Raw genomic sequence first — 526,594 nt, forward strand, 5'->3', positions numbered from 1 at the left:
ATGCATACAATATATACCATAAAATACATACAAAAGCCTGAGAAATAACCCCGCTGACTCCCAGATGGACTACATGTAAACTGCGCAAATGCGTGCGTTAGAATAAGTTTTTATTTCCTCTTGAATATGGGTAATTCAGGGTGAATTATCCTTCGTAAATGATGCAGATAATGACTGAATGACAGAGATGTCATTAATTGTTTACTCCAGCTCTTTTCTTCATGATTGCTTGCAGTGTTTGTGTTGTCTAGATTTGCTGGGAATTTATTCTGCACCATAACCTCATTTCCATTTTGAATGAAAAAAATATTGTTGTTTGTGCAACCTAGAGAGCTCTTCTCAGTGTGATGATCCAGCCAATTTCAGCATGGAGGATAACGAGAAGCACGCTTGTGCAGTATAGAACTTTACATTTAAAGGGGTTGTGTCACTTCAGCAAATAGCAGTTATCGTGTAGAGAAAGTTAATACAAGCGACTTACTAATGTATTGTGATTGACCATATTGCTTCCTTTGCTGGCTGGATTCATTTTCAAATATGCCGGGAATTGATCAGATGTAAACCGATGTAAAACTATCCAACTATCCATCTTAGGGTGTTTCATTTTGTAATGGAAAAAAATAAAATGATAAACTTTAGCACATTGCTTACGCCCCGAGTCAAATGATGTAAAAGATATATATGCCAAATTTCAAGAAGATTGGATAATACTTAGTGGTTGCACACTTTGATCAGTTTTGTAAAAAGTTAAATACTTTTATTGGGAAAACTAGAAATCACAAACTGAAGATAATATTAATACTAGACACTAAGATTAATAGGTAGTATGATAGGCAAAACATCTGTTATATTAATCAGCTTTGAACGATGCAATCCCTTCTTTTGTTAGCTCGGTGACGACTTTTCTGTGATGCTCGACTATCCACAACAAGAATTGTTTTTGTTTCTTGTCCCTGACCGATTTGTTAAACTTTTTTATCAGAGCTATTACTCTTTCTGCGGTATCATTGGCCACCTTAAGAGCGTTCACATGGCTTCTTAGAGAATTACTGTAGTATTCTGTCTTGTCGTGGATCCCAAACAATTCAAAGAACGTCTTTATTATTAGTAATGAAATGGCTCAGGTCTTTTCCTTCACAAACTAGGTTTTTACCATCTAATCGTTTCATTTCCTTTTTCGTTGAAGGTTTGGTTTCAAAATTTTTAGTCATTTTCCTTAACAGCCTGAGTAATACGTTCGTCCAAAAAAGCAAATCCTACGTTTCTTTCTGACATATACAAAAGGTGTCTCTTAGCAACTGTGAGAGCACTTTTTTTTTTTTACGTCTGCATCTGGGTAAGTGCTCAGAAGCTGTAGCATATCCAAATCATTCTTTGGAGCCCATCGACTTACAATTGCCTCTTGCAAATAGCGAACATATATGAGGCTGACAAAATGTGCAACCCGTTTCATTCCTTTCAATTCTCGTTGAGGAATATTCAACTGTTTAGTGAAGAGGACAATTTTAAGTTCATATATTGCCTTTGTCATCCACCTTGCTTGATGCAGAGCCCCAGGGATCCTGAAACTGAAGTCGTTTTTAGACCAACCTCCTAGGTACAGGGGTGAGAGTAGTAATAAAACTGATCAATGTGTGCAACCCCTAAATATTATCTAATCTTCTTGAAATTTGGCATATATATTTTTACATCACTGAGACTCGGGGCGTAAGAAAAGTGATACGAAAATTATATCTTTGGAAAAATGAAACACCCTAATCCGTCTGGAAGTTTACAAGATCAGGACCAGAAGACCACAGAAGGGAGCCAGAGACCCAGAGACCCAGAATGGAGCCACAGGAAGCAGGTGAATATTGTTTGTACAGCAGGCTTAAAATTTAAAATAGTACACAAAATCTGAAAAGCCCTTTAAAGGGAATCTGTTAGCTACAAAACAGTCCCCAAACTAGACAAGTTGTAGTGTATAGTGGAAGTTTTGCCGAGTCTGATTATGTCATTTTTATCTTTATACTCATCAGGGGCGATGCTAGGGTATCAAAAGATCCAGGGCCCAAGCCCCTATGAATAAGGCCCAGTTCTCTAAGTCGCCTCCCCCTCCCCGCACACCACATTTTGCTGTACCTGCTATACAGCAGCACATACCTGTCACATCCGGGGCCTCCCAGGTGACGTCTCCTCTGATGTAGATCTTCTCTGTCATCATCTTCTTCATTTGGTCCGTATAACTTCTCTCAGCCGTGCCTCGTCAGAGTGTGATACACAGACATCTGAGCTTCCTAACATTTCTATCATCATCCCCCAACCTGGAGTCCCAACAGTGTTATCCTGCTGCTCGCTGTTGCCCCCTAATACCCTAAATACTATCTTGAAGAAAAATGAGTGCCCCCCATAGTAATAGTGCTCCTCATAGGCCCACCAATAGTAATTCCTTTCTAGAATTCCCTTATTAGTAATACTGCCCCCTACAGTGCCCCCAACTGTGATAATGCTCCCCAAGAATGCCCCCATTAGTAATACTGCCCCCTACAGTGCCCCCGACCATGATAATGCTCCCCAAGAGTGCGCCCATTAGTAGAAGAGCCCTACAGTATTGATAATACCCTCACAGATCCCCCAGTAGAAATAAAGCCCCCTATTGTTGCCCCAGTGGTAATAAAGCTCTCTACAGACCCCCCAGGAGTACTAAGGCCCCCCATAGTGCTCTTAGTAGAAATAAGGCAGATCTATAAGTCCCTTATATAGAGCCCCCAGTAGTAATAAGCACACTTACAATGTCCCCTGGATTTATAATACCCCTACAGTGCCCCCAGTATTTATACTGCCCCCTACTGTTATAATGCTCACCCTGAAGTGTCCCCAGTATTTATAATGCCCCTGTAGTTATATTTCTCCCTTCACCATACAGTCCCATGTAAATTACATCATACCATCTCTCCTGCTCCCTCCAAAATACAGTCCCATGTAAATAACATCCCTACCCTCCCTGCAGCCCCTCCAATATATAGTCCCATGTAAATAACACTATTTTCCTCGCTCCGCCATAGAGTCCCATGTAAAAAACTTCACACCATCTCTCCAGCCCCTCCAAAATACAGTCCCATGTAAATCACATCACTTTCCATCATAATAGAAGTCTATCGGAATCATATGGATCTGTCTGGTTTCAGTTATGCAGAACGGAAAAAAAAGTCCTGTCAACAGGACTTTGTTTTCCGTCTTGCATAATGGGAACCAGACGGATCAATTATGATTCCTATAGACTTCTATTATGATAGAAAGCAAAACGGAATGCCTCTTAAAGGCTTCAGTTCTGACTTCCATTATTTTCCGTTATAACTAGAGTTGAGCGGACACCTGGATGTTCGGGTTCGAGAAGTTCGGCCGAACTTCCCGGAAATGTTCGGGTTCGGGATCCGAACCCGATCCGAACTTCGTCCCGAACCCCATTGAAGTCAATGGGGACCCGAACTTTTCGGCACTAAAAAGGCTGTAAAACAGCCCAGGAAAGAGCTAGAAAGCTGCAAAAGGCAGCAACATGTAGGTAAATCCCCTGCAAACAAATGTGGATAGGGAAATGAATAAAAATAAAAATAAAATAAATAAAAATTAACCAATATAAATTGGAGAGAGGTCCCATAGCAGAGAATCTGGCTTCATGTCAGCAGAGAATCAGTCTGCATGTCATAGAAGAGAATCAGGCTTCACGTCAGCCACCACTGCAACAGTCCATTGGCATATATTTAGGCCCAGGTACCCAGCCAGAGGAGAGAGGTCCCGTAACAGAGAATCTGGCTTCATGTCAGCAGAGAATCAGTCTGTCTGTCATAGCAGAGAATCAGGCTTCACGTCAGCCACCACTGCAACAGTCTATTGTCATATATTTAGGCCCAGCACCCAGGCAGAGGAGAGAGGTCCCGTAACAGAGAATCTGGCTTCATGTCAGCAGAGAATCAGTCTGCATGTCATAGCAGAGAATCAGGCTTCACATCACCCAACATTGGAACAGTCCATTGGCATATATTTAGGCCCAGGCGCCCAGGCACCCAGGCAGAGGAGAGCGGGCCCGTAACAGAGAATCTGGCTTCATGTCAGCAGAGAATCAGTCTGTCTGTCATAGCAGAGAATCAGGCTTCACGTCAGCCAACATTGGAACAGTCCATTGGCATATATTTAGGCCCCGGCACCCGGTTCATTCAACTTTGGGTTGCCCCGCAATATAATGGTAAAATTAAAATAAAAAGAGGATTGAATAAAGAAGTGCCCTGGAGTACAATAATATATGGTTAAGGGGAGGTAGTTAATGTCTAATCTGCACAAGGGATGGACAGGTCCTGTGGGATCCATGCCTGGTTCATTTTTATGAACGTCAGCTTGTCCACATTGGCTGTAGACAGGCGGCTGCGTTTGTCTGTAATGACGCCTCCTGCCGTGCTGAATACACGTTCAGACAAAACGCTGGCCGCCGCGCAGGCCAGCACCTCCAAGGCATAAAAGGCTAGCTCTGGCCACGTGGACAATTTGGAGACCCAGAAGTTGAATGGGGCCGAACCATCAGTCAGTACGTGGAGGGGTGTGCACACGTACTGTTCCACCATGTTAGTGAAATGTTGCCTCCTGCTAACACGTTGCGTATCAGGTGGTGGTGCAGTTAGCTGTGGCGTGTTGACAAAACTTTTCCACATCTCTGCCATGCTAACCCTGCCCTCAGAGGAGCTGGCCGTGACACAGCTGCCTTGGCGACCTCTTGCTCCTCCTCTGCCTTGGCCTTGGGCTTCCACTTGTTCCCCTGTCACATTTGGGAATGCTCTCAGTAGCGCGTCTACCAACGTGCGCTTGTACTCGCGCATCTTCCTATCACGCTCCAGTGCAGGAAGTAAGGTGGGCACATTGTCTTTGTAGCGTGGATCCAGCAGGGTGGCAACCCAGTAGTCCGCACAGGTTAAAATGTGGGCAACTCTGCTGTCGTTGCGCAGGCCCTGCAGCATGTAGTCGCTCATGTGTGCCAGGCTGCCCAGGGGTAAGGACAAGCTGTCCTCTGTGGGAGGCGTATCGTCATCGTCCTGCCTTTCCCCCCAGCCACGCACCAGTGATGGGCCCGAGCTGCGTTGGGTGCCACCCCGCTGTGACCATGCTTCATCCTCATCCTCCTCCACCTCCTCCTCATCCTCGTCCTCCTCGTCCTCCAGTAGTGGGCCCTGGCGGCCACATTTGTACCTGGCCTCTGCTGTTGCGAAAAACCTCCCTCTGAGTCACTTCGAAGAGACTGGCCTGAAAGTGCTAAAAATGACCCCTCTTCCTCCTCCTCCTCCTCCTCCTCCTGGGCCACCTCCTCTTCCATCATCGCCCTAAGTGTTTTCTCAAGGAGACATAGAAGTGGTATTGTAACGCTGATAACGGCGTCATCGCCACTGGCCATGTTGGTGGAGTCCTCGAAACAGCGCAACAGGGCACACAGGTCTCGCATGGAGGCCCAGTCATTGGTGGTGAAGTGTTGCTGTTCCGTAGTGCGACTGACCCGTGCGTGCTGCAGCTGAAACTTCACTATGGCCTTCTGCTGCTCGCACAGTCTGTCCAGCATGTGCAAGGTGGAGTTCCACCTGGTGGGCACGTCGCATATGAGGCGGTGAGCGGGAAGGCCGCAGTTACTCTGTAGCGCAGACAGGCGAGCAGCGGCAGGATGTGAACGCCGGAAGCGCGAACAGACGGCCCGCACTTTATGCAGCAGCTCTGACATGTCGGGGTAGTTGTGAATGAACTTCTGCACCACCAAATTCAGCACATGCGCCAAGCAAGGGATGTGCGTCAAACCGGCTAGTCCCAGAGCTGCAACGAGATTTCGCCCATTATCACACACCACCAGGCTGGGCTTGAGGCTCACCGGCAGCAACCACTCGTCGGTCTGTTGTTCTATACCCCGCCACAACTCCTGTGCGGTGTGGGGGCTGTCCCCCAAACATATGAGTTTCAGAATGGCCTCCTGACGTTTACCCCGGGCTGTGCTGAAGTTGGTGGTGAAGGTGTGTGGCTGACTGGATGAGCAGGTGGAAGAAGAGGAGGAGGAAGCCAAGAAGGAGGAGGTGGCAACAGGAGGCAAAGAATGTTGCCCTGCGATCCTTGGCGGCGGAAGGACGTGCGCCAAACAGTTCTCCGCCTGGGGCCCAGCTACCACTACATTTACCCAGTGTGCAGTTAGGGAGATATAGCGTCCCTGGCCGTGCTTACTGGTCCACGTATCTGTGGTTAGGTGGACCTTGCCACAGATGGCGTTGTGCAGTGCACACTTGATTTTATCGGATACTTGGTTGTGCAGGGAAGGCACGACTCTCTTGGAGAAGTAGTGCCGGCTAGGAACAACATACTGTGGGACAGCAAGAGACATGAGCTGTTTGAAGCTGTCTGTGTCCACCAGCCTAAATGACAGCATTTCATAGGCCAGTAATTTAGAAATGCTGGGATTCAGGGCCAGGGATCGAGGGTGGCTAGGTGGGAATTTACGCTTTCTCTCAAATGTTTGTGAGATGGAGAGCTGAACGCTGCCGTGTGACATGGTTGAGATGCTTGGTGACGGAGGTGGTGGTGGTGTTGGTGGTACATCCCCTGTTTGCTGGGCGGCAGGTGCCAACGTTCCTCCAGAGGCGGAGGAAAAGGCCGAGGCGGCAGCAGCAGAAGAGGCAGAGGCGGCAGCAGCAGAAGAGGCCGAGGCGGCAGCAGCAGAAGAGGTAGCAGGGGGAGCCTGAGTGACTTCCTTGGTTTTAAGGTGTTTACTCCACTGCAGTTCATGCTTTGCATGCAGGTGCCTGGTCATGCAGGTTGTGCTAAGGTTCAGAACGTTAATGCCTCGCTTCAGGCTCTGATGGCATAGCGTGCAAACCACTCGGGTCTTGTCGTCAGCACATTGTTTGAAGAAGTGCCATGCCAGGGAACTCCTTGAAGCTGCCTTTGGGGTGCTCGGTCCCAGATGGCGGCGGTCAGTAGCAGGCGGAGTCTCTTGGCGGCGGGTGTTCTGCTTTTGCCCACTGCTCCCTCTTTTGCTACGCTGTTGGCTCGGTCTCACCACTGCCTCTTCCTCCGAAATGTGAAAGTCAGTGGCACGACCTTCATTCCATGTGGGGTCTAGGACCTCATCGTCCCCTGCATCGTCTTCCACCCAGTCTTGATCCCTGACCTCCTGTTCAGTCTGCACAATGCAGAAAGACGCAGCAGTTGGCACCTGTGTTTCGTCATCATCAGAGACATGCTGAGGTGGTATTCCCATGTCCTCATCATCAGGAAACATAAGTGGTTGTGCGTCAGTGCATTCTATGTCTTCCACCGCTGGGGAAGGGCTGGGTGGATGCCCTTGGGAAACCCTGCCAGTGGAGTCTTCAAACAGCATAAGAGACTGCTGCATAACTTGAGGCTCAGACAGTTTCCCTAGTATGCATGGGGGTGATGTGACAGACTGATGGGCTTGGTTTTCAGGTGCCATCTGTGCGCTTTCTGCAGAAGACTGGGTGGGAGATAATGTGAACGTGCTGGATAAACTGTCGGCCACCCAATTGACTAATGCCTGTACCTGCTCAGGCCTTACCATCCTTAGAACGGCATTGGGCCCCACCAAATATCGCTGTAAATTATGGCGGCTACTGGGACCTTGTTGGTACACTAGGACGTGTGGCTGTGGCAGAACGGCCACGTCCTCTCCCAGCACCAGAGGGTCCACTAACACCACCACGACCATGTCCGCGTCCTTTACTAGATGTTTTCCTCATTGTTATCGTTCACCACAACAACAAAAATATTATTTGACCCAATGTATTGAATTCAAATTCAGGCCTTTTTTTAAAGACAACTAACACTATCTGGCTATCTATTTAGGTACCGTATTACACTAATACAGGCACAGCAGTAACCACAGATTTAGCTGACTATAAATTTGAGGACTATTATTTAGGCGCTGGGTGACAGGTATAGGTTTACTGACAGAATTAGGCTTGGGAATGCACAGTAGTGTGTGTGTGAAGTTATTCAGAATGACCCTATGTGCACCTTAAATCTGATATACCCTTTTAGGGATAAATTTAAAGTAGGCCTGATACAGCAGAAACCACTAAATTAAGAAATTGCTAAATTGGGAATTGTATTTCAACCCAGAACAAAAACTGTGCTTTAACGGACACTAAATAACTTGACCAGCCACACCAGTACAGCAGTAACGACAGATTTAGCTGGATATAAATTTGAGGCCTAGTATTTAGGCGCTGGGTGACAGGTATACGTTTACTGACAGAATTAGACTGGGATATGCACAGTAGCGTGTGTGTGAAGTTATTCAGAATGACCCTATCTGCTCCTTGAATCTAATATACCCTTTTAGGGATACATTTAAAGTAGGCCTGATACAGCAGAAACCACTAAATTAGGAAATTGCTAAATTGGGAATTGTATTTCAACCCAGAACAAAAACTGTGCTTTGACGGACACTAAATAACTTGACCAGCCACGCCAGTAACGACAGATTTAGCTGGATATAAATTTGAGGCCTAGTATTTAGGCGCTGGGTGACAGGTATAGGTTTACTGACAGAATTAGACTTAGAAAATGCACAGTAGCGTGTGTGTGAAGTTATTCAGAATGACCCTATGTGCACCTTGAATCTGATATACCCTTTTAGGGATACATTTAAAGTAGGCCTGATACAGCAGAAACCACTAAATTAGGAAATTGCTAAATTGGGAATTGTATTTTAACCCAGAACAAAAACTGTGCTTTGACGGACATTAAATAACTTGACCAGCCACACCAGTAACGACAGATTTAGCTGGATATAAATTTGAAGCCAAGTATTTAGGTGCTGGGTGACAGGTATAGGTTTACTGACAGAATTAGACTTGGAAATGCACAGTAGCGTGTGTGTGAAGTTATTCAGAATGACCCTATGTGCACCTTGAATCTGATATACCCTTTTAGGGATATATTTAAAGTAGGCCTGATACAGCAGAAACCACTAAATTAGGAAATTGCTAAATTGGGAATTGTATTTCAACCCAGAACAAAAACTGTGCTTTGACGGACACTAAATAACTTGACCAGCCACACCAGTAACGACAGATTTAGCTGACTATAAATTTGAGGCCTATTATTTAGGCGCTGGGTGACAGGTATAGGTTTACTGACAGAATTAGACTTGGAAATGCACAGTAGCGTGTGTGTGAAGTTATTCAGAATGACCCTATGTGCACCTTAAATCTGATATACCCTTTTAGGGATACATTTAAAGTAGGCCTGATACAGCAGAAACCACTAAATTAGGAAATTTCTAAATTGGGAATTGTATTTCAACCCAGAACAAAAAATGTGCTTTGACGGACACTAAATAACTTGACCAGCCACAGCAGTAACGACAGATTTAGCTGGATATAAATTTGAGGCCTAGTATTTAGGCGCTGGGTGACAGGTATACGTTTACTGACAGAATTAGACTGGGATATGGCCAAAAAATAACCACACTACTGATGGTTAAATGCACTTGGTGTGACAGCTTGACCAACCACACTATTGAGGGTTAAATGCACTTGGTGACAGGCGCAGCTTGCCCCTGATGTAGTATATGTCCAAAAAATAACCAGACTATTGCTGGTTAAATGCACTTGGTGTGACAGCTTCACTCTGATGTAGGATTTAGCCAAAAAACAACCACACCATTGAGGGTTAAATGCACTTGGTGACAGCTTGCCCCTGATGTAGTATATGGCCAAAACATAAACAGACTATTGCTGGTTAAATGCACTTGGTGTGACAGCTTCACCCTGATGTAGGATTTAGCCAAAAAACAACCACACCATTGAGGGTTAAATGCACTTGGTGACAGCTTGACCCTGATGTAGTATATTGCCAAAAAATAACCAGACTATTGCTGGTTAAATGCACTTGGTGTGACAGTTTGACCCTGATGTAGGATTTAGCCAAAAAACAACCACACCATTGAGGGTTAAATGCACTTGGTGACAGCTTGCCCCTGATGTAGTATATGCCCAAAAAATAAACAGACTATTGCTGGTTAAATGCACTTGGTGTGACAGCTTCACCCTGATGTAGGATTTAGCCAAAAAACAACCACACCATTGAGGGTTAAATGCACTTGGTGACAGGCTCAGCTTGCCCCTGATGTAGTATATGGCCAGAAAATAACCAGACTATTGCTGGTTAAATGCACTTGGTGTGACAGCTTCACCCTGATGTAGGATTTAGCCAAAAAACAACCACACCATTGAGGGTTAAATGCACTTGGTGGCAGACACAAAATGGCCGCCGATCACCCCAGAAAAAAGTGACTGAAAAACGCTCTGGGCAGCCTTAAAACAGTGAGCAATTCAATAGCAGCAGTTCAATCACCCACAGCTGCAGATCGATCTCTGAACGAAGTCTTTTGGAGGAGTTAATCACTGCCTAATCTCGCCCTAACGTCGCGGCTGCAACCTCTCCCTATGCTGATCAGAGCAGAGTGACGTGCGGCGCTACGTGACTCCAGCTTAAATAAAGGCTGGGTCACATGGTGCTCTGGCCAATCACAGCCATGCCAATAGTAGGCATGGGTGTGACGGCCTCTTGGGGCAAGTAGTATGACGCTTGTTGATTGGCTGCTTTGCAGCCGTTCAAAAAGCGCCAAGAAAGCGACGAACACCGAACCCGAACCCGGACTTTTACGAAAATGTCCGGGTTCGGGTCCGTGTCACGGACACCCCAAAATTCGGTACGAACCCGAACTATACAGTTCAGGTTCGCTCATCCCTAGTTATAACCTTGTTATAATGGAAAACAAAAACAGAATCCATAACGGTGATGTAAATCCGTCCTAAATAAAATAATCCCCTCCCACAGCCACCTTCAACATACAGTACCATGTAAATAACATCACCCTGCCCCAGCCCCCTCCAACATTCAGTCCCATGTAAATAACATGACCCCCTCCCCAGTCACCTCCAACACACAGTTCCATGTAAATAACATACCTTCCTTCAGCCCGAACATACAGTCCCAGTTAAATAACCAAAAAATGAGACGGTCGCCTGTCTGAAAGAGGTACACATGAGGACCTCCCCCAGTATACTGCAAAATTGGGAATAGAGTATTTAAAGGGGGGCAGTATAGCATATAAAACTTAACTTTTAATAAAGTACACTTAAGAGTAAAGAAACCCTACAAAAACAAACAAACGAAAAAACAAACCTTAGCCAAGAAAGTAATAATCGTGCTAGGAAAATTCGAGTCTGCAACCCCATAAGGGTGCTACAATGATTTTGTTAGCAACCGGGGTGTGTACTTACAACGACCCTAAAAGGGATGTGTCTAAAATCCGACTTGTAAAAAATGGGTAGATCTTACCAGAACCTGCCAACATAAGTGAGGACACTGGAACCACTAGGTGTCCCTGTACTTAGGAGACCTGCCATACGCACACCTCCATATCTTTAAAGACATTTTGGGGCTTTGCCACACGCATGCTTCCATACCTTGGTGACATCTCAGCCCGTGTCCCCTGATGATTCATGGGGCTATAAAAATTTGATGAAACGCGTTGGTACAGTTTCCTCACCTGGTGATTCCCCGCGAGACAGGATATTACTCGCCACGGGAACACACAGTATTTTCCAGTTCTCTACTCCCTTCGTACGCAAGTAGAGTTAGGGTTGTCTAGGGCCTTGATAATAGGCTAAGGTTCTGGATGGGGCCGCTCTTTTTAGGGCGATGACTCCGTATTAGAGGTCATTAGGGTGTGCTAGCCAGAGCGGGGCATACTAGAGACAGTATAGTACCCCTAGCCCTGTCTTTGCACTGGCAAAGTATGAGCACGTCTGTGGATGCAACAGCAAGTACCCTCAAGTGCAGGAATATCTGAGACCTAATTGAATGAATACGTGTCTGAGCTACATTCGCATGATGCAATTTAACAGTCGGATTTTAGACACATCCCTTTTAGGGTCGTTGTAAGTACACACACCGGTTGCTAGCAAAACCATTGTAGCACCCTTATAGGGTTGTAGACTCGATTTTCCTTTCTTGGTTAAGGTTTTTTTTTGTTATTTTGTTTGTTTTTGCAGGGGTTCATTACTCTTAAGTGTACTTTATTAAAAGTTAAATTTCATATGCTATACTGCTCCCCTTTAAATAACCAGTTAAATAACCACAACTCCCAGCATTGCTCTGCCTCTCCCTTCACTTACCTCTCCTCATGTAGCTGACCTCACCACAGCTTCTTCCCCAGGACTTCTCTTCACTGCCATCCTCTCCTGCACTGGTCACATGATGGTGACATCCTTCTCAACCACTGCCTATTTTACTGGTCGCATGACATTGTATTGCCGTCTTGAGGACGCGAATATTTAGACTATAGTGCTATGTATTCGTTATATCGAATATTCAGCATTTTTTTCCATCTGAACACATGATTCCTCTCTGCTTCTTGCTTGTGGGCCAATGAGAAGGAAGCAATGTCAAGTTCACAACAATACTTAGTGCACCAATCAGTAATCTGTAGTCAGACCTGCTAAAATGTGAAGTTCCACGTAAAATATATTCTAATCACTGCTGATTAGCGCAAACGCGAATATATTGGAGCACTCTATCTGCATATAAAGCTATTGTAATGTTCTGCCGTGCCAACCATTTTCCAACCATTTTCTCCAGTCTCAGGAAACTTCCAGCAGCTTGAAAAATTTAGCCAAAGTGAGCCACGCCTGTATTTCGCCTTACGAATTCGCATTACGCGATTTTTACATTGCTGAATATATGACGAATATTCTACAAAATATTCGAGAAATATCGCAAATTTGAATATAGCCCCTGCCGCTCATCACTATACACAGGGGGTGGGCCTCAAAATCATTTCCTTTGATGGGCCCAGGGACTTTAGTCAGATGCTTGCTTCATGCATATGGAAAGCTGTGACTGTGTGCTGTTGATGGTGCCACCATTAGTTTCAGCAGTCTCCTCATATGAATCCTTAAATTAAACATCTCTACGTGCCTCAGTATGAAATTGAAGGTGCAGTATGACCTCATAGCAGTATACATTAGCCCTAAAACATGGAATTACAAATTGTAGTCTTTATATCAGATTTACATAGAAAATGATTTATGATGATTACATAACAGCACAAATTTAATATAGTTTTAACCCTTGGTGGCCAGGTTTTTTTGCAACTTTGTGACCACGTTTTTTCATATTTATTTTACTTGTCGCATTCCAAGAGCTATAACATTTTTATTTTTCCATCAATGTAGCCATATGGGGCTTGTTTTTTATTTGCAGAACAAGTTGCAGTTTCTAATGGCACCATTAAAGGGATTGCCTCACCAGCAATTGGCATTTATCATGTAGAGAAAATGAATACAAGCCACTTACTAATGCTGTTATTATCCATATTGCTTCCTTTGCTGGCTTAATTCATTTTCTATCACATTATTCAATGCTCATTTCCATGGTTACAACCACCCTGTAATCCAGCAGCGGTGGTTGTGCTTGCACTCTATAGGAAAAAGCGTCAGCCTCTCTGGTGGCCAGGAGAATAGGAGCGCACATAGGCCTTTTTCTTATAGTGTGCAAGCACGACCACCGCTGCTAGATTGCAGGGTGGTCGTAACCATGGAAATGAGAAGTGTATAATGTGATGGAAAATGAATCAAGCCAGCAAAGGAGGCAATATGAACAATCACAGTACATTAGTAAGAGCCTTGTATTAACTTTCTCTACATGAAGTGAGACAACCCTTTAAGACATCAGCATTGTTCAGTATTGTGTGTCCTGGTTGTTCGGAGAACAACAATGAACTGGAATGACAGCAAGGGGTGCACAGAGTAGAACCTCTGCATGAGTCGATCGTCCGATTAGAAGACGGGCATGTAATAAATGATCTATTCTGTACTGCAAGTGAAATTGGATGTCACATTCCAAGCCTAGGACGGCAAACAGTATCGGCACAAACCATCAGCAGGTGTTCCATCGACCTCACGCCACCGCTCTCAAAGGCTTTTATGGTGCATAAGATGGCAATGGAGGCTGGAATGAAGGTCTATGCTCTTTAGCAATGAGTTCTGCTTTTGATTTTGACGCAATGATAGCTGGAGATTGGTCTGGAGACCACATGGGCAAGGCCATGAAGAGGCCTTCACAAGGGAGTTCCACACCAGTCCTTCTCCTGGGATCATATAGTGGGGTGGCATAATGTATAGTAGCCACACCTCTGTAGTCTTCATTTCAGCTCGGTGTTACATTGAATTGGTCAAGGAACCAGTGTTACAGCCACTTCTCTAAAGTGTCCTCAGAGCCATTTTTCAACAGGACAATGCAAATATTCTGGAGCAAAATAAAACTCTTTAAATAAATCTCTACCAATGTCTTCTGGAAACATGATTCAATGTCGGGTCTGTTTACCACATTTACAGGACTTATGCAATATTGTGAGTAACTACAGGATATAATGTTTTATTTTAATACTCATTTTGGTAGTAATCCAAAAAGTGAGGAAAGACACAACTCTAAATAACAATGTTTATGGATTAGTTTTTTCCCTAACTACTAAGAAAATGATTTAAAGACTGTTTATTATAGTTTGCTTAAGATAGACGGCTGATAGAATAATGTCTTGCTTTTCTGTACAGTGCACTTAGGTTGCCCTTGAATAGTCTTTTGTACAGATTAATTTTTTGGAAATCTTTTCTTGCTGTGTGGATCCCTTTGTTGTTGCCAATGTAATATCATTAGTATGTGCTTTGTCGTTTCCTCAGAATATTGCATTAAAAATGTCAATAAGCTTTGGCATAACTACCAGCATCAAGAATATGACTAACTGGTGAATAAAAAAAAACTGAGCAGCGTATTCATAAAGCTGTAGCTGCATTACCGCAAAGTTATGACTGCAATATATTGGAATGGAGGGTGTTATATGGGTGGCTTGGTCCTGCCGGGCAGGCATGGGATCTCCACTCACCTCTCTGCTGCTTCCTTGATGGTCCAGACATGCCCATCCTCCACAGCTTCTTTGCGGCAAGTCTGGCCACCGGAGTCCTCTGGTGCAGGCTGCGACCTGCTGCTTTTGGTGGCAGGGCCTTCTTCCTCTGATCTCTCTGGATCCTAAAAGCAGCACCCTAATGTGCATCAACAAATGGCTGGTGATACTCAGGTATTTCAGGCACATTCCTAAGTGGGAAGATGTCTGATCAATAAGGTTATTTTAGCTTGATGGTTCCTGCAAAGGTGTGCTGCTTCTGTTTGCCTACCTATATACTGATCGCTACCTGATTCCTAACTCTGACCATCCGCTGTCTGGTCTGACCTGTTTGTTACATTTGCATTGACCCTTTGCTGCCTGTCCACACCGGATTTCTTCTAGTCGGCCTGCCGTGACCTTGGCCTGTCCCTGACTACATTTTTGCCTGACCCCTCTGTGTTCTGCACTGATGCCTCTGATCCCAGGGTCAGTTGTAAACTACACAGAGACTACTCCAAGAGATGCTTCTCTGCAACAACGTCCAGATCCCTGTATAACAGTGCTATCCACAGATCCACCCCATAACAGTGCCATCCACAGATCCACCCCATAACAGTGCCATCCACAGATCCACCCCATAACAGTGCCATCCACAGATCCCCCACATAACAGCGTCATCCACAGATCCCCCACATAACAGCACCATCCACAGATCCCCCACATAACAGCACCATCCACAGATCCCCCACATAACAGTGCCATCCACAGATCCACCCCATAACAGTGCCATCCACAGATCCCCCACATAACAGCGTCCTCCACAGATCCCCCACATAACAGTGCCATCCACAGATCCCCCACATAACAGCACCATCCACAGATCCCCCACATAACAGCACCATCCACAGATCCCCCACATAACAGCGCCATCCACAGATCCACCCCATAACAGTGCCATCCACAGATCCCCCACATAACAGCGTCCTCCACAGATCCCCCACATAACAGCGTCCTCCACAGATCCCCCACATAACAGCGTCCTCCACAGATCCCCCACATAACAGCGCCATCCACAGATCCCCCGCATAACAGCGCCATCCACAGATCCTTCACATAACAGCGCCATCCACAGATCTCCCATAACAGTGCATCATCCACAGAAGCTTTACAGTGCATCATCCACAGATGCTTAGCAGTGGGTCATCCACAGATACACAACAGTGCGTCATCCACAGATACACAACAGTGCGTCATCCACAGATACACAACAGTGCGTCATCCACAGATACACAACAGTGCGTCATCCACAGATACACAACAGTGCGTCATCCACAGATACACAACAGTGCGTCATCCACAGATACACAACAGTGCGTCATCCACAGATACACAACAGTGCGTCATCCACAGATACACAACAGTGCGTCATCCACAGAAGCTGAACAGTGCGTCATCCACAGAAGCTGAACAGTGCTCCATCCACAGATACACAACAGTGCGTCATCCACAGATACATAACAGTGCGTCATCCACAGATACACAACAGTGCGTCATCCACAGATACACAACAGTGCGTCATCCACAGATACACAACAGTGCGTCATCCACAGAAGCTGAACAGTGCTCCATCCACAGATACATAACAGTGCATCATCCACAGAAGCTGAACAGCGCATGCACTACTTTTTTGCGTTGCAGAGGCACAGCCAGAAGCACCACGGAAGCACTCTGTAGCAGTCATATCCCGGATCCTGGACCCATTGAAGTGAATAGGTCCATGATGCGGGCTGCACACGGCCGTGTGCAGCCCGCATCATGGACCCATTCACTTCAGCATGCGCTTCCTTCCTATATATTTTAGGTTTTAAAAATGTGGCTCTCAAAAGAAATTTCAATCGTGGTTTCAGTTGACAAAAAAGTTTGCCCACCACTGGCCTAATGGGGTTGTTGAGATTGGATAAAATCTACTTAAGGGCGGAAAATTACATAATAATAAAAGTTCCAATACTCACCTGTCCAGCTGTACACTGCAGAGGCCAGTGATTGGCCACAGCAGTTATCTTTGTGGAGTGTGGATGGGTATGGCATCACTGCCGCCAATTAAACAATTACCACCACACATCCCCAGTTTGCCTAGATTTTGTTTAATCTTGGACAACCCCTTTAAGCCCTCATACACAGAAGAGAAAAGCAGGCTGTATCCATTGATTTTAGCAGGAATGTCCTTCTATTTTAGGTGTATAGTCCTTCACTGAGGTGAGAATAGACTGTGCATATTGAATAGAGATGAGAGAATTTTGTCTGGTGCTATTCGGCCAAATTGCCTGTCTGATTAGATTGAGGTCTGAATATCTCTTCAAAAATGCTCAGATTGTCTACCTCTATTTTTTTCTCTCTCTCTTATCCTTGATTTTCCCAAATTGAATAAAACAAAATTGTCATTCTAAAGAATCAGAATTTTTAGATCAATTCAGGTCAAATATCACAATCAAATCACTCCTCTGTAATGCTGAATTTTAACACCCAATCTTTTTGTTTTGAGGAGTGTCTTGCAGTGGCTTACTCTCCTCTCCTTCGTAACACGTGTATACATGGCCAAGCTAATTGTGAATGTGTGTGTTTGGATTTTGGAAAGAATAGCTTTCGGCCAAAAGTACTGAATGTGTATGGGCACGTTTAGTCCTTGTGGTATAAGAAATGTATGACTGATCTGTTCCAGAAAAAGTGCCACTCTATCCATTGGGTGTGCCTGGTATTGCATTTTAAATCCACAAAAATAGACCCTGAATAAGAGCCAGGATTAATCAAAAGTGCTTAGTTTAATAGCCTAAGGCTATACAATTCCTGTTTAAGGTAATTTTCTTTCATTTAAAACATAACATTTATTACTTGCTTTAAGAACATCTATATGCCCCAAAATGATTCCCTGAATAATCATGTCCACACCATACTATTCTTAAAATAATAATTTATTAATATTTAATCCCTATTAACATTCATTATGGTCATTACTCATTTACATTCCCCCATTTATTTATTGCCTTAATATACTTTAATTTCGCTCCAACTATTAATATTACACTATTTTCTTATTGTCCCTTTTGATGTAATATATCCACACACTAATCACTATTTTTACCTCCCAATTTAAGCGCAGGTATGTTAATATGTTATGTTAATATAATGTAGTCATTGACACTGAACCCATTAACTTAGCTACTTGACTATATGATCCCCTCTATTGAGCTAGAATTATTATCTGATAATTGATGAGTTTGTATAGAGAGTTATTACAGGGATTACTGATCTATATCCCTTTTTCCTATTCTTAAATAAATGCTGTAAAGGAAAACCCCTCATTTAAGCCATCCGGGATCATTGTATTGAGACTATGGATCCAGCCTTATGATTATTAAGCTATCTATAATAAGTATTAAATATATATTATCTAAAGACATGAATAACAGATCTAAAATAATGTAAAATAGATAATGTGTTAGGATTATTTACTGTTATCTTAGCCCCTTGAAAGAATTGGAATTATATTAACATCAATCCAGATCCTCAACCCTGATTTATGTATCCAATTTTGTGGATTATATTCCACCCTTTTGAAATAAAAAAGATAAAAAAAATATATATCCTCCATTTTTAGATGCAAGCGCATATGATAGGTAATAGAGATGAGCAAATTTTTCTAAAATTCGATTTGGCCGGTTCGCCGAATTTTTGGGAAGAATTTGTTTCGATCCAAATTTATTTGAGGCAAATTACGTTACAGAACAGCTATTTCTGGGCTGGCTACAGAGAACCTTTAAAGGAGTGTAGAACACCAGTGGGGAGGGTGGGAACAGCATAAGAAGTTCACAAAGTGAACCTATGACATAGTGATGAGGTGGAAGCAGCATGAGGAAACCACAGAGTGGCACAATGACAGGGTCTGGAGGTGGAAGCAGTATGAGGAGGTCACCAAGTGGCACAATGACAGAGTCTGGAGGTGGCAGCAGCATCAGTAGGAAGCCACAAAGTGGCACAATGGCAGAGTCTGGAGGTGTCAGCAGCAGCATCAGGAGGAGGTCATAGAGTGGCACAATGACAGAGTCTCGAGGTGGCAGCAGCATGAGGAAGCTACAGAGTGGCACAATGACAGAGTCTGGAGGTGGCAGCAGCATGAGTAGGCCACAGAGTGACACAATGACAGAGTCTGGAGGTGGCAGCAGCATGAGTAGGCTACAGAGTGACACAATGGCAGAGTCTGGAGGTGGCAGCAGCATCAGTAGGAAGCCACAAAGTGGCACAATGACAGAGTCTGGAGGTGTCAGTAGCAGCAGCATCAGGAGGAGGCCACAGAGTGGCACAATGACAGAGTCTCCAGGTGGCAGCAGCATGAGGAGGCCACAGAGAGCACAATGATAGAGTCTGGAGGTGGCAGCAGCATGATTAAGCTACAGAGTGGCACAATGACAGAGTCTGGAGGTGGCAGCAGCATCAGGAGGAAGCCATAGAGTGGCACAATGACAGAGTCTGGAGGAGGCAACAACATAAGGAAGCCACAGAGAGCACAATGATAAAGTCTGAAGGTGGCAGCAGCATGATTAAGCTACAGAGTGGCACAATGAAAGAGTCTGGAGGTGGCTGCAGCATGAGGAAGGCACGAGAAGTTCACAAAGTGGACCTATGACATAGTGGTGAGGTGAAAGTAGATGAGGAGACCACAGAGTGGCACAATGACAGGGTTTTTCCACCGAAATACGTCACAAAAAATATTACCACATATTACTGCAGCGCTGAACGCTGATTAAAATTAGTTTTTCCACTGAAATATGGCACGAAAATTTTTACCACATATTACTGCAGAGCTAAATGCTGAATAAAATAAATTTTTCCACCGAAATACGTCACAAACATTTTTACCACATATTACTGCAGCGCTGAACGCTGAATAAAATGTGGTTTTCCACCAAAAAATGTCAATAAAGATTTTACCACATATAACGGAGCACAGAGATGGAGACGGTCTTCGGATTCTCCTCGCACTATACGGACGTCTCAGAAATGAACCGCTGCTCTCAACAGCAGCTCCTCAGAATGTCATGGAGCGTTCCGGTCATCCGGCATCTATTCGTCCTGCTGAAGGATTATTTTGAAAGTGTGTATAAGCCACACGGGGCCCCCACGCTGCAGATTTATCATGGAGACATCATTGAGATTTTACCGCATTTAACTACAGCGCTGAACGCTGATTTAAATTTGTTTTTCGACCGAAATACGTCAATAAAGATTTTACCACATATTACTGCAGCGCTGAATGCTGAATAAATTTAGTTTTTCGACCACAATACGTCAATAAAGATTTTACCACATATAACTGCAGTGCTGAATGCTGAATCAAATTTGTTTTTCGATTGAAATATGTCACTAAAGGTTTTGCTTTGCAAAAGTATTCACCCCCTTGACTTTCATATTTTGCTACATTAAAGCCTTAAATTCAATGTTTTGTTAATCTGAATTTTATGTTATGGATCATAACACAATAGTCTAAGTTGGTGAAGTGAAATGAAAAAAATATATAAATAAATTGTTTAGAAATAGAAAACAAAAAATTGGCATGTGCGTATGAATTCACCCCCTTTGTTAGGAAGCCCATAAAAAGCTCTGGTGCAACCAATTACCTTCAGAAGTCACATAATTAGTTAAATAATGTCTACTTGCGTGCAATCTAAGTGTCACATGATCTGTCATTACATATACACACCTTTTTTGAAAGGCCCCAGAGGCTGCAACACCTAAGTAAGAGGCATCACTAACCAAACACTGCCATGAAGACCAAGGAACTCTCCAAACAAGTAAGGGACAATGTTGTTGAGAAGTAAAAGTCAGTATTAGGTTATAAAAAATATATCCAAATCTTTGATGATCCCCAGGAGCACCATCAAATCTATCATAACCAAATGGAACAAATATGGCACAACAGCAAACCTGCCAAGAGATGGCTGCCCGCCAAAAAGCACGGACCGGGCAAGGAGGGCAGCACAGAGACCTAAGGTAACCCTGGAGGAGCTGCAGAGTTCCACAGCAGAGACTGGAGTATCTGTACATAGGACGACAATAAGCCGTACGTTCCATAGAGTTGGACTTTAAGGCAGAATGGCCAGAAGAAATTACTTTTAGCTAAAAACAAAAAGACACGTTGTGAGTTTGCGAAAAAGCATGTGGGAGACCCCCAAAATGTATGGAGGAAGGTGCTCGGGTCTGAGGAGACTAAAATGTAACTTTTCGGCCATCAAAGAAAACACTATGTCTGGCGCAAACCCAACACATTACATCACCCAAAGAACACCTTCCCCACAGTGAAACATTGTGGTGGCAGCATCATGCTGTGGGATGTTTTTTTATCAGCCGGGACTGGGAAACTGGTCAGAGTTAAGGCAAAGATGGATGGTGCAAAATAAATACAGGGATATTCTTGAGCAAAACCTGTCCCACTCTGTGCGTGATTTGAGGCTAGGACGGAGGTTCACCTTCCAGCAGGACAATGACCCCAAACACACTGCTAAAGCAACACTTGAGTGGTTTAAGGGGGAAACATGTAAATGTGTTGTAAATGGCCTAGTCAAAGCCCAGATCTCAATCCAATAGAAAATCTGTGGTCAGACTTAAAGATTGCTGTTCACAAGTGCAAGCATCCAACTTGAAGTTGCTGGAGCAGTTTTGCAAGGAGGAATAGGCAAAAATCCCAGTGATAAGATGTGGCAAGATCATAGAGACTTATCCAAAGCGACTTGGAGCTGTGATTGCCGCAAAATGTGGTTCTACAAAGTATTGACTTTAGCGGGGTGAATAGTTATGCACATTGACTTTTTCTGTTATTTTGTCCTATTTGTTGTTTGCTTCACAATAAAAATAAAAAAAAATCTTCAATTTAAGTTGTTATATGAATCTCCTAAGGCAAGGATAAATGTGAATGGCTCTCTGTCTGATCCCTTTGAGCTGCAGCGGGGTACTAGACAAGGTTGTCCCTTATCCCCCCTCTTATTTGCTATTTTTCTAGAGCCCCTGGCATGCCGAGTCAGACAGGATACTCATATTTTTGGTTTTGGAGGCCAGGATTTGCAGGACAAAATTAGCCTTTATGCTGATGACGTTCTTATATATTTAAGGGATGGATATTTAGCCCTGCCTTATGTTATGAAGATAATAAATGAATTTGGTCTTTTCTCTGGATATGAAGTGAACTGGCAGAAATCAGACTTATTGCCGTTAAATAAGGCCCCCCCAGTTAAAGTGGCAGTCGTTAGATGTCTAACGTTAACAGATTCACTGGAATATCTGGGGGGTTCGGATTGGTCCCTCGGTGAGAGACTATACTAAATTGAATATTATCCCACTGATAGATAAAATAAAAAACAAAGTACGTGTATGGCAAAAGTTGACGTTGGGTCAGGCAGACAGGATTGCCTTAATTAAAATGGTGCTTCTCCCACAGATGTTATACCAACTGGCTCCTTGCCCGATATGGAGTGAAGATGCACATTTTAAAGTTCTGGAGAGATTGCTTAATGAACTAATCTGGGGCAGAAAAAGAGCACGTAATAAACAGAATTATCTATGGCTAGCAGAGGAGAACGGGGGTGTATCTCTCCCCTATTTGCAGGACTACTACCTGGCCTCTCAAATACAATGGTACCCCTCTGCCCCTTTCAATATATACTCCCAACTCATCAGAAATTATAGAGGGTCCCAGCGGGATATATTTAGCATTCTAGAAACTGGCTATATGGGAGAAGGGGGGGGGGGGTGTATCATATTACACTCTACGCAGCTTGTCTGGAACTCACTTAAAGTTATTTTGGGAATCACGCATGTATTTAATTTTACCCCTTTATGGTATAATATGCACTTTAGTGAATTTAATAAGATTGATGATATTGAATTCTGGGAAAGGAAGGGAATAATTAGGGTTGAGCAAATGATACATAATGGTGACATCAGGACACTAGTGGATATATTTGGGCACAGAGATATTAAAATATTAGATAAGTATAAATATTTTCAGGTTAAACACGCCTTTATGTGCACTAAAGACAAAGAGGTTTTTATGATTAAATCACATGACTTTATGGATTGGTGCTTTAATTCATATCAGAATAGTATGTCTATTTCACTAATTCTCTATATCTGGGAATCACAGGTTAATTCAGTTTAGGATTTTACGCTGTTTATATTACACGCCCCTCTCTCTTTCTCAGTTCTATAATAATGTTTCAGATAGATGTCGTAGATGTCAGGCTCAACGAGCAGATTTTATACATCTTAGGCTACTTTCACACTTGCGTTCAGAACGGATCCGTCTGCATTATATTGTCAAAGTAGCCTCAGATGGATCCGTCCAGACTTTACATTGAAAGTCAATGGGGGACGGATCCGTTTGAAAATTGAGCCATAGTTAGGGATGAGCGAACTCGAACTGTATAGTTCGGGTTCGTACCGAATTTTGGGGTGTCCGTGACACGGACCCGAACCCGGACATTTTCGTAAAAGTCTGGGTTCGGGTTCGGTGTTCTTCGCTTTCTTCGCGCTTTTGTGACGCTTTCTTGGCGCTTTTTGAAAGGCTGCAAAGCAGCCAATCAACAAGCGTCATACTACTTGCCCCAAGAGGCCATCACAGCCATGCCTACTATTGGCATGGCTGTGATTGGCCAGAGCACCATGTGACCCAGCCTCTATTTAAGCTGGAGTCACATAGCGCCGCCCGTCACTCTGCTCTGATTAGCGTAGGGAGAGGTTGCGGCTGCGACAGTAGGGCGAGATTAGGCAGATTAACTCCTCCAAAGGACTTGATTAACTGATCGATCTGCAGCTGTGGATCATTGAGCTGCTGATCCTCAATTGCTCACTGTTTTTAGGCTGCCCAGACCGTTTGTCAGTCACATTTTTCTGGGGTGATCGGCGGCCATTTTGTGTCTTGTGGTGCGCCAGCACAAGCTGCGACCAAGTGCATTTAACCCTCAATGGTGTGGTTGTTTTTTGGCTAAAGCCTACATCAGGGTGAAGCTGTCACACCAAGTGCATTTAACCAGCAATAGTCTGTTCATTTTTTGGCCATATACAAAATCAGGGGCAAGCTGCGCCTGTCACCAAGTGCATTTAACCCTCAATGGTGTGGTTGTTTTTTGGCTAAAGCCTACATCAGGGTGAAGCTGTCACACCAAGTGCATTTAACCAGCAATAGTCTGTTCATTTTTTGGCCATATACTAAATCAGGGGCAAGCTGCGCCTGTCACCAAGTGCATTTAACCCTCAATGGTGTGGTTGTTTTTTGGCTAAAGCCTACATCAGGGTGAAGCTGTCACACCAAGTGCATTTAACCAGCAATAGTCTGTTTATTTTTTGGCCATATCCCAGTCTAATTCTGTCACTAAATCCATACCGGTCACCCAGCGCCTAAATACTAGGCCTCAAATTTATATCCCGCTAAATCTGTCCTTAGTGCTGTAGCTGGGCGAGTTATTTAGTGTCCGTTCAAGCACATTTCTTGTTCTGGGTTGAAATACAATTCCCAATTTAGCAATTTCATAATTTAGTGGTTTCTGCTATATCAGAGCTATTTGAAATCTATCCCTAAAAGGGTATATAATATTCAAGGTGCACATTGGGTCATTCAGAATAACTTCACACACACCCGCTACTGTGTATTTCCAAGTCTAATTCTGGCACTAAACCCATACCTGTCACCCAGCGCCTAAATACTAGGCCTCAAATTTATATCCCGCTAAATCTGTCCCTAGTGCTGTAGCTGGGCGAGTTATTTAGTGTCCGTTCAAGCACATTTCTTGTTCTGGGTTGAAATACAATTCCCAATTTAGCAATTTCATAATTTAGTGGTTTCTGCTATATCAGAGCTATTTGAAATCTATCCCTAAAAGGGTATATAATATTCAAGGTGCACATTGGGTCATTCAGAATAACTTCACACACACCCGCTACTGTGTATTTCCAAGTCTAATTCTGGCACTAAACCCATACCTGTCACCCAGCGCCTAAATACTAGGCCTCAAATTTATATCCCGCTAAATCTGTCCCTTAGTGCTGTAGCTGGGCGAGTTATTTAGTGTCCGTTCAAGCACATTTCTTGTTCTGGGTTGAAATACAATTCCCAATTTAGCAATTTCATAATTTAGTGGTTTCTGCTATATCAGAGCTATTTGAAATCTATCCCTAAAAGGGTATATAATATTCAAGGTGCACATTGGGTCATTCAGAATAACTTCACACACACCCGCTACTGTGTATTTCCAAGTCTAATTCTGGCACTAAACCCATACCTGTCACCCAGCGCCTAAATACTAGGCCTCAAATTTATATCCCGCTAAATCTGTCCCTTAGTGCTGTAGCTGGGCGAGTTATTTAGTGTCCGTTCAAGCACATTTCTTGTTCTGGGTTGAAATACAATTCCCAATTTAGCAATTTCATAATTTAGTGGTTTCTGCTATATCAGAGCTATTTGAAATCTATCCCTAAAAGGGTATATAATATTCAAGGTGCACATTGGGTCATTCAGAATAACTTCACACACACCCGCTACTGTGTATTTCCAAGTCTAATTCTGGCACTAAACCCATACCTGTCACCCAGCGCCTAAATACTAGGCCTCAAATTTATATCCCGCTAAATCTGTCCCTTAGTGCTGTAGCTGGGCGAGTTATTTAGTGTCCGTTCAAGCACATTTCTTGTTCTGGGTTGAAATACAATTCCCAATTTAGCAATTTCATAATTTAGTGGTTTCTGCTATATCAGAGCTATTTGAAATCTATCCCTAAAAGGGTATATAATATTCAAGGTGCACATTGGGTCATTCAGAATAACTTCACACACACCCGCTACTGTGTATTTCCAAGTCTAATTCTGGCACTAAACCCATACCTGTCACCCAGCGCCTAAATACTAGGCCTCAAATTTATATCCCGCTAAATCTGTCCCTAGTGCTGTAGCTGGGCGAGTTATTTAGTGTCCGTTCAAGCACATTTCTTGTTCTGGGTTGAAATACAATTCCCAATTTAGCAATTTCATAATTTAGTGGTTTCTGCTATATCAGAGCTATTTGAAATCTATCCCTAAAAGGGTATATAATATTCAAGGTGCACATTGGGTCATTCAGAATAACTTCACACACACCCGCTACTGTGTATTTCCAAGTCTAATTCTGGCACTAAACCCATACCTGTCACCCAGCGCCTAAATACTAGGCCTCAAATTTATATCCCGCTAAATCTGTCCCTAGTGCTGTAGCTGGGCGAGTTATTTAGTGTCCGTTCAAGCACATTTCTTGTTCTGGGTTGAAATACAATTCCCAATTTAGCAATTTCATAATTTAGTGGTTTCTGCTATATCAGAGCTATTTGAAATCTATCCCTAAAAGGGTATATAATATTCAAGGTGCACATTGGGTCATTCAGAATAACTTCACACACACCCGCTACTGTGTATTTCCAAGTCTAATTCTGGCACTAAACCCATACCTGTCACCCAGCGCCTAAATACTAGGCCTCAAATTTATATCCCGCTAAATCTGTCCCTAGTGCTGTAGCTGGGCGAGTTATTTAGTGTCCGTTCAAGCACATTTCTTGTTCTGGGTTGAAATACAATTCCCAATTTAGCAATTTCATAATTTAGTGGTTTCTGCTATATCAGAGCTATTTGAAATCTATCCCTAAAAGGGTATATAATATTCAAGGTGCACATTGGGTCATTCAGAATAACTTCACACACACCCGCTACTGTGTATTTCCAAGTCTAATTCTGGCACTAAACCCATACCTGTCACCCAGCGCCTAAATACTAGGCCTCAAATTTATATCCCGCTAAATCTGTCCCTAGTGCTGTAGCTGGGCGAGTTATTTAGTGTCCGTTCAAGCACATTTCTTGTTCTGGGTTGAAATACAATTCCCAATTTAGCAATTTCATAATTTAGTGGTTTCTGCTATATCAGAGCTATTTGAAATCTATCCCTAAAAGGGTATATAATATTCAAGGTGCACATTGGGTCATTCAGAATAACTTCACACACACCCGCTACTGTGTATTTCCAAGTCTAATTCTGGCACTAAACCCATACCTGTCACCCAGCGCCTAAATACTAGGCCTCAAATTTATATCCCGCTAAATCTGTCCCTAGTGCTGTAGCTGGGCGAGTTATTTAGTGTCCGTTCAAGCACATTTCTTGTTCTGGGTTGAAATACAATTCCCAATTTAGCAATTTCATAATTTAGTGGTTTCTGCTATATCAGAGCTATTTGAAATCTATCCCTAAAAGGGTATATAATATTCAAGGTGCACATTGGGTCATTCAGAATAACTTCACACACACCCGCTACTGTGTATTTCCAAGTCTAATTCTGGCACTAAACCCATACCTGTCACCCAGCGCCTAAATACTAGGCCTCAAATTTATATCCCGCTAAATCTGTCCCTAGTGCTGTAGCTGGGCGAGTTATTTAGTGTCCGTTCAAGCACATTTCTTGTTCTGGGTTGAAATACAATTCCCAATTTAGCAATTTCATAATTTAGTGGTTTCTGCTATATCAGAGCTATTTGAAATCTATCCCTAAAAGGGTATATAATATTCAAGGTGCACATTGGGTCATTCAGAATAACTTCACACACACCCGCTACTGTGTATTTCCAAGTCTAATTCTGGCACTAAACCCATACCTGTCACCCAGCGCCTAAATACTAGGCCTCAAATTTATATCCCGCTAAATCTGTCCCTAGTGCTGTAGCTGGGCGAGTTATTTAGTGTCCGTTCAAGCACATTTCTTGTTCTGGGTTGAAATACAATTCCCAATTTAGCAATTTCATAATTTAGTGGTTTCTGCTATATCAGAGCTATTTGAAATCTATCCCTAAAAGGGTATATAATATTCAAGGTGCACATTGGGTCATTCAGAATAACTTCACACACACCCGCTACTGTGTATTTCCAAGTCTAATTCTGGCACTAAACCCATACCTGTCACCCAGCGCCTAAATACTAGGCCTCAAATTTATATCCCGCTAAATCTGTCCCTAGTGCTGTAGCTGGGCGAGTTATTTAGTGTCCGTTCAAGCACATTTCTTGTTCTGGGTTGAAATACAATTCCCAATTTAGCAATTTCATAATTTAGTGGTTTCTGCTATATCAGAGCTATTTGAAATCTATCCCTAAAAGGGTATATAATATTCAAGGTGCACATTGGGTCATTCAGAATAACTTCACACACACCCGCTACTGTGTATTTCCAAGTCTAATTCTGGCACTAAACCCATACCTGTCACCCAGCGCCTAAATACTAGGCCTCAAATTTATATCCCGCTAAATCTGTCCCTAGTGCTGTAGCTGGGCGAGTTATTTAGTGTCCGTTCAAGCACATTTCTTGTTCTGGGTTGAAATACAATTCCCAATTTAGCAATTTCATAATTTAGTGGTTTCTGCTATATCAGAGCTATTTGAAATCTATCCCTAAAAGGGTATATAATATTCAAGGTGCACATTGGGTCATTCAGAATAACTTCACACACACCCGCTACTGTGTATTTCCAAGTCTAATTCTGGCACTAAACCCATACCTGTCACCCAGCGCCTAAATACTAGGCCTCAAATTTATATCCCGCTAAATCTGTCCCTAGTGCTGTAGCTGGGCGAGTTATTTAGTGTCCGTTCAAGCACATTTCTTGTTCTGGGTTGAAATACAATTCCCAATTTAGCAATTTCATAATTTAGTGGTTTCTGCTATATCAGAGCTATTTGAAATCTATCCCTAAAAGGGTATATAATATTCAAGGTGCACATTGGGTCATTCAGAATAACTTCACACACACCCGCTACTGTGTATTTCCAAGTCTAATTCTGGCACTAAACCCATACCTGTCACCCAGCGCCTAAATACTAGGCCTCAAATTTATATCCCGCTAAATCTGTCCCTAGTGCTGTAGCTGGGCGAGTTATTTAGTGTCCGTTCAAGCACATTTCTTGTTCTGGGTTGAAATACAATTCCCAATTTAGCAATTTCATAATTTAGTGGTTTCTGCTATATCAGAGCTATTTGAAATCTATCCCTAAAAGGGTATATAATATTCAAGGTGCACATTGGGTCATTCAGAATAACTTCACACACACCCGCTACTGTGTATTTCCAAGTCTAATTCTGGCACTAAACCCATACCTGTCACCCAGCGCCTAAATACTAGGCCTCAAATTTATATCCCGCTAAATCTGTCCCTAGTGCTGTAGCTGGGCGAGTTATTTAGTGTCCGTTCAAGCACATTTCTTGTTCTGGGTTGAAATACAATTCCCAATTTAGCAATTTCATAATTTAGTGGTTTCTGCTATATCAGAGCTATTTGAAATCTATCCCTAAAAGGGTATATAATATTCAAGGTGCACATTGGGTCATTCAGAATAACTTCACACACACCCGCTACTGTGTATTTCCAAGTCTAATTCTGGCACTAAACCCATACCTGTCACCCAGCGCCTAAATACTAGGCCTCAAATTTATATCCCGCTAAATCTGTCCCTAGTGCTGTAGCTGGGCGAGTTATTTAGTGTCCGTTCAAGCACATTTCTTGTTCTGGGTTGAAATACAATTCCCAATTTAGCAATTTCATAATTTAGTGGTTTCTGCTATATCAGAGCTATTTGAAATCTATCCCTAAAAGGGTATATAATATTCAAGGTGCACATTGGGTCATTCAGAATAACTTCACACACACCCGCTACTGTGTATTTCCAAGTCTAATTCTGGCACTAAACCCATACCTGTCACCCAGCGCCTAAATACTAGGCCTCAAATTTATATCCCGCTAAATCTGTCCCTAGTGCTGTAGCTGGGCGAGTTATTTAGTGTCCGTTCAAGCACATTTCTTGTTCTGGGTTGAAATACAATTCCCAATTTAGCAATTTCATAATTTAGTGGTTTCTGCTATATCAGAGCTATTTGAAATCTATCCCTAAAAGGGTATATAATATTCAAGGTGCACATTGGGTCATTCAGAATAACTTCACACACACCCGCTACTGTGTATTTCCAAGTCTAATTCTGGCACTAAACCCATACCTGTCACCCAGCGCCTAAATACTAGGCCTCAAATTTATATCCCGCTAAATCTGTCCCTAGTGCTGTAGCTGGGCGAGTTATTTAGTGTCCGTTCAAGCACATTTCTTGTTCTGGGTTGAAATACAATTCCCAATTTAGCAATTTCATAATTTAGTGGTTTCTGCTATATCAGAGCTATTTGAAATCTATCCCTAAAAGGGTATATAATATTCAAGGTGCACATTGGGTCATTCAGAATAACTTCACACACACCCGCTACTGTGTATTTCCAAGTCTAATTCTGGCACTAAACCCATACCTGTCACCCAGCGCCTAAATACTAGGCCTCAAATTTATATCCCGCTAAATCTGTCCCTAGTGCTGTAGCTGGGCGAGTTATTTAGTGTCCGTTCAAGCACATTTCTTGTTCTGGGTTGAAATACAATTCCCAATTTAGCAATTTCATAATTTAGTGGTTTCTGCTATATCAGAGCTATTTGAAATCTATCCCTAAAAGGGTATATAATATTCAAGGTGCACATTGGGTCATTCAGAATAACTTCACACACACCCGCTACTGTGTATTTCCAAGTCTAATTCTGGCACTAAACCCATACCTGTCACCCAGCGCCTAAATACTAGGCCTCAAATTTATATCCCGCTAAATCTGTCCTTAGTGCTGTAGCTGGGCGAGTTATTTAGTGTCCGTTCAAGCACATTTCTTGTTCTGGGTTGAAATACAATTCCCAATTTAGCAATTTCATAATTTAGTGGTTTCTGCTATATCAGAGCTATTTGAAATCTATCCCTAAAAGGGTATATAATATTCAAGGTGCACATTGGGTCATTCAGAATAACTTCACACACACCCGCTACTGTGTATTTCCAAGTCTAATTCTGGCACTAAACCCATACCTGTCACCCAGCGCCTAAATACTAGGCCTCAAATTTATATCCCGCTAAATCTGTCCTTAGTGCTGTAGCTGGGCGAGTTATTTAGTGTCCGTTCAAGCACATTTCTTGTTCTGGGTTGAAATACAATTCCCAATTTAGCAATTTCATAATTTAGTGGTTTCTGCTATATCAGAGCTATTTGAAATCTATCCCTAAAAGGGTATATAATATTCAAGGTGCACATTGGGTCATTCAGAATAACTTCACACACACCCGCTACTGTGTATTTCCAAGTCTAATTCTGGCACTAAACCCATACCTGTCACCCAGCGCCTAAATACTAGGCCTCAAATTTATATCCCGCTAAATCTGTCCTTAGTGCTGTAGCTGGGCGAGTTATTTAGTGTCCGTTCAAGCACATTTCTTGTTCTGGGTTGAAATACAATTCCCAATTTAGCAATTTCATAATTTAGTGGTTTCTGCTATATCAGAGCTATTTGAAATCTATCCCTAAAAGGGTATATAATATTCAAGGTGCACATTGGGTCATTCAGAATAACTTCACACACACCCGCTACTGTGTATTTCCAAGTCTAATTCTGGCACTAAACCCATACCTGTCACCCAGCGCCTAAATACTAGGCCTCAAATTTATATCCCGCTAAATCTCTCGTTAGTGCTGTAGCTGGGCGAGTTATTTAGTGTCCGTTCAAGCACATTTCTTGTTCTGGGTTGAAATACAATTCCCAATTTAGCAATTTCATAATTTAGTGGTTTCTGCTATATCAGAGCTATTTGAAATCTATCCCTAAAAGGGTATATAATATTCAAGGTGCACATTGGGTCATTCAGAATAACTTCACACACACGCTTCTGTGCATTTCCAAGTCTAATTCTGTCACTAAATCCATACCGGTCACCCAGCGCCTAAATACTAGGCCTCAAATTTATATCCCGCTGAATTTGAATACAATACATTGGGCCAAATAATATATTTGTTGTTGTGGTGAACCATAACAATGAGAAAAACATCTAGTAAGGGACGCGGACGTGGACATGGTCGTGGTGGTGTTAGTGGACCCTCTGGTGCTGGGAGAGGACGTGGCCGTTCTGCCACATCCACACGTCCTAGTGTACCAACTACCTCAGGTCCCAGTAGCCGCCAGAATTTACAGCGATATATGGTGGGGCCCAATGCCGTTCTAAGGATGGTAAGGCCTGAGCAGGTACAGGCATTAGTCAATTGGGTGGCCGACAGTGGATCCAGCACGTTCACATTATCTCCCACCCAGTCTTCTGCAGAAAGCGCACAGATGGCGCCTGAAAACCAACCCCATCAGTCTGTCACATCACCCCCATGCATACCAGGGAAACTGTCTCAGCCTCAAGTTATGCAGCAGTCTCTTATGCTGTTTGAAGACTCCGCTGGCAGGGTTTCCCAAGGGCATCCACCTAGCCCTTCCCCAGCGGTGAAAGACATAGAATGCACTGACGCACAACCACTTATGTTTCCTGATGATGAGGACATGGGAATACCACCTCAGCATGTCTCTGATGATGACGAAACACAGGTGCCAACTGCTGCGTCTTTCTGCAGTGTGCAGACTGAACAGGAGGTCAGGGATCAAGACTGGGTGGAAGACGATGCAGGGGACGATGAGGTCCTAGACCCCACATGGAATGAAGGTCGTGCCACTGACTTTCACAGTTCGGAGGAAGAGGCAGTGGTGAGACCGAGCCAACAGCGTAGCAAAAGAGGGAGCAGTGGGCAAAAGCAGAACACCCGCCGCCAAGAGACTCCGCCTGCTACTGACCGCCGCCATCTGGGACCGAGCACCCCAAAGGCAGCTTCAAGGAGTTCCCTGGCATGGCACTTCTTCAAACAATGTGCTGACGACAAGACCCGAGTGGTTTGCACGCTGTGCCATCAGAGCCTGAAGCGAGGCATTAACGTTCTGAACCTGAGCACAACCTGCATGACCAGGCACCTGCATGCAAAGCATGAACTGCAGTGGAGTAAACACCTTAAAACCAAGGAAGTCACTCAGGCTCCCCCTGCTACCTCTTCTGCTGCTGCCGCCTCGGCCTATTCTGCTGCTGCCGCCTCGGCCTCTTCCTCCGCCTCTGGAGGAACGTTGGCACCTGCCGCCCAGCAAACAGGGGATGTACCACCAACACCACCACCACCACCTCCGTCACCAAGCGTCTCAACCATGTCACACGCCAGCGTTCAGCTCTCCATCTCACAAACATTTGATAGAAAGCGTAAATTCCCACCTAGCCACCCTCGATCCCTGGCCCTGAATGCCAGCATTTCTAAACTACTGGCCTATGAAATGCTGTCATTTAGGCTGGTGGACACAGACAGCTTCAAACAGCTCATGTCGCTTGCTGTCCCACAGTATGTTGTTCCCAGCCGGCACTACTTCTCCAAGAGAGCCGTGCCTTCCCTGCACAACCAAGTATCCCATAAAATCAAGTGTGCACTGCGCAACGCCATCTGTAGCAAGGTCCACCTAACCACAGATACGTGGACCAGTAAGCACGGCCAGGGACGCTATATCTCCCTAACTGCACACTGGGTAAATGTAGTGGCAGCTGGGCCCCAGGCGGAGAGCTGTTTGGCGCACGTCCTTCCGCCGCCAAGGATCGCAGGGCAACATTCTTTGCCTCCTGTTGCCACCTCCTCCTTCTCGGCTTCCTCCTCCTCTTCTTCCACCTGCTCATCCAGTCAGCCACACACCTTCACCACCAACTTCAGCACAGCCCGGGGTAAACGTCAGCAGGCCATTCTGAAACTCATATGTTTGGGGGACAGGCCCCACACCGCACAGGAGTTGTGGCGGGGTATTGAACAACAGACCGACGAGTGGTTGCTGCCGGTGAGCCTCAAGCCCGGCCTGGTGGTGTGTGATAATGGGCGAAATCTCGTTGCAGCTCTGGGACTAGCCAATTTGACGCACATCCCTTGCTTGGCGCATGTGCTGAATTTGGTGGTGCAGAAGTTCATTCACAACTACCCCGACATGTCAGAGCTGCTGCATAAAGTGCGGGCCGTCTGTTCGCGCTTCCGGCGTTCACATCCTGCTGCTGCTCGCCTGTCTGCGCTACAGCGTAACTTCGGCCTTCCCGCTCACCGCCTCATATGCGACGTGCCCACCAGGTGGAACTCCACCTTGCACATGCTGGACAGACTGTGCGAGCAGCAGCAGGCCATAGTGGAGTTTCAGCTGCAGCACGCACGGGTCAGTCGCACTACAGAACAGCACCACTTCACCACCAATGACTGGGCCTCCATGCGAGACCTGTGTGCCCTGTTGCGCTGTTTCGAGTACTCCACCAACATGGCCAGTGGCGATGACACCGTTATCAGCGTTACAATACCACTTCTATGTCTCCTTGAGAAAACACTTAGGGCGATGATGGAAGAGGAGGTGGCCCAGGAGGAGGAGGAGGAGGAGGAAGAGGGGTCATTTTTAGCACTTTCAGGCCAGTCTCTTCGAAGTGACTCAGAGGGAGGTTTTTGGCAACAGCAGAGGCCAGGTACAAATGTGGCCAGCCAGGGCCCACTACTGGAGGACGAGGAGGACGAGGATGAGGAGGAGGTGGAGGAGGATGAGGATGAAGCATGGTCACAGCGGGGTGGCACCCAACGCAGCTCGGGTCCATCACTGGTGCGTGGCTGGGGGGAAAGGCAGGACGATGACGATACGCCTCCCACAGAGGACAGCTTGTCCTTACCCCTGGGCAGCCTGGCACACATGAGCGACTACATGCTGCAGTGCCTGCGCAACGACAGCAGAGTTGCCCACATTTTAACCTGTGCGGACTACTGGGTTGCCACCCTGCTGGATCCACGCTACAAAGACAATGTGCCCACCTTACTTCCTGCACTGGAGCGTGATAGGAAGATGCGCGAGTACAAGCGCACGTTGGTAGACGCGCTACTGAGAGCATTCCCAAATGTCACAGGGGAACAAGTGGAAGCCCAAGGCCAAGGCAGAGGAGGAGCAAGAGGTCGCCAAGGCAGCTGTGTCACGGCCAGCTCCTCTGAGGGCAGGGTTAGCATGGCAGAGATGTGGAAAACTTTTGTCAACACGCCACAGCTAACTGCACCACCACCTGATACGCAACGTGTTAGCAGGAGGCAACATTTCACTAACATGGTGGAACAGTACGTGTGCACACCCCTCCACGTACTGACTGATGGTTCGGCCCCATTCAACTTCTGGGTCTCTAAATTGTCCACGTGGCCAGAGCTAGCCTTTTATGCCTTGGAGGTGCTGGCCTGCCCGGCAGCCAGCGTTTTGTCTGAACGTGTATTCAGCACGGCAGGGGGCGTCATTACAGACAAACGCAGCCGCCTGTCTACAGCCAATGTGGACAAGCTGACGTTCATAAAAATGAACCAGGCATGGATCCCACAGGACCTGTCCGTCCCTTGTCCAGATTAGACATTAACTACCTCCCCATAACCATATATTATTGGACTCCAGGGCACTTCCTCATTCAATCCTATTTTTATTTTCATTTTACCATTATATTGCGAGGCTACCCAAAGTTGAATGAACCTCTCCTCTGCCTGTGTGCTAGGCCTAAATATATGCCAATGGACTGTTGCAGTGGTGGGTGACGTGAAGCCTCATTCTCTGCTATGACATGCAGACTAATTCTCTGCTGACATGAAGACAGATTCTCTGTTACGGGACCTCCCTCCTCTGCCTGGGTGCTGGGCCTAAATATATGCCAATGGACTGTTGCAGTGGTGGGTGACGTGAAGCCTGATTCTCTGCTATGACATGCAGACTAATTCTCTGCTGACATGAAGACAGATTCTCTGTTACGGGACCTCTCTCCTCTGCCTGTGTGTGTGCTGGGCCTAAATATATGCCAATGGACTGTTGCAGTGGTGGCTGACGTGAAGCCTCATTCTCTGCTATGACATGCAGACTAATTCTCTGCTGACATGAAGCCAGATTGTCTGTTACGGGACCTCTCTCCTCTGCCTGTGTGTGTGCTGGGCCTAAATATATGCCAATGGACTGTTGCAGTGGTGGCTGACGTGAAGCCTCATTCTCTGCTATGACATGCAGACTAATTCTCTGCTGACATGAAGACAGATTCTCTGTTACGGGACCTCTCTCCTCTGCCTGTGTGTGTGCTGGGCCTAAATATATGCCAATGGACTGTTGCAGTGGTGGCTGACGTGAAGCCTCATTCTCTGCTATGACATGCAGACTGATTCTCTGCTGACATGAAGCCAGATTCTCTGTTACGGGACCTCTCTCCTCTGCCTGTGTGTGTGCTGGGCCTAAATATATGCCAATGGACTGTTGCAGTGGTGGCTGACGTGAAGCCTCATTCTCTGCTATGACATGCAGACTAATTCTCTGCTGACATGAAGCCAGATTCTCTGTTACGGGACCTCCCTCCTCTGCCTGGGTGCTGGGCCTAAATATATGCCAATGGACTGTTGCAGTGGTGGCTGACGTGAAGCCTCATTCTCTGCTATGACATGCAGACTAATTCTCTGCTGACATGAAGACAGATTCTCTGTTACGGGACCTCCCTCCTCTGCCTGGGTGCTGGGCCTAAATATATGCCAATGGACTGTTGCAGTGGTGGCTGACGTGAAGCCTCATTCTCTGCTATGACATGCAGACTAATTCTCTGCTGACATGAAGACAGATTCTCTGTTACGGGACCTCCCTCCTCTGCCTGGGTGCTGGGCCTAAATATATGCCAATGGACTGTTGCAGTGGTGGGTGACGTGAAGCCTCATTCTCTGCTATGACATGCAGACTGATTCTCTGCTGACATGAAGCCAGATTGTCTGTTACGGGACCTCCCTCCTCTGCCTGGGTGCTGGGCCTAAATATATGCCAATGGACTGTTGCAGTGGTGGCTGACGTGAAGCCTCATTCTCTGCTATGACATGCAGACTAATTCTCTGCTGACATGAAGACAGATTCTCTGTTACGGGACCTCCCTCCTCTGCCTGGGTGCTGGGCCTAAATATATGCCAATGGACTGTTGCAGTGGTGGCTGACGTGAAGCCTCATTCTCTGCTATGACATGCAGACTAATTCTCTGCTGACATGAAGACAGATTCTCTGTTACGGGACCTCCCTCCTCTGCCTGGGTGCTGGGCCTAAATATATGCCAATGGACTGTTGCAGTGGTGGGTGACGTGAAGCCTCATTCTCTGCTATGACATGCAGACTGATTCTCTGCTGACATGAAGCCAGATTGTCTGTTACGGGACCTCTCTCCTCTGCCTGTGTGCTAGGCCTAAATATATGCCAATGGACTGTTGCAGTGGTGGCTGACGTGAAGCCTCATTCTCTGCTATGACATGCAGACTGATTCTCTGCTGACATGAAGCCAGATCGTCTGTTACGGGACCTCTCTGCTCTGCCTGTGTGCTAGGCCTAAATATATGCCAATGGACTGTTGCAGTGGTGGGTGACGTGAAGCCTCATTCTCTGCTATGACATGCAGACTGATTCTCTGCTGTCATGAAGCCAGATTGTCTGTTACGGGACCTCTCTGCTCTGCCTGTGTGCTAGGCCTAAATATATGCCAATGGACTGTTGCAGTGGTGGGTGACGTGAAGCCTCATTCTCTGCTATGACATGCAGACTGATTCTCTGCTGACATGAAGCCAGATTGTCTGTTACGGGACCTCTCTCCTCTGCCTGTGTGTGTGCTGGGCCTAAATATATGCCAATGGACTGTTGCAGTGGTGGCTGACGTGAAGCCTCATTCTCTGCTATGACATGCAGACTAATTCTCTGCTGACATGAAGCCAGATTGTCTGTTACGGGACCTCTCTCCTCTGCCTGTGTGTGTGCTGGGCCTAAATATATGCCAATGGACTGTTGCAGTGGTGGCTGACGTGAAGCCTCATTCTCTGCTATGACATGCAGACTGATTCTCTGCTGACATGAAGCCAGATCCTCTGTTACGGGACCTCTCTCCTCTGCCTGTGTGTGTGCTGGGCCTAAATATATGCCAATGGACTGTTGCAGTGGTGGCTGACGTGAAGCCTCATTCTCTGCTATGACATGCAGACTGATTCTCTGCTGACATGAAGCCAGATTCTCTGTTACGGGACCTCTCTCCTCTGCCTGTGTGTGTGCTGGGCCTAAATATATGCCAATGGACTGTTGCAGTGGTGGCTGACGTGAAGCCTCATTCTCTGCTATGACATGCAGACTAATTCTCTGCTGACATGAAGACAGATTCTCTGTTACGGGACCTCCCTCCTCTGCCTGGGTGCTGGGCCTAAATATATGCCAATGGACTGTTGCAGTGGTGGCTGACGTGAAGCCTCATTCTCTGCTATGACATGCAGACTAATTCTCTGCTGACATGAAGACAGATTCTCTGTTACGGGACCTCTCTCCTCTGCCTGGGTGCCGGGGCCTAAATATCTGAGAATGGACTGTTCCAGTGGTGGGTGACGGGAAGCCAGATTCTCTGCTATGGAACCTCTCTCCAATTGATTTTGGTTAATTTTTATTTATTTAATTTTTATTTTAATTCATTTCCCTATCCACATTTGTTTGCAGGGGATTTACCTACATGTTGCTGCCTTTTGCAGCCCTCTAGCTCTTTCCTGGGCTGTTTTACAGCCTTTTTAGTGGCGAAAAGTTCGGGTCCCCATTGACTTCAATGGGGTTCGGGTTCGGGACGAAGTTCGGATCGGGTTCGGATCCCGAACCCGAACATTTCCGGGATGTTCGGCCGAACTTCTCGAACCCGAACATCCAGGTGTTCGCTCAACTCTAGCCATAGTGTGTCATATTCAAACGGATCCGTCCCCATTGACTTACATTGTAAGTCTGGACGGATCCGTTTGCCTCCGCACGGCCAGGCGGACACTGGAACGCTGCAAGCTGCGTTCAGATGTCCGCCTGCTGAGCGGAACGGAGCCCAAACGCTGCCAGACTGAAGCATTCTGAGCGGATCCGCGTCCACTCAGAATGCATTAGGGCTGGATGGAAGCGCTCGGGGCCGCTTGTGAGAGCCTTCAAACGGAACTCACAAGCGGACACCCGAATGCTAGTGTGAAAGTAACCTTATCTGGTCATGTCCTGTGATTCAGGGCTTTTGGACCAACATTTTTTCTGAGCTTCGGAGATGCTCCTCATTTAATTATGACGTAGATATAACCACTGCTGTCTTAGGTGGCTCTTTATTTGATGGGCAGGGACGAGAAAATATGCTTTGGATGAAGTCACTGATGTTGGCTAGGGTAGTAATTGCTAGGAACTGGGGCTAAAATAACCCTTTGGCTGTATCTGTATGGCATCAACTTGTTGATAAAGTGAAGAAATATGAGAAACTTGCTATTTATAATAAGAGTCAGAAAATTAGATGGGATAGAACTTGGTCGACTTGGTCATAAGGTCCTGTTCGCCATGGATGTGCTCCGAGACAATGACGGTGGGTGGTGGGATGGGCGAGTAGGATTAAATAGGTTTTTCTTTTGGATACTAATTTTGTATTCATTATGGATAAGTTGAGTAAATTTGTGGATATTTATTGTATTTCTGTAACATCATGTTATTTACATTTTTATGCTTTCGATATAAAATAAAGACAATTCAATAAAAAAAAAAAATAAAAAAAAAAAATCTTCAAAGTTGTGAGCATGTTCTGTGAATTAAATTATGTAAATCCTCAAACAATCCATGTTAATTCCAGGTTGTGAGGCACCAAAATCCGAAAAAAGTCAAGGGGGTGAATACTTTTGCAAGGCACTGAATACCTGCAACAGTGAATGCTGAATATATTTTGTTTTTATACAGAAATATGTCACTGAAGGTCTTACCACATATAACTGCAAAAGTGAACGCTGAATATATTTTGTTTTTGTACTGAAATAATAATAACTGCGGAAGTGAAATGCGTATATATTTTTCGTTTTGTACTGAAATAGGCCAGTAAACACTTTCACCACGAATAAATGCAACAGTGAAGTACGTATATTGTTGTCTTTCTGTACAAAAATAGGCCACTAAACGCTTTTGCCACAAATAAGTGCACCAGAGAAGTGCGTATATTTTTTTCTTTCTGTACGCTTTCAACACATATAACTGCAGAAATGAAGTGCATATATATTTTAGTTTTTCCACAGATATAAGCCACTAAAGGCTTTTCAACATAGCACTTGCACCCCAAGAACAAATAGCTGGAATGACAGAGCTGTCTAATGACTATTTGGATCCCCAAATAAACTTTCCCTGCACTTGTAAATCGCTTTCCTATCAATGTCCCTAGCGCCTTCTGACGTCTCTCCCTGCACTAAGATGCTGTGAAATGATTCCTCCCTATCCTTTCCCTGCACTTGTAAATCGCTTTCCTATCACTGTCCCTAGCGCCTTCTGACATCTCTCCCTGCACTAAGATGATGTGAAATGATTCCTTCCTATCCTTTCCCTGCACTTGTAACTCGTTTTTTCAGTTTATTTGTTCAGAATGAGGTTTTTCCAATAGCTGTCCCTAGCGCCTTCTCACATCTGTCCCTGCACTCAGAACGCTGGAAAATGGCAGAATCTAAAATGGCTGCCGTATTTATAGGGCTGTGACATCACAGTGCTGGCTGACTGCTTATTGGCTGCATGCATGTAGGCATGTCAATCTGGGTGATTCCGCCTTCCCAGAAATCATTGCCCCATGTCCACAGTCCTCAGACGTGTAGCCACCATTTTAGGAAAAATGGGATTCGTTTCCACAGTGCGAGGAAATTTGCATTCGTTGTGAATTAAATTTTTTCAGAAATTCGGATCTAATTCCCCTTTGTCAGCTTCGATTCGCTCATCTCTAATACCTAATGATGAACATAATTTGAAGTTCCAAATCATGCGCACAAAAGATGAAGGAGTGAGAACAAGTCTATGTCCAAGCCGACGCGCACAGGAGACAAGGGAGTGGGAATAGTGTGAAGTATTGGTGCATGCGTATAGCAGACAAAGGAGCGAGAATAAGTACAAGTTCTGGAGCCTGCGCATAGTAGGTAAGGGAGTGCGAATATATCTATCACCTAACTCATGCGCAATTAGATAGGTGCTTTCATCCAAATATTGTAGGTAGTGATTGTGATTACTATTGGGTATTTCCTCCTAAGTTTTAAGAACGGAGCGTACACATTGGGTAATATGAAGATAAACCTGCCTTTAAGGTTTAAATGGAAACAAGTGAGAGCGCTCGTGTTAGCAGTAGCTACATTACCCCTGAGGACGCCGCGTTTGCGGTGAAACATGTTGGGGGAGCTGCGTTTATATTGTTTTAAAAGAAAGTGATCATGTGAGAATATGGAAATAGTGTCTGGGTGTGCTGCAGGCACCCTGTCTGTACATAGAGACACAAGAGCAGGGGAGATAATAGCGATTAGGGACAGTGAGCAATATTGCTGTAAGCTTAGGCTCAGTGATATAGAGAAACATATAATATTTGAGTCATCAATAGTTAAACTACCTATCGCTAATAGTCAGTGTGTGTATGGCAACTATTCAGCAATAATTAGATATTTAGTTGCAACATTTGTTGCCAGGTAATTGCAAAAGCAATAAATGGACACAATAGGATCTAATATAGCCATTGCACACCTATCGGGGATAAGAAGTTAATATCCCCTTGATATCTCTAATGCATGAAAATAATTCATAGCAAAAAGAAAACAACCATATGGCCACTTTCAAACTTTTTCTTTTTTCTTTTTTTAGGCATATAGATGTTCTTAAAGCAAGTAATAAATGTTATGGTATTGCATCTTAGCACCACTGAACTGAATTAGGCTTAACCGCAATATCAAGAGCAGTCATATTGTTCTAATCTTGGTATCAATCAGGCTCTGGCAGGGTCTAGGATATACCAGATATGGCAATTCCAGTATTCTGTTCCGATGATGAAACAGAATACCAGAATTCCAACCACAATGTTGACCTAGCCTTACTTGATCATCCTACAACAGTACAAATTTGATCCCCACTGCAGTCACCTACAGCACAAAACCAGAGTAAACTGTTAATCTTTAGTGAACTCTCCTTCAATGTACCTAACTTTCTTTGAAGAGGAGTCAGGATTACGACACCAGATTACCTATGACCAGACACCTTCTTTAGATAATAGGGACTCATTTAAACAATTAGCAGTGTGATAATGGTGGCAACAAAAACACAAAAAAGAGAATTGACTGCACAGACCCCACAATAATATTGTACACAATGAGGGTCTTCTATCATGTTTTTTGTAGATAAAGTCCTATTGGCCACAGACATTAAAGTGGCCATAGACATTCACCCAATGTCAGATGAACAACTACATAGTAATTTTTTTTAAACCATCATTTAACCTCGACTTCCAAAATATGTAAAATAAGATGGAAAGTAATTCCTGTTTTAGTGCATTGTAGTTGGTAAATTTAGGGCACGCCATCTCCACCTCACCCCACCCTGGAACGCACCTTTATGGGCAATCCTAACATGAGCCCCATTCATTTTTAGTCCGGGCCAGCCTGAATTGGCCAGGACTGCCTCTGCAAAATTAGACACAGTCCCTGCAAATTTGGTACTGTAGTCAACTATGTATTCATAGGGAAAAGGTCTAGAAAGACCAAAAATGATCATCTCTAATTGGAATAATTTGTATCTAGTGACAACTGTTGAATATAAACTGCCTTTTGTTCCCAGACTCTCGCATGTTCAATAAGAAAGGGGTGGGATTGGTGGCTATTAAGATGATCGCTAACGAGCGTTTGCTGTAACGCTTGTTAGCGATGATCTGGAAGTGTAATACTGCCACCGATTACCTGATGAACGAGCTCGTTCATTGGGCACTGCAAATTTTTCAGCATGCTAAAAGATCATGATTTTCCAGCGGAGCTGTCTAAATACAATCTGCTGCTGGCAAAAAACTAGACAGCATGAGGACAAGTGATGACATATTGATAGGTCCTCCCCATGCTGTAGAGGAGATCTCTGCATGTAATAGTAGCGACTAGTGTTGGTCGAGCACCAAAGTGCTCAGGTGCTCGAGTATAACACTTTGGGATGCTTGGGTGCTCTACTGAGCACCCGAGCACAATAGAAGTCAATAGGAGAACCCGAGCATTAAACCAGGCACCCCCTGCTCTGAAGAGGAGAGAGAGTGTCTGGTTCATAGGAAAAGGTTAGAAATTGATGGAAAAAACACTGAAATGGTTGGGGAACAGCATGGGGAGGATGTCTGGATGCATGTTGGTCTCCCAGGTCGCTGCTGGGAACGATGTTGTCCGAGTAGTACACCACCTTTACAGACTGACAGTAATACACAACAAACCGAAGATAAGATTTTAGATAAAAATTGTTAGGAAACATTCTTTCCTGTATATTTACTTTTATATAAAGTGCAAGTGCTGCCAAAAATTACAAGTTAGAGTCACTCCTATACAACCTGTACATCACATAGGAGGGCCTCATTCACATTGTGGTACAATAGTTCAGGTAGTGGGACTCCTACACTCATAAAGCCTATGCACTAAGGGAATTGGCTGCCAAAAGTTACAAGGAACTGGCACTCCAATACACCCTTTATTACACATAAGGAGGGCATCATACACACCCTTGGAAAATTATGATTGATGGTCTGCTGGTGACCCTCAAAAATATTAGGAGCAAGGTTCTGCTGGTAACCCTCTAAAGCATTAGGGGCGAGGGCCTGCTGCTGATCTGACTATCTAAAACATTAGGGGTGAGGGTGTGCTGCTGATCTGACCATCTAAAACATTAGGGGTGAGGGTGTGCTGCTGGGCTGACCATCTAAAAAATTTGTGGGCGAGGGCCTGCTGCCGAGCTGACCATCTAAAAATTTAGGGGTGAGGGTCTGCTGCTGAGCTGACCCTCTAAAACATTATGGTTGAGGGCCTGCTGGTGACCCTCTAATACATTATGGGTTAGGGCCCACTGCTGAGCTGACCCTCTAAAACATTAGGAGCGAGGCATGTTGATATGATGGAGGAGGAGGAGAAAGGGGAGATTGAACCATATACCCTTTTCAGTGGTGGAAGGAGTACATGTGAATACAGTGTATTCAATACACCATAAAAGCCACATTTAGAGTGCTTTTATGTTCAGCCGCTTTCCTCTGGTTGAGTAGAGAAGTCAGGGGCAATCCAGGCCTTGTTCATTTTTATAAGAGTCAACCGGTCAGAATTTTCAGTTGACAGGCGGATGCACTTATCAGTTATTATTCCCCCAGCAGCACTAAATACACGCTCTGACAAAACGCTGGCAGCGGGGAAGGCCAGCACCTCTAAGGTGTAGAGTGCCAGTTCATGCCACGTGTCCAGCTTGGACACCCAATAGTTGTTGGTAGCACCTGTGCAATCCCAGGGTATGACTTGCTCCCAGCCTCCACAACGTTCACCCAGTGTGCCATCAGGGAAATGTAGCATCCTTGGCCAAAAGCACTTGTCAATGTGTCAGTCGTTAAGTGGACCTTACCAATAACTGCGTTCGTCAGGGCATAGGTGATGTTATGGGACACAGGCTGATTTAAGGCTACAACTGCACACGGTATAAAATATTGGCTGCTGGGGAGAGAGTACTGCGGGACAATCATCGCCATCAAGATGCAGAAAGCCTCAGTGTTCAAAAGCCTAAATGGCAACAATTCTATTGCCAGCAATTTGGAAAGGTGCGCATTTAGTGCTATGGTCTGTGGGTGGGTGGCTGGGTATTTGCGCTTTTGTCCAAAGGCCTTGGGTATAGCCATCTGTAAGCTGCACGGGGACACAGAAGTGGATGTGCTAGCGAAGGTCCAGGTGCATGGCGGAAGGCATCCGGGCCAGCAAGTAACACAGGGGAAGAAAAGGCAGTGGTATGACCCGCAGACACTGGTTGTGGACCCAGGCGTTCGGCCCACCTATTAGGGTGCTTTGATGCCGCCATGTGGCGGATTATGCTTGTGGTGGTGAGGCTGCTAGTGTTCATGCCCCTGCTTATTTTGGTACAGCACAGGTTGAAAATTACAATTCTTTTATCATCTGCAATTTCCTAAAAAAAGCCAGACTGCGGAACACCTAGCTCTTGGCAAGGGAGATTGCCACAAGGGGGTGCTCCGGGAAACAGTTGCAGGCCTGTTTGGTGTGGCCCGCCTTTTCTATTTTGCCACCCTACTGCCTCTTCCAGGCTGTTGTGGTGCTGCAAATCACTCCCCCTCTGTACTGCTCTCCCCGCTCGCCTTGCCACCTGCCCAGGTTGGGTCAGTGACTTCATCGTCCAGCACCTCCTCTTCCACTTCCTCACTCTGGTCATCCTCCTGACTTGTTGACATAACAACAACCTCAGTTATTGGCAACTGTGTCTCATCCTCATCATGAACCTCTTAAGACACTAATTGCAGTAGACTTATTGACAACTGTGTCTCATCATCATCCACCTCGTGAAACACTAACTGCCATTCCCCACTGTCATCTTCTTCTGACTGTGGATGCTCCAGAGTTTGGGAATCAGGGCACAAGATCTCCTCATGTCCCTCTTCAAGCGGGATTGGTGAGAGGCCCAAATTAAGGAATGGCGATGAAATCAGCAAGTCGGAATATTCGAGTGTGGGGTCACTTGTTTGCCAAGACTCTCCATAGTGGGTGGAAGGAGTATCAGGGTGAGGATTCTGTTGACCAGACTTGGCTACTGAGACGGAACTTTGTGGAATACAGGGTGGTGCTTAACCGACTGGAAGTGTTACCTGGTCGCACTGGTCTGACTTCGAGAGAGGTGTCCTACGCCGCACTGCAAACTGAGACAAGAAGCTAGGTATCATGGATGAGCGTGTTTCTTGTGCTCTGACAGCAGGCACAGTTTCATCGCTCCCAAGGCCATGGCCTCTGCATGCACCATCAGCAGCACGGCCACTTCTCCGTCCCTTACTGCTCGCCTTGCGCATACTAAATGGTATATGTGCTTACAAGTATGTCACACGTACAGTAGCGCAGGTTTTGTAAGTGTATGCGTACATTAAGTACACAGAATGTCACAGATATTTTTAGGATGCGCACACGTTAAACAGGAGGCATAGTGCAAGTAATGTCGCTGTCACCACCGCCTAATAAAAAATTACACTGAATGAATGTCACTGATATTTAGGATGCGCACACGTTATACAGGAGATGTAGCGCAGGTAATGTCGCTACCACCAGCAGGAAAAAAATTAGACTAGATGTCACTGATATTTCGGATACGCAAACGTTATACAGGAGATATAGAGCAGGTAATGTCGCTGCCACCAGCAAAAAAATTAAAAATTTGACTGAATATCACTGATATTTCGATTACACAAATGTTATACAGGAGATGTAGCACAGCCAATGTAACTGTCCGCAGCGGACACCGTCTACGAAAAAATTACACTGGATATCACAGATATTTTTAGTCTGCGCACACGTTAGACAGGAGATGTAGTGCAGAAAATGTCGCTGTCACCAGCAGCCAAAGAATCGCAAGCTATTTAGCGCAGGTTGCGCAATTTTTTTTTATTGCTGCCAGATACAACTATAGTCCTTAAAAGGACCTTTGGGTCTCTAACAAGTTTTAGCAATTTAGCGCAGGTTGCGCTAAAAATATATATTGCTGCCACGCACAATAGTCCTTAAAAGGACTTTTTGGTCTATAACATGTATAAAAACGAAAATATTGCTATTTCAATCCCTACACTATCTGTTCCTTCCTCAGGACAGCTCTTCCTGACTAAGACTGAGCCGAACACGTGTCATTGGGTGCTATATAGCACTCAATGACGCGTTTTGGCCAGCCAATCACTGTAATGCCAGCAGCCAACATGGCTACAGCATTACAGTGAATGGCAGTACTTACCTGCACGTTTATTGGCTGCACATCGCGCTCCAGCACACGTGGTATTCGGCCAAACACTGCGATGTGTTGAGCATCGTGATTCTCGAGCCGAACTAATGTTTGGCCGAGCATGCTCGCCCAACACTAGTAGCGATCATCTCTGCTAGCAAGCAGGCGATTACCAGGAAGGAACGCTTCCTTCCCAACAATCGCCTGTATGATCTTTAGGTCTAATACAGGCTTTAGACACCGATGGTAGCACAGAAGTATTGTAAAGCATTGTAAAAGAGATCAGTCCCCCAAAAGTTGAAGTCCCAGAGTGGGACAAAATATAAAATGAAAAAAAAAAGTTTAAAAATAAAGTTTTACAAAAAAAATTTAAAGTTTAAAGTAAAAAAAAAAAAAGCGTCCCTTTCCCAAATTAAAGTAAAACATTTTTGTAAAAAATAGAGAAATAGGAAAAAAGAAAAGTAGACATATTAGGTATCTCCGCATCCGTATCGACTGGCTCTATAAAAATATCACATGACCTAACCCCTCAGATAAACACCATAAAACATTTTTTAACTGTGCTAAAAATTAAAAAAAAATTGTCACCTTACATCACTAAAAGTGTAACACTGAGCAACCAAAAAGGCGTATTCCGCCCAAAATAGTACCAATCTAACCGCCACCTCATCCTGCAAAAAATGAGCCCCTACCTAAGACAATCGCCCAAAAAATAAAAAAAAATATGGTACTGAATATGGAGAAACGAAAACATCATTTTTTTGTTAGGTTGCGCTAAAAAAAATTATTGCTGCCAGATACAACTATAGTCCTTAAAAGGACTTTTGGGTCTCTAACAAGTTTTAGCAATTTAGTACAGGTTGCATTAAAAATTTATATTACTGCCACACACAATAGTCCTTAAAAGGACTTTTGGGTCTCTAACAAGTTTTAGCAATTTAGCACAGGTTGTGCTAAAAATATATATTGCTGCCACACACAATAGTCCTTAAAAGGACTTTTGGGTCTATAACATGTATAAAAACTAAAATATTGCTATTTCAATCCCTACACTATCTGTCCCTTCCTCACCACAGCTCTCCCTGACTAAGACTGAGCCGAACACGTGTCATTGGGTGCTATATAGCTGTGTAGCAGCCAACAAACGTGCTGGGAGAAGACTCGAGCATCGCGCTCCAGCACACGCGGTATTCGGCCAAACATCGTGATTCTCGAGCCGAACTAATGTTTGGCCGAGCATGCTCGCCCAACACTAGTAGCGATCACCTCTGCTAGCAAGCAGGCGATTACCAGGAAGGAACACTTCCTTCCCAACAATCGCCTGTATGATCTCTAGGTCTAATACAGGCTTTAGACACCGATGGTAAGCACAAAAGTATTGTAAAGCATTGTAATGGAGATCAGACCCCCAAAAGTTGAAGTCCCAGAGTGGGACAAAAAAAAAGTTTAAAACCATACAAAAAAATTAAAAGTTTCAAGTAAAAAAAAAAAAAGCGTCCTTTTCCCAAAATAATGTAAATTTTTTTGTGGGAAATAGGGAAAAAAAGACAAGTAGACATATTAGGTATCTCCGCGTCTGTATTGACCGGCTCTATAAAAATATCACATGACCTAACCCCACAGATAAACACCATAAACATTATTAACTGTGCTAAAAATAAAAAATAAATGTGTCACCTTACATCACTAAAAGTGTAACACCGAGCAATCAAAAAGGCATATTCCGCCCAAAATAGTACCAATCTAAACGACACCTCATCCCGCAAAAAATAAGCCAATTGCCCAAAAATAAAAAAAAACTATGGCACTGAATATGGAGAAACTAAAACATATTTTTTTGTTACAAAAATGCTGTTATTGTGTAAAACTTAAGTAAATAAAAAAAAGCATACATATTAGGTATTGCCGCGTCAGTAACAACCTGCTCTATAAAAATTCCACATGACCTAACCCCTCAGGTGAACACCATAAATTTTTTTAAAATAAAAAACGGTGTCAAAAATGCATTTTTTGTCACCTTATATCAATAAAGTGTAATTGCAGGCGATCAAAAAGTCAAAACCATCATCTCATCCCACAAAAATGATACCCTACCTAAGAAAAAACTGAAAAAACTATGGCTCTCAGAATATGGAGACACTAAAACATAATTTTTTTGTTTAAAAAATTATATCATTGCTTAAAACTTACATAAATTAATAAAAAGTAAACATATTAGGTATCGCCACGTCTGTAAGAACATGCTCTACAACGTAAAAATAAATTTAAAAAAAACTGTGTCAAAAAAGCCTTTTTTTGTCACCTTACATTACAAAAAGTGCAATAGCAAGTGATCAAAAAGTCATATGCACCCTAAAATAGTACCAATTAAACCGTCATCTCATACCGAAGAAAATTAGCCCCTAGCTAAGATAAAAAATTAAATAAAAATACGGCTTTTAGAATGTGGAGATTTTTTTCAAAAATGCTTTATTATGTAAAACTGAAACAAACAACTAAATAAGGTAGTCATATTTGGTATTGTCACGTCCGTAACAACCTGCTTTATAAAAATACCACATGATCTAACCTGTCAGATGAACGTTGTAAATAACAAAAAATAAAAACGGTGCCAAAACAGCTATTTTTTATTACCTTGCCTCACAAAAAGTGTAATATAGAGCAACCAAAAATCATATTTACCCTAAAATTGTTTCCAAAATGGGGTCACTTTTTTGGAGTTCAAATGGGGGGCCTTGAAAATGGCAGTTTAATATTATCCCAGTGAAATCTGCTTTCCAAAAACCATATGGCCTTCCTTTCCTTCTGCGCAATGCCATGTGCCCGTATAGCAGTTTACGACCACATATGGGGTATTTCTGTAAACTACAGAATCAGGGCCATAAATATTGAGTTTTTTTTGGCTGTTAATCCTTGCTTTGTAACTGGAAAAAATGGATTAAAATTGAAAATCTGCCAAAAAAGTGAAATTCTGAAATGTCATCTCATTTTCCATTAATTCTTGTGGAACACCTGAACGGTTAGCAAAGTTTGTAAAATCAGTTTAGAATACCTTGAGGGGTGTAGTTTGTAAAATGGGGTCATTTTTGGGTGGTTTCTGTTATATAAGCCCCACAAAGTGACTTCAGAACTTGTCCTTAAAAAATGGGTTTTGGAAATTTTCAGAAAAATTTCAAGATTTGCTTCTAAACTTCTAAGCCTTCTAACGTCCCCAAAAAATAAAATGGCATTCACGAAATGATCCAAACATGAAGTAGACATATGGGTAATGCAAAGTAATAACAATGTTTGGAGGTATTGCTATCTATTATAAAAGTAGATAAATGATGATTATTTTTTGCCTCAATTTTACCACTGTACAATGAAGTACAATATGTGACAAGAAAACAATCTCAGAATGGCTTGGATAAGTAAAAGCGTTTTAAAGTTATCACCACATAAAGTGACACATGTCAGATTTGCAAAAAATGGCCTGGTCCTTAAGGTGAAATATGGCAGGGTCCCTAAGGGGTTAATCAGACATATTTTTTTTTAAAAATGTGAGCATTAAAAAATGCACACAATTTTCCCACCAAATGTGAATAGGACAAGCACTGTAAACTTGTTACTGATTTTTAAAGCAGGATCCACAAGAAATGGCAAGAACAAATCCTCCATGTCCATGCCTTGTATCATCCTAAACAGATTTTCCATCCATTTCTCTGTGTACACAATTTGATTGAAAGGGGTTTTCCGGGATTTTAATGCTGATTACCTTTCCTCGGGATAGGTCATCAGTATCTAATCAGTGGGGGGTTTGAGAAGACACCGACACCCCTGTGAGCACCACGACTTTCTTGCGGCTTACCAAGCACAGCGTCATACATTGTCTAGTGGCTGTGCTTGGAATCGTGCTCTGCCCCATTCTCTGAGCAAGATACCAAGCACAGCCACAATACAATGTACGACACTGTGCTTAGTAAGCATGGAGAAGGCAGCAGCATTTACAGGAGCACTGGTGCCTTCTCAAACAGCTGATTAGCAGGGGTCCCGGGAGTCAGACCCCTATCAGATACTGATGACCTATCCTGAGGATAGATCATTATTATTAAAACCCCGGTAACCCCTTTATGGCTGATCATGTTAATGGAAAATGAATGCTACATTTGGACCTCTCGCTATTCTACTGAACCAAACCTACAGTGGATATAAAAAGTCTACACATGTCAGGTTTCTGTGATGTAAAAAAATGAGACAAAGATAAATCATTTCAGAACTTTTTCCACCTTTAATGTGATCTATAAACTGTACAACTCAATTGAAAAAAAAAAATGAAATCTTTTAGGTAGAGGCTAGAAAAAATATAAACATAAAATAATATGGTTGCATAAGTGTGCACACCCTCATACTAATACTTTGTTGAAGCACTTTTTGATTTTATTATAGCACTCAGTCTTTTGGGGTATGAGTCTATCAGAATGGCACATTTTGACTTGCCCACTCCAAAAACACTCCAAATTTGTCAGATTGCGAGGGCATCTCCTGTGCACAGCCCTCTTCAGATCACCCCACAGATTTTCTATTGGATTCAGGTCTGGCCTCTGGCTGGGCCATTCCAAAACTTTAATCGTCTTCTGGTGAAACCATTCCTTTGTTGATTTGCATGTATGCTTTGGGTCGTTGTCATGCTTAAAGATGAAGTTCCTCTTCATGTTCAGCTTTCTAGCAGAAGCCTGAAGTTTTTTGTGCCAATATTGACTGGTATTTGGAACCGTTCATAATTCCCTCTAGCTTAACTAAGGTCCCATTTCCAGCTGAATAAAAACAGCCCCAAAGCATGATGCTGCCACCACCATGCTTCACTGTGGGTATGGTGTTCTTTTGGTGATGTACAGTGTTGTTTTTGGGCCAAACATATCTTTTGGAATTATGGCCAAAAAGTTCAACCTTGGTTTCATCAGACCATAATACCTTTTGGGAGACTTCAGATGTGTTTTTGCAAAATGTAGCCTGACTTGGATGTTTTTCTTCGGTAGAAAAGTATTTTGTTTTGCCACTCTACCCCATAGCCCAGACATATGAAGAATACAGAAGATTGATGTCACATGTACCACACAGCCAGTACTTGCCAGATATTCCTGCAGCTCCTTTAATGTTGCTGTAGGCCTCTTGGTAGCCTCCCAGACCAGTTTTCTTCTTGTCTTTTCATCAATTTTGGACGGACGTCCAGTTATTGGTAATGTCACTGTTGTGCCATATTGATGATGACTGTCTTTATTGTGTTCCATCTAATGCCTTGGAAATTATTTTCTACCCTTCTCCTGACTGACACCTTTTAACAATGAGATCCCTCTGATGCTTTGGAAGCTCTCTGTGGACCATGGCTTTTGCTGTGGGATGCGACTAAGGCAATTTCAGGAAAGACCAACTAGAGCAGCTGAACTTTATTTGGGGTTAATCAGAGGCACTTTACATGATGGCAGGTGTATGCTGGCTCCTATGTAACATGATAAGAGGATGTGCACACTTATGCAACCACATTATTTACGTTTTTTTGTTTTCTTCCCTCCACCTAAAAGATTTCAGTTTGTTTTTCAATTGAGTTGTACAGTTTATAGGTCACATTTAAGATGGAAAAAGTTCTGAAATGATTTATCTTTGTCTCATTTTTTTTTACAGAACAGAAACCTGACATTGGGGTATGTAGACTTTTTATACCCACTGTAGATGTCTCAGAACCCTAAAATGGGCATACAGTGCATTTGGAAGGTTTTTTAAACCCTTTCACTTTTTGCACATTTTAAGTGGTGGCCTTGTGCTAAAATAAAATTTAAAAAAAATTTACATTTTTCTTTATCATTCTTCACTCAATCTTTCTTAATGAGAAAGGGAAAACAGAGATTAAGAAATGTTTGCATTTATTAAAAAAAGAGAACCCAAAATGTTGCATTGACATAATCAAACCCTTTGCTATGACACTTGAAATTTAGCTCTGGGGGCCTGTCATTTCTCTTGATAATCTTTGAGATGTTTATATACATTGAGTCCACCTGTAGTAAATTTAGTTGATTGATCATGATTCGTATATAAAAAGGTCAAACCAAATTTATGGTTAAAGGGGTTGTCCTATGATAACAAATTATCCCCTATAGATAGGGTATGAATATTTGATCAGGGTCTGACTGCTGGGACCCCCGACGATCACAGTAATGGGAGCCTGACACCTGTGTTCCCCATTTCAATGGAACGGCATACAGACATGTGTGTCTGCAGCTCTATTCAACTCTGTGCTGGAGATATGTGAGCAATTGTACTTGGCTATCTTCGGCCAGTGGCGTGCCTAGGGTGTACTGCACCCGGGGCGGGTCCTTTCTCTGCCCCCCCCCCCCAATACTTTAAAAAAATGGTACCCCCTAACAGTAGTATTGCCCTCATTGAACAACCTTCACAGTAGTTTTGTACAGATGTGTGCCCCCTCACAGTAGTTATGCCCACATTGTGCCATCTCACAGTAGTTATGCCCACATTTTTCCCCCCCTCACAGTAGTTATGCCCTCACTGTGCCCCTTTTAAAGTTGTAATGCCCTCTTTGTTCCCCCTTCATAGTAATAATCCCCATTGTGCCCCCTCATAGTAATAATCCCCATTGTGCCCCCTTTATAGTAATAATGCCCACTGTGCCCCTTCGGAGTAATAATGTCCATTGTGCCCCCTTCACAGTAATAATGCCCACTGTGCTAGTAATGCCCTCTGTGCCCCCCTCCATAGTAGAAATCCCTATTGTTCCCCCTTCACAGTAATAATGCCCACTGTGCCTCCTTCATTGTAGTAATGCCCTCTAGCTCTGTGCCCCCTCCATAGTAGTAATGCCCTCTGTGTCCCCTCTATAGTAATAAAGCCCTCTGTGCCCCCTCCATAGTAATAAAGTCCTCTGTGCCCCCTCCACAGTAATAAAGTCCTCTCTGCCCCCTCCATAGTAATAATGTCCTCTGTGCCCCCTCCATAGTAATAAAGCCCTCTTTACCTCCTCTGTATTAAAAAAAAAAACAAAAAAAAAAAAAACAGTGACTACTCCCCTTGTCCCGTTCCTGAAGCTCACATACCTCTCTTCCCTGCAGGCACAGATTGCACTGCAGCACTGTCTGGGCGGAGCTTATGTTGATTTCCAGGCTGGAGGCTCCGCCCACAGATGCTGACAGCTCGATCTGTGTCTGAAGGCTGAATGGTGGAGCGGGGAGAAGTCTTCCTGCTTCACCATTCTGTGCACCTCAGGCCTGAAGGAGGGGAGGAGCGCGGGGAGCTGAGCGGTGAGTGACAGGACTGCAGCTCCCAGCACTCCAGCAATGAGCGCTTCCATCTGTATTGATGAAAGCGCTCATTGCTTCTGGCACCCCCCAGAGAGCCGGCACCCGGGGCGGCCCCCCCCCCCCCCCCCTCCCTCAGTTAGTACGCCAATGTCTCCGGCAGCTGCATAGAGATGAATGGTGCTTCGGACATGCATGCTTCTCTGCCGCTCCATTTAAACATGGAGCGCGGGTCTTTGCACCCATCTTTAATCAGAGACTTATCCTCTATCCTGTGGACAGGAAATTAACTGTCATGTGATAACTCCCAGGAAGCCTGATACAACATAAAGATACATGATAGCATTTAGAAAACACACATTTATCATCACATTAGTAATATGACATTCCAGGGACATTTTGTTGTTTGCAAAGTTTTCTCAGTACAGTTTTCCCATGGAAGATGATTTGTTTCATGTAAAGCAGTGATGGCGAACCTAAGGCACAGGAGCCTAAGGCGGCACTCAGAGCCCTCTCTGTGGGCACCCGCACCCTGGAGAAAGTCTATGGTGTACCAATATGCCTTAGAATTTGCCTGCCATTCAATAGTGCAGGACATGCTATGAACGGCACAGGCAGCACATTGAATGTAGGCAGGTTATTATAGCTAAATGATAAAGTACATGGAAAATATAATATATTGGTGTTCAGGTTAAATTGCCGTGTTGGCACTTTGCGATAAATAAGTGGGTTTTGGGTTGCAGTTTGGGCACTCGGTCTCTAAGAGGTTCACCATCACTGATGTAAAGTATTGAGCTCTTGTATAGTAAATGAAATTACAAATAAAATTGCCACTTACTACTTTATTCTCTATACCTCCCGATCTGGAGAATTCAGGTTCTATCATGTACTGATTAGCAAAGCCAAGATGGGTTTTGGTCTGAGCAGAATTGTGGCATCTGTTTTTTTGTTTTTCCTGCTAGATATCTTCAAAGACTGCAATATGACCTGGCTTGAAAGGATCTAGACATTAACAGACCACAGAAAATCAAAAACCTTTACTGTCTACCATTAGACAAAGTCAACTGTGATGAAGAGGTCATGAGAAGAGACAATGGAGAAGCTCCCCCCAACGTCTGTAAATCTAAAGCCTGTTATATCACTTAAACCTCTTCATTGCTGATAAACCAACAATGGCTGAAAAGCTATCATTGATGATGTCTTCTGATAACAGAAGCCTGTTTATTTTGTCTCTTTGAATTTACTCCACAGAGTGTGACATGTGCAAATGGCTTTAATATTTCCAAAATGTTTTCATTTTGCCACAACTTCACTTTCGTTACTATCAGAAATATACATTACATTTGTATGCCCCAAAAATTATCTTTACCTCTAAAATATCCATTGTCTTCTATGGTACAGACATATGCCCATAGACGTAACAAGAAACGATAGGACAAGAAATCCACCCTGATCCTAGTCGGTAGCAAGTGTGTTTTGGGCATAAAAGAGTTAAAACTATTTGTAGAGAAACATCTTTCTCTCTTTACCTAAGCTGCATTACATTTTCCATTGCTCCATTGACCAGCTTGATGCTGGGCCCCATAGCAGACTTTCCTCTGTACAGAGATATGCAGCATGGCTATGAAGATAATGGTCTGTATGGCACATGGTGTGGTCATCATAGTATATACTACAAAGTGCAGTCACCATGATGATGAAGAAAGTGATGGTCCTGATGACAGGCTGCCTTTAACAAATACACTTAATACTGACCTTTAAGAACACAAAACTATACGTAGATATGGCAAAGAATTGTTGTCCATCTAAGGTGTCACATGCAATTATCAGTGAATGGAGGGGTAGTGCATATGCGGGCCAAATGCTCGATTCAACGTGACACAGGACCCCATTCTAAGGGAGTGTTCTATGGTGTTAATAACTAATGTGTGTGGGTGCTGAAGGGGCATAACTAATGTATGGGAGCATTAAAGGGGCATAACTACTGTGTAGGGGGCGGGGCACTAAGGGAGCATTCTATGGTGTGGGGCACAAAGGGGACATAACGAATGTGTGGGGTTACTAAAGGGGCATAACTACTGTGTACAGGCACAAGGGAGGGTATAACAGCTGTGTGTGGGCACTAAGGGGGCATAACTACTGTGTGGGGGCACAAAGGTGGCATAACTACTGTGTGGGAGAGCAAAGGTGGCAAAACTACTGTGTGGGGGCACAAAGGTGGCATAACTACTATGTGGGAGCACAAAAGGGACATAACTACAGTGTGGGGGCACTAAGGTATCGTCACTACTGTGAATATGGCACTAAAGGCACATTCTACAGTGTGGGGGCACAAAGGGAGCATAACTACTGTAAAATTGGCAGTTAGGGGGAAAAAACACTGTTCAGGGACACTAAGGGGGAATAAATAGTGTCGGGGCACAAAGGGCATCGGCTGAGATTGGGCATATATAGATAGGCACTGGGTGGAGCAGACATGACAGTGTAAAAAATGTGCCATGGCAGCCGCTGCTGTTGCCCCTTCTTGGGCTTTTCAAACGTTGGGAGGTATGCCTTTAAGAATCAATTACTTCTCACAAAATAAGTGACTCATTCTCTAATCCAAAGGTTAAATACTATTCAGACAATCCTTAGTTATATTTTATAGTAATAAAGTTTGGCAATAAAATAACCAATATAACTGCCATTATTATTCTCAGGGGTGTTTTCACCCAGCTTTCCCAACATCCTGACAAGCAAAAGTACCTAGTTATGTAATGATGAGTCGAGTGATTCTATATCTGTGTGTAATCTGGCAGATTTACTTTAAGGAATCCCAGGAAAATTGGGTGGCAGTCCATGTGGGAGAAGTATGAGTAGCCCCCCGGGAACACAGCAGATTAGAACTGGAAGACTGCACATTTACTGCAGACTACATTAGGAGGCAGAAAAGCTTCCTCCTAAAGTTGCTGTGCCCCTCACATCTGCTAACATGTGCATTATCCCATCCCAGGGAGGTAACTAATACTGCGGAGCAGAGAACACCAGAAATGACTCCTCTTTCCTTTCTTAACAACCTTTGCAGAAAGAATGAATCTGGAGAAGTAAGACTCTCAGGCTCCTGCACAATGTACAACTATCTTGTATGGAGGCAGAGGGGTTGCAGCTCTGCCCCACACTTGCTGACATCCTCCTGACACCCATGCCCCCTGTTAGCACTGTGCCCTGGGATTGTGCAGAGCAGGCATTGTTGGCACATTCTATTTCCCAAGGTTTCTGCTCTCTTTCCTGCCATTCATTGGAGGATGAAGGAGGGGACAACACTGGAGCAGAGGGTGGGTGATGGGGGCTGGTTCCAGGATGAAGGGGCTGGAGTCACATGGAGACAATCTTTTGATTAATGTCCAAATTACTTGCTCTGCTCCCAAACCCCTGACTGGAGATCTGCAGGCAGAGGGACACTTTTCTCTGTTACACCTGGATTGATTCTATTTGGTTACAGCAAGATGATGAGCCTGTATACTGCACTAGTCTAGGAGGATCTACCTAACTCTGAAGAACTTTGCTGCTGCTGACTTAAGTGATAGCTGGAGGATCAGCACTGAGTCCTGGAATATAACATGACAGAGGAACATAAGCCTGATGGAAAGGTGGAGAGCAGCAAGGACCTGGAGAGGCAGCTCAGGCTCAGGGTCTGTGTTCTCAGCGAACTTCTCAAGACTGAGAGGGACTATGTGGGGACCTTGGAGTTCCTTGTCTCGGTGAGTTGTGTGATGGGGAGATGGGGGGAGGGGATGTCTTCTATCACTGCTCAGCCAGCCTGAGTAACTGGATTATTGGAAAGCACCAAAGAAACCACAACAATAGGCATAGACTGGGCAGAATAATTATTATGTAAAACCACAGCCAAGGGTAATAATAATGTTCTCTATCTATCTACTTCATCATCAAGTTTTTGTATATAAATTATTTTCTATTTATAAATGTCTAATCTAGATACATGTATGCTGCAAAATATGTTCAGGACTAGGGCAAACAAATGAAAAAAAAAAAAATATTTTCAGAAAAATACTCAGATGTTTATATTTACCAAAGGATTGTACAGTGTGGAAGATTAATTAATATTGTCTAAAATAAAGGACAGCATAAACCTAGAGGGAACAAGCAGAAGATGCGAGAACGTCATGACAGAGGTGCACACTGCGTGATAGATTTGGTACATCCTGATAGACGTGTTAAACATGTTCCTCTTGGTTGGCTTACTTTCAACTAATATTTTGCAACAAATTTGTGGTGCACATCATTAAAGGGGTTATCCCATCTTAGACAATGGGGGCATATCGCAAGGATATGCCCCCATTGTCTGATAGGTGCGGGTCCCACCTCTGGGACCCGCACCTACAACGAGAACGGAGCCGGGGAGAGTTGTGGCTGGAGGACCCCGGGTTTCCCAGGGTCCGACCACCACCACGCACAGCTCCCCGCCTCTACCATTTAAGTGAATGGGAGCGCACCGCACATGCGCGGCCAACGCTCCCATTAATTTCTAAGGGGCCGACGGAAATAGCCGAGCCAGCGCTCGGCTATTTTCCGCGGCTCCATAGAAATGAACGGAGGGCGGCTGTGCATGCGCAGTGCGCCCTCCTCCACTTTCTCTGCTCCGTTCTCCTTGTAGGTGCGGGTCCCAGCGGTGGGACCCGCACCTATCAGACAATGGGTGCATATCCTTGCGATAGGATAACCCCTTTAATAAGTTTGGCTGATTTTATGATTCTTCTTAGGCTAAAACTTGTCAGCAGAACACTCAATGGGCCATCAGATATCTCTCCTAACTCCCTCATACACATGCATGCTTAGCTCGCCGGACCTTGCGTGAGTTCTAAATGTGGAGAGGGGAGAAAGACCTATTCAGACTCCTCTAGCTGGCCCCTTACTTCTCCCTGTCTTACAGGATTGGGCATGCTGAAATTCAACAACCCAGTTCCCTGACATCTTCCAATGGGTAGAATCCAGAGGACCACAGGCCCATACCCAATAGTTGGTCAGTCAGCCCTCAGCTCGGCTGATATACAGGTCCTTCTAAAAAAATTAGCATATTGTGATAAAGTTCATTATTTTCTGTAATGTACTGATAAACATTAGACTTTCATATATTTTAGATTCATTACACACCAACTGAAGTAGTTCAAGCCTTTTATTGTTTTAATATTGATGATTTTGGCATACAGCTCATGAAAACCCAAATTTCCTATCTCAAAAAATTAGCATATTTCATCCGACCAATAAAAGAAAAGTGTTTTTAATACAAAAAAAGTCAATCTTCAAATAATTATGTTCAGTTATGCACTCAATACTTGGTCGGGAATCCTTTTGCAGAAATGACTGCTTCAATGCGGCGCGGCATGGAGGCAATCAGCCTGTGGCACTGCTGAGGTGTTATGGAGGCCCAGGATGCTTCGATAGCAGCCTTAAGCTCATCCAGAGTGTTGGGTCTTGCGTCTCTCAACTTTCTCTTCCCAATATCCCACAGATTCTCTATGGGGTTCAGGTCAGGAGAGTTGGCAGGCCAATTGAGCACAGTAATACCATGGTCAGTAAACCATTTACCAGTGGTTTTGGCACTGTGAGCAGGTGCCAGGTCGTGCTGAAAAATGACATCTTCATCTCCATAAAGCTTTTCAGCAGATGGAAGCATGAAGTGCTCCAAAATCTCCTGATAGCTAGCTGCATTGACCCTGCCCTTGATAAAACACAGTGGACCAACACCAGCAGCTGACATGGCACCCCAGACCATCACTGACTGTGGGTACTTGACACTGGACTTCAGGCATTTTGGCATTTCCCTCTCCCCAGTCTTCCTCCAGACTCTGGCACCTTGATTTCCGAATGACATGCAACAGTCCAGTGCTGCTTCTCTGTAGCCCAGGTCAGGCTTTTGCCGCTGTTTCTGGTTCAAAAGTGGCTTGACCTGGGGAATGCGGCACCTGTAGCCCATTTCCTGCACACGCCTGTACACGGTGGCTCTGGATGTTTCTACTCCAGACTCAGTCCACTGCTTCCGCAGGTCCCCCAAAGTCTGGAATCGGTCCTTCTCCACAATCTTCCTCAGGGTCCGGTCACCTCTTCTCGTTGTGCAGCGTTTTCTGCCACACTTTTTCCTTCCCACAGACTTCCCACTGAGGTGCCTTGATACAGCACTCTGGGAACAGCCTATTCCTTCAGAAATTTCTTTCTGTGTCTTACCCTCTTGCTTGAGGGTGTCAATGATGGCCTTCTGGACAGCAGTCAGGTCGGCAGTCTTACCCATGATTGCGGTTTTGAGTAATGAACCAGGCTGGGAGTTTTTTAAAGCCTCAGGAATCTTTTGCAGGTGTTTAGAGTTAATTAGTTGATTCAGATGATTAGGTTAATAGCTCGTTTAGAGAACCTTTTCATGATATGCTAATTCTTTTAGATAGGAATTTTGGGTTTTCAAGAGCTGTATGCCAAAATCATCAATATTAAAACAATAAAAGGCTTGAACTACTTCAGTTGGTGTGTAATGAATCTAAAATATATGAAAGTCTAATGTTTATCAGTACATTACAGAAAATAATGAACTTTATCACAATATGCTAATTTTTTGAAAAGGACCTGTACATCTAATGTGGCCATCTATAGTCACATCACCTTTTATGAAAATTGTCTAAAACATGTCACAAATCTGGTGCATTTTGTGCCAAATATCTTTTGCATTTGTCATAGTAAACAGTGAGCCAGTACATAGTCAGTCATTTTTATCAGTATTTGTAAGCCAAAAATGGGAGTGGAACCTACATAAGAAAGTAGAATGGAGAGATTTTTGTATTTTCTGTGTTTTGGACCCATTTCTGGTTTTGTCATACAAAAACGTATGAATAAACACTGTGTGAAAGTAGTCTAGAGGTCCCTTTACATGGTACAGTTTAGCAGGTGATTGTCGGGAAGGAAGCATTACTTAAACTGTAGCTCTGCATCAGTTCCGTCTCCATTCCGCTCTGGAGGCGGACACCAAAACGCTGCTTGCAGCGTTTTGGTGTCCGTCTGACGAAACTCAGCCAAATGGATCCGTCCTGGCACACAATGCAAGTCAATGGGGACGGATCAGTTTTCTATGACACAATCTGGCACAATAGAAAATGGATTCGTCTTGGCTATGTTAAAGATAATACAAACTGATCCGTTCTGAACGGATGCAGAAGGTTGTATTATCTAAACGGATCCGTCTGTTCAGATCCATGACGGATCCGCACCAAACGCAAGTGTGAAAGTAGCCTGAAAAGAAGTGAGCCATGTTTGAAATTTTTGTCCAACAGTTGAATGGAAGATCTTTTGTTCAAAGAAAGATCATTCGTAGACCAAAGATCTTGCATTGAAAGAACATTCTCAGCAAGATCTTTCGTCTATCGACGGTTTTTATTGAATGTGTAAGGGCAGTTGGAACAACTGGACAACTGTTCATTATAGACTAAATTGTGTATGGCTGTGTCTGTGAGATGGTCATTCACAAGATGATTGTTCAACCATCAGCCTACTTCTGTATAATGTGTATGGCTACTTCCCGCATCTCCTCCGATTAGCTGAAGAGTTTGAAGAGACCACTGCACTCACCAGAGCTCCAGTGAGTACTGTGGTCTCCTTATAGCTTACCAAGAACAGTGCCATACATTTTATGGTGTCTATGCTTGGTATTGGAGCTCAGCTCCATTCATTTGAATGGTACTGAACTAGTCTAGACCACATGACTGATGTATGGTGATATCACTGGCCTAGGAAGAGGCCTAGGCACTTACAGAGCACTGCACCCTCTGATCAGCAGGGGTTCCGGGAGTTGGACCCCCGCCAATCTGATATTGATGACTTATCCTATCCTGTTATATGTGCTCTGACATAAGAGATTGTATGGTTATGTTGTGGAACCCTCCCTAGATCTACTCTCATGTACTAAATTGTAGTGTTTAGTTGGTAAAAACATTTTTGTAATAGTATAGAATGCAGGAGCGTAACTAGAAAAGGTTGGGCGTCATAGCAGAGCTTTAAACACCCCCCATCCTGCACAAGCAGCATCCCCGCAATCTGAACTCCCACTGCTAATAAAGACCACCTAGACTCCCCATACAACCCCCACCCTCTCAGTTGTTATGCCCCCTTCACAGTAGTTATGCCCCCTTAGTGCCCATACACAGCAGTTATGCCTCTTTAGCACCCCGTTCATCACAGTTATGCCCCCTTGGTGCCCGTTCATAGTGGTTGTGGCCCCTTAGTACCCTTTTCACAGAAGTTATGCCCCGTTAGTGCCACCCTCACAGCAGTTATATCCCCCTAGTGCCTGTTTCACAGAAGTTATGCCCCCTTAGTGCCCCCTTCACAGCAGTTATATCCCCTTAGTGCCCCCTTCATAGAAGTTATGCTATGCCTCTTTAGTGCCATCTTCACAGAACCTATGCCTCCTTAGTGCTACTTTTACAGCAATTATGAACCCTTAGTGCCCCTTCAGAGAAGTTATGCCTCCATAGTGCCCCCTGCACAGCAGTTAACGTCTCTTGGTGCATCCTTCACAGTATTATGTCTCCTTAGTGTCGCCTAAACAGTATCATGTCCCCTTAGTGCCCTCACACAGTAGTTATGCCCCTGTGACGGTCCCACACAGTGTGATGCCTCCCTAGTACCCCCACACAGTAGTGCTTCCCCTTAGTGCCCCCCTTACCTTAATTAAGCCCCTGTTGTTTAAACAAAGTAAAAAACATTAATACTTACCTATCCCGGTTCCCCCGATGAATGGAGCACCTCCCGCTCTCCCCAACAGGTATGATGCAGAGTTATCATGAAGACTGCTGAGCTGAGAGAGTGGACAGGCTGAGAACAGGCTGGGGAGTGATCCTCAGCCCTTGTGATTTTCTATACAGAATAAATGAGTGCACGGGACTGAGGATCATTCCCCAGCAGACCAACAGATTATGTGACTGCGTAGCACATCCTGGTGAGAGCACAGGCTGGAAAATGAGGTCTGGGCGTAATGTATGACAGACTTCCATCATGGTCTGTGCCCCCCCGTCACAATGTAGTTCCACCCCTGCACTAGAATGGCTTTTATTACAGCCGGGTAGCCAATGCTCCTAGAAGTTTGTTTCGGCCGCACAAGTTTCTGTGTTTCATGGACACTTTCTGTCAGTGTCCACTAAACTTCTTACTGCTGGTCCTTAAAATCAGGTTAACTCCATGAATGATCCCACATTTCTCAATTTCATACACATTTGTATCTGCCTTTAGATGTTATGTCAGAGGCAGATCATGAAAGCGAGGAGATATTTTTCAGTTGGATAAGATGACATATCGGTGGCTTCCACCTCTCAGTGGTTTCTTTTCAACCTGATTGTTGTATGGACTGAGAATGTGTTGTGATGCCATGCTCCTCTGTAACACAAAGCAAACAGTGCCCGATTGTACTGGGGAGAATAAAGGGACAGCGTGACCGCTGTGGTACATGCATGCCTGGGCAGAAGCTCATCCTGGACACTTCTGTAACAGGGACTATTAAAAGGATGTAAATATATACAGTACATCTCAATAGATCTGCTCCTGCTGAATGGACCTGGACTGAAGTCTATTTCCAACACAGATCTACAGTTCACATGATTTATGGGAAAACTTTTAACACCCTTAGTTTGTACTATTGGTAGTTGGATTTCAACAGACATAACAAGGCTTACTTTTGTAAGATCGTTTAGACAGAGGTGCACCTTGGAAAGTAACTTTTTGAAATTCAACATATCCAGTCCTTGTTTCCCCGATGTCAGTCTTCAGAAGCAGTTTTGGTGCCTGCATGCACATTTAGGCAGAGTTGGCCAAGCGAGCGTGCATCTGTATGGGTTTCTAGGTGGAACAGCTGTCTGCTGAAAAACTGGTAACCATTAAAGGTGTGTGGCCACCTTTAGTCATTTACATGCAGTAGTAAACTGCTTTTATGATGGCAATGGGCTCCCTTTCCAATTGCACAGGTGTCACAAATGGTATTTCCACACTAGACAGGGACTGTGATGTAAGTGATTACAATCTGTGTATATAAAATTTGTTGGCACTATAACTGACAAGACATACAGTAAATACACATTTTTGAGTTTATACTGACTTTGAACCTTCTATGATGCATCACATAACACTTTGTTATCCATAGAATAGGTCATCAATATCAAACTGGTGGGAGTGTGATGGCAGTGAATAGTCTACAGAGTTGAACTCCACAGCTCCCTCCACTGAGTAGTGGCCATTATCGGGTACTGCAGCTCAGCTCCCATTTTCTTGTATACAAAATATTATTATTCGGTTGTAGTATTGATTTATACAAAGTTTGTTCAAACTACAGTGATCAATTAAATGTATCTATGGATTTTACTATTTGTTATTAGTGGTTGTCCCATTACTACAACTTATCTGCTATCTACAGGATAGGGAATAAGTGTCTGATCTTGAGAACTTGGCCCATGTTTCCAGTTTAAATGGAGATGCATGAGTGTCCGCTTCTCTATTCAACTCTATGGGACTGCCATAGAGAGCATGCACACTTCTGCTTTTCCATTGAAACAGATGGTGCTGGACCCCTGTTCTTATAATCAGTGGATGCCCCAGCAGTCAGATCATTGCTGATCAGACCCTTATCCCCTATCCTGTAGATACGGGATACTAGGACGTTGTTGTAATGGGATAACCCCTGTAAATATAATAAATAATCAAACACAATTCAACAGCACTCTGCAAACACAAAATTAATGCTATACTAATACTATACTTACTATAAAATTTATACTAGTGCTAATGATATGCCCATTATATAAATGCGAGATCTTTGAAAAATATATTTTGATCAAAATAGTTTGTGCCCGTCCACCATGGCAAGGTAATCTCATTTGGACAAAAACCTATGATAAACTCTACCTACCTCTTTTGGTGTCAACCAGTCTCCAATAAATTTAGGGTAGGCAGGTTCCACATATGAACTGAGCCCACTCTGTATCCTATCTCTGTTGGTGTCAAATGGCCTCCAGTGAATAAAGGGAGGTCAGGCTTATACTATATCAATTAAAGTGGAAATGATTGGTTAGTCAGGAGTGCACGACCAAAATGGAGACAGCCACACCTTCAAATGCAGCTTGATGAAAATTGCGTATCCCACAGTTGCATTAGGTGATGGTCCTACTGCTGTGACCACCCTTTATCCTAAGAATGTGAGGATCTCGAGTATCCAATCTGAATGGAGTGGTAGAACAATTGTCACTCTTTCCACTTTTATATGGCTGATGTAGACAGTGCTCCATCAGTCCCATAGAAAGATATGAAGCTCACTACTGATCTATTCAAAGGAAGGATTTAGAGACCCTATGTTGTTTGGATCGCACTGGGTCCCTATGCTCACACTCAACTCGTTCTCGAATTAGCTGAGTGCAGGTTTAATATATAGTTTAGTCTAGTGCAAGCTGTAAAACATATTTAAAGTTTTTTTTTTTTTCAGGACAAATCTCCTAAACCTGAATCACCTACTGTAGCCCAGCGGTCGGCAACCTCCGGCACTCCAGCTGTTGTGAAACTACAACTCCCAGCATGCATACTTACTCTGCTCTTATCTGAACTCCCTTTAGAAATGAATGGAGCATGCTGGGAATTGTAGTTTCACAGCAGCTGGAGTGCCGAAGGTTGTTGATCCCTGACTTAACCCATTGAAAAATCAATTGACTTGACACTTCCAAAACTCCACTGTTCTCCTGATAGTTACGTGGGTCATGTGATGTGGTCTGCTTGGTTTTTCTTGTCTTCTGATGATATTGTGTTTGGTTCACTAGTCACGACCCCTTCCAGCCAGTTGATTGTATGGAGTGTCATTGCTATTGTCACATAAAGAGGATGGGAATTCTTCAATCATGTGTGGTTCAAAAACATTCAGTTTGCACCACCCACGCTCAGTGCATTGCCTCCCCTTTGCTTACACATACAAGACATGGATATGCATCAAGATGGTGGAGGTGGAGTGCGTAGACACTATATATATATGAGGGAGGTATATTGTGTATTCTGGAGCTGGCTTTAATGAGACACTAACTACAGGAAACTGATATGGACTGGAAGGGTGGCATGGAAATGGATGGGCAAGCAGCGGGGGGTGCAACATTAGGCATGAAATGCATCAAAAGTGTTAATAATAGATACTTGGAGTGCTTTATGATAAAATATGTAACTGAAATATGCACAATAGTATCAGATAACCCTTTTTAAAGCGACTCACTGGCTCAAGAAAAAAAATCCACATTAACTGGGGAACGAACAGAACACTTTTATAAAGCCATTTTTTCATCTTTCCAGCTGCAGATCCAAGACACTCCCTGATTTTTCCAGCCATGCGCTTGGATTGGCCAGCACTGCTCACATGAGAGTCACTGGCCAATCGGAGAGCAGCATGAAGCCTCTTGGACTACCAGATGCACAGTCAACATCAGGTAGTCTGAAAATCAAGAGGGAAGTTTATCACACCCTCCACTCAAGAAGTCTGTCTTCAAAAAGGCGCAAAGTAGGAGCTTTGCTACATTTTTGGTCACTTTAACATTTTGCATTTTTACACCATTCTCTGCAGTTTTGAAAAGTGGGTAGGAAAGTGAGTGTGGTTAGGGTTAGTCATGTTAATGAGTTTCACTCCAGATTTATCACTGAGATTTATTTTTTTTGCTAAAGTGGGAGTAGTGTTTCTACAAAAAAGTGTTAGGTCTGAAGATGCACCAGACTCAAGCAAAACTGATTCCACATATTCCCCTCATGATAAATTCTCCGCATGGTAGCCATCTTGGATGGCAATGGAGGAACCCAGGAACTGGCAAATGTGCAGCTGAAAAAATGAAAAGGAGGTCACAAGGTAAGTATTCTGTTCATTCACCAATTAATGTGATTTTTTTTCCTGCATTAAACATGAAGATAATGGAACCATTTGAAGAAAGACTTACAGTATCTCTGTGCTGCACAGTGACACCCAGATGGAAAGAAGATGGTTATCAGCAACCTGAGACAGCAAAACCTGCAGGATACACAAAAGAGGGACTAGAAGAAGTGAAATTAGACTTGAACTGAGGGAGACGCCAATTGTGACATCATAATGTGTATTGGGACAGCCCAAAAATCCCTTGACATCTGCTCTGAATGAAAAGGAGGACTAGAAATATTGAACATTAGCATGGCCAGTCTGGCTGTTCCAGGAGATAAGCCGAGGGGCGTTTGGCAGCTGCTTATTCCCCTCGCCCTATTGAAATAAATATGAAGTCTCAAACAATCCAAGTGTCCATTTTTTGGTTGGAGAGAGTCAGGAGAGATTGCTGTCTCCTGTGTGTGGGCTGCACTTCATTAAAACCTGTCACACAACAACAACAAATGAGTAAAAATGAAAAGTACCTAAAAATATATAAAACTGATAATCTTATTTGTATTTCTCAGTTTTTTGTTGGTCACCTTTTGCAGGCATTTCAGAGTGGACTTCATGTTAGGTAGAGTTTTCTGACATTTTCATGGAAGATTAGACGATTTCTAGGTTTTTAACTTGTATGTGAGTCATTGTGTCTTGATGTAAAACACACGCTCCTTGCTCCAGCTCAAAATTGATTCTTCTATTGAAAGCAGAACCCATTGCCAGCCTCAAAGAGTTTATATTTGAGTTGTGATGAAGTATTTTTTCATCTGGATCATTTATCATTATTGCTTACATGTGCTCAGTAGTATAGGGAAGCATCACTGAATATGGAGAATATGAATATGCTAGTCAGATGGAGTTAGTTATGGAACCGTCATTGAAGAAGAGGGGAGGACAAGAGAGAATCGTGCCAGGTAGGGGATGTCCATGGGCGTAACAAGTAACCATGGGGCCTGAAAGCAAAATTTGGTATAGAGCCCCACTGCACTATGACCACTTTGAGAAGCAAGCTCAGAACATGAAAGCCTCCTACCGTGGATCCAGGGCCTATTATCATAGCCTTAGATGGGACACCACTGGTCCATGTGGGACACCACTGGCCCATATGGATTATCCTATGTATTCTGCCAATAGCTACCTAATAGAAAATTCAGTTTGTTGATTATACTATAGTCATTCCAATGAAAAGCAAAGCTTTGGGCGGCAGAATAATTGAGAATTTTTTTTGTAATTTACTAGTTTTCCACAAACATGACAACTGATATTCCTAATTTGGAGTATTTCTTGTCTGTATGAGCTTTATAGCATCCTTTATGTGCTCATCCTGTCTATTATATACTGAGTGATTTTTTTTTTGGACCTCAAAAGAAGTGCATATGGAACGGCACCCTACAAGCCACATCCTGTAACCCATTACAGACATCTGAATATCTTTTCATTAGTTTTGCTTTTTAGACAGTGCATAATTGAAATTACCATTAGCCCTGGGGGGCAATAAAGCTATGTGCCCCCATTGTTCATTCATTTACTTTTTTTTTTTGCCTCAGTTGAACTGGGGAATGATTATTTTCATGGAAATTTTAATTTGTATCTATTATTCATGGTAAATGTTACAATCCAACACTTGATTTATTTTATATTTCTTGTTAAAATTTGAATGGCTCTCTATTGATTGGATTTTGTAGATCTGAGAGTTTAAAGGCTCTGCGTCCCATAGTAACATAGTAACATAGTATATAAGGCCGATAAAAGACCATCCAGTTCGGCCTGTTATCCTGCAAGTTGATCCAGAGGAAGGCAAAGAAAAACTCTGAGGTAGAAGCCAATTTTCCCCACTTAAGGGGGAGAAAATTCCTTCCCGACTCCAATCAGGCAATCAGAATAACTCCCTGGATCAACGATCCCTCTCTAGTAGCTATAGCCTGTAATATTATTACGCTCCAGAAATACATCCAGTCCCCTCTTGAATTCCTTTATTGTACTCACCATCACCACCTCCTCAGGCAGAGAGTTCCATAGTCTCACTGCTCTTACCGTAAAGAATCCTCTTCTATGTTTATGTATAAACCTTCTTTCCTCCAGACGCAGAGGATGTCCCCTCGTCACAGTCACAGTCCTGGGGATAAATAGATGATGGGAAAGATCTCTGTACTGTCCCCTGATATATTTATACAGTAATTAGATCTCCCCTCAGTCGCATTTTTTCTAAAGTGAATAGCCCTAATGCTGATAATCTTTCAGTTATTACTTTAGTTGCCCTCCTCTGAACCCTCCCCAGCTCTGCTATGGCTGCCTTGTTCACAGGAGCCCAGAACTGTACACAGTACTCCATGTGTGGTCTGACTAGTGATTTGCAATGTGGTAGGACTATGTTCTCATCACTGGCATCTATGCCCCTTTTGATGCAACCCATTATCTTATTGGCCTTGGCAGCAGCTGCCTGACACTGGTTTTTGGAGCTTAGTTTGCTGTTTATTAAAATTCCTAGGTCCTTTTCCATGTCAGTGTTACCGAGTGTTTAACCATTTAGTATGTACAGGTGACTTGCATTATTCCTTCCTATGTGCATAACTTTACATTTGTCAGTGTTAAACCTCATCTGCCACTTATCTGCCCAATCCTCCAATCTATCCAGATCCCTCTGTAGTAGTATACTGTCCTCTTCAGTGTAAATTACTTTACACAGTTTAGTGTCATCTGCGAAAATTGATATTTTACTATGCAAGCCTTCTACAAGATCATTAATAAATATATTGAGGAGAATAGGGCCCAATACTGACCCCTGAGGTACCCTGCTAGTGACAGTAACCCAATCTGAATGTGTACCGTTAAAAAACACCCTCTGTTTTCTATCATTGAGCCAGTTACTTACCCACTTACAGACGTTTTTTTCCCAGTCCGAGCATTCTCATTTTATATACTAACCTTTTATGTGGTACAGTGTCAAATGCTTTGGAGAAGTCCAGATATATGACATCCATTGATTCACCAATTCTAGAACTTACTTCTTCATAGAAACTGATTAAATTAGTTTGACATGACCGATCCCTCATGAAGCCATGCTGATATGGCATTATTTGCTTATTTTCATTGAGATCCTCCAAGATAGCATCTCTTAAATCCTTGGGATCTTGTACATGTTCAGGCAAAGCCTCATAAATATCTACAAGTAGAGTATCTTGTGGCTACAACAGCTCCTAGAGACAGGTTTTGTGCCAGGGGCCCATAGGATTCTGCAGCCTAAAGATCCCTTTATATTGAATGAATTTTCAAACCTTTGATGGACAAGGAAGATCAATGTTACCTAGTGATGACTCTTGTGCACTAGACAGCCCTACCTGGGGTAATGTTGCTTTGTGCAGCCAAACTTTTAGCTGATGGAGTGCCTTATTAGTTTGCTCTGAAAAGTGACCATTAACATTGGATATAACTAGTGTTGAGTGAATCGAAGTTAACAAAGTGGACTTCGATCCGAATTTCAGGAAAAATGTTATTCGTCATGAAGCCGAATTTCCTCGTGCTTCGAGGTAACAAATCAATTTTTCCTGAAATGGTGGTAAAAAACAAAAAAACACATACTCATCCATTTGCTGGCAGTCATCTTGATTGAAGAAAACACACGAAATCTCGCGTGCGCTGACATGTGACGTCATGGTGATGTCATCAAGTCAGCATGCACAAGATTTGGCGCATTTTCTGCAATCAAGAAGACTGCGACTGCCTCTCCACGAGCAAGTGGATGAGGTGAGTATGTCTTTTTTTGTATTTAACCCCTGAAAGGCTTCAATGTGACTTTCAGATGCCACGATCAGCGTTGAACATGGCATCTGAGGGGTTGAGTGACGGAGAATGGTGCGATCGCTGTTCCCCGTCATTGCTCCCACTACATACAATGGACTGCGATTCATGATAAAGTAATTCGTAACTAATCGAATGTCTTTGTGAACTTTGGAAAAGCAGCCAAGTCGAATTTTTGATAACTTTGCTCATCTCTCATCTCGCTCATCGGGCGACAGACTCAGGAAGTAGTTGCACAGCACTCACTTGCACATAACTGGTGTAAAAATTAGGATTTAAAGGTGTTGTGCAGTGCTTAGATATTGATGGCCTATCCTCAGAATAAGTAATCAATATCAGATCGGCGAGGATCCGACACCCAGCATCCCTGTAGATCAGCTGTTTGAAGAGGCTGCAGTGCTCGCGTTTACTTGAATTGGAGAGGATGCTATGCTATGGTCTAGACAGCAAGCAGGTTAACAATAAAGAGGGGTGTAGCTATAGGGGTGCAGAGGTAGCAGGTGCTAGCGGGTCCAAGAGCCGAGGGGCCCAAAGACCCTTGTGCCACATAAGAAGACACCAGAATTATAGAAAGTGCATGCTGGTCAACTTATACCTCTGGCTGGAGGGCTGGAGGGAAGAGGTTAGGTCAAGACTTTGGTATGAGGGGGGGGGGGGATGTGCCATTCCAATTTTTGCCTCAGGCAGTAGAAAGGCTGTGAGCTTCCCTGCCCCTGGCTACAAAGCGCTGAGGGAATGGGGGCCCAAGCTGAACTCTTGCACCAGGGCCCATGAGCCTTTAACTACGCCCAAGCGCCACAGCCTCTTCAAACAGCTGGCCAGTGGGCATGCCGGGCATCAGACGTCACCCATCTGAAATTAATTGTAATATAAAGGCCGGCACTCTGGTATTACTTTCTTTGGGGCTCAGTGGTAGGAATACATCTGTGTTCACTGTAATGTCGTGAGCTCCTATGACCAGTTTTGAAGAAAGGCAGGGACACAACAAAGTCTCTTCAACACTGTTTATTGCTTGTTCCAGCCATCTTACAGTTCAGTTACAGCCAGATTGCAGCCGAGTCAGGTAATCAGTCCACAGGCCAGTTGTTTCCTTCACACGTGCCTCTCACTCCACAGACACACCCTGCTTCCTGCTGCTCACTTTTATAACACAATCGTGGACATGAGCCAGTGGATGGTGGGGAGTAAGCACCCACCCAGCTCTTTGCTTACTCCCAGTAAAAGCCAGGCCAGATTAGCTGATACCAGCTATATGAGGTAGCAACAGTGTCTACTATTTATCTTAGTAGACACTCTAGCTAGTGGCTTTGACTCCACTAAGGCCAGGTACCTTGGTGGCACGTCTCAGGTGCATCCCCTTTAATATGTTTCCTACAGCATTCTCGGAGAGACATACCTTCCTTCGTATATGAGGCCTGTCACTGCCTCACACCATATAGAGAAAGTAACCACTCATTCTCAGGTGTAATCCAGCACGCCCCCTGCCACACATTGCTTTGTTTGGCAATGACCAAGGTCTGGGACTACAAGAAGATGGGCCCGACACAAGTTTGATCAAAATGTGCGCAAAGAGCTTCCATTTTTCCATTTATAGTAGGTATAATACCAGTCTAATTTAGAATAAACCCCATTTCTCAGCTTTATTGTTTGTATGTGTAAAGTTGTGCAGCCATTTTTTTTATCAACAAGGTCCGGAAACACTGAGGTCAGCCTCCATGACTGATTCCAACATAACCTGATAATTGCATAAGAATTTGAGTGCCATGGTTTCTTTCTCTATGTTGATCAGATAGTGATGACTTATCCTGGGGATAGGTCATCAATACCTGAGCACTGTGCAACCCCTTTAAGCTGTTTCTCTATGCTGGTAACAATAGTAACTAATAGCTGCAGTCTCTTGAACAGTTCACTGGGGACAGGAGCAACTAGATCCATCAACAGGCTGTATACTTCCCTTGATATCAGTTGGTCCATACACCTGATGCCCTTGTCCTTATGTCTGGCTGCTTGTCCTTGTCCCTATGTCTGGCTCACATGTGCTCTCTCAGGAATAGTTCTGCTCTCACTTGTGCACTGGTTGGAGCAACTCTACGTACCCACCTCCGGTCAGGGCTGAATCTCCTTCCCCACAAAAATAAGATGATGCGGCAGGGTCTCTTTATGTTACATAACCAAAGGAGTTTTTCATTTTTGACGTCCATGTGGGTGATAGTATGAATCCAAGTATACTGGTTACCACTGTTGCCTTACACCAGTGGAGTTCAATTCCAGCACCTGCCTCAAGGTCATAAATTCTTATTATTATTATTTGTGTTGCCAGTGGTGCTTGTTTCTCATACTCCAAAAAACATACTGATTCCTATGAAATTAGCCCAAATGTGCATGTGTCTGAGAAACTGTAATCAGACAGTGATCCAAATTAGGGACAGGGAGTGATATAAGGCTACTTTCACATCTGCGCTTTTGTTGGATCCGTCATGGATCAGCCAAAATGCTTTGGCTAGGATAATACAACCGTCTGCATCCGTTATGAACGGATCCGGTTGTTTTATCTCTAAAATGACCAAGACGGATCCGGCACTAAAAGTCAATGGGGGACAGATCAGTTTTCTTTTGTGTCTGAGAAAACGGATGCGGCACCATTGACTTACATTGTGTTTCATGCCGGATCCGTCTTGCTCTGCATCCCATGGGAACAAAACTGGACGGAATACATTCTGGTGCCCTCCGTTCCCTTCAGTTAAGTGTTGTCCCCATTTACAATGAATGGGGAGAAAACTGACGCGATTTCCTCCGGTTTTGAGATCCTATGACGGATCTTAATAGTGGAAAGGGAAAGCGCAGGTGTGAAAGTAGCCTGAATGGTAGCAATCTCGGTATAATTCTATGTTTTGGTGCAATGTGAGTAATGAGGAATAAATAATAAGTAAAAATTCCCTGTACAGCTGTGGTCCCAAAATGAGTCCTAAGGGTAACTAATGTAGCAGGGAGCATATTAGGCTGTTGAGTATTACGCATCCTTACCTGTTCTATCCATTATTAAACCAACCTTTAAAGATAGTTTAGGTTTTTTATCTTTCATCAAAGTGCACATCTAGGCTCCAAATATCATTTTATATATTCATGGTAAACAGTGTTTGGCTTTAGTGTTGATTTGCTAATTTTTAATCGCAAATATCGCCACTTCGAGAATTCACGAATATATAGAATATAGTGCTATATATTCGCAAGCGCGATTATTCTAGATTATTTTTCAAGTACCCTCACTGCTTCTTGCTTGTGGGCCAATGAGAAGGCTGCAATGTCTTTGTCTGAGCTTAGCAACATCCCTAACAACCAATAGGAAAGTGTCCTACCCCTTTACTATATAAGAACCTCCCCAGCAGCCATTTTCTGCTGTTTTTTGCAGTTCTGAGAGAGAGAGCAGTGTCATTGCTGTGCTCTGTGCTTTACTGTGTCATTACATTAGATAGTTAGATAGATTATATATATAATACAGATAGTTAGTGGGAGATAGTCAGTGTAGGTTATATCCTGCTATAATGTAGCTGATGGGTTCCAGTGCAGGGTGTTAGGTAGTGTGATAGGAATTACTGTTTCTCTGCTGTCCATACGTACATGCTACAGACATAGTGCTGTGAAGTTCAGTAATATGTAGTCAGACCTGCTAAAATGTGAAGTTGCACGTATTGCGCAAAAAAATATGAGCACCATTAGTGCCGATTTGCGAGATAGTGGATATATTGGAGCACTCTATCTGCATATAAAGCTATTGTTCTGCCATGCATGCGAAATGTAATAAAAAACAGTGCTGTAATGTACAATTACTTACAGTGATCAGGAGTTCTTCCTCACAGTCACGAAAGTTGCTGCCAACCATTTTCTCCAGTCTCAGGAAACTTCTAGCAGCTTGAAAAATGTAGCAAAAGTGACCCACGCCTGTATTGCGCGCGCAATACGCACATATTACATTGACGATTTTCACAATCAAGAAAAAAATGACTGGATATCACAAATTGTAGAATTAGCGAATTTATGGCGAATATTAGGCCAAAAATTTGCCAAATGTCGCGAAAATAAATATTGCCTATGCTACTCATCACTTTTTGGCTTGATATATGTGGGAATTTTAATGAAGTTATTTTAAGTTCAATTTGTGCTTAGGTGTTGCTATCCTTAAGCAGTAAGACAGGATAAGCCTTTAAGGTCCCTTTCACACGAGTGAGTTTTCCGCGCGGGTGCAATGCGTGACGTGAACGCATAGCACCCGCACTGAATCCTGACCCATTCATTTCAATAGGTTTGTTTACATGAGCGTTTTTTTTTCATGCATCAGTTCTGCATTGCGTGAAAAATGCAGCATGTTCTATATTCTGCGTTTTTCATGCAGCCCTGGTCCCATGGAAGTGAATGGGGCCTCAGTGAAAAACGCATTGCATCCGCAAGCAAGTGCAGATACGATACGTTTTTCACTGATGGTTGCTAAGGCCCCTTTCACACGGGCGAGTTTTCCGTGCGGGTGCGATGCGTGCGGTGAACGCACTGCACCCGCACTGAATCCTGACCCATTCATTTCTATGAGACTGTGCACACGAGCGGTGATTTTCACGCATCACTTGTGCGTTGCGTTAAAATCGCAGCATGCTCCTCTTTGTGCGTTTTTCACGTAACGCAGGCCCTATAGAAATGAATGGGGTTGCGTGAAAATCGCATTCATCCGCAAGCAAGTGCGGATGCGGTGCGATTTTCACGCATGGGTTCTAGGTGACAGTCTATTCACTGTATTATTTTCCCTTATAACATGGTTATAAGGGAAAATAATAGCATTCTGAATACAGAATGCTTAGTATAATAGTGCTGGAAGGGTTAAAAATAATAAAAAAGTTAACTCACCTTCTCCTCTTGTTCGCGTAGATGCCGGTCTGTTCTTTAGCTGTGGGCTAAAGGACCTGTGGTGATGTCAGATCACATGCTCCATCACCATGGTGATGGACCATGTGATTGGAGCATGTGATCTGACATCACCTCAGGTCATTCAGCCCACAGCTAAAGAACAGACCGGCATCTACGCGAACAAGAGGAGAAGGTGAGTTAACTTTTTTATTATTTTTAACCCTTCCAGCACTATTATACTAAGCATTCTGTATTCAGAATGCTATTATTTTCCCTTATAACCATGTTATAAGGGAAAATAATACAATCTTCAGAACATCAATCCCAAGCCCGAACTTCTGTGAAGAAGTTCGGGTCTGGGTACCAAACATGCGCGATTTTTCTCACGTGAGTGCAAAACGCATGACAATGTTTTGCACTCGCGCGGAAAAATCGCGCATTTTCCCGCAACGCACCCGCCTCTTATCCGGGCAAAAAACATGACGCCCGTGTGAAAGAGGCCTAAGAGATGTTGTTTGTAAACCTTCCATTTTTTATCACGCGTGTGAAAAACGCATCAAAACGCATTGCACCCGCGCGGAAAAAAATTAACAACTGAACGCAAATCGCAGACAAAACTGACTGAACTTACTTGCAAAATAGTGCGAGTTCCACTGAACGCACCCTGAACGCATCCGGAGCCGATCCGTCACGCTCTGGTGAAAGGGGCCTAATAGTGTGGGATTTTCCAGGTGTAAAAACACTGAGTTTCTGAGTTTGATCACTGCCTCAGTTTCTCAGTTCTCTTTCATCCGGTCTAATGAGTTCTACATACATTGGTCAAAGACAAGCTAAAAGTAGTGGGCACCGCACTTGCATACTGATGAGAGAAGAAACAAAGGTTAAATTCTCTGCACATTCTCACAGGGTGCACAGTGCCAAAGCAGGAAGAGTTTATCCCTTCTGCTATAGTAGCTTATAGTATTCTTTCCAAAAAAATATACTATTGGCATTCATGCAAATTATAGCTTGTTTAATTATCCGCTGCATGAATAAGTATTTGGAATATATACTTCTTCGGCAGTGCTGGAGCGAGTACCAGAGACATTGTATCACAGTACAAGTTAATAAAAGGCAGCATCCTAGGCAGGAAGTTAGCCACGGGGGACATTTCCCCAGAGTCTTCTAGAGGGGGTTGGGTAACATAATTGTATGTTCAATGGAAACAGAGCTACAGGCGAAATGTAGGAAATGGACAAATAATGGAACAACGACTCTGAAATCTGCACTTCTGGCTCCTTAGTGACTGGATTATAAACTTCCTTAAAATTTCCTCTGCTGCCTGCCTCTTATCGTGATAGGCTTTTCCTCACCATTGATACTGGCTATTTTTAAAAATGCCAAGGATAAAGGTCACTTTTCCACTTACCAAGTTCTCTAAATCCCATTAAACATTTTGGATTTCGAAATGAATTAGAAAATTTACATTATGCAAGTAAAGGGGAAAAAAGTGCATCTAGACCTTGTATCTAGCGCCACATGTTGCATGGAAGTCCACGTAAAATATTAAATGCAGGACAAACTTCTTTTTTTGTAGGGGCATATTTTTTACCTTGAGCTGCATTTTTTCATTTTATTGCATTTTTTTTAGATCACACTCGCCTGCTGTTTTTTCACCCATACACCTTAATTATTTTTTAAATATGTACTGTATTTTTCACTTGATAAGCCCCCCCCCAAGTTTTAAAGGAGAAAAATAAGTTTTTTTTTTTTAAATCAGACTTTATATCAGATCCTCAGATCAGACCCCCATATCAGATCCTCAGATCAGACCCCCATATCAGATCCTCAGATCAGACCCCCATATCAGATCCTCAGATCAGACCCCCATATCAGATCCTCAGATCAGACCCCCATATCAGATCCTCAGATCAGACCCCCATATCAGATCCTCAGATCAGACCCCCATATCAGATCCTCAGATCAGACCCCCATATCAGATCCTCAGATCAGACCCCCATATCAGATCCTCAGATCAGACCCCCATATCAGATCCTCAGATCAGACCCCAAATCAGGACCTCGCATCAGACCTCCAGATAAGGACCTCACATCAGTCTTCCATCAGACCTTCATGCCAGACCCCCATCGGACCTCAGATCAGACTTCCATGCCAGACCCCTATCAGACCTCAAATCAGGCTTTTAAAATAAATAACTTCACTTTCCTCTCCTGCTCCGTAATTCCTCTCAAGGTCCAGTGGTCTCTGCAGAAGACGTGCTCTCTTGTCTTCTCCAGATCCGTGCTGCACTGTCATCTCACTGCGTGTAACATCGGGTCATAGTGCGCACATTATGCCCTGATGCTGTACGCTGTCAGGACCTGCAGTGCAACACAACCCCAGGGAAAACGACCAGGGAGGGTGAGTACAGGAAATGCTCACAGCTATTTGCTCCATCTAACTAATGCATACTAGTGAGCACTTCCATAATGGAATTACTCACTAGTAATCGCTTTATAAGACGCACTGCCATTTCCCCCCCACTTTTTGGGGGGGAAAAAGTGCATCATATAAAGCGAAATTACGGTATTTGAATGGCATTTTTTAAATAATGTTTGTTTCCCATACATCTCTACACTCACGGTTATATTACAGAGGAGTGCATACTTTTCTGTAAATAAATTTGGCATACCAAAAATGCCATTAAAAAACACCAGGTGCTAAAAGAAACACTATGAGGAGATTTATCAAAACTGGTGTAAAGGAAAACAGATTCCACCTTTAATTTTCCAAAGAAGCTCTGAAATATTAAAGATGGGATCTGGTAGCTATGAGCAACTAAGGGCACGTTCAGATCAGCATTGGAGACTCCGTCACAAAGTTTGTCAAAAATAGAGGAGAAAAAAGTAATACATGCAGGACTTTTATCTCGGCTAAATAAAACCTTCTCCTGCACGGAAACAGATTGGACCCCATTATTGTCAATGGGATCTTTTCGGCTCGCTTCCTCTCAGTTATGTACCGAATCTGGCACTTGTGTTATTTTTGTTGTGCTGCTCCTATAACAAACCAGAACAACGGAAATAATAGCGCTGATGTGAAAATGCCAGTTTTCCTTCACATCAGGTTTGGTACATATCCCCATCATATAGCCAAAAACGTCTTAAAGGAAATGTGCCATCTATATTTTTTTACCAGTTAAAATGTAATTTTTTTGATTTTGTGTTTTCAAAATTTTTAAAATTATTTAGATTTTTTTTTTAAATATATATTTGCCGCATAATTTGTCCCCAAACGGTCCATGAAAGACCTTTGGGGACACAGACCCGGGCCGTGGGTTGTGCACCCCTGCTTTAGAGGGACCAAGGTGACCACAAGGAATGAATGGCCTTTTGAGGCTCCTGGAGCCCAGCACTCCTGGGGAAAGCCGAATGCGGTACCATGGTCACAATTGAGCACAGCATCTGAGGGTTTACGGCTGATTGCAGGCATTAGCTCCAGGTGTCTGAAACCTTGTGGCTATGGCACCCGCTCCTCTCACGAGAGGACACACTTCTGCCGCATATGTATGGCGGCTGTCCTGAAGGGGTTAAAATAGGCTGGATACCTCTGAATGTGGTTGCCTCTGCAACATACACATTGATTTCTGCCAACCGAATCCAGATGAATGGGACAGTTGCAGACATTTCTGCAACAAATCTTACTTGTGTGAATAGATTTTGAGTTACTTGATGCCTTCTCCACTGATGCTCCATCTGTGCTCAGAATTCTGCTGGTTTCTTGTTACTAGAGAGCACCAGGGGTCCAGATGTTACAGAGCAAAACTGTGAGTTTATAGTGGCAAAAATCTCTATTACTAAGTGCAATTAACACGACTTTTAAAACTACTGCCGCATTGAAGTATGTACAATCACTGAAAAAAAAATGCACCAAGAAGAAGTTGTTGGAATAGAATGAAACTATCTATGTGTGTTGTAATGATGATATATGGAAGTGATCACAATATTAGGGCTCATGCACACAAAAGTTTTTTGCGTTCCGCATACGGGCCGTAATATGAGTCCGTATACGGAACCATTCATTTCAATGGGTCCGCAAAAGATGCGGACAGCACTCTGTGTGCTGTCCGCATCGGTTGCTCAATTCCGTGTCCCTGCAAAAATTATGAGGCATGTCCTATTCTTGTCCGTTTTGTGGACAAGAATAGGAATTTCTATAATGGGCCTCCTGTTCCGTTCTGCAAATTGCGGAAGGCACACGGGCAGCATCTGTTTTTTGCGGATCCGCAATGCGTTTTGCACGCGCCTGAGAAAAATCGGCATGTTTGGTACCCAGACCCGAACCCGGACTTCTTCACAGAAGTTCGGGTTTGGGATCGGTGTTGTGAAAATGTTAGTATTTTCCCTTATAACATGGTTATAAGGGAAAATAATAGCATTCTTAATACAAAGTAAATAAGGGATGTAGAGGTTTAAAAAAAATATATATATAAATATTAAACTTACCTCATCCACTTGTTCGCGCAGCCTGGCTTCTCTTTCTTCTTCTTTGATGACCTGGGAGAAAAGGACCTTTGGTGACGTCACTGCGCTCATCACATGGTCCGTCACATGGTCCATCACCAAATGGATGTGTATTTTGCCATTCCGCACGTCCCCCTCTATGTTAAAAATATCTATTCTTGTCCGCAAAACGGACAAGAATAAGAAACGTTCTATCTTTTTTGCGGGAGTGCGGAACGGACATACTGATGCCAACATTTAAATGAATGAGACCACACCCCTTTTCGCAAAAAATGCAGATCTGATGTGGACCAAAATTATGGTTGTGTGCTTGGGGCCTAATGCAGAAAATAGTGTAATAAACCATACATGAGGCTTTTGCATGGTGATTTTCCCAGTGTGCTTTTCCTGATTGAACGTTATAGTACATTTTTGTCCGCGCAATTCCTAAATTTTCTGTCCCATCAAATAAGAGTTAGGGCTCATGTACGCCTCCTGTAGCCTTGTATGGGGCTCTAAGGTTCACATAAGACCGTTTTCCATGATTCCACGCAGAGTCATTTTGGCTTTTATGACGGCTGCAGCGTATCATACTGATGAATGAACACAGTGCAATTTTCCTGCTGAATCATTTATAACGTTCTCCTTATTGTATAATTAAACATAGTACACAACTTCTATCTTCTAACGAACACTTGTCAACAGACTCTTGTTTCTGGTTCTTTTGGAGGATTAACATTTCTCAGACAGTAATGAAAGAGTTAACAGCATTCTTTAATTACGCCCTGGTCCTCAGCCTGGCCAGGTACTCCTGCTAATTGGGCCTCCATTGTCCACCGGAAAATTAGCTCTCTGCCAGCACTGGGCTCCAATGACATTTACGTCTCTGGCTCCATTCAGCGAGGAGCACATTCATTAAGACAGTGAGTGGGGATTGTCCTGTCCTGGTCTCTATTCACAAGTCTGAACAGTTGTCCTTGACATATATTTTCTAAGGAACGATATTCCAGCAAACAAGACATGGACACGTATTCAATTTTTGTTTTAATTAGCAATTGCCCATCTGCTTCTGGAGGTGTCATCTGGCTATCTGTATGTGCCTTAAAGGGGCATTCCAGCTATATCAAGTCCTGTGGATCTCATCTCTTGTCCACCTCGCTGAGATGATCACATGCACTCAGTTAGAAGCTGTGGCAGTTACAGGGAAAGAGCTGCAGCAGGAAGGACACGCTCCCTGAGCTGCCAACCTGAAATAAATCTCACAGAGCAATTCGGTGGGGAGATCTCTGGATCCATGTGAGGTACAGGGCTGGTTCTAGCTGTGTTAGAAAGAGGTTGTCATGTTCTACATGACATATGAGTCTCATTTATTACACCAATCATGGTGTAACCCCTTTAATGAGTTAACATAAAGCGAGCTTACATTTTGTCAGGATAAAATTTACAATGGTGTCTCCTTCACGTCCTTCAGCCAAAGCAGAAATCCAATGCAAAGACTATGAGAATGCCCCCTTTAAAGGGTTTCTGTCACCACAATTTTTGCTATTAAACATGCTGACATTATACTTGTACATGTCGTCTTTGCAGTATCATCATAGTTTTCTCTGTGGATCACTTATAGGTTAGAGGTGGGTCAGAGGCAGAGGAGTAAAGTGGACCATAAACGTTAGGTGTATGTCAGCCAAACTTGCTGATTCCAGCGAGACCAGCTAAAGACGCACTCACATCACCTTTTAGCTTTCTGTTCTTCTCATCTGTGAGAGAGAGAGAGAGAGAGAGGGAAAAAAAAAAACAGGATCCTGTTAACCTGTAAAAAAAAAAAAAAAGGATCCTGTTGCATCAGTTGTCATTCGTTTGAGCCTTTCTGTCTGAGATCCGTTTTCTTTTTTTTCTGCATGCAGAACTTTTTTCTATCTATAAAAACGGATCTCAGGCTACTTTCACACTAGCGGTAATATTTTCCAGTATTGAGATCCGTCCTAGGGAACCGGAAAAAAACGGTTATGTTAAAGATAATACAACCGGATCCGTTCATAACGGATGCAGATGGTTATATTATAAGTAACGGAAGCGTTTTTGCTGAACCCTGCCGGATCCAGCAAAAACGCTGGTGTGAAAGTAGCCTCAGGCAGAAATGGCTCAAATGGATGACAACTGATGTCACAGGATCAGAAGAACGGAAAGCTAAACGGTGATGTGAATGCACCCTAACCATGTCTTGTGTATGCAGGCCTTTCACCTCTCCCCTGATGGAGAGAGAAGGATCAGGATGTTAGATTTTTGCATACCCGATCCTTTTGCTCAGTAATCTCCGGTAGTCCCATAGAGTTTAATGGAGTGACAGCACATGTGACCACTGCTCCATTCAAACGGGGGATCACCGGGGCCCCAGTTCTTATGATCGTTGGAGAGCCCAGTGGTTGGACCTCTGCTGATTAGACACTTATCCCCTATGCAGTGGCTGGGGACAGGGGCGTAACTATCATAGCGGCAGACCATGTGACTGCTATGGGGCCCAACGCAAGACGGGGCCCAGTCTTAGTTGGGATTATCTCCTCTTCTACTGGAGGTGAAAACTTGGTCAGGACTCTACCCTCCAAAAGAAAAAAACTTTTAGCAAATGAGAAAATGGCCCAAGGGTCATTGAAAAGGGTCTTGTCACGGTGGGGAGTGGGGAGGAAACTCCCCACCGAACACCGAAGGTAAACGGGAATAGAAACTAGGCCAGGACACCTGGAAAAAGGAGCAAGTTACCTCCTAAAGCATTCCTAATCCTCGCCCTGACTCCTATGCGTATGAGCGAACCCAGATGGTAGGAAGGCTCATATACAGGAACCTCGGGCCCTACTAACCCTAAAGATCCCTGGAATAGTGACAGAACTGAGAAGACCTGTCCATCCAAGACACGGATGAACAGGAGTCTCGCACCAGCCTAGATGCAATGAAAGGGGAAGACAAAACAAACTGTCATGTTCCAGAGCGGTGCACCTAACCCCTAGAACATACCAGAGTGAAAGGAATCCCCAGAACATGCACATATAAAGAGAAGACAGTGATAATCAAAACTGGATCGGCAGGTAAGCACCCAGTGGCAAACAATACCCACTGGATCAAGGGCATCCGGGATCCTAGGCACTTACCTGTCATGACTGCTGGAAGGAACACCAGAAGTCCACACCACAACAACTGGAACCCATGAATATGTACTGGAACCCAAACACCATACAGGACACAGTACAAACAACAAACACAGAATCCAGCACACCAGTAACTTCCCGGACCCCCATGCGGACAGGATGCATAGTGGCCCCAGGCAGAACTGCTCACTGACCAGACCAGAAATGGAACAACAATTAAACTCGAGGCTACCATCCACAGGCAATATAAGCACCTAGTGACACACCCAGCCAGGTAATTAACCCCACAAGCACCAGACAGGGAAGGGAAACAAAAGAAGTGAACACACATGCTGCATAAACTACACAAGGCAACCACCATTCGGCAAACGTGTCATGGCAAACGACACAGAGGCCGAGACACAGCCATGACAGGTCTAGGCAGTAACCCTTCTGTCCTGTGTGGGGGTCTGGTTTGATCCTGGCTATGGGGCCCTTACTTCTCTATGTATGCCACTGGCTGGGGAATAAGTGTTTGACATGGGACAATCCCTTTCAGTCTACGAATGCCTCTTTCACACGAACGCGTGCGCTTAGCGGCCGTATTGCAGACTGCATTTGCGTATCCGCAATACACGGGCGCCGTTCGGAGGGCATTCTGCATCATGGATGCGGACCCATTCGCTTGAATGGGTTCGCAAATCCGGAGATGCGGAATGGAACGGAAGCACAGAACGGAACCCTACGGAAGCAAAAGATAGAACATGTCCTATCTTTTTGTGGAACAGGCGGATCGCAGACCCATTAAAGTGAATGGGTCCGCGATCCGCTGCGGCTGCCCCACGGTTGGTGTTCCTGCATTGCAGCCCGTAATTTGCGGGGCGCAGCATGACCACGGGGCGCACACGTTCGTATGAAAGAGGCCTAACAGAATAGGCTCAGTTTTTAGTTGACTTCCAGAGAAGCAATAAAAAATTGCTCTTAGATGTCCACATCGCCAGTGAAGGGCTGACGGTCTCATATGTACAGCGGCAGGATGATTTTCCACCAAAGTCTGGATTTCAGTACATCCAATCCTATATTCTCTTGAAGTTCAGCAGCACCTGAGGTGCATGGCAGCATTTTATCTCTTGTCCCGTGCCAGTGAACATCCACACAGTTTGTGTCCGCATAAAATTGCGGAACGGATGCGGACCTATTCATTATAGTGGGTCCGCAAAAAATACAGACAGCACACAGTATGTCGGTTCTGCGGCCCGCAAAAATGTGGCCTATTCTTGTCCTTAATTGTGGATAAGAAGAGGCATTTCTATCATTAGGGTGGCCATTCTGCAAAATTCACAACGCACACGGCCGGTACCCGTGTTTTGCGGATCCTCAATTTGCGTACCGCAAAAACGGATACGGTCGTCTGAATGAGCTCTTAGTCAAGGGGAGTCAGGGAAAAGTGCAGATTATGTGCACAGATTTTTATTTTTTTTTCAGTTTTTGTATTGAAGCTACAAGTAAGGCCTCGTGCATACGGACATTGTTTTGGTCCGCACCCAAGCCGCCGTTTTGGCGGCTCGGATGCGGACCCATTCACTTCATGGGGGCCGCAAAAGATGCGGACAGCACTCCATGTGCTGGCCACATCCTTTGCTCCGTTCTGTGGCCCCGCTAAAAAATATATAACATGTCTTTTTCTTGTCCGCGCTTTGTTGACAAGAATAGGCATTTATATTAAAGGCTGTCCGTGCCGTTCTGCAAATTGTGGAATGCGCACGGACGCCATCTGTGTTTTGCGGGCCGAAAAACACACCACGGTCTTGTGCAAGAGGCCTTAGTCCTTCATCAGATTTCGGTCAGCATTTTGCTTTAGTGTTTGTTTCCAAAACTAGGAGTGGGGTCAAAGCACAAATCTGGTGCAGGTATTTCCGTTATACTTTATTTCGTTGGCGGGTCCACTCCTGGTTTTGCATAACAGTCACTGATGCAATAACTGATGTGTGATTAAGGGCTCATGCACGCGGCCGTTGCCCGTATTGCGGCCCGCAAACAGCGGATCCGTAATACACGGGTACCGGCCATGTGCACCCCGCATCACAGATGCTGACCTGTTCACTTGCACGGGTCCGCAATCCGGAAAGTCAGTGCAGAGCCATGGAACCCCACGGAAGCACTACGAGTTCTTTCGTAGGGTTTCTGTCCGTGCCTGCATGCACTACTTTTTTGCAGTGTGTACCATCAGATGTGGATCGCTGACCCCATTCAAGTGAATGGGTCTACAATCCGCATGCGGCAGCCCTACGGTCGGCACAAGCCCTCCCAGCATGTGTGCATGAGCCCTAAGGCCTAAGGGGTTTTCCTATAAAAAAAAATATTTTTTTATCAAGTTACATGCACTACTCCAACAGTGACATGCTGCTTGTGGCCATATCACCGCGGAAGCTAGTCATTGGCCGTGACCATGCAATGTTTTAATATATGCAAATTATCCTCCAGGAGCAACGGGGGTTTTGCTGTTACACGTAGAGGCTCAGTTCTCTCTGCAACTGTTGCATCCTATGCACTTTGATTGACAGGGCCAGGCATAATGATGATTATACTGCCTGGCCCTGTCTATAAAAGTGGAAAGGACGCTGCAGTTGCAGAGAGAGCGGAGCCTCTAGGTGTAACAGCAACGCCCCTATTACGCTGGGTTCACACCTGAGCGCTCTGTATGTGCAATTGTACCGGCGTTTGCAATCGCGCAGACAGAGACAAGCGAACGCCCATTGTCGCGCGTTCCCGAAAGTCTATGTACGGGAATGTGCGACAAAACGTCCCAAAGAAGCTCAAGAACTTTTTTGAGCGTAGGGCATTTTTCAGCGCGTTCAAACGCGCTGTAAAACGCTCAAGTGTGAACCAGGGCCATAGGGAAGCATTGGTTTTCATGTGTTGAGCGTTTTACAGCGCGTTTCAATGCGCTGTAAAACGCTCAGGTGTGAACCTGGCGTCACTCCTAGAAGCTCATTTGCATATATTAAAACATAATTTATCTCAGCAATGCAGCCACATATGGACATGGGACCAACACAGATGTCTTCACTGCTAAGTGCACATATAAGGCTACATGCAAATGAAGTTTTTTTAATGGCCATCACACGTCAGTTTTAAGACCAATGGTCGTCTATCGGGTTATTCACACGGCAGTTTTTTTGATGGCCAGTGAATAAGGGACATCAAAAAATAGAAATGTTCTATCTTGTCTGTTTTTCACTGGCCGACTGCACCCACACAATTGAACAGGTTTGTTTTTAATGTCCGTTTCTCAGAAAGGCATCAGTGAAAAAAACGTCTGTTAAAAATGGACAGTTTTTCAGTTTTTAACGGACGTTTTTTTCACTATCGTGTTCATGTAACAGGTCAGCCAGTTCCATAGGGACAAACCTGCTGACAGATGCTCTTTAATCAGATTACTGCTTTGATGACACGTATGCATTTTGACAAGTACACAAAGATCTCTCTGATCTAGTACTAGACTTTTCTATGCAGAAATTGTTATGCTACATTCATTATAATATATGTCATCTGGAAAACATATGGTAGCTCATCTGAAGCTGAACTTCTTTTTCATGACCCAGGATATAGTGGTTTTTCTGGACTAAGACTTTGCCAAGAAAAATACAAAAAGTCTGCACATGTATTTTTGTTATAATAAAGATGCTTCAGAGAAATGAGTCAATGTCAGAAGTAAAGAAGAATTCTGAAAACAAGTCCCTTTTTGTCAAGTTGCTAATATTTCTTTTTATCAGCTTGGTGATGATAGTATTGTTCCATGTACACCTCCTAAAAGTGTTGTCACCGAACTCACCAAACAAAAGAATCACAGAGATGTCAGGAAGCTAAATTTGCAGGCCCTTTAACAACTTAAGGCAGATCTTGGCAGCACCCACTGCAAGGTCTTGCTGACAGTGCCCAATGGTCCAGCTGGTTGTATTTTAACCTATTCATGGAGATAGGTGTACTTATACTTTTATAATAAACTTTTAATATGTCATTTTGATTGATGGGCCTCTGAGAGACCTGTGTCAATTGCTAAAAGGAAGAGATAGAAGCACTCACACAGATCATTGTCTCACTGCAGAAGACGTGCTCATAGACTTTCTATGGAAGATAGACAATGCTCTGTGTGGGCACTTCTATCTCCTTGCTTTAGAAGTAGCAATCAACATCCTCTTTCAACTTATTATTAGACATAGTGGCCAGTGCAAAAAACTGCAGGATTTTTTAGTTTTAGTTTAAATATTAAAAGTGACATGGAAAATAAAAAATATGTTAAAAATAAAAAAGTGAGTTAAACAGCGGGTCATTTTCTGATTACACATTCCCTTTAAGGGAGAAGAAGCTGTAAACCACCCTGTAACACAGCATGTGTTTAATTGACTTACTGATCCAGTTTTACGAAGGCTATAGATTTCCTCCTGATGACCTTTATTGTTTAGAATCCCTAGTCTACCCAGAAAGCTTCTACAACTTGATAGACAAAGCGATGACACTCAAACCAAAATAGGATATACCGTATTCTAATGACACAATGTCTCTGACATTAATGACACTCCCTACCGAGCCTAAATAAACTTTGTTTAAACTCTTAGACATTTGGAACGCTAAAAAGCAATGGGGGAATAATTACACGTTTCAAAATGTCCAGTGAATAGAAGGGAAGGGCTTTGGCTTGCTGTAATGAACGATAAGGCTGTGTGATTTCCTCTTCCTTTCCTATGTAAAGTGGTCAGTGGACGTCAGGAGAAGTGGAAAGGAAGTGCAAACACAATTACTATACAATAATGGGCTCCATTCAGTTCATGTCTGACAGACGCGTTACAAGCAAGAACATCAGACCTGTGCACATTCACCCTGCTTGCCGGGAAGTTTATGCAGCTATGGTCTACTGTTCATCTCTGGGATTTAAACATCTACATAATTATTTCTCAATCGTGAGTCAATAGTATCCTTCCAATAACATTATTACATGATATTCTCGTGACTCCTACTAATCACGTAGATAGTTTATGCTTATTCTTTTATTTGTTCCACCTCTTGGTTTCTTTATTTTTCTATCCTAAGAAGAAAGTATCTTGATGCAGAAGAAATTTAGATTTGGCTCCCGTTCAGAGTGTGAGTTTGAAAAAGGAAATGTCTCTTACCTTGGATGCACTGCTTATCAGATCTGCCAAGGTCTCCAGAGTCTCCAACTGTTCCAAAGTACTCTAATCTCAGTGCTAAGTCAGGTCTAATCATGTGCTTGTAGCCATCAGTAACCTCTTCACTTGCTGATTACTGGCCTGGCTGTAACAAGGAACAAGGAAGGGCTATTAATCTCATAAAAGGCCCAACTAAGGACTGTATTACATCAACAGGTTATCTGACTAATATCTGTCCAATTAGACCAATAGTTGATGTGTAAACCAAAAGATCTGTGTGTGTAAATGACCATCTGAGCAATGATTGGTCAGAAAATCTGTCAGATAAACTGTCAGTGTATACAGCCCTAAATATGTTAACCAGTATACATAAAGGTCCCTTTACCCAGGCCCATTATTGGGAACAAAGGTCTGTACCAATGCTTATTCATAATTAGTGTTGAACGAATCAATGCATCTGAACTGGGCTTCGGTCCGAAGTTTAGAAAACTTTGATTTGCAACAAATCCGAATTTCCTCACACTTTCTGGTAACAAATCAGTTTTTCCTGAAATGGTGGCTGCACTTTTTACAAATGCGATATGACCCATAATGCCGTGCAGCTATCCAATCCACTGGTAGCCATCCCCTGTGATGTCACAGCCCTATAAAGCCCTCATCCCGCACAGTCTCCGCCATTGTCCTGAGAGCTGAACATAGGGAGAGACATATCAAGCACTCATGCACTAGGGACAGTGTTGCTGCAATAATCGAGTGGCCATGTTTGAGCCATCCACCATGTTCTGCCATCTGGTCCTAACCCTAATAATTTTATCCCATGTAAAATGAACTTAAGGGTTTTTTAGGGTCGTACAGAGATATACATATGTCGATCTCACTAGTAAGACTCACACTCTCGAACACACTGGCATTAGGACCAGTCTAATATGAAGCCAAGTAACCTACAGTATCCGTATCTTTTTGGGGTTTATGAGGAAACTGGAATACTACACAAGCATAGAGAGAACATGCAAACTCCATGCAGATATTGTACATGTTGCCCATGGCTGGAAACAAAACAAGAACCTCAGTGGTGCAAGCCAATAGTCTTAACCTCTGGGGCACCATGTTGCCCATAAACCATAAAAATATCAACTAAAATCACTAAATAAAAAAAATAATACAAAACAGCATACATAAAAGCTAACTCTTCAGGTTTGTCGATTCTGCAATCACATTACCAAAAACATGGTTCACTGATTTGGTGGATCAGTGCATGTTTCAAACATATTGGTGGAGTGGATTGATTGAGAGGATGTTCCCACCTTTCATATCCTGGGAAAAGTATGTGAACTTGACGAATACGTTGTCATTTACATGGACAGTTAACCTACCTTTAAGTGCATTATCTACTTCCTTCACCCCGTTTTCCAAACAAATTAAATTTGGACTATGTATTAGTTTTGCATTTTAATCTAAAACTTCACGAGTTTGTGTGATCGCTTTGCAGAAGGAACGTAATCAGATATGCCAGATTCTAACAGAGCTGTTCTCGGGTTTTCTCCTTCGTTTCTCTTCTTTCAGATGTCTAGATCTCAGGAGAAAATCACATTTTGCGTTGTAATAAATAAGGAAGAGTGGGAAGCCCACTGTGAGAAGCACAAAAGCATATTGTGGCCCTCAGAGGGAGTGCCTGTCATTGATGCCACTGTCATTTTAAGAGCTTACTTCCACTCAGGGAAGTTTATTGTAGAGACAGTTCTAGAAGCAGTCAGACATTTAACACTTTATTGGCCAGAATCCTGAAATTAACTAAATCACGATGGTCTTTTTTCTTCAGTCATAAAAATAGGCCCCTTTATACAAAAGATAGGCAGCATTCCTGGAGAACATTAGACCTAATTACAGTATATTGTGCATAAAGATGTCATGCATGGAAATAAAAAAAACTGTGTTAGCCCTATCATGTAAAGAGAATTGGAGCAATGGGGCAGAAACAAAAGACATAAGAGAGGGAGTTTTCAAAATGGTTTGTGTTAATCTAATATTGTGTTGCACCTTTATGTTTACGTGACCTTTCAGAAGAAAAAACAGATATGAAACCAGATACTACTTGTAACGGATCTACTGGCACCCCGACCGGGTACCTCCGTCGATAGATGCTCCTAGTGCTTTCCGAGGACTCCAAGCACTCCACTTGACACCGTACGCACTGCAGACCTCACGAACTGCCGAAGCTTGGTTGAGGTCTCACCGTCTCCTACCCACCCTGGACCTACGACAAGGCTCCAGGCTCCAGTGGGTGAACCTCTCCTACATCAAGAGAGCAGGAACAGCTCTTACAAAAGCTAGTAGTTATGCCAGGGGAGTATAGCAAATCTTCAGCGTATAGCAATCCCCCAGTGTCGATCAGTTACCCAAACACCAGCCTCAACTTGGTAAAGGGTAAAACAGGAACTCTCTTTATTTGAATACACAAGCATTGATTTATACACATCTTCCAACAAGGTTACCACCCACAGGGTTTTGTAAAAACAGCCAATCACATGCATTTACAGTATTGACACCTTCCCAGCAATTGTACACAAAATCCCCTTCTGTCTGTAACGCAATCAACAAAATACAATGAGCATTGTCTGTGACGCAATAAAGGCTACTTTCACACTTGCGTTCGGAGCGGATCCGTCTGGTGTCTGCACAGACGTATCCGCTCCTATAATGCAAACGATGGTATCCATTCAGACGAAACCGTTTGCATTATATTTCACTTAAAAAGTCTAAGTACAATTTGTATTCAGATGGATCCGTCCAGACTTTACACTGAAAGTCAATGGGGGGGCGGATCAGTTTGAAAAATGCACCATATTGTGTCACCTTCGAACGGATCCGCCCCCATTGACTTCCATTGTAACTCTGAACGGATCTGTTTGCCTCCGCGCTGCCAGGCGGACACCCGAACGCTGCAAGCAGCGTTCGGGTGTCCGCCTGCTGAGCGGAGCGGAGGACAGACGGTGCCAGACTAATGCATTCTGAGCGGATCCGCATCCACTCAGAATGCATTAGGCTGGACGGATCCGTTCGGGGCCGCTTGTGAGAGCCTTCAAACGGAACTCACAAGCGGAGCCCCGAACGCTAATGTGAAAGTAGCCTTACTAACACACTGGCATTGTCTGAGACGCAATTAACTAACACACTGGCATTGTCTGAGGCGCAATCAACAAAATACAATTACCAAACGTACTGGGCTAAATTAATCACTCACAGACAGAAAACACACATTTTTCCCCAAAACATAGAAAACACCCCAAAACCCCACATATCCCCATAATATATACATCCATGGATAGCTCTGATCTGGGTGAACAACATATCCAAAAATCACCCAGATCCGAGCAGGGGTTCCCGAATTCCATGGAAGTCACATTTGGCTGGCTGCAAGCATGGCTTTCCTGCCCAAAACAGTTCCACAGATTTAAGCTGTGCGGCCGGTCTGTCTTCTCCTTCAAAGACAGTATGGGCCATAATCCTGGGGCAAGAGGCTAGCAACCAGGCCCCTCCAAAACCCAGTGGCACACTTCTCATTTATACTACTTATTTATCTTCAATATAATATATGCCATGTTGTCCAAAACATCCCGAATCCCAAAACTAATACACATCTCACTAACATTTGAGAATGTGTTAGTGACTGGCATTCCATCACATTGAATATTCATATCATACCTCACATGGAATGACTAGTTATAGCTGGCCAGTCACACTGTCGTTATAATGTTGGTTCACAGCCTTTGTTGGTCAGTCTTCCAGATTTGATGGTAGATTTAGCGCAATATTCTTGCAGAACAACAGAAACCGACAGAAAAACAACAGAACCTTAGTAAACCCCATCATGAGTCAACAGGTTCATTGCGTGGCAATCGGGTTGATGACACAACGGATCTACCACAGCACAGTGCTTTTATTATGAACCTATATATGAAAAGAGCCATAAAGGAGTTCTCCAGCTTTGAAAACCTACACTACATTTGGATTACACCTACAATAGGAAATTCTGTGTTATGGATAACTAACTGATTAGTGCGGTCTGCCACTAGGACCACATCGATCCCAAGAATGGGGGGTCCTGCTCAACCGATCTAATGGAGTGGAAGGTCGAGCATGTGTCCTACTGCTCCCTTCATTCTCTATGGGACATCCAGAAATAGCTGAGCACTCGGTATCTCAGGTAGTCCTGGGAAATGTAGCAGCAGGGTGCATGTCCAACTTGCTTCTCCGTCAGATCGGGGGAAAAGGATCCACATTCTTGGGATTGCTAGGGTTTCCAACAGTTGATCGTTATCTCCTATCCTGTCGATAGGTGACAACTTTTAAATTTGGCACAACCCTTTTAATAAGGGGAGGGGGGGGGAGTTCCTCTGTTCAGGCTCCTCATGCTTCGAGCAAAGTATAGAGTGATTCCAAAAAGCATCTCTCTCCCTGGAGGACCTGTCCTTTCCTGTATTACACAGACAACCCAATCATTTGAAAGGGCACTGTGTAATGCTTCATTTCCCCTGTGGTGGTGCTGCAGGCAAGTTAAATACTTGTTTTACAGATTACAGATATTTACTGGACATCCATGCAAAGGGACATATTGTGATCTGCATATTGGCCAGGCACTTTTCTGACAAGTAAAGATGGTTCAAAGTAGAGAACCCCTTTAAACTGGTGGAAATGGATGAAAACCCATGGGTTCATTGAGTCTCAATCAGAATACGAGTATCATCGGCAAAATGCATTTTAACAAATGAAAGGTACAGTATAAGCTTAACTGGGTTGTCCACTTCTGTATTTTCAATGGCCTATCCTCAAGATAGGTAATCAATATCCTCAGGGGTCCGACACCCCACCGATCAGCTGTTTGAGTAGTTGTAGTCTATTGTGTAGTGCACGGAGCTGGTTACTGAAGCACTGCCCCCTCAAAGTGAGTGAGAACAGCACTGCAGTTACATGCTCTATCTACTGCAAAATGGACAGAACTGTGTAGTGGTGGCACCAGAGTGACCCGGAAGTAACTGATCATGGAGGTACGTGGTGTAGGACTCTGGCTGATCAGATACTCATGACCTATCCTGTGGATAGGCCATCAAAAATAAAGGAGTGGACAACCTTTTAAAGTGTGGAGATTTCAGTCCATTTTTTCTTATTGTTTATGGTTGAAAATATGTCTGCAATGCATTTTATTATTTACTACAAATTCTAAGCATTTTCAGAAAGTCCATAAAAATACTATAAAGCAAGTTTGATTTGAGTCCCTCCAGAAATACCTTACATACTTACAATTTTCATTAATATTATGACCTTTTTTTCTCAACAAGTTCAGCTAAATCAATACATTTCCTTTGTATATTTATAGAGAAATTATCTCTCTTGTGTTCCACTGCTGCTTTTATTCACTGCTAGTTACAAGTTTCCAGAAATTATTCTCTGAGGACTAGAACATTTTGAGATGTTTAAAAACTCAGCACATATTTCATTTTTTTTTTTTTTCACAGAACATTTACTCCGATCTCTATTCCATATGGAAGCGTTGTATCTGTTCTCAGCATTTTTTTTTAATGTGTTGAATGTAACAAACAGCAAACTAACGAGAAAACACAAATTAGAATCTGCCCAAGAGTTTATATGTCAGGTCAAACTTGGAAAAATAAGATGATAAATCTATTTAATGATTACATTTACTTAAACAGATTTGTCTTAGTTGAGTAGTCTTTAATTGCTCAATTTCCTTTGGAATTTTCTGTGGGTATTGAACCAAGTTCCACTCGTCTGAAAAATGAATAAATGCACCAGTGGTGGTGGCCATGGGGTGAAAAATATCTTCTATCAGGATGCTGGTAGGGGTTTATTCCCTTTGCCCACACTGTCGTGAATGGGAAAAGAAAACTTGGCAGTACATTCCAGTACTGGCTGTAGACATGTGATCGATCACAAGAAAGAGAGCGATAAGATGCCTCCTCACAAAAGTGAGGTTCCCTAAACGCATAAAGGTTCATATCCAGCCTGATATATTTTCTAATCTAGGTTGCTGAATACATTTGTGAGAAATCACATATGACTTAAAGGGGTTGTTCCATGAGTAACAAATGAAATGTCATCTGTGACAATGCACACTTATTTTGCACTTTAGAAACATTTTTGAAGAACCGTACCTCTAATTAGCTGGACAACAGTATTTTGGAGTAGAGAATGTTGTAAAAGATGTAAAGAGACATGTCAGCCTTTTTGCCCTATACCTGTATTATTCATAAAGTAATTTTGGAGAAGGTTTTCTCTGCGTTGTACCATTCCTACTAGAAATGTATGAATAAATTGGCAGCTGTGATAAAACTGATGGGATACAGGTAACCTGTCCACCAAAACTGCGCATAGACTAGCTACTCAGTTCTGGTGAACTTGCCCTGCAATGACCCTATCACTACAGGGGCCCTGCCTGCAACAGAATAGCTGCCTGATAGGATTGATCACAATCAGTAACCTAACTAGTTAACCCTGAGTGGTCCCTTCAAGTAGTATAGAAATCTATCTTGCATTCACCAGGTAGCTGCTAGCATGTGGAGAGGACAGGTTGAGTAGTCATACTAGCTGGGGTTAAAAACCAGTAAAACATCCCGTGGTGTTTCCCAGTAACTAATAGTAACAAAAGCTGAATGAGAACCAAGAGAGACCAAGGTACAGAGACACAAAGTCAGGAGCATAGTTGCCAAACAGTCAGAGATCAAAAACAGTATCAAGCAAAAGGAATACAAAGAGTAATCGAGTAACAAGCCAGGTCAAAAAAGAGCACTCGGAAAATGCACCTTGTAATCTTCATATAGAAACCTGGTTTAAAGTAATAACTGACACTGAGCAATATCACAGCAAGATTTAAGTAGAGCACAGATCTAATTGGATCTCAAGCCAAGCTCTCCCCTACCTCTTTGCCTTGTTTCTGGATCCAGAACAGGTGAGTATGCCCCAGAGTTCAGGCTATGCCCTCTAATACCTCTTAGCCTAACTTCTGGAGCAGAGATTTTCACAGTCCCTACACAGCCTGACATTGTCTTGTCAGTGATGACAGTGGCAACAACAGGTTGTCAATCTATTCATATTTTTATTTTTTTTGAAATAACAGAGGAACAGCACAACACAGTGTTTTACAATAGTATATTCCAGATTATTATTTCTTGAGAAATTCAAATAGTTACTAAAACAGACATGTCAGGAGAGATGACAGGTCCTCTTTAAAAATGAGGTGCACAACCGTTCCAATTTTACCCACCTCTAAAAATAGTAAAACATCAAAGAATTTTTAAGAAAATATAGTGGGACATTTATCAAAAGGTTTATGTTACAATTGTGGTTAAAAAGTCGCAGATTATGTCTCATGCCATAACATATAGCACAGGTTTCACGTCCCATGTTACACTGTCATTCTTGCATGTAACAAATAAGTCTAACAATTGCTCCACTTGCATTCCAGAAAGCCTGTATTTATAAATGACCCCCATTGTGTCTCTTGTTTGCTTACCCTAGCTTAGGCCGTCCTATAATTTTCCTAACTCAATTGAGGAGGCCATTTAACTTTATTTCCTATCATTGACTTGATTTCCATTGTAATAATACTATCATAAGACTAAGAAACCTTTTAAACTCATTGTAAATGTGTTATAGGCTGTAGTTGTAAGCACTCTGTAATGACTGTAATAACAAGCTAAGTATTAACTTGCATGTCAACGATTGGTTTCAAAAGCCTTTCTGTGGGATCTGTTAGTCTCTTTGTGGATGTGGTAGAGACCAAAATAATCACACGGTACATCTTTAACTTTTTTCCTGAAAGTGGATCTGGTTGAGCAGGGAGCCATTCCAAATTTTAATGTTGGACCTTGTACCAAATATAATATACCAAATATATTCAAATTTGTTTTCCTAAGCCTATTTCATGCCAGCAGATGTGCGCCCTCCATGAGGAGAAATACCCCAACCAAGGCCTCTCAGGCAGCCAGGCAAATTTTCTTTGCTCGACTCTGTTAAAGGATAGTTACCCAGAAAGAACTGAGTTCCTGGTATGAGACAGTTTTCCTTTTTTTTTGCATGTCTCTTTTCTGGAAAAGCATTGACACCTTGCATGTCTCTTTTCTGGAAAAGCATTGTGTGGGGATGCAAGCAGAGCAATAGCAAAAAACTTTATTAAGAAAAAACACTCTCTCTCTATCGTCCTAGAGTTTTTCCAGAAAAAAATAGGTCATTGGAGATCAGAGATATATCGTTCCTGAAATAAATTTCAAGAAATTTGCTTAACTCTATATATAGGGATGAGCGAACTCGAACTGTATAGTTCGGGTTCGTACCGAATTTTGGGGTGTCCGTGACACGGACCCGAACCCGGACATTTTCGTAAAAGTCCGGGTTCGGGTTCGGTGTTCGTCGCTTTCTTGGCGCTTTTGTGACGCTTTCTTGGCGCTTTTTGAAAGGCTGCAAAGCAGCCAATCAACAAGCGTCATACTACTTGCCCCAAGAGGCCATCACAGCCATGCCTACTATTGGCATGGCTGTGATTGGCCAGAGCACCATGTGACCCAGCCTCTATTTAAGCTGGAGTCACATAGCGCCGCCCGTCACTCTGCTCTGATTAGCGTAGGGAGAGGTTGCGGCTGCGACAGTAGGGCGAGATTAGGCAGATTAACTCCTCCAAAGGACTTGATTAACTGATCGATCTGCAGCTGTGGATCATTGAGCTGCTGATCCTCAATTGCTCACTGTTTTTAGGCTGCCCAGACCGTTTGTCAGTCACATTTTTCTGGGGTGATCGGCGGCCATTTTGTGTCTTGTGGTGCGCCAGCACAAGCTGCGACCAAGTGCATTTAACCCTCAATGGTGTGGTTGTTTTTTGGCTAAAGCCTACATCAGGGTGAAGCTGTCACACCAAGTGCATTTAACCAGCAATAGTCTGTTCATTTTTTGGCCATATACAAAATCAGGGGCAAGCTGCGCCTGTCACCAAGTGCATTTAACCCTCAATGGTGTGGTTGTTTTTTGGCTAAAGCCTACATCAGGGTGAAGCTGTCACACCAAGTGCATTTAACCAGCAATAGTCTGTTCATTTTTTGGCCATATACAAAATCAGGGGCAAGCTGCGCCTGTCACCAAGTGCATTTAACCCTCAATGGTGTGGTTGTTTTCTGGCTAAAGCCTACATCAGGGTGAAGCTGTCACACCAAGTGCATTTAACCAGCAATAGTCTGTTTATTTTTTGGCCATATACTACATCAGGGGCAAGCTGCGCCCGTCACCAAGTGCATTTAACCCTCAGTAGTGTGGTTGGTCAAGCTGTGACACCAAGTGCATTTAACCAGCAATAGTCTGTTCATTTTTTGGCCATATACTACATCAGGGGCAAGCTGCGCCCGTCACCAAGTGCATTTAACCAGCAATAGTGTGGTTATTTTTTGGCCATATCCCAGTCTAATTCTGTCACTAAATCCATACCGGTCACCCAGCGCCTAAATACTAGGCCTCAAATTTATATCCCGCTAAATCTCTCGTTACCGCTGTCCTGTTGTAGCTGGGAAAGTTATTTAGTGTCCGTCAAAGCACATTTTTTGTTCTGGGTTGAAGTACAATTCCCAATTTAGCAATTTCATAATTTAGTGGTTTCTGCTATATCAGAGCTATTTGAAATCTATCCCTAAAAGGGTATATAATATTCAAGGTGCACATTGGGTCATTCAGAATAACTTCACACACACCCGCTACTGTGTATTTCCAAGTCTAATTCTGTCACTAAACCCATACCTGTCACCCAGCGCCTAAATACTAGGCCTCAAATTTATATCCTGCTAAATCTCTCGTTACCGCTGTCCTGTTGTAGCTGGGAAAGTTATTTAGTGTCCGTCAAAGCACATTTTTTGTTCTGGGTTGAAGTACAATTCCCAATTTAGCAATTTCATAATTTAGTGGTTTCTGCTATATCAGAGCTATTTGAAATCTATCCCTAAAAGGGTATATAATATTCAAGGTGCACATTGGGTCATTCAGAATAACTTCACACACACCCGCTACTGTGTATTTTCAAGTCTAATTCTGTCACTAAACCCATACCTGTCACCCAGCGCCTAAATACTAGGCCTCAAATTTATATCCTGCTAAATCTCTCGTTACCGCTGTCCTGTTGTAGCTGGGAAAGTTATTTAGTGTCCGTCAAAGCACATTTTTTGTTCTGGGTTGAAATACAATTCCCAATTTAGCAAGTTCATAATTTAGTGGTTTCTGCTATATCAGAGCTATTTGAAATCTATCCCTAAAAGGGTAGATCATATTGAAGGTGCACATAGGGTCATTCAGAATAACTTCACACACACCCGCTACTGTGTATTTCCAAGTCTAATTCTGTCACTAAACCCATACCTGTCACCCAGCGCCTAAATACTAGGCCTCAAATTTATATCCCGCTAAATCTCTCGTTACCGCTGTCCTGTTGTAGCTGGGAAAGTTATTTAGTGTCCGTCAAAGCACATTTTTTGTTCTGGGTTGAAGTACAATTCCCAATTTAGCAATTTCATAATTTAGTGGTTTCTGCTATATCAGAGCTATTTGAAATCTATCCCTAAAAGGGTATATAATATTCAAGGTGCACATTGGGTCATTCAGAATAACTTCACACACACCCGCTACTGTGTATTTCCAAGTCTAATTCTGTCACTAAACCCATACCTGTCATCCAGCGCCTAAATACTAGGCCTCAAATTTATATCCTGCTAAATCTCTCGTTACCGCTGTACTGTTGTTGCTTGGAAAGATATTTAGTGTCCGTCAAAGCACATTTTTTGTTCTGGGTTGAAGTACAATTCCCAATTTAGCAATTTCATAATTTAGTGGTTTCTGCTATATCAGAGCTATTTGAAATCTATCCCTAAAAGGGTATATAATATTCAAGGTGCACATTGGGTCATTCAGAATAACTTCACACACACCCGCTACTGTGTATTTTCAAGTCTAATTCTGTCACTAAACCCATACCTGTCACCCAGCGCCTAAATACTAGGCCTCAAATTTATATCCTGCTAAATCTCTCGTTACCGCTGTCCTGTTGTAGCTGGGAAAGTTATTTAGTGTCCGTCAAAGCACATTTTTTCTTCTGGGTTGAAATACAATTCCCAATTTAGCAATTTCATAATTTAGTGGTTTCTGCTATATCAGAGCTATTTGAAATCTATCCCTAAAAGGGTAGATCATATTGAAGGTGCACATAGGGTCATTCAGAATAACTTCACACACACCCGCTACTGTGTATTTCCAAGTCTAATTCTGTCACTAAACCCATACCTGTCACCCAGCGCCTAAATACTAGGCCTCAAATTTATATCCCGCTAAATCTCTCGTTACCGCTGTCCTGTTGTAGCTGGGAAAGTTATTTAGTGTCCGTCAAAGCACATTTTTTGTTCTGGGTTGAAGTACAATTCCCAATTTAGCAATTTCATAATTTAGTGGTTTCTGCTATATCAGAGCTATTTGAAATCTATCCCTAAAAGGGTATATAATATTCAAGGTGCACATTGGGTCATTCAGAATAACTTCACACACACCCGCTACTGTGTATTTCCAAGTCTAATTCTGTCACTAAACCCATACCTGTCACACAGCGCCTAAATACTAGGCCTCAAATTTATATCCTGCTAAATCTCTCGTTACCGCTGTCCTGTTGTAGCTGGGAAAGTTATTTAGTGTCCGTCAAAGCACATTTTTTGTTCTGGGTTGAAATACAATTCCCAATTTAGCAATTTCATAATTTAGTGGTTTCTGCTATATCAGAGCTATTTGAAATCTATCCCTAAAAGGGTAGATCATATTGAAGGTGCACATAGGGTCATTCAGAATAACTTCACACACACCCGCTACTGTGTATTTCCAAGTCTAATTCTGTCACTAAACCCATACCTGTCACCCAGCGCCTAAATACTAGGCCTCAAATTTATATCCCGCTAAATCTCTCGTTACCGCTGTCCTGTTGTAGCTGGGAAAGTTATTTAGTGTCCGTCAAAGCACATTTTTTGTTCTGGGTTGAAGTACAATTCCCAATTTAGCAATTTCATAATTTAGTGGTTTCTGCTATATCAGAGCTATTTGAAATCTATCCCTAAAAGGGTATATAATATTCAAGGTGCACATTGGGTCATTCAGAATAACTTCACACACACCCGCTACTGTGTATTTCCAAGTCTAATTCTGTCACTAAACCCATACCTGTCACCCAGCGCCTAAATACTAGGCCTCAAATTTATATCCTGCTAAATCTCTCGTTACCGCTGTCCTGTTGTAGCTGGGAAAGTTATTTAGTGTCCGTCAAAGCACATTTTTTGTTCTGGGTTGAAGTACAATTCCCAATTTAGCAATTTCATAATTTAGTGGTTTCTGCTATATCAGAGCTATTTGAAATCTATCCCTAAAAGGGTATATAATATTCAAGGTGCACATTGGGTCATTCAGAATAACTTCACACACACCCGCTACTGTGTATTTCCAAGTCTAATTCTGTCACTAAACCCATACCTGTCACCCAGCGCCTAAATACTAGGCCTCAAATTTATATCCTGCTAAATCTCTCGTTACCGCTGTCCTGTTGTTGCTGGGCAAGATATTTAGTGTCCGTCAAAGCACATTTTTTGTTCTGGGTTGAAATACAATTCCCAATTTAGCAATTTCATAATTTAGTGGTTCCTGCTATATCAGAGCTATTTGAAATCTATCCCAAAAAGGGTATATAATATTCAAGGTGCACATAGGGTCATTCAGAATAACTTCACACACACGCTTCTGTGCATTTCCAAGTCTAATTCTGTCACTAAATCCATACCGGTCACCCAGCGCCTAAATACTAGGCCTCAAATTTATATCCCGCTGAATTTGAATACAATACATTGGGCCAAATAATATATTTGTTGTTGTGGTGAACCATAACAATGAGAAAAACATCTAGTAAGGGACGCGGACGTGGACATGGTCGTGGTGGTGTTAGTGGACCCTCTGGTGCTGGGAGAGGACGTGGCCGTTCTGCCACATCCACACGTCCTAGTGTACCAACTACCTCAGGTCCCAGTAGCCGCCAGAATTTACAGCGATATATGGTGGGGCCCAATGCCGTTCTAAGGATGGTAAGGCCTGAGCAGGTACAGGCATTAGTCAATTGGGTGGCCGACAGTGGATCCAGCACGTTCACATTATCTCCCACCCAGTCTTCTGCAGAAAGCGCACAGATGGCGCCTGAAAACCAACCCCATCAGTCTGTCACATCACCCCCATGCATACCAGGGAAACTGTCTCAGCCTCAAGTTATGCAGCAGTCTCTTATGCTGTTTGAAGACTCCGCTGGCAGGGTTTCCCAAGGGCATCCACCTAGCCCTTCCCCAGCGGTGAAAGACATAGAATGCACTGACGCACAACCACTTATGTTTCCTGATGATGAGGACATGGGAATACCACCTCAGCATGTCTCTGATGATGACGAAACACAGGTGCCAACTGCTGCGTCTTTCTGCAGTGTGCAGACTGAACAGGAGGTCAGGGATCAAGACTGGGTGGAAGACGATGCAGGGGACGATGAGGTCCTAGACCCCACATGGAATGAAGGTCGTGCCACTGACTTTCACAGTTCGGAGGAAGAGGCAGTGGTGAGACCGAGCCAACAGCGTAGCAAAAGAGGGAGCAGTGGGCAAAAGCAGAACACCCGCCGCCAAGAGACTCCGCCTGCTACTGACCGCCGCCATCTGGGACCGAGCACCCCAAAGGCAGCTTCAAGGAGTTCCCTGGCATGGCACTTCTTCAAACAATGTGCTGACGACAAGACCCGAGTGGTTTGCACGCTGTGCCATCAGAGCCTGAAGCGAGGCATTAACGTTCTGAACCTGAGCACAACCTGCATGACCAGGCACCTGCATGCAAAGCATGAACTGCAGTGGAGTAAACACCTTAAAACCAAGGAAGTCACTCAGGCTCCCCCTGCTACCTCTTCTGCTGCTGCCGCCTCGGCCTATTCTGCTGCTGCCGCCTCGGCCTCTTCCTCCGCCTCTGGAGGAACGTTGGCACCTGCCGCCCAGCAAACAGGGGATGTACCACCAACACCACCACCACCACCTCCGTCACCAAGCGTCTCAACCATGTCACACGCCAGCGTTCAGCTCTCCATCTCACAAACATTTGATAGAAAGCGTAAATTCCCACCTAGCCACCCTCGATCCCTGGCCCTGAATGCCAGCATTTCTAAACTACTGGCCTATGAAATGCTGTCATTTAGGCTGGTGGACACAGACAGCTTCAAACAGCTCATGTCGCTTGCTGTCCCACAGTATGTTGTTCCCAGCCGGCACTACTTCTCCAAGAGAGCCGTGCCTTCCCTGCACAACCAAGTATCCGATAAAATCAAGTGTGCACTGCGCAACGCCATCTGTAGCAAGGTCCACCTAACCACAGATACGTGGACCAGTAAGCACGGCCAGGGACGCTATATCTCCCTAACTGCACACTGGGTAAATGTAGTGGCAGCTGGGCCCCAGGCGGAGAGCTGTTTGGCGCACGTCCTTCCGCCGCCAAGGATCGCAGGGCAACATTCTTTGCCTCCTGTTGCCACCTCCTCCTTCTCGGCTTCCTCCTCCTCTTCTTCCACCTGCTCATCCAGTCAGCCACACACCTTCACCACCAACTTCAGCACAGCCCGGGGTAAACGTCAGCAGGCCATTCTGAAACTCATATGTTTGGGGGACAGGCCCCACACCGCACAGGAGTTGTGGCGGGGTATTGAACAACAGACCGACGAGTGGTTGCTGCCGGTGAGCCTCAAGCCCGGCCTGGTGGTGTGTGATAATGGACGAAATCTCGTTGCAGCTCTGGGACTAGCCAATTTGACGCACATCCCTTGCTTGTTGCATGTGCTGAATTTGGTGGTGCAGAAGTTCATTCACAACTACCCCGACATGTCAGAGCTGCTGCATAAAGTGCGGGCCGTCTGTTCGCGCTTCCGGCGTTCACATCCTGCCGCTGCTCGCCTGTCTGCGCTACAGCGTAACTTCGGCCTTCCCGCTCACCGCCTCATATGCGACGTGCCCACCAGGTGGAACTCCACCTTGCACATGCTGGACAGACTGTGCGAGCAGCAGCAGGCCATAGTGGAGTTTCAGCTGCAGCACGCACGGGTCAGTCGCACTACAGAACAGCACCACTTCACCACCAATGACTGGGCCTCCATGCGAGACCTGTGTGCCCTGTTGCGCTGTTTCGAGTACTCCACCAACATGGCCAGTGGCGATGACACCGTTATCAGCGTTACAATACCACTTCTATGTCTCCTTGAGAAAACACTTAGGGCGATGATGGAGAGGAGGTGGCCCAGGAGGAGGAGGAGGAGGAGGAGGAAGAGGGGTCATTTTTAGCACTTTCAGGCCAGTCTCTTCGAAGTGACTCAGAGGGAGGTTTTTGGCAACAGCAGAGGCCAGGTACAAATGTGGCCAGCCAGGGCCCACTACTGGAGGACGAGGAGGACGAGGATGAGGAGGAGGTGGAGGAGGATGAGGATGAAGCATGGTCACAGCGGGGTGGCACCCAACGCAGCTCGGGTCCATCACTGGTGCGTGGCTGGGGGGAAAGGCAGGACGATGACGATACGCCTCCCACAGAGGACAGCTTGTCCTTACCCCTGGGCAGCCTGGCACACATGAGCGACTACATGCTGCAGTGCCTGCGCAACGACAGCAGAGTTGCCCACATTTTAACCTGTGCGGACTACTGGGTTGCCACCCTGCTGGATCCACGCTACAAAGACAATGTGCCCACCTTACTTCCTGCACTGGAGCGTGATAGGAAGATGCGCGAGTACAAGCGCACGTTGGTAGACGCGCTACTGAGAGCATTCCCAAATGTCACAGGGGAACAAGTGGAAGCCCAAGGCCAAGGCAGAGGAGGAGCAAGAGGTCGCCAAGGCAGCTGTGTCACGGCCAGCTCCTCTGAGGGCAGGGTTAGCATGGCAGAGATGTGGAAAACTTTTGTCAACACGCCACAGCTAACTGCACCACCACCTGATACGCAACGTGTTAGCAGGAGGCAACATTTCACTAACATGGTGGAACAGTACGTGTGCACACCCCTCCACGTACTGACTGATGGTTCGGCCCCATTCAACTTCTGGGTCTCTAAATTGTCCACGTGGCCAGAGCTAGCCTTTTATGCCTTGGAGGTGCTGGCCTGCCCGGCAGCCAGCGTTTTGTCTGAACGTGTATTCAGCACGGCAGGGGGCGTCATTACAGACAAACGCAGCCGCCTGTCTACAGCCAATGTGGACAAGCTGACGTTCATAAAAATGAACCAGGCATGGATCCCACAGGACCTGTCCGTCCCTTGTCCAGATTAGACATTAACTACCTCCCCATAACCATATATTATTGGACTCCAGGGCACTTCCTCATTCAATCCTATTTTTATTTTCATTTTACCATTATATTGCAAGGCTACCCAAAGTTGAATGAACCTCTCCTCTGCCTGTGTGCTAGGCCTAAATATATGCCAATGGATTGTTGCAGTGGTGGCTGACGTGAAGCCTCATTCTCTGCTATGACATGCAGACTGATTCTCTGGTGACATGAAGCCAGATTGTCTGTTACGGGACCCCTCTCCTCTGCCTGGGTGCTGGGCCTGAATTTATGAAAATGGACTGTTGCAGTGGTGGGTGACGTGAAGCCTCATTCTCTGCTATGACATGCAGACTGATTCTCTGCTGACATGAAGCCAGATTGTCTGTTACGGGACCTCTCTCCTCTGCCTGGGTGCTGGGCCTGAATTTATGACAATGGACTGTTGCAGTGGTGGCTGACGTGAAGCCTGATTCTCTGCTATGATATGAAGACTGATTCTCTGCTGACATGAAGCCAGATTGTCTGTTACGGGACCTCTCTCCTCTGCCTGGGTGCCGGGGCCTAAATATCTGAGAATGGACTGTTCCAGTGGTGGGTAACGGGAAGCCAGATTCTCTGCTATGATATGAAGACTGATTCTCTGCTGACATGAAGCCAGATTGTCTGTTACGGGACCTCTCTCCTCTGCCTGGGTGCTGGGCCTAAATTTATGAAAATGGACTCTTACAGTGGTGGGTGACGTGAAGCCTCATTCTCTGCTATGACATGCAGACTAATTCTCTGCTGACATGAAGACAGATTCTCTGTTACGGGACCTCTCTCCTCTGCCTGGGTGCCGGGGCCTAAATATCTGAGAATGGACTGTTCCAGTGGTGGGTGACGGGAAGCCAGATTCTCTGCTATGGAACCTCTCTCCAATTGATTTTGGTTAATTTTTATTTATTTAATTTTTATTTTAATTAATTTCCCTATCCACATTTGTTTGCAGGGGATTTACCTACATGTTGCTGCCTTGTGCAGCCCTCTAGCCCTTTCCTGGGCTGTTTTACAGCCGTTTTAGTGCCGAAAAGTTCGGGTCCCCATTGACTTCAATGGGGTTCGGGTTCGGGACGAAGTTCGGATCGGGTTCGGATCCCGAACCCGAACATTTCCGGGATGTTCGGCCGAACTTCTCGAACCCGAACATCCAGGTGTTCGCTCAACTCTATCTATATACTATAATGGCTCCATGCACTTTATAGTGTATGATCAGAGAGTGTCACATCCTTTAACTATGTATTTTTATTAGGCATGTGGGATTTTTTATGTGACTATACATATTCCAGTTTTCACACTGGCTACTAGAGCATACACAATTGGAGGATTTCCTGTTTTATCACTTGTCAGCTTTGCTGGACAGACTGTGACAGAATTTGCAAAGCATGGAGAATTTATTGACAGCTGTATTTTACTGCTGACGTCCTAGATGAGGCAAGATAGATCCAGCATACACTATACACAGTGTTGGGGATCCTCTAGTGGGCCCAGGTTCAGATACCATAGTTGGGCCTAATGCATGAGATATCCTCTTTAGAGGAAGATATACCAGACATATGTTAGTTCACATGGAAATTTCTACAACTTTAAGATCCGTTCTATTCATCTGTACTGGATTGTTTTTGTAGCAGGTCTATTGTAAGAAATGAGAGGTGCAGACACGATCTGCTGTTCATTGTAACCTGTGATATATTTTTGAATTTAGTTTTTAGCTTTTGGCACATCTTCAACTAGAATTAAATGAATTAATTCAAACGCACAAAAATAAAAGTGTGCATTATTGAACTAATATGGCAGGCATAGGGATGAGCACCCATGGATGTTCGGGTTTGGGACCCGAACTTGACCCGAACCCGAACCCCATTGAAGTCAATGGGGAACTTAACTTTGGTGCACTCAAATGGCTGTAAATAGTTGTACGGGGTAGAGGGCTGTGGATAGGGAAATGTGGATAGGAAAATTACTTAAAATAACATAGAATAGAAAAAAATAATAAAAAATAATAATCTTGAACAGAGGTCAAAGTAGAGTAAGAGGTTGAGGAGGTGGTGGACGTCGCAGTGTAGGTGGAAGTGGATGAGGTAGCCAACACCGTTTTTTAAAATAAATTTGGGAAGACCACAAAACATTGGGAAATACAAAAGAGAATGCAAAAAGAAAGTGCGCTGGAGTATAACAATGGCTGGGTGCGGCCAGTATACTTGTCTACTCAGGTTTATAAGGTACGGACAAGTCCTGTGGGATCCATGTCTGGTTCATTTTAATGAATGTGAGCTTGTCTACGTTTGCTTTGGACAGGCGGCTGCGCTTGTCTGTGATAACACCCCCTGCCATGCTAAACACACGTTCGGACAATATACTTGCTGCAGGGCAGGCCATCACCTCCAAGGCGTAAACGGCAAGCTCAGGCCATGTGCCCAATTTGGAGACACAGAAGTTGAATGGGGCAGACCCATCAGTCAGTACGTGTAGGCGTGTGCACACATACTGTTCCACCATGTTGCTGAAATGCTGCCTCCTACTAAGACGTTCCATATCAGCTGGTGGTGCTGGTTGTTGTGGCGTGCTGACAAAGCTTTTCCACATTTCGGCCATGCTAACCCTCCCTTCTGAGGTGCTGGCAGCGCCCCAGCTACATTGGTGACTTCTTTCTCCTCCTCCTCAGCCTTGTGCTTCCACTGAGCTCAGTGACGGAATTAAGGACAGCACGTTCTCCTTGTAGCAGGGATCCAGCAGGGTGGCCACCCCAGTAATTAGCACTGGTTAGAATGTAGGCAACTCGGCGGTCATTGTGCAGGCACTGCAGCATGTAGTCGCTCTTGTGTACCCAGAGGCAACGACAAGCTGTGCTCTGTGGGAGGAATATCGTCTGTGTCCTCTGTATCCCCCCAGCCACTATCTATTGATACCTAGAAGCTGCTTTGAGTGCCACCCTGCTGTAAACACGGTTCCTCATCATCATCCTCCTCCTCATCCTGCAGAACTGTGCCCTGGCTGGACAGTTGTGTACCTGGCCTCTGTTGGTGCAGGAGCCCACCCTCTGAGCCACTTGTGAATGACTGGCTTGATAACCATGAAAATGATCCCTCTTCTTCCTTCCTCCTCCTCTTCCTCCTGTGCCACATCCTCTTCCATCATCGCCCAAAATGTCTTTTCAAGGAGACATAGAAGTGGGATAGTAACGCTGAGAACTGCGTCATCAGCACTGGCCATGTTGGTGGAGTACTCGAAACAGCGCACCACGACACACATGTCCCGCATGGAGGCCCACTGATTGGTGGTGAAGTGGTGCTGTTCCGCAGAGCGACTCACCTGTGCGTGCTGCAGCTGAAACTCCACCATCGCCTACTGCTGCTCGCACAGTCTCTCCATCATGTGCAAGGTGGAGTCCCACCTTGTGGGTATGTTGCATATGACGCAGTGAGCGATAAGGCCGAACTTACTCTGCAGCGCAGACAGGCGAGCAGCAGCAGAGTGAGAACGCCGAAAGCACACACAGATGGCTCGCACTTTCTGCAGCAGCTCTGACATATCGGGGGATAATTTTTCAAGAACCTCTGCACCACCAAATTCAGCACATGCACCAGGCAAGGGATGTGCTGCTACGAGATTTTGCCCGTTATCGCACACCGCCAGGTTTGAGGCTCAGCGGCACCAACCACTCATCGGTCTGTGGTCCACAGCTCCTGCACGGTGTGGGGTTTTTCTCCCAAACAGTTTCAAAACAGCCTGCTGTTGTTTGCCTCTGGCTGTGCTGAAGTTGTTGGTGAAGGTGTTACACTGACCGGATGAGGAGGAGGTAGAGGAGGAAGCGGAGTAGGAGGAGGAGGCAACGAGAAATGTCCTGCAATCCTCTGTGGCAGTAGGACATACGCCAAACTGCTATCTGCCTCAGACCCAGCTGCCACTGCATTTACCCAGTGTGCAGTTAGGGAGATATAACGTCCCTGCCTGCGCTTACTGGACCACGTATCGGTAGTTATGTGGACCTTGTCACAGATGGCGTTGCACAGTGCACACCTGATTTTGTCTCCCACTTGGTTGTGCAGGGTAGGGATGGCTCGCCTGGAAAAGTAGTGGCAGCTGGGAACCACGTACTGCGGGATAGCCACCGCCATAAGGTTTTTGAAAGTATCTGTCTCCATCAGATGGAATGACAGCATTTCAAAGTCCAGGAATTTTGAAATGCTGGCATTCAGGGCCAGGGATCACTGGTGGGTAGGGGGTACTTCCACTTTCTCTCCAGTATTTTGGTATGGACAGCTGAATGCTTCCATGGTACAGTGCGGACATGCTGGGTGATGGTGGTGGAGGTGGTGGTGTTGCTGCCACATCCTCTGTTTGCGGAGTGGCAGGTGCCACTGTCACTCCAAAGGGGAAGGAAGAGGCCGAAACTGCAGCAGAAGAGGGAGCAAGAGGAGCCTGAGATGTTTGGTGGTTTTTCAGGTGTGTACTCCACTGCAGCTCGTGCTTTGCATTTAGATGCCTGGTCATGCAGGTGGTGCTCAGGTTTAGAACATTTATGCCTTGCTTCAGGCTCTGATTGCACAGCGTGCAAACCACTCGCGTCTTGCCGTCAGCACATCGGGCACCGGCCGAACTAATAGTCAGATTAACTATAGTAATTTCCCTGCCACGTATAAAGTGCATGTGTGTCTCACTCCAAAAATGGAAATATGTCACCCATCGAACTAACAGACGGATTAACTATTATATTTTGTGTCAGGGTTACAAAAATGGTGCATTGCACCCACAAAAAATCACTATAGGTCACCCACAGAATTAACAGCCAGATTAATTATTATATGTCTGTGTCAGGGGGTGGAAAACTGGTGTATAGCACCCGCAAAAAATCATTATAGGTCACCCACAAAACAAATAGCCAGATTCCTAACACTGACCCTCGCTTCAGCTGCCTGCTTCCGGTCCCTGCACTATTCAGAGCTGATGGGTGGTGTTACACGTGATCCAGTTTGTATAGATGCTGGGTCACATGATACACCGGCCAATCACAGCCATGCCAATACTAGGCATCGCTGTGATGGCTTCTAAGTGCCCACAGATTAAAAGCTTGTTGATTGGCTGCCCTGCAGCCTTTCAAAAGCTTTATTAAATGCCCAAACACCGAACTCGAACCCAAACTTTTCCGGTAACCTTCGGGTTCGGGTCCAGGTACCCAAACTCGCAAACTTTACAGTTCGGGTTTCTCTCTAAACTAGGCAGGGGTTATATGCAAACATTTAATAATGTGCACGTGTGGTCTGTTTAAAGGGATGACTTTATTATTCACAGAATGCATTTAATTAAGCAAAAAACATCAAACAGTCCTATGGGAAGATGGAATAATACAGAATTTGAATTAATATGAAATTTGTTGAAGCTATTGATAGTATGAGGTAGGGATGAGCGAATCGACTTTGGATGAAACATCCGAAGCTGATTCACATAAAACTTTGTTTCATTACTGTACAGAGCGAGCTCTCCGTACAGTATTAGAATGTATTGGCTCCAATGAGCCAAAGTTATTACTTCGTGAAGTCTCGTGAGACTTCGCGTAATAACTTCATAAATTGAAAAAAACATTTCCCAAACTCAGGCGAGTCTTTGCAAAGTAATAACTTCGGCTCATCGGGGCCAATACATTCTAATACTACACGTAGAGCTAGCGCTAGCTCCTTAAAGTATTGAAATGCGAATCGACTTCAGATGTTTCATCGACAATATAATATATTTGCAATAAAAATTAGCGATTAGAATATTCGCGATCAACACTAAGGCGTAGGCAACTTTCCTATTGGTTGCTAGGGATGTTGCTAAGTGCCGATATTCACGATAAACACTATTCGCGAATACGAACATATAGCACTATATTATAAATATTCGCAAATTCTCAAAGTGCCGATATTCGCAATTCAAATATTCGCGCTCAACACTAGCAATGATCAAGAAGAGAAATGTTCATTGTCGATCACTGCCTCAGCTTGAGCTTTGGGTGGTTTACATTCTAGCTGTTGTTTTCCGATAGGACTGCCCTGTTCATAATCGCGTTTGGGTTCCTGGAAGCTGAATGTTGAATAGCTCCTTTGCTAACTGATGAGGTGTAACAGTGACCTACTTACTTGAGACATGCATTGATTTTCTATTTGAGCCTGACATTTTAGTGACTTAAAACCAGCAAGAGACTGTATGACTGACCTGAAGACATGGCGGTCTGGGTGGTGTGCTCTGCAATAGTGCACATGATACATTGAGAAAAACTCTACAACAATATTCTTGTATTACTTTAGAAAACATTTAGACAAAATCTATAGTGACTTGTTGATACGTGTTGATTATTTTTCTGCCTACACAGAAGAGGACCCTATAGTGTGTTGGAGATGTAAACTATTACATACAGCAAGAGGCTTTTGGCCAGGGTATCCCCTTATATCACCCTATATGAAAATATCACTTTTATTTATATTGTTTAAAATAAACCCTATTTTAGGGAATAAACAGGGTTTATTTTAAACAATATAAATCAGGCATCCTCAAACTGCGGCCCTCCAGCTGTTGCAAAACTACAACTCCCAGCAAGCCCGAACAGCCTACAGGTATCAGCCTACAGCAGGGCATTGTGGGAGTTGTAGTTTTACAACAGCTGGAGGGCCGCAGTTTGAGGATGCCTGATATAAATAAAAGTTATATTTTAATATAGTGTGATATAAGGGGATACCCTGGGCAAAAGCCTCTTGCTGTATATATGATTCTGTTTGTGAGCACAGAGAATTGACTTGTATGTTCACTAGCTTTTCCGACACAGAGAAAAAGTTTTGTTTTTATTTTATTGTAATGTGTGGACTTTTGTAACTGATTTTTCAACTTTGTAAATAGTCGATTAAAAAGAAATGTACAGTTACAGACTAAAATCAAACCGTGTATGTATTTCAAACCTGCAGCACGATACTTTCTTTTATATGTCCCCTGCCAGTAATTGTAAGAGCACTCCTGATCGTTGCCCAGTGCAATCAGGGCAGATGCTGCTGGCATAAAAATGGTCTATTATTGGCAGGACATCATCCCATGCAAACAAGGGACGTGTTGCCGACATAATGTAAACTGCATGGGGAACGAATGATCTTAGTGATGATTGTTTGTCCCCAGTTTCAGTTGTTTCAATTGTCTCATGTAAAGGCTGTTTAAAAGAACGTGGATCAACTTTATTTTTTAGCTTTTATTATCATAGTTTGGCAATCGTAAACGGTTTCATTTCAGGCATTACTTAAAGGGATTGTGCAAGAATGGGGGGAATTTTGGCAAACCTTCCACTTGGCCAGAGCTGGTTTGACATAAGGGGAGCCAGTCACCCCTCCAGTCAGTGATTGGCTGTAGACCATGTCAAACCGGATATTTTCAGCAAGTTAGCCCAGCGGACCATCACAGGCTGAGAGGACAAGGAGCGGGGAGCCAGCGCCGGGAAGCGGGTAAGCAATCTTCCCTTTACAGATCCAGCTAAGTGGCATGGTTTTCTAACCCCCGCCCCCCACCTGCTTTTTTGCACAACCCCTTTAAGGATCAGGATTTGTTTGTAGTCTGTAACCATGGTTCCATACTATACACACACCTGATCATCACTCATACGTCAGGTTGTTCGACATCCAATTTTAAAACCTTGGTTGTTCATAAGGAATTGGGCTTCTATTTTTGATGACAACAACCACCACTGTGGGGAGATTTTTCACAAGATATTGGAGTGTGTATTTGTAAATTTGTGTGCATTCAGTAAAATGACCATTAGGGTCCATTCACACGTCCGTAAGTGTTTTGCGTATTCACGTATCCGCAGATCCACAAAACACGGACACCGGCAATGTGCATTCCGCATTTTGCGGACCGCACATCGCCGGCACTTAATAGAAAATGCCTATTCTTGTCTGCAATTGCGGACCCGCAAGTGCGGATCCGCAAGTCCGTATCCGGGCAGCACATAGAAATGAATGGGTCTGCAATTCTGTTACGCAAAATGCGGAACAGAATTGCCGACGTGTGAATGGAGCCTTAGGTCCGGCACTGATGTTGAACGAGAAGGTCTGGCTCACAATCTTCCCAAAGGTGTACAATGGGTTTGGCCACTGGAGTTCCTACTCACCAACTCATCTAATTATGTCTTCATGGACCTTGCTTTGTGTGCAGAGGCAGAGGCATACTGGAACAGGAAAGGTCCTTAGTGTACGGCCACATGGTCAGGCTTCCTGAGGACTAGTCCACACTTCAGTTAATTCTCAAAAAGGTAACTGTTCAATAGGATAGTTAGTCAGTTAAAAGCTAACTTTTAATTTAAATACTCTAAGATAAAGAGAAAAATGTGGGAAATAAGTTCCCAAATTAATGGTCACAGAAGAGTACTGGAACCAGTTGTCCTACTGCCTCCAGGTTTTTTTCTGGTTGTTGTTCCAGCAGTGGGTCCAGTCTTTCATCCAAAAGAATTTCAAATGGAAGGAGAAGGACATCCGGTATGGGTACCTTAGAAGTAAATAGTACAATTAGGGAACTAGTCTATCCCTGTTAAAGCCTTAAGGGGTACTACTCTGGCCCTAAAAGAGCCTACATATGGAGCACCCCATCTGGAACCTGTCCCTCAAATAAATTGCCCTAAGAATGCCCTTATGTAGTTCTCTACATGCATGTTTCGCCAAATTCTATGCTCATCAGGGAAAGTGGCTGTAGAAGGACAATAGATATTTTATCAAGCACTGAGACCTCAAGGTGTGGATCCCTCATATAAGGGGCTGAGGGCTTTAGATATACCAAACTGATGCCGGGGTATCTAAGGGGTAGTCAAGGAGATGGTTTTTGGCTACCTAATTATGGGCTTCATAAGGCTAGCGTGGATAAAAGCAGCAGCAGACGCTTACTTGTGTTGATGTATTATGAAGCCTGCTGCCTGTAATACCGTAGTTGGCGCCACCGAAGTAGCGTGACGCCATCACGTTCGGTATCGCGAGACTACGAACTAGTCCACGCTTCAGTGATTATCATCAGTGATTTTTAAATCAAAATCCAGGAATGGAGCCTCCATTGATAAGATATAAGGAAAAGATCTGCACTCGTTCTGTGTTTTGGACCCGCACTTTGTTTTGGCTAAAAATCACTGATGGAAAACACTGACCAAAACTGAAATGTGAACTAGGCCTGATGCAGTTTTGGAAGCCAAAATCAGGAGTGGATCATAAAGGACATATATGACTTCTCTTTAGTGAATTCACTTCTGGTTTTGGCTTCCACAAATGCATCAAGAAACCTCTAACTTATCTCTAGCTGTTACAACAAAGCTGGACTTGTACTGTAGACTTTGTGTTCACTGGATATGAAGATGCAGCACGACCCCTGAAAACCAAACCCATACCATGATCCCTGCTTTACCAAACTTTGTAGTAGGCACTGTGCATTCTGCTCGGTAGTATTCTCCAGGAATCCCCAAAAACCCAGATTAGTTATTCAGACTGTCAGACAGTGAACCGGGATTCAAGCAGGGCCGTCTGGTAGAGTACAGCGAATGACTGTAAATACTTCCAGTTCTGAAGACTCCAGTGGCTCAGGATCAGTGCTCTGGGCAGCTGGGCTCAGGCTGGAAGTGGGCACCGCTCTGCAGGAAGGAGACCAGGGCTCGGCTCACCCTAGTGTTACAGTGCACCCCAGCACCCCACAGTATGCAGTATAGCACCCTATAGAATACAGCACCACACAGTATGCAGTTTAGCACCCCACACTATACAGTACCCCACAGTATATAGTAGAGCAGTATAGCAGCCCACAGTATACAGCACCTCACGGTATACAACATATACAGCACCCCAAACTATACACGATACAGCCCCCCACACTATACAGTACAGCAGTATAGCACTCCCCCCCACTATACAGGCCCCCCACAGTATATAGCCCACCACACTGTATACAGCCCACCACACAGTATACAGGCCACCACACAATATACAGCCCATTACACAATATATAGCCCACCACACAATATACAGCCCACCACACAATATACAGCCCACCACACAATATATAGCTCACCACACAATATACAGCCCACCACACAATATACAGCCCACCACACAGTATACAGCACCCCACTATACAGTAGTTTACAGTATATTAACATAACAGCCCCTGTCACCTTTTTCTGATGTAATCTTTACACAAAAAGCTCCACAGTTAACTTCTGCAACACTCAGTAGGACCTGTGATGACCTCATAGCCATGTGACCAGTAATTGCTAGGTTACTGGTCACATGGTAATGATGTTATTAAGGTCCTAGAGCAAAACTCATTAAGGTCCTAGAATTAAGATCATTAACACAGTACGATCATGATGCCTGTGTAGCCGACAGCCTGACACCCGGGGCAGTAGCTAGCAGGGCTCAAGAGGCAGCTGCCTTGGGCCCCCCAGGAGCAACTGGGCCCAGGGCGGCTGCCCCTTTTGCCCCTTGGTAAAGACGGCCCTGGATTCAAGAAGTGTTGCAACAAAGCATAGATCACTTTTTTCAAAGCCTTCTGCACTCAGCAGGCTCACTCTGCAAGTTTGTGTTTCTTGATGCACAATGCAGCAGATGTACCAGTTGTAACCAGGCCCTGGTGTCTGAGGTCTCTGCTAGATAGAAATACACCATTATTATAATTGGCAGATATGTTTTGCATTGGGACTTTATAGGAAACCTGTCCTCAGAACTGGCCTATTGAACTGTTTACATGTTCCCACTGTTCCAGCTGTCAGCATTCAGAAACTGATTTAGTTGAATTTCACAATTAAGCTACGTTCACATGACCGTATGTGTTTTGCGGTCCGCAAAACACGGATCCGCGAAAAATACAGATTTTTTGCGGCCCCATTGAAATGAATGGGTCTGCATCCTATCCACACAAAAAAACGAACGGACACGAAAACAAAATACGTTCATTGCATGTAGCCTTATGGTGTGAAAAATCCCGTAGCTCAGGGAGTCACTGGGGCATATTGCTGGATGAGGCAAATCACTGAGTCATCTCCTCTAACCCACCCAACTTGCTCTCACAGACCTCACCTGGCATCTCATGCAGGCTCAGAGGTCCTCCACCAGCAGGATCCTGACATGCACAGTGAGTGGACGTGTATACACCTCGGCTTCAAGCACTCACTGCGAATGCCCAGGAGATGGCTGGAGAGCTGGTGTCAGGATCCTGGCCGCGGTGAGGTCCTCTGTGCCTGTGCAAGATTTTGCATTGCCAGGCGCTGAAGTCATGAAGCCAAGGGTGAGCAAGTTAGGTGGGTTAGAGCAGATGGTTCCATGCCTTGTCTCATCCAGTGATAAGCCCCAGTGACTCTCTGAGCTAGGTTTTGATGACTCCAGGTACATTTTAAGCTTGAACAGTGGGAACATGTAAACAGTTCATTAGACGAGTTCTGATGAACGGTTCCCTTTAAGTTACACCTCTAGTATTTCAGTATAAGCACATGTATGATGGACAATGATACCAAACTTTCATGGAATTGGGCATAATAGATAGATAATGCTATGTTCACATCTCAGTTTAGTTTTCTGTACTTCTGATCCGTTGGAAGAACAGAAAACAAAAACAAAAAAATAATAATCTGAATTTAAGCAATCATAATGCTCATTTATGCACATTTTGCATCTGTGTTAGCCTTTTCTGTCTGAGATCTGTTATTTTAGATGGAAACAAAAACCTCCACAAAATGTTTAGTCAAACAGTGTAAATGAATTCAGAGGCTTCGTATTTCAATTCAGCGAGTTAGTCATGCCTCGGTGTACTCCAATAAAATAGTGGAAGAGTTCACAGTCCAGCATAGAGGGCTGAGGGAGACCAGAAGGCCTGGCACTTGGGTCCTGAACGGCTGAGTGATGTTCTGGTCAGACTCCGCTGTCTCGCAAGTTCTTAAAATGTGACACTGATGGGAACGTTAAATTTTTATTAGAGGCATAGTAATTTATTTCACCACCTATTGAAAAGAAGTGAGGACCATGTGAGAGACATAAACTACCGAAACAAAGCAAACAGCTGCATGCGACCTACCCAAATGATAGCTTCTAATAAAGAGTTGGCATTAATGCAAGTCGAGGAGTCTAGGAAAGTGTCAGTGGCTTATGGGTATCTGCTGCCAAGCCAATTATTGTCATTCCGTTTTGTGGCAACTTGTCAGTGCTTAGAAAGGAGGACTCGTCTGACAATCACATCACATCTTGCTTCATTTCCAGCAAAGTCAGGAATCAAACCCAAGTATAAGCACCTGACACCAGCTCCCTGCATAGTGTAGTGCGTGTCTTGTTTGCTCTGTTCTAATGATATCCAGATTATGAAATTTAAGCACGTTACATATGTAGATTATTACTAGACAATGTAGGATAATCAGAAAAGGGATACAGTGAACTTTCTAAGAGATCCAAACATGTGTATCCTCTTTCCTTCCCTGATGGCCATGAGTTTCTCCTGTCTGGCATAGAATAGGCCACAGCTGTTATAGACACCTTGGCACCAGTGAAAAGACCTTGCCACCATGGAGTAAACAACCAGGTTCAGTCACCCAGGCATGACTTCCTGACATGACTACTGATGCCCTAATATCTGACGTCCATTTCTTGTCTACTGAGATTATAAGCACAAGTAGCTTGAAGCTTCTTGGACACAATGCTAAATCTATATAAGGGCCCCCACCAGGGGGTGTCAGATGTTGGACCCCTACAGATATGATATTGGTGACCTACCATGGACGAGTACAGTACACAATGCTTCCAAACAAATTAGATGCTGTGTGGGCATCTTTGTGCCAGGAAGCTGTGGATTTTATTCTAATATCTATCCTGAAGATAGGCAATCATTATTTAAGTCCTTGGTCTTTGCGATAGACAGCAGAAGTGGACAGGAAGAGATAAGGGTGACGGCATGTGCGCACTGCGTGCACCATCTCCTCATACAGCTGATTGGCAGGGGTGCCGGGTGTTGGACCCCTACCAATATTATATTGATGACCTATCCTGAGGAGGTGGGCACACTGTCGGTGTCCGTGCATTGCGGACCACAATTTGCATTCGTGTGCATTAGCCCTAACTCTGTGTCGGCAGGGAAAGCAGAGCACACAGGCTTTTCTCATGTGTCCTAGCAGCATATATGAAAATACTAACTCCATATCTCCAAGGTCAGGAGCCCCCCCCCCCCCCCCCCCATGTACTGTACTGCCCTCAAGTCTGCCGTAGAAGATCATTTTTATTGGGAATATATATATTTATATTGTTGTAGTCATCATGAATTGCACTGATGTTATTAGAACTTGAAGAACATGCTTTTCGGCTGTGTCACAATGATGGCTATATCAATTACTCTGAAGGGAGAACTGAGAATTGAATTATGTTACAGTAAAATGTCCGTGACAGCAATATGGAAATATGTTCGTGATGCCTTAAAAAAAACCGGTATCTGAGCTCTGGAATAGGTTGCCGTCTATAAGTACAAATAAAATGATGACTACAGTATTAGAAATAAGGATGGCAGATGACCTCATGTATCTGATCTTCTAAATCAGGCTTGTGCCGCACATTACTGAAGAACACTGCCCGGCAATCATTTGTCAGAGGTATGGTCTTTAATTATTGTGCCAATACAAAATGAATTGGATTATCCTAAAGCAAATCTTTATATTTCCACAGGAGAGATGACAATTGGAATTAATTGTCAGAATTGTAAATTAATTTCCTGGATAATGACATACTGCAGCCTGTCAATATGTTTATGGGATTCTGGATATCTAGTATATGTTATAAGGACTATACAATACATTACCTCAGTAATTTACACTAGTTGGATTAATGGTGCTTATGTTACTGTATCTTCACTGGATATTGGAATCAATATGACTAGTTATAGGGAGATAGCCTTCTTTACATGTATAAAATCTGCCCATAGAGGAAAGAAAAATATTGAAGTTTTTTAATGAATCAATGAGCGTGATTGTAGGGTCGTACATTAGGCCGGCGTTGTTATGAATACAGTTGGTTTGGTGGAATGAGTCAGGTCGGGGGAGGGGGACCTTCTAGTTGTTGACTTTGTGTTTTTGTATTTTGCAGGTGGTGCGGCTTATCTGGTCTGGATTATGGGCCACTCCTATGTTTTTTGGGGGGCATTGCGGGCGGATGTCAGGCCGGATGGAAGGCAGCTGAGTTTTCCGCGGGAGGTAGCGGTGATTAGGTGGTTGGGGTTGAGGGGCATGCGGTGGAGTAGGGGGTTACCAGAATTCCACAGGTTTGTGAGATTAGATACTTCTCCGGGGGTTTTAGTGTTACGACTTGGGTGTGCGTCCTTGCAGGGAGTTAATAAAAGATATAAAATTCGACCTCCTTCGGCTTTGGGCGCAGTTCCCGGATGTAGTGACAGTTTGGTCTGACATGGTGCCGAGGAAGCATTGGAGGGAGGCCAGGTCGGTGGAATGGCTGAACGAGGCACGGATTAAGGTCAATAGGGCGGTGGGTCGTTTTGTGGTGAGGAATGGCGGTGTTGTAGTGAGGCACAGGGAGCTTGAGGCAGGGGAGGGGGCGTTTTGGAGGAGTGATGGGGTGCACCTCAGTGCGGTAGGTATTGATCTGTGGTGTGTAGGATTGCAGGACGGGATTGAGGTGGTTTTGCGGGTGTGGCGGTACGCAAGGGTGAAGGGTCGTGGGAGTTAGTGGTTATGGTGGCTTTGGCATGGTGGGGAGGGAGCCAAAGGAGGCTCTGGGATTGGTTTATGGAGTGGTGTATGGCGGGTATCTGCCCTTGTTGTTGCCCAGGGTTACTGGTTCTGCCTCTGAGCTGGCGTTTAATGGCTAAAGGTAATTTAGAAGGAGGGGCGGGCAGTTACCCGTCAGATTTGCGGGGCTCCAAGGAGTCCCCCCGTGATTGGTAACAGGCTTTAGGTTGGGTTTAGGTTCTGGAGGCAGGCCTTCAGGTGGGAAGGCCTTGGGTACGGGGTTATTTAATATTTATGTTATTTATGTTGATAAAATGGCTGCTGTAGCCAATAAAATCCACCTTTTGTGTTGTGTCTTATTTGGAAAGGGTGTATTGGCAGGGTGAACGAGTTGACAATACGATAGTCATGTTCTAAGTTAATAGCAGTTTGCAGTGAAGATCCAGATGGGTGTTACCAGTTGGGGTGTGTCACTGCACTGTCTGACACTATCCAATCAGTGCTGCCAGACTGTGCATGGACACCCCCTCAACTGGTAACATCCAGCTGGATCTTAATTAGCAATTTAATTAGAACTTTAATTAGAGAATAGGTGTTCTCCTTGAATCGATCTTCCAGAATTGTCATTAGATGGGTGATACAAGCAGATGCTAAAACAGACATGTCAAGACACGTTACAGGTCCACTTTAAGAGACCCTATTCATTCCTCCACTCATGAAGAAGAAAGGCTGCCAAACAAGTAACGAAAATGCATTAAATACTAAGGGGGTAATTTATTATACTGAACTACGCCTATACTAGGTGTATTTCTGGCACAGATTGTGGTGCAAAGGTTATTTGCACCGCAATCTGCAACTTCTCCCCACTCACGCCAGGTCTAAAAAAGTGGGCGTGGGTGGGGTAGGCCACGGTCCGGCAGGCCTATCTCATTCATCATTTTCGACGCCTGTTTTAGCCATAGAAAAGGGTCTAAATGTAAAACAGCTAGGAAGTTGTCTTACATTTAGAACTGGCGCTGGATGCGCCGAAGTTATGTAGAGGCCAGTGCCTCTTCATAACTTCTGCGGATCCACTGCCAGATATAGGGGTTTTTAAGATAAATAACGCCCTAAGGGTCTATAAGTAAAGCTAATCCCTTTTTTTCCCCAGGGAAAGGGGAATAAGTCTGAACTGACACTTGGTACAGCTCTTTCTTCCTCTATCCAGCAGGAAGTTCCATCGCTATCTCAAACACATAATACATATTACAGTTACATGTACTAACCTGTCTTCTATGTTAATTAAATTTGGGCTATAATACATAGTCAGAAATATATAAGGAGAAGGGAAATTGTAGTTTTGATTGACAAATAGTTATTTTTTTTTTTGCTTCTTGAAAGATTAGAAATCAAGTGTCCATTTGCACACCCCTCATCCTTAAGGATGGAATTATTACAGGGGCCTCTATGAATGTATTATCCATCTCCATGAATAAGTAACAGAAGTAAACAAACTCTATTCCCTTCATTGAAATGTTCACGGAGTAACTTGGAAATGAGACTATGTTATGAAGTTAGACCCAAGAAGAGCCCTTTTAAACATTTAAGCAATAGTTTTTTAATTGTTTTCAGCACTAATAAGGCTACTTTCACACTCGCGTTTGGTGAGGATCCTTCATGGATCTGCACAAACGCATCCGTTCAAATAATACAACCGCACGCATCCGTTCAGAACAGATCCGTTTGTATTATCTTTAGCATACCCAAAACGGATCCGTCTTGAACACCAGTGAAAGTCAATGGGGGACGGATCAGTTTTCTATTGTGCCAGATTGTGTCAGTGAAAACGGATCCGTCCTAATTGACTTACATTATGTGTCAGGATGGATCCGTTTGGCTTAGTTTCGTCAGACGGACACCAAAACACTGCAAGCAGCATATCGGTATCCGCCTCCAAAGGGAAATGGAGGCAGAACAGAGCCAAACGGAGGCAAACTGAGGCATTCTGAGCGGCTCCTTTTCCATTCAGAATGCATTAGGGGCAAAACTGATCCGTTTTGGACCGCTTGTGAGATCCCTGAACGGATCTCACAAACGGAAACCAAAACTCCAGTGTGAAAGTAGTCTAATGCTACATGCACACAACTGTTGTGTGTTTTGCGGTCCGCCAGTCGTGGATCCGCAAAACACGGATGGCATCTGTGTGCAATTTGCGGAATGGCACGGACAGCCTTTAATATAACTGCCTATTCTTGTCTGCAAAGCGCAGACAAGAATAGGATAGGTTATATTATTTTTGCGGACCACGAAACGGCTCAACGGATGTGAACAGCACGCGGAGTACTGTCCGCATCTTTTGCAACCCCATTGAAGTAAATGGGTCCGCATCCGAGCCGCCAAAACTGCGGCTCGGATGTGGACCAAAACAACGGCCTAAGGCTAATACCAGTTAGGAGGCTATATTGCATGTATAATCACAGTTTACCGATTAACAATAAATATCAGTGGGTAAATATGATTAGTACAGTCCCCTCTCGCTGGCAGCCTATTGACTGTGACATTTTGAAAACATGCTGTGTAAAAATGGAACCCATTGTTCATTGTGAACCAATTTCGCTTCCACGAGCCATAATAGCCCTACAGATCATTCACACTCTAGCAATGTATATGTTTCATTTTCTTACCGGTATGGCTGAATCACTGAGGCCACAAAATAATGTTATACATACATAAAGTGCTATTACGGTTTGATGTATTGTAGGAGGTGTTGAAAACCACAATGAGGCGAGGTGAGGCGGCTGCCTCAGGTGGGGAGACCTATAGACAAGCGGGGGCGATGGTAGGGTCATGAGAAATCAGCGCTTCCATTGTGGAAGTGCTCATCTCTCTATATTCACCTCCATCACAGTATGCCTGGAGGGAGTAGGCGGGGGCACTATTTGGATTTTTGCCTCAGGCAGCAGAAAGGCTAGGTTCACCCCTAGGTCTGCTTTTTGTTTTTGTAATGTTTAATAGTCATAATGTTTTATCATAATTTTTTATATGCTGATTTTTTGCACACAATTATTTTTGTCTACTTTGCCTTTACCAATGCTACTATTTTTCCAGATGAAGTTCTAGAATTGTTAGATATGATAGTTTGTAGGCTTTATTTCATACAGGAGGTATCTCACAACCATCCAAACTAAGAACAAGCCTCTTAGTAACTCACAGTGCATCTGCTGTATTGACTTGGCTCAGCCTTCCTGCTCAATTCGTGTCTGTGGTCACTTTTCACGGGTGCAAACTCCTTATGAGACCCCTAACAGCTGGCGCATCTCATAAAACAGCTGAGACCAGTAGACCCAACAGTAGATTTTTTTTTTTACATTTTATTAGGAGCTATTCAGGACATTGGAGGCAATCTACTGGGTGGTCCCAGTAGCGAACCGTATTAGGGTAGCTGGTATGTGCTGTTATTGAAGGGGCTATTCCTTGGTGACAGATTACCTTCAGACACATTGCACAGTTAGGCCAGAACCCCAATGGTTGGCTGAGAAGCATTTAAAGGAAATGTGTCACCAAAAAGTTCATCTGCCAGTTAAAACCAGATATTAGCACAGCTTCTTTTTTATATTTCCTGAACATGATTATGGGGGCGGCCATCTTGCCTGAGCTGTTCTTAAAAGCATCCAGAAAACATTTTAAAAATTGCTTTACGACATCACATGGGCTATAGACACAATGGTCTATACACAGAGGTGTTATCATTACAGGCAGGATTAGAAAGACAGATAAGCAGGACACTGCAGTAAAGTGACCTGTACAGACCAAGAAGTGGTGCCTAATATAAGCTTAAGATCTAATGCAAAAACTGCAGGTTTTTATGTTTTTTTTTTTTATATAGATATTGACATAGAAAATTAAAAATAACATCACCAAAAATTATTTAAAAAGATGTTAAACATAAAAACATGATTCAATCAATAGGTGATTTTCTGAAGACACATTCCCTTTAAGAATTTTGAGGATTATAGCAGTCCTCTAGTGAAAAGGTGGTGCTCATGGTAAAACGGATTCCAATATATTCAAAGACCACGGCACTCAATAGTTTTGTTGCATAAACTTCTTGTATTTTATTTTATTTAATCCATCCTGAAAAATTATTTTTAGCCACTGGCCACCGCTTCGGTCTAACCTAGACCTTGTTCACGGCCTTAGTCAATTTGAGCATTATGGCTATAGGACACGCCATCCTGCACCCATAATGCTCAAATTGACTAAGGCCGTGAACAAGGTCTAGGTTAGACCGAAGCGATGGCCAGTGGCTAAAAATAATTTTTCAGGATGGATTAAATAAAATAAAATACAAGAAGTTTATGCAACGAAACTATTGAGTGCAGTGTTTTTTTTAAATAATTTAATGTTAAAGGGAACCTGTCACATTGAAAATGGTGACTGAGCTGCAGGCAATTGCGGACAAGAAAAGGCATTTTCTAGGAGAGTGCCGGCGATGTGCGGTTCGCAAAATGCAGAATGCACATTGCCGGTCTCTGTGTTTTGAGGATCCGCAAAACACATACGGACATGTGAATGGACCCTTTTAAAAACATTCCAGGGCATACCGCTTTGCCATAATCCGTCAACGCATTTCAACTGTTACAGTCTTACTGATGATTATTATAATAGCATTGTTATTTTATTTTTTTAATGTATGACCATACAATATATGGTGAAGGAGAGTGCCAACAAGAGATACAGTGCACGGACTCACCTAATGTAAGGTCCTACTTTTATGTACTATTGTCTTATTGTGTCTATTCTGTTGTCTGTACATATAATGTCCTACTCTCAGGTTTAGGTGGCGATTTTTGTAATATTATGTGTTAGTCCTTTGAGTTATCGTTAGGACATGGGAGAAAAGCTGAATGCTACAAAATCATGTTCTTTTTTTACTTTCAGGTAACAATGACACAGATCCTAACAAGACATCTCTCTCTTTTTTCTAGGCGTTTTTCCAGCGAATGATGCAATATGCAGCTTTAAAATCTGATAAAAATGTCACAGAGGAAACTGTAAAGGTTAGTCCCGAAATCCTTCATGGCTGTGTTCTATTTTCAGGACATGTGGATGTGCTTTAACTCCACTAATAGGTTTATTTGGAACATCATAGCAAGATTCCTGACATGTTTGGTTAGTCTGAAGACCTCAACCCCACAGTGGTGACTTATCTTAGCCTTGTCTTTAAATACCACAAAATTGCTCATGGTTAAAAGGAAAATTAAACCAAAATGAGAAATGACAAACAGTCATGCTCAGTGTGTAGTCTTCTTATTTTTCTTTACAGATAAAAATAAAGTACCGGTACATGTGCGTGTGGCATAATTTGTTATTCTTTTTTTTTTTCTTACTATAATTTAAAGGAATTCTGTCATCAGTTTTGACTATAAAAAACCAATGACAACAATAGTTATTGTTCTCTGTATCCCACCGCTTCAAAGCCCCTCTACTGTGCTCTGAGTGACAGCTGTAGTGGTCTCCTGGTTGGATGCTACAGCTGTCACTCAAAGCAGAAGTTAGGGGTTAGGCAGCTCAATGCAGAGAGCACAGTGAAGTCCTGCCCTGGGCATTTGAGATTAGAGCAGAATTTGGCAGAAAAAAAACTTCATATTCTCGCTACTCCTGATAATAAGAGCCCACAAAAGGCATGTAGGTACCACTCTCCCTAGCCCCAGCCTAGTGCTTTAAACAGTTTAGTATATCGGAAAACTTCTGACAGACTCCCTTTAATTCTATTTAGAAAAGTACATGCAGTGCCCTTGAAATAGAAATTCTGATTCTGGAGCATGTTTTCCCAAAACTTTGCATTGTACCCTTCCTCTGTAAATTCTCAATAATACTGTTTAATAAACTAACAACTGGGTTTTACCATCCCTTTTGTCAAAGAGGTATGCCGCTGCAGAGTTTTTCACTGTCAACATTGATACATTTCCAGGAGGAAAACAGGAGGAATGGCACAATACAGAATTTTATAAGGCCCCTTTCACACAGGCGAGTATTCCGCGCGGGTGCAATGCGTGAGTTGAACGCATTGCACCCACACTGAATCCTGACCCATTCATTTCTATGGGGCTGTGCACACGAGCGGGGATTTTCATGCATCACTTGTGCGTTGCGTATAAATCGCAGCATGCTCTATATTCTGCGTTTTTCTTGCAACGCAGGCCCCATAGAAGTGAATGGGGCCGCGTGAAAATCGCAAGCATCCGCAAGCAAGTGCAGATGCGGTGTGATTTTCACGCATGGTTGCTAGCTGACGATCGGGCTGGGGACCCGATCTGTATTATTTTCCCTTATAACATGGTTATAAGGGAAAATAATAGCATTCTGAATACAGAATGCAAAGTAAAATAGTGATGGAGGGGTTAAAAATTAAAAGAAATTAACTCACCGAGTCCACTTGATCGCGTAGTTGCAGAGCTCTGTCTTCTTCTGTAATGTTGAGCTGCCGGCTAAAGACCTGTGATGACGTCACATCACATGATCCAATCACATGGTCCCTCACCATGGTGATGAACCATGTGATTGGTCCATGTGATGAGCACAGTGACGTGATCAAAGGTCCTATTCCTGTGCACAGCAAAGAAGAAGACAGAAGAGATGCCGGCTGCGCGATCAAGTGGATTAAGGTGAGTTTTTAATTTTTTTTAACCCCTCCAGCCTTATTGTACTATGCATTCTGTATTAAGAATGCTATTATTTTCCCTTATAACCGTGTTATAAGAGAAAATAATACAATCTACCTAACCCAAACCTGAACTTCTGTGAAGAAGTTCGGGTTTGGGTACCAAACATGCCGATTTTTCTCACGCGCGTGCAAAACGCATTACAATTTTATGCACTCGCTTCGGAAAAATCTTGCATTTTCCCGCAACGCACCCGCATCTTATTCAGGCAAAAAAACATGACGCCCGTGTGAAAGAGGTCTTTACTAAAACAGACATGGCAAAAGCTCTGACTGGTTTTCTTTACAAAGCATCCTGATTTTCCTGATTTTATTACCGAAGATAAAAAACATAAAACCATAAAAATTGATATGTATTTACTATTTTAATTCTTCTGTCCTTGTCTACTGTCTATTGCATCCATTGTGATATGATGTTCATGGAGTTTATGTACTCCTGACAACGTCTTTAACATTCAAATGATGTTAAATTTAAATTTAATTTAATTTGAATGTAAAATGAATAATTAATGGCGACACAATCACTCAAAATACATATTTCCCTGGTTAGTTTTATGCAATATCACTGGTTAGCAAAGTCTCTAATGAACTTTCCCTCTCCTATCATTAAAAATATTTTCCAGTTTCTCAAAAAAGTATAATGAGAAGCAAATCCTTAAAAAAAAATAAAAAAAAAAATACTCCTTCTATCTAGGGATGACCAAATTCGTATAAAACTTTGTTTCAATACTGTACAGAGCAAGTGCTCTGTACAGTATTAAGGTCCATTCACATGTCCGTGATCCGCAAAACACGGACATCGGCAATGTGCGTTCCACATTTTGCGGACCGCACATCGCCGGTACTTAATAGAAAATGCCTATTCTTGTCCGCAATTGCAGACAAGAATAGGACATGTTCTATATTTTTCAGGATCGGAATTGCGGACCCGGAAGTGCGGATCCGCAATTCCGGATCCGTGCAGCACATCGTGCTGCCCCATAGAAATGAATGGGTCCGCAATGCCGTTCCGCAAAATGCGGAACGTAATTGCGGACGTGTGAATGGACCCTTAGAATGTATTGGTGCCGATGAGCCGAAGTTATTACTTCGCGAAGTCTCACTAGACTTAGTGTAATAACTTCATAAATTGATTTCGACTGTAGAAAAACATTTCCCGAACTCGGGTTTGGTTCCAAGTCGATTCCCTCATCCCTACTTCTATCCTTCTGCTTATCCAGTGCAAATGCTGACTACTTGTAAACAAAAAAGGAATTATTTTAATTGATATTTGCAGCTGTGTACAATGTGACGTTTCGGCCACACATTGGCCTTCATCAGACTCCAGCAAAGGAAAAAAAATTTAAATAAAATAAACTGTGTAATCAAATATTACATACAAATATTTTGATAATATACCATGGCAAGTAACGAGGAATATAGGTAAGAAACAGGTAAAGAAACTGAAAACCATTGAATGCAATAAATGGGATCCAGAAGGTTCTGTTACCACATCCACATGTCAGTCAATAGCCGGACATAAATCATATCCGCATATCCGTCCATAATCAGACAAACATCCTGGGTGCAGGTACTATGGTCGGGTCCCATAATAGGGTTGCCTCGGGTGAAATCATGTTAAGGTGTATATTGTCCATATACGGACCTTCTGGATCCCATTTATTGCATACAATGGTTTTCTGTTTTTTTACCTGTTTCTTACCTATATTCTTCGTTACTTGCCATGGTACAGTACAGGCCAAAAGTTTGGACACACCTTCTCATTCAAAGAGTTTTCTTGATGAGCTTCAAGAGGTAGTCACCTGAAATGGTCTTCCAACAGTCTTGAAGGAGTTCCCAGAGATGCTTAGCACTTGTTGGCCCTTTTGCCTTCACTCTGCGGTCCAGCTCACCCCAAACCATCTCGATTGGGTTCAGGTCCGGTGACTGTGGAGGCCAGGTCATCTGGCGCAGCACCCCATCACTCTCCTTCATGGTCAAATAGCCCTTACACAGCCTGGAGGTGTGTTTAGGGTCATTGTCCTGTTGAAAAAATAAATGATGGTCCAACTAAACGCAAACCGGATGGAATAGCATGCCGCTGCAAGATGCTGTGGTAGCCATGCTGGTTCAGTATGCCTTCAATTTTGAATAAATCCCCAACAGTGTCACCAGCAAAGCAGCCCCACACCATCACACATCCTCCTCCATGCTTCACGGTGGGAACCAGGCATGTAGAGTCCATCCGTTCACCTTTTCTGCGTCGCACAAAGACACGGTGGTTGGAACCAAAGATCTCAAATTTGGACTCATCAGACCAAAGCACAGATTTCCACTGGTCTAATGTCCATTCCTTGTGTTCTTTTTTCTTGCCATAATACAAATTCTAACAGTCTATTCAGTAGGACTATCAGCTGTGTATCCACCTGACTTCTCCACAACGCAACTGATGGTCCCAACCCCATTTAGAAGGCAAGAAATCCCACTTATTAAACCTTCAGGTGACTACCTCTTGAAACTCATCAAGAGAATGCCAAGAGTGTGCAAAGCAGTAATCAAAGCAAAAGGTGGCTACTTTGAAGAACCTAGACTATGACATATTTTCAGTTGTTTCACACTTTTTTCCTATGTATATAATTCCACATGGATTAATTCATAGTTTTGATGCCTTCAGTGTGAATCTATAATTTTCATAGTCATGAAAATAAAGAAAACTCTTTGAATGAGAAGGTGTGTCCAAACTTTTGGTCTGTACTGTATATTATCAAAATATTTGTATGTAATATTTGATTACACTGTTTATTTTATTTAAAAAAAAATTCCTTTGCTGGAGTCTGATGAAGGCCAATGTGTGGCCGAAACGTCACATTGTACACAGCCGCAAATATCAATTAAAATAATTCCTTTTTTGCAACGCAATTGCTGGAGTTTCTATATTTTTACTAAGACGGGGTGGGAATCTGACTTCCAGCGGCAAACGGACGGCAGAGTGTCACGAAGTTTTGCTTATATACTTGTAAACAAAGGGATCACTAGACCATCTGCACTAGATCAGCAAGGCATAGAACTTGGTATCCCATGGTAAACTATTAACCTTTACTTTTCAACTAAATTACTTAAAATGACTAATTATAGCCACTATATATGTATTCACAGAGGGGCTTGAAAGTTTGTGAACCCCTCAGATTTTCCTATACATTTGACGTAAAACGACTTCACATTTTTTCACCAGTCCTAAAAGTAGATAAAGATTACCAGATCAAACAAATGAGGCAAAATCATTAGACCTGGTCATTTATTTATTGTGGAAAATTATCCAATATCACTTCTGTGTGAGCGGCAAAAGTATGTGAACCTTTAGGATTAGCAGATAATTTGACGGGGATATTAGATTTAGGTGTTATCAATCAATATGATGACAATAAAGTGTGAGTTGAAATAATCTGTTTTGTTCAAAGAACAGGGATCTATCAAAATCAGATTTTCACAACACGTTTGTGGAAGTGTATCATGGCATGAAAAAAGGAGATTTCCGAGGACCTCAGAAGAAGCATTATTAATACTCACCAGGCTAGAAAAGGTTACAAAACCACCTCTGAAGGGTTGGGACTCCAGCGATCCATAGTCAGACAGATTGTGTACAAATGGAGGAAATTCAAGATCACTAGTACCCTCTCCAGGTGTGTTCAACCAACAAAGACAATACCAAGAGCAAGGCATGTAATACTCTGAAGTCCCAAAGAAACCCCAGGTATCCTTGTCACGGCACACTGCACCAGACACCACCTTTCACCACTCAATCCTTGGCTATTCCTATATTCTTGCTTCCCTGTTGGTTGATACAGAAGGCTGTTCCCAAAATACCCTAGGCTATACAAAGCCAGGCACAGTACTCTTCCTATAGGACCCCACCCTTATCTGCTGGGACTCCTGCCTATTCTAGGGCCATCTCATCCACTGCGCAGCAATTGCAGCCAAGCCAATACATTGCTGTACACACAGATTACAATACTAAATATAACCAGTTTCCATCAACAGGACATTACACAGGCTATTAAACTTAATGGTTTCATTTGATTTACCAACAATGCATACAAGTTACAGTTACAGACAGACAGTACAAAGATAGGTAAAAGAAAAAAGAAAGACATAAAAACTAAACTCAAGTCCCTAAAGATGTGGGGAGTCATTTATCAAACTGGTGTAAAGCAGAACTGGCTTAGTTGCCTATAGCACCCTATCAGATTCCACCTTTCATTTTGGACAGCTCCTTGGTTGGTAAATGACCCCCCGTGGTTCATGTATTCCTGCTAGTGGAGTTTGGCATTCAGTTCTTTGTCCTTTCATGCATGGAGCTGTGTCTTTATGTTATCACATGGCCCCAAACACACAGACTCTCCCTCCATGTGACTAGGTGACTTTTATAAAACGTTGGCTTGGAAAACACACCCTGCATTTCCTTTCCCTAATCATATGGTTAACAGTTAATCTTATCTGATGTGTTCTTCCATCCAGCCAAAGACAAGATGGAGCCTAAAAAATCCCATACTCCTCTACTCGCCTTGCCCTGTCTCAGAAGGAATGGGTCATCACTGGCCAACACACTACAAATTCAGCCATAAACCCTTTAAAACATTAAGTGTGAATATAGGAACCGAAGGAGTCCAATACAAATATTGTATTTTGTCACAATCCTCTAAGCAACTAAAAGTAATGTTAGTGTTCATTAGTCCACCATCAGGAGCACATGGAACAACAATGGTGTGAATGGCAGGAATACCTGTTTTGCCAGGGCAGTTTGCCATCATTGATGAAACAATGAATTCAGAATTGTACCAACAAATTCTAAAGAAAAATGTCAGAACATCTGTGAGCTAAATCCCAATAGAACTTGAGTCATGCAGCAGAACAACTACTCTAAGTCATTCTAACAAAGAATGGTTAAAGAAAGATACAATTAAAGTTTTGGAATAGCCAAATCATAGTCGAAAAGAAATGTTGTGGAAGGAGTTGAAGCTTTTTAGTACAGAGGAATAGACTAAAAGTCCTCCAAGATGATGTGCAGGACCAATCAACAATTACCAGAAATGCTTAGTTATTGTTGCACAAAGGGGTCACCCCAGATACTGAAAGCAAAGGTTCGCATAATTCTTGCATTCACAGACATGTGATATTGGATCATTTTCCTCAAGAAATAAATGATAACGTCTAATATTCTTGACCTGACTAAATATACTTTTAGGACTTGTGTGAAAATCTGTCGTTTTAGGGCAAATTTATGCAGAGATATAGAAAATTCTGAAGGGTTCACAAACTTTTAAGCACCACTGTACACATATGTTTTATGCATTTTGTTTTGACAGTTTAGATGTTTTCTATCCTTAGAAGGAAGTTTTTTATTCCTTCTTTTAATCTTCCAAAAATACAGGATTGATGGTAATTTAGAACTTGTCAAGCGTCTTTAGTACTCAGTTTAAATAATTTGATTGTTTTTCATGCAAAGAGCGGTCAGAAATGTTTTCTTTATTTTCTTCACTTGGTATTCATTGCAGTGCTCAATGCCCTCAGCAAATAATGCATCGTGCAAACATCCTTCAACTTAGTGCGGAATACATTTTAGCTCCGAAGCATCAATCTTTTTATCTGATTGGGATACAGCCTCTACTGTGCTATATATCCAGCACAGACACATATTACGTTCTCCCGGCATAATCAGGTCTCTGGGGAGAGAAGTGTGGATATTGAAGTGATTTTTCAGACACAGACTGATACAATGTTGGATGAGAGGGCCAGATCCACAATCTCCGCTTTAGTTCATCCCAAAAGTGTTTGATGGGGTTGAGGTCAGGGCTTTGTGCAGAACAGTCAAGTTCTTCTACACCAATCTCACCCAACCATGCCTTTATGGACCTTGCTTTGTGCACTGGGGCACAGTCATGCTGGAACAGAAAAGGGCCTTGCCAAAATTGTTCCCACAAATTTGAAAGCATACAATTTTCCAAAATGTCTTGGCATGCTGAAGCATTGAGATTTCCCTTCACTGGAACTTCACTGTGGCCTAGGTCAACCCCGAAAAACAACACCATAGCATTATCACTCATCTACCAAAACCTACATTTGGCACAATGCAGTCAGACAGGCAATGTTCTCCTGGTATTTGCCAAACCCAGACTTGTCCATCAGACTGCTTAGTTACTGTGGTTCCCAAATGCTGCCTGTGACGAATACCACCCCTCGTGTCCGCTGACGTCAACCACGTCGAGCTCACGAGACCTGGTATGATCACGGGGTTTACCAAAAACGTGAAGTTACGCCCTCCAGAGGAGCACGTAAGGTCAGGCTGGTATAGTTTACACATACACCTCCTGTCCACGCGGGCACAGAGAGGCAACAAGCTGGAAGGGCCTTTTCACTGCCGCAGTGAAAACAGCCCACACTCAGCCCGGGTAACTGCCACCAGTTTCTCGTTTGATATAAGCCCGGTCCGCTAACGGGATTATATAGGGTCAGAAACCAACCCGCGGTAGCTTATAACTAGGCCAAAACACGGACGTGGGGATTCGTGATCGAGATACAAGATAGCACAAGATTAAATTATAGATTTAATCGCTATAAGAGCACACTAGATATAACACACTATACACAGACAATATATATACAGTGGTCTGAGGTTACAGATTACAGGGTATATGGTTACAATAGGATTAAGCAGGGTGAAAGTAAGTTACCAAGTATGATGAAAGTTCCTTGGCGATGTCCTGAATCGGAGGCCACACGAGGGGCTGTGCTCTCCTGCTATTTCCTGGGTCCCTCTAAACACATGTGTAGCATGTGACCCCTCTTCAGAGAAAAGACGCCCCCTACTTGCTGGCACCAGGCTTTTAACCTGCAGCTGGTCCGTCCCCTCCCTGCCTCAGGGAGGGGTCAACTCCCCCTCTTCTGGGCTGACAGTGAATGACCCACAAAACACTTTAGGGGTCATAGCTCCAGACCAGAGGGTCACAGGGAGATGGTTCTGGGACTAATGGACCTGCCTGGGTTCAGGCTACAATTAGAGCCCAAACCTGGTACCGGTAGGTGGCTTCTATGGGGAGATATGGGTATCTCCCTACCCCGACTGGGTACGAGTAAACAAAGACCATGGGACCGTACCTCGTGGCCACCGGGACACAAATATGTATCCGGTTTGCGTCTGCGGTGGCCAGGTGATTCATAATTCCTTATGAGAGGTAGGTGCCAATATGTCTAGGAAATCTCATTGATCCAGGCCAAAGCAGATACCCCCTGCTGGGGGTTTTCCTGCAGATTCAGGTGGCTCCCAACTGCTGCACAGAGGTGTGAACTTCTCCTTGAAGCTTGGACCCCCTGAGGGGTGTCTTCCTGGCCAACTGAGTCATGCCAAGAGGTGCATAAAATTACAATCAGGGCTGGGGGCTTTGAAGCAGGGAAATCCTGTCAGCAAATGGGGGGTGTGAGGACATGGCTGACAGTAAATATTAATCCATATTCCTCACACCTCCCCCTTTTAGAGGGCGCCAGGGGGCAGCACATTCCTGTGCTCCCCCGTGCGCCCATCCGCCCCCTCTCCTTGTCGGGATAGCCCATCGGCGTTCCCGTGGTCACGGCCCCTTTTGTGGCGAATGGTCAAGTGATACTGCTGGAGAGCTAGGCTCCAGCGTAGCAGCCTCCCATTCGTCCCGGATACGGTGTTTAACCAACTGAGGGGGTTGTGGTCGGTCTCCACCGTGAAGCGGCGCCCGTATAAATACGGCTGCAACCGTTGCAGTGCCCAGACAATTGCCAGGCACTCCTTCTCCATTGTGGAGTACGCCACCTCCCTCGGCAGGAGCTTCCGACTCAGGTACAGAACAGGGTGTTCCTGGCCCGTAGTGTCAACCTGGCTGAGTACGGCACCGAGGCCGAAATCACTGGCGTCAGTCTGCACTATAAACGGCAGCGTAAAGTCGGCCGCCTGGAGTACAGGGAAGCTCGATAGGGCGGCCTTCAGCGCTCGGAAGGCCGTCTCGCAGTCGTTCGTCCAATCGACTGCGGAGGGCAGCTTCTTCTTGGTGAGATCCGTCAAGGGCTTCGCCAGGCTACTATAGTGGGGAACGAACCTCCTATAGTACCCTGCGGTGCCCAGGAAGGACATCACCTGTTTCTTGGTCCTGGGGGTGGGCCAGGATGCGATAGCATCCACTTTCCCGGGCTCTGGCTTAAGGGTCCCCCCGCCTACCCGGTGCCCCAGGTAGTGGACCTCGCTCATGCCCAGCTGGCACTTTTCCGGCTTGATGGTCAAGCCTGCCTGGTGGATCCGCCCCAGCACCTGCATCAGGTGCTGCAGGTGATCCTCCCAGGTGGGACTGAAGACGGCAATGTCATCCAGGTACGCGGCCGCGTACCTTTCGAGTCCCTTAAGCAGCGTGTTGACCATCCGCTGAAAAGTGGCAGGGGCATTCTTCATGCCGAACGGCATCACTGTGGATTCGTACAATCCAAAGGGGGTGATGAAGGCAGAGCGTTCCCGCGCCTCCGGGGTCAGGGGAATCTGCCAGTACCCCCGGCTCAGATCCATGATGGTCAGGTACTGGGCCCCGGCCAACTGATCGAGCAGGTCATCGATGCGTGGCATAGGGTACGCATCGGTGACCGAGACAGCGTTGAGTCCCCTGTAGTCCACACAGAACCGGGTGGTCCGGTCCTTCTTTGGGACGAGGACCACAGGCGAGGCCCAAGCGCTGTTGGATGCCTGGATGACCCCCAGCTTCAGCATCTCGTCAATCTCCTGGCGCATGTGCTGCTGCACCTCCAAGGAAACCCGATATGCTGAACGCCGGATTGGGGGGTGATCCCTAGTGTCCACGTGATGGACAGCCAACTCTGTCCTTCCGGGCTTGCTTGCTGAACAATTCCCGGAAGGGGTGAAGGGTGGCCCACAGCTGGGACCGTTGGTCCGTCAAGAGCTGTTGGCCCACCTCCACGTCCTCGATGGACCCACCCGCCTTCACCTGGGTGAGCATGTCCAGGAGGGTTTCCTCTTCCCCCTCCTCGGGGAGGTTGCAGACAGGGAGGGCACATTCCCCCCTCTCATGATGGGCCTTCATCATGTTCACGTGGAAGGCCTTACGCCTTCCTCGGGCGTGGTCCAGGGTGACCAGGTACGTCACGGCATTGAGGCGCTGATGCACGAGGTACGGGCCTTCCCAGGCCGCCTGAAGCTTGTCCTGAGGTACGGGGACCAGTACCCATACCTTCTGACCCACCTGGTAGGTCCTCTCACAAGCGTTCTGGTCATACCATCGCTTCTGGTCGGCCTGGGCCCGCTCCATATTATCGTGCACCAGCTGCGACAAGGCCTGCATCTTGTTCCGGAAGCGCATGACATATTCGACGACCGACACTCCAGGGGTGACTACCTCTCCCTCCCAGGCCTCTTTCACCAGAGCCAGGGGCCCCCGCACACGTCGCCCGTACAGGAGCTCGAAGGGGGAGAACCCCGTGGAGGCCTGTGGGACCTCTCGGTAAGCAAACAGCAGATGTGGGAGGTACCGCTCCCAGTCACGCCCGTGGGAGTCGACCAACATCCTAAGCATCTGCTTTAAGGTGCCATTAAATCGTTCACACAGGCCGTTTGTCTGTGGGTGGTACGGGCTGGTCACCAGATGTTGCACCTGTGTTTGCTTACAGAGGGACTCCATCAATTGCGACATGAACTGGGTCCCCCGGTCGGTGAGCATTTCCTGGGGAAAGCCCACTCTGGAGAAAATCTCCAGCAAAGCAGTAGCCACCTTGTCGGCCCGAATGGATGACAAGGCTACCGCCTCCGGGTACCGGGTGGCATAGTCTACTACCGTCAATATGAAGCGTTTCCCGGAGCTGCTGGGAATGGACAGCGGTCCAATTAGATCCACAGCCACCCTCCTGAAAGGCTCTTCAATTATGGGCAGCGTTACCAGTGGGGCTTTGGGGCGTCTCCCCGCCTTCCCCACCCGCTGGCAGGTGTCACATGAACGGCAGTAGGCAACCACATCAGCCCCCATCTTTGGCCAGTAGAAATGCTGGGCTAATCTGGCCCTTGTCTTAGCGATCCCTAGGTGTCCAGCCATCGGAATCTCATGCGCCACCTGCAACAACTCCTTCCTGAACTGATAGGGTACCACTAGCTGTTGGTCCCTAGGCCACGCCTCCTGTGAGCCCGGCTGGACCGTGACCCGGTACAGCCGTCCTTGGTCCCAGACCATCCGCTCGAGGTCTGAGTCCGAGGGGGGCTGTTCCGCTTGCTCCTTGAGAGCGTTCAGGCTGGCGTCAGCCGCTAACGCTGCCTGAAACTCCTGACTGGACATGGCCAGAATAGACGAGACTGCCACGTCCCCTGTCAGGTCCCTGGGACCTGTCTCCTGGCCTCCCTCTGACTCGGCAGCCACTTGGTCGGAAGGGGGAAAGCCATCAGACCCCTGAGGGGCCCCTAGGGCCCCAGCACTCACACTGCGCGTGACAGCAGCTATGGCCGCTGCCACTGCTGGTAGTGCCTGCTTTCCCTCGGCTCCTGACCAAGTCGCCAGTCCAGACGGACTAACCTGGCCCTCTGACATCCCAGTGGGGGAGGAACACTGCACTGAGAGTTCACCTGGCAGTCCTACTTCTCCTGGGACAGCCCTGACCTCATTTGCATCCTCCCCCCCTGCAGCTGTCTGCCCCCTGCTTGTCCCCCCAGTCACCACACTGGAGGACAACAGGGTCCAGCAGGCTTGCTGGCTACACCCTGGGGCTTCCGCCCAGCTGACAGGAATGACCCCCTCCCCACTGAGGGGAGAGGCACACATTACATCCCCCACATCCCCATCAACATGCATAATAGGTACATTCACAGTATTATCAGGGGGGGACATCACATCACATTCTGGGGAATCGGACCTTGGGGTGTCAGCGGCCACGTACTTAGACACAAGCCGCCCCAGGTCCGTCCCCAGCAAAACACTGGCGGGGATATTTGCGGATACCCCCACCTCCCTTACCCCTCGACCGGCGCCCCAGTCCAGATAGACCTTGGCGACGGGCAGCGCCGGTTCCACTCCTCCAATCCCGGAGACAGTGAGGGATCTCCCGGGCAGTAAATCATAGGGTGTCACCAGTTCAGGCCGTACCAGTGTCATTTCAGCGCCGGTGTCTCTAAGTCCCATGGCCACGGCCTGGCCCACGGTGACCGGTTGAACATTGTCAAGGGACCTCCCACCACCCCCACCCACACACAACACCGTGGACGGTTTCCGGGTTGATGACTGGGACGGATCCCTCGGGCGCTGGGGACACATGGCTTTGAAGTGTCCTGGCTGCTTACACAGGTGACAAAGTCGGGGTTCCCCCACCGACGTGGAAAGTGCAGCAGGGGCCGGTGCCCACTTGGGCCTAGGGGCAGGGGTAGCAGGTGCAGCGTGCGTCTTACCCCCTCTCCAGCCGACAGGTTTCCGGGCCTCTGAAGTCCTGTTGTTGGTGTATTCATCGGCCAGGGCTGCGGTTGCGGAGGCCCCCTTTGGCTTCCGGTCACGGAGGTACTGCTGGAGATCCTCTGGGCAGTTCCACAAGAACTGTTCTGTGGCGATGAGCTCCTTCAGCTGCTGGACGGTGGAGAGCTCCAATCCTGTGGTCCATTGGTCGACCGCTCTCAGCAAGGCCCGCATGTGATCGGCCCAGCTCTGGGTAGAACCCCGGTGCAAATTCCTGAGCCTTTTCCGGTACGACTCAGGGGTTAAGTTATACTGCCTGACCAGAGCCTGTTTGATGTCCTCATAGCTCAGGATGGTCTCGCTGGGCAGGTACCCGAAGATTTCAAGGGCTTTTCCCCTGAGCCGTGGCGTGAGGAATCTGACCCACTGGTCCTCTGGCAGCTGGTATTGATGGCAGGCTGTCTCAAATGCCAACAAAAAGGTGTCCAGGTCCCCATCTTTGTCCAGTAGGGGAAAGTCCTCCGCCCGCAGTTTGGGAATCCGGACCTCTGGAGACTCACATTGGGCTGGGGATGGCTGCTGGAATTGGAGCTTTAGCTGGAGCATCTGTAGCTGGTGCTCACGCTCGGCCCGCTCGCGACGCTCTGCAGCCTCTGCTCGCTCGCGACGCTCTGCAGCCTCTGCTTGCTCGCGACGCTCTGCAGCCGCCAGTAGGAGCTCAGAGGCTGCCTGGTCTCCAGCCTGGAGACGGTCCATGGCAGCTTGTAGGAGAGCAGCTGAGCCAGCTTGGCTGGGGGGAGGGGCAGGTGGAGCGAGGCCCGCCGCGGACCTCACCTCTGGCGACTGGCTCCTTGGGGAGCTTTGGTTGTGCTCCCCCTCGCCTTCCACCTCCTCTCCGCCCCCATTTAAAGCATCGGCCATCTCCTTCGATTTGCTCCTTGTGATACTGGCCGTCATTGCAACGGGTGGTCACTGACACCACTGCAACCTGATGCACACACACCTTATTGTATCTGCCCTCAGACAGTCTAGTGTCGAACTGATCTTAAGACTCCAGCAGCAAGAGCTACTGCTGGTCGTCTTTAGTGTCTGGGAGTATGGGTCTCACACTCACACACACTAGTATCTCGATCCCACTTTGCTGCCACCAATATGTGATGAATACCACCCCTCGTGTCCGCTGACGTCAACCACGTCGAGCTCACGAGACCTGGTATGATCACGGGGTTTACCAAAAACGTGAAGTTACGCCCTCCAGAGGAGCACGTAAGGTCAGGCTGGTATAGTTTACACACACACCTCCTGTCCACGCGGGCACAGAGAGGCAACAAGCTGGAAGGGCCTTTTCACTGCCGCAGTGAAAACAGCCCACACTCAGCCCGGGTAACTGCCACCAGTTTCTCGTTTGATATAAGCCCGGTCCGCTAACGGGATTATATAGGGTCAGAAACCAACCCGCGGTAGCTTATAACTAGGCCAAAACACGGACGTGGGGATTCGTGATCGAGATACAAGATAGCACAAGATTAAATTATAGATTTAATCGCTATAAGAGCACACTAGATATAACACACTATACACAGACAATATATATACAGTGGTCTGAGGTTACAGATTACAGGGTATATGGTTACAATAGGATTAAGCAGTGTGAAAGTAAGTTACCAAGTATGATGAAAGTTCCTTGGCGATGTCCTGAATCAGGAGGCCACACGAGGGGCTGTGCTCTCCTGCTATTTCCTGGGTCCCTCTAAACACATGTGTAGCATGTGACCCCTCTTCAGAGAAAAGACGCCCCCTACTTGCTGGCACCAGGCTTTTAACCTGCAGCTGGTCCGTCCCCTCCCTGCCTCAGGGAGGGGTCAACTCCCCCTCTTCTGGGCTGACAGTGAATGACCCACAAAACACTTTAGGGGTCATAGCTCCAGACCAGAGGGTCACAGGGAGATGGTTCTGGGACTAATGGACCTGCCTGGGTTCAGGCTACAATTAGAGCCCAAACCTGGTACCGGTAGGTGGCTTCTATGGGGAGATATGGGTATCTCCCTACCCCGACTGGGTACGAGTAAACAAAGACCATGGGACCGTACCTCGTGGCCACCGGGACACAAATATGTATCCGGTTTGCGTCTGCGGTGGCCAGGTGATTCATAATTCCTTATGAGAGGTAGGTGCCAATATGTCTAGGAAATCTCATTGATCCAGGCCAAAGCAGATACCCCCTGCTGGGGGTTTTCCTGCAGATTCAGGTGGCTCCCAACTGCTGCACAGAGGTGTGAACTTCTCCTTGAAGCTTGGACCCCCTGAGGGGTGTCTTCCTGGCCAACTGAGTCATGCCAAGAGGTGCATAAAATTACAATCAGGGCTGGGGGCTTTGAAGCAGGGAAATCCTGTCAGCAAATGGGGGGTGTGAGGACATGGCTGACAGTAAATATTAATCCATATTCCTCACACTGCCGTTTGGCAATAATACCACTCACAGTTGATGGTGGAATATCTAAGAACGAAGACATTTCACAAATTGACTTGTTGCAATGGTAGCATGCTATTACAGTACCACACTGGAATTCAGTAAACTCTTTAGAACAACCCATTCTTTCACAAATGTTTGTATAAGCAAGTATGGCTAAGTCCTGGATTTTATACAACTGTGGCAAAGGGAGTGAGTGACACACCTGAATTCAATCATTAAGAGGTGTGTCACAAAAGTTCTGTCCATATACTGTAGTGTATCTTAGGATGGGGCCGCTGCTCGCTAAATGCTGGTTTATTGCAGGTTTATTTTTCGTTATATAAATTTATATTGTACAGGGATAAACAAAGGTATAAAAATATGTCCTGGTCTGTGTCTGGAAAGCAATTTGCTTAAAACTGCAGGCAATCTGTGACTCATCATTTATTTCATTTCATGGTATTTTTGCCTTTTAATCAGTCACTTGAAGCATCAGCAGTGAAATGGGTTGTTTGATATAGGATTAAGTGAATGGGATGAACCGCAATGCCAGACATAGCCCACGGACAGGCGTGGCACTGTCTCTGGGGGGGAGCAGATCTTTTCTTCTAATTGTATAAAGAAATCAGAATTAGTCCAGCTCACTGATTAAATAGATATGCTTGTGGGGTCAAGTGTGCAAATTTATTTCAGTAATGCAAATTAAAAGGAATTGCATTAATGCAGCCTGAAATTCCAATTTTGTGAAAAGGTTCAATATTCTAGGCTCAAAGTGTCACACTCTAGTCAGCTAATTAATCCATACCCCCTGAGCAAAGGGGACCTCAAAATTGTGACTTTGGGGTTTCATAAGCTATAAGCCATAATCATCCAAATTATAACAAATAAAGGCTTGAAATATCTCGCTTTGCATGTAATGAGTCTCTCTCATATGTTGCATTACTGAGATAAATGTGATAAATGAACTTTGCACGATATTCAAATTTTTCGAGTTTCACCTGTATACCCCTCGGACAATATAAGGCTTCTTTCACACCTTCGTTAGGTGCGGATCCGTCTGGTATCTGCACAGACGGGTCCGCACCTATAATGCAAACGCTTGTATCCGTTCACATTACCATGAACAAAAAATAAATAAATAAATAATAATAATATATATATATTATTTTTGTTCTTGATAATGCAAACGGATCTGTTTTCACTTACACTGAAAGTCAATGGGAGGCGGATCCGTTTTCAATTGCACCATATTGTGTCAGTGAAAACGGATCCATCCCCATTGACTTACATAGTAAGTCAGGACGGATCAGTTTGGCTCCGCATCGTCAGGCGGACATCAAAACGCTGCAAGCAGCGTTTTGGTGTCCGCCTCCAGAGCGGAATAGAGACTGAACGGAGGCAAACTGATGTATTCTATACAGATCCTTATCCATTCAGAATGCATTGGGGCTAAACTGATCCGTTTTGGGCCGCTTGTGAGAGCCCTGAAACTGATCTCACAAGCGGACCCAGAAACGCCAGTGTGAAAGTAGCCTAAGGTAACATTCTCCTTATATATACTGGTACTCTGGATTCCACAATATAAAGATACTTGTTTTATAGTCTTATACTATTTTGTTTTGTCCAAAGTTCTTATCTCACTCTGTATAGGACATGAATCCAGAGACAATTAAAAGTACATGAAAACTACAACTGCCAGTGAATCTATAGTAATGTTACACTGTATGACCCCTGCTGTGCAGCAATAGATATCAGACAAATACATGCAGCCTTAAATAAAAATAGCTTAAATTGATGTATCTATGGTAAGCGGGGACCTTGCGGTATGCAGCTTATGTTCTCATACACCCATTTATATGGGTTAGTTGGATACAGTCTTCTCCTTGAGTTCTGGTATATGTCACAGTGCTGTAATATGTACAGATCACTCAGAGAATAGTTACTGTTATTCACAGTACAGATCACCGCATGCATGTGTTTATTGTAGTAGGAAATAGGGATACCTGGCTGCCAGTCTCCTCTAGAATCCGTTAAAGGGATTGTCCACCCAGTACTTTTTTTTTTTTTTTGAGGGTCAGGAGGATGGCTTAAAAAAAAGAGAGAAATGTTTCTTACCTCACAAATCCCCTGGCACACCCATGGCAATGTTTCCTGGGTTCCCACTGGTTTCTACTTCCCGGTCCCCTTTGACACACAGGAAATAACAGTCAACCACTGGTCTCAGTGGTGACCCACCTCAGCCAGCTGAGAAGTTGTTTCCTGTGTGTCAAGAGGAATCAGGAAGAAGAGAATGAAGACTTGGGAAGTGCCTGCACAGGAGCCTCGGGTTTTGGTTGGTATCACCGCTCTTGTTTTTCTATGCCATTCTGACCCTTCTTATTTTGGGGGGAAAAAATTACCTGTTGGACAGAATTTTTTTATCTTCCGCACAGCTCTTTTAACTAATTCTTTCCCCAACAAGGAATGTTTGGGGGCAGTAGGACTAATCCAGCTATCCTGAATCCTGACTAGTGTTGAGCAAAGCATCCAAAGTGGAATGTGGTCAGAAAAATTAGATTCTAAACCAAGCCAAATTTTGTCCTTCGTGGTAACTAATCATTTTTCCTAAAATGGTGGCTAGAGTTGTCTTAGAGAGAATGGAAAAAAAAAACTAATCTCATCCACTTGCTTGCACAGAGGCAGTCTGTCCCTCTCTTGAGTGAAAAAGACCTGCCGAAGGACCTGCGATGAGCGCGATGGTGTCACTGCGCACTCCCAGCGTGATCATGTGGTGATAATGGCGTCACCACACGATCACGCTGGTATGTATTTTGACATTGCAATTTTTGATGAATTAATTGGTAACAAGTCAAATTTTTTGTCAAACTTCGACAAAGCTTGCCCAGAACTGATTTGCATACCCTCTTCCTGACATTGCATCATTCAGAATTCCCTGTTTGGTGGGATTGTATTATATGGAATTAAACAACTCCTTCAGGTTACATGATACTGTTGGAGGTTTTCTTCCGGAACTGCTTAGTAAGCACCTAACACGTTCTTACAATGTAAAGGTTACATAACTGTATAACACTGATCTTTCTAGATGCTGTTCTCCAACATTGAGGACATACTGATGGTACACAAAGACTTTTTATCCCTCATTGAAAACTGCTTGCATCCGGAACCTAATGCCCATCAGGAATTGGGAATCTGCTTTCTGCAATTTGTAAGTTGTATTTTACATTTATATGATGTTTATTTTTCTTGATTATGCTCATCCTTATCATTTATATAATATGTATTCATATCAATGTTAGTCAGTGGTTAGCACTGTGCCTGGCAACACCGGGGTTTGAATCCAATCTGGGCAACATCTGCATGGAGTTTGCAAGCTCTCCCTGTTCTTGTTAGTTTCATCCAGGTACTCGGGTTTTCTCCCGTTACATGCTGTGAACACCTTTTATTACCCCTCCCTCTTCCTGTCCATACATTCTATTTCTTATCAAAAACTAAAATGTACGAAAAGTAGCTTCTTACCTCTGAGTGCATGTGGCTAAGCTTAAAAAATATTAATAGATTGTAAGCCCTAGTGAATACGAGGACTGATATTATCTGTAGTCCTGTTGAATATGCCTGTATTAGATAAGCAGAAGTCAAAGTAAAAATAATCCTGTACTGGATACTGGTGGGTGTTTTGCCTGTAGCTGGATACTATTGTGAGATTTTTCATCACTAGATGACAGAAACATCTTAAAGGGCATCTGTCAGCAGTTTTGTACCTATGACACTGGCTGACTTATTACATGTGCACTTGGCAGCTGAAGACATCTGTGTTGGTCTCATGTTGATATGTGCCCGAATTTCTGAGAAAAATGATGTTTTAATATATGCAAATGAGCCTCTAGGAGCAGCGGGGACATAGCCATTACACCTAGAGGCTCTGCTCTCTCTGCAACTGTTTGTGCTCTCTGCACTTTGATTGATAGTGCCAAGCAGTGAAAACATTATCATGCCCGATTTTGTCAGTCAATATGGAGTGGGAGCAGCAGTTGCAGAGAGAACTAAGCCTCTAGGTGTAATGGCAACGCCCCCGTTGCTCCTAGAGGTTCATTTGCATATATTAGAATGACATTTTTCTCAGCAATGCAGCCACATATGAACATGGGACCAACAGAGATGTCTTCAGCTGCCAAGCGCGCATGTAACAGGTCGGCCAGTGTCACAGGTACAAAGCTGCTGACAGATGCCCTTCAATGCTGAGAACATGTGTTGTTGTTGCCAGTTTAGCACTGGTGGAGGAAAGCAAAGTCCAATCTCATTCATTTTTACGGGGACAAAAAGTCCACATTAAGACTACTGCCTCAACAAAGAAGGCAATCGTTTTGAAGAATTAACTGGATGTGGTTTAATATGAGCTGGCACAAATATTGTGTAATTAAAAAAATGTATCAAAATAACAGTAAAATAACAGGTCTTCAGTCTGCATTGTAATATTGTACCAAGGACCCTATTTCACTGCTTAGGCACCATTCACATGTTGGATTAGGCTCCATTCACACATCCGTGTGTGTTTTGCGGATCCACAGATCGGCGGATCCGCAAAACACGGACACCGGCAATGTGCGTTCCGCATTTTGCGGACCGCACATCGCCGCCACTTAATAGAAAATGCCTGATCTTGTCCGCAATTGCGGACAAGAATAGGATATGTTGTATTTTTTTTCGGGAACGGAATTGCGGACCCGGAAGTGCGGATCCGCAATTCCGGATCCGGGCAGCACATACTGCGGCCCCATAGGAATGAATGGGTCCGCAATTCCGTTCCGCAAAATGGAGCCTTAAGTGTAGTTTTCAGTGCAAATCCATTCCGTTAGGATGCGGTTGTGTGAAATCAAAACAGAATAAATCGGATCCGTCTCTAAATACATTGAGAATCAATGGGAGAAGGCTCTTTTTTTTTTTTTACATCCGAAAAAAAAACTGATCCATCACTATTGACTTACATTGTTTTTAGTGGCGGATCCGGTTTGTTCTGTTTCGCAGACCGGACAAAAAAACTCAGCTTGCAGTGGTTTTGTGTCTGGTCACAAAATGGAATGCTGACATCCTGATGCGTCCTGAATGGAGCATATCCCATTCAGAAGGCATGGGGACAAAACAGAACTATTTTGGCCCAATTTTGAGATCCTCTGCCAGATCTCAAAACCGGAAGGCCAAAACGCAAATGTTAAAGTCACATATCAGTAATTTCCATCAGTGATTGTGAGACAAAACCAGGACTGGAGCCTCCACAGACATAAAGTATATGGGAAAGATCTGCTCCTGTTCTGTGTTTAGAGCCGCACCTGGTTTTGGCTCACAATTAGGGATGAGCGAACTTGTGTTTCAAATTCAGCGTATAAGGTTTGGGTTATCTAAGAATTCCATTCCATAAGAAATCTATAAGTAATGAATCCATAATGGAATTCTTAGATGATAACCCGAACCCGAACCTTGTACACCGAATTTGAAACACAAGTTCACTCATCACTTCTCAAAATGGAAAACACTGGCCGAACACTGACGTGTGAATGAGGCATAATTCAGTTGGATACGCAGAAGGTTAGCCCCATGGTCATTCAGCACCATTTGCAGCAGAAAACTGAGGGTACAGCCTTGGAAATGTGACACGGAAATATGTCAGATATTTGACATGTGAACATAATCTTATGTACCAGATTAAATTTGTTACTGTGAGAGAAACAAAGATTATAAATCTCCCAATTTTTTTTTTTATAGGGAACATTTGCGCCTGTCTGCGCTGTTTGTGCTTCGCCGAAGTTATATAGAGGTGCCAATCTCGACATAACTTTGGTGTATCCACCGCCGATTCGAAATATAAGACAGCTTGCTTGTTGTCTTGCATTTAGACCTTTTTCTACACCTGAGGCCTCTTGCACATTACCGTGTGCGCACCGTGGTCATGCTGCGGCCCGCAAAATGTGGGCCGCAATGCACGAGCACAGTCCGTGGGGCAGCCGCAGCAGATCGCGGACCCATTCACTTTAATGGGTCTGCGATCCAGCCATTCCGCAAAAAGATAGGACAAGTTCTATCCTTTTGCGGAATAGAAGTACGGGGCGACCCCCATGGAAGCACTCCGTAGTGCTTCTGTAGGGTTCAATTTCGTGTTTCCGTTCAACACCATTCCGCATCTCTGGATTTGCAGACCCATTGAAGTGAATGCGTCCGCATACGTCGATGCGGAATGCCCACGGAACGGGCACCCGTGTGTTGCAATACAGCAATGGGGCGCAAACTTTAATGTGCAAGAGGCCTTAACCAGGTGTAGAAAATGATCAGTGAGACTGGCCTGCTGGCCCGTCCCCTTCCGTGCCACTCCCCCATTTTCAGACCTGGCATGAGTGGGGAAGAAGTCGCAGATTTTGCTTTAACATAGCGTGTGACAGAATCCGCGCCAGATATATGCCACAAAAGTGGGGTATATGTGATCGTAGATGACCCCCTATGTCAGGAATGGCCAACCTGAGGCTCTCCAGGTGTTGCAAAACTACAATTCCCATCATGCCCAGACTGCCAACAGCTATCAGCTTACAGCAGGGCATTGTGGGAGTTGTAGTTTTACAACAGCTGGAGGGCCGCAGGTTGGCCATGCCTGCCCTATGTGCCTTTGAGACGTGCAAAGAAATACAAAAGTAGAGCGTGGGCCTTGATGGTGTGGGTGCTTATTATGGATTTATAACCGTTATTGTGTTAAGAAAGTTGAGACGGATACAATGCACACATGTAGATTAATACAGCGCAGTATTGAATTTTGTAGTTTTTATATGGGGTCCATTTTTTTGTTCAACACTTCAGACTATGTAAAAGAATCAGGATCTCCACATGACCTTTCATTTTCAACATGAGCAACAATTCAAGGAATTCCACCGAAATTTTTATTTCCTCCTAAATCCAAGCAGTATTTCTATAACAGCAAGGAATGTCCGCTAGCAGCTTGAGAAGATGCACCGTCTGAACAGTTGCAGGGAAGTACTACCTGCTAATGGGATGGATTAAGTGCATCATAGACCTGTTCACCCAACTTGCCACCCCGCCTCCATTTTCCCCTGACATTCTCTCTTCTGTGTGCCGCTAAATAGTTATTTATTTTTCTATAGTAAGAAATGTCTGTGCTCCATGAGCACCGCAGTCTCTTCCTAATCAGTGTGACATCAGTTATGTAGCCTAGGAGCTGCTCAGTCCCATCCAAGTGAATGGGGCTGAGCTGCAATACCAAACACAGCCACTATTGAACAGACAGCGCCGTGCTTGGTACGCAGCGAGGAGGCCTCCTCAAACGCCTGACTGGCTGGGGTGCCATGAGTTGGACCCCCACCAATCTGATATTGATAACCTATCCTAAAGATAGGCCATCAATATGTAAATCCCAGAGAACCCCTTTACCTTATGTCATCTGTAGTGTGACATAGGACTGCAGGTGACATCTACTATATTGTCTGTACTCAGAGAGTTATCACTGTGTTATCTGTAGTGTAACATAGGACTGCAGGTGACGTCTACTATATTGTCTGTGCTCAGAGAGTTTTCACAGTGTTATCTGGGGTGTTACATAGGACTGCAGGTGACATTTACTATATTATCTATACTCAGAGAGTTATCACAGTGTTATCTGGGGTGTTACATAGGACTGCAGGTGACATTTACTATATTATCTATACTCAGAGAGTTATCACAGTGTTATCTGGGGTGTTACATAGGACTGTAAGCAACATATGCTACATGAGTCATAGAGTAGAGTCTCTTGAGTACAGATAATATAGTAGATGTTACCTGCAGTCCTATGTAACACCCCGGATAACACACAGTGATAGCTCTCTGAGTACAGAGAATATATTAGATATTACCTGCAGTCCTACATAACACCCCAAATAACACACAGTTATAGCTCTCTGAGTACAGGTAATGTATTAGATGTCACCTGCAGTCCTATGTAACACCACAGATAACACAGTAATAACTGCCTGAAAACAGATAATGTAGTAGAAGTGACCTTCTGTGTGGCCGCGCAGCTTAGGGGGATACTGCTGAATGTATTCTTCAAGGCAGGTGTTTGGGTTGGAGTCGGGCCACACAGAAATGTCAGGCCTGGGGCTGCCAACCCAAATGCTCCTATTACAATCCTCCATTGGTCACATTTCCGAGAGAAAATACATGGAGTGTTGTTCAATAAGTCTGTGGGGTACAAAAACTACTGGGTGTAAAGTGTAATGTGAAGTTCAGGTTTTTCCTGCGATTGGTTGTCTTGACTCTTGAGTGCTGAAATATGGGGCTTATGACTTATCATTATCCGACAGGATGCATTAGTGTGAATTATGCAGAATATTGTATGTGACGCAGATAGAGTAACATGATTTAGCGTTAAAATGACCTTGCAGGCAAAAGCTGAAAATCCACGTTCCCATTAATCTTCCAAAAGTAACACTTACCTGGTCTTTGCCAATCCCTAGGGTCTTCTTCTAGGCCATTGCTGCTGCTTGCAAGCATGCCCAGGTCCCGTACATTTTATGACCTGCCCAGGAACAAACTTTCTGGGCAGACACTTACAGTGGATTCCTCTATGGGTTTTTCTGGGAAGGGTATGACAGCCAGAGTTTATCCAGGCTGCAGGAGAGTCCTACAAGAATATCTGCTTTGATCCAGGTAGGTATAACTTCGGGGCTCATTAGGTGTCCATTGTCTCGGAAAAAGCTGGACTTGTATGCCATGCCCAGAGGGTCACTTTAATGGGAACACAGGATCACTGTATTTGGACCCTAATTTATTGCCATTTGACCAGGGGAGTGCACTTCAGATTCCATCCAGTACAATTTGTAAATAAGCATAAAACGTTTACACTGTAAAATAAAAAAGTGCAATACTACGTAAAAAAAAGGCAGACTAATAAATATATATAATATGCAGAATGGTTACATTGCTGACGATTTCTCCAGGTTTCTGACACCCATCTGTAGTTTTGGCAGCAGTGAGAAATTGCTAAGCTTCCGTCAGTTTAGGGAAGATTTTATTTCCAGTGTGTGTTTTCTGACTACTCGTTCTGGATGTATTTCCATGCTTCATGACGACAATCTGCGCATTTACTGGAACATGTACTTACTTTACTTTGTGGGATCGGCAATGAGGTTGTGGCATTTACCTTCTATCCCCTGCCAAATTTCATGAAGCGTTTTGGAAAGCTCAGCAATGGCATCATGGCAGGTGGAGGGAGGTGAATGAAGAAGTGGCACTGGAATCTCACAAAAAGCCCACTTACAAACACACAAAGTCAGATGCATTATAGACAGCCTCGATTTTTTTTTTATAATTAAATTGTGGCCTCGGAAATAAATTTATTGTGATCAATAAAAAATAGACACCATATAAATGATTGAGAGAAGAAGTAAAATAAAGTGAAAGGAATCACGGGAACTGTATTCCTGGTAATTCGACCTACAGAAGTTAGAAGACCCCTTTAAAGCAGATCTATCACCTCTGCTGACATATCTGTCTTAGTAACTACTTGCATTTCCCCATGTATTAACAATTCTAGAGCATAATTTCTGACATCTTTATGCCTTTCCTCTGTTATTTCTACTAGAAGGCAATGAATTGGCAGTCTGAATAGTCTGCATAAAAGGTACAACTGGGTGTTACCAGTTGGGTGTGTTTCCCTGCACAGTCTGACACTAAGCAATCAGTGCTGTCAGTGTCAGACTGTGCAAGGACACATCCCAACTGGTAACACCCATCTGGCCCTTATTGCAAACGTCTAGTAGGAATAACAGAGGAAGAACACAACATAGAGTCATAAGAATAGATGCTGCAGAATTTATATTACACGGGGAGTGCAAGAAGTTAGTAAAATAGACATTTTAGGAGAGGTGACAGGTCCTCTTTAAGATTAGATCTTGATTAGAGTTGAGCGAACACCTGGATGTTCGGGTTCGAGAAGTTCGGCCGAACATCCCGGAAATGTTCGGGTTCGGGATCCGAACCCGATCCGAACTTCGTCCCGAACCCGAACCCCATTGAAGTCAATGGGGACCCGAACTTTTCGGCACTAAAAAGGCTGTAAAACAGCCCAGGAAAGAGCTAGAGGGCTGCAAAAGGCAGCAACATGTAGGTAAATCCCCTGCAAACAAATGTGGATAGGGAAATGAATTAAAATAAAAATTAAATAAATAAAAATTAACCAAAATCAATTGGAGAGAGGTTCCATAGCAGAGAATCTGGCTTCCCGTCACCCACCACTGGAACAGTCCATTCTCAGATATTTAGGCCCCGGCACCCAGGCAGAGGAGAGAGGTCCCGTAACAGAGAATCTGTCTTCATGTCAGCAGAGAATTAGTCTGCATGTCATAGCAGAGAATGAGGCTTCACGTCAGCCACCACTGCAACAGTCCATTGGCATATATTTAGGCCCAGCACACACACAGGCAGAGGAGAGAGGTCCCGTAACAGACAATCTGGCTTCATGTCAGCAGAGAATTAGTCTGCATGTCATAGCAGAGAATGAGGCTTCACGTCAGCCACCACTGCAACAGTCCATTGGCATATATTTAGGCCCAGCACACACACAGGCAGAGGAGAGAGGTCCCGTAACAGAGAATCTGGCTTCATGTCAGCAGAGAATCAGTCTGCATGTCATAGCAGAGAATGAGGCTTCACGTCAGCCACCACTGCAACAGTCCATTGGCATATATTTAGGCCCAGCACCCAGGCAGAGGAGGGAGGTCCCGTAACAGAGAATCTGGCTTCATGTCAGCAGAGAATCAGTCTGCATGTCATAGCAGAGAATCAGGCTTCACGTCAGCCACCACTGCAACAGTCCATTGTCATAAATTTAGGCCCAGCACCCAGGCAGAGGAGAGAGGTCCCGTAACAGACAATCTGGCTTCATGTCAGCAGAGAATTAGTCTGCATGTCATAGCAGAGAATGAGGCTTCACGTCACCCACCACTGCAACAGTCCATTGTCATATATTTAGGCCTAGCACACAGGCAGAGGAGAGAGGTCCCGTAACAGACAATCTGGCTTCATGTCAGCAGAGAATCAGTCTGCATGTCATAGCAGAGAATGAGGCTTCACGTCACCCACCACTGCAACAGTCCATTGGCATATATTTAGGCCTAGCACACAGGCAGAGCAGAGAGGTCCCGTAACAGACAATCTGGCTTCATGTCAGCAGAGAATCAGTCTGCATGTCATAGCAGAGAATGAGGCTTCACGTCACCCACCACTGCAACAGTCCATTGGCATATATTTAGGCCTAGCACACAGGCAGAGCAGAGAGGTCCCGTAACAGACGATCTGGCTTCATGTCAGCAGAGAATCAGTCTGCATGTCATAGCAGAGAATGAGGCTTCACGTCAGCCACCACTGCAACAGTCCATTGGCATATATTTAGGCCCAGCACACACACAGGCAGAGGAGAGAGGTCCCGTAACAGAGGATCTGGCTTCATGTCAGCAGAGAATCAGTCTGCATGTCATAGCAGAGAATCAGGCTTCACGTCAGCCACCACTGCAACAGTCCATTGTCATAAATTTAGGCCCAGCACCCAGGCAGAGGAGAGAGGTCCCGTAACAGAGAATCTGGCTTCATGTCAGCAGAGAATCAGTCTTCATATCATAGCAGAGAATCAGGCTTCACGTCACCCACCACTGTAAGAGTCAATTTTCATAAATTTAGGCCCAGAACCCAGGCAGAGGAGAAAGGTCCCGTAACAGACAATCTGGCTTCATGTCAGCAGAGAATCAGTCTGCATGTCATAGCAGAGAATCAGGCTTCACGTCAGCCACCACTGCAACAGTCCATTGGCATATATTTAGGACCTAGCACACAGGCAGAGGAGAGAGGTCCCGTAACAGACAATCTGGCTTCATGTCAGCAGAGAATCAGTCTGCATGTCATAGCAGAGAATGAGGCTTCACGTCAGCCACCACTGCAACAGTCCATTGTCATAAATTTAGGCCCAGCACCCAGGCAGAGGAGAGAGGTCCCGTAACAGACAATCTGGCTTCATGTCAGCAGAGAATTAGTCTGCATGTCATAGCAGAGAATCAGGCTTCATGTCAGCCACCACTGCAACAGTCCATTGGCATATATTTAGGCCTAGCACACAGGCAGAGGAGAGGTTCATTCAACTTTGGGTAGCATCGCAATATAATGGTAAAATGAAAATAAAAATAGGATTGAATGAGGAAGTGCCCTGGAGTCCAATAATATATGGTTATGGGGAGGTAGTTAATGTCTAATCTGGACAAGGGACGGACAGGTCCTGTGGGATCCATGCCTGGTTCATTTTTATGAACGTCAGCTTGTCCACATTGGCTGTAGACAGGCGGCTGCGTTTGTCTGTAATGACGCCCCCTGCCGTGCTGAATACACGTTCAGACAAAACGCTGGCTGCCGGGCAGGCCAGCACCTCCAAGGCATAAAAGGCTAGCTCTGGCCACGTGGACAATTTAGAGACCCAGAAGTTGAATGGGGCCGAACCATCAGTCAGTACGTGGAGGGGTGTGCACACGTACTGTTCCACCATGTTAGTGAAATGTTGCCTCCTGCTAACACGTTGCGTATCAGGTGGTGGTGCAGTTAGCTGTGGCGTGTTGACAAAAGTTTTCCACATCTCTGCCATGCTAACCCTGCCCTCAGAGGAGCTGGCCGTGACACAGCTGCCTTGGCGACCTCTTGCTCCTCCTCTGCCTTGGCCTTGGGCTTCCACTTGTTCCCCTGTGACATTTGGGAATGCTCTCAGTAGCGCGTCTACCAACGTGCGCTTGTACTCGCGCATCTTCCTATCACGCTCCAGTGCAGGAAGTAAGGTGGGCACATTGTCTTTGTAGCGTGGATCCAGCAGGGTGGCAACCCAGTAGTCCGCACAGGTTAAAATGTGGGCAACTCTGCTGTCGTTGCGCAGGCACTGCAGCATGTAGTCGCTCATGTGTGCCAGGCTGCCCAGGGATAAGGACAAGCTGTCCTCTGTGGGAGGCGTATCGTCATCGTCCTGCCTTTCCCCCCAGCCACGCACCAGTGATGGACCCGAGCTGCGTTGGGTGCCACCCCGCTGTGACCATGCTTCATCCTCATCCTCCTCCACCTCCTCCTCATCCTCGTCCTCCTCGTCCTCCAGTAGTGGGCCCTGGCTGGCCACATTTGTACCTGGCCTCTGCTGTTGCCAAAAACCTCCCTCTGAGTCACTTCGAAGAGACTGGCCTGAAAGTGCTAAAAATGACCCCTCTTCCTCCTCCTCCTCCTCCTGGGCCACCTCCTCTTCCATCATCGCCCTAAGTGTTTTCTCAAGGAGACATAGAAGTGGTATTGTAACGCTGATAACGGTGTCATCGCCACTGGCCATGTTGGTGGAGTACTCGAAACAGCGCAACAGGGCACACAGGTCTCGCATGGAGGCCCAGTCATTGGTGGTGAAGTGGTGCTGTTCTGTAGTGCGACTGACCCGTGCGTGCTGCAGCTGAAACTCCACTATGGCCTGCTGCTGCTCGCACAGTCTGTCCAGCATGTGCAAGGTGGAGTTCCACCTGGTGGGCACGTCGCATATGAGGCGGTGAGCGGGAAGGCCGAAGTTACGCTGTAGCGCAGACAGGCGAGCAGCAGCAGGATGTGAACGCCGGAAGCGCGAACAGACGGCCCGCACTTTATGCAGCAGCTCTGACATGTCGGGGTAGTTGTGAATGAACTTCTGCACCACCAAATTCAGCACATGCGCCAAGCAAGGGATGTGCGTCAAATTGGCTAGTCCCAGAGCTGCAACGAGATTTCGCCCATTATCACACACCACCAGGCCGGGCTTGAGGCTCACCGGCAGCAACCACTCGTCGGTCTGTTGTTCTATACCCCGCCACAACTCCTGTGCGGTGTGGGGCCTGTCCCCCAAACATATGAGTTTCAGAATGGCCTGCTGACGTTTACCCCGGGCTGTGCTGAAGTTGGTGGTGAAGGTGTGTGGCTGACTGGATGAGCAGGTGGAAGAAGAGGAGGAGGAAGCCGAGAAGGAGGAGGTGGCAACAGGAGGCAAAGAATGTTGCCCTGCGATCCTTGGCGGCGGAAGGACGTGCGCCAAACAGCTCTCCGCCTGGGGCCCAGCTGCCACTACATTTACCCAGTGTGCAGTTAGGGAGATATAGCGTCCCTGGCCGTGCTTACTGGTCCACGTATCTGTGGTTAGGTGGACCTTGCCACAGATGGCGTTGCGCAGTGCACACTTGATTTTATCGGATACTTGGTTGTGCAGGGAAGGCACGGCTCTCTTGGAGAAGTAGTGCCGGCTGGGAACAACATACTGTGGGACAGCAAGCGACATGAGCTGTTTGAAGCTGTCTGTGTCCACCAGCCTAAATGACAGCATTTCATAGGCCAGTAGTTTAGAAATGCTGGCATTCAGGGCCAGGGATCGAGGGTGGCTAGGTGGGAATTTACGCTTTCTATCAAATGTTTGTGAGATGGAGAGCTGAACGCTGGCGTGTGACATGGTTGAGACGCTTGGTGACGGAGGTGGTGGTGGTGGTGTTGGTGGTACATCCCCTGTTTGCTGGGCGGCAGGTGCCAACGTTCCTCCAGAGGCGGAGGAAGAGGCCGAGGCGGCAGCAGCAGAATAGGCCGAGGCGGCAGCAGCAGAAGAGGTAGCAGGGGGAGCCTGAGTGACTTCCTTGGTTTTAAGGTGTTTACTCCACTGCAGTTCATGCTTTGCATGCAGGTGCCTGGTCATGCAGGTTGTGCTCAGGTTCAGAACGTTAATGCCTCGCTTCAGGCTCTGATGGCACAGCGTGCAAACCACTCGGGTCTTGTCGTCAGCACATTGTTTGAAGAAGTGCCATGCCAGGGAACTCCTTGAAGCTGCCTTTGGGGTGCTCGGTCCCAGATGGCGGCGGTCAGTAGCAGGCGGAGTCTCTTGGCGGCGGGTGTTCTGCTTTTGCCCACTGCTCCCTCTTTTGCTACGCTGTTGGCTCGGTCTCACCACTGCCTCTTCCTCCGAACTGTGAAAGTCAGTGGCACGACCTTCATTCCATGTGGGGTCTAGGACCTCATCGTCCCCTGCATCGTCTTCCACCCAGTCTTGATCCCTGACCTCCTGTTCAGTCTGCACACTGCAGAAAGACGCAGCAGTTGGCACCTGTGTTTCGTCATCATCAGAGACATGCTAAGGTGGTATTCCCATGTCCTCATCATCAGGAAACATAAGTGGTTGTGCGTCAGTGCATTCTATGTCTTTCACCGCTGGGGAAGGGCTAGGTGGATGCCCTTGGGAAACCCTGCCAGCGGAGTCTTCAAACAGCATAAGAGACTGCTGCATAACTTGAGGCTGAGACAGTTTCCCTGGTATGCATGGGGGTGATGTGACAGACTGATGGGGTTGGTTTTCAGGCGCCATCTGTGCGCTTTCTGCAGAAGACTGGGTGGGAGATAATGTGAACGTGCTGGATCCACTGTCGGCCACCCAATTGACTAATGCCTGTACCTGCTCAGGCCTTACCATCCTTAGAACGGCATTGGGCCCCACCATATATCGCTGTAAATTCTGGCGGCTACTGGGACCTGAGGTAGTTGGTACACTAGGACGTGTGGATGTGGCAGAACGGCCACGTCCTCTCCCAGCACCAGAGGGTCCACTAACACCACCACGACCATGTCCACGTCCGCGTCCCTTACTAGATGTTTTTCTCATTGTTATGGTTCACCACAACAACAAATATATTATTTGGCCCAATGTATTGTATTCAAATTCAGCGGGATATAAATTTGAGGCCTAGTATTTAGGCGCTGGGTGACCGGTATGGATTTAGTGACAGAATTAGACTTGGAAATGCACAGAAGCGTGTGTGTGAAGTTATTCTGAATGACCCTATGTGCACCTTCAATATGATCTACCCTTTTAGGGATAGATTTCAAATAGCTCTGATATAGCAGAAACGACTAAATTATGAAATTGCTAAATTGGGAATTGTATTTCAACCCAGAACAAAAAATGTGCTTTGACGGACACTAAATAACTTTCCCAGCCACAACAGGACAGCGGTAACGAGAGATTTAGCGGGATATAAATTTGAGGCGTAGTATTTAGGCGCTGGGTGACAGGTATGGGTTTAGTGACAGAATTAGATTTGGAAATGCACAGTAGCGGGTGTGTGAAGTTATTCTGAATGACCCTATGTGCACCTTGAATATTATATACCCTTTTAGGGATAGATTTCAAATAGCTCTGATATAGCAGAAACCACTAAATTATGAAATTGCTAAATTGGGAATTGTATTTCAACCCAGAACAAGAAATGTGCTTGAACGGACACTAAATAACTCGCCCAGCTACAGCACTAAGGACAGATTTAGCGGGATATAAATTTGAGGCCTAGTATTTAGGCGCTGGGTGACAGGTATGGGTTTAGTGCCAGAATTAGACTTGGAAATACACAGTAGCGGGTGTGTGTGAAGTTATTCTGAATGACCCAATGTGCACCTTGAATATTATATACCCTTTTAGGGATAGATTTCAAATAGCTCTGATATAGCAGAAACCACTAAATTATGAAATTGCTAAATTGGGAATTGTATTTCAACCCAGAACAAGAAATGTGCTTGAACGGACACTAAATAACTCGCCCAGCTACAGCACTAAGGACAGATTTAGCGGGATATAAATTTGAGGCCTAGTATTTAGGCGCTGGGTGACAGGTATGGGTTTAGTGCCAGAATTAGACTTGGAAATACACAGTAGCGGGTGTGTGTGAAGTTATTCTGAATGACCCAATGTGCACCTTGAATATTATATACCCTTTTAGGGATAGATTTCAAATAGCTCTGATATAGCAGAAACCACTAAATTATGAAATTGCTAAATTGGGAATTGTATTTCAACCCAGAACAAGAAATGTGCTTGAACGGACACTAAATAACTCGCCCAGCTACAGCACTAAGGACAGATTTAGCGGGATATAAATTTGAGGCCTAGTATTTAGGCGCTGGGTGACAGGTATGGGTTTAGTGCCAGAATTAGACTTGGAAATACACAGTAGCGGGTGTGTGTGAAGTTATTCTGAATGACCCAATGTGCACCTTGAATATTATATACCCTTTTAGGGATAGATTTCAAATAGCTCTGATATAGCAGAAACCACTAAATTATGAAATTGCTAAATTGGGAATTGTATTTCAACCCAGAACAAGAAATGTGCTTGAACGGACACTAAATAACTCGCCCAGCTACAGCACTAAGGACAGATTTAGCGGGATATAAATTTGAGGCCTAGTATTTAGGCGCTGGGTGACAGGTATGGGTTTAGTGCCAGAATTAGACTTGGAAATACACAGTAGCGGGTGTGTGTGAAGTTATTCTGAATGACCCAATGTGCACCTTGAATATTATATACCCTTTTAGGGATAGATTTCAAATAGCTCTGATATAGCAGAAACCACTAAATTATGAAATTGCTAAATTGGGAATTGTATTTCAACCCAGAACAAGAAATGTGCTTGAACGGACACTAAATAACTCGCCCAGCTACAGCACTAAGGACAGATTTAGCGGGATATAAATTTGAGGCCTAGTATTTAGGCGCTGGGTGACAGGTATGGGTTTAGTGCCAGAATTAGACTTGGAAATACACAGTAGCGGGTGTGTGTGAAGTTATTCTGAATGACCCAATGTGCACCTTGAATATTATATACCCTTTTAGGGATAGATTTCAAATAGCTCTGATATAGCAGAAACCACTAAATTATGAAATTGCTAAATTGGGAATTGTATTTCAACCCAGAACAAGAAATGTGCTTGAACGGACACTAAATAACTCGCCCAGCTACAGCACTAAGGACAGATTTAGCGGGATATAAATTTGAGGCCTAGTATTTAGGCGCTGGGTGACAGGTATGGGTTTAGTGCCAGAATTAGACTTGGAAATACACAGTAGCGGGTGTGTGTGAAGTTATTCTGAATGACCCAATGTGCACCTTGAATATTATATACCCTTTTAGGGATAGATTTCAAATAGCTCTGATATAGCAGAAACCACTAAATTATGAAATTGCTAAATTGGGAATTGTATTTCAACCCAGAACAAGAAATGTGCTTGAACGGACACTAAATAACTCGCCCAGCTACAGCACTAGGGACAGATTTAGCTGGATATAAATTTGAGGCCTAGTATTTAGGCGCTGCGTGACAGGTATGGGTTTAGTGCCAGAATTAGACTTGGAAATACACAGTAGCGGGTGTGTGTGAAGTTATTCTGAATGACCCAATGTGCACCTTGAATATTATATACCCTTTTAGGGATAGATTTCAAATAGCTCTGATATAGCAGAAACCACTAAATTATGAAATTGCTAAATTGGGAATTGTATTTCAACCCAGAACAAGAAATGTGCTTGAACGGACACTAAATAACTCGCCCAGCTACAGCACTAGGGACAGATTTAGCTGGATATAAATTTGAGGCCTAGTATTTAGGCGCTGGGTGACCGGTATGGATTTAGTGACAGAATTAGACTGGGATATGGCCAAAAAATAAACAGACTATTGCTGGTTAAATGCACTTGGTGTGACAGCTTCACCCTGATGTAGGCTTTAGCCAAAAAACAACCACACCATTGAGGGTTAAATGCACTTGGTGACAGGCGCAGCTTGCCCCTGATTTAGTATATGGCCAAAAAATGAACAGACTATTGCTGGTTAAATGCACTTGGTGTGACAGCTTCACCCTGATGTAGGCTTTAGCCAAAAAACAACCACACCATTGAGGGTTAAATGCACTTGGTGACAGGCGCAGCTTGCCCCTGATTTTGTATATGGCCAAAAAATGAACAGACTATTGCTGGTTAAATGCACTTGGTGTGACAGCTTCACCCTGATGTAGGCTTTAGCCAAAAAACAACCACACCATTGAGGGTTAAATGCACTTGGTCGCAGCTTGTGCTGGCGCACCACAAGACACAAAATGGCCGCCGATCACCCCAGAAAAATGTGACTGACAAACGGTCTGTGCAGCCTAAAAACAGTGAGCAATTGAGGATCAGCAGCTCAATGATCCACAGCTGCAGATCGATCAGTTAATCAAGTCCTTTGGAGGAGTTAATCTGCCTAATCTCGCCCTACTGTCGCAGCCGCAACCTCTCCCTACGCTAATCAGAGCAGAGTGACGGGCGGCGCTATGTGACTCCAGCTTAAATAGAGGCTGGGTCACATGGTGCTCTGGCCAATCACAGCCATGCCAATAGTAGGCATGGCTGTGATGGCCTCTTGGGGCAAGTAGTATGACGCTTGTTGATTGGCTGCTTTGCAGCCTTTCAAAAAGCGCCAAGAAAGCGTCACAAAAGCGCGAAGAAAGCGACGAACACCGAACCCGAACCCGGACTTTTACGAAAATGTCCGGGTTCGGGTCCGTGTCACGGACACCCCAAAATTCGGTACGAACCCGAACTATACAGTTCGAGTTCGCTCATCCCTAATCTTGATTACTCCATCAGTATATATTCAGTCAATGATTGTTCAGGTCACTGGTTGTGAGCAAATCAACAAGACACAGGCAAGGACAAGATATTGACAAGGTAGTCTTCCTGTCAATACAAGTCTCTGCCGTGGGTACATTTTTAAATCGATTAGGTTTTTTTCAGATATACTGTCCAAGCACTTCTAAAGAAATTAGGTCAAGGACAAGATCTGCAGTATTTCTCCATGAAGAAAGGATACATCGGACTGACATTCCTTCCTATCAGACCATCAATCAGCTCAGGATTTAAAGGGAAGCTGTCATCAACTTTATGCTGACCTCACTGAGTGCCACATAAAATAGTGACAGAAATGCTGATTTCAGCGGTGTGTCACTCATGAGCTAAATGGAAGTGCTTGCCGAGAACCAGGATCATAATCGTTGGAGCACAGGCCTTGAGAAGAGTCAAATCTACCTAAGAAGAGTCATGGTTCTTCATAATCTCCTGCTCTCCTCACCCATCTGCTGATCATTGGCAGTTCTCTCCTAGAGAGAAAGGGAGACAACTGTCAGTCATCAGCAGGTGGGCAGGGAGAGCAGGAAGTCATAAATAACCAGGACTCTTCTCAGGTGGCCGTGACTCTTTTCCAGGCCTAGTCTGCAATGATTGTGATGTTGGTTCTTGGCAACCACTAACTTTTAATTTATAAATGACAGACCGCTGAAATCAACTCACCTGTCTACTTTATGCATCCATTAGTATGGGCAGCATAAATTTAATGACAGGTTCTCTTTAAGGCTTTGTTTAAAAAAATCGTAAATTCCAGTGAAAGTGATCAGTTATCAGTAGTAGTGTAAAAGCAATGAACAATCAAAGACACGTGATAATTGGTTAGTTTGTCATCCTTGCGTTCGCTGATGTAGACATCTAATTGGGTCCCGATGTTGGGCGGTACCAAAATTGTCCCCAGAGACATTGAGGTCTGCCAATTCAGGACCCAGCGGCAAGTCCTCCACGTCTCCCACCACCACACTTAGCGGGGTTGTCTCCCTCTCTTCCACCAAAGTAGCGGTCACCCCTACCGCTGGCCCTTTGGTCTCAGGTTCCCAGGGTTCTGGTCTCCCCCCTGAGCAGGGCCACTCTGCTACGGTTACCCCTGTCTCATGGTTATCGGTAATTCTCATAGCAGGCCACAGTGTCGGGAAGCCCAGGAATTTTCTCCCTATTATTAGTTCATAGTGTAGATTGGTGGCGATGGCCACCTTGTGGGTCAACCTGCCGGCAACCGTGGATAGAGACACCATAGCGGTGGGGTAGTCTTTTAAGTCTCCATGAATACACATTACCCCGACCTTCTGGCCTGTATTCTCAGTGGCCCGTACCAGTGTAGCTCTTTCCAGCAGACTATAGGAGCCAGGTCCGTAGTGGGTACATCCTGGGGGGGGGGGGGTTGTTGGCAGAAGTCGCCGGGCCTGGGGTGGAGATTTCCAGGGTTTGACTTCCCCTCTCCCAAAATAACCCTAGATTCCTGGTAGCCTCATAGCGTTCTACCAGGTCCACCATCTCAAGGGCATTACCAGGAGACACCTAGCCGATCCAGTGCAGGACAGGGTATGGCAAAGCCCTCCAGAATACATCAGCCAACAGACAGTCCAGCATAGCAGTGGAACTCGGCACGTCAGGCTGCAGCCATTTTTGCAACAGGTGTAATAGATCATAATACTAAGGTATCGTGGGTTCAGCCGGGTTAAACTCCCACTGATGCACCCACTGGGCCCTGACCAACGCATTCACCCCCAGTCTTGCCACAATCTCACTCTTTACTGTTAGGTAATCGTTCGCTTGATCGTCCAGATGCCAAAAACAGAGCGACGACCTCAGCCCATTGATCTCGGGGTAGCTTCTCCCTCACGGCCACCTTTTCCAACACCACCAGATAGGTTTTAACGTCATCCGAGGGGGTTATCTTGGGGATCGCTGCACGGACAGCTTTTCGGGCATCGTGGACTCTCTGGGATGCTCCTGCTGCCTGTAAAGCCTTCACATGTTGTAACAGCAGCTGGTTTGTTTCTTGCTGCTGCTCACTAGCCTCCTGCTGCTGCAGGTTAGCCTCCACGAGGGCTTTCACGACAGCTTCCATTTTTTCGAGGGACACAGGTTGTAATCTCGCTGGTTTGATGTAAGACATACAACCGTGTCCGGAAAAAAACTAAATTTCGGCCTTCCCGTCAGCCTCACTGCGCTTGCCCGCATCCTCCACCAATTGTGTGGTTTCGCTCTGGTAGATAGGGTAAGCGGACACAGTACAGAGGCAAAATACAAGTTCTTAACTCAAACTTCAGTGTTTATTCACACTTGCGGCAGTTGCATAAAACAACACATCACTTTGCAGTCTTTGGTGTTAATTCACACACAAATGGAAAGTTCAATTTGCACAGAATAACATGTCAATTAGAAGTCTTTAGTGTTAATTCACACACAATGGAAAGTTCATATTGCACAAGTCACCTTGTTGGCAGTTCTGCCTCCAATAGTCCACAGCAGGCTTTAGGGGGCCTGTTCCCCCTGCACATGTGTCTCAGCCCTCCAGTCTGTCAGAAAACCTCAGATCCCAACACAGACTCAGCTGCTAAGCCCAGCTGCCTATTTAAGGACAGCCAGGCATTGCCAAAACCCAGCCCGGCACTTAAACTCTGTTCCAGTATTTGACTTCACCTGGCTGGAAACCAGACCAGCCCCACATGTTGTGAGGAAAATACCTGCCTTGCCAGACAAAACCCCTTGCTGTATCACAATAGAAAAGTGCAGTTAACTATGGATTTCAGTGCCATGATATACCACTGTAAACTTTTAGTATTTTTTGCCTTATGATAGCTGACGGACCCATTAGATGTGTACATTGTGTGAACATCCCAGCATCTCCACCAAATCTAGATCTGAGAGATGAGATGGACTTCATCTAAACTTGTGCTATAATATAAGCTCTTGACCATTTTTATGTGGAGTGAATGAAAACTAGTGAACCCAGGGGAATAACTATGGAAACCTAAAAAATAGTGTTGATCGAGCACCAAAGTGCTCGTGTGCTCGAGTAGAACACTTCACAATGCTCGGGTGTTCTACTGAGCACTAGTGATGAGTGGCAGGGGCAATATTCGAATTTGAAATTTTTCGCAAATATTTGGTAGAATATTCGTCACATATTCATGAATTAGCAAATTCGAGATTATTTTCTTGATCGTGAAAAATCGCCAATGTAATATTCGCATAATGCGCGCGAAATACAGGCGTGGGTCACTACAGCTACATTTTTAAAGCTGCTAGAAGTTCCCTGAGACTGGAGAAAATGGTTGGTACGGCAGAACATTACAATAGCTTTATATGCAGATAGAGTGCTCCAATATATTCGCGATTGCGAAATCGACACTAATGATGCAAATATTTTGGCTCAATACGTGCAACTTCACATTTTAACAGGTCTGACTACTTAATAGTTATTGGTGCACTAAGTATTGTTGTGAACTTGTGACATCACAGCACTATGTATGTATGTATGTAGCATAAGTCTTCTGCTGAAAAGGGATAGTCACCACATCAGAAACTATTATGAAGTTTTTCAAACACAGTTTAGCATTCAGCTTTATAGCTGATTGGATAAGGTCCTTGCCTCTAATGTACAAGGGGTTGGGAGGTCAAATCCTGGCAGAAATTTTTCTGAAATAGATTCTAAATTACATTTAAATACACTGACTCTGCGATGTGCCGATCATAGCGATACTCGAGCCGAACTGGTGGCCGAGCATGCTCGATCAACACTAATAATAAAGCTTCATTTGCTCAAGTTGGATTCTAACCTATTAGTTTTCCTGCCGCCACATATTAAATGCATGATACAAGACATAGAGTGCATTCACACAACCGTAATGTTTTGCGGTCTGCAATTTGCGCATCCGCAATACACGGATACCGGCTTGTGTGCATTCTGCAATGACCGGCACCATGATATGCCTATTCTTGTCCGCAATTGTGGACAAAAATAGGACATGCTTTATCTTTTTTTCGGGGGCCGCGGAATGGAACTACTGTACTTTTGCTGCCCCATTGAAATGAATGGGTCAGCACCCGTTCCGCCAAATTGCGGAACGGATGTGGACCCATTCGTACGGTTGGCTGAATGAGCGTATACTATGTGAGTGCTGCTTAGTTAATCTACCATGTGCAGAACAGACCGGGATGTGCTTTGGCTCACTTTAAGAATATGTTCACATGGCTTAAAAGGAATGTGTCATCTGAAAATGGTCTATATTGTATAATTCAAGTTTGTATGTTTAATGCGTTTTAAAGAATTTTTGCTGATGCTCTTATTAATTTTCCAAATCACTATATTAAAAAAAATCCTAAAATCTTGCAATTTTCACACTGGTCACTAAGCCTAATAATAGGCACCACTTCTTCGTCTCTGCAGATCACTTTTCTGCAGTCATTTCATTATTATCACTGGCTGGATTACAATACCAGATATCACCTCCATATAAAGATAACACTGAACCCACCATTCACTGTTAGTGATATCATACTTTATCCGCTCTCTCCTGACCTCTACACAGGTCACAGAGCATGCCTAGAAAACTCTCCCATAGAAGTCAATGAGGTCCCCTTCTCACCATTGTGTCTATGGCCCATGGGTGCTGCTGTAAAGCATATCTCTAAAAGCTGCTAACAACAGATAAGGCAAGATGGCCGCCCCTATAATCATGTTCAGGCAATAGAATAAAAAATCTATAATCAGAAAATAAAAACTGATTAGAAAAAAGGATAAGTTTTACTATCTGGTAAATTCACTGCAGATTGTGCAGCAGAAAACTGGCATTTTCCACTGTATTAGGCCTCATGCACACGACCGTTGTTTTGGTCCGCATCCAAGCCGCGGCTCGGATGTGGACCCATTCACTTCATCCATTGCTCCTTTCCGTGGCCCCGCAAAATAAAATATAACATGTCCTATTCTTGTCCGTTCTGTGGACAAGAATAGGCATTTCTACAATGGGCCGCCTGTTCCGTTCCGCAAAATGCGAAAGGCACACGGACTGCTTCCGTTTTTTTCGGATCCGCGGTTTGCGGACCGCAAAAAATGGAACGGTCGTGTGCATGAGGCCTTATCTGCATTTAAATCTCCCTGAACAGCCTCCCCTTGACTGCAATGTAAAAACTGATGTCAGATCGGCTTGAGAAGTAGCATGTTACTACTTTCATGCACATTGAAGTAAATAGGGAAGGGATAACATAGCTATATTTTTGTGTATTATTGGTGGCATTTCCATGCTGTTCGCAGAGGCGGATGGCCTACCGTTCTGTCATTGTTTTTCACCACATGTATTTTACTGGTGTGAGCATTACAGATCTTTCAGAAAAACTGCAGCGATGCTTTGCATCCTTGACTCAATGTTATACTTAGGCCGGGTTTACATCACTATTTCATTTTCTGTTCTTCTGATCCATCCGAAGAACTGAACAAAAAACAGATCTTGTGGGGGGAAAAAAACGATATGCAAATTTGGCATCCGTTTGAGCCATTTCCATCTGAAATTCATTTTTTTAGATGAAAAGAAAGTCCTGCATGTAGGACTTTTTTCTGTCTAAAAAATGGATCTTAGACGGAAATGACTCAAACGGATGCCAAATGTGTATAACTGGTGCACAGGATCAGTGTTTTTTTTCTTCTTCTGTTCTTCTGAATGGAAACCGAAGCGATGATGTGAACCTGGCCTTACTAATGCCGTTACAACCTCTTCATTATGTCCTTGTAAACCGCAGAAGGAGCGTTTTGCCATTTACCATGAATACTGCAGCAACCACGAAAAAGCACAGAAACTTCTGCTGGAACTTAACAAGATAAGAACGGTGCGGACTTTTCTTCTGGTAAGGAGTTAGTAACATTTCTGATGTATAATTTGCTGAATTATGGACTAATGTAGTTGATATCACTTTAATCTGCTGAGTGTATTTCCGGTATTTCCAGCGTAAGTCTATGGCCGGACAGAAATGTAATGCTGTCTGTTATGTGGTGTTTGATTTAAAGAGCACCTATCAGCAGCATCAACTCTACAGTCCTGATCAAAAGTTTAAGACCACTTAAAAAATGGCAAAAAATCATATTTAGCATGGCTGGATCTTAACAAGGTTCCATGTAGAGCTTCAACATGCAACAAGAAGAAATGGGAGTGAGACAAAACATTTTTTGAGCATTCAATTTAATGAAAACAACGAATAAACTGAAACAGGCTGTTTTTCAGCTGATCAAAAGTTTAGGACCACACCTCCCAAAAAAAACTAAACCCCCCCCAAAACAGAAATCCAACTTCCAAACATGAACTCAGTAATGAGTAGCTCCACCGTTATTGTTTATCACTTCAAAAATTTGTTTCGGCATGCTTGACGCAAGAGTTTCCATGAGGTGAGTGGGAACATTTCTCCAAGTGGTGAAGACGGCCGCACAAAAGCCATCTACTGTCTGGAACTGTTGTCCATTTTTGTAAACTTCCCTTGCCATCCATCTCCAAAGGTTCTCAATTTGATTTAGATCAGGGGAACACGCAGGATGGGCCAAAAGAGTGATGTTATTCTCCTGGAAGAAGTCCCTTGTCCTGCGGGCATTGTGTACTGTAGCGTTGTCCTATTGATAAACCCAGTTGTTACCACACAGACGAGGGCCCTCAGTCATGAGGAATGCTCTCTACAACATTTGGACATAGCCAGCGGCCGTTTGACGCCCTTGCACTTCCTGAACCTCCATTGTTCCACTGAAGGAAAAAGCACCCCAGACCATTATGGCGCCCCCTCCACTGTGGCGCGTAGAAAACATCTCAGGTGGGATCTGCTTGTCATGCCAGTAACGTTGGAAACCATCAGGACCATCAAGGTTACATTTTTTCTCATCAGAGAATAAAACTTTCTTCCACCTTTGAATGTCCCATGTTTGGTGCTCTTTTGAAAAGTCCAAATGAGCAGTTCTGTGGCGTTCAAGGAGACGAGGTCTTTGAAGACGTTTTATTGTTTTTGAAGCCCTTCAGTCTCAGATGCCGTCTGATGGTTATGGGGCTGCAGTCAGCACCAGTAATTGCCTTAATTTGGGTCGAGGATCGTCCAGTGTCTTGACGGACAGCCAATTGGATTCTCCGCTCAGTGCTGATGAAATTTATTTGGGTCTTCCACTTGACTTTTTTGTTCCATAACCCTCAGGATCATTTAAGAAATTCCAAATGACTGTCTTATTGCGTCCCACCTCAGCAGCGATGGCGCGCTGTGAGAGACCCTGCTTACGCAGTTCAACAACCTGACCACGTTCAAAAAGGGAGAGTTTTTTTGCCTTTGCCATCACAACGTGTGACTACCTGACAGAAAATGACAATGAATCCACATCTTTGCACAGATTTGGCCTTTTAAAGGCATGTGGTCCTAAACTTTTGATCAGCTGAAAAACAGCCTGTTTCAGTTCATTCGTTGTTTTTACTAAATTGAATGCTCAAAAAATGTTTTGTCTCACTCCCATTTCTTCTTGTTGCATGTTGAAGCTCTACTTGGAACCTTGTTAAGATCCAGCCATGCTAAATATGATTTTTTGCCATTTTTCAAGTGGTCTTAAACTTTTGATCAGGACTGTATTATAACAGGTGTACAGCATATTAGGGTTGACTCATGCAGATCAAAATGATACCTGTCATGTGAATATCAGATGGAGCGTTCCCCACAAAAAAAAAGGCTTTTATTCTTTATGCAAATGAGAGCCTCAGTGCACCAGAGGGCAGGGCCTAGCCCTTTGTGCACCTCAGCTTCTCAACTTTCCAGAGCGCATCGTGCCCCTCAGTGCATAGAAGCCCTTATTTGCATAAAAAGATAGTGTATTTTACCTGAACCTGTAGATTTTGGTGGGACCGACCAAAAATCTGTATGTTCAGCTCCTGACCCAAAGCATCAGGCTAACCAGCTTTTTAAAAATCTAATCCTTCTGTTCTCCTGGGAGATAAGACATCACCAGAAGGGGCTGGCGTGGCTTTCTCCACTTTCCCTATTGACAGCACAAACAAGCTCGGCTGAACCGAAAGTGTATGTGCATGAGGTCCCTACAGAGGCGGACTGGCCATATATCCCAGACAAGCCTTCCTCCTGCTGGGGCAGTATTTTGTGCGGCACTGTGTATTTAGTTCTGCTGGGGCAGTGTTTTGTGCAGCACTGTGTATTTAGTTCTGCTGGGCAGTATTTTGTGCTGCACTGTGTATTTAGTCTGACTGGTCCTGCATTCTCAATTTGCACCCGCCTTCAACATGGGGCCACTTATAGGTGTTTTCCAAGGCCACGTTAAGATCCTAGTCTTCCCCTTGTAGAGATAGCTATGGGCCGACAGCAATTGAAGGCATATCAGCACCTTCAGTGTCATGGCATTCCTGGCATTATATTCATGAAACAAGAAGAAGAATATGAACGGTGTCATAGGTCCCTCCTAGATTTATGGAATTGCAAAAGGTCCTGCCAAGCAATATATAGAGAAGAACTGCAATACCTTTTTTTAATCTCTTGTTAGATATTCATAGCAGAACAGACCTAAATTTGCTACAGTTTTCATGTCATCACGAGTGAAGTCCGCACGTTGAGTGTTCTTGTAGACGATAAACACATTCCTTTTAGCATTTGTTAGCAAATAGTTGCTGTTTGACCAGTAAACCTCATATAAACATGAAAGCATCCTGCAGACACACATTGCAGACGCCCACGGTTAAATATCACAGCATGGAAAAAGTGAACGACGAGGCAAAGATCTGCCCTAAAACCCAATGTGTTTGTGCTTTCAGAACTGCATGCTTCTCGGTGGACGGAAAAACACAGATGTTCCACTGGAAGGATATTTGGTTTCCCCAATACAGAGAATATGCAAGTACCCGCTTCTTTTGAGAGTAAGTACGCATTGGTTGCCAGGGGATGATGTTAGGCGCCTGAAGCATGCCGCTCAGTGGATTTAAATCTCTTTCATGCAATCATCACTTCCCTTCTTTTAAAAGGCTGGGTATTATGCTGAGCAAAACTTGGCACAAAGGGTTACCATCTAGCAGCGACCATTGTGGTGCAGTCTCATAAATGCTAAGCACACCTTATATTCAGTTTCTTAATATGCATGCCCTGCATACACCTTGCCAATATGGACTGTGCATTTTAAAAAAATTTCTACGTAAAATTCACATTTCTATAGTTCATAGATTAAATAATCGGATTTGGGTGCGTTTTTTTTATGCCATTTTTGATGCAAAGAAGTAGGCCAGCTCCAGATGTTGCATGTAAGTCTATGGGAAATTTTAAACACAGGACAGGCATTTTTGTGATGGCGTCTTTTCACCCTTGAAATGCGTTTTTGTGTCAGTGGCATATTTTTTTTAACTCCTAGCATACTCCAGGTCTGGAATTGTTTGAGGTGTTTTTGACCCCAAAACACCATAAACAAAACATTGCAAAGCAACTTTAAAGGGGTTCTGCACTTTCAATTAACTGATGATCTATCCTCTGGATAGATCATCAGCTTCTGATCGGCGGCGGTCCGACACCCGGGACCCCAGCCGATCAGCTGTTTGAGAAGGCAGCGGCGCTCCAGCAGCGCCGCGGCCTTCTCACTGTTTACCGCCGGGCCGCACGCCCACTGACGTCACGACTTGTATCAACTAGAGTGGGCGCGGCTAAGCTCCATTCAAGTGAACAGAGCTTAGCCGCGCCCACTCTAGTTGATACAAGTCGTGACGTCAGTGGGCGGGCGGCCCGGCGGTAAAAAGTGAGAAGGCCGCGGCGCTGCTGGAGCGCCGCTGCCTTCTCAAACAGCTGATCGGCGGGGGTCCCGGGTGTCGGACCCCCGCCGATCAGAAGCTGATGATCTATCCAGAGGATAGATCATCAGTTAAATGAAAGTGCAGAACCCCTTTAAGGATCCTTTCACACGGGCGAGTATTCCGCGTGGATGCGATGCGTGAGTTGAACGCATTGCACCCGCACTGAATCAGGGCCCATTCATTTTTATGGGGCTGTTCACATGAGCGGTTATTTTCACGCTTAACTTGTGCGTTGCGTGAAAATCGCAGCAAGCTCTATTTTGTGCGTTTTTCACGCAACGCAGGCCCCATAGAAGTGAATAGGGCTGCGTGAAAATCGCAAGCATCCACAAACAAGTGCGGATGCGGTGCGATTTTCACGCACAGTTGCTAGGAGACGATCGGGATGGAGACCCGATCATTATTATTTTCCCTTATAACATGGTTATAAGGGAAAATAATAGCATTCTGAATACAGAATGCATAGTACAATAGGGCTGGAGGGGTTAAAAAAATAAATAAAATAAATTAAACTCACCTTAATCCACTTGATCGCGCAGCCCGGCTTCTCTTCTGTCTTCTTTTTTGCTGTGTGCAGGAAAAGGACCTGTGGTGACGTCACTCCAGTCATCACATGGTCCGTCACATGATCTTTTACCATGGTGATGGATCATGTGATGGCCCATGTGATGACCGGAGTGACGTCACCACAGGTCCTTTTCCTGCACACAGCAAGAAAGATGACAGAAGAGATGCCGGCTGCGCGATCAAGTGGATTAAGGTGAGTTTCATTTTTTTATTTATTTTTTAACCCCTCCAGCGCTATTGTACTATGCAATCTGTATTCAGAATGCTATTATGTTCCCTTATAACCATGTTATAAGGGAAAATAATACACTCTACAGAACACTGATCCCAAGCCCGAACTTCTGTGAAGAAGTTCGTGTTTAGGTACCAAACATGCCGATTTTTCTCACGCAAGTGCAAAACGCATTACAATGTTTTGCACTCGCGCGGAAAAATTGGGCAAGTTCCCGCAATGCACCTGCACCTTTTCCCGCAACGCCCGTCTGAAAGAGGCCTAAGGGTATGATCACACAGCAGATTTTGATGTGGTCAAAATCCGCTACATGTACTGTAACAGAAACCACCGTCTACCAGATCATTACAATATTTTATTTTCTGCATAATTTTATGTCCTATATCTGGATTTATGGAACATTTTCCAACATTATACTAGTCCTTCTAGGGCCAGTATAGGGGATTTTTGGAATTCAGGAACATTATACTACAGATGTAGACGCTCTAATGTTTTTAATAATTTCCCAACAGGAGTTACTGAAGAGGACTCCGAAGAGACACAGTGATTACATGTCTGTAGTGGAGGCTCTGCAGGCAATGAAGGCGGTGTGCTCCAACATTAATGAGGCCAAGAGACAGATGGAAAAATTAGAAGTGCTTGAGGAATGGCAGAGCCATATAGAGGGATGGGAGGTGAGTCATGCACTAATAGTATTACCAGTATCACACTGCATAAAGTCATATATTAGTTTTATGAAGGTCATCATCATCATCTCCTAGAGCAACACAAACCTAGGAAACAGCCCCATTCATTACTAGTGTCATTTGTACCTTTGCATTAAAACATTTTTTCATGCATTAGGCCTCTTTCACACTTGCGTTGTCCGGATCCGGCGTGTACTCCACTTGCCGGAATTACACGCCGGATCCGGAAAAACGCAAGTGTACTGAAAGCATTTGAAGACGGATCCGTCTTCAAAATGCTTTCAGTGTTACTATGGCACCCAGGACGCTATTAAAGTCCTGGTTGCCATAGTAGGGGAGCGGGGGAGCAGCATACTTACCATCCGTGCGGCTCCCGGGGCGCTCCAGAATGACGTCAGAGCGCCCCATGCGCATGGATGACGTGTCCATGCGATCACGTGATCCATGCGCTTGGGGCGCCCTGACGTCACTCTGGAGCGCCCCGGGAGCCGCACGGACGGTAAGTATGCTGCTCCCCGCTCCCCACTGCACTTTACCATGGCTGCCAGGACTTTAGCGTCCCGGCAGCCATGGTAACCATTGAGAAAAAGCTAAACGTCGCATCCGGCAATGCGCCGAAACGACGTTTAGCTTAAGGCCGGATCCGGATCAATGCCTTTCAATGGGCATTCATTCCGGATCCGGCCTTGCGGCAAGTGTTCCGGATTTTGGCAGGAGCAAAAAGCGCAGCATGCTGCGCTATTTGCTGCGGCCAAAAAACGTTCCGTTCCGGAACGGAAGAAATCCTGATGCATCCTGAAGGACGGACTGTCCATTCAGAATGCATTAGGAAAATCCTGATCAGTATTCTTCCGGCATAGAGCCCCGACGACGGAACTCTATGCCGGAAGACAATAACGCAGGTGTGAAAGAGCCCTTAAATAGTTTTTCTCATCACAGACATTGGTAATATATGTTTAGGAATGCTATCAATGTCTGATCGGCGGGGAATTAACTTTTGTCACCCTTGCTGATTGCTTGAACAAAGTGACATATTTGGTGTTGGCTCTGCTAAGATGTCATTTTAACCCTACACTGCCAAACTAAGCAGTTGATTGTCGGTAGATATGAGCGAATTTCTAAAAAATTTGATTCGTCCGGTCCGCCGAATTTTCCCAAAAATATTAGGTTTGATACAAATTTATTTGTGGCGAATCGCGTTAAAAAACAGCTATTTCCTGGCTGCAGAGAGCCTTTATAGTGGTGTATAACACTGTGCCTTGCAGTAGTGCGCACAGGGAGTCTGCTTTGGTAATGAAACAATACTGTGAGTCCGTATGACATGTAGATGACAGGCGTCGCTCTTAGAATCACTGCACACGTCATTTATTTGGGCAGTTACGGGGCCAAAACTGACCATATAACTCAAGTGAGAACTCAGCCTTACAGGTCAATGTTAGCGTCAAGAAGAGGCGCACTCCTTTTACACTGTTGTCAGCTGATTCCACATAGATATCTACAGAACCTGTTCTATTAAACGCTTGTACAAGTAGAGCCCACGGAGTGGGTGTCAGCAGTAAGTTTGTGTTGACGTCACTGATTATTTTGCACTTCCTCTGATCCATCAGAACAATAACCCCCAAAAAACGGATCCTGTCTGTGGAGCATCCGCCTTCACTCGGTCAGCAATAGTGTTGATCGAGCACCTGCTCTGACTCCATATATAGCTATATCCATATATGGAGTCAATGCTTGGGGACACTCCAGTGTATTTAAATCTTATTTCTGAAAAGTTTATGCTGGGATTTAAACTCCCAGCATTATACATTAGAGGCAAGGACCTTATCCATCTGCTAAACTGTATCAGAAAAACCTCATAGTAGTTTCTGATGTAGTGAAAATTCCTATTCAGCAGAAGACTTATTTTATATTTCTGTGCAGGTTAACATAGAGCTGTATAGTGTAGTGATTAATGTCCTTGCCTCGAATGTGCAAGGTAAGGAGTTTGAATCCTGGCAGAAACCATTACATATGTATATTTTTTGGCCATAATATATTTGCATACGGTATATAGATAAAATCATACTTCTGATATATATGAATGCATAATATTTGGAAAACTACTACTGATGTTTTTAGCCATAATATATTTAAATGTATTATAATATATTATATATTCTAAATATGTAAATATATTATGGCTAAAAACTTATATATAAATGTTTCAGCAGGGATTCAAACTCTCTACCTTGTACATTAGAGGCAATGACATTAATCACTACACTATAAAGATACATGTTAACCTGCACAGAAATATAAAATAAGTCTTCTGCTGAATAGGAATTTTCACAACATCAGAAACTACTATGAGGTTTTTCTGACTTCTTAGCATTCAGCTTTATAGCTGAGTGGATGAGGTCCTTGCCTCTAATGTACAAGGTGTTGGGAGTTCAAATCCTGGCAGAAACTTTATAAAAATAGATGCTAAATTACATTTAAATACACTGACTCGAGTACACGCAATGTTCAGCCGAGCATGCTCGATCAACACTAGTCAGTATTGCTAAAGCCAAAAAAACAGGAGTGGATCCAAAACAGAGATGACACGTGAATGGAATATTTGCATGTCTTCTGTGTTTTTTATCCACTCCTGATTTTGGCCTTACAGCTGTTACATAGACAGGATCCGTTCTGCGTCTCATTTTTCCTTCCTTCTGACAGATCAGAAGAAGGGTCAAATAAATGATGATGTCAGCCAGGCCGAAAGCCAAAATTGTTGGCCAGTCATAAAGTTAGGAGGGTGGGAACAGCATGAGAAGTCCACAGAGTGGTCCTAAGACATGTTGGTGAGGTGGAAGCAGCATGAGGAGACCACAGAGTGGCCCAATGACAGAGTCTAGAGGTGGCAGCAGCATCAGGAGGATGCCACAGAGTAGCACAATGACAGTGTGTGGAGGTGGTGGCAGCAGCAGCATCATGAGGAGGCCACAGGGTGGCACACTGACAGTGTGGTGTTGGCAGCAGCATCAGGATGCCACAGAGTGGCACAGTGACAGAGTGCGGTGGTGGCAGTAGCAGCAGCATCAGGAGGATGCCACAGGGTGGCACAATGACAGTGTGTAGGTGGTAGCAGCAGCATCAGGAGGCCACAGAGTGGCAAGGTGAGATAGTGTTCAGGTAGCAGCAACATCAGGAGACCACAGTGTGGCAAGGTGACATAGTGTTGAGGTAGCATTAGCATCAGAAGACCAAAGAGTGGCAAGATGACATAGTGTGGAGGTAGCAGCAGCATCAGGAGACCACAGAGTGGCAAGGTGACATAATGTGGATGTGGAAGCAGCATCAGGAGACCACAGAGTGGCAAGGTGAAATAGAGTAGAGGTGGCAGCAGCATCAAGAAAACAGAGTGATCTGGTGACAGAGTGTGGAGGTGGGTGGCAATACCAGTACCAGCTGAAGATGGTGGGTGAAAGAAGGAGCACTTGGCATCAGATATGTGGCATCAGGCGCGTGGCAGCATAAGAATAGTAGCTGAGGTAGGTAGCCAGTAGAAACCAGTCTCTTTTGTCAAAGTGTTGGTGTAGCACCATGGATGATCTCGTCTGATGCATCAGGCATTGGTGGGTAGAAATCCTGGCTGATCCTGGCTGATTAATCTTGACAAAGGTCAGTCTCTCCTCATTTTGGGTGGACAGGCGAGTTCTTCTTGAGGTAGCTATGGCCACACTACTGGCAGGGCAGGATAGCTTTTCCAGGGCAAACTCTGACAGTTGCGGCCATAAATAAAGTTTGGCTGCCCAGTAGTTGAGCGGATCTTCAATGTGGGGTGGCAGGGTGCTGTCCAAGTATGCCACCACCTGCTGGTTCAGGTCCTGCTCCAGGTCTAGCTGCTGCTGGGGTGTCGTTTCTTCACTAGGCGAGTGAAGAAAGCTGCTCATCAGCGACTCTAGACTCAAGTTGCTGCTGATGGAGCTGGAACTGCTTCTACCCCCCCACCCTGCCACAGCAGCCATGGCAGAGGAACGTGAGCGCAGAGGGCCTCCCCCCGTCAGACCTGCGAGAGGATGGACGAAGGCGCAGATAGGCAGCGGCCAAGTGACTACATAGGATGTCTCTAGTAGTAGTTTAGTTTGTCCTCCCTCTCAGCGGGTGTAAAAAAGGCCCCCAACAAAGGTCCAACAAGGAGGAGAGCCAGAAGTCATCCAGTTCAGCCCCCACAGGGCTCATGTGGTTGTGAGATCTAGGCGCCACATCTCCAGGCCCCTGACCAGCCAGATTTACCAGCATCTGTTCCAGGACATGAAGCAATTCAATTATGTTGTTCATCCCGTAGTTCTAGTGACTGAAAAATAACAAGGCCTTCTCAAAGGGCCTGAGCAAACTGCAGGTGTTACGCATGAGCTGCCACTGGCTGACATCGAAGTTACACAGGGGAGTACTCCTGTCCGCTTGGATCATCGAGAAATCATTTATGGCCTTTCTCTGTTTGTATAATCGGTCCAACATATGGAGGGTGGAATTGCAACGGGTGGAAACGTCACATATCAGCCTATGTTGGGGGATGCCGTTCTGCCGCTGCAGCTCAAAGAGGGTGTGCTTTGCGTTGTACGAGTTGCTGAAGTGCATGCAAAGTTTCCTGGCCATTTTTAGAATGTCTTGCAGATGGGTGGAAGACTTTAGGAACTGCTTGGCAACCAGATTGAACACGTGTGCCATGCAAGGTGCATGGCTCAGCCCTCCTTGACACAAGGCCGACACCGAATAGCAAATAGGCCCTTATTTATGCCACAAAAGGCTTTAGAACATATAACTGCACCCCTGAATGGCAAATAGGCCCTTACTTTTTTCTACTTATACACGCCAAAGAGTGCTTTAAAATATTTAACTGCACCGCTGAACGGCCAATAGGCCCTTACTTTTTTCCACTTATACATGTCACAAAAGTCTTTAGAACATATAACTGCACCGCTGAATGGCAAATAATATACAGTTGCAAGAAAAAGTATGTGAACCCTTTGGAATGATATGGATTTCTGCACAAATTGGTCATAAAATGTGATCTGATCTTCATCTAAGTCACAACAATAGACAATCATAGACTGCTTAAGCTAATAACACACAAAGGATTCAATGTTACCATGTTTTTATTGAACACACCATGTCAACATTCACAGTGCAGGTGGAAAAAGTATGTGAACCCCTAGACTAATGACATCTCCAAGAGCTAATTGGAGTGAGGTGTCAGCCATATGGAGTCCAATCAATAAGATGAGATTGGAGGTGTTGGTTACAGCTACCCTGCCCTATAAAAAGTTCTGGGTTTGCTTTTCACAAGAAGCATTTCCTGATATGAATGATGCCTCGCACAAAAGAGCTCTCAGAAGACCTACAATTAAGAATTGTTGACCTGCATAAAGCTGGAAAGGGTTATAAAAGTATCTCCAATAGCCTAGCTGTTCATCAGTCCATGGTAAGACAAATTGTCTATAAATGGAGAAAGTTCAGCACTGCTGCTACTCTCCCTAGGAGTGCCCATCCTATAAAGATGACTGCAAGAGCACAGCGCAGACTGCTCAATGAGGTGAAGAAGAATCCTAGAGTGTCAGCTAAAGACTTACAAAAGTCTCTGGCATATGCTAACATCCCTGTTAGCGAATATACGATACATAAAACACAAACAAGAATGGATTTCATGGGAGGATACCACAGAGGAAGCCACTGCTGTCCAAAAAAAAACATTGCTGCACGTTTAAAGTTTGCAGAACAGTAATATTTTTTTTCTCATCACTGCAAAAACACCGTAAAATCGCTGCGGCGCTAAAAAGATTTTGAGCTTTTTGGATCTTTATTAGCGATCACAGCTTTACTTCGCAAGCACTCCTTTTTACTAGGCAGGTTTGCTCTTTTTCCTGGGTAGTCTCAGAGGAATACCCCCTAAATTTAGTTAGCCCAAAATGTCAAAAAAAATTTAAAAGTTGTCATTTACAGAGATATAAGAAATATTTGGACCTAATTCTATAGAAACATTTTAATATTTGTTTTGAATTAATGAATTAATAAATAAACAAACAATAAATAAATACATGTAACTTTAAACAAACAAAACATGAACTAAACAAAAGTAGAAGTTCACTATTATTCACTATTATTTTTTTTTCTTACAAAGTCTCATATTCCACTAACTTGTGCCCAAAAAAATAAATCTTCTTTGAACTCGCCATGCCCCTCACGGAATACCTTGGGGTGTCTTCTTTCCAAAATGGGGTCACTTGTGGGGTATTTATACTGCCCTGGCATTTTAGGGGCCCTAAAGCGTGAGAAGTAGTTTGGAATCCAAATGCGTAAAAATGCCCTGTGAAATCCTAAAGGTACTCATTGGAATTTGGGCCCCTTTGCCCACCTAGGCTGTAAAAAAGTGTCACACATGTGGTATCGCCGTACTCAGAAGAAGTAGGGCAATGTGTTTTGGGGTGTATTTTTACATATACCCATACTGTGTGAGAGAAATATCTCTGTAAATGACAACTTTTAAAAAAAATGTATATAATGTTGTCAATTTACAGAGATATTTCTCTCGCGGGTATAGGTATGGGTATATGTAAAAATACACCCCAAAACACATTGCCCTACTTCTTTTGAGTACGGCGATACCACGTGTGACACTTTTTTGCAGCCTAGGTGCGTAAAGGGGCCGAAAGTCCAACAAGTATCTTTAGGCTTTATAGGGTTGCTCATAATTTAGAAAAATTATGAGCAAATTATGAGCCGAAAATGCCAGAACAGTAAACACACCCCACAAATGACCCCATTTCGGAAAGTAGACACCCCAAGGTCACTGAGGGGCATAGTGAGTCCGTTGGGAGATTTTTTTTTTGCCAGAAGTTAGCAGAAATGGAAACTTTATTATAATTTTTTTCCTCAGAAAGTGTCATTTTCCACTAACTTGTGAAAAAAAATTAAATCATACATGAACTCACCATGCCCCTCCGCGAATACTTTGGCGTGTCTTCTTTCTAAAATGGGGTAATTTGGGGGGTATTTATACTATCCTGGCATTCTAGCACCTCAAGAAACATGACAGGTGCTCAGAAAGTCAGAGCTGCTTCTAAATGCGGAAATTCACATTTTTGTACCATAGATTGTAAACGCTATAACTTTTGCGCAAACCAATAAATATACACTTATTGGATTTTTTTTATCAAAGACATGTAGCACAATAAATTCTGACACAAACTTGTATAGAAATGTAATTATATTTAAACAATTTTACCAGAAAAAGTTAAATACACTTTTTTGAGAAAATTGTGGTCTTTTTGGATTAATATCAGAAATACGAAAAATCTCAGCAGCAATCAAATACCACCAAAAGAAATCTGTATTTGTGAGAAGAAAAGGAGGTAAAATTCATTTGGGTGCCAAGTTGCATGACCGAGCAATAAACCGTTAAAGTTGTGAAGTGCCGATTTGTAAAAAAGGGCCTGGTCACTAGGGGGGCATAAACCTGTGGTCCATAAGTGGTTAAAGGATTTCTGTCATCAGAACAGAAACATAACATAACAGTGTGATTTATAATTGTGTCCCTGCCGCAGTTCTAAAAAAAAAAAAATGAGCCTCTAGGTTCTATGAGGGAGTTGATTCAGCACCTAGAGGCTCGGTTTACGAACCATTTAGCATGCCCAGGTCCTCTTGAGTGACGTCCAACTTCTCCTGATCGGCAAAGAAATCCCGCGCCTTCCCGTTTTGTATTCGGCACAGGCACAGTGAGTGAAGGATGCGCTCCTGGTGCCAGCATCCTCACTATGGCGATCAGGAGAAGTCAGACGTCACTCAAGAGGATCTGGGCGTGCTAAATGGAGGACCTGAGCGTGCTAAATGGAGGACCTGAGGTGCGTAGACCGAGCCTCTAGGTGCTGAATTAATGCCCTCATAGCACCTAGAGGCTCATTAGCATATTTTAAAAGTGTATTTTTTAGGAGAACGGCAGCAGGGACACAATTATAAATCACACTGTTATGTACTGCTGACCTCAGCTACATAACAGAATTTCTGATGACAGAAACCCTTTAATAACCAAAGCTCCTCACCATTGTATCACATTAGGCTCTGTTAAATAAACATCTGCTTTTCAGTTGTGCTTCAGAAAGTGGCATGAAGAAACAAAGCGATTTCCTACCAGAAGGAAATGTTTAATGGGGGGCATGGCTTTAACAGGGAATAGAAGGCGTTATTTTTAGAACCAGTGAGGATCAAAGCCTGTCTTAAATTCCCATTGCTAACAATATAGTGAGACTCTTTATGAGCATGAACAACCTGGCAACAAGTTACCATCTGCTGACATATAACCCTCTCCCCCGTAAATAGTCCCACACTGCTGGACCCCCCATGGTCAGCTCTACAGCGACTATGATCTAACCTACCTACCTGCTCATGGAGAAATGCACCTTCCTACACTATAAGAGATAAGAAGAGAATAAAATATCTGATCCAGTAAACACAATAGATTTTTAAAAAATCCTTGCAATGTAGACATTGAGTAGCAGCAGTAAGGCTGGAGTGACCCATACAGTTTTTGATGCCGTTTTTTGGAAATAGAATAGAGAAGTATCAACCTTTTCTTTACTTTTCACTATACTTTTCCTTCTTTTTGGATTGGCTTTGGTCCAACAAAATGCATCAATAAGTGATACAAAAAGTACATTTTTGATCTCAGCATAAGTTATATCAGGGTTGTGCAACCTCCATCATTCCTGACACCAACTTTAAAAAATGGCACAAAAATTGCAACAAAACCTACATGTGAGAATCCAACCTAAAGGCTTGTATATGTTTTTTATATATTTTATTATTTCCCAAACAATCAGTATAGAATCTCAACCTCATTAAAGTTAGTTGACTCTTACCCTGAGCTCGGATCCGTTCCAGTTCTGGTAAAAAAAAAAATATATATATTTTTTTTAATGTGAACTGCAGGTTTGATCTCTAAGTAGTTATCTGGATGTCATATGGAATTATCATCTATTATTGATAGCAATTGATCTGGATGCAACCTACGATTCTGCTTGTGTATTAGAATTTGCTGCCATAGTATGCAGTGCACAAGGTTTATATAATGTTAAAATGCATTAGACACTGATTTATATAAAATTATCTATACGACATGTCAGCTTTTGGATATATCACTTCAGTATGACCTAAGACTGCATTTCAAAAGAGTTTTTTTTTACGCCAGTCAGTCCATTTAAACTGATTTTAATTGGTTTAGGAATTAGATTTTCTGTTCTCACACATTTCTGAAATGAAAGTACGATATAGTGTTAATAAATAGTGGTTACCTAATTTATTCCTTTTATCTAAATTACTCCTTTTAGTAGTGGGATCTTTCCAATAATAAAGATACAATCCTGCAAAGAAGTTACTTTCCCTACCACTATCTGTCATATCTATCAGCAAACTGTAGGATTCCTTTAATCTACGTTTAGGGTATGGCCACATTTTCTGCTGCAGCTTTGTCACAGATTTTGCTATGCGGTTGTCATGGATTTCACCTTATGCTTTGCAGTGATGAAACCCGCTGTGGAAATCTGCAGCATAAGTTGACATGCTGCAGGTTTACAATCTACACCGCAGGTCGGTTTACATTGCACATTTTTTTCCGTGGTGGATGAGAGTTCTTCTTAAAGGGGTTCTCCAAAACTATGAAATGCTCCCCCATATGCCGAGACCCTCACAATGAATATACTTACCTGGCTCCCCGCTCCCGTGCTAGGGAGGCTCGTTCCCGTCTCCGCCTGCCATTACACCCGCCCCCGACACCGGATGTTTACATCCACGCACGGGAAGAAGCAGCAGCGGCGGTGTGGGGACCAAGAGCGGCACAGGGAGCGCGGAGCCAAGTAAATATATTCATTGTGAGGGGCCCAACATATGGGGGGGAATTTCATAGTTTTGGATAACCCCTTTAAAATCTCATCCACATGGCTGGTACTGTAAAACGCTGTGTATTTGCCACAACAATGCAAAAAATCCACAGCTTATCCATCTTGTGTGGGTATACCCTTAGGTAATGGTCAGGTTTTCTGATGCCGTTTTTGAAGCCAAAATCAGTTGTGCATCATAAAAGGAGAGAAACTATTATGGGCAGATTTTATTTCTCTTTTCTTTAATCCACTGTTAGTTTTAGCTTCAAAATCTGCATAAAAAACCTGAAAGTTGTCTGTACCCTTAGAGCAGAAGACCTTTAGCTGAACCTCCTGCATTCTGCTGCTGAGGTGACAGGAAACCTATAGGGAAACTGAAATCTCTTCCTTTCCCAGTGATATAAATACTTTGGAGCAGATTTACTAACCCTGTAGGTGGTGTAAGCTTAGACCGGCTGTCCAGACCTGCCCCAGATTTATAACAGGGGCTCGGGCTGGAAATTAAATCTGGTGTAGGGACAGACACTTTTGTCTGACTCTATACAAAGTATTGGTTAGTTTGAGACAGAATTATACACCAAATCTGAGAAGAAAGTGTGGCTAGAGATGAGCTAACATGAACCTCACCGGGTTCGGGTAGTGAAGGAATTCCGTTATAATGGAATTCGATGATGGAATGCAAAACGGAAACTTTTAAGAGACAGGTCCTGCATAATGTAAACCAGACGGATCCATCATGTTTGGCCTTAGACTTCTATTATGACGGATCAAAACAGAATGCCTCTTAAAGGCTTCCGTTTTGCATTCTGCCATCAAATTCCATTATAACGGAATTCTTTCAAACTGAACTCGGTGAGGTTGGGGTTCACTCATCCCTAATTGTGGTGTAAAACACACCTCTTTCCAAGGAAGTTATATCCCTTCCTGTTAAGCCCTGCCCCTTTTGAATGAGTTGGAAAATATTGGGGTAGCCCTAATTGCACCTAATTGCTTTGGTTTGCCCACTTTCTAGACAGGTTTTAGGCACAGATTATTGCTTTCCCGTGAACACAGGCACCAGCTTCCTGTGTGTGAATTACAGGTTCATGTGGGCCCTTGGGCGTTAAATCTCAGTGGGCCCCCTTGTGGCATTTTTTTACATTTACATGTACCCCTGTGGCACCCACACCATATAATGACCCCAAGTGGCCCCCATACAGTATAATGATCACTAGTAGCCCTTTACGCAGTATAATGACCCCCAATGCCCCCACACACAGTATAATGATCCCCAGTGGCCCCCCACACAGTATAATGACCCCACAGTGGCCCTCCATTCAGAATAATGAAAGCCAGTGGCATCCACACTGGGGGTTATACTGTATGGAGGGGGCATTGGGTTTCATTTTACTAAATGGGGGGAACTGGGGTCAGTATACTGTGTAAGAGGCCCTCACTAGCTAGAACTAACTGGGCCCCACAGCAAATTTTTGTACTAACCCCCCCCCCCCCCCCTTAGTTGGGTTCACATCACATCACGCCTATGTATCTGGATAACACTGCTATGCAGTAACTGGAAGGCACCACCATACAGTGACAATAGATTATAAAAGGGTATAAGAGGGCACAGTACATGGAAAGAGGAGAAGCACTGTACAGGATATGGTAAGAAGGCACAATGCAGGGTATAAGTACGGGGTGGGGGCACTGTCAAGTGACCCTGTGACATTAGAAAGTCCTTATGGTGAATGCGGTTTAGACACCACCATAATGAGAGGCAGAGGAGTGAGACAGGTGACTGGGGCCCTGGATGGACAGGAGGGGTGGACACAGCAAGTAGGTGGAAGCGGCTCTGAGGGGGGTTCATACAGGAAGTAGTGGCAGGAGATTTGTGCAGGGCAGCAATAGGAGATAGGAGGGTGGGACAGGAGCTCTGGATACATGAGGGAGGAAAGGAGACATCAGGGGCTCCATGAGGATGAGATAAGAGAAGGTTAGGATATGGGGGGGGGGCAGGTGTCATGGAGGCAAACTGCCTAATGAGGCAGTAAAACAACTAAATAGCACGAAGCTGCTGGTCTACAGCATCCAGCAGCAGCTTGAAGAGTTCCCTGACCCCCCTCCCTCCAGACTGTCTTCTCACTGCTCCTCCAGCCCTGACATCTCTCTCCTTCTCAAATCCTGTGTAGAGGGGTCGTGTCTAAAGCTTGTAAGGCAAAATATCCTGCTCTGCTGAACAGAGTGAAGAGGGCGCGTGTCTGAAGCTTCGCAAGCACAGGAGCTTGTAAGGGGGACAGCAGTAGCCGGCTTTTGTATACCATTGCTCCATTCTGAAGCTGCGGCCCTGCTGCTGCTCCTGGGCCCCTTCTGCCCTCAGAGCCCGAAGCAGTGGCTTCCCCAATAGCTAAACTCCTGGAGCTACGATTTGTGAGTGAAATGAATGCAGATCCCTGCGCTCCAGCAATGAGCTCTTCCATCTGTATTGATGGAAGTGCTTATAGCAGCACAGTGCCCCCCCTTCCCCCAGGAGCAGTGAGCCCCGGCACTTTACCGGGTATGCTGGGTGCTGACGCCAGCCCTGGTGAATTAGGGTCATTGTTTATTGTATCTCACCTTACTTGCAGTACTGTAAGGGTTAATATATTCTCTTGCTCTGTGAGCTGCTGACAGGCTGTTTCCAATTGCTCCTTGGCTATATACAGTAGCTGCGCTGCTGGCCTCACTTCTTTGCCTGAGCAATTGGCCTCCATAGATATTGCTAGGTCTTTTTGGCTTGCTAGAACTTTTCAAAGAGTTATAATCCATTTCTGTGCCTCTATATCGACCTCAGTCTATATATCGCCTGTATATCGACCTGACAGTATGATACCTGACCTGTGCCTGTTCACCATACTGATCCTGTGCCTCCTGCCCAGACCTTTAACATAGAAACATAGAATGTGTCGGCAGATAAGAACTATTTGGCCCATCTAGTCTGCCCAATAGAATTTACGGATTCGCACAAGCTCTGTCCGTCCTTACCATGGCCTATTATGGAGTACCAGTTTGCATGTTCCCTCTGTGTCATGCACCAGTGTTTCTGATCCCCAAAGGTAAGCAGCCAATCACACCCGGACTATTTCAGGAGGTAGTGGCTTGGTGGCTCTCTTGCAGTAAAGGCCAGATTCCTATATAGTCGGCACTCCTGGTTTGCAGGTCCATACATCCAAGTAGAAGAAGTGGATCACCACTCACTTTTTGATGTTAATAAATCTGCACTTTATTACCGTAAACAAAATACAGGCAGATGTGATGCGTTTCAGCTAAACAGTTTTTCAAACAAGCTTGATGCTTGTGTGAAAAAGGCAGCTAAAACGCTATCAATATAGTAGGATTACAGGTTGGACTTGATGGACTTTTTGTATTTTTCCAACCTTAAATGTCTCATCTTAGACAATGTGGGCATATCGCTAGGATATGCCCCCATTGTCTGATAGGTGGGACCCGCACTTATATAGAGAATGGAGCCCTGAAAGTGGTGGAGGGTGCACTGCACGTGCACAGCCGCCCTCCATTTATTTTCTATGGGGTCACCGAAAACAGCCGATATTTTTGTCGGGCCCATAGAAGTGAATGGGAACAGTGGCTGTGCTCCTATTCACTTCTATGGGGAGAGCGCTTGGTGGTAGCCAGACCGGAGTCCTCCAGCCACCACTTTGCGGGGCTCTGTTCCCGATATAGGTGAGAGATGAGAATACCCCTTTAACAATTATATAACTATGGCTTAATGCTAGTGAATATGATTTTGTAAAAGCCAAGTTGCATATGGAAGCAAACAAATTCACAGAATTTACATGGAATCCATGTAATAATTATGGCCTGCATTAATAATTTCCTATCATGATAATCCATTTTTACACGGTAACCCCAGGAGTGAAGCTGTCTGCTATCAATGCACATTATTATCTGGATTCTGTATTATACTATTGTTGTCATTTGCTGCCTTTATTATTTAAATGAAGCATTGTCACTTTGTTCTTTTAAATATACAAAAAGATATAAAAGAAATGAGTGACAATTCTAGGGGAGCTCATTCTCTATGAAACTGTTTTTTTTTGTTTAGTTGCACTGATTGCTATGATAAATAAATTACATTTCACAGTAATGTTAGTTCACCAGTTAATATGTGTTCTTTCTTTCTGTCTACTTTGTTAGGGGTCCAGCATCACAGACACTTGCACTGAAATGCTGATGCATGGAGTTCTTTTAAAAATTTCCTCTGGGAACATCCAGGAGCGGATTTTCTTTCTCTTTGATAACCTTTTAGTGTATTGCAAAAGAAAACATCGGTGAGTCTTAGCAAGAAGCATGAAAAGCCAAGTAATGTTTAATATACATTAGTAGGACACTTAATACATTTTAACTCCATACTTTTTTTTTTTTACTTTACTTTGCATTTGCTCATGTAAACTATAATTTTCGAAAATGTTAATCTCTTTTTCAAAAAATCTGTACAACAGTATACCAGAGGTAAGAAACATACAGGTAACGTTTTATCAGTTTTTTTAACTGTTAAAAATAACCTAATAATAATTTTGGCAATATATTTGGAACTGATTTTTATTGTTTTTCTGGCAAAACCGGGCCCTGAAGTTTGGACTTTCCATAGCACTTTTTACTGCAGTGCATACAGAATCTATACATACAGTATGTACAATATGAGCTGCAGTGAGGGCCAGACTAGCAGGACCACCCATCGCTGCTTCTGCATGTGCCCGCTCCGCTGAAACCTCTGCAAAGCAATGGCAGACAGGAACAGTGATGGGTGCTCCTGTTTGGTGCTCATTGCAGCGCATATTGTAGATATGCCTACAGTGCATGGTAAGATGTCTGACCCTGTCAATTAAGAAGCAGTGGGGGAGCCTCGTGAGCAGCATGTGCAGCCCCTTGCCACTCAAAAACTCGAAAAAATCGATTAGATCATTCTAATGGGCATCTTTTGAATAAGTGCCATATGATTCTGCAATTCTCCTGCAGAAGGTGTTTGGCTACCTGCAGCTTCCAATGGCAAAACAACTGATGAGGATCAGCACATCTCCAACAGGAAGAGTGGTTGTCCTGATGGGCCAGCCCAAAGCATTGCATGGAAAAGTTGCAGATGACACGTAGGAACCAACTGGTGAATGTTTTGTTGACAACTTCTTTAAACAACATAGAGACACATTTACTTTGGAAGTGAACAGACTTTTGGATGAAGACTTTTTTTAACCTTTCATCTAGACTTTAAGAACATAGTTCCTAAACCATGAGTGAGATGAACCTCCAGTATGGTGTCTACTCGTATACACTTTGCTTGTTGCATCTACATTTCCAAATATAGTGTATTCTGAAGACTATGACAGTAGGAAGCCTTGTGGAAGTCTCTAGAGTTATGTAAATTGTGTGCGTTTGTGCATTTCACCCTCTACTTCTCTTTAGATAAATAATCTACATTCCTGTGTTTCCTTAGGGAAACCAGGGATATTCATAGCAAGTAAAGTTGCTGACAGCAATATTCAAACATTCTCTTTGACTGTGTATATAGTTAAGTGTATATATACAAGTTACACTGGTTCCAGATTTTGATTGCAGTGGTTGGAAAGTTCTGGTAGGGAGGGTAGACCTTACAGCACTCTTCTTTTTGCATTCTTGAATGATCTTTATTTATCAATCCATGAATTTTTAGAAACAAAGACCCTGATTTATCAACAAGTGGCAATTTGAAGTTTGTCTTCAAATTGGTCGATTTGCATAAAGTTAACAGTCCGTGAGCCAAATTTATGAAAGTGGTGCACAGCGCTGTTTGAATTTAGCACAAGTCAAACTATCACATTCTGACTAAGGGTGCATTCACACGACGGCAAGTGTTTTGCGGTCCACAAATTGCGGATCCGCAAAACACAGATACTAGCCATGTGCGTTCTGCATTTTGCGGACCGCACATGGCCAGCGCTATATAGAGATTGCCTATTCTTGTCCGCGACCCCGGACACGATAAGAACATGCTCCATCCATTGAAATGAATGAATCTATTGGATGCAGATCTATTTATACGGTCGTGTGAATGCACCCTTATTCTCACCTGCCACAGATAAGGCAGATCAGGAGTGGAGTGCAGTTGAGACTGATTTTTTATTTTTTTTTCTCTATGATAAAAAAGGCCAAAAACCAACAAGCTTCAAATGAAATGCCCTCAGACAGCAGGATTTCATAGTTGACTTATCAAGAGCAAAAAACTTCTTTGGCCTGTCGCAGACTATTGATAGTCTTAGAAGTTAAAAAGAGACAAGTCACAATTTAGTCCAAAAGAGACAAAAACTGATTGATAAATCAGGGCCAAAATATACAATATTGCATATATTTGTAGCAATGCACTGCTGATACAGTGGGATGCGAAAGTTTGGGCAACCTTGTTAATCATCGTTATTTTCCTGTATAAATCGTTGGTTGTTACGATAAAAAATGTCAGTTAAATATATCATATAGGAGACACACACAGTGATATTTGAGAAGTGAAATAAGGTTTATTGGATTTACAGAAAGTGTGCTATAATTGTTTAAACAAAATTAGGCAGGTGCATACATTTGGGCACTGTTGTCATTTTATTGATTCCAAAACCTTTAGAACTAATTATTGGAACTGAAATTGGCTTGGTAAGCTCAGTGACCCCTGACCTACATACACAGGTGAATCCAATTATGAGAAAGAGTATTTAGGGGGTCATTTGTAAGTTTCCCTCCTCTTTTAATTTTCTCTGAAGAGTAGCAACATGGGGGTCTTAAAACAACTCTCAAATGACCTGAAGACAAAGATTGTTCACCGTCATGGTTTAGGGGAAGGATACAGAAAGCTGTCTCAGAGATTTCCGCTGTCTGTTTCCACGGTTAGGAACATATTGAGAAAATGGAAGACCACAGGCTCAGTTCAAGTTAAGGCTCGAAGAGGCAGACCAAGAAATCTCGGATAGACAGAAGCGACGAATGGTGAGAACAGTCAGAGTCAACCCACAGACCAGCACCAAAGACCTACAACATCATCTTGCTGCAGATGGAGTCACTGTGCATCGTTCCACCATTCGGCGCACTTTACACAAGGAGATGCTGTATGCGAGAGTGATGCAGAGGAAGCCTTTTCTCCACCCACAGCACAAAAAGTGCCGCTTGAGGTGGGCTAAAGCACATTTGGACAAGCCAGCTTCATTTTGGAATAAGGTGCTGTGGACTGATGAAGCTAAAATTGAGTTATTTGGCCATAACAAGGGGCGGTATGTATGGAGGTAAAAGAACACAGCATTCCAAGAAAAACACCTGCTACCTACAGTAAAATATGGTGGTGGTTCCATCATGCTGTGGGGCTGTGTGGCCAGTGCAGGGACTGGGAATATTGTCAAAGTTGAGGACGCATGGATTCCACTAAGTATCAGCAGATTCTGGAGACCAATGTCCAGGAATCAGTGACAAAGCTGAAGCTGCGCGAGGGCTGGATCTTTCAACAAGACAACGACCCTAAACACTGCTCAAAATCCACTAAGGCATTTATGCAGAGGAACAAGTACAACGTTCTGGAATGGCCATCTCAGTCCCCAGACCTGAATATAATTGAAAACCTGTGGTGTGACTTAAAGAGAGCTGTCCATGCTCGGAAGCCATCAAACCTGAATGAACTAAAGATGTTTTGTAAAGAGGAATGGTCCAAAATACCTTCAACCAGAGTCCAGACTCTCATTGGAACCTACAGGAAGCGTTTAGAGGCTGTAATTTCTGCAAAAGGAGGATCTACTAAATATTGATTTCATTTATTTTTTGTGGTGCCCAAATTTATGCACCTGCCGGATTTTGTTTAAACAATTATAGCACACTTTCTGTAAATCCAATAAACTTCATTTCACTTCTCAAATATCACTGTGTGTGTCTCCTATATGATATACTTAACTGACATTTCTTATCGTAACAACCAACGATTTATACAGGAAAATCACGACGATTAACAAGGTTGCCCAAACTTTCGCATCCCACTGTATTTGGTTAATCTGTGACATTACAAGATGTTTCGGCTCCCCTGACACATTCACATTGTCACAGGAGAATATCATAAATGTAGAGTATGGGAATATATAGTCCTTGTAGAGAGGATGGTATAGCACACTTTGTGCTGGAAGTGTATAGGTGCATCTATCCATGAGATCCAGCGCTATATAATGCATGCACAATGGAAGCACACAATGCATCTTTCAAACCTCTCTACCAGCACTGTATGTGCCCATGTGCTATGCTATTCTCCTGTGACAATGTGAACAGGGGTCCGGAGAGCCAAAAGGTCTTGTAGAGTCACAGATTTGAACTACATATCAGCAGTATATAGCTACGGATAATAATTGCATGGGTTAAACAGTTCTTCCACATAAGTTGTCAACGTCATCATGGTGAAAAATCTGGAAGATTTGATTGTAGCTACATTTAAAGGACCTGATCATGAGTGAGATTGTTCAATTTAGGTCTTGAGTATTTTTGATAATTAAAACATGAATAAAACAGAAAAAAGTACTAGGAAAACCCTGCAAACTGTGAGTGAAATCTTGTTTTCCACCGATGTGGTCTAAAAGTGGCATTAAGTGGAGATACATGCACCATTTTCACATACAGGAATTAACTTAAATTTTGTTTCATTTTAAGGCGTTTGAAGAACAGCAAAGTATCCACAGATGGGCACCGCTATCTCTTCCGAGGTCGGATTAACACAGAAGTGATGGAGGTTGAAAATGTTGATGATGGAACAGGTGCGTGTATAAATAATCCCAGCAAATAGATTGGCAGTGCTACTGCTCACAAACCAGTGATTCCCCACTGTGCAAGCTGGCAAGAAAATAAAGCAAACACATGCAAGTTCTAGAACCTCCATGTAGAAAAATGATTCATACAGTATGATGGCTCTTAAATCACATCTGTAATAATATCTATTTGTCTGTCTGTATATATTGTGACAGAGTGTCTGGAGTAGTAGTGGACGGGGTCTGTGTGCCCAAGGTTCCTCACTTCTGTCATTTAAAAAAAAACTAACAGATTTTTAGGGCCTGTGTTTCTGGAGTGGGGAGAGAAGGTTGACCCCACTCCATCCGGACAGTATGGGTTTTGGGCTGTCAGGTAATCACTTCTCAGATGGGCTAGCCTGATATAAGCCTGAGAATGCAGACTTTGTCTGGGAACAGGACTGCTTGGAATCTTTGACAGCATAGCAGGTGGTACAAACGAAATGGTTATGTTTGGTGCTCAGTGTTAGGCTGGCACCAGGTTAGTCAGGAGTTCCTGATTGTATAGTTAGAGCTGGACAGGCATAGAATATTGTTTTGTTTATGTTTATTTTATGTACCACCCACTGACAATAAATCTGGACAGTTAATGGAAAACTGAGGTTGCCTGGAATCTGTGCTCGATAGAGTGTGCTCATCGATCCAAGAGACGACCACCCCGCTATCTAACTCTTACAAGTGGTGGAGGATACGGGCAACAGAAATTCTGGCATAAAAAAATGAACATTTAAAGGGCCAGAATCTCTTTTTTTGTGCAGTGCACCAAAGACTGTTTTCTGCCTCTTGAAAAGTGGAGGATGTCATTAAAGCTATGTTGCAAGCTGTTGTATCTCAACAGGAGGCTACCCGAGTGCAGCAGGAGGCTACCAGAGTACAGCAAAAGGCGCTTGAGGAAACCAGCCGCAGGCTGATGGCCCAACTGGAGGCTGCCCAAGAGGCACAAAGAAAAGACCGGGAGACCTTAACAGTTGTGGTGCAGCAACGGGTCCCAGGTATGGCAGATGCCACTCATTTCTCCATAAGGGCTAGTCACTTTTTTCAAAAGAAGACAACCGTGGAAGCCTATCTGACCACCTTCGTAAGAAGGGCCGAACGAGAGGGTTGGCCAAAGGTACAGTGGGCAGGACTGTTGGCACCCTTCCTTTCAGGAGAACCCCAAAAGGCATATTTTAACCTGGAGAATTGTGATGCTATGGACTATGATAAGCTAAAAAAGGAGATCCTTACATGCCTTGGAGTTACTCTTTCCATTCGCGCACAGCGTGTGCACAACTGGGACTACAGCATGGATAAACCACCACGTTCCCAAACGCACGACCTCATACACCTGACCAAGAAGTGGTTGCATCCGGAGATCCTGATAGGCCCCCAGATGGTGGAGCGAGTTGTGATAGACCAGTACTTAAGGGCCCTCCCCGTTACCTTGTACATGTGGGTGAGCTATGGTGACCCTAAGAATGCTGACAAGATGGTGGAGATGGTGGAGAGGTACACAGCCGCGGAGGAGCTACTGAGTCTGCCGCTGCGCCCCCCAGCCCCGCAGCGGAGATCTCCAGGACTACCTGGTAAGACTGTTCTAAGGGAAAAGGGGGCTGGCAAAGGTGATATATCTGTGGGGGCAAGTGGAGAGACTGTAGGCCCAGGCTCTAGAAGCTGGCAAGCTGTGCCAGGGCGGTTTGTGGCCTATAAGAGACCTAATAGAGACTTAATAAAATGTTTCAGATGTCAAATGCCTGGTCATGTTGTTGCCAATTGCCCAATGTCTGATGAACTAATGCAGTGTGAGGCCTCCTCTATAAACTGCCGTTTATCACTGTATGCTCAGCTTGCGTGTGTGGCATTACCAAATACTGGGGGTGAGAAACAAATGTGTGTTTATTACTGTGGAAGGTAAAGATGTGAGTGCATTGTTAGACTCAGGCAGTCTGGTCACCCCAGTAAAAACGGACTTGGTAATTCCCAGGAAATGACAAGCGAAGACCATTGCGGTAACCTGCATACATGGAGACGCCGTGATTATCACATTGCTATGGTAGATGGAAATACTCGGTTTGGGGCAGAAAAATTTAGGGTTGGTTTAGTGCCCAGGTTAATGCATGGTGTCATCATGGGAAGGGATTTCCCACATTTCTGGCAGCTATGGAAACATAAACTTTCAAATTCCCATCAGGAAGGTGATGACCTACCACCGGGTATCGAAGGGTGTGGGTTTTTAAGAAGGACTTCTGTCGATTAATCATTTCCCTTGTCTGTCATGGTGGGGAAGCCTGAAGTGTCTGACCATAGTGATGGGTTAGAAGAGGGTCAGAGCAGTCCGGAGAGAGAAGACTCCCTTGATGACAATTTGCCAGACCTTGCAGTAAGGAAAGAACAGTTTGGTGCTGAGCAATTAAAAGATCGCATGAAAAATGTGAAGTCTATTGATGGTAAACTGGTAGACCCCGACAGCAGACTTTACTTCCCGCATATAGCGTTGAAACAACTATTGGTTCCTAAAGTTTACCGACAAACGGTACTAGATATTGCTCATGGTCACCTTATGCGGGGGCATTTGGGAGCTGAAAAGACTACAGACAGAGTCCTTTAAAGGTTCTTTTGGCCTGGGGTCCATAAAGATGTTAACGATTATTGTGACACCTGCCCAGAGTGCCAAATTTCGGCTCCTAGGCCACACTATCTTAGTCCCCCGGTACCTCTACCAATCATTGAGATACCATTTGAGAGAATAGCCATGAACCTGGTGGGGCCTTTTGTAAGATCTGCTCAAGGCCACCAACATATTCTCGTAATCATGGACTACGCTACTCGTTACCCGGAAGCTATACCCTTACTTAATACATCATCCGAGGTCATAGCTAAAGAGTTGGTGCAGGTGTTCAGTCGCGTGGGACTACCAAAAGAGATCCTAACAGATCAGGGTACCCCCTTTATGTCACGCATCATGAAGTAGTTATGTAAACTGTTCCAAGTTAAACAGCTGCATATCTCTGTCTACCATCCACAGACTGATGGATTGGTAAAGAGATTTAATACAACTCTAAAAGCCATGCTTAAGAAAGAAGTGGACAAAGATGGGAAAAACTGGGATTTCCTTGTTCCCTATCTCCGGTTTGCCATCCGTGAAGTCCCTCAGTCATCTACGGGCTACTCCCCGTTTCAGTTGCTATATGGTCGCCACACTAGGGGTCTGCTAGACATAGCAAAAGAAACCTGGGAAAAAAGAAGCTACCCCCTGATATAAGTGTCATTGAACATATGACAAAAATGCAAGATCGTATATCTGTGGTGATGCCTATTGTATGAGAACATATGGCCCAGGCCCAGGGGGCACAACAAAGGGTGTAAAACCGCAGTGCCCGAGTAGGTACCTTTGCACCAGGTGACCGGGTGCTGGTGCTGATCCCTACAGTAGAGAGCTAATTCCTGGCTAAGTGGCAAGGCCCCTTCGAGGTAATAGAGAGAGTAAATGAGGTAAACTATCAGTCAACCAGGTAAGAGGAAGCCTGAGCAAGTATACCACGTCAAGGTTATAAAACCATGGAAAGATTGACTATCACTTTCTGCCGACATCTCCTTCCCCCAGAGCAGCGGTGCTCTGGGAAGCCCCTGTTGCCAGAGGTTACAGTACCGGGCTCCTTGGCCAAGACACAAAAGGTAGAAGTGCAGGGATTCCTCTTAATAGGGATTTCTTCTTGGAGATCCCAGGTCGCACCTCTGTCCTAAAACATGACATCATAACAGAACCAGGAAAAAAGGTTAAGCTGCAACAGAACAGAATACCAGAGGCCAGGAGAGGTATTATCTCTGAAGAGGTGAGGAAAATGTTGGAACTTGGGGAAATTGAAAAGCCCCATAGCCAGTGGTCCAGCCCCATAGTTCTGATCCCCAAACCAGATGGCAGCTGGAGATTTTGCAATTACTTCTGGAAGTTAAAGGCCATATCTAAGTGTTTGATGCTTATCAAATGCCACGTGTTGATGAGCTCATTGACAGGCTCAGAAATGCCAGGTACATAACCACTCTAGACCTAACCAAGGGATACTGGCAAATTCCCCGGACAAATGAGGCCAAAAAGAAAACTGCCTTTGCCACTCCTGATGTCTTGTTCAATTATGTTGTCTTGCCCTTTGGTTTGCATGGAGCCCCTGCAACATTCCAGAGGGAGATGGATAAGATATTAAGGCTTCACAGACGGTACGCAGCAGCATATCTGGATGACATGATCATCCAAAGTCTAGACTGTGAATCCCATCAACCTAGGGTGCAGGCAGCTATCAATTCACTGTGTGAGGCAGGCTTCACAGCCAATCCAAAAAAATGTGCCATTGGTCTTGAAGATGCTAAGCATCTGGGTTACATCATAGGCTGATGCCTAGTAAAGCCCCAGTTAAACAAAATTGAAGCCATACAAAGATGGCCTCAACCGGTAAACAAGAAGCAAGTCCGAGCCTTCTTGGGGATTACAGGCTATTATCGGCGATTTATACCTAATTTTGCGTCCCTTGCAGCCCTATTAACAGACCTGACAAAAGGAAAAGACATGGTCAAGTGTTCGTAAGAGGCTGAAAAATCATTTCAGACTCTAAAAAGCCTCCTGTGCGCTCAGCCGATGCTGATAACCCCAGACTTTAAGAAAGGGTTTGTCCTACAGACGGATGCGTCTGAGGTGGGACTAGGGGCAGTACTGTCAGAGGTAAGGGGTGAAGAAGAACACCCTGTACTATATCTGAGCAGGGAATTTAATGACCATGAGAAAAGTATGCAATTGTGGAAAAAGAGTGCCTCGCTATTAAATGGGCCCTGGAAGCACTCCGCTACTATTTGCTGGGCCGTCACTTTGAATTGGTCACGGATCATGCTCCCTTAAAATGGATGTGTGAGAATAAGGAAAAAAATAGCAGGGTAACAAGATGGTTCTTAGCCCTACAAGAGTACCGGTTTACGGTAAAGCACAAGCCAGGGACACAAATGGGAAATGCAGATGCCTTGTCCTGTGTACATTGTCTGACGTCCAGATGTGTTCCAATTGCAATGCTAAGAATGCAGACACGTGAGCTGACTTTGCCTGGGAACAGGACTGCTTGGAGTCTTTGAGAACATAGCAGATGGTACAAACGATATGGTTATGTTTGGTACCCAGTGTTAGGCTGGCACCCGGTTAGTCAGGAGTTCCTGATTGTATAGTTAGAGTCGGACAGGCATAGAATATTGTTTTGTTTATGTTTATTTTATGTACCACCCGCTGTCAATAAATCTGGACAGTTGATGGAAAACTGAGGTTGCCTGGAATCTGTGCTCGATAGAGTGTGCTCGTCGATCCAAGAGACGAACACTTTGCTACATAACTCTTACTATATATGTATATATATATATATATATATATAATATCTGTGTTCTGTCGATTTTTTTCGGGGCCATAGAAATAAATGGGTCCATGTGCTCTCCACAAAAAATTATAAATAATAAAAGGTATTTGTGGATATATTTATAATAAAGTAATATTTAAGTATTTTCATTTTCTTAATTACTGGAGAACCCCTTTAATGTTGCTTGACTGGTGCCCAGTGGGATACTCACTCTTTTGTCACTCTAGCTGGAAAGCTAAGGCTAGAATGGAGAGACATCGCCGTGACGCACACAGACTTTTCAGTTTGGCCCCATCTCTTTCACAGACTGCTCCCTATGACCCCTCTCTCACACAGATGGCTCCCAAAAAACCCTATCACAGAGACTGTCCCTGTGATCCAATCTCTCACACAGGATGCAACCCATGCCCTCCTCTGTCATAGACTGCTCTCCCACCCTGCCCACCTTCTTATGCAGATTGCACTCCATGCCCCTATTTTTCCAAATTTTTAGACTGATCTATAGACTCGGATCTCTCACACACTGCTCCTTATTCTCCCCCTTCTTACACAATGATTCTCCTCACATAGGCTGGCCTCTATGCATTCCTCCCACAGACTGCACTGTATGGTGCCCGTCTCCCACGCAGACTGCTCCCCATGACCCAGACTACTCCTTTTAGCCTGCTTCCATGTTTTTTTTTATTAGTGTTCTGCTTCCTGTTTCTTCCTTACACTGATCATAGAGATGAATGCAGAATGAGATAGAGAGGACTGTTTAGCTGTATCCGTACAGCTGCACAGTTCTCTCTAGGACTGGACAAAGCTCTCTGTGTGGCACCAGACTTCCCCCCGCGTTTGTAAACTGTTATCTCGATCAGTTATTGTGAGCCAAACCAGGTATGGGTCAAAAACACAGAACAGGGGCAGATCTTTCCTTTCTACCTTATCTCTGAGTAGGCTTCACTACTGATTTTGGCTCACAATAACTGATGGAAATAACTGACCAAATAACTGTGGTGTGAACTCAGCATGACTGTGCTGCTGTGCAGCTTAAAGGCAGTACTGGTTGCAAGAGATCATAAGACAAACATTGTTTTGGGTACAATCTTCATAGCATCCAAAAGCAACAAAAATAATGAAAAAAATAAAATAAAAATGAAATAAAAATGATTAAACTATTCTAAACAAGTTAACAATCCCTCTCAGTATGTTGTGCATTGTATATATTAAATAAAACTGATGTGATTTATATATTTTTTCCATATAAATGAAATGACCCTGCAAATAAAAACTATTTCTTTATTTTACAAATCAACTATAACAAAGCAACTGGATTATTAATTCAAGATGTTTAATTGCTGTACTTAGTGGAACACAATTTATATCACTTTATGCAGCTGCTAGTAAAGCCTCGCATTTATTGATGTCGTAATAATTGGAAATATAGTTTCACTGCTACTTTATTAACTTTTTATTGCTCTAGGAGCTTCATCTGTAATACAAATTGCATATTGATGCCTTTAAATGAGCAAATAAATGGCTCTTCTTGCTACACAAAGGATAACAGCAGCTTTGATTGAAACTGTACAAATGGTCTTGATCTCTGACATGCGGTCACTTTTCCAATACAGGCCCTTTAATCTTCACAACTTCATTTCCTTTTATTAAAGAAGGTGGCTGTGATAGGATATAATGGATAACACAATATTTTTTCCGAAAAATGATTAACACTAATGCAACTAATATCATGTTGTAACACAATATGCTTAAATCAATTCTAATAGCTATCCTTCTCATAGCTTGGTTCTTGTCCAGTGATTATTGATCTTTGCTGGTGTTTTTCTATTCTAGATTCTTTGCAATTTAGTAAAGGTAATAAAATACAGGAGATTTATGTAGGGCAAAATGGACATGCAATACAATGGTGGCCGATGGGTACAACGCAGTCTTTCCTGGGTACAGAATAAAAAATCTACTGGGCACCACTAAAACCAACGGCACATGTTGTGTTTTGGGTTATTTTCTTCCCACCAGTAACAGTGCTATTCTGGTTTCTGGTATTGAAGCTTTATTTTAAGGGGTTATCACATGATCAATATAAAATGTTTTAATCAGATATCATCTAATACGACCGTCTCGAACAAACTTAGAACCAGCCCTGTACCTCACATGGATCCAGAGATATCCTCATTCATAGCTCTATTTGCTCTGGTAGATTTATTTCAAGCTGACGGCGTGGGGTGATGGTGGTGGCATGGAAAATTTTAAGACGGGGTGACCCATCTCATGAGTCTCATTCATTAAGTAGGACCTGCTGCTGCCACCACCACAGAAGTAGCTATCATTCACAGTACAACTTGTATTAGTGTGTTGAGTGTGCTTGACCCATCATATAGCATCACAGATGTAGACACCACTTACACAATTGGCACATGTCAATTTCTTAGCTATATGGCTATGTGTGGCGTGCCAGAACTGCAGGGGCTACATGTGAGGTGCACGGTGGGCCGATGAGGGGCCAGTAATAATACAGTTCATCGGTTTACTCACGGTTAGCAGAAAGCCTCCTTGGGCCAGCAGCACAGTGATGAGGAAGACAGCACGAAATCCTCCGGGGCACACTCTGTGGTAGGGAAGCACCAGCCTAGATGGAGGTTGAGGTGCCCTTGATGGCAGTGGTGTTTAGGGTGCTTGTGGCGGCTGGGTCTCTTGGTGGTATTTGTCATGACGCGAGTACCGTTTATGGTTGTACAACCAGTTGTAGAAATATTAAAGAATGAAGTAGACAGTAATAGGATACAACTCACAACTGTTACTGTGGCTAGTTTTAGTTGCGGCATATACATCCAGACAGAATACAGTCTCTTGTTATCTAGAGGAATTCTGTTGATCCACTGGTAATAGGGTTGGCTAGGTTCTGACTTTGCTTCAAGGTCCCTTTTGAACCAGAGTAATTTGGAGAGGTTGCCTGTGGCCAAATAATCCGTCACCTGAATTCCCAAAGGTCTTTGATGCCCGGGTGGTGGCTATTATCCTTTGGTCCTAAGTCTTTCCTTTCTTTGTCCCTTCTTGGACTAGACTTTTACCTGAGCAGATGTGCTTGATCTGCACTCTCTCAAAACTAAAAACTAACTAAACCATAGATCAGACCTGAGCTGGGCTGGATATCCCAGAGTGGTGCTATCCCCATCTAGTGGTGGGATGTATAAAATACACTTGACCAGCCTATGAACAGGGATACAACAGGAGATAAAATGCAAAATGACATGCAATACAGTAATGCAGTTTTTCAGTAATTTTACAGTTCCCACGTGTCCTGAGTCGGACGCTGCATATGTAATTATCTAATAAAAAACACATTGTGAAGCTGGATGATCAATCAGATGACTGCCATAAACCATATTAGTTCACTTAGCCCAAATTTGTCCAGATTTAGGACAAATCAGGATAAAGGCCCCTTTACACAAGCCTAGAATCTGCCAGATAATCTCTAACGTGCGTGCATATGAACGCTCATTAGTCATTATCTGGCGGTATAAAGGTGCCACTGATTACCCAATGGACAAGCAAAACGTCAGGTAATATGCTGTCTAAACAGCCACTGCTGCTGGCAAAAAACTAGTCTATATGGAGACAAGCGATGGCATTAGTGCTCCCTCCTCGCATTCTGTGGAATTGTAATAGCAGCGGTCTCCTTCACGGACAAGCAGGCGATTGCTGGTAAGGAATGGTTACTTCCCGACAATCGCTTGCTAAATTTTCATGTTTAAAGAGATCCTGAGAGCCTTATGTATATATTCTTCTATAAATGCAGTCCATGTATTGCCTCTGTATATGTCCTGTACCATGGATTGCCTCTGTATATGTCATGTACTATGGATTGCCTCTGTATACGTCCTGTACTATGGATTGCCTCTGTATATGTCCTGTACCATGGATTGCCTCTGTATATGTCCTGTACCATGGATTGCCTCTGTATACGTCCTGTACTATGGATTGCCTCTGTATATGTCCTGTACCATGGATTGCCTCTGTATATGTCCTGTACCATGGATTGCCTCTGTATATGTCCTGTACCATGGATTGCCTCCGTATACGTCCTGTACCATGGATTGCCTCTGTATATGTCATGTACTATGGATTGCCTCTGTATACGTCCTGTACTATGGATTGCCTCTGTATATGTCCTGTACCATGGATTGCCTCTGTATATGTCCTGTACCATGGATTGCCTCTGTATACGTCCTGTACTATGGATTGCCTCTGTATATGTCCTGTACCATGGATTGCCTCTGTATATGTCCTGTACCATGGATTGCCTCCGTATACGTCCTGTACCATGGATTGCCTCCGTATACGTCCTGTACTATGGATTGCCTCTGTATATGTCCTGTACCATGGATTGCCTCTGTATATGTCCTGTACCATGGATTGCCTCTGTATATGTCCTGTACCATGGATTGCCTCTGTATATGTCCTGTACCATGGATTGCCTCTGTATATGCCCTGTACCATGGATTGCCTCTGTGGATCTCTTATTTAGAGCTAATGTAACTGCTGCTCTGAGGGCATATATTGCGCCACTGAGTATTGGAAAGTGGCTGCAGAACAGGGCAGAAAATCATTCCTTTTTCTCCCTGGAAACTTACTGCACAAACACACATCTGCTAGGAAGAGGAGAACAGCATGGAGATGGAATATTTAGTCATCCACTTCCTGATAGACTTGCTAATAAATTCTAGAAGAAGCTGATGTTTCCCAGCTTGCATATACCATATGTGACTACATTCTGGCTTCTCCAAGTGAACATGGTTAGCAGTCGTTAATCATATGAAACTAAGTCCGAAAATCCAAAAGCTTTGGAACGTAGTAGTAACCTCTGCTTTTGATCTCTAAAGGACTTAATGATTGTTTACCTGTATGATAGGACATCAATGTCTTATCTGCAGGTTTACCACACTGATCAGCTGTTTCAGAATCGCTCCAGCACCAGAAGTCAGCTCCAAAACCACACAGCTCAGTCCACTGTGCATTGTCTAGAGCTTGTGACTCTTCAATAGGAGCAGCACTGCAGTAACCAGTTCCATCTACTGCATGATGGATGGAATTATGCAGTTCTGGCTCCAACTGTTGGAGCTACTGTAAATCATGTGAGTTGCAGAGTTGGGAGGTGTCAGATCCCTGACGATCAGATATTGAGGCCTATCCTGAGGTTAGAACATCAATATAAAGAAAAGGAATACCTGAAAATTTCCAGACACATCATATCTAGTGTTCAGATCTCCTCCAGTGTCTAAAATAATACAGTGCCCTGACTCCCTATACATGTTTCCATCACTGGAAATGTCAGCATCCAAAAATAAGGTTATTCAAATCAATGAAGCATTACTTATAAAGTTGTTTTCTTGTTGTGAATAGCAGGTGTCTATCTCCAAGGCAGTTTATGAAGTATATTTTTCCTATAACCATAGTGCTGAATGATGGTAACCTCAGTATCTCAAATACTTTCAGGAACATGGCCCGAAAAGCCATGGGTGGGTGTTTCTGACTAAATCATAGACCTCAGTGGTGTCCAGTGACACATTGTGCTCTACCACCATTACTACAGTACCTGTAAATTGTAAGAACCTTATACTGTATATGTCACTAAATATGCCTTTCCAGTGTTGTAGTAGGAGGAAGCTCTTCAAATGCAACTCCGAATATAATTGACCTTTCAGACTTTAGTCTAGATTTACTAATCGGAAAGATGGCGTAAGCTTAGCCAAGCTGTTCAAACCTGCTTCAGATTTATCACAAGAGCTCAGGCTGGATGATAAATCTGGTGCAGGGATAAACTATTGGTTGGGTTACTTTGATACTTTTACACCACAATTGCACAAAAATTTGGGCTAAAAATGGCAAATTTTAGGCCCCACAAAAATAAAAATGTTTTCTGATCTCCTTTAAGGCACTTCTTTGATTTTCCACGTTTTCTGAAGTTGATTGCATTGAAGCTGCAAGGAAATCTGATTCAGGTTTCATGAACTGTTTCCTGTCTTTTCAATCATGCTGGGCTCTCGAATATGTTAGCCTGTTAGCTAATTGGTAAATCTGCTAAATAAAATGAAACTCTGAGTACAAGAGACTCTCCTTTTACTGTCAGGTTCTTACCACCGACCATTTTAATTAGCAGATCTTACTTGCTTCTCTGGGAACTTGCTGTTCTTCACAAATTCATTGAAAACCAAAATACCTAGGTGCTTTCATACTAAGAAAAACCTCACATAATCCTGCCATGTCCTCTTCTTATGTATTGTAAACTTTAGCAAAATATGAACAGAAAGTCCCTGATTTCACTCTTCGTTATTCATTAGCTTTGTACAAAACATGGACATTGGCCGTGTGCGTTTCGCATATTGCAGAACAGACCGTCTTTTTTATAGGTCGTGGGCATGAGTCCTTACAGGAAGAGACGGGCATCAAGTACTGTCTGTGCCACCATTAATTTCTGGTTGAGGCAGGAAGTAGCAGCTTAATATGAGCAAATGGGACAAAGCTCTAATACCCAGCAAAGCCACTACTAAGTATAAGACAGCAATGAAAATGATAAAGAGGCCGTCCTAGCCTGATGCAGCCCCTTCAAACAGTTGATCGATGAGGGTGCTGGGAGCCAGACTCAAACCAGTTTGATATTGATGGCTAATCCAATGAACAGGCCATGAATATTGTAATCCAAGAAATCCCTTGTAATATTAGAAGTAAATATGCATGTGCAAATAGCTTGATCAATGTTGGTAAATTCCCATGCATCACATTTAGGGCATGTTTACACAGCTCAAAACTGCCACTGATTCAGCAGCAGAAATCAGCAATTTTCCGCTGCTTAAAGGGAACCTGTCACCAGTTTTATGGTGTCCTAACTATGGGCAACATAAATAAGTGACTGATTCTCTTAGCAAAATGCTGGGTCACTTTCTTTAGTTGACCCAGTCAATCTGCCAACATCTTATATTGAAAAGCTCCAGCTCATAATGATGAGTCGTGAATATTAATGAGTTCCTGACTTTCCCCGCCCACCTGCTTCTGAGTGATAGTTATTTTCCATATGACTCAGTAGCAGGTGGGCAGGGGAGTGGCTATAGCTCTGAATTAAAAAAAAACGCTGGACTCACTGACATCACGCTGGACTCAAATAAGTTCATTAGCATGTGGCATGTGGCATCTTTGTGTGTATATTATGAGGTAACCATCTGTCAGTCACACCAGTAAGTGAATACATCTAAGGCACTTTTTAGTAGTTAATGATTGCATAAAGGGAACCTGTCATCAGCTTTATGCCGCCCATACCAACGGCAGCATGAAGTAGTGACAGGTGAGTTGATTTCAGCGGTCTGTCATTTAAAAGTTAAAAGTAAGTGGTTGCCGAAAACCAACATCACAATCGTTGCAGACTAGGCCTGGAAAAGAGTCACGGCCACCTGAGAAGAGTCCTGGTTATTCATGACTTCCTGCTCTCCCTGCCCATCTGCTGATGGCTGACAGTCTTCTACCTAGTTTTCTCCCTTTCTCTCTAGGAGAGAACTGCCAATCATCAGCAGATGGTGAGAGAGCAGGAGATTAGGAATAACCAGGACTCTTCTCAGGTAGATTTGACTCTTTTCAAGACCTGGGCTGCAATGATTATGGTGCTGGTTCTTAGAAACCACTTACTGTTAGCTGATGAGTGACACACCGCTGACATCAGCATTTCTGTCACTATTTTATGCTGCCCTCACTGAGCTCAGCGAAAAGTTGATAACAGGTTCTCTTTAATCCACATTCAAAACTCTATAAACAGTTTACCATTGACGTCAATGTAAAAAACTCAACCATGTTCACACCTTGTACAAATGGTAACGTCTTTTTCAGTAGCTGATTTGTAGAAAGCATGAGAAGTGAGATGTTTGAAGCAGATTTAATTGTGGATTCCATTGAAGTAAATGGAGAAGTAGAAAAACCTCAACCAAAAATCTCTTCTAAAAAGCTTATAAAAACTTCACTAAAACCACCAACAACTTAGAAATCTGCCACCAAAAAGTATTTGTTTTCAGCTACTGATTTAGCTACTGATCTGCTATAAATGTTTCTGCTGTGAATTTTGGCCGTGTGAACATACCCTCACAGAAAGTCCTTAGACTGTTCACTTGTTAATTTGTTATGTTACAGCCCTATTTTAAAATGGATAATAGTCTTTTTTTCTCAATCACACACATCTCATGATGATAAACCAAAGTCAGGTTTTCAGAAATTTGTGCAGATTTATAAAAATAAAAGAACTGAAAAATTATATTTACATAAGTATGTAGACCCATGCCTAAAGCACTCAGTACTTTTTTCCATGTATCATCCTTGAGATACAACTTGACCTCTTCTGGTAAATGCAATTGCTTGGACATGATTTAGGAAGGGACCCCAGTCTATAGTAAGATCCCAAAAACATCTGTAGATCTCTAAAACAGGATTGTGTCAAAGCACAGATCTGGGGAAGCGGTGACAAAAATTGCCACAGCATTGGAGATCATGAAGAACACAATGATCACCATCATTCCTACATGAAATACATATGGTTTATGTATAGATTTATTGCTGGACACTGCTTGATAGGCTGTAAACCAAGTAATTATAATTAGAGATGAGTGAATCGAATCCTACCAAGTTGAATTTGATCCGAATTTCAAGATAAATTCGATTCGCCTCGAAGCCGAATTTTCTCGTGCTTCTGTAACACCCCAGAGTGATGTTACCACTTCTGCACCTCGCTACTGTCTTTATTGATCTAACCTCATGTCATCTTATGCATTTATTCCACACTGTGCATTTCTAATGTTATGTAACTGTTCATGTAATGTGCCTGGTTTACAAGCAGGTGGCAGCAAACACGGCAGAGCTATATTTAGATATATTTAGATAGAATGGAACCTTCCATTCCATTCTAACCCCCTTCCTTTGGAGAGAGGTGGGCGAGTCCCACTTTCTTCAGGAAAGTGCCACGGTCTTCCCATGACAGAGGTTAGAAGATCTGAAGATAGATAGAAAGTTCCCTGGCATAACCTAGAGTCAGACTATAGAGAGAAAGTGCAGCTTAAAGAGGAAGCCAAGTTAACTATTCAGCTTATCAGTAGAGCAGAGAGAGTTATTGAAGAAGCCTGCAAGTTTAATGCTAAAGCCTGCTGGAACCAGGACAGAGCTTGAAGATTGTTTTGATGAATGCATATTCAAGTAAAGCTGCTGTTTAACTACATACAATGTCTGGATTCAAGTTATTCTATTATCCCTCAATTATTCCCCCTATTTATTACTTCTGAGCCAAAGCCTGGGGTCCAGCGGTATCCAGGAAGGAGCACCGTGACACATATAAAGAGACATTTTAGGCCGCACTATACCACTCAGCATTCCTACACCTGGGTTACGCGTTATAGTAGGGCCCAAGGGGAAGGCGCCCATTGCACTTCGTGTTAGCAAATCGATTTAACCTGAAATATAGAAGAAGAAAAAATAATTCGTACTTACCTCCTCCATTTGCTCGCGACAGGCCGCCAGCTGCCATCTTGATTGAAGATCTCGGCCGAAATCCCGTGCGTGGTAATGTCATCTCGCGCCGCGTGAGATTTCCCGCCAGATCTTCAAGCAAGATGGCGGCGTTGCGAGCAAATGGAGGCGGTAAGTAAAAATAAAAAAAAATGTTAATTTTACACTGTTTTTACACTCAGATGCCACAATCATGTATTAACACGGCATATAAGGAGTACAATGACAGGGGCGACGCTTTTACAGCTCCCTGTCATTGCACCCGCTGTTTACAAAAAAATGCGCTTCATGACAAAGTAATTCATCATAAAGCAAAAATTTTTGTAAAATTCGCCGAATCAGCCGAATCGAACTTTTCAATAATTCGCTCATCTGTAATTATAATGTTATGTGTTATATCTAAAGGTCTCTTTACATGGGACGACAGAGCAGCAGATTGTCAGGAAGGAAGTGTCCCGACAATCTGATGCTCGTTGGTGGTGCTCGTTTGTGGTCGGCAGTACATTTATACCACCAGATAATCGCTAATGAGTGATCTTTGCAATTCTCAGCCCATGTAAAGGGCCCTTTAGTTATATTATATAGCATTTACCACCTACGTTTTTTACAGAAATGCCGAATGTGCTATTGTCGTCATTGGAATGACATATTTTTGTCTCTTTTAGCCGATTTCCATAGCAGTGGTAATCTTGTAGTCAATGGCTGGAAAATACACAACACAGCGAAGAACAAGTGGTTTGTCTGTATGGCAAAGACACCAGAGGACAAACAGGAATGGCTGGAAGCAATCCTGAAAGAGAGGGAGAAGAGAAAAAGTGAGTACATGCACTTGTCTCAGTAGGAATCAGCAGCGCGTTTCAGGCTCTCACTATTTACAAATCCTTGTTTGCTGTTAGTGGATTCAAACATTCTCATTTACATTAAGAGGCTGAAAACTCTGTGTTTTTTGTTTTATTCAATTTTAGATTTGGCTTCAAAAAACATAAAAGTCCATAGATACCTAACACCTCCTCTCAAAGAGAAGCTTGCTGCAATGGTATCCTGTGTAGACAATACTTAGCAAACTAAATATATCAAGGATAGTCTGTCACAAAAATTTTCCACATTGTATCTGCCTGGAACTCACATAGCCTATTTCACAAGAGCAATATGGATTATGTCAGGATCTGTTTAGGGAAAAACTGATGGTTTTGCTTGCTACTTAAATCAGTTTTGTCTGCAATTGCATTCAGTGTTTGAGTTTGCGAGGATACAATCAGTTTTTGATGCGTTTTTCACTCACGTGAAAAAACAAACTGAAGAATAACACTTAACATCTCTTAGCAACCATCAGTGAAAAATGAATTACATCTGGATGCCTTCACACCTTTTCACACAAGCCCCTTCATCTCTATGGAGCCAAAGCTGATTTACAGTAGCAGCAAAGTGGATGTTATTAAAAATATTTCATCCAGGCTGTCTAAAAAATTTGCAGCTTAAATTGACCAGTGGTGTGAATTGTAAAGGCTATGTACACATTTGGGGGCAATTTTAGTATTATTGCATTTTACTAATTTTGACCTAAAAATCATTTTTTCAATTGGTCTTTATAAAAAATGTTGAACCCTTTTCTCTGTGCAGACTTTGGTTTCTCTAGTAGCAGGCTCACAATTTTCATTCTGTTCCGTCAGGCAGCTCAGCACTCATTATAGCTCAATTGGTATCTTAATGATAAGAATGTGGCTTAAATAAGTGTTTATGACCTTTTAGTAATTTAGAGAAAAAGGTTATTGACTGGTACAAAGTGAAAGTACCATTCACACAGCTAGAAAAACAGTTAACCCTTTGTGACAGAATGGCTTACTATTTTTAATAAAGATTAATTCCAATTTTGTTTTTTGCACAAAGTGAGAAAAATGCATTCATAAAATGAATACTCCCCTAAGGTGTACATAGCCTTTTAAATCCTCAGCCTGCCAATTTAAGCTGTGGATTTCCACCATGGAAATCAATATCTCCAATGGAGAGGGTGAAATCTGCAGCAAACTGCATGGCAGATCCTCAGTAGAATATCAGCTCACGTCAAAATCCACACATCTGGCCATATCTTTAAGTGTTGAGAGGTATTAGGTCTGTCTGTATTGGATCTGTTTCCAGCCCCTGAATATGAACCAGAATACACAGTGGACCTTTGAGCAGCATTGTTCAGTTGTCACATGCATAAAGCAGCCAATGCAATGATTCAATTTGATCGTGAGTTTCCTGATATAGAGGATATGGCGCTAAAAGGAATGTCTGGACCCATACTAGCTCTGCTTGACATGTTTCTTCTGTGTTCCTGTAATTCCTATTTAAGTGCTGTTTTTAAGTATGTGCTTCATTCAGCACAGGATGCAATATGAGTCATTGCTAAAAAAAAATCCTCCTGTAAATAGCACAGCGGTTTTAAACAGTCTCCATAAATGAGGTATGTCCTATGGAAGATCGGATCATTCCACCTACTGCATTCTGCATTGTTAAGCTTCCATCGCGTGTAGTGGCCAGTAAACAATATCCATGGCAACCTAAACAATGGAAATCATATTCTGTAAAATTCCCCCAAGAGCTAGACGCAATTTCGGCAGCCATGTCCCATCTAAATCATTCTGCTGGCTCCAAACAGGACTTCATGTGTGAACTACTTACTTATACCAAAAGAATTACAATGTCTAAGCAATTATTCACATTTGGATTTGACTAGTCACGTTTCAAAAACTGGAATGCATTCAAGCAGTGTAGAAATTTCTGTTGAGATTTTTCCCCATAATTGGAAAAAACTAGCTGACAAATGAGCAAGCAAATTTAGGCTGACCACAAACATGAGACAAGTTTTAAATAAGTGGCCGCATTGACAGTGATGCTTGTCTGAGAGGGAAACTATAAGGCCAGGTAGACTGAAACCCAACGGGTACAATCCCAGTTTCTGGCAGTCATCAGATATATTAACACAAAAAATACACAAAAAAGAAAATAAAAAAATGTGGTGGAGCTTTTGCTTGATTAAAAATGGTGGCACATCTGTGCAGGTTTGTGTGCCAGAACTGAAGTCTACATAAGAAGGTGAGCTAGTGTATATTTCCGGTATAATCTATGCCAATTTCCGGGTGTAGAGCATAATAAATGTGCTGAGCTGGCTATGCTTGGCCCCGTAACGGCCACTCCCTGCCCCAGTGTGCCCACTTTTTGGGAAAGTAATAAAAGTTAAAAAAATTTGCACAAAGCTACTTTGACACTTGCGTTGGTAATTCCGGTATTGAGATTCGGCAAAGGATCTCAATACCAGAATTAAACAAATCCGTTTAGATTTTGCACATCAGGATCCATCCTTTCCGTTAGGATGCGGTTGTGTGAAATCATTTAAGTCAGTGGGTGACGGATCCGTTTTTTAGGCTCCTAAAAACGTATCCGTCACCATTGACTTACATTTCTTTCATTGCTGGATCCGTTTTTATGACCGGACACTAAACCGCAGCTTGCAGCGGTTTGGTGTCCGGTCACAAAACAAAATGCTAAAGAAAAGGAAGACATCCTGATGTATCCTGAACAGATCTCTTTCCATTCAGACTAAATAGAAATGTTTTTTTTTCGGTATTGAGAACCTGTACCGGATCTCAATACAGGAAAGCAACAACACTAGTGTGAAAGTAGCCTAAGCAGGGTATATAACAATTTTTTTTAAATCCAGTTTTCTGGCATACAGGGGTTGTTAAATGTTCCCTATGTGACTATTATTAGGACTATTACATACAATTTTACTGATGTGGTATTATACTGGGAAGAGGGCTGTGCCAACCTTAGGCCTCTTTCACACGAGCGTTGCGCGTGAGGGCCGGACAAGATGCGGGTGCGTTGCGGCAAAATGCGCGCTAGTGCAAAGTGTTTTTTAATGTGTTTTGCACGTGCGTGAGAAAAATTGGCATGTTTGGTACCCAGACCCAAACTCGGACTTCTTAACAGAACTTCAGGTTTGGGATGGTGTTGTGTAGATTTTATTATTTTCCCTTTATAAAATGGTTATAATGGAAAATAATAGCATTCTTAATACAGAATGCTTAGTAAAATGTCCATTGAGGGGTTAAAAATAATAAACAAATTTAACCCCATCCACTTGATCGCGTAGCGGATCTCCTCTTCTGTCTACATTCTTTAGGACCTGGCTAAAGGATCTTTGATGACATCACTGCCCTCATCACATGGTCCATCACATGGTCCATCACCATGGTGATGGACCATGTGATGAGCACTGTGATGTCATCAAAGGTCCTTTAGCCAGGTCCTGAAGAAAGTAGAAAGAAGAGGAGATCCGCTACATGATCAAGTGGATGGGGTAAGTTAAATTTGTTTATTATTTTTAACCCCTCAATGGACATTTTACTAAGCATTCTGTATTAAGAATGCTATTATTTTCCCTTATATCCATGTTATAAGGGAAAATAATAAAGATTAGGTCCCCATCCCGATCGTCTCCTAGCAACCATGCATGCAAATTGCACCGCATCCGCACTTGCTTGCGGATGCTTGCGATTTTCACGCAGTCCCATTCACTTCTATAGGGCCTGCGTTGTGTGTGAAAAACGCCCAATATAGAGCTTGCTGCGATTTTCACGCAACACACAAGTGATGCATGAAAATCACTGCTCATGTACACAGCCCCATTGAAGTGAATGGGTCCAGATTCAGTGCGGGTGCAATGCGTTCACCTCTCGCCCGTGTGAAAGGGGCCTTAGTCTTCCTTTTGAAAAATAGAGTAGCTACAAATAAAACCAAGATTAGACTGAATGATGTTTTATTGTTACCTTTAACCAGGGTGCAGTACCATTTTCAATGCATTTGCCTTCATGTTTAATGTATGCAGGATCTACAGTACTACATCCCAAAAAAGACTAGAGGCTCATACTGTACCTGAATGTTCCCCTAATATTATATAGAGGCGCATGCTATTCTACAGTAGAAGTATCACGTTTATTGAAGAATAAAGTGCCATAAGGAGGTGAAAATACAGCTCCTTAATGTGGAACCTTAGGGACTGTGTGTGCCACCATACACCTTACAATGTGCATTATATCAAAGCAAGATGGCGACTGTGGTGACAGTAGTGGTTTTCATAGACTGAGTGACATGTGTGAACTGATTCAGATACAGCAATCGGTTAATGGTGGTTTATGGGGTCCTCACAGGTCTGACACTAGGTATGGAACAGGACACCTGGATGATGATATCAGAACAAGGAGAAAAACTTTACAAAATGATGTGTAAGCATGGAAGTCTTATCAAAGATCGGAAAAAGAAACTGACAACGATCCCAAAGTGTTTTCTTGGCAGGTAAAAATGTAACCGTAGATCACAATCGCCATGTATTCATTTACATTTGTATGTGTGATTTGTCAATTTTCCTTTATAATACTAATGGGGTCATTTATCAGACTGGTATAAAGTAGAACTGGCTTAGTTGCCTATAGCAACTAATCAGATGGCACCTTTCAATATTCAAAGGAACTGTGAAAAATTTAAGTTGAAATCTGATTTGTTTCTATGGGCAACTAAGCCAGTTCTACTTTACACCAGTTTTATAAATCTCTCCCTAAGTCCTCTTTCACACAACCGTTTTTTTTTTCCGTTTACGGGCCGTTTTTTGCGTTCCGTATACGGAACCATTCATTTCAATGGTTCCGTGTGCATTCTGTTTCCGTATTTCCGTTTTCCCGTTCCGTTGAAAGATAGAACATGTCCTATTATTGCCCACAAATCACGTTCTGTGGCTCCATTCAAGTCAATGGGTCCGCAAAAAAATGGAACACATACGGAAATGGATCTGTATGTCCGTATCCATTCCGTTTTTTGCGGAACCATCCATTGAAAATGTTATGCCCAGCCCCATTTTTTTCTATGTAATTACTGTATACTGTATATGCCATAAGGAAAAACGTAATGAAAAAACTGACCGGAATCGGCAACAAAAAAAGGAACAACGGATCTATGAAAAACGGACCGCAAAATACTGAAAAAGCCATACGGTTGTGTAAAAGAGGCCTAAGTGTTGTGTTTTGCTTGTTTTGTCTGATTTGATTTATTTATTTTTTATTTTTTTCAAATGGTTCCTTAGAGTGAAGCCAAGACAAAAATAAAATGTAATATTATTAGTATGACAAAATATTAAAGAAGATTTCCACTAAGTTTGGTAACTAAGTTTTATTTACTTGCAAAGATGTTTTCTTGGGGCAGCTATTTTAGCTTAAATTGAAATCAGGAAGTTCAACCGTATAATCTGTCTCTATTTTTATGGACAGTCCAGATATTTGTGGATGGTGGCATCCATGGTCATAATTCTAATGTATGTAGTCACCTGAGCTCATAGCAGTAAGTGATAAATGTATAAGAATGAACAATTTCTGGAGTTGCTTCTTCATTTTTTTTCCTGGTTCCTTGCAGTGAATTTGTGGAGTGGCTACTGGAAATTGGAGAAATTCACAAACCAGAAGAAGGTGTTAACCTTGGCCAAGCTTTACTGGAGAATGGAATAATTCATCATGGTAAATAGAGCATTTAAAGACACATTTTACCTCAGATAAAAGCCTCATATTTCTTGTACATAAAAAGTCATAGTAAAAGGTAATATGTACAAAGTACAGTATTAAGTTCAAAGTGCAATAAAAATATAATAAAAGGAATCACTATGTTCTGCTTTTAGTCCAAATCCATACCGTTTGTTTAATTTCATTGGGTAGAGACCACACATATGTAACCCCCTCTCTTACAGAGATTGAAACGAAACCATCTTGTCCCGGAACTTGGTGTGAATCCCAGCTATTGTACTACCTCCAATTAATGATGTCTGCTCTTGAGACGAGAGGCCCCCATAAATATTAGTTGGTTTGACGATCGTGTCGAAATCGGGAGGTTGACTGAAATGAATGTATGGCTAGCTTAAAGGAAATGCATTTTGTTTAAATCAAGACTTTATGTTTACCCTTTCTACCCTGGAGTTTGTTTTGACTTAGCATTTTTGTTTTTCGCTCGCCACCTTCCCAGAGCCATCATTTTTTTCTTTCTGTTCACATAGTAAGCTGTATTTTCCAATGCCACAATTTAATATTGCATAGAATGTAGTGGGAAGTGGTAAAAAAATTCCAAAGGTGCAATTGGGAAAAAAACGCAATTTTGCAACAGTTTTACATGTTGTTTTTTTTACAGCGTTAATTATGCGGTAAAACTGACTTGTGATCTTCATTCTCCAGGTCAGCAGGAATCCGCCAATACCACATATGTATACTTTTCCTTGCGTTTTGATGCTGAAAAAAAAAAAAATATCTTGAAAGAAAATTATAATTTTCTTGCTGTCATATCCTGACCACTATAACTTTTTTGCAGTTATGTGTGCAGAGCTGATTTTTTGAGAGGCGATGTGTACTTTTCATTGATACCATTCTGGGGTGTGTACGGATTTTTGATCACTTTGTATAAAAAATTTTTGTGGGAGGAGAAGCGACCAAAAAATTTTAAATCAGCAATTTTCACCCTTTTTTTCATTTCACCTTTTTCTGTATGGGATTAATACTTTAATATTTTGATAGTATGGGCATTTATGCACTCAGTGATACCCATGATGTGTATTTTTTATTCTCATTTTGGGAAAAGAGGGTGATTTGAACTTTTATAAAAAAAATATTTGTAAAAACTTTATTAATTTTTTTTTACACATTTTTATAGTTCCCATGGGGAACTATAACAATCAAACATCTGATTGCTATTATCATATACTCCAATGCACTTGCATTGTAGTCTGTAAAGTTTTACTACTTTCCAATGGAGCCCTATTACAGAAAAAAGGGCTCCATAGGAAACACTATTCACAAAGACAGGGGCTGCTGCACACAAGCTCCGACTCCTCCAATCGCCACACAGGGGAGCCTGAGCATAACTGGAAGCGCCACTTCCGGTTTTCAGCGCACTCAGATGCCGTAGTCAGGTTTGACCACGGCATCTAAGGGGTTAAATTTCCACAATCGGCATTACCGCCAGTTGTGTAATTAGCCGCCGGTGACTGTTGTAGGAGTGGGCGCCATCTTTAAAAACCTGACATATGACGTAATAATAGTACGTCACATGCCGGGAAGGGGTTAAACATATTTTGTAGAATCTATGGTGATTTGCTTTTACTTTTTTCATGTTCCTATATATATTTTAAAAATAATCCTAAAATGATGCATTAGTCGCATTAGATAATAAGCCTAAATATGTCAAGACTCCCTGTTCTTTGACAACTGCCATATGGGCCATAGACACAATGGTCAGGAGCAGACCTCATTGATTTCTATGGGAGAGTTTTCTGGGCATGTTCTGTGACCTGAGCAGTGGTCAGGAGGGAGTAGATAATGTCACCGCCAGATATCTGAGAAGCTCTGAGAGACGTTCTTCAGAACCTCCTGCTTGAGGTTCTTTTGTTTTGCTTTTGTTTTGTCATCTCGTTTCCCTCTCTCAGCTGTCATCTAGTTGCACTGATTGCATCCCTTTAAATCCCCTCCCATACTGCATCACTTTGCGGTTTATACAACTTCCTGGAGTGTGTGCATGCTGGATGCTGCAACTGATGCTTCTACAGATAAGTCTGTTCATTTATTTGTGTTTTCCTGTTTGCTTGATCCTAGGTGACCCTGACTCCCTCCGTATTAAGTGTAGGGAGCCGGTGGTCGTGTCCCCTCACTATTATAGGGTGTTCAGGTGTCATACAGTCGAGGCACGAGGGCATGCAATTATCTATCATAGAGATCTTTGCATGGGCTGAGAAGTCAGGGAGAGTGCTAGGGCTTTTACAGGGCTCCCCCTTATGTTCCTTAGTTTGGGATCAAGTCAGTCGGATCTTCATTTGTTGTCTTCTAGTTTTCTGCAACACCATCCGTGACATTATAAACCGCCACAACCGTCTTAAGCATGGATCCGGTTTTACTCTTGACTGAACGTATGCAGGGTCTTTCACTGGAGGTAGCAGATCTCCGTAAAACCGTATCTCAGTTTCAGGTGACCGGTTCAGCTTGCGTTCATGGAGTTTGTTCTGAGCCTAAGATCTCGCTTCCGGATACGTTCTCCGGGGGTAGTGAGAATTTTATTCGTTTTAGAGAGGCTTGCAAACTCCATTTTTGCCTACTTTCCCATTCCTCTGGTGATAAGGAGCAGAGGGTGGGATCATCATCTCGCTGCTCAGGGATAACGATCAGTCTTGGTCCTTTTCACTACCGGTGGGGGCACGGCCCCCCCGATCCGTGGAATAATTTTTTGTAGCCCTGGGTCAGATATATGATGATCCGGATCGTATTTCTCTGGCTGAATCTAGACTGCGTCTTTTATGCCAGGGTAAACAGTCCGCAGAGATATACTGTTCAGAATTTTGGAGATGGGCAGCTGATTCTGGTTGGAATGATGCTGCACTCCGAAGTCAATTTTGCCATGGTCTTTCAGAGGGATTGAAGGATGCATTTGCCTTTCATGAGAGACCTGCCTCCTTGGAGTCTGCCATGTCTCAGGCTGTTTGTATTGACAGGCGTCTTAGAGAGAGGAGAGAGATCACTCCTTCCTGTCATATTCAGTCCAAGGACAGTGGATCTGTCTCAATCAGTGCAACTAGATGACAGCTGAGAGAGGGAAACGAGATGACAAAACGAAAGCAAAACAAAAGAACCTCAAGCAGTAGGTTCTGACGAACGTCTGTCAGAGCTTCTCAGATATCTGGCGGTGACAGATAAGCTGTGATATCATCTATTGTGAATGGTGGATCCTGTTTTATCTATACAAAGGTGATAGCTCTCGGTGTAATTCTGCCTGAGATGATAATGAGATTGCTCCTGGAAAACTACCTGAACAGAACAGGAAGTCTCAACATATCATTAAGCCTAGTGGCCAGTGTGAAAACTGCACTCTTTTTATATATATATATATATATATATATATATATATATATATAGGCTTGAAAAAGGCTCGTGCATGAGCCGAAACGTTGCCATCTACATGGGTGAATAAACACCACTATCTTTTACCTGGAGTGCTGTCCGTGTTTCATCTTTATTTGACGGGGTAAGCTGCTACATCCCTGGACCTAGCACCCTTCCTGTTTTTTTCTGGTGTCGCCATCATTTTTCCTTTTATATATATATATATATATATGTATATTTTTTTTTATATATATATTTTTTATATAGTGACATAGAAAATTAAAACAAAAAATGCAAAAGAAAATATATTAAAAACTTTATTTAAACAATAGATCATATTCTGGGGACACATTCCTTTTAAAGCTACCATTTGTATAGATCCATAATAACAGTTACCAACTAATAGGTGTCATAGATCATGCTGTCTTAGATCTTATTGCCTTTCTATAAGTTGGCCAAAGCTCAGAGTATTCCGCCCCTTGGCATAGCTAAAGATGACCATCATTGTATAAGTCTGTACAGTCTGGTAAGTTGGATCCTGTATGGCAAGAATTTGAAAGACTAGTGTTTGTGAAGATGTCTAGAAATCTGTAGAAGCAGATGTATAAAAGTATGACAACAAAGATGGTAAAACTACTTACTGTATCTATGCTTTCAACATTTAAAATGCAGTGTGCACAAGGGTTATAAATACCTACACAACAGCTTAAAGGGGTTGTGTCACTTAAGCAAATGGCATTTATTATGTAGAGAACGTTAATACAAGGCACTTACTAGTGTACTGTTATTATGCATATTGCTTCCTTTGCTGGATTCATTTTTCCATCACATTATACACTGCTTGTTTCCATGGTTACGACCACCCTGCAATTCATCAGTGGCGGTCATGCTTGCACACTATCAGAAAAAGCAGTGGCCTATGTGCGCTCCCACGGTCCCAGCCACCAAATAGGCTAGTGCTTTTTCCTATAGTGTGCAAGCATGACCTCCACTGATGAATTGCAGCATGGTTGTAACCATGGAAACAAGCAGTATATAATGTGATGGAAAAACGAATCGAGCCAGCAAAGGAGGCAATATGGATAGCACATTACATTAGTAAGTGCCTTGTGTTAACTTTCTCTACAAGATAAATGGCACTTGCTAAAGTGAGACAACCCCTTTAATGGCTCGCTGCATACCAAAAAAATTATGTAATTCTAAAAGGCTTTGCATGTTTTTATGAGCTGTCTTGATAAGAGCCTCGCTGGTTTACAGTCTAATACATTCATTATTTTAGCAGAGCTTTCTTTTCCACTTGGCTGATGTTTTAATGGACGCAATATACAAATATTTTGCAATGTAATTGCTTTTATCTAGAGGTTGGTGCAGTCTACTGAAGTGAAGCTAATCACAGTTTTGTTTCGTCTCTGAAATGTTAATTAATACCGTCTTTGTTAGGTGTGACTACCTTCATCATTGTGTTTCCTGGTATATAACAAACATGACAATTATATATGACAAGGCTGAAGGCATATACTGTTATTAATGTTCCCACAATGCTTCACGCTTCACTGGGTAAAGAATAATGTGTCTATTAAATAACAGTTGTTCAAATGTTTTCGGTATCACAGCGTATTTGACGGCACACCTTTTTCTAAAGAAAAATTGATTATAAAAAGGCCTTCTTAAAAGCAGATCCAGGGCTCTTTGCCATCACATAACTCACCACAGAGGTCATAGTTTCCATATCTTGTACTGATGAAGACCAATAAGTCCAAAAGAACCTTGTATAAGTTGACATAAATTATCATGACAGGTTTGATGTAAAGTTGTAGAGAGTAAGACATGAGGAAAATTCAAAGCATAGTACTACATGACATATCATTAACATATCATTCTTCGTGGAAACAAAGAGTAGTTTCCCCAGGCATACAATATTCATGCATAATTTTTTTGGGTCTCCCTAATCATAAATAGCACCCGAAAAAGAACCTCACAAGGCAAGTCACCTAAGTTTCCATTGAGGCATTTCAGGTCTCTGTGGTTCATATGATTTTGATTCAAATAGTGAAATAAAATTTCTAAAGGTGATATATGTTCAGCTGAACAGCATAGAGCTATAATTATACCTACCTGCTGCTGCACAGCAAGTAAACAGTAAGAAGAACACAGAAGCAATGTGAGAGCTGCATTATTTTCACACAGCAAATTGGCAGAGATGCCTTCTTGCCTTTTAAACATGCTTATGTAGCAGAGAACAAAGAATAGCTAAGCACACTTTTGTACTTCTCTATCTCTCTCTTATTGATTTGGAACAAATTGATTTGTTCCCCCCAAAAAAATGGTGAACTTCAAGTGAAACAAATCTTGTCTGGTTTGTTCATCTCTACTGGCCATGTATGTCTCTTACACAGCTCTTGTACAGGGATGGCTCGGATAAACGAGCATGGATCTGTTTTTAGAAGAAAGAAGCCTTGTTTTCTAATCTTGTGCAAACCCTTTAAGAATCTACATTGGGGGAATCCCCATTCAAATACTTCATTTCCATGGTGAACAGCAGTTCCCCTTATTTTCTAATTTTTTACTTTTGTTTAGTGTATCACCCTTGACAAGTTTGATGTAAAGTTGTAGAGAGTAAGAAATGAGGAAAATAGGAAAATTCAAAGCCTAGTACTACATAACATATCATTAACAGCTGGAAGAGATAACTGCCGGCGATCAAAGTATTTCATTGTGGATGTAGGTCAGCATGTTGTGAGCAGCTTTGTTTTGTTATATCATTGTTTCTGCAGTCAGTATATCAGTAGAAAATCTGTGTCCTGCCCAGGAATCCTACACAGCAGCCAGTGGACTAACACCAAGGGGAAGTTATGACTTAGGTGAAATGTAGCTTGAGTAAACACTCGTGAGCTTAATGCATTCTCTAATCCAGCTTCATTTATAGAACCTTGTGAAAGACTGAGTGCATGCCTCTGGTTTCCAAATGCAACTACAGTTTATAAAGTATTGAAAAGGTGTAAAACTACAATATAAGTGATCCATGAGTAGTCTATATATCCCTCAGGTAGTAGGAGTCATTTTCAGATCCCATCCAGTGATAGTTGACTTCATTACTAATATTAGAGATGAGTGAAGTTTTGAAAAATTGCCGAAGCTAGCCAAGAAATTTGATTTGTTACAAATTAATTAATCACGAATCACTATAAACCAGGTATAACCACGCCACTCTGCCTTAGGGTACAGCCACACTGAGAGAATTAGCCCGCAGCTGCCGTTCATTTAATAATAAAGACCGCACTGTATAGTCCTTCTTCATTCTTAATGGCCACATGGCACCTTTAAACGTGTTTGGCTAGTTAGGTTGGGGGGACAATATGCATATTATTACTGTTCTTACCTGCAATCTACTACAGGTTATTTGACAGTAAACACTGAATATAAATCAACCCTATAGGTGGGAGTCCTTCTTCTGCCATCTGCATTTCTCCTTATCCACCTGGATGGAGAGACCAGGGGGTTTGCAGGGAGTTGAGGAATCTCATGGGCCCACACACACACCCTAGACCTCAGGGGGTAGCCCGTAAGGACGATGCAACCTTAAAAAGTCCTAGTGACAAACAAACGTGAACACACTAAAAAAATAAGTGAAAGTCAAGCCGAAGCTGAGTTAAAGAGAGATGAGTGTGCTCAAAATGTCTGAAAGTGAAGCACATGTGAATCTGTCATCACTCAGTGGGCTCCCAACCTCAGTGAATTCAGATACTTCAGGCTTTCAAGCACTTCTTAGCCCATGGCCTTGATCTAGCAGCCCTTGGTCACCTACTATGCTGCACTTATGGCCAAAGGCATACACCCTAGGAACAACCACGTGGTTCTCTGCTCTACTCAACATCCTAGAGACCTGGACTAAACCTCCTTAATGGATAAGAACATATACTCCACTTGATCTTAGCTAAAAGGCCAAGAAGCTAGCTCTCTTTCAAAAGAAGATGAAAAAAGCATGAGTATTGTATACTAGGCAGCACTACTCTAGTTTTCTAGGAAGAGTATGTACAAATCACATATCTTAATTCAGCTGGCATTATTTTCTGTTTTGGAAGACAAGCTAATTTGAATATCTTTCTCAGAAAGCCAAAGGTATGCAAATTATCTTCCCTGACAAAGAAGGAAAAGAGTGGCTATCCTATCAAATTCCAGAAGAATCAAGATATACAATTTGCGATATATTCTTCCTAGAAATCAATAGTAGTGTCGCCAGGCTTACAATATTCATGCAGATTATTTGATCGCCCTTATGATAGAGAGCACCTCCAAAAAGAACCCCACAAGGCAAGTCATCTAAGTTTCCCTTGAGGCATTCCAGGTTTCTCTGGTTCATATAATGTTGGGGTGGCTTGGATGAACAAGTGTGGATCTGTTTTTAGAAGAAAGCAGCCTTGTTTTCTAATCTTGTGCAAACCCTTTAAGCATTGGGGGAATCCCTATTCAAATACTTTCTAATTTGGCTTGCTTTATCATTTCCATGGTCAACAGCAGTTTTCCTAAGCACAAATATTCTAATGTTTTGTTTTTTGTTTAGTGTATCACCTTTGCACCTGGCTTTGTTCCAAGGTACAAAGCAACAAGAGCAGTGTGGATTGTTAGGTTAGCTTAGGACAGTCAAATTCACAAACCAGAGCAGGAGAACCTATTTTAGTTACTATAGGATTTTGGAGAGATGTTGCACTGTCCCAATTTTAGAGCATCAGGGGCACAACGTTTGGCCAAGAATTTCCTAGGATAAATGCAAAACCTACTAATGTGTGAAATGTCTTTTTATAGTTACAGATAAACACCAGTTTAAATCGGAGCAGATGTTGTATAGATTCCGTTATGATGATGGCACCTACTATCCAAGGAATGAAATGCAAGATGTAATATCAAAGGTAATTTCTCTACCTCTATTTCTGGAGATAGAGTTAGTTAGTTAGTTAATGACTATATCACTTTCTATTACACAAAAGGAGATCCACATTAGACTCGTTTAAGACTAGTGATATCAAGGGGTTGTCCACTTTGAGCAATCCACTTTTGTGTGAAGAGTTCCTTTTTGCTAAACAGAGTCTGCCTGTGCTGGGACCTCCAGCTATTAGCCATAAGCATTGGGGTAAACTGGTGACAAGTGTTCGGTTACTCTGGTTCACTTATAGTGGGCTGGGCTTTAAACGTACACCATTCAAAAGGTGTGGTACTGATTTAAAGCTTCTGCAATCTAGCAGGAACAGGTCGGGTCCTAGGCTTTCAGAGATAGTTGTGCACACAGATGAAAAGACAGGAGTGGTTTATTGCCGCTTCTGTATTTTTCTTCCAGCATACATAGCGCTAAGTGAGAGGAAGCGGCAGTGTGATTGCTGGGTGTCTGTGAACACAGCACAGCTACTGGGACATGTAACCACCAAGGCTGTAACTTGAGCTCCTGTGGATGTCATAATTGCAGTGGAAAAGTGCAAAATTGTGAGAAAGTGTAATAAAGGATACATATTAAGTGCCAAAAATATATAAAAAAGTTTAAAAAAAAATCTAACAAAATGCAAACATAGAGAAAAAATGCCTATGCTGAACAAAACATTCACCAAAGCCACCCTGAAGAGTATATATAATCAAAATGACTCAAATCAGGGAAACCATTTTAATAATTAAATTGAATTAATTTAATAATTTATTTTAGTGTTAATTTGTAAATGTAAAGAACAAAGAGTGAACAAAAAATATATATTTTTTGCAGTCTCCCTGGAATAAAAGAAAAAAAATCACCCCACAAAAAGTGTCTAGGGTGTGGTCTAGGGTGTGGTCATTAAGGCCCTTTCAGGCCTGGTCTTTGAAAAAGGGTTTGCAAAGACTTTATACCGCTGACCTGTCCTCTGGATTGGTCATCAGTATCTGATCGGTGGGGGTCTGACACCCAGTACCCCCGCCGATCAGTTGTTTGAGGAGACATCGGCTCTGTCAGTAGCACTTTGGTCTTTTCTCAGCTCACCAAGCACAGCGTCGTACATTGTATAGCAACTGTGCTTGGTATCGTAGCTCAGATCCATTCACTTCTATGGGGCTGAGCTGCTCCTAGGCCACGTGACCGATGACCGTGTCGTCAGAGATGGGCTAGAGAAAGATGAGTGAAGGCCGTGATGTGCATAGGAGCACTGCTACCTTCTCAAACAGCTGATCGGCGGGTTCCCAGGTGTTGGACCCCCACCGATCAGATACTGATGATCTATCCTAAAGATAAGTCATTAGTTGTAAACTCTCGGAAAACCCCTTTAAAGAGTTAAGAAAACTGAATGTAGTCTGTGAATCTCTAAAGCTATACAATTTGTCACAGATGTTGCAAAATACACTTACCATAGACTATTCTATGGAAAGACTACGCATGCAAATCATGGCCCAGGTGTAAAACAATATATAGAGACATTATGCACACTCCGGTTTTTCTGGCACTTCAGCATTTTTATGTTAAGATGTTTCTGGGGGATCTGTTAACATCTGGTGATTTTTTATCATTGTCATCAAAACTGCAAGAACAAGCATGTACAGTATATACATTTTGGTGAACCAGCCCAGATTATATTAAGCATAGGAAGAGAGAATTCTTATTCATTTTATTACTTTAGATCTACTTGAGGTTTTTGTGTTTTAGTACCTACAACAGGTTTATTATTTATACTAAGCTCAGTTTACATATGATATGACTTACAATCAGGCATCTATTTCTCTTTTGAATGCTTTACAAACAATTTATGTGGCAGATGTGTATGATGAGGCCTGTTAAATGAGTCTAAGCAATTGAGAGATGGGTCTGATGGGCTTAGAAAGTTGTTTTCTGAGTTGCATCTTTGAGAGTTTTCTCTACTTAGTATGAGACCTTACACACACATACATACAGTCAAACTTGAAGCTTGAGTAGAGATTACAGCTCGTAGTTGTTCAGTTGGCTAAAAGGTCATCCCTCATATTTGATATAATCAGAAATTCATATTAAAAAAACTGTGGTATAAAAGCACATTGGTCTATGTTTTCAAAAATGTGTGGCCTTGATGGAATGACAAATTTAAATATTTATCTGAAATTAAAATGAAAAGTCTGTTTTTTTAAAGGGAATCTGTCACCACATACTCTGTAGATGTGCGCTTGCGCACTGAGTGCAATGGACTTTGTCCAATCTTGATCAGTGGCCTGAATTCTGAGCAACAAGCATTTTTATTATATACACATGAGCCCCTTGGTGCAACGAGGGTGTTGCCATTGCATATTGTTGCACTGGAAGCTCTGCTGACTTTCTTTGCTGGTCACACACCCCTTCCCCCGCTCTGCATGGCCCTGAAATCTCACAGCTGAACATTTGCCGTTGTGATTGGCACAGCCACAGTACAGTAGTGAAGCTTGCCATGGGGATGGAACCTGTATTGCATATGTGCTGATCACAGAGGTGAGAGATTGGGCCAGGTGCGACTATGTATAGACTGCCTGTCCCTGTCACTCAGAGCGGGAAGGAAGAGGATGTCTGGGCCGGCATAGAAAGTGAATGGAGCTTTGGGGTGCCACAAGATTCAAAGGCAACACCCTTGAGCTGGAAGGAGGGGGGGGTCTGGGGTGGCATAGAAAGTGAGGGGAGCTTCAGTTGCCACGATATGCAACGGCAACATCCTTGAGCAGAAAGGAGGGGGTGTCTGGGCCGGCATAGAAAGTGAGTGGAGTTTCGGGGGCCATAAGATGCAACGGCAACACCCTTGAGCGGGAAGGAAGGGGGGTCGGGGCCTGCATAGAAAGCGAGTGGAGCTTCGGGTGCCACGAGATTCACCAGCAACACCCTTGAGTGGGAAGGAGGGGTAGTCTGAGCCGTCAAAGAAAGTGAGTGGAGCTTCAGATGCCATGAGATGCAATGACAACAACCTAGAGCGAGAAGGGGGGGGGGAGTCTGGGCCATCATAGAAAGTGAGTGGAGCTTCGGGTGTCACGTGATGCAAAGGCAACATACTAGAGCGGGAAGGGGGGGTCTGGGCTGGCATAGAAAGTGAGTGAAGCTTCGGCTGCCATGAGATGTAACAGCAACACCCTCGTTGCACCAAGGGGCTCATTTGCATATAATAAAAACGTGTGTTTCTCAGAATTTGACCAGGAAGGGATTGGGTCCAGGACCTTCATGTTACACCTATGACTTTAGTGTACAGCTAAACAAAATATAAAAATATACCGTACCGATTCTTATATATGGTTAGATATACTGTCTAGCAAAGTGTACCCCATTGCCTTTTTCAGATTGGTCAGTTCATATCTAGAAACAGAATTTAAAATTGCACCTACTTAAAGGGTTTCTACCACCAGAAATACTGTTATGTAGCTGACTAACATTAGCGATGCGCCCATGTCAGCACTACATAACAGTATGTTTCTAATGTTAGTCCCTGCAGCCGTTTTTGTAAAAAATGCACTTTTATTATATGCTAATGAGCCTCTAGGTGCTATATGGGCGTAAAATCAGCACCTAGAGGCTCCGTCCACTCACCCTGTATTCCGCCCAGGTCCTGTGTTGTGCCCGCCCAGCTCCTCTTGATTGATGCCACTGTTCCCTGCATCGTTGGCGAAATCCTGCGCCGTTCACTTCTGTCTTCGGCGCAGGCGCAGTGAGTGAATGATGCGATCCTGGTGCCGGCTTCCTCACTGCGCCTGTGCCGACTACGTCACAGTGAGGAAGGCTTCACAACACAGGACCTGGGCAGAATACAGGGTGAGTGGACGGAGCCTCTAGGTGCTGATTTTACGCCCATATAGCACCTAGAAGCTCATTAGCATATAATAAAAGTGCATTTTTAACAAAAACGGCTGCAGGGACTAACATTAGAAACATACTGTTATGTGGTACTGACATGGGTGCATCGCTAATGTCAGTCAGCTACATAACAGTATTTCTGGTGGTAGAAACCCTTTAAAGAGTTTTTCCACCAACAATAATTATCCTTTATTCACAAGATATGATTTTATTTAAAAAAATGTAATTTAAAGGGAGTCTTTCACGCCGATTGACCCTCTTAACCTATTAACACACTTATGTCCACGGCATCCCCCCTATTAAAACTGTTCTTACCGTTTGATGCTAGCAGGGAACTTTCGTCCAAAAAACACTTTTATTCCGTATGCAAATAAGGCTGTGAAGGTGCCCAGGGGCGTAAGTTAGGCCGGTGCCGGCGCATGCACACAGTAAACTGTGATGCCTCGGCCAGACTGTGGTCATTCAATGCGCACGCGCCGATATCGCGGTCATCGGCGCATGCGCGGGATTACGGACAGTAGGAGGAAAGATAGAGAAGAGACCATGGGCGGGCAGACGCGGCGGATGGGCGGGCAGACGCGGAGGAGCGGGAGTGAATTGGTATGAAAATGACCCAGGGGCCTGGGCACCGGCCGCTGTAAGGCCGCCCCTGGGCACCTTCACAGCCTCATTTGCATACGTAATAAAAGTGTTTTTTGGACGAATGATGCTAGCAGGGAACTAACGGTAAGAACAGTTTTAATAGGGGGGATGCCGTGGACATAAGTGTGTTAATAGGTTAATAGGGTCAATCGGCGTGAAAGACTCCCTTTAAATTAACCGACTATTAAATGTACTGTTTTAAAATAAAACGTTATCTTCCTTTTTCAGGGCATCAGACTGTACTGCCGGCTGCACAGTCTGTTTACACCGGTGATTAGGTAAGTATGGGAGAACTGTTCTTTGATATAATGGCATGTTCAGTCTTTATTGGTACTTTTTCACTGATTTCTGAGATATCCCAATAATGGCATCTTGAGTTAAAGCTGATTATGGAGTGGTTGTTGGTTCCATCCAACGTTTTATTTCTGTACTTGTATTTCATGTTGAAAGAAAAATTAAATATAATAATTCTCTAGCAGTTTTTGGCCTTTAGGTGCAGGATTTCGTGTAACACCCTAATCCTATGCACATTATATTTGAACCATCCTTTCACATCAGATGAAAGGAACAAGATGACATTTACACCTGTTTGGCATGTGAGATTGTAGCATATTTTAATAATGCATCCACCTCGTAAGTTAAGGTAGCACTCAATGGAGGTCCCCCTAACAAATGCAAAATCCACACCAGTCCACACCCAAGGTATCATCATTCACCTACACTAATCCAGCCACCCTTGCTGATCAATGCACCCATGCAGGGGTAGACCTAGAGCAGAGTGAGCCCCAGAGAGGGTTCTCTCCTGGTGCAGGTTCATGTTACCACGCTATTAGAATTGAGCAGACACCTGGATGTTCGGGTTCGACGGGTTTGGCCGAACTTCACAAAAACCGCCCCGAACGTGACCCCGAACTCAATGGGAACCCGGACTTTGGAGCACTAAAATGGCTCTAAAAAAGTCATGAAAAGGGCTAGAGGGCTGCAAATGGCATCAAAATGTGCTTAATAGCATGCCAACTGCTCTGCAAACAAATGTGGAAAGGGATATGACTGAAAATAACATAAAATAAGCAAAAATAAAAAATAATATTCTTGATCTAGGAGAACAAGGTCCATATGGAGTAGGTTGAGGAGGTGGTGGATGTGGTGGTGTAGGTGGAAGTGGCGGTGGAGGAGGAGGAGGGAGCGTGAGAAAGGAAGACCACATCCAAGGGAGCTAAATAGCTGCAATGTGATCAAGCTGAAATGTGGGACAAATTATTGAAGCCAAAGCTTCCAAGTAAAGGAGGGGGCGCGAAGCAATTACCCACTCCCAACTTGGGGAGGTAGTGACGATAAATAACAATACAGAACTCTTAAGATGCCCTGTTATTAGAATGATTAATAAAAAATGACAGGGAATGTCACTGGGGTATTTTGTATTTGTAAACGTTAGCCAAGAGAGGCCCTGCTGCCGCTTTGCTGACTCTAGATAACTTCTGCCTGATCGCACGTCTCTGTGACGTCCAACATCCATTTGGATATCTTCTCTATCAACTTTCGATGTTCTTTTCTGTGCCTACCATGTTGATCACGGTTAACGGCGAATCAGGGTTCCACGCCGGAGAGAAGGAGCGTGAGAAAGAGATACCACATCCAAGGGAGGTCAATGGCTCCAATGTGATCGAGCGGAAATGTGGAACAAGTTGTTAAAGTTGAAGCATCGAATGAAAGGAGGGGGCGCACGTCAATTAAAGACAAATTTTTGAAATTTAATTCCCTGTCACCTATGCAGAGCAGGGGTTTTTTATCCCTAAAAATAGGTTAATGTCACCCACCAATGGAACTGACGATTTTTACTAATTTCGGTCCCTGTCACCTTGGCAGAGCAGGGGTTTATTCATGGCAAAAAATTGTAAAATGTCACCCAAGAATGTATCAGACGAATTAGTGAAATGTATTTCCTTGTCCTGTAGGTAGAGCAGGGGTATATCACAGCCAAAAATTGGTGAATGTCACCCAACTATGTAACAGAAAAATGAGTGAAATTTTTTAACCTGTCCACTAAGTAGAGCAGGGGTATATCACAGCCAAAATTTTGTGATTTTCACCCAGAAATGTAACAGACAAATTAGTGAAATTAGTTTACCTGTCTACTAGGTACAGCAGAGGTATATCACAGCCAAAAATTGGTGAATGTCACCTGACAATGTAACAGACAAATTAGTGAAATTACCTAAAATAAAATACGTACAAAAAAAAAAAAAAATCTTGTTGTATGAGGTGGATGTCCATATGGAGTAGGAGGTTGAGGAGTCGGTGGACGTAGCGGTGTAGGTGGAAGCAGCGGTGGAGGAGGACAAAGTAGCCAATACTGTTTTTTGTTTTTGAATTATTTTCAAAAAAATTTACACCCCAAAAGAGTGGGAAATATAAAAAAAACAACAATGAGCAATTACGCTGTAGTATAACAATGGCTGGGTAAGGCGGTATACATGTCTATCCTGCACAAGGTACGGACATGTACTGTCTGGTTCATTTTAATGAACGTGAGCTTGTCCACATTGGTTGTGGACAGGCGGCTGCACTTGTCTGTGATGACGCCCTCTGCCATGCTAAACACACGTTCAGACAATACACTGGCTGCAAGGCAGGCCAGCACTTCCAAGGCATAAAGGGCAAGCTCAGGCCATGTGCCCAATTTGGAGACCCAGAAGAAGAAGGGGGCAAACCCGTCATTCAGTACGTGTAGGCGTGTGCACACATACTGCTTCACCATGTTGCTGAAATGCTGCCTCCTGCTAAGACATTCAATATCAGCTGGTGGTGCTGGTTGTTGTAGCGTGCTGACAAAGCTTTTCCACATTTCGGCCATGATAACCCTGCCTTCCGAGTTGCTGGTGGTGCCCCAGCTGCGTTGGCGACCTCTTCCTCCTCCTCTGCCTTCGCCTTGTGCTTCCACTGTGGCCCCGCTGTCAGGTGGGAATGCCACCAGCAGCGCGCCTACCAGCGTGTGCTTGTACTCGCACATCTTACGATCACGCTCCAGTGACGGAATTAAGGATGGTACATTGTCCTTGTAACAGTCATCCAGCAGCGTGGCCACCCAGTAATCAGCACAAGTTAGAATGTGGGCAACTCAGCGGCCGTTGCGGAGACACTGTAGGATGTAATCGCTCATGTGAGCCAGGCTGCCCAGAGGCAACAACAAGCTGTCCTCTGTGGGAGGTGTATCGTCTGTGTCCTCCGTATCCCCCCAACCACGCACCAGTGATGGCCATGAGTTGGTTTGGGTGCCAACCTGCAGTGAACACGGTTCTGCCTCCTCCATCTCCTCATCCTCCACCTAATCATCCTCCAGAACTGTGCCCTGGCTGGACAATTGTCTACCTGCCATTTGTGGGTGCAGGAACCCACTCTACGAGCCACTTGTGAATGACTGGCCGGAAACCCTATGAAATGATCCGTCTTCCTCCTCCTCCTGTGCCACATTCTCTTCCATCATCGCCAGAAGCGTTTTTTCAAGGAGGCATAGAAGTGGGATAGTAACGCTGAGAACGGCATTATCAGCACTGGCCATGTTGGTGGAGTACTCAAAACAGCGCAACAAGGAACACAGGTCTCGCATGGAGGCCCAGTCATTGGTGGTGAAGTGGTGCTGTTCTGCAGAGCGACTCAACCGTGCGTGCTACAGCTTAAACTCCACTATCGCCTGCTGCTGCTGGCACAGTCTGGCCAGCATGTGCAAGGTTGAGTTCCACCTTGTGGGCACGTAGCATATGAGGCGGTGAGCGGGAAGGCCGAAGTTTTGCTGCAGCGCTGACAGGCGAGCAGCAGCAGGGTGAAAACGCCGAAAGCGCACAGCAGCTCTGATATATCGGGGTAATTTTTAAGGAACCTCTGCATTAACAAATTCAGCACATGAGCCAGGCAAGGGATGTGCGTCAAACCCGCTAGTCCCAGAGCTGCTACGAGATTTCTCCAATTATCGCACACCACCAGGCCGGGCTTGAGGCTTACTGGCACCAACCACTCATCGGTCTGTTGTTCCATGCACTGCGGGGTGTGGGGTTTGTCCCCCAAACACATAGTTAAAAAAAAACTGCCTGCTGTCGTTTACCCCTGGCTGTGCTGAAGTTGGTGGTGAAGGTGTTACGCTGACCGGATGAGGAGGCGGTAGAGGATGAGGAAGCGGAGTAGGAAGCAACAGGAGGCAAACTGAAGCTCCCTGCAATCCTCATGGTGGAAGGACAAGCGCCAAACTGCCATCTGCCTCAGGCCCAGTATGCTGTTAGTGAGATATAACGTCCCTGACCGTTCTTACTGGTCCACGCATCCGTAGTTAGGTGGATCTTGCCACAGATGGCGTTGCGCAGTGCACACTTGATTTTGTCCCCCACTTGGTTGTGCAGGGAAGGGATGGCTCGCCTGGAAAAGTAGTGGCGGCTGGGCACGACGTACTGTGGGACAGCCACCACCATAAGGCTTTTAAAACTCTCTGTCTCCACCAGACGGAATGAAAGCATTTCAAAGGCCAGTAATTTTAAAATGCTGGCATTTAGGGCCAGGGATCGCTGGTGGGTAGGGGGGTACTTCCTCTTCAGCTCCAGTGTTTGGGAGTTGGAGAGCTGAATGCTTGCGTGGGATATTGTGGAAATGCTTGGTGACCCAGGTGGTGGTGTTGCTGGCAGATCCTCTCTTTGCGGGGTGGAAGGTGCCACTGTTACTCCAGTGGTGGACGAAGAGGCGTAGACTGCAGCAGAAGAGGAAGCAGGAGGAGCCAGAGACCTTTCTTGGTTTTTGAGGTGTCTACTCCACTGCAGCTCGTGCTTTGCACTTAGATGCCTGGTCATGCAGGTTGTGCTCAGGTTTAGAATGCTTATGTCTCGCTTCAGGCTCTGATTGCACAGCGTGCAAACCACTCGTGTCTTGTCGTCAGCACATTGCCTGAAGAACTGCCACACCAGGGAACTCCTTGGAGCTGGCTTTGGTGTGCTTGGTCCCTTGCTGCGTTGGGTAGTAGCAGACGTACTGTCTAGGGGACAGCCGCTTTGCTTTTGCACCCTGCTTCCTCTTCTGCTGTGCTGGTGGCTCTGTTCGCCCACCGCCTCTTCCTCCGAACTACACAGGCCACTCGCATGACCTTGATTCCATGTGGGGTCGAGGACCTCATCGTCCTCCACATCGTCTTCCATCTAGTCTTGGCACCTGTGTTTCCTCATCATCCAAGACGTGCTGCGGTGGTACTTATCTTGAAACATAAGTGGTTGGGCATCGGTGCACTCAATCTCTTCCACTTCTGGGGCAGAGCTATGTGGATGGCCCTGGAAAACCCTGCTAGTAGAGTCATAAAAAATCAGAAGAGACTGCTGTATGATTAGGGCTCAGACTGCTTTGCTGATTTGCCTCACCATTCATAGAGCCGCATTAGGCACGACCAAATAACGCTGAAGGTTCTGTTGCCTATTCGCACCTGAGGAAGGTGTTTCCCTTGTGCGTGTAGCTGGCTAAGATCGACCACATCCTCTCCCTGCAACAGGACCTCCACCAGCAGCACCGCAACCGGGGCCACGTCCCTTATTTGACGCTCTCCTCATTCTCCGCGAATTTAGGATCTTGCCCAAAATGGGTGTTTTTTTAATAACAGAATATAACAGCAGTATCTAACGCGTGTATTTCACACTGAAAGATGCAGCAAAGGCCGCAAATTTAGTATCTTGACCGTAGAGGGTGTTTTTTTAATAACAGAATATTATGGCAGTATTTAAATCTTGTATTTCACACTGAAAAATGCAGCAAAGGCCCCAGATGTAGGGTATTGCCAAGAATGGGTGTTTTTTTAAACCCAGATAATTATTGCAGTATTTCAAGCTTGTATTTCACACTAACAAATGCAGCATAGGCTCCAGATGTAGGGTATTGCCAAAAATGGGTGTTTTTTTTTACCCAGAATATTATTGCAGTATTTCAAGCTTGTATTTCACACTGACAGATGCAGCAAACACCGCAAATTTTGTATTTTGCCCAAGATGGGTGTTTTTTTAACCCAGAAAATTATTGCAGTATTTCAAGCTTGTATTTCACACTGACAAATGCTAAAAAAGGCTCCTGATGTAGGGTATTGCCAATTTTTTTTATTTTTTTAAACCCAGAATATTATTGCAGTATTTCCAGCAAGTATTTCACACTGACAGATGCAGCAAACGCTGAAATGTTTGTATTTTGCTTAAAATGGGTGTTTTTTTAATAACAGAATATAACAGCAGTATCTAACACTTGTATTTCACACTGACAGATGCAGCAAAGGCCTCAAATTTAGTATTTTGCCTAAAATTGGTGTGTTTTTTTTAAAGCCAGAAAATTATTGCGGAATTTCAAGCTTGTATTTCCCACTGACAAATGCTGCAAAGGCACCAGATGTAGGATATTGCCAAAAATTGGTGTTTTTTTTAAACCCAGAATATTATTGCAGTATTTCCACCTAGTATTTGACACTGAAAGATGCAGAAAACGCCGCATTTTTTGTATTTTGCCAAAATGGGTGTTTTTTTTTTAATAACAGAATATAACAGCAGTATCTAACGCTTGTATTTCACACTGACAGATGCAGCAAAGGCCTCAAATTTACTATTTTGCCCACAATGGGTGTTTTTTTAATAACAGAATATTATTGCAGTATTTCAAGCTTGTATTTCATACTGACAGATGCAGCAAACGCTGCAAATGTAGTATTTTGCCCAAAATGGGTGTTTTTTTTTAATAACAGAATATAACAGCAGTATCTAATGCTTGTATTTCAAACTGACAAATGCAGCAAAGGCCTCAAATTTAGTATTTTGCCAAAAATGGGTGTTTTTTTAAACCAAGAATATTATTGCAGTATTTCAAGCTTGTATTTGACACTAACAAATGTAGCATAGGTCCCAGATGTAGGGTATTGCCAAAAATTGGTGTGTTTTTTTAAACCCTGAAAATTATTGCAGTATTTCAAGCTTGTATTTAACTCTGAAAGATGCAGCAAACGCCACAAATTTAGTATTTTGCCCAAAATGGGTGTTTTTTTAATAACAGAATATAACAGCTTGTATTTCACACTGACAGATGCAGCAAAGGCTGCAAATTTAGTATTTTGCCAAAAATGGATGTTTTTTTAAAGCCAGAAAATTATTGCAGTATTTCAAGCTTATATTTCACACTGACAAATTCTGCAAAGGCACCAGATGTAGGATATTGCCAAAAATGAGTGTTTTTTTTTAACTCAGAATATTATTGCAGTATTTCAAGCTTGTATTTCACACTAACAAATGCAGCATAGGTCCCAGATGTAGGGTATTGCCAAAAATAGGTGCTTTTTTGAAACCAGAAAATGATTGCAATATTTCAAGCTTGTATTTCACACTGACAAATGCTGCAAAGGCCCCAGATGTATGGTCTTGTAAAAAATTTGTGATTTTTTTAAACCCAGAATATAATTGCAGTATTTTAAGCTTCTATTTGACTGTCACAAATGCACATATGCTGTGCTGGTGCACTGAACTTGCATAAAATGGCCACTGACGCCCACGCCCACCTAACTAACAGACGAATAAAAGTTATTTTTCTGCTCAGGGCAGCGTAAAAAGATTGTGCACTGCACCCACAAAACAAAATCTATGTAGATCACTGAGTTAACAAGCACTTCTGATTACAGATTCTTTCCTATTCTCTCCCTCACAGCAGCAGCATCCTATCCCTACACTAAGCACAACAGAGTGACGTGCAGCGCTACGTGACTCCAGCTTATATAGAAGCTGGGTCACATGCTGCACTGGCCAATCACAGCCATGCCATTAGTAGGCATGGCTGTGATGGCTTCTAAGGGCACACAAGCTAAACGCTTGTTGATTGGCTGCTCTGCAGACTTTCAAAAAGCACCATTAACTCGCCGAACACCGAACCCGGGGTCCAAAAATCCTAAAGTTCGGTACGTCATAAGAGCACAGGGTTCATGTTGATCCTCCAACTAATCTCTTTCAGAATGATAGGACTTGTGGCCATTGAGCTGCTCCCCACTTCCACTTTTTGATAATCTGGTCTGGTCTTTGTGGGATGATAGCCTTTATTTAGTTGTTTTCTATTTCTTTCATGGGCCCCATGGCAGCTCATAAAGGAAACGGCAGCCTTATGCCAACCTGGTCTATAGCTACTTTTAAAAACATGAATGGGTGAATAAAAGGAATCACTTATTTCTTTCACCATGAAATCTGGAGTGCTGTATCACTTTTTGAATATAGATTTGAGAACAGCTAGAACACAGCATTCTTTATAATACTATTATGTATGATATATAGCTAATTGGCATGGTCACTGAATAAATGTATGCCCAGGAGCCATTTCTTAAATATTGCACTTGTTTCTTCATCAGTGATAATGATGAGCTAGCTATACGTAGATTAATGAGGTGAGGAAACAATGGGCGCTTAATTTCTAAGCAAAGCAATAGAGAGCGTTTTTCTGCACTTTGCTGATGTTCTGTATAACTCATCAATATTGTTCCAGACAATGGCACATCTATTAGAGGAGTTTGCTGCCTGCACACATTTTCTACTAATTCACTTACAGAGCTGGCATCATGCTTTGACCCAATTCAAAAGTTACTATTTCTCTTTCTCAAGAAGATCAGTGGTAAAGTAAAAAATCTGCACTATCCAAGGAGCATAGTTATTATAAGTAATTTGTATAAATGGCATTTGCTGTGCAGTTCGCTGCACAGGATTTACATGTAAATTAGATTAAACAAACATATAGAAATGACAAAAAGATCAGCAGCAGAGCTTTTTGTTGACTTGCAGAACAACACAACCCTAAATGACTGGGTCAGAGCATTTCTAAAATGGCAAGTCTTGTCAAGTGTTGTTTGAACACAGTGGTTAGTACCTACCAAAGGTGCCAAGGACAACAGGTAAAGTGGTGGAAGGGTCGCAAGTTAAGGCGGGCAATATTAGCAATGTTTCGGAATGAGAATGTGCAATGCATCATAGATCGCTGAATATGGAGCTGCATAGCCACAGCCTGTTTTGCCCCTGCTCCCTACTGTCCAACACTTAAAGCACCTGTAATAAGCACGTAAGCATCAGAAGTTGGCCTGGTCGGATAAATCACATTTTTTTTACATCTAGTGGAAAGCAAGGGGTGTGTTGCTTACATGGTGAAAAGATGGCACTTGGATGCATTTAAACTAAATGGCAAGGTGGTGGACGCAATGTGATACACTAGGTAGTGGACAGGACTTTATTTCCCGTGTTGCATAACTGAACAAGTCTTATTTGATCCCATAGAGCTCTATTAGGAAGGATCAAAACAGAATTCCTCTAAAGGGTTCCGTTTTGCATTCCGTCCATAAATTCTGTTATAACGAAACGGTATAACAGAATATATAACGCATATATGAACCCACCCTAAGTGTAATATAGCTATCCAAAATCAATACTCAGCCTTTTTAAACAGGCCTTAAAGCACAACTTGGATGATTGTGAAAACCAGCTTTACATCTGCATACAGCTCTTTCCAGGTGATTATTCTGTATCAGAACAGAGCAAATTTGCTTAGCTAGCTGAGAGGCCTTGGTCTGGGTGCGGGGGCAGTGTTCTATTTCTCATCATGGAGAGTGCCTATATTATGCTTGAGGTGTATTGTAGGCCAAGCCTACTCTACTCTGGGTTTCTAGGAAATGTATATGCAAGTTAGCACATCTTACATCTGATGGCATCAGAGAGGCTTTACTTTATTTTCTTTTTGAAAGGAAAGCTAATTTGCATATCTTTGGATTTTGGGGAAAGATATTAAAATTATCTTTTCTTCCAAAAGGAAAAGAAAGCTAAGCTTCTCTGATGCCACCAGATGTAAGATATGCTAATCTGCATATATTTTTCCCAGAAATCCAGAGGAGCGTAGCTTTGCCTTCAATAATGCTTATGCATAGTAGGTGTGCTCCATAGTGAGAACGGGTACCCTGAGACTCTGACAAAGGCCTCTCAGCTAGCTAAGCTAATTTTCTCTGCTCTGGTAAAGGGTAATCACTTGGAAAGAGCTAGGTGCAGATGAGATGCTAGATTAGCTATTTAAGTTATGTTTTAAGGCTTATTTAAAAAAGGTTGAGTGTTGACTTTGGATAGCAATGTTTGACCCTCTGTTATGAGACACTCAGTTTTTTTTTCCATTTGGAAGGAAAACTGATTTGCACATCTTTTCCAGGGGGAATGTAATGCATTGGCTGGCCTTTTCTCCGTCTCATTGTCAATTCAGGTAGAACTGAGTTATACTTAAATACATTTTTTATTTTTTTTTGCAAATTCAGACAAATTTGAACGGAATTAACTTCAACAAATCCTTAATCTCTTCTTGACAGCAAACATTGTACTGTATAATCATATGGATTCAAACCACTTCCCTTTAGTATAGGCAACAAGTTTTCTTAACACACCACCATAGGAAAAAGCAGCATTACGTAGTTCCTATTGAAATCAATCAGCTGTCCATGTAACCCAAAGATGTGCCGGGTCCTCCAAAACAAGTCTCTGATTAATAGATAAGGTTTGTGAACAGGGACAACCCATTTGAAGTCAATCTTGAGATTTTTTTAATCTAATATACTAATGTGAGTAGGAAAGCAGAAGACGAAATAGTCTGGTATATACTGTAGGAAAACTGCTTGCGAAAGGAATTATTCTGGCACTCAGCTGTTTCAGAGACTCTCTAAATCTAAAATGTCTGCCTGTAACAAAAGGGTATAAAAGTGAAGTACCAACCAAATAGATAATGGGGCTTCAGCATGAATAACTTTCTTTAGTGCAGTGTTCTGCCTTGAGGTTTCAAATCTGAACGCTCATTAGCGATAATCGGCCTAAACATCGGGCAGTGTAAAGGGGCCTTTAGAATAGGAAACTAACATATTTATTAGTTTATATATAATTTGCATGAATTCACAAAGTGCTGGGAATTAAAACATGCAAAGGTGTAAAATGTATCGTTAGCAGTATATACCTACTGGGAAAAATGAGCTGTCTGCTGTTTCTTATGCACAATGCAATACAGATCTATTCTGCTTCTCTCCAAGCAGCAGTCTATTGCCAGACATTATGTCAAGTCAGTGTGATGTCAAGCTCAACAAAAAATGTAATAGCTCTATTCTTCGCTTCCTAGTATTCATGTAAGCACACTGCCTGCAATTACATATTATACAAATGGAGTAGTTTAGCAGTTCTGCTACGTGTAATCTTACGCTCTCCCTGTGCCTGAATTACTGAGCTTTTCGGGAGTCATTTTTTTCATAAAGCCCAAAAGAAAAAAGGAAAAAAGAAGAATTTCTTGTTTTGTTATGCTTGTTTTGTTATGTTAATATATTTCTCACTCCTATGAGGTGTCGGTGAAAGATTAGAGACTGGTCGCGGTGCAGAAGCTTCACTGGTTGTACATATTATGCAAGTCATTATTAATTTAGAGCAGAGGAGACAAACATGTGACACTTCCTTTCTCTCCATTTTCCCTGACTTGTGTAGTCACATTATGTGACTGTGAAGTGACAATTTGTAATATTTATCTATTCGTAAAGGACACAAGTGTAAAAAGTAGCAGCAGGCAGTGACTATTCCAGAATGCAGAGCGGCGCTCCACAAAATGCCCACTTTGTTAACTATAGCAGAACTTGTCTTCAAGAGGGGGCTCTCTTTACGTCCTCTTTATAAACGAGTGGGCAATTGCATCTGTTAAGTGTTAATCTTAAAAGTCAAACGTTTTCAAACCTACAACACCATGCAAACACCAAGTAAAAGGTTTTTTACTTTATTGGGATTGTCCATGAAAAACATTTTTTATGTCATTTTCAAATGAGCACCTGGATCTGGAAACTTTTGTAATTGCATATACTTAAAATTTAGAAAGGGACTGAGTTATTGAATAAAAAAAAAGTACCTGTACAGTGTCACCTGCGATTTCTTATTTTCCTTCTATTTCTCTGACCAGCTCAGTAACATTACTGAGGTGGTCGCACATGCTCAGTTCCATCCTTCAACTGTCACCAGCCATATCTGCAGTTAGAAGGTGTGAATGTTATAGGGAGATAGCTGCAGCAGAAAGGACATGAACCAGAGAAAGTACACTTCCTTGATATGTGATAGGGAGCGAGCTGCAGCAGAAAGGTCAGGCTCCCTTAGCTGCCAGCCTGAAGAAAATCTACAATAGCAGAGCAATTAGAGCAGTGAATGGGGAGCTCTCTGGATACATGTGAAGTACAAGGTTGGATCTATTCCAATTGGGCCCCTGTACCACTGCACAGGCTGCACATATGGTATGGCCACCCCTGATCTTATTCCAAGGTCAGCTCCAAATGATATTGTCTTCTGCTAGACCTTAGGGAGCCTATTTTATTAGGGGTTCTTAATTGTGTCAGTTTGGGTCCACTGCAGGATCCTCTGGTTTTCTGGTGGGCTAGACTAACCCTTCATATGAGAGCGAATATGATGTAGTCTTTATATAAAAAGGTCCCGCAGGAAGATCCTTACTAGAGCGAAGCGAAGCATTTGAAGCGGAATTCAATCCAAAGTTTAGGAAGACTTCAATTCGCAACTAATCTGAATCTTCTTGTGCTTCATGGTAACTAACCAGCTTTTCCCAAAATGAAACTAAGTGCAGAAGAGACAAGCCTGGGAACACAAGATCACCCATAATGCCGTGCAGCCAGCCAGATAGCCATCCCCTGTGATGTCACAGCTCTATAAAATCTTGATCCTACGTAGTTGCCACCATTGTACTGTGAGCTGAGCATAGGGAGAGACGTGGAAGCGCTTATACGCTAGGGACAGTATTGCTGAAAATGATTAATAGAAGAATATTGGAGCGGGCGAGTGCAGGGAGACTTATGCTGCATCAGTTTTATTTATTTAGTCCTACTTCAGCCAAAAACTAAGATATGTAATTAAGTACCAGTAAGATGTAAGCCTTTATTATTTCAGTGCCAACCAATACCATCCAGTCTGCACTCCTTAGGGGGTCAGGTCTTAATGATGACCAATCCATCCTTATCTTTTGCTGACTTTACTTCTTCTAAATCATCCTTTAAAGTCTCCATGTCCTAGAAAAGTCAGCAAGATGCAGAGAGAGGAGGAGCTGATGACATATTCTCATTGATATTAGATGAGGTGAAAAAGGAGGAAAAGCAGATGGCAGAAGAAGGGCACCCACTTGTAGAGCAGAAGAGTGCTGGGAATGGAGAAGTTGTTACAGCCCCTGATTTAAGGTGCCATGCGGCCATTAACAATAAAGACTGTCTATACAGTGCAGTCTTCATTATTAAAGGAAAGGCAGCTGCAGGCAAATTGACAGCATAGTCGCTCCAGTGTGGCTGTACCCTAAAGCAGAGTGGCCTGGGTATACCCGATTTTTAGCAATTCGTGGCTAGTTAATTCATAATGAATCGAATTTGTAAAAACGTCTCTAATCCTTACAGTAGCAAATTCCAGACCTACAGAAAGTCAGTGATACATTTTTCAGTTGGCAGACAATAAAAACATGCTAGCAAATAGAGAAATGCTAAAAATTTGAGTCCCATAAAAGAGGTTGATTGGTTTAATAGGATTATTCATGCTGTACAGCCTTTTATCTATAGTTTCACACAATCTCTATCTTATCGTGTATTTTCTTTCTTTGTAGGGATAAAGACTATCATCTTAGGACATACAAGTCAGTAGTAATGGCAAATAAGCTAATAGACTGGCTTATTGCTCAGGTATGTAAAGCAATTCCAGTAAAGACTGATGTGGAAATTTATGAAGACTGGCGTTTCATATGCAGGTCTTAATTTGAAGTGCGCTGGAGTAAGATTTGCCAAATTTACAAATTTGCCACATCTGTAGGGTTTCTGTGCACCAGAAAAACAAATCTATGCCCACTATGGGCAGTCGTAGATTTTCATCATAATTGAAGCCAATTTCTAGTGAATTAAGGATAAATCTTAGGAGGCTACGCTTTGTCCCACTAAGGCCATCCGTTTCCTGTCACTTTTAACAAGTGATTGTGAAAGCGCACAATGACAAAAAAGTTGCAAATTTGTGTGGGTGGGTTGTGCAGAAAATGTCCAACTTTGCACACTAGAAAACTGGCGTACACTTGTTGATGAATTCACTTCTGAGCACTAAGTGTCTTGGATACTTACATATATTTCAGATATAAAAAGTGATCCAACACACTTGATCTAATGCATTCATATACACCTAGGTTTCTCCAGCTATAGTACTGGCATTAAAAATTTATTTTTTCATTCTGAGCATCAAAAGGTACCTGAATATCTATCTATCTATCTATCTATCTATCTATCTATCTATCTATCTATCTCTACCTGTCTTTCTGTCTATCCATCCATGTCGTGGAGCTGATACTTGCTCAATTCTCTTCATCTGTACTTTGCCAGTTGGTAATGGGTTCGATACTGATGGCCTATTCTCAGGACAGGTCATCAATATATGATGGATAGAGCCCTGACACCAGGCATTCCCCAAATCAGCTGTTTAAAGAGGCCGGTGACTGCTGTGGCCTCCTCTCAGCTTACCAAGTACATTACCGTACACTGTATAGTGGCTGTTCTTGGTATTGCAGTCCAGGCCCAATCTCATGAATGGAACTGTGCTGCACATAGGCTATGTGGCCAATGAACATGACATTACTAGCTAGTATGAGACCTAAGTGCCCACCTGAGTGCCGCAGCCTCTTCAAATAGCTGATCGTTAGAGGTGCCTGGAGTCAGATTCCCACAATCTGATATTGATGACCTGTTGTGATGATAGGCCAACAATGTTTTACCCCTGTAAAACCGCTTAAAAAAATGTCTATTGTTCACAATGACCATCTTTATTTTATCAAGTTAAATAACTTGCCCTCACATAACAGTAGTCAATTGTCTTTATAGTAGTCTGAGTCATAAATCAGTTGGTGCTAAAACCTCTCCAACGTATTAGTTCCACTTCAGCTGGAGACCAGCTAGACTAGTGGATCAAAGTGAATTTTGTATAATATGTTATTCAACTTAGATGGTAATTCTGTATTAACATTTTCAATAATGACACCTCCATAATGGCGTAGAAATTATACATTTTAGTAGCTTGAATAAAAATGGCACATTTGGTCTAGAAATATTGTAACATTACAGGGTGACTGTCGCACAAGAGAAGAAGCAATCATTCTTGGGATAGCTCTTTGTGATAATGGATTCATGCACCACGGTATGATAAAAGCTTTTTTTTTTTATTCTATGTACTTTACATATTAGATTTGATTTTGTAATCATGGATAGCCTTCACATTCGTTTAGCATTTATATAGTTGAAATGGCTTTCTATTTATTCTCCTGACTGTTCTCATACGTCCATGTCAATACATTACCATAAACGTATAAAAACCTATATAAAAATGTATAAACTTATAGAAACCTTCACCAGACTAATACCTGTGTAATCGTATTTTTTATTTGTCTTGTCGGGTATTGTGTAGTGTTGGAGAAGAGTGAGTTCAAGGATGAACCACTGTTATTTCGATTCTTCTCTGATGAAGAAATGGAAGGATCCAATATGAAATACAGACTTATGAAACATGACCTAAAGATTGTGGAGAACGTTATTGCTAAATCTCTTTTGGTAAGTACTAAACATATAGATAGTAATTTGTTTCATTCAACTTACCTCTACAAAACTTTTCAAATTCATTTTACAGAAGGTATATTTACTTCTTTTATGCTAAAAGACTAGACAAGGGGTTGACATGCCATCTATACAACCTGTTAAGTCATTCAGTAGGTGGGGGGCAGAGGTGTGCATAGAATTCATTGAGCCATGGCGAGAATTTGAATTGGGCCCTCATACCCCCTTTTCTAGCCTTCCACTAGACACTCCCACTACCTGATCTAGCCCCTCCCCTGCTTATTATAAAGTGTACCATACCTCCATGAATATTATATAGTGTACCGTACCCTAATATAGTGTGCCATAACCCTCCATGACATGTGCATGCTGCTGCTTATCATATAGTGTGCTAACCCCCCTATGAACTGTGCCTGCTGCTTATTATATAGTGTGCCATACTCTAATGAAATTTGCCTGCTGCTTTTGCTGCTTTTTATATAGTGTATCACCCCTCTTCTTCCCAATGAAGAGTCCAAAGTCCTTCCCTTACCATTCACAGCCTCCCATGCACCAGCTCCCATGAACATTTCCTTTGAAACTTCAAAGATGACTTACTGTATGCTGTTGTAGCTATCTGTCAGAGCAAAGCAATCATGACCAGGGTCAGTGCACACAGCATATAAATTCACAGTGCTGGAGCCTAGACTGGTGACATAGGTCAGATCATTCTACATGTTCCGTGCTGGTGGATGAATTAAGTCATGTGGCCCACTATAGTGTCTCTGTTGGATACTAGGCTAGCCAATCACCAGTAGGCTTTGCTACCACTGTTAATGCTGATTCGCCAGCCAAGCATGAGCATAGCGGCACAGCATTAAGCTAGACTCCAGCAGGGACTGCTATGGATCCACTGATGGGCTGGGTAATGGGGGAAGATGAGGAGAGGAGTAGAAGGTATTGGGGAGCCCGAAGGCAGGGCCCAAGCAGGGACTTGGGATGAAAGCCAAAATATGAAGTGTAATTAGGGTGTGAGGCCTTTTGTCCCTGGTTGGGCCCTCTTCCCCCATGGGCCCCATAGCAGCTCCATACTCTGCCTCCATTTAAGATGCATCATCTTAAAAACTACTTTCTACTGTGTTAGGTTGTATATAAGGACCTGGGATATATAATTTCATGTTTCAGTTATTGGTGGACTGTAAGAGAGACTTAAAGTGGTTGTCTCATGACTTATGAAACTTATCCTTGGTCAATGAACAAGATGTAAGTAAACAACTTCAATCCTGGTCCAGGATATCAACATTTACTCCTTTTGTGCTCAAGGAGATAAGCACGTGCCAGAGGTGTGGGAGAGGATGGAAAGAGAGGAGAAAGCTGCCTCCAGACACTTTTGGTGGTGGCTTATCTCATCATTTTTCATTCTTGGTAGGTTTGGCCAACAATATAATAATGCATTCTCCCCACTTTTTCCTCTCCCTCCATTCAGGACATATGCATACTCATACCAGCATGGCAGGTCTATGGGGGGTTAGGAGAGAACAAGCGTTCAGCTGACAAATATCGAATGTGCATGGCCAGCTTTAGGGAGGAAATGTTACCGACATCAGGAAATTACAATACATCTTGTAAAATGTAATATATAAAACTGAGAGTATGTATATGTTTATGTCCGCTAAAGGAATCCTCACTGTCGCATTTACACAGGTACATCAGGTGTCCAGGAAGGTTTCAGACCGGGTCTCAGCTCTCTAGCGTGTACCGTTTCTGAGATATTTCCCCAAAAATGAAAATATGGCACATCACATAACCTACATTAGCTAATAGAAGCCTGCAGGTAGTTGAGGGGGCAGGTAGGGTGGCCATTCAGGCCACCCTCAAAAGACTGACTTAAAAACCCTGGCCCCAGGTCCAGCTAAGCCACGCCCTGACCCAGTTAGACCACACGCCCTACCAGTCCATAGACGGGGATTGAAAAAATTAAAGTAAAAATCAACTTCTGTCAGCTGCAGGGGTGAGAGGGAGGGTGACATTCTCCCTGCACCTCACACAGCACAGTGCTGCTGTCTGAGAGTGAACTGTTCAAAAGGACATCCCTGTGTCCATCCAGGAAATCACTGTAAGGCTACATTCACACGAACTTATTTTGTTTCTGTGTCCGTTCTGTTTTTTTGCGGATAGGATTGCAGACTCATTCATTTCAATGGGTCTGCAAAAAAATGCAGACAGCACATTGTGTACTATCTGCATCCATATGTCCGTTCCGTAGCCCTGCAAAAAAAAAATAGAACATGTCCTATTTTTGTCCGTTTTGCAGGCAAGGATAGGCATTATTACAATGAATTTACGGACCGCAAAACACATACGGTTGTATGAATGTAGCCTTAACGAGACTGGGTACTGTGGATGTCACTAATAAAGGAACGGCCGCTGTGGAGGTCACTGTTAAAGGGGTGGAAGCTATGGATGTTACCATTAAGGGGGCGGGGCAAAGCTGGGTCCTTCTGCTAGTCTAATATATTCAGGCCACCCTCAAAAGACGGACTTAAAAACCCTGCCCACAGGCCTAGCTAGGCCACGCCCCTCCCACTTCACAGCCCACGGGGATTGAAAAGAAAAAAAGGTAAAAATCAACTTCTGTCAGCTGAAGGTGTGGGTGGGAGGGAGGGCGGGTAGACTTACTTCCTGCACCTCACGCTCAGAAAGCACAGTGCTGCTGTCTAAGAGTGAGCTGTTCAAAAGGACATCCCTGTGTCCATCCAGGCCCTGCGCCGGATGGAGGACAGGGAGTCTGAAAGCCAGACTGTTCGGCCTAAAACTGGACCTTTGGCCACCCTAGGGGCAGGCTGCTGTGGAGGTAACAGTTAAGGGGATGGTCCGCTATGGAGGTCACTGTTAAGGGGGCAGGGTGTTGTGGAAATCACTGTTAAGGAGATGGGGTACTGTGGAGGTCACTAAAAACAGGGTGGCCACTGTGGAGGTCACTGTTAAAAGGGCAGGCTGCTGTGGAGGTCACTGTTAAGGGGGTGGGATTCTGTGAAGGTCACTGTTAAAGGGGTGGTCACTGTGGAGGTCTCTGTTAAGGGGACAGAGAATGGTGGAGGTCACAGTTAAGGAGACGCTGTAGAGATCACTGTTAAGGGGAAAGATTATTGTGGAAATAACTGTTAATGAGAGGGGGTACTGTGGAGGTCACTAATAAAGGGGTGGCCACTGTGGAGGTCACTGTTAAAGGGGGGGTGCTGTGGATGTTACTGTTATGGGAGCAGGCCGCTGCGGAGGTCACTGTTAAAGGGGTGGGCACTGTGGAGGTCACTATTAAGGGAGGAAGGGACTAGGGAGGCCACTATTAAAGGGGCAGCGGGATACTGTGAGGTCACTGTTAAGGGAGCAGGGTACAGTGGAGGTCACTGTTAAGGGAGCGGAGTACTGTGGCAGTCACTGTTAAAGGGGTAGTCGCTGTGGAGGTCTCTGTTAAGGGGGGCCGGGAATGGTGGAATTCAGTTAAGGGGACTGTAACCTGTGGTCAGTGTTAAGGGGCAGGTGCTGTAGAGGTCACTGTTAAGGGGGCAGACCCCTGTGAAGATCAAAGTTAAGGGCTGGGCTGCTGTGGAGGTCGCATTTTAAGGAGATGGGACACTGTGGTGGAGGGGGGTTAGTGTTAATGGGTGGGGGGCTGTGGAGGTCACTGTTTTGGGGGCGGGTTACTGTTGATGTCACTGTTATAGTGGATACTGTTGATATCTTTTAACGACACACACAAACATTAAATGAGACGTGCGAAGCCGGGTCCTTCTGCTAGTGTATTTATATAATCCCAGATAAATAATTTTGTGAAAATGAAAACTTGTAATGCATAATGTTCCTTTGAATTACTAGAGAATTACATAACTGGTTTTAGATTGGTTGAGTTATCTGCATTGCCTACAAGGCTATACCGGTCAAAGAGGGGACAGATAGTCAATGATGATGTTAACAGGCATAATATAATATATTTATGCACTCTCTTGTAATTTACTGCAAGTTTCACTACAAGTAAAATTAATTTGGCTATAATAAAGAGACCAAAGTAATGGAGTTCAGACCTCTGCTTTTTATGAGGAACTGTCATGCTTGTAATTCCTGTACAAACCCTCTGGAAGCCCGTCGCTCTTTGCACATTACCGCCTTCTTTCTACTTATCTGCATTCCATGCTCTAGTGTGTTCTCCCAACTGATCCCAGGTACTATCTTCATAACTGCTTTTGGTTTCATGGATGGAGCATCCCTGCTCTGATATCTCCTAGACCTAGATCCTGATTCCCTATATAAATTATTGTCTGTGACCACAACATTTTGTACCTTAGGAGACTAGACTGCGTGGTCACGTGGACAAGAAGTGATGTCATTGCATGGGGGCAGAAGAAATCTTTGAATCAGAAGAGGGCATCAAACAGGGGAATACCATAATCATGTTACATGTTATATCTGTCACATAAACCACAAATTGTTTTGTTATCTTTAGATTTTATTATATTTGAGAAATTGAGAAACATTTGCATATACAGGGGGTAACTATAGCCATAGCATTCATAGCACTTTTTAGTCTTTTAGTATTAGTAAAGATATTGTAAAACTTGAAGTCATGGTGTCATAAACCCCAAAAGATTTACTGTCTTAAGAATCTACAATGGTCTTTTCCAGGTAAAACCCAGTGATGGGAGTTATGGTTTTGCACTAGAAGATAAAAATAAAGTGCCCATTGTTAAATACATTGAAAGAGGTTCTAACGCAGAGGTAAGAAAGTCTTGTTTTATCCCAAAAATTAATCTGTTGTTTAACATTCAAATGAATGGAAAAACACTTTAAAATATATGATTTTTGTCATTTATTGTCTTAGCTGTTTTGGTCTGTTTGTAAATTGAAAAAATTAAGAAAATGATACAACCATTAAAAAAAAAAATCAGAGTATAACAGAGCATAGTGCATTCGCTTAGAAAAAGTGACAAAACCTAATGGAAATAATTTTGACATGCTTTTTATATCTATTACCAAATAAATTGGTAGACTGCTTGAACATACCATGTGCACGGAAACCTGTACATATGCACATGAAGCCCCATAAGGTCCATATTAATGATCCATAGACACTCCACATCCCACTGGATGGTACTGCCATGAGGCACTGTATTCTCCCCTAGAAGCAATACTCCAGTAACTTACCTTCATAATACAGTATGCACTGGAACACAGTTTTTCGTATTTTCGTATTTTTCAAGAGAGATAAAGGTCTCTGTGTAAAAGGTACAGTGTGCACAACCACTGGACTGGGGTGACTAGGGCCCACCAGCAAAATTGATTCTGTCGGACCACTACATAATATTACCTGACCCCATTCTCAGTCATGGCATTTTCTATACACATCAATTTACTGATGTACTACTGTATATATATATATATGGAGAATGTGGCAGGCAGGAATTGACAGGTGGGGGGTCAGTGGTACTGTTGGAAAAATTTGATTCGTCACGAAGCAGAATTTACTGAAATGGCTGTCGGCGTGAGAGAGATATGGCACATTTTCTTCAATCAAGATGACCTTGACGGCCTCTCAGTGACCAATTGGATGAGGTATGTATTTTTTTGTTTTTAACCCCTGATTAACCCCCGAAAAGCCTCAGTGTGACTGTCAGATGCTGCCGTGATCAGTGTTGAATGCGTTGTCTGAGTGGTTCAATGATGGGGGTGGTGCGATCACCATTGCCCGTCATGGCACCTGCGACATATAATGGAATACGACAAAGGACAAAGTCATTTATAACAATTCAAATTTCTTTGTGAACTTTGGCGAAGCAGTTGAATCTAAATTTTGATAACTTCGCTCATCTCTAGTCAGTGGACCTGCATTCTCTGGACAGATGAGGATCCCACTCTCTTCCTGCTCTCACAGCCGTGCTGATTAGTCTCTACATGCCACCCCCTCTTTTTCCTAATAGCCCTCCATCTCCTCCAACCAATGGCTCAATTCTTTTATCCCCTGCTCTGTCCAGCAGATAATGGCCAATGGGATAGAGAAGGCGCTCATAGGGTAAGTAAATTCAACAAAACGAATTTCTAATAAAATAAATGGTTTGCTCACCTATTGCGGTTGCATCAATTGGATGCAACTGCAATGGAGATCGAGTGTAGACAAGAGATGGTTGGTGCAGCCAAGATTCGTCCAGCAGGGAAGGGAGGGTTCCTTGGTCATTGGACATTGCCAGGTCCCTGGCTGCCTTTTATAGACAAGGGTAAGTTTCTCTACCCCTTACACACTGGTTTGGTGGCAGCTCTACATGTGCCGTTCATACTAGTGTTGGGGGGCAAGGCCCCAGAACTATTTCAGCCACCACCAGCGACCCATTCAATCAGTCTGAGCCTGAGGTTGGCCAACAGAAATCTATGGAAGTTGCACAACAGAACGGTAATATGGCCTGTGCACGAGGAGGAACAGCAAAACATAGTCCAGAACATTATAAATTACATTTTCATTTTTGTGATTACCTATTTATCATGCCCACTGAACCGCTACTGTATGTAATTGTATTTGCTACCAAGACAACATTTATTTATACATCCTCTAATATATGTGTAAATTTTCTATTGCACTTTGAATAGCGTGAATCCATGCTACGTCAATTGTTAATAAACTGTATGTGTATTATGAATAGTCTACATTACCAGATACTTAGTCACATTCATCATATCAGTTATTAGTATTTTTCACTTTAATCATGACAACATGGGCGATAGCAGTAATTAGAGTGCCTAATGTGGTGAGGAATGTGCAGATGGGTTCATGATCCGGCACCAGACTCTTTACTTCTTGTGCTCAGCAGTGGAAAGCTTTGCTTTAATAAAGGAACTATTTCTGTCATTTGCTCCCAGTTGTCAGGAATGGCGGTCGGAAAAAAAATCTATGCTGTAAATGGTGACCTTGTTTTCCTGAGGCCGTTTCACGAAGTGGATTGTTTTCTGAAGACTTGCTTAAACAGCAGAAAACCTCTGAGGATTCTCATGAGCACAAAACCAAGGGAGTAAGTCACCTCTTGTCCTTTCTATTTTAAGATGCAGATACACCTTTTAATTTCCTTACAGTCTTGTGTCCGCCCTACTTAGAGGGGTTATCTCACAATAAGGATTACTATGTGATGAATAGGGCGTTAGACAAATGAAGTATTATTGCAGTATACAATAAAAATAGTTTCCAGTTTTTTTTTGCATGCACGTCACGATTTTCTCTCTGGTAGCGCCCTCTGCTGTTTATTCTTCAGGTCCACCTCCTCCTGCACTCAGCGGTGGACTGACATGCTCAGTAGCTTCTCTGCTTCAGTCCCCTCAATACTAGTGTAGTGACCTCTCTGCTTACCAAGCGCAGCGCTGTACGTTAAAAAACAAACAGACTAATCACGGGTACCAAATGAATATAAATGTGCCCCAATACATCTCTCGTGCAGCTCCCAAATAAGTTACGCATCAATGTAACGTTTGTGCAAATGTCAGACAAGGAACATAGGGGGTCATTTACTATTCTGAAATAAGCTTAAATTAGGCGTATTTCAGGCACTGCTATCTGCGACTTCTACCTGCTCACGCCAGGCCTAAAATTGTGGGCATTGCGTGGGCGGGGAAGGGAAGGGGCCTGCAGGCCAGTCTGATTTACCACTTTCTCAGCCTGTTTTAGCCACAGAAAAAGGTCTAAATGTAAGACACCTTCCTTTCTAATGCAGCGATCTTAATAAATGTGCCCCATAGTTTCCTATATAGTGAAACACAAGGAAAGGGGTCATTAAAGCTCCTTCATTTCTATTGCAATATATGGTGTTCAAGAAGGTATTGCTCCGTACTAAAGTTTGGGGTAGAGGAGTTGCTGATATATTGCACCAAGGCATATGCAGCAGGGTTTCGCCTGATATCCTGGATTGGTGCCAGTTATCATTACACTGAATTTTATTTGCAGGCTGCTCCCTCTGCCGGTGCCCCATGCTTCCCCCCCGGAGTCTGACATCTGTAGGCTGGAAGTAATTTTGTATGTAGGTGAATTAGGCCAACATATTGCACAGCCAAATGAAATGCCATGGCACTGACCATCGCATCAGATGCCACGTCTTTGCTGACCAAGCCTAAGTACCAAAATAGTTGCCTTCATGTCTGTGTGACTGGCACACTTGAAAGGGCTCAGTGTGTAATCCTTACCTTGATGTGAATGACTGGCAGACTTTAAAAGACTTGGGTAGAGCACTTGCCTTCATGTATGAGTGACTGGCACACTGACTGGAAATGTTACAGTGTAACTTTATGATTTTGTGGGGTTTTAATTTAAGCACCAATAAAGCCAGTCTATGGACAGTCAGATGTCGCTTCCCGCTGTGAATTATAATTGGATGCAGTGTTTCCATGCTTCAGGGACTAGTATTTGGCAGCGGGAAGTCAGATACTGGGAACTGATACAGCTACATAATCAGTATATAGCAGGCAGCAGAGTATGAAACGTAGCCTTGTTTTCTCAGCATATGATAATGGTTCTTCACAACCCAAGATCTATATATTCTCATATTCATTTAGTTGCTACTAGTGTTGGTCGCGAATATTCGTATTACGAATTTTTATTGCGAATATCGGCACTTTGAGAATTCGCAAATATTTAGAATATAGTGCTATATATTCGTAATGACGAATATTCGTCTATTCTTATTTTTTTAACACAGTACACATCAGGTGATCATCCCTCCCTTCTTCTAGCTTGTGGGCCAATGAGAAGGCTTTGTCACAGCTTAGCAACATCCCTAGCAACCAATAGGAAAGTTGCCTACCCCTTACTATATAAGAACCTCCCCAGCAGCCATTTTCTAAAGTTTATTGCAGTTATGAAAGAGACAGCAGTGACATTGCTGTGCTCTGTGCTTTGTGTTATTACATTAGGCAGTTTACTTATATATATAATTCAGATAGTGAGAGATAGTCAGTGTAGGTTATATCCTGACATAGTGTTCTAGTGCAGGGTGTTAGGTTCTGCTGTCCATACATACATGCTACAGACATAGTGCTGTGATGTCACAAATTGCACGTATTGCAAACAAATATGCGCATCATTAATTGCCAAACATTTGCAAGCGCAACTATATTGGAGCACTCTATCTGCATATAAATCTATTCTAATGTTCTGCCGTGCCAACCATTTTCTCCAGTCTCAGGAAACTTCTATCAGCTTGAAAAATGTAGCATAAGTGACACACGCCGGTATTTCGCGCACATTACTCGAATAATACATTGCCGATTTTCGCAATCAAGAATATAATCTCGAATTCGCGAATATATGACGAATATTCTACAAAATATTTGTGAAATATCGCGAATTCGAATATTGCCCCTGCCGCTTATCACTAATTGCTAGAAAAAACTGAATGTACACCAGTGGCCATTAACTGAATGCAAAATCAGGTTCTTCTGCAGCAACATGGAAACATAGTAAAGGTAAACTGTAGAGATGCAGATAATCTGTCCAACAAGCAAGCAGAGTAAAAAAAAAACATTTATTGTCTGCCCCTAAGACCTAAAACGCGCAGTCTTAAGAGAAAATATATCTCTCGCCTTCCGTCTCTTCTCTAGTTCAAGGAATCTGGAAGAAGGGGTGCAGCTCAACTAAGGCTTGCCTAGTCACCACTGTGGGTTGAATAGTGAGAGGAGGTTTCTAAAGCAGCAATCTGACTCACACCCAGATATGATTAAGTTGATAAAGATATCTATGGTTAGGGTTAATTGCTTCTGGTTCCTGCAACATTCCTGAGATGAACTGGCCATCCGATCTAGAACAGCATCTGGAAACTGCAGACATATTGAGAGAAGGGATTTGCATGCTTTTGGCCATTAGGGAAGATTGCATAGAAAATAGAGAGAGAGAGAGACTAAAGGTGGCCTTACACATAATTCTAAAGTTGATAAAAACAAATGATGTCAACCAAAACGACTGGTGAAATTTAACAACGATTGTTTTGGTCAACCGATGACAGAGCATTATCATTTGAAAAGAAGTCGGCCGTGTCTAATATTTTCATACGATAGTCGGACGAAAGATCTTTCATTCACAGAAAAATTGTTTGTGAACAAAAGATCTTTCTTTGAAAGAATGTTCCCAGAAAGATCTTTCTTCCGCTGCCTGGTTTTATTAAACATGTATGGGCAGTATGAAGAACGTTAAAAGTCAATATGGACAAAAATGTGTCTAGCCAAATCAGTGAAAGAAATGTTCACCAGCTGATTGTTCAACTGCTGTTCAACCATCAACTAACGTCTATCTAATGTGTGTGACCACCATAAGAGGGGACCATCATATTGCCTACTGCCGATACACAGCTTTTAATAGAAAGTCAGCTCTCTGACTTACCTCAGAATTGTTCTTACTATTGTGACACCCATCATCCTTAGTAAAGAGACCAAGCGGGTCTAAGTCATTGCCTCCACCATCTGTCAGCCCTCTATCAGCCCTCCTGCCTTGCACCTCAATACTTGTCCTCCATCAAGAGAACTCCAGCCACCACCAGACAAGAGACCTCAAGAGACCAAAGGTGTGTCTCAAGGGGAAGAATAATTGCATCCCTCCATTTACTGCATGTACGGTCCATGGGAGTACCGGAGAGAGGGATTTGCCACTGTGAATACTATAACCAAACTCGTTGCCACTGCCTCCACTCCCATCCTCTCCAACTCTGGCCACCATGACTCCCCCTGTGTGCCAGCATTCTGCATATAAAGATAATAAAAATTCATGCATGATCTAAACTATTTATCAGTGCCATAACCTACTGCCTGTAAATTATATGAGCATAAAACATATTTTATAATATAGCATTCCTCCTTAATAGATAATCCAAGTACCTCACATAATAGTGATACAAAATCAGTTATGCATGAGTTATGAGTAAAACTCCTACCCAATCAGGATCTAGTCTGTAAACGAAAAAAAATAACAAAAAGATGCGCTCGGTGTCTAGCCGGCATTATTGCACAATCAAGGAAACAGAGAGTGGAGGCTATGAATCTCAGTGTGCATGCCCCACATGTGTACATCAGAAAAGGAGGTGAAGGAAATACCAGCTTGCCAGACTCATGTTTGACATGAGCACCAGTGCCAAGGAGGGCCTTCGGCTATATTGAATAAGGGCATAATTTTAACAGAGTCCAAAATCCTTACTGTTGTAAAACAACACTGACAATCAAAAGAATCACATTGCAAATCTGCTTCAACAAGGTAAGTATAATGGGGGACTTCACACAAAACCCTTGTCACCCATTTAGACATATTAGTATGAGAATCCTCATTTGGCGGACCACCATAACCTCAGCATAGATGTTACAGATCGCTTAGCGCAGGTATATAACAAACCCCAGCAAAACTCATAAGCATACTCATAATGGCCAACTATAACAAAATGAGGTGCTAGTAATAATCCAATAAGTCCTCATAAATAATCCAAAAACAAGAACTAGATATACGTGGCCCCCTCTCTCCAACAGCCCCCAGTCCACAATTAATCCCCCAAAAATCTAATTACAAGTAACTAACAATTTATTAAATTAATATAAAAAAGAAAAAATACATTAACGGGTCATAGATCCATCCTGGAAGAAGGAAGATAAACATATTTCTAATCTGAAAAGTAAAAAAAAACAAAGAGTGTAAGTAAAACAGTGAATCATACTAAAAGAAAATACAAAAAATAATAAAAAGGCACTGTATATTCATAATGAGATTAAGTCAACCAGGTCATCACCCATACAGACAAGCCACTCTAACCTCAAATCACTCCTCTTACCTTAAACTCCACATCGAGACCAAAAGTGTTATGATGAAAAATCCTTCCTCTTAAGGAGCCATACCCTATCACCACCACAACGCAATGGGGGAACATGGGAACTATTAGGGGACTTTCACACTTGCGTTAAAGTTTTCCGATATTGAGTTCCGTCCTAGGGGCTCAATACCGGAAAAAAAAACTCTTCAGTTTTATCCTAATGCGTTCTTGAATGGAATTCAGTTCAGTCACTCCTACGGTATTTGGCCGAAGAAAATACACTTGATGGAATGCTGGATCCGGCATTAATTTCCAGCAAAACGCATCCGGTTTCCTGGTCTGAGCATGCGCAGACCTTTAAAAATGTGAAAAAAATAAATACCGGATCCGTTTTTCCGGATGACACCAGAGAGACAGATCCGGTATTGCAATGCATTTGTGAGACAGGTCCGCATCCGGATCCATCTACAAATGCTTTCCATTTGCGCACAGATTTCCGGATCCGGCAGGCAGTTGCTCCTACCACAGTTTTTTTTTTTTTACCTTCTCTGGATCAACTTGCAAGATAACAGGCTGAACTGGATGGACAAATGTCTTTTTTCAGCCTTATAAACTATTTTACTATGTTACTAAGTGCTGTGGAATCAAAAAGCAGTAGGCAAGCTATCTGTGGTCTTTTTTAGTGTACACCTCTCCTCTCAAAGGCTAATAACTCCAAGTTGCTTCCTCAGAGGCTGTTATATGGCTCTCATCTCTCAAGCTGGCTAGTTATTCCCTAGGACTGTTCTCTTTCAGCTTCTTCTCACTTCACTGTCTCACTACACCCTGAACTGCATACTGAGTGCACGCCACTCCCTATGGGGAGAGTGTAGCAACCACAACTAGCAGCTAGCTACCAAAATCTCTTAAACCTTTGATAGCCTGTTGAAAAGAATGAAAGACATACAAACACACCCTAAATCCCACCCATTTCAACCATTTTGGCAGTGTAACACACTTCATTTACAATCGGCAACGTTTTTAGTAGATCTACTGTAGACAGACATTTATTCCTGATGGTAAAGCGATGATTATTAATTCTGATTTTGAAGTCCAAATCATCTATCTACCTACCTATCTAAAACTATCTATCTATGATATATAGCATAACAGTTTTAAACTATATATATTTTATATATATTTATAGTATATGACAGGCATTATGGGTTCAACCTGTAATAATATTAGTGGATGTTAAAAACCCTATGTTTTAGAAGTCAGCAGGCTGGCTGTCTGCCCAGACCTTGACTTAATAGAATATATGTTCCAACCAAGCCCATGTTGTTCTCTCAAGTCTTGCTGTTTTTGGTGCAGACTTGCATTTTCCATGGCCGTTAACTTTGTTGGCTCTTATACTTAATTGTTTCTACAGTAGATTTGCTTAATTCTATTTCCACCTGTAAAGTTATTTCCTTTGGACGGTTACTTAAACTTCAGTCCAAGTTCTGCGATGACAGAAAGGTACTTTGATGTAGAAGAAGTAACGTGTGATTATCATTTTACAGGAATCTCTCATTAATGTTTAAAGGGAACCTGTCATCAACTTTTTGCTGACCTCACTGAGGGCAGCATAAAATAGTGACAGAAATGCTGATTTTAGCGGTGTGTCACTTATGAGCCAAAAGTAAGTGGTTGCCGAGAACCAGCATCATAATCATTTCAGCCTGGGCCTTGAAAAGAGTAAAATCTACCTTAGAAGGGTCATGGTTATTCCTAATCTCCTGCTCTCTCGCCCATCTGCTGATGATTGGCAGTTCTCTCCTAGAGAGAAAGAGAGAAAACTAGGTAGAAGACTGTCAGCCATCAGCAGGTTGGGGGGAGAGCGGAAAATCATGAATAACCAGTACTCTTCTCAGGTGGCCGTGACTCTTTTCCAGGCCCGGTCTGCAATGATTGTGATGTTGGTTCTTGGCAACCACTTACTTTTAACTTTTAAATGACAGACCGCTGAAAACAACTCATCTGTCACTACTTTATGCTACCGTTAGTATGGGCAGCATAAAGTTGATGACAGGTTCCCTTTAAACCAGAAAAGCCACTACTACTACACTCATAAAGCATATGCACTAAGGGAAAGGGCTGCCACAAATTACAAGGAACCGGCACTCCAATACACCCTTTATTACACATAATGGTGACCCTCAAAAACATTTGGGGCAAGCGCCTGCTAACCTGGGGCCGATCGCACATCTATTCGGATGTCTGCCCTATCAACTTTTGATTATTTATTTTCGAAATGTATTTTCAGCGCCAAACACGGTGACCACGAGTAAGGGGGATCAGTGTTAGATTCCAGAGAGGAAGCCTGAGAAACGGCTATGGCTACCACATCCAAGCAAGGCAGCATGTGCGCAAATTACCTATTAGGTATAATTAGGTGAGGGCCTGCAGGTGAGCTGGCCGTGTAAAAGATTTTAAGTGCAGGCCTGCAGGTGAGCTGACCCTGTAAAAAATTATATGCAAGGGCCTGCTGGTGAGCTGATCCTGTAAAACATTGTAGGTGAGGGCCTGCTGGTGAGCTGACCCTGTAAAAAAATATATGCGAGGGCCTGCTGGTGAGCTGACCCTGTAAAACATTATATGTGAAGGGCATATATGCGAGGGCATTATATGCGATGAATAAGCATGTTGATATGATGGAAGAGGAGGAGGATCAGAAAAGGAAGATTCAACCATATATCCTTGTTTGTGGTGGAAGAGTTGCATGAAAATACAGTGTATTCAGTACATTATAAACAACACATTTAAAGTGCCTTTATGTTCATCAGCTTTCCTTTGGTGGAGTAGAGAAGTCACAGTCAATCCAGACATGTCAGCATTTTCAGTTGACAGGCAGATACGCTTATTGGTTAAAATTCCACCAGCAGACAAAACGCTAGCGGCAGGGCAGACCAGCACCTCCAAGGCGTAGAGCGCCAGTTCGTGCCATGTGTCCAGCTTGGATACCTAGTAGTTGTAAGGTACAGAGGGATCATTGAGGATGCTGACACGGTCTGCTACGTACTCATTCACCATCTTCCAAAAAATTTCCCTTCTTGTGACACTAGGCCGCGCATCAGCGTGAGGGTGTGGCGGGGTGTCATGAAACTGTCCCAGGCTTTGGAGAATGTTGCCCTGCCTCTGTTGGAACTGCTGTCTGTTCCCCTTGTCTCCCTTCCTCGGTTGGCCAAGGAAGTATGGACTCTGCCGCCAGCGTTGACACATGGAAATTTTTGGAGCAATTTTTCAACAAGGATCTTCTGGTATTGAACCGTTTTGCTTATCCTCTCCACCAAAGGAATGAGAGATGAGATGTTCTCTTTATAGCGAGGGTCGAGAAGGGTAAACAACCAGTAATCAGTGTAAAATGCATATAAAGCACGGATCGCTAGAAAGGCAGCCTAAAATGAAGTCAGCCATGTGTGCCAGAGAACCAACAGGCAAGACTTCGCTGTCATCATCAGGAGGATGACTCTCAATCTCCTCATCCTCTTCCTCCTCTTCTGCCCACCCACGCTGAACAGATGGAATTAAACTTCTATGGGTACTACCCTCTGAGCAGCGAGCGTTTGAGTACACACAGAAGTAGGATTGTTACTCTGATAATAGCATTATTGCCACTCACCATCTGTGTTGATTCCTCAAGTTTCTTAAAACCTCACAGAGGTCAGACATCCATGCCCACTCGTCGCTTGTGAATAGCGGAAGCTGACTGGAAAGGCGACGACCATGTTGCAGCTGGTATTCCACTACTGCTCTCTGCTGCTCACAAAGCCTGGCCAACATGTGGAATGTCGAGTTCCATCGCTAGCTCACATCGCACAACAGCCGGTGAGCTGGCAATTTCAATCGCTGCTGCAGCGTTGACAGACCGGCTGAAGCTGTCGATGACTTGCGGAAATGTTCATACACGCAGTGCACCTTCACCAGTAGCTCAGGCAAATTGGGGTAGGTTTTGAGAAACCGCTGAGCCACTAAGTTTAAGACGTGGGCTAGGTATGGGATGTGTGTGAGGTTGCTGAGCTCCAAAGCCGCCACCAAGTTACGGCCATTATCAGACACAACCATGCCTCTTTCTAGGTTGAGTGGCGAGAGCCACAGCTCAGTCTGGTCTCCTATGCCCTGCCACAGCTCTGCGGCGGTATGCTGTTTGTCCCCTAAGCATATCAGCTTCAGCATGGCCTGTTGCTGATTTTGCAATGCAGTGCTACACTGCTTCCAGCTACCGACTGATGACTGACTGGTGCTGCACGCGAGAGGAGACGGAGGAGGAGAAGTGAGGGTTTGGGCCACTAACGTAGGTGCTAGGCGGAAACCCTGATCGATGTAAGGCCCGCAATCCTTGGCATCAGTTCGGTAGCACCTGTGCTATCCCAGGGTACGACTCGCTCCCGACCTCCACAACATTCACCCAGTGTGCCATCAGGTAAATGTAGCGTCCCTGGCCGAATGCACTTGTCCATCGTAAGTGGACCATACCAGTAACTGCATTGGTCATGGCACGTGTGATGTTAAGGGACACATGCTGGTGTAAGGCGGACATGGCACACCTTGAAAAATAGTGGCGGCTGGGGACTGCAAAATGCAGGACTGCCGCCAACATCAGGCTCAGTGTCCACAAGCCTTAATGGCAAAATTTCCAGGGCCATTAATTTGGAAAGCTGTGCATTTAGTGCTATGGCCTGTTTGTGGGTGGCTGGGTATTTGCGCTTGCGTTCAAAGGCCTGGGGTAAGGACATTTGGACGCCTCTTCCAGCCTGTTGCAGTGCAGAAGATCCCTCCCTCTCTGTACTGCTATCCTTTCTCAGCTCTCCACCTTCCCAGGTTGGGTCAGTTACTTCATCGTCGACCACCTCTTCTTCCACTTCCTCACTCTGCTCATCCTCCTGACTTGTTGACCTAGCCACTACCTCAGTGATTGACAACTGAGTCTCATCCTCTTCATCATCCACTTGAGACAGTAATTGCCGTTGAGTTATTGGCAACTGTGTCTCATGATCATCCACCTCATTGAACATTAATTGCCGTTCCCCACCGTCATCTTCTTGTGATTGTGGCTGCTCACGAGTTTGGGAATCAGGGCACAAGATCTGTCCCTCTTTAAGCGTGCTTGGCGAGAGGGCCAAATCAAGGAATGGCGCTGAAAAGAGCTCCTTGGAATATCCGAGTGTAGGATCACTTGTTTGCCCAGACTCTCCATGGTGGGAGGAAGAAGGATCAGGGTGAGGATTTGGTTGAGCAGACTCTTGGCTACTGAGACTAGACTTTGTGGAAGACAGGGTGGTGCTTAAGCAACTGGAAGCATTATCTGCTGCAATCCAACCGACCACCTTGTCGCAATGGTCTGACTTCAAGATTGGTGTCTTGCGCCGCCCTGCAAACTGGGATATGAAGCTAGGTATCGTGGATGAGTGTGTTTCTTGTGCTCTGGCAGCAGGCACAGTTTCACCGTGCCCAGCATCACGGCCACTGCCCCATCCCTTCTTCATATTAAATGTTATATATGATTGAAAGTCTGTCACACGTACAGTAGCGTAGAATTTGGAAGTGTATGCGCAAACAAATTTGAAAAGGTATTTGGGATGTGGAAACAGGAGATATCCTGGGTATTTGGGATTACACAGGAGATATCCCGCAGATAATGTCAATGCTGTCACCAGCGGCTAATGAAAAATTACATGGAATGTCAAAGGTGTTTGGGATGAGGAAACGTTATACAGGAGAGGTACCAACGGTAATGTCACTGTCTTCAGCGTCTACGCAAAAAAGTACACTGTATTTCACAGATACATTTTTTCAGCGCACATGTTACACTGCAGTTGTGTTGCTGGTAATGTCACTGTCAGAAGCGGACACTGAATGTCACAAATACATTTTGGGATGCGCACACTTTACACTGGAGATGTGGCACAGCTAATGTCACTGTCAGAACTGGACACCATCTCTTGAAAAAATCATGAAAACTGAGATGATGAGAAAAAAGCGTCACTCACCAATTGTTGTATTGATAGTAGCTTTATTCCGGGTAAAAACATGCTAGATGCGGGTCACTGCACAGCAATCCAAGGCAACAGCCATTTCGCTCTAAATAGTGCTTTGTCAAGCCTCCTGTGACATGGTTGAGGGGTGTAGTAAATACCACACTCACTCTTCCACGTGACCAGTCAACAGGTGAGACAATTACATGTCCATGTATCTAATACAAATAAATACAATGTTAAGAACAACATAATTATAATCATTCAGACCCAATTGTCCCATGGCATTAGTTTTAATAATCCACTCAGCTTCTTTTTGTAATAGTTTACGCTTTCTATCTCCTCCTCTCATAGACAATTTAACTACTTCTATGCCAGCACTTCTTAAAACCTTTTGATCTCCCTGATGCATAGTGTGTATATGTTCAATGAGGCGGGTCCGATACCAGTTTCAATTGATTTCCTGTGTTCCCTAAAGTGAACATATAGGGGTCTATAGGTTTTACCAATATAGAATCAGCCACATGGGCAAAAAATAACATATACAATATATGTAGTTCTACAATTAATAAATTCTCTTACTGTGTGTGTTCTATACCTCCTACATGAATTAATGTACCTCTGTGCACAAAATTACACATAGAGCAGTGTCCACATCTAAAGTTTCCCCTTGGTCCCCATCTCTCCAACCAATTAGTTTGCAAACTTTGACTACGTCTAAAACTAACAATTGGCATATTCAGCGTTTTATCTCTCAAGAGATCATCTCTTTGTAACATATGCCAATTGTTCAGAATAGCTTTTTTAATTGTTTGGGCCATAGGGGAATACTCAAATGTGAACACGGCTCTAGCGTTCTTTGGGAACTGTCCTCTGATTATACTTTTCTTTTTATTGTGTGTTGTCAGACCATTTATCCTTTGTGTATACTTTTTTTAATAAGCTTTATCAATAATATGCACTGGATAGCCTCTTTGCAGTAATCGTATTTTTAGATCTCTACATTGTTCTTCAAAAACTTCTCCACTAATTATTCTTGCTAACTGCAAAAATTGGCCATAAGGGACTGCTGTCAGCACATGTGGGGGATGAAAACTCTTAAAATGTAATAGGCAGGGGTGGAATTCAAATTTTTAAGAACAGGACACGACACATGTTTACATATACATACACCATATATATTCAACACACATACACATAAATACACTATATATACATGAAACACACATACCACAAAACTTTTAAAAAGCCTAAGGAGCTAAACTATTAGTGGCCCACACCTCTAACTCCTACCAATGTCTATCTGTACATGTCCCAACCCTGCTTAGTCTCCATTGTGCCCCACACACAGTACATAGCTATGCCAGATCTGGGATGGTTGGGAGGTATGCATACATAAACAGACTATATAGACACTACACTCATATAATCACATATACAATATACACCATACAGTATATAAATGACCCCAAGGCTACACTTACAGTAGATTTATCTACACCATATACATTTTATACACATTTGTACCTAGCACTAAAGACATATTTGCATACATATTATATTCTGTGCTATCCAGAATACAGCACCACATACCTCTTATATCAAGTGACTTCTCCTCTGATGCAGACCTTCTCTTTCTTCATCTTCTCCTTTGAGAGCAGACCGCCATGATGATTTTTCACCCATCTCTTGTCTCTGCAGTTTGACAAAAGACATCTTAGGTTCCTACTTTTCCATCCTCCTCCTACCTTCTTAACAACTCACCTGACACCTTCAATAATAATAATAATAAGCACTAGTTTAAAAATGCTCCCGTTCTGTGTGCCAGTATAAAATAATTCCCACAGTGCCCCCAGTTGAGCTAATGTCCCCATAGTGCCCCCATAATGTGTGCAAGTATAAAACACCCCTATATAATGCCCCTGGTAAATGCGCACATAGTGCTCCTCTCCTCTTCCCCATAGTGCCCCCATAATGTGCCAGTATAATATTCCCCCATAGTGTCCCCCAGATTGTGCTAGTATAAATACCCCTTCTTAGTGCCCCCATAGTGTGCCTATATAATATGCCCCCATAGTGTTCTTCCTCCCCTCCAACACCATAGTATCCCCATGATGTGCCAGTATAAGATGCCCCCATAGTGTTCACTATGTGCTAGCAATTCCCCCAGTAGATGCACCCCATGTGCCAGCAATGCCCCCGGTATATACCCCCATAGTGTCCACATGTGCCAGCAATGTCCCCAGTAGATGCCCCCATAGTGTCCACATGGGCCAGCAATGCCCCCAGTAGATGCCCCCCATGTGCCAGCAATGTCCCCAGTAGATGCCCCCATAGTGTCCCCTTTGTGCCAGCCATGCCCCCAGTAGATGCTCCCATAGTGTACCCCATATGCCAGCAATGCCCCCAGTAGATACCCCCATAGTGTCCCCCATGTGTTAGCCATGCAGCCAGTAGATACCCCCATAGTGTTGCATATTTGCAAAGAATGCCCCCAGTTTCAGCCACAGAAAAGCCCCCCAAAAAAATAAAAATAACACTTACCTCCACCCGGTCAGCAATGCGATGCAGGCCTGTACGCTGTATGGCTCAGGCGGCGCAATTACATCATCGCCCTAGGTTTTAGAGAAGGACAATAAGAAAAATTCTCATTACACCCGAGGTCAGACCACTAATCAGTCCCCTAATGTTAATCAGACCTCGGCTGAAAGCCCCAATAAGACTTTAGATCAGACCCCAATGTGAATGACCCCCAATCAGACCTCAGATAAGAGACCCAGTGCTTTATATCAGCACCCAGTGCCCCTCTTCAGCCCCCCAGTGTCCCCCTTCAGCCCCCAAGTGCCTCATATTAGCCCCAGTGCCCCTCTTCAGCCCCCCAGCAGCCTCTCTCTAGCCCCCAGTGCCTCATATCAGCCCCCCAGTGCCTTTCTTTAGCCCCCCAGTGCCTCTCTTCTGCCCCCAGTGTCCCTATTCAGCCCCCCAGTGCCTCATATAAGCCCCCCAGTGCCCCCTTCAGCCCCCTATTGCCCTCTTTCACCCCTAGTGCCCCTCTTCAGCCCCCAGCAGCCTCTATCAAGCCCCCAGTGCCTCATATCAGCCCCCAGTGCCTTATATCAGCCCCCAGCAGCCTCTCTTCAGCCCCCCAGTGCCTCACATCAGCCCCCAATGCCCCTCTTCAGCACCCAGTGCCTCATATCAGCCCCCCAGTGCCCCTATTCAGCCCCCAGTGCCCCTCTTCAGCCCCCCAGAAGCCTCTCTTCAGCCCCCCAGTGCCTCACATCAGCCCCCAGTGCCTCATATCAGCCCCCAGTGCCCCTCTTCAGCCCCCCAGTGCCTCATATCAGCCCCTAGTGCCTCATATCAGCCCCCCAGTGCCTCTATTCAGCCCCCAGTGTCCCTCTTCAGCCCCCCAGTGCCTCATATCAGTCCCCAGTACCTCATATCAGCCCCCCAGTGCCTCATATCAGCCCCCTAGCAACCTCTCTTCATCCCCCCAGTGCCTCACATCAGCCCCTAATGCCACTCTTCAGCCCCCCAGTGCCTCATATCAGCCCCCCAGTTCCCCTCTTCAGCCCCCCCAGAAGCCTCTCTTAAGCCCCCCAGTGCCTCACATCAGCCCCCAATGCCCCTCTTCAGCCCCCCAGTGCCTCACATCAGCCCCCAGTGCCCCATATCAGCCCACCAATGCCCCATATCAGCCCCCCAGAGCCTCATATCAGCCCCCCAGTGCCCCATATCAGCCCCCCAGAAGCCTCTTTTCAGCCCCCAGTGCCCCTCTTCATCCCCCAGTGCCTCCATAATAAATAAATAAAAAACACCTACCGTTCCTGCTCCGGATGCTGGCGCTCTTCACCACTCGGTAATCCTCTTGTATAGTCTGCTATGTGGGCGCGCACAGTGTGAGGTCATAGCACGGCCTCACACTGTGCGCAGCCGTCACAGTAGAGCGCCGAGGACCAGGAAGGAAAAGGTGAGTATAGCTCTTCCCGGCCAGCATAAACATTCGGGGCACTGGACAAAACATTCGGGGCTCCAGCCCCGAATGTTTTGACCTAACGACGCCCCTGCTGATGAATGTAGGAAGGTGAGCGCTTCCACAATGCAAGCGCTCATCTCCTGCCGCACCGGATCGGGATTCAGCTGGTTCTACGATCCGGCTGTATCCCATGCCTGGTAATAGGGCATTAGTAGAAGTGGGTTTTCTATATATTGTGGTGTCTAGACTGCCATGCTTTACACTGATTTGAACATCTAAAAACTCAAATTCTTGTTGTTTTAGTCTACTTTTGAATCGCATATTCATATCATTGATGTTATTAAGATGTTCTACAAAGTAGTGGAACAAATATATCTTTATTCTTGGAAATCCAATCTAGAGCACGAGGCTCTCCTTCTTCCAGGTTGGATCCCTCTTTAAGATAACTCAAGGCTTTAATTTTCTTGATAACCTGCCTCTGAAAGAGGTCAAGGCTACTGCCGGCTGGCAAGGGTGGAGTGAAAGCTGATTTGACTCCCTTTGTGAACACCTTTACAAGGGATTCTGTCTTATCTGGAGGACACCAGTGACTTTTTAGGAGCTCTTAAAGAGATTGAGTGGCAAGAAGATTATCTGCTAGCTTTCATAGATGTGGAAAGTCTATATACAAGAATACCCCAGGAGCAAGGAGTACAAACCGTCTGCAGTTTATTGACTAGGCTTGGTAAGAGTGCGCTCTACACTGAGTTCAAAGGGGAAGCATTGTCATTTGTATTGTCTCATAACTCCTTTATGTATGATCAGCAATGGTATAGTCAAATAGCAGGTACAGCGATGGGGACGCCGGTCTCCTGTACCTTTTGCTAATTTGTTTGTGGCAGCCTTTGAGGAGAAATATATTTTCACGGTTACCAATCCATATGTGAAACATATTTTTTTTGTATGGGCTGGTGATAAGAAATTGTTCCACTCCTTTGTAGAACATCTTAATAACATCAATGATATGAATATGCGATTCACAAGTAGAATAGAACAACAAGAATTAGAGTTTTTAGATGTTCAAATCAGTGTAAAGCACGGCAGTCTAGACATCACAATATATAGAAAACCCACTTCTACTAATGCCCTATTACATTTTAAGAGTTTTCATCCCCCACATGTGCTGACAGCAGTCCCTTATGGCCAATTTGTGCGGTTAGCAAGAATAATTACAAGTGGAGACGTTTTTGAAGAACAATGTAGAGATCTAAAAATGCGATTATTGCAAAGAGGATATCCAGTGCATGTTATTGATAAAGCTTTTAAAAAAGCGTATACACAAAGGATAAATGGTCTGACATCACACAAGAAAAAGAAAAGTATAATCAGAGGACAGTTCCCAAAGAACGCTAGAGCCGTGTTCACAATTGAGTATTCCCCTATGGCCCAAACAATTAAAAAAGCTATTCTGAACAATTGGCATATGTTACAAAGAGATGTAGTCAAAGTTCGCAAACTAATTGGTTGGAGAGATGGGGACCAAGGGGAAACTTTAGATGTGAACACTGCTCTATGTGTAATTTTGTGCACAGAGGTACATTAAATCATGTAGGAGGTAAAGAACACACAGTAAGAGAATTTATTAATTGTAAAACGACATATATCGTATATGTTATCAGGGAGATCAAAAGGTTTTAAGAAGTGCTGGCATAGAAGTAGTTAAATTGTCTATGAGAGGAGGAGATAGAAAGCGTAAACTATTACAAAAAGAAGCTGAGTGGATTATTAAAACTAATGCCATGGGACAATTGGGTCTGAATAATAAGAATGACCTGGCTGTCTTTATATAATTATGTTGTTCTTAACATTGTATTTATTAGTATTAGATACAGTCAGGTCCATAAATATTGGGACATCGTTATGCGTTTCTTCTTTTTAAGAATGTTCCAAACAGTTGTTTTCCGTGGTCTTCCTGGGCGGTTTTGGTGTTGCTGAGCTCACCGGTGCGTTCCTTCTTTTTAAGAATGTTCCAAACAGTTGTTTTGGCCCCAGCCTAATGTTTTTGCTATCTCTCTGATGGGTTTGTTGTGTTTTTTCACCCTAATGATGACTTGCTTTACTGATGGTGACAGCTCTTTGGATCTCATCTTGAGAGTTGACAGCAACAGATTCCAAATGCACATAGCACACTTGAAATGGACTCTGGACCTTTTATCTGCTCATTCTATTTGGGATAATGAGGGAATAACACACACCTGGCCATGGAACAGCTGAGAAGCCAATTGTCCCATTACTTTTGGTCCCTTAACAAGTGGGAGGCACATATGCAAACTGTTGTAATTCCTACACCGTTCACCTGATTTGGATGTAAATACCCTCAAATTAAAGCTGACAGTCTGCAGTTAAAGCACATCTTGTTCGTTTCATTTCAAATCCATTGTGGTGGTGTATAGAGCCAAAAATGTTACAAATGTGTCGACATCCCAATATTTATGGACCTGACTGTACATGGACATGTAATTGTCTCACCTGTTGACTGGTCACGTGGAAGAGTGAGTGTGGTATTTACTACACCCCTCAACCACGTCACAGGAGGCTTGACAAAGCACTGTTTAGTGCGAAACGGCTGTTGCCTTGGATTGCTGTGCAGTGACCCGCATCTAGCATGTTTTTACCCGGAATAAAGCTACTATCAATACAACAATTGGTGAGTGCCGCTTTTTTCTCATCATCTCATTTTTCATGATTGAATTCAATACTTTAAATAGCAGAGCACCACCACTGTATCACGTGAGCAGCCGTGGCAAGTGTGAATCCGGTCAGAAGTTCAAAAAACTGCACGGTGCAGTGCTGACTGTTTCTTTTTCTTTGAACAATCTAGTGAAAAAGTACACTGGATGTCACCGATTTTTTTGGGATGTGCACACTTTACACTGGAGATGTGGTGCAGCTAATGTCACTGTACACAGCGGACACCGTCTATGGGAAAAGTACACTGGATGTCAGATATTTGTTGGATGCGCACACTTTACACAGGAGATGTGGCGCAGCTAATGTCACTGTCTGCAGCGGACACTGTCTACGGAAAAAGTACACTGGATGTCACAGATTTGTTTTGAATGCGCACACTTTACACTGGAGATGTGGCGCGGCTAATGTCACTGTCTGCAGCGGACACCGTCTACGGAAAAAGTACACTGGATGTCACAGATTTGTTTTGAATGCGCACACTTTACACTGGAGATGTGGCGCAGCTAATGTTGCTGTCCGTAGCGGCCTAACTATTGTACGTTATTTAGCGCAGGAAGCCTTAAAAATAGATATTGCTGCCACACGCAATAGTCCCTTTTGGGTCTGCAAAGTTTAAGCTATTTAGCACAGTTTGCACACAAAAAAAAAAGATATTGCTGCTGCCACACACAATTGTCCTTAAAAGGACTTTTGGGTCTCTGAAAAGTTTTAGTAATGAAAAATGTCTTATATCATTCCCTACACTGTCTGTCCCTTCCTCAGCACAGCTCTCCCTGACTAAGACTGAGACTATATAGCACCCGATAACGCGTTCCGGCCAGCCAATCACTGTATTGCCAGCAGCCAACATGGCTACGGCATTACAGTGAGGGCAGTACTTACCTGAACGTTTATTGTCTGCGTAGCAGCCAATAAACATGTGAGGCAGAGACTCGAGCATTGCGCTTGAGCACATGCGGTATTCAGACGAATACCGCCATGTGCCGAGCATCGAGATGCTCAAACCGAATTCGTGTTCGGCCGAGCATGCTCGATCATCACTACTCTTTATAAAAAAATATGGCATCCTTTTTTCTGCACGTAGCTGAGATGCTCTAGTAGCAGCTTATGGATTTTCTAAAATGCAATCATAAACAAAAATTGCCTCCGAAGGTGTACATAGCTTTTAAAGAATCAATGCAATTATGTATGCAGCTATTAGTTAGTTAGTGGAGCTCAAAATCTATGTTCCCCATTAATTTGTCTTTGGAGTGTGGAAGGAAACTTACTCAAACCCAGGGAGAACATACAAACTCCATACAGGTTTTGTCTTTGGCCAGATTTGAACAACAGGACCCCAGTATTGTAGGGCACCAGTGTTAAGCACTGAGCCACTATGGTGCCTACACAGTATGCTGTATGCTGTACTCCCAATAGATAATACTGTGTAGATACCTTTGATTTTCCAGTCTCTTCCTACAATCTTACATGTACGGGGCCAGCTGGAATGTCACAAGGACTATAGCAAGGATTAGGGAAATTGGATTCTGTCAGATGTGTTGTTTCCCTCATGTATAAACTGTTCAGAGAGCTGCTACTTATCTTGCCCCCATGATGTGCTAGATGACACTATGTCAAACATACATTTCTGAACCTTGAGATACAGTACAGTATATGTGTGCCAAAAAATTGCTTAGCTGAAAATATGTTCATGTTCACACATGTTCTATGTAAAGTTGGAACTTTGTGGAAATGTCCACATGGGATGGATATGCTTGCAGATTTGCAGCAGCAGCAGCAAAGTGGATAAGATTGAAATAAATGCATAAAATAACCACAGCGGAAATTGAAATTTTACTCTACTATTGGGTGGAATCCATAGCAAATCTGCAGCAAAATCCACAACAAATCTGCTGCGGGGAGGGAATGGCTCTACAGATTTTGCTTCAGTTCTGCAGTGTAATTTCTGTTGTAGACTTGTCATGGATCCGCTAGATGACGTCCATGTGCATTCTGTATTTTGAGGAATGGGACAGCTGCCCCCTAATAGAACAGTCCAATCCTTGTTCATAATGCGGACAATAATAGGGCATGTTTTATTTTTTTGCGGAACGGACATACAGAAATGGAATGCACACAGACTCATTTCCATTTTTTTTGCAGCCCCATTGAAGTGAATAGTTCCGCATATGGGCCGCCATAAAAAAAAAATGAAACAGACATACAAATAAAATACGTTTGTGTGCATAAGCCCTTACTCTGTATTTCACTATATACATTGCAAAGGGTAAAAATCTGTTGTGGAAATCCGCAGCATAAGTTGACATGCTGCAGATTTAAAATCCACACCGTATGTCAATTTACGCTGTGGATTTTTTTTTTACGCTTGCAAAATAGGATGTGTTAAATATACCTGACGGCCACCCACAATGCTGTTCCACTGATCGCCTATTGCTACTGGTCTTGCTTCTGAAACTCTTGGTGAACAGTGCCCACTGCAGGAGTAATACAGTATTACATGCTGAGTGACTGACCATTTAAAATATGACTGCCCATGTTCGCCAGAGGAAGAGGTTCTCCTCTATGTCTAATAGAAGAGGGTCCCAAATGAAAGGCTATATCTATGACATCTACGTATATCCCCATAATAGGGCATATGGAAAGATTGACCCCTTTAAAGTTAACTTACAAGGTTAAATTGTGTTCTGGTTTAACACCCCAAATAACACAAATGATATATGACAGCTCTGCTACACCTTTACCTTACTGACTTTGTCATTGGACTTATTCACATATTTCATGTACCATTTCTGAAGTCAAATAATTGATCCTGACAAAAATATAGTTTATAACAAAAAAAAGTCACATTTATATCATAGAAAAGCAAGTTGCTATGCAGCGTAGTATAATGCAGTCGGCAGTATGATTATGCGGTATAATAAGGCATCAAAATGAAAAACTTTTCAGCTTTATAATAATTCTCTCAAATATATGGTTTGCTAGAAATTCCTCCCTTATTACAGTTTCTGCATAAAACCTTTTGATCTAATATTTGTGTGCCGCTTTATGTTTGATGTATTGTGGAAATAATTTAATTTTTTTCCCTGCAAAATGGTACATAATAGAATTTATTATTAGAGATTGTATTTTTCCTTGCATCCATAACATTTTTATTTCCACTGATATATATGATACATGCAGGTGAAATAAATTATAACAGTACCATATACGCTGCTAAAATTTATGTCATATTATAAGAGTTTTGGACTTTTTTCACATTTTAACAAATAATTTACTTTATTTCTTTGCCAGAACGGTAAAAATTCCAGATTCACCAGAGGGACTCGGCTTCCAGATAAGGGGTTTTGGACCATCTGTTGTACATGCTCTGGGTAGAGGTACAGTTAAGTTTTAGTAATACTATCTACTTTCCCTATCAGTCTGATTATGCAATCATCGGAAAATAAGGATGACAGGGTGTCTGAAAGTAAGAGTCTTTTACCAGGGCAGATATTCTGCCCAGTAACTTGTGGTGATCAACAATAAGAGCATGTGAATCAGTACCCACAGTGACAGGTGGTAGTTCTCCTTAGTATGGGGTATTGAGATTGCTGTATTGATCATTTGTTACCATACAGTTCCTATATGATTTGGGCTGCAACATAAAAGACGCGATCACCTGATTTGTAGAGTAATCAGTGGCATGTTTACACAGGGCAGCAGTCGTAAATCTGTCTGTCTATAGTAATTCTGTCTATCTATTTATATATATATATCTATAGCTATGCTGACTAACTATCCATTTAACCATCTATCGTATAGCTATCTGTCTGTGTATCTTTCTAGGTACAGTATGTTCTTTCTAATACTTTTCTATTTTGTTTTATCACTTTGTCTCCTCACTTTTTATTCCCCCTCTGGATCATATAGTATTTTTTCTTTACCACCATAATATATTGTCACAATAGGAAGTCCTCCTGAAATAGTTTGTGGGCACCATTTCAACAGTCTATAGTTTTCTAGAAGCTTTCAGAAATTTAATGGATGTTACTCTTCTGCTGGCTGAATAGATCTGCAGATGACCGTCATGGAAAATTCAGATGACGGGAGTTCATGCGCCATGTCTGAGGCGCACAGTAAACATGACTCGATCCCTATCACAAGAGCCTTCCTAAAAGAATCGTTGGCCATGGCCTTTGAGCCAGTAACGAAAGAGCTAGCAGCCATAAAGACCGATTTAAAACTTATGGGGCACAAGGTGGCGGCTTTAGAGGACGCGTATACTGCAGTCATTAAACACAGTGGCGCCATGCAAACCAACCTGACTGAGATCCAGATGAACGCGGTCTTCCTGCATCTAGAAGAACAGGAGACGCGGGAAGAATGTCCGTATAAGAGGAGTTCCGGAATTCGTCCCGACAGACTCCATACTTACCACAGTCAGACACATATTCGCCTCACTGCTGTACCAGAAGAAGGCTGACTTAGTGATCATTGAAAGGGCCCACAGAGGGTTTAGGCCCAAGCCTGACCTGGGCTCTCCGCCGAGGGACATCATCTGCGGCCTACTTAATTACCTCAACACCGCTGCCATCTTAGCAGCAGCCAGAGATAAAGAGGATCTCTCCTTCGAGAATAACAAAATCATGTGTTAGGAGACGATAAAATATCCAATATTGGCCAAATCACAGTCTTTGATCACCCCCCATCTCTTTGGCAGTTCAGTTAAAAGACATTCCCCCGAGGGCCTGGAGACTAAATTAAACTCTTCTAGAGAGTGAACTGGACAGAGGCAGACTGGAGAAAAAGCTGGATACATTTTTTTAAATAAATAATACCCCCTAAATGGCCAAGCCTGTTCTGTGGGAATCCTACAAGGCCTACATCAGAGGTGAACTTATAGCTTTGGGGTCTTAGGTGCATAAGCAGAGAACAGCCAAAATAGATTACATTCTCTCTCAACTGTCTGCATTAGAAAATATCAACAAAACCTCTTCTTCTAACACCACTTACGCTGACATTGTAAAGCTTTGTTCCCAACTGAAAGACTTGCTAAATATTCGCTCAGCTAAACCCCTTTAAGCTGTTAAATATAAGCTCTATCTACATGGAGACAGAGGATCGAAGATCCTCTCGCAGATGTTGAGGGGCCAAAGAGATAAAGCATTTATTTCTAACATCAAATTTCACTAATCTCAGTAACCTCACTACCACTCCCTCTCTAGCCCAGGAATTAACTCGTTTCTACTCCTCACTCTATAATTTACAATCTGGAAACCCAGCCTAGCTAGAACAGAAGATCAACTCCTTTCTGGCCTCTGTCCAAGTCCCCACTCTCTCTGACTTGGACAAAACTTCTTTATTGTCTCCAGTTACAGACAAAGAGGCATTGGAAGTCCTGTCCAGTGTCCCAACAGGGAAATGTCCAGATCCTGATGGCCTTCCCATCACCTATTACAGGAAATTTTGTAGGACCTTACTCCCTCACATTGTGGCTATGTGTAACTCACTACTCCAAGGGGCCTCACTACCTCCACAAGCATTAATGGCTCACATCACTATAATACAAAAAGAAGGAAAAGACCCAACAAAATCCAGTAGTTACTTAAAGGGTTTCTGTCATCTGAAAAATCGCTATGTAGCTGGCTGACATTAGCGATGTGCTAATGTCAGCAGAACATAACTGTATGACTTATATCTCCCTGCCTGCCGCCGTCAGTGCTAAATAATGACTTTTGTAAAATGCAAATGAGCCTCTAGGTGCTGGTGGGGCATTGCTGCAGCACCTAGAGGCTCCATCCTCTCACAGTTTGGCACGCCCTTGTATCGGTGATTGACATCCTCTTTCTCCTCTGTAAAATCCCACGCCTGCACCGTCCCGGTTAGTATTCAGCGCAGTCAGTGAAGGACGCTCGCCTGCTGCCGTCCTTCACTCACTGCTCCTGCGCCTAATACTAAAATGGACGGCGCAGGCGAGGGATTTGCGGGGCACGGAGGGGACCGAGGATGTCAATCACCTTTACAAGGGCGTGCCAAACGGACTGAGCCTCTAGGTGCTGCAGCAACGCTCCAGTAGCACCTAGAGGCTCATTTGCATATTATACGCACGAACGGCGGAAGGCAGGGAGATAAAAGTCATACAGTTATGTTTTGCTGTCGTTAGCACATCGCTAATGTCAGCCAGCTACATAACAATTTTTTTTGATGCCAGAAATCCTTTAATGTGGATGTGAAATTATGGGCCAAGCTTCTTAGTCACTGTATCGCAAAACTACTTCCCAATCTGATTGGTGAGGAACAAGTAGGATTTGTCAAAGGGAGTGCTACAATGCCATATATTATGCTAAAAAACACAAAAAAAAACTAGTCCTTCTAGGCACAGATGCCAAGAAGGCTTTTAACAGAGTTAACTGGACCTTCATGGAGAAAACACTAAGCCACTTTGGTGTCCCCCCACTGTTTATCTCAGCCATTTTCTCCCTTTATAACTCACCCTCTGCCAAGGTCCTGGTCAACTTATTTTTTTCCCCCTCATTCCGATTCACAAATGGCATGAGGTAGGGTTGCTGTCTCTCTTCCACGCTTTTTATACTGACTTTAGAAATGTTGTTAAGCAAGGTAAGCACTATAATTAAGGGAATGCGAGTGGGCAACAACGTTCACTCCCTAGCAGCATTCACAGATGATCTGCTATTATTTGTGACCAATCCTAGGGAGGCTATCCCAGAGGTGTTGCAGATATTTGAGGACTATGGGGAGATATGCAATTTTAAAGTAAACTATGATAAATCAGAAATACTGAATGTCACAGCACCGGCAAATTAACTGAGTGCGAATAAGTCCTCCTCATCTTTCCAATGGCCAAGGGAGGCTATTAAACACTTAATTATGATCCCTGCTGACCCAGACCAGCTCTTTCGACTAAACTACTTCCCCCTATTTACTAATATTAAGGCCTTCTTGGGTTCCATCAAAGTCCCCTTCTTTTCCTGGCTAGGAAGAAAGAACCTGTTAGCTACGTTTGTCCTTCCACAGATTCTATTTACCTTGAGATGCATTCCCATCTTACTATCTAATACATTTTTCTCAGATTTTCGTAGCCTCTTCACCACCTTTCTATGGTTTAACAAAAAGACCATGCCTAGCTTATTCCGAACTTAAGAAAACTAGAAAGGGAGGACTCTCTCTCCCTGACCTCCAGACCTACTTACATGCCATACAGTTGGAGAGATGGGTAGATTTAGCTAGGGTCGACAACACTAGACTGTACACAGACATAGAGAGATCTTTGATGGGAGATGAGACCCTGCACCTGCTATGGGTAAAACCTCCAAAAATAAAGAAGAGTACTTTGGTCCGCGACATTACTCGCAGCATGTTTGACTACTGTGGAAAGACATGAAACTTCTCAGTATCGAGTACCAATTCCCGCGCCTGCGCCGTGCGCTTCTGTATTCTCCCGGCGCCGGCTTCCTCACTGCGCCTGCGCCAACTACGTTACAATGAGAAAGCCGGCACCAGGAGCGCGGCATTCACTCACTACGCCTGCGCCGAATACAGAAGCGCACGGCGCAGGCGCGGGAATTGGTACTCGATACTGAGAAGTTTCACGTCAATCAACAGGAGCGGGGTGGGCTGGAGGGACGCGATGGGCGGCTGAATTGGTTAGTGAACGGAGCCCTCTAGGTGCTAATGACGCCCACATAGCACCTAGAGGCTCATTAGCATATCTATAAAAGTACGTTTTTAACAAAAACGGCTGCAGGAACTACTGTTAGAAACATACTGTTATGTAGTGCTGACATGGGCGCATCGCTAATGTCAGTCAGCTACATAACAGTATTTCTGGTGGTAGAAACCCTTTAAACGCCTGTGGGCCACTCTGACATTCGCACGAATGTTAATGACATCCATCTTTGAATTTTCTGACTTCTACCAGCTATAGTCACATGGACTACTGTATCCCTTCAAGGGAAGTTATATAGTTATCCAAACATTATAATACAAACTTCCAATATTTTGAACTCTGACAACTGCTCTCTGATATGTATATGCCCCATCTTTGTTGATGGTTCTATGTTTTTGTCCATTTGTTTGGTATTCTCTTTTCTTTTTCTTCTTCTCCTTTCCTTTTTTTAATAAAAAATGTGTCTACTGCTCCGAACTTCAGGAGATACTCATCCAGCATCCGCTCAAGTTTTACATTACTGGACCTCCCTCTCGCTCAATACCTCTCTAGTACTCTTTCTGTACCAGCTAATGTTTGGCCAGTTCTGACACTGGAGCGATGATGTATCTTACACTATGTTAATAGACGCGATTTTGTATGTTCTCTTAAAATTTTCATAAATAAAGAATTTATAAAAATAAAATAAAAAGAAGGAAAGGGAAGGGCTGGCAGACAAAGCAGGAGGAGCAAGGGTGCATGGAATGGCTTCGTCCCATCCTCTGTGCTCTTAACTGCTCATTTGCATATGGTTTAAAAGTACTTTTCCTCCAGAATGAAGCAATGGTGAAAGGTATCATTATTTTGAGCTAGCCCTACAAAGTGTTGTGCCTGGTTTAACTGTGAATTTCCTGGTGTCTGACTGCCTTTAATATATTACCCTCATAAGTAGAGGTCTACTGTAATATTACTTTTATAATTCTTTTTTTGAAAGGAACTGCAATCTCAGGGATGGCGGTTGTAATTCTACATCCTATGAGGTATTGCAGCAATAACATTTTAGCTGCTGTACCAGGCAATGGCTTTGTCTCATCCCCCAGGAATCTCTGATATTGTGGTTTAGTATGTATTTTTTGAGAATAGAAGAAGATAGATTCAGACCAGCGAGCTCTAGCTCCATTTTTCTTGCGTGCCCGTTCCCCACTATGGGCGAGAATACAAGGCCCATGGGGAAAATGGCACTTGTGAATGTGGCCACTGACTATAATATAATGAGTCGATGTTCCACAGTTGAACAGCACCTGGACCTAACATTGCTCGTCTGAATGAGCCCAAACTGTATTCTTCTCCTGATGATGAATGTCTCCTACTCTACATAAGACAGATAAATCTTATTTCAGATTCCTTCACAGGGTTTTGGTAAAATAATCCAATTATTCAGTGTCAAAAGGGTTGCAAAACAGTCATTGCCGCAGTTCTGACCTTACCCAAAGTGCACTGGTTTCAACTATTTTTCTGAGTGCTTAAATTGATATATCTCAGCAGTGTGTCATCTTTCTGAATTGCTTTTCTCATCTTAAAAGCAACATATTCAACTTAATCAGCAGCTAGCTTGTAAATCAACAACAGCAATGTCATTTTAATTGAGATTGGTAATTTCTCATATTGGGTCCTGCAGGGACCGTGGCAGCAGCTGCTGGTCTTCACCCTGGACAGTGTATTATCAAAGTGAATGGGATCAATGTCAGCAAGGAGAGCCATGCCAGCGTTATTGCCCATGTGACGGCTTGCAGGAAGTACCGGCGCCCCATGCAGGTCAGTCATTCACTTAATATCCTTGATTTATGATGTTGCCACCAGGGAAGATAACACAGCCAATGCACAGTTTTTATGTGTGTTAATATTTTGCATTGAACGTGAATGTGAACAGGTATATATAGAGTCATTTTGTAAGCACGATGGAGGGAATTTATTATTCCACTTCACCAGTTTTGTGGTATTCAAAAAGTCTGAAAACCCTGTTTTGTGACTTTTTTTTGTCACAACTGCCATGTCTACGTTGCCCTGGGCAGTTTCTGAAAAGGGGATGTTGTGGGGATGGGGTCATTATGGTTAAAAAAAAAATTATTAAACATATTAGAAACTCCAACATGTGTTTCATAGCTTGAAGGCAATACAGAAATAATTGTATATACTGTATCATTCTCAGGACAAAGAAGGAAAGAGTAAAGTAATAACAATTGCATGGTACTTAAAAGTCAAATGAGATAACTAAAGATAAAAGGCTAACTAACAAAACTAAGAAAGAAACAGACTAAGGCTACTTTCACACTCGTGTTTGGTGCGGATCTGTCATGGATCTGCACAAACGCATCCGTTCAGATAATACAACCATCTTCATCCGTTCAGAACGGATCCATTTGTATTATCCTGAACATAGCGAAGACGGGTCTGTCTTGAACACCATTGAAAGTCAATGGAGGACGGATCCATTTTCTATTGTGCCAGATTGTGTCATAGAAAACTGATCGGTCCCCATTGACTTACATTGTGTGTCAGGACAGATTCGTTTGGCTCAGTTTAGTCAGACGGACACCAAAACGCTGCAAGCAGTGTTTTGGTGTCCGCCTCCAAAACGGAATGGAGATGGAACGGAGGCAAACTGAGGCATTCTGAGCGGATCCTTTTCCATTCAGAATGCATAAGGGCAAAACTGATCCGTTTTTGGAAGGGTGCAGAGCTAGCGCCTGCAGTAGATGGCTGCTTGAAGCTGCTGATCCGTGTATAAGATCACACTTTCAGCCTGGTCATACTGCCTGGTCCTGGATCCAATATGGTAAAGATAGGGAGATATAACGCTGGGGACACCCCAGGACATCATACAATGGGAATAAGTGGAGGAGACATGGAGAAATTTATCAAGAAAGCCACCTCCACTTACATAGCCCGGGAGTCCAAGATGGCGCCGGTTTCACCATGCAAGGCAAGCTACAAACAGATGGAGCTGTCGGATCAAGTGCAAGGAGGTGAGGACAAACCTGATAGTCTCCCCATATCCCGCACATATTTGAAAGAGGCACTGGCTTTCTCCCTAGCCTCTGCACTTGAGCCACTGAGTACTGACTTGTCGGTTATAAAGCAAAATGTCCGGCACCTAGGGAGAAGGGTGGAATCCCTTGAGGACTCTCAGACTGCCATTCTTCAGCACCAAGCAGCGCTTTCCTAGCGAATGCATGCAATCCAAACCAATCTAAACTCACTTTATAGTGCCATAGAAGACCAAGAAAATTGCGGGATGTGCAATAATTTACACTTCCGGGGCATACCGGAATTGGTTGCTACGGGAGATATCCCAAATACAGTAGTCCAGATATGCCTGTATCTCCTGGGGCCAGATTCAGCCCATGAAGTGATTTCTGGAGAGGGCACACAGAGCCCTGAAGCCTAAACCGGCACCCACAGCCCCACCAAGGGACGTAATATGCAAGTTCCTGAGCTCCCCTAAAGGAAGCCATTTTTGCCAAAGCACAAAAGACCCGGTCAGTGAATTGGAATGGACATGACATCTTAGTCTTCCAAGACCTCGATCAATCCACTTTGAAAAAAAGAAGAGCCTTAAAGTCCCTGACAGATTGGCTTAGAGCACATAACACACCATACAGATGATCATTCCCCTTTGGGCTTATATATGAAGGTTGCAGAATGTCTATTACCTCGTTCCTGGACTTGGACCCAGTCTATGATCATCTGAAGATCAACCCGCTGGATATCTAAAATTCGGACTCCATTCAGGAGCTGAGAGGTATCTCAGGAGTAACCCCCAGAAGATTACCTATGGGAGAGGGAGATGAACTTGCTTTTGTGCACTTTTACACATCTCATCCTGGGTGTTTATTTTCCACCTGACCTCTCGTGTCCCCTCTACCTTCTCTTAACACATGCTGCTCTTCTCCCTTTCTGTCTACTTTATACAACCTGATCCTCCTGATCTCTTATTGGATCCTCATCTTGTAAAGGGTGATAATACATGTCACTTCTATCCCCCTTTTCCTTTATGTCTAACCCAATTTCACATAGCGTAAGTGCGCTTTTGGTATTGAAAATACCTATGGTACATTGTTCCTACTGGTTATTTTCTGTTTATGTTGACTTATGTTTAAGTGGATGCTTCTCTGATTGCTAAGTCAGAGGTTCCCATGACGCGCTCCATTATTATGTTATGGGTTGTTGACTTTATTGGGTTAAGCATAAGCTATCTAGCTCCCTTAGATAGAATCATGGCCTTGTCCTTACCCCAAATTAGAGTGAGATGGCGAACTTGCACACAGCCTCATTTAATGTCAAGGGCTTTACCTCCCCCTCTAAAAGATGCCAGATATTTTCTCATCTGAAAAATAAAAATGCTCCGTTCTCCTCTTACATGAAACGCATTTCAAATTTAACCACTACCCAAATCTCTCTCACTCTAATTTCCCCATATGGTTTCACTGCGGCTCAAACTCCTCGGCCACTAAGGGGGCTAGTGTGGGCTTTTGCAAGGGAACACCTTTCCAATATTGTGCCCATATACAAGATGTTGAGGGTAGATATATATTGTTGAAGGGCACTATTGCTAATCAAATGTATACGTTTATTAATATTTATGCACCTAATACCAACCAAATTGCATGGTTTTATGCCCTCTTTCCAATTGTCGAGACCTTTAAAGAAGGTGTAGTCATCATGGGAGGCAACTTTAATATTACCCTGAAGCCTCTTGTGAACTCCTCATCTCAAAAATCTGCCCTCTCGCATAGAGCCTTTGGCTATATGCGTAAAAAAAAATCCATAATCTGCATTTGGTGGATATTTGGAGAGCCTTAAATCCCTCTGAAAAATATTATACTTTCTTCTCAAACATACATGGTACATACCAAAGACTAGACTATATATTAATATCCAAAGAACACCTTCAGCGCTGCTCTAAGGCCCAAATTGACTCCTTTCATCTGTCGGACCATTCGCCTGTACTGGTTTCCATCTCAGCACCACATATATGTCCCCAAGAGCATTTAAATGGAGGCTCAATGAACAGTTAATCTCTTCAACTGAACTTAAAGAAAAGGTGCAAAAATTCCTAGATGATTTCTTCTCATTAAACTCCCTCCCGGACACTTCTCCCCACATTTTGTGGTATGCCCACAAGGCTTACATGCGAGGCCAATTCATCTGTTTGGGCTTTCACAAAAAAAGAATGGCACGTATAGATGCACTTTTTTCTGAGATACAAAAACTGGAAACTGTCCATAAAACTCAGCTTTGCGCTCTACGGGCCAAATTAAAAAAACACCCGAATATTACCTCAACCAAATACTTCCTACACTCGCAATATAAATATTTTGCATATGGGGACAAGGTCTCTAAATTCATGATGAACCAAATTAAACAGTGGAAGGCTCACAATTATATACAGTTGCAAGAAAAAGTATGTAAACCCTTTAAAATTATATGGATTTCTGCACAAATTGGTCATAAAATGTGATCTGATCTTCATCTAAGTCACAACAATATACAATTACAGTCTGCTTAAACTAATAACACACAAATAATTAAATGTTACCATGTTTTTATTGAACACACCATGTAAACATTCACAGTGCAGGTGGAAAAAGTATGTGAACCCTTGGATTTAATAACTGGTTGAACCTCCTTTGGCAGCAATAACTTCAATCAAATGTTTCCTGTAGTTGCAGATCAGACGTGCACAACGGTCAGGAGTAATTCTTGACCATTACTCTTTACAGAACTGTTTCAGTTCAACAATATTCTTGGGATGTCTGGTGTGAATCGCTTTCTTGAGGTCATGCCACAGCATCTCAATCGGGTTGAGGTCAGGACTCTGACTAGGGCACTCCAGGAGGCGTATTTTCTTCTGTTTTAAGACATTCTGTTGTTGATTTACTCAACACCCTCTAGTACTTTTCAGCACCGATGCTAAGAAAGGCTTTTGATAGGGTCCAATGGGACCATGCGTCTTACCCTTGACAGGTTTGGCCTCCCAGACACTTTCATACAGGCTATTTTTTCTATGTACCTTAACGCCTCAGCATCGGTGCTTGTGAATGATACTATCTCACCCTCATTCCCCATCAGGAATGGAACTAGACAGTGGTGCCCACCTTCCCCTCTGGTCTTTGTGATGATCATGGAACCACTACTCCAAGCTATTTGCCAGGAAAACAGTATTGTGGTTTTTAAATTAGGTAACCAGGAACAAAAAGTAGCAGCATTCGCTGATGACCTTTTGATATTAACAACTAATCCGGTAATTTCTTACCCCTTATCTATGATCTGTTAGAGAGGTTTAGCCCCCTATACAATTTTAAAATTAATATGAAAAAATCACATGTTCTGAGCATTGAACTTAGGATACCGATCAGATTAGAATTAGTGGAACACTCTCCTTTCAATTGGGATGCCCCCTACCTAACATACTTGGGGCTCAGGATCTGCCCTGACCTCCAAAAACCCCAATTACATTCCACTACTACATTCCATACAAGACCAATTAGCTACTTTACACTTCCCTATGCTTTCGTGGTTTGGGCACAAAAACATGGTCCCATAATTAGTTCTATCTAGACTAAGCTACCTTCAACAAGTATTACCTCTCCCCGTCCCTAAATCCTACTTCCTAAGACTAGCTAAACATATCCGCTCTTTTAGATGGGGCAAGAAGAAAGCTTGTCTGGCCCTGCCTGTCCTCCAAAGGCCTAGGCCTTTGGGGGCGTAGGCCTTCCTTATCCCTCACTCTATAACAGAGCCATTCTTTTGTCAAGAGCCATAGATTGGTTCAGGTAGATGCCCCACATGTCGTGGGTAGAGATGGAGGTCTCAAACTCGCAATCATCTTTCAGGGGTCTACTGGTTGATACTCAAACCAATCCTATCAACACACAGAACACCTGTCCAACAGTCAAAGCCACTCTTGGAGCATGGAAATGGTTCCGAAGTTCGGCCTGGGGTGTTCCACTACCCTCCCCTCTTGAACAGGTGAAAGACCTAATAGACCTAGCTCCAATTGAACTGAGATAGAGTCTTCCGATTTCGATCCAAAATTCTGAGATTCCTGTACTCTCTTTATTTGATAAAAGTGGGGAGGTGGGGGACAAAATCTCCTTTATCTCACTACTTCCCAGAGCTGGAGCATATCCCCCTTTAATTTCTTTTCTACGCTCATACATATCTAAACACATTCCACAACACACGTTACTCAGACCACTCACATGGTTTGAAAGCATGATTTGTAGCCATACTCCCCCACGAAAGCCAATTTAGCAACTGTATAAAAGACTCAGCTCCCCTATCTTAATGCCAAAACCAGCTTTTATTGGTCACTGGGAGAGAGACATGGAGATCGCATTCTCTTCCGAAGATCAATCTCAGTTATTCATGGGGCCTCATACCTCCTCAAGGTGTGTGAGAACACAAGAAAATGGGTACAAAGTTCTTACGAGGTGGTACAAAACCCCTGACATCACTTGTAGATATGATTTAGCTAAGACGGGCACATGTTGGTGTTGTGGGGAGGAGAGAGGCACCTTCTACCATATTTGGTGGACTTGTCCATTAATTCACAAATGGTGGACAGAGATCTTTGATAGAGGCAATGCGGTATGCAAATCATCCGTATCGCTTTCCCCTCAACTAGCCCTCTTAAGCCTATCCCCTCCCAATACTGCCACTGGGGTCCCTTTTCTATAAAAAAGAATGCTGATGGCAGCTCGTTTTTTAATGCCTCAAAATTGGCTATCGTCCGACCTTTCCGCTGTGGACCATTGAATAAGTAAAGTCGATACGGTCATGGTTTGAATCTCTGTGACAATGGCCACACCTATCTGCCACCCAGCCAAGCTCTTGAACTAATCCCTGCTTACCTCATTTACATAGCCAATCAGAGGGGGTTTTACAATTTACCAATTGAAAGAGGTGTTCCAATTGTCAATATAAATATATGTGGGGCATTCAATAAAGAATTTTGTCAGTTTGAACTCGCATACAGCCTGACTGGTGTTAGTTTGGTGAGAATTAAAACGACACGAGCGGTCGTTTGAGGCCGGATCATCAACGGTGGAACCAGCAGATATTGTGGTCACATCAAGGAGTGCCGTAAGAGCAGAATAGAGCGAGCAGGGGCTCGTTACAGATACCATTTATAGATTTAAAGAAATAGCCGCTTGGGAAAACTGTTCACACGTTAAGTTTAGAGCCCAGTGGAAAGACTGGGAAGAATTCAGAAAATTCCAAAGATTACTTCTCTCCAGCACTGATTACTCGGACATGCAGACTAACATTCCATCCTAGCAACAGATGTATCATCTACTTGTTATATGTTCTTGTACAGCCTATTGTTGTTTATGCTGTGCAGTTCATTCCAATGTATGTGTATTTTATTGGAACCCCCAATAAAGCTTTGGGAAAAAAAAAGATCAGTTTTGGACTGCTTGTGAGAGCCCTGAACGGATCTCACAAACGGAAAGCCAAAAAGCCAGTGTGAAAGTAGTCTTAGGCTGAACAGGAGTAAAAGGGTGAACTGAGGAAGGGAAGTAATGAGAAGGAAAATAGTGACCATCTCATGGTACCTGAACAGGGAGGATACCCTTCTCTAGTCAGTCATAAAATGCAGGGGAATGCTGAAACTGGAGCCAAGGCTGCCAAACTCGTGTGAAGGTAAAGTTAAAGTTGTGGTCTTTAGCTCTAAGCTCTTCCATATGGATGAGAACATCCACTGCTGAAAGCCAAGTTATTCTGTGTAAAGTCTCAGTTGATCTCAATCTACATGGGGTTATTTGTCACATTAGCACCAGCACATTAATCATTATTAATCCACAAATAATATCTGAAATATACAGCAGCTCGGAGCTCCCAGTATATTTCAGTGTGGTGGACAGACTGTCAGAGAGGGCATGTAATTTATGATGAAGTCCTGCACACAGGGGCGTAACTACCATAGTGGCAGACCATGCGACTGCTATGGGGCCCAGGGCAAGAGGGGGCCCAGTTTTAGTTGGGATTAGTTGGCAAATGAGGTTCAATGTGGATAAATGTAAAGTTATGCATTTTAGTAGTAATAATCTCCTGCCTCCTCCAGCAGCACAGGCCCCTGTAAAACTGTTGTGACATCTATCTATCTATACATTACTCCCCAAAAATATGAATGAAAAATGTAAAAAGTTCCTGCTCCATGAAAGTCGGCATTTAAGTAGAAGCAAGCAATGGTGATTCCCTTATCTCGAACAATGTATTGAAACAAAAGCCAACAACAGTGGTGGGTATACCCCCACAAAAAATGTCAATGTCTCAAAAAGCATCAATTACAGCTTGACAACGACGTCTCATACTGTTCACAAGTCAACTTATTCTCTGCTGAGGCATGGCATCCCACTCTTCTTGAAGGGCGGCCCTCAGGTCATTGAGGTTCTTGGGTACAGAGTTACGAGCCTGTACACAGCGACTCAGCTGATCCCATAGATTTTCAATGGGATTCAGGTCTGGGGAAAGTGCAGGCCACTCCATTTGAGGTACCCCAATCTTCAGAAGCCATTCCCTAATCTAGCCACCTCGATGAGCTGGGGCATTCTCATCCATGAAGATGACATTAGGCTTGTGTTGTTCATGCAGAGGTACAATGACTGGATTCATGATGTTATTCAAGTAGTACGGGCTTGTCACAAAGTGCACGGCAGTTTTGTATTGACTAGACACACCTGCCCACACTGTAACACCACCATAACCAAAGGCTCATCTGGTGACAACAGTTAGCGCTCTTCTTGATGCCTCCAACATAGTTGGAAGCCATCATTTCTTCTCAGCGTGAATCGACTTTCATCAGTGAACAGCACTGAGGCCCACTGGTCCCACGTCCAATATAGTTGCTCCCTGGCCCAGGCAAGATGAGGAGAGAGACTGGCCTAAAATAACTTCTACAGCAACATGAATTCTGTAATTATTTTTTTTAGGCTGCCTCTTTATTATATGCCACTACATATAGTAGTCCAGTCCAGAGTAAACAGAACAAGCTGAATTAATTTCTTTTTTAACATGTCTGTCTTCTTTTTATTTTTAGCAAGATTCCATACAGTGGATATATGACAGTACTGAGAGTGCCAAGGAAGACATCTTGAAGCCTACACACCCCAAACCTCTAGGAGAAAATGATGGGGATGGTTTTGATTGCAAAGTAGAAGGTACTGTCAGGTTACACTTCTCAACATTTTCCTTTTACACAGTTCCGCTTTCACAGCACACATCATTGATTCATGTCTATTTCTCTTCCAAAGAGGTTATTGACAAGTTTAGTACCATGGCAATAATAGACGGAAAGAAGGATCATGTAAGCCTCACAGTGGATAACGTTCACCTGGAGTACGGAGTCATTTATGAATATGACAGCACAGCAGGAATCAAATGTCACGTAGTGGAGAAGATGGTAGAACCAAAGGGCTTTTTTAGCTTAAGTTCCAAGGTGAGAACTGCTAAGAGTATGAATACAAAAAAGGGAAACTTAGACCCTCATGAAAAAACAAAGAGTATAGAAAAATTATCTCATGTAGAGAACCGCACACTAGATATTGTGTTATACTGGGCTAGACAGCAAGTGCGTGTAAGTCAGTGTGGACCTACTTGCCCCCAATATGGTGTCTTGATTGTCTGTTCACTGTGGCCAATTTCATTTGTGCTCCATGTGATATGGTTTCATCACTATATGAGGGCTCAGGAAAGACTCTTTGTATCTAGAAACAGAGGAAATTAAAGAAATAGATATTCGTAAGTCTTGATGGAAACATAATGGATGGTGCTTAACTGATCTACAGCCCTATGGCATTTTTTTCATTATGGGATGTTAAGGGGGTTGTCCAGCCTTTTACTATTAATGACTTTCCTTGTGATAGGTCTTCAATATCAGATTGGCGGGAGTCTGACACCCGGCACCCCCGACGATCATCTGTGTGAGAAGAGAGCGCACACAGTGTGCACGTGCCGTCTCCTGTCTCTCTTCCTGTCTGCTGTTGTGGTCTAGGGTCTTTGCCATAGACAGCAGCGGTGAACAGAAAGAGATACAGGAGATGGCATGTGCACACTGTGTGCCCCGTCTCCTCATACAGATGATCGGCGGGGGTGCCGGGTGTCGGACCCACACTGATCTGATATTGATGACCTATCCTGAGTATACATCATCAATAGTAAAATCCTGGACAACCCCTTGAAACTAGTTCAGCGTGATTACCAGAAAAAAGCCCTCTACTCTGAGCTGAGAGATATCATGAACGTGACTCCCACTTGATTGCCGATTGTGGGTGCATCCATTAAATACACCTACAGTTACTTTGGGGGAAAACTCTTTTGACTTTTGATATTCAAGATTTTCTATAAAATAAATTAGATAAAAAGTATAAACATCTCTTACCTCTTACCGAAAACCCATGTACTTGATATATTTGCTTCTTAAAGACACTCTTTTGGCTGTAACTAGTAATGGGCTCACACTTACTGCACCCGATAAGTAATTCCATGTTCACATTTTATTCAACAGATTTTAGACATGGAAATAAATATATAATTTGTTCCTGTTATCCATGAGCAGATAACAAATGAGCTTGAAGTTGACTTTCTGAAGTTCCCATGGTTCATTTTACCACTGGAAGTTTTTAACTCAGAATATTGATTTCTTTGAGGATCCAGACAACTGATGAACCCAGATAAAGAGAATTTCTCAAGATTCCTGAAATTCTTTCTTTGCATTTCCCTGCAATCCTCAAATGTCTTTTTTAGACTAAGAACATTTCCGATAGTTTTTTTTCTGCGTAACAAATAAGAGAATCTATAGGATCTGTATCTCATAGAGCTGTCCCAAGGGGCCTCCATAGATTGCAGCCATAGTCAATTCAAAGTCAGGCAACGTTAAAAACGATCCAGACCAGACCTGTCATTTGGTTTATGACGCAGTGGCTAAGGCATAAGATAAATAATTTTTCCAGTCTCGGATCATTGTCCTATTTATCTATGATTATATAAAAATAGATATACATTTGTATAAATGTATGATAAAACACAAAAAAAAGTATCTGAAAAGAAAGTACTTAAGTAGCTCTCATCTAAAAACCACTTTAATCTCCTCTTAGGACATTGGACAGAGACATTCATAGCGTTTTCTTATGTCTCTTGTGGTAGCAGCTGGAGCTTTTGGTGTATAGGACACCTACAGTTTTTAATTGGAATCAGTCACCAGGAAATTCACTGTTAAACAATGCCTTGTAGGGCTATCTCAGCTGAATGTAATGATACCTTTCACTTAGCGATCTGTTACTTCATTCTGGAGGAAAATTATTTTTAATCCATACGCGAATGAACAGTTTAAGTGCATCGAGGGCGGGCTCAAGCCACACTGTGCACCCTTGCTCCCCCTTCTTCCTCTGCCATTTTCTCTTCTTTTTGATAGTGATCATGTCTGGCACTGTTGATCAAGAAGGAGAGCGAGGGGCTGGCAAAAGAAGTAAGGAGGATCTTGCATCTGTGCAAAGAGTTGTTTGGGCCAGCCCTCAGTGCACTTAAAGGGGTTCTCCAGGACTGATTTAAAATGGCCACTAGAAATCTGTCCTAGAATGTGAGGCGTACTGGTTGCCTCCACTTGCAGATCTGTCCAGGGGAGAGTGGGCGGAGGGGCCTGACTACACACTACGTTTAGGCACTTGCATATACTACATATTGGTGAATTTTCCTATCAGGCTGCTCAGTTTTATTAGGCAGGAACGTATTATTACCTTCTATTGTAGGACAGTGTAGTGAGGCCCTGCTCCCTCACCCCCATAGGCAGCTCTGCAACTGGTGGCAACCTGTCCTGCTCACATTCTAGGACAGGAGGCTGCTGGCCATTTTAAATCATTCCAAGAGAATCCCTTTAACTGCTCATTTGCATATGGATTAAAAGCACTTTTTCTCCAAAATGAAGCAACAGATAGCTAAGTGTAAAGTATCATTACATTCAGCTGAGCCGATACTACAAGACATGGTTAGTGGATTTCCTGGTGACAGACTCCCTCTCAAAAGCTTGTCTACTGGAGCATGGAACCACCATGTTGCCTGAAATCAGTGGGCTTACTTGTACTCTGAAGATGCTAGCATTCCCCTGGCTTTTTGCACCAGCTCTCAGTTATGAGGGATCACAATCATTCCGTTTCCTCCATATGTCCTAAAAGGAGTTGTCTAAAGTGGAAAGCCCCTTTTTTAGCTACGATATACTGCCAATATCTGATAGGTTCTACTACAAGAAATTTAGACTAGCACATTCATATTCACAGGTGCATATCCATAAAGCAAACATGGTTGATAAAAAAAATGGCTGCACAACTTTACACATACAAACAATAGAGCTGAGAAATGGGGATCATTCTAAATTAAAGTGGTATTATGCCTACTATAGATGGAAGAATGGTAGCTCTTAGCACGCATTTTGATCAAACTTGTGTCAGGCCCATCTACCAGGCGTCTGCGGTAATTTACCGCCTCTCTTGGACTTATCTAAGCCTACATTTTCAGGGCAGTGTAGGAACCAGCTACATTTGTACTCTGCTTAGAAGCCCCAGGCAGATGGGTGTTGCTCAGTCTAAAATCAATATATGATAGGTTCAGGTCCCACCTATCTTTAGAACAGAGCACACACATGGTTGCCCTCCATTCATTTCTATAGGAGTGCCAAAATAGCCGAGCAGCTATTTTCAGAAGTCCCATTGACAGGAATGGGAAGCATGGCCAACGCTCTATTCACTTCTATTGGGCTGACGGAAATGGCCGAACTAGTGCTAGCGAAATGAATGGAGGGTGGCTGCACATGCTTCGTGTACCCTCCTTCGTTCTAAAGATATGTGTGGGTCCTAAAGGTGGGACCTGCACCTATCAGACATTGGGGGCATATCCTAGAGATATGCCCCCAATGTACAAGATGAGAATACCCCTTTAAGAATATAGTAGTTTTTTTCCAGCTTTATATACCAATATGTTCTTTTTCTCTTACACAGATCTTAGATGCTCTTGCAAAAAGTGATGAGCAATTTGTACAAAACTGCAGCAATCTTCACTCCTTACATGAAGTCATTCCACCTGAACTGCACAATAAATTTAACATCATTTGTCGGGAGAAAATTGAACACATCTACCGGCGGATCACTAGCTATAGAAAGGTAACTAAGGCTTTACTTCTTTGCCATTTGTAATACTGCTGTAAATATGTAATTTCTGGCTGCATAAATACATGTGTTGCAAATGGTATTGGAGCAATATCATGCGACCCTTGAATTGTGCCGATCATTTATAGATTGACCAGTAATACCCTTATATAATGATAGCAGATTGCCTTTAATAGCAAAAGTTTTTCGGTAATAAGACAATTTTCTCTACTTTAGTAGCCTATAGCCATATGCTAGACCAGTGATGGGTAACCTTTTAGAGACCGAGTGCCAATCTTCAACCAAAAACCCACTTAAACCAACACGGCAATTTACCCTGAATACTACAGTCCAATATAGTACATCTTCTATGTACTTTATCATTTGGCTATAATAACCTGCCTTCATTTAGTGCGCTGCTTGTGCTGTACATAGTGCGCCCTGCGCTGATGAATGGCGGGTAAAGTCTAAGGCATATTGGTATGCCTTAGACTTTTTCCAGGGTGCGGGTGCTCAAAGACAGGGCACTGAGTGCACCAGTGCCATAGGTTCGCCACCACTGTGCTAGACTCTGTACCGCATTGACTCCAAATGATAAGGACTTGTAAAACAGCCTGTCTCTGGTGATATAATTACAGAGAAATGGCTAGGAACCTGAAATTCCCTGCAGCTTTTTATATTGTAGTGTATGGCTCTAGTGCTAAATAGTGTGGTTAGCGGGGTTCTCCAGGAATTAAGAACATGAAAATAAATAAATATTACTTTATTATAACTATATTCCCAAATACCTTTCATTACTTAGAATGGCTTGTTTTGTCTGGGGAGCAATCATTAGGAGAAGTAAAATGGCTGCTGTCTTATTAGTACACACAAAACCTGTCCTAATCACACAGGAGGACAAGTTACTTCAGAACACTGAGCTAAAGAGCTGCCTCATCCTCCTCTGGCTCCTAATAGCTGGCTCGGCTATTTCCATCAGGCCCATAGAAGTGAAGTGGAGCATTGGGCGGTTGTGCACGGTGCACTCCCATTCACTTCTATGGGGAAAGCGCTTGGTGGTGGCCAGAGTCCTTCAGCCACCACATTGGCCCGTTCCATTCTCGATATACCTGTAGGTGCGGGTCCCAGAGGTAAGACCCACACCTATCAGACAATGGGGGCATATCCTAGCAATATGCCCCCATTGTCTCAGATGAGACAAGCCCTTTAAGGCTGGTTTCACACATAGTTTATTTTTGGCATGTTGAAGATTTTCACTTTTTTGCTGTGTTTATTTTTAACTGTCTTTTTTCATGGTGTTTTTTTTAGCATTTTATTCATGCATCCAGATGTTAGTCTATAGCGGGGATCAGCAGCCTTTGGCACTCCAGCTGCTGTGAAACTACAACTCCCAGCACGCACAATTACCTGCTATTCTTGTAACTCCCATAGAAGTGAAAGGAGGATTCTGGGAGTTGTAGTTTCAGAACAGTGGGAGTGCCCGTGGTTGCTGATCCCTGGTCTATAGTGTGCTGAAATTTACACAGACAAATATTTTATATTTGTATTTTTTGTGCATTTTGGGTGTTTTTGTCAAAAGCATGGCATGCTTTAAATGTGGTGTTTTTTCAGGCATTGTTCCTGGAGGGAATTGAAAACACCTGAAAAAAAACACCTATTATAATTATATACCATAGTTAAAAAAAATCTGTAAATGAGAGACCAAAAACACAGAAAAACTTGAAATAAAAAGGTAAAACATGCATGTAATTTTTCCCACTGAAAGAGTTTCAAAGAAAAAAAAATTATGCGTCAAGGATTCTGGCTCATATATCATGTGCCTTCTTTACCTAATGGTAAATACAGGACAAGATTTAAGCAAAAAGTCACAGTGAGAATAAAAAAAAAACTGTTCTAAGGCAGTGTTCTTCTACTTCCTGGTATCTAGCTGTCGGGTCATTCCCTGGGGAACTAAGTTGAAGAGCACGATTGTAAGGCCCCTTTCACACGGGCGTTGTGGATTGGGGCCGGATGCGTTTAGGGAAAATGGTGCGATTTTGACACTAAAAGAAGTCAGTTTTCACTGCGATTGCGTTCCATGTTTGCATTTTTTCAGCGCGGGTGCAAAACATTGTAATGCGCTTTGCACGAGCGTGAGAAAAATCGTCATGTTTGGTACCCATACCCGAACCCGGACTTCTTCACAGAAGTTCGGGTTTGGGTTAGGTGTTCTGTAGATTTTATTATTTTCCCTTATAACATGGTTATAAGGGAAAATAATAGCATTCTTAATACAGAATGCATAGTGCAATAGGGCTGGAGGGGTTAAAAAAATAAAAATAAAATTTAACTCACCTTAATCCACTTGATCGTGCAGCCGGCTTCTCTTCTGTCTTCTTCTTCGAAGTATAGGACCTTTGATGACGTCACTGCGCTCATCACATGGTCCATCACGTGATCTTTTACCATGGTGATGGATCATGTGACGTACCATGTTATGAGTGAAGTGACATCATCAAAGGTCCTTTTCCTGTGCACAGCAAAGAAGAAGACAGAAGAGAACCCGGGCTGCTGCAATCAAGTGGATTAAGGTGAGTTATATTATTATAATTTTTTTTAACCCCACTAGCCCTATTGTACTATGCATTCTGTATTAAGAATGCTATTATTCTCCCTTATAACCATGGTTTAAGGGAAAATAATAATAATCGGGTCCACATCCCGATCGTCTCCTAGCAACTATGCGTAAAAATCGCACCGCATCCGCACTTGCTTGCGGATGCTTGCAATTTTCATGCAGCCCCATTCACTTCTATGGGGCCTGTGTTGCGTGAAAAACGCAGAATATAGAACATACTGCATTTTTAACGCAACGCACAAGTGATGCGTGAAAATTACTGCTCGTGTGCACAGCCCCATAGAAATGAATGGGTCCAGATTCAGTGCGGGTGCAATGCGTTCAACTGACGCATTGCACCCGCGCGGAAAACTCGCCCGTGTGAAAGAGGCCTAAGGATGCTGACACATGCTCAAGCTTTTTGATGCAGTTTTTGAAGCCCATATCAGGGGTGGATCATAAGAGGAGAGAAAGTATAAAGGACAGATACAGGTTCTCCAGTTTTTTCAATCCACTCCTGGTTTTGGCTTCAAAAACTGCATAAAAAACCTGAACGTATATCAGCACCCTATAGGATAAATATCTACACCCTTCTGTCAAATTGTACAAGTGTTTTTGGGCTGTCATTTTTAGTCATGTAAGGTTTTTTCAGACTTTTCTTTTCCTGTGGAGAAAATGCCAAGAAAGAAAAAAAGTCAGGAAACTATCATAAAATGCAACTGCAAACACAGTGTCAAAAACGCTTTGGGGGTTTTGGGGATTTTTTTTCTTGAGCTTAAAACTGCCACTTGTGAAGATTTGTAGAAGATACTGGCTCTGATTATTCCATTTATCATAGTGTGGCATAATTACTTTAAAGCAATGTTTCATTTTTCAAACAGCATATTTTATGCCAGTGAATTTGACACATCTATAGAGCCATTGATATTTAGGGTAATTAAGAATATGAAAATATATCAAGCTTCATTACAGGAAATCAGACTTGTATTTTCCGTGCATGAATGATGCTGAAAAAAAGTAAATGCTCGGTCCTTTAAGGAATATTTTACCATACTCTGTGCAGATTGACCCTTTGGGCAGTGCATTTGCTAGCACCAAGCCCCAGGAACACATGCCCCAGGTCCTATGTCTGGTTCCTCCACATCACACAGCTTCAAGGATTGACACATGCAGTAGTCCCATGCGTGTTTCCTCTCCTTCCACCAGTGCCCCATAATACCTCAAGTACAGTATATTCAGCCTACCAGCACACAGTATTTAGATATAAGGGCAATCTTCTGGGTCTATGGTCCATTAAAGAACTCCATATACAGTATAGTAAGTCCAAAAATAAGTAATGAGTGTTTCTCAAATGCACCAAAATGACCTTTAAATGCTGTGGACACATTTGCACTAAATTTTTCTATTGTCATTTTTGCTTCCTAAATGCACAAGTTGACTCAAGGTAACATCTAACGTATGTAAAGATAATTTCATCCTTGTCAAAAATTTGCCCAAAAAGGGCCCAGCTCATTTTCAATCCACTAAATTTGCCTATAGTATTTTAATATGGACATTGGTTACACCAGGTTAAGATGTGTATTGTTGTCATTTGGGGTGTATTCTACCTTGATTCACCTACGAGATCCAACATGCAAGAAGCATCCAAGATATCCCCAAGAGAACTATTCACTGTTTTATTTGGAGAACATAAGCCAATAACCGATCTTCCTTAAGCTATATATAACACATAAACACTATGACCAACATAGAACCCCAATATTTAGGCACCAGACCCACTACATGTCCTAATGGCATACTGTACATCCAAGATAAATATATTCCTGACAGCTCAACTTCCTGCAGAGACCTCAACCACCCCTAGGGAGCATAATAATAAATCATGAGCAATGAGCTCCTACACTCCCCTTAGTGGTGGAGAGCAGTAGCCATGATTTTATCATTGAAATAAGTTTTCTGGAAGTTATACATTGCTGACTTGTCTTCAGGAAATGGTATCCATATCAGATTGGTGGGGGCCTGATAATTTACACAGTACAACATGTTGGAATTAAAAGTGATATGGTTTCAAAAGGTGGATAAAAACAAACTACTGCAATGTAGGATCAGTACAAGACACATTAAATATCACAGTCAAGCGAATTGACTTTGATCCGAATTTCAGGAAAAATTAGATTTGCGCGAAGCCGAATTTCTTTAGTTAATGAATGTATTTTTCAAAAAATGGTGGCAAACAAAAAAATACATACTCACCTGATCCATTTGCTTGCGGAGAGGCCATCTTGATTGAAGATACCGTGCAAAATCTCGCAGGGGTGACATGTGACATTTCCAGGCCCGGCCAGCGGGCAAGATTTTGTGCGGTGTCTTCAATCAAGATTGCTAAACGGCTTTGTGAGCAAATGGATAAGGTGAGTATGTTTTTCTTTTACCGAATTAACCCCTGAAAGGCCTTAATTTTAATCTCAGATACTATCAGCAATGAACGCGGCGTCTGAGGTGTGTGCTCGCTACATATAAAGGAATGTAGCAATTCTGTGTGAAATTCGGTCAAGCAGTTGAATTTTTTTACTTTGCCCATCACTAATCACAGTGCAAAGTTATCAAGCGTTTTGTGTAGATCATGTTCATAAAAAGGTTATATAATATATTATGTTCAAACTTGCAAATTTATTTTAACGATTTTTATATGGCATGTAAAGCAAGTTCCTATTTATCTTTTAACTTTAAAGTTTTTTTTTTGGGGGGGGGGGGGGGAATATTATCTATCAAAGGAAGACCCCTAGCCTGCATCGCCTACTGAAAGATTCATACTAACTTGCTCCCTGTCGTTCCGATCCTACATGCTGGCTCCCATTCCTCCATCTAGCTGGAATTTAAGAATAAGCAGGGGACCGGACGATGGAGGAACAGGAGCTAGAGCGCAGGACAGGAATAGTGAAGAGCAGGTATGTATGAATCTTACAGTAGGCCATGTTGGCTAGGAGTCTCCCATTAATATTTAATATCCTTAGAAGACTATTTTAAGGGCCCTACAAGTTTTCAAACCTATAAAATCTCAAAATTATATTCTTATAATTATATTATTTTCTTCTTTTAAACTAAGTTTGCCAAAGTTTTTCCCCCATAAGTCATTTTCTTTTATTCAAGTTTACTGATCAATAGAAACCAAAAATCCAACATTTCAGGAAGTGACAGATTTTGGAAGTTGCTAAATGCTTCAAAAAGACTGTGTGCACGTCCTCCCTGTGCAGAGGTAGCCCGTAACCATAGCAACCGGTATTGCATCCAATGCTTGAATATTTTGTCTGCAAAAGTGGAGTTCTAAAAATAAGCCCTTTGCATCGCATGTCTGTACATTGTGCACTTTATAGAAGTTACATATCACTTGAAAATGACCTGATTACATTAGATTCTGGAATGTCGTCTCTTTAGAGGCAGTGTGGGAGATTCAGAAAGAAGATCATTTAGAAAGGCAATGAATAAAGTCAATCCCTTACTGTCCAAAACTGATGAACTTATAAAGATGTTAAAATTAGAAAATTAGAAAAATGGCATGTTGAATATAGTGCTGTCAAAGGGTTTGTGGGTAGAATGATATCCTTTTACCCTTTACATGCACCAGGACATAACTGTGCGCTTAGAATGCATGGAACAGGCTCCCAAGCTGTGCCCCAGCCACAGTGACCTGGATCGGAGGTGACTCCTTAAATGCTGCAGTCAATAGCAACTTTAGCATCTGAGTGGTTAGACAGCGGGAGTGTTCCCTCTGCCCTCCACTTGGAGCTCCATGCTTTTAAAGCCTCCCAGGCCAGGAAACAGTAACATTTCTGTCAGGCTACTTTCACACTGGCATTTTGGCTTTCCGTGTTTGAGATCCGTTCACGGCTCTCACAAGCGGTCCAAAACGGATCAGTTTTGCCCTAATGCATTCTGAATGGAAAAGGATCCGCTCAGAATGCATCAGTTTACCTCCAATCAGTGACCATTCCGCTTTGGAGGCGGACATCAAAACACCGCTTGCAGCGTTTTGGTGTCCGTCTGACGAAACTGAGGCAAACGGATCCGTCCTGGCACACAATGTAAGTCAATGGGGACGGATCTGTTTTCTATGACACAATCTGGCACAATAGAAAACAGATCCGTCCTCCATTGACTTTCAATGGTGTTCAAGACTGTCCGTCTTGGCTACGGTAAAGATAATACAAATGGATCAGTTCTGAACGGATACAGACATTTGTATTATCTGAATGGATCCGTCTGTGCAGATCCAGGACAGATCCGCACCAAACGCGAGTGTGAAAGTAGCCTTAGTTGCAATAGTATACTACTGCAGTCTAAGGTATAAACTAGAGATGAGCGAAGTTTGCCAACAAATTCAATTTGTGACAAATTAATTTGTCACAAATTGCTATAAATCAAGTATACCCGTACGTCACGGTGGCTGAGGGAATGTATGGAGCGGACTGCTGCGGTGACAATAGTAGCCCCATGACAGAGTGTGGAGAGGGGCAGCGGCGGTAACAGTGACAGTAGTGGCCCCATGACGCAGTAGGGAGGGTGTCAGCAGCAGTAGTAATGTACATGGCAATATATCACACCTGCCTTTAATACTGAGGTACACTAACTGTATCACTAAAATAACAGATTATTTATGAATGTTAGGGCACTGCACAGTGATGCACATGGTGATATATTACACCTGCCTTTAAGGCTACATTCACACGTCCGTTTGTGTTTTGCGGTCTGCAAAACACGGATCTGCAAAAAATACGGATGACGTCCATTTGACATCAGTATTTCATCCATTTTTTTGTGGACCCATGGTAACAATGCCAATCAATGTTGGTGCACTAGAACGTGATGCAGACAGCAATATATTACACCTGCCTTTAATACTGAGTCACAGTAACTGTATGACTAACAGAACAGAATAACTATGAATGTTAGGGCACTGCACTGTGATGCACATGGTGATATATTACACCTGCCTTTAAGCCTATATTCACACGGCCGTATGTGTTTTGCGATTCACAATACCATTGGGGGGTATTTCTATGTCAGCCCAGTTACAAGAGAAATCAATAGTAAAAAAAAAAAATAAGTTAAATGTCCCCCAGAGGTCTTGTATGACCTTATAAGGGACACAAAGTGTAAAATAAAAAAATAAAAAATTCCCCCCAAATCCGCTATTTAAAAAATGTTAAAAATAGAATAAAAAAAAATTAGACATACAGTACAGACCAAAAGTTTGGACACACCTCATTCAAAGAGTTTTCTTTATTTTCATGACTATGAAAATTGTAGATTCGCACTGAAGGCATCAAAACTATGAATTAACACATGTGGAATTATATACATAACAAAAAAGTGTGAAACAACTGAAAATATGTCATATTCTAGGTTCTTCAAAGTAGCCACCTTTTGCTTTGATTACTGCTTTGCACACTCTTGGCATTCTCTTGATGAACTTCAAGAGGTAGTCACCTGAAATGGTTTTCACTTCACAGGTGTGCCCTGTCAGGTTTAATAAGTGGGATTTCTTGCCTTATAAATGAGGTTGGGACCATCAGTTGCGTTGTGGAGAAGTCAGGTGGATACACAGCTGATAGTCCTACTGAATAGACTGTTAGAATTTGTATTATGGCAAGAAAAAAGCAGCTAAGTAAAGAAAAACGAGTGGCCATCATTACTTTAAGAAATGAAGGTCAGTCAGTCCAAAAAATTGGGAAAACTTTGAAAGTTTCCCCAAGTGCAGTCACAAAAACCATCAAGGACTACAAAGAAACTGGCTCACATGCGGACCGCCCCAGGAAAGGAAGACCAAGAGTCACCTCTGCTGCGGAGGATAAGTTCATACGAGTCACCAGCCTCAGAAATCGCAGGTTAACAGCAGCTCAGATTAGAGACCAGGTCAATGCCACACAGAGTTCTAGCAGCAGACACATCTCTAGAACAACTGTTAAGAGGAGACTGTGTGAATCAGGCCTTCATGGTAGAATATCTGCTAGGAAACCACTGCTAAGGACAGGCAACAAGCAGAAGAGACTTGTTTGGGCTAAAGAACACAAGGAATGGACATTAGACCAGTGGAAATCTGTGCTTTGGTCTGATGAGTCCAAATTTGAGATCTTTGGTTCCAACCACCGTGTCTTTGTGCGACGCAGAAAAGGTGAATGGATGGACTCTACATGCCTGCTTCCCACCATGAAGCATGGAGGAGGAGGTGTGATGGTGTGGGGGTGCTTTGCTGGTGACACTGTTGGGGATTTATTCAAAATTGAAGGCATACTGAACCAGCATGGCTACCACAGCATCTTGCAGCGGCATGCTATTCCATCCGGTTGACGTTTAGTTGGACCATCATTTATTTTTCAACAGGACAATGATCCCAAACACACCTCCAGGCTGTGTAAGGGCTATTTGACCATGAAGGAGAGTGATGGGGTGCTGCGCCAGATGACCTGGCCTCCACAGTCACCGGACCTGAACCCAATCGAGATGGTTTGGGGTGAGCTGGACTGCAGAGTGAAGGCAAAAGGGCCAACAAGTGCTAAGCTTCTCTGGAAACTCCTTCAAGACTGTTGGAAGACCATTTTAGGTGACTACCTCTTGAAGCTCATCAAGAGAATGCCAAGAGTGTGCAAAGCAGTAATCAAAGCAAAAGGTGGCTACTTTGAAGAACCTAGAATATGACATATTTTCAGTTGTTTCACACTTTTTTGTTATGTATATAATTCCACATGTGTTAATTCATAGTTTTGATGCCTTTAGTGTGAATCTACAATTTTCATAGTCATGAAAATAAAGAAAACTCTTTGAATGAGAAGGTGTGTCCAAACTTTTGGTCTGTACTGTATTTATATCATCACGTCCACAACTACCGACTCTAAAAAATTATTTTATCATCTCCCCATCAGGTGAACGCCGTAAAAAGAAAAATAAATAAAAAAACATTGCTCCAAAACAGATTTTTTAGTAAGCACACCTCCAAAAATGAATGTTAATGTTAACATAATGTTAATCAATCACAAAGTCGTATGTACCCCAAAATGGTAGCATAAAAAACGTCACCTCATCCCGCAAAAAATGAGCCTCCACACAAAACTATAGCCAGAAATATAAAAAAAATATGGCTCTATGAAAATTGCAACACAAAAACATGAATTTTCTTTTTAAAAAATGCTCTTAGTGTGTAAAATGTAAAAAAAAAAAAAAATTGACATATTTGGTATCGCTGCATCCGTAACAATTGGCTCTACAAAAATATCACATGATCTGCCCCATCAAGTGAACGGTGTAAAAAATAACAAATAAAAATTATGCCAAAACTGCTTTTTTTAGTCACCTCACCTCACAAAAAACATAATATCAATCAAAAAGTCATATGTACCCCAAAATAGCAGCAATAAAAACGTCACCTCATCCCGCAAAAAACAAGCTCTCACACAAGACTATAGCCAGAAAAATGAAAAAATATGGCTTTAAGAAAATGGCAACACAAAAACATGATTTTTTAAATGTTTTAAACGGAAAAAAAAAACTAGACATATTTGGTATCGTTGCATCCGTAATGACCGGATCTATAAAAATTTCACTTCTACCCCATCAAGTTAATGGTGTAAAAAAAAAAAAAGAAACATGACACCAAACAGCTTTTTTTATCTTCACCTCCCAAAAAATTAGATAAAAAGCAACCAGAAAGCCAAATGTATCACAAAATAGCCAATAAAAATCACAGCTTGTCTCGCACCAAATAAGCCCTCACACAGCTCATTCAACAAAAAGTCATATGCACCCCAAAATAGTGCCAATCAAACCGTCATCTCATCCTGCAAAAATCATACCCTACCCAAGATAATGGCCCAAAAACTGAAAAAAACTATGGATCTCAGACTATGGGAACACTAAAACATAATTTTTTTTCTTTAAAAAATGAAATCATTGTGTAAAACTTACATAAATAAAAAAAAGAAGTATACATATTAGGTATCGCCACACCGTAAATTTTTTTTAATAAAAACGGTGTAAAAAAAGCCATTTGTAGACATCTTACATCCCAAAAAGTGTAATAGCAAGCGATCAAAAAGCCATATGCACCCCAAAATAGTGCCAATCAAACCGTCATCTCATCCCGCAAAAAATGAGACCCTAACTAAGATAATCACCTAAAAACTGAAAAAACTATGGCTCTCAGACTATGGAGACACTAAAACATGATTTTTTTGGTTTAAAAAATGAAATAATTGTGTAAAACTTATATAAATAAAAAAAAAGTATACATATTAGGTATCGCCGCGTTCGTGATAACCTGTCCTATAAAAATACCGCATGATCTAACCTGTTAGATGAATGTTGTATATAACAAAAAAAAAACGGTGCAAAAACATCTATTTCTTGTTACCTTGCCTCACAGAAAGTGTAATATAGAGCAACCAAAAATCATATGTACCCTAAACTAGTACCAACAAAACTTCCACCCTATCCCGTAATCTCTAAAATGGGGTCCCTTTTTTGGAGTTTCTACTCTAGGGGTGCATCAGGGGGGCTTCAAATGGGACATGGTGTCAAAAAAGCAGTCCAGCAAAATCTGCCTTCCAAAAACCGTATAGCTTTCCTTTCCTTCTGCACCCTACCGTGTGCCCGTACAGCAGTTTACGACCACATATGGTGTGTTTCTGTAAACTACAGAATCAGGGCCATAAATGTAGAGTTTTGTTTGGCTGTTAACCCTTGCTTTGTAACTGGAAAAAAAATATAAAAATGGAATATCTGCCAAAAAAGTGAAATTCTTGTGGATCACCTAAAGGGTTAACGACATTTGTAAAAATCAGTTTTGAATACCTTGAGGGGTGTAGTTTCTTAGATGGGGTAATTTTTGGGTGGTTTCTAATATGTAAGCCTCACAAAGTCACTTCAGACCTGAACTGGTCCTTAAAAAGTTGGTTTTTGAAAATTTCTGAGAAATTTCAAGATTTACTTCTAAGCCTTGTAACGTCCCTCAAAAATAAAATGTCATTCCCAAATGATCCTAACATGAAGTAGACATATGTGGAATGTAAAGTAATCGTTAATTTCTAACGATAATTTGTTTTCCCTTAGTCCTAACAGCAGCACAGATGGGGTTAACTGCCCCTGTGGACTGGTAGGACCGGCGGAATTTTAATGAGCCCAAGAACCAATAAACGATCTTCAGCTCCCTGAAAGGGAGGAGATCACCCCCCAGCCCACCGTGTCTTTAACAAGTATGATGTAAGTTAGGGAGGGATATTTGTGTGCTGCTGTTAGGACTAAGGGAAAACAAATTATCGTTAGAAATTAACGATTCCCTTACGTCCTACCAGCAGCACAGATGGGGAGATAGCAAGATAAAACCCCTAGGGAGGGTCCTCATGCCTGGCAGAAGTAAGAACTGTCTGCCCGAAAGCCGAAAACTCTGCCATCCTAGCATCTATCCTATAATGGGAGATGAAGGTTGACTCAGAGCTCCAGGAGGCCGCCTTACAGATCAACTCTAAGGGGAGAAGACTTCTTTCCGCAACCGAGGTGGAGACCGCCCTAGTAGAATGGGCTCTCACAAACTCGGGAGGATCTAAGGTTTGGGAGACAAAAGCTTCCTTAATGGCCTCCTTGATCCAGCGACTAATGGTGGCTTTAGACGCTTTACGGCCTTTAGACTTACCGGCAAACAGGATAAGGAGATTCTCATCTATCCTGAATTCCCTGGATCTATCCACATAGATCTGGAGGCATCTAGAAATATCCAGCGGATCTCTAGCTGGAGTATCAGAGGAGGAGGCTGTAAACAAAACTGGTAAGGAGATTACCTGGTTGATATTTTGAAAAGTAGGCACCTTAGGTCTGAAGTATGGTAAAAACTTCAGGAGTACTCTGTCCTGTAAGAAAATAATATATGGATGAATTGCAGAGAAAGCCTGCAATTCAGAGACTCTTTTGGCTGAGGCTATAGCCAGAAGAAAAACCATCTTTAGAGTTAAATATTTAAAATCAACCTCCTCCAAAGGCTCGAAGGGGGGAGATGCTAGACCCCTGAGCACTACTGAAAGATCCCACTGGGGAATGGGCTTCAGTATAGTAGGCTTTAGTCTTTCCGCTCCCTTCAAAAAGCGTTTGATGAGTGGGTCCCGAGAGTATGGCCTGTTGAAACAGGCCGAGATGGCACACATTTGTACCTTCAAGGTAGCTGGAGATAGGCCTCTATCTAATCCGTCCTGAAGGAAATGTAGTATCGCAGGAAGGGGCGGATCTGCAGACGCCACCTGTTTGGAATCACACCATGCCACGAAGATTCTCATGATCCTGGAGTAGGCCTTGTTTGTAGACTCTGCTCGGGAATGCGACAAAGTTCTCAGGACCGACTCAGAGAGCCCTTCTATGTTGGGAAGGGGCTGATCAACCTCCAGGCTGTCAGGTTGAACCTGTGCAGATCTGGGCAGAGTTGAGTGTCCCACGACACCAGGGTCTGCTCTGGGGGGAGTCTCCAGTATTGTCCCCGACTCATCTGAATGAGCTGGGTAAACCAGGATCTTTTGGGCCAAAACGGTATGATGGCTATTACCGAGGCCTGATCCTGACGGATTTTCATCAATACCCTCGGTATCATGGAAAAAGGAGGGAAGATGTAAGCCAGCCTGAACCTCCACGGTATCGACAGAGCATCTATTGCCAGGGGGTTGTCTTCCCGGTACAGGGAACAGAACCTCAGCACCTTGGCGTTGAACCTGGTTGCCATGAGGTCCACCTCTGGCATACCCCAACTGTGAACTAGCTGCCTGAAGACCTCCGGATGCAGAGACCACTCCATGGTCGGTAATCCTCGACTTAAGCGGTCTGCTATCATATTGAGGGAACCTCGGATATGAACGGCAGATAGATGGGAAAGGTTCAGCTCTGCCCACCGAAGGATCACCCCGATCTCTGATAGAAGGGGTAATGACCTTGTGCCTCCCTGCTTGTTTATATAGAGAACCGCAGTCATATTGTCTGACTGGACTTTCACCGCTTTGCCCCGAATCTGAGGGGCGAAGTGAAGGAGGGCTAGCCGGATAGCTCGAATCTCGCAAAGATTGGAGGAAAGATGCCGCTCCAGGGGGGACCAAGATCCCTGCACTTGGGATCCGTCCAGGTGAGCGCCCCAGCCTACGAGGGACGCGTCTGTAGTCAATATGACCCAAACTGGTTGGGTCATAGACTTCCCTGCTGGCAGTCGAAACCACCATCTGAGGGAATTCCGGGTTTGACCGGACAGGGAGCACAGGGAATCTAGCCCCGCAGGGCTGCCGTTCCATAAATGTAAGACCTCCGACTGAAGAGGACGGAGGTGCCATAGCGCCCAAGGGACTGCGTCCGCAGCCGCTGACATGAGCCCCACCATCTTCATGAGAGTCCGAATAGAGACTCGACGAGGGACATGAAGGACCTTTGCCAGGTCCTGAATCCGCGCTCTCCTTTCTTGAGTCAACCGGAGGGACATCTCCACAGAGTCGACCACGAATCCTAAATATTGGATTGAAGATGATGGGCTCACATTCGACTTCTGCCAGTTGATGATCCAGCCTAGGCGGAGGAGAAAGGAGATTGCGATCTGAAGATGGTGGGTAAGGATCGGAACTGAAGAGGCTATGAAAAGCCAATCGTCCAGATAAGGAATGATAGTCAGCCCTTGGAGTCTCAATGCTGCCACCACCGATACCACCACCTTGGTGAAGATAAGGGGGGCAGAAGAGATTCCGAAGGGGAGCGCGGTGAACTGAAAGTGCCTGCGAACCCCTGAAATCTGGACCGCGATCCTGAGAAATTTCCGGAAGGCGGAATGGATCGGAATGTGAAGATAAGCATCTTTAAGGTCCAGAGTAGCCATGACATCCCCGAGGTTGAGGATATGGGTGACTGACCTTATGGTTTCCATACGAAACCTTGTTTTCCTTATAAATCGATTGAGAAATCTCAAATAGATGATAACCCGGAGGTCTCCCGTCTTCTTGGGAACCAGGAACACTGGTGAATAAATGCCTAGGCCTCTCTCCCCTGCCGGCACCTCCTCTAGGGCTCCCTTGGAGATATAGTCCTGGATGTAAGATTCCAGGACCACTTGTTTGGCCGGCCCGAAGTTTCGTGTAGCGACGAATCTCTCTGGGGGGAGAGAGAGAAAGTCTACCCGGTACCCGACGGAGACTAAGTTCAGAACCCAAGGGTCTGCGATCAACTGACTCCAGGAGTCTTTGAAATGGGAGAGACGGCCCCCCACGGGCGTTTGGGGGAGTGGTATGGGAAAGTCTAGAGGAGACACTGCAGGGGCAGCAGGGCTTATCCAAGAGCCTCGACGAGGCCCATAGTCAGGAGGGTTTTGCCTCCTTAGCGGGTTTACGGGAGCGCCTCGAATACTTACGAGACGGTCCCCCCCAATCTCTGCGCCTAGATTGCTGCCCCGGGCATCCTTCGCGCTTCTTTTCCTGCCTGGGGCGTCCCCGAAAGGGCTGCTTGGGGAGGCTCTTCCCCTTTTTGTCGGAGAGCCCCTCCATGATTTTATCCAATTCGGACCCAAACAGCCTGTCTGGTTCGAAGGGGAGCCCACAAAGATTAAACTTGGACGCGTTGTCCGCGACCCAAGGTTTCAGCCAAAGTGGTCTGCGGGCAGCCGAAACTAAGGCCATAGTTTTGGCGGCCAGCTTCAACTGCATCTGGGTGGAGTCGACTAAGAAATCCATAGCCAGGTTGGCTGACTTGAAAGCTGCTAAAATGTCATCCCTGGATACGCTCTGGTCCACATCTGTCTGGATCTGATTGAGCCTAGAGCGTAGATAGGTGGCCACTTCAGTGGCCGCAATCGAAGTTGATGCGGAGGCAGCGGCCGCCGCATAACTCCTTCTGAGGGTGCACTCTGCCCTCCGATCTAGAGGGTCCTGCAGACTAGACCCATCATCTGCAGGGACTAGAGTGCGCCGGGACAACTTGGCTATCGCCATGTCCACCTTGGGAATGGAACCCCACGATTCCACCAAGGGTTTAGCCATCGGGTACATAAGCTTGAACTTTCTAGTGAGAACTGGGCCTTTCTCAGGCTTTCGCCATTCTGTGCGCATCACAGAAAGAAGGGTCTCATCCGCTCTGAAGACACGCTGTGTCCGTACGGCGGGATCGGAGGACTCCCCAATGTCAACATCATGGTCCCCCGACCTGATGGACTTAAGTAACTTCTGCGTTTTTTCTGGAGGGAAAAAGCAAGAAGTGACCTCTTCTTCCTCAGAAGAGGACCCCACCGAACAGGGGGTGGGTCTTTCGGGTGGTGCGACTGGAGCGGCCATATCCATGGGAGTCTGAGAGGGTCCTGGTAACCTCTCATTCAATAAGCGCACCACTCCTTTAATGGAATCATCCACATATGTTTTCGTCCACTGAAACATCTCCTGCATCGTGGGTTCCGTGGACGTCGTGCGACAGCTCTCACACCTAGAATAGGGACAGCCGTCGTCTAAGGGCGTGTTACAATCAAAGCACGCCAAATGCTTCCTCTTGGCCCCAGATTTTCGCTGATCCGGATCCTTGGGGGAAGCCATAGTCCTGTAATTGGAAACAAAAAAGACAGGTCATAACACCTACAAAAAAATTGGAGGTGGAGAAACGAGACCTTAAGGGGGCCCACCAGCACTAGAGATATATAGAGCTGCAGAAGGAACACACAACCCCACGGTCAAGCAATATAAGGATATCACAAGGCACAGGGAACTCTGGAGCTAGCTTGTCAAAGCAATGCAACCAGAGCACTGAATGACAGGCTCTGGGCGCTTAAAAGGAAGAAGCCCCGCCCCCTGGGCGGGTCCCAAAGTAAGTATCCTAAGATCTAAGAGAGCTAACAAAACTAGCTCAGCCTGCTCTGAATAGCTGCCCCGGGTCATCCTGGATCACAGGATATCTATCGGGAAATAATTCTTTATAAAAAGGGTGAGGAAAGGACCTCAGCCGCGCTGCGAAAAAACCGGAAGTGACGTAGCGCAACTAGTGCGCGTCACTTCCGGAAGATGGCGGCGCCCATAGCGCCACACGTGTGTGGCGATGGGAGGAACGGGAGACCAGGAGAAACTGAAAAGGAGAGGGGAGGGGGACACCCCGCTCCCCGCGGTCCCCAGGTATAGCAAAATCGCCGCGATCCGCCTGAAAATAAAGGCAAAAGAGAGCCATGTAGAAAGATGGGGCGATCCTTTACATTAGAAAAAAAGGAGCCCCTAACTCTCAGCTCCAAAGGAGCGATACGCCAGTCCAACCTGTCCAAAGGACAGAAAAAAACACGGTGGGCTGGGGGGTGATCTCCTCCCTTTCAGGGAGCTGAAGATCGTTTATTGGTTCTTGGGCTCATTAAAATTCCGCCGGTCCTACCAGTCCACAGGGGCAGTTAACCCCATCTGTGCTGCTGGTAGGACGTAAGGGAATAACTATTTTTGTAGGTATTACTATGTATTATAGAAAAAACAATAAAGACCAAAGGTGGCCAATTGGAAAAAAGTGGAAGACAGTGTCCACCCGATGCAACCAAAAAGGACACCCGTAGTTGTGACTCGATACTAGCTCCCGAGTGAAATAAGCGAAAAAACAAGGAAACGGAGCTCATAGTACCGTATGTAAAAATTTAATTTTATTGTAACATGATTAAAATATAAACCAATAAGTGATATGCCGTTAAAAAGTGAATAGAAGCAGAAAAAGAACGTCCCCCTGGGATAGCACACATGTCATATATAAAAGATAATGATCAATGGAATTGATTATATACGGTACAATGACCAGCCTTTGCCTAAAAATACAGCATAGGTAACAGTTTAGTCAGCAATCAAAGTAAAGCCTACATGGCAAAAAATGGAACAGGGTTTGCATGCGAGTGCAGCATAAGCGAAATAGAAGCAAACCTCAATGATGACCAGGTATCAAATAACCTAATGCCGTATAGGTAAAAAAGGAAAGCAAAGACTCACCAAAAAAGACCGTGTGCTATATCACCCAGGATGGCGATACCACACGCCATCCTGGGTGATATAGCACACGGTCGTTTTTGGTGAGTCTTTGCTTTCCTTTTTTACCTATACAGCATTAGATTCAGGTTATTTGATACCTGGTCATCATTGAGGTTTGCTTCTATTTCGCTTATGCTGCACTCGCATGCAAACCCTGTTCCATTTTTTGCCATGTAGGTTTTCCTTTGATTGCTGACTAAACTGTTACCTATGCTGTATTTTTGGGCAAAGGCTGGTCATTGATCATTGATCCATTGATCATTATCTTTTATATATGACACGTGTGCTATCCCAGGGGGACGTTCTTTTTCTGATTCTATTCACTTTTTAACAGCATATCACTGATTGCTTTATATTTTAATCATGTTACAATAAAATTATATTTTTACATATGGTACTATGAGCTCCGTTTCCTTGTTTTTTCGCTTATGTATTATAGAAGTAGAGAAATTTAAACTTGGAAATTTGCAAATTTTTCAATTTTTTTGCAAATTAGTTTTTTTTTTTTTAATAAAAATGTTTTTTTTTTTTACTCCATTTTACCAGTGTCATGAAGTACAATATGTGATGAAAAAACAATCTCAGAACGGCCTGGATAAGTCAAAGCATTTTAAAGTTAGCATCACTTAAAGTGACACTGGTCAGATTTGCAAGAAAAGGCCTGGTCCTTAAGGTGAACTAAGGCTGTGTCCTTAAGGAGTTAAAAATTCCTTGGGTGGTGAAGTTTACAAAATGTGCTCACTTTTTGGGGGTTTTCACTGTGGGGATACCTCAGGGTCTCTTCAAATGCAGCATGGTGCCCAAAGACCATTCCAGCAAAATCTGCCCCCCAAAAACTATATCTTTGGCTTCTGTGCCCAAACAGGGGTATACAACCACATATGGGGTTTTTCTGCAAACTGCAGAATCAAGGTAATAAATATTGAGGTTTGTTTTGTTGTTAACCCTTGATGTGTTCCAGTAAAAAATTTATTAAAATGGAAAATTTGCTATATTGCTTTAATTCCTGTGGAATACCTAATGGGTTAACAACATTTCTAAAACCAGGTGTCGTTTCTAATATGGGGTCATTTATGGGTTGCTTCTATTATGGTTCTATAAAGTTGACTTTTGAAATTTTCTTGAAATTTCAAAAATTGCTTCTAAAATTCTAAACCTTCTAGCATCTTAAAAAAATAAAATTACATTACTAAAATGAAGTCAACATAAAGTAGACATATGGTGAATGTCAATGAATGAATATTTTATGAGGCATCACTATCTGTCTTAAAAGCAGAGAGATTCAAATTTAGAAAACAGTGAATTTTTTTTATAAATAAAGGTAAAACATATTGACTCAAATTTACTATTAACATGAAGTACAATGTGTCACAAGAAAACAATCTCTAAATGGCTTGGATAGAGTTATTGCCACATAAAGTGACACATGTCAGATTAGCAAAATTAGGCCTGGTCAGGAAGGAGCAAAATGGCCCAGTCTGGAAGTGGTTAAAGAGTGGGGTCATCAGTGGGGCTCTCCTATAATGTCCATTGCCCTAATAGGATATTTGGGAAGGGGATATTGAGATGAAATCCCCTTTAAAATGTAGGAGCATCACTAAATAGATGGGTCATGGGAAGATAGAAATGTCTGTTACCTATTAAATACTTTACTTATCTATAATAATAAAATCCCTGTGTCAGTGCGCTGTGTCCGTGTGTATTTCACCAGTTTTGCACTGGGCATGCGCGGTGTCCAATCAGGACACAGCGCTCCACACGGACACAGCGTTACACACAAACTTCCCTGCAGGGTGTCACCCTATAGGAAAGCCACAGCTCCCCTGCCGCTGTCCGCTCCTGCCACAGTTCCCCCGCCGCCGTCCGCTCCTGCCACAGTTCCCCCGCCGCCGTCCACTCCTGCCACAGTTCCCCATCCAGCCAGTACGCATGCGCTGCCTTCGCTGCACGGGGTGTGGTCTGTGCGGACGGCGTGTGGGGGGCAGCATTGATCAGCCGGAGCGCGTGTAATGATTGCTCAGCGCGCCGGGCAATTCTAGCGCCTGTTATTGTAACGGGCATAATGTCTAGTAGTTAATAATATATTAAAGATACACTGTAAACTATAATCATGATGACTGTTAGTATGGTATTTATATTATTTTCCAATATCTTTTCTTTGCATGTAGTTTTCAAGGGTCCTAAAGAATCGAGCCTGGCCTACATTCAAACAAGCCAAGTCAAAGATATCACCTCTGCACAGCAGTGATTTCTGCCCGACAAACTGCCATTTCAATGTAATGGAGGTGTCATACCCCAAAACCTTGACGTCACTTGGGAGCGCATTTGGGGTCCAGTTGGACAGCAGAAAGCAACCATCCCAAGACAAGGAGAATAAAAATATGGAGCAAGGTGACTATTCATTGTTCATATTGAGAAACCCCACCTATCTCTTGGTTGAACTTGATAGACTTTTTTCAACTGTATTAACTATGTAATCAGTGACTTAAAATATGGACGGTGAAAATTCACATCTTTGGAGATTACTTTGTAGGCCTGTAACTATTCATGAAATCTGGAGAACATCTGTGTGAGCCTATCAATCCTAACCAAGTGTATATAGATTTTTGAGTCAAGTATATTACACTTAGAAGGGTTTAAATTGGATTAATCTTGACCTTTTGATTTTTTAATATCTGAAATTCATAGGAAACCAATGTTTACTAAATTATTCTCACTGAGATTCTGGAGCTTTACTTATGAACTGATGATAAGACAAAAATGCAACTCATATGTATAATAGTGTAGTTTTCCCAGAAGTGATATTTATCTTGCCACTTACCTACTGATATCCAGTAAGGGGCGCTTAATATTTTAAGGTACTGATGGAGGTATGGGGACTATTAAGAGTAGGTATCTCATGCTAATGATAATAATTATGATCTTTATCTATATAGAGTCTATATATTCCATGCAGATTGAGATTAGACAGAATGCTTAAAGAGTATTTTACCCATCTTATTGATATATACAGTTGCAAGAAAAAGTATGTGAACCCTTTGGAATGATATGGATTTCTGCACAAATTGGTTATAAAATGTGATCTGATCTTCATCTAAGTCACAGCAATAGACAATCACAGTCTGCTTAAACTAATAACACACAGTTAAATGTTACCATGTTTTTATTGAACACACCATGTAAACATTCACAGTGTAGGTGGAGAAAGTATGTGAACCCCAAGACTAATGACATCTCCAAGAGCTAATTGGAGTGAGGTGTCAGCCAACTGGAGTCCGATCAATGAGATGAGATTGGAGGTGTTGGTTAAAGCTGCCCTGCCCTATAAAAAACACACACCAGTTCTGGGTTTGCTTTTCACAAGAAGCATTGCCTGATGTGTATGATGCCTCACACAAAAGAGCTCTCAGAAGACCTATGATTAAGAATTGTTGACTTGCGTAAAACTGAAAAGGGTTATAAAAGTATCTCCAAAAGCCTAGCTGTTCATCAGTCCACAGTAAGACAAATTGTCTATAAATGTAGAAAGTTCAGCACTGCTGCTACTCTCCCTAGGAGTGGCCGTCCTGTAAAGATGACTGCAAGATTACAGCGCAGACTGCTCAATGAGGTGAAGAAGAATCCGAGAGTGTCAGCTAAAGACTTACAAAAGTCTCTGGCATATGCTAACATCCCTGTTAGCGAATCTACGATACGTAAAACACTAAACAAGAATGGATTTCATGGGAGGATACCACAGAGGAAGCCACTGCTGTCCAAAAAAACATTGCTGCACGTTTACAGTTTGCACAAGAGCACCTGGATGTTCCACAGCAGTACTGGCAAAATATTCTGTGGACAGATGAAACCAAAGTTGAGTTGTTTGGAAGAAACACACAGCACTATGTGTGGAGAAAAAGAGGCACAGCACACTAACATCAAAACCTCATCCCAACTGTGAAGTAGGGTGGTGGGGGCATCATGGTTTGGGGCTGCTTTGCTGTGTCAGCGCCTGGACGGATTGCTATCATCGAAGGAAAAATGTATTGCCAAGTTTATCAAGACATTTTGCAGGAGAACTTAAGGCATGTTCAGCATTTTTGCGGAACGGGTGCGGACCCATTCATTTCAATGGGACAGCAAAAGATGCAGACAGTTGTTGTTCCGTTCTATGGCGCCACAAAAAAAGACAGAGCATGTCCTATGTTTGTCAGTAGGACATACGTTTTTTGCGGACAGACTGAACTGTCTGCAAAAAAGCGGATCCGCATTTTTACAGACCGCAAAAATACATACAGCCGTCTGAATGAGCCCTAACAGAAACATTCTTGTAACTCCAGTATGCAGTAGACTTGTATTGAGCCTCAATACAAGTCAATGGCGATAACTAAGCAGTTTTCAGGTGTAAACAGTAGTCTAGACAGGGCTTAACTAAACAGTAAAAAGGTCACATTGTCCGTCTGTTTCCTCCAAAACTTACTTCTACATATTCTCCTATAGTAACTGTGGAAAATAACTAGCATCTCAGTGCATAGTTAGAAAGTATTAGCTTGCTGTGCAAATACAGTACAAATTTTAATTGCAGTCCAACAATATAAAACAGTGTCAATGCACACAACACTATAAATGACAGTGCAAGTCTACCCTTCAAAGAGCAATAAAATAGGGGGTTGATGGATTTGCATAGGAACAATAGGGGCAAATGTTCACAAACGTTCATACTCCAAAGTACCCTTGCTCCAGGGCACTACAAGTATCTTTTTCATGTTCTTCTATATTGGCCATGATGCATTGCTTACCTGGACATATCTTCTACAGTATTGCATTTGAGAGGGACTCCAACCTCCTTCTCTGCAATATGGAAGAATGGAAATGCCACCTTTTTTTAACCCTCGCCCACAAGAATACGAATTTGTCATAGTCACATGATTTCTTATGTGGGTGTCTTTTGGATGGGATTTTGTTGCTTTTACATATTTCACACAACTAAACATGGTAGAAAGTAATGGCTAACCACCCATACCAGGTGGTCTGTTATTAAGGTCACATCTTAAAGATGTTATACCTGTTAACTGTACCATTTTTCATGTCATTGACCCACAAAACAGACCTCATGCACATGACCGTATCCACTTTGCGGTCTGCAAATCATGAATTTCAGCCTAATCTTATTTTTGTGGGAACGCAGAATGGACACAAGAGTGATGTCCGAATCTTTTGCAGCTCCATTGAAATGAATGGTTCGCATTCGATCTGCAAAGAAAAGCGTATCAGATGTGGACTGAACATACGGTCATATGCACAAGGCCTTGTGCAAATATAGGCATTTCCAAGAGATTTTGTTATTGTTCCTGGGTGGATCAGAAGTGGGGCTCAAAACTATTCCTGAAAAGCGTGGGTGTCTGCTCTAATATAAACAAATATAAAAAAAAAATGATACAACTTTTGAAAGCTTAAATTATTATTCCCATCCACTGAAAGAGATGCTGCCAATATAAAGGGGTTGTCTGGGCTTTTACTATTGATGACCTATCCTGGTTGTTTTATTATACTTTTTTGTTACTTTTCAGTTGCTGTTTTTGACTTTTCTTGATATTGTTTAGGCAAATTAAATCCTATGGTATACATACAACATACCATAACTACAATGGCTGCACCATCAGGACATTCGTTGGGTCAAAGAGATGGTCATGGACTGAGATACCTGCTAAGCAATGAAGATTTAGAAACACAAGATATCCATCACAAATTACTATGCAAACTCCATTCAGCGTTGGCAGAGGTGGAAACATGTGTCTCGCAGATTGATGAGTAAGTAATCCACTCTTAGCATAAATTTTTGAACAAGAAGACCCAAGCTGGTAAAATCTGAGTTTTCTTGGCTATTCTCACAATTGTAGATTGAGTTGATGGCACCTACATAATCTTTGGTAGCAAGTCTTCAGGTGTTGTTGCAAGATACACAACCTTCTTTTGGTTAAGGGATATTCATGTCTATTAAATGACTTCCTGCTTGACCAAGATGGCCTTGCTGTTGGTCAAACAAAGTTAGATCTTGCCTCTCAATGCAAGAGGATCAATAAAAGGCAAAAATCTCCAAACTTTCAATCACATCCACGAATGATGTGGTTATTTAGCTCCTCATCTTCTCAACGCATCTAAAATAACTGCATCCTCAGTCTTTTTCTCTTGACAATATTGCTCAACATGTCCAGGTATACTCTTCAGTTTGAGATGGAAAGCAATATGTCCAGAACCATCCTAAGATCTCATGTGACACATGTGCCGCCAATTCAAGATGTCATAGAATGAACAATAAGATAATAGGATGTACATTTTTAAAGATAGTCTTTCACCATGAAATTTACTGTTAAGCCAGATACAATACCTTGTAGGGATAGCTTACAAGAATGCAGGATACCTTTCACTTAATTATCTCACCTGGCTCTGTGCATGTGCCACTACCCAAAAGTTTTGTGGCACATGCACAGTCTCTGCTCCGGGAGCCGCAGCATAGCCTCTATGCTTGTGGAGCCTCAGCATTGGCACAGGCACCAGATTGGCAGGGCCGGACAAGATGTCTGGTCCTGTCAATCGAGCTGCGGAAAGGAGCCTCTTGAGCATTGGGACAGCCCTTAGCTGCTAAAGAACTTTTTTTGATGAATGAATTGTCTTCACTAGGGAGCTATGATGAATAGCTAGTGGCCAGAGAGCCTTTCTTTATAGTGTTGTGAAACAGTCTGCATGAGAAGCAGAAAAGATGGATGTTTGATGGGAGTTTGATTGAGAATCCTGTGTTTAGAGGGTAGAGTCCTGACCAAGTTTTACCCCCAGTAGAAGAGGATATGATCCCAGCTGGGCCCCCTCTTGCCCTGGGCTCCATAGCAGTTGCATGGTCTGCCGCTATGGTAGTTACGCCCCTGTGTATACCCCTTATCATATGTACAGCTCCATGGAATGATTGTTTTCTTCAATAAAAATAAAAAATAAATATATTTATATATATATATATATATATATATATATATATATATAGTGATGTATGTATGTTTGCAGTGATGTAATAATGTTTAGATAGGTACCATGTCAACACTAGAAATTACTAACCTCCTGTCCACACCTAATTTATATTTAGAGATAAAAGTACAAAAGTACAAAACCACAAGACTAGAACATGTTATAGCTGCTTCTAATGAATGATCCTCCTCTTATCTCTCGCGTACACTCCTCAGCTTATGTTTTCAGCTTTAATCAGGTTATTGTTACTCATCTGCTTGTTATCTTCAGTGTTCAGTGAGTCTTCAGCTCAACAAATATTGGGATGTGAAGCAGCCAAAAATAGAGTAGTTTCTATTATTACAGGGGTCATAGATTTACAGTAAATTATACCATGGCGACACTATCACTGTGTTTGACCCCTAAAGAATGATTCCCTTTTATACTTATGTTAAACACTATGGGGGAGATTTATTAAAACTGGTTTAATAGAAAACTGGCTTAGTTGCACATAGCAACCAATCAGATACCACCTTTTATTTTTAAGAGCTCCTTTGGAAAATGAAAGGTGGAATCTGATTGTATGCCACGGGCAACTAAGGCTACGACCGTTGTGTGTTTTGAGGTCTGGCATGGACACTGCCTATTCTTGTCCGCAAAGCACAGACAAGAATAGGACAGGTTATATTTTTATTGCGGGGCCACAGAACGGAGCAATGGATGCGGACAGCACATGGAGTGCTGTGTGCATCTTTTGTGGCCCCATTGAAGTGCCGTTTGCATGAGGCCTAAGTCAGTTTTTCTTTAGACCAGTTTTGATAAATCTCCCTAGGTGAGCCAGGACACATTCACTGAGTAGGACCACCAACATGAATCCCCCCCCCCCCCGTCATTTAACCCCTCAGATGCCGCATTCAATGTTGACTCACATTCACAGGAGGTTAATCAGGGGTCGAAAAAATATATATACTCACCTCGTCCACTTGATCGCGGAGAGTCATTCGGCTCCCATCTTGATTGAAGAAAACCTGCCAAAGGAACTGTGGCCAGTATGATGACAGCACCATGTGATCACGCTGGCCGTGCGCACTGATGACATCGCTGTGTGCAGCGAGCATGATCACATGGTACCTTCTTCACACTTGCCACCTTTCAGCCACATTTTAGGAAAAATCTATTCGTTGCCACGAAGCGCAAGGAAATCCGCAGCACATCAATTTTTTTTCTAAACTTCGGATCAAATTCCACTTCATTCCCTTTAAGATTATTTCTCTAATGCATCTTCTGTACACTAGGAATAATCCCATGTATAACCTGCATGACATTATATTACATGATTAGCACAGTGACTCCCGGTGCATGCATGTTATTCTGTTACTACCAGAAGAGCTAAACGTATTAGGCCTCTGCTTGCAAGTTATACTCATCTGGAAATTACGTTGGAGCAAAATGTATTGCGGAAATGGAAAGCCCCAAAGGATCTAGTTAAAGGATCTGCACAGGGAAAACGGGAAAATCGAGGTTCACAGCATCCAGGGTGTGAAGTGTTGATTTAGCACATATTGTCCAGGGACTGACAGACACAACCACGCTTTCTACAGTATGTAAGTTTAAAGGACACCTACAGTCAAGAAAAAGTCTCTCTGGTGATGGTATGCTGTGCGTATATAGTTTTTTTTGTTTATCAAAGGAAGAAATATAGAAACATATTCCATAAAAAAAACATAAACAGTTCTACTTGACAGTATTCATCTTTAGGGTCCACATGGTCAGGAAGCCAAAATCAGGAGTGGAAAATAAAAGTAGAGAAAATATAAAAAACAGATACAACTTCTGCCCTTTTTTGAATTCACTGCTGGTTTTGAATTTCAAAACGATGCCAGGAAACCTGACTGTGTGGACGTACCCTTAGTCCAAAGGCTTGGAATATGTCTGAATGTGTCTACTACGACACAGGGGAGCCAATCACTGGTTTATTCACTGTGGGGTCTGGTGTAGCTGTTCCCTAATAAGCTCCCTAATGACTGCGGGCATTGGCGGTGGAGAACGTCATTACTTTCTCACTGGCTTACACACTTCTGTTGTCCCTGAACGGCACAATCTCTACATTTAACATCCTGGACCTTTCTCCATACCAGATTGGTTTACACTGACACATCCCTTTATCCAGTCCGCATTCTCAGTACAGTCTGTGTGACTTCTATACTACTTGTATTTAGAAAACCTGTGTATAGATAACATACAGTCATGCAGTGTGGCACTGAACGCTTAGCTCTTTACAGTACAGTATTGCATTGGAATATTAAAGGGAATGTCCCCCAACATGACAAAAAACTATAAATGTAAGTGCCTGAAGACGTGTAGTCTTTTCTACAGTAATACGTGAATTATGAGAAGCCACCTGCAATGTAAAGCTATGCTAATGTGCAAATTATATGCACTATTCTCTTCTGCCTACTGCTCCCTTCCAGTGGTTTCCAAGTGTTTTTTTTTTACTTATTATGACCTATTTGCCATGATTATTACTGGTATTTACACAACTGAGAAATATAATTTATTTGAAAGCACCATTAATTTCATGCCACTGTATGTCAAGAGGGGGTTACAAATACATAATATAAAATACAATAAATAAGACATTAGTCCATCAAGTTCAACCAAGGCATAGGTGGGGACGCGAAATGAGACTACACGTTTTCATGAGCATTAATGTTGTTTACTTTTAAGAATTCGTCTAAACCCTTTTCTTAAACTGTCCACTGTTCCTGTTGTGACCACGTCCTGAGGAAGTCTATTCCACAGCTTCACAGTTCTTACAGTAAAGAAGCTTTGACACTTCTGGAGACTGATTTATTTCTTCTTCAGTCGGAGGCAGGGCCCCCTTGTCTTTTGAGCGCATTTTGTCTTTTGAGCGCATTTTACAGACCCTCCATGCCCCTCATCATTTTAGTCGCTCTCCTCTGTACTTTTTCCAGCTGCAGTGCGTCCTTTCTATGGACTGGTGCCGAGAACTGGACTGCGTATTCCAGATGAGGCCGCACCAACGCTTTGTAAAGTAATCATATTACATCCCTGCCCCGTGAGTCCATGCCTCGTTTAATGCATGACAATATCCTGGTGACCTTAGAAGCAGCTGATTGACATTGTATGCTGTTATTTAATCTACTATCCACAAGGATACCCAAATCTTTCTCTATAAGTGACTCTCCCAGTGTTACAGTGTTCAAGTCAGCTTGCAGTATATGGACATGTTCCATACAGTGTACAGTATTACATAGCTTAGCATCATCTGCAAAAATAGAAATGGTGCTATTAATCCCGTCCTCAATATCATTAATAAATAAATTAAATAATAAAGGGCCCAGCACTGAACCTTGGGGCACACCACTTATAACCCGGGACCATTCTGAATAGGAATCATTGACCACAACTCTCTGGACATGGTCCTTCAGCCAGTTTTCAATCCAATTGCAAAGTATACTTTCCAAGCCTATAGGTCTATAATTACCTGTGAAGGACCTTGATCCTTTTTTGAATATGGGCACCACATTTGTCTTGCGCCCATCACTTGGCACAGTACCAGTACCTAGAGAATCTTTAAAAATTATAAAAAGGGGCACAGAAATGACTGAACAGAGCTCTTTAAGTACTCTTGGGTGTAATCCATCTGGACCCAGAGCCTTGTTCACATTTACCCTATTTAACTTGTCTTGAATCATATCTACAGTTAGCTAATTGAGTATATTACTGAATGTACTAACAGCCCCAGCACCACAGATATCAGCTCATTTCTCTTCTTTTGTATATACAGAGCTAAAAAAAACATTTAGTAACTCTGCCTTTTCCTTATCTTCAGTGACCAGCCCCCCTTTACCATTATTTAGGTAACCTTTTTTTTTAGCATTTATATATTTAAAGAATTTTTTGGGATATGTTTTGCTCTCTTTTGCTACCTGCTTTTCGTTTTGTATTTTTGCTAATTTTATCTCCGTTTTACAGATTTGATTAAGCCCTTTGTAATCTTCAAACACTCCAGCTGACCCCTCAGATTTTATTTTTTAAATGCCCTTTTATTGCCCTTTTTACAGTAGCTGTAAGCCATGGGGGGGGTTTAATTTTAGCTGTTTATACTTGTTACCTAAAGGAATAAATTTTTAAGTGCAATTACTCTATGTGGATTTAAAGCTCTCCCATTTATCCTCAGTATTATTGTGTGACAGTAGCTGCACCCAGTCTATGCCCTGAAATGCTGCCTCAACCCAAGGAAATTAGCCTTTTTGAAATTTAGTGTCTTTGCTCTGCCTGACAGAGTTTGCTTCTTATAGTTTAGGGATATATTTATATTGTGGTCACTATTACCTAGTGTTTCTGGAACAGTAACATTTCAAACAAGCTTTGCATTATTAGAAATTACCCTAGTCGGAGCTTCTACAAACTGGCCCATAAAGTCGTCCTGCAGCAAGTTGAGGAATTTTTTCCCCTTTGCGGTTGAGGCAGAATCTCGTCCCCAGTCAATGTCTGGGAAGTTAAAATCTCCCATTATGACCACTGTATCAGCTAGTGCAGTTGCATTTCTATCTCCTCTGTGATGTTAGGGGGTCTATAGATTACACCAAGTATTATTTTTTCAGTGTTTATATATCCCTTTGAACTTCCACCCACAAGGTTTCCACATCCTCACCATCCTCACTATTCTCACCCACAATTGCCTCTTTCACACTTGTCTTCAGATCACTCCTCACTTGCAGGCACACAGGTTCTTGTTACCAACAGTGCTATTTTTCATAAGTGTATTGTTATGCCCAGTCTTCTCCCTACCTTCCTCGCTAACCCCAGCCCCCACTAAATCCCCACTGTCCCCTTCTATATCCCACTCTCTATCTACTTCCTTATTAGTATGATCCCCCACCCTCCCCCAGATCCTAGTTTAAAAAGCTCCTCCAGCCGTCTAATAATATTTTCCCACAGGGCAATTGCATCCTCCGCATTAAGGTGCAGCCCATCCCTACTGTAGAGCATGTAACCGTCAGAGAAATCGGCCCAGTTCTCCATGAACCCAAACCCTTCCTTCCTACACCAGCTTCTGACCCACTTATTTAAGCTCCTGTTGTCTCTCTGGTGATGCTCGTGGCACTGGTAGTGTTTCTGAAAATACTACCTTGGAGGTCCTGGACTTGAGCTTCTCTCCTAGTTCCCTAAAATTTATTTTAAGGACCTTCCATCTCCCCCTGACTTTGTCATTGGTGCTAATGTGTACCATGAGTGCCGGGTCTTCCCCAGCCCTCCGAGCAATCTGTCAATCCGATCCGCAATATGCCAAATCCGATCACCGACAGACGACAGCCAGCAACAGTCCCCTACCACCAGCATCTGTCTAACCTTTGTTGCACCTCCTTTTCCCATCCTTCCTGCAGCGGTCATCCTCCTGGTGGCTAGGAGAAATGCCCTGCTGCAGTGTTGCTGGCCCTGGGCTTTCATCCCTAATATCAGGTATATTTACTAGGGCGTTCCAGCTCAGGACTTGCCTCCCTGGCACTTTTCCCTTTACCCCTTCTTCCTACATTAACCCAACTGCTGATCTGATAGTTCTGATCTTGCCTCCTCCTCCCACCTCCATTTCACTGACCCCAGTCAGTGCCTGCACAGTGAGGTCTAATCCTCTCTCCAGGTCTGCAATGCCCCTAAGGCCCCTTTCACATGGGCAAGAATTTTGTGTGGGTGCAATGCGTGAGGTGAACGCATTGTACCCGCACTGAATCCGGACCCATTTACTTCATGGGTCTGCGTGAAAATTGCAAGCATCCGCAAGCAAGTGCGGATGTGGTGCGATTTTCACGCATGTTTGCTAGGAGCTTATATGGATGAAAGCAACCCCTGACCCCATTAACGTGTATTTCACCCTATCCAATTGATCGCGCAGCTGGCATAGTCTTCTTGCTTCTTCTTTCAGGACCTGCAAAAGGACCTTTGATTACGTAATCGCACTCACCACGTGGTGAACCCGGTGACGTCAGCGCAGGTCCTGCTGAATGAAGATAGAAATCATCAAAGGTCCTTTTGCAGGTCCTGAAAGAAGAAGCAAGAAGACGATGCCAGCTTGCAGATCAATTGGATAAGGTGAGTTATTTTTTTATATTTTTTAACCCCTCAATCCACATTTTAGTAAGCATTCTGTATTAAGAATGCTATTATTTTCTGTTATAACCATGTTATAAGGGAAAATAATAAAATTAAACACCTAACCCAAACTCGAACTTCAGTGAAGAAGTCTGGGTTCGAGTCTGGGTACCACATTCAACGCATTGCACTCGTGCAGAAAAAACTGAACATCAGAACGGAATCGCAGTCAAAACTGACTGCAATTCCGTGCCTGCTCGTGCTGTTTTCCCACAAAGCACACGCAACGCATCGGGAGCAAATCCGGAACGCCCATGTGAAAGAGGCCTAAGTGTTTCAAGCTGCTTATTTAGATCCAAGATCTGGGCTTCCAAATATGCAACATGATTGCATCTAGTGCAAATGTATTCACCCTCGAAAGGCTCTTCAAGGCATGCATACATTGCACAGGACACACACTTAGTAGCATTGTCCATTGAGCACATGTTTAAATGGGGATAAACAGTAAAGAAGGAAAACAGGAAATAGGAGTTAAGATTTAGATCCTGTCTTCTGCAGTTGGAGGACTAGCTAGAATCAAGCCAACAACACACAAGGAAAATATATCAAACCTTTCTTGCTCCTTGTCTTAAACTCCGATTCTTTAACTCCACTTATTCAGCAGCCCACTTAGTAGAGCAAGATTCAGGTAGAGTGTAGTTTGTGGATACAGGTTGTCTAGATTCTGTTCTGGGCTGGATTTTATTTGGACTGGTGGGTAGGTTTAAGAGTGGGATCTGCCAGTCCACACCCTTCCAGTACACGTATTGCCTTTAGCTGAGGAGATCGCAGGTGAGGCCAGCTTGGCTGTAATCAAGGAGGGATAAAACAACTCTCTGTGTAGGACATGGCAAAGAGAGAGAACTTGGGAACGGAAGCCTGCAGAGCCTCTGTGTGAAAGCCTGAGTTTTTGGGGGCCCAGCAACCCCTCCGGAAAGATGTTCAAACGTTCAGAGTCGGGAGGACTTCTGGACCATATTCCCCCAAGGTGTAGTCACAGCCAGGAGGCTGTTGGACCTTAGGGCTGAGAAAAGCCAGATCATACCCTGTGTGTGAACTACGCTTAGAGGTGAGTTAGGGAAAATACTAATGTATTAGTGAGTGCCTAGACGGGAAGGTGTTTATTTTCTTTTGTTCTGTCATGCTGGTGCTGGAGTCTCACCTTTCATCATTGGGGAGGGTTCAACTGTTTATGTTGAAGTGCCCACAATAAAGCACAGTATGGACTCCTGTTTGATGCGAAGTATGTCATTGCCGACCCCTGAGAGAGAGCAATCCCTTACAGCATTTAGAAAAAGACAAAGGGGGGAAATTTATGATCACCCTTACGCTTTTTTGGAAAAGTCGGATTTTCATTGGATATCCATATCTGTATCCCCTTGCCATCGGCATTGTCTAATTCATCATTATTTATTCCAGAAACTGTCAAAATAATGACTGAAATGTACAGCAGCTCTGAGCTACCATAGATTTCATTTCAACACACAAAAAGCCAGAAAAAAACATCTGCCTTGTCACAAATGACGAGCCACCTCCGTTAGCACAGGCCAGCCTAGATAAATTCCAGCTTACCAGCAAGGGATCCCAAAAATAGACTGCATGGACTTTGCTTCGTCAAATGTATATATAGCCACCTTCAATCGAATAGTCCAGCAGTTAAAAAACAAAACAAAAAAAACTTAAAATACACTGTAGTCAAATTTAAAAGACCATGACTGCTTACACTTTTCAAGCAGATTAACCACCCTTTAATCATTGCAGTAGTTAATCTGCTCAAAACGTGCAAGCAATCATGTTGACTATGATGGATTTGAACTTTTTTTACATACCAGATTTTTTATTTCATCTGCTGGACTATTCAATTAAAAGTGGCTATTTTTCATCTTCCAAATTACTCTGTGTGAACATAGCCCAAGGATGTATGTGTCCTATTGTTCAGATAATGTTTTCTTTCACTTCTTGGTTCCATTCCTATTTCCGGTAATTAAGGACAGACTAGACAGGAAAAGGAATTCCAGAACTATGCATGCAGCCAAATGTGGACAGTGTCAACGTATTCAAATTCTAAATGAACACTCGACTGTAATGGGTGGATTTCTTTTACAGGATGCTCAAAACTGAATTTAAAGAAACACTCCCTCGACATTTTTTTTATTCTGGCCTGTTAGAAAAGTACATGATGTAGATTGTAGTGAAGGTAATTTGTGAGTTACAGGATCCACTCCCTTCTGGTCCTCAGGTACATATATGTCATGCCACCCATATGTTGTCTCTCCTGCTGATACAGCGTCGTATGTGTGGACAGGAAGTCAGTTTCTCAATTCATTCCTATGGGAGCCTCAATGTCAGTTTCATAGGAATGCATAGAGAAGGCACGCTCATCTGTGGCCCTCCAGCTGTTGCAAAACTACAACTCCCAGCATGCCTGATCAGCCTACAGCTATCAGCCTACAGCAGGGCATTCTGGGAGTTGTAGTTTTACAACAGCTGGAGGGCTGCAGGTTGAGCATCCCTGGCATAGAGGAACTGACTTCCTGTCCACACATAAGTTGGAGTCATAGAGTTGGTCACATGACACCACTAAGCACCAGAATGGAGCAATTAACACAAATATAAGATTACCTTTATATCACGTAACTTTCCAACCGGACAGAGAATAAAGATCTCCGTGGGAGTGCTTCTCATAAGATGAATATATATATATATATATATATATAGGCGGTGAAAAATCAGAGCAGCACTCCTGGTGGTAAATGTGTGGGTGCCAGCGGTGAACACACCTTACCAAGGTGTAAATTTAGAATGAATAAAAGACACCGCAGCACTCCGTTTGGTGAAAAAAGTGGGACCCTTTATTCACCTGTGCGACGTTTCGGTCCGCTCACTGGGACCATTCTCAAGCAATACAGCATTGTGAAGACTGTGAGTATTTATGCAGTCATAACAAATTAGCATACAAAAGTGATCATTAACAAAGATTACAGAATACATATATAAGTGCATTACATAAATATATCAAAGTTACAAGCCTGGAAGGTAACCAAAGTCCACATCATAAAATGATATATTCAATGTTTCCAGGTATAGGGATTCCGTAAAATTACAGTGTAAAGTTAAAATAGTAATCAATCGTGAATCATCATCACCTGTAGATATGTGAACATTACAGGACCGTGCGTGGAGGTAGACGAGCTCAATGGTGGGAGGATACAAAGTTGCGAAATACAGCGCATGGATCCGGCGTCCCGGAAGTGTTGCTGCGCATGTCCGTGATGTCACACTAGCCGACTCACGTGATCGCTCCGTGCGGCATCACGTGACATGCAACATCGTATGTCATTATGCAAAGCAAAAGTAGTAATACATTCATCAAGAAAGTGATATAAGTAAAGAAATAATTAGCGGGAATGCATACCTTAGGTAAGACGGCGAATGACGTGCACATATATAGTGCACTGTCATTCGGCGTGTGCGGCTGACAAAAGGGGAGGCGGCAGAATCAGCCATCATCCTCTCACTCAGCTCGTCGCAAATTACCCTTAGATAGGTAGAGAAACATTCATCGCTATGATTGTATAAATGTACATGAGTAATAGATGAATATATAGTAAGCGAAGGGTGGAATGCGCGTATTCAAAAGAAGGCATCCCGCTCCCCGTTGAGCAGGGCCATTCCAACTGCAGGTCCTGTAAGTGAAAAAATAAAAAATATATTATCCAAATATATTAATTAAAAGCAAGAAAAACAAATTCTTCAACACATACACCGTCAGGGACAGACCCGAGGAGAGTCAAATGAACAGCCATGGTCTATATTCCACATTCAAGCCCATAGGTTTAATCGATTGTAGCCTGAAAATCCATTCTGACTCTCGTTTTTTAAGCATCTTAATGCGGTCACCCCCAGTTCGCGGCATCGGAACATGGTCAAGGATCATAAACCTGAGGTCTCCCTCAGCATGGTCCAGGGCCGCGAAATGGTTCGAGACAGGTAAATCCTTGCGCTTTTTTCGTATGGAGAAACGATGTTGGTTAAAGCGGGACTTAAAATCACAAGTGGTTTCACCCACATATAATAATTTGCATGGGCACCAAAGAACATAAATTATAAAGCACGAATCGCAAGTCAAATAGAACTTAAGAGGGTAACTAACCCCTGTATTTGGATGTATAAATTCCCGTCCCTTCACCATGTATTTGCAATTGACACAGTGAAGGCACGGGAAACTGCCACTATTTTTAGGGGCCAAAAAGGACTGACGTACAGTTTTTTGTGAACCTATGTCATTCTTGACTAATTTATCTTTTAAATTGCGACCTCTTTTATAGGATATCAATGGTCTATTACAAAATTCAGGAATATTTTTATATTCAGTTTTAAGAATTGACCAATGTCTGTTTAAGATTTTGCTAACATGTGAACTTGCTTCACCAAATGTAGAAACGAAAGGTATTCGCTGTTGTTGATCTTTTTTGGTACCCTGAAATAATTCTCTCCTTTCTTTGTGTTCAATACGTGTTAATTGTTGCTGTAGTACAGAAGCTGGATACTGTCTTCGTTTGAAACTTTGTGTCATAGTTTTCAAGGTCTTATCTAATATTGAGGTGTCACTGACTATACGTTTGGCTCTGATGAACTGACTATATGGTAATGACCGCATCATTGCCCGTGGATGAGCACTGTCAAACCTCAGGGCAGTGTTGCGGTCAGTCGGTTTAACATAGATTTCAGTGCTCAGTGCACCTCCAATGCATCGAACATTAACATCCAAAAAGTGTAAAGTATCGGTGGAATATTCTAAAGTAAATTGTATGTCAGGAATCAGACTATTTAAAAAATTATGGAATAGATGTGAAGGTAATGTGGACTTCCTTTCGGTTCCCTCATTGCTTGATATCAAAAAAAGATATGAACGTGACACTAAAAAATGTCTTACTGTGGAACTACATTCTACCACGTTAGTGGAATATGTTAAAACTAACCGCATACCCAGGGGGATGCGTGTGCAACCAAGATCTTCAATGTACTCTAATGACCTAGAATTCCGGTCTAAATATGAGCAAATTTCCAATAAATATTCTTTGGACTTAATGCTCTTGAATATTGAATTCATGCGTAAAGATTTACTTTCTATAACAGCAAGCAAGACCGAGGAAGAGGCTTCATTGAGGGCTATTATGTCCTCACAGGACTTTGATGATTACCACAGCAAGTTCCAATTTCACCTCAATAAACTTAAAAGTGAGATCCAGGAAACTAAGCGAGGTAAATGGCAGAGAGACACAACGGACTATATCACGGGCCATGTCTACAATTGGAATGATAATAACCGACCGAATCCCAATCCAAGTCAAAGAAGTTTAAAAAGAACACAAAGGCGTGATGATCCTACTATCAATAATTCAGCCGCTTTTTTAGAGCCACCACCTGTGCACGCAAAAAAGCCACAAGAAGGGGCGGTCGCAACAGGAATCGATACCGTAAAAACGCGCAGCCAAAAGACACTGACCAAGACCAATGCCTGACGGTGGTAAATATATCTTCCCACGTATTAACAACATCACAATTACAATTACTTGAAAAAGGTTTAAGCTTCTGTCCAGCTAGTATCACCAACTGGTATGAGTTAGAAGCAGATTTGATGTATTTCTTCAGATTGATTAAACTTAAGATCTATTTTCAAGATTCATATGGTTCTACTACACAACCTATGCATGAGTTACGTTTATCTGATTGGGGGTTGAGGGTGAAAAAAGATTTTTCCCCTCAAATATCTTCAAAGGCTTTTGATGTATTTTCTGATGCTGTGCTGGGTGATATACAGGAGTTAAAACACTCAGGACTCCTGGATCACATCCAGCACCCCAATGTATCCAAACAAGAGCTGCAGGCACTTGAACAGCTTATCCATGACCACTCTCTCACCATCAAGTCTGCTGACAAGGGTGGTGCGATAGTGGTCATGGATACTGCTATGTATTTGACAGAGGCATCCCGCCAGTTATCAGACCCTGCGGTTTATGTTAAACTACAGAGGGATCCTAGATTCGATATACAGCGTGAATTAAAGTTATTGGTTAATACTTACACACAAACAGGTCTCATTGACGAACAATTGAGCGAGTTCCTCCAGATAGAACACCCAGTTACTCCTTTATTTTACCTGTTGCCAAAGATCCACAAAAATTTACAGTGTCCTCCCGGCCGACCCATTGTTTCTGGCCGTGGTTCTGTACTTAGTAATGCTTCAATCTTTTTAGATAAAATTTTGCAATCACATGTTATTACTTCTAAATCCTATTTAAAGGACACTACAGATTTTTTGTCCAAGCTGGCAGACGTGACTATGCCTGAGGACGCTATATTAGCCTCCTTCGACATAGTCAGTCTGTATACTTCGATACAGCATGACTTGGGTTTGTCTGTCGTGGAATCTGCTCTCGCTCAATCTGACTTTACTATTGAGGCACAAACTTTTCTTTTGGCCTTATTACGTTTGATTTTGCATAGTAATTATTTCCTTTTTGGCGACGATTATTTTATGCAAGTCCGTGGGACGGCCATGGGGACGAATGTGGCCCCCACGTACGCCAACATGGTCGTCGCCTACCTGGAGGAACAGTACGTCTATGTATCCCACCACTTCAGCCGAGTGCTGGGGTGGTGGAGATACATAGACGATATTTTTGTTATATGGACAGGTACTGTCTCGGATTTACATCTATTCCATAATTTTTTAAATAGTCTGATTCCTGACATACAATTTACTTTAGAATATTCCACCGATACTTTACACTTTTTGGATGTTAATGTTCGATGCATTGGAGGTGCACTGAGCACTGAAATCTATGTTAAACCGACTGACCGCAACACTGCCCTGAGGTTTGACAGTGCTCATCCACGGGCAATGATGCGGTCATTACCATATAGTCAGTTCATCAGAGCCAAACGTATAGTCAGTGACACCTCAATATTAGATAAGACCTTGAAAACTATGACACAAAGTTTCAAACGAAGACAGTATCCAGCTTCTGTACTACAGCAACAATTAACACGTATTGAACACAAAGAAAGGAGAGAATTATTTCAGGGTACCAAAAAGATCAACAACAGCGAATACCTTTCGTTTCTACATTTGGTGAAGCAAGTTCACATGTTAGCAAAATCTTAAACAGACATTGGTCAATTCTTAAAACTGAATATAAAAATATTCCTGAATTTTGTAATAGACCATTGATATCCTATAAAAGAGGTCGCAATTTAAAAGATAAATTAGTCAAGAATGACATAGGTTCACAAAAAACTGTACGTCAGTCCTTTTTGGCCCCTAAAAATAGTGGCAGTTTCCCGTGCCTTCACTGTGTCAATTGCAAATACATGGTGAAGGGACGGGAATTTATACATCCAAATACAGGGGTTAGTTACCCTCTTAAGTTCTATTTGACTTGCGATTCGTGCTTTATAATTTATGTTCTTTGGTGCCCATGCAAATTATTATATGTGGGTGAAACCACTTGTGATTTTAAGTCCCGCTTTAACCAACATCGTTTCTCCATACGAAAAAAGCGCAAGGATTTACCTGTCTCGAACCATTTCGCGGCCCTGGACCATGCTGAGGGAGACCTCAGGTTTATGATCCTTGACCATGTTCCGATGCCGCGAACTGGGGGTGACCGCATTAAGATGCTTAAAAAACGAGAGTCAGAATGGATTTTCAGGCTACAATCGATTAAACCTATGGGCTTGAATGTGGAATATAGACCATGGCTGTTCATTTGACTCTCCTCGGGTCTGTCCCTGACGGTGTATGTGTTGAAGAATTTGTTTTTCTTGCTTTTAATTAATATATTTGGATAATATATTTTTTATTTTTTCACTTACAGGACCTGCAGTTGGAATGGCCCTGCTCAACGGGGAGCGGGATGCCTTCTTTTGAATACGCGCATTCCACCCTTCGCTTACTATATATTCATCTATTACTCATGTACATTTATACAATCATAGCGATGAATGTTTCTCTACCTATCTAAGGGTAATTTGCGACGAGCTGAGTGAGAGGATGATGGCTGATTCTGCCGCCTCCCCTTTTGTCAGCCGCACACGCCGAATGACAGTGCACTATATATGTGCACGTCATTCGCCGTCTTACCTAAGGTATGCATTCCCGCTAATTATTTCTTTACTTATATCACTTTCTTGATGAATGTATTACTACTTTTGCTTTGCATAATGACATACGATGTTGCATGTCACGTGATGCCGCACGGAGCGATCACGTGAGTCGGCTAGTGTGACATCACGGACATGCGCAGCAACACTTCCGGGACGCCGGATCCATGCGCTGTATTTCGCAACTTTGTATCCTCCCACCATTGAGCTCGTCTACCTCCACGCACGGTCCTGTAATGTTCACATATCTACAGGTGATGATGATTCACGATTGATTACTATTTTAACTTTACACTGTAATTTTACGGAATCCCTATACCTGGAAACATTGAATATATCATTTTATGATGTGGACTTTGGTTACCTTCCAGGCTTGTAACTTTGATATATTTATGTAATGCACTTATATATGTATTCTGTAATCTTTGTTAATGATCACTTTTGTATGCTAATTTGTTATGACTGCATAAATACTCACAGTCTTCACAATGCTGTATTGCTTGAGAATGGTCCCAGTGAGCGGACCGAAACGTCGCACAGGTGAATAAAGGGTCCCACTTTTTTCACCAAACGGAGTGCTGCGGTGTCTTTTATTCATTCTATATATATATATATATATATATATATTTTTTTTTTTTTTAAGTATGACTACATGTCACCTCAGATTGAACATTGGCCAAAAGCTGCTCCTTTGCCTGGTGCCCTTGTTGTTGCACCCATATAAGCAGAGGCAGAGCAGAAACCCTTTAACTTGTTATAAAAAGTTAGCCAAAATGTGTAATAACCAAAGGCATTTTTGAATGATGTTTTCCCTCAAAAAGCTGTTTTCCTCCTCGTTGCAGGCTATTGTCTTCAATAACTTGCTCTCCCAAATGTGAGCGTAAAACAGAAAATGTTATAGGGATGGACAGCGATGAGAAAGGAGAGAAGAACGGGAAGAGAGTCTGCTTTAATGTTGCAGGAGAGGAACAAGAGGATTCGGGACATGATACCATCAGCAACAGAGACTCTTACAGGTAACTTCTATTTTATTATTAAGAACTGATGCATGAAATGAACTTTATACTATACAGTTATACAAAGATCAACATAGTTAAATAGATTTTTAATGAAAAAATAATATTTCCCACCTACATATATTCCAAAATCGTCATCTTAAGATTTCTAAGCCATGAAGCCATGCATTTTTTTCCTCACTTGTTTTTCCATTATAAAGTTCCTGATTTATTGCTTAAAGGGGTTGTGTCAGTTCAGCAAGTGCCATTTATCATGTAGAGAAAGTTAATGCAAGGCACTTACTAATGTATTGTGATTGTCCACATTGCTTTCTTTGCTGGCTGGATTCATTTTTTCATCACGTTATACACTGCCCGTTTCCATGGTTATGACCACCCTGCAATCCATCAGCGGTGGCCGTGCTTGTACACTATAGAAAAAAGCAGCAGCCTACGTGAGCTCCCACGGTCCCAGCCACCAGAGAGGCCAGAGCCTTTTCCTCTAGTGTGCAAGCATGGCCACTGCTGATGGATTGCAGGGTGGTCGAGCAGTGTATAATGTAGTGGAAAAATGAATCCAGCCAGCAAAGGAGGCAATATGGACAATCACAATACATTAGTAAGTGCTTTGTATTAACTTTCTCTACATGATAAATGACACTTGCTGAACTGACACAACCCCTTTAAGTCAGCCATACTTTACATATTCAATAGCTCGCAGCCAAATAATTATACAGCCAACAGCTATCGTTCTCAACTACCTCCCAACATCCCCATACACACACACGTTTGGTTCGGCCAAGTTTGTATGTGTTGTCAATGGGGAAATGTGAGAAGGTCGGTAGTCAGTGACATATCTGAACGGCAGGTTCAGCTGACCATACATTAATATGTAGGGGGCCTTTAGTATTTAATGAATGGATTAAAAGTATTACAAATAAGGCATTAGTACTATGTGTAATGATTGGTGTTGATTGAGCATGCTCGGCCGAACACCAGTTCGGCTCGAGCATCGCGATGCTTGGCACATCGCGGTGTTCCGCCGAATACCACATGTGCTCAAGCGCGATGCTCAAGTCTCCTCTCTGCACATTTGTTGGCTGCGTAAGTACTGCCACTCACTGTAATGCGGTAGCCATGTTGTTTACTGGCATTACAGTGATTGTCTGGCCGGAACGCGTCATCGGGTGCTATAAAGCACCCAATGACACGTGGTTCGGCCAGTCTTAGTCAGGGAGAGCTGTGCTGTAGAAGGGACAGATAGTGTAGGGAATTTAATTTATTTTTTTGTTAGGCAGGGTTGGTGTTAGAGACCCAAAAGTCCTTTTAAGGACTATTGTTGTATCTGTCAGCATTATATATTTTTAGCGCAACCTGAGCTGAATTGCATTTTAAAGAGTCAGCTCACCAGCAGACCCTCAACCATAATTTTTTTTCGATGGTCAGATCGGCAGCAGGCACTCGCCCCTAATGTTTTAGAGAGTCAGCTCGGCAGCAGACCCTCTTGGTGGGTACTGTATCCAAATTAAAGCTGGTCATATACATTAGATAGTAGTTAGTTGATGATCAAACAGTAGTCAAATAAACATCTGGTGAATGATCATTTTGCAGACACAGCCATAAGCACTTTTCACCATATTGGCCGTTACAGTTGTTTACAATGCCTATATATGTTCAAGGAAACCGGACAATATTTCGTCTAGCAAACATGGCTGACTTCTTATTAGAAGATAATGGTCTGCCATCAGTTTGCTAAAATGATCGTTCATTGTTAATTTTTAAACCGTGAACGTTTGTTTTGGCTGAAATCGTCTGTTTTGATCAACTCTAGACTAGTGTGTACGGCCACTAAAGGCTACCAGCGCACAGAGCAGATTTAGAGTTGTTTTTTTTTTATGCACAAATTCTCATATGGAAAATCTGCCGCGTAATATGGTACCAGCAAAGTGTATGAGATTTCCCAAACCACATGTACACTTTGCTTTTTTTATTCCATGCAGAAACTGACCTGCCGTGCAGATTTTAAAATCCACAGCAAGTCAATGCGCGGTTCTTTTGTCCAGATTTCAGAATCCACACCAAAAACTGCAAGTAAGACATTCAGTTTTTGGTGCAGATTTGGTGCTGAAGTTTTGCAAGATAGCGCACAGGTAGCTCAAGAAACCTAGCCGGTGTATGGAGACTTATTTTCAGGCAATGCTCCAAAGTATGCAAATAAACTCATGGCATTCAAGCCAAATAATCCTCCAAAAGGAAGATGGGTCACTCAGAAAGTAGAAGTACGTATACTTACATAACGGCTACTTTCACATGTGCGACTTTCTTTCCAGTTTTGAGATCCAGCAGAGGATATCAAAACCAGAGGATATTAAAACCAGATTTAATACAACTGGTTGCATCCGTTCCGTTCGGATGCGGTTGCATTAAATAAAAAATGAACAAACCAGATCCAGCACTAATACTATTGTTAGACAATGGGCACCGGATCCGTTTTTCACTTCCACACAAAAAAATAAATAAAAATCTGGCACCATTGACTTACATTGTTTTTAGTGCCAGATCTGGCTTGTTCAGTTTTGCAAGCCGGACACAAAACCACAGTTTGCAGCAGTTTTGTGTCCGATCAAAGAACGCAACAAACAGGACCGGAATGCATTCTGAAGCATTCCGTTCTGGTTTGTTCAGTTTTGTTCCCATTGACAATAAATGGGGACAAAACTGAAGCATTTTCCGAATCAATTGTGTGCCTACTTCATTCACCGGGAAAAGGATGGGAACAGAACTGTCTGTGCCTACATCATTTACAGGGAAACATGGAGGCAATGTTATCTGTGAATGTATAATGTACGTGGAGAGACATAGAGACAGCACCGCCTGTGACAAAAGAATATAAAGGTAGAGACAAGGAGGCAGTGATATCTGTGCCTACAGCCAGGGGCGAAGAGGTTGCAGTCGCTACTGGGCCCAGGAGCCTGAGGGGACCCGAAGACCCTTGTGCCACGTAAGAAGACATCGGTATTATAGAAAGTGCATGGTGGTCAAATTATACATCTGGCTGGAGGAAGGGGTTAGATCAAGAAATTGGCGTGCCACGGGGGAAGGGCTGCCGTTACGATTTTTGATTAAGGCAGCACGAAGGCTATGTGCTTCCTGACTCCTGGCCACAAAGCACCGAGGGAATGGGGGCCCAAACTGAACTCTTGCACTAGGGCCCATGAGCCTTTAGCTACGCCCCTACCTACAGCATTTGGTTGGAGATACAGGGAGGTGGAAATATTTGTGCCATTATACATTATTTACAGGGAGAGACAGGAACACAGTAATATCTGTAGCTACTTCATTTCCTAAGAGAGTCCAGGAGTCACTAGCCTACCTCTGTTGCCACCACTTTACACTAAAATTTAGGCACAGGTCTCCCCTTGCTGTCACATGGGCAATTACTGTATGACAGGCCCGTCCATTGTAAGCGCTGAGCTATTCTTTACATTAAATAAGAACATATTTCATGCTTACTATTCTACTTTTCGAATTTAATTGCTGATTGTTAAATTGCTGAACTTATTAGACGTCATTTTAGATATGTTCTTTATTCTATGTGCAGCGACTGCAACAGCAACAGAAACTCCATTGCGTCCTTCACAAGTGTCTGCAGCAGCCAGTGTAGTTCTTACCTTCACAGCGACGACATGGATTCTGGTAAACCCACTTTAAATATCATCAACCTTTTTTTCTATTTAAAGAAAACCTCTCCAGACGTCATCTAAAGACGTACACCTCTGTGATCCGCTGATCGTTGAGGGTCTAGCTCCTGTAACCTCAGAAATTTTCTTTCACTGATATATTTTCCCTACAGCAGCCACTGCAGCCATGTATTTGGGTCTTTTATGAGGTAACTCCTTTAACCCCCAACAGTCACATAAAAAATTGGACAAACCCTCTTGAAAATGTCACTTTTGTTATTGTAGATTTTGAATGTATGTCCTGTCCCCACCTCTGGGCTCTGTGTCTGTGTCTCACCATGCAGCGCTGAAAACAACATCCTTCAACAGGGGTCATATGTGACACTTGCAGCCAATCACAGGCATCAGCGTTAACTTGCTCCCCTTGTGTCACGTGACCTGTTGTCATGACGAAACGGGGGCATGTCTCCCCTGTGGCCTGTTATTGTCTGCAGCAGTCACGTGTCCCCCTGTCGATGGATGTTGATTTCAGTGCTGCAGGGACAGGAAGAGCCAGCAAAAGGGGACGGGGGGCTGCTGTAACCATTTATATTTAAGTATGTGTAGTAGCTAGAGATGGTTTGGTTTGAAAACTGATAATCTAAGCTTTAAAACAGAACCAGGATAATAGCCATATAGATGGATGAATCCCTATATAGTCTATAGAAATCAGGAATGAAAGCACATGAAACACAATTTCTAAAGGCTGTAAGTCGCTACCTATAGCAGCTAATGCTTCCGTCCTGGTCTTTTTTTTAAAGCTTTTATTGACAGATTTCAAATAAGATGTGAAGTGTTAAAGCAGTCATGCCCCCCCCCCCACCCCTTCTCAACCTGCTGCCTGAGGGGTTGATAATTTTTTTTTCTGTATTAGTGATTTAGCGATACCTTTAACTTTTCTATCTATAGGAGATGAGATGCCTTTAAATGTACGGATTTCCCATGAGAAACAGGACAAATTACATAGTTGCTTAGAACATCTATTTAGTCAGGTGAGTAATTAATACAGTAATAAATTAGTTAACATAGGGTTATGTTTACATGTACAAGTAACTGTGTAATCGAAGGCCAAACCGATAATATATGAGTAAAATTGAGTGTTTTATTGTGGTTTTGCCTTCTGTTTTTTCCTAAAGAAAGAGTTCTAGAGAATGTTTCTCCAAAGATGAATAATAGAACCGTATATACAAAGTGAATAGAGGAAACATGTCATGTAGGCCCAAGACATGTTCTATAAATTCAAAGCGTTTGTCTGTAAGTGGTTTCTAGGGCCCCGCTCAAGCATCTGATTTTACCAGGGTATGATGCTTCTGCTGCAGGGGTAATGGAGTCTTACATTCAGATGAATGGCCGTCCATGTAGAACATTGAATAAATTAAAATTTTACTTCCTTTTCTGATTAAAATCTCCTGTATTCTACTAGGTGGAATCAATAACTAATCTTCTTAGAGGACCAGCTGTGGCCAGGGCATTTGAGCAGACAAAATATTTCACTCCTGGGCGAAGTTTACAAGGTACACACAGTACATCTTCTTGTCTCTAATGAATCAACTAATATTACACGTGGCTGCAGCTATCACATACAGCATGGCAGGTCCTTTGTCTGAGCGTGCATCTGTGAATGACAGGCCACGCACACAGTCTCAATAAATCCCAACGTGCCAAAATATGTTCATGTACCAGCCAACTTTTTATTTCTGTTTTAAAGAGTAGCTGTCATCTCTCCTGACACATCTGTTTTAGTAACTACAAGCATTCCACTTCCGGAGAATCTACTCTTATGTCTATATGTTGTTTCATTCATTTATTATTCCTTCTAGAACTTATGAATTAATTGCTAGCAGTTTGCAGTGAAGGTCCAGATGTGTGTTACCAGTTGGGGGGCGTGTTCCTGACCAGCCTGACACTGGCATCAAGGATTGGATAATGTCTTCTGTGCAAGGAACACACCTTCAGCTGGTAACACCCATCTGGACTTTCATTGCAAACTGCTAGTAATTCCTTTGCAACTTCTAGCAGGAATAAAAAAGGAATGATACAGCATAGAGATATAAGAGTAGATGCTCCAGAAATGTTATTATGTGGGGTTGCAAGTAGTTGCTTAAACAGATATGTCAGGAGAGGTGACATCTCCTCTTAAAAGATGAAATTAGAATTTAAGAGCTGAACCCGGACATATCCCCGTTTTCACCCAGGCAGCCCCCTTGACATAAGCTCTCCTTTGCCCTGCACTGAATCGTGCAGGTCAAAGGCTTTTTATGGAGATCCGGTGACGTACCGGGCTTTCCATAGGGTAATGCGATGAGCCAGGTGACGTCACTGGCACTGATAGACGGGCTTCAGCGCTGCCCTAGCCTGTAAAAACGGCTAGGGCAGTGCTAAAGTCCACCCACCAGTGCAGCTGACTTCACCGGCAACACTGCTGGGCGGAAGCCTCCACCCGGCAGTGTGTTATTGTAAATAAAAAAGCCCTTGTACTGCGCAATCCTGTGCAGGGCAAGGGAGAGAATCGGAGCATGAAATGCTCTGATGCTCATGTCAGAGGGGCTGGATGGGTGAAAGGGATATGTAAATTTTACATTCATATACTGCGCTAAATGACGATGCGGATACATAACTTATTTTATAAAGTTGGTAATTGCATATTTTCCTTTGGAACACCGGAGCTTCAGGTTATGCCTCTGATGTGCAATGAGTGGTGGAATTGTTGCAACTATACATGGTTGTCCATGCATTTGTTTGACAGATTAAAGGAAGTGACTAACCAGATAATGCAAAGCTATAAAGGGAAGATGATAAATGATTTTAGTTTGGATTGATTTCTTTCTACTATTCAGAATATTAGAAATGTTTCTGTTCTGTTTTTTTTTGCATTTTGTAGAATTTCAACAGGAAATGGAACCTAAATTAAGCTGTCCAAAGCGCTTACGACTTCACATTAAACAGGACCCTTGGAATCTGCCCAGTAGCGTCCGTGTTCTTTCTCAGAACATTAAAAAGTTTGTAGAAGGTGAGATTTCATTTGTAAATTCTTGTTATTTGTTGGACTACAATGTTCATGAGTTGAACACACAATCAGATATTAGTTTGTCCAAGACAGCCTTGGATGTTTCTTCTGCATGTGATGGCAGCTGCATTTCCATGTGATCTTCTTCTCCATGGTTTCATGTTATCTGACCTTTTGTTCACCCAAAGGTCCTTTCACACTGCTCATCTGAGCAGACGGTTGTTGGGAAGGAAGCGTTTCTTCCCAACAATCACTTGCTGATTACATGTAGCGATCTCATCCACACTATGGGGAGTAGACATCACTAATGCAATCGCTCGTCCCCATACAGAATCATTGTTTGCAGGCAGCAGAGACTGTTTAGAGGGTACGATCTGCTGCCGGCAGACAATAATTTAGATGACGGCATGAAAGATCCAAACACTCATTCATCAGGTAATCGGTAGCACCTTTACACCAGCAGATTATTGTTAACGATTATTTCTACAAATGAGTGTTAGCGATAATTTGGCTGATGTTTGGGCAGTGTAAAGGAGTCTTACACAGACTATATCTAATAGCTCTATAACTTATAACAGTATTGGTCAATCCCACCAAAATCAGCAAGATCCATCATCAATATAATGTATATGGGGGCTTCCTGGCTGCCCCAATGTCAGGGGAAGGAAGGTGGTGTATGTCGGATTTGAGCATACCTAAACATTTCATTCTGCTGGAAGATAAATACCGCCACACGTGTCTGGTAGTAATTCCATGAATCATTATTGGGAAGTCAGATGCCAATTTTAAGAAGAAAAAAAGAACGCCATCAATTGAAAACCTGAGACTTGTGCTGTACAGACCGAATATATTATTTTTTTTTTCATTCTGAAATCCTGAAAGCAATTCCTCTAATTATTATTTGATCTGACACTAAGTAACGTAGAATTAAGATATTACTAGGCAATTTCGCATTAAAGGGAATCTGTCACCAGCATTCTCCCTATCAAACTATTTGAATAGACACATAGCTGTGGCTCACCTAATTAAAATGTTTTTTTTTTCTTTTGTTGATCCGAGGATCCATTCCAAAGTTATGATACTTTTTCTTAAAGTAGGTCTTTGGTGCAATAAGGGCATCACCAGTGATCCTGTTGCACCCAAGTTCGACTCCTTTCTGTGGTCAGACCCTTATTTGCTGCTTTGCCACTGCCTGGATCTGCCATTCAAAGGAGAGAGGAAAGGGCTGACGATAGTAAGGATTGGAGCTTGGGTGCAAGCAGGGGCGGACTCTTTTGAATACCTTAGTGCACCACAAAATACTGCCCCGGCAGAACCAAATAGCACAGCACAAAATACTGCAGCCCCACTGCAGTATTCAACTGTATCACTGTCCTGAAGATGTCGATACCGTTGAATTCAGGAGGGGACCTGCCTCGCCAGCCAGATACATAAGTGCCTGATGCTCCTAGCATTAATTAAATCTGAGAGCATCATATCATTATGTACCTGGTCAATGACCATGAGAAGGGCTCGGCCGGCCCCATGGGCATCACTCCACCAGGAAATTTCCCTGTAGGGTTTAAATCCAGTCCGCCCCTGGATGCAAGAGAAGCAATGGTGATGCCCTCATTGCACCAAAGGCCTAATTTGCATATTACGAAAAAGTATCATAACTCTGGAATGGAGCCTTGGATCAACCAATGAAAAACATTGCTTTAAAAGGGTTTAGTATTGATGACCTATCCTCAGGATAAGTCATCAATATCAGATCGGCGGGGGTCTTACACCCGGCACCCCCACCGATCAGCTGTATAAGGAGACGGAGCATGCTGTGTGCCATCTCCCTTCTCTCCTCCTGTTCACTGCTGCTTTGCCATAGACAGCAGCGGTGAACACGATGAGAGACGGCATCTGCGCACTGAGGATAGGTCATCAATATTAAAAGCCCGTACAGCTATGTGTTTATCCAAACAGCTGGACCGGGTGGTTGCTGGTGACAAATTCCTTTTAATGATTAATAGTAACTCAAGAGAATCTTTCATGATCCAAAAAGTCATGCATGTTCAGTATCCAAGACATGAACCCTAAGTATCATAATATCTCTCTCTGTCTATGGTTCAGCCATCTATCTCTTTCTAGGGTTTAATCATGGCCCTAGAGAGGCTTATGACTGTGAAAAAAACAATATCTGCCATAAAATGACATTTCATTGCGGTCAGCTGGATGTATCCATACAGCATTGTAGAGTAATTCCAAGAAGAATGCAGTGTCAGCACTTACTGTAATGTATTTTGATGGCAAGGGAATAATTTTCCAGAAGATTTATGAGTATGTTTATTTTACCGAAATCCAAAGGAGATTAAAGCAACAGTTATCTGCTTTCCGCAGGCTAATTTAGCTTATTTCCCACAGCTCCACATCTCCAATTTGAATGTAGTGCCCTAAACCATCAGATAGTTTCTTTTGATGGTTCCTTTCATTAAAAGACTGATCCTGGCAACTACCTCTGAAACCAGATAAAATGAGCTCCGACAAATGCGTGAGAAGTTTATCAAGATTACCATCTTGAGTTTTGTTGGGAAACATAGCAGTTGATAATCTGACTTGCTTTACAAGGATGACAGCAAGGTGAATGTAGAAAACATGAGGTCTAACGTAACAATTTTTATATATTAATTTCAGAGGTAGAAACGAGGATACTGTTGGCCCTGCTGGAATATACAGGTATGAATATTGTCGCGTTTAATGATGCCATTGCTAAATTCTACAATTAGTCATCCATACAGTACAGACCAAAAGTTTGGACACACCTTCTCATTCAAAAAGTTTTCTTTATTTTCATGACTATGAAAATTGTAGATTCACACTGAAGGCATCAAAACTATGAATTAACACATGTGGAATTATATACATAACAAAAAAGTGTGAAACAACTGAAAATATGTCATATTCTAGGTTCTTCAAAGTAGCCACCTTTTGCTTTGATTACTACTTTGCACACTCTTGGCATTCTCTTGATGAGCTTCAAGAGGTAAGTCACCTGAAATGGTCTTCCAACAGTCTTAAAGGAGTTCCCAGAGATGCTTAGCACTTGTTGGCCCTTTTGCCTTCACTCTACGGTCCAGCTCACCCCAAACCATCTTGATTGGGTTCAGGTCCGGTGACAGTGGAGGCCAGGTCATCTGGCGCAGCACCCCATCACTCTCCTTCATGGTCAAATAGACCTTACACAGCCTGGAGGTGTGTTTTGGGTCATTGTCCTGTTGAAAAATAAATGATGGTCCAACTAAACGCAAACCGGATGGAATAGCATGCCGCTGCAAGATGCTGTGGTAGCCATGCTGGTTCAGTATGCCTTCAATTTTGAATAAATCCCCAACAGTGTCACCAGCAAAGCACCATTACACCTCCTCCTCCATGCTTCACGGTGGAAACCAGGCATGTAGAGTCCATCCGTTCACCTTTTCTGCGTCGCACAAAGACACTGTGGTTGGAACCAAAGATCTCAAATTTGGACTCATCAGACCAAAGCACAGATTTCCACTGGTCTAATGTCCATTCCTTGTGTTCTTTAGCCCAAACAAGTCTCTTCTGCTTGTTGCCTGTCCTTAGCAGTGGTCTCCTAGCAGATATTCTAGAATGAAGGCCTGATTCACACAGTCTCCTCTTAACAGTTGTTCTAGAGATGTGTCTGCTGCTAGAACTCTGTGTGGCATTGACCTGGTCTCTAATCTGAGCTGCTGTTAACCTGCGATTTCTGAGGCTGGTGACTCGGATGAACTTATCCTCTGCAGCAGAGGTAACTCTTGGTCTTCCTTTCCTGGGGCGGTCCGCATGTGAGCCAGTTTCTTTGTAGCGCTTGATGGTTTTTGTGACTGCACTTGGGGACACTTTCAAAGTTTTCCCAATTTTTCAGACCGACTGACCTTCATTTCTTAAAGTAATGATGGCCACTCGTTTTTCTTTACTTAGCTGCTTTTTTCTTGCCCTAATACAAATTCTAACAGTCTATTCAGTAGGACTATCAGATGTGTATCCACCTGACTTCTCCACAACGCAACTGATGGTCACAACCCCTTTTATAAGGCAAGAAATCCCACTTATTAAACCTGACACGGCACACCTGTGAAGTGAAAACCATTTCAGGTGACTACCTCTTGAAGCTCATCAAGAGAATGCCAAGAGTGTGCAAAGCAGTAATCAAAGCAAAAGGTGGCTACTTTGAAGAACCTAGAATATGACATATTTTCAGTTGTTTCACACTTTTTTGTTATGTATATAATTCAACATGTGTTAATTCATAGTTTTGATGCCTTCAGTGTGAATCTACAATTTTCATAGTCATGAAGATAAATAAAACTCTTTGAATGAGATGGTGTGTCCAAACTTTTGGTCTGTACTGTATATCAATAATGAAATTACTTAACTTCTGTCTATTTGCACATCTCAAACTTCTAAAGGATTTCTCTTGGTATTTGAAATGGCTTCTACATGTGTTTTGGAAGCTCCAAAGGTGTCTCAAGAGGTAAAGGAATATGAAGATCTGAGAACTCATTAGAAGGAATGACTCTATTGAGGAACTGGTTAGAAAGATGTAGGAATATGAGATTATTAGAATATAATTATTACATGCATACAGGTCAGTGGTATATTTGAAAATGAAACATCCTTAAGGATCTCAACATAATTCTAAGAACTATACACATAAGACATGGATCAAATGTTTGAGTGACACTGTTAACCTGTCAAATGCAATTGTAGCTTTTGAGTTGTGCCTTTTGCACACAGCAATATATCTGGCTCTCGCCAACATCTGCTGTCATTTGTATTTCAACATGGCCTATCATTTTGTTCTGAGGGACATAAGCCACCATCAGAGGAGTCTGGCAGCAATTTTCTCCCCAGTCAGAATATTTCCATGTTGTGCTGAGCAGGTATGGTAGGGGGAAGTCAGGAGAGATAGCTTTCTTCTTTGGCCAACTGGCATCTCATATGTACGATCAGGCATAAATTTGGGAAAGCAATGCAGTTATTTATTTTACTGTAGGTGATAATGAATAAATTGTACTAGACAGGCTCGGACTGGCCCACAGGGGTACAGGGGAATCCCCCTGGTGGGCCCCTGAGCAAGGTTGGCCCCGAGTCTCCTACCCTCTGCACAAGTGGCACATAACACATTAGATTTAGTACACTACATACATATATTCAATGTACAGCACCTCAACCAGCCTATGTTCATATAAAAACTTGTTTAATTATTTATTATATTTAAATGTATCCATATGGTGGGTCCCCAAAATAAATTTTACTGGTGGGCCCTAGGTACTTCAGTCCGACACTGGTACTAGATATGTTAGTTAGTGGTAAAAACATACCTGTATGCACTGTTTATGCTAAAGATGGCCATATGTATGAAATAATTATCAGTTGAGCATGCATGTATGGGAGAGGGGCGAATGCTGCTGTCAGAGACCTCTGGTAGTGCCTTATGTCCCTGCCAACAAAAGGATCAGACTTTGAAATCAAACATGTCCAGTCGCTATCTCCTCCAACATCAGCTGCCAGGGGAGTCAGGAGGCCACCATACACATTAGATGGGCAGCCACCTTGGTTCGTTCCATCAATACATGTCTACTGTGTATGACATACAGGTGTAAGTTATCTTAATGTGAGTGATAATGCAATTAATGGCAGATGTTTTCCTCTGCAGATAGTGAAGTACAGCTGAGGAGAGACATGGTGTTCTGCCAGAGTTTAGTGGCCACTGTCTGTGCCTTCTCTGAGCAGCTAATAGCTGCATTAAATCACATATATGACAGCAACAGAGAATATGAAGTGGAAACACAAGAAGCTAGTAGAAGATGGTTGGAGCAGATTGCTAATGCCGGTGTTCTCTTCCACTTCCAGTCTCTTCTCTCTCCAAATATGGTAATGGTCATTACTATTCCTGTGTATTACTAACATCTGGGGGTTGTTATTTAAGGACTTTTCAAGGACTTCTAGCATTGATGGTTTTTCCAAAGGTAGGATTGTGGAGGTCCAACCCTAGGGACCTGTGTCAGTCAATAGAATAGAGCGGCCCCTGCTCGACTCAGGGTAGATTGTAAATATCTGATTGGTGAAGGTTCAAGCAGAATCAAGAAGCCCATCCCCTTCAATGTTTACAAAGGCACAGTGGCCTGCCTGAGCTCAGTCTTATGTAAAAGAATTGCCAAGCTTCTTTATCAGTACAATGCATTTCCACTGCCGGCAATATACTATTGTAAACCACCCTGCCTAGTTTTATGGTCAAAGACAGTATTTTAAATAGGGGCCTGGAAGAGAACAAGACAGCGAGGCTCCGCACATCAATCCAGAAGTAGTTAAAGGGAACGTGTCAGTAGATTCATGTTCTCCAACCACAGATATCATCGAGCTCCCTCATTACAAAAAGCTATGTTTTAGTTTTAATGTGAGCTACAGGAGAAATGTCCACTGGTTGGCTGCCCTTGGGCTTCTCCTTAGCCTAATTGACAAGTATATTTGTGTATAGAAGGACACCTGTCAATCAAGCATAGCTGGGTGAGGTCATCAGGATCTCATCCGTGGTGATCCAACACTCGGGACCTGCACGAAGATTAGCTGGCTGAAGAAGCACCAGTGCTCACTGTAGCACTACGGCTTTCTCATAGCTTTGCCTTGGCCATGTGATGTCATGTTCATCAGTGACGTGGCTTGAAATGAATGGTGATGAGCTGTGATACCAAGCTGAGCCACTATCAAATAGACTACACTGTGCTTGGTGAGTAGAGAGCACGCCACGGCACTGCTGAGACCACCGGTGCCTTCTCAAACAATTGATCAGTGGGGGTCACAGGTGTTGGACCCCCACCAATTAGATATTAAGATAGGATAGGTCATTAGTTTCCCGGAAGCCCCTGTAATACTTCTCAAATACAAGAGTTTTCTACCCTGTTTCTTTTCTGGGCAATGATGTGAGCTAAAAGGAGAAAACCTCTTTATTATATTCCTTACCATTGTGCATGACAATTCATTTATTTCCAAGTAGTTTCTTTTTGGAAAGGTGGAATGCGATCTCTTGTAGCAAAATGTTAGTTGGTTTAGGCAGATGTTTCAAACAATTTAACAAACCGCGAAAAATGAACAATTGATAATAGAGCAAATGAATGCTGCGCTTGATAAGCACATGTACCAATTGAAACCCAAAGGGAGTATATATCTTCCATTTCATTGTTCTTGTAGACTCCATTGTACTGCCTCAAAAGGACCTATAATGTAACATAATTCTTCTAATCTTCTCTTCCCCGCACACTCTTTCCTTGCGCTCACTGAACTTGGCTTTGATATGATATTAATTCTTTTGCATTACATCACTGCTGTGGGTACATTTTATGGATTCTTCTTTGATCTCCTGCTTCTGACATGTTTTTGCTACAGACAGATGAACAAGCCATGCTGGAGGATTCACTCGTTGCCCTGTTTGATTTGGAGAAGGTCATGTTTTACTTTAGACAAGCAGAACATGGGCCACAAATTTCAAGTATGTATTATTATGAACAGTAGTACACGTGATTATACAAAACTATGTAAAATGTCTTATTAGTGGAATTTGGCTCTCCCTCGCCCTCCAGTGGCTTGTAATCCCCTGCAGCATCTCTATGTGTGTGTTTAGAAACCTCCTCAGTCACTCGAAAAATCCTTCTAGTGTAAAACATTAAATAGCAGACATGAAGGAGGTGAAGGCTGCAATTGTTCTGCCTCAGTTGTTCTAGGAGCATGCATACTATAAAAGGGGAGCTGGGGTAAGCATCAGGTTGTCTCAAAGTGCAAAACATGGCTCTCATATGACATCAGGTAGAGTGTGCCCACTCATCAAGCATGGTGAGAGAAAATGTCCATTTTGATTATGTAAATATGAACATAGGTTTGCATTAGTCTTAAAGTGCAGCTCCACTTACATTGATAGAACGTTCTCTTAGATTTTTTTGCCAGCTAAATACATTTTTTGTTTTCACATTTTGCTCCCATCATGCCTCAGGATAGACCAAAGGGGAATCAATCTGTGGGTGGTGATAAAATAATTTGAACTAGCTTATAAGGGTTCTCCAGGTAAATTTTTTTCTTGCTAACTATAAATCCCTTTGCAAGCTTAATACTCCTATATAGTATCCTTCCCATCTACCCACTCATCCCACCCACAGAGAGAGAGAAAGGACGAAAAAGGGAATCTAGAGGACTAAATAATATTTCCATAGCCTGCTGTCTGAGTAGGCATGTTCTGCTCTCTCATCTGAGTAACTGCAGATTTTTTTCAATTGTAGCTTCTTTTGTCACCTGTTGGAGCCATGCTGTTACAGATGGTGAATGAAGTTTTTTTCTAATTATAGGCATTCATTCTACTGGCCAAAAACAGGAATTTGAGTAACACTTTTTTTTTTTGCCAGGTACACTCTAATGTCCTCGGGAAACATAGGCATCAATGTCCATCGGCCAACATATCTGATAATTAATATCATATAATGTTCTCTCAATTTCATACTAATATCTAACCAGCTTTTGGCACCTCAAAACTTGTGAATCATATCTGTCCCTGTGTTATTACATCTTGGACTTTTGCCCTTGTTATTGGTTCTTTGGTGTGCCAATTTTGCAGGTGTATAATAGGTCATATGTGCAAGGTCGCACACAGATCTCATAGGGTCCCCTGCACAAGCAGTTTCCCAGTTAGCTTATGTCAAACACTCCAAGGCAATACAGCTTGCAAAATGCAAGTTCCTAGATTTTTATTTTTATTGAGTGTAAGAAATTTTTTATAAAATAAATGTCATAAAAAACACCATCCGCCACACCCACTTTATCTGACTTCTATGTTGGAAAAAGTGGTTCTCCTGCTTCATAATTATGATAAGTCTCCTGCTTTCCTTCATATGGTATTTTATATAACTGTCTTCCAGCAGCCACCACTCGGGGGAGCACAATAATATATAATGTTTGTAATGCGCTCCACCTAGTGGCAACTGGTAGAAAATGCAGTGAATCTCTGTCCCGAACAGAAGAAGCAGTTCAGCGCCATGTCCCATCCCCCCTGACTGCAACATAGCAGTCGCGTGGTCTGTCTCTATAATAGGTATGCCACTGCATATGAATCATATAAGGAGATGCACAGACAGTGTTATTAATGCACAACTGGAAACAAAAGTGACTGATCTTGGAGCCCATTCTCCACAATGTAACTTTCACATTTTTGGAAGGTAGTAAAGAAGGGAGGAGAAAGTGTAATGACCAGCTGCTATCCCAGTTTGGCTGGATTGCTGGATTAGGATCATGTGTCATGGAAGGTGTAGAGGCACCGATTCAGAAATGGTTCAAGAAATTTTACAGCACCACAAATAAAACCAGAGTTCATTTGAAGCACTTTAAAACATCATAGAGCAGATTATCAAAAACACATCAGACACATCAGGCTGGACTGGCCGAAACGCGTTCTGTATTGTAATTTTGCTTTGGAATAAAAGAATATCATGGATTGAAAATGAAGGCGTCTGCTGGTATTATTTTTTGAATAGAGCAGATTATGGCGCGCTTTGGACCTTAAACTGGACCCTCATCCATAATCCTTCATTGTCATTACCTATTTTTATAGTGATTCAAATAAAGTCAGAAGTTGTAGTGCTGGAAAATTTTATGGACCAATTGTGAAGCAGGGACACCTGTTATCTTCATGCACAACAGGATAGTGGAGACGTTTAGTTGTCAGGGGGTGTCAGACCATTTTTGTATTAAGAGTCCATAGGGTACCTTTGCACCCTCTGTTTCAGCAGATAAATGCACAGACCAATGTGTCGAGCAATTATCAGGAATGAACCAGACATTCTTGATAATTTACTGATCATCAGCAGAGATGAGGGCTACATATACATACAGCCATCACCTTCAGTGCATAGGGACGAACCTTTGATAGAGGGATCTCTTGTCACCATAGAAACTCATTGTTACTGGGCAACAGTTTACTGTTTAGATAGTAAGATCTCCTGCACAGGAATGATAATTTTTGGTGTCGGCTGAGCAACACAATCACTCAATGAACAGCATTTGCTTGTTCATCTGGTGATCGCTGGCACCTCTTACACAGGCCAGTTATCGGGAAATGGTGTTTATACAAACATTTATCTCCGATAATTGGCCTGTTTATTGGTCTGTGTAAAAGGATCCACAGTATTTTTTTAAAGGGGCTGTCTCACCAGGAACTTGGATATGCCACCAATGTCAAATAGGTGCGGGGACCCACACCTACCTCTAGAACAAAGCTCCCAAAGTGATTGAGAGTGCACTGCGCATGTGCTACCGCCATTCATTCATTTATATGCGGGTGCCAACAATAGCACTGACTCAGCTATCTCTATTCATTTCTATGGGACTTCCAAAAAATTTTGCCACTCCTATAGAAATGAATGGATGTGTAATGCGCTCTTCTAAACTTTGTTGTAGAGATAGTCGCAGGTCCCAAAAGTTGTGGCATATCCTAGCGATATACCACTAATGTTCCAGGTGAGACAACACCTTTCTTATGTTCAATCTCCACCCGTTAGAAAGTTCCTTAAATAATACTATATGCAGATCACAAATTGTCCTCCTATTGGGACCCCAGTAATTAGATGTAATATGAGAGGGAATCTGGCAGGAGCATTAACGTCCCAATGAGTTGTCAATTCAGGTCCCCCATATGCTCTTTGTAACCACTAACATATACTCTTTGCAATGATTCTCCACTATGGCCAAGATATACGGAACTTGAGCAAGGGACCCTCACTCTTTAACTCAGAAGTCCCTAATAGTATATATGAAAGTGGACAGTGCCTTTTTGGAGACTATAACATTTTACCAATCTTTAAATACATTTGATGAAGACATGAAGTGTATAACTTCATAGCAAATAAGGACACATGGATAACTTCATATTAAATAGGAGACACATAGACAAAAAAAAATATGTGACATTACATGTAATGGATATATAACATTGCAAGGGTAAAGGTTAAATAATAGCATTTCATTTCACCTATAGGGCAGATAACTTTCCCATATATGTATTGTAACCACTACTTTCATACAATCCAGGAGTTTGTACAAAAGCTCTTCTGAAAGGACATACACTTGGCACTGTCAGAATACATGTAGCTGCTGTCCTGATGTAGGTTGAGATAGGTACCAGTGTTGATGGACTATTGTGGTAGGCCATGTCATGGAGGTAAAGTCACACTGTGCTTTTCAATGTAAGACTAATTACTTATTTCCCTTGTATCCTCAGATGTTCCTATTACCTATCAGGCAGAAGGAAGCCGACAAGCTCTGAAAATGTACTTTTACATAGACAGTTATCATTTTCAGCATCTTCCACAAAGGCTGAAGAACGGTGGAGGATTTAAAATACACCCCGTCCTATTTTCTCAAGGTGAACAACTTTTGTGTTACATTTTATTGCATGAAGAAAAATGAAGGTTCTTCTCTGCTGAAAATTGGATTGTAATTTCCTTAGACCTGCTGAATCCTTTTTAATCAATTAACAATACACTCAGAAATGTTATCCCATTATTTTTGATAAATCTTTTGAATCACCGACAATTAATGTTTGAGGCCCAAAGACAAAGCTGATGAGCTGCAGAAACAGTATAAATTGCTCCAAATTTTTCAAATTGACGAACACGGACATAGTAGGCACGTTTCTCTTCCTTCCTTGTCAAATATTTAGTCAAAGTCAATGTAATATTAGGCCAGGCAGTGTAAATATGCATCAAAGTTATTACTGTGCCACACGGTCTAATTTTGACGCATTTAAGCCTGGTCCTTTTCCACCAAGTTGCACCCATTTCTCTAAAAGCCACTCCTCTTGTCTACTGAGCCGCAAAAAAGTGTCTAAACCTCATGATAAATGTGGTGCAAAGCATGTACATCAGTTGTTTACCTTGTTTGCTTAGTAGATCTCCCCCACAGTCTTTTCTGAACACTTTTCAAAACTGTTGAGGTAGGTGTAAAAAAAAAAGCCTCAAAATTATTACAAATTTGTACTAAACTTTTTGGTGCATGTTTATGTTTATATTTTAGTTCAGAAATTTCTGCGACTGAAAACTGTTTCTATTCATCTGATTGATGTTATTTTCATTTTCTACTCATTTTTGCAAGTCCCATTCAGATGAACGGAAATGGTTGTAAGTCGCAGAGATTTCTGCAACAAAATTTGAAGTGTCCGGAATCTCTCACACCATGGCATATATTTTCTTGCAATGGCCAACTGTATAGGATATATACAGGATGTACCATATAGGAACTCTCGGCAGAGTATGTTTTCCTATGCAGTAAAAACCCCAAAGGTATGCTTATGTACAGCGTCAAACTACAGTTCCTTGGGCCCACCAGAGGAAATTACTCTAGGGGCCTAACCACTATATCATTGATAAAGTAACTGATTAATACCATAGGAAATAGACCCTAGTGGACAGTAATGAATTAACCTTAAAATGCAACTCCAAATGCAATTTTTATTCTTAAAACTTTGGGTCCCATTATGGCTGGACCACTGGAGGCACTCTGGTACTCTGGTGGGCCAGTCGGACCCTGCTTACGTATACCTGTCTAGATGATGCCCAGAGGATGGGCCACAGAAGGGGTCTATAAAAACATTCAGCATATACACCAGGGTTATTTCATTCAATATCTTACTGTCCTTGATGACCCTTTCTAATGATGCTGCATTTAATGGCTTCTCACCCGTTTTGTTAAAAAACACAGACTCTAAAATCAGAATAGTATGCAATGTTCCAGGCTACAATGGAAAAAACTGACTGCATTATCTCTTCCTATTTCAGCTCTGGAGAGTATGGATGGCTATTATTACAAGGACAATGTTTCTATTGAGGAGTTTCAGGCCCAGATTAATGCCGATTCACTGGAGAAAGTTAAACAGTACAATCAGAAACTGCGGTGAGTTCTTCAGTGGATTTCTCTCCTCCTCAGCCATTTAGATGCTGTGCTCTTCTGATATTTCAGCATGACTAAGTGCTGGTAAACCTGTAGTAAAATGGAGACAATTCAGACTTGTCACTTCTGAACACACGTAGTCATTGGCAGGGACCTGGCGCTAAGTTAGTAAGTGGTCTCCTTAACCCTTTCTTCTATTCACTTTATACAAAATGTTTCCTGAAAAAGTAAACTCTGATGTAAGCTAAATTTTATTTGGGTCAATATTTAAAAATTTGTGTGTGGTCTGTACTTGTACTATAAAGAAACATCCATATGATGTTTGGAATAATGGAAGAATGTCTCACATCCCCCCTTTACACTGTTAGGGTCCTTTTGCCCAAAATAGCAAATGATGGCCAATGGGATAGAGAAGGCGCTCATAGGGTAAGTAAATTCAACCAAATTTCTAATAAAAGAAATAGTTTGCTCACCTATTGCGGTTGCATCAATTAGATGCAACTGCAATGGAGATCGAGTGTAGATAAGGGATGGTTGGTGCAGCCAAGATCCGTCCTAACACCTTGGGCAGGAGCCACCCTGCCACTAGGGCAGGGATGGCCATCCTGAGGCTCTCCAGCTGTTGCAAAACTACAACTCCCAGCATGCCTAGACTGCCTACAGGAATCAGCCTACAGCAAAGCATGATGGGAGTTGTAGTTTTACAACAGCTGAAGAGCCACAGGTTGGCCATTTCTGCACTAGGGTAATAAAAATGAAGAGAAGTACGCTAAACCTTAAGTGGAGCGTGTGGACTGCTGAGGACGCATGAGACAACCAATCAAGGACCGTGTTTTAATTTCGGCAATGTTCCATTTATTCATAAGACAACGCGTTTCGGGGTACTAAAATCCCCTTTATCAAGTCTGAGCCGGGGAGGTTAGAAGAGTATCATGGCTCATCTGAAGAGACCACACGAGCCTCTTCAGATGAGCCGTGATACTCTTCTAAACTCCCCGGCTCAGACTTGATAAAGGGGATTTTAGTACCCCGAAACGCGTTGTCTTACGAATAAATGGAACATTGCTGAAATTAAAACACGGTCCTTGATTGGTTGTCTTGTGCGCCCTCAGCAGTCCATACGCTCCACTTAAGGTTTAGCGTACTTCTCTTCTTTGCCCAAAATAAGCATTGATCATTAGTTTCTGATCATCGACCTGTATAGTAGAAAATAAACAACTAATGGCCTATGTATCAATCTCCTACAGAATATGTGGTTAGTCTCCCAGCTCCCACTGATCAACAGACTGGGGTGGATTTACTTATACTGTCTAATTTGTAGACAGTGTAAACCTAGGGGATAATGTATCCAGAGGCACATTTTCAACTTTTCTTTGGTGTCTGCTTGGTTTGGTTATTTTTTGCAACAAATTTACAAAATGTTACATACCGTTTGTTATATTTGTTGCACAAATAACATGGTGATCATCCACAGGATATGCCATAAAAGTTGAAAAGATGCGTGTTCCACTTCTGGGACAAGATGCGTGTTCCACTTCTGGGACTCACGTGTATTTAAAAAATTGCCCCTGTTTGCCGGCTGCGATGTATGGGGAGGTGGCCGCGCATTCCTGTCTTTCTCTATCCAATTCTATGGAAGCTCAGAGGACAGCCAAGCAACAGCACTTGGCTTTTCTCAGAACTAAAAGTCTGAGATAGGAATGATAGAAATAATTAATGTGGTGTAAAGTAAGTATGCTGTATGGTTATTTTTTTGGGAACATTTTGATTAGTAACTCTCCCCCAATGAGGCAAAGTGCATACATCCGAGGCTGTGTCTGGTTCTGCAGTTCAGTCCATTTACATAAATAAGAAGCAGGCCCTGTAACATGGACTGATTCCTGCCTCTTTGATCTGATGTTCAGTGGAGGTCTGGGGGTAGGATGTCCATGTACAACTGATAAAGGTCAATTGAGCAATGTGCATGAAATCTTCCAAACATTGGGACATTAGTTCAGTTCTCTGTTGCGGAAAGAACTCTCCGTCCACATTTCTCCTAATGAATTCTGCCAAAAATATAAAATTAAAGAATGTAGCAAGAATATAGCCATATGGATTAACTGGGAAGTAGCTGGCAATACTACAATGCATCAGGCCAACAATCTGTATAGAACATTCTGCCAACATGCCACTCACCTGTAGTCTTACACAACACTTCTAACGTACTATGGAGAGGAAAAAGAAGATATTATTGATGACTATAAATGGTGGGTCACTGTAAAATGTCCATAAAGATTTACCTAGAATACAGCATTGTACACCATACATCTTCTAACTGCTACACCTAAAGAGGTTGCCCAAGATTAAAAAAATTGCATACTGTCCAGCACCATATTGGTCCATGGGCAGAGTCAGGTATTGCAGCACAGAAATTATTATGTTTAACAATTTCACATAATTTTCATTATTATGATTATTATGAAACATTTTTGTATGAAATAATTACCACTGGAATCTCTTTAAGATTTTGGCTTTGAATGATCCCAATGGGCTACAAGCTTATAGAATAGGTTGTTGGTTAAGGTTCTGGTAAAGATTAAACATTAATAATTAATAAGAGTTGAACATAGCGTGAACGTTCCTAATGAAATGCACAAGATGACAAGAGGAGAGCTGTTCCCCGGTGGCTTCGAATGTGACACCGGCTTCTTTAGTCTCAAATAGGCCCCATGAGAAGCTCTAAATGCATGTCAAGGATGCTGCTCTTCTGATTAGGTAACATTTTTGAAACAAATGAATGTCTTCAGAGTTTGAGAAACAATAAAAATGATTCTTTTAAATTAAAAGCCGAAGTGGAAGAAATCTTTGCAATTAATTTGCTTATGACTCCTGAAAGTAATTCCCTTAATGCACTCAGAATGAGATTATAAAACCTATGGATTCACTTTGTCTTGATAAAATGCCAGTGAGAGCAGTGAATAGATGAGGGACATTTATGTATTTATACATAGCATGGAGTATTTTATGACATGTAGTCCAGTCCAGAATAAATCAGATGTACCCTGGCTAAGATTTATAGCTCTGATTAGAGAATATTCCTGGGCTCTGTATGAAGCATATGTATTTGGCATAATTCAGGAACATGGTTGCTTAGGAAATATTGTTGGTATCACAGAATCAAACCGGATTCTCATGGTTTTAGTTATGTTTAGATTATGTAACGTACATTTGAGATTGGATTCTATAGGTACAAACTTGGGCTCATTTACATTTCCGGATTACAGATATGCATTAGACAGTTACATAGTACTGTTGAAAATAAATAAGTCCATCAAGTTCAACCTATGCATGGGAAACTGGGGATGTGAATTAGGCTACTTTCACACTAGCGTTGTTTTAATCCGGCGTTCAATTCCGACACCGGAACTGCCCGCCGGATCCGGAAAAACGTGTGAAAACGGATTACATTTGAATCCTGATCAGGCTTTCGATCACAATGGAAAAATGCATTGGAAAAAACGGATCCGCCATTTATGGACTTTAACTTTTTTTTCACATTTTTCGGGTTTAACATGCAAAAGCCGGATCCGTTTTGACTGAACACACAGGGCCGGATCCGGCGTTAATGCAAGTCAATGGGAAAAAAGCCTGATCAGGCGTTCAGTCAAAGTGTTCAGGCTTTTTGGCCAGAGGTAAAAATACTGCATGCTACGTTTTTCTGAAAAGCCTGATCAGTCAAAATGACTGAACTGAAGACATCCTGATGCATCCTGAAGAACTGACTCTCCATTCAGAATGCATTAGGATAAAACTGATCAGTTCTTTTCCGGATTTGAGCCCCTAGGACGGAACTCAGCGCCGGAAAAGAAAAACGCTAGTGTGAAAGTACCCTTAGGCCCCATGCACACGGCCGTGTTTCACGGCCGTGTGCGGGCCGTGGAACCGCGGCCTGGATCCCTCCTGAGAGCAGGAGCGCACGGCGTCATGGGTTGCTATGACGCCGTGCGCTCCCTGCTGCCGCCGCAATACAGTAATACACTGGTATGATCTATACCAGTGTATTACTGTACTGTGCCGGCAGCAGGGAGCGCACGGCGTCATAGCAACCAGTGACGCCGTGCGCTCCTGCTCTCAGGAGGGATCCAGGCCGCGGTTCCACGGCCCGCACACGGCCGTGAAACACGGCCGTGTGCATGGGGCCTTAAGAGTAGGAGAAGGATAGTGAGACCCAGACACATTTTCATAAGCATTAATGCTATTTCATTCTAAGATTTCATCCAATACTTTTTTAAGCCGCTAAAAAAACCTTACCACCTCATGAGGTAGGCTATTTCACAGACTGACCATTCTTATGGTGAAAGAGCCTTATTGCCTTTGGAGAATGAACTTTTTCTTCTCCAGATGGAGGCAGTGTTCCTTGTCTTTTGAGGGGATTTTCACCATATTTTTTGACTTGCCATTTACATATGTATATACTGTTGGCTATATATATAATAAATGTAGTTTTAATCGTTTCCCATAACTAAGAACCTCAGGGCCTTGAGGGTAGAAGACATTGCAGCTGCTTGGGCCCAACAGTTAAGGGTCCCAATTTGAGTGAGATTTACAACTGAGTAGTGATCATAATGGAAGCAAAGGACAGTCTAAAATTGATTGTAAATCATTGGGAGCAGAGGAGAAAAAGATATGGTGTATAGTGGTCAGCTTGTTGTGCTCAATGATTTGCAGACCCATAGTACCCCTATGCAAGAGCAGTATACAGCTCCTTGATTAGGAATAGCTTAGCATATTAAAACTCCTCTAAACATTCACTAGTAATAGTCATGGCATACCATCCATCAGAATACTTACTATCTAGACTTCACTGCACTACTGTAAGCATACAATTTCCTATTATAGAATTGATTTGATCCGAGGAGAATTGTTCATATCCGTTCATTTGTCAACTGTCATGGAATGCTGCCAATGCCTAATAGTCTTGTGTATGGGCAGCTCATGAAGCCCCATACAGGGAACGGCCTTCTTAGTTTATTACATTTCTGTCACCAAGTCATTTAATGCTATATGTAAAAATATGACAAATTTTAAAAATAATCTCCTGGATGCACATTGCTGACTGGAAATTGACTCTGAATCCTGAGAAGTTTATCTGCTGTAGCTGGGGAGCTTGTGCTTCTATAGTCATGGCCAAAAGTTTTGAGACTGACACAAATTTAGGTTTTCAGAAAGTTTACTGCTTCGGTTTTTATTTGCATTAACTCTAGATTGCTATGAAGAGTGATCAGAGGAATTGTCATTAATGGTAAAGAAATGAACTTAAAACCTAAAACCCCATTTACACTGCATTTCAGCCCTACCACAAGATGAAATGCTAACGTGTGACCAAAAAGGGTCCTCGTGGAGCTGCGGGACAGGTTACGCGTGTCTCCATTGATACACCAGCTCCGACCCCTTTGCGAACCGACATGGGGATGCATTCGCAAGTACGCTGGAGGGGAAGACCGCATTGCTTTCGGGGACAGCTTGGCCGGGCTAGTGGCAGTACTTTGCGGCCGAGCTTGTCTCCGGTGCCTATTGCAGATTCCATTCCGGTGTCCATGTTGACACGCTCGCGCACTCTCGCAGAGCCTGTCGTGCATCCGCATTTACGTTCAAAAACGGGTTCGCAAGAGATATATACATATGAGCTTCCTATGTGCTTCTCCGACCAGCGAAGGGAATAGCACCTGGCCGCAAGTTCAAAGTAGATTAGGTGGCTGGCATTGGTCTAATTGACTAATGACCGACCAAAGCCTTTTACACAGGTTTAGGGCAGGATCATGAACTATGGGGAGTGGACACTTGGCGCCCTGGGATTTGTTAGCAGGCACATAAAAGGTGGCCTCCCAGGTCGATCAGTGCCCACTGTTATGCTTCCTTATCCAGGTGCAGGCCAGTACTGCTAGCTACTGACTGAAGTTTGCCTTTCCAGTGGGACCCGGGACTTTCCGTGATGCATCCGTTTACCTGGCAAGTTTCACAGAAACGTATGCACGGATCGGGACTACTCCTGGCTTTCCTTCGTTTTTTATTTGCCTGATATTTGCCCAGTGAAGTTTACCTGGACTTTGTTTATTTTGTTAATAAACCCCTTTGACTTCATCCTCACTGGTCTGTTCAGTTGGTGCCTTGCATTACACAAGACAGCTGAAATCATTCTGTCATGCTGATGGAATTAGAAGAGCAGACTGGTTGGTTTAAATGTGGGGCTGGTGCTTGAACTCATTGTCATCTTCTGTTAACCATGGTTACCTCCAAGGAAACATGTGCAGTCATCATTGCTTTGCATCAAAAGAGCTTCATAGGAAAGGTCATTGCTGCTTGTAAGACTGCACCTAAATCAACCATTTATTGCATCATCAAGATCAAGAACTCTAAGGTGAAAGGTTCAATTGCAGTAGGAAGAAGGATTCATGGCACCCAGAAAGTCCAACAAGTGCCATCTGGTCTGATGAAGCCGAGATTGAACTTTTTGGCCTCAGTTCTAAGTGTCATGTTCGGAGGAAACCAGGGACGGCCCAATGCCATCTCTGCAGTTAACCATGGTGGTGGCAGCAGTGTCATGCTTCAGGGGTGTTTTTCAGTGGCTGGGACAGGGAGACTGGTCAGGGTTGAGGGGAAGCTGGATGGAGCAAGGTACAAAGATATTCTTAATGAAAACCTGATCCAAAATGCTCTGAACCTCCGATTGTGTCAAATGTTCACCTTCCAACAAGACAATGACCCTAAGCACACAGCCAAAACACAGAAGTGCCTTAGGGACAACTCCGTGAATGTCTTTCAGTGGCCCAGCCAGAGCCCTGACTTGAAAACAATCGAGTATCTCTGTACAGACCTGAAAATGGATGTCAACCAATAGTCACCATCCAACCTGACAGAACATGAGAGGATCTGCAGAGAAGAATGGCAGCAAATCCCCAAATCCAGGTGTGCAAACATTGTGGCATCATATCCAAGAAGACCTGGAGGCAGTAATCACTGCCAAAGGTGCTTCAACTAAGTACTGAATAAAGGGTCTGAATATTTCGCAAGATTTTAGTTTTTCCTTTTCAAGAAATTGACAAAGATTTCAAACATTCTGATTTCACCTTTTCCTTATGGGGGACTGCAGTGGTCAAGGATTGCCTAAGTGTTCATCTACTTCTATTTTCTGTGCACCAAGCTCAGGACAGAAATTAGAGACCAGAGGGAGCTGGGTAAGCATCAGAACAAGATAGGTGGGAGGGTAGGAGAATCAATTCTATAATGTTTTTAACCCACTCTGAACCCTTTACTAAAAATGTTGCCGCACTGGGAAACCCCTTAATATTATATAAATCATTTGTTAATTATAACCAAAACTGAACAAAGCTGTAGAAACAAGCATCGTACTTTAGATGAAAAGAGATCACTGCTGCTTTAAGCTACCCATTGTTATACTATTATAAAAACACTTTCAGGAGCCAGTTCCTATTCACTAGTCGATATTGGCATGAAGCCAGCATTTCCATTAGGAATTTTTCATAAAATGTGATTAACTAGTAGCGTAAACTCCTTGTAATTAAATAAAGTGCGCAGAAATGTATTCTCCGTCCATAACGTGTCCCACTGTAAAATAGCTGGTGTAGTGTTAAGGAGTAGAGAAGGCCTTGCGGTTCGAATGACGGTCGTTTTGCGGCGAACTATGCTCGTTCGCGATTCTCTGAACGGGCGAACATATGGCGATGTCCGCCGGCGACATATTCTTTTACATTGTGAAAAACTTTGACCCATGTCACATCCATCAGGTGGTACAGGACAGCCAATTGAGACATTTCAGCACATGGATATACCCCCTACCTTATAAATAGACCTGATTTGGCCGTCATTTTATATTCAGTCTTTTGCCAGTGTAGGGAGAGGTTGTGTGGAGCAGGGACAGACTGTTAGGGTCACAAATCGCTAGCTAATATGGCCACAAAAGTCCCTTTAAGGACTGGTATAGGTGTGCTATTGATAGGTGTGATATACTGAGGGGTGTAATATACTTATAATATACTTTCTAACATAGAAAGTATATTATAGTGCATTTGTATTGAGCAGCAGTTGTGCCGTTCTGCTGCGATACTGCAGCTACACAGAGTGACAAACGACATTGGAACAAATAATTTCTACTGGTGTGATATGCCAGTTGCCCCCTCAAAAAAATGACTGAAGCAGGGGTGTACTATACCAATTATATACTTTCTATATAGTGCATTTGGGGAGTGCAGCATTTGTTTGCGGTTTTTCTGCATTCCCTCAGCTACAGATAGGGATAAACGACATTGGAACAAATAATTTCTACTGGTGTGATATACCAGTTGCTCCCCCCAAAAAGTGAAAAGTTTTATCCATTGACCGCATAATGTACCTTGAGCCACATAATCTCAATTTTTTTTAATGTCAAGTGAATGCCTAATTTTTAAAGCCAGTTACTCCTGTGGCCTAAAATAAACATGTTGTAGGTTCCAATAGGGCATGTTTCAGAGAATTTTCCTTTAAGATGCATAAAAATGTCCCCTGATTAAGATACATATTTTTTGTTGGAATTTTTGTCATTGATCCCCCTCTAGTTGTCACCACCAGACATCTGAGAAACTCTGACAGACGTCCTTCAGAACCTCCTCCTTGAGGTTCCTTTTGTTTTGCTTTCGTTTTCTCATCTCGTTAGCCTCTCTCAGCTGTCATGTAGTTGCACTGATTGCATCCCTTTAAATCCCTTCCCATACTGCATCACTTTGCGGTTTATACAACTTCCTGGAGTGTATGCATGCTGGATGCTACTACTGAGTCTTCTACAGATAAGTTTTGTTCAATCATTTATGTTTTCCTGTTTGCTGGATCCCAGGTGACCCTGACTCCCTCCGTATCAAGTGTAGGGAGCCGGTGGTCGTGTCCCCTCACTATTATAGGGTGTTCAGGTGTTATACAGTCGAGGTACGATTATATGCGATCATCTACCATTGAGATTTTTGCATAGGCTGAGCAGTTAGGGAGAGAGCCAGGTCTGTTGCAGGGCTCTCCCTTTTGTTCCTTAGTTTTGGATCCATTTAGTCAGATCTTCATTTTGTGTCTTCTACTTTTCTGTACACCTTCCGTGACATTATAAACCGCCAAAACCGTCTCAAGCATGGATCCGGTTTCACTTTTTACTGAACACATGCAGGGTCTTTCATTGGAGGTAGCAGATCTCCGTTTCTCATTTTCAGGTGACCGGTTCAGCTTGCGTTCATAGAGTTTGTTCTGAGCCTAAGATCTCGCTCCCGGATACGTTCTCCGGGGGTAGTGAGAATTTTGTTCGTTTTAGAGAGGCTTGCAAACTCCATTTTCGCCTACTTCCCCATTCCTCTGGTGATGAGGAATGGAGGGTGGGGATCATTATATCGCTGCTCAGGGGTAACGCTCAGTCGTGGGCCTTTTCGCTGCCGGTGGGGGCACGGCCCCTCCGTTCAGTGGATGAATTCTTTTTAGCCCTGGGTCAGATATATGATGATCCGGATCGTGTTGCTTTGGCTGAGTCTAGACTGTGTCTTTTATGCCAGGGTAAACAGTCCGCAGAGATATACTGTTCAGAATTTCGGAGATGGGCAGCTGATACTGGTTGAAATGATGCTGCACTCTGAAGTCAATTTTGCCATGGTCTTTCAGAGGGATTGAAAGATGCTTTTGCCTTTCATGAGAGACCTACCTCCTTGGACTCTGCCATGTCTCGGGCCGTTCGTATTGACAGGCGTCTTAGAGAGAGAGGAGAGATCACTCCTTCCTGTCATACTCAGTCCAAGGACAGTGCGGCGGTCTCATTCAGTGCACAGGGGTCTCACTCTCTCTCAATCCCTTCTGAGCAGGAGCCCATGCAGCTGGGTTTGCTTGCCTCTGACAATAGAAGATTTAGCTCTCATAGGAAGGTTTGTTTCTGTTGTGGAGGTATGAATCATTTGGCAAATGTTTGTCCCTCTAGGAGATTTAGGCAGTTTTTTTAGAGCAATTAAGAAACAAAAAGAAAAAAATCCTCTAAAGGCGTTCCATCTGTTACTATTGGCAAGGTTGATGCGGAAATTGAAGGTTTTCCGTTTGCTTGTAGTTCCCGTTTTGTCCTACCTGCCAGGGTGGCGCTAGAGAGCAATAATTTTTTGTGTGAGATTTTTGTAGATAGTGGAGCAGCTGTCAATCTCATTGATAATCAATTTGCTATAACTCATTGTTTCCAGGTATGCACTTTGGGAAAGGATATACCTGTTTTTGCTATTGATTCCGTTCCACTTTCTCAGAAATCGTTAAAGGGCATAGTTCACAATATCCGTTTGATTGTGAGTAATACTCATGTTGAGGATGTGTCATGTTTCGTCCTAAGCGGGTTGCCTATTCCTCTAGTGTTGGGGCTACCCTAGCTCACTAAACATAACCCCACCATTGATTGGCAAGCGAGGCAAATAAATGGTTGGAGTGACTTTTGCAGAGAGAATTGCCTCACGACATCTGTTTCAGAGTTTTCTACTAAGACTGTACCATCTTTTCTCTCTGAACTTTCGGATGTGTTTTCTGAGAGTGGTGTTCAGGAATTGCCCTCTCACAGGGAGTACGATTGCCCTATTAATCTCACCCCAGGCGCCAAGCTGCCTAAATCTCATTTATACAATCTCTCCCAACCTGAAAGGGTCGCTATGCGTGCTTATATCTCTGAGAGTCTGAGAAAGGGACACATACGACCCTCGAAGTCACCTGTTGCCGCTGTTTTTTTCTTTGTTAAGAAAAAAGATGGTTCTTTAAGACCATGTCTGGATTTCAGGGAGCTGAACAGTATCACAATTCGTGACCCTTATCCGCTTCCTCTGATCCCGGACCTGTTTAACCAGATTGTTGGGGCTAAAGTTTTTTCCAAGTTGGATCTAAGAGGGGCATACAACCTGGTCAGGGTCAGAGAAGGAGACGAATGGAAGACGGCCTTCAATACCCCTGAGGGCCATTTTGAGAATTTGGTTATGCCTTTTGGTTTGATGAATGTTCCAGCCGTCTTTCAGCATTTTGTGAACAGCATTTTTTATCATTTAATGGGGAAATTTGTATTAGTGTATCTAGATGACATTTTGATTTTTTCTCCTGATTTCAAAACTCATAAGGAACACTTACGTCTTGCTCATTCTGCGGGAGAATAAATTGTACGCTAAACTGGAAAAATGTGTGTTTGCGGTTCCAGAAATTCAATTTCTGGGGTTTCTTCTCTCCGCTTCTGGTTTTCGCATGAACCCCAAGAAGGTCCGCGCTGTGCTTGAGTGGGAGCTTCCTGAGAATCAGAAGGCGCTGATGCGTTTTTTGGGTTTTGCCAATTATTACAGGAAGTTTATTTTGAATTATTCCTCTGTTGTTAAACCACTCACTGATATGACTAGAAAGGGGGTAGATTTTTCCTCCTGGTCGGTAGAGGCGCGTAAGGCCTTTTCTAATATCAAGGAAAGTTTTGCTTCCGCTCCCATCTTGGTACAACCTGATATTTCTCTACCCTTCATAGTTGAGGTTGATGCTTCTGAGGTGGGTGTGGGTGCGGTCTTGTCTCAGGGTCCCTCTCCTGCCAAATGGCGACCGTGTGCCTTTTTCTCGAAGAAACTCTCCTCCGCAGAGAGAAATTACGATGTGGGAGATAGGGAGTTGTTGGTCATCAAGTTAGCTTTTGAGGAATGGCGCCATTGGCTAGAGGGAGCCAGACACCCTATTACCGTGTTTACTGACCATAAGAATCTGGCCTACTTGGAGTCAGCCAAGCGTCTGAACCCGAGACAGGCCAGATGGTCTTTGTTCTTTTCAAGGTTTAATTTTGTTGTCACGTTCCGCCCTGGTGTTAAGAATGTGAAGGCGGATGCCCTGTCACGTTGTTTTCCGGGAGGTGGGATTTTGGCTGAAGGTGTGGTGGTCTCTGCTCTTTATCCTGAATTGGAGGCAGAGGTTCAGGTAGCCCAGTCAGAGGCTCCTGATCTTTGTCCTCCTGGGAGGTTGTTTGTGCCTCTCGCTTTAAGACACAAGATTTTTAAGGAGCACCACGATACTGTCCTTGCTGGGCACCCGGGGGCAAAAGCCACAGTGGATCTCATCGCTCGGAGATTCTGGTGGCCGGCGCTTCGTAAGTCGGTTGAGGGTTTTGTGGCAGCCTGCGAGACCTGCGCTCGTGCCAAAGTCCCTCATTCACGGCCATCAGGTCCTCTCCTTCCGTTACCCATTCCTTTACCGTTACCCAGTGGAGCTCAGAAGTCTGTGTGCTGTGAACTGAGGGCTGTGCTGGGATTTGAGGTTTGGGCCAGGCTGGAGGACTCAGACCGCCTATGGACTTGATGGGGCTGAACTGCTAACAGGGTGTGAATTAACACCCAGGAGAAAAGGTGACTTTTTATTGTTTATGGACTTTCCTTGTGTGTGAACAAACACCAAGCCATCTGCGTTTTGTGATACACCTTATCTGCATAATTACACTGCTGTTTGATTCAAGAACTGTGTACTTTGCCTTTATACTGCATCCGCTAGTCCTAACTACCAGAGCGAATCCCCACAACATATATATATATATATATATATATATATATCCAGAAGATGGACGGCACTCCAGTTAGATGAAATTAAGTGATTCCTTTATTCAACCATCCGGTGCAACGTTTCGGCTCCAAAATGAGCCTTTTTCAAGCAGAGAGAAAGGAAAGGAAATATATAATTGAGTCAATCAATGTGCAGATCATGTGACCACACCCCACCCAATTGGTGTGTTTACAAAAATGTCGGTGATAAAGTAACAACAAAAACAATGAAACAAGATAAGGCAAAGGACAAGAATATACATGTCCTATAATTGCATACATCATGTAAATACAAGGACAGACCCATAATCGGGCACAAAAGACTAATCGATGGATGCGTCCAGTGTGCACAAGGCAAACAGGGGGCAGAGCAGGGAGACGATTATGTGGACATACTAAGCCGGCGAGAGGCACATTCCATACGGCCATTTAGCTTTGCAAAATGTGTGAATACATAAAACGAAAAAATTAAATACATAATAATGATAAAAATAAGCATAGCCCATAGGAATGACCCCCCCCCCGCATATGATGCTGCGTCCACTTCAGCCACATCCGGGTGCTGAATAAAACAGAAAAAATATATTTTTTAATACTGTTAAAACAAAGATTCTTGAAAGAAATAAATACACTCTCCTAGTGTGTACACAAGACACTGAGAAGCAACCTGCCGATCAAAGGAGGCAAGCCACACCTCATACCACATCCCCAAAATTGAATTCTATGTTTAGCCCATTTGGTCTTAGACTGTCCAATCTATGAATCCAGCTTAGTTCCCTGCGCTTGAGTAACCTCGACCTGTCACCCCCACGTCTGGGCTGAGGTATATGATCGAGGATCCAACACCTCAAATCACCCTCCTTATGCCTAGCCTCAGAGAAATGCTTGGATACCGGTAGATCCAAACGCCTTTTCCGGATACTCAGACGATGGTTGTTCAAGCGGGTTTTAAGGTCGGTCGTCGTTTCGCCCACGTAAACAAGTTACTTGGGCAGGATAACCCATAGATAACGTAACTTGCGTTACATGTGAGATGAAACAAAATGTTGTGAGACTCACCTGTGCTGGGGTGCACAAATGTTTTCCCTTTTCGGATATATCTACAATTGACGCACCCCAGGCAGGGAAAACAACCCAAACCGGGCTGCGTCAAAGCAGTTTGTCTAGAAGACCACTTTGAGCCTATGTCGGCTCTAACCAACTGGTCTCGTAAATTCCTTGAGCGCCGATAGGAGAACAGTGGTGGACATTGGAACTCATGAATCTCCTTAAAGCAAGAGCCCAGGAGATCCCAATGTTTCCTAAGTACCTTATTGATCTGGGGGCTAAGTTCACTATAAACTGACACAAACGGAATCCTGTCAGTTTTCTGAACCGTTTTCCGCTGTGACAGTGATTCACCCCTATCAAGACAGCGAACCCTGTCCATGTGCTCATCTAATAGTCGTTTCGGGTATCCCCTGTTGCGAAATCTATTAGCCATGGACTCCAGGGTCGCGTTGGACTTCTGCTCGTCAGACACAATACGTTTTACCCTGAGGAACTGGGAGAACGGGAGTAACTGAACCATTCTCCTAGGATGAGAGCTGTTGTAACTCAAAAAGGTATTAGTGTCGGTGGGGTTAACGTATAACTCTGTGTGTAGCACACCTCCACTAAGTACAACTTTAGTGTCCAAAAATTGGATATCTGTATTCGAATGAACGAGAGTGAATTGTAGATTGGAATCATGGCTGTTTAAAAAGCCATGGCATTCAATCAATTCCCCCTCGCTGTCCGTCCATATGAGGAAGATGTCGTCGATGTATCTCCACCACCTCAGCACATGTCTGAAATGGTGGGATAGATAGACGACATCTTCCTCAAAACACTGCATGAAAATATTTGCATACGTGGGGGCCACGTGAGACCCCATGGCCACACCACACTGCTGTAAGAGAAACACGTCTTTAAAAAGAAAATAATTGTGATGAAGAACAATGTTGAGCAAAGCAATTATGAACTCGGAAGCATGAGGAGTGTATGATGATGTCATTAACATTTTCTTAACTGCCTGGATACCACTCTCATGTACTATGGATGTGTACAGTGAGGTTACATCAAATGATGCAAGCATCAGTGAGGACACATGGGACACATCAGTGTCCCGTAATTTAACAAGAAAATCTGATGTGTCCTGTATGTAAGAGGACCCCCCAATAGAAAACTCCCGCAATACTTTGTCGAGAAAGATAGCTATGTTGCTGGAGATGGAATCCGACCCCGAGACGATGGGACGTCCCGGGGATCGATGAGGGTCTTGTGAATCTTGGGCAGCACATAAATCACCGGAGTGACTGGATGTGCCACCTATATATATAGGTGTTTCCTGTCTGTGATGATAGTGATGAATTGTGATCCGTATAGATCAAGAAGTGGTGCCTATTATTATGCCTAGTGGCCAATGTGAAAACTGCAAGATTTTAGGACTTTTATTTTAGATATGGTTATATGGAAAATTAAAGATAACACGTCCCAATTTAAAAAAAAATCTGTTTAACTTAAAAACGTGATTTAAACAATAGGTCAGTTAGTACGTTTTCTGATGACACATTCTCATTAAAGTTTGTTGCACACACACACTGTTTAACCAAGTCCTGTTGGGTTTTTGCAACATTTTTTTATGCTTTATTTTTATGTACATGCGTGATCATGATCTGGACTATCCATTTTAAGTAAACTATGAATTTTTCCAAAATTGTTGGGAAGCAGAGATGTAAGAAATTGATACAGAATGTACTGTATATTAACAATGAAAAAACTGAATTCGGCTAGCTGTTATTGCAGTCATGCAACCTAAAAATCCCACAAAAACCCAAATAGGCACAAGCATAAAGATGATATTTCACCAGATGAGGTACTGAGAGATTGTTGACAGTTCTTTAGAAGCTTAACCCTTTCCTAATTGGGCAATTTTTCACTCCCAGCCTTCCCAGATTCATAACTTCATTTTTCCGGTCACATAGCCATGTGAGGGCTTGTTTATTTGCGCGACAAGTAGGGAGGTGAAAAGAAATTCTATATGAAGTGGAATTGAAAAAAATAAACATTATTTTATAGGTTCTGTCTTTATGGTGTTCGCTGTGTGGTAAAAATGACCTGTTCCCTCCATTCTCTGGGTCAGCATGATTACAGCTGTTAATACAAAAAAAACGAAAAAAAATTGGAATATTTTTTTTCTTTTTATCACTATATTCTGACCCCGTACGTTTTTTGTACTTATGTCTATGGAGCTGTAGATTTTATTGATACCATTTTGGGGTGTATATGACTTTCTGATCACTTTTTATTCAAGCAATAAAAAAAGGCGAATCAGACACTTTGACTTTGATTGTTTATTTATTTTTATTCTGAGGAATTATAATGGGGTGATTTTAATAAGTATTTTTTTTACTTTTCTACCTATTTTAAGTCACCCTATTAAACTGTTTCTGCAATAGATTGCATTAAATTGGTAAAGCAATTCAATGCTTTATTGCTGTGCTGTTAGGGAGCCCTGTCACCTGCAGAACTCTGAAAGCCCTGGTTTCTTCAGCGAGACAAGGGCTTCCAGTTTCATCCAATGGCTTCCATGATCGATGGACAGGGAGCCCTTCCAGCCACGAGAGCGCTCTCCCAGGCTTTTCATTTTCTAAGATGCCATGGTCAAATATTACCACAACATTGAGGGGTTAAAGGGAACCTGTCATCAACTTTATGCTGCCCATACTAACAGGTGAGTTAATTTCAGTGGTCTGTCATTTAGAATTTAAAAGTAAGTGGTTGCCGAGAACCAACATCACAATCATTGCAGACTAGGCCTGGAAAAGAGTCATGGCCACCTGAGAAGAGTCATGGTTATTCATGAATTCCCCTCCTGAGTCCTGCAGTGTGCCTATACAGCAGTTTATGACCGCATATGGCATGTTTCTGTAAACTGCAGAATCAGGGTAATCAATATTAAGTCCTAAAAAATGTAATAAAATTTACAAAATAATGCAAACACAAAGCAGACATGTGGTAATTGTTAATTAATAACTATTTTATGAGGTTTCACAATTTGTTTTAAAAGCACAGAAATGTATATTTAGAAAATTTTCTAAATTTTCTGCAAACTATATTTTATAAATTAAAGTAAAACATAATGACCCAAATTTGCCATCCTGAATTACGATGTTTCATTAAAAAACAAATCATGTGGATAAGTAAAAGCATTCCAAAAGTATTACCACATAAAGTAGCACGTGTCAGATATGCAAAATTAGGCTGTGGCAAGATGGAAAAAAATGGTTGTGTCTGATAGGTGTTAACCAAGGTATTTAGATACGGGGCAGCAAACTGAATCATTGACCCAGGTGAAAGAATATGTAATTGTGGCTCTGGGTATACACCTCTTTGACACAGATAAGAATTCAGCATTTTACACTAGTACAAGCCACCATCTAACCCTAACCAGTATCAGTACTCTCAGTATATTCATGTCTAATCCATGCATTTCCTTTCTAGGGCCTTTTACTTGGATAAGACACATCTGCCTCCAAATAACACATCTAAAGCTGCATACATTGATAAGGTAAATTATTTATGTTGCTAAGGAGAACATATAAATATCCCAGTTAAGAATAACGACTTGATAAGAAGTCATATATATGCAGAGCTTAATGTGTAACTAATACTGAGAAATGTCTAAACCCATGAATAAGTGTGTCAGGCTCCTAAAATCAATAGTTTAAGCATGCTTGAGTAATGTTCTGCTTTTATGACTGGTAGAAAAAGAAAGTCAGCATGATAGGTGAATACAGTGGGGCAAAAAGTATTTAGTCAGCCACCAATTGTGCAAGTTCTCCCACTTACAAAGATGAGAAAGGCCTGTAATTTTCATCATAGGTGCACTATAACTATGAGAAAAAGAATGGGGGGAAAGAATACAGGAAATCACATTGTAGGTTTTCTAATTAATTAATTGGTAAATTCCTCGGTAAAATAAGTATTTAGTCACCTACAAACAAGCAAGATTTCTGGCTCTCACAGACCTGTTTCTTCTTCTTTAAGAGGCTCCTTTGTCCTCCACTCGTTACCTGTACTAATGGCACCTGTTTGAACTTGTTATCAACATAAAAGACACCTGTCCACAACCTCAAACAGTCACACTCCAAGCTCCACTATGGCCAAGACCAAACAGCTGTCGAAGGACACCAGAAACAAAATTGTAGACCTGCACAAGGCTGGGAAGACTGAATCTGCAATAGGCAAGCAGCTTGGTGTGAAGAAATCAACTGTTGGAGCAATTATTTGAAAATGGAAGACATACAAGACCACTGATAATCTCCCTCGATCTGGGGCCCCATGCAAAGTCTCACCCCGTGGGGTCAAAATGATCACAATAACGGTGAGCAAAAATCACAGAACCACACAGGGGGACCTAGTGCATGACCTGCAGAGAGCTGGGACCAAAGTAACAAAGGCTACCATCAGTAACACACTACGCTGCCAAATCCTGCAGTGCCAGACGTGTTCCCCTGCTTAAGCCAGTACATGTCCGGGCCCATCTGAAGTTTGCTAGAGAGCATTTGGATGATCAAGAAGAGGATTGGGAGAATGTCATATAGTCAGATAATACCAAAGTAAAACTTTTTCGTAAAAACTCAACTCATCATGTTTGGAGGAGAAATAATGCTAAGTTGCTTCCAAAGAACACCATACCTACTGTGAAGCATGGGGGTGGAAACATCATGCTTTGGAGCTGTTTTTCTGCAAAGGGACCAGGACGACGGATCCGTGTAAAGGAAAGAATGAATGGGGTCATGTATAGTGAGATTTTGAGTGAAAACCTCTTTCCATCAGCAAGGGCATTGAAGATGAAACGTGGCTGGGTCTTTCAGCATGACAATGATCCCAAACAAACTGCCCGGGCAATGAAGGAGTAGCTTCGTAAGAAGCATTTCAAGGTCCTGGAGTGGCCTAGCCAGTCTCCAGATCTTAACCCCATAGAAAACCTTTGGAGGGAGTTGAAAGTCCGTGTTGCCCAGCGACAGCCCCAAAACATCACTGCTCTAGAGGAGATCTGCATGGAGGAATGGGCCAAAATACCAGCAACAGTGTGTGAAAACCTTGTGAAGACTTACAGAAAACGCTTGACCTCTGTCATTGCCAACAAAGGGTATATAACAAAGTAGTGAGATTAACTTTTGTTATTGACCAAATACTTATTTTCCACCATAATTTGCAAATAAATTCTTGTGATTTTCTGGATTTTATTTTTCTCATTCTGTCTCTCATAGTTGAGGTATACCTTTGATGAAAATTACAGACCTCTCTCATCTTTTTAAGTGGGGAGAACTTGCACAATTGGTGGCTGACTAAATACTTTTTTGCCCCACTGTATAATCCAAAGGAGTCTGATGCATAATTAATATGGAGAACTTTTTTTTTTATGAGGAAACTCAAAATGGTCATTTTTCTAAATTAACTTACAGAAATGTGATTAGATTTTCTCTTTATTTCTGCCAATGTTTTTATGGCTTGTGAAAACATAATATACTCAGTGACCTCTTTATTAGACACAATTGTACCTTACTAATTGTAATCAATATATGTGACATCACTAGCCTGGGAAGAGATGTCAGTGAAGAACCACAGCCTCTTCAAACAGTTAATTAGTTGGGTGCTGGAAGTCCGACACCAACCGATCAGAAATTGATGACCTATCATGAGGAAACAACTTATGTAGCTTAAAAACATGCAGACATGGTAAACTAAACACAGAACTGAACAACTGTGTGATTTCTGGTACCAGACTGGTTAGTTTAAGTATCTGCTGATCCCCACATGGCAGTCTTTTGTCAGCTGAAAACAGGAGGCTGTGGCTACATTGGGCTTAGGTTGCTTTCCTGTTGCATGATTGAAGGACCTAGATCCTTCCTGGGCCATGCACATGGCAGGTCATATATTGTAAACCACCTGTATTCATGGATCCAGTGTGATTTTGCGCCAGTATTAGAAGGGCATTTAGACCTTTAATACCCCTAAGATTTGTTGCTCTCTATGCACCTTCACATAGCAATCATCATCTTCCATGAACATGGCAATGAGATCAATGTCCATTTTATATCCATAGTTCTCTTCTCGGCAAGTATTGAAAGCAAATGACCTTTCTCTTTTATTTCCATGTTGTAGCTGATGAGGCCGCTCAATGCTTTGGATGAACTGTATCGGCTGGTGGATTCATTCATTCACTCTAAGCGTACAGCAGCCTGTGCCTACACAGCTTGCAGCGCCTCAGGAGTTGGACTGCTCTCGGTGTCTTCCGAACTTTGCAACCGACTTGGGGCTTGCCATGTTATAATGTGCAATAGTGGAGTGCACCGGTACGTAAGCCTACCAATTCAGTCTTCCCAGTTGTTACATTTATGTCTTATGATTGCAAGTGAAATAATTAGTGGTTGCTGAACAAACAAAAGAATACAAATATAAGAAGTAGAAGAAATGGAAGAATTTCACAGTAAGGTCCAGGTCACACTTAGAATATAAATGGATTCAGAAAAGGCAAATGTGAAGTGTTAAAGAGGACTCCTCACCAATCCTGACTTGCTTTCTCCAGTCAATAACAATTCTGGTGCATTTATTCTTATGTGTTGTGCCATTGCTCTATTATTTCTTCTAGAAAGAATAAACTGGATGTTACCAGTTGTGCAGGGAAACACCTATTTGGTAAGACCCAGCTTTACCTTTTATTCATAAACTTTCTGCAGTAATAATAAAGGAATGGCACAGCACAGATTTATAAGAAAAACTGATCCAGAATTATTACATGGGGAATACAGTTTCTAAAACATAATCGTTAAAGGTTTTCTTGTTTCTATAAACCACTAAACACCATCTTTTTCTTTTGCTTCACTTAAAGAGACGTAAAAAGTCCATAGAATTAAGATGGTAGACACCTTCAATAGCTGTCAAACAGCTATTCTTTCCGACTACTCCATATATGTGAATGCTTAGTTTGGCCGAGAGTTCCATCTGTTTTCAAAGAGAAGATGACTGGTAGCTGCTTATCTGCTGCCAGAAGAAAGGGGTTTGGAAATTCAACATGTGGAGTCAGGAGGCCCTCAGCACATAAGATAGTCAACTGGTCCTGCTGAAATTGGCAGATTCAGCTGACTTTTTTATGTGTATGGGGACCTTTACCTTAGAATCCATGACTCATTTTCATCAGACCCAAATTAAGCTGTTGAGAGCCCAAGGTGCAAAGTGCTCACCAGAGCAATACGGCCCCTTCTTTCGAAGTCTCAAAACTCAGACCATCATCAATGACAGTATCCCTGTGGCATGGTATATCCTTGTGGCATGCCAGAAATTGTAGAAAATGGTGCATAGACTTGTGTTTATGCTAAAGGGCAGGTATATTACAGAACCTGTACACTCAAATATCCTATTTGTGAAGGGCAAAAGGCATTTGTCTGAAAAGTGAAGTATTTTTGAGGTTTATAAGGGAAAGTAGATTTTAGACTTGGTTGACTTTGAAACATACAGAGTTGACATATATAATGAAAACCTTACTGATGTCTCATTTAAGCCCTAATTAGGCATACAATGAGGTGTTTTTAGGAGAAAAATTGAGTTTTGAATGAATAGCTCTGCTTGTCTACTAGTTAGTCAATTACAATAGACATTCAGAAATGTAGCAAAGATGTGTTTCTATTGAGCTCCATTCCATTTTATTCTCACAAGTGTTATTTGGCTAGCTGAAACAGGATACGGAGACTGCTTCATTTAAAAGGGGATTTCTCAGCCTGTACCTAAAACTGCTCTTTTAGCTAACCTATAGAAAGAATACACCTTCAGCAGTACTCACCCTTCCATCACTCCACTAATTCTGTAATCCCGGATGGGATGACACGACCACCCAATTGACAGCTGGGACTTACTGTGACTTCCGACCGAATGTGTCCCTCTTTCGTCCTGTTCAGCTTCATCTACATTATGCAACTGAACAGGAAAAAGAGGAGCACATCTGTCGTGCTGTCAGAGCAAGAGCCTGCAGCTAGCCGGGTTGTGAGATGATCCCATCTGGGATCACAGAATCGGCAGAGCGATGGAAGGGTAAATATTGCTAAAAGTGCCTTTTCTCCATGGGTTACCTGAAAGGGCCATTTGAGAAGCAGGCTCTCAGAACCCTATTTAATAAATACTGTATAGCTCTGGCACTTTTGACCATGCAGCTTTTAAGTCAGAACCCACAAAATTTTTCAAGAATGTCCAAACACGTTTGAAAGCTCAAAAAACCATTTCCACATAAACCTAATAGAAAAAATTGTGGCTACCATATTACTATGAGGTTGCACATTGGGGCATTGGGGAAATAGGAGACTTTTTCGCTTTGATACACAGTCTTCAAAATAAATATACATAAAAATCGCATTTACAAGTACATATAGTAGTATTGTGTTTGCTTATTAACATTGGGTTCTCTGTACACACAAGTAGGACATCCTCCCCCCGAGCTTGGCTGGGTGCCCAATACCCACACAGTAAACATATGCACATGGAGAGAACTTTGTTTGCCATCAGTGCTCATTATAATTGTAAAATGCAATAATTAAGTCTGTTTTGAAATCATACTAATTTCTAAAATGACATTGCTTTTTAAACTGGATTAAAATTGTTTGTAAGTGTTCTTGTTTCTTCCTATTAGCTATAATAAGGCTCAGCCATCGGATTTACCAGTGACAGCATGCTTGCGAATTAACATAAGGGTTGACCATCTGACGGATATGTTTAGGAACAAAAATGATTATTGATCAAGGAAACTTTTATAGGACATTTCTCTAAAAAAAAAAATCTATAAAGCTAGAGATTTTTTTAATCTTTCTGTATATGATAGGGTCTGATTATTATAAATAGGGATGAGCGAACTCGAACTGTATAGTTCGGGTTCGTACCGAATTTTGGGGTGTCCGTGACACGGACCCGAACCCGGACATTTTTGTAAAAGTCCGGGTTCGGTGTTCGTCGCTTTCTTGGCGCTTTTGTGACGCTTTCTTGGCGCTTTTTGAAAGGCTGCAAAGCAGCCAATCAACAAGCGTCATACTACTTGCCCCAAGAGGCCGTCACAGCCATGCCTACTATTGGCATGGCTGTGATTGGCCAGAGCACCATGTGACCCAGCCTCTATTTAAGCTGGAGTCACATAGCGCCGCCTGTCACTCTGCTCTGATTAGCGTAGGGAGAGGTTGCGGATGCGACAGTAGGGCGAGATTAGGCAGATTAACTCCTCCAAAGGACTTCCCTTGATTAATCGATCGATCTGCAGCTGTGCATCATTGAGCTGCTGAAATTCAAATGCTCACTCACTGTTTTTAGGCTGCCCAGACCGTTTGTCAGTCACTTTTTTCTGGGGTGATCGGCGGCCATTTTGTGTCTTGTGCGGTGCTGCGACCAAGTGCATCCAAGCTGCGACCAAGTGCATTTAACCCTCAATGGTGTGGTTGTTTTTTGGCTAAAGCCTACATCAGGGTGAAGCTGTCACACCAAGTGCATTTAACCAGCAATAGTCTGTTTATTTTTTGGCCATATACTACATCAGGGGCAAGCTGCGCCCGTCACCAAGTGCATTTAACCCTCAGTAGTGTGGTTCGTCAAGCTGTGACACCAAGTGCATTTAACCAGCAATAGTCTGTTCATTTTTTGGCCATATACTACATCAGGGGCAAGCTGCGCCCGTCACCAAGTGCATTTAACCCTCAGTAGTGTGGTTGGTCAAGCTATCACACCAAGTGCATTTAACCAGCAATAGTCTGTTAATTTTTTGGCCATATACTAAATCAGGGGCAAGCTGCGCCCGTCACCAAGTGCATTTAACCAGCAATAGTCTGTTCATTTTTTGGCCATATACTACATCAGGGGCAAGCTGCGCCCGTCACCAAGTGCATTTAACCCTCAGTAGTGTGGTTGGTCAAGCTATCACACCAAGTGCATTTAACCAGCAATAGTCTGTTCATTTTTTGGCCATATACTAAATCAGGGGCAAGCTGCGCCCGTCACCAAGTGCATTTAACCAGCAATAGTCTGTTCATTTTTTGGCCATATACTAAATCAGGGGCAAGCTGCGCCCGTCACCAAGTGCATTTAACCAGCAATAGTCTGTTCATTTTTTGGCCATATACTACATCAGGGGCAAGCTGCGCCCGTCACCAAGTGCATTTAACCCTCAGTAGTGTGGTTCGTCAAGCTGTGACACCAAGTGCATTTAACCAGCAATAGTCTGTTCATTTTTTGGCCATATACTACATCAGGGGCAAGCTGCGCCCGTCACCAAGTGCATTTAACCAGCAATAGTCTGTTCATTTTTTGGCCATATACTAAATCAGGGGCAAGCTGCGCCTGTCACCAAGTGCATTTAACCCTCAATGGTGTGGTTGTTTTTTGGCTAAAGCCTACATCAGGGTGAAGCTGTCACACCAAGTGCATTTAACCAGCAATAGTCTGTTTATTTTTTGGCCATATACTACATCAGGGGCAAGCTGCGCCCGTCACCAAGTGCATTTAACCCTCAGTAGTGTGGTTCGTCAAGCTGTGACACCAAGTGCATTTAACCAGCAATAGTCTGTTCATTTTTTGGCCATATACTACATCAGGGGCAAGCTGCGCCCGTCACCAAGTGCATTTAACCCTCAGTAGTGTGGTTGGTCAAGCTATCACACCAAGTGCATTTAACCAGCAATAGTCTGTTAATTTTTTGGCCATATACTAAATCAGGGGCAAGCTGCGCCCGTCACCAAGTGCATTTAACCAGCAATAGTCTGTTCATTTTTTGGCCATATACTACATCAGGGGCAAGCTGCGCCCGTCACCAAGTGCATTTAACCCTCAGTAGTGTGGTTGGTCAAGCTATCACACCAAGTGCATTTAACCAGCAATAGTCTGTTCATTTTTTGGCCATATACTAAATCAGGGGCAAGCTGCGCCCGTCACCAAGTGCATTTAACCAGCAATAGTCTGTTCATTTTTTGGCCATATACTAAATCAGGGGCAAGCTGCGCCCGTCACCAAGTGCATTTAACCAGCAATAGTCTGTTCATTTTTTGGCCATATACTACATCAGGGGCAAGCTGCGCCCGTCACCAAGTGCATTTAACCCTCAGTAGTGTGGTTCGTCAAGCTGTGACACCAAGTGCATTTAACCAGCAATAGTCTGTTCATTTTTTGGCCATATACTACATCAGGGGCAAGCTGCGCCCGTCACCAAGTGCATTTAACCAGCAATAGTCTGTTCATTTTTTGGCCATATACTACATCAGGGGCAAGCTGCGCCCGTCACCAAGTGCATTTAACCCTCAGTAGTGTGGTTCGTCAAGCTGTGACACCAAGTGCATTTAACCAGCAATAGTCTGTTCATTTTTTGGCCATATACTACATCAGGGGCAAGCTGCGCCCGTCACCAAGTGCATTTAACCAGCAATAGTGTGGTTATTTTTTGGCCATATCCCAGTCTAATTCTGTCACTAAATCCATACCGGTCACCCAGCGCCTAAATACTAGGCCTCAAATTTATATCCCGCTAAATCTCTCGTTACCGCTGTACTGCTCTGGCTGGGAAAGTTATTTAGTGTCCGTCAAAGCACATTTTTTGTTCTGGGTTGAAATACAATTCCCAATTTAGCAATTTCATAATTTAGTGGTTTCTGCTATATCAGAGCTATTTGAAATCTATCCCTAAAAGGGTATATAATATTCAAGGTGCACATAGGGTCATTCAGAATAACTTCACACACACGCTACTGTGCATTTCCAAGTCTAATTCTGTCACTAAATCCATACCGGTCACCCAGCGCCTAAATACTAGGCCTCAAATTTATATCCCGCTAAATCTCTCGTTACCGCTGTCCTGTTGTGGCTGGGAAAGTTATTTAGTGTCCGTCAAAGCACATTTTTTGTTCTGGGTTGAAGTACAATTCCCAATTTAGCAATTTCATAATTTAGTGGTTCCTGCTATATCAGAGCTATTTGAAATCTATCCCTAAAAGGGTATATAATATTCAAGGTGCACATAGGGTCATTCAGAATAACTTCACACACACGCTACTGTGCATTTCCAAGTCTAATTCTGTCACTAAATCCATACCGGTCACCCAGCGCCTAAATACTAGGCCTCAAATTTATATCCCGCTAAATCTCTCGTTACCGCTGTCCTGTTGTGGCTGGGAAAGTTATTTAGTGTCCGTCAAAGCACATTTTTTGTTCTGGGTTGAAATACAATTCCCAATTTAGCAATTTCATAATTTAGTGGTTTCTGCTATATCAGAGCTATTTGAAATCTATGCCTAAAAGGGTATATAATATTCAAGGTGCACATAGGGTCATTCAGAATAACTTCACACACACGCTACTGTGCATTTCCAAGTCTAATTCTGTTAGTAAATCCATACCGGTCACCCAGCGCCTAAATACTAGGCCTCAAATTTATATCCCGCTGAATTTGAATACAATACATTGGGCCAAATAATATTTTTGTTGTTGTGGTGAACCATAACAATGTGAAAAACATCTAGTAAGGGACGCGGACGTGGACATGGTCGTGGTGGTGTTAGTGGACCCTCTGGTGCTGGGAGAGGACGTGGCCGTTCTGCCACATCCACACGTCCTAGTGTACCAACTACCTCAGGTCCCAGTAGCCGCCAGAATTTACAGCGATATATGGTGGAGCCCAATGCCGTTCTAAGAATGGTAAGGCCTGAGCAGGTACAGGCATTAGTCAATTGGGTGGCCGACAGTGGATCCAGCACGTTCACATTATCTCCCACCCAGTCTTCTGCAGAAAGCGCACAGATTGCGCCTGAAAACCAACCCCATCAGTCTGTCACATCACCCCCATGCATACCAGGGAAACTGTCTCAGCCTCAAGTTATGCAGCAGTCTCTTATGCTGTTTGAAGACTCCGCTGGCAGGGTTTCCCAAGGGCATCCACCTAGCCCTTCCCCAGCGGTGAAAGATATAGAATGCACTGACGCACAACCACTTATGTTTCCTGATGATGAGGACATGGGAATACCACCTCAGCATGTCTCTGATGATGACGAAACACAGGTGCCAACTGCTGCGTCTTTCTGCAGTGTGCAGACTGAACAGGAGGTCAGGGATCAAGACTGGGTGGAAGACGATGCAGGGGATGATGAGGTCCTAGACCCCACATGGAATGAAGGTCGTGCCACTGACTTTCACAGTTCGGAGGAAGAGGCAGTGGTGAGACCGAGCCAACAGCGTAGCAAAAGAGGGAGCAGTGGGCAAAAGCAGAACACCCGCCGCCAAGAGACTCCGCCTGCTACTGACCGCCGCCATCTGGGACCGAGCACCCCAAAGGCAGCTTCAAGGAGTTCCCTGGCATGGCACTTCTTCAAACAATGTGCTGACGACAAGACCCGAGTGGTTTGCACGCTGTGCCATCAGAGCCTTAAGCGAGGCATTAATGTTCTGAACCTGAGCACAACCTGCATGACCAGGCACCTGCATGCAAAGCATGAACTGCAGTGGAGTAAACACCTTAAAACCAAGGAAGTCACTCAGGCTCCCCTGCTACCTCTTCTGCTGCTGCCGCCTCGGCCTCTTCTGCTGCTGCCGCCTCGGCCTCTTCCTCCGCCTCTGGAGGAACGTTGGCACCTGCCGCCCAGCAAACAGGGGATGTACCACCAACACCACCACCACCACCTCAGTCACCAAGCGTCTCAACCATGTCACACGGCAGCGTTCAGCTCTCCATCTCACAAACATTTGAGAGAAAGCGTAAATTCCCACCTAGCCACCCTCGATCCCTGGCCCTGAATGCCAGCATTTCTAAACTACTGGCCTATGAAATGCTGTCATTTAGGCTGGTGGACACAGACAGCTTTAAACAGCTCATGTCGCTTGCTGTCCCACAGTATGTTGTTCCCAGCCGCCACTACTTCTCCAAGAGAGCCGTGCCTTCCCTGCACAACCAAGTATCCGATAAAATCAAGTGTGCACTGCGCAACGCCATCTGTGGCAAGGTCCACCTAACCACAGATACGTGGACCAGTAAGCACGGCCAGGGACGCTATATCTCCCTAACTGCACACTGGGTAAATGTAGTGGCAGCTGGGCCCCAGGCGGAGAGCTGTTTGGCGCACGTCCTGCCGCCGCCAAGGATCGCAGGGCAACATTCTTTGCCTCCTGTTGCCACCTCCTCCTTCTCGGCTTCCTCCTCCTCTTCTTCCACCTGCTCATCCAGTCAGCCACACACCTTCACCACCAACTTCAGCACAGCCCGGGGTAAACGTCAGCAGGCCATTCTGAAACTCATATGTTTGGGGGACAGGCCCCACACCGCACAGGAGTTGTGGCGGGGTATAGAACAACAGACCGACGAGTGGTTGCTGCCGGTGAGCCTCAAGCCCGGCCTGGTGGTGTGCGATAATGGGCGAAATCTCGTTGCAGCTCTGGGACTAGCCAATTTGACGCACATCCCTTGCTTGGCGCATGTGCTGAATTTGGTGGTGCAGAAGTTCATTCACAACTACCCCGACATGTCAGAGCTGCTGCATAAAGTGCGGGCCGTCCATTCGCGCTTCCGGCGTTCACATCCTGCTGCTGCTCGCCTGTCTGCGCTACAGCGTAACTTCGGCCTTCCCGCTCACCGCCTCATATGCGACATGCCCACCAGGTGGAACTCCACCTTGCACATGCTGGACAGACTGTGCGAGCAGCAGCAGGCCATAGTGGAGTTTCAGCTGCAGCACGCACGGGTCAGTCGCACTACAGAACAGCACCACTTCACCACCAATGACTGGGCCTCCATGCGAGACCTGTGTGCCCTGTTGCGCTGTTTCGAGTACTCCACCAACATGGCCAGTGGCGATGACGCCGTTATCAGCGTTACAATACCACTTCTATGTCTCCTTGAGAAAACACTTAGGGCGATGATGCAAGAGGAGGTGGCCCAGGAGGAGGAGGAGGAGGAGGAGGAGGAGGAAGAGGGGTCATTTTTAGCACTTTCAGGCCAGTCTCTTCGAAGTGACTCAGAGGGAGGTTTTTGGCAACAGCAGAGGCCAGGTACAAATGTGGCCAGACAGGGCCCACTACTGGAGGACGAGGAGGACGAGGATGAGGAGGAGGTGGAGGAGGATGAGGATGAAGCATGGTCACAGCGGGGTGGCACCCAACGCAGCTCGGGTCCATCACTGGTGCGTGGCTGGGGGGAAAGGCAGGACGATGACGATACGCCTCCCACAGAGGACAGCTTGTCCTTACCCCTGGGCAGCCTGGCACACATGAGCGACTACATGCTGCAGTGCCTGCGCAACGACAGCAGAGTTGCCCACATTTTAACCTGTGCGGACTACTGGGTTGCCACCCTGCTGGATCCACGCTACAAAGACAATGTGCCCACCTTACTTCCTGCACTGGAGCGTGATAGGAAGATGCGCGAGTACAAGCGCACGTTGGTAGACGCGCTACTGAGAGCATTCCCAAATGTCACAGGGGAACAAGTGGAAGCCCAAGGCCAAGGCAGAGGAGGAGCAAGAGGTCGCCAAGGCAGCTGTGTCAATGCCAGCTCCTTTGAGGGCAGGGTTAGCATGGCAGAGATGTGGAAAACTTTTGTCAACACGCCACAGCTAACTGCACCACCACCTGATACGCAACGTGTATGGTGGACAGTACACGTTGCGTATCAGGTGGAACAGTACGTGTGCACACCCCTCCACGTACTGACTGATGGTTCGGCCCCATTCAACTTCTGGGTCTCTAAATTGTCCACGTGGCCAGAGCTAGCCTTTTATGCCTTGGAGGTGCTGGCCTGCCCGGCGGCCAGCGTTTTGTCTGAACGTGTATTCAGCACGGCAGGGGGCGTCATTACAGACAAACGCAGCCGCCTGTCTACAGCCAATGTGGACAAGCTGACGTTCATAAAAATGAACCAGGCATGGATCCCACAGGATCTGTCCGTCCCTTGTCCAGATTAGACATTAACTACCTCCCCTTAACCATATATTATTGGACTCCAGGGCACTTCCTCATTCAATCCTATTTTTTTTTTCATTTTACCATTATATTGCGAGGCTACCCAAAGTTGAATGAACCTCTCCTGTGTCTGGGTGCCGGGGCCTAAATATATGCCAATGGACTGTTCCAATGTTGGGTGACGTGAAGCCTGATTCTCTGCTATGACATGCAGAATGATTCTCTGCTGACATGAAGCCAGATTCTCTGTTACGGGACCTCTCTCCTCTGCCTGTGTGCTGGGCCTAAATATATGCCAATGGACTGTTGCAGTGGTGGCTGACGTGAAGCCTCATTCTCTGCTATGACATGCAGACTAATTCTCTGCTGACATGAAGACAGATTCTCTGTTACGGGACCTCTCTCCTCTGCCTGTGTGTGTGCTGGGCCTAAATATATGCCAATGGACTGTTGCAGTGGTGGCTGACGTGAAGCCTCATTCTCTGCTATGACATGCAGACTGATTCTCTGCTGACATGAAGACAGATTCTCTGTTACGGGACCTCCCTCCTCTGCCTGGGTGCTGGGCCTAAATATATGCCAATGGACTGTTGCAGTGGTGGCTGACGTGAAGCCTCATTCTCTGCTATGACATGCAGACTGATTCTCTGCTGACATGAAGCCAGATTCTCTGTTACGAGACCTCCCTCCTCTGCCTGGGTGCTGGGCCTAAATATATGCCAATGGACTGTTGCAGTGGTGGCTGACGTGAAGCCTCATTCTCTGCTATGACATGCAGACTGATTCTCTGCTGACATGAAGCCAGATTCTCTGTTACGGGACCTCTCTCCTCTGCCTGTGTGTGTGCTGGGCCTAAATATATGCCAATGGACTGTTGCAGTGGTGGCTGACGTGAAGCCTCATTCTCTGCTATGACATGCAGACTAATTCTCTGCTGACATGAAGACAGATTCTCTGTTACGGGACCTCTCTCCTCTGCCTGGGTGCTGGGCCTAAATATATGCCAATGGACTGTTGCAGTGGTGGCTGACGTGAAGCCTCATTCTCTGCTATGACATGCAGACTGATTCTCTGCTGACATGAAGACAGATTCTCTGTTACGGGACCTCCCTCCTCTGCCTGGGTGCTGGGCCTAAATATATGCCAATGGACTGTTGCAGTGGTGGCTGACGTGAAGCCTCATTCTCTGCTATGACATGCAGACTGATTCTCTGCTGACATGAAGACAGATTCTCTGTTACGGGACCTCCCTCCTCTGCCTGGGTGCTGGGCCTAAATATATGCCAATGGACTGTTGCAGTGGTGGCTGACGTGAAGCCTCATTCTCTGCTATGACATGCAGACTGATTCTCTGCTGACATGAAGACAGATTCTCTGTTACGGGACCTCTCTCCTCTGCCTGTGTGTGTGCTGGGCCTAAATATATGCCAATGGACTGTTGCAGTGGTGGCTGACGTGAAGCCTCATTCTCTGCTATGACATGCAGACTGATTCTCTGCTGACACGAAGACAGATTCTCTGTTACGGGACCTCCCTCCTCTGCCTGGGTGCTGGGCCTAAATATATGCCAATGGACTGTTGCAGTGGTGGCTGACGTGAAGCCTCATTCTCTGCTATGACATGCAGACTAATTCTCTGCTGACATGAAGCCAGATTCTCTGTTACGGGACCTCTCTCCTCTGCCTGGGTGCTGGGCCTAAATTTATGAAAATGGACTCTTACAGTGGTGGGTGACGTGAAGCCAGATTCTCTGCTATGGGACCTCTCTCCAATTGATTTTGGTTAATTTTTATTTATTTAATTTTTATTTTAATTCATTTCCCTATCCACATTTGTTTGCAGGGGATTTACCTACATGTTGCTGCCTTTTGCAGCCCTCTAACTCTTTCCTGGGCTGTTTTACAGCCTTTTTAGTGCCGAAAAGTTCGGGTCCCCATTGACTTCAATGGGGTTCGGGTTCGGGACGAAGTTCGGATCGGGTTCGGATCCCGAACCCGAACATTTCCGGGATGTTCGGCCGAACTTCTCGAACCCGAACATCCAGGTGTTCGCTCAACTCTAATTATAAACAGTACATACTGTGGCAGGCTCATTTATTTTACTCATTTATTTTGCACTGAAGTTGATTCAGTGAGCCGATTGATTTGTACATATTTATATAAGTAATATAAAGTGTTTTTGACACAAATACTATACCAAATGGAAAATCTGCACCAAAACATTCTCCTGGTAATTTCCTGCATTTTCTCCATTTGCAGATTATTGTTCTAACCGGGTTTTTTAGTAATGCATTAGAAGTCTTTTCCAGCTGCATGTGCCTCTGGAATACATTTTCTGGGATGTTCTGAAATTTTGATCAAGGAATGGTTCAAATTAACCAAATTTTCTTAAGAACAGTTTTGACAATAACCAGGCTTTGTGTGCCTATATGTAATGATCAAAACAACTGTGAAACCAACACTTTCAATCTCATCCCAAAGGAGTTTTCCGAGAGGATGGGTCATCAATATCTAATTGGTGGGGGTCCAACAACCAAAACCCTCAGCTGCTTGACGAGGCTGCCGCTGCCTCCTCCCAGCTTACCAAGGACAGTACCCTATATTATATAGCGGTTGTGCTTAGTATTGCAGCCCAGTGTCACTTAAATGGGACTGAGCTGTAAATATGCATGCGACTGATGAATGTGACTTCATTAGCCTAGGAAGAGGCTAATACTAGATGGGTGCATCACACGTGGAGGGGTGCCGGTTGTTGGACTACACCGATCAGATTTTGTTGTGCCATCCTGAGGATAGGCCATCAATATTAAACTCCCAGAAAACCCCTTTAACTGAAACACCCTTTGCCTATTAGCTTTTGAAGCAGTCATTAATACAGGGGTTCCGAATTTCTTCCTGCACTGTGGATGTTTACTCTAGGTGTCTACTCAATAGAAGACATGGACAGTGCGGCTCTTTGTGCAATATTAGTTCAGTTTATATTGATTTTATAACTATGAATCAGATAACAAAACCACATTTCAGATCCCACAGTATCTCAATCTCTCAAGCACAATAATCGTCTATTGCTGGATTTCCTAGATGAACGTTTCCTCTTAGCCCTATAAAGATGTTAGTTTCCTGGCAGCCGTAAAATGTAAGATGTTATCGTGAAGGGTTTTAGTCGAAGTAACAAGCGGCCTTAGCTGATAAAATTGACAGCTTTGACCTTAGCCTTGTAAGCCAAATGACACGACACAGTACATACTTCTGACAACGTATCAGTTTAACAGTACTTACCTTACAAGTTTAGGGGAAAAAAAACACTTTTCATCTTTCAGTGAAAATATACATAAACTATATGGGCATCCTATACCTGTTTGCATTGGACAAATTATAGTATATATAGTATATTATAAGATATATGCTATATTCACTGGAATGGAATAGTACAGTCAGATTATCAAATAGGACAATAAAGTGTTATGGTTAAGTAATATATATATATATATATATATATATATATATATATATATATGCACTTTTATACATTAATGCATATGTTTGCTTAACTTTAAGGTCACACCAGCAGTACATAGGATTTTCTCAAGGGGAGGTCTAAAAAAAAAAATCCATTATAAAGCTTTGGCTGGACTTGGAGGGTTGTGCACACTGAACTTCTCCCCTTCCGATTCTTGACAGTACTGGGCAGAGGATGTGGCCATCAGTTATCAGGGGAAAGGTTCCTATTCTCCTCTTCTGGATAGGAAACTGGAAACCTTTCCCCCGAGACACTAGCAACTGCATCCTTTGCTTAGCAAAGTCTACTGCCCTGTAAAGTCTGCTTTGCCTGTCCTAACACTGCTGTGTTGGGAGAGGACAGTTCTTAGTAGTCAGCAAGTGTCCTCACCCAGCACTAGGACAAGCTGCACAGAACAGGCAATATGGACCTGATTTATCAAGAATGGCATGTCCTTCAACGGTCTTAGGGCCTGCTCTTCTGGCGGATAGGTCAGTATAGGTCTTCAGTATCTGATTGATGGGGGTCCGAGACCCAGGACTCCCACCAATCAGCTGTTTCACTTCAATGGGGCAGAGCGCAATAAAGGGCACAGCTGCTATACAATGTACGGCACTGTGCTTGGTAAGTTGCGAGAAGGCTGTGCCTTCTCAAACAGCTGATTAGCGGAGGTCCCGATTGTCAGACCCCAACTGATGAGATAGTGATGATCTATCCTGAGGATAGGTCATCAGTATCAATGTCTCGGAAAAACCCTGTAAAGCATAGTACATAGTAACAGTGCCCACTTTGTGTCCACACATAGTAATTGTTCCCCCACACGGTATTAGTGCACCGTTAGTGTCTTTCTGGCAATAATAGTGCTCCTTACTGCCCCCTTAGAGCCCCCCACACAGTAATAGTGCACCCTTATTTCCTTTTACATAGTGATAGTGTCCCCCTTCTCATGCACACAGGTGAAATGTCCCCTTAGTGTCATAATTAGAGGGTATCCTAAAATGAATACCCACCTAACCCCTTTCCCACAGTGAACACAGCAGCTCAGGCTACAGGCCTCTTCTGGTCTGTGGTCCGCTCTGTCAGTGGCTCGGTGTGGTGGCCACAACAATATCACTGCATATCATGCACCAAGTTTCCTCATAGGCCGCAGGCTTGAAGTGACTTGTAGCATGTAAGAGTTTTTGGTCGGCCAATGAACCAGTAACTCCCTGCTCAGCCATAGTATTCAACTTACTACATTATGGGGACACAGATACAGTTCAAAAGGACTCAAGGGTGTGTTTCAGCAATGTAATCTCTACCCCTCTTACTATTGTTTCTAATATATTTATACTAAAATTGTGTGACCTAATGCATTCGGGGGTCACAATAATTTCAATGGTGGTTTGACATGGGAAAAAAAATGCTAATTTAGCAGCCACTTCATCATAAGTATCTTTTTAATGCAGATAAAACCAGGAGTTACATTGTTTAGTGTACAGATACATTTGGTTTTATTTCACTACATTAGAGTTATTGGAATAACAGCATATCTTATGGTTTTGTTTTTTACCCGATTACTAATTGATTATGTGAATCACACAGAAAGGGCTTTTCCTTTCTATACAAAGTGCTAAAAACAAACTGTACACTGTCACATACTAAACTCCATAACTTTTTCATGTGCAGTTTGAGCGTTAGCTACATATTCTTCTTTATTTTCTTTATTCATAGTATAAACATCAGATTATTCGGCAGGGAATTCCACACGGCTAATCACGTTTTTAAATTATTTGTTGCTTTATTGGTCTCTAAGGCTTTCATATCTTATATGTAGTTTATTTGACCCACCGCTTACTCCATTACACCCAAATGTTAGCTAATACCAAACAATACGTATCAGACCCTTCTTTGCCCTTACATTGAAGGGCTTATAAGCACTGGATTGTTAACCAGTCCCAATTGCTTGGTTATGTTGTCTTGTGTATGGCCAGATAAGGCCACATGCATACGTGGTACTGCGCATTAGCTGGTTACCTATGGCATGCGCAGTGTTACTCAATGGAGGCAACCGATGGCCGGGTCTAATCACATGCCCCTCTTGAGTCAGAATTGTTGGGACAGAATTGCTATGATTCCATTGGAGCCAGTTGTACTACGAAGTGGGGGGCAATAATACAGGTGCCCTCATAATATAATACTAGGCTGAGTATAGTGCTGGTAAAAGTTAATGAAAAGTGGCCAGCCCCTTTAATATATTGTGCAAAAAAATTAAATAAATTGTGCAACCTTCAGCAATCATTTCTTTAAAAGGGAACCACCCTCGTACATTTTGTTTATGTTTATGTTTGTAGGGAGGTGCATAAGTTTGGGCAAATAGTGTATATCTCCTCTACATAACTTTCTGCTTCCTGCCTATTGATGATAAATACTATTGGGTCAAAAAAGACAAATATGGGGGTAATACCTTTACTGGTTAATTAGAAAAAATATATATTTTTAAGCATTCTGAGCACAGACACCTCTTCACCAGGCATTTTTACATAATTTTCACGTACATTTGAACTGAAGCAAAACTGTAATCACAAAGGAGCTTTAACAGATGCAAAAGATTGGGCTGTCTCTCTCCGATATTGCTGAGGTTTATCCAATGTGGATGTGCTGGGGTTATTGTTACTATTCCTACTATTCTCCTTTCCTTGATATTGCTCCAGGGTACTATTCAGGATTGGTATAATTCTTATCTGTTTTCCCTGACAAGGCAATTTTTCACTTATCAGTGCATTAAATTATGAAAATCTCTTAGGTTCATAATACAAAACAGAGTTTTGCTCATCATCACTGCATCCTGGCAGAATGCTAACATGTAGTGTTGAGCGAGCATGCTCAGCCGAACACCAGTTCGACTTGAGCATCGTGATGCTCTGCACATCGCAGTGTTCGGCCCAACACAGCGTGTGCTCAAGCGCAATGCTCGAGTCTCCTCCCTGCACGTTTGTTGCCTGCTACGCAGCCAATAAACGCGCAGGTAAGTACTGCCACTCATTGTAATGCCGTAGCCATGTTGATTACTGGCATTACAGTGATTGGCTGGCTGGAACGCGTCATCGGATAAAGCACCCGATGACATGTGGTTCGGCTTAGTCTTAGTCAGGGAGAGCTGTGCTGTAGAAGGGACAGATAGTGTAGGGAATTGAATTTGATTTTTTTGTTAGGAAGAGTTGGTGTTAGAGACCCAAAAGTTGTTTAAGGACTATTGTATCTGGCAGCAATATATATTTTTAGCGCAACCTGCGCTAAATAGCTTGCAATTGTGCAATTGGACACTGCAGACAGCGATATTATCTGCACTACATCTCATGTGTAACGTGTGCGCAGCCTAAAAATATCTGTGACATCCAGTGTCCTTTTTCCGTAGACGCTGTGGACAGCAACATTATCTGCGCTACATCTCCTGTTTAACGTGTTTGTGCATACTAAAAATATCTGTGACATCCAGTGTACTTTTTCCATAGACGCTGCGGACAGTGATATTACCTGCGCTACATCTCCTGTATAACGTTTCCGCATCCCAAATATCTGGAACATTGACTGTAATTTTTTCTTAGCAGCTGTTGACAGCAGCGCCATTACCTGTGATACCTCTCCTGTATAATGTTTCCGCATCCCAAATATCTGTGACATTGACTGTAATTTATTTGCACATACACTTGAAAAAACTGCGCTACTTTACGTGTGACATACCTGCAAGCATATATACCATTTAATATGATGAAGGCGAGCAGTAAGGGACGGGGAAGTGGCCGTGCTGCTGATGGAGCAAGCAGAGGCCGTGGCCCTGAGCGCGGTGAAACTGTGCCTGCTGGCAGAGCAAAAGAAACACACTCATCCACGATACCTAGCTTCATGTCCCATTTTGCAGGGCGGCGCAGGACACCGCTCTCGAAATCAGACCAATGCGAGCAGGTCGTCGGTTGGATTGCAGCAGATAATGCTTCCATTCGGTTAAGCACCACCCTGTCTTCCACAATGTCCAGTTTCAGTAGCCAGGAGTCTGTCCAACACAATCCTCACCCCTGATCGTCCTTCCTCCCACCATAGAGAGTCTTTGCAAACAAGTGATCCCACACTCAGATATTCTGAGGAGCTCTTTTCAGCACCATTCCTTAATTTGGGCCTCTCGCCAAGTTCACTTAAAGAGGGTCATGAGGAGATCTTGTGCCCTGATTCCTAAACTCTTGAGCATCCACAGTCAGAAGAAGATGGCAGTGGGGAGCAGCAATTAGTGTTTCACGAGGTGGATGATGATGATGAGACACAGTTGCCAATAAGTCAACGGCAATTAGTGTCTCAAGAGGTTAATGATGAGGATGAGACACAGTTGTCAATAAGTGAGGTTGTTGTTAGGTCAACAAGTCAGGAGGATGACCAGAGTGAGGAAGTGGAATAGGAGGTGGTGGACGTTGAAATCATTGACCCAACCTAGGAAGGTGGCAAGCAGAGCAAAGACAGCAGTACAGAGGGGGAGGGATCCGCAGCACCGCAACAGGCTGAAAGAGGCAGTGGGGTGGCATAAGGGAGTAGGCGGGCAACACCAAACAGGCCCACAACTGTTCCCCGTAGCACCCTATTGCGGAAATCTCCCTTGCCAAGGGGTAGATGTTCCACAGTCTGGGGCTTTTTTGATGAAAGTGCGGACGATAAAAGAATTGTCATTTGCAAACTGTGTCCTACCCAAAATGAGTGTGTGCCCATTTTTGAAAGTAATCTACATCTGCCACTGGTCTAGCAGCGCAGCAGCTGCGCTTGCAATTGCCATCTCACCGACTGTTGTGCGATGTGAGCACGTGCTGTAACTCAACGTTCCACATGTTGGCCAGGCTTTGTGAGCAGCAAAGGGCAGTAGTGGAATATCAGCTGAAACATTGTCGTCACCTTTCCAGTCAGCTTCCGGTCTTTACAAGTGACGAGTGGGCATGGATGTCTGACCTCTGTGAGGTTTTAGGCAACTTTGAGGAATCAACACAGATGGCGATGCCGCTATTATCAGCGTAACCATACCACTTCTGTGTCTACTGAAATGCTCGCTGCTCACAATGAAGGTGGAAGAGGTTGAAATGGGGGAATGCAGTACACAGGATGATAGCCAGTCCACTCTCATTTCGTCTTCTCACGAATTGGATGATGAGGAGGAGCAGGAGCAGGAAACAGTTGCCTCTGCTACAGAGGGTAGTAGACCATATCTCCAGAAGGATATTGATACTTTGGAGAGAGTTCAGAGAAGAGCTACTAAACTAATACATGGATTGCAGGATAAAACTTACCAGGAAAGATTAAAGGACCTTAACATGTATAGCTTGGAAGAAAGACGAGACAGAGGGGATATGATAGAAACTTTTAAATACATAAAGGGAATCAACAAGATAAAAGAGGAGAGAATATTTAAAAGAAGAAAAACTGCTACAAGAGGACATAGTTTTAAATTAGCGGGGCAAAGGTTTAAAAGTAATATCAGGAAGTATTACTTTACTGAGAGAGTAGTGGATGCATGGAATAGCCTTCCTGCAGAAGTGGTAGCTGCAAATACAGTGGAGGAGTTTAAGCATGCATGGGATAGGCATAAGGCCATCCTTCATATAAGATAGGGCCAGGGGCTATCCATAGTATTCAGTATATTGGGCAGACTAGATGGGCCAAATGGTTCTTATCTGCCGACACATTCTATGTTTATATGTTACCCATAGCAGGTTTATTCCATCTGTTTAGCATGGATGGGCAGAAGAGGAGCAAGTGGAGATGAAGAGTTATCCTCCTGATGAGGACAGCAAAGTCTTGTCTGTTGGGACTCTGGCACACATGGCTGACTTTATGTTATGCTGCCTTTCCTGTGACCCTTGCATTGTACGCATTTTGGCCAACACCTATTACTGGCTGTTAACCGTTCTCGACCCCCGCTACAAAGAGAACTTCTCATATCTTATTCCTGTGGTGGGGTGGACTAGCAAAATGGTGCAATACCAGAAGGTCCTTTTGGGAAAATTGCTCCCAAAATTTCCAGCTGACAACGCTGGCGGCAGAGTACGTAGTTCCTTGGGCAACCGAGGAGGGCAGATGAGGTGGGCAGACAAAGTGAACACACAGCAGTTACAACAGAGGAAGGGCAACACTCTCCAAGGCCTGGGACAGTTTCATGACACCTGGCCACCACCACTCGCCCCTAATGTTTTAGAGAGTCGGCAGCAGACCCTCAAACATAATTTTTTCGATGGTCAGCTCAGCAACAGGCCCTCGCCCATAATGTTTTAGATGGGCAGCTCGGCAGCAGGCCCTCACCCATAATGTTTTCAATGGTCAGCTCAGCAGCAGGCCCTCGCCCATAATTTTTTCCATGGTCAGATCAGCAACAGGCACTCCCCCCTAATGTTTTAGATGGTCAGCTCAGCAGCAGGCCCTCGCCCCTAATATTTTAGATGGTCAGCTCAGCAGCAGGCCCTTGCCCCTAATGTTTTAGAGGGTCACCAGCAGACCCTTGCTCTTAATGTTTTTGAGGGTCACCAGCAGGCCATCAATCATAATTTTTCAAAGGGTGTGTATGATGCCCTCCTTTTATGTGTAATAAAGGGTGTATTGGAGTGACGGTTCCTTGTAATTTTTGGCAGCCCTTTCACTTAGTGCATAGGCTTTATGAGTGTAGGAGTCCCACTACCATTGTACCACAATGTGAATGAGGCCCTCCTTTATGTGATATACAGGTTGTATCGGAGTGCCTCATCCTTGCAATTTTTGGCAGCACTTGCACTTTATATACAAGTAAATATACAGGAAAGAATGTTTCCTTACACATTTTCCTCTAAAATCAATTTTATCTTCGGTTTGGTGCGTATTATTGTCAGTCTGTAAAATTGGCGTACTACTCAGACAACATCGTTCCCAGCAGTGACCTGGGAGTCCAAGATGCATCCAGACATCCTCCCCATGCTGTTCCCAAACCATTTCAGAGGTGTTTCCATGAATTTCTGACCTTTTCATGTGAACCAGATACCCTCCACTCTTCAGAGCAGGGGGTGCCTGGTTTAATGCTCGGGTTCTCCCGTTGACTTCCATTGTGTTCGGTAGAGCACCCGAGTATCCGGAGGTGTTCTACTCGAGCACCCGAGCACTTTGGTGCTCGATCAACTCTACTGACATGCAGAACTTCCTTATTTCTAACCAAACCTAGACTGCTTTGCTCTGTAATGTTTCACTGGGCATGCCCTGCTTAATTTACATGGAGAGAAACTTTGACTAATGCAGCCACACACGTGTGTTAGATGGAGCAAGCCCTGTAAAACATGACAGGCAAAGCATGCTGGGATTGGTTACAAAATCCAGCAGGAAACTGATGAAAATAGGAAGTTCTGAATGTACGTATCCTGCCAGGATGTAGTGATGCTGAGAACAGGGAAAGGTAAGTGCTGACACGAAAAACATTTATGTGGGAAAAAGATATACAGTGTTTGAGGTAACTCTGGGCAGATAAATAAAAATTGAATTACTAAACCGGAGAACCCCCCCATTCTGCTCTATCTGTGCAAGTCTGGGAAGATGAGACAGACCTGTTGTCCTGCCAAACTGAGAAAGCTCAGAACTGTAAGTTCCTAAATGAGGTATAGTATGATTGTTCACAAAATTAGGGGATGCAAAAAATATTAATTTTACTTCGTAATGGAACTATGATTTATGATTGTACTGTGAGAGTGTCAAGTAGTGTTGAGCCAATCGAAGCATCCAAAGTGGAATTCAATCCAAAATTTAGGAAGAATTTGATTCTCCACACATCCAAATTTCCTCAAGCTTCATTTATTTTTTTAAAATTTCTGCGTAGAAGTTACCGTATATACAGAAAACAATAGGATATTTAAAATGAGGACTAATGCAGATTTTCAGCAGTTTTGTTCACTTTACTTTATTTGCTTCAGTTCACTTTAGATGAACTGAAGCAAATAACATACTGGTTGCAGCGGTAGCCATAGCTAATTTGATTCTAAACAAGTGATGCTGAATCAGTATCAGCAGTGTATGGAGGCATCTTGTAATATTGCTTTAACCATATCTCCAATGGATAAAATACACTCGCTTTACAAATCTACTGCTATAATTAACCAACTTGGTGAAACCTTTGGCTATAAGTCATTCACCCTTTGTTACCCAGGAGTATAGCGAATAGCTTTAAATATCTGGGAGCTAATAACTGCTTGTAGTTTTCTCCTGCACTTAACATATGTAGTGCCAATTTCAGCTCATTTACTGTACACAGGGGCACAGAGAGATGGATTTGTCACTGATATATCTACTCTCTTATGAATGGCAATGAACAGATGGACTCGGATTAACAAGACAGAAAAAAAGTATACGTTAATTGCTAATAGCTGATATACTGAAATGCAAAAATCTGCATATTTAATGTAAATGATATGGAAGGAATTAATTGCCTATTTAAAGCTGCAGTAAAACATGATTAAAGAAAAGTAGGTTGTAATTATGTAAGCAATAATCATTATAATTAGGTCTAATTGTGCGGTAAATGAAGATAATTGAATGTAATCTTTTATAGTTTTCTCGGGGGCTCCCTGTGGACATTTTGTCACATTTTGGAAAAGCAGGATGACGAATACAATGTTAAATGACTTTGGTATCATTTACATAGGTGGACAGTAAAATCTATCATGTAATCCTATTCAAACAGCTCAGCTCAGGTATTACTAGCTGTTAGGGCTGATAGTTCAGCAGACCTGTCACTATAATGTGCTGTTCTTAAAGGGGTTTTCCAGCAACGTAAATTTGTTGGCAAAGGGGCACAGAGTATGTTACAAAAGTTAAAAAAAAAATATATATATATATACTCATTGATCCCCCACTCCTGCTCTGATGCTTACCATGATCCTGCTGGTCTCCTCCACCTGGTCCCAACTTGATGCGCAGGAAATGCCTCGGCCACTGATTAGCCAAGTGGCATTTCGTATGTGTTCAGACAGGATCTGCAAGTAGTGACCAGGGACCTTTTAGGGGTGAGATTCGAAACAGGACTGGTGGGGAATTTATGATGTGACCATAGCTGCTTTTATTTATTTTTTACTCACTCTGAACCCTTTGCCAACAATTTCCCCCTGCTGGAAACTCCTTTAAAAGGAGTATATAATAATGACCTGTCCATTATTTTTTTTTAAATTTAATTATCTTTATTAATTAATATATCAAAACGTTACAAAATAGAAAAAAGGATACAGTTCCCCCCCAACCCCAATTCCCTAAAAAAAAAAAAAAAACCCTCCCCTCCCCCCCTACCTGTGGTGCGTCAAAATAAAACCCTTATAAATAAAGCAATTTGACCTCAACTAATCAATCCTCCAACCACCCCATATCTTAATCCACTTATCCTCAGCTTCCCTCTGTTTATACATAATTTTCTCATAATTTTTTACCTTAACAATTAAATTTATCCATGTATTTATATCTGGAGTGTATCGAGCAAACCAGGTCCGACTGACCAAGACTCTGGCCAACATCAATATCCTACTCAGGAAAATCTTTTGATACTTGTGATTATTTAATTTAGAAAGATCATTAATCACAAATACTTGTGGTTCAAAAGGGATTCGAACTTTTAGTTTATACATAATACAATTATTTATAGTATTCCAGTAGTTTATAAGTTCTGGACAAGTCCATATCATATGAAGAAAGTCCGCTCCTACAGTGTCGCATTTAGGGCAGTTAGACGTGTCTCTTAATCCACATTTATTCATCCACAATGGAGTAATATATAATCTATGGCAAATATAAAATTGTACTAGAACATGGTTGAAGTTCTGTGACAGTGAACCTAAGTTCCCAAAAATATTCTCCCACCCTTCTATTTGTAAATTCGGGCAATCCAGCTCCCACGCTCTTTGTCCTGGTGAATGTGTATCACTAAACCGTGCCTTAAGTAATAACTTATATATATTTGAAATTTTTATTCTAGACAGTGTACCCCCTACCCATTCATTCAAAAAAGATCAATTATCTATATCCAACACCAGTTTATCATCCAAACTGGATAGTACTGAACGCAATTGAAGATACCTAAACCATGAAAAATTTTCTATATTATGTGTCATCTCTATAAATGGTTTAATTTCTCTATCCTTAACTACCTGTGAAATATATAAAATTTTATTCTTCTGCCAAAATGTGTCGGCTGCAATATCATCCAGCCTTTGTAAGTACACATTATGCCAAAGAGGCGTAAATGTAAATGAACCCTTAATCTTCAACCATGTCCTAGTTGTAGCCCACACTTTCAGGAGTAGTTTTATAGTCTCTCTGTAACCTCGCTCATAGCTCTTCAGTAGCCCGGATTCCAACAAGGTAAAAATATTATTATGGGCGTGGCTAATTACCATCTTCCCCAGCAGTGTACTGTTCTCTGATTCATAGCACCTCAATAGCTGGGCTGCAATAAAATACCCTTTAAAGTAAGGGAGGTTTAAACCCCCGCACTCCACTGATTTATACAAATATTCCAGCTTTATTCGAACTCGCTTTCTTCCCCATATTAAATCATTAATTATTCTTTCCATAAGTTTAAAATACTTATCTTGTATCCAAATAGGTGTATTCCTGAGCACATATAAAAATTGTGGTAGTATCACCATTTTAACTAATGAAACTCGGTCAGCTCTGGATAGAGGAAGTCTCAGCCAGATCCCTATTTTAGCTCTACTGCTTACCATTATGGGGATCAAATTAAGTTGTATAAAATTTTCAACCCGAGGTGATATAATCAAACCCAAGTATTGAAAAGTGTCAACAATATTCAACTGTGTCACAAAGACCTCTTTCTGTGGCAGGGGGTCCATTGGCATCAAACTGGTCTTAGCCCAGTTTATAAGAAAACCAGACACCTCACCAAATGCTTTAACCATTTGAATAATCCTAGGGAGAGTAATTTCCGTATGGTCTATAAAAAAAAGAACATCATCCGCATATAATGAGATACGGTCTTGTGTTCCTAGCGTACCAAATCCTTTAAGCTGATCGTCCTGCCTAATGGCCATGGCAAGGGGTTCGATATAAATATCAAATAACAAGGGGGATAATGGACAGCCCTGCCGCGTGCCCCTATTTAAATCTATACTGCTGCTCAGGATTCCATTAAGACTCAATTTTGCCCTTGGAGATCCATATAATAACTTAAGAGTACCTATAAACCTTTCTCCAAAGCCCATCCTTGCCAGAACCTTCCAGAGGAAGCGCCACTCCACCCTGTCAAAGGCCTTAGAGGCGTCCAATGACAGGATGGAGCGAGCGGTCCCCCCAGGGGCCTGAATATTAGAAAAGAGCCGATGTAGATTATGATGTGTACCCTTGTTCTGAATAAAGCCACTCTGATCCGGATGGACAATAGAGGAAATGACCCTAGAAAGCCTTGTAGCCAAGACCCTCGCAAGAAGCTTTACATCTGCATTAAGCAGTGAGATTGGTCCATAAGATTCTAGATCTAGAGGGTCCTTGCCTTTTTTTGGAATTAATATTATTACAGCTTCCATCATTGAATCTGGCAACTTCCCATACTCCATTGATTCAGAAAAGACCTCCAACAGTCTAGGGAGAATACACTCCCTATATTTACTATAGAATTCATATGGAAGCCCATCTGAACCAGGAGTAGAGTTGGCTGAGCATAATTTAATAGCTCCCTCAAGTTCCTGAATTGAGACCTCCAATTCGAGTGCTTTCTTTTGCGTCTCAGTAATAGATGGAAAGGTAATCCTGTCAAGATAGGAATCTATCTTATCGTCTGTGAAATTAGTTTCAGCCTTATACAAATCCAGGAAATAGTCAACAAAGGCCTTCTCTACCGAACCCTGTCTCCGTAAAGTATTTTTGCCCCTTAAAAAAAAGGCTCTGTTGGGCCTTGTCCAATAAAAAATTAGAATATATTTGCGTGGCTCTTTGCATATTTTCCCTATTCTCCTCCGTCTTATTCATATAAAAGGATTCTGTCGCCAGTGCTGCACGTTCTTCTAGATTTTTCTGTTTTTCCCCGTACTCCTTTCTAAGGTTTGCGATGTTACTAACCAGCAATCCCCTCATATACGCCTTAAAGGTATCCCATACAACTTGAATTTTTGCTGAGCCATAATTATTATCCCAAAAACGGCCAATTTCATTTTGGATTATTTCATGTGTCTTTATAACTGATAACCAATAAGGATTTAGTCTAAAGGGAGGTTTTTGTGTGTATCTTTCCTGAGTTAAGCAGAGTTCAAGTAGTAACGGAGAATGATCCGATATTGACCTCGTTTCGTATTTCATTCGCTTTACCAATTTCACATGTTTACTACTTATCAATGCAAGATCTATTCTAGACATCGATTTACCTGCTTTACTAAAACATGAAAAAACCCTTTACCCCTGTCCTAAATATTCCCAAACATCTTCAAAGCCAGCCTCCAGGCAAAACCGTGCCAGGGGAGACCCCTGAACCGGACTATCACTCCTGATGCTCGTAGAAACCCTATCACGTAGAGGATCAATGACACAGTTGAAATCGCCAATAATCAGTGTTGGGCACTCAGGCCATTTATCCATAAACAATACCAAAGAATTAAGAACCGAAAAAGAAAATGGCGGTGGAATGTAGACAAAGGCCAAGATACATATCTTCCCCCTTAACCTGCAATATAAAAAAATAAATCTCCCCTGTTGATCAACAGAGGATGCCTCACAAACGAAATCAATAAGTCTATGTATCAAGACAGTAACTTCTCTCGAGTAATTGGAGAAGGTAGAATGATACGTATGCGCAGCCCATCCCCTGTCGACCACCCTAGAGGTCTCCTCGGTGAGGTGGGTCTCCAACAAACATACTATTGCAGGTAGGTGGACCCGAGTCAAGTCAAAAACTGCTTGTCTTTTTCCTCCATCCCCCAAACCACGTATATTCCAGGTAATAATTCTAGTCAGCATTATCAACAGTGGTTAAATGGGAAAAAGAGGAAAAAGAAAGAAAAAAAATGAAAAAAAATATATTTTGACGCACCACAGCCCAACCCCAACCCCCCCCCCAACCCCCCATGCAGGTAATCCACCACATATTGTAGTAGATTTCTCTCCTGTGACCATCCCTCCCACACTCCCCCCACTCGGTCGCCCCCATTCGGAGGTAAAGAAAAGGAAATTTAGGGGTATAAACCCCTTATAGCAATTACAATTCCCAACACATCCTAAAAAAGAATTAAATCAAAGATTATTTCGATCAAGCCAATCCGTGGCTTCTTCCGAAGTATCGAAAAATAGAGTTTTATCGTTGAAAATAATCCGTAATTTTGCTGGGAATATAAGAGAATATTTAATATCCCTTTCTCTTAGCCTCTTTTTGGCAGTCATAAATGTGCGTCTCTTTTCTTGTATGTCTTTTGAGAAATCTGGAAAGAAAGCCAATCTGTTCCCATTGTATACAACCGGTGAGCATTCCCTCGCCCTTCTCAAAAGGATATCTTTATCCCCTGTGGCCAATAACTTAACAAGAAATGTCCGAGGTTGTCTCCCTGAAATTGGTTTACCCCCTGGGACCCGATGAGCTCTTTCTATCATAAAGAAGGAGGAAAACGAATCTTTCCCAAAATTTTCAAAAATTAACTTCTGTATGAATTGGGTTGAATTCTTCTCTTCCGCACCCTCTGGAATCCCTATTATTCTCACGTTGTATCTTCGTGACCTATCCTCAAGGTCCGCCACCTTTTTCTTCAGAAGGTTATACTCTAATTTAAATGTGGAGACTTCAGTTTTTATTTTTTGGGATTCATTCTGTATCAGGGTAACAGAGCTCTCTAGGTTGTTAACTCTGTCTCGCATTTTTGACAAATCATCTTTTATTAGTCCCACATCAACTTGGATAAACCCAAGTTGGGTTGTAACAGCCTGTATTAAATCCCCATTTTGTTTGACCGCTAGCAATATTTCTTCTAACGGAGAGGAGTTGTCGTTAGGGATAACCTCCCCCATTATGCCATCTTCCTCTTCTGAGTATCTAGAGGCTTTTTGTGGGTCTAACTCCGTCAACTCTGGGTCATCATTTTTTTTTGTGGCAAGTTCCTTTTGTCCGCCCCTCGTATTAACCCTCGGAGACCTCAGGAACTGGTCTATTTTTGTTGTTTCAACAGTTTTGAACCCAAGTTTCTGATTTGAGAGGTCAGCCGAGCGCCTACTAGCTTTTGGAGCCATACCTTGATCCTCTTTTTTTTTTTTCCCCTTTGCTTTTTCCTTCTTTTTCTTCTCCTCTTTTTTCTCCCCTTTTTTTTTTTTTATTTCCACCTCTTTCTCTCCTTTTATATTTATATATCTTCTTTTTTCCTTTTTTTTTTTTCCTTTCCTCTCCCTTCTTCTTTGTTCTCCTTTTCTTTTCTTTTCCCTTTTATTTCTTTTCCTTTTTTTTTTTTTTTTTTTCCCCCCTTCACTTTATTTTTATTTTTATTTTTAACTTTTTTTTTTCTTTTTTTTTCCTCCTCTTTTCTTCCACTTTCCGCTTTATACTTTATAGTTTACTCCTTTTTTTTTTTTTTTTGTGGCCACCTCAGTTTTTTTCAAATGTGTTTTTTGGATGGAAAAAGTAGTTTTTTTTAGTTAGTGGATATCATCCTAAGGAGAGGAGATCTGGAGGACAAAGGGAAAAAATAAATGGAACAATCTCACCGGTATTCCACCTCCTCCTAGCATCCAAGGATTGGAGATCTTGAGGGGCACCAGCGGCAAAAATGAAGAATCCACAGTCTCCAACAACAGTGGCGCAGGGGGGAGAGGAGAGGATCGGCAACGATTCCAAAGTAAATTTCATCAACAGTCCAACAGCCAGAAGAAACACAACAAGAGCTATTCACAGTGCCGCAGGGAGGAGAAGAGAGGATCGACAAGGGCTGAAGACGAACTCCACAACAGGACTGACCGGACTAACCACAGCGGCACGGAGAGGAGGAGAGAGGATCAGCAGGAACCAAGGACAAGCACCACGTTCAGGCTTAACGGTCAGGGCAACGACACATGCCCCGCAATCGTGAGGAGGACATGGCCGAAGATCAGCACGAAGATCGGCACGAGGACGCCAGGAGATTCAAGGACCGCCGAGTCCCGGGGGAGGGGGAGGGCGTGACGTACTCTGTCTACGTCATCATGTCACGTCATGACCTGTCCATTATTAATGCTCTCTTTTACAATACAGTGCAAATAACGCCCAACAGCACTGCAAATGTATTGCTGGATTCCCCCATCTTGGAAGCTTCAAAATGTTAAGCTAATATGTAGAATATGTGCACTCTGTGTTCTGAACTTCCCATGTGGGAAGTCTGCCCAAAGCCGTTTCCTAGTATACTGGTATTAAAGGGGTTGTCTCACTTCAGAAAACGGCATTTATCACGTAGATAAAGTTAATACAAGGCACTTACTAATGTATTGTGATTGTCCATATTGCCTCCTTTGCTGGCTGGATTCATTTTTCCATCACATTATACACTGCTCCTTTGCATGGTTATGACCACCCTGCAATCTATCAGTGGTGGCTGTGCTTGCACACTATAGGAAAAAGCTGCAGCCTCTCTGGTGGCCGGGACAATAGAAGCGCACATAGGCTGGTGTTTTTTCCTATGGTAGGCAAGCACGACCACCGCTGATGGATTGCAGGGTGGTCATAACCAGTATACAATGTGATGAAAAAATAAATCAAGCCAGCAAAGGAAGCAACATGGATAATAACAATAATTTAGTGAGTGCCTTGTATTAACTTTCTTTACATAATAAATGCCATTTGCTGAAGTGAGACAACCCCTTTAATGGATTCCCTTCTCTTATCTATAGTGATTATTTCAAAATACAGATTGGCTGCCCAGGATGTTTCATTATCGGTTGTTGGACTGAAATTTCAAAGATTAAACTCATTGATTGCCATTAACCATTACTTTTGGTTCAACTGGGGAGTTAGTTTTAAACAAATGGATTATATACTTCACAGGGCTTTCTAGTGATGGCCCCAGTTTCTGGTTTACCAGCATAATTGTTCTTATTTTAATTTTCTTTTGAGCTCAGCAGACAAGGTGTGTGATAAATAAAAGTATATATTTTTTTATATTGGCTTAGACTAAGACCGATGATAAGGGCTAGGCATCACCACTATGTATTGGCTAGTGAGACCCCAGTAGAAGAAGGAGCCATGTCTTAAAAAGCTGTAGGATACTGATGGTTAGCAGAAAAGATGCAGAACCTTTGGAATTTTCCCCACAATGACCTGTTTTATTCTTGTAATTCCACCAAAGCTAACAAAGTTCAATATGCAAACTGATTATTTATGTATGGCAGTTGCTGAGATTATAATGATTTGCACGCAGAATTAAAGAATGATTCCACCTGGATTAAATCTTGTTAATTCTACATAATCTGTGCCATTTGGAGGTATTTATGAGAAGTAATTGGGATTTTATGATTACTGCCTATACATTTGATTAAAAGCACTAGTTTACTTAGCATGGCATAGTACTGTTAGGTAGTGTGTTATGGTGGGATATACGCTATCAGCTATTGCCCACAGACTCACAACCAGAGATTATGAATTCCATCAGTGGCAATCCACTATCCAGGTACTCTTCAAGTTCATGTCATTGACGAATGGACAGAGGGAAGAACAAAACAATCTGACAGTTTAAATTCAACTGCTTGATCTTCATCTCTGCAAAATTTCCCATTGGGGGAGAGTCAGGAACCCCCACCGCCATACACATTAGATGGTCAGACGTTCCTGCTGTATTAAGCAGGTTTAGCTACTACTTATCCAATGTTTGCAGCCGCTATTTTAGAAAAACCTGATTCGTTACCATGAAGCACAAGGAAATTCAGATTCATTGTGAATCTAAGTTTTCCTAAACTTTGGACCAGATTCTGCTTTAAATTCTTTGCTTAGCTCAACACTACTAAGAGCTGAAGAGGGGCACATGGCATGCCTGTATTGGACTATGAAATTCCTGATGGCATCCCTGGGTAAGGTCTGACACTTTGCAACCCACCAATCAACTGAATCTCTCGATCCTCCGATGCCGGAACTAACACTTTGAATGGAGCCAAAAGCTGGGTTACTGCCACAGCGATATCACTTAGCTATAGGATACTACACTGCCTGTCCAAACAAAAAGGCGCCACCTGGATTTAACTAAGCAGGCAACTAGTTTTTAACCCCAACTGGTGCAATGAGTTGCTTCTCATTTCTTAACCAACCATGTCGAAAGACACATCTCGTGGCCGTGGAAAAGATGTTAGTCTGTTTGAGAAGGGTCAAAGGGATTGGGACTGAACAGCTGTGTAGCTGTTAGAAAACCACTAATCAGTGAGGCAAACCAGAAAAAAGGTTCAATTTGCTAGGGAGCATAAAGATTGGACTCTGGAGCAATGGAAGAAGGTGATGTGGTCTGATGAGTCCAGATTTACCCTGTTCCAGAGTGAAGGGTGCATCAGGGTAAGAAGAGAGGCAGATGAAGTGATGCACCCATCATGCCTAGTGCCTAATGTACAAGCCTGTGGGGGCAGTGCTATGATCTGGGGTTGCTGCAGTTGGTCAGGTCTAGGTTCAGCAACAGTATGTGCTCCAAGAATGAGGTCAGCTGACTACCTGAACATACTGAATGACCAGGTTATTGCATCAATAGATTTTTTTCTTCCCTGGTGGCACGGGCATATTCCAAAATGACAATGCCAGGATTTATCGGGCTCAAATTGTGAAAGAGTGGTTCAGGGAGCATAAGACATAATTTTCACACATGGATTGGCCACCACAGAGTCCAGACCTTAACCCCATTGAGAATCTTTGGGATGTGCTGGAGAAGGCTTTGCGCAGCAGTCAGACTCTACTATCATCAATGCAAGATCTTGGTGAAAAATTAATGCAACACTGGATGGAAATAAATCTTGTGACATTGCAGAAACTTATCGAAACAATGCCACAGATAATGCGTGCCATAATCAAAGCTAAAGGCGGTCCAATAAAATATTTTTGGTGGCGACTTTTTTTGGGGGGACGGGCAGTGTATAATATTCTAGTATTATAGTTTACTTACTGGATACACAGGTTATTAATTTACAGATTCTCTAAATACATTTTGTAGGGACCCATTCTCTCTCACAGCTTCTACCGGAGATCTATAATCCATTCATTATTTTGATGCAGTCAAGACAGATATGACAGTAAAGATTGATTGTGTGTTAAATAATGCACATGACTGCAATGCTGGTGACGGAAATACATTTCATCTCCATAAATAGCGAATATAAAGAGAAATTCTGTGAGGCTGCAATGAACTTGCGCTTTCGGTAAACACTGAGGGTCAGTTTGTGATTGTTGCCTCTGCTTTTCTAGCCTGATACTTATACTAAATTGATTATGCTTAGCACAGAGCAAGCACAGCAATTCAAGATGATCTAAGATTTCAAGAGGAGCTTTATATAGATTGCTTGGGGCTGAAAAGGGACCTGTGGACACATTTGTGGTCTTGACATTATTACCCAAGGGACTCTGCTGTATTTTACCAAGTGACTGCACTGTGATCTGCATTATTATCTCACATTTTCATTGATGCATCAGATTATTTAGGGTTCTGGAGGTTTCTGTCTAAACTAAATTTAATAGATACTCTGCTTGAATGGAAATTGCTTTGGATATTAGGGATCTATTCAGTAGATTGTGCTGATTCTGTGTCACTTATGTAAGCCATGTGCCTTCGGTTTATTGTTATATGCTGCATTTTGTCGTTTCTTTCGCAGCTCAGATATAATCTAGAATAATTTTTGGCTATGAAGTATTCACAATTCTTAAATTCATGGCTCACTGAGGATTTGTATGATTAACAAATATAGGATTAATTTCATAGAACAATATTGTTAAATTAAGATTAAGTGTATGGGGATTTTCAGGGTTTTTTTTTTTTCTGCCTGGTGGGGAAAGTCTCAGCCAAACATTTAATGAGATGCATATTGCTGCTGACAACTGTGCTTTTGCAGGCCAAATATAAACCATATAAACCTATCCACTATTAATAATGGTGGAAGATCCAGTTATCTAGCATTTTTTTTATGTATCTTTTTTTTTATCCATCAAAAAACATTTAGCACCCATCCATGTATGATAGCTGGGGCCCCTTCACTAGGATTCACAAGGCCACTAGAACTAGGGGTCCCAACTGTTTCCATCAGCCCCACAGTTTCAAATTAACCACTTCAGCCCCGCTAGCTGAAACCCCCTTCATGACCAGAGCACTTTTTACACTTCTGCACTACACTACTTTCACCGTTTATCGCTCGGTCATGCAACTTACCACCCAAATGAATTTTGCCTCCTTTTCTTCTCACTTTCATTTGGTGGTATTTTATTGCTGCTGACATTTTTACTTTTTTTTGTTATTAATCAAAATGTAACGATTTTTTTGCAAAAAAATGACATTTTTCACTTTCAGCTGTAAAATTTTGCAAAAAAAACAACATCCATATATAAATTTTTCGCCAAATTTATTGTTCTACATGTCTTTGATAAAAAAAAAATGTTTGGGCAAAAAAAAAAATGGTTTGAGTAAAAGTTATAGCGTTTACACACTATGGTACAAAAATGTGAATTTCCGCTTTTTGAAACGGCTCTGATTTTCTGAGCACCTGTCATGATTCCTGAGGTTCTACAATGCCCAAACAGTAGAAAAACACCACAAATGACCCCATTTCGGAAAGTAGACACCCTAAGGTATTCGCTGATGGGCATAGTGAGTTCATAGAACTTTTTATTTTTTGTCACAAGTTAGCGGAAAATGATGATGATTTTTATTTTTTTATTTTTTCTTACAAAGTCTCATATTCCACTAAATTGCGACAAAAAATAAAAAATTCTAGGAACTCGCCATGCCCCTCACGGAATACCTTCCACTAACTTGCAACAAAAATTAAAAAATTCTAGGAACTCGCCATGCCCCTCACGGAATACCTTGGGGTGTCTTCTTTCCAAAATGGGGTCACTTGTGGCGTAGTTATACTGCCCTGGCAATTTAGGGGCCCAAATGTGTGAGAAGTACTTTGCAATCAAAATGTGTAAAAAATGGTCTGCGAAATCCGAAAGGTGCACTTTGGAATATGTACCCCTTTGCCCACCTTGGCTGCAAAAAAGTGTCACACATCTGGTATCGCCGTACTCAGGAGAAGTTGGGGAATGTGTTTTGGGGTGTCATTTTACATATACCCATGCTGGGTGAGAGAAATATCCTGGCAAAAGACAACTTTTCCAATTTTTTTATACAAAGTTGGCATTTGATCAAGATATTTATCTCACCCAGCATGGGTATATGTAAAATGACACCCCAAAACACATTCCCCAGCTTCTCCTGAGTACGGCGATACCAGATGTGTGACACTTTTGCGCATCTAGGCTGCAAAAGTGCCCAAATTCCTTTTAGGAGGGCATTTTTTGACATTTGGATCCCAGACTTCTTCTCACGCTTTAGGGCCCCTAAAAAGCCAGGGCAGTATAAATACCCCACATGTGACCCCACTTTGGAAAGAAGACACCCCAAGGTATCCAATGAGGGGCCTGGCAAGTTCATAGAATTATATTTTTTTCGCATAAGTTAGCGGAAATTGATTTTTATTTTATTTTTCTCACAAAGTCTCACTTTCCGCTAACTTAGGACAAAAATTTAAATTTTTCATGGACTCAATATGCCCCTCAGCAAATACCTTGGGGTGTCTTCTTTCCAAAATGGGGTCAGTTGTGGGGTGTTTGTACTGCCCTGGCATTTGAGGGTCTCCGCAATCATTACATGTATGGCCAGCATTAGGAGTTTCTGCTATTCTCCTTATATTGAGCATACAGGTAATGAGATTTTTTTTTCCGTTCAGCCTCTGGGCTGAAAGAAAAAAATGAACGGCACAGATTTCTTCATTCGCATCGATCAATGTGGATGAAAAAATCTCTGCCAAAAAAAAAAAATGGAGGGGAAAGGCGTCTGCCAGGACATAGGAGCTCCGCCCTACATCCATACCCACTTAGCTCGTATGCCCTGGCAAACCAGATTTCTCCATTCACATCAATCGATGTGGATGAATAAATCATTGCCGGGATTTTTTTTTTTTTATATATATACAAAGTGTTTGCCAAAGCATAGGAACGCCGCCTCCTCCTCAGCTCGTATGCATCGGCAAACGTATCTGTTACTGCAGAGTAGAAATCTCGTCTTGCAGCGCCGCATACACTGACTTGCGTGTAATCTGACAGCAGCGCAATGCTTCTGTCAGAATGCACATCAGTGCTGCAGCTAATCGATCGGTTGGTCCACCTGAAAGGTAAAAAAACAAAAAAAAGAAAAAACCAGGCCACAACGCAATAATTTTATTAACTTTGCAACAGAACATATAAACTTTAACTTTTTTAACTGAACATTAACTTTTTTGCTTACTGGTGTTTTTTTTTTTTTTTTTACCTTTATAGAACAAACCTCTCCTTCCCCATGGGTCAATGTGCAAAGCGCAAATCGCCCAAAGATGTGGCGAAGTGCGTTATGCACTTTGTCCCAGGTGAAAGGAGACGTTTGCAGCAGCTGTGTGAGTGAATGGGCCCTAATAGCCCTGTGTGCCTGTCCTGGTGAGATGATCCCTATGCTAATAGTGTACCTGTGAGTGGTACTTCCGGAAACACTCTCCAAAGCATAGGGCAGGGTGGTCAGGACAGTCAGGACAGAAATAGCGGGTGTCACGCCTTATTCCACTCCTGCTACAGACACGACATCTTTTTCGGGGTGACGGTTGGGTTGAGGTACCAGGAACGACACTGGGGAAATGTCGCTCGTGTAGACGGCTAACTACACTGGTGGATGGGGCCACGGAACCTCCTGGGTACAGGAGGTTCTCGATGATCTCTTCCTGAAATTTGAGGAAGGATCCAGTTCTCCCAGCCTTACTGTAGAGAACAAAACTATTGTACAGAGCCAATTGAATTAAATATACAGACACCTTCTTATACCAGCGTCTGGTTCTGCGGGACACTAAATACGGAGCCAACATCTGGTCATTGAAGTCCACCCCTCCCATGTGAAGGTTATAGTCGTTGACTGAGAGGGGCTTTTCAATGACACGGGTTGCTCGCTCAATTTGGATTGTCGTGTCTGCGTGAATGGAGGAGAGCATGTAAACGTCACGCTTGTCTCTCCATTTCACCGCGAGCAGTTCTTCGTTACACAGTGCGGCCCTCTGCCCCCTTGCAAGACGGGTGGTAATGAGCCGTTAGGGGAAGCCCACGCGACTAGTTCGCGCGGTACCACAGGCGCCAATCCGTTCTAGAAACAAATGCCTAAAGAGGGCCACACTTGTGTAAAAATTGTCCACATAAAGATGGTACCCCTTGCCGAATAAGGGTGACACCAAGTCCCAAACTGTCTTCCCACTGCTCCCCAGGTAGTCAGGGCAACCGACCGGCTCCAGGGTCTGATCTTTTCCCTCATAGATCCGAAATTTGTGGGTATAGCCTGTGGCCCTTTCACAGAGCTTATACAATTTGACCCCATACCGGGCGCGCTTGCTTGGGATGTATTGTTTGAAGCCAAGGCACCCGGTAAAATGTATCAGGGACTCGTCTATGCAGATGTTTTGCTCTGGGGTATACAAATCTGCAAATTTCAGGTTGAAATGGTCTATGAGGGGCCGAATTTTGTGGAGCCGGTCAAAAGCAGGGTGGCCTCTGGGACGGGAGGCGGTGTTGTCACTAAAGTGCAGGAAACGCAGGATGGTCTCAAATCGTGTCCTGGACATAGCAGCAGAGAACATGGGCATGTAATGAATCGGGTTCGTGGACCAATATGACCGCAATTCATGCTTTTTTGTCAGGCCCATGTTGAGGAGGAGGCCCAGAAAAGTTTTAATTTCAAAAACTTGGACTGGTTTCCACCGGAAAGGCTGGGCATAATAGCTTCCCGGGTTAGCGGTTATAAATTGTGTGGCATACCTGTTTGTTTCGGCCACAACTAAGTCTAAGAGCTCCGCAGTCAAGAACAGCTCAAAAAATCCCAGGGCCGAACCGATCTGAGCTGTCTCAACCCGAACTCCAGACTGGGCGGTGAAAGGGAAAACTACAGGTGCGGCTGAAGTTGGGGACTGCCAATCAGGGTTTGCCAGCACCTCAGGAACTCTAGGGGCTCTACGGGCACGTCTTTGCGGTGGCTGCGACGGGGTCACTACTGCACGTGCCACCGTACCAGCTTCAACTGCCCTTCTGGTGCTCACTACTTCACCAGGTTGTACGGCAGTGCTGGTACTAGGTCCAGGAAGGGCTGGGCTGCTGGTGTATACCTCACCACGTAATCCGACAGCACCAGCCCCACTCTGCTGCTCTTGAAGCGGATCCTGCGCAACCTGCGGTCTAGCGACACGGGGCCGGGTACGCCTGGTGCTATCAGGGACCTCAGCCTCCTCGTCCGAACTTTGGGTCAGAGAGCCACTGCTTTCTACAGGTTCGTATTCTGACCCGCTGGATTCATCAGATGAGGGTTCCCACTCCTCATCCGACTGGGTCAGAAGCCTGTAGGCCTCTTCAGAGGAATACCCCCTGTTAGACATGTGGGCAACTAAATTTAGGGGTATTCCCTGAGACTACCCAAGAAAAAAAAGCAAGCCTGTCTTACAAAGGGGAGGCTAGCGAAGTACCGGAGGCCGCTGCGGTTGATAAAAAATATCAAAACGGATTTTTTTATCGCCGCAGTGCGTGTAAAGTGAATGTGCAGCGATCAAAAAAAAATTTTTTTTTTGTCACTGCGGTGGGGCGGGTGTGGGCGAACGCACGTGTGGGCGAGCGATCAGGCCTGATCGGGCAAACACTGCGTTTTGGGTGGAGGGAGAACTAAAGTGACACTAATACTATTATAGATCTGACCGTGATCAGTTTTGATCACTTCCAGATACTATAAAAGTACAAATGCTGATTAGCGATACGCTAATCAGCGAATAACGGACTGCGGTGCGGTGGGCTGGGCGCTAACCGATCCCTAAACTACCTAACCTAAGGGGCCTAAACTATACTGAAACCTAACGGTCAATACCAGTGAAAAAAAAAAGTGACAGTTTGCACTGATCACTTTTTTCTTTTCACTTGTGATTGACAGGGGCGATCAAAGGGGTGATCAAAGGGTTAATTGGGGTTCAGGGGGGTGATCTGGGGCTAAAGTGTAGTGTTTGGTGTACTCACTGTGAAGCCTGCTCCTCTGCTGGATCCAACCGACGAAAAGAACCAGCAGAGGAGCAGGCAGCCATATAACAGATCATATTTACAAATATGATCTGTTATTCGGCTCTCTGATTGGATTTTTTAAAAATCAGCAACCTGCCAGCCAATGATCGCGGCTGGCAGGTTGCTGACGAAATACTCCTGTACGAAATGCCGGCCCGAACTGCGCATGCACGGGCCAGCAAAGCGCGTCATCTCGCGTCTCGCGAGATGACGCGTATATGCGTGACTCTGCGCAGCGCTGCCACCTCCGGACCGCACATCTGCGTTAGGCGGTCCGGAGGTGGTTAAAGGGGTTGTGTCACTTCAGCAGGTGGCATTTATCATATACAGAAAGTGAATACAAGGCACTTACTAATGAATTATTATTATACATATTGCTTCCTTTGCTGGCTGGATTCATTTTATCATCACATTATACACTGCTTGTTCCTATGGTTACAGACCACCCTGCAATCCAGCAGCTGTGGTCGTGCGTGCACAGTATAGGAAAACGTGCCGGCCAAAACCGCGGGAGCTCACATAGGCTGGTGCGAGCACGGCCACAGGGGATGGATTCTGGCTGGGTCAATGAAATGCCTTGTACCAGCCGTGTATGGAGACTTACCGAAAGTGCTCCGTGGGAAACAAACAGGCAAAGTCCTGGTCTCAAAAACATTTCAATACACTCAATTATTGCACGTCACATCATAAATCTTATATAATATATTACACATTTTAAACAGCACTGAACTTTATGACTTTTCCCAACCATCTTGTGAAGCAAGCCTGACATATAAACCTTCTCCAGCAGTCCTGGTTCACTGCATGTGTTCCCAGAACAGAAATGTGGTTCCACTGTTTAGAAGGAGCCCCCTGGGTGATAACATGGTCTATAGCTCTTCTGCTTTATCACACTGCACATCAGAATAGAAAGCAGTTTTATTATTGAGTTGTCATTGACCCACACACATTTGTCAGGTGTTCAAGGCCGGATGTGACGGGATATTTGTTCACTTCTAACAAGAAATCTGCTTTCTCTGCGGCAATAATGATTTGTCACAAATATAAAAGAGTTATCTGCCATTGTACGGGCCCGAGTGTTCGTGTGCGTTTTCATTGCAGCTAGTCATACATAAGGCCAGGGTGACTTAAATGTTTTTTTCCATTCCAAGCATTATTTTTACTCAGCAATTTTATACCCAAACTAATTTTCTTGCTTCAAACTAAAATAAATCATAAAATAATGAAGCAAATATTTTCCTGTATTTTCTATACATTTCCAATGTGGATCTGTCTGTTCTTTGTTAAAGATTACAGACTCTAATACAATAGAAATGTTTTTATTATATCGAAGTCTGTATTTGTGGGATGTCATCTGCACAGATTTGCTTGTTTTGTGTACCTGGTTTAGATAATGGTATATACTGTTAAAGATTACAATCAAGCCAATAGGCCACTCTACTGATGAACGTAACATCACTGACCTAGAAAGATACAGCCATGCTCAATGGAAAATCACAGCATCTACAGATCGCTGATCGGCGGCCACATCCATTCACTGTGGGGCGGGCATGGATTGGGCAGCCACAGCCAGTTGGGCACTACTGGGGCGGGCAGGCAGGCTGGTGGCTCCAGTCCCGCTCTGCCAGCGGCAGCTTAACGTGACGTCACTCACTACGTCACGCCGCGTGCGCATGCTCCTCCCACTTTATTAATGAAGGAGGCGGAGCAGGCGTGTGACGTCGGAGTGAGTGACGTTACGCAGGCTGGCCGCCGGGAGATGGAGTCACGGAGGCGGAGCACAGGAGCAGTGGGGGTGGACTGATCTGGATACACTGTCTACTCTACAGACGTCACTCAGTATGTGTCTTTATGTGACGGGGCTGGCAGGCGGCAGTGCAGGAGGCGGAGCACAGGGGTGTGATTAGGGTGTGCCCACACCTATACTCGAGCCCTGAGGCGAGTGCCCGGTCTGCCCTATGGCCAGTCTGGCCCTGTCGGCGGCGGTGCTGAGAGTCAGACCCCACTGAAAAGATATTGATGACCTATTCTGAAGATAGGTCATCAATACTGAACTCTCAGAAACCCCTTTAAAGCATTTTATGACATGGGATCTCCCTTTTCAAAACCATTGTCTCCATTCAACAAAAACTATTATTTTGCAAATTGATTTCTAAAGAGTGACAATAAATTCTCTGAATTCTACAGTTATGAGGTTAAAATATTCAGATATACAAAATTCTTCATGACCGGTGAACATGATTGAAATTGTTTCCAGTTCTTTACAGATAGAGAGACACCATACCACATACCACATACCACATACCACAGATAGAGAGACACCTTACCACATGAAATACTGTATACCTTCAGCAACTCATTAAAATGAAATTATTATGTATTCTTATACTGTAATACAGTAACAACACAATTCAGCCAGTTTACATTGCATTCGGAAAGTCTTCAGACCCTTATACTTTTTCACATTTTGTTATGTTGCGGCTTTGTGCTAAGCCGGGGCGGACATACCGCCTGTGCAGCCGGTGGATTAGAGTCCACCTGTAGTAAATTCAGTTGATTGGACCTGATTTGGAAAGACACACCCTGTCTATATAAGGTCCACCAAACTAAGTAATTGGGGGATAAAGGCCTTGGTAAGAGAAGTGACCAAGAAACCAATAATCGCTCTGGAAGAGCTCCAAAGATCCTGTGTGCAGATGGGAGAAACTTCCAATTCTAAGAGTCATGTCTGCAAATATTTAGAACATTCTGTTTTCACTTTCACATTATGGGGGACTGAGGGCAAATGATGGTAAAAAATTGTATTTATTTTTATTTTAGCACAAGGCCGCAACATAACAAAATGTGAAAAAATATGAAAGGGTCTGAAAACTTTCTGAATGCACTGTATACACAAGCAAATTAACCAGTGTAACTAGTACATCATCATAAATAATCTACAATGACTGCAATTTTATTTAATGAAAATCGTAGGTCATGAATATTCATTCAAGGCTCCACCCTTTTAGAATGCATAATTTAGCAGCTTTCTCTGTATGTGAGGCCACCTCTGACACCTCAGCCTTTAGAGTTTCGGCAGGCCAATGGTCTCCAACTTTTGGAGCTGTTACAAATATCCATTAAAAAACATTCATAGAGCAGGTATGCAGATCATTGACTTTCCATCAGTAAGGCCTCATGCGCATGACCGTATGTATTTTGCGGTCTGCAAAAAACGGATCCGCAAAAAATACGGATGATGTCCGTGTGCATTCCGTATTTTGCGGAACGGAACAGCTGGCCCCTAATAGAACAGTATTATCCTTGTCCGTAATGCGGACATTAATAGGACATGTTCTATTTTTTTGTGGAATGGAAATACGGACATACGGAAACGGAATGCACACGGAGGACCTTCCGTTTTTTTTTTGCGGACCCATTGAAATTAATGGTTCCGTATACGGTCCCCCCAAAAAAGGGAATGGGCACGGAAAGAAAATACGTTTGTGTGCAAGAGGCCTTAAGGCAGAGGTTGAAGACTGCAGAATCCTGTTTTACTATTATTACAACCATCAATGTGTTACAATGTGTTAAGACCTACAGAGTACTTCATACTGATGTGTTACCACTGCTATACATTCTTACATTACAGAACAGAGTAGCAGTATAGCAAAACATTACAGAACAGAGTAGCACTATAGCAGCCCTACTGGCTACCTGTGAAGCACAGAGCCATTTAATAGTCAATCAAATTGCAGGATTTTAATAAGGCAAACATTTGCGGACGTTCAGTTCGAATATACAACTGAGTGTAAGCAAATGTAACAAAATGTAATGAACTCAACAGCATTGCTTAGTATATATTCATATGACCCTCAACTTTTTGTAACTGAGGTTATTTTAAAAGGGAACCTTTCACCGGGATTTTGGGTATAGAGCTGAGGACATGGGTTGCTAGATGGCCGCTAGCGCATCCACAATACCCAGTCCCCATAGCTCTGTGTGCTTTTATTGTGTAAAAAAAACAATGTGATACATATGCAAATTGACCTGAGAGGAGTCCTGTCCCTGACTCATCTCACATACAGGACTCATCTCAGGGTAATTTGCATTTGTGTCACAGAGCTATGGGGCCTGGGTATTGCGGATGTGCTAGCGGCCATCTAGCAACCCATGTCCACAGCTCTATACACAAAATCCCGGTGACAGGTTCCCTTGAATTATTTACCTTAATATAAAGAATCAACATATTCTGCCAGCATTATACCCACTTCCTCAACTACAACAAAAAAAAAAACAGCTTCATTATCTATAGAATTTCTATTACGAAAAAAAAAAAAAGTTTATAGTGAAACAGGTCTGCCCCATTGAGCAAATGAAGAAATATACTGAATATGTAGCTATGGGTGGTACAGAGATAATAATCACACCCAGGACCTGGCAGTTCAGGTGGGCCCAGGTGCCCCTCTGCCACATAATTGCACACAAGAATTTTTTTATTTATTTTTAAATTGCATATGCAAAATGGGGACCCTACCCTGTTACAGATGTTGTATTTGGGCCCAGAAGCTACAAGTTCTTTGATTGGGAACCTGAAATAGATTTGACCCAGACCCAGAAAGCATCTTCAAAAGACACAGTGATGTAAGGCGTTCATTTCAGCACACTATCGGTGTTCATTGATTAAGGAGTCAATGACGCTAGTCCCCCTATGCACTCTTGAAAACAATCCATTCCTTGAAGTAAAGAATGATGGCATTTACTGTGTCAAGGGTCTCTATGATATTGGACTGGCGTGGACTGGCAAAAAAATGCACTGTGTATAGCCACCAATATGATAGTTCCCTGATGTGTCTATTTGTTTTTTGTTTTTGCTTTATTGTACAACATGCAGTGCATTCAGAAAGTTTTCAGACCCTTTCATCTTTTCACATTTTGTTATCCTGTGGGTTTGGGCTAAAAAAAACAATAAAGTGTTCCCCTATAAATCTGCACTCAGGACTCAATAATGAGAAATTAAAAACAGAATTTTAGAAATGTTTGCTATTTTAATTAAAAACAACAACTGAAAGTATTAAGAAGCCTTGTTATGGCATTTGAAATTGAACCCTGGGGGCCTCCCATTTCTCTTGATCATCTTTGAGGTGTTTTTACACCTTGATTGAAGTCCACCTGTGGTAAAGTTAGTTGATTGGACATTATTTGGAAAAACACACCTCTGTCTATACAAGGTCTAACAGCTGGCGATGCATATCAAAGCTAAGAACCAAGCCATGAGGAGGAAATGACTGCCTGTAGAGCTCAGAGACAGTATTGTGTGGAGGCACAGATCTGGAGAGGGTACAAAAAAGAACACAGTAGCCTCAATAATTTTTTAATGGAAAAAGTTTGGAATAACCAGAACTCTGTTGGTTGCCCTATCAAACTAAGTAATCCGGGAAGAAGGGCCTTTATAAGAGAAGTGAACCCAATGGTGGCTCTGGCTCTAATACAAGGTACCAGTCTACTAAAGCTGACTTCAGATTGCTGTTTTTAAAATGGTTTTAAAGTTTTATAATCAAAGCCCCAAATTCTTTACCGAAGTCTTGTGAGACTTCAGACTTAGCGAATTTCACCTCGGCGCAGCCCATACATTTGAATGCTGTACGGAGACGGGTCTCCATACAGCATTCAAATAATGTTTCGAACGAAGAGACTTTGGATCTTGGATCCAGAGAACGCTTTGGCTCAACACTAGTTCTTAATGCTACTGTTGACTGCCGTTCATGTGTACATTGTTGAAATATTATTCTGTTATTTTATTAAATATATCATTTGGTAAAAAAAATTTTTCTAATTTTCCCCCTTTTAAAGCCCAGGTATGTCTTATAGTCCAGTGTGTGTTATGGTGTGGAAAATACGGTATAATGGAAAGATTTGCACCTTTCCTATACATTAGACCCACTCCTGGTTTTGGCTTCCAAATACTTATGCAAAATACTCACCAAATACTGACTGTGTGAAAGTGGCCATCGTAATGATTTGCAAGTTTATTTTAAACAGAATGCAGATATCGGTCTGAACAATCTCTTGCACTGTGTTCTTGCCTATGCTTTTATATATGGTGCCCACTTTATTCTGAACAAATACAAAAATAACTGTAAATGTTGAACTAAAAGTATATTTTGACTAGCCCTGAAAAAGAAATAGTGAAAAACACAAGCTTTCCTGTGTGATACTGCCCCTGAAACGTTGCCAATGTGGAATTACAGTAAATCTAATGTAATGAGCCATGGGCATTTAGGGACTTTTCACTGCTGAGAGCAATTGTGTCTAGACTTTACAGTAATGTCCATAACTCAAAGCAGAAACTGGAGTTGTTGCAAGTGTGGAAAACAATTCGCCATCTCATGACCTTAGTTTCTACCATAACCTCATTTCGTGCTAAAATTCTGAATGGAATTCCTGAAAAGATCCAAAAACAAGATTTTTCATTTTATTTTGATGATTTTTACTGTACTGTATGTTCTGTTGCTTTCCTAGCACCTACATATTCAGCAGCAGACATGACTACCCACTGAGGCTCACAATCTATATACAATTATTGATTAAAAAAACAAAACGCACTGTTGGACTGCTGGAATGTTGGATTGCTGCAAATCTCATCAGTTATGTCTCATATAATAATATATAAATGATTATAAATATATAAATGATTTCAGGTTTGGTCTGATTGGATACTGGGTCTTGCCACAAGCAGGCTTAAAAGTGCTTCCTCCACTGCCCTACAAAAAGTCTCTCAGAAGCTACTTTTGGGTAGTGTACCTCTTGGTGAGAGATCTTTGACTGCTAGACATGCCTCTACAACACACTTGAAGACATTTTACCCAGTTGACAGACTTTGAGATGGTTGTTTTGGTGAACTGTGCGTCAACTAGGCCATTCTGACCTAGCTGATACAAGTCGTTGGGAGCAGTCATTACGTGAGGGCATGCATACACGGTGAAGAAGCTCTCAATGGGCCAGAGAGACCACCAGTAGAGAGGATCATTTGATCTGATGGTAAGCGCAAGCAGTTCATAGTTTCATTGTTCACTATCAAGACTCAGGTGGCACCTTCATTACAAATCCCTGTCTCTGCCCAGACAGGCAGTTAGCAGAAGGAAATTTGGTGTCACAGCGCCCAGTATGTGTCTTTCCATTGAGAAAGAAAAATTATCTGCACCTAACACAACAAGTGGTGTGGTTTATCAGAAAGGGTTGTGACTTCATCGGAAACATTTGCGACCTGCAACATTTTGCAATCTGCACAAAATACATTACCCAGCATGAGCCACTATGCTAAATTCGTGCAGGCGCACACAGCCTGTCTAAAATTACACCATCTAAAGGCTTAGTAAATATGCCCAGGTATACAGTAAGCTCCCATGCTCCCTCTAGTGGTAGATGCAGGGAGATAGAATGTTATGATCTAGATGTATAAGCTATGCAGCATGGAGATCGAGAGATAGATAGATACTGTAGATAGATAGATACTGTAGATAGATAGTTTTGCCTGAAATGTTCCATAAAAAATAAAATTAAGGATCGGCCTGTCAGCACTTTCCATGCTGTGGCTGTTGCGCTGCAGATGCCACACATCCTCTGTGCTGTGTTCCAGATGGTGTAAGTGCTTATATAAAATATAATTTAATGTGGATATTGCAGCCTGAATAATTTTGCTTTCAGGTTTACATTCCGAGCAAAGAATTTTGCATGATAATACATACAGAGTCTTAAAAGCTGTGTATGTGGATCCTTAGTAAAGTGATTATACAGAGCTCATGGGGTGGGTGCTGCTTGTACAGCATTCTTGTATTTCTACAGAGGGCTGACTAGCAAACGATTTTATGGCAACCCGGTTCCATAGCGTTCCCCAGAACGACAGGAACATGTGCAGCACTTATCCTGCAATAGCCTGCGGAAAGTAATTGAGGAAGGATTGCCAGTGTCTGGGGTGCAGTGAATCAGGTCTTCTCCGAGGTAGCTGTGCACAAGCCAGACTTTTTTCATTCAGCTAAAAGCCTTACAATCTAATCTTTGGAAATGACTTTTTATATGCCGCAGTGTAATTCACATCTTGAAAATCCTCTCCCAAGTTCACTTGCTTAAGCAAAACACCGCTATTAGTTCTTTTATACCCTACTTGTTCAAGAAATGACACGCTATAACGAAATATGCAGCCGAAGGCTAAATTCAACGTTTTATTTCATCACCGTTTACTGTGGATCTGTTAACATTACTCAAACGAATCAACTCTGTAATGGCTTCTGATGATCCAGGAACCATAAATGAGAATTCTAAGCTAAGCCCTGGTCGCATGGCGATAATTGTATCCATTTGGTAAACGCTCCTGCAGTATATGTCCCATGGAGGGTGTGATGGATGCCATAGGCTCTTAAGCTCAAACAAATATACTGAATACTATTGAATAATATAGCATAGTCTACTATACCATTCCATACTTTAGTGAAGTATACTGATGTATACTGGCCCAAAAGAGGTTAACAGGGCACACTTTTGGCTTCCGTGGAACTAATGGAGCCCTATGGATATGTTTAGCATGTACGTCAGGAGCTCTGATGCACTATAAGCAGACGTCTCAAAAATAATGTAAACAAATCCTTAAAGGGTTGGATAGGTCAGGATAGGTCATCAATACCAAGCGGCATGGGTTCGACACCCGGCACCCCTGCTGGTCAGTCTCGGAGATGCAGTGTAATGACGAGTACTCGCTCCATTTACTTCAATAGGTAGTATAAGGACCAAGAAGCAGCACTTGCATGGAGTACCGCCCCCTCGTCAAGCAGCTGATCAGCTGGGGTGCTGAATGTCGGACCCCCGCTGATCAGATATTGAAGACTAATGCTGAGGATAGGTCATCAAAATGAATCGCTGCACAACCCTTTTTAATATTTCTTGGTATAAATAGTGAGAAAAAAATTACTGTATTTTTGCTCCATAAGATGCACCTACGATTTGGAAGAAGAAAATGAGAAAAAAATATTTTTCATCAGAATTCAGATCAGACCCTCAATATTCATCACACCCTAAATCCGAATCGCACTCCTCATCAGACCTCAGATCAGACCCCCAAATCAAACCCACAGTCTTCATCACACCCCCCAGATCAGACCCCCAATCTTCATCAGAACCCCAAATCAGACCCCCAATTCTCATCAGAGCTCAGATCAGGCTCCTGTTCCTCATCAAACCCCGATTCCTCATTAGACCTCAGATCAAACTCCCCATTAGTCATAAAATAACTTACCTCTCCTGCTCTGGACGGTGCTGCCACTCTGTAGATCCAGATTTCTCTTCCCGCACCCACTGTTCCCAGGTCTTCTGCCAGCATCTAGTGCTGTGCTTTCACCTGATGTTGCACAGTGTCAGATCATAGTGTGCATTACACCTGGACACTATACAGTATATACAGTACATAGTGCAGAGCAGCAACCTGTGAAGACCAGGGATCGGTGAATACCAGCACCCAGTCCTACTGCGTACTAGTAAGAGCTTCCATAGTGGAAGCTCCATAAGACTCCTACTTCTTTTTTTGGGGGGTAAAGTGTGTCTTATGGAGCTAAAATACGGTATATACTGTAATGTATATAATGCTTCATGCTTTATGTTACAAGGGCAGAAATTTGACTAAGTAATGTTATGGTAATATAATGTAAATCTGCTACAGTGGAACTGAAATTAGTCTGTATTTTAAAAGGGATTTCCAGGATTCGGCAGGACCTAGAAGCCCACCTTAATGAATCCTATCTTGTACTGAAAAAAGTCTCCAATATACTTACTGTCTTGAATTTGCGTGGTTTGGCTCCTCTGGAACCTGTTCACATGGAGGTCCTCTGCAGAAAATCTTACATTGCCGATGTCACCTCCTTTACCAGGTATCCAATCTGGACAATGGCTGAAGACATTAATTCTGCAGCCCAGGATGGTGCTGTCGATGGAGCCATAACTATTCACTTCCCTGGAGCATGTGAAACACCTGAATCTACCTCATCTGCACATGTGCCAGGAAAATGATTAGTTCCGGTCCCATCCACAGCACCACATCTATAGACCATAACTGGAAAAAGATGTAATGTTGGCAGATGTAGGACCGAGTCTCAGAGTGCCAATCCATGCAACTTTGAGACAGTACATATATTGGAGACTTTATTTTGCAGGCAACTTAATCAAGGTGTTTGTTGGGTCCTGGAAAGCCTCTTACAGGCAGTATTCACATCTTGCAATCATCGAAACGGTCTGGCAGCAATTTCAGGACATTTGTAACATGGCAGCAACATGTGAATATACCCTAAGCTGGACTGAAGTGTGTTGTAGGTAGGCAGGTGGTGGTAGTACTCACAGATTGGTGATCTCCACTGTTGTGCTCCCTAGGGCTGTGCAGTGACCGGAGGGTGCACCCTTTCTTCCCTCAGGGCACACCCTGGTATTGGTGGTGCCTGTTGTTTATTGAAGTGTTCTTTAAATTGGATGATTTGCTGGGTGCAAGGCAGGACCGTTGAACAATGGAGACAAGGATCAGGCCTGTTGTTTTCAATAAATAAAGTCTCCCTTTACTAGGTTGATGATAGGTAATATAGTACAAATAGCAGCAGAAGGCACGTTGGAATATTCACTCTCTCTAATGGCACTTTGAAGTCTCTCAGCAGAACAGACATGCAATAAGGATCTTCTGCAATTTCTAGACTGAGGGGTGCAGAACTGACATACAGGTGGCCAATCCATCTCAAAGTGTGATGCTTTGGCAATAGCCCCTTCCACAGCAGCAAAGCCTTTCTCCCATAAGCAAGTACAATACCTTGCAGTCCAATGCATGGCATTGTGAGTTCTAGACCATCTCAGATGTTTGGCCTCTGCTTCAGGAGTATGGCTGCATTCTGGGCAGTTATAGGGTCAGAGATTAGGATTCTCTGTACTTGGGCCTAGTTGTGCAGGAGGTTGAACAGACACGCCTTCCCTCCAGGCTACTTGAGACTGGAGTCCCTCAAAACTAACTAGGAAAAACAAGTTGTTAACCATATGTTGTCCATACAAAGCCATTTATAAGCTGGAGTGAGTAGTTTAAAAGATGCCATGAATAAGCCCCCCCCCCCCCCCAAAAAAAAAAAAATCTCAATTTTGCGACTTTTTTAAGTCAGAATTCTGGAATGCAAGGCTTGATAATCCCTCCCCTTTATGTCTAGATCTGAGTGTAACACTGAAGTAGTGGGTATTATGTTGACTACTAAGCAGCTATAATGCCAACCAGAGGGTTGAAAAAATACCTTGCTACATATACATCTCCTCTCACCCTGAAAGATATGAACGCCTTTGGGGGCAATTATTTTAGTGTTACATTCTACTCATTTTAGACTAAAAATCCTTTAATCAATAGGTCTTTATTAAACATTTTAACAGTTTTTTTTCTACAACGTTCAGTTTCAGCACATTTGCAGGCTAGCAGGCTCTCTGCTTCACACTGGATCCAGACAAGAACTGCTCTGTCGGCTGGATCCGTAGTCTTTATCTATAGTCGCTATCTGCACTTTCCTAACAGGTCATAAATTTCACTAAATCAGTGTGATATAAATTTAGCTATGAGTGTTTATGAGCTTTTAGGAGTTCAGAAATAAGGGGGAAAATTTATTAATATGGGTGTACCCATACGCCAGTCTTGATCTCCCTGTGCTGGCGTGAGATGCGTCTAATTTATTAAGGCAGGCTGTGTGAAGCCATGCCTCTTCTGCTAAGCCCAGCCCTATTCCCTCTGTTGAGGCCTAAAAAGTCGCTAATTATACCGCACATACGGAGCACGCCATAATGTGCAACGTTTTTACACCACAATAGTAAATGTCCATCAAGGACTTCAGAATCCAACTAAAGAGCAGTTCTCTGATGGATTCGGTGTGAAGCCTACTAGTCTGCAAATGCTCTGAAACTGAACGCTATACAAAAACTGTTGAAAATGTTAATAAAGACATATTGATAAAAAGATTTTTAGCCCAAAATGAGTAGAATGTAATCATAAAAAATTGCCCCCAATGGTGTCCATAGCCTTCAAGCAAGGCCAGAGTATTCACATCAGTTTAACAATATACAGGTATCTGTGGGACATCTATAGCGTTATCATTCAATATCAAATATTACAGATGAGGTTAATAGCTTTATAATGTAATCCGATCATTTATAGCATTTGAGGTTTATACGCTATTGATTTGTTATCACGACGGGCTGGCAATAAAAATTAATTTGCTGATCTCGCCTTAACCTCTGTTATAAAGCACCAGAGATTTGTTGCAGGGCAGTACGTGATATTTTTTAAATGCTTCAGGTAATGGAAGATTGTTCTATGATGAGTCTATCTCTTGTGAGGCAGTGACAGGCCTCATATATGAAGTAAGGTATGTATCTCCCAGAATGGTGCAGGAAACCTATTAAGGAGATACATATTGTGGTTTGTTGTGGTGCACCTGAGACATGCCACCAAGGTTCCCGGCCTTGGTGGAGTGGAAGCCAGAAGCTAGAGTGTCCACTAAGATAGATAGTGGACACTGTTGTACCTAGTATAGCTGGTAACAGCTAATCCAGGCCTGGCTTTTACTGGGAGTAAGCAAAGAGCTGGGTGGGTGCTTACTCCCCGCAATCTACTCCAGGTTTTATACGTGGCTCATGTCCATGATTGTGTTTTTAAAAGTGAGCAGCAGGAAGCAGGGTGTGTCTGTGAAGTGAGAGGGTGCAGATCACACACTGCAAGGCACCTGTGAAGGAAACAACTGGCCTGTGGACTGATACTTTGACCCCGCTGCGACGGCTTTAACTGAACTATAAGTTGGGTGGAACAAGCAATAAACAGTGTTGAAGAGACTTTCTTGTGTCCCTGCCTTTCTTCAAAACTGATCATGGGAGCCCACGGCATTACATATGGTGGAGGATGAGGGCAGACCAGAGAAAGAGAGTAACTGTAATCAATGGGGTAGCCCAACACCTGGGCACAGAAGCCCATATGGCTGTTTCCCAGGACTTATTGTACTGCGTAGACAAGTTCCAACAGGAGGTAGTGGAGCAGCTAATAGTACCACAGCCCTACCGCCTGGCAGTATTAGACTTAGCTTACACATGTAATGGGAGGTCATCTTGGGGTCAAAAAGACACTAGAGTGTATACTCCAGCGGTTCTTTTGGCTTGGTGTTTATGAAGAGGTTAAGAAGTTTTGTGATTCGTGTCCAGAGTGTCAGATTACTGCTCCCACAGCGAATTTCCATAGTCCACTGGTGACTTCCCATTATAGAGGTAACTTTGAGCGGATCGCTATGGATCTTGTAAGGCCCGTGGTAAAGACATCCTGGGGCCACCAACACATACTAGGGGTGTTGGACTATGCAACTCAGTATCCGGAGGCCATTCCTCTCTGCCATACCTCTGCCAAACTTATTGCCAGGGAACTATTTGCCATGTTTTGCTGCATTGGGTTGCTCAAAGAGATCCTTACAGATCAAGGTACTCCTTTTATGTCCAAAGTGACAAAGGAGTTGTGCAAGCTGCTTTGAATCAAGCAGTTACGCACATCAGTGTATCACCAATGAAGTGAGACAACCCTTTTAAAACTGCCCCCGGTTAACTATCAGTGACTGAGTACTATGTGCTTATGTATATACACAAAGTTATTTTCGGTTTGCATTTTTAACGGATCAAATGCGGACCCATTCATTTCTATGGGGCCGCAAAAAAATGTGGACAGCACGCGAATGTTATATGTCCGCATCCATTTATCATGAAGAGACAGTTAATACAAGGCACCTACTAATGTAATGCGATTGTCCATATTGCCTCCTTTGCTGGCTTGGTTAATTTTTCCATCACATTATACACTGCTCGTTTCCATGGTTACAGCAGTGGTGCTCGTGGTTACACACTATAAGAAAAAATGTCAGCCTCTCTGGTGGCCGGGACCCTGGGAGCTCACGTAAGCTAGTCCTTTTTTTATAGTATGCAAGCACGACCACCACTGCTGGACTGCAGGGTGGTCGTAACCATGGAAACTTTCTCTGCATAATAAATGCTATTTGCTGAAGTGGTAAAACCCCTTTAAGTTTTAGTGATAGGTTACGTATGCAACTATGGAGCAAGCTTGTAAACATCCACTACCAGAACGCCATCATGAAATATCCGTCTTGTTGCATGCAGTATCTTGACTTAACATAGCACATTTTCTGAATGTATTTATTATGTATTTTATGTACATAACATAGCGCTGACATATTCCGCAGTGCTTTATAGACATCACCATCACTCACTGTTCCTTTCCAGTATGTTTTTGGAGCAAACTGCAGTACTTGGACCCAGCGCTGCATTTTTTTTTATTTTCAGATATAGGGCCAGATTTATCATTAGCTCAAGTAAAAATAATGGAGTGAAAAAGTTGAAATTTTTTGCGCAATCGCTAAAACTGCGCAAAAATGTGCTACTTTTATTGGCTCTGCGCTATGTTCGCCAGTGGGCGTGTTTTCTTATGTAAATGAATCTTCAATTGCGACAATTGAAAAAGTCGCAAAACATTGCTCCAAAAATTGCGCAATTTCACTCCAGTAAGGACCATGCTTATCTTATGCAACTTTTTTAATAGAACATGCGACTTTCTCGTAAAGCCTTGCGACTTTTGTAAAGCCGCTTACTTAGAGGGGTTCTACAGTTTGTTTTAGCTCTGGATAGATCATCAGCATCTGATCGGTGGGGGTCCGACACACGGGACCCCTGACGATCAGCTGTTTGAGAAGGCAGCGGCGCTCCAGATTTATCACAGTATTAAAGGACCATTAATAAATCTGACTTTGCCAAAAGTGACTTTGGACAAATGTAAAAGTGGAGTAAGATGTAAGTGTAATGATAAATGTTTAGATGTATCGTAGTGTTTCTCTTTTGTTATATTCATTACTTTGTTTAAATGGTCTGTAATGTTCTTCCGTTGCAGATGCACTTTGAGCGTCACCCTTGAACAGGCTCTGATCCTCGCGCGGAGTCATGGGCTGCCTCCCCGTTACATCATGCAAGCAACAGATGTCATGAGAAAACAGGTTTGTCATTTGACATTCAATCGACTGATCCACAATTACTCCCCGCTGATTATCATTCCTTCTTAGAATGTCACCTAAGTAAAGGGTGGGCTGTCCAAAAGGCAGCACTGGCATCAAAGGCACACCTGTTTACTTTCAGATACAAAATGATATTTTTCGCCTCATTGTGTCATCAAATTTTAACTAGGCAATGCTGAGCCCAGACGCGGTGCTCTGTAGTTATTAACTCTGGCATTTTATTGCATTATATCCAACAGATTTGAGATCCATAATTAGGTGCTGATTAATTTCACAATTCAGATGCACTTATCCTGTTGAAAACAGGTAGTGAGCATGCATGTGCAGCAGCCCCTGTCCCAACCACCTCGTACCTGCACTGCACATCAGGAAAAGAGTAGGGAAAGCAGCTCTGCGGTGCATGCATGAGATTTCAGTCATGCTGGGGATGATGTGGTGCAGGAAGGGGGATGTCGATCAAAGTGAGACAGGCAGTGGCACCCCCATGACTCTATGTCCAATAATGTGCTTACGGAACGGTACAAAGTGTCATTATATCCAAAGCTACTGATTTTACTGTAATGTGATCTACAGCACCATATAGGTAGTTACATAGAGCAAACTCTGATAAAAGGTTCCCTTTAAATGGGCTGGCCCATCTCAGACATTGATGACATATCACTAGGCAGTGTCGGACTGGGGTACCTAGGGCCCACCAGTAAAATTTATTTTGGGGGCCCACCATAAAGATACATTCAAATATAATAAATAATCTAACAAGTTTTTATATGAACATAGGCTGGTTGAGGCGCTGTACATTGAATATATGTATGTAGTACAGTAAGTCTACTGTGTTATATGCCACTTGTGCAGGGGGTGGAAGACTAGGGGCCCACTGGGGGATTCCCCTGTACCCCTGTAGGCCAGTCCGAGCCTGTCACTAGGACATGCTTACAGTATCAGATATGTGCAGCTCCCAACTCCAAAACGGGCCCCCCCCCCCCCAAAGTGAGTGGAGAGCACATGGCGCCTACGCAGTCACCCTCCGTTCACCACTATGGGAGTTCTGAAAATAGCTGGGCACTGGTTTGGGTATTTCCCATGGCTGTGAATGGCCAGGCTTGTGCAGTGCAATAGACATTCCCAGAGGTGGAACCCGTTCCTGTCTGATGGCATATCCTAGTAATATGACATCAATGCCTGAGATGGGAATATACCCTTTAACTATATAGCACCTTTGGATAAGCTACAAAATATATTAAAGGTTTTTTATATGCCTTTTTTTTACTTTGTTAGTAGCATGTCCCCTCAATTGGCATAGGTAAAAAACAGCGTACAATGGTTTAAAACAAGAAAAGGCATAATGTTGACCTTACCAACCTCCTACAGCTCCCATGCTGGTGCTTTCCTGGTCCCCAACTGGTTTCTGTCTCCCAAGCTCCAGTGATGATGTGGTGTGTTGATGCGTGACCACTGCAGCCAATCATTGGCTAAGAAGTGCTGGCTTTTTTTTTCAAATTTCCACACAATAGATGAGCATAGGAAGCTCCCTGGAGTATAAACTGGTGCTCAGCCTGCTATAACCGCTTCATATACAAATGGCCTGCTCACAGTACAATAACAGTTTACAATTTATTGTTGAATCTATTTTTATTAAATAGAAAAATAACACAACAATCATACATAGCAACCAAGACCTTGTATGAGAAATATATCTCCAATTCCAATTCCAAGACCATACAAAACTAAAAACAATATAATAAAATAAAAATATAATAGTGTGCATAGACGGAATCAGAGACCCCCATAGTTCTCTGGGTCACAGCGATGAGGACCCGAGAAGACAATTGCCATCAAATAAATGCCAAAGGAGAGATTCCAACAATACCAGGTAACATATACTGTCAGAAAGTAAGGCTATATAAACTAAGGACACATCCTGAGCTATTCATTGATGGCAGGCTAAACAAAGGGCTACTAACATGAAACCCTCAGTCGGAACAGACTAAATCATTAACTTAATAGAGACAGGGGAACAGACAAGAACAAACACGACGACACAAAAGACAGGAAAGGGGGGGGGGTGGAGTGTGTGGGGGGGGGGGGGGAAGGGGGAAGAACATGACAGCATATCAAGCAGACCAGGTACAGTCACCTGTGCCCAACCAGGATTGAAAACGAGAAGAGCTCCTAAATTGTTTCCAGGGTTCCCAGGTTAGTGTAAACGTGTGGACTCGATTAAAGGTCTCAGCTTCCATTTCCTCCATCCTGAATAAGGCATCTAGGGCCCGTATCCATGTAATCCTCTGCAGACTGTCTGAAGATCTCCACTGACGTGGTATGATCTGCCTCATAGAAAGGACAAATGTTTTAAGTACTCCCATCTTGACATGTTTGATCCTACCCGGAAATACAGAGAGCAAGGCAATCAAAGGGGAAGGAGATATAGTAGACCGGTAAAGCGCATTATACAGAGCAAAAACGTCTTGCCACAAAGGAGCGACCCCAGGGCAGTCCCACCAGATGTGTAGCATGGAACCAACCTCTGAATGGCACCGCCAACAGGTGTTGGGAACCAATGGATAGAAATGATGCAACTTAACCGGAGTCCTATACCAACGAGAGAGGATCTTATAATTCAACTCCTGCAAGCGACAAGACATGGATGATTTATGCGTAAATAAGAGAGAGCGATTCCATTGCTCAGAGGACAGGGAGAACGTCAATTCACTCTCCCAACCAGAGGCAAACCCAACACTTCTCATCTGTTCAACGAGTGATGAGTCCCCATCTCCTCCGGCACCCAACAGGCCATAGATCAAAGAGATACCGTGATCTGGGCCTGAATTGGCAACACAAAGCTTTTCAAAATTTGTCAGAGGGGCAGATAACTGCGATCCGGGAGCCAGAGAGCCCAAGAAACTACGAAGTTGAAAATAGTGGAACCAGCGCCCCGGGGAATTTAGGAAAATGTGTGATAACTCTTCAAGAGGTACGAGCCCCGAGCTGTTAAAGATGTCCCTAATTAGGATCCAGGGAGGGGGGACCGTACGGAAGGATGGAAGGTTCCTGATCTGTGAGGGGAGGCCAGGGTGAGCTCCAATGTGCGTCAAAGGGCCCGGCGCTGAAATTAACTTGATTTTGGATGCAAATCTACTCCATAGCTTAGTCAGAGTTTGAAGTAGGGGAGAGCAAAGAGTATGTAGAAGGCTATTTTGTGTTGCTGTAGGGAGCCAAAATATCCCAGGTACCATATGAGGTTCAAGGGTGTGTTCTATGTCCACCCACAGTTTCAGGGATCGGTTGTGAACAAGGTCCAGAACACAGTTAGAGATGAAGGCTCTAAAATATGCCTGGAAGTCGGGTAAGCCAGCTCCCCCCACACTCTTAGCCCTGGACAAGACTTTGTAACTCACCCTGGCCTTAGTGCCATTCCAAATAAACCTAGAGGCCAATGACCGCAGCTGAGCAAAGAAACTATTTGGTATAATACACGGGGCAGTCTGAAACAGGTAGAGGAATTTGGGTAAGATGCCCATTTTTAGGGCATTAATTCTACCAAACCAAGAAATCTGCAAAGGGGACCATTTCTGGAGAGAAACCTCTACTTTCCTAAATAAAGGTTTGTAGTTTAGTTGAAAGAGGAGATTAGGGTTTGCAGGGAGGTTAATGCCTAAATGACGAATCGAGTCAGAAGCTACTTTAAACGAGAAGCCTTCTCTAACATGGGAAATTTCCCTGTGTGACAACGAGATATTCAAGATTTCTGATTTCTGGATATTAACTTTAAAGTTACTAAGTCTCCCAAACCTCTCAAATTCCCTCAAGACCGAAGGAAGGGCTATTCTGGGGTCCGACAGGTAGAGAAGCAGGTCATCGGCAAAAAGGGACAGTTTATGCTCCCTAGTCCCAACTCTAACCCCCTTTATAGCTTGATTACCGCGCAATGCATTAGCTAAGGATTCCATGGTCAGGATGTATAGGAAGGGGGATAAGGGGCAACCCTGGCGTGTACCATTCTTAATAGCGAAAGGCGCGGATAAGAGGCCATTGGCCCTAACCTGGGCCGAGGGAGAAGAATAGAGAGCTAATATACGCTCGATCATTTTAGAGCCGAGTCCTATACGCTCCAGAGTCAAGGCTAAGAAGCCCCAATTGACCCTGTCGAAGGCCTTCTCTGCGTCCACTGAAAGCAAACACAGAGGAGACCTAGTATGCTTAGCCCTAGCTATGATGCCCAAGGTCTTCAAGGTACTATCGCGTGCTTCCCTGCCCGGGACAAAACCCACCTCCTGTTCCTGATGGATACACTTCGGGATGAGGGGGCGTAACCGCAAGGCTAGCAATTTAGCGTACACTTTGAGGTCCACGTTCAAAAGGGAAATAGGCCTATAATTGGAGCAATAAGAGGGGTCTTTATCAGGTTTGGGTATAACCGTTATGTGGGCCTGCAAAGTTTGAGGAGGGAAGGGGGTTCCTGCTGCTATGGAATTAAAGGATTCAAGCAATAAGGGAGAAAGCTCCTCCAAAAGAAGCTTATAAAAGCGTGGGGTAAAGCCATCCGGGCCTGGGCTTTTCCCATTTTTGAGTTCTCTTATAACTCCCGCAATTTCTGGGGCTGAAAAGTCATCTTCCAGCGCCAGAGATTCTACGTTAGGGATCTGTTCAGGGCCGAATTGGTCGAGATAATCTTTAGTATCTTGTGTAAAGGAAACCGACGTGGGGTCCCTCCCTGTGTTCAGGTCATACAGAGAGCTATAATAGGTGCGGAATTCCGATGTGATTTCGGACGGAGCATAGACAATTCCCTTGTTAGAAGTGTTAATTGAGGGAATCTGGGTCTGGGGTAATCTAGGATGCAGGGCTCTAGCAAGCCACTTCCCACTTTTATCGCCGTACTCAAAAAATCCAAATTTGACCTTATCACGTAGACATAAGGATCTTTGGTCTAGAATTTGAATTATTTGCTGGCGAAGAAGCGAGATATCCGCTTTCAACTGATCCGAGGGGGTTAATTTATTTGAGGTCTCTTTCCTGTCGAGTTGTGAAAGTAGGGAGGCGAGTTTTGCGGATTTTTCCCTTTTGAGTCTAGCTCCATGGGATATGAAGATCCCCCTGAGCACGCACTTAAGGGCTTCCCATTTAATCGGCGGGGAGGAGGAATCTGTCTGGTGGTTAACTACAAACTCAGAGATGGCCTTCCGAACGTCTGACATGCACACCAGGTCGTTAAGAAGATTATCGTTCAACCTCCATGTAAAAGGCCGGGAGGGCGTCTGCTGAAACCTTAGCAGACCATACACAGGCGCGTGATCAGACCAAAGGAAGCCGTCTATTGAGCTGAGTGGATCTGCCTCTAGGAAAGACTGTGAAATAAATAAGTGGTCTAGTCTGGCATAACTATTATGGGCCAAAGAATGGAAACTGAAATCCCTGACTCCCGGATGCAGTACCCTCCAAAGATCTACAAGGCGGAGGGAGGACAGGACGTCCCTAAAGGAACGCAGGGATGCCGGAGAGATAGCAGACTTACCAGACGAAGAATCCAGATCCGGGTCCATCACCATGTTCAGATCACCACCCAGGATGATAGAGGAGCCATCCGCAAAGCGAGCTAATTTCCTGAGAATCTTAGAGCCATACGGGATCTGCCCCTGGTTGGGAAAATAGACATTAGCAACTGTGTACACGCGTGGACCATCAGACAGCTTGAGGAATACATAGCGCCCCCTACTATCAATGTCCGTAGACAAGATCGTAGGCCGAAAAGATTTGTGGAAGGCAATCGAAACACCACCTGCTTTTTTGACGGGGTTAGGACTATGAAACCACGTTGTGTAGTACCCACGTTCACATCTGGGAACCGAGGCAAGCTTAAAGTGGGTCTCCTGAAACATAATAAGCATGACCCGCTTCCGATGAAAGCGGTATAGAATCTGACTACGTTTTTCTGGCTTATTCAAGCCCCTGGCATTATACGTACAAAAAGAGAGAGGGGACATCTCACCAACCTCTGAGAGAGAACTGGATAGGATTAAGAAGGGGAGGAAACACAGGGAACCAAACAAAAGGAAGGAGACACGGACTCACAAGCAACACGAAGTTAGAACGACAAAGAAAAAGGAAAAAAAAAAAAAAAAACCTCCTATAAGAGAGAGCCAAAAACTACGGCTCCGAGGCAGGCTAGCAAGTGACTATAGCCACGCTCGACACCAAGTGTCGAAACCCCTAACGGGGGGAGGAGAGGTCAAGGGCAAGGCAGCAGCCCCACTGACCCCCGGCATGTAAGTAAGAATAATAAAAATATACAACATATAGCGTAAAACAATATAACATGAATACTGTACACTGAACTAGCGTATCAGAGTAATATATGAAGTCCCGCGAAAGCCGATCAGGTTCAAACAAGCGGTCTGGAATGGCGTCTAGTTTACAATTTATTGAGTTATACACAAATACTCAAATAAAATATAAAAATATGCAAAAACATAAATATGCAAAAACATAAAAATATGCAAAAGCATAACAATAATGTGAATATTATTTTTATGTTTTTACATACAGGTGAAACGCTTAGTGATAATGCTGCGGGTGCTCGTCTCCAGGAGGGGTGGTAAAAAGCCCTCAAAAAAGCAACTAATAGATGTCAAGAAAAATAAAAAAATGGAGACAGCACGTCCAAAAGGTGGAATTTATTCCAGATGCCAGTATCTGGAATAAATTCCACCTTTTGGACGTGTTGTCTCCATTTTTTTTTTTTTCTTGACATCTAGTGTCACACTCTAGTCAGCTAATTAATCCATATCCCCTGAGCAAAGGGGACCTCAAAATTGTGACTTTGGGTTTTTTATAAACTATAAGGCATAATCATCCAAATTATAACAACTAAAGGCTTGAAATATCTCGCTTTGCATGTAATGAGTCTACCTCATATGTTAGTTTCACCTTTTAAGTTGCATTACTGAAATAAATGAACTTTGCACAATATTCGAGTTTCGCCTATATTTTTTAAATTTCTTAAAAATGGCTAAGCACTTAAGTCACAGCTGCAACCAGTGATTGGCTACAGTGGTTACATGTTATGTTGATATGTCATTGCTGGAGTCTGGAGAACAGAGACTGGAAGGGGACCAGGGAAGCGTTTACATTGGTGTAGCATGGAACTGGAAAGAATTTGGAGGGTACTATCTCTCCGTGGGAAGAGAGCGCCTTAATCGGTATGAGGAGACTTATAGGCCATACATCAGGGATCAGCAACCTCCGGCACTCCAGCTGTTCTGAAACTACAACTCCCAGAATTCTCCTTTCACTTCTACAGGAGTTACAAGAACAGCCAAGTACATTTTCATGCGGGGAGTTGTAGTTTTATAGCAGCTGGAGTGCCGAAAGTAAAGCTGACCTCTGCCATACATGCTCCTCTGGAGCTGATAAGATACATTTTGAATTGTTAGACAACACCCCTAAGTATAAAAGCACATAGGGACAAAAGGATGGAGACAAAAAGCAAGTACAAAATGGATGTACATGGATTCTTTTTTATTATTTTTATTTTTTTGTTAAAGAAAACTTTATTCTGCATGATGTAGGCATATTGTAGCAGGGGACAATGACACTGTGGATAGAGGGGTATCCTCCATTTTACAAAGGATGTATTATAAAAGTGTGGCTGAACTGGAAAGAGTGGAGCTTTTATTTTTCATTGTTTTGTTTTACTTTATTTCTGAAATTGATATCATGGCACTTGTTTTCGGTGCCATTTTAGTGACAAGAACACAACTTAACCATCTGCCGTCACACTAACGCCGTCAATGTGGCGGCTCTGCCAGGTCACACTAACGCCGATCGGCGTCATCTCGCGAGGCGCAAGATTTCCTGTGAACGCGCGCACACAGGAGCGCGCGTTCACAGGATCGGCAGTTAAACGAGTGGATCTACAGCCTGCCAGCGGCGATCATTCGCTGGCAGGCTGTAGATGCGATTTTTTTTAACCCTTGAAAGGTATATCAGATGTTGTTTTGTTAACAGCGTCTGACATACCTGCTACCTGGTCCTCTGGTGGTCCCTTTTGCTTGGATCGACCACCAGAGGACACAGGCAGTTCTGTAAGTAGCATTAAACACCACTACACTACATCCTCCCCTGTCACTTATTAACCCCTTATTAACCCCCTGATCACCCCATATAGACTCCCTGATCACCCCCCTGTCATTAATCACCCCCCTCTAAGGCTCCATTCAGACGTCCTTATGTGTTTTGCGGATCCGCGGATCCGCAAAACACATACGGACGTCTGAATAGAGCCATACAGGGGGGTGATCAATGACAGGGGGGTGATCTCCCCATATAGACTCCCTGATCACCCCCCTGTCATTGATCACCCCCCTGTAAGGCTCCATTCAGACGTCCGTATGTGTTTTGCGGATCCACGGATCCGCAGATCCGCAAAACACGGACACCGCGGATCCGCAAAACACGGACACCGGCAATGTGCTTTCCGCATTTTGCAGATCCGCACATTGCCAGAACTATATAGAAAATGCCTTTTCTTGTCCGCAATTGCGGACAAGAATAGGACATGTTCTTTAGGCTCTACAAAAAAACGCAGTGTTCGCCCAATCAGGCCTGATCTTGTGCGCACACTTGCGTTCAGTCCGCCCCACCGCAGTGCCAGAATTTTTTTTTTCTGATCACTGCAAAAACACCGTAAAATCGCTGCGGCGCTATCAAGATCACTTTTATAGGGGCATGGCGAGTTCATAGAAGATTTTTTTTGGGGGCACAAGTTAGCGGAAATTGATTTTTTTTTTTTTTTTTTTCTTACAGTCTCATATTCCACTAACTTGTGCCAAAAAATAAAATCTCACATGAACTCACCATACCCCTCACGGAATCCAAATGTGTAAAAAAAATTTGACATTTATATTCCAGACCCCACAAGTGACCCCATTTTGGAAAGAAGACATCCCAAGGTATTCCTTTGTAAGAAAAAAAATTAAAATAAATAATTTTCCACACATGTGGTATCGCTGTACTCAGGAGATGTAGGGCAATGTGTTTTGGGGTGTATTTTTACATATACCCATGCTGGGTGAGAGAAATATCTCTCTAAAATGACAACTTTGTATAAAAACATTGGAAAAGTTGTCTTTTACAGAGATATTTATCTCACCCAGCATGGGTATATGTAAAAAAGACACCCCAAAACACATTGCCCTACTTCTCCTGAGTACAGCGATACCACATGTGTGACACTTTTTTGCAGCCTAGGTGTGCAAAGGGGCCCAAATTCCAAAGAGTATCTTTACGATTTCACAGGGCATTTTTTACGCATTTGGATTCCAGACTTCTTCTCACGCTTTAGGTCCCCTAAAATGCCAGGGCAGTATAAATACCCCACAAGTGACCCCATTTTGGAAAGAAGACACCCCAAGGTATTCCATGAGGGGTATGGTGAGTTCATGTAAAATTTTATTTTTTGTCACAAGTTAGTGGAATATGAGACTTTGTAAGAAAAAAAAAAAAAAAAAAATCATTTTCCACTAACTTGTGACAAAAAATAAAAACTTCCATGAACTCACTATGCCCATCAGCGAATACCTTAGGGTGTCTACTTTCCGAAATGGGGTCATTTTTTGGGGTGTTTCTACTGTCTGGGCATTATAGAACCTCAGGAAACATGACAGGTGCTGAGAAAGTCAGAGCTGCTTCAAAATGCGAAAATTCACATTTTTGTACCATAGTTTGTAAACGCTACAACTTTTGCGCAAACCAATAAATATACACTTATTGCATTTTTTTTATCAAAGACATGTAGAACAATAAATTTAGCAATTTTTTTTAATAGAAATGTAGTTCTATTTGAAAAATTTTACAACTGAAAGTGAAAAATGTCCTAGGAGGAGGAGACGCCCAGCAGAACAAGGGCAGTCTCCGCCTACTATAATTTACTGAGCGAAGATACCGGAGGACATAACGGGAGAACGGAGCGGCGCCCGGGGATAATAGTAAGTGCAGTGAGATCCCTGGGCGCCACTGTATATGTCAGGATACTTAGTTCACAATGATTTTCCAGGTGAAAGGTCCTCTTTAAAGAGTAGCAGAGAAAGATTCTTCTTTCTCCTCTTATCACTAATTCTAAATTCACTGCTCAGGACTGCATCAGTAGTGATGTATTTCTGCGTGAAATCAAAGCGGAAATAAACGGATCCGTCAAATAAATACATTGAAGGTCAATGGGTGACGGATCTGGTTATTTAGGCCCCTAAAAGTCACTATTGACTTACATTGTTTTCACTGCCAGATCCATTTTTTTTCTGTTTTTATGACTTGTACACAAAACTGCAGCTTTCAGCGGTTTCATCAGAGAAAGATTCTTCTTTCTCCTCTTATCACTAATTCTAAATTCACTGCTCAGAACTGCATCAGTAGTGATGTATTTCTCTCAGTAGATAATCCTCAGAGATGATGATTATCTGGAACTTTGGCCTAATCCTATGAGGAATGGTGCATGTCACAGCTCCTCTGCTAACAAGCTACTAACTTAGCTAGGGGCGGACCTAAATCCCTGTTCCTGCAGGGGCAGAGCCAGAACAGTTAACCCTGAAAGATCCATACAAAGTTATACTGGGTTTACAATGCATTAAATAACATGACATAAAATTGCATACCAAGAACCGTGTGCAAATACCCAGTTCTGGGGTACTGCACAAATAATACATGAAAGGGCCATGTCCAGCAGAATGAGAACCACTCTATGGTTTGGTACAGTGCTGCCCATAATTATTCATACCCCTGGCAAATTTTGACTTAAAGTTACTTTTATTCAACCAGCAAGTCATTTTTTGACTGGAAATGACATAGGTGTCTCCCAAAAGATAATAAGACGATGTACAAAAGGCATTATTGTGAAAAAATAAACATTTCTCAGCTTTTATTTACATTTGAGCAAAAAATACAAGATGTTCCAAACTGTGGAAAATCTCAGAGGACGCGGTCGGAAGCCAAAAGTGACACCTGTGCTGGCCAGGAGGATAGTTAGAGAGGTGAAAAAGAATCCAAGGATCACCACCAAGGCCATCCTGGTGAATATGGGCTCTGCTGGTGGCAATGTCTCAAGGCAGACAATCCAACGGACACTGCACACTGCTGGGTTCCATGGATGCAGACCAAGGAGGACGCCACTTCTCCAGATAAGGCACACAAAAGCTTGCTTGGCCTTTGCAAAAGCTCATCTGGACAAAGAAGAAGACTTCTGGTCTTCTGTGTTATGGTCAAATGAACAAAAATTTAATTGTTTGGTCACAATGATGTTTCCTTCATTTGGTGTAAAAAAAGATAAGCCTTCAACCCAAAGAACACCATCCCCACTGTCAAACATGGTGGTGGGAACCTAATGCTTTGGGGGGGGGGTTCAGCCAATGGACCAGGGAACCTAATCACAGTAAACGGCACCATGAAAAAAGAGCAATACATGAGGATTCTCAACAACAACATCAGGCAGTCTGCAGAGAAACTTGGCCTTGGGCAACCAGTAGACATTTCAGCATGACAATGAACCAACACACACAGCAAAAGTGGTGGAGAAATAGTTAGCAGACCAAAATTACTTGCTGGTTGAATAAAAGTAACTTTAAAGGGAGTCTGTCACCACATTTGAGCATATTAGACAGATCCAATAGCGTTATATGTGCCACCCAGAAGTTAAAAACTGTACCTTTGTTGCATATACCAGAGTCTTCTTTCAGCCAAAAATGAACTTTGAAGATTCTGTAAATGCGCCCTCTCAAGTGCCCAGGGCGGCGTCTCAATCTTCCGAGCCCAAGACCGGACCTCCCCAATGGCTCATAACCCCACCCTCCGCGTGCCTCTGCCCGCCCGTTTACTCTCCTCCTCTCTCCTTTTCCACTGCGGCTGCGCGGTCAAATTCGTAGCGGGCGCAGTGGAAAAGGAGAGAGGAGGAGAGTAAAGGGTGGGCACAGGCACACGGAGGGCGGGGTTATGAGCCATTGGGGAGGTCCGGTCTTGGGCTCGGAAGATTGAGACGCCGCCCTGGGCACTTGAGAGGGCGCATTTACAGAATCTTCAAAGTTCATTTTTGGCTGAAAGAAGACTCCGGTATATGCAACAAAGGTACTGTTTTTAACTTCTGGGTGGCACATATAACGCTATTGGATCTGTCTAATATGCTCAAATGTGGTGACAGACTCCCTTTAAGTCAAAATTTGCCAGGGGTGTGAATAATTATGGGCAACACTGTACACATTAGTCTATGAAGGAAAGTCCTGGGCCTTACATGGCCTATAGAAAGGGGTTATTATGATAAGAAACCCCAATATAATGGCAATTACTACTGGTAGACTCTGCTTTGAAAAAAATAAATAACTTGATTGTTTTTTTTTTTTAAGTTTAATAGTACAGTAGCTGCATATTAGTCCAGCACAATTGATTTTTAACATTTTAAATAGTCATTTAGCATCCAATCAACTTTAACCCTACGAACAATTCTGCCAGTGGAGTTACCTTTATCCATGGCAATTTAATTGGACATTTTAGTGATTTATACTAGAAAACTGGTCAGAATCTCTTGAAAAGACATCCTGTTGACATCAGCACTTATTGTAATGGATACACCACTAATGCAATTTTTGGCAATGTCTGTTAGTGCTGATGATTTAATCAATAGTCTTGGCTTTGATCAAAGCATACTATAGTAGGTCTATTTTAAAAGCAGCGAGGCTTTAGGATTTTTGCTTTTTATGTCTGTTCATATTTTAGTACATGCAATTTAAATTTTAAAGTTAAACTTAATTACTAGAAAATGTTACCTACAGTATATTGACTTGAACGGATCTGTTTTGATTTTGCAAATCGGGATGCATCCGTTTCGTTAGGATGTGGTTGCGTGAAATCAAAGCGGAAATAAACGGATCCGTCAAATAAATACATTAAAGGTCAATAGGTGATGGATCTGGTTATTTAGGCCCCTAAAAGTCACCATTGACTTACATTGTTTTCACTGCCAGATACATTTTTTTCAGTTTTTATGACCGTACACAAAACTGCAGCTTTCAGCGGTTTGGTGTACAGTCACAAGACGAAATGCTGATGGAACAGAAGACATCCTGATGTATCCTGTACGGATCTTTTTCCATTCAGAATACATAAGGACTAAACAGATTATTTATCCTCTGTCGGATCTCAATACCGGAAAACAACAACGCAAGTGTAAAAGTAACCATAGATGGGATAGGTAATAGCTTGCATCACTGAATCCCCTAAACAGTACCAGTCACATTGCTGCTCCCAAACTGTTACAATCATATTGAGAACCAAACTTGGCTTCCAAATTTAATTTTCACACTCTCAAACTAGCGTCAGCCAGTGATATTACACCCACAAGGATCCTCAAATGAGAGAAGATTCAGGCAGTGTAGCATTTAATCCTTTTTCCATGCTTCTTAAAACATACGAACGAGCAGGATCAGACAAGCGGATCAATATGAGAGGGAGAAAGGGGAGGAACGCGTCAGGGCATCCGTGCCATGACAATTTCTGTCCCTACAATATCCCTTTATAACTCCTCCTCAGCCCGGAGATGTGTCTTGATGGTAGGCACACTCCGTCCACGTACCTATGCTGTCTATCCTTATGGTGCCCTTTATATACTATCCCATATGGATATCTGGGTAATAGTATATATAGAAAAAGATATCGGTTATATAATCACGTGTCCCGACGCGTTTCCCCCCTTCCTCTCATTGAAGGGGTTCATCAGGGTACAAAAAATAATGTCAATCGAACACATAAAGTGTTCAACAGATATCAATGAAGATGGATCATAAGGCTGGAGGCCACAAACAAAAACAATTCACTGACTATAACAAAAGTCCGCACGCAGTTATGTGAGGATAAACAGACTTCAACCCAGTAAAGAATATACTTAGCTGGTCCACTGGGAGGATATCCAAGTCCGCGGTTCTAGGTGAACATATTGTCAGGGCCTCCAGGGGGCAAGATGTGATGTAGCTCCAATTTCTGTGGAGTTCCCACCAAACCTAAATAGCCATATGGGGCTTGTCCCAACCAAAGGGACCAATCAGGGATGCTGATGTTAATCATGTGGTCCTGCCATAGGGAGGAGCCAATATAGGTTACAGAAAATCCTGATAAATATCCCCCTAAATAAGAGGACATAGCCAAATTAAATCTATCTCCCAAGATGTAAGACCGGGCTAGTGGTGCGCCGCATAATTATTATCTAATATGCGCAGCCGCTGCGATAGAAAACGATCGGGCCGTCAGAAGAAACGGGTGGAACGCACGCCGAGAGTTAAAATGGCCGTGCGTTCCACCTCCAACCAATGGGGACAGAGCCCCATTGGTCCTCCGTCATGCGTCACCGGAAGTAGGTGGATGGAGCGCACGTCACTGAGAAATGACCGTGCGCTCCACCCACAGCCAATCAGGGGCCACCGCCGCTTCATGTATTGGGGACGTAGAGGTAAACTATATCTTCCCCCATTTGGTCAGCTGACCCTGAAAAATGCGCAGTGCCATTCATTGATAAAAACAGCCTCCAGAATATTTTAAACAAGATGGACCGCAATTGGGGATATGTAATGGCAGGCCTCATATATATATATATATATATATAGTGACCGTCATAAAGATATCAAAATAAAGATATCAAAATATGTATCCGCCAAATAGTTACTTAAATGACCCCATTAATCACAGGGTATGGAGGAGGGGCCAAAGACCCTAAGATCCTTGCGATGTGGATCCATCAATGAATACATTTAAAAAAAGCGGGTCACTCTCTTGCACTTATCAAGCACCGGCCCCTTATTTTTAACAGGACATCTTTTTGGTGAACTACCACATATTAATAAATAACGGTGTATTGTCAGTCAATGCTATGTTAATGGTGCAAAAAAACGGATATTAAATTGGATGTAGTAAGGGTAATGGATAAATGTCACCCCTAAGATATACATAAATGTGACACTTTACGTGTCGATAATAAATTCTATCCATTATATTAGGATCAAGTGCATGGGAGTATGCTGAATATTTCCAATAGTCTCTATTCCCTCTCTTACATCTCAGGGGAATTTTTTAGCCAGGGGGAGGCCTTACGATCTTCGCAATCGTGTCTAGGGAAGATAACTAGGAAGGCTGCTGTTGACGAATTACAGATCATTAACCTCTCCTCACGGACCCTTAGTACCATTGAAGAGAGTATCCTTAAGAGAGGCTTATCCTTCGTCCCCACCACTAGGTTTGATCCATTTGTGTGGACCAAGGATCTAAATTTATTTTCAAGGAAACTCAAATGGCATAAATTCATGAAAAATAACACCAAAGCCACCTGTGAGCAATTGGGCTTACAAGAAAGTGATTATGCGGACTTCAAAATCCTCTGTGATCTAATGGAGGAAGGCACACGGACACCTGGTCAAGGTCCATTTACTGATCTCCGACCTAAAAGTAAGAAACCTGCACCTCCTATGAACTATGATCACATAGAAATATTCTTACAAATGACCACAGAGGAAATTGAAAGATTACCCGCTAACTCACCACACTTCCATAATCTTTCTGGCCCTGAGATGGAGGCCCTTCGGGGGCTTGAAAAAGACACCACAATAATAATCAAGCCTGCTGATAAGGGCGGGAACCTAGTGATTATGGGTCATATAGAATACAAACACATGTGTGAACGCCTATTGAACGATCGCGGTTGTTATCAAGTGCTGCCCTCGGACCCCACAGATATCTTTTTGAAAGAACTGGAGAATATTTTGAAGGATGGCCTCTCTAGAAAGGTCATCTCTGATGTGGAATACCGTTTTCTGTTGCCGAGCACACCCCAGATTGCCACATTTTATGGTTTACCTAAAATCCACAAGGGCACCTCTCCATTAAAGGGGCGCCCGATTGTATCTGGGGTGGGCTCGGTAACACAAAATAGCGGGATCTATATCGACCATGTACTTAAGGGTTTTGTATCGGCTTTGCCCTCATACACGCGAGATTCTATGGATTTCGTTGGCGAGCATAGATGTAGAATCTTTGTACAGTTGTATTCCTCATGATAGGGGTCTGGTGGCGGTATCTGACTTCCTTAGAACCAGGGCTGTCTCACATAGATATCACAACGATTTTGTTTTGACGCTTTTAGAATTTGTTCTCACTCATAACTTTTTTCTTTTTGACACGCGTGTCTTCCACCAGCTCAGGGGGACAGCGATGGGGAGTTCATGTGCCCCATCGTATGCTAATCTCTTCCTGGGCTGGTGGGAGGACAAAGTGGTTTTTCCAGATACACAGACCTGGTGGGTAGATAAGATCACACTATGGACAAGATACATCGATGATGTGTTTATAATATGGAACGGTAATGATGAGGAATTTGCGCTATTTGTCTGGCGTTCACATCCGAGTTCCACCATGAGTCTCTCACCTTTTTGGATATCAGAATTACCAAAAAAGGAGATAGACTAGTGACCTCCACTTTTAGGAAAGAAACCGCCACCAACAGCCTCCTTCATTGGGAGAGTCATCACCCCATGAGTTTGAAAAGGGGTATTCCACGAGGGCAATACTTACGTATGAAAAGAAACTGTTCTAATCATGATAGTTTTTACCAAGAGTCTAGAAAACTACAAGATCGATTCAAAACTAGGGGCTACCCACAGAATGTACTCCGGGAAGCATTCCAGAGTGCGGTTTCTAGGGATCGTGAGACACTATTGGTACCCAGGGATTTAAATAACAAGGATGGGGACATCATGAGGATTATTTCTACTTATGACACCAGGAATAAGGAGGTCCGAAAAATTATCACTAAATACTGGCCTATCCTCCTGATGGACCCTGGCGTTGCGGACGTGCTTCCTGCACGCCCAAGCATTACGTTTAGGCGGGGCCGGAGCCTTCGGGATCGCCTAGTACACAGTCATTATGTACGACCAACCCCTGAGGGCACATGGCTGGATCGTAAGCCTCTGGGAACGTTCCGCTGTGGGGCATGCATGGCCTGCAGCTATATTAACAACACAAAAATCAACGTTTGTTCAGCGACTGGTATTAACTATGTCATCAGAGATTTTTCCAATTGCAGGAGCAAAGGAGTGATTTATTTGGCGCAGTGTACATGCCCGCTTGACTATGTGGGAAAAACCTTCAGAGAATTCCGTAGACGTATCCTTGAGCATATCAATGATATTAAAAAGCGGAAAGAAACCCCTGTGGCTAACCACATCTGGGAGTGCCATAAGGGGGATCCAAAATCACTTAAGTTCGCGGCTTTAGAGATCATCAGACCATCCCCTAGGAGAGGGGACTGGGACCGTAAGATCCTACAGAAGGAAGCCGAATGGATTCATCGGCTGCGGTCCCAGTCCCCTAGGGGTTTGAATGAAAAACTCGTATTTACATGTTTTCTATAGATCGATAATTTTGAGTTTATACAGACGCTATTGGAAATATTCAGCATACTCCCATGCACTTTATCCTAATATAATGGATAGAATTTATTATCGACACGTAAAGTGTCACATTTATGTATATCTTAGGGGTGACATTTATCCATTACCCTTACTACATCCAATTTAATATCCGGTTTTTTTGCACCATTAACATAGCATTGACTGACAATACACCGTTATTTATTAATATGTGGTAGTTCACCAAAAAGATGTCCTGTTAAAAATAAGGGGCCGGTGCTTGATAAGTGCAAGAGAGTGACCCGCTTTTTTTAAATGTATTCATTGATGGATCCACATCGCAAGGATCTTAGGGTCTTTGGCCCCTCCTCCATACCCTGTGATTAATGGGGTCATTTAAGTAACTATTTGGCGGATACATATTTTGATATCTTTATTTTGATATCTTTATGACAGTCACTATATATATATATATATATATGAGGCCTGCCATTACATATCCCCAATTGCGGTCCATCTTGTTTAAAATATTCTGGAGGCTGTTTTTATCAATGAATGGCACTGCGCATTTTTCAGGGTCAGCTGACCAAATGGGGGAAGATATAGTTTACCTCTACGTCCCCAATACATGAAGCGGCGGTGGCCCCTGATTGGCTGTGGGTGGAGCGCACGGTCATTTCTCAGTGACGTGCGCTCCATCCACCTACTTCCGGTGACGCATGACGGAGGACCAATGGGGCTCTGTCCCCATTGGTTGGAGGTGGAACGCACGGCCATTTTAACTCTCGGCGTGCGTTCCACCCGTTTCTTCTGACGGCCCGATCGTTTTCTATCGCAGCGGCTGCGCATATTAGATAATAATTATGCGGCGCACCACTAGCCCGGTCTTACATCTTGGGAGATAGATTTAATTTGGCTATGTCCTCTTATTTAGGGGGATATTTATCAGGATTTTCTGTAACCTATATTGGCTCCTCCCTATGGCAGGACCACATGATTAACATCAGCATCCCTGATTGGTCCCTTTGGTTGGGACAAGCCCCATATGGCTATTTAGGTTTGGTGGGAACTCCACAGAAATTGGAGCTACATCACATCTTGCCCCCTGGAGGCCCTGACAATATGTTCACCTAGAACCGCGGACTTGGATATCCTCCCAGTGGACCAGCTAAGTATATTCTTTACTGGGTTGAAGTCTGTTTATCCTCACATAACTGCGTGCAGACTTTTGTTATAGTCAGTGAATTGTTTTTGTTTGTGGCCTCCAGCCTTATGATCCATCTTCATTGATATCTGTTGAACACTTTATGTGTTCGATTGACATTATTTTTTGTCCCCTGATGAACCCCTTCAATGAGAGGAAGGGGGGAAACGCGTCGGGACACGTGATTATATAACCGATATCTTTTTCTATATATACTATTACCCAGATATCCATATGGGATAGTATATAAAGGGCACCATAAGGATAGACAGCATAGGTACGTGGACGGAGTGTGCCTACCATCAAGACACATCTCCGGGCTGAGGAGGAGTTATAAAGGGATATTGTAGGGACAGAAATTGTCATGGCACGGATGCCCTGACGCGTTCCTCCCCTTTCTCCCTCTCATATTGATCCGCTTGTCTGATCCTGCTCGTTCGTGTGTTTATTGTACTGTTTTTGTTTTGTGTTTTGTTGCACTAGCTGTTCCTCTTCCAGGGAATTTTAATTGACCATAATAAAGGTTAAATTTTAGGTAGTCGTACCTCAGTGATTTCGATTGAATAATTCTACGACTACCCGCTTTATCTATAATTAGAGCTTTACTTCTTAAAACATAGCCTTGTAGATACCCTATGATATGTGATATGATAAGAAATCTGTAACACTGTGTTTCAAGAAGTATTGGACAAAGGATTGACATTTCTCTACCGTTGAGGTCCACAATCTTCTTCTCCTGAAGATTTTACAATTTGCTCGCTGTGCACCCCCTCTACTATGTTGGGCCGAGACCTGGGTTGTTGAGTGCTCCAGTCAGTTTCTCTCCTGTGCTCTTTAAATGGGAAGTACTATATCACACTGTATGGGCCATCCCTGCCCCCAGGTCTGGCAACAATAGGTCCATAGCTCAATTTATAGAGCTGACAACCCTTATGTTATTACTGATTGTGTCACCTCCTTATGGGCCGTTATCACCTGTGATGCGACTCCCAGTTTAGGGGACTTCATCACAGAATCAAGCTGAACTCGTTACAACTTCAATTTCCCTATAATGTCACCACATGCACTGGTACCTCACAGAACACCCTGGCAGTCTATGTCACTAACAAAACATTGATCATGCCATACATCACAGGCAATCTTCCACTACAACTACAATTTTAATGTAATTTCATCATATCCATTGGATATCTTATATCATTATTCATCAGCACGACCTTGGAAAAGCTCCATTAAATAAGGATAATGTATAATACATGTGTGGTCTGTTCAGTTATGTACTACAACTCCTATCATTTGTCTAACAGAAAGCTATTTGCTACTGAAAACTAATATAAATTGTCACGTATCTAAGGCCAATTTTCTTTTATTAGAATTGTATAGTCTACAGAAAAATTGCAGTTCTTTACTGTATCCTAAAAAAAAACTTACTATAATAATTATAATAATCATTTATTATCTTTTCTTGAATTCTGTTTTCTCTGATTGCAGGGAGCAAGGGTTCAGAACACTGCTAAGAATTTGGGTGTTAGAGACAGAACACCAACATCTGCTCCAAGGTACAGTACAACTCTACGATATATTATACACCTACTGTAAATATGGAGGCCATTGCACCTCGGGCCCATCAAAATATAATCATCCTACTATACAAGCAAATAATGAAGACAATATACATGAAAATATTGCTTAAAGGGGAGGCGCCACCATTGCATCTATATTTAAAGGGGTCATCAGGATCAGTAGGATTTCGACTCCCAGCACCCCCGTGGATCTATATGAAGGGGCTGCGGCCTAGTGAGTGCCGTGTCCTCATCACTGCATACTGAGCACAGCACCGTACATTGTATAGCGACTGTGCTTAGTATTGTAACCCAGATACATTCACTTGAATGGGACTGGGTTGCAGATAGGCCATGCGACTGATGAACGTGATGTCACTGGCCTAGGAAGAGGCTGCAGACCTCACCCGAGCACCACAGCCTCTACAAACAGCGGATCAGCAGGGGTGCCACGATTCGGACTCCCACCGATCACATATTGATGACCTAGTTTGAGAATAGGCCACCAACATTTAACTTCCTTAAAATTCCTGTATTTATGCTGAAAAGAGTAAAATGAGCAATTCTGTTCTTAACAACTATTAAGGGTCCATTCACACGTCCATTCCTGCTCAATGGGGCAGGAATGGATGCGGAGAGCACACTATGTGCTCTCCGCATCAGCATTTCCGGAGTGCGGCCCCGATCTTCTGGTCCGCGGCTCCGGGGAAAAAATAGAACATGTCCTATTCTTGTTCGCATTTGCGGACAAGAATAGGCAGTTCTATGGGGGTGTCAGCCAGGTGTATTGCGGATCCGCTATACACTGCAGATGTGTGAATGGACCCTTGCCTTGTTATAAAGATATTCACCCTCGATGCCAAGGATGGCACCCTCTGCTTTTACTAGTGCTACCCCCTTTGTCTGTCCATTTATGTGACTCCGTTCTGGCGACCAAGCATGCACAGTAAATCCTGTGTGTCGTCTTCTATTAATTCAGCAATATTTTTCCACAGTGCATGTGCCATTAGATCCTTCCGCCTTGGCTGGCTCTATTCAATTGCTGTGAAAGCCAGAATGTGCAAGGAGTATCTGTATATGAGTCTCCATTGGTCCCTGAACATCATGGCTTTTACAGCACTTGAACAGAGGCTGGGCAAAACGGGCAGCACTAGTAACGTCTGGGCAGCCATATTTAGCATCTTCGGTGAATATCTTTGTAATGATGCATCACTTTCAAAGAGATTAATGAAAAATGTGCTTACTTTGCTCTGACTGAGTTTCAGAGGCAAATTAAGTGTATTGTAGGCCCCGGGCTGTTTAGCCATCTTGGGCCCCCTCTCTCTATTTGCTTGACCATCCCCCCCTTTTTCGTTCTGCTCCAGCCCCATACAATATACACAGTATGCTGTATATAGTATAATACCCCAAATATACAGTGCTCAACAGTATATAGTATAACACCCCACAGTATGCAGTACCCCACAGTATACTGTATATAGTATAAGACTCCACAGTATACAGTACCACTCAGTATATAGTGTAATACCCCACAGTATACAGTACCACTCAGTATATAGTGTAATACCCCACAGTATACAGTACCACACATTATACAGTATATAGTATAACACCCAACAGTATACAGTACCACTCAGTATATAGTGTAATACCCCACAGTATATATTACCCCACAGTATGCAGTATATAGTGTAATACCCCACAGTATACAGTACCCCACAGTATATAGTGTAATACCCCACAGTATACAGTGTAATACCCCACAGTATACAGTACCCCACAGTATGCAGTATATATGCAATGTATAGTATAACACCCTCTGCCACCTTCTTCTAAGGTAATCTCCACATAAATCTGAACCCAATATCTTCTGCAGAAGGCCTTCTCCTGGATACTGTTATGCATAGTCATTTGTTTAACCACTAATTTGCACCTCTTTTAATCTTTGCCTTCGATAAATGAGCCTAAAAATACATTTATGGCTTGACCACGGCCAATTCTCTCACCTGCTCTTTTTTTTCAAAGTGAGAAGACAAATGTCACACTTTTGGCACCATATTAGATTTAAATTTATAACTCATCCAACTTCCGCCACTGAAGCATAAATGTTGGCCATTATATCTCAAAACCTCCACTTAAGGCTCCATTCACATATCCGCAAAATGGGTCCACATCCGTTTCGCAATTAAGCAGAACAGATGCAGACCCATTTATTTTCAATCGGGCCGGAATGTGCTGTCCGCATCCGCATTTGCAGATCCGCACTTCTGTTCCGCAAAAAAATAGAACATGTCCTATTCTTGTCCGCAATTGCGGACAAGAAAAGGCATTTTCTATGAGAGTGCCAGCGATGTGCGGTCCGCAAAATGCGGAACGCACATTGCTGGTGTCCGTGTTTTGCAGATCCACAAAACACATATGGACGTCTGAATGGACCCTAAAAAGCATGTGCATTTCTAATGCTGAACATCATGAATGGTAGCAGGTTTATCTCTGATAACATATTTCCTGTCTGCAGTGGATGTTTTTTGCACTGTGGTTTTATGCTGAGAAAAGGAACAACTAATGTTATTGTAAAGCTGAGGTGACATACATCTTATTATATAATGGGAGAAATCACAGCCCGTACCACAAGATCTATGTCTGCCCGTTAGATTGTTGCACTGGAAAAAGCCAAGGGACAGGATATTATATGATTACTTCTAAACACAGTAAACAAGTAGGGCCATAAAACAGCAGGAAATCAGCGGGGTCCTAGCTGTGATGGAACTTTGACCAGCTAGCAGAATGATATGTTGATATTACTTCTAAGATCATTATTAAAGTATTGCCCGGAGAGTGCTTCATTTTTTCACTCACGGTCTCTTCTGTTTTCTCTTCTGCCAATTTCTGGTTTATCAAAGTTCTGCTCTAAATTTTTTATTGCATCAGGAGGAGAAAATTTGCTAATATCCTATTGTAGTATTATCACAGTCACTTCCTTTACAATCATAGGGTCGGACAAGTCCAGCAGAGTACCGGTGGAACCTTTGGTGGTCCCAGGTGCTAGCACAATAATGAATACTAAAGATCCAGCAGAAGACACCACCTTTGGACCCAGTCACCAGGGTCTATTTCTAATAATCTATAAGACTTTAGTGATGATATGTCCTGTGTGTGCAGCGGTAATATGTGGCGTCTGAGTGTTTAGACAGGGAGAGGGCTCCCTCTGTGACTCCATTGGTGCCACCACAACACGATTGCAGGATGTTGATGGGTTGTCATGGCAGTCATAAGCCTAGGAACTTCCAGGTCATTAATGTGTACACTTATTAGGACCTGCCAGAGGAAGGGCTTTATAGGCTACCTGTCAGTTTTACACTGACAGGCATAACACACTTCAAGTTTATATCAGCGATCCAACAAACAAATATATATATATATATATATATATATATATACTTAACAAATGACGAGGCAGCACTTCCAGCTTTTGGTGACAGGGTGAAGACCCCAAACTTTAATCCAAGCAGCGTTTCGGCCTGCTCAATGAGGCCTTTATCAAGCTTGATAAAGGCCTCATTGAGCAGGCCGAAACGTTGCTTGGATTAAAGTTTGGGGTCTTCACCCTGTCACCAAAAGCTGGAAGTGCTGCCTCGTCATTTGTTAAGTATATATCGTGGAGGAGGGGCCGGCCTCTGTGGGGAATTGCACCCAGTTCACAACGTCTGACTGTGCTGCTGCATTATCTGTGTTTTTTATATATATACAGTACAGACCAAAAGTTTGGACACACCTTCTCATTCAAAGAGTTTTCTTTATTTTCATGACTATGAAAATTGTAGATTCACACTGAAGGCATCAAAACTATGAATTAACACATGTGGAATTATATACATAACAAAAAAGTGTGAAACAACTGAAAATATGTCATATTCTAGGTTCTTCAAAGTAGCCACCTTTTGCTTTGATTACTGCTTTGCACACTCTTGGCATTCTCTTGATGAGCTTCAAGAGGTATTCACCTGAAATGGTTTTCACTTCACAGGTGTGCCCTGTCAGGTTAAATAAGTGGGATTTCTTGTCTTATAAATGGGGTTGGGACCATCAGTTGCGTTGTGGAGAAGTCAGGGGGATACACAGCTGATGGTCCTACTGAATAGACTGAGTCTGTTAGAATTTGTATTATGGCAAGAAAAAAGCAGCTAAGTAAAGAAAAATGAGTGGCCATCATTACTTTAATAAATGAAGGTCAGTCAGTCAGTCCGAAAAATTGGGAAAACTTTGAAAGTCTCCCCAAGTGCAGTCACAAAAACCATCAAGTGCTACAAAGAAACTGGCTCACATGCGGACCGCCCCAGGAAAGGAAGACCAAGAGTCACCTCTGCTGCGGAGGATAAGTTCATCCGAGTCACCAGCCTCAGAAATCGCAGGTTAACAGCAGCTCAGATTAGAGACCAGGTCAATGCCACACAGAGTTCTAGCAGCAGACACATCTCTAGAACAACTGTTAAGAGGAGACTGTGTGAATCAGGCCTTCATGGTAGAATATCTGCTAGGAAACAACTGCTAAGGACAGGCAACAAGCAGAAGAGAATTTGGTCTAAAGAGTCCAAATTTGAGATCTTTGGTTCCAACCACCGTGTCTTTGTGAGACGCAGAAAAGGTGAACGGATGGACTCTACATGTCTGGTTCCCACCGTGAAGCATGGAGGAGGAGGTGTGATGGTGTGGGGGTGCTTTGCTGGTGACACTGTTGGGGATTTTTTCAAAATTGAAGGCATACTGAACCAGCATGGCTACCACATCATCTTGCAGCGGCATGCTATTCCATCCGGTTTGCGTTTAGTTGGACCATCATTTATTTTTAAACAAGACAATGACCCCAAACACACCTCCAGGCTGTGTAAGGGCTATTTGACCATGAAGGAGAGTGATGGGGTGCTGCGCCAGATGACCTGGCCTCCACAGTCACCGGACCTGAACCCAATCGAGATGGTTTGGGGTGAGCTGGACCGCAGAGTGAAGGCAAAAGGGCCAACAACTGCTAAGCATCTCAAGACTGTTGGAAGACCATTTCAGGTGACTACCTCTTGAAGCTCATCAAGAGAATGCCAAGAGTGTGCAAAGCAGTAATCAAAGCAAAAGGTGGCTACTTTGAAGAACCTAGAATATGACATATTTTCAGTTGTTTCACACTTTTTTGTTATGTATATAATTCCACATGTGTTAATTCATAGTTTTGATGCCTTCAGTGTGAATCTACAATTTTCATAGTCATGAAAATAAAGAAAACTCTTTGAATGAGAAGGTGTGTCCAAACTTTTGGTCTGTACTGTATATATATATATATATATATATATATATACATACACAGTATGCCTTCTGTATATATATATATATATATATATATATATATATATATCTGTATATATAGTCTTGTCTTCTAGCTATACATATGGTTTCATATTTCTTATTTTGGTCACCAGCAGGTAAAAGTGTATGGTCCCTTTAAATGCCATGGTTACATTTATTCATATCTCATCGATCGTTTAGGATCAGCCATTTCTTGCTTAATACATTGCATCTGAATGCTAGAAGTTTTCATACTATAGTCTATCACTTCAGAGGTAGCAGAGGAAAGCAATATCTATCAGAGGCATCAAAATGAATCTCCTCAATAAAAACGTCCTGGCCGAGACCAGCGAATCCCCTGAACCCATGTTTCAATCTGACTGAGAAGTATTTTTGTGATAATTTTTACTTTTATTCCCTGTCAAGTGAATCTGATGGACTTATCCCTGCTGCATTCATCAAGGACGTTATATCAAAAGTTCCAGCACCAAGTCATAAAACGAGAAGCAGATTCATGAAAGAAAGTGAAATAAACTTTAAAATCAATAGCGATTATAACATTCTTGTATTCTACATGCACGGTGTTACATCTATCCCATACTTTACATCTGGATTTACTACTTATACTAAACTGTAGCTTTACCTTTATTGCTGAATAGGAATTGCATAATAAATAATTTTACATTTGCCCTCACCTACAAAAAATCATACACATACAGGTGAAACTCGAAAAATGTGAATATCGTGCAAAGTTTATTTATTTCAGTAATGCAACTTAAAAGGTGAAACTAACATATGAGAGATACTCATTACATGCAAAGCGAGATACTTCAAGCTTTATACAGTACCTTTATTTGTTATAATTTGGATGATTACGGCTTACAGCTTATGAAACCCCAAAGTCACACTTTTGAGGTACCCTTTGCTCAGGGGGTATGGATTAATTAGCTGACTAGAGTGTGGCACTTTGAGCCTAGAATATTGAACCTTTTCACAAAATTCAAATTTTAAGCTGCATTAATGCAATTCCTTTTAATTTGCATTACTGAAATAATGGACTTTTGCACGATATTCAAATTTTTTGAGTTTCACCTGTACATGTGAACATACGTGCACACACACGGGACCCAGGTTTACCCCATATTGCCTGTTGTATAGCATAACCTTCATTTACCACCTCCTTTTATCTGGTCCACTTATCCCCTCCTATTGGCGGGACTGTGCAAGTCTAGCAATACTATAGGTTAAAAACTAATTTTGCACATCAATCTTAGTAAAAAGCCCACTGGCAGAAGAGCCGACCGATAATTAGGAGGCTCAGGCCATGCGAGGTCCATGGGCCAGAAAATGAAAGCGACTCCAGCTAGGTTTCAGTTGTAATTGACACCATTTTTCTGGTGTAAATTATATTAAATGTATCTGGCTGCCCCTTTGACTAAAACATGGTCACTTTATGAAGTTCTGAGAGCATCATAAAACATAAAAAAGTTGCACAAAATGCCAAATTTTGCGGGGTTTTTTTGTGTGAAAAATCTGGCACAAAGCTTTGGAAAATGACCTCCACTCTATGTACACAGCCATCTGGACATAATCAGGACACAGTGAGGGCTGCTTACTATGTGTTAAAGGGTTTCTGTCACAAGAATTAACCCTCTTAAACTGTCTGACATTAGCGATGTGCTAATGTCAGCAGAATCCAACTGTGCTATTTTTTGATTTATTGATGCCCCCCTTACTGCACAGTTCTTACTTTTAAAAATATCCAAATTATCCTTTAGGAGCGGGGGGTGGGGGGCGTTGCTCCTGCTCCTAGAGGCTCTGTTCTCCCACCTCATTCCACGCCCTGCCGTCCTTGATTGACAGGCCAGCGTTCGTCTTCTCCTGCCGGCCCTGTGTGTTGGGCAAGTCTTGCGCCTGCGCAGTGCGTTTCACCAACACACAGGGTCGGCAGAAGAAGACGAACGCTGGACTGTCAATCAAGGACGGTAGGGCGTGGAATGAGGTGGGAGAACAGAGCCTCTAGGAGCAGGAGCAACGCCCCCCACCCCCCGCTCCTAGAGGATAATTTGGATATTTTCAAAAGTAAGAATTGTGCAGTAAGGGGGGCATCAATAAACAAAAAAATAGCAGAGTTGGATTCTGCTGACATTAGCACATCGCTAATGTCAGACAGTTTAAGAGGGTTCATTCTGGTGACAGAAACCCTTTAACTTGCCGGTGCTGCAGTTAGTTGCCACTTTTCCATATTTACCTTCCTAAGAAATATTGAAGAGATACCGCTACACTTTGGACCTACCTGCATGTATGTACATACTGTGTCATGCATTGTTCCGAATGTGCTATAAATTCCATATATTAGCCAAATACACATACTTGCCAACACTGGAGTTGGTAAATTAAGGACAAATAGACAGTGCCCTCCAGGAATGCCCCCCAAACCAGGTGGGACAACCCATTAATGGGCGGGACTTAGATAAGCCCTGTCCATTTTTCGACCCAGGATGGCCTGAATTTGCTGAGACTGTAGCTAAAAGCAAGGGATAGTCCCTGCAAATTCGGGAACTATGAACACACAGGGGGTCATTTACTATAAAAAATTTGTCTATATTAAGTGTATTTCAGGTGCAAATTGCGGCCACTGTTCCCCGCTCACACCATCTCTAAATAACTGGGCGTGATGAGGAAGGGGATGGGCCGGCAGGCCTGTCTCATATATCATTGTTTACACCTGTTTTAGGCATAGAAAATGGTCTAAATTTATGGTCTAAATGGTCTACCTTTAGACCAGTGGTGGATACGCTGAAGTTATGTAGAGGCCGGCGCCTCTAGATAACTTCGGCGGATCCATCACCAGCTAAAGGGATTATTAAGAGCAGCGTCTAAAATTCCGGTCCTAATAAATGACCCCCATAGTGCATACTACATTGCCCAGACAGTGTCATATAGTGCCCACTTAAAGGCATACAGTATCTGCACTCCCATACAGTGTCTATTTTGTATCATACTGTGTCCACATAAGAAATGTCACATAAAGCCAAATAGTGCTTATATACAGCCGAACAATGTCCAAATAGTCCTAAATTTTGCCCACATTGAGCTATACACTACATGCAAAATGCAATAGAATACAATACAGTGCCTATATAGAGCCAACAATACTGTACTGCGAGTGCTCACGGTGCCATGCTAAACCTAAATAAAGCCAAAGAGCCACATGGTTCAAAACTCTGCCCAGACAAGTGGTGCCTACAGTCTCTGGTGTCACAGTGAAGCCCATCACTTGCCCCAGTCTCATCTCTGATTAAACTCATCTGGACTGTGCATGAGAATGATGCTGCCTTCTGCTGTTTGCAGGTCCTTCTACATCAGGGTGCATTCACATGACCGTATGTGTTTTGCGGTCCGCAAATTGTGTATCTGCAAAACACAGATTTCACCCATTGTTTTATCAGGATCAGGATCTCAGCTAGCTCTGACACACCCCACCTTCTCTCTGCCGTCTTCTGTGTCTCTGTTACGAAGGACGGATCTTGGCTGACAGCAGGCAGTGGACTGCAAATTAGGTGGAAGTGAGACCTCTAGTGGCCATAATTGTACATTTTTTTTTTTTCAGGTGGATGCAGGCATATTTTTGTAAATTAAGTGATTTAGAAATTTGCTAGTTACACCATTCTCTATTAAATGAAATAAAATTATGTGAAAGAATAGTGACTCTAAGTATTTATGTGAAATATCATGAACCTAACTCTTACTAAATGTGTTATTTTGTAGGTTGTACAGGCTGTGCCAGCCGCCTCCTGCTGACGACGAACCCTGAATGTGCCCGCTATGAAATCGAGAACAATATTTTACCAGAACTTGTTTTACGACTGTTCTTGTAAATGTGAATATTCAGAATATAAAAAGCGGACAAGACACTTCATAACAAGCTATAAGGACTAATCGTCAGCGGCATGTTTTGTACACTGGAATCCCACCGGATGAAGCACTTACATGTTGTAAAAAAATCAACAGGGGCATTGAATGTTTTTGGATTGTCAGTTCAAGTCTTTTTCGCAGCGTACAGACAGGACCTACTTTAATATTTGTATTAATTATATGTCAGTGAAAAAGGAAATATATTTCTAAAGGAAACATTTACCGGTATATCTACTTTGCTATCAATAAGCGGCTACATATATAATATATGTCACACCTGGCTAGGAATTAAAGCACAGTTCACTATTATTCCATTTGGACTTTACCTTCAAGACGTGACTTGCTAAATAGAAGACATTGAAGAAATAGAATCTTTATTTGCTAATTAACAAATAAACAATGTAAACCATTTTGGCCAATACATTAAATAGATTGAAATGAACAGGCATTTTGTATTATTTTGCTTAAATTTTGGTTTACTATTTGTGCAATGTCAGTTAAAAATTTTGGGTGTAGTACTAAGTAGCAGCTCTCATGCTTGGCTGATCTGTCCCACAGTATAAAAAAATTATCATTCGCTTAAATTGATTTTGTCTGGGTTTCCAAATTCAGGTTTTTACCCGGCACCTCCCCCAACAGCACTGACAGGAGGAGGGTGCTCCCCGCCCCCAGGACGGGAAACAACACGGAAGCTCAAACTTTAAAAGGGGCCTCTTTCCCTTACCTAATCAGTGTTGATTCCTGTCCTGGATAGCGTGGAAGCTCCTCCTGTGTTCCTGAGCAGGTTCGCAGCAGTACCAAGCGCATGGACTGGTCTCTTCCCCCTACTAGTGGGAGGGCCGTTGCAGTGGACAGGGGTTCCGGGGACGCAAGGACCTCCTTCCCAGTACCTTTGGCGTAAGTCCTGTTGAGCGCAGGGTATTCTTGCGGAATTCCAGGGGGTGGAGACTCGTGAAGGGTTGAGGAGTCTCATTCTGGTAGCGGTAGCGTGCGTTATGACATAGTTGCACTGCGGCGTCAAGTGCGTACAGACGTCATGACTAGAGTTGAGCGAACACCTGGATGTTCGGGTTCGAGAAGTTCGGCCGAACTTCCCGAAAATGTTCGGGTTCGGGATCTGAACCCGATCCGAACTTCGTCCCGAACCCGAACCCCATTGAAGTCAATGGGGACCCGAACTTTTCGGCACTAAAACGGCTGTAAAACAGCCCAGGAAAGGGCTTAGAGGGCTGCAAAAGGCAGCAACATGTAGGTAAATGTGGATAGGGAAATGAATTAAGATTAAAATTAAATAAATAAAAATTAACCAAAATCAATTGGAGAGAGGTCCCATAGCAGAGAATCTGGCTTCCCGTCACCCACCACTGGAACAGTCCATTCTCAGATATTTAGGCCCCGGCACCCAGGCAGAGGAGAGAGGTCCCGTAACAGACAATCTGGCTTCATGTCAGCAGAGAATTAGTCTGCATGTCATAGCAGAGAATCAGGCTTCACGTCAGCCACCAATGCAACAGTCCATTGTCAGATATTTAGGCCCAGCACCCAGGCAGAGGAGAGAGGTCCCGTAACAGAGGATCTGGCTTCATGTCAGCAGAGAATCAGTCTTCATATCATAGCAGAGAATCAGGCTTCACGTCACCCACCACTGCAACAGTCCATTTTCATAAATTTAGGCCCAGCACCCAGGCAGAGGAGAGAGGTCCCGTAACAGACAATCTGGCTTCATGTCAGCAGAGAATTAGTCTGCATGTCATAGCAGAGAATCAGGCTTCACGTCAGCCACCAATGCAACAGTCCATTGTCAGATATTTAGGCCCAGCACCCAGGCAGAGGAGAGAGGTCCCGTAACAGAGGATCTGGCTTCATGTCAGCAGAGAATCAGTCTTCATATCATAGCAGAGAATCAGGCTTCACGTCACCCACCACTGCAACAGTCCATTTTCATAAATTTAGGCCCAGCACCCAGGCAGAGGAGAGAGGTCCCGTAACAGACAATCTGGCTTCATGTCAGCAGAGAATCAGTCTTCATGTCATAGCAGAGAATCAGGCTTCACGTCACCCACCACTGTAAGAGTCCATTTTCATAAATTTAGGCCCAGCACCCAGGCAGAGGAGAGAGGTTCCGTAACAGACAATCTGGCTTCATGTCAGCAGAGAATTAGTATGCATGTCATAGCAGAGAATCAGGCTTCACATCAGCCACCAATGCAACAGTCCATTGTCAGATATTTAGGCCCAGCACCCAGGCAGAGGAGAGAGGTCCCGTAACAGAGGATCTGGCTTCATGTCAGCAGAGAATCAGTCTTCATATCATAGCAGAGAATCAGGCTTCACGTCACACACCACTGCAACAGTCCATTTTCATAAATTTAGGCCCAGCACCCAGGCAGAGGAGAGAGGTCCCGTAACAGAGGATCTGGCTTCATGTCAGCAGAGAATCAGTCTGCATGTCATAGCAGAGAATCAGGCTTCACGTCAGCCACCACTGCAACAGTCCATTGTCATAAATTTAGGCCCAGCACCCAGGCAGAGGAGAGAGGTCCCGTAACAGACAATCTGGCTTCATGTCAGCAGAGAATCAGTCTTCATGTCATAGCAGAGAATCAGTCTTCATGTCATAGCAGAGAATCAGGCTTCATGTCACCCACCACTGTAAGAGTCCATTTTCATAAATTTAGGCCCAGCACCCAGGCAGAGGAGAGAGGTCCCGTAACAGACAATCTGGCTTCATGTCAGCAGAGAATCAGTCTTCATGTCATAGCAGAGAATCAGGCTTCACGTCACCCACCACTGCAACAGTCCATTGTCATAAATTTAGGCCCAGCACCCAGGCAGAGGAGAGAGGTCCCGTAACAAAGGATCTGGCTTCATGTCAGCAGAGAATCAGTCTTCATATCATAGCAGAGAATCAGGCTTCACGTCACCCACCACTGCAACAGTCCATTTTCATAAATTTAGGCCCAGCACCCAGGCAGAGGAGAGAGGTCCCGTAACAGACAATCTGGCTTCATGTCAGCAGAGAATCAGTCTTCATGTCATAGCAGAGAATCAGGCTTCACGTCACCCACCACTGTAAGAGTCCATTTTCATAAATTTAGGCCCAGCACCCAGGCAGAGGAGAGAGGTCCCGTAACAGACAATCTGGCTTCATGTCAGCAGAGAATCAGTCTTCATGTCATAGCAGAGAATCAGGCTTCACGTCACCCACCACTGCAACAGTCCATTTTCATAAATTTAGGCCCCGCACCCAGGCAGAGGAGAGAGGTCCCGTAACAGACAATCTGGCTTCATGTCAGCAGAGAATTAGTCTGCATGTCATAGCAGAGAATCAGGCTTCACGTCAGCCACCAATGCAACAGTCCATTGTCAGATATTTAGGCCCAGCACCCAGGCAGAGGAGAGAGGTCCCGTAACAGAGGATCTGGCTTCATGTCAGCAGAGAATCAGTCTTCATATCATAGCAGAGAATCAGGCTTCATGTCACCCATTACTGCAACAGTCCATTGTCATAAATTTAGGCCCAGCACCCAGGCAGAGGAGAGAGGTCCCGTAACAGACAATCTGGCTTCATGTCAGCAGAGAATCAGTCTTCATGTCATAGCAGAGAATCAGGCTTCACGTCACCCACCACTGTAAGAGTCCATTTTCAAAACTTTAGGCCCAGCACCCAGGCAGAGGAGAGAGGTCCCGTAACAGACAATCTGGCTTCATGTCAGCAGAGAATTAGTCTGCATGTCATAGCAGAGAATCAGGCTTCACGTCAGCCACCAATGCAACAGTCCATTGTCAGATATTTAGGCCCAGCACCCAGGCAGAGGAGAGAGGTCCCGTAGCAGAGGATCTGGCTTCATGTCAGCAGAGAATCAGTCTTCATATCATAGCAGAGAATCAGGCTTCAAGTCACCCACCACTGCAACAGTCCATTGTCATAAATTTAGGCCCAGCACCCAGGCAGAGGAGAGAGGTCCCGTAACAGAGGATCTGGCTTCATGTCAGCAGAGAATTAGTCTGCATGTCATAGCAGAGAATCAGGCTTCACGTCAGCCACCAATGCAACAGTCCATTGTCAGATATTTAGGCCCAGCACCCAGGCAGAGGAGAGAGGTCCCGTAACAGAGAATCTGGCTTCATGTCAGAAGAGAATCAGTCTTCATATCATAGCAGAGAATCAGACTTCACGTCACCCACCACTGCAACAGTCCATTGTCATAAATTTAGGCCCAGCACCCAGGCAGAGGAGAGAGGTCCCGTAACAGACAATCTGGCTTCATGTCAGCAGAGAATTAGTCTGCATGTCATAGCAGAGAATCAGGCTTCACGTCAGCCACCAATGCAACAGTCCATTGTCAGATATTTAGGCCCAGCACCCAGGCAGAGGAGAGAGGTCCCGTAACAGAGAATCTGGCTTCATGTCAGCAGAGAATCAGTCTGCATGTCATAGCAGAAAATCAGGCTTCACGTCAGCCACCACTGCAACAGTCCATTGTCAGATATTTAGGCCCAGCACCCAGGCAGAGGAGAGAGGTCCCGTAACAGACAATCTGGCTTCATGTCAGCAGAGAATCAGTCTTCATGTCATAGCAGAGAATCAGGCTTCACGTCACCCACCACTGTAAGAGTCCATTTTCATAAATTTAGGCCCAGCACCCAGGCAGAGGAGAGAGGTCCCGTAACAGACAATCTGGCTTCATGTCAGCAGAGAATTAGTCTGCATGTCATAGCAGAGAATCAGGCTTCACGTCACCCAACATTGGAACAGTCCATTGGCATATATTTAGGCCCTGGCACCCAGACAGAGGAGAGGTTCATTCAACTTTGGGTAGCCTCACAATATAATGGTAAAATGAAAATAAAAATAGGATTGAATGAGGAAGTGCCCTGGAGTCCAATAATATATGGTTAAGGGGAGGTAGTTAATGTCTAATCTGGACAAGGGACGGACAGGTCCTGTGGGATCCATGCCTGGTTCATTTTTATGAACGTCAGCTTGTCCACATTGGCTGTAGACAGGCGGCTGCGTTTGTCTGTAATGACGCCCCCTGCCGTGCTGAATACACGTTCAGACAAAACGCTGACCGCCGGGCAGGCCTGCACCTCCAAGGCATAAAAGGCTAGCTCTGGCCACGTGGACAATTTAGAGACCCAGAAGTTGAATGGGGCCGAACCATCAGTCAGTACGTGGAGGGGTGTGCACATGTACTGTTCCACCATGTTAGTGAAATGTTGCCTCCTGCTAACACGTTGCGTATCAGGTGGTGGTGCAGTTAGCTGTGGCGTGTTGACAAAAGTTTTTCACATCTCTGCCATGCTAACCCTGCCCTCAGTGGAGCTGGCCATGACACAGCTGCCTTGGCGACCTCTTGCTCCTCCTCTGCCTTGGCCTTGGGCTTCCACTTGTTCCCCTGTGACATTTGGGAATGCTCTCAGTAGCGCGTCTACCAACGTGCGCTTGTACTCGCGCATCTTCCTATCACGCTCCAGTGCAGGAAGTAAGGTGGGCACATTGTCTTTGTAGCGTGGATCCAGCAGGGTGGCAACCCAGTAGTCCGCACAGGTTAAAATGTGGGCAACTCTGCTGTCGTTGCGCAGGCACTGCAGCATGTAGTCGCTCATGTGTGCCAGGCTGCCCAGGGGTAAGGACAAGCTGTCCTCTGTGGGAGGCGTATCGTCATCGTCCTGCCTTTCCCCCCAGCCACGCACCAGTGATGGACCCGAGCTGCGTTGGGTGCCACCCCGCTGTGACCATGCTTCATCCTCATCCTCCTCCACCTCCTCCTCATCCTCGTCCTCCTCGTCCTCCAGTAGTGGGCCCTGGCTGGCCACATTTGTACCTGGCCTCTGCTGTTGCCAAAAACCTCCCTCTGAGTCACTTCGAAGAGACTGGCCTGAAAGTGCTAAAAATGACCCCTCTTCCTCCTCCTCCTCCTGGGCCACCTCCTCTTCCATCATCGCCCTAAGTGTTTTCTCAAGGAGACATAGAAGTGGTATTGTAACGCTGATAACGGCGTCATCGCCACTGGCCATGTTGGTGGAGTACTCGAAACAGCGCAACAGGGCACACAGGTCTCGCAAGGAGGCCCAGTCATTGGTGGTGAAGTGGTGCTGTTCTGTAGTGCGACTGACCCGTGCGTGCTGCAGCTGAAACTCCACTATGGCCTGCTGCTGCTCGCACAGTCTGTCCAGCATGTGCAAGGTGGAGTTCCACCTGGTGGGCACGTCTCACGTCGTGGAGTTCCACCTGGTGGTCTAACACGTTGCGTATCAGGTGGTGGTGCAGTTAGCTGTGGCGTGTTGACAAAACTTTTCCACATCTCTGCCATGCTAACCCTGCCCTCAGAGGAGCTGGCCGTGACACAGCTGCCTTGGCGACCTCTTGCCCCTCCTCTGCCTTGGCCTTCCACTTGTTCCCCTGTGACATTTGGGAATTCTCTCAGTAGCGCGTCTACCAACGTGCGCTTGTACTCGCGCATCTTCCTATCACGCTCCAGTGCAGGAAGTAAGGTGGGCACATTGTCTTTGTAGCGTGGATCCAGCAGGGTGGCAACCCAGTAGTCCACACACGTTAAAATGTGGGCAACTCTGCTGTCGTTGCGCAGGCACTGCAGCATGTAGTCGCTCATGTGTGCCAGGCTGCCCAGGGGTAAGGACAAGCTGTCCTCTGTGGGAGGCGTATCATCATCGTCCTGCCTTTCCCCTCAGCCACGCACCAGTGATGGACCCGAGCTGCGTTGGGTGCCACCCTGCTGTGACCATGCTTCATCCTCATCCTCCTCCACCTCATCCTCATCCTCCTCGTCCTCCAGTAGTGGGCCCTGGCTGGCCACATTTGTACCTGGCCTCTGCTGTTGCCAAAAACCTCCCTCTGAGTCACTTCGAAGAGACTGGCCTGAAAGTGCTAAAAATGACCCCTCTTCCTCCTCCTCCTCCTCCTCCTCCTCCTGGGCCACCTCCTCTTCCATCATCGCCCTAAGTGTTTTCTCAAGGAGACATAGAAGTGGTATTGTAACGCTGATAACGGTGTCATCGCCACTGGCCATGTTGGTGGAGTACTCGAAACAGCGCAACAGGGCACACAGGTCTCGCATGGAGGCCCAGTCATTGGTGGTGAAGTGGTGCTGTTCTGTAGTGCGACTGACCCGTGCGTGCTGCATCTGAAACTCCACTATGGCCTGCTGCTGCTCGCACAGTCTGTCCAGCATGTGCAAGGTGGAGTTCCACCTGGTGGGCACGTCGCATATGAGGCGGTGAGCGGGAAGGCCGAAGTTACGCTGTAGCGCAGACAGGCGAGCAGCAGCAGGATGTGAACGCCGGAAGCGCGAACAGACGGCCCGCACTTTATGCAGCAGCTCTGACATGTCGGGGTAGTTGTGAATGAACTTCTGCACCACCAAATTCAGCACATGCGCCAAGCAAGGGATGTGCGTCAAATTGGCTAGTCCCAGAGCTGCAACGAGATTTCGCCCATTATCACACACCACCAGGCCGGGCTTGAGGCTCACCGGCAGCAACCACTCGTCGGTCTGTTGTTCTATACCCCGCCACAACTCCTGTGCGGTGTGGGGCCTGTCCCCCAAACATATGAGTTTCAGAATGGCCTGCTGACGTTTACCCCGGGCTGTGCTGAAGTTGGTGGTGAAGGTGTGTGGCTGACTGGATGAGCAGGTGGAAGAAGAGGAGGAGGAAGCCGAGAAGGAGGAGGTGGCAACAGGAGGCAAAGAATGTTGCCCTGCGATCCTTGGCGGCGGAAGGACGTGCGCCAAACAGCTCTCCTGCCTGGGGCCCAGCTGTCACTACATTTACCCAGTGTGCAGTTAGGGAGATATAGCGTCCCTGGCCGTGCTTACTGGTCCACGTATCTGTGGTTAGGTGGACCTTGCTACAGATGGCGTTGCGCAGTGCACACTTGATTTTATCGGATACTTGGTTGTGCAGGGAAGGCACGGCTCTCTTGGAGAAGTAGTGCCGGCTGGGAACAACATACTGTGGGACAGCAAGCGACATGAGCTGTTTGAAGCTGTCTGTGTCCACCAGCCTAAATGACAGCATTTCATAGGCCAGTAGTTTAGAAATGCTGGCATTCAGGGCCAGGGATCGAGGGTGGCTAGGTGGGAATTTACGCTTTCTCTCAAATGTTTGTGAGATGGAGAGCTGAACGCTGCCGTGTGACATGGTTGAGACGCTTGGTGACGGAGGTGGTGGTGGTGTTGGTGGTACATCCCCTGTTTGCTGGGCGGCAGGTGCCAACGTTCCTCCAGAGGCGGAGGAAGAGGCCGAGGCGGCAGCAGCAGAAGAGGCCGAGGCGGCAGCAGCAGAAGAGGTAGCAGGGGGAGCCTGAGTGACTTCCTTGGTTTTAAGGTGTTTACTCCACTGCAGTTCATGCTTTGCATGCAGGTGCCTGGTCATGCAGGTTGTGCTCAGGTTCAGAACGTTAATGCCTCGCTTCAGGCTCTGATGGCACAGCGTGCAAACCACTCGGGTCTTGTCGTCAGCACATTGTTTGAAGAAGTGCCATGCCAGGGAACTCCTTGAAGCTGCCTTTGGGGTGCTCGGTCCCAGATGGCGGCGGTCAGTAGCAGGCGGAGTCTCTTGGCGGCGGGTGTTCTGCTTTTGCCCACTGCTCCCTCTTTTGCTACGCTGTTGGCTCGGTCTCACCACTGCCTCTTCCTCCGAACTGTGAAAGTCAGTGGCACGACCTTCATTCCATGTGGGGTCTAGGACCTCATCGTCCCCTGCATCGTCTTCCACCCAGTCTTGATCCCTGACCTCCTGTTCAGTCTGCACACTGCAGAAAGACGCAGCAGTTGGCACCTGTGTTTCGTCATCATCAGAGACATGCTGAGGTGGTATTCCCATGTCCTCATCATCAGGAAACATAAGTGGTTGTGCGTCAGTGCAGTCTATGTCTTCCACCGCTGGGGAAGGGCTAGGTGGATGCCCTTGGGAAACCCTGCCAGCAGAGTCTTCAAACAGCATAAGAGACTGCTGCATAACTTGAGGCTCAGACAGTTTCCCTGATATGCATGGGGGTGATGTGACAGACTGATGGGGTTGGTTTTCAGGTGCCATCTGTGCGCTTTCTGCAGAAGACTGGGTGGGAGATAATGTGAACGTGCTGGATCCACTGTCGGCCACCCAATTGACTAATGCCTGTACCTGCTCAGGCCTTACCATCCTTAGAACGGCATTGGGCCCCACCATATATCGCTGTAAATTCTGGCGGCTACTGGGACCTGAGGTAGTTGGTACACTAGGACGTGTGGATGTGGCAGAACGGCCACGTCCTCTCCCAGCACCAGAGGGTCCACTAACACCACCACGACCATGTCCACGTCCGCGTCCCTTACTAGATGTTTTCCTCATTGTTATGGTTCACCACAACAACAAAAATATTATTTGGCCCAATGTATTGAATTCAAATTCAGCGGGATATAAATTTGAGGCCTAGTATTTAGGCGCTGGGTGACCGGTATGGATTTAGTGACAGAATTAGACTTGGAAATGCACAGTAGCGTGTGTGTGAAGTTATTCTGAATGACCCTATGTGCACCTTGAATATTATATACCCTTTTAGGGATAGATTTCAAATAGCTCTGATATAGCAGAAACCACTAAATTATGAAATTGCTATATTGGGAATTGTATTTCAACCCAGAACAAAAAATGTGCTTTGACGGACACTAAATAACTTGCCCATCCACAACAGGACAGCGGTAACGACAGATTTAGCGGGATATAAATTTGAGGCCTAGTATTTAGGAGCTGGGTGACCGGTATGGATTTAGTGACAGAATTAGACTTGGAAATGCACAGTAGCGTGTGTGTGAAGTTATTCTGAATGACCCTATGTGCACCTTGAATATTATATACCCTTTTAGGGATAGATTTCAAATAGCTCTGATATAGCAGAAACCACTAAATTATGAAATTGTTAAATTGGGAATTGTATTTCAACCCTGAACAAAAAATGTGCTTTAACGGACACTAAATAACTTGCCCAGCCACAACAGTACAGCGGTAACGACAGATTTAGCGGGATATAAATTTGAGGCCTAGTATTTAGGCGCTGGGTGACCGGTATGGATTTACTAACAGAATTAGACTTGGAAATGCACAGTAGCGTGTGTGTGAAGTTATTCTGAATGACCCTATGTGCACCTTGAATATTATATACCATTTTAGGGATAGATTTCAAATAGCTCTGATATGGCAGAAACCACTAAATTATGAAATTGCTAAATTGGGAATTGTATTTCAACCCAGAACAAAAAATGTGCTTTGACGGACACTAAATAACTTGCCCATCCACAACAGGACAGCGGTAACGACAGATTTAGCGGGATATAAATTTGAGGCCTAGTATTTAGGCGCTGGGTGACCGGTATGGATTTAGTGACAGAATTAGACTTGGAAATGCACAGTAGCGTGTGTGAAGTTATTCTGAATGACCCTATGTGCACCTTGAATATTATATACCCTTTTAGGGATAGATTTCAAATAGCTCTGATATAGCAGAAACCACTAAATTATGAAATTGCTAAATTGGGAATTGTATTTCAACCCAGAACAAAAAATGTGCTTTGACGGACACTAAATAACTTGCCCATCCACAACAGGACAGCGGTAACGACAGATTTAGCGGGATATAAATTTGAGGCCTAGTATTTAGGCGCTGGGTGACCGGTATGGATTTAGTGACAGAATTAGACTTGGAAATGCACAGTAGCGTGTGTGTGAAGTTATTCTGAATGACCCTATGTGCACCTTGAATATTATATACCCTTTTAGGGATAGATTTCAAATAGCTCTGATATAGCAGAAACCACTAAATTATGAAATTGCTAAATTGGGAATTGTATTTCAACCCTGAACAAAAAATGTGCTTTAACGGACACTAAATAACTTGCCCAGCCACAACAGTACAGCGGTAACGACAGATTTAGCGGGATATAAATTTGAAGCCTAGTATTTAAGCGCTGGGTGACCGGTATGGATTTACTAACAGAATTAGACTTGGAAATGCACAGTAGCGTGTGTGTGAAGTTATTCTGAATGACCCTATGTGCACCTTGAATATTATATACCCTTTTAGGGATAGATTTCAAATAGCTCTGATATAGCAGAAACCACTAAATTATGAAATTGCTAAATTGGGAATTGTATTTCAACCCTGAACAAAAAATGTGCTTTGACGGACACTAAATAACTTGCCCAGCCACAACAGTACAGCGGTAACGACAGATTTAGCGGGATATAAATTTGAGGCCTGGTATTTAGGCGCTGGGTGACCGGTATGGATTTACTAACAGAATTAGACTTGGAAATGCACAGTAGCGTGTGTGTGAAGTTATTCTGAATGACCCTATGTGCACCTTGAATATTATATACCCTTTTAGGGATAGATTTCAAATAGCTCTGATATAGCAGAAACCACTAAATTATGAAATTGCTAAATTGGGAATTGTATTTCAACCCAGAACAAAAAATGTGCTTTGACGGACACTAAATAACTTGCCCATCCACAACAGGACAGCGTTAACGACAGATTTAGCGGGATATAAATTTGAGGCCTAGTATTTAGGCGCTGGGTGACCGGTATGGATTTAGTGACAGAATTAGACTTGGAAATGCACAGTAGCGTGTGTGTGAAGTTATTCTGAATGACCCTATGTGCACCTTGAATATTATATACCCTTTTAGGGATAGATTTCAAATAGCTCTGATATAGCAGAAACCACTAAATTATGAAATTGCTAAATTGGGAATTGTATTTCAACCCTGAACAAAAAATGTGCTTTAACGGACACTAAATAACTTGCCCAGCCACAACAGTACAGCGGTAACGACAGATTTAGCGGGATATAAATTTGAAGCCTAGTATTTAAGCGCTGGGTGACCGGTATGGATTTACTAACAGAATTAGACTTGGAAATGCACAGTAGCGTGTGTGTGAAGTTATTCTGAATGACCCTATGTGCACCTTGAATATTATATACCCTTTTAGGGATAGATTTCAAATAGCTCTGATATAGCAGAAACCACTAAATTATGAAATTGCTAAATTGGGAATTGTATTTCAACCCTGAACAAAAAATGTGCTTTGACGGACACTAAATAACTTGCCCAGCCACAACAGTACAGCGGTAACGACAGATTTAGCGGGATATAAATTTGAGGCCTAGTATTTAGGCGCTGGGTGACCGGTATGGATTTACTAACAGAATTAGACTTGGAAATGCACAGTAGCGTGTGTGTGAAGTTATTCTGAATGACCCTATGTGCACCTTGAATATTATATACCCTTTTAGGGATAGATTTCAAATAGCTCTGATATAGCAGAAACCACTAAATTATGAAATTGCTAAATTGGGAATTGTATTTCAACCCTGAACAAAAAATGTGCTTTAACGGACACTAAATAACTTGCCCAGCCACAACAGTACAGCGGTAACGACAGATTTAGCGGGATATAAATTTGAGGCCTAGTATTTAAGCGCTGGGTTGACCGGTATGGATTTACTAACAGAATTAGACTTGGAAATGCACAGTAGCGTGTGTGTGAAGTTATTCTGAATGACCCTATGTGCACCTTGAATATTATATACCCTTTTAGGGATAGATTTCAAATAGCTCTGATATAGCAGAAACCACTAAATTATGAAATTGCTAAATTGGGAATTGTATTTCAACCCTGAACAAAAAATGTGCTTTGACGGACGCTAAATAACTTGCCCAGCCACAACAGTACAGCGGTAACGACAGATTTAGCGGGATATAAATTTGAGGCCTAGTATTTAGGCGCTGGGTGACCGGTATGGATTTACTAACAGAATTAGACTTGGAAATGCACAGTAGCGTGTGTGTGAAGTTATTCTGAATGACCCTATGTGCACCTTGAATATTATATACCCTTTTAGGGATAGATTTCAAATAGCTCTGATATAGCAGAAACCACTAAATTATGAAATTGCTAAATTGTGAATTGTATTTCAACCCTGAACAAAAAATGTGCTTTGACGGACACTAAATAACTTGCCCAGCCACAACAGTACAGCGGTAACGACAGATTTAGCGGAATATAAATTTGAGGCCTAGTATTTAGGCGCTGGGTGACCGGTATGGATTTAGTGACAGAATTAGACTGGGATATGGCCAAAAAATAACCACACTATTGCTGGTTAAATGCACTTGGTGTGACAGCTTGACCAACCACACTACTGAGGGTTAAATGCACTTGGTGACGGGCGCAGCTTGCCCCTGATGTAGTATATGGCCAAAAAATGAACAGACTATTGCTGGTTAAATGCACTTGGTGTGACAGCTTGACCAACTACACTACTGAGGGTTAAATGCACTTGGTGACGGGCGCAGCTTGCCCCTGATGTAGTATATGGCCAAAAAATGAACAGACTATTGCTGGTTAAATGCACTTGGTGTGACAGCTTGACTAACCACACTACTGAGGGTTAAATGCACTTGGTGACGGGCGCAGCTTGCCCCTGATTTAGTATATGGCCAAAAAATTAACAGACTATTGCTGGTTAAATGCACTTGGTGTGACAGCTTCACCCTGATGTAGGCTTTAGCCAAAAAACAACCACACCATTGAGGGTTAAATGCACTTGGTGACAGGCGCAGCTTGCCCCTGATGTAGTATATGGCCAAAAAATAAACAGACTATTGCTGGTTAAATGCACTTGGTGTGACAGCTTCACCCTGATGTAGGCTTTAGCCAAAAAACAACCACACCATTGAGGGTTAAATGCACTTGGTCGCAGCTTGGATGCACTTGGTCGCAGCACCGCACAAGACACAAAATGGCCACCGATCACCCCAGAAAAAAGTGACTGACAAACGGTCTGGGCAGCCTAAAAACAGTGAGCAATTGAATTTCAGCAGCTCAATGATGCACAGCTGCAGATCGATCGATTAATCAAGTCTTTTGGAGGAGTTAATCTGCCTAATCTCGCCCTACTGTCGCAGCCGCAACCTCTCCCTACGCTAATCAGAGCAGAGTGACGGGCGGCGCTATGTGACTCCAGCTTAAATAGAGGCTGGGTCACATGGTGCTCTGGCCAATCACAGCCATGCCAATAGTAGGCATGGCTGTGACGGCCTCTTGGGGCAAGTAGTATGACGCTTGTTGATTGGCTGCTTTGCAGCCTTTCAAAAAGCGCCAAGAAAGCGTCACAAAAGCGCCAAGAAAGCGACGAACACCGAACCCGGACTTTTACGAAAATGTCCGGGTTCGGGTCCGTGTCACGGACACCCCAAAATTCGGTACGAACCCGAACTATACAGTTCGAGTTCGCTCATCCCTAGTCATGACGTCACGGAAGACCCTCAGAATGCCGGGAACTTTAAATGGAAGCCGGATCCAGGGAGCAGAAACACGTGTTGTTCCCTTTCTTGCAATGTCGGCTCCTACTGACCCGGATTCCACCCGCAAGCCCCTGGATGTGGCCGCAAGCACCATCAGCCCAGTAAGCCTACTCTCCTGACTTGGGCAGATATTGGTGTATGGGTGATGTTACGCCTATTATCCACCTTGAGTGCCTGGTGCAGGTGTCTATTCCTTGGAAGTTTTCTGAACCCTATTTATTTTAAATTTCATAGGGTAGAGACACCTCCACCTCCAAGGCACCTGGGTCTGATTCTAGTTGCAAAAAATGAGCAAAAAGTAATTTATGTCTAAAGCCAAGAAATCACTTTGCCCCAAATGTGCTAAAAAAGTGGCGGCTGAAGAATCTTCTTCCTTCTTAGACGCCATGCGGAGTATGATTCATGAAGAGGTTAATGCTGCAGTGGAGTCTAGGTTACCTCCCTCTTCACCGCAAGTGTCTACGTCTCAAAAATCCCAGGGTTCCCAGTTATTCAGGTTGGATTTGGATGAAGGGGAGATTGCTTCCGACATAGACTCTGATTCATCTGACGATGGCCAGAGGACACATTCATTGTTTCTTCTGGAAGACAAAGATAGTCTCTTAAAAACTATAAGAGCTATTATGCACCTGGAGGAGTCTAAAGAAAGCCGTTCCATCCAGGATCAGATGTTTCAAGGTCTAGGAGAAAGGAAAAAGACGTGTCTTACCAATCCATAATAATGTCAAGGCCCTAATCTCGAGGGAGTAGAAGGATCCCGAAAAGAGAACTGATTACAAACACTTTCCAAAGGAAGTATCCGTTTTTGGACTCTGACTCAAATCTTTGCTGCAGAATCAGAAAATCAGCTTCTCGTACATCTAAACCTTGTTCAAAAAACCTTCACGTATCTGGGATGGATCATAAATGTAAAAAAAATCCAACCTCGTTCTGGCTCAGCAAAACATATTTTTAGGGGTTTTTCTCGACTCTTGCTTACTGATGTCCTTCCTCCCAGAATAGAAGCAGTCTTCCCTTCAACTAAAGGTAAAACAGTTATGCAGTCTAAGATCCACTACCATCAGAAATGTTATGACAATCATGAGGATTCTCACTAGTGATGAGCGGCAGGGGTCATATTCGAATTCGCGATATTTCGCGAATATTTTTTTGAATATTCGTAGAATATTCAAAAATTCGAAAATTTGAGATTTTTTTACTCGAAAAATCGGCAAGGTAATGATTGTGTAATATGCGAATTTTCGTATTTCGAATTTTCGGATTCAAATTTTTATTCAACTTACAACTATTAGACAAAGAAGATTGCTCTATATTCAATTTTTTTCGAATATTCGCTATATTGCTATAACTTAGTTTTTTCGAATATTCGTAATATTCTAAAACAAGAATATATAGCAATATAGCGAATATTCGAAAAAATGAATATATAGAAATTTAGCTAATATAGTGCTATAATCTTTTTTTTTATAGTTGTAGTTTTTTTTCCAATCTGAGCTTTAGATGAGAAAAAAATTACAACTATTAGACAAAGAAGATTATAGCACTATATTAGCTAAATTGCTCTATATTCGTTTTTTTTTATATTCGCTATATTGCTATAACTTAGTTTTTTAAACAAGAATATATAGCAATAGAGCGAATATTCCCAAAAAACGAATATAGAGCAATTTAGCTAATATAGTGCTATAATCTTCTTTCTCTAATAGTTGTAATTTTTTTCTTATCTGAAGTTCAGATTGGAAAAAAATTACAACTATGAAAAAAAAAGATTATAGCACTATATTAGCTAAATTGATCTATATCCGTTTTTTTTTGAATATTCGCTATATTGCTATAACTTTGTTTTTTCGAATATTCGTAATATTCTAAAACAAGAATATATAGCAATATATTTCTCACATCCTCAACCCCTGCTGTCAGATGGGCACAAAGCCACACCAGAATTCTGCAAGCCTTTCTTGGGGTGGCAACAGAATCTCTCTGGACAAGAAAGTTTCAATTCCACCTGGCTTCGTGGAAGACAAAAATAAATCTGCAGAGAGGTGTCTTCTGGCGTCAAGAAAATCTTCTAGTCAGGGCCAGACTGGCCATAGGGCAAACCGGGAATTTGCCCGGTGGGCCGGGCCGCCTGGTGGGCCGGGCCGAACACAATCAGCCGTTTTTTTTTTATGTGGCAGGCAGCAGCCAGCAACAGGACGGTCCTATGTGGGCGGAGCTATCATAGCCCCGCCCCTTTTCTACCCTGCGAAGCGATTCCTGCAGCCTGAACATTTCTGCCCAGCAGCATGCTGAACATCAGTTGGATTGTCACCAGTTAACTGCACCAGTGATGTGAGTGGCAGGGGAACTGGGGTTATATTCAGCTTTCCCAGACTGTGCACATGTGACCTGCAGTACAGTAGGAAAGCTGGGTGAATTATATCATGAAATGTCATCCAGCTTCCCTGCTATCCTGCATGGCACAAGTGCAGAGGGATTAGAGTATGGGGGAGAGGCACAGCAGGAAAGCTGGGTGTCTATATATGTGTATGGTATATGTGTGCGTCCATGTATGTGGAGACTGTGTGCATGAGTGCGTCCATGTATGTGGAGAGTGCGTGTATGACTGCATCCATGTATGTGGAGAGTGCGTGTTTGACTGCATCCATGTATGTGGAGAGTGTGTGTATGACTGCGTCCATGTATGTGGAGAGTGCGTGTATGACTGAGTCCATGTATGTGGAGAGTGCGCGTATGACTGCGTCCATGTATGTGGAGAGTGCGTGTATGACTGCGTCCATGTATGTGGAGAGTGCGTGTATGACTGCGTCCATGTATGTGGAGAGTGCGTGTATGACTGCATCCATGTATGTGGAGAGTGTGTGTATGACTGCGTCCATGTATGTGGAGAGTGCGTGTATGACTGAGTCCATGTATGTGGAGGGTGTGTGTATGACTGCGTCCATGTATGTGGAGAGTGTGTGTATGACTGCGTCCATGTATGTGGAGAGTGCGTGTATGACTGCGTCCATGTATGTGGAGAGTGCGTGTATGACTGCGTCCATGTATGTGGAGAGTGCGTGTATGACTGCGTCCATGTATGTGGAGTGCGTGTATGACTGCGTCCATGTATGTGGAGAGTGCGCGTATGACTGCGTCCATGTATGTGGAGAGTGTGTGTATGACTGCACTATGGGGGCATCTACTGGGGGCCCTATATACTGGCACGCATTATAGGTGGGCACTATGGGGAAGGGAGGACAAGAGCACTATGAGGGCATTATTTAGGGGCATTTAATACTGGCACCCATTTTGATGCCACTATGGGGAAGGGAGGAAAGGAGCATTATGGGGTTATCTATGTGGGGCATTTTATAGTGCCACATTATGGAGGGCACTATGGAGACGGGGAAGGAGCACTATGGGGGCATCTCCTGGGGGGACTATATAGGAGTATTTTATACAGGCACAAATTTAAGGTCACTATGGGCACCTAAGCTCAACTGGGCAGTGTTTTTTGTAGTGGCACACAGTGCAGGTCATTAGAACACATGAGGGCACTCTGGGGACATTGGCTCTACTGGGGGCACTAAGAGGAGGTGTTTCTTTTTTTACTGCCACACGACTGAGCATTTTTTGTACTGGTGCACATTATAAGGGGGGGGGGGTTATACTGTCACACATTATAAAGATAATTATTACTATCGGGGCATTATGGTGGGCTTTATTACAACTGGGGGACTATGGGAGCATTATTACTTGTGGGACACATTACTGACTTTGGGAGCACCATTACTTTGGGGGCATCCTGGCACAGCATCAGTTTAGCACAGTTCTTTTTGCAGTATAGTTTTGGGGAGCACAGCTTCTCAGTATTTGGGGTGCATGATGGGATGTTAATTGGAGGATGATGGAAAAGTAGGAAACTAAGATGTCTGTCAAACTCTGCAGAGACGTGAGATGGCTGAAAGAAATGATCACGGTGGTCTGGTCTGAATGGAGAAGATGAAGAAAGAGAACCTCTACATCAGAGGAGACGTCACTGGATATAAGAGGTATGGGGCGCTGTATGACGCTACTTTCACATCTGCGATAGTGATCCTGGCGGCTGTTCCAGCTGAGAATTCACTGGATCCGGCACTGCTGGATGCTGACAGAATGCCCACCGGCCCCATTAACTATAATGGGGTACGGCAGAGATCCGGCCACAATCTGGGAAAAATGCAGAGAATCAGCGGGACATAAACCGCTGCATGCTGTGCTTTGTGTCCAGTCGATTCCTTGCATTTTCTGCCGGATTAGGTGGCCTGGATCGTACTAAGACCCCTAATGTCACCTGGGGACCCCCAAAGAAGCTTGTGTTTTGGCTGAAGCCTTCCTATCTTACTGGTGGCTGGCCCTGCCTCTCAATTGTGCTTCCGGTTTTGGCCCCGCCCCTAGACTGCAAGGGGGTGGGGCCTGTTGTGGGTCATGTGATTGGGCTGCTCAGTCAAAAATGCCCGGGCCTATTTTTTGTCCCAGTCCGGCCCTGCTTCTAGTGGTGTCTACAGATGCCAGCAGTCGAGGCTGGGGAGGCCATGTGGGGGACCTTGTGGTTCATTGAGTCTGGGTCGACTCCATGTTAAATGCATCATCAAACCTAAGAGAGCTCAGAGCAGTCTACGAAGTTCTTCTAGCCCTTCACTCAAGAACCTCTCTCGATCATATTAAAATCCTGTCGGACAACATGCCAACAGTTGCTTATTTAACCGGCAAGGTGGTACCCGGAGCAGATCTCTGGCAGCAACATCAAGGGATATCTTTCTTTTTGTGGAGAAACACCTATCCTCTCTAACGGCTGTGCATTCAAAAGGAAGCAGCAATATGGTAGCTGACTTCCTCAGCCGTCAAACTCTAAAAGAGTGAGAATGGATTTTACATGCCAATGTCTTTCTTCAGATTACCAAAATGTGGGGTATTCCGGTTCTGGATTTATTCGCAGACCGGAGGAACAGGAAAGTAGAAAGATTTTGTTCCCTGTCCCCCATAGGCGGTCCGGAGATGGTGGATATGTTTAGATATGTTTGTTTTTAGCTCCAGAGCTCACAGAACAGATAAGGAGGGGAAAATCACACTTACAGAAAGGCAGGAGGCTCCTGTGATCTTCATAAGCAGTGTAGATGCAGTTTTTTTTTATCAGGCTCACAATCTCAGATAGGTCTCACACACCTACACTTCCTCTTGTTTTATTGCGTGAGAATAGGCAGTGGACTACAAGTTAGGTGAAAGTGAGACCTCTAGTGGCCATAATATTACAGCTTTTTTTCAGGTGGATGCGGGCATATTTTTTTAATGAAAATAATTCATCTTTTACTGTATAGGTTCTTGTATAGGACCTTCCTTTATAGTTAATCTACATTACAGTTGCAATACATACTGCTACACTACTGTGCCACAGAGATTAACCGCAGAGGAAGGTCCATGCTGACCGAAACGCTCGGCATAACTACATTGTGACTTATGATTATTACTCTCTAACATACTTTTTGATGATTTTCTGGGGGTTTAAAGAACTGAGGCAATAAAAGATGAATTAAAACCACTTGGAGTGCCGTGTATAATTTTCTACTAGAGGTTGACTGACTAAGTCCTTCACAGGCACCCACATCTGAGAAGACTGCAGACCTTAACTCCTCTTCTTTACTTTTTAAAATAAATTGATTTAGACATTTGTTGTCTAGTACCTGTTGTTCTACTCCTGTCTTTTGTAAGAGGCAGCCCTGATCATCCAGCAACATTTCCAACACATATATATATAGCAGACTGTCATGTTTCCCTCCAGCCACCAGAGGCCACTGTGGCTGAGTAGGACAGTGAGAGGAGTTGTTTCCAGAGGACAAGGAGTTAATTGTTTTTCCCGGGCAGAGCAGAGAGCCTGGGCTGAAGGTGTCTGAGTACACAGGAAGAAGGACGCTGTGCTCTGAGAGGGAGATCCACAGGGAAGATTAGAGCGATTTCTCCCTGCCTGCTGTGACACAGTATCTGTGTGCTGTCTGCTGTAGTGTGAGGCACTTACCAGAGGAACTGTGAGTGAATTCCAGGCCCTGCCTGATTACACGTCCAGAGCTGCTGATTATCTCTAACCAGAGTTACAGAGACTACAAAGAGAGGCCAGAGCTGAGCCACGCTGAAGTAAGCAAGCAAGCAAGCAAGCAAGCAACCAGATCGGGACCCAGACTGTATCTGCCTGCATGTGCCGGACACCGAACTGTGAGTGCACTGATGCTAACCTGAGCTAGGACATAGTGGAATAGGATTTAGTTTAGTGCACTGTAGAGGTGCACCCCGGGTAGCGGGGACAGATAGGACTACCTAGAAGAGAGTAGCCTGCTATTGTCTGTACTTGTGTTTGTGATTTATTTGTGTTCTTTATGCAAATTTCCATTATCTTTATTGTGAATTCTCAAGCTGTTCATATTGTAAATCTGCTTCTCCGGCAGTTAGAGTTCTCTTTTAATAAAGCCGGTTTCTACTTCAGCCTCCTTGTCTGCTGCACTGTACTTGAGTCCTGCTCTACGGTCTCTTCCTCTGCTGACCGTTACAAGTGGCGCTGCGAGCAGGGTACAGTCTCAGAGATGGAGGCGGCTGAAGGCAATGTGCATGATGTTAATGTGAGTACCTCAGGCAATGGTGGAACCCTTGCAAGGGCCCTTCCTATTGGCACATTGTTCAACTTGCTACCCAAATTTGATGGCCAGAACATGACACTGTCAGACTGGGTGACAAGGTTACAGAGTGCTGTTAGGATTTACAATGTCAGCCCAGAACTACAAGTAGAAATTGCTTTGGCCGCTCTCGAGGGTGAGGCCCGAAGAAATGTTCTCCTACAACCAGAAGCCACGCGCAATACATTGCAAGAGATGGTGAGATTCCTGGAAGAAATATATGGGGAAACAGCCAGTGCAGGGCACCTCCGGGCGAAGTTTTTTTACCGGATTCAACGGGAAGACGAAGGTGTCTCTCAGTACGCTACAGCCCTACAGGAAGTGTTGGCCGAGGTACAAAAAAAGGAGGCAGATGGGGTTACTGGCATGGGACCCATAGACCGGATACTGCGGGAACAATTTATTCTGGGGCTCTACAGCAATCCCCTGAAACAGGCTCTGCGGGAACGAGTCAGAGTAGACCCTACCCTAACCTTTCGACAAATTTTGGCAGAGGCCGTGACGCGAAACAAAGAAGACGGCTATGCTTCTGGAGTAATACGGACCCAGACCGTTACACCCCCCGGGGTTACAAGAAATGAGGAAGCCCTGGTCAGAGTACAAGACTTGCAGAGCTCCCTGAGTGCCATGCACGAAAAGTTGACACACCTGGAGAAACGGATAGAGTCGCGCCATACTACTGAGGCTGCCTATCCAGCCCGACAACAAACCTATCAGGCGACTCCGTGGGTTCCTACACCCGAATGCCCTTATGCTAGTTTACCATACCATCAAGCCCCTCATTACCCTTCAGTGGAGCCATCCAGCCAAGCTCTGAGGGCACCTCCCACTCGCAGGCAAAAAGTGGGCCGTCAAGGGGCACAGTGTTGGCGGTGTGGAGATCTAGGACATTTCGCCAGAGAGTGTCGGAATAATCCAGCTGGACGCCAAGAGCCGCCGTTAAACTACCGACCCCTGCAGTAGTGGGGCGTACTGTAGGGGAGGCGGAGAGCCAAGTTACCCAGCAAAGCTCCGAACACCTGGTCGCAGGGTGCCCCACTATACGAGCTGAGTTCGAAGGTGTTCCTGTCGACTGCTTAGTGGATACTGGGTCTCAGGTGACAACTATGCCCGAGTCATTCTTCTACCGTTACTTTCAAGCGCTGGCCAAGCCAGAACGAGAGACACTGGTCCGGGTTACAGCGGCTAACCAACAACAGATTCCTGTCACAGGGGTCGTGTGGATGAATGTACGGCTATGTGGACAGGAAGTGGGGCGGAAAGGTATCTTGTTGGTCCCCGAAACATTCAAGGAAGATGTGCCGGTGATAATGGGCATGAATATCCTGCGAGAATTGGATCAGATCATGTTCACCAAACGGGGGCCGGGTTACTGGAAACAAGCCACCCCGCACAAACCTACCCAGAAAGCATTTCAACGGCTAATCCGTTTTTGTGGAACACAGAAAAGTGTACCAGCACACCAGGCGGTGGGAACGATCCGAGCGCCAGGAAAGGCTACCTTCACCCTTCCCCCTGGTCGGGAGACCGTGCTGACGTTACCCGTGGGAACTTTCCGTAATCTTGAAGGCATGGAGGTGTTCGTTGAACCAACAGGCCTAGGAGAGCTGGGTCAGGACGTCCTGGTGGCCCGGACACTGGGAGTGGTCCAGAATGGACGAGTACCCATAAGAGCTGTGAATGTGGGATATCTAGAAGTTCCCTTGACGCCAGGGGTGGAACTGGCTCATGTGTACCTACATCAGGGAGAAATCCTGAGTCAGAGAGAAGTGACTCTAGCTCCGGTAGGGGATGCTGGTTGGACCCTGGCAGTTACTGCCAGTGCAGAAGAGGCGCCGACCCCAGAATGGAATGGGGGAACCATCTTGGATCAAATGGAGATAGATGTTAAGGCTCTCAGTTTAGACCAACAGCGAGCAGTTGAAACCATGCTGTGGGAGAATCAGGCTGCGTTTGCCCGCCACGCCGATGACTTTGGCTGCACAAATGCTATCACACATGATATACCGACGGGGGACACTCCACCAATTCGGGAGAGATATCGACAGATTCCGCCCAAGTTGTACCAGGAAGTGAAGGCGCTATTGAAACAGATGATAGATTCCGGAGTGGTGCGGGGAAGCCAGAGCCCTTGGGCAGCCCCAGTGGTGCTTGTCAAGAAGAAGGACGGCACTATTCGATTTTGTGTGGATTACCGGCGGTTGAATGCTTGCACTGCGCGAGACTCATATCCTCTGCCACGCATCGAGGAGTCTCTGATGGCTCTAGGACGAGCCAAATACTTCTCCACCCTGGATCTAGCAAGTGGGTACTGGCAAGTACCAGTGGCTGAGCAGGACAAGGCAAAGACAGCATTCATACTCCCCATGGGGTTATTTGAATTCAACAGGATGCCATTCGGACTGACTAATGCCCCTGGAACCTTCCAGCGGCTGATGGAGAGATGCCTGGGAGACCTGAATTTTGAAGCCACTCTGATATACCTAGACGATATCATCGTATACTCTGCTACTTTTCAAGAACACTTGAATCGGCTAGGGCAGGTACTCGAGCGACTGCGATCCCATGGCCTGAAGGTAAAGCCAAAGAAGTGTCATCCCTTCAAGAGGGAGATCGAGTACCTGGGCCATAGGGTGTCCCAAGACGGAGTGCTACCGTCCCAAGACAAAGTGGCTGCAATACGACAATGGCTAGTGCCGAGAACACTGCGTGAGTTGAAGGCCTTCCTGGGACTGACTGGGTACTACCGGCGGTTCATCAAAGACTACGCAAAAATAGCGGGCCCTCTGAATGAGTTGTTGAGAGGAACGGCTGGGCAACCCAAGGGCCAAAGTATCCCCTGGGGACAGAAGCAGGAAGAGGCCTTCCAGGCCCTGAAAGAAGCCCTGACATCGGCCCCCATCTTGGCTTATGCCGATTTTGATAAACCATTCATCTTAGCTACTGATGGCAGCCTCTACGGACTTGGGGCAGTCCTGTCGCAGGTACACGATGGACATGAGAGGGTGATCGCTTATGCCAGTAGATCCTTGCGAGATACGGAGCGAAACCCCCATAACTACAGTTCCTTCCGGCTGGAACTCCTTGCCCTGGTGTGGGCTATGACGGAGAAATTTGCAGAATATCTGACAGGAGCTAAGATCTTCGTACGGACGGATAACAATCCCCTGGCCCATCTGGGTACTGCCAAGTTGGGAGCCATGGAGCAACGCTGGGCGGCTCGCCTCGCAAAGTATGACTTCTCAATTCGCTACCGCTCCGCTACAGAGAACACAAATGCTGATGGTCTCTCGAGGGTTACTTTTGAAACTCCAGTAGGGGATATGGATGAACAAAAGGAAGAAGATGAAACTCCTGACTTCCGCAAGTTCGCTCCCCCAACAGTCGCGGCCCAGACAAGTGGGGAGGCCCGTAAGCTACCCAAAGCATTGGGGAGAACTAATGAAGAATGGGGCAGATTGCAAGATGAAGACATTGGACTGCAGCAAATGAAAAGCTGGGTAACCCAGTGCAGGAAACCCAACAAAGAAGAAAGGACTGATCTGGATGCCGAGATGAAGTCCGTTCTACATCAATGGGACAGACTGGAAGTGCATGGAGCTGTTTTGTTCCGCAAGTGGCAACAGCCTGCCGACCTAGAGGCGAGGTGGCAGGTAGTGATACCCAGAAGAATGGCACGGGAGATAGCCAAAGAGGCTCATGAGTTTGGAGCTCACTTCGGGCCAGTCAAGACATACCAGTGGCTGCAGCGTTATGTGTATTGTCCGCGACTGGAGGCCACAGTTGAAGAAGTTTGCCGACAGTGTCGAGTGTGTGAACTCACGAAGAGCACAGAACAGAGAGCACCCCTACAGTCCATCCAGACCACAGAACCGCTGGAAGTGTTGATGATAGACTATCTTCTTGTGGGACAATCGTCAAGAGGTCCACAGTATTGCCTGGTCATGATCGACCACTTCTCCAAGTTTGCAGTAGTCACCCCAACTCGGGACCAGACGGCCGAGTCCGCCGCATGAGCCATTTGTCAAGACTTCATTCGGGTCTATGGGTGTCCAAAGCGGATCCATTCAGATCAAGGGGCGTGCTTTCAAGGAAAAGTGATGGAAGAGCTACATCGACTGTACGGCATTGAAAAATCCAGGACAACTCCTTATCATCCCCAAGGAAACGGAGCCTGTGAGCGCTTTAACCGCACATTGCTGCAAATGCTGAGGACGCTAGAGGAAGACAAGAGGGCACACTGGCCTGACTACCTGCCAGAATTAGTCTGGGCTTACAATAATCGTGTCCACACCACCACCGGTTACACCCCATACATGTTACTGTTCGGTAGGGCTGGTCGAGAGATCGTGGAATTAAACCTAGAACAGCCAGAAGACCTAATAGAGCGATCAACCACCTCATGGGTGAAAGAACACCGTCGGCGTCTCCAGACCATTCGCCGGTTGGCAGGTCAGCGGTTACAGGAGAGAGCTCATACAGACCGTCCTCCAGTTCAGGAGGTTCCATTGCAGCCTGGGGATCGGGTACTGGTACGAGAGAAACGTCCCAGAGGCAAGTTGAGTGAGCGTTGGGAAGTACAGCCGTATAAAGTGATCAAGAGAGTGTACCCTAATGGTCCGGTCTACGAAGTGCAGGTTGAGAATGAGGAATTTGCTTCACGGACTCTACATAGGAATATGTTACGGCCATGCCGGTCCAAAGATCCCGCACCTGTTCAGAGGACACCTCCTCCTGCCCCATACTCAGAACTTGTTATCTCTGATGGAGATTATGGTGAAGACTGGTGGACTGCTCCCAACACTGAAGAAGCCTCCCAGGTTACAGGTGATGAAGGCACTGTCACAGAACCATTGCCAGCCCGTAATGGAGAGGGGCCCTCGGACACACCCGAACCTCCTATTGTGGTGGATGAATCCAGACTGGCAGTTCCTAGTGGAGAGAGTCAGGTCGTAACAGATAGCCAGGACCTCCGGAGATCCAGTAGGCTTACTGCAGGGGTTCCACCAAACAGGTACGCTGCTGATGAGTTCATTTGGTCCACCTGTATGTATTGTGGACAATGTTGTACTGCTGTATAAAAAGTTACATTAACCATTATTTCTATGGACTATATAGCAAGGCCGAGGACGGCCACCTTTAAGTGGGGAGGCATGTAAGAGGCAGCCCTGATCATCCAGCAACATTTCCAACACATATATATATAGCAGACTGTCATGTTTCCCTCCAGCCACCAGAGGCCACTGTGGCTGAGTAGGACAGTGAGAGGAGTTGTTTCCAGAGGACAAGGAGTTAATTGTTTTTCCCGGGCAGAGCAGAGAGCCTGGGCTGAAGGTGTCTGAGTACACAGGAAGAAGGACGCTGTGCTCTGAGAGGGAGATCCACAGGGAAGATTAGAGCGATTTCTCCCTGCCTGCTGTGACACAGTAGCTGTGTGCTGTCTGCTGTAGTGTGAGGCACTTACCAGAGGAACTGTGAGTGAATTCCAGGCCCTGCCTGATTACACGTCCAGAGCTGCTGATTATCTCTAACCAGAGTTACAGAGACTACAAAGAGAGGCCAGAGCTGAGCCACGCTGAAGCAAGCAAGCAAGCAAGCAAGCAAGCAAGCAACCAGATCGGGACCCAGACTGTATCTGCCTGCATGTGCCGGACACCGAACTGTGAGTGCACTGATGCTAACCTGAGCTAGGACATAGTGGAATAGGATTTAGTTTAGTGCACTGTAGAGGTGCACCCCGGGTAGCGGGGACAGATAGGACTACCTAGAAGAGAGTAGCCTGCTATTGTCTGTACTTGTGTTTGTGATTTATTTGTGTTCTTTATGCAAATTTCCATTATCTTTATTGTGAATTCTCAAGCTGTTCATATTGTAAATCTGCTTCTCCGGCAGTTAGAGTTCTCTTTTAATAAAGCCGGTTTCTACTTCAGCCTCCTTGTCTGCTGCACTGTACTTGAGTCCTGCTCTACGGTCTCTTCCTCTGCTGACCGTTATACTTTAACCCTTGTTTCTCTCTATGTTTCTGATTTAGTCTCTGACTTGTCACATTCTGATTGATCTCCTGGTGACTACCCTTGGCTTCTTTCCTGACAGTTACTCCATCTGCACTACCTCTGTCAATCTATGACTGTTTTGGGTACTGCAACATGGGAATCCTCCTGGAGCAAAGGCCATACTTCTTTCTGAGGTTTAAAGGAGGAGACAAGGGAAACACGTAGACTGTGGACCTCCATCTAGCCAGCATCAAACAGATTAGTTTAGAGAAACCACAGTATATTGGTCTACTTATAGTGACGTATTACTTACTGTGATGTATTACTTGAGTATGTATATGATCCACGTAGTCTATTTAAATATTATAGCTACCAATTGGATTTCAAAGCATGGACGCACTCAGTCTAAACCTTTACATCTTTGGACATATATGAGGAGTGCCCTTAATTTTGGGCAGTATTACATTCACACTCCAAAGTCTCTGATAACTAAACCATGACATTAAGAATGATTGATATGATTTTTATAGAGACCTCTCAACTGCTCAAAGTTTAAAATCTCTGTACCTCTCTTACTCGGCATAGTTCTACAAGTCTTCTATTGCTCCTCTGAAGCTGACTCTCCCCCCACATTCCCAAAATATTGGTGCCTTTAATTCAAGCTTCCAAGTGAAGGAGATACAGAGAATTAAAAGTTTCAGCATGGTCCACTTAAAAAAAATAATAATAATCTTTACCATAATGTGGTCAACTTTTATTTCCAGAAACAGTGCCACATTTCTACATGGGCTGTCTCTGATATTGCAGCTTATCCCTACTATTTCCCTATTCAAGCTCTGGAACTACAGTAAATGGTAAGAATTCAGTACGCAACATGAGATCCAAAATAATTTATTGGAGACAGGTAATAAATATGACAAAATACTGCAAACAGATCCCACGCATTTCATTCCCACAGGCCCTAAATAATAGCACTGGTAATGGCACAGAAAAAAAACAATGTACATTCACACTAGTTATAACATTAATCAATATATTGTGAGACCCAAAATTATATATATATATATATATATATATATATATATATATATATAAAATTAGCATTAGATATTTTCATTGTCCTGTTCTGTTAGGGGAGTATATAACAGCAAAAAGAGTGCAGATTCGGCACATAACTGAAACCAACAGAGATCCCATTAACCCTAATGGGGTCCGTTTGTTTTTTGTTTGGGTGTTAACTTTTTCAGCAGAAAATTTTGTCTGCTCTTTTTCATGGAATCTGCAACAGAGTCACTGAACGGAGCCTCCAACACAGATGTACCTCTCCAGTACAAGTCTCAAATCTGCTGGACATTTGCTGATGTCATCAGGCTTTGATGTCATCAGCGGCCAGATTTGTCTTGCAGTCTCCATTTTCCTATGCCAATAAAAATGTTTCCTAGCCAGCTATGCAGCTAGATGGGGTATTGGAGTTCCATACAAGGAGAACAGAGCTCCGAGCTTTAGTAATAAAAAGCTGTCTAATAGGATCTTACTTTTATATTGCAAGTCGTACGCTTTAAATCCTTCAAGAATGTCTTTCTGTTGGGAATGTGTAAGAAGAGCTGGTGGTCAAGGCCCACTCAATGGTGTACCCCCTGCAATCTGACCCTTGTACCAGTATAAAACCACATACAATATGTATTGTGCTCACTTGTGCAGATATAGGGGGCATTCACATGACTATAACCAGTTTGTGGTCCACAAATTGCGTATCCCCTCACACACAATGTCCTTACTTGGCTCCCTGGCACCCGCATTGCTCCTGGTCCCTGAACGCCGCTGCTGCATCTGGCATGGGGGTAGCAGCCAATGGCAGGCGGTGATGGGGACAAGCTTCTCTAGCGTAACCCCGATGCTAGGGAGGCTCGTCCCCGTTACCGCTTGCCATTGTCTGACTCCCCTTCCCCCACGCCGGATCTGACTCCCAGCACCCTCACCAATCAGCTGTTTGCAGAAGCTGCGGTGCGCTGGAACTAACACATCTCTGTACACCATGTAGTTGCCAGGACATGTACTGCAAGCTCAGTCCCAACCACTTCAATAGGACTGAGCTTGTCATACCTTTCCCATCATATGGAGCTGTACTAGTCCTGGTTAACCCAGGTTAGACCCCCCCCCCCCCCTCCCTCCGCTGTTCTGATATTGATGGCCTATCCTAAAGATAAGTCATCAGTATTAAAGTCCGGGACTACCTCTGCAGCGAGCCCCTTAAGAGTTGGTGCAGAGGATGGGAGTGACAGTGGCTCTGATGAGATGTGATGTTACAGTGTACTTCCTCAGGCTGCTGCTCCCTGGGGATTGGTGCAGTGGAAAGGTAATTTAAAAAAACAGGCCAGAAGTAAAAGAATAAAAGTCTCCCTTTATTGAGTCCCACATCCAGTAGTATTAAAGGGGTTGTTCCACAAAAATATTATACAGTTTTCAAAGCAGCCCCTGGATCTGAATATTTTTTATAATTGCGTGTAATAAAACATTTAGCGTAGCCACTGAGCTATTCAATTAAATGTATCTGTAAAGTGCTACCTGCTGCTTTCTTTTTTGTTACTTCTTGGTCCTGCTCACTGGGATGGCCGCACATGCTCAGCTTAATTCTTCATCAGCCTCCTGTGTTGTGATAGGGAGCGCATGGACATGCCCCCTTAGCTGTAGCAGCTTGATATAAATTTAGCTGAGCAATGAATGGGGAGATCTCTCGATCAACGTGAAGAACAGGACTGGTTCTAGCTTTGTTAGAAAGAGCTTGTCATGTACTATATGATCTCCGATTTTCATATTTTACATCAGTCATGGGATAACCCCTAAGTACAAAGTCCAGTTTCAGGCACCAAATAAGAAGGTATGGTGGATGGTTGTGTGGCAATTAAATGGCACCAGCAGGCACTTGTGGATGTAGGTCTCCACTGTGAGATTCAGGCTTGAAGTTAGTGGTTAGTTAGTGGCCTGGTTGTTAGCCAGGTGATGGTTGTATGAGCAGTAGTCCAAACTACAAATTAGCGTGGTATTAAAAAGCAGGAAGTGCTCAACCCCATATGCAGTGGTGCATCTATACTGGGGGGGGGGGGGCAGATCCTGCACTTGTGGCCCGTTGCTAATGGCAATCCCCAGGGGTTGAGCACTTCCTGCTTTTTAATACCACGCTAATTTGTAGTTTGTATTTTGAATTTTTGGAGGTGTAGAAACTCCTAGTCTGAATGTGCCTTTATTTCCATCCATAGGCAGCATTCTGGTGCACGTGTGAGGCCCGGGCTATATCAGCCAGTCTTGGGTGGGGCTCAGAGCTCTCTGCCTCCTCCCATTGTATGCATGGTCACATGCTGGAGGTTACTGGGAGATTGCTTTGAGTCGGACCTTGCGCACCTGTAATTCGCCCACTGGCTCCTGGTATTGCCCATACGGCCCAGGTAGGTTTAGCGTTTGGTTCCCGAGCTACTTGGGAAACCTTGGCGCGGTGCTCGGGCTCAGACATGTCCTCCAAGCAGGATATGTTGGCTAATTCTCAATTTTACACCAGTATGAGTGTTAGTAAGACCGCATAGTGCACCTGTATTTGTTTTTGTTATGTTATTATGAGCAGTAGTCCCTAACCTGCAGCAGTGTCTGTAAAACCATAACTTCACTGATCACTCTGCTGTCTTGTAACACTGATGCTTCTTGCAAGGAGTTTTCTTGATTCTGATTATCTCTCTGGAGTAATGGTCTCAAGGGAGAAATTATACATTCCCTTGGAGTAGAAGCTCTGACATGTGCTTCCTATCTCCTCCACAACCTCTTGGGAACTCCCCCTCCTGGCAGGAAGTAGTACCAGCCCACTCCTACCAAGAGGGGAGGAACAGGGTGGTTAGCCCTGTTCCTGCCAATCATACCTTCTCCCTTCTCTGCTGGAATGAACAGCTAAAACATATGAATGAGAAGCAGACATTGTGGTCGCAAGGGTGTTGCTGAAGAAGGACCAAAGAAGCAAAGATCCAAAACTGGCATTTCAAAGTTGGACTCAAAGTGTTATTGTACAACCCTGAAATGCTTTTCTTATATTTCAATAAAGGGCATTATTTTAGCAGTGCCCTTGGACCAGCAGCTGCTACTACCCTGTTATTACTTGTCTGCTGATTCCGCATAGCATGCTATCATTAATGGCATAGGTCTGTTCCTAACACCCAGGTTTCCATGATATATGTTGTTATACAAGTAAAAGTAGCTTTCATGATGAATGGTCATTAAAGGGGTTATCCCATCTTAGACAATGGGGGCATATCGCAAGGATATGCCCCCATTGTCTGATAGGTGCGGGTCCCACCTCTGGGACACGCACCTACAATGAGAACGGAGCCGGGGAGAGTTGTGGCTGGAGGACCCCGGGTTTCCCAGGGTCCGACCACCACCAGGCACAGCTCCCCACCTCTACCATTGAAGTGAATGGGAGCGCACCGCACATGCGCGGCCAACGCTCCCATTCATTTCTATGGGGCCGATGGAAATAGCCGAGCCAGCGCTCGGCTATTTTCGGCGGCTCCATAGAAATGAACGGAGGGCGGCTGCGCATGCGCAGTGCGCCCTCCTCTACTTTCTCTGCTACGTTCTCCTTGTAGGTGCGGGTCCCAGCGGTGAGACCCGCACCTATCAGACAATGGGGGCATATCCTTGCGATATGCCCCCATTGTCTAAGATGGGATAACCCCTTTAAGGATCCTGCATCTGACTGAAATGTCAATATATGCAAGGAGTAATGAAGGGATGGTCTGGTTTGTCAGTAAAAAAATTTCAAAATGACAATTAATTAGAATAGATAGAGTCCAATTAAAATTGTCCACCATAGATCAGCAGTTAGCATCATTACACAGCGCTGGCGCATGATTAAGCCTTGACCTCACCTTCCATTTAACAAGTGTTGTCATATTACAGATTATACAAAGTACAGGGATGAGCACACTATCTGGTCAAAGAAATAGCCAGTGGGCAACTCTGTTTTCTGAAAAATCTTGCATTATGTTCAATTAAAGGGATTTTGCCATCATAGAAAGTGAAGGCATAATGCTTGGATATGTCACTTCACTTTCTGAGTAGGCTATAACCTGCCACATATAATGCAGCTGACAGTTATCAGTCCTGATTCCCATCAGCCATCTATGGGGTCACGTTAAACATGGGAGAAGAAATAGTCAAGACCAGAAAAATTTCATCGACTTCTTGTCTTCACATGAAGCTCTTGGTCAAAGGTTTACTAGGCCTAATGGGCATTATATTGTTGGTGCATCCTTTCAAAAGCTCAGGAATCAGATCTAAAAAATAAAGGGGGTCATTTATTAAGTCCGGCGTCTTCATAAAGGCCCATAGCTGGCGGTGGATCCGCTGAAGTTATGAGGAGGTGCAGGCCTCTCCATAACTTCGGCGCATTCAGCACCAGTCTAAATGTAAGCCAGCTTCCTTAGACCATTTAAGCCAGGCGTAGAAAATTATGAATGAGACCGCCCTGCTGACCCATCCCCTTCCCCGCCATGTCCACAATTTTAGACCTGGCGTGAGTGGGGAAAAGTCGCAGATTATGCCATCCGTGCGTGCCTGAAATATGCCTAATATAGGCATATTTCAGTATAATAAATGACGCCCATAATATCTATAAGCAATGTAAGGCTGGGTTTCTCAACTTAAAAGGAATATTGCTTCAAAAGATTACCTATTGTTTAAATCAGGATTTTATGATAAACATATTTTTAAATAATTTTGATGATGTTATTTTTAATTTTCCATGTCACTATCTATATAATTTTTTTTATAAAATCCTGCAGTTATCGCGCTAGCCACTAATCCTGAAAATAGACACCGATTCTTGGTCTGTACAGATAAGTTGTCAGTAGTCATCTCATTATCATCAGCAGGCATGATTATAGTCACAGATAACACCTCTGCACAGATAACACAGGATGCACTATTCACAGTATGTGATATGACAGCTTATCTACTCCCTCCTGACCCTTGCACAGATCACATGCTATGCCTAGAAAACTCCCCCACATAAGTCAATGAGGTCCCCTCCAGTCTATTTTGTATATGGCCCATGGTGGGCGCTATAAAGCATATCTTTAAATGCTGTTAAAGCTCAAAACAAGAAAGGCAAGATGGCCGTCCCCATAGTCATTTTCAGAAAATAAAAACAGATTAGAAAGAGGCATATGTATTAGAATTCGGAAGAATTTATGGGGGACACAGCTTGGCTTCCATGCACTTACACTGGGGACGGACAGAGAAATTAGCGCATGTACACTACGCAAGTGAGGGGAGGCCACTAATGGACTGGACTGGTCACATGACCCTCCATCAGCGACCATTGTGGGACCACAGTGCCTGGAAGCAGGTAAGCGGGCCTGAAAGTAAACATAAATTAGGTGTATTAAACAGTCAGACATTGGTGCTGATGGTTTTATAATGCCTATACTAAGAGGACCTGTCACCACTCCTGACACGCTTTATTTGCCGTGAAATAACTTTGGAGCTTATTTTCTTAGAACTCGACATTGTGCCCTTCTTCTGTTATTACATCTGGAAATGCATGCAAATTAATGAACTGACGATTGTGTTGCAGAATACCCCTTTACAATCTGACACTCACATTGCGACAATCTGTGTGGGACTGTATAGAGAGAGATCAATGGCAATAATAACATAATAACAATAATAAGCATTTCCAGGAGGAACAACAGAGGAACAGAGGAATCTGAGAAAAGATGTTCCAGACATAACAGAAGAGTTGACAACTCCTATTTAGCAGAATTTAAAATTATATAGAAAGTTAGAAGAAAGGAATGTCATCTTGTGTGACAAGACTAAGGAGAAAGCAGTTTGTTCTGAGTCCTCACTGTGATTTAAAATAACAAAAAAGTGTAATCATTTGACCAACGTCTCATTTTTCTCCGTTCCTATGTGAGTCATCTGTCCTTGTCTGCTGCCCTGTTCTATTTATTAGGATCGAGTCACAGTAAGCAAGCTAAAGCGTGCTGGCTGCAGGAAGAAAGGCAGCAGGAGACATGTAGACCCTTGGAAAATGTAGATTTGGAGAGGAATTTCAAGTGACTCCTCTGACATTTTATGAAGCTTATGTTTATGGTAGAACTAAATGTATAAACCTAATATTATGGTGTTCAAATGGATTAGAAAATCCATTAAACTATTACACGCACTACGACATAACTGTGCGTTGGTGCAATGCAAATATGTGGAGCGGGTCAAGCTCTGAGATTGCTCCATACGCGGTAAGTACGACACCCAACGAAATGACTGGTATAGGAGCTATCTCTGGTCAATTTAATGACGGTCAATAGTGACTGCGGCATCTGACCTGCTAGAGAGGGGGAGGGTACTCCCTCTGTCCTCAGATAGGAGCCCCCATGGTGAAACTGCTGGGGAAACAGCTTAAAGGGTTTCTACCACTTTGTTTGCCCCTATTTAGCTTTCAGACACAAGCAATCCGCTAGTGTCTGCTGTACCAAACAATCCTAATCTAACAGTTTTTTGTCCAGCCGTTTTGCTAAAAAAATAACTTTTATGGATATGCTAATGAGCCTCTAGGTGCTATGCGGGCGTCTTTTCAGCACCTAGAGGCTCGGTTTACCTTCACATAATGCCGCCCAGGGCGTCCCTCCAGCCCGCCCATCTCTGATGGAATCCGATCCTCCCTCTGTTCAAGCCGTACGAAATCTCGCGCCTGCGCCGTGCGCGTCTGTAATCGGCGCAGGTGCAGTGAATGTCTGACCGCTGCCATGTCTTTTAAGGCTAGTTTAACAAGTGTGAAAGAAGTCCAAGCCGGAGCAGCCTGCCAGACCACATTAAGTATAATGGGATGTGGCGCACACCCGTCCGCTCCCGGGATATATGCTGATATCCTGGCTAATATGCTGGAATGCAGCCGGATCCCCCTATATCCCATTATAGACAATGGGGTCTGGGGGGCACATGGAGCTATCCAGCTATGCTAGATCTGGAGAACTCCGGCAGGCTGTTCTGTGCCGGAACAGCCTGCTGGATTTGTTCGACGCATTTAAAAGTAGCTTAAGCGTTAATGTCGAAAGTCCAGGCTAATTAAAATAGTCACCTTCACTTTTTTCTTTATTAGTGGACAGCTTGATAATGTTACTGGGGGTCACATCACATCATACAGTAGATATCTACAGTCAGGTCCATAAATATTGGGACATCAACAAAATTCTAACATTTTTGGCTCTATACACCACCACAATGGATTTGAAATGAAACGAACAAGATGTGCTTTAACTGCAGACTGTCAGTAATAGGACATAATAATAATCATAAATCAAACTTTCACTTTTTAATACTTGGTTGCAAATCCTTTGCAGTTAATTACAGCCTGAAGTCTGGAACGCATAGACATCACCAGATGCTGGGTTTCATCCCTGGTGATGCTCTGCCAGGCCTCTACTGCAACTGTCTTTAGTTCCTGCTTGTTCTTGGGGCATGTTCCCTTCAGTTTTGTCTTCAACAAGTGAAATGCATGCTCAATCGGATTCAGGTCAGGTGATTGACTTGGCCATTGCATAACATTCCACTTCTTTCCCTGAAAAAAACTCTTTGGTTGCATTTGCAGTATGCTTTGGCTCATTGTCCATCTGCACTGTGAAGCGCCGTCCAGTGAGTTCTAAAGCATTTGGCTGAATATGAGAAGCTAATATTGCCCGAAACACTTCAGAATTCATCCTGCTGCTTTTGTCAGCAGTCATATCATCAATAAATACAAGAGAACCAGTTCCATTGGCAGCTATACATGCCCACGCCATGACACTACCACCACCATGCTTCACTGATGAGGTGGTATGCTTAGGATCATGAGCAGTTCCTTTCCTTCTCCATACTCTTCTCTTCCCAACACTCTGGTACAAGTTGATCTTGGTCTCATCTGTCCATAGGATGTTGTTCCAGAACTGGGTCGTTGTCCTGTTGCAACATCCATCTTCTGTTGAGCTTCAGCTGGTGGACAGATGGCCTTAAGTTCTCCTGCAAAATGTCCTGATAAACTTGGGAATTCATTTTTCCTTCGATGATAGAAATCCATCTAGGCCCTGACGCAGCAAAGCAGCCCCAAACCATGATGCTGTCACAACCAGACAGCTGAGAAGCTCTGACAGAAGCCTTTCAGAACCTCCTCCTTGAGTTTTCTTTGTTTGGTGTTCAGTTCCTCATCTCGTTAGCCTCTCTCAGCTGTCATGTAGTTAGACTGATTGCTTCCCTTTAAATTCCTCCCCATGATGCATTACTGGGCGGCTTATACTTCTTCCTGGAGTGTGTGTGCATGCTGATCCTGTTTCCCAGTCTGCTACTAAAGTTAAGTGCTGTACATTTATCTGTTATTTTCTGTTTGCTGGATCCCAGGTGACCCTGACTCCCTCCGTGTCTGGTGTAGGGAGCCGGTGGCCGTGTCCCCTCACTATTGTAAGGTGTTCAGGTGTTATATAGTCGAGGTACGTGGATATGCAACCATCCACCTTTGGGATTTTTGCATAGGCTGAGCAGCCAGGGAAAGTGCCAGGTTTTGTGCAGGGGTCTCCCTTTTGGTTCCTTAGCTTTGGATCCAGTGAGTCATATATGCATGTTGCATTGTCTTGTTTCCTGTACACCGTCCGTGACAGATGCCCCCACCACCATACTTCACAGTTGGGATGAGGTTTTGATGTTGGTGTGCTGTGCCTATTTTTCTCCACACATAGTGTTGCGTGTTTCTTCCAAACAACTCAACTTTGGTTTCATCTGTCCACAGAATATTTTGCCAGTACTGCTGTGGAACATCCAGGTGCTCTTGTGCAAACTGTAAATGTGCAGCAATGTTTTTTTTGGACAGCAGTGGCTTCCTCTGTGGTATCCTCCCATGAAATCCATTCTTGTTTAGTGTTTTACATATCGTAGATTCACTAACAGGGATGTTAGCATATGCCAGAGACTTTTGTAAGTCTTTAGCTGACACTCTAGGATTCTTCTTCACCTCATTGAGCAGTCTGCGCTGTGCTCTTGCAGTCCTCTTTACAGGATGGCCACTCCTAGGGAGAGTAGCAGCAGTGCTGAACTTTCTCCGTTTATAGACAATTTGTCTTACCATGGACTGATGAACAGCAAGGCTTTTAGAGATACTTTTATAACCCTTTCCAGCTTTATGCAAGTCAACAATTCTTAACCGTAGGTCTTCTGAGAGCTCTTTTGTGTGAGGCATAATTCACATCAGGCAATGCTTCTTGTGAAAAGCAAACCCAGAACTGGTGTGTGTTTTTTTTATAGGGCAGGGCAGCTGTAACCAACACCTCCAATCTCATCTCAGTTGGCTGACACCTCACTCCAATTAGCTCTTGAAGATGTTATTAGTCTAGAGGTTCACATACTTTTTCCACCTGCACTGTGAATGTTTACATGGTGTGTTCAATAAAAACATGGTAACATTTAATTTTTTGTGTGTTATTAGTTTAAGCAGACTGTGATTGTCTATTGTTGTGACTTAGATAAAGATCAGATCACATTTTATGACCAATTTGTGCAGAAATCTATATCATTCCAAAGGGTTCACATACTTTTTCTTGCAACTGTAATAATGGAGACTAAAGAAGACATAGGCGGATCCATTGGTCCCAGAACCACCTCCCTGCAACATTCTAGTCCTAATCGGTTTTGTGGCTCATGTGCTGCCTGCCCAGCAGAGGGGAGTGGACCCCTCCCAGAGGTCGGGAGGGGAGGGGCCGACTACAGGTTAAAAGGCTTGTGCCAGCAAGCGGGCGTGTCTTTTCTCTGAAGGGAGGTCACATCATGCCATGTGTTTAGAGGGACCTGCAACCAGCTAACATCATGTGGCTACCCATGTGACCACAGCTAAGAACTCATCACAAACCAAAGGACTCCTTTACCTGGTAAACTGACTTTTGTTCTGCTTAACCCTGTTTGTACCATGCCATCTGTATTTGTAACCTCAGACGACTGTATATATTTTCTGTGTGTATAGTGTTATTTCTAGTGAGCCCTTAAGACAATTAAATACATAATTTAATCTTGTGCTGTCTTGTATCTCGATAACGAATCCCCACGTCCGTGTTTCGGCATAGTTATATGCTAAAGCAGGTTGGTTTATTTCTCACTTCTATGGGGCCAGCGTTGCGTGAAAAATGCAGAATACAGAACATGCTGTGATTTTCACGCAATGCACAAGTGATGCGTGAAAACCAACGCACATGTAATTGAAATGAATGCATCCGGATTCCGTGCGGGCGCAATGTGTTCGCATCACGCATTGCACCCGCGCGGAATACTCACTTGTCTGCAAGGGGCCTTAAGGAAACTGCACACACTGCAGATTTTTCTGCCACAAAACCTGTGGTGGGTTTAGTTAAAAATCCGTGGCGAACCTGCAACAAGGATTTTATTGTGAATTTGCATCAAATTTTCCTCCTCTGCATTGAAGGGGATGAAATCTACTGTGAAAAATCACAGCACAAATTACTGTAATAAAGATAAAAAAAATCCACACCAAAGGCTATTCTATATCAGCTATAAATTTTCAATGGGCAAAAACTCACATAAAATCTGCAGCAATCCCTTATATGCGCATTTACCCTAAAGTTATGGACACATAATATTTCCCTGCAAAGCTTGCTGATACAAAATCCACCTCTGATGCATGCACATTTGGCATGGGTTTTTCCACAGATTTCACAGTATGCATTGCAAAGACTGAAATCCACAGTATGCTTCGGATTCAAAATCTGCATTGTTGGTCAATTTACGTTGCAGAAATCTCAAATCTACTTTGATGGTACTGTAAAATGCTGCGTTCCTGCCACACTCAATGCAGTCACATTCATAGCGTACTCTACATGGCAGTGTAGTTTGCGCAGCAGATTTGGTGCACTTCCTCGTAAAATCCATCCCAAATCCTTCATGTTTTGCTTGAGGATTTTGTTGCAAATTTGGATGCAGATTGGTTTTAGATCTCCCCTTTTGCAATGCAAAAGGTGAAATTTCCAATTAAAATCCCCATAAACGGCGGGTTTCAAAATCTGAGCTGCAAATCAATTTACATATGGAAAATTTCCACACCGTGTAGATGAGATTTGAAATTTTCATCTACTCCTTTGGTACTGTATTATGCAGCAGAAATCTGAGCATAATTTGCACCATGTGCATGTGGCCTCATGGAGCCAAGTTCTGGACAATGTCAGGACATAATCTCCCAACTTTAAGTAACAGTTGCTGTCCCAGCTAAAGACACATAAAAGGGTGCAGCTGGGGTACACAGGGGTGGCCAGCATTTCTGACATCATAGGAGTGCAGGGAGCCTCCTTAGGAGCTAGTGCAGAGAATTGGAGTGGTAGCAGCCCTGATGAAGTGTTGTCAGGGTGTACTCTCTATGGCAGACATAGGAGAACATTAAAACGTATCTTATTACTGAGTGCAAAGGATAACTTGCGGTACGTCCAGCAATAGCAGATACAAGGTACAGTTTCTTTCACTAGATGATGAGGTATGGTGGCTGGTTAGATGGCAATTAATGGCACCCAGGTGTATGCTAGCTGACAAAGTCTCTTTCTCCTGATTTTTCTTCACTTTGGCTATAAAGCTGGCACATGTGGCTGTAGGTGTTCACTATGTAATGCAGACTTTCAGGTTTGCCTGTCTTGGGCGGCTGGTGTCATAACTCGTTCTCCTTCACCTTGCAGCAGGGTCTGTAAAACTGTGGTAGCTGGTCAGTCTGCTGACTGTTACACAGTAGCTTTTCTTGTTTTTCTGCAACCCTTGGAACTTTCCATCTCCGTGGAGCAGTGTTCCTCACAGATGAGCCCATTTCTGGTCCTAAGGCCCTAAGAATCAGGAGCTGATGGATGTGATCCCTGTCTCCTCACTAATTCTCTTTCTCCTCCTATGTGTATTCAACGCAGGAAGTCAGACCAGACCACTCCTACCAAGAGGGGGAGAAATTAGATGGTTAGTCCTATTTCCACCTGTCAACAATTACCCCATCTGCTTTTGTACAGTGTATACATAGAAAAACAATACAGTAGCATTACAAACCAAACAATTTAAAGATACCTTATTTGGGATATTGCAGAAGCAGCATTCGGAGGTATAGCATCCCCAGAATCCTGACCTAGTCCACTCACCCAGCCGGTACTCTCTGTTCTGCACTGATGAGGGACAATCACCCAAAACAGCTGTCTGCAAATGAGGTGCTGGCTTAAGTATTGTCTCAAGGCCTTTTTAAAAGGTCATTAGAGCTCATTTGCATAACCTTTTCACAGAATTCAGGATGGGAAATACCTGTGACACGGAGCGTATTTCTCGCACTGAATACAATCGTGTGAAATAGGCCTATCTGTGGCATTGGGACTTGTGTGTTATGGGGACTTGTTCTCTTGAACTTTTTTTATGTATAGCTAGTTGGGGGTGGGGTGAAATTGGATATACAGTATTTAAGATTTTGAAATGCTTAACCACTTCCCATCTGGGCCATTTGCCCCCTTCCTGACCAGGCCTAATTTTGCAAAACTGACATATCTCAATTTATGTGGTAATAACTTTGGAATGCCTTTATTTATCCAAGTCATTCAGAGATTGTTTTCTCGTGACACATTGTACTTCATGATAGTCATAAATTTGAGTCAAAATATTTCACCTTTATTTATGAAAAAATCCCAAATTTACCCAAAAATTTGAAAAATTCGCAATTTTCTAAATTTCAATTTCTCTGCTTTTAAAACAGAAAGTGATACCTCATAAAATATTTATTACTTAACATTCCCCATATGTCTACTTTATGTTGGCATCATTTTGGAAATGTAATTTTATTTTTTTAGGACGTTAGAAGGCTTAGAAGTTTAGAAGCAATTCTTCAAATTTTTAAGAAAATTGCCAAAACCCACTTTATAAGGACCAGTTCAGGTCTGAAGTCACTTTGTGGGGCCTACATAGTGGATACCCCCATAAATGACCCCATTGTAGAAACTACACCCCTCAAGGTATTCAAAACCGATTTTACAAACTTTGTTAACCCTTTATGCGTTCCACAAGAATTAAAGGAAAATGGAGATCAAATTTTTAAATTTCACTTTTTTGGCAGATTTTCCATTTTAATCCAATTTTTTCTTTAACACATCGATGGTTAACAGCCAAACAAAACTCAATATTTATTACCCAGATTCTGCGGTTTACAGAAACACCCCACATGTGGTCATAAACTGCTGTATAGGCACACGGCAGGGCGCAGAAGAAAAGGAACTCCACATGGTTTTTAGATGCCATGTCCCATTTGAAGCCCCCTGATGCACCCTTACAGTAGAAACTCCCAAGAAGTGACCCCATTTTGGAAACTAGGGGATAAGGTGCCAGTTTTATAAGTACTATTTTTGGGTACATATGATTTTTTAATCATTCATTATAACACTTTATGGGGCAAGGTGACCAAAAAATTGGTTGTTTTAGCACAGTTTCTATTTATTTATTTTTACAGCGTTCACCTGAGGGGTTCAGTCAAGTGACATTTTTATAGAGCAGATTGTTACGGACGTGGCGATACCTAATATGTATACTTTTTCTCATTTATTAAAGTTTTACACAATAATAGCATTTTTGAAACAAAAAAATTATGTTTTAATGTGTCCATGTTCTGAGAGCTATATTTTTTTTTATTTTTTGAGAGATTTTCTTATGTAGGGGCTCATTTTTTGCGGGATGAGGTGACGGTTTTATTGGTACCATTTTGTGGGACATGCGCGTTTTTGATCACTTGGTGTTGCACCTTTTGTGATGCAAGGTGACAAAAATTGCTTGTTTTGACACAGTTTTTTTTTTTTTTACGGTGTTGGGTGTTCATCCGAGGGGTTAGGTCATGTGATATTTTTATAGAGCTGGTTTTTACGGACGCGGCAATACCAAATATGTCTATTTTATTTTATTTTTTCTATTTAAAAATAAATAAATTATTCCTTACTTGGGGACTTTTATTTTTTTTACATGTGAAACTTTTTTTATTTTATTTTTTCAACCCTTTATTTATTTTATTTTCTTTTACACTTTTCGTTCCCCATAAGGTCATACAAGACCTCTGGGGGACATTTGCTTCACTTTTTCATTTTTTTTTCACTGTTGATTTATCCTGTAACTGGGGCTGGCATAGTAGCCCCAGTTACAGAAGAAATGCACCCCCCAGAGAGGCTGTACAGCATGATTCTGCGCTGTACAGCCTCAGAGCAGGGCTGATCGAGGTCTCTGAAAGACCTCACACAGCTCCTGCACTCTCCGGTCCCGGCGGTCACATGACCGCCGGGCCGGAACAGGAAGCGCACAGCGCTTCCTGCTCTGCATACACAGCGCTCGGTGAGCGCTGTGTCTGCAGCGATCCGGAAGGCAGGGACACCTGGGAACTGTCCCTGCCTTATCTCTGGGTTGCCCTGCTGTCACTGACAGCGGGCAACCCGATCAGCAGCTGCACGATTAGCGTGCAGCTGCTGTTTCTGAAAGGACGTTTTAAAACGTGCTTTCAGAAATAGAGGTCCACCCATAGGACGTTTATATCCTATGGGCGGACGGAAAGTGGTTAAGGATATTGGTACAGTGGTTCCTCATGTTACAATATAAATTGGTTCCATAACAGCCATGGTATGTTGAAACCATTGTAAGTTGAGTAAGTGGTTCCAAAGCCCCAAAATGTCATCAAAAATAAGAGAAAAATTAAGCAGATAACTAAGACAGATAAAACAAGTCCTTACATATAATAGTCAAGAATAGCTGCTAACTAGCTAATACTAACTAATACAGCTGTTTTACCGGAGAAGTGGCCTTAAGTGGTTGGATCTGAGTCTGAGACATTGTATGTTGAGTCTGGTTTCAGCTTACAATCCGTCAGAAAAGAGCACTGTATGTTGAAAATATTGTGTCCTGAGGCCATTGCATCCTGAGTAGGGATGAGCGAACCCGAACTGTATAGTTCGGGTTCGTACCGAATTTTGGGGTGTCCGTGACACGGACCCGAACTCGGACATTTTCGTAAAAGTCCGGGTTCGGATTCGGTGTTCGTCGCTTTCTTGGCGCTTTTTGAAAGGCTGCAAAGCAGACAATCAACAAGCGTCATACTACTTGCCCCAAGAGGCCGTCACAGCCATGCCTACTATTGGCATGGCTGTGATTGGCCAGAGCACCATGTGACCCAGCCTCTATTTAAGCTGGAGTCACATAGCGCCGCCCGTCACTCTGCTCTGATCAGCATAGGGAGAGGTTGCAGCTGCCACGTTAGGGCGAGATTAGGCAGTAATTAACTCCTCCAAAGGACTTCATTCAGAGATCGATCTGCATCTGTGGATGATTGAACTGCTGCTATTGAATTGCTCACTGTTTTTAGGCTGCCCAGAGCGTTTTTCAGTCACTTTTTTCTGGGGTGATCGGCGGCCATTTTGTGTCTTGTGGTGTGCCAGCACAAGCTGCCACCAAGTGCATTTAACCCTCAATGGTGTGGTTGTTTTTTGGCTAAATCATACATCAGGGTGAAGCTGTCACAGCAAGTGCATTTAACCAGCAATAGTCTGGTTATTTTTTGGCAATATACTACATCAGGGGCAAGCTGAGCCTGTCAACAAGTGCATTTAACCCTCAATGGTGTGGTTGTTTTTTGGCTAAATCCTACATCAGGGTGAAGCTGTCACACCAAGTGCATTTAACCAGCAATAGTCTGTTTATTTTTTGGCCATATACTACATCAGGGGCAAGCTGAGCCTGTCACCAAGTGCATTTAACCCTCAATGGTGTGGTTGTTTTTTGGCTAAATCCTACATCAGGGTGAAGCTGTCACATCAAGTGCATTTAACCAGCAATAGTCTGGTTATTTTTTGGCCATATACTACATCAGGGGCAAGCTGAGCCTGTCACCAAGTGCATTTAACCCTCAATAGTGTGGTTGGTCAAGCTGTCACACCAAGTGCATTTAACCATCAATAGTGTGGTTATTTTTTGGCCATATCCCAGTCTAATTCTGTCAGTAAACCTATACCTCTCACCCAGCAACTAAATACTAGGCCTCAAATTAATAACCAGCTAAATCTGTCATTACTGCCGTACTGTTGTGGCTGGTCAAGTTATTTAGTGTCCGTCAAAGCACATTTTTTGTTCTGGGTTGAAATACAATTCCCAATTTAGCAATTTCCTAATTTAGTGGTTTCTGCTGTATCAGAGCTATTTTAAATCTATCCCTAAAAGGGTATATAAGATTCAAGGTGCACATAGGGTCATTCTGAATAACTTCACACACACACTACTGTGCATTTCCAAGTCTAATTCTGTCAGTAAACCTATACCTGTCACCCAGCGCCTAAATACTAGGCCTCAAATTTATATCCAGCTAAATCTGTCGTTACTGCTGTACTGTTGTGGCTGGTCAAGTTATTTAGTGTCCGTCAAAGCACAGTTTTTGTTCTGGGTTGAAATACAATTCCCAATTTAGCAATTTCCTAATTTAGTGGTTTCTGCTGTATCAGAGCTATTTTAAATCTATCCCTAAAAGGGTATATAAGATTCAAGGTGCTTATAGGGTCATTCTGAATAACTTCACACACACGCTACTGTGCATTTCCAAGTCGAATTCTGTCCGTAAACGTATACCTGTCACCCAGCGCCTAAATACTAGGCCTCAAATTTATATTCAGCTAAATCTGTGGTTACTGCTGTGCCTGTATTAGTGTAATACGGTACCTAAATAGATAGCCAGATAGTGTTAGGTGTCTGTAAAAAAAGGCCTGAATTTGAATTCAATACATTGGGCCAAATAATATTTTTGCTGTTGTGGTGAACGATAACAATGAGGAAAACATCTAGTAAGGGACGCGGACGTGGACATGGTCGTGGTGGTGTTAGTGGACCCTCTGGTGCTGGGACAGGACGTGGCCGTTCTGCCACATCCACACGTCCTAGTGTACCAACTACCTCAGGTCCCAGTAGCCGCCAGAATTTACAGCGATATATGGTGGGGCCCAATGCCGTTCTAAGGATGGTAAGGCCTGAGCAGGTACAGGCATTAGTCAATTGGGTGGCCGACAGTGGATCCAGCACGTTCACATTATCTCCCACCCAGTCTTCTGCAGAAAGCGCACAGATGGCGCCTGAAAACCAAGGCCACCAGTCTGTCACATCACCCCCATGCATACCAGGGAAACTGTCTGAGCCTCAAGTTATGCAGCAGTCTCTTATGCTGTTTGAAGACTCCGCTGGCAGGGTTTCCCAGGGGCATCCACCTAGCCCTTCCCCAGCGGTGGAAGACATAGAATGCACTGACGCACAACCACTTATGTTTCCTGATGATGAGGACATGGGAATACCACCTCAGCACGTCTCTGATGATGACGAAACACAGGTGCCAACTGCTGCGTCTTTCTGCAGTGTGCAGACTGAACAGGAGGTCAGGGAGGAAGACTGGGTGGAAGACGATGCAGGGGACGATGAGGTCCTAGACCCCGCATGGAATGAAGGTCGTGCCACTGACTTTCACAGTTTGGAGGAAGAGGCAGTGGTGAGACCGAGCCAACAGCGTAGCAAAAGAGGGAGCAGTGGGCAAAAGCAGAACACCCGCCGCCAAGAGACTCCGCCTGCTACTGACCGCCGCCATCTGGGACCGAGCACCCCAAAGGCAGCTTCAAGGTGTTCCCTGGCATGGCACTTCTTCAAACAATGTGCTGACGACAAGACCCGAGTGGTTTGCACGCTGTGCCATCAGAGCCTGAAGCGAGGCATTAACGTTCTGAACCTTAGCACAACCTGCATGACCAGGCACCTGCATGCAAAGCATGAACTGCAGTGGAGTAAACACCTTAAAAACAAGGAAGTCACTCAGGCTCCCCCTGCTACCTCTTCTGCTGCTGCCGCCTCGGCCTCTTCTGCTGCTGCCGCCTTGGCCTCTTCTGCTGCTGCCGCCTCGGACTCTTCCTCCACCTCTGGAGGAACGTTGGCACCTGCCGCCCAGCAAACAGGGGATGTACCACCACCACCACCACCACCTCCGTCACCAAGCATCTCAACCATGTCACACGGCAGCGTTCAGCTCTCCATCTCACAAACATTTGAGAGAAAGCGTAAATTCCCACCTAGCCACCCTCGATCCCTGGCCCTGAATGCCAGCATTTCTAAACTACTGGCCTATGAAATGCTGTCATTTAGGCTGGTGGACACAGACAGCTTCAAACAGCTCATGTCGCTTGCTGTCCCACAGTATGTTGTTCCCAGCCGGCACTACTTCTCCAAGAGAGCCGTGCCTTCCCTGCACAACCAAGTATCCGATAAAATCAAGTGTGCACTGCGCAACGCCATCTGTAGCAAGGTCCACCTAACCACAGATACGTGGACCAGTAAGCACGGCCAGGGACGCTATATCTCCCTAACTGCACACTGGGTAAATGTAGTGGCAGCTGGGCCCCAGGCGGAGAGCTGTTTGGCGCACATCCTTCCGCCGCCAAGGATCGCAGGGCAACATTCTTTACCTCCTGTTGCCACCTCCCCCTACTCAGCTTCCTCCTCCTCTTCTTCCACCTGCTCATCCAGTCAGCCACACACCTTCACCACCAACTTCAGCACAGCCGGGGGTAAACGTCAGCAGGCCATTCTGAAACTCATATGTTTGGGGGACAGGCCTCACACCGCACAGGAGTTGTGGCGTGGTATAGAATAACAGGCCGACGAGTGGTTGCTGCCGGTGAGCCTCAAGCCCGGCCTGGTGGTGTGCGATAATGGGCAAAATCTCTTTGCAGCTCTGGGACTAGCCGGTTTGACGCACATCCCTTGCCTGGCGCATGTGCTGAATTTGGTGGTGCAGAAGTTTATTCACAACTACCCCGACATGTCAGCTGCTGCATAAAGTGCAGGCCGTCTGTTCGCGCTTCCGGCGTTCACATCCTGCCGCTGCTCGCCTGTCTGCGCTACAGCGTAACTTCGGCCTTCCCGCTCACCGCCTCATATGCGACGTGTCCACCAGGTGGAACTCCACCTTGCACATGCTGGACAGACTGTACGAGCAGCAGCAGGCCATAGTGGAGTTTCAGCTGCAGCACGCACGGGTCAGTCGCACTGCGGAACAGCACCACTTCACCACCAATGACTGGGCCTCCATGCGAGACCTGTGTGCCCTGTTGCGCTGTTTCGAGTACTCCACCAACATGGCCAGTGGCGATGACGCCGTTATCAGCGTTACAATACCACTTCTATGTCTCCTTGAGAAAACACTTAGGGCGATGATGGAAGAGGAGGTGACCCAGGAGGAGGAGGAGGAAGAGGGGTCATTTTTAGCACTTTCAGGCCAGTCTCTTCGAAGTGACTCAGCGGGAGGTTTTTTGCAACAGCAGAGGCCAGGTACAAATGTGGCCAGCCAGGGCCCACTACTGGAGGACGAGGATGAGGAGGAGGTGGAGGAGGATGAGGATGATACGCCTCCCACAGAGGACAGCTTGTCCTTACCCCTGGGCAGCCTGGCACACGAGCGACTACATGCTGCAGTGCCTGCGCAACGACAGCAGAGTTGCCCACATTTTAACGTGTGCGGACTACTGGGTTGCCACCCTGCTGGATCCACGGTACAAAGACAATGTGCCCACCTTACTTCCTGCACTGGAGCGTGATAGGAAGATGCGCGCGTACAAGCGCACGTTGGTAGACGCGCTACTGAGAGCATTCCCAAATGTCACAGGGGAACAAGTGGAAGCCCAAGGCCAAGGCAGAGGAGGAGCAAGAGGTCGCCAAGGCAGCTGTGTCACGGCCAGCTCCTCTGAGGGCAGGGTTAGCATGGCAGAGATGTGGAAAAGTTTTGTCAACATGCCACAGCTAACTGCACCACCACCTGATACGCAACGTGTTAGCAGGAGGCAACATTTCACTAACATGGTGGAACAGTACGTGTGCACACCCCTCCACGTACTGACTGATGGTAAGGCCCCATTCAACTTCTGGGTCTCTAAATTGTCCACGTGACCAGAGCTAGCCTTTTATGCCTTGGAGGTGCTGGCCTGCCCGGCGGCCAGCGTTTTGTCTGAACGTGTATTCAGCACGGCAGGGGGCGTCATTACAGACAAACGCAGCCGCCTGTCTACAGCCAATGTGGACAAGCTGACGTTCATAAAAATGAACCAGGCATGGATCCCACAGGACCTGTCCATCCCTTGTGCAGATTAGACATTAACTACCTCCACTTAACCATATATTATTGTACTCCAGGGCACTTCCTCATTCAATCCTATTTTTATTTTCATTTTACCATTATATTGCGAGGCTACCCAAAGTTGAATGAACCTCTCCTCTGTCTGGGTGCCGGGGCCTAAATATATGCCAATGGACTGTTCCAATGTTGGGTGACGTGAAGCCTGATTCTCTGCTATGACATGCAGACTGATTCTCTGCTGACATGAAGCCAGATTCTCTGTTACGGGACCTCTCTCCTCTGCCTGGGTGCTGGGCCTAAATATCTGACAATGGACTGTTGCAGTGGTGGCTGACGTGAAGCCTGATTCTCTGCTATGACATGCAGACTTATTTTCTGCTGACATGAAGCCAGATTCTCTGTTACGGGACCTCTCTCCTCTGCCTGGGTGCCTGGGCCTAAATATATGCCAATGGACTGTTCCAATGTTGGGTGACGTGAAGCCTGATTCTCTGCTATGACATGCAGACTGATTCTCTGCTGACATGAAGCCAGATTCTCTGTTACGGGACCTCTCTCCTCTGCCTGGGTGCTGGGCCTAAATATATGACAATGGACTGTTGCAGTGGTGGCTGACGTGAAGCCTGATTCTCTGCTATGACATGCAGACTGATTCTCTGCTGACATGAAGCCAGATTCTCTGTTACGGGACCTCTCTCCTCTGCCTGGGTGCCTGGGCCTAAATATATGCCAATGGACTGTTCCAATGTTGGATGACGTGAAGCCTGATTCTCTGCTATGACATGCAGACTGATTCTCTGCTGACATGAAGCCAGATTCTCTGTTACAGGACCTCTCTCCTCTGCCTGGGTGCCTGGGCCTAAATATATGACAATGGACTGTTGCAGTGGTGGCTGACGTGAAGCCTGATTCTCTGCTGACATGAAGACAGATTCTCTGTTACGGGACCTCTCTCCTCTGCCTGGGTGCCGGGGCCTAAATATCTGAGAATGGACTGTTCCAGTGGTGGGTGACGTGAAGCCAGATTCTCTGCTATGGGACCTCTCTCCAATTGATATTGGTTAATTTTTATTTATTTTATTTTTATTTTTATTATTTCCCTATCCACATTTGTTTGCAGGGGATTTACCTACATGTTGCTGCCTTTTGCAGCCCTCTAGCCCTTTCCTGGGCTGTTTTACAGCCTTTTTAGTGCTGAAAAGTTTGGGTCCCCATTGACTTCAATGGGGTTCGGGACGAAGTTCGGATCGGGTTCGGATCCCGAACATTTCCGGGAAGTTCGGCCGGACTTCTCGAACCCGAACATCCAGGTGTCCGCTCAACTCTAATCCTGAGGGATCACCGTAGTCTGAATTAATTTTACATTGGGAGATGTTTCTCTACAACATTTCTATAGCTGGCTTCTTGCTCCTTGTCTGTGTTTTGCCTGTAAACAGATGCAATGATTTTTCCATCATCCATTTTAAAATTGTTCTGTAAAGTCGTTCTCCAAAAAAAACACCCAAAAAATACAATCAGGCTACATAGGCTGCCCTAGTTTATGGTCAGCATCCTGCTGAGCAGCGGCAGCAGTCCTATAGTGATGAGCAGCATCATAGGCAATATTAGTTTTCTCGATATTTCGCATGAATTCGCAAATTCTAGAATTCATGATCTCCAGTCATTATTTTCTTGTTTGTGAAAATCGGCAATGTAATATGTGCGTATTGCGCGCGCAATACAGGCGTGGGTCACTTTTGCTATATTTTTTAAGCTGCTAGAAGTTTCCCGAGACTGGAGAAAATGGTTGGCAGCAACTTTCGTAACTTTGAGGAAGAACTCCTGATCACTGTAAGTAATTTTATATTACAGCACTGTTTTTGATTACATTTTGCATGCATGGCAGAACAATAGCTTTATATGCAGATAGTGCTCCAATATATTTGCGATTGTGCAAATCGGCACTATATATATGTACTAACTATCTAATGTAATTGAATAAGGATCCAGATGACTCAGCAAAGCACAGAGCACAGCAATAACACTGCTGTCTCTCTCAGAACTGCAAAAAACGGCATAAAATGCTGGGGAGGTTCTTATATAGTAAGGGGTAGGCAACTTTCCTATTGGTTGTTAGGGATATTGCTAAGCTCAGATAAAGACATTACAGCCTTCTCATTGGCCCACAAGCAAGAAGCAGTGAGGGTACTAATTAAAAAAATCTAGAATATTCGCGATTACAAAGATATAGCACTATATTATAAATCTTTGCGAATTCTTGAAGTGACGATATTCGCAATTAACCACCTCCGGACCGCCTAACGCAGATGTGCGGTCCGGAGGTGGCAGCCCTGCGCTCAACGACGCATATACGCGTCATCTCGCGAGGGCCGGGATTTCCTGTGAACGCGCGCACACAGGCGCGCGCGCTCACAGGAACGGAAGGTAAGCGAGTGGATCTCCAGCCTGCCAGCGGCGATCGCTCGTTGGCAGGCTGGAGATCCGAATTTTTTAACCCCTAACAGGTATATTAGACGCTGTTTTCATAACAGCGTCTAATATACCTCCTACCTGGTCCTCTGGTGGTCCCTTTTGTTAGGATCGACCACCAGAGGACTCAGGTAGGTCAGTACAGTCGCACCAAACACCACACTACACTACACCCCCCCCCCGTCACTTATTAACCCCTTATAAACCCCTGATCACCCATGATCACCCCATATAAACTCCCTGATCACCCCCCTGTCATTGATCACCGCCCTGTCATTGATCACCCCCCTGTCAGGCTCCGTTCAGACGTCCGTATGATTTTTACGGATCCACGGATACATGGATCGGATCTGCAAAAAGCATACGGACGTCTGAATGGAGCCTTACAGGGGGGTGATCAATGACAGGCGGGTGATCACCCATATACACTCCCTGATCACCCCCTGTCATTGATCACTCCCCTGTCATTGATCACCCCCCTGTAAGGCTCCATTCAGACGTCCGCATGATTTTTACGGATCCATGGATACATGGATCGGATCCGCAAAACACATGCGGACGTCTGAATGGAGCCTTACAGGGGGTGATCAATGACAGGCGGGTGATCACCCATATACACTCCCTGATCACCCCCCTGTCATTGATAACCCCCCTGTAAGGCTCCATTCAGACGTCCGCATGCGTTTTGTGGATCCGATCCATGTATCCATGGATCCGTAAAAAATCATGCGGATGTCTGAATGGAGCCTTACAGGGGGGGTGATCAGTGACAGGGGGGTGATCACCCTGATTACCCTGATCACCCCCTGTCATTGATAACCCCCCTGTAAGGCTCCATTCAGACGTCCACATGTGTTTTGTGGATCCGATCCATGTATCCATGGATCCGTAAAAAACCATGCGGATGTCTGAATGGAGCCTTACAGGGGGGGTGATCAGTGACAGGGGGGTGATCACCCTGATTACCCTGATCACCCCCTGTCATTGATAACCCCCCTGTAAGGCTCCATTCAGACGTCCGCATGTGTTTTGTGGATCCGATCCATGTATCCATGGATCCGTAAAAAATCATGCGGATGTCTGAATGGAGCCTTACAGGGGGGGTGATCAGTGACAGGGGGGTGATCACCCTGATTACCCTGATCACCCCCTGTCATTGATAACCCCCCTGTAAGGCTCCATTCAGACGTCCACATGTGTTTTGTGGATCCGATCCATGTATCCATGGATCCGTAAAAAATCATGCGGATGTCTGAATGGAGCCTTACAGGGGGGGTGATCAGTGACAGGGGGGTGATCACCCTGATTACCCTGATCACCCCCTGTCATTGATAACCCCCCTGTAAGGCTCCATTCAGACGTCCGCATGTGTTTTGTGGATCCGATCCATGTATCCATGGATCTGTAAAAAATCATGCGGATGTCTGAATGGAGCCTTACAGGGGGGGTGATCAGTGACAGGGGGGTGATCACCCTGATTACCCTGATCACCCTCTGTCATTGATAACCCCCCTGTAAGGCTCCATTCAGACGTCCGCATGTGTTTTGTGGATCCGATCCATGTATCCATGGATCCGTAAAAAATCATGCGGATGTCTGAATGGAGCCTTACAGGGGGGGAGATCATTGACAGGGGGGTGATCACCCTGATCACCCCCTGTCATTGATAACCCCCCTGTAAGGCTCCATTCAGACGTCCGCATGTGTTTTGCGGATCCGATCCATGGATCCGTAAAAATTATACGGACGTCTGAATGGAGCCTTACAGGGGGGTGATCAGGGAGTCTATATGGGTGATCACCCCCCTGTCATTGATCACCCCCCTGTCATTGATCACCCCCCCTGTCATTGATCACCCCCCTGTCATTGATCACCCCCCCCTGGTAAGGCTCCATTCAGACATTTTTTTTGGCACAAGTTAGCGGAAATTTTTTGTTTGTTTTTGTTTTTGTTTTTTCTTACAAAGTCTCATATTCCACTAACTTGTGTCAAAAAATAAAATCTCACATGGACGCACCATACCCCTCACGGAATCCAAATGCGTAAACATTTTTAGACATTTATATTCCAGACTTCTTCTCACGCTTTAGGGCCCCTAAAAAGCCAGGGCAGTATAAATACCCCACATGTGACCCCATTTCGGAAAGAAGACACCCCAAGGTATTTGCTGAGGGGCATATTGAGTCCATGAAAGATTGAAATTTTTGTCCTAAGTTAGCGGAAAGGGAGACTTTGTGAGAAAAAAACAAAAAAAAAATCAATATCCGCTAACTTATGCAAAAAAAATAAACATTCTAGGAACTCGCCATGCCCCTCATTGAATACCTTGGGGTGTCTTCTTTCCAAAGTGGGGTCACATGTGGGGTATTTATACTGCCCTGGCTTTTTAGGGGCCCGAAAGTGTGAGAAGAAGTCTGGGATCCAAATGTCTAAAAATGCCCTCCTAAAAGGAATTTGGGCCCCTTTGCGCATCTAGGCTGCAAAAAAGTGTCACACATGTGGTATCGCCGTACTCAGGAGAAGTTGGGGAATGTGTTTTGGGGTGTCATTTTACATATACCCATGCTGGGTGAGAAAAATATCTTGGTCAAATGCCAACTTTGTATAAAAAAATGGGAAAAGTTGTCTTTTGCCAAGATATTTCTCTCACCCAGCATGGGTATATGTAAAATGACCCCCCAAAACACATTGCCCAACTTCTCCTGAGTACGGCGATACCAGATGTGTGACACTTTTTTGCAGCCAAGGTGGGCAAAGGGGCACATATTCCAAAGTGCACCTTTCGGATTTCGCAGGCCATTTTTTACACATTTTGATTGCAAGGTACTTCTCACACATATGGGCCCCTAAATTGCCAGGGCAGTATAACTACGCCACAAGTAAACCCATTTTGGAAAGAAGACACCCCAAGGTATTCCGTGAGGGGCACGGCGAGTTCCTAGAACTTTTAATTTTTTGTCACAAGTTAGCGGAAAATGATGATTTTTCTTTTTTTTTCTTTTTTCCTTACAAAGTCTCATATTCCACTAACTTGCGACAAAAAATAAAAAATTCTAGGAACTCGCCATGCCCCTCACGGAATACTTTGGGGTGTCTTCTTTCCAAAATGGGGTCACTTGTGGCGTAGTTATACTGCCCTGGCAATTTAGGGGCCCAAATGTGTGAGAAGAACTTTGCAATCAAAATGTGTAAAAAATGCCCTGCAAAATCCGAAAGGTGCACTTTGGAATATGTGCCCCTTTGCCCACCTTGGCAGCAAAAAAGTGTGACACATCTGGTATCGCCGTACTCAGGAGAAGTTGGGGAATGTGTTTTGGGGTGTCATTTTACATATACCCATGCTGGGTGAGAAAAATATCTTGGTCAAATGCCAACTTTGTATAAAAAAATGGGAAAAGTTGTCTTTTGCCAAGATATTTCTCTCACCCAGCATGGGTATATGTAAAATGACACCCCAAAACACATTCCCCAACTTCTCCTGAGTACGGCGATACCAGATGTGTGACACTTTTTTGATGCCAAGGTGGGCAAAGGGGCACATATTCCAAAGTGCACCTTTCGGATTTCACCGGTCATTTTTTACAGATTTTGATTGCAAAGTACTTCTCACACATATGGGCCCCTAAATTGCCAGGGCAGTATAACTACGCCACAAGTGACCCCATTTTGGAAAGAAGACACCCCAAGGTATTCCGTGAGGGGCATGGCGAGTTCCTAGAATTTTTTATTTTTTGTCGCAAGTTAGTGGAATATGAGACTTTGTAAGGAAAAAAGAGAAAAAAAAAAATCATCATTTTCCGCTAACTTGTGACAAAAAATAAAATATTCTAGGAACTCGCCATGCCCCTCACGGAATACCTTGGGGTGTCTACTTTCCAAAATGGGGTCACTTGTGGGGTAGTTATACTGCCCTGGCAATTTAGGGGCCCAAATGTGTGAGAAGTACCGTGCAATCAAAATGTGTAAAAAATGGCCTGCAAAATCTGAAAGGTGCACTTTGGAATATGTGCCCCTTTGCCCACCTTGGCAGCAAAAAAGTGTCACACATCTGGTATCGCCGTACTTAGGAGAAGTTGGGGAATGTGTTTTGGGGTGTCATTTTACATATACCCATGCTGGGTGAGAGAAATATCTTGGCAAAAGACAACTTTTCCCATTTTTTTATACAAAGTTGGCATTTGACCAAGATATTTTTCTCACCCAGCATGGGTATATGTAAAATGACACCCCAAAACACATTCCCCAACTTCTCCTGAGTACGGCGATACCAGATGTGTCACACTTTTTTGCTGCCAAGGTGGGCAAAGGGGCACATATTCCAAAGTGCACCTTTTGGATTTCACCGGTCATTTTTTACACATTTTGATTGCAAAGTTCTTCTCACACATTTGGGCCCCTAAATTGCCAGGGCAGTATAACTACGCCACAAGTGACCCCATTTTGGAAAGAAGACACCCCAAGGTATTCCGTGAGGGGCATGGCAAGTTCCTAGAATTTTTTTTTTTTGTCGCAAGTTAGTGGAATATGAGACTTTGTAAGAAAAAATAAAAAAAATAAAATCATCATCATTTTCCGCTAACTTGTGACAAAAAATAAAAAGTTCTATGAACTCACTATGCCCATCAGCGAATACCTTAGGGTGTCTACTTTCCGAAATGGGGTCATTTGTGGGGTTTTTCTACTGTTTGGGCATTGTAGAACCTCAGGAAACATGACAGGTGCTCAGAAAGTCAGAGCTGTTTCAAAAAGCGGAAATTCACATTCCCTTACGTCCTACCAGCAGCACAGATGGGGTTAACTGCCCCCCGTGGACTGGTAGGACTGGCGGAATGTTTAATGAGCCCAAAGAATAAACCAATAAAAGAACTCCAGCTCCCTTAAAGGGAGGGGTTCATCCCCCAGCCCACCGTGTTTTTTTCTGTCCTTTGGACAGGTGGACTGGCGAGTTTTACTCTCTCCTTGTTGAGAATTGGGGACGTTTTTTGACTCTTAGAGCCATGAGTGTTCCCCTTTTTTTCCAGTTGTTAGTGCGCTTATATTTGCGCCTCATTTTCTGCAAGTGGATTAGTTCTACTTGCCTCGGTCTCCCCCTGTGAGTCGGCAGCGCTCCGCTGCATGGCTGGTATGGGCGCCGCCATGACCGGAAGTGACGCGGGCCTAGCCGCGGCGTCACTTCCGGTCCCTCGGCCGGCCGTTCGGTCCTGACTGCAGAAATTCAGGATAAAGTACCGGCCGGTTTTTTTCTTTCTCCAGGGGGGATGGAGGTGTGGTGGTGATCACCACTTATTCATTAGCCTTCTCTTTTAGGGAAGGCTACAGCTGATGAATGGCAGTATCGTTAGGGGGAGGATTATTTTAACAAAGACCACTCCCCTGGGCGGAGCTACTCTATTTAAGCTCCCTGCTTCCATTCAGTCGGTCTCTGGCTGCGCTGCTCTTACAAGCAAGCTCCAGAGTCTCCTGCATTTCTGTGATATTTCTCTATCCAGACGGGATTTTTTTGCCTTTCAGAGCTTATTACTGACTCCTCTGGTTCGTGCTCCTAAAAATCATGGAGGGTTTTTCCCTTATTTCTTTTAGGATGTTTTGATTTTTTAATTGTTTTCCCTTTCTATTTTCAGCTATGGCCTCTCCCCAAGAGCCCAATCAGCTACGGAAAACAGCTACCAAGAGGAAACACCTGGCTTGCTATGACTGCAATACGCCTCTTGATGAGAGCTGCCCTTTCTCCAGGTGTGACAGTTGTCGTTCCACCACTGCTACTGAGCCTTCGATGCAGGACATGTACCAGTGGGCCAAAACTTATGTTGACGATTCCATTCAAGGGGTCGTACGTCTCCTTAATGAGAGGCTACCTGTTCCCTCCCAAGCTCCTATGGAGGTGAGCGGGGGCCCCGATAGGCCTTTACCCCTTTCTGTGGGGTCATCTTCTTCTGAGGAAGAAGAATCGACTTCTGGCTTTTTTCCACCGGAAAAGACTCAGAAGCTTCTGAGGTCCATCAGGTCGGGGGACCATGATGTTGACGTAGGGGAGTCTTCCGATCCCGCCTACCGGACCCAGCGGGTCTTTAGGGCAGATGAGACCCTTCTCTCTGTGATGCGCACAGAGTGGAAAAAGCCGGAAAAAGGCCCAGTCCTTACCAGGAAATTCAAACAAATGTTCCCAATGGCTAAACCCTTAGTGGAATCGTGGGGTTCCATTCCTAAGGTGGACATGGCAATTGCCAAGTTGTCCAGGCGCACTCTGGTTCCTGCAGACGATGGGTCTAGCCTGCAGGACCCTCTAGATAGAAGGACAGAGTGCACCCTTAGACGAGGTTACTCGGCTGCCGCCGCTTCCGCCTCGACTTCCATTGCTGCCACAGAGGTCTCGTCTTTCCTCAGAGCCAGGTTGAATCAGATCCAGACGGATGTCGACCAGAGTGTCTCTCGCGATGATATCCTCGCTGCCTTCAAGTCCGTCAATTTGGCCATGGACTTCCTATGTGACACAGCCCAACTTCAGTTAAAGTTGGCAGCCAAAACAATGGCTTTAGTATCTGCCGCTAGGAGACCTCTGTGGCTGAAACCTTGGAACGCAGATAATGCGTCCAAGTATAACCTCTGTGGGCTCCCCTTTGAACCTGGCCGTCTATTCGGATCTGAATTAGACACCATTATGGAGGGTCTTTCAGATAAAAAGGGGAAGAGTCTCCCCCAACAATCCTTTCGAGGCAGGGGTAGACAAGCCCGCGGGGGCCGGCCAGGACAGCAGGTTGGACGCAGAGATTGGGGGGGGCCGCCTAGAAAATTTTCTAGGCGCTCCCGTAAACCCACCAGGGAGGCAAAACAAACCTCCTGACTATGGGCCTCTCTGAGGCTCTTGGATAAGCCCTGCTATCCCTGTCGTTACACTTCTGGTTTTTCCCGTACCCCTTCTCCACCTCCCTCTAAGGGGGCGTCTTTTATCCAGACTCTTATGGGCCCAAGAAATCCCGCATCCTTGGGTCCAAAATATCGTTGCCATAGGCAATCTAATAGACCTTGTTTTTCTCCCCCCAGGAAGACTCATTGCTACTCGCAGTTTTTTGCCGGCCAGACAAAGAATCTTGGAGGTCTATGTTCAAGACTACCTTTCCAAGGGAACCCTGGAGGAGGTACCGGCAGGGGAGAAGGGTCTAGGGATTTATTCTCCAGTATACCTGGTTCCCAAGAAGACGGGAGATCTTCGGACGATCATAGATTGAATACTTCTCAATCCCTTTTTAAGGAGGACCAGATTCCACACGGAAACTATAAGGTCGGTCAGCCACCTCCTCAGCTCTGGGGAGGTGATGGCCATTCTGGACCTCAAGGCTGGGAAATTTTTCACGATCACGGTCCAGATACTAGGAGTAGGCAGACATCTCCAGTTTGCCGCCCCTCCCTTCGGAATCTCGTCTGCCCCCCTGACCTTCACCAAGGTCATAGTATCGGTAGTGGCAGCATTGAGACTCCAAGATCTGACCATTGTCCCTTACTTGGACATCTGGCCTCTACTTTCCCATCTTCTTCATGTCGCATTTTTTCTTCTGCTCCACCTAGGTTGGATTGTCAACTGGCTGAAGTCGAACGTGAGCCCTTCGACTTCTATCCGTCATCTAGGATTCTTAGTCGACTCTCTGGAGATGTCCCTCCAGTTGACACCAGAAAGAAGAATGCGGATACAGGACCTAGTAAGGGTCCCTTATGTACCACAACGAGTCTCCATATGGACCCTCATGAAGATGGTGGGGCTCGTGTCAGCGACTGTGGATGCAGTCCCTTGAGCTTTATAGCACCTCCGGCCCCTTTAGTCGGAGGTCTTAAACAAACGGAACGGCAGCCCCCTGGGGCTAGATTCCCTGTGCCCCCTATTCAACCAGTCCCAACTTTCCCCCACAGGGTGGTTTTATCTACCACAGGGGAAGTCTATGACCCAACCAGCTTGGCTCATATTGACCATGGACGCGTCCCTAGTAGGCTGGGACGCTCATATAGACGGGTCCCCAGTTCGGGGATCCTGGTCTCCTCAGGAGTGGCATCTTTTTTCAAATCTCCACGAGATGTGTGCTATCCGGCTAGCCCTCCTTCACTTCGCCCCTCAGATTCGGGGCAAAGCAGTGAAAGTCCCGTTAGACAACAGGACTGTCGTGCTTTATATAGACAAGCAGGGAGGCACAAGATTCTTACCCCTTCCGTCTGTGATCGGGGTAATTCTGCGGTGGCCAGAGCTGAACTTATCCCATCTATCCGCCACTCACATCTGAGGCTCCTTCAACGTCATCACGCACCGCCTAAATTGCGGCCTATCGACCATGGAATGGTCACTACATCCGGAGATCTTCAAATAGTTAGTCCTCAGATGGGGGATGCCATAGGAGTATCTCATGGCAACCGAGTTCAACGCCAAGGTACAGAGGCTTTGTTCCCTAGACAGGGAGGACAACCCCCTGGCGATAGGCGCTCTGACAACACCGTGGAGGTTCAGGCTGGCGTACATCTTCCCTCCCCTTTCCATGATTCCGAGGGTATTGATGAAAATCCGTCAGGATCAGGCCTCGGTAATAGCCATCATACCATTTTGGCCCAAGAGATCCTGGTTTTCCCAGCTCATTCAGATGAGTCGGGGACAATATTGGAGACTCCCCCCGGAGCAGACCCTGGTGTCATGGGACACGCATCTCTGCCCAGATCTGCACAGACTCAACCTGACAGCCTGGAGGTTGATCAGTCCCTTCCCAGAGTGGATGGGCTCTCTGAGTCAGTCCTGAGAACTTTATCGCATTCCAGAGCAGAGTCTACTAAAAAGGCCTACTCCCGGATCATGAGGATCTTCACCTCTTGGTGTAGCTCCAACCAGGTGGCGTTTGCAGATCCGCCCCTCGCAGCGATCTTACAGTTCCTTCAGGATGGGATGGACAGAGGTCTCGCCCCATCTACCCTAAAGGTCCAAGTGTTTGCCATCTCGGCCTGTCTTAACAGACCATATTCTCGGGACCCTCTCATCAAGCGCTTCCTTAAAGGAGCGGAAAGATTGAAGCCTACAATACTGAAACCCGTCCCTCAATGGGATTTGTCAGTTGTTCTCAGGGGGCTAGCATCCCCCCCCTTTGAACCCTTGGAGGAGGCAAGTTTTAAATTTTTAACACTTAAGATGGTCTTTCTTCTGGCCATAACTTCGGCCAAAAGAATTTCGGAGCTACAAGCTTTCTCCGCGTTATACCCATATACCATGTTTCTACAGGATAGGGTCCTTTTAAAATTTCTACCTTACTTTAGACCTAAGGTTTCAACCTTTCAGAATATTAATCAGGTAGTCTCTCTACCTGTATTACTCTCTGCCTCCTCCTCTGATGTCCCAGTGCGACATCCACTGGATATATCTAGATGCCTTCAGATCTATGTGGATAGATCCAAAGAATTCAGGTTGGATGAAAATCTCTTTATCCTGTTTGCCGGTAAGTCTAAAGGCCGTAAGGCGTCTAAAACGACTATTAGTCGCTGGGTCAAGGAAGCTATCAGGGAAGCTTTCACCTCTCAATCCTTAGATCCTCCGGAGTTTGTGAGGGCCCATTCTACAAGGGCCGTAGCTACCTCTGTTGCGGAGAGAAGTCTTCTCCCCCTAGAGTTGATCTGTAAGGCAGCTTCCTGGAGCTCTGAATCAACCTTCATCTCCCATTATAGGATTGATGCTAGGGTATCAGAGTTTTCGGCCTTTGGGCAGACAGTTCTTGCTTCTGCCGAGCATGAGGACCCTCCCTAGGGGATTCTTCTTGCTATCTCCCCATCTGTGCTGCTGGTAGGACGTAAGGGAATCGTTAATTTCTAACGATAATTTGTTTTCCCTTAGTCCTAACAGCAGCACACAAATTTCCCGCCCTAAAGCATTTTTTTCTTGTGATATACACGGTGGGCTGGGGGATGAACCCCTCCCTTTAAGGGAGCTGGAGTTCTTTTATTGGTTTATTCTTTGGGCTCATTAAACATTCCGCCGGTCCTACCAGTCCACGGGGGGCAGTTAACCCCATCTGTGCTGCTGTTAGGACTAAGGGAAAACAAATTATCGTTAGAAATTAACGATTTTTGTACCATAGTTTGTAAATGCTATAACTTTTACCCAAACCATTTTTTTTTTTGCCCAAACATTTTTTTTTTTTATCAAAGACATGTAGAACAATAAATTTGGCGAAAAATTTATATATGGATGTCGTTTTTTTTGCAAAATTTTACAGCTGAAAGTGAAAAATGTCATTTTTTTGCAAAAAAATCTTTACATTTTGATTAATAACAAAAAAAGTAAAAATGTCAGCAGCAATGAAATACCACCAAATGAAAGCTCTATTAGTGAGAAGAAAAGGAGGTAAAATTCATTTGGGTGGTAAGTTGCATGACCGAGCGATAAACGGTGAAAGGAGTGTAGTGCCGAAGTGTAAAAAGTGCTCTGGTCATGAAGGGGGTTTCACCTAGCGGGGCTGAAGTGGTTAATATTGCGATTAGAATATTTGCGATAAACGCTACAGTCCTACAGAAATAAAAGGAACATTACAGTTTATGTATTACAATTCAATTTTGTCAGTTCAATAAAAGTCGAACGTATTTGCATTATTCTCTTGATACATAAAAGATTAAATAGCTTCTATTACGATGTGTGATGTGAGTCACTGCCGTCTCTCTCCATATCTATGGCCAGACTGGCCACAGCAGCGCGGACACTATGCAGATGTCCAAAAATGTAAGTGCTGCGGCCAGTTCACTGTACCACTAGTGAAACGAAACCGAGCATGAAGGAGATTGCTTTGAAAGGCCTCACCTGGGTGTTGTGCTCGTCCCCAGTCACCCCACACATTGCTGCTTTTATACTTTGAGATTATACTTGAAAATAAAAGGTAGAAATCCATTATGGAATAAACAGCACTTGAAAAGAAATCCAATGCAAAAAAAATTCAAGGAAATGCTTCCATTACACTGTGGCCCAGATTTACTAATTCTGTAAATGGCGTAACCTGAGATGGCGGGGTGATTTATCAAGGGACTTGCAAATATTTTAGTTGCTAGTCCCTTTTTTGACCAGTCGTGTTACAATGTTTAGTTGAACGGCCAGTTTCACCCTGTGGGAGGGACCGAGGTGGAGGCATGTAGGGGGCCGTCCCCTAGCAAATTTACTAACAATTATGCCTGGAAACAGGTGTGGGTGAAAAACTACTCCAGCCAGGAGCTAGATTCGTTTTTACGCCAGTTGCACGGACTGCCGTAGATGTGCCTAATTTATGAGAAGAGATGTCTAAAGGTCCCTTTACACGGGACAATATTCCTTCCTGGCAATCTGCTGATCGCTGGTGAAGGGGCATTTACATGCAGAGATCTACTCCACAGTATGAGGAGGAGTGATTGCTAATGCCATCGCTCTTCCCCACGCTGACTCGTTGTTTACACGGCATGATCTGCTCCCGGTAGACGATCATTTTTGCGTGTGCACAAACAATCTGATTACCCGACGAATGAACGTGGACAAACCTCTATTTTCATCCAGGCAGCCCCCCTGACTTGACCATCGGAGCAGTTCATGCTCTGATGCTCTCCGTTGCTCTGCGCTAAATCGCGCAGGGAAAAGGCTCTTTTGTTTACAATAACACACAGTTTGTTCAGTGACGTCACTGGCTCTGATGGGCGGGCTTTAGCGCTGCCCTAGCCGTTTTACTGGCTAGAGCAGCGCTAAAGCCCACCCATCAGTGCCGGTGACGTCACCGGACTCCCTGAGCAGCCGGAAGAAGAGGCTTCAGAGCTTCACGGAGTCTAAGAACAGTTCACTTCTGGCAAAGAATTTCCTATAAGAATACGGGGCTTCAGAAACATGTGGAAAAGGTAGGACATGGAAGTATGTTATATGTATGTCTGTCTTGTACTAATTTAACACAGTCCTCAATCCCCTTTAAGAGGATACATGATTAACCTATACAAATATATACAGTAAATGGGCCATACAAAAATATGATGAAAAACTGTTCCATGTAAGGCTACTTTCACACTAGCGTTCGTCGGTCCGCTCGTGAGCTCCGTTTGAAGGGGCTCACGAGCGGACCCGAACGCAGCCGTCCAGCCCTGATGCAGTCTGAATGGAGCGGATCCGCTCAGACTGCATCAGTCTGGCGGCGTTCAGCCTCCGCTCCGCTCGGACAGGCGGACAGCTGAACGCTGCTTGCAGCGTTCGGGTGTCCGCCTGGCCGTGCGGAGGCGTGCGGATCCGTGCGGATCCGTCCAGACTTACAATGTAAGTCAATGGGGACGGATCCGTTTGAAGATGCCACAATATGGCTCAATCTTCAGGCGGATCCGTCCCCCATTGACTTTACATTGAAAGTCTGGACGGATCCGTCCGAGGCTATTTTCACACTTAGCTTTTTTTTTGCTAATATAATGCAGACGGATCCGTTCTGAACGGAGCCTCCGTCTGCATTATTACGATCGGATCCGTTCAGAACGGATCCGATCGAACGCTAGTGTGAAAGTAGCCTAAAATGCCCTCAAAAGACAAGTGGGCACTGCCTCCGTCTGGAGAAGAAAAAGTTCAGTCTCCAGAGGCGACAAAGCTTCTTCACTGTTAGGCCTCTTTCACACGGGAGTCATGTTTTTTGCCCGGATAAGATGCGGGTGCGTTGCGGGAAAATGCTTGATTTTTCCGCGCGAGTGCAAAACATTGTAATGCGTTTTGCACACGCGTGAGAAAAATCGGCATGTTTGGTACCCAGACCCGAACCTCTTCACAGAAGTTCGGGTTAGGTGTTCTGTAGATTGTATTATTTTCCCTTATAACATGGTTATAAGGGAAAATAATAGCATTCTTTAATACAGAATGCTTAGTAGAAGTTCAATTGAGGGTTAAAACAATAAATACAAATTAACTCCAATTGATCGCGTAGCTGCCGGTCTCCTGTTCTTTCTTCAGGACCTGTCAAAGGACCTGTGGTGACGTCACTGAGCTCATCACATGGTCCCTCACATGGATCATGTGATGTATCATGTGATGAGCACAATCCTCAATTGACCTTGTACTATGCATTCTGTATAAGGGTACTTTCACACTTGCGGCAGGACGGATCCGACAGGCTGTTCACCATGTCGGATCCGTCCTGCGGCTATTTCGCCGGACCGCCGCTTTGTCCCCATTGACTATAATGGGGACGGGGGTGGAGCTCCGGCGGTGCACGGCGAAAGCCGCCGGACTAAAAAGTCGGACATTCAGTACTTTTTAGTCTGGCGGCTTTCGCCGTGCTGCGTCGGAGCGCCGCCCCCGTCCCCATTATAGTCAATGGGGACGGAGCGGCGGCACGGCGAAATAGCCGCAGGACGGATCCGACATGGTGAGCAGCCTGTCGGATCCGTCCTGCCGCAAGTGTGAAAGTACCCTTAAAGAATGCTATTATTTTCCCTTATAACCATGTTATAAGGGAAAATATTACATCTACACAACCTTGAACCCAAACCTGAACTTCAGTGAAGAAGTTCAGGTCTGGGTACCACATTCAGTTTTTTATCACGCGCGTGCAAATTGCATTGTATTCAGAATGCTATTATTTTCCCTTATAACCATGTTATAAGGAAAAATAATACAGATCGGGTCCCCAGCCGGATCGTCACCTAGCAACCATGCGTAAAAATCGCACCGCATCCGCACTTGCTTGCGGATGCTTGCGATTTTCACGCGGCCCCATTCACTTCTATGGGGCCTGCGTTGTGTGAAAAACGCAAAATATAGAGCATGCTGCGATTTTCACGGAACGCACAAGTGATATACATGAAAATCACAGCTCATGTGCACAGCCCCATAGAAATGAATGGGTCAAGATTCAGTGCGGATGCAATGTGTTCAACTCACGCATTGGACCCGCGCGGAATACTCGCCCGTGTGATAGGGGCCTAAGAACTGTGAATCTGTGGAATAGACTTCCTCTGGACGGGGTCACAGCAGGAACAGTGGATGGTTTTTTAAAAAAAAGGCTTAAATGAAGCATTAATGTTTATGAAAATGTGTAGAATTCTGTTTTTCACTTCTTGAAGCTACGCTCTAATGTAGTAATGAAAACTTACAGCCCACGAACATTTAGAGAACATTTCCTTATGATTCTGACCCTTTGTTATTTATAGTTAGAGTCTATTTATTTCATGTACCCCGGTGTAAGCCCCATTAATGGACTGGGTTCCATATTAAAGGTTAGACATTTATTTTTTTTATGCGTGCCTATTTTTTGGGGATAATTTCTGCGGCATAAATTACTGAAGGGTAACAAGCGTGTAAATGGATGACTTGTATTTCATTTTCTAGGTGAAAATCAATTTTAGACAGCCAGTTTCTATTAAAAAGAAAACCATTTGACATTTAAATGTCATCTTGAAGTTAACAATGTGTTTGTGCTGATATTACCAAGTAACATTTCTACACAGAGAATTGCTTGTTGTATTGGAGAAGCGGTTCGCTGTATGTCTACCCTTGCGTTTCCGTTCTTTATATTTATCAGCATCGATTCTAGAACAGTCTCACATCTATTCCATAGACTTCTGTGCCTAGATCATGTAATAATCACTTAATTTTCTAGTTTAGAACAATACTTGCCTTCAACTTATTTTTTGGGTTCTTGGAATACTCCTTTTAACTCTAGCCTAAGGGCTGATTCACTTGCCCATAATCGGCCCGGGAAACATGGTCCTGTGTGTCGGCAGCATCTTCGGGACCAACTGCAGCTCTCCTGGCTCAAACTGACTGAATCATAGCGATTTATGATACAGTTAGTTCCTATCTGGTCGTGGGTCTATTGTACTGTGCTGACATCATCCATGTGAGTACAGTACATCAGACCCACGATCAGATAGGAACCAACTATTATAATACACTATGACTCAGTCAGTACCTGTCGCATCTTGGGTCTATTGTACTGTTGTACTGTACTCATGAGATTATGTGAGTACAGTACAATAGATCCACGATCAGATAGTAACTGACTGTATCATGAATCACTATGATGCAGTCAGTTTGGGCCAGGAGAGCTGAGGTATTTTAGGATGATGCAGCCGACACATGGTTCCCATTTGCCGGACTGAGTGCGGTCGTGTAAATCAGCCCTAAAAGCAGCTTTTTCCCTATGAAATCCTTCTGTCCAGGGAGGCCGGACACTGGAGGTAGGCCGACATGAGGGGTTTTAAGTGCCAGGGCCGGGTGAGAAGGGGTTATGGTGAGTGAGTGGGGCGGGAGTTTGAGAGGGCAGGGTATAGTTAAAAAAAAAGGGGCGGGTGCATACAGGCCGGCGCCATTTTACGGGAAGGAAAAGAAGAGAGGACATCTCTGCTCACCATGTCCAAGGTGGAAGACGTCCTGGCAAGACTGAGGGCGGCGGCAGAGGCCCGTGGTTCGGGCTGGCTACAGGATCAGAGCGAGCGAGAAACGGCCTGATAGCTGAGGACACGCCCAGAGTCCAGCGCCGAGTAAGGAAGGTGCCCCTCTAGGGACCCTCCAGGCCGGGGGGACATTCTCAGGCCCTTCTTAAGTCCTCCCGGCTCGGGAGGAATCCAGGCGGACGGCAGGACTCAGTGAGGGGGGCGGACCCCTCCCCCGCACGCAGCTGCGGACGGCAGGGATACGGGACCAGGTACTGCGGGCTCCTCCCCTCAGTCTGTGGGAGGGAGGCCCGCTCGGCGTGGGAGAGAGTGCGGCACCAGAAAGTACGGGGCTGTGCAACAGAATGTGGCGCAGGTGCACAGGCCCCTTCCAGATGACGGACAGCCCCTGGCTGGTCCTGGAGTAGGTTCCGGGGAGCTGGTATCCAGGTCGGAGCAGAAAGCGTCCAGCCCTGAAGGTGCTGGGACGCCAGTCGACAGCGGAGGTTCTTCGCCAGTAAGAGGGTCCATGATGGTGCGGTCGGAGGTAGAGCGGCGGGAATCCGGATCAACGGCTGCGGGGTTCACAGCGCCCAAGCAGCTAGGTGAGGCAACACTGGGGACGCTATTTTCATTAATACAAGGTGTAGGTGTGGGGGTCAGTGGGGGTGGCCAGTCCGAGTTGATTGGTGGTTTGGGGCGGTTGCTGTGCAGTCTGGCTGGTATGGGGTCCGGGTCCTGCAGGGCAGGGCTTTTCAGGCATGGGGGGTGGGGAGGGGGAGTGGGGGTGAGACGGTGGGTGGATCAGTGCAGTTACCAGGGGGGTCGGGGCTAGGGGGGGTGACGAGCGGGGAAAGGGTGGGGGGAGTGTCAGTGCAAACGCAGGCGGGGGGAGAGGAGTATAAGCCGAGGGTGGATGATGCGGCGAGGGGGAGGTATATGTTTGCTTTGAGGGCCCCTTGGGGGCGCATTTAAAGCAGGAGTTGAGGGACAGGATTTGGAAGGGGGAATATGTAGATATTTTCTCGCTTCTCCCATTAGAACGTTTTTAAATTTGGATGTTGCTAGGAAGGATGTGGGGAAGAAGGAGGAGGAGGAGGGGAAGAGGCGTTATAGGCTGATTCCCCGTACCTTTGGTAATTGGCTTCAGGCTTTTGCTATTTTGGCGAGTGTGATTGGTGAGAAGGCGCCGGATAGTTGTTCTCTCTTTTTTGCTACATGGATGCGATAGGGGAAGCTTATAGGGTTTATGGGGGGTCGGGGTGGTTGCGGTATGACGAGCAGTTTCGTCAGAGGAAGGCGATCCACCCCAGCATGCGGTGGCACCATAAAGATATAGGGTTATGGATGCGGGTGATGGCGCTGGGGCGACAGGGGAAGCTTTTTCGAGCGGACCAGGTCAAGGGGCGGTGAGGCGGTTGGAAAAGGTGCGGACGCCAGTGCGGGTGGGCGTGATGGTGCAGTATTTAAGTAGGTACCCGGATAAGGAGGGGGCAGAGTTTTTAAGGATGGGATTTGAGGAGGGGTTTGTGATTCCGTCTTGTCCTGCAGAAGCAGGGGGCGGGAAGTTTAAGAATTTGCGGTCGGCTTTGATGCACCCAGAGGTGGTGACTCAGAAATTGGTTAAAGAGGTGGCTTTGGGGAGGATGGATGGGCCTTTTGAGGAGTTGCCTTTGGGGGACTTGCGGGTCTCTCCGCTTGGGGTGGTTCCGAAAAAGGAGCCGAATGCTTTCTGCCTGATTCACAATTTATCGTTCCCGAAAGGGGCGTCGGTAAATGATGGGATTGATCTGGAGTTATGTTCGGTGGTATACACATCCTTTGACACGGCGGTTGGTTGGGTGAGGAAGTTGGGGCCGGGTACCCTGTTGGCAAAGACGGACATTGAGGCGGCGTTTCGTCTTTTGCCGGTTCATCCGGATAGTTTACCTTTGATGGGTTGTTTTTGGGACGGGGTTTATTTTGTTGACAGGTGTTTGCCAATCGGGTGTTCTCTCTCTTGCGCGTATTTTGAGAAATTTTGCTCCTTTTTGGAATGGGTGGTGAAGGATGTGGCGGGGTGTAATTCACTTATTCATTATTTGGACGATTACCTGTGTTTGGGTCCGGCGGATTCCAGGGTGTGCGGGTTGTTGTTGGCTTTGTTGAAGTAAGTGTTTGAATCGTTTGGTGTGCCATTGGCGGCGGAGAAGATGCTTGGGCCTACTACGGAGCTGTGTTTCTTCGGTATAGTGCTGGACACGGTGCGAATGGAGTGTAGGCTGCCTGAGGACAAATTGATCGATCTGAAGGCCGCGGTGCGGTCTGCGAGGGGTGGGCCGAAGATTTGTTTGAGGGAGTTGCAATCTTTGTTGGGGAAGTTGAATTTCGCTTGTAGGATTAATCAGATGGGCCGGATATTTTGTAGGAGACTGGCGACTGCAACAGCAGGTGGTGTCGGGGCATCATTTTATTCGGCTCGGGAAGGAGTTGAGGAGGGACTTGGAGGTTTGGGATGGGTTTTTGAGGCAGTTTAATGGTAGGGCGTTGGTTATGGGGGATGTTGTTGAGAGTTTTGAGTTGTTCTCGGATGTAGCTGGGGGGGTGGGTTTTGGTGTGTACTGTGAAGGGCAGTGGTGCGCGGGTAAGTGGCCTGAGGCATGGTTCGTGAAGGGTTGGGTGAGGAATGTGGCTTTACTCGAATTGTTCCCTATAGTGCTGGCAGTGGTGCTGTGGGGTGACAAGTTCAGGAACAAGAAGGTGAGATGGCATTGTGATAACTTGGGTGTTGTGCAGGCGGTCAATAGTCTTACGGCATCTTCCCCTCCTGTGGTTAGGCTGTTGCAGCATTTGGTGCTGATGTGTTTGCCTTTGAACATGTGGGTTGTGGCGGTGCATGTGCCAGGAGTTGCTAATGGAGTGGCTGATTCTCTTTCTCGTTTACAGTTGGAGCGTTTTCATCAGCTGGCGCCAGAGGCGGAGAAGGAGGGGTTGGAATGTCCGGTGTGGCTCTGGGATCTCTTGGAGGTACTGTAGCGGGTTTGTTTAGGCAGTCGTTGAGTGTGGGTACCTGGTTGGATTATGGTAAGGCTTGGCGTTGTTGGGAGCTATGGTGTTCTGGTTTGGGAGCTGGGGGTGGATGAGGGGGAGGCCCCGTTGGTATTGTTTTTGCGGCATACTGTTGAGGAGGGTTGGTTGGTGGCAAGAGTTAACAGATGCTTGGCTGGATTGATTTTTGGCTTTAAATTAAGGGGCCTTCCGGATGTTACGAAGACGTTTTTGGTAAAACAGGTTCTAAAAAGTTTTAGACAGGGGGGTCGAGTGGCCGACAGTAGGAGGCCGGTCTCCTTTAATTTGTTGTTGAAGATGGGGGTTTGCGTCGATTCGGTTTGTAGATCGGCTAGTGAGCTGCGCCTATTTAGACTGGCTTTTTCATTGGCCTTTTTTGGGGCTTTCCGTTTGGGGGAGTTGGTGAGTAGGAGTATAGTTAGTCCGGGGTGGTTGGGGGGGGGAGGATGTTGATTTGTATGGGGATAGGGTAGTGGTGCGACTTAGGGTGTCTAAGACTGATAGGGAAGGCAAGGGTTGCAGTGTATCGTTGTACGCGGTTGCGGGTTGCTTAGTATGCCCAGTCAATTGTTTGAGGGAGTATAGGGCAGGGGCTAGCTGGGCGGGAGAGGGTCCTTTGTTGCGTCATGAGGATGGTTTTGTCCAGATTTCAGTTTGTGGCAGTGTTCAAGAAATGTCTGGCAGCGTTGGGAATGGACTTAAGAGGTTTCACGGGTCATTCCTTCCATATTGGGGCGGCGACTGAGGCTGCAAGGATGGGTCTGGGGGATGAAGTGATTAAGAAGATTTGGAGGTAGGAATCCGTTCGTTTCAAGTCATATGTGCATTTGGGGGGTTTGTGAGAGTGTGTTATGGATGCCGTTTTTGTACTGTTTTATTTTCGTCTCTCCTTTATGTTGCAGGTGGTGAGGCAGCGTTAGTCTGGATCCTGGGGCATTCGTTTGCTTTTTGGGGGGCCCTGCGGGCTGACGTACGGCCAAAGGGCGACAGTTAGGGATTGGTAGGGAGGAGGCAGTGGTGAGATGGATTGGGCGTAGAGGGATGTTGTGGGGTAGCGTGATGGGGGAGGTACATCGGCATGTGCGGCTGGATAGGTCCCCGGATATCCTTGTGCTGCATGTAGGGGGCAATGATTTGGGGGCGCGGCCGTGTAGGGAATTAATCAAGGACATAAAATTCGACCTGTTGCGGTTGTGGTCGTTGATAACTGTTTGGTCGGACATGGTGTATCGGCAGTCGTGGCGGGAGGCCAGGTCGGTTCAGAGATTGAATAAGGCACGGATAAAAGTGAATAGGGCGGTCGGTAAGTTTGTGTTTAGGAATGGGGCGGTAGTGGTTAGGCATATGGATTTGGAGGCGGGTACTGGAGGTATTTGGAGGGCCGACGGGGTTCATTTGAACGCGGTGGGGATTGATCTTTGGTCCTTGGGCCTGCAGGGAGGTATTGAGAGGGCGCTAGGTATGTGGAGGAACGCGCAGGCTTGAGGTAGGAGTCAAGATACGCGTTGTTGGCGGGGGAAGGTCATAGACGCTGGTGGTCTTGGATGGTGTGGAAAATGGGAGGGCCTCCAGGATGGGGGCTGGACTCTCATAGTTTGGGCATTTGGTTTGTTCAGAGAGGCGTCCATCAGTTGGTGTCTCCGAGCTGGAGTTTTGCAGCTGGAGGCAAGATGGAAGTGCCGGGTTGTCGTGTTTATACATATATGTTTAGAAATTTGGGTCTTCTATGACCTCCCTTGTCAGGGGGTATGTCAATGTCATTGTTATATATATTTATATATATATGTTATGTATTTATTTATTTTATTAATAAACGGCTGCTGTGGCCGATTTAATCCAACCCAGTCTGTGAGTGTTCATTTTGGGTAAGAAGGGGTTGGGGTGCAGGGTATTCTTCTTAGGGTCCATTCACACGTCAATATTTTTACCTTTCCAGATAAACGTTTTTTGCGGATCTGTTTTTCAGTACAACCTTCAGTTTTTTTACTAAAGTGCTTCCGAATCCGTTCTGTGTTTCTGTGATTCCGTTTTTTGGGGGGTATAGAGGAATAGATGTTGCTAGGGTACCAAAAAAAAAAAAAAAACTGGTGAAAACAGAGGACATCTTCTAGAACAGGTGCCATTTTATTGTGCTTTTGGTGTAGTAGGAGCTGTGTAAGAAATCTCTGCCTTGCTAGCTTAGTTTTCTACAGTTATCTCACCGATAGTCATGTCTGAAGACTTGGATAATGTACCTGGATCATAGTGATCAATCGGTCCACTTCATATGCCATTTTGCAGGAGAGCAGAAGATGACCTGAACTTCTCTCACCACAGATACTGAGGGCTGGACTTAATTAATTTTTTTAGTTTCCTGTGAACTGATCAGTTAAAAAACTGATGACATTCAGATGGTTTTGTGCATGTCATCAGTTTTTATGCGGATCCATTGACTTGAATGGACAACTGTCACAACCAGACAGCTGAGAAGCTCTGACAGAAGCCTTTCAGAACCTCCTCCTTGAGTTTTCTTTGTTTTGAATTTCAGTTCCTCATCTCGTTAGCCTCTCTCAGCTGTCATGTAGTTGGACTGATTGCATCCCTTTAAATTCCTCCCCATAATGCATTAGTGTGCGGCTTATACAACTTCCTGGAGTGTGTGTGCATGCTGACCCTATCTTCCAGCCTTCTACAAGATAAGTGATGTACATTTATTTGTGATTTTCTGTTTGCTGGATCCCAGGTGACCCTGACTCCCTCCGTGTCTAGTGTAGGGAGCCGGTGGTCATGTCCCCTCACTATTGTAGGGTGTTCAGGTGGTATATAGTCGAGGTACGTGGATATGCGATCATCCACCATTGGGATTTTTGCATAGGCTGAGCAGATAGGGAGAGAGCCAGGTCTGATGCAGGGGTCTCCCTTTTGTTCCTTAGTTTTGGATCCAGTGAGTCATATATTCATTTTGCATGGTCTTGTTTCCTGTACACCTTCCGTGACAACAACGGACCAGAAAAACTGACAGAAAGTAGGACAAGCTTCATTTTTTTCAGGATCCGCATACTTGAAAATAGGAAAACGGAACGGATTCAGTGATTCGGAAAGCACTATGATTGGTGTCCGCATTTTTGCTGAGGCAATTGAAATTAATGGACCCGAAAAAACGTTCCGATTTAAAACGGAACGGAAACGGAGTGTTAGAAACGGACGTGTGAATGGAGCCTTATAGTGGGCAGTAGGCCCTGGCGAATAACCAATAACTCAGTCATGGGCCCTAGCAATTAATCGTTGTCATACAGTAGGGAAGCATTTGCCTATCAGGGGTCCTCAGAAACTGAAGCGTTTGTTTCCAGTATTGAGACCCTATGACGGATCTCAATACCGGAAAATATTAACGGTAGTGTAAAAGTTGCCTTAGCCTATGGTAATAATTTTGGGAATTACTGTCATAGGAACAGCATGTGGAAAGCCACAGGTGGAAGACAACTGATTTAGGCTTCTTGTACACAACTGTATTTTTCATCTGTGTGATATACATATTTATTATGGATAGCACACTGACCTATTTATTTTTTGTGGGGCCATGCACACGTCAGTGATTTTTGCAGTGGCTCACATGACACCCAAAAAACTGGATATTTGACTAGCGGGACTAAAGCATAGTAATGGGGGAATGAAGGACCCAGCGGCGTGTGTGAGAGGGAATGACGCGTGTGCGGGGTCTGGCTGGAAGGTGAACCACCCCTTTAAAGCAGTGGTAAACACGGCGTTCTCCTGAGTACAGTGCTTAGCTACTGTATCTCTGGCAGTTCCACAGAAATAAAAGGAGTAATGGTCATACATGAGCGCTACCAATCCATTCCCACATGGGACCAGGGGATCCCGTCTCTGGTCAGACCCCCAACAATCATACATTTATCTCCTATCCAGTAGATAGGAGGTAAATGTTCTGTGTGGGCCCGGCCTTTTAGGCCCCTTTCACACGGGCGAGTATTCCGCACTGAGTCCGGACCCATTTATTTCTATGGGGCTGTGCACATGAGCTGTGATTTTCACGCATCACTTGTGCGTTGCGTGAAAATCTCAGCATGCTCTATATTCTGCATTTTTTCCACGCAACGCGTGAATGGGGCCGCGTAAAAATCGCAAGCATCCGCAAGCAAGTGCGAATGCGGTGCGATTTTTACGCATGGTTGCTAGGTGACGATCGGGCTGGGGACCCAGTCTGTGTTATTTTCCCTTATAACATGGTTATAAGGGAAAATAATAGCATTCTGAATACAGAATGCAAAGTAAAATAGTGATGGAGGGGTTGAAAAAAAAAAAAAAAACTCACCGAGTCCACTTGATCGCATAGTTGCAGATCTCTGTCTTCTTCTGTAATGTTGAGCTGCCGGCTAAGGACTGTGGTGACGTCACATCACATGGTCCAATCACATGGTCCCTTACCATGGCGATGAACCATGTGATTGGACCATGTGATGAGCACAGTGACGTCACCACAGGTCTTTTGCCAGGTCCTGAAGATAGAACAGAGACCGGCAGCTATGGAGCAGGTAAGTTAGCTTTTTTTTTTTTTTTTACCCCTCCAGCCCTATTGTACTATGCATTCTGTATTAAGAATGCTATTATTCTCCCTTATAACCATGTTATAAGGGAAAATAATAAAATCTACACAACACCTAACCCAAACCTGAACTTCAGTGATGAAGTCCGGGTTTGGGTCTGGGTACCAAACATGGCGATTTTTCTCACGCATTAAAACGCTTTGCACTCGCGCGGAAAAATTGCACATTTTACCGCAACACACCCGCATCTTATCGGGCCCTCACACACCACGCTCGTGTGAAAGAGGCCTTAGTATTTGAAAAGGTTAATGTTTCATACCTGGTGTCCGGTGGGTTATTCACCTGTTCAGGTTCCAGCCGTGCAGTCAACTGACTAGTAAAGAACTGTCAGAGGGAAGAAGGGGGGGCGCCATACCAGTCTCATTTATCATTTTCTATGCTTGTTTTAGGTGTAGAAAATGTTCTAAATCGGCGGTGGATGCGCCGAAGTTACGTAGAGGCCGGCGCCTCTACTTAATTTTGGCGGATCCTCCGCCAGCACAGCTTAAAGCAAACTTAAAGGAGTTGTCCCAGTTGGAAACCCCACTTCCAAATACAGACCTGATAATAAACTGATTATAATGCTGCAGAGGAAATGTAGGACTGGTTCTGATGGGACAATCCATTTACAAGATTGCATTTCTATTTTATGAAATTGCAGTTTTATTTCAGAATTGTTCCCTCTATGTGCAAGGAGATCCAGTTTTCTGAGGGGATACACAAACAGAGTTATACGTACAGGTGAAGAGAGGCTCTTAAAAAACATCAAGCTGGGGGGGGGGGGTTCTTTGTGCACACCATCAACACTCCTCTGTCACCAGTTTTATGTTGAGCTGAGTTTTATTTTAAGCTGATCCAGTTGCTTTGGTAAAATCAGGACTGAGCAGTGAGAGGATGTGCTCGGGATTCCTCATATTCATGAGTTCCTACCTTTTACGGCTGCTGATTGCTACAGAGGAAAACTGTCAATCAGCGCAGAGGAGTGAGGAGAGCCAGGAGCTCATGCATATGAGGACTCCTTACCATGAGGCTTTTCCGTTAAAGAACCATAACCATGTCAACCATAATAAGTCCTCAAGCGCACGACAGTATCCGTTTGGTGTCTGCATCCATTTGTCCGTTCCACATATTATAAAACATGTCCTATTCTGGTCCGCAAGATGCGGTCCATGGCCCCACTCTAGTTGATGGGTCCGCAAAAATAATGCCGAAGGCATACGTACGGTATCCGTATTTTGCTGATTTATTCAAATGGATAAGGTTGTGTGCATGAGGCCTAATTAGTTTTATCCTTTATTACAATACAATACCAATTATGGAACAACTTTTCATAGCATTCTGTGTTGTTTCATTCCTCTGTTATTAATCCTAGAAATGTATAAATACAATGCCAACTGGGTTTACCTATTGGGGGCCTGTACCTCCAAATTTTCATGCTGTCCAATCAACGATGGCAGGGCCAGATTTTGTATGGACACGTCCCTTTCGTAAAAGGAATGGTAGCGTTCAGGTTTCAATTTATTCACAACTATTCAGGAGGAGGAACAGAGGAATGACATAATGGCAGAAGTATGAGGGAAGATGGTCCAGTACTGGTATATTATGAAGAATGTACTGACAGGTCAAAAGAGGTTCTCTTTAGAGGGGTTGTTGTTTTACAAGAATTTATCCCCTGTCCACAAGATAGGGGACAAGTGTCCGATCGGCAGAGTTCTGCCTGCTGGGGTCCCCGCCGGTCACTAGAAGGGGGGCCTGTTTTTCCTTGTTTGAACGGAGCAGCAGACATGCATGTCTGCTGCCGCTCCTTTCAGCTCTGTAGGATTGTCAGCAGGGGCGGACTGGGAACTTGAAGTGGTCCTGGAAAAAATACTAAAAGTGGCCCTGTTTTTTAGTCCAAATTGATGGAAGGCAGGGTCAACACAAGTAGGCGAGGAAAGCAATACATTATTGGGGCACATTATACTACCCCAACAGAGCTAAATACCACAGTCCATCACAAAATACTGCCAGCAGCACAAAATACAACCCGAAAAACGTCCACTGGCGGCCATGAGGAGGGCTCAGATGGCCCCCTGGGCATCGGCCCGCCGGGAAATTTCCCTGTAAGTTCTATAGCCAATCCGTCCCTGATTGTCAGAGATAGTAGATGTCTACCTCTCGCAGTCCAATAGAGCTGAATGGAGCAGCAGCAGGCATGTGCATCTGCCGCTCCATTCAAGCAGGGGAACATGGGCCCCACTTCTGGTGATCAGCGGGGGCCCCACTGAGCAGACACACAAACCCTATCTTATGCATAGAGGATTAGCTGTAATGGGACAACCCCTTTTAAGGTCTCCTTCACATGTCCGTGATGACATCTGTGACAAGATGGTCAATAGGTCATCCATGAAGATGTCCGTGAAAGATCCACATTTGGTCCGTGTGTCAATTTTTTGCTCTCCCTGTGTCATCCGTATTCCTTAGAGACTGCCAGGCTGGAAATTAATTTCCAGAACATCGCCTATCGGTGGTCAATGAAAGTCACAGACCAAACATGGGAGGCATCCCTGTTCTGTCCATGGTTTTCACACATCCATGGACTAGAATGTGCTTCAGGGATCCGTAATCACAGACAAAATAGGGCAAAATGGAAAACAACTGATGTGTGAATACACACATTCATTAAAGTCAATGGATACGTGTACTGTCCGTGGAGACCACAGACCCTAAGGTTGGGTTCACACGTTTTGGCTCAGGATGCGTCCCGGGTGCATTGCGGCAAACCTGCGCGAGTAGGTACGCAATTGCAGTCAGTTTTGACTACGATTGCGTTCCGTTATTCAGTTTTTATTGCGCGGGTGCAATGCGTTTTGCACGCGCGTGATAAAAAACTGAATGTGGTACCCAGACCCGAACTTCTTCACTGAAGTTCAGGTCTGGGTTCAAGGTTGTGTAGATGTAATATTTTCCCTTATAACATGGTTATAAGGGAAAATAATAGCATTCTTTAAGGGTACTTTCACACTTGTGGCAGGACGGATCCGACAGGCTGTTCACCATGTCGGATTGACTATAATGGGGACGGGGGCAGAGCTCCGGCGCAGCACGGCGAAAGCCGCCAGACTAAAAAGTACTGAATGTCCGACATTTTGGTCCGGCGGCTTTCGCCGTGCACCGCCGGAGCTCCGCCTCCGTCCCCATTATAGTCAATGGGGACGGAGCGGCGGTCCGGCGAAATAGCCGCAGGACGGATCCGACATGGTGAACAGCCTGTCGGATCCGTCCTGCCGCAAGTCTGAAAGTACCCTTATACATAATTTATAGTGCAAGGTCAATTGAGGATTGTGCTCATCACATGATACATCACATGATCCATCACCATGGTGATGGACCATGTGATGAGCTCAGTGACGTCACCACAGGTCCTTTGACAGGTCCTGAAGAAAGAACAGGAGACCGGCAGCTACGCGATCAATTGGAGGAGGTGAGTTAATTTTTATTTATTGTTTTAACCCTCAATTGAACTTCTACTAAGCATTCTGTATTAAAGAATGCTATTATTTTCCCTTATAACCATGTTATAAGGAAAAATAATACAGTTGAATAGCCATTCATCTTAGCAACCATGCGTGAAAATCGCACCGCATCCACACTTGCTTGCGATTTTCACGCAGCCCCATTCACTTCTATGGGGCAAGCGTTGCGTGAAAAACGCACAATATAGAGCATGCTGCGATTTTCATGCAACGCACAAGTGATGCGTTAAACTCACGCATTGCACCCGTGCGGAAACCCAGCCTTACTCCTCCATGATTCATTAACGGGTGAAAAAGGCCTAGCAGTTCTTACCTGTTTGCTATATTGGGGTCAGGGGTTTAACTATAATTCATGGGGTCCCAATGCAAAATAAAATGGCGCCCCCACACCGATCGTAATAAAATTATAACAGCAGCAATAATTTAAATGGGTTTTCCGAGATTTTAAAACTGATGACCTATTCTCTGGTATCTGATCAGTGGGGGTCCAGAGGATAGGTCATCAGTATCTGATCGTTGGGGGTCCAGAGGATAGGTCATCAGTATCTGATCGGTGGGGGTCCAGAGGATAGGTCATCAGTATCTGATCGGTGGGGGTCCAGAGGATAGGTCATCAGTATCTGATCGGTGGGGGTCCAGAGGATAGGTCATCAGTATCTGATTGTTGGGGGTCCAGAGGATAGGTCATCAGTATCTGATTCGGTGGGGGTCCAGAGATAGGTCATCAGTATCTGATCGGTGGGGGGTCCAGCGGATAGGTCATCAGTATCTGATTGTTGGGGATCCGAAGGGATAGGTCATCAGTATCTGATCGTGGGGGTCCAGAGGATAGGTCATCAGTATCTGATCGGTGGGGGTCCAGAGGATAGGTCATCAGTATCTGATCGGTTGGGGTCCCAGAGGATAGGTCATCAGTATCTGATCGGTGGGGGTCAGAGGATAGGTCATCAGTATCTGATCGGTGGGGTATATGATCGGTGGGGGTCCAGAGGATAGGTCATCAGTATCTGATCGGTGGGGGTCCAGAGGATAGGTCATCAGTATCTGATCGGTGGGGGTCCAGAGGATAGGTCATCAGTATCTGATCGGTGGGGGTCCAGAGGATAGGTCATCAGTATCTGATCGGTGGGGGTCCAGAGGATAGATCATCAGTATCTGATCGGTGGGGGTCCAGAGGATAGGTCATCAGTATCTGATCGGTGGGGGTCCAGAGGATAGGTCATCAGTATCTGATCGGTGGGGGTCCAGAGGATAGGTCATCAGTATCTGATTAGTGGGGGTCCAGAGGATAAGTCATCAGTATCTAATTGGTGGGGGTCCAGAGGATAGGTCATCAGTATCTGATCAGTGGGGGTCCAGAGGATAGGTCATCAGTATCTCAGAGAACCCCAATAAGGTATGTATAACAGCACCATATATCAGAAAACACACATTATCGCAAAATGCCACCACATTGTTATTCCCCACAAAAGCTTACAATGTTCTTGCATCAGACAGGGCCCCCCAACCTCTGGGCCCCATAGCAGTCGCTATGGCTGCTATCACTATGCCCCTGTGATCCTGTGGAGAGGAGATACCTGTGCAGGGTGTCACTACCATTCAGAGAAGGTATACAGGCTCTTACCCCTCAGCAGACACAAACCATTGTCTGGTAAAGAAAGGCAGCAGAGATGATATCCCTTCACCTGAGCACTGCAAAGAGGAATGCAAGGTCTCTGTATCTGGGGGGAATTGCTGCCCAGCACAGAGGAGCTCCTCTCCCCACCATGGCTATCACAGGTGCATAATTCATGGACTTCCAGCTAGGAAGCAGCACACCAGTGACAAGGACCGGCCAGTCCCGAGCGCTGCCCCCTCTGCCTGCTGTGCTCCAGCTGAAGTTGTCCTGCAGGCAGTTCTCCTGGGCTCTGCCCCATCAGGGGTTTGCAGGGCTGTGCTCCAGCTGAAGTTGTCCT

General features: G+C 43.7%; 1 protein-coding gene across 2 annotated transcripts; it reads left to right on the forward strand.

Moving 5' to 3' along the window:
* Nucleotides 1-57,423: 57,423 nt before the first annotated feature.
* On the forward strand, nt 57,424-447,846 carry PREX2 (phosphatidylinositol-3,4,5-trisphosphate dependent Rac exchange factor 2). 2 transcript variants are annotated; one of them, XM_044293224.1, is made up of 40 exons: nt 57,424-57,804; nt 124,556-124,627; nt 143,249-143,371; nt 165,442-165,546; nt 168,474-168,575; nt 170,805-170,966; nt 185,048-185,181; nt 189,545-189,648; nt 205,241-205,390; nt 209,771-209,915; nt 211,023-211,123; nt 219,320-219,423; nt 224,172-224,221; nt 237,609-237,684; nt 239,101-239,173; nt 239,441-239,583; nt 244,246-244,338; nt 246,469-246,617; nt 267,369-267,454; nt 273,401-273,537; nt 281,828-281,948; nt 282,042-282,226; nt 285,777-285,938; nt 305,714-305,936; nt 309,128-309,335; nt 325,688-325,861; nt 329,418-329,536; nt 330,469-330,551; nt 330,983-331,073; nt 332,441-332,569; nt 335,231-335,272; nt 338,259-338,476; nt 339,986-340,088; nt 343,857-344,000; nt 345,412-345,526; nt 362,623-362,689; nt 365,293-365,483; nt 417,837-417,939; nt 438,082-438,149; nt 447,258-447,846. In XM_044293224.1, exons 1-40 carry the CDS (start codon nt 57,664-57,666, stop codon nt 447,301-447,303), a joined length of 4,842 nt encoding a protein of 1,613 aa, XP_044149159.1. In that variant the 5' UTR covers nt 57,424-57,663; the 3' UTR covers nt 447,304-447,846. The 2 variants fall into 2 exon arrangements, with proteins under 2 accessions (XP_044149159.1, XP_044149160.1); XM_044293225.1 differs by having other exon boundaries at nt 329,442-329,536.
* The last annotated feature ends 78,748 nt before the right edge of the window (nt 447,847-526,594 follow it).

This window comes from Bufo gargarizans, chromosome 5, assembly GCF_014858855.1.
Source record: "Bufo gargarizans isolate SCDJY-AF-19 chromosome 5, ASM1485885v1, whole genome shotgun sequence".
NCBI classification, from domain to species: Eukaryota; Metazoa; Chordata; class Amphibia; order Anura; family Bufonidae; genus Bufo; species Bufo gargarizans.

Coding starts and splice junctions, on each gene's coding strand:
- PREX2 (XM_044293224.1), top strand. CDS start 57,664: ATGACAGAGGAACATAAGCCTGATGGAAAGGTGGAGAGCAGCAAGGAC. Junction 273,538..281,827: donor AGTACCGGCGCCCCATGCAG/GTCAGTCATTCA, acceptor TTTTATTTTTAG/CAAGATTCCATACAGTGGAT. Junction 438,150..447,257: donor ACACCAACATCTGCTCCAAG/GTACAGTACAAC, acceptor GTTATTTTGTAG/GTTGTACAGGCTGTGCCAGC.